At 38.1% G+C, this 420,000-nt stretch overlaps 1 protein-coding gene and 1 pseudogene across 4 annotated transcripts; both read left to right on the forward strand.

Annotated features, from left to right (window-relative positions):
* The first annotated feature begins 23,223 nt into the window (after window positions 1-23,223).
* On the forward strand, window positions 23,224-369,200 carry SLC24A2 (solute carrier family 24 member 2). Of its 4 annotated transcripts, none has more exons than XM_043979806.1 (11): window positions 23,224-23,384; window positions 25,767-26,871; window positions 191,153-191,191; window positions 194,582-194,690; window positions 248,183-248,233; window positions 277,216-277,314; window positions 280,122-280,240; window positions 318,613-318,753; window positions 338,224-338,313; window positions 349,882-350,048; window positions 358,652-369,200. In XM_043979806.1, exons 2-11 carry the CDS (start codon window positions 25,930-25,932, stop codon window positions 358,899-358,901), a joined length of 2,007 nt encoding a protein of 668 aa, XP_043835741.1. In that variant the 5' UTR covers window positions 23,224-23,384; window positions 25,767-25,929; the 3' UTR covers window positions 358,902-369,200. The 4 variants fall into 4 exon arrangements, with proteins under 4 accessions (XP_043835741.1, XP_043835735.1, XP_043835752.1 ...); XM_043979800.1 differs by lacking the exon at window positions 23,224-23,384 and adding an exon at window positions 23,392-23,756; XM_043979817.1 differs by lacking the exons at window positions 23,224-23,384; window positions 248,183-248,233 and adding an exon at window positions 23,392-23,756.
* On the forward strand, window positions 145,500-145,996 carry LOC122737342 (annotated as a pseudogene).
* Window positions 369,201-420,000: the final 50,800 nt, after the last annotated feature.

A 420,000-nucleotide genomic window follows, 5' to 3' on the forward strand; every position in this document is an offset into this window, starting at 1 on the left:
TGTTGGGGCAGCTAGGTGGAGCAGTGGTTAAAGTGCTGGCCCTGGAGTCAGGAGTACCTGAGTTCAAATCCGGCCTCAGACACTTAACACTTACTAGCTGTGTGACCCTGAGCAAGTCACTTAACCCCAATTGCCTCACTAAAATTAAATAAATAAATAAATAAAAAGAACTTTTAAAAAAGGGGGGGGCAGCTGGCTGGTGCAGTGGATAGTGCACTGGTCCTGGATTCAGGAGGACCTGAGTTCAAATCCAACCTCAGACACTTAACACTTACTAGCTTACTAGTCACTTAACCCCAATTGCCTCACCAAAAACAAAACAAAAGCAAACAAAAAAAAGATACTGGAGTGGTTTGCCATTTCCTTGTCCAGTTCATTTTACAGATGAGGAAACTGAGGCAAACAGGATTAAGTGACTTGTCCAGGGTCACATAGATAGTAAGCATGTGAAACTGAATTTGAATTCAGGTCTTCCTGACCTCCAGATCTGGCACTCTTTCCACTGGGCCACCTAGCTGCCATTTATGTGTGTGTGTGTGTATCTATTTACATTATATAGATAGATATAGATATATGTGTGTATGTATATTTACACATATATGTGTTCATGTGTATATATGTGTGTCTATTTACATTATATAGATAGATATAGATATATGTATATGTACACATACATGTGTGTTTGTATGTATATGTGTGTGTGTATACATATATACACACACATATATAGATGTTTGTTAGGGAACCAAGAAAAAAAGGCTATCTCCTCATCCAATATAGACATAGTTGGTAGATACAGATTAGATATAGATATAGATATGGATCTAGATTAGATATAGACACAAATATAGATTAGCTATATAGATCCTTGGGGAAATTAGAAGACTCGAAAGCTTGATAAAGAATGTAGTGAACTGGTCAGACCTATGTCTGTTGGGATGATTAATATATAAGACTTTCAGATTCTGTTTTTCATAACAGAACATCTGCCTGAAGACTTCAATGTCCAGAATAATGAATGAATTAATAATGAATCTGTTGATCAAACCGGTCTGGCACTGACTGAACTAACTGCCACTGTCTGAAGTTGTCTTAGGTTCTTAGGATCAACAGTATACAAACTACAGTGGCATTCTACTTTCACAATGACCAGAAATTACATAAATTAGTGTTCAGTTTGGCACGATCATGTAAAAAGCATTCAAATATAAATGCAACCTAAAGAGGTGCAATAGATCAAACTTAGTGAAAACTAGTAAATAGAGAAGAAAAACAATTTTTAAAAAGAAATTCAATGATTGAACAGCCTTCAAAACACAATCCAAATGACAACTTCAGTGAAGTAAATAAAATAAAATATTTTGATAGAGTATGAAAGAATGCTTCAAAAGTGAATTGTATGTCAAAATTGAAAAAAAAGAGAACCGCCACGTACAAAATTTAAATTTAAAAAATTCAATACTCAACAATCTTCCTCCAGAGTATCTACTGTTGGGTTTAGTTAAACTTTAAGCTCAAACTGATAAAGAAAAAAATTAATTAATATAAAATATTTTCAAAATTAAGAAAATCAATATTAAAATTTAATAGTATAAGTATACAACAATCATGTGGGAAATTCTGCTTTAAAACAAAACAAAACAAAAAGAAAGAATTAAAATGGCACCTAAATTCCTAAAACGGAAACATATTTTATTTCTAACATGTAGAAGCTATGGCTGCTGGGGCCAGATGCTCAACATTGACTCCACGTTCTGAACTCCTATCACAAAATAGATGCAGAATCAACTCTCTGTCTGTCCATCTGTCTGTCTGTCTGTCTGTCTGTCTGTCTGTCTGTCTGTCTGTCTGTCTGTCTGTCTCTCTGTCTCTCTGTCTTTCTCTGTCTCTCTGTCTTTCTCTGTCTCTCTGTCTCTTTTTCTATCTCCCTCTCTGTCTTTCTGTATCTTTGTCTCTCTCTCTCCCTCTCCCTCATTCTTTCTGTTTCAATTTTTGTCTATGTACTCTGTTGTTTTTTCTACAGTGTCTTTGCTCATCGTGTGGTTGTGGCCAATCCTTTACTTTCAGAAGACCTAGTGTTATTGTGCTCCTCACTTAAGACCCTGTTGTCTGATCTCTGTTCCCTTATGCCCCCAAAATTGAACAGTTTCCCTTAGAGAATAAGGATAAATATTTGGCAAAATGCTAAACAAAATGCTACTTGAATTCTCTGAGTGGCCACTGTAGTTGAGTTTATTCTTAAGTTTTAGCATATTTTATGCAACTGGCTTTCTACTTGTTAGATTCCTCCTACCCAAGGGGAAGTGGAAAATGTTAAAAAATGGAGGGGGGGTGGCGCAATTCAATAGGACACTGATGAAATGGATTCTCTGAGAAGCTTTTGCATTTGGATCTCTTCACTCTTTTTTAGTCTTTCTGTGGGCTGCTTATTTGCTTCTTTTAAAAAATATATTTTAAATGAATGCATATTTATTTTTTCTCTCTCCCACATCCCTCCCCCAAGAAAAAAGAAAAACAAAACCCTGATAACAAAAATGCATAGTTGATAAGATCATGAAGAAAGACATGGAACAAATCCCTGGAATATACACATGAATACCCCGAGGAACATTGATGATGATTCTACAAAGAAGATCATGAAGGATCCATCAATTAGGTAAGATTAGAAATGTCGGGGCAGCTAGGTGGCGCAGTGGATAAAGGACTGGCCCTGGAGTCAGGAGTACCTGAGTTCAAATCCGGCCTCAGACACTTAACACTTATTAGCTGTGTGACCCTAGGCAAGTCTCTTAACCCCAATTACCTCACAAAAAAAAAAATGTCATAAAAAGCCAGGGAGGGGAGAGTATCCTGAAGGAGAGAGTTGTGATCAATAGTATCCTGTTACAAGGAGGTCAAAAAGCTTGTGGTTTCCTCAAATTCTATACTGCAGTGTGCAGTCTCTATCATGTCCTATCAAGCTGGGAAGTCTTTTCAGTATAGCATTGAACTAAGTGATTTTAGAAGAACAACACATTCAAGTTCAGAGAGATTCATCATGGGAATGATGGCCACCAAGTGAGGATTTTTTTCAACCTCAGCAACTCATGAAATCATGGACTATTTTGGGGGGCTATAGGGGAGGGTTGGAGTGCAATAATGGGATAATTACACTGATTAAATCACAAATCTACTTATGACCTGTGAGATATTGATACAATAATTTAACCTCTTATTTTCCTTATTTGTAAAATGACGGGGTCAGACTAGATGACCTCTAAAGTCCTTCTGGCTCGAAATCTTTGGTCCTATGATCTTATATGTACTTAACAAGAAAAATCTTCTTAAAAAATACAAAAAACAGGGTGCAGCTAGGTGGTGCAGTGGATAAAACACTGGCCTTGGATTCAGGAGGACCTGAGTTCAAATCCAGCCTCAGACACTTGACACTAGCTGTGTGACCCTAGGCAAGTCACTTAACCCTCATTGCCCTGCAAAAAACCAAAACAAAACCAAAACAAAAAAAAATACAAAAAACAAACCTTGATTATGAGCTTTCTCCAGTTTTTCTCTGTTCTTGGTTTCTAAGGACAGTTTCCTCTTTTGTTCCTTACATTCATCTTTAGCTGTGCTCTAAACTATGAAGTACAGGAAAGTCTGAGATCCTCTGCAACTAGAGATAAAAGAACCACTTTAAGACTGTCCTTGCAAAATTAATGCAATTGTAAAAATGTAAGTTGGAATGAAGGATCAGAAGGTCCCTGTTTGAGTGAACGTAGAATCTCGGTAAAGAGCTGAGATTTCTACAGGCTAGATTGGTCTAATAAGCTCTAATAAGATGAAATTTAATAGAAATGAATACAGCATTTTATATTTGGATTAAAACAGTTACCTGTGTAAATACAAAATGAGGGAGGCATGACTAGACAATATTTTGTATTGGAAAAAACACTGAGGGCTTAATATGGTAAATATGTCAGCAAAAAAAATGTAATACAATCCGAGGATACACCATCCAGAACAAAAGAGGTAAATGTTTTACTCTACCCTGCCCTTTCTAGACCACATCTGTAGTGTGTGTTAATTTCTGGACCCACTATTTTAAGAAGCATATTTGCAAGCTGGGAAACATCTAGAGAAAAATAACCAGGATGATGAGTGCCTGGATATCTAGTCATGTGGTGATAGGTAAAAGGAACATGGAACATTTGGCCTAGGGAAAAGAAGACTTGGGAGGACAGTATAGCTACCTTCATAAAACTGGAAAGTCTTCATGTAGAAGAGAATCTAGACTTGTTCTGCTTGACTTTAGAAGGAAGACCTGCCCTGGATTCAGGAGGACCTGAGTTCAAATCCGGCCTCAGACACTTGACACTTGCTAACTGTGTGACTCTGGGCAAGTCACTTAACCCCCATTGCCTGGCAAAAGGAAAAAAAAAAAGAAGGAAGACCTGCTGAGAAGAAAAAGTGAGATGTCCTATAAAGTAAAATGAGCTTCCTTGACAAGTACTAGGTTTCCCATTATTAGTCTTTTTCAGTTACAGGTTTGATGCCCTTCAGACAATACCAGTTTATGTACAGGTTGGATTTGGTGATCACCTACATTTCTTCCATCTCTGAGATTCTGTGATTATGAACAGGTACTTTCCAGGAAAAAGGTCACTGTGAGGAGAAATCAGCCAATTAATTTGCATGCATTAAATACTGATGTTGGAGACACAAAGATAAAAATGAAGCAATCTCTTCTCTCAAGGAGAGTGACAACATAGACATAAACATATGGAAAAGTTTTAAAAGGTAATTTTTTAAAAGTGGTTGTTAGTAGCTAGGGGAACCAGAAAAGAATTTATATGTAGAAGATGTTGCTTAAGCATGATTCTGAAGGAAATAAAGGATTCCTTATTTTACATTTTTAAAAACAATTTTTATTTTCTGTCATTTTGAACTTAAAAGTACAAATAAACATGAACAATTCCATGCAAAAAGAGCATAACAATAGGATTGTATATGAAACTGCAAATCTCTATTACATACAACTTTTTAAAGTACATAATAAATTAATTTCATAGCTATCCTACTTGTCTGAGTCTCCCTCCAAACTTCCTTCATCTTCTATGCATTTTTTTTAAAATCCTCTTTTCTTTTCTTCTTTTTTCTTTTTTTTGGCCTCAGTATAGGTAGACCCTTTCAATCCTTTCTGTTTGCCTCTTCCTTACAAATTTGAAGGTGTTAGATGGAACCTTCATTGTTTTAATTTGTATTTGTCTATTCATTATTTTCATGTGTTTTTATAGCTCGCATATCTTTCTTTAAGAATTACGTATTCATATCCTGTTACAATTTATTGATTGGAGAATGGTTCATGCTCTCATCTATTTGAATCAATTTCTTAAATATCTTAGCTATCAGATCTTTATCAGAGAAACTTGTGTATGATTTTTTAACCCAGCTGTTTCCCTCAAAATTTTAACATCTTTGATTTTGTTTGTATAGAAAAATTTCAATTTCATGTCATCAAAATTATACATTATAACCCCTATTATCCTCTAAATCTCTTGTTAAATTGTAAAATGTATTTGTTTATTTATTATCCTTTAACTTTCTTGTTAAATTTCTTGTAAATTCTTCTAGTTAAACATGGGGAAAGTATCTCCTCCCTTCCTCTAATTTGTTTATTACATGGCCTTGCATATCTGGATAGTATATCCATTTGTAGCTCATTGTGATGTGTGATATGAAATATTGGTCTAACCCTAATTTCTGCCAGAGCTGGTTTTCCCAGAAGTGTTTGTCAAATCATGAGTTCTTATTCCAGTAGTTGGGGTCTTTGAGTTTATCAAATAATAGACTGCTTTGCTTGTTTCTGTGACTTGAATACCTAATTTTTTTCTACTTATTGACACTTTTAAATCAGTTCCAAATATTTGGGGTGATGACTGCTTTGTATTATAGATTGAGAGCTGATACTGGTAGGTCCCTTTACTTCTTACTCCTCTCTTTGTCTCTCTGTCTCTTTCTCTCTCTCTGTCTCTGTCTCTATGTCTCTATCTCTCTGTCTCTCTCTGTCTCTCTCTCTCTCTGTCTCTCTGTCTCTCTGTCTCTCTCTCTCTCTCTCTCTGTCTCTCTCTCTCTCTGTCTCTCTCTCTCTCTCTCTCTCTCGGCAGGGCAATGAGGATTAAGTGACTTGCCCAGGGTCACACAGCTAGCAAGTGTCAAGTGTCTGAGGCCGGATTTGAACTCAGGTCCTCCTGAATCCAGGGCTGGTGCTTTATCCACTGCACCACCTAGCTGCCCCCCTCACTTCTCTTTTTATTATTTCCTTTGAGATTCTTGACCTTTTGATTTTCTAAATTAATTTTGTTATTATTTTTTCTAGTTCTATATAACTCTTTGGTATTTTAATTGATATGGAATTAAATAAGTAAATTACTTTAGCCAGTATTATATTTTTTATCATATTAGCACAGCCCAACCATAAGCAATTAATATAACCCTAATTATGTATGTCTATAAATAATGTTTGGTACTTGTATTCATATAATATTCATGTGTGTCCTTTTAGCTGTACTTCTAAATATTTTATACATTCTGTCGTTATTTTGAATAGAATTTTTCTTTCTAGCTCTTCCTGGTGAGGTTTAGGTTGGTTTTTGTTTGTTTGTTTGTTTTTGTTTTCTTTGTAATAAAGAAAAAAATTCAATAATTTATGCGCAATTATTTTATATCCTGTTACTTTGTTGGAGACCATGATAACATATGAAAAAAACCCAATAATTTTATTTCCTCTTTGCCTAAGATTATTCCCACAATTTATTTTTTTCTTAACATTACTACAGTCAGTATATTTACCTCTTATTTGCAAAGAACTGTAGCAATTCTCCTTTACAGATATTGTGTTGTTATTTTACATAGGTATTATTTATTATATGACCCAAAAGTCCATTTATTCCCTGCTTTTTAGTGTTTTAGTAGACATTGGTATTATATTTTATCAAAAGCTATTTTTTAAATCAATGGATATAGTCATATGACATGGGGGTTTTGTGGGCATTTTTGTAATTAACATAATCTATTATATCCACAATTTTCGTGATATTGAACCAACTCTGCATTTTTATAAATCCAACCTTGTGATGGTGTATAATCTTAAAATAAGTTGCTGTAGCCACTTTACTAATCATTCATTTACTACTTTAATTGATATTCATTTGGTATATTTATAGTTTTTTTCTGCTTTCTCTTTTAGGTATCAAGATAATGTTTTTATCACAAAAGGAAATTTGTAGCATACCATATTCTCTTATTTTTACAAACAGTTTATATAATATTAGAATTAATTTTGGTTTCAATACTTGATAAAATTAATTTGTATGTCAATCTGGTCTTGGGGTGATTTTCCCCTTTGGAGTAATTTATGGCTTGATCAGTTGCTTATTCTGAGATTGGTTCATTTAAATACTCTATTTCTTATTCAATTGATCTGAATATCTTATATTTTTGTAAAAAAATCATCCATGTGATTTATTGTCAGTTTTATTGGATTATATATTGAGCAAGATCATTTTGAATAATTTCCTCTATTTCTTGTGAACTCTAATTTATTTTTGATACTAACAATTTGATTTTTTACCTCTCAAAAGTCAAATTAACTGAAAGTAAAATTAACTAATTTAATCATTTTATTGGTTTCAAAATATAGGTCCTATTATTGCTTTAAGTTTTGTTAATTTATCTAATTAGATTAATTAGATTTTTTTAGTTAAGGTTTTTCAATTTATTGCTTTTTCATGTCAAATTCATTATACTGTTCTTTCTTTTTTATTGTTAATAAAAAGTGTTTATAGAAATAGAAATTTTCTCCTAATGACTTCTTTGCTTCCCAAAACTTTTGCTATGTTGTCCCATTGTTGCTATTTCTTTGATAAAATTGTCTATTGTTTCTATAATTTGTTCTGACCCACCACTTCTTTATGATTAATTTATTATCTAAGTTTTAATTCTATCTTCAAAAGTCTTTTATTGATTGTAATTTTATTGTGTTGTGATACTTTAAAAATATGTTTAATATTTCTTCTTTTATGACTACATGAAACTTCTAATAAAATTTTTACACCCTAGCATATAGTTGTTTTTTATTTATTTTTTTTTGGGGGGGTGAGGCAATTGGAGTTAAGAGACTTGCCCAGGGTCACACAGCCAGTAAGTGTTAAGTGTCTGAGGCCAGATTTGAACTCAGATTTTCCTGACTCCAGGGCTGGTGCTCCATCCACTGCACCTTCTAGCTGCCCTATAGTTGTTTTTTGCAAAGGTATTCTATACAGCTGAAAAATACGTATACTCCTTTCCATTCCCATTCAATAAAAAACACAAATCTATATTTAACTTTTCTACAATTACAATCAGGTCCTTAACTTCTTTGTTGTTTATCTTTCTGCTTAATTTGAAAGAGGCATATTGAAGTCCTTAACACTTATAGTTTTAATCTATCTCCCTGTAATTTGATTAATTTTTCTTTTAAGAATGTAGAAAGGGGGAAGCTAGATGGCACAGTAGATAAAGGCCATGGAATCTGAGAAAGTGGGTTGATCATTATTAGCAAGAGCGAGGGACAAGAAAGATGTACAGTCTGAGTGATAACGATACACATAAAATATCCAAAGACCTATAGAAGATTTCTAGAAGACGGGACAGATTTCCAATGGTGTAATTATGGGGAGACACAGATTAGACTTGTGTAGGAAGAGTAAGCATAGACAGATTTCCATTTTCATCATGGAAGCGATCCAATAGCAATGAGATCTTGGAATCACTGAGGGAGGGGAAGAAGGACACATGCATTTATTAAGTGCCTATTATTTGCTAGGTACTATGCTAGTCCCTTTACAAATATTATTTTATTTGATCCTCCCAACAACCTGTGAAGTGGATGGTATTTTCTCCATTATACAATTGAGGAAACTGAGGCAGAGAGAGGTTAACTGATTTGTCCATCGACTCATAGCTATTAAGTATCTGAGGCAAGATTTGAACTCAGACCTTCCCGACTCCAGACCTAATGCTTTATCTTCTGTATCACTGTATCAGGTAGCTGAAGTATAAGGATTAGATTTATAGATAAGAGGAATGTGATAAAGATAGTTTTTCTTGATTTCAACAAAGCATTTCTCTAAATCTCCTATGACATCTTTCTGGGTATGATGGTAAAATTTTATTTAGATATGGATAATACAATAGATGACAGCATGACAAATCCAAAACATCTCAAAAGGCTGGAACACTGGGCTGAAACCAATAAGATGAAATTTACCAGGAATAAATGTCAAGTCTTACATTTAAATTTTTAAAAATCAGTTGTACAAGATGAGGTAGACTTGACTTTGCAACAGTTCATGTTAAACAGACCTGGCATTTTTAGCTGACCACCAGTTCAATAAAAGTCAATTGCATAGCACAGCATTGCTTTTTAAAAAAAATGACAAATTTTAGCTTCAATGCTAAAAGTATAGGATCTAGCTCATTGGAAATAATAACTATATTGCTCTTTGCCAGTCAGACCACTTTGGTCTATTGTGTTAAATTATTGATATATTTTTATAAGAACATTTGTAAACAGGAATTTTTTGGAAAAGTGATCATGGTGGTCTGTAAACCATGCTATATGAAGAAGAGCTAACCGAACAAAACCTGTTTACTCTGGAAAAGAGAAAACCAAGTAGAGATATGATGCTTTTCTTCAAATTATTGGAAGTGATGCCCTGTGGACAGGGTAGTAGTTTTGTCTCTGTTGTTCCCAAGGGCAGGGCTAGGATCAATACACTTGAGTCACAGAGATCAAACTTTAGCCCATTGAAGAAAAGAACTTTCTAGCCACAAAATTATCTAACAATTACAACGGGCATGAAGTAGTGAAGTTGCCATCATTGTAAGTATTTAAGCCAAGGCTGAATGTTGCTTTGCTGCTGCACCCTAAGGATTATGGGACCATTCCATCTAACTTGCAGCTGAATCCTTCCTTCTAAGTTGTCTCCCCCATTAGAATGGGTGCTCCTTGAAAGCAGATACTGTCTTACTCTTCTATTTGTATCCTTCACATTCAGTACAGTGCTTTGTACACAGTAAGCACTTAATAAATGCTTCATTTATTAATTTGTATTATAGAAGGAATTTCAGCAGTGTGGAAGCTTGAATTTTATAATCTCTAAAGTCCCTTTTATTTCTAAAATTAAATTATTCTATATCTAGAAAAAGTACTCATAAGTAAATCAGACCCTGGGATATCACATACATTATTTTTAAAAGACAGTTCAGATTCATTAGAAAGGGAAGGAGAGGAGAAAAAAAGCAAGTCAGAGTCCTACATGACAGGAGAAAGGCATAGTCCTGTTATGTGTTACTCTAGAGGGCAAAATTAGAATTGAGGGTGAAGTTCCTAAATATGGGATCCAAGTCGCCTACGTCTTTTATAGCAGCCATGGTGCTTAGAGTGCCATGCTTGTAGTAGACCGATTTTTCCAAGTGAAATTGAAAAGAAGAGAGTCAATGAAGCATAGAAATCAAGGAGATACTAATGAGTGAACAAAAAGGCACATGGGGCAGCTAGGTGGCGCATGGATAGAGCACCGACCCTGGAGTCAGGAGTACCTGAGTTCAAATCTGGCCTCAGACACTTAACACTTACTAGCTGTGTGACCCTGGAAAAGTCACTTAACCCCAATTGCCTCACCAAAAAGAAAATTTAAAGGCACACAGTTCATCTAAGACTAAGGATTTAAAGGAAAGAAAGAAGTTAGTCATAGTGCTGTCCCCCTAAAAAGAAGAAAATAAATAAGATCATTGCTGAAGGAATGTTTAAAATTCACAAAAGGGAACCAAAAGAAGTCCAGAGGGAAACACAGACAAGTAGAATAGCCTAGAAAGTAATATATTGAATTACATATATATGTATGCATATACACATAGGTATAATAAATATGAATACATATTTCAAAGCAATCTGTATATAATAGATTCAATATAATCTGTTTTGCTTTGTATTTGAAAATATTCTCAGGTTTTTTGTGTTCATTAAATTCAGAACTAATGCAATACCCTTTATCATTAAAATATATTAATTGAATAAGAAGATAAAGGGATAAGCATTTATAGAGTACCTACTATATGCCAGGTGCTGTGCTAAATGCCTTACAAATATCACCTCATTTTATCCTCACAAAAACACCATGAGATAGGTTTAATCATAATCCTCATTTCACAGTTAAGGATACTGAGGCAGAGGTTGAGTGACATCCCCAGGTTCAAACAGCTTCTAATTTCCAGATTTGAGATCAAGTCTTCCTAACTCCAAGCTATGTATAAGGACTGAAAAACTCTGGGCCTGGTCATAACTATGAATCAGAGCTTTAAAAAGCAATTTTTGTACTTGGGGCAAGTAACACAAAATGCACTCAAGAAATGCCCATGAAACATGCCCTCAGACACTGCTGGCAAGGCCACAGTGAGGATTTATGTAAGGATTGAGTGGGATGGTCAGAGAAAAGCTGATCTACATAGGGCTGCCAGTATCTGGTAGCTTCCTATTTCAATTAATTATTCTTGCTTACTAGGCACTGAGTTAAGTTCTTTCTACATCACTCAAGGATTTATCCATGTTGTCATCACCTCCAAAATCTGGATTCTCCAGGACAAAACACCCATTGTGTTGTCCTTGTGATAGATCTGGTTAAATTGTGCATGTGTAGTTCATCTCAATATTACTCATTAGCACACAAGAAAGTATCCTTGAGTAGAGGACGAGTTCAAGGATGATAGTGTCTTTTATTTCTTGGACAAAATCAGCTTTCTCAGAGCTATGTTCATTTATTCAGTGTTTCCCATCAGAATGCCTCAATCTACTACAGCAACATTTTATGCCCCGCCCTCCCCAGGGCCGGGACCCTTTCCCTTACCCTGGGAGGGAGAAGGCAAAGGGGAGAATTTATTGTAGACAGAAACCTATCTGGCTGCGGGGGGTTGGAGCAGGGTTGGTGGATAGTCAGTGAGTAACTTAGGAAACTTGTTTCAACTTGTCCTAGGTCTTGATGTTCTGGAAAACAGCCTCTCCTGTGCCTATGCAGAACAACTAGATTATATGGTGAACCTGGTGGAGGAGGGGGATGTCCAGAACCCGGTGCCTCGGGGTCCTGCCCACCTCCTTCTAGCTGACCTGGCCTCCTACCTTGATGATGGAATTCACCAGGATCTGCAACAGGTTCCCTCCAGTGAGCAAGTATGAGTACAGTGATGTGTCTCACCATTGTTGCTGCCGTGGATCATCATGGAGTTAGTGAGCCGCTCTAAAATTGGGCACTGTGCCTTCTGAAAGTGCCTTTGCCAAATAATGCCCTGGGCCATAGAGGAAGTACTTGGCACACTCCTCCTTCAAGGGAATGAGGTCCTGTGGGGAGATGGTGATCTATATATCACCTGTTCTCTACTTGTCAGACCACTTGGTGTTCAAAGTCTCTGCTCCCTGCAGGCGCTGCTGTCTCCCACTCAGTCCTCTCTGTCAGTGAAGCTGGGCATGAGTTCTGGGTCAAACCTGCTTTTGCTCCAAGTGACTTGTTCTCATGCCAGAACGGGGTGGAAAATAGCTTACTGCAGCATTATTTAGCCTTCTTTTACGGCTGCTCGAGAGAAAAAGAGCAAAGGAGCATGCTTAAGGTCAGGAAGGCAGAGCTCGAGTCAGGAAGGCAGCCAAGATTTTGGACTCCAAGTCCCATAGAGAAATCAATTGACTATATTCTATCCCTCCTATACTATTAAATAAATACTGCACCAAATCTTAGTCTTTATGGACACTGAGGTTGAATTAAGGTTACAAAGAGAAACAATTTTTGTACTTCCTGGGCATTCATGCCTGGAAGTTTTCTTGCTCTTAATGTAGAATTAACAGAGAATCTCCAATTCCCTTTGAATTGGAGGGTTTTGAAAGGATTCTTAAAAGAGAGGTAAGTTAGTTTTCTATTTGAACTCTTCCTAATCCAGTTGCCAAAGTCATATTATCGCTCTGTCCCTCATATTTTGTTCTGCCTATATAATACTCATTGAACTGGAAAGGGAACTCCAATGACAGAAAAGATAAACTGGTGTGAAAGAGAAAAAATAATCCGCCAGGCTCAGGGCTTTTGGGGGAGGAGGGAGGACTGACCTATTTTTAAGACCATGTTGTTTTTCTTCTACTTACACCTATGATTGTTGAACAGATTTCTTTCTCTCTTTTTTCTTTTTTTTTAAAGTATGTCCTCTTTTGGAAAGCTAGGTCTAGCTATGAGAATGGATCTTTAGGAAGCATTTAAATTTGTAATGCCATTTATGGCAGGGTTAAGTGACTTGCCCAGGGTCACAGAGCTACTACTTGCCTGAAGCCAAATTTGAACTCAGGTCTTCCTGACCATAATGTTAGCCACTGCACTACCTAGCTGCTTAACACTTCCCATGGTGCTCAGGAGGACTAAGGTCTCTGGTGTGAGGGCTTGCCAAGTCCTTTTCAGGGCTGCTCATCCACCTTTGGTGTCTACCTGATTCACCCAACTCTCATCTTTGGCTCCAAGAAGCTATAGCATGAACAGAGGTCACACCCTAGTACACCATCTCAGCAATAACCAACAAGCCTTAAAACTGTCAGCTAGTGGGGGCGGCTAGGTGGTGCAGTGGATAAAGCACCGGCCCTGAATTCAGGAGTACCTGAGTTCAAATCTAGCCTCAGACACTTGACACTTACTAGCTGTGTGACCCTGGGCAAGTCATTTAACCCCCATTGCCCCTCAAAAAAAAAAACTGTCAGCTAGTTAGGGGGATGTCTACCCCAAGCACGTGAAGACTTTCCCTAGTAGAATGAGAGAATGACAACAATTTGTTCTGAGGGCTATGAAGTGGTTAAAGCAGGTACTGTGTAGTGCTTACAGCTTAGTCAGGCATCAAGATGCCAAGATCATCCACTGCATTCAGAGCCACTGCCAGTCACTTTGCTCTACCTCCGGACTTCAATGACTCAAGAAGAGAGAGTGAGGCTGATTTTTTTGTGCAACTCTGCCTCACTTGAGTTCAATTCACATGCAAATCAAGACGTCAGTTGTTATGTCACTGGTCCTCTTAGAAAGCAAAGGACAAAACACCATTTATGAAGTTAAGGGGGGGTGGTGTTGTGGGTAGTATACTGCTTATAAACAACTTCCTGGACTATTTTCCAGATACCACTGAAACTAACAGGTTGGGTCCCCACAAGGTGGCTGTCTACTTTTTTCTCAGGAACCTAGGGATCACCCTGAAAGTCAATGGGAGTTTTCTAGTATTGTCATGCATGAGCTCCCTTTACTGTGCTTCCCACTGATTATCAATCAGTACGTCATTAGTTTCCAAAGGGGTGTATACCAAGCAGATCTAGCAGGGAAAGTTGGTACAAAACATTTTCCCTCAAAAGTCTAGGACATACTCTCCCACAATTACTCCCTAAGTGATAGTGAAAATGGTCTTAAGTTTAGAGAGCACGTGTGGTAAAGTGGTAATACTCCTTCAGGTTATTGAAAGTACTTTTTTTTTCTTCATGGAATCCTCATAAAGTTTCCCTTAGGTACAGATCTTTGAGAGGCTCTTTGTAGAATCCTGAACCCACCTTTCCTCAGTGTATTTTCCCCTCCATATATCTTTCAGTTCCTTCCAACCCTTGCTGTTCTGGGGACATTACTATTATTGGAAAGTCCAAATCTTCCAACATTTTTTTTTGTCTGTTTTGTTTTTCGGGGCAATGGGGGTTAAGTGACTTGCCCAGGGTCACACAGCTAGTAAGTGTCAAGTGTCTGAGGCCGGATTTGAACTCAGGTACTTCTGAATCCAGGGCCGGTGCTTTATCCACTGCGCCACCTAGCTGCCCCCGAAATCTTCCAACTTTTTGAAATTCATAAAGTCAAAGAGTTAAAGGAGGAGAGAGCTACCTCTCTTTACTACTACTCTCTACCTCTACTCTAAGGACAATTCCTTTAACAATCACTATACTGGCTTGCTAACAGAATGTTCCTACTGGAAATGGCTTGCTATGATATACACAGGTCCAGATATATGTCTGATTTCTTAAATGAATTAATGCTGAGTGAAATGAGCAGAACCAAGAGAACATTGTACACAGGGTCGACAACATTTTGTGATGATCAGCTGTGATGGACTTGGCTCTTCTCAGCAATAAAATGATCCAAGACAATGCCAAAACAAATAAGGTGGAAAATGCTCTCCACATTCAGAAAAAGAACTACGGAGTCTGAATGCAGACCAAAGCATACTGTTTTCACTTTTGTTGTTGCTTTTTTGTTATCGTTCTTGTTTATTATTTTCTTGCATTTTTTTTCCTTTTGTTCTGATTAATGTAGAAATATGTTTAACATGATTGTAATGTATGACCTATATCAAATTGCTTATTGGCTTCTGGAAGGGGAGGGAAGAGAGGGTGGGAGAAAAATTTGGAACTCAAAAAATATCTTTACATGTAATTGAGAAAAAAATAAATGAACAAACAAATAAATAAATAAATAGATGGATAATGAATATATAAATAAATAAGTGAATAAATAGATAAATAAATAAGTAGATAAATACATAAATAGATAGCTAGATAAATAAATGAATGTATAAATAAACAAATAAATAAATAGATAAATGAATAAATAGATAGATAAATGAATGAATGAGTGAATAATTGAATGAATGAATAGACAAACACAAACAAATGAAGGAAGAAAGGAAGGAAGGATTTTAAAAAAGATATATGTCTGATTCTTTTTTTTTTGTGGGGCAATGGGGGTTAAGTGACTTGCCCAGGGTCACACAGCTAGTAAGTGTTAAGTGTCTGAGGCTAGATTTGAACTCAGGTCCTCCTGAATCCATTGCTGGTGCTTTATCCACTGCGCTACCTAGCTGCCCCTATGTCTGATTTTTTTCAACCACTCCCAATGTATTTTCTGTGTGGCATCATCTGATTTCATCCAATGAGCAATTCCTCTCAAGCTGATTAAAAATTTGTTTATACTTAGCTTATATCTTCAATAAATTTATTCATTTGAGAACACAACCTTCTATGTTTAATTGGGTTAGACCCCAATCTTTATATACTAATTTAAAGTTATTCTAGGGATAATTATGTAGGCCCTGTGCTTTCCTTCATTATTTTTTTTTCTTCTTCTTCTTCTTCTTTTTTGCAGGGCAATGAGGGTTAAGTGACTTGCCCAGGGTCACACAGCTAGTAAGTGTCAAGTGTCTGAGGTCAGATTTGAACTCAGGTCTTCCTGAATCCAAGGCTGGTGCTTTATCCACTGCGCCACCTAGCTGCTCCCCCCCCTTCATTCTTACTAATGCTTCTTACCATTCAGTCATTTTGGCAGCTAAATGATGCAGTGGATAGAGTGCTAGATCTGAAGTCAGGAAGACCTGAATTCAAATCCAGTCTCATATACTCACTAGCTATGTGACCCTGTGCAAGCCACTTAACCTCCATCTGCTTTAGTTTCCTAAGCTGTAAAATGGTAGTAATAATAATAATAATAATAGCACTTACCTTACAGGTTTATTGTGATTATTAAATGGCATGATGTTTATAAAGCCTGGAACACAGTAGGCACTATATAAATGCCAGCCATTATTAATGTTATTGTCTGTTGTTGTTGCTGCTTTCTACTGTTATTGTTATTCAGCTGACCCATAAGAGGGAAGCAGGAGAAACAGAGGTTTGGAAGCAGTAGGCATAGAAAATATGGCAATAGTAATAATTCTGCTTAAATATTTGGTGAGGGATTGGGGATTAGGCTATTAGTAAAAATAGAAGCTGTAGATTATTTTGTGGCTTATAATGACCTAAACCTTCCTCATTCTCAGGCAGCTAATTGGGTAATCAAAAGTCCCATAGGAATAGAGTCATTGGAAATCATCATCAACTGAACCAGACCACATGGACAGTATACACCTCATATCAGAGTTGAGATAATTAGTGTTATATCTCAAGACAATCAAACACACACACACACACACACACACACACACACACAATCACAAAACATAAAAATTTTCCTTAGAAGTAAAGGGCTTGGGGGCAGCTAGATGGCGCAGTGGTAAAGCATCGGCCCTGGATTCAGGAGTACCTGAGTTCAAATCCAGCCTCAGACACTTGACACTTACTAGCTGTGTGACCCTGGGAAAGTCACTTAACCCCAATTGCCTCACTAAAAAAACCAAATAGATAGATAGATAGATAGATAGATAGATAGATAGATAGATAGATAGATAGATAGATTAAGAAGTAAAGGGTTATTTTTAGAGCAACATATCTGTACATTAGAGCTAAAGACTGAATTTAATGTTTGATTGTAAGCTCCTTGAGGACAGATTCTATGTTGTGTCTTTTTTTATCCCTTGTACAGAGTACAGCATCAGAAGTCAATGTTTCACACATACTTCAGTGTTTCCTTAATAATTTCATTGGTGCAGGCACTCCTTTTATTTCTTTTCTTACTGCCCATGTCCTTCCATAAAGAATTTACACAAGGGGACTATTTTTGTTGAATTAAATTAAATTAATATCCCTGAAAAAGTCAGGAAAAGAGATAGGGACTGGACATGATTTTATTTGAATAGGCAACTCCTGGGTAATTCAACTTCCTCCCCAATGCAGGTTGGGATCTTTCCTGAAAGTCATAGTCAATATTAGACTTATGTCTAGAGCAGGGCTTCTTAAACTTTTTCTACTCACAACCCCTTTTCACCTGAGAAATTTTTATGTGACCCCAGGTATAAAGGTACATAAAATAGGTATACATAATCTTTTACTGTTGCCAAATTTTTTGTAACCCCCATATGCATAGATGTATCCCCCTATGGGATAGCAACCCACAATTTAAAAAGCTAGGGCCTGGAGCACAGCCACTATGTGTCAGAGGTAGGATTTGAACTCAGATGTTCCTGACTTCAAGGTCAGTTCTTAATCAGCTGTGCCACATTGCCTTACAGAGTCAACCCAATAAAAATGGTGAAGGTAAAATTTGTCATTAGCACCCTTCTTTGATATTGGTATGACCTCGTCACCTTGGTACACAACAGAGTAGGTCTTCCACCTGGGTCAAGGTTGCTATCTACATGATTTGATTCTGAGTGTATTGAAAAGACTTTGCTTTAAAAATACATCTATATAGGTCTGCGAATGCCAACTGAAAACCCAAAGGAATACATCTCTAATGGCAAAATTTCTGGCACTCTAGATATTATCTGGGGAGAAAACTTTGCAAGAGATTTTTTTTCAATGGCCTTGCAATCATACTATACTTGTGTTTTCAAGATAGCTAGGTTTGGCTCCTTTACAAATTATTTAATTGGGTTATTACTTGTCAGTCTATTATGAAGGCTAGTCATCAGTTAACTTAAGTAGTGTTCTGTGCTTTCATCAGTCTGTTATGACAAGGAAATGACTAGAGTAGGGCTTATCAGGAAAAGTTAGAAGAATGTGATTCATATACATTTATAAAATTCAAGCATGAATTTTTCATGATTTTTTTTACTACCAGGCACAAGTGGTTTTATAAACCAAGGACGCCTATAGATCAAACGATTGTAGTTGATAATTGTGTTGTAAACATTATTCCAATGAATGAATTTGCCAATAGCTTTTCCACATTTTTAGACAATAGCAAAAGTATGGTCTTTCCAGATAGTAAATTACAATGTTTGATAGTACCACAATTCAACCATCCATTCAGTCTTCCATTTGTCTACTTGATAAAAAGTCATTAAGCACCTATGTGTATAAAGTACTACTGCTAGTGTTTGGGAAAATACAAAGTTTAGATACAGTATGATTCCTGCCCTCAAAGAACTTTCAGCCTCATAGAGGGATAAGACATCTACTTGCTACCGAGGGCTATGAGGAAGAGGGGTGCTACTCAAATAACTTTCACAAGTCCTTTAAGCTCCTGGGTAAAAAAAAAAACAAAAGCTTTCGTGTCACTTTTAAGCATGACTTATTTAATATGCCTGGACTTTAATGAACTTGACATTGGATGTTTTCCTGGTAGCAGAGTAACCAGAGCTTTGTCCCAGGGCACCAATATTTAGAATATGCTCAGTATACTTATACTACTTGTGAAATTTAGATGATTGATTATTAATTGATTAATAGTTAAGAATTTTAGTAATCGTTGTAACTAACTTCTAGGTCTGCAGATTTGGATTTATTTTATATAGGTCTTGGTAAAAAGTTTGTGACTATGCACCCAACAGAAATTGGTCCTGCCTCTTTGCGGGGGGGGGGGGGTGATCAAGGAGATGAATGGAGGATGATTCAATATGTTCAGGAGATGTTTCTCCTACCAATGGGTCTCTCTAGTATAGGGGGGACCTTCCAAAAGATGTTGTTTAACTCTATATTTTCCCTGTTGCTATGGGTTTTGGAGAACCCCATTTGTGAGGCAGCATAATTATGAACCAGTTGCAGTCTTAGTTTGGTTGACACTTAGTTTAGTTGACATTATATAATAAATTTATATAACCAAACTGTATAAAAAATTTATCTGACTGTAAGCCACATCTTTGGCCAATGAGGGACCACCGACCTCTATTATTAGCAATTGCTAGTCTTACTAATAAATAGAGTAAACTCAAACTTTTGTGCTTTGGTTTCTCTTAATCACAGATTTATAGCAACATACTTCAGTGACATAGAAATGACTGCATTTAACACCTAGTTAACTGGAATAATTAGTTAAAACAAATTTTAAACCTACCAGATAGCTTCCTTCCTTCTCATCCTACTTAATGTTCACTCCTGTCTATTGCCGAAGCCACTAACAAATTTCTTCAGTCTATCACCAACCCGGGGTGCATGCCCTCTATCCCTTTTTATAAGAGTTCCAGGGACTCTTAAATACAACTTAGCATCTTTAGATTTCTCTCTCACGCTGAATTTGTCTTTAAAAGTTGATAATAGGGGCAGCTAGATGGCGCTGTGGTTAAAGCACCGGCCCTGGATTCAGGAGTACCTGAGTTCAAATCCGACCTCAGACACTTGACAATTACTAGCTGTGTGACCCTGGGCAAGTCACTTAACCCCGAGTGCCTGCAAAAACAAACAAAAAAAATTTTTAAATTTAAAAGTTGATAATAGGCAGAACTTCTTATTCTGGGATACATTAACTTTTTCAATATTTCAATATCTGTACTTCAATATATTTGGTTTCGTGATCCTATTTTATTTTATACATTTAAAAACATTATTCTGAGAGGGCAGCTAGGTAGCGCAGTGGATAAAGCTCTGGTCCTGGATTCAGGAGGACCTGAGTTCAAATCTGGCTTCAGACACATGACACTTACTAGCTGTGTGACCCTGGGAAAGTCACTTAACCCTCATTGCCCTGCAAAAAAAAACCCCAAAAAAAAAAAAACCCACAACAAAATAAAACATTCTGAGAATGAGTCTATAGGGTTTTAGTGGGGTTTTTTGCAGGGCAATGAGGGTTGTGACTTGCTCAGGGTCACACAGCTAGTAAGTGTCAAGTATCTGAGGCTGGATTTGAACTCAGGTCCTCCTGAATCCAGGGCTGGTGCTTTATTCATTGTGACACCTAGCTGCCTGAGTCTATGGGTTTTACCAAAAACCCAAAGAGCTTCATGGCCCCCTCCCCAGAACAGGCTAAGACCCCCAAATTTAAGGGTTCATTTCATACCACTTGGCCTGGGTATGGTTTTTTGTGGGTTTAGTTTGCTTTGTGCCACTTGCCTCAGATAACAAAACTGCTCATTATTACTCTTCCTGGTAGTATGTGACTGTTATTATTGTTATTGTTCTCCTTCATTCCTGAAGAGTACCATGATATCAGGGTATTGGCATGACTTTCAGTGAATTGGATTTAGGTGAGGGAGGCAAGGTCACCAACCACACTCTCTCCTTCAGAACCATCTGGATCCAGTGGAAAGATATACATCAGGAGGAGTGGCAGTGACCCCAGATGCTTAAGGTAATTAGGGTTAAGTGACTTGCCCAGGGTCACACAGCTAGTAAGTGTCTGAGGTGAGATGTGAACTCAGGTCCTCCTAACTTCAGGGCTAGTGTTCTATCTACTGTGCCACTTAGCTGCCCCTGACCATTATAGTGTATATTTAGTTGAAGGGAAAACTATATGGTATATGTTTATGAGATTAATAACAGAACTTTAGAGGTAGAAGGGACCTCAAAGATCACCCAGTCTAATAGTTAGAAACCTGAGGGCTGAAGACTCTGGTAGTCCAAAAATTATTAAAAGAGGTCTCTGAGTCTAAATTTGTACCAAACACTGTAATTTATTTAGTTCCAACAAATATGCTGCAGGTATCAGTATGATAAATAAGCAAGCCGACCTTCTGTAGATTCAATAAATACATCTCCCATACATACATGTTACTATTTATCAAATATATGCATATGCTGGTGTAACAAAATATAACTTTATTTGCTGAATTCATAGCAACTCCTTGTCATATTTTATCTGGGTGATCAATGGATACTAATAGTAAAACTACTATCACATGTGTTCTGAGAAAGTTTTTTGTCATTAAAAATTATTTTTACACTGAAGACCACTGGGCTATTCTAATTCAATATTTAAATTGGAACAGCATACAAAAATATTCATATGATGCAATCTCTTCCCTCTAGGGAAATTTGACATGCATGACTTGCTTATCACATAAAAATTATTCTATATATATAAACCAGTGAGTAAAACTGAATGAATGGTTGTTTTAGGGTGATTTCAGAGAACATTTTGACATTCTAGCTTTGTTCTTTTTCAATGGAATTGGGAGGAGTCATTGTTTTGCCAGTACAAACTGGGTCACTAAAGTTCATTTAGGAGAAAACAAAAACAAACTGGAAGAAGGAAACCATTTTGGTTCAGTACGATTAATATTTTGGATTGTTTGATAAGGATTTTGCACGTGTTCATCAATTTTTCAAGTTAGTTTGATTTTGAAGAAAGATATGTTTATGTCTGTGTGCCATATTGGGGGCTGTTCTCTCCTTCATATTAAGTATAGTGTAGTTAAAGTACGCTAACAATAGGGAAATGTGGGCATCTTTTTCAGGAGGCAAAGAAGGACAACAAGCATTAAGTACCTACTATGTGACAAAAACTCTGCTAAGCTACAGGAACATAAAGAAAAACAAATCAAACTAAACCAAACCAAATTAAAGTACTTATTCTCAAGTAATTCACAGGCTAATGAAGCACCACACTGTTTACCAAGTTAAAAGAGTTTGGAGATGGAGGCAAGTGAAGGGAAGTTGTATATCCACAGGTGACAAGACTATAAGGCTATATGATAATTTGGCAAACTACTTGGGCTCTGACAAGGTAAGGAGATTCCAAAACACCCTCCATAATCATTGACACTGACTAGTCTCAGATTTATATGCTATGCCGGGGGGGGGGGGGGGGGGGGGGGGGGGGGGGGGGGGAAGGGTCTTTGTAGTGGTTTTGTCTTTCTAGGTGGTACTATATTACCCACTATGCAATTTGACGCTGGTGCCCTGGCAAAAGTCCCTGGGGATGATGACGTTTTTCTCTAGAGAGACTCAGAGTAGAGGAAGCTAACATGACTACTTCTTCTCTCAATTTTATTTTTTTATTTTTTATTTTTCTGTGACTTTCGTAGTCTTATAGGGAAAGAATCCTAGAAGCTATCAGGTTAAAGGGCCTCATTTTGCATATGTGAAACCTGAGGCAGAGAACCTTAATCCATGACAGAACCCACCTCTCCTGACTCATTCCTTTCAGGGGCTCTTTTCCCCTTCTCCAACGGCCCAACCACTCATGATATGGAGGAGGAAAACAGAGGCCCACAAAGGTTGCTATTTTCCTGAGGTAACAGCTAGTTAAGGGACTTTCTTATCCTTTGAGACTAATCCTGCATTTCATCGGCTCACAGGATAATAGAACATAGATTTAAACCTAGAGAGAACCTTAGAGGCCACATAGTCTAAAATCTAACCCCCTCATTTTATAGTTGAGGAAACTGGAGCCCAGAGACATTGTGACTTGTCCAAGGTCATACAGGTAGTAAGCCACAGGAAGTGGAACTTGAAAACAGCGACTCCGAATCCATTCATTAAAAATAAAATAAAATCGCTATATTCTCAAATACGGTTTTTCTTGTTTATTTATTTATTTATTTTGTGAGAATGCTAGGATGACGTCAGGGAGTTGGCAACACTTTTCAGCCTCTGGCAACCTGGGACAGCGTCGACTGACAGCCCAACACATAGACCTGTCTGGTTCCCACTCCCTCCCGTTCCCCAAATCTCCACTGCAGAGACAACCCCGCAAGCCTGAGACTGCTGCAGTCGCTCCAGCTTCCAATCCCCGGTGAGTGGAACAGAGGGATGGAGAGACATTCAGAAGGGAGAGCCTGATACGGCACCGCTGAACCCAGCATATAGGAGAGAGGGAGGGGCCAGAGGGGGCGGAGGGAGCAGCTGGGCCAGGGTGCAGCGCTGGTTGCGGCTCCCGCTGGTCAATCTCATCCCGGAGCTTGTCCTGGGGCTGGGAAGAGACGCCTGTTTGGGAGAACCTGTGCCTTTGCGGCCAGACCTCTGGGAGAGGAATGGAATAAGTGGGAGGTGGAGAAGAGGGAGGGGAGGAGAGGGAGAGAAGGTGAAGGACGATTCTAAAGGAAAGCAAAAGGGAGCAGCGGCTGCACTTCCACTGAGGCTGGAACGGGAGCGAGCATAGTGCAGGGTAAGTATGAAGCTGGAGACTCGCCTTGCCTGGGCGCGGACTCGCAGCCTTGGTGGGTGTGCGGCGTGGGGGGCGGGGGAGGTGGGGGAAGCGGTCACAGTCGCCTGCGCTCGGGGAACCCATCCCTCTTTGCCCACAGCTCATACCCAGGAGTTCGAGCCTCACAGGTGGTTCAAATGTGGGAGACATTCGGTGGAGGGATGAGGGGGTGCTCTTCCCCCCCACCCCAATAGTTGGCAAACTCGCTCCCATAGCTTGCTTGATGTCTTTCGGACACCCAGAACAGAACCTCGATCATCCTCTACCCTCCTATGCACAAAACCCTAACACCCCAACCTCATCATTTCGGGGGATGGTGTAGCTAAGGTTACTAAAATCAAACCCAAGGAAACCCGGCCATAGCAGGAGACCCCAGTGAAAAGCAGCTACACACACACACACACACACACACACACACACCAGTTCCCAAAAGATGTGATCATAAAGATATAATGCTTGGTCAGCTCTTCAGTTCTTCCTCCAGAATAGAGCTTGTTGGCTGTTTGTTTTTGTTTTTTATATTCTGTTAGATTGACAAGGGAAAGTTTGAGACCCTGTTGGGCAAAGTTACAAAGTTGCAGTGAGGTCTGTGGCGCACTTTTGCGAGTGGGTGCAAATCTCTGCACTGAGGGAAAAACAGAAGAGTACACTGAAGAAAGGGATGGAGAGTGGGTTTGCAGAGTAACCAGCCTGAGCTGGGATTGGGTGGAGCAGAAGCTGAGCCCTGAGATTTCAGATCAATTATGATGTGTCTGATACCTTAGCCCTTTGTAACTGCAAAGCTCCACCATCTAGAGTCAGTCCAGGAATATCTATGATTAATTAGGCTAATCATGGGGTAGCAGCTCTATTTGCCTGATTTATCTTAGCCTGCTCTAAAAACTTGAGTCCAGACTACTCTTAGTGTTTAGGGTGTCTGGCTTCCTTATACAAGTACCCAAGGTATTCTCTATGAATGCCTCCTCTAAAGTGAGGTTGTTGATTTGCAAAAAGGGTTTTTTATTTTGAAGCAGAATATATTCTGCTTTGTCAGATAGCTCTTAGATCTCCTGTTAAGTGAAAGGCAGTACAAAATTTTGCTATTGATAGTTAATCTATGCTCAAATGCACTTTGCAAACAGTATTTTTGCTAAACGTTTATGGAAATTAATGCTGCAAGCAGAGCATATCTAATCAAAATGTTTACAAAATGCATATTTGACAACCAGTGACAGTTAGCCTCCTTATGGAATTGACTTTCATTTCAATCAGGCATTAAGGCTTAATTTTAAACCTTTTTTATTCTTCAGCAAATCTGAAGATTAAAAAAAAATCTTTCAGTGTAAGAATCTTTAAATCTGGACACATTCCTCTGAGCTTGAAGTTTAAAAGGTATATTTTCTTATCCATAAAATTTACCTGATTTGTTTGCTATGAAAAATTGAACTGGTGGGTGAATCAATTATCAACATCATCTCCATATCCTACCCTCCCATATCTTTCAAATGTATTTGTAAATATTAGGGTGAGCTCTAGAAATTTTTGCTTTTCTGTTGATTTATTGTTGTGATTGCCCCTGAGTTCAGAATTGTTGGATGTGCAATCACATAACCACATAGTATAATATGAATAATTATTAGGAGTGCCTTTTGCCACTGTGGCACATTCTTACATAGTTTTTTTCATTTCTGGGAAGCTTTTCACTTGTGCTGCAATATTGGATGCTGAAAGATAAGAGGGAGGGGGTAATTTACCTTTGAGAGATTTAAAAGGGCAGAATTACTGGTAGATCCACCTGATTTTTGTTTAATATTACAATTAATCAGATATTACTAGATTTAATGAACAGCTCATTTTTTTGCTTATGCCAATTGTGTAAGGTTTATTTCATTTAGTGTTTCATCATTTGGGCAGAACTGTTTTTCTAAAACCCAGTTGTTTATATTTAACACTATCATTGTTAACTCATCATCATCTATATTCTTTTTAAAGCATAAATGAAGAGTGGTTTTCACATGAAATAAAAAAGCACTTGATCATAGAAGAATATTGCAAGCACCATTTTTAACCTAAAAAATATCAGGGAAAAAGTATGAAAGAGCAATCTGATTGATCCTCAAACCTGGAAACCACCATTTCCACTAAAAGACACAGAATGGCCCCCCATCAAACCTTCACCACCAGATTTCTTGAAGAATGGTGCTTGGATAAATCATTATCTGGCTGCAGGAAGCACCAGAATGTCTGGAAAAAACTGAGACAAATACGCATTATAGGGCTCTTCATGGGCATAATGGCCATTTGCACGTTCTCACTTTCAACTAGTGCCTTTTTCAAGATAGAGACACACAGCACAGATCGGGCCAACAGTTTAGGTCATCCCGAATTACCATCTGGATACCATCAAAGAACTCTGTTAGATTTTAAGGAGAAGGTTCAGGATGGTACCCCAGAACCGCTTCCTACAGAATACGAAAATGCAACTGACCATCCTCAAGGAGACTATCCAAGAGACCTCTTTTCCCTTCAGGAGCGAAGAAGAGGCGCAATAATTCTTCATGTCCTTGGAATGATCTACATGTTCATTGCCTTAGCCATAGTCTGTGATGAATTCTTTGTTCCTTCTCTGACTGTCATCACTGAAAAGTTGGCCATTTCTGATGATGTAGCTGGGGCAACCTTCATGGCTGCTGGGGGCTCAGCTCCAGAACTTTTCACATCTCTGATAGGAGTCTTCATAGCTCATAGCAATGTTGGCATTGGCACAATAGTAGGCTCAGCAGTATTCAATATCCTGTTCGTGATTGGGATGTGCGCATTGTTTTCAAGAGAGATCCTCAACCTCACCTGGTGGCCACTCTTTAGGGATGTCTCCTTTTATATCGTTGACTTGATCATGCTTATCATTTTTTTTCTGGATAATCTCATCACATGGTGGGAGAGCCTGTTGCTGTTGTCAGCTTATGTTTTCTACGTGACTTTCATGAAATTCAACGTTCAGGTGGAAGCATGGGTGAAGCAGCTGCTAAATAGAAACAAAGTTGTGAAAGTAACTGCAGCTACAGCAGCAGCAGCGACAGCAGAGAATGATGCAAAGGTTGGTCACGTGTTCTTTTTTTTCTCTTTTTTTATTCATTTAGACCAATATTCTTTTGCAATTTCAAATCTACCATTTGTGAAATTGTGGTGGAGTCATGAGACATGGTAGGTAATAACGTGGGTCATCAGGAATAACAATTGAACCAACATATCATTACATACCCTTCTGAGCTGGGCACTAGCCTCCCAGGTCACCCAGAGCAGCAGACGTGGAGGTTGCTTCTCTTCCCCCGCCCCCCCCCCCCCAGCCATCACCTTGTGGCTATGCCTCTTGAAAGAGAGAGTCTGCACTATGGGGTAATAAATGGTGATTCAGAGATGAGCCAATAGTCCAGTGCACAGTGGTTTGGGGTAATAGTCTTGCAAGAGTATAGTATGTTTGGGGGCAGCTAGGTGGCGCAGTGGATAAAGCACCGACCCAGGATTCAGGAGGACCTGAGTCCAAACCCGACCTCAGACACTTGACACTTAACTAGTTGTGTGACCCTGGGCAAGTCACTTAACTCTCATTACCCCACAAAAAAAAAAAGAGTATATTATATTCTATGTAGTCATGAATTAGCAGCTGCTCTGACCTCAGGTATTAAGAAATTAGAAAGTCCAGACCCAACACAAACATAGGGTTATAAAAACAAATAGGTTCACATGGCTCATATGGATATTGCACACAAGACAAAGACGTGCATTGACTTTGTGGCCAAATGTTCAGCTTTTCTCCTTGTTCCATCATGGGGACAGATGCTGAAGTGGCAGCAGTTGGAAAGCAGCTTACACCGAGTGAAGGAGTCACCATTGTGTTGAGGAGTCAGAAAGCTGCTTCAAAGGGTGCTTTTTATAGGTCATGGGGTTATCAGGGACCATATCACCAACACAAAACCTCCCATTATGTATGAAACAAAGAAACCTTTATGTTCTAGCTATCAACATGGTAGCACCTAGTGGCATCCCCTAATTCTTATGTGGTTTATAGTACTGTTTGCTTCACAGCACAGTTACTTCCCCCTTGAAATTGTCTCTGCATCACATGGCCTGTTTAAACACAGGTAAAGTGCATGGGTATGGCCATGGCCTATTATGTATTTACCTTCTGTGGTACATATGGGAGACAACATGGTATAGTGCATAACAAGTCTGCCTTAGAGTCTGGAAGATTTGGGGTTTAAAGCTTGTCATTGACACATATTGACTTTGTGCCCATAGCCAAGTTCCTCAACATCCTGGTACCCCAAGCAACTCTCTAACAGTCTAAGTTCCAGAACAATTGCTTTTCTACATTGGTAGAAAGAGTCCCTTGCCCAACCCTCACCCAAGTTCTATTCACCAAGGAAATCACAGATATGGACTAAAAAAATAGGATCTATAATGTACTTAATTTACAATATTAATCTCAGAAATGAAAATGAAATATTTGTCAGTATTGATAATTTAGAAGTCACTAGGACAGTCTTAGTCTTTGCCTTCTCTTTAGACATTTGAAGGAGTAGTGGGTACAAAGATTTTATGTATAGTGTTTATGTCAAAATATTCATGTGAATAGCCTTTCCTATTATAATTCAGTAGTATGGGATGTTCATGATGTGAAAATTCCTATCACCAATGTTGATCTCAACTGTTTTATGGCTTAGCCCTTGGTAGGGGTTTGTTTTTTTTAAGATACATAGAGATAAAGAGACTTGTCCAGAGTCACACAGCTAGCAAGTGTCAGAAGTGAGTTTTTAACCCAAGTCATCCTGACTCCAATTCCAGCATTCTATTCTCTATGTCAGCATTATCTGATTTTTTTCTATCGTATACCCTATCAGTAAACAAAATTGAGAATGTACCCCCAACAGATTTAGTTACTTACTTCTAAGTTATATACATGTTCTACTTTCCTAATAGAAAACTTAAACCAAAATAGTCATTTTAAAGATATTTAATTGTAGGGTAATGATATGGAGAGACCTGTACTTTAGGAAAATCACTTTGGAGCTATATGAAGGATGAACTGGAGGAAGGAAAGATTTGTGGCAAGGAGACCAACTGAAGACAGTTGCAGTAGGCCAAGTGAAATGTGATGGACTCCTGACCTTAGCTAGTGGCTGGCATAGTAGAGAGAAGGGGCAGGTGTGGGAGATGGTAAGGTAAAACCATCAAGATATGGCAATTGATTGGATGTGTGAGCTAAGGGAAAGTGAAGAGTCAAGGATGAAACTGAAGTTGTGAACCTACGTTACTGGAAGAATGGTGTTTGGGAGGGGGATACTGAGATTCAGATTACAACACATTCGTGCCTACACATCCTTTGCCACTTAGTATCACTCAAAATAAAAAGAGGGTAGCCAGGACTCTTACTCACCATTCACTGCCCCAAAATAGAGATACAGTCCTCCAAGGGTGCCTGCCACAGTCATAAGGTCATCTGAGGGCACAGGATGTGGGGATAGAATTTCACTAAAGGCATCTCCGCAGCTGCTGCTCTTAGCTACTAAGCTGTGGATCAGTTGAGATCAACATTGGTGATGGGAATTTCCACACCATGAGTTCCCCACACTATTGAATTACAATGTGAAAGGCCATTCACACAAATATTTTGACATAAACACTATTTACAAAATCTTTGTAACTACTACTCCTTCAAATGTCTAGAGAGGAGAAGTGCCTAGACAGGCTTAATGCTCAGTTCAAAGGGATGAGATTGAGAATTTGCACAACATAGGTAGGGAATTGTTGGAGGATAAGAGTGTTTTTGTTGGAGACAAGCTGGAGGGAGGGTAGGATGTGACTAATCTTTCCACCCTCCAATTTGTTTCTCACATACCCAATGGGGAGAGTCCAGGTCTTTTGAAGTAAGGCAATGGCTCGCACTTTGCAGAGCATGGCTCTATATCATGCTACCTTTTGAGTAGAACGAGCACTAAAGTTAGAATTGAAGTTAAAGTTAGCATTAATGGTAAACCTTGGTTCCAGTCTCACCTCTGTTGCTTCATAATTGTGTAACCATGAACCAATCTCTTGACATCTGAGTCTCTTTGTCCTCCTCTATAAAAATGGAAACAATAACTATAATGCATGTGAGTTGTGAGAATTGAATGGGCATTTCCTAGTTAGCAATGTAATTTTTTAAAGTTACATGAGAATTGTTAAGAATCAGCTCTTTAAAATGTGTTTGGGGAGAGCATTATAGTTTTTGTCAATAAAGCCACCGCATTATACCTTCTGGGTAAGTTGACTATGGCATGGTAGATACGATAATACAGTTTGGCACAGTCAGTCCTCTTACTCTGTGTAGATGAGCCTCTATTGAACTGGCCAGAAAGCAATCTGGATTCACAAAAACACATGGACATCGTTGAGCTGTGCTCAATGCTTCTGCTAGTCAATGACTCATTTGGACATTTTATAGTAAATATGTTCTAAAATATAATAATATGGCTTTATTAACATGGGTCAAGCAATTTCTCATATTTTAATGGTCAATCTGACCTGCAGGCAAGAAGGGATTATGAAACAGGTAAATATAGTGCAGGAAAAGTAAATTTGTAAAATTGTTTTGCTACAAAATTACATTTTAATGTACTGAAATGTGGGTATGGAGATTTAGAGACTAACACAAATTCATTCTTGAGTCTGATTTTAAACAGAGAAGCAAATACATATGCAAAGTTGTCATACCAGCATCTGGGTGAATTTTTATGTATACATAAAACAAATGTTAGCATAAGGGTGGGATTTTTATTACAAAGAAAATAATAAGAATATTTTATTAAATTTGCATAATCCTTGCCAATAAAATATAACAACCATTTTTGCAGCTGTCACAAAATGGTTGTGAAAGACAGAAATGACACTGATGATAATTTTCTTTTCCTGAAGTATCACATGTATTTGGCAGGCCCCAGTTCATAATGTATAATGAAGCCTGTGAAGTGGTCGTGTTAATTCCAATTTGCACTGTATATTTCCATTGAGATGGGACCAATGACCATATTTCATATAGTCATAATTTTAAATTGTGTGGATTTAAATAAATGTGATCACTTCAAGAGGTTCATTATTCAAACTTATCAAAATTTTCCTGCAATACTATCAAAATCTGTTCTCTTCAGAAAGACGTTATAACTTGATTATATGCATGTATCATTTCATTTGACCTTCACAAGGGCTTTGTGAAGGAGGTAAAGTTTTGTCATCCTCATATTAGTGGTGAGGAACTCAGAGGCAAGTGACTTAGCTAAGGTCACAAGCTAGTGAGTAACACAGCTCAGACTAGAAACATTAGAGTGTCTTACCCATAAATATTGTGTCATAATCAGTCATTTCACAAGTATTCATTTTTAGCATATTTGACTTCCAACAAAATGGTAGTTTTGGTGATTTGCATTAACAGGAAGAGGAGAGGGAGGGAGTGGGAAGAAAAAAGGGAGAAGAGGGGGAGGGAGGGAGAGAGAGAGAGAGAGAGAGAGAGAGAGAGAGAGAGAGAGAGAGAGAGAGAAAGAGAGAGAGAGGGAGGGAGGGAGGGAGGGAGGAACAAGAGTCACAAAGTATGAGAAAATTGGAATGGTTAGTGATTGCATAAGTGGAGGGAGTACCCCTCACATTATGGAGGTGATCATAGATCCATCGATGAATGGTTCTTGATATGGATCCTCCTTCCAATGGTGCATATTACAATAAGAACAGTAGTATATTGTAGTCTCTGTGTCTTACAATCAATCATGTGACCATAAAGATGTCATCTCTTATAGAATTTCATTTTGAAAGCTTGGATGTTCCCTTCATCAAGGATATCCTCAATATATGTATATAGGTAATCCCATAAAGTGACATTTATATAGAAATGGGAACATTGCTACATGGGTCAGTACTTACTGATATTTTCTTGATTATCTTATTTTTCAATACTAATGATCTTTTCCAATCATTTCCAATCCCTTCTCTCAGATATTTTGGTCCTTTGGTGTCTTGAAAATCCTGTCATCTCTAGTATGGATCTCCTCTGTATATACTTAGTCTAATCCAGATGTTTTTTCAGTCTTTATTTTCTTTAGTATCATTTTTCCTCATGTAACACATTGGAGACTAAGTGAAGTTAAAGTTCAAATGTGATAGTTTCATTGTCAACGATGGAAATAATAGTTTATTCTAATAACCAGGCAGCTAGGTGGACCTAGTGAGGAAGACTGAGTTCAAATCCAACCTCAGGCACTTACTAACTGTGTAATCCTGAGCAAGTCACTTAACTTCTAGCTACCTCAGTTTCTTCATTTGTAAAATGGGGATAATGATAGCAACTACCACCCAAAGTTGTTGTGGGGATAAAGGAGATATTTATTTAAACTTTAGAGTGATATATAAATTCTTATTATGGTTGTTATTGCTACCATTACTGATTTTTCCCATTTCTGGGTATCTGTTGCTCTCCTTCCAGTTTTATAAATTGTTCTTGGCACGATCTGTCTTAATTGCATCTTTTGCCAATATTTCTGTAGAATACTTTGATATTTCAACAGATTAATGGTCTCATAAATGGGGAAGCTCTTTACAAGTAATTTCATTCATGTCTTTATCTTTCTATACATGATCTACTGAATGTGGTGGAGGCTTTCCTCTGGTTCTCTTAATAGTTTGTAAATACCAGTGAAACTCTTGGATTTTGCATCTGTTATCCCTCACTCTCCATATATGACTTCATTTCCATTCTTACTTGTCTAATAGTGTATTTGTGTATACATGGGTCTGTTCCTTTCTACATATATATATATATATATACATATATCTGATAAGTGTGTCAATGCATAACATAATATTAGAGCTGCAAAAGGCCTTCCAAGGTCATCACCATGATGCAATGGTGCTTATTTAAGAAAAACATCTTTTTTAAGCATTCTCAAAACAACTTTACCAACACCATTTACACAAAACAATGTGCTAGATACAAATAAGTCTTATCTGCTCATTAAAGAAGTCTATAAGGAGTCTAATTTGAAAATCTCTTCTTGGGGATTTTTCTTTTTACCAGATATATTTTAAAATAATAAAATGGAAATTTTTTTCTAAAGTAATTCAGAATTCAGATTTTTCACCAATTCAGACTGACCATTCCCCTTAATTATAACCAATTTGCTATATTCAGATTTCCATTTTTACATGAAAGTTTTATAGAGAAATACTATGTTTAATTTTAATTTTAAAAACAGAAGAAAATCATGATAACGATTACCTTCCCAACAATGCATATCACTAATGGGTGAGATAAGCCAATAATTTTATAGTTCAAGTACATATTTTCTTTTTTTCTTTTTCTTTTTCTTTTTTTTGGTGAGGCAATTGGGGTTAAGTGACTTGCCTAGAGTCACACAGCTAGTAAGTGTGTAAAGTGTCTGAGGCCGTATTTGAACTCAGGTCCTCCTGAATCCAGGGTCAGTGCTCTCCACTGCGCCACCTAGCTGCCCCACATATTTTCTTTTACAAGTCATGTTCTCAGGTTAACTTTTAAGGAGATAATTTCACCATTGTTAATTCCTTTGATATAGATGTAGATATATTATCAAAAATAGCAGCATTTACATATTGCCTTAAGGGTTATAAATGTTTTCTTTATAGCAATCATGTGAGGTAGGTACTGCAAGCAACATTAATCCCATTTTAAAGATGAAAAAATTGAGCTTCTGAGAGATTGTGACTTGTCCAGAGGCACACATAATGTTATATATGTTGAATAGGGTAGGGGAGGCAGCTAGGTAGTGCAGTGGATAGAGAGCACTGGTCCTGGATTCAGGAGGACCTGAGTTCAAATCCAGCCTCAGACACTTGACACTTATTAACAGTGTGACCCTGGACAAGTCACTTAACCCTCATTGCCCCACCAAAAAAAAACCAAAAAAACCACAAACTACAAATGTTGAGTGGTGATTTGAAGATAGATCTCTCCTGACTCCAAGTCCAGGACTCTTCCTAGGCTATCATTCTGTCTCTACATTAATTGGAATTAGCTTACAAGCAAAGAGTAGAAAAGCAAACTAAAGATTTGTTTCTGTTATTACCTGATATATTTGCTCTTCTTCAAAACTTTTAGTAAATATTCATGTATTTTAAGCTAAAAATTGCATAATTGAGAGGTAACATGACATCCTAAAGAGACCCCTGGATTTAAAGTCAGTAGAGAATTGGGTTCAAACACCACTTTTGACATTTCCTAGTCACAAGACCCTGACCAAATCACTTCATCTCACTGAACTTGTTTCCTCTCTGGTAAAACGGAGATAATAATAACCAGAAAGTTTATCAAAGAGCATTATGAAGATCAAAATTGATATAGTATAAAAGATCATTTTGTAAACCATAAAACTATTTAAATGTCAAATTCAGCATTATTATTATGTTGCACAATTTTATTAAGGACATTTCTTTGATTTTACTTCTGAATTGAGTGAAAATAGTTCTCAGCAATTGCTGTCTATCAACATGTTTTGGGAGTTTTGTAGCAGTCTGCCCCCCAAAGTACTGAATATAAGATGTATTATAGCACTTTTGTATTCTATCCATGTTTGGACATCTGACTTTCCTCTCGAGTTGTTAATGTTAGCCTGTAGCCATATAGGCTTCCTTTCCATCCAGAATTCACTGCCCTATGGCATTAGCAGGTGGACAGTCTGAAAATAAATTCCAAGCTAATGGCTCTCCTCGGTTATCCACACCCAGTTCTAAGGTCCTCACTAAGAGGAATATTCTCTATAACTAAATAGAATGAAAATTGTTGTGTGTGTAATGGCTATTCGCATAAGCATTAAACCAGCTCCTTGCCTTATCTTTTGGATCCTCAAGCAGAATATGCTGAAAGTTTTAGAAGCTCCTTAATCCATGTGGCATAGTAAAAACAAGATAGGACTGGAAATTAAAGGACCTGGACCTAAATCCTAGCTTTACTACTTCCTAGTTATATGACCTTGGGCAAATTATCTAACCTTTCTGGGCTTCAGTTTTCTCAGCTGTAAAATTAAAGAATTGGCTTAAATAGGCTCAAACGTTCCTTCTAGCTCTAAATTCCAGTAGTATTTTATTAAAGCACTCACTATTTTAGTCTCTATGCATTGTAAGACAAAACTTTAGAAAGACTTTTTGCGAAATGAGAAAGAATGCTAGTTTCATTCATTTTACTAATACTTTTACATGTTTTGGGTGGGGTCCTGATATATGATTTTATTGGTGCAATAAAAAAAAATTCCCAGGAAGGAAATGCCCATTTTCCAATAATATCAGGAATGTCTCTTCCTCTTGACAGTCTAAGAGAGCTATCTGGTACACCGAAGGATTAAATGACATTCAGGGTCACACAAACATGTTTCCTGGGTAGGACTTGAATCCAGGTCTTCCTGATGCTGAATCCATCTCTCTATCCACTATACTACAGTGCCTTGAGGGAAAGTAAATGCCTATTTAAAAAAATGTTTACTCATAATTTATCTGATTATCACCAAGCCTGCAAATTAGGTCAAGTAGTGTTTTATTAACTTTTTGAAGTTATTACATCCCATTATTTCTTATTTCAAAATATCTTCTACCTCCTTTAGAAAGTTACATGAAATACATTAAATTAAAATGAATTAAATTAATTTTGTTTCAATAATTATTTGATAACTTTACAACACTTTGATAATTGCATATGTTCTGAAATTTCACAAAACAAGGGCTAGGAAGCGTTGATTCAAAAAGGCAAAATTTATGCTTCTATAGATGTTTATTTTATAACATTTATAAGCTCACCCTCTGCCCAAAACAACAACCACCATATGGAGAGGTCAAATATTACATGGGAAATTTAAGGAATTATTCAAGGTTTTTTTTTGTAGCCCTGGAATTATTTTGAATTTATTTTTTGTTGAAATGAGCAGTCTTTTGTTGTGAGTTTCAGAGTCTCTTTGTTATGTAGCAACTTTTATTTTTAACATTTACTATGATATTTTCTGAAAAGTTTAGAGCTGTCCATGGTTTAATTCTTTGTAATGGGAGAGGAAGCCAATGTAGTGCTGCAGAATGTGATTTAGTTGAGTTTCAGTGCACAAAAAATGAGATTCTATATGGGCAAGACTGCTGTACTATCTATATTCTATCCATATCTCAACTGTGGTAGAAGGTATTTGGCTTGGAAAGCTGCTGTCCATGGTATTTTACTTCTAGGAAATTGTGCTACAACCTGGTCAATAGTCAGTCAAGTTCTGATGAAAGGAAAAGACAGGAAATTTTAAGGATGTTTAATTAATTTTGGAGGATTGGTGGATCAAGCATCTTATGGGTCCATGTTTTCTTTGATTTGTGCAATTAAAGTGTACCTAAAATCTTTATAAATCAATCCATGGTATAAAGTTGCTAGGGGAGCTAAATAGATAAAGGAATTCTATAGTGAATACATCTCATCAAGCAATAAATCCTTTTATAAAGTGAATAACATCTCCTTCCTATGTGACATTTTGGGACCATATGCATTCATTTATATTACAATAAACTTAGTTGAGACTTCTGTCCCAAAGAACACTTAGATTTTAGTAAAATGAAAATACAAATTTTGAGAAAGGTAAAACTCTCCCCAGGGTAATTGAAAATGTTCCTCCAATAAAAAGGATTACATTGCCTGTTTTCCTCAAAAGCATTCAAATCCTAGCTCTTTTGAATGAAAATTGTTGGCTGCATAAATGAGATGACATATTAAGGTATCTAGGGACATAGCACTACAAAGTTTCCTTGCCTTCAAGGACCCTCTCCTGACATTAAAACAATAATAATCCTTTGAAATGTTTCTGCAACAATGGTTTATGGAGTGAAGGTCACATTTTGGAATCCTCTGAAAGGGGCTGGGAAGGATTTCATAAATTTCATTGCAGTGAATAGCACCTAGTGCTGCAGTTATTCTCTTAGACATTCATGTCACCTTGATCTTTCCAACCTGAATTGAAACAAACCTAAGAGTCAAGACATCTTTCTAGTACCTCAGAGAAAGTTGGGAACCCAGCTTCTTCTTCATTTTTTAAAGATAGAACTAGAAAAAAAATTAACCTCAGTTTTAGCAAAAAGGATTTTAACTGAAGTCCTGATGTGCTCTGGCTACTGAGAAGGTAATTTCATCCACAGCATGGGATTGGTAAAGGGATTAATTGCATTTCAATACAATAAGCATTTATTAAGGGCCTAATGTGTATCAGAAACAAAGACAAGGAGGGAGAATGGTATAATGAAAACACTGCCAACTTTGGCTCAGAGGACCTGGGTTCATATCCCACCACTGATGCTCACTGCCCATGTGACTTCAGGCAAGTCACAATTTCTCTGGGTTTTGTTTTCCTAATTTGTAAAATGGAAGGGGTGGACTAGATGGGATATAATGTACTTTCTAATCCTAGACCTATGAAATCTATTACCTCTGCCTTCAAGATGCTCATATTCTAGGAGGTTGAAGTTGGTATGTACATAAGTAAATTAAAAATAGGTAATTAATAACATTTAGATACATAACATTTATATAGACTTACAGTGTGCTAGATACTATACTAAGCTTTACAATTATTATCTCATTTGATTGTCACAACAACCCTGGGAAGTAGGTATTATTATTATCCTCATTTTACAGATGAGGAAACTGAGACAAGCAGAGGTTAAGTGACTTGCCCAGGGTCACACAACTAGTAAGTTTCTGATGTCAGATTTGAACTCAGGACTCCAGAGATTTATCCACTGCACCACCCACCTGCCCTTATAAGTAAATTAGAAATATATGCAAAGTAATCCCAAGGAGAGGGGAGTGGCAATAAGGGTGATTAGAATAAACCATAGATAGAAGGGGCATTTGATGAGTCTTGGAGGAAGATAAAGACTTAAAGATGGAGAGGAAGCAGTGCCTCTTGACATAGAGGTTAGCCTGAGTAATGTCACAGAGAAAAGGTAAATGGAATATTGTGCATAGGGCAGTAATAGGGTCAGCTTAGCAGGAATGTAGAGTATACAAAAGGAAGCATGGTGCAAAAAGCCTAGAAAAGTAGGCTGAGGCTATAGTGTGAAGGACTTTAAATGTCAAACCAAAGAGTTTGTATTTTTGCCTAAAGGCAATGGAGAACCACTGAGATTTATTGAGCAGAGAAAGGACATGGTCATACCCCTGCTTTTATGAGTACCAGTTTGGCAAATGTGTGAAGAACTGATTGGAAAGGAGAGAGACTTGGGGTACATAGTTAGAGGCTGTTAATTAGAAGGCTATTTCAATAACCCAGGTGAGCGAAGATGATAAGTATTTGATACCATGAGATGATAACCATTAGAATCCAGAATTCAATAAATACTGCAATTGGCTTGGTGTTCTCCATCAATAGATATATTATGAATGTGAAAACTGTTGAGCCCAGCAAAATCCAAGAAGCATGAGGACATTCTAAAGTGTGATGGTATGTCTAATACTGGTATATACTGATGGTACATACTATTGTGTGTACTGATGGTATGTACTAATACCGTACTTCTTAAATGTATTTGCTAAGAACCATAGAATTCTAGCAGAACTGTACTAACTACAAGTCTGTCTCAACATTTATGCCTCCCCACCCTGTCCCCTACATGAATAAATTCAGGAATTTTGTCCTGTTTAATTAATGAACTACTCAGAAAAAGGAACCAACTTGGTATGGTGGGAAGAGCATAGGAAATCTAGTCATCTGGACACTATGATTAGAATTTTGACCCTGCCACCCTCTGTGCGACCTTCAGAAAATCATTCAACTGGGTCCATTTCCTTATCTGTCTAATTAGAGAGTTGAACTAAATTATTTTTAAAATTCCTTTTAGCTCTGATCTAATGCTCTGGAGTGCCAGTTATTTTTTAATTATTGTTAGACAACTCTGAAGATGATTAATTTAATGCCTTTATGTTAGAGGGAGACCCAAATTATGACTATAACTATATTACCCCCCAAACTACATTTTTTCACTGATTGATTGAATTCAGTTAAATAAATACCCATTAACTATTTTATAGTACAAGTCTTTGTGCTAGGGCCTGGGGGTGATACAATGATAAGACAGATTGCCTGTCCTCAGTCAATTCAGCTAACCAAAAACCATAGAAAACATCAGGTGCTAGCTAATTCCCCATACTTACTGGAAACAGACCTGGAAGAAATGAATTCCTTTTTAGCAGAAGGGATTTAAGTTAAGCTGCCCTGTTGTTCTAATTTACAATCTAGCTAGGGAGATAGGGGATGGCAACAAAGAATTCTGGTTACAAAATAAAACATATATATGCATGGAAAGTGAAAACCAAGTGCAAGGAGATTTCAGAGAAGGGAGATGGTACCTCTCTTATGGCTTAGGCTTCATGAAGAGGGTGGAATTTGAACCCGACCCCAGATTGTCTGACCAATTCAGATTTCCAGATGATTATATCATACCAAGGGCTGTCAAACTGTGGCTTTTCCCAGGCCTGCCATTCAGACTGTGAATCCTGAGTAAGGAAAGCACAGACTGCAGCAAACAACGTGATGTGCATTCCTTGCAAAGACAGAATCGTGGTTTGTGTTGTTTTTTTTCTCACCAGCCTTTCACCATATGGAAAACAAATGGAGGCAGAGCAGAAAGGTGTGAAATGAGTGAGACTCAAAATGTTGACAAGGAAGCCTGAACAGCATTACAATCAGTTTACCTTCATGTTCATGAGTCTTTGGATTTCAAAGTTTAATAACATAGCCAGCAAATAGAGTGATCATTTTCATTTGCTTGGGAGGTAAATTCAGTGACTTCAAAAGGGATCAACTTACTATACTATATTAAATGTCATTTAAAGGGCATGGTATCTCTACCACCAATCAATCAATAGACATTATCTAAGCACCTGTTATGCACCAGAAGTTGTGCTAAACACTGGGGATACTAAAAAAAAAGAGTCAAAAGACAGTCTCTTCCCTCAAGGGACTATCTAATAGGTACAACGGGACGATAGAACAAGAAACAATCTAAAAACGTGCAAACAAACATACAAAGCAACATATACACCATTATCATCATTGGCTTATCTATCATTTGTGTAGCATTTTCAGGTTTGCAAAGCACTTCACACATAACCTGATTTTATCCTCAATAACCTTGTAAAGTAAGGATATTATTCTCCCCCATTTTATGGATGACAAAATGTAGGGCTCACAGAGATCACATGACTCATACATGATCATACAACTGGTACTAGAATCAGGACCGGAACATGGCTCATCGTTGACACATCAAATGCTTTATCTACTACACTTGATCACCTTTCAGTGAGTAAAATGCAAGGCTTAAAGTTAAGAAGACCAAAGTTCAGATCCTGCCTCTGACACTAGCACATGGCAAAAGTCATACAGCCCTGGAGTCAGGAGAACCTAAGTTCAAATCCAGCCTCAGACACATTAGCTGTGTGACCTTTGGCAAGTCATTTAATCCCAATTGCCTCCAAGAAAAAAAAATTAAAAGTTTATTGTAACATCCAGCCCTTAGCACAGTGCCTGAGGTGCTTAATAAATGCTTGTTAATAAGAATCACTATCACATATAACTGCAATTTACTGTACACTTAAACAAAAAGATTTTCAAGTAGTAAATAACAGCTCAAAAAGAATTTTTTTTTTGGTGAGGCAATTGGGGTTAAGTGACTTGCCCAGGGTCACACAGCTAGTGAGTGTCAAGTGTCTGAGGTCAGATTTGAACTCAGGTCCTCCTGAATCCAGGGCCAGTGCTCTATCCATTGCACCACCTAGCTGCCCCAGGATTTTTCTAATTAGAAATATACAATTAAAAGGTAAGTACCCTTACCATAGTAGAAATTATATCTTCTTTAACAAGCATGTGGGAAGCATGACAGAGTGGATAGACAGCAAACCAAGAAGATCAAGGTTCAAGTGCTACGCCTGACACATACTAGCTATGTTTCCTTGGGTAAAGCCAGAACCAGATAAAAATCCAACTGGAAAATATTTTGTAAAAATGCAATGAAACATAGGTGATATTACATTTTAAAAGTAGATTAATATGTGACCCACAGGAATCTTTATGTGTGGATTAGTGGCCCCCATTTCTATTTCAGTTTGATGCTGCTGTTCTAAGCAATGCTCTTAGACTGGGAGTTTCAGAAAAGGTGCTTCCTTACATTTGGAGAAGGGGTTTACTCATCTGGGAGTTCCCTATAGCAGTGAAAACCTACTTCCATTCCCCTACTCCTATCCTAACATGCCTAGGGGCTAGAATAGTGCCATTTACAATGTGACTGCATCTAAGTCCTTGTGAAAGATGATGCCAGTTATGACTATACGTTTAGAGACCATGGAAGCTATACTAAGCACCAGGGATAAAGAAGAAGATGAGAGGTTCCTGTGAGCTCACAGTCGAATGGAGGGAAACATGTAAACAGGCATCTACAAACAAGCCATACACAGGATAAAATGGCAATAATTAACTGAGTGACGGCACTAGAAATTTTTTTTTGTGAGGCAATGAGGGTTAAGTGACTTGCCCAGGGTCACACAGCTAGTAAGTGTCAAGTGTCTGAGGTCATATTTGAACTCAGGTCCACCTGAATCCAAAGCAGATGCTTTATCCACTGCGCCATCTAGCTGCCCCCTGTGAAGGTACTAGAATTAAAGGGCATTCAGAGAGTATTCTTGTAAAAGGGGATTTTAGGTGGGACCGGAAGGAAGCCAGAAAACCCAGGAGGCAGAGATGATGAGGGAGAATATTCTAGCCCATTGAAATACCCAGAATAGTTTCCTTATTTGAAGAACAGCATGGAGGCCAGTGTCATCAGATGGAAGAATAAATGTAGGGAAAGGAGGAGTATGTGCAAGAAGGCTATAAAGGAGGGGTGGGCAACTTGTAAGAGGCTTTGAATGCCAGAGGATTTTATATTGGACCTTGAAAGTGATAGAGAGGCATTGCAATCTATTAAGTAGGAAAGTGACATCATCAGACCTTTGCTAAAGCAAAGACCTTGCTAAAGGAAGATCATTTTACATCTGAGTTGAGGATGGACTGGAATGGTAAGAGACTTCTGCAAGGGAAACCAACCAGCAGACTATTTCAGTTGTCCAGTTGTGAGGTGATGAGGTCTTGCGCCAATTTGGTGATAGTGTCAGAAAAGAGAAAGGGATGTATGGGAGACACATTCCCAGCAGGCATTGCTGAGAGATTGGCAATATGGGTTAAGAGAGAGTAAGGAGTCAAGGATGACATCTAGGTTGCAAACCTGCATGACTAGGAGGATGGTGGTCCCTTGGAACCTCACTAATGTACTAAGATGTGGATTATAGGGTCCTTGTGTCAACCTATATTCTTTAATGTGGATATTTTAGCATGGGGTGTCTTACCATTAGTCAACCCACAAATGAAAACCAGTTAAAACAGTTCAGTTCCACAAGAATTTGTTAAGTGTTTACTCTGTGCCAGATGTTGTGCTAAACTCTGAGCATATAGGTACAAGAAAAAGACAGTCCTTGCCCCCAAAGAGCTTCCTTCTAATGGGGGAAGACAAGACATAAAAGAGAACTGAGGGGCAGCTAGGTGGCGCAGTGGATAGAGCACCAGCCCTGGAGTCAGGAGTACCTGAGTTCAAATCCGGCCTCAGATACTTAACACTTACTAGCTGTGTGACCCTGGGCAAGTCACTTAACCCCAATTGCCTCACTTAAAAAAAAAAAGAGAGAGAATTGAAAAGCTGGGGAAAGGGAGGGAAGGTACCCTCACTGGTACACAGTGGAAAAGTCCATCCCACAAATTTCTCAACATCTTGGTTTTGACATGATTCATCCTTGACTCTTCTTCATGTTTGGGATAGCTGTCTAATGGCAAAGGCTACTCCCTCTTCAAATCTCTTTTCCTTTATATCCCTGTGAGGCCCTCTATCAAAGCAGCAGGTCTATGGTCAATAATTCCCCTTTGTTTATTTCACTTGTCTCCTGTAGCTTAGCTTTGTGATTCTAAGCTGACACTCTCCCAACCTCCCTTCCACCACTCCAAGAATTACATCAATTTTTCAGAGCTGTGTATATTTATGGAAACATATGCAGTAACATCAATAGCAGTGATGGCGAACCATTCTATCATTGTCTAGCTTATATAGTAACTACCCAAGTCTAACGTACATCGTCAGAGGATAAAAATAAGTTACAATCATCCTGCTTTGCACAAAAGCACAGAATGGGTTAACAACTGAGAATGCTTTAAAGCAGCTTAGAAAAATATCTTCTCTCTGGCCTCTGCTGTGAATTGACTATACTATCTGTAACTGGCAGCATGTTTTGGAAATTTTGTGGTCCCAAATAAGAGGCAGATTTTAAGAAATGTAGTTCAGATATGCCTCACCTCCCTTTTGATGGGTATACAGGGCCATGGCAAATCTCATGTTTTGCACCGTTAAAAAGAAAAATCCAATTAATTAGAAAGCCATAAATAGCTATGACCTTGAAAGCCTTTGTGAAGGTGGGATATGAGAACAGGCTTAGAAAACATATGTTTTAGAGTGCTAACAGCTCTGAAAGTCATACACACTTAAGGAAAATAAATAGAACAGTACAAGATAGTGTTATGTTTTAGGGGGAGGAATAGAAATGTATTGGGAAATATCACCACATGCTTCGCTGGCATAAATTATGCTAAAATTAATCTATCACCTATCCACTTAGCACGATGAGACAAGCTTCAAATGAGTGGTGGTAGCAGGAATGAGTATTGCATAACCATATCCTATCAATACCCCTGTTTTAGGTCATTACCAAAGTATCCTTGTCTTCCAGCAACACCCTGTTTCATTTTATTGGCTTCTTTTCAAAAGGTCATGCTGTTTGAGAGAGTGCCCCATGAACATTCCTGTAGGTTTTTCTGAAAATGTCAGTCATAGGTACAATCTGCTAAGGGTTATTTAAGTTCTGGTGTTGAATCAGCATAAGGAGTTTTGTTGTTGTTCAGTCATTTCAGTCGTGTCTGACACTTCATGACCACATTTAGAGTTATCTTGGCAAAAACATTGGAGTAGTTTGCCATTTCCTTCTCCAGTTCATTTTCCAGATGAGGAAACTGAGGCAAACAGGGTGAAACTATTTTCCCAGGGTCACATAGCTAGGAAGTGTTTGAAGCCAGATTTGAACTCAGGAAGAGAAAAGCCCAGTTCTTTATCCACTGAGCCACCTAGCACCTGTATAAGGAATTACCAGCCACCAAAGAGAATTTTTTACCTCTGTGATACTATAATAATTGTTGTCAGAGCATCAAGAGAACCACAGCATCCAGGACAAAAGAAGTAACAGTTTCAACGACCCCCCATCCCCTGTCAGTCCACATCTAGACCATTGTGTTCAGAGTAAGTCTTGAGAAAGGAGACCATGCAACATAAGATTTGACTGAAGAAACTGGAGGTATTTAGACAGGATAAGAGGAGCCTTAACAGGAACATGATATTGTGGTCAAGTATTTGAAGGTCTGCCATGTGGAAGAGAGATTTGATTTGTTCTGCTGCTTAGTCTCAAAAAAGAGAAGAACAATCAATGGGGAGAAGTCACCAAGGAGATTATGGATTGATTTTTTTAAAGCTTCCTGATAATCAGCTTTGTCTAAAAATGAAACATGCTACTTTAGGAGGCTTGGGGTTCCAAAATCACTGGAGGTCTCAAAGAAAAACTATCATCCAACAAGAAGTAAATGCCTACTGTGTGCCAGGATACAAAGACAAAAATGAAGCAGTGCCTTTTATACCAGCAAAAGTTGATGGCCACTTACCAGGGAACCTACAAAGGGAATTCTTGGTCAGATACCATCTAGATAGGTGGCTTCTGAAATCTACTTGAGATTCTGTGGCCGCATTCCCATGCTTCATTATGAACTTCTAGTAGGACCAAGCAAACGTGATCTGGATTGTAAAGCTGGGACATAAACTCCTTGAGAACAAGAATTATTTCTTTTTATTTTTGTCTTTGTATCTTGACACATAGTAAGTGCTTAATCAATACTTGTTGGTTGCCTGCTTGATTGGAGATCTATGTATTATGGAATATATAATAGACTATAATAGATGTTACATGTGTACACATATGTATGAATAATGGATATTATATACATACCTAGACACATACATATAATCATCATTGCCTCAGTCATTCTCACACCATCCCATGAGATAAGCATGAGCCTATCTTCACCCATATTTTATTTATAAAACAAGGGCAGATCACTGCTCAGCCTTATTTTATGGGATAGCATAAGAATTAATAAGATAATAAGAATATATATGGTGCTTTGAGCTCACAGAAGAATAATATTCCAGAAATGAAGGTACATTTGTAAAATAGTCTCTGGGAATCCCAGGAAATTGGATGAGAATGATTTCAATTTGTGTATGTGAAGTGTTCAAATAAATCATCTTACTTGAAAGGATTAATCTACCAGGGGACTTTCTAAAGTGTAGATAAGAGTTTCAACTAGTAAGCTGGAAGACAAGCACTTAATGAAGTATTTTCATATTTAAAATAGGTGTTATTATAAATTTATGAACCATCAACAACAAAAAATAAACACTCAAATGAACATGCAAAGGATAAAAACTAGACCCCCCCCAAATAAAAAAGGAACAAAAAGAGTGATTTTTCCTTTTCATCACATCATGTAGGTTTTCCATATTTCCTGATTTAATTGATATTTTTCATTTTATGGCTCCACAATATTCCATTATATTGATTTACTGACATTCTCCAATTGTTGGACATAGAGAGTGTTTCAATATTTTTTCTATTACAAATAAAGTAGCCATAAATGGGTGTTTAATTTTTTAAATTTTTATCATATTTTTGAAATAGAATACTACTTTATTAATGAATTTAAAAGTTTGTTCATTTTTGTCACCCGTGTATTCTTACTTAAAAATAAGTTTTCATCCCAAAACATTTATGTAATGATAGTATAGTTATGTGTGTTATATGTGTGTAACATACATATAAGGGTATTCTAACATTTTATTAATCCAGAAGTCACCTTCATATACCCTTAACTGATACCTTCAACTATTTGGAAAAGCAGAAACAAAGTTCCCCCAAAATGTTTTGACCAGAGGAAGAGGTCTCAAATCCTTAGGCAATCTAGAGTTTTTATTAAGTGCTTATAATGTATCAGGCAGCTAGGTATCTTCAGAGTACTAGGTATCAGCCATGACAAATAGAATGCCAGGTCAGGAAAACATCTCCCTGAATTCAAATCTTGCCTCAGACATTCATTAGTTAGTTGTGCGACCCTGGGCAAATCATTTAATCCTGTTTACCTGAGTTTCCTCACCTGTAAAAATGAGCTGGAGAAAAAAAATGGCAAGCCTGTATCTTTGCCAAGAAAACCCCAAATGGGGTCACAAAGAGTCAGACAAACCTAAAAAATTACTAAAAAAAAAAGTGTATCAGGCACTGCATTAAGTGCTGGGCATACAAACAAAAAGAGAAAATCATGCCTGTCCTCAAGGAGCTGCTTTAAATTCTAGTAGGATGGTGCCTTGGGAGTAGAAGTAAAGAACAGCGTGTATAAATAAGTGTATCACTGTTTGTGTCTGACTCTTTGTGACCGCACTTGGGGTTTTCTTGGCAAAGATACTGGAAAGGTTTGCCTTCTCCATCTCATTTTACAGATGAAGAAACTAAGGCAAATAGGGTGAAGTGACTTGCCCAGGGTCACACAGCTAGGAAGTGTCTGAGGCCAGATTTGAACTCAGGAAGATGAGTTTTCCTGACTCAGAGTCTAGCACTCTATCCACTACACTACCTAGCTGCCCCCAAATAAGTGTATACAAGATACACAGAGAGTAGCTGAAAAGTGCCCTTAGGCAGCCACTAGCAACTAGGGGAGGAGGGAGAGGGGGCTGGGAATTATAAGAGCCAAAGGTGATAAGAAAGAATATTGCAAACATGGTGAAAAATAACCACTGAAAAAGCATAGACAGAAGATGGATCTTTGTGTATAAGGAATAACAAATAGGTCAGTATGACTGGATTGTAGAGAATTTTAAGGTGTGTTACATGTAAGAAGACTGGCGAGACCAGAAGGGGCCAGGTTATAGGTATCAGGTCCTGGAGAAAAATAAGAAGCCATCAGAATTTATTGGGTAGGGGATTGATATGATCATATAGAGGCTTTAGGGGAAAAAATGCACTTTGATAACTGTGTGGAAGATAGTTTGGAAGAGGAAGAGACCTAAGGTAATGATAATAATAAATAGCATTCATGTAGCACTTTCAAATAGGTAATGATAATAATAACTAGCATTCATGTAGCACTTTCGTTTGATCCTCACAACAAACTTGGAAGGTAGATACAATTATCATTCCTACTTTATAGGTAAGGAAACTGAAGCAGGAAGAAGGTAAGTGACTTACTCAGAGTCCCACAGCTGGTGTCACTTAATCTCTTTGTGATGCAGTTTCCTCATTTGTAAAATGGAAGAGGGGAGGTTGGCCCCAGTGGCTTCCAAGGTCTCTCTTAACCCTATATCCATTATACTATTATCTTCTGATCTATCCCCAACCTCTGCATTGACTATCTCCCATGCCTGAAATGTACTCTCTACTCACCTGCACCCATTAGAATCCCTTGTTTTCTTCATAATGCTACTCAAGTGCCACTTTTCTCATATAAAACCCATCCTAATCCATCCCCACAAAATTTCACTTTTGTAAATACTGTATATATTTTGTGTACAGAAGTATATATGTTTATATCCAGACATGTATATTTATAGACATATTTATACATATGTGTATGCCTATATGTGAATGTATATACACATTTATACATACACACACATACATACATCTGTGGTCTTGACAAAATGCAACACCCTTGAAAGTAGGGACTATTTGATTAATTCAGTTCCTCTAGCCTTATGTCCACTTGAAGGACATATAAGCGCTGAGCCAGGGTCTTACATTTCTAAATGTTAGCAGATTGGTTAATATTTATAGATGGTCTAGAAATGTTGTGGCTCGGTATCTTCTGTCCCCTTTTGTACCCCCTCTACCACTGTCATGGCAGAAGTGAGAGTGAGCTTCCCAGGATAGGATTGTTATTCATTTCATGATTCACCATCATCAAAAAGTTCATCACTAAGTATTCAGTCTACTTGTGTTGAGTCACTTCATACTTAAGTAGACTGGACCTTAAGAAGCAGAAAAAGTCTGTTGCCAGGACCTTACTTGAAGTCTAACATGAAAGAAGCTCTCAGAGCTTGAGCTCTTTAGGCTTAGCTTCTAGTGACCTAAGGTTACCTTCAGGCTATAATGAAGATTTCTAGTATGAACTGTTGGATTATAGGTTAAGTAGGAGAAATGACTGGAAATTCTTACTTTAATGATTTTTTTAAAATCCTTTGTGTTTTTTAAAATATGGCAATAGTAGTTCATATAGCAGCATTATCGATCTTTTTCTTAACAGCTTAACAGCTGATTTGGAATCATTCTTTACAGCTAGAGTTGTCTGGGATAATGTCATAGATAATTCAGTTCATAAATTCACTTTGCATTTGCAAAGCAGGAAAAATTTCTATGTATAATATAATCTACTCCCTGATATGATCTGGTAAAAGCTGATTATTAAATGACTATGGATCTCATGGAGCTTAACAGGTAAAATGCCATGCAACATCTGCTGGTATATTGGACACTTAAGGAAAAAGTAGTACTCTGGCATTAAAATTAAGCCAACTGCTCCTGCTATAGGAGGAATAGAAAGGATCAGAAAATAAGCCGCTTTCATGTTTTGGTTTAGGTTTTGAGTCTATGTGTGATATCTTTCATTTCATCTTCATTGAATTGATAGGTGTACTTTATTTCTCCTTGCCTGCTTAAATAAATGCATGGAAGAAATTGATAGAATACTAGATGTAATACAATCCCAACTCAGAGTAATTATGCAAGCATTTTGCCTTATAAGAAGTAATATGGATGTGAGTAATGCAGGAGAGTATGGGGTAAATTTTTGGGTCAAGGAATGAAGATATCTTTAATCAGAATGAGAGGACACATTTAGCAACTACTTGATTTGTTGAGTGAAATTTTAAGATATTAATTTACAATGTTCTTCATAATGGTTCTTTATCTTTCCATTTAGATCTTTAAAAGCATGTTGCAAAGAGCCTAAATCTATGCCTGAGAAGAACCTGTTATCTATCAGCATGTATATTCCATTTCTAAAAATAGTTTTCCAAAGTTTTCCTCTGTACTTTCATGAATTCATCCATTTGGGAAATTAATTGACTTACTGGAATGAGTGAATATATGATGTGAATGAATGGATGGATGGATGGAAGAAGGAGCATTTATTAAGGCTTACTATGTTCTAAGTACGAGGACTACAAATAGAAAAATAGTCCCTGCTCTCAAGGGGTTCATATTCTAATTGGAGGATTAAATGTTTATAGGCGGGCTCAGCTTCAAAGTAAATGGAAAAATTCAGTGGTCCTAAAAGTGCTACAGCAGGAAGGCTGAAAAGGCACATTGGATATGCAGGTTAGATGACAATGTATGAAAATATGTACAGCATGGTTTGACTGTCAGTGATAATGCCCAGTGTAAGTGATGGAGTGTCATATGCAAGAAATAAGGAGCCCATTGTCACTGGATCACAGAGTATATAAGGAAAAGTGAGGTCCGAGAAGACTGGGAAGTGATGGGTTGGGGATTTGAAGTTTTAAAGTGTTTAAAGACCAAATAGAGGATTTTGTACTTTATCCTGGAGATAATGTTGGGGGTAGGAGAGGGAAAGGGTGACTTGATCAGCTTTAGGAAAATCAATTTGAAAGCTGAGTGGAGAATGGTCCAGAGTGGGGAGAAATTTGAGGCAGTGAGTACAACCAGTAGGCTGGTATAATAGGCAAGGTGTGGTGATGGGACCTGCATCAGGGTAATTGTAGTGGTGTTGGTATTATATGAATGTGTATTTTATATATATATATATATATATAATGTGTGTATGAGATATATAAACACACACATATACATACATACATACACACACACAGTGGCAACTAAGTGACAATGAATAGAGTGCCAGGCCTAAAGTCAGGAGTACCTGAATTCAAATTTGACCTCAGGCACTTACTAGCTGTATAACTCTGGGCAAGTCACTTAACCCTGTTTAAAAAAATGAGCTAGAGGGGCAGCTTGGAGGGGCAGCTAGGTTGTGCAGTGGATAGAGTACCGGCCCTGGATTCAGGAGGACCTGAGTTCAAATCCAGCCTCAGACACTTAACACTTACTAGCTGTGTGACCCTGGGCAAGTCACTTAACCCCAGTTGCCTCACCAAAAAAAAAATGAGCTGGAGAAGAAAATGACAAACCACTACAATATTTGTGCCAAGAAAACCCCAAATGGGATCACAAAAGTTGGACACAACTAATCAACTGCATAACAATAACAACTAAATCCTTCGCCTGAGAGACAGAGACAGAGAATATACATATATACTGGTGTGTGTGTGTGTGTGTGTGTGTGTGTGTGTGTGTGTGTGTGTGTGTGTAATTTCAAGCATTTCAAGATGTTCAATAGGCAGCTGGAGATGTAAGACTCTGGAGGTCAGGAGAGAGATTAGGACTGGACAAAATGATCTCAGAATCATTTGCATAAAGATGAAAATTGGTTCCATGGGAGGGATTGAAAGCCAAATAGTGTAGAGGGAAAAGAGAAGAGGACCCAGGATAGAACCTTAGGTGATACCCACAGTGAGCAATCAGGACCTAGATGAAGATCTAGCTAAGGACAGTAAGAAATGGTCAGATAGAGGTACTTCCAGGAAAGAGCAGTTTCTCAAGAACCTAGAGAGAAGGAGAAGAGGGTGATTAACAGTGTCAAAGGTTTCAGGGAAGTCAAGAAAGAAAAGGATTGAGAAAAGGTTATTAGATTTTGTAATTAAAAGATCTTTAATAACTTTGGAGAGAGTAGTTTCAAATGAATTCTCAGGTAGGACACCAGCCTCCAGGTAATTCAGAAAAGATTAAGAGGAAAGGAAGTGGACAATCAAGGAATTTAGCCATAATAGGGAAGAGAGATATGGGACAATAGCTAGTACGAATGGATGGTTCAAGTGAGGGGTTTTTGAGTATGGGGACACTTGAAAGTGTTTGTAGGTACTAGGGAAGCATCCGTTAGACAATGAAGAGAGGGAGGACAACAGGGGGAGCAATCATCTGGAGAAGACAGGATGGAATGGCATCACTTGTTAAGGAACTGGCATCTGTCTTGACAAGATGAAGGGTCATCTCTTCATGTGAAATATGGATGAAGGAGAAGATAGTAACCAAAGGCATCTGAGTGAAGTGAGATGAAGAGGGGGAAAGAAGGGAGAGCTCTTAGCAAATGGTATAAAATTGGGGGGGGGATACGAAACACAGTTCTCAGCTGAGAGGGTAGAGTAAGATAGTTGTTGGTGTTTCTCTGCCAACTATTGAAAAAATAAGCTTCTAAAAGGGTTTGGGCAGGAAATGCTATTTGATATTATTAATGTGGAGTCAATAGAAGCCCATAAGGGATCTGTTTACTTGATGAACAAAAGTATTATTTTTTCAAAATAATTGGTGTCCTTTGCAATCCCTCATATTTTATCTTATGCATCTAAAAACATTATTCTAAGAAAAGTCCAGAGGCTTCATCAAACTGCCAAAAAGGGTCTATAACACCTTTCCAAGATTAAGAACACCTAGCTTAAAACCCCTCTTCTTAGCTTTGGAGCTAAACGCAAGAAAGGTAACCAACAAAACAATGATGAGTATGGTAAGGTAGAGCATGAAAACACACAGGAAGAACAGTGAGGGATACTTTTGAACATTACTTTTTTAAAAGTCAAGTATAGAATTCACTTACAGTGAATATTCAAATCTTCTAATGGATAGCAACATGGTGAAGAGGGCCAATTTTCAAACTTTGGCTTGCATATGGAAATGTCTTGCTCACACATGTAGGGAGTGGCTAATTAATTGTTACTGATATAGAAAATTCCTTGTTCAACTGGAAGTATGGTGGATAATTCATTATTTAAAACTAATTACACTGCTGAGTGGAAAAGCTGAGTGACTCAGGTTGGGAATTCCAGTTAAGTATTTGTCTTTGGAAGATCACAGGACTTTTATCTAAAAGGAAACAGAATAAAGTAGAGGTCATCTATTCCACCCACTTCATTTTATAAATAATGAAAGTGTGACCAAATGAGGATAAATAATTGCCTGTGGTTCCATAGTTTGCAAGTGGCATAGCCAGAATTCAAACTCAGGATCATTTATTCCAAAGTCAATATTCTTTCCGACGCCACATTGTCTGTCAAATGCTGAGAACAGCCTTCTATGTGTTAGAAGCTTGGAATCTGAGCTGTGGAGAACCCATTTTCTTGGTATTTACCAGAATGTATTTCCACAAACAATTCCAAAAATGTTCACATTTGCCAAAAAGCATATTTAAATGTATTCAGTGGAAAGTTAGATTATCATATCAATGACTGACTGCTTACCAAAGATTTAAATTCACAGTGATGTACAATCATAGAATCTTGGGGTTGAAAGTGACCTCAGAGGTCATCCAATTCAGCCCAAACTTAAACAGGAGCCTAGTCCTAACTTAAGCCAGGAAACCATTAGATCAACAAAACTGTCTGGTACACTAGAATATTATTTAGTGCCTCTGGCAAAGTGATTCAATAAATAATAAGTTTATTTTCTAGAGGAAATATTCAATTCAACAAATATTAAGGACCTGCTTTGCTCATGACATTATGCTATATTTATATCCCAAAGACATCCCCAAAAAGAGAAAAAGACCTATTTGTACAAAAATATTTATATCAGCTCTTTTTGTAGTGGCTAAGAATTGGGGGGAGAAAGGAATGCCCATAAATTGGGGAATGTGGTATATGATGGTGATGGAATATTATTGTGCTGTAAGAAATGACAAGCAGGATGATTTCAGAAAGGCCTAGAAAGACTTGCATGAACTGATGTATATTGAAGGGAGCAGAACCAAGAGAACATTGTTCATATCAATATTGTTTGATGAAGAACTGTGAATGACTTAACTATTCTCAGCAATACAATGATCAAAGGCAATCCCAAAGGACTAAGGATAAAAAGCATACTATCAACCTCCAAAAAAAGAACTGATATCGATTGAACATAGACTGAAGCATGCTATTTTTCACTTTCATTTTTTCTTTTATTCAAGTTTTCTTATACGAAATGACTAATCTGGTAATGTTTTTACATAAATGCACATGTATAACCTATATCTGATTGTTTATGCCTTAGGGAGGGGGAAGGGAGGGAGGGAAGGAAGGATAAAATTTGGAACTTGAAAGTTTAAATAAAAATGTTTATTTTTTTAATTTTAAATGAAATACTCCCTGCCCTCAAAGAGCTTACACTTTAACACCAGAAAGAGATATGGGTTTGCTAGAAACATAGATGATACCCAATGTGGGATGTCCCTATAGGTAAGCACTTCATTTCTTTCCTGCTGTCACTTTAAGGCATTCCACAATCAATCAACAAATATTTACTAAACAACTACTGTGTGCTGGGCACTATTCTTATTACTAGAAATACAAATGCAATGAATAAAGCAATCCTTACTTGCAATAAGTTTATGGCATAATGGTGAAGATATCAAGTACAAACAAAAATACATTCAGCCTAAGTATAAAGTTAAGAAAAACAAGTGTATACAAAGATGTTAAATACAAGGTTGTTTAGGAAGGATGGCACTAGAGCTGTAGCTCTCAGGAAGTGCTTCATACAGGAGATGCTACTGGAGCTGTACTTTCAAGGAGGAGAGTAACTATGAATTGGAGGTGAGGAGGGAGTGCATTTCAGGTATAGTAGTGAAAAGACACACAGAGAGAAAATGGGGTATAGTGAGAAACACAGAGAAGACCAATGTGACTGGATTGCAGAGTAAGGGAGAGGAATTGACATCCAACAGGGCTGAAAAAAATAGGTTGGGGTCAGTTGGTGTAGGGTTTTAAAAGTTAAACAGAGAAACTTATATTTTACTTTGGAGGCAATAGGAAACCCCTGGAGTTGGTGGAAAAAGGATTCATGATCAGATCTAAGGAAAATTACTTTGACATCAGTGTATAGGATGGATGGGAGTGGTGAAAGATTGGAGGTAAGGAGACCAATTAGGAGGCTGTTGCTATTGGCCTTCCGTGGTGCCACTGTTCCTTCCCAGTTGAAAGGAAATTTCCATTATCAGAGTCACTCCCCTAGGCATGAAAACAAAGGCTAGGACTAACTCTACACAAGATTATCAAGTGAGAGAAATGTGAGTCTGTTAATTTCTCACTTCTTTCTGTACCACTCTCCTTCCTGTCCACATTGGCACATAGATACTCAATATACTGATGTTGCCCCCGACAACCCAGAACCTCATTTGCCTCTTCCTGGATCTATTATCTTCTACTCAGTCCTTTCTACTTCCTGAATAAAAATTGACCTGTCTAGTTATTTTCAATCATTTGGAACCCTGTTTTGAAAACTAATAGATAACAGACAGACAGACAGACAGACAGATAGATAGATAATTTTTCTAAGTAGGGTCTTTTGGGGGCAACCTTTGAGAATCATGTGGGTGAATGTCTATTCTCTCTACTCACAAATCTAGCCATGACAGAAGTTCTTTTCTGCAGGATGGCATATTTAGAGGCACCATATATAAAAATGTAGCCTAGGAGGAAAAGTTGCCTTCTCCCATTAGCATGTTCTGAGGGATAGGTTTATCAGATTATGTAGCTGTCACCTTGGGACACACTAATGATTCTGTGCTAAGAGGATGGGATATGAGAGGTGATTCTCAGTGGATGTGAGGAGGAAGGTTAAAGTAAAGTGGGGACAAGACCAGAGAGTATAAGCCCAGAGTAATAATAAAGGCCAGCCCCAAGATACTTGGTCTCACTCATTGAAGAAAGGGTTTCTTTCCATATTTTCCTTCCACCTATATTCCAACCCCTTTTTTCAGGCCTCCAATTACTTTGTGCCTAGAACTTGATATTTGCACAGACCAAATAACCAATGACTGACTGCCCATACTCCATGATTTCAGGAGTGCTGGGGAAAGACTCCTCAAATTTCCATCCCCACCAGTCACCTGCTCACTAATGTGTAAACCCAAGATTCCTTCTTCAGCTAAATCCTCCAGGATTTAGAGTAGGGAGGGACATGAAAGATCATTTTATCTGACCCTTATCATTTAATAGGAGAGGAAGCTGAGACCTATAGGACCTCCCCAAGGCCAGACTGGAAATAAACAGCACAGCCAGGATTTGAAGGCAGGTCCTCTGACTTCATATCCAGTACCATCCCCACTATATCATACTCTGTATGTCAACCTCAACTTCTCTTCTTTAGCACACTATACCCCTCTCCTTTCTTTGAGACAATGGCTTGACTGCAAAGGTAATTACTAGAAGAGCTAGAATTCTACCCCAGTCCCTTTGGCCCCCAAATCTCATGTTCTTTCTGCTACATCACACTGCTCTCTCTAAAGGGCTTACTTACTATTTCCCCACCATAGCTGTCAGGAACTAGCACACTGGACAGCTACATGATGTCTCCCACTATTCCCTCTACACTTCATTCCATTATCCTTGTACTCAGTGCCCCAGAGCATTTAAGTGAGCTCTATCTGCTTCTAACAGTCCCATAGACTGACAGACCCATCATTCTGCAGTGAGATAAGGCAGATAACCTTTAGAGAAGTGAGTCAAAGACTTAAATTCACAATGATGTACAATCACAGAATCTCAGATTTGGAAGGGGCCTCAGAGGTCATTCTAGTTCAACCTAGACTTGAATGAGAATCCTTTCTATAAGTTGGTTCCCCCTGAGAAGTGATTATTCAAAATCTGCTGAAAGACTCCCTTTGCTAAAGAGTCCACTACTTCTCAAGGCAGTCCACTCAACTTCGGCATACTTCTACTTAATAGGACTAATTTCCTTGAATCAAGCAGAAATCTGCCTCTGTACAACTAGGCATTACCCATACTTTTGCCATCTGGGGTCATGCAAAATAAATATAACCCCTATTTCTCATCACAGATTTTCAGATATTTGAATGCCTAAGTTTTCCTTTCTCAAGGCCAAATAAACATTCCTGCTTCCTTCAGTTGATCTTTGTACAGCTCTCTTTTGGGTCCTTTTATCTTGTCACTTGTCTGGCATCACTTTTGTCAATGTCTTGCTAAAAGGTGGCATCCAGAGCTTAGCACAACACTCTAAATGTGACTGAACCAGGGGAAACTAAAATAGAACTTTCCCTTCCTTTTTTCTATACCATTTGATTTAGCCTAAGATTAAGTTAACTATGAATGATGATCCTATGAATTGATAGAAAATATGATCTGCCAGGTACTGACTTCATTCAAATTATTCCATGTAAATTTTATTTCTTTTTTAAAAGATTTCTGGGGCAGCTAGGTGGTGCAGGGGATAGAGCACCGGCCCTGGATTCAGGAGGACCTGAGTTCAAATCCGGCCTCAGACCCTTGACACTTACTAGCTGTGTGATCCTGAGCAAGTCACTTAACCCCAAATGTCTCACCAAAAAAAAAAAAAATCCACAACATTCAATTTGATGATATGAAAGACAGTAAAGGAATCATCTGATTTTTTCATAATTAAAATCCTAGGTGGCACAGTGGATAGAGCACTGGACTTGGAATCAGGAAGATTCATCTTCCTGAGTTCAAATCTGGCTTTAGAAATGTACTTAGCTATGTGACCCTGGGCAAGTTACTTACCACTATTTGCCTCAGCTTTCTCATTTGTAAAATGAGCTGGAGAAGGAAATGGTAAACCATTCCAGTATCTTTGCCAAGAAAACATTAAATGGGGCCACAGAGAGTCAAAAACAACTGAAACAAATAAGCACCAAAAAATAAATATATTAAGGAAATTTAGGAAATTATTTAATTTTTCCTAATGCACATGGTCTTTTTAAACCTCAATATTGGAATAATGATTTTACCAAACTATCAAATTACCTGGCCTTTCAGTTTGATTTAACATTCTATTAGGAATTTACTTATTGTAAAGCCTTGACTTGTTGGTCTCTGTGTTTAAGGATCATACCCATATATCTTGATAGTATTTAACATCTGTAGAAGAGGTTGGTTAGCTTCTCTAGAATTTTAGGGCAGGAAGAAACCTTGGAAATCATTTTGTTTAACACCCTCATTTGTCAAGTAACCAAGAGAATTGTTGAGCTCCTTATTTCATTCACATTTAAACTATTCGACCCAGGCATGGGCTGCATAGATGTCATATTTCTTTTTTGGAATGGTATTTTGAAGGAATAGCACAATCTAAAGAGGACCCTGAGTAGGCAATCAGAGCATATCGCTTAATGAATGGGGATATATTGGAGAATAAGCACAAAAAAAAACATGTGCTTGTAGACTCAGTTCCCATTGTCCCAAATTCCAGTTAAATTTATGTCTTGGGTAATGGAAATAAAGATCACATTACCCAAAGATTTTAAAAATAAGAAATGATGGGGCAGCTAGGTGGCACAGTGGATAGAGCACTGGCCCTGGAGTCAGGAGGACCTGAGTTCAAATCCAACCTCAGACACTTAACACTTACTAGCTGTGTGACCCTGGGCAAGTCACTTAACCCCAATTGCCTCACCAAAAAAAAAAAAAGAAGAAGAAGAAGAAGAAGAAGAAGAAGAAGAAATGAACTCAGTTTTATGCTAGACCGTCTGGTATGCACCGAGTTACATATGAAATGGACAAGCTGTGTGAATAGTTCAGTCATTACAATTTTTTCCCTTTGTGTTATGCTATTAGCTCTGTAAATAAGCACTTAGAAAGCACCTAAATAAGAATCATTCCCATTCTCTAAAAGGAGAATGTTTTGGCAATAAAGATTCAAAATTTCAAAAGAACCCGAGAAAGCTGAAACACAGTCCTCGTAGAGAGGTACCAGGGAGACGCACTGCATGATTAGATAATTAGATAAGAGCTCAGCCTGACAGCTTCCTTCTGAAATGTTGAGTTTGTCTGGAAGCTATAGAAAGGTAATTCAGATGATAGTATGCAGATGGGGAAAGTCACCCACTACAACAAGCACTTATTAAACACCTCTTATGTGCCAAGCACTAAGGACACCAAGTTGAAGCCCTGCCATCACATTCTAATGGAGAAAACATGCAAAAAATGTGTAAGGATTCTCATTCTAGAAAGAACTATATATAGTAGTGTAGAAAAAGCCTCAACACACAGTGAGTATAGCATTTTTTCCTCACTGTTTTTTATCTCCAGGGAGCCTGGACAATGACAGCATTTGACTCTCAAGCTAGTATCTCCTCCATCTCATCAGGGAGTGCAGATAAACACCTAACTCCATAAACCCAAAAGATTGCAGGAATAAGACTGTCCAGAGCTCTGGTGGTAATTTGTATGGTTCCCCCCACCCAAAGCAATCAAGGATTTCTCCTTCAAAAACCTTTCTCTTCACCTAGTCAGAGGTTGAGCATGCACAGTTACTGCACAATAATGTGAGGAATGATCCAAGTTTAAATTATACACACATAGGTAACATGCTGGTAATTAAACCAGTGTGATATAACTTTCTAGGATGGTCAAACTTTCATCTATCTCACTGTTTTATCTCCAGGCTACCCAGCTCCCAGTTCACGCTTCATTCCAGTCCCACCAGATGCTTTTCTCCTCATTAGGGTCTAAGTATAATATTCAGGTTCAAATCCAAACTTCCCTATCCACAATTAACTGAACCTGAAAATCTAGTGATTTTCTCTTTTCCCAGATTTCACCTAGCACCTCTTTAGCAGGTATGACTTTCCTAGGTAGTTTATGGCTTTCTGCTATAACTCTTCCAAACCTCCACTGTTCTTTCTACTCTTTTTTTCTTTAGACAGTTTATTTTTTGTCCACCTCGTCTCCACCCCAATTACTAACTTGAATGAATGGCTTATAGCTGCTTTTCAGTCAATAAGGTAATGAGCCTTTCTTTATATTTGATCAGTTTTGTCTTACATGGAAAAGGGATATTCTACAATACAAGGAAATATTTCTTCACAAGCCTGCATCTCCTGCTCTGCTTCCGTGCAAGAGGAATAGGACCAATTCTGTATTTAGCTGAATATCACAACTCATAGGCACACAGATGTCTCATCCAGCTTAGCTCTCCCCTTCTTACCAGGAAATGTGTGAAATACCTCAAGATTAGAGGAGCCTTTTTCTTTGCCCACCCTTGCTACATTCTCTCCACAAGCCAAGATTTTGCTAAGATTTAGGAGAGAGCTGCAGTGACATAGCGGGAAGGTTGTAGGGGAGAGGTGTCAGGGTTTAAGAATAAGACTTGCCATGAGACACTTAAACAGATGGTTGGCATGGTGTTATCTTACTAATTATGATTGTATAGGACCCCTCAAGATCCACCACTGGGACAGATACAGCTATGCATTTCTATGTTCCTTCTTTCTCCCTCCTCAGTATCCACAAAAGAACCCTGCCTGTTCCTGTACGCCCACCCTTGCTTAGAAGTTAGCGCGGAGACTAGGCTTGCACCCTAAGGAAACTATACATAAAAAAGAAAGTGCCCATACACACAAAAAATTTATAGCAACCCTTTTTGTGATGGGCAAAGAATTGGAAACAACATAGATTTCTGTTGATTAGGGAAAGGCTAAGCAAATTGTGGTATGTGAACGGAGTGGAATATTACTGTTCTGTAAGAAATGATGAATGTGACAAATACAATGAAACATGGAAAGTTCCTCTTGATCTGATGCAAAGGGAAGTAAGCAGAGTCAAGAAAACAGTATACACAAGAGCTACAATCACGTAAATGGAAAGAACACTACACCAAGAAATCAAAAGTGAGTGTAAAAACACCATAAGATCAATCATGACTCAAGTGAAGAGATGTGAGAAGTCACTCCCAATTCACCCCTTCATGAAGGTGGGAAGTCCACAGGTGTTACACATTGTATATGTTTTTTAAGGTATCAGTCTGTTGTACTGACTTTTTTTCCTCTGCTTTTAAAAAATGCTATTTGTGGGGGCAGCTAGGTGGCACAGTGGATAAAGCACCAGCCCTTGATTCAGGAGGACCTGAGTTCAAATCAGTCCTCAGACACTTGACACTTACTAGCTGTATGACCCTGGGCAAGTCACTTAACCCTCATTGCCCTGAGGGGAAAAAAAGGTAAATTGTTGCTGTTCTTGGTTTTGAATAACCTCAAATTATTCTTGAACAGAAGTATCAAACATAGGGCTTACATGCAGCCTACAATCATCCTAGTGTAGCCTGAACAGGATCAAAATATAATTGGTAAATATTTAACAAAATAAATAAAAACACAATAAACAAAATAGATACTATCACATTTTTTAAAATGCTATTTGTTTTGTGGAATTGCTCTCTGGGAGAGAGAAGGGAAAGGATACTGTGGATCACTATGATGATATAAGAAACAGAAAATGCCAATAAAAGCTTATTATTAAAAAGAGAAGAAAAAAGTTAATAGGGAGTTTGTTGGAGGAATGGAGCAATGGACAGGGTCTCCATGCCCCTAGGCTGGTTTGTGCTCTGGTGTACCTGCACTTTAACTAGATAATGAAACTGCTGTCATGTGACTGGAGTCTGCTCTAACCTACACTAAAGAATTCGCTATTCCCTGGGGGAGTTTAGTCTTGGTGCAGTCCTATGCAACTTCCATGTAAGGGGGTTGCACTCATTTGTCCCACTGTGTAACCCTCTGCATTGATTAGATTCTGCTTTAGTTCATGCCCTTCTTCAGAGAGACTATGCATAAGCTATCTTCACAAACAGGACCTAAAAATCCCTGACTAGTCTTTAGAAATCAGGCAGAGTGACCCCAAAGAAATAGGGATTTCACCTTCCTATTTTGTGTCATTTTTAATAATTGCTCTTCTTGAAACCTGCGTTTGTGAGAAGTGTGCAGGAATTGTCTGCCTAAAGATTTTTAACTTATGGACACATGACCCTAGTTATGAAGGCAGGGAAAAAGAGGTGATTTCAGTTAGTAAAGGCAGGGCTGAGGTTTATTTTGTAGATCAAATAGAATACAGGAAGATTCCTGATATTTGAAAGCTTCTTATGAACGGCTTTTAATAACCCTAGACAGATGGGTGTCATTCTGTTCCTAAAAGTCCCTAGGGAGAGCAGTTATATAACCGTTGTCAACAACCTGTTGGCTAGGGGAAGTTCTTATTTCCTATAAAATCCCTCCCAGTAAAATGCAAATCTTCATTCTTTGTGCGCTATCATCATCTGAAACAAAGGGCAGTTATTTCCCCTCCTGTTTGTCTCATGATTTATTGGGTCTCTCTAGGTCAATGCATTTGAATCATCAAGCTTAGAGTAATGTATACAGATGCTCTTGTGAACTTCCACTTGTGTGTCATGTCAACTCTCATGACATTTGAGTAAAGAAGAGCTAAGAGAAGATGGCAAAGGATATTTTGAATTATGTAGGAAAAAGAAAAGCTGAAATAATGAAAGCAACACTAATCTACTCATTTAAAAGAGATATCTCAGTCCTTTTGAAAATATTTCTGGGGATAAAGGAAATGACTCTGCAGATGTACTGACTACCAGATAGCCAGGTGAATTGGAAAGAGTGCCAAAAACTTAGAATAAGAAGATCTGGGACCTCATCTTGGCATTGTTCTTCAACATCTGTGTCACCTCGAACAAGCTGCTGCATCTACATGACACAATTTCCCTATCTGTTCAATAAGGGGATCATGATGCTAAGATAGCTTTAAAAGATGGAAATATAATTCTTTAGGCTCATTGGCATGCTTCCTAAGTGTGGTATGGGGGAAATTTTGGATGCTAGGTTTGGAGTCAAGGAACCTGGGTTCGAATCCTAGTTCTTCCACTTTGTTTTCAGGCAAGTCCCACCTTCCTCATATGTAAAATGGGAAGGTGGCACTATATGATCTCTAAGCTCCCTTCTTGCTCTAAACTATGATCCTATAAACTATGAGATATTTTTCCTGAAGTATTGAATAAATAAATGCTTGTTGAATGAATTAAACTCAGAGTTTATCACCAAATCAAAAGAAAGTTCAGGTTTGTATTTTTTCTGTGTTACTATAATCAATCTACACTGATGAGGAGAGTCTTGTGTAAATGGGCTTTGAGTTGTGAGTTAGACATTAATGATCAGTCCCTTTTAGCACAGAATGAGACTGATACCTCATAAGGGAGGAGTGAATTTGATTAAATACTTTAAAGTATTGATAAAAACAAGTTTTTAAGTTTTCAACGGTTACCCAAAATAAACCTTGCTTTTGATGTCACATACTATATCTTTTTTTTAATTGTGGCAATTCCCAAAGTTACAAGTTTGGCATCATCAACATTAAATAGTGGGTCAGCTAGGTGGTACAGTGGATAAAGCACTGGCCCTGGATTCAGGAGGACCTGAGTTCAAATCCAGCCTCAGACAACTTGACACTTAACTAGCTGTGTGACCCTGGGCAAGTCACTTAACCTTCATTGCCCCCCCCACACACACACAAATCCCCATTAAATACTAATAGTTTCAGCAAATAATAAATATCCAGAGAAGCATGTACAGTGTGGCATGCCTTAAAAATGCTGAAAATTTTCAATATAAAAAAGTCCTTTGGAATTGTATTTACTGGTTGACAGTCTTTTATTATACGCAGTTTTCCATCTATCATATGGACCTAAAGCTTCCTAAACCAGGAAAATAAATAATTTAGTGAAGACAAATACAATAGTAAAATTGTTCTGTATTTGTTGCTGGTCTCAGTTAAAGATCTGTCTACATTTGTCCTTTAGAGAACAATATGAAGCAAATAAAAATGTATTATTTTACTCTAGTTTTAAAAAAGCACCACGTTGGAGTGGTGCTTTAAAAAAAAGAAAAGTATGAAGAGGAGACTGCATAAAATAGTCAAGCGCTATCTCCACTTAAGGCAAAAATGGATTTGTTTTAGAAAATCTAATATGGTTTCATCCATCAGCCATTGAATGGTTGATCATAGTTGTTGATTCTTGGAGAAACAAAAAGGAGAGATGTCTAAAGAAATCAATACAGCAATTCAAGGATCTCATTGACAAACTGACACAGCTGCCACATTAAAAAGACTTGTACAGTAAGAAGAAACAAGGGCAAGAAACAGAAAAAATACAAAAGAGAATATAGTCCTATCATAACAATGCTGAGCTAAGGCTTATGATGAGTGATAAAGAAAGTATTTCTTTAAACTATATGGGGCAAGAAAAAGATCACATAAGGGACAAGATTTCACTATGTAGGATAAATAATATAATGATAATGGAATACAGAGAGGAGAAATACCATTTCTATTTCGATTTGTGGGGTTTTTTTAGTCTTCCAACTATATTTTTTAAATATAGAACAAAAATGATCAATAGAAAATTGAAACACAAGATAAGTGAGTATATGGAAAGAGATTTGAATTGAGTCCAAGTTATCTGGTTCCAATTCATGAACTTATAAAGGAAATTGCTTAACTTCAAAATATCTTACAAACTTGCTGTAGAACTAAAGACTGTCAAATTTTGCCTCAATTGTCAAAAGGAAGAAAAAATTAATTTTTCAGGAGATAGGCCAGTGAACTTGGCTTTGTTTTTTGTCAAAATTCCTGAATATATTATTAGGGGTATGCTTTATGAGCTCTTTTTTTTTTGAGGCAATTGGGGTTAAGTGACTCTCCCAGGGTCACACAGCTAGTAAGTGTTAAGTGTCTGAAGCCAGATTTGAACTCAGGTCCTCCTGACTCCAGGGCCAGTGTTCTATCCACTGCGCCACCAAGCTGCCCCATTTTTTGTGAGCTCTTAGAAAAAGAAGCAATGATCATTATAAGCTAGCATGAATTCATCAAGAATAAATCTTGCCAGACTAAACTCATTTCCTTTTTTGTCAGTGTTCCAAAACTGGGAGAATTGTGGATGTAATATGCATGCATTTCAGTAAGACTGTTGAAAAAGTCTTTCATGATGTCCTTGTGAACAAGACTGAAAGAAATAGATTGGATGCAAGTACTGATAGTTAGATTCAGAACTGTTTGATTGACAAGACCCAAAAACTGGGGATTAATGGTTTGACATCAACCTGATGTGAGCTTTAATGGAATGCCATACATCTAAGCTTTTCCCCAGTTACTTGAATAAAGACATAGTTGGCAGCTTTGTTGGTTATTTAAACCTTGGAGGGCAAAACCAGGATTCAAAAATATCTCAACAATATACAGTGATGGTTCAAATCTAATAAGATAAATGTAATGTCCTGTTACTAGATTAAAGAAATCAACTGCATAAGTACATGGCATAGGAAATATGCCTAAATAGAAGTTTGTTAGAAAAATAAATGTGGTTGTAAATGCTCTATATGCATGAACAATGTGATGTGGCAGCCAAAAAAAAAATAATGTGATCAAAAACAGCTGAAATAGAAACATACCCTCTATAATAATGGAAGTTATGGTCTTGCTCTATTCTACTCTGGGTTTTCTATAACTGGGGTATTGTGCTCAGTTCTAGGTTTCACATATTAATAAGGACATTCACAAGCTAGAGCATGCCCAAATAAGGTTGGCCAGGAAAGCAAGGGGATGAAAATTAATGGAGGTCAGTTGGTGGCTGTGAAGAAATTTAGACGAGAAGATTTTGATGGGACACAATGGTTAACTTCAAGTATTTGAAGGACTAGTTATATATAAGGCATATTAGAATTATTTTCTACTCCCAGAAGGTAAAACTAGGAGAAAAATTGGATATAAGTTTCAGGAAAGTGGGTTTTTACATGATATAAGAATAGACTTCCAAGCAATTAGAGCTGTTTCAAGAGATAGTTCTCCATTACTGGAAGACTTCAAAAAGATTCTAGAAGACTATTTGTTGAAATTATTGGAGAGGGAATTCCTAACCAGATGTGTATTAGCTTAGATGTCCTCTTAACTCTTCCAATTAATTTATTTCATGAACAAACTCTAGTAAATAAGGAAATCTGTGAAAAAAATTATGGCACATCTACCTCCAGAGAGAGAACTGATGAACTCTGGATGCAGATAGAAGCATTTTTTTAATTTTATTTTTCTTCCTTTTTTCGCAACCTGACTAATGTAGAAATATGATTTGCATGATTCCATATATACAATAGGTATTGCATTTCTTGCTTTCTCAATGAGTGTGGGATATGTAGAGAGAGGTAGAGAATTTGAAATGGAATATAAAAATCTTTTAAATTTTTTACCCCTTCCCATGCTTTCCTCTAATAACCTTGGCTTACAATCTCAGAGTCATCTTTGACTCTTCTTTCTCCCTCATTCCTTACATCCAATAAGTTTCTAAATCTTGCCAATTCTATCTCCTGTATATATTGTTTATCCTTTTCTCTCCATTCACAAAGCCATCACCCTAGTTCAGATCCTTATCACCTCTCATCTCTACTATTGGAATACCCCCCTAATTGGTTCCTCGGTCCTCTCTCCAACCCATCCTCCAAAGACTGATATTTCTTATTTGAAGACAATTATAGAAATTAGATCTAATAGAAAGATAGCCAGTCAAAAAGCATTTATTAAACATCTACTATGTGGCAGGCATTGTGGTGAGGTCAAAGGATACCAAGAAAATCAAAAGACAGTATCTGCTCTCAAGATGCTCATATTCCAATGGAGGAGACAACATGCAAACAATGACATACAAAGAAGATAAATAATAGCTAGATAGATGGTAGATTGATTCATAGGTAGATAGATAGATACACATATGATAAATTGGAATTAATAAACAGAGGAAAGTACTATCACTGATCTGGAAGTCAGAAGATTGGGTTTTGGTCTTTTCCATTAAGCGACTATATGATGACCTTAAGGCAAGTCATTTAACCTCATTTAACCTTCTGCAAATGGGATGAAGATCGCTGTCTTATTTACATAACATTATTCTGTAGAAAAAATGAAATAATAGATGTGAAAGAATTATCATTTAAAAGAGTAAATAGGGGGCAGCTAGGTGTCACAGTGGATAAAGCACCAGCCCTGGATTCAGGAGGACCCGAGTTTAAATCCAGCCTCAGACACTTAACACTTACTAGCTGTGTGACTCTGGGCAAGTCACTTAACCCTCATTGCCCTGAAAAAAAGGCAAATAGACATGTTCTGTTTTGCTCCAAAAGCCTGAGCTAGAATCAATGTCAGATTTTGGATTAACATAATATAAAATGTAATTACTAAGAACTCCATACAAACTCTATAAAAGTCATTCAAAAATGTTATTCCTTGTATTGAGCCCAAATCTGCCATTAATTCTAGTCAAAGGCTTAATAGTAGATTTTGGTCCAACATAAGGAATAACATTTTAAGTGCCCTTTATAGCATTTATATAGAGGTCCCAGAAATTATACTTTCTATCATAGAAAAAACTTTCCCCCCTCCAAGGATTAAATGAAATGAAATCCATAGTGTCAGTAAATGATTGTTCAGTCCTTTTTTAAAAAAAATGTATTTGGCACCATACACATCTAAATTACTGCTTTCTGACTGGCAGCATTTAAAGCTAATGTATAATTTATGAAGTGAATCACAAAGCCCTGGGTCTGAACTTAGCAACTGACAGAAGTGCTAAGGTGGTTGACACTATGAAATGGACCCAGAGAAATTATTTATCTAGGTGGCAGCTGGCCATTTTATTAGTCAGGTGAATTTGTGCTGATTGTGAAGAAAATGAATAATTTTTTCTCTTAACTTGTGTTGACTGAACAGGAAGATTTCTATCACTTGCTTTGCTGGAGAGCTGTTTAGTGAAGATGAATGAGGAGGGAAATGATCCAAACAGTATTTAGTTTTTTCACAATAATGTATCCCAGGTCAAGGATAATATTTAAAGGATTCTTTTAATGTACCATCACTTCTACTTCCCCACATATAGTAAAGTGAATTCTGTCTGGAGGTACCTTGGCTTTAATAGGCCACTTTTTTCCTTAAACCCCTGGAGTACAGACCTCCAAACTTCTTCCTGCCCTGTTCTTTACTCTAGGAACAAGACCCCAACCCTCAACCAGCTTTTCAGGTCTCCCTAATGTGTTGTAAACGTCCCCCATTAGAAGTAAGTTCCTCGAGGGTCAGCTAGGTGGCGCAATGGATAAAGCACTGTCCCTGGATTCAGGAGGACCTGAGTTCAAATGTGGCAGCAGACACTTGACACGTACTAGCTATGTGACCCTGGGTAAGTCATTTAATCCTCATTGCCCTGCCAAAAAAAAAAAAAGTTCCTCGAGGATAGTCACTGTCTTTCTTACTTACTCATATTTGTATCCCCAACACAGCATACTGCTTGGCTCATAACATTCAGAAATGGACTATCTTTTTATTTATCTATTTTAATACTCCTTTTAAGCTATAAAATAACATCACTCTGGCATCTCTACATGTGTTCTACAGTTATTATTATGTGGCTTTCATTCTCTCTTCTTTTGCCTGAGTTTCTGCATGCCAGACACATTTTCTGAGTGGTAATCGAGCTTTTGGAGCAAAACAGAACGTGTCTATTTGCTCTTTTCAATGGCAATCTGTTCACATCTATTATTTCATTTTATCCACAGAATAACATTGTTGAATAACTGAGATAGAACTCTTTATCCTCAGTTTGTCATCAAAAGGTTAAGTGACTTCCCTTAAGGTCATCATACAGCAGCTTAATGGAAGGGCCAGGACAAAAATCCAATCTTCTTTAAAAACTGGGCTAACGTCTCACATCAATTAATCACATTGATAGTGATTACTCACAGGCACAACTAACTATTGCCTCTGTATCTGAAGGACTGAAATATAAATTTCATTCACCATAGGTTATTTTAAGGGGAATAGAAATAACTTATAGAAAAGAAAATTGCTTCTATAGTGCCTTCAAAATTGGCATTAAGCATACTGAATTCAAATGTGGCTTCAGGCACTTAGTAGCTGTGTGACCCTGGGAAACTCACTTAACTCTGCCTCAGTCTCCTCATTTATAAAATGAGCTTGAGAAGGAAATTACAAACCACAGTATTGTTAAGAGAAAATCCTATAATTAAGTGTTGAATATCTATGAAGTACGGACCAAAGGAAAAAACATATTTTCAATTATTCAAAGTTTTTGATGCTGCTTATTTTGATGCCTCAAAAGACCTCTTGTCTCAAAGATATGAATCATTCCTCCACTGGCATAAGTTGAAACCTCTTCAGACCCTAGTGGACCATCTTCAAAAGCTGCTGTAGTTAAAAAAAAAATCATGACCTGCTGGCCAACCCACTAATGATGAGCCTTGTCTAAACTTTACTAAACCTGTAATCAATCAGTCATTCAACAAATATTAATTAAGAACCCTCTATGTGTCAGGCACAGTGCTAGACAAAAATGGAAGAGTCTCTGCCTTCAAGCAATTTACAATCTATGGGTGGGGGTTGGGAAAAGAGAACAACATTGAAAACAAATAAAGGCTAGCTAACAGGGAGAGGGCAGTAATGGCTGGGGTTATGAGGAAAAACTTTTATGTATAAGGTGGTGTAACGATTGGAATGACGCCACCTGCTGGATACTTACTGTAGAAGAGTTCTGCCCATGAAGCAAAGGTCTTTGAGGGCAAGACCAGGCTTCAGGAAGTGACGCGGACTAGTGGGAGGAGGAAGGAAGAGACGGGCGCTCGGTCTCACGCTCTTTTCCTCTGGACTCTGGTGGAGAAGGGAGCTAGAAATGTGCTCTCCCTTTAATAGATAGGAATCTAGACTAATGTCAAAGCGTCGGTTCATGAGGACAAAAAAAATCGCCCCTCTGGACAAAACTTTCCTCTCTTCCTTTTCTATATTGTTGTTCACATATTATTAGTTAGCAATAGTTATCATATTGTTTTTACTGTTCCGTCAAGGAAACATTTTGTTTCTTGAGGAACAACAGGGGGGACTGTAACGATTGGAATGACGCCATCTGCTGGATACTTACTGTAGAAGAGTTCTGCCCATGAAGCAAAGGTCTTTGAGGGCAAGACCAGGCTTCAGGAAGTGACGCGGACTAGTGGGAGGAGGAAGGAAGAGACGGGCGCTCGGTCTCACGCTCTTTTCCTCTGGACTCTGGTGGAGAAGGGAGCTAGAAATGTGCTCTCCCTTTAATAGATAGAAATCTAGGCCTTTTTCTCTCTCTTTACCAAATTCTTATTCTCCTTAATAAATGCTTAAAAGTCTAACTCTTGCTAAAGCTTATAATTTATTGGCGACCACTCATTAAATAGTTTAGACAGTTTAGCTAGAATTTTAGCCCTTAACAGTGGAACATAAACAGCTTTGAAGGCAATAAGGAATTCTAAAGGGTGAGGAGGGTGTGTATTCCAGGAATGTAGATCCAATGCTAAAAACATATGGCGATAGGATATGGAACGACATTTGTGAAGAACAGGAAGACCAGTTTGGCTACACAATAGAGTGCAGAAAGTAATATATAATAAGACTTGGTGATATGGATTAGGGCATGATTATGAAGATCTTTAAATGCAAAGAAAAAAAAGTGGAGTTTCTGTTTGATCGCTGAAGCAAAAGGATACATAGGAATTTTTTTTTTTGAGCAGGAAAGTGATGTGGTTAGATCTGCACTTTGGGAAAATCACGTCAGCGGTTGTGTATAGGTTGGATTCAAGAGGGGAGAGACTTGATTCAATGAGACTATTTGCAATGAGCTATTGCGATAGTCCATTTGAAAGATGATATGGGCCTAATTTAGAGAGGGAGTTGTGATTGTAGAAAGAAGAAATGTTATGAAGCTAAAATGGACAAGTTTTGTCAACTGATAGGATATTTGAGGTGAGGGAGAACAGGAAGTTAAAGGTATTGCTGAGTTTTCAAACTTGAGTGACTAAAGGAATGCTGCTCCCCTTAACTGACATAGGGAAATTCAAAAGGAGATTGGGTTTGGGGGTAAATATGATGAGCTCTCTTCTGAACATATTAAGTTTGATATGCCTACAGGGAATACATTTTTTAAATGTCCAATAAGAAATAGATCTCTGCTTTACAAATGGAATTCAAGAGAAAGAAAAGGACTGGATTTATATTATTTCAGAAGTCATCTGAAGACAGATGCATGGTAAGGGAGTGTTGAGACAGAAAAAAGAAGACCCAGGATGCAGTCTTGGGGAACACCCATAGTAGGGGAGGTGATATAGATAATGATACAGTAAAGGAAACCAAGGAGTTGTCAAGCAGGTAGTAGAGTAACTAAGAGAAAGCCACAAAACTCAGAGGAAAGGGAGTATTTAGGAGGAGAGGGTGTTCAGAAGTGTCAGCTGCTTCAGAGAGATCAAAAAGGATGAGGGATGAGAAAAGGCCATCCTATTTGGCAATTAATATATTGTTCTGGGGGGTGTGCTGTGGCCAGCTTGAACCAAGCTCCCAAGAGGCAGTTATTAAATTTTCTATGTGAACATGTATATCTCATAACTCAGCAAATGTTATAAATTAGGCTTGACTTATTGTTTTGTTGAGTATCTAGGCTTAGAAAGTGATGGAGAAAATATTAACAAAACAGATTAAACTGTAAAGTGTTTTATGCATGCTTTTTTCCCAAAGAGCCTATTGTTAAACATGTACCAGTATTCATTGAAGTTATTTAGTGGCAATTAAAACTAGAAAAGTAGGCAAGGACAGACTAGACAAGGAAGAAGCAGAAATAAATTATCTCAATTAATATGATGTTTGATAAACCCCAAAACATAAATTACCTTGGGAAGAACTTCATTTTTGACAAAAATTGCTGAGAAAACTAGAAAACAATCTGGAAGAAATGAGTTATAGATCAGTCTCTTACATCATATAATATAATGAATCCAAAATAGATATGTAACTTAAATATGAATGTCATACCACAAAAAAATTAAATTAAAAAAGAATGACAGGTACATTTAACAACTAAGAATAGGGGGTAAATTTTAAAGCATACAAGGGATAGACGTGATCACAAAAGATAAATTAGATAATATTGATTGTATGAAATTGAAAAGCTTTAACACTAATAAAGACGCAGTTAACAGTGGAGAAAAATAAAAACTGCAATAAATATCTCTGGTAAGAGTCTGATATACAAAATATAGATGCAACTAACAGAAATATATGACCAAAATTCATTCCCTAAAAATGAGTGGTCAAGAATGTTAATAAACAGTTCTCAAAGGAAGAATTGCAAACTGTTAATAACATAGTAAAGAATTCTTCAAATCTCTAATAATAAGAGAAATGCACATCAAAACAACTCTGAAGATTCATTGCTGCCCCCCAACAAATTTGCAAAGATGTCAAAAGATGGGAATAAGAAATGCTGAAAAATAAAAAGATGGGTGCTATTATTGAAACTGTGGTTTTATGAAAGCATAAGAAGACACAAACTGATGCAAAGTGAAGTAGGGGGGACTGGTAAAATAATATCCATTATAATTACAACAACATAAGTAAAAAGCATACTATGAAATTATACTGAATGTTATGTAATTATCCTGGCTAAGCCTGACCTCAAAGAAGAGATATGAAAATGTGCTTTCCCTATCTTTTCAGAGCCGGACTATGGGTGTGACACTAATGTGTTGCTTGGTTTTCCTGAACTCTTTTCCCTTTTTTTGTCCTTTTTTATATGTGTTAGATCTCTTGGGATATTTGAAAACTTTATTTTTATAAAGAGATCATTGGTAATTTCAGAGCAGTGTCAGTTAAGTGATTAGTTCAGAAGCCAAAAATTACAAAGGGAGAAGTGACTGAGAAGAAAGAGATTAGTACAAGTATATATAGCTTTTTCAAGGAGTCTGGCTATGAAGAAGAGTAACTTAAAAATTATGTCTCTATTGGGGCAGCTAGGTGGCTCAGTGGATAGAGCACCGGCCCTGGAGCCAGGAGGACCTAAGTTCAAATCTGACCTCAGACACTTAACACTTACTAGCTGTGTGACCCTGGGCAAGTCACTTAACCCCAATTGCCTCACTAAAAAATAAAAATTAAAAATTAAAATAATAATAAAAAAGAAATGTAATGGGAGGGGGGAAAACCTTTAAAAAACAATTATGTCTCTAGACTACAAGTATTCTCTCAGAGAAGAGTCTAACAATCAATCTCCCGGCCCCTTCTTCTGTTCTCCTCTAGGAAGGAACCAGTCTCTCTTGAATATGAAAGGCTAGGATTCGAGACAACTCCATCCATAGCTCTCAGGGAGCCACATTTAGACAAACCACATAGATAGACACACTTAGGTAGGCAGTGCGCCCCATACACTTGATTAAGCTGTTCCTCAGGCAGCAGACATATTCTGTACAGGCTCCTACTCAATCAAGTATGTTGGCACATCCTGCTAATGGGGAGTTTGAAGCTGTTGAATTGTTTGAATTCAAGATTTCTGAGCAGCAGTGGACTAAGGCAACATGCACTGTTTAGCACCAATATGGCAAGCTCTGGAGGCTACCAGGCTAGGAAGAAGGGGCAAGCCAGTCCAGGTTGGACACTGAATAGGTCAAAGTTCCCATAATAATTAAGAATGGGATAAAGCCCTTAAATGGCTGCCATGCTTTGAGAATCAGTGAAATAGGGAGATCCGGTCTCAAAAACAAATGGAGGGGCGGCTAGGTGGTGCAGTGGATAAAGCACTGGCCCTGGATTGAGGAGGACCTGAGTTCAAATCTGACCTCAGACACTTGACATTTACTAGCTGTGTGACCCTGGGCAAGTCACTTAACCCCTATTGCCCTGCAAAAAAAAAAGAAAGAAAGAAAAAACAAATGGGAAAAAAATACTACTCAAAGACTTCCCATCCTTACAAAAGCTTCCAGGAAAGAAAAAAATAACTATAGAAGTAACTAATACAAGGTAGATTTTTTTATTTTTCCTTTTTGAATATAAATTAATGTTGAGAAACATGACATTTCCTTATGTAAAGAAGTACAGAAGAGGATTTTACATGAAAGTATAAATTTTTATTTTGTACAGTTTATTTTTGTGTATATTAAATTTAACACTGTAGGAACAAAACTTCCCTGCTTCTCTGTATCCCGTTTTGAACTTTCTAAAAGCTCTCCTCTTAGTATTTTTAAATGTTGACTTATTATCTTTTCTCCTTTTCTTCCATCACTGTCAGTACTTATCACACTCCCCTTCTTTTTACACCCCCCCCACACACACACACATAATGGAAGCCCTCACCCACTCTGGTGAAGGAAACATCTTTGTATACTCCCAACTAAAGAACTTCCCCACATTGGCCATGTTTGAAAATATGTCTCATTTTGTACCTACAGGTCATCACCCCTATGGGTTATTGCATTGGTCAGAATCAAAGAGTCTTTCAAATTGTTTTTCATTATGCTATTATAGTCATTGTATAAACTTCTGGTTCTGCTCACTGCATTCTGCATCTGTTCACATAAATCTTTCCAAGTTTTTCTGATTTTGTCATTCATTATTTCTTATATTCCACTAAATTCATATAAATAGATTGTTCAGACATTTCCTAATCTATTGGTATTCATTGTTTTTAGTTCTCTGCTATAACAAAAAGGTACTGTAAATATTGCTGTACATATGGGTCTCTTCCCTCTGTATTTGACCTTTTGGGGTTATAAACCTAGGAGTGTATTGTTATTGCTGGGTCAAAGGATATGCACTATACCAAGTTTTTACATAGCATTTACAGTAGAGTTCCAAATTGTTTTCCAAAATGGCTAGACCACTGCATGTATCCATCAGTAATAAATTAATGTTCCTATCCTTCCATAGACCTTTCAATAATTGCCATTTTCCTATTTTGTTACCTTTGATAATTTGCTGGGTACAAGGTAAAACTTCAGAATCATTTCAATTTACACTTTTCTTTTGGAGTGATGATTGGGATCATATGTTCCATATAATTGTTGCCTTTCTTTTGATAACTGTTCATATCAACCATTTATCTACTGGGGAATCAATCACTCTTATTATATATTTGCATCAGTTCCCTTTATATCTTTGGTATCAAAACTTTATCAGAGAAATTACCTCAAAGATTTTATACCAGTTTACTGTTTACATTCCAACTACAATGATTTTTCTTGTACAAAAGTTTTTCAATTGTATGAATTCAAATTTATGCATTGTATCTTTTATGACCACCTCTATCACTTATTTGTTTTTCTTTTCTTTTCTTTTTTGTGGGGAAATGGGGGTTAAGTGACTTGCCCAGGGTCACACAGCTAGTAAGTGTCAAGTGTCTGAGGCTGGATTTGAACTCAGGTATTCCTGAATCCAGGGCCGGTGCTTTATCCACTGTGCCACCTGGCTGCCCCCCTCTATCACTTATTTGACCAAGAAATTTCCCCCAGTTGTGATTGTGAAATATATCTTCTTCTCTTTGCCTCTAATTTGTCTAGATATGACTTTTTATGATTTTATCATAACTATATTTGGAGCTTCTCACCATATATGGTGTGAGATACTATTCTAAATCTAATTTCTGCCAGACTGCTTCTCAGTTTTCCTAGCAGTTTTTTTCTCCAAATGGGGAGTCATTAATTACCCCAACGTTTAACATCCTACTATGATAACTACATGTAATTGCTTCTAAGGCTTATTTTTCTACTCTGTTCAATTAATTAACTTTTTTGTTTTTATTTAATCATTGCCAACTAGTTTTTATGATCACTGTTTTATAGTATAATTTGAGATATCATATTGCTAGAACTTCATTCCTACTTTTCAATTTTTTCATTATATCCTTCAGATACTTGGCTTTTTGTTCCTCTAGATTAATTTTTTATTCTTTTGTCTATTACTATAGAGTAACACTTTAGGAGTTTGATGGGTTTGGCACTAAATCCTTGAATTAATTTAGGCAGTATTGTTACTTCCATTATACAAAGTAAAATATGTGAGGTATAGAGATATTTCTGGGAAGACAAGAGAAATGTAAGAGCATCAGTGTAGAGCTGAAAGGGATATTAGCAGTCACTTGAGCACAATCCCCTAATGTACAGATAAGGAAACTAAGAGCCAGAAAGTTTAAATGACTTGACCAGGCCACCCAGATAGTGAGAAGCAGATCTGGGACTTGAACCACTTCCAAATTTGGGCTTAACAGAGGAGTAGAAGTTTGGCTGGGTCTTGAAGGAACAAGTGCAGCTGGATGGGGAGAAATATAATCCTGGTGAAAGGAATAGCACCTTTGTATTTCTCAACTAAAGAACTGCAATATAATAAATAATCATATACAAATATAAATAATAAATAATTGTATTTAGTAATTTCTTTGGTCATTGATGGAAGTGTCTCTATAAAAGCCCATATTTATATAATCTCAGGCTGGAGCATTAAACTCTTTGTTTTTTAATTTGGACAAACAAAATGGTTAGGATACGCAGTATCCAATTATATAAGCAAAATGGTAAAAATTAAAAAGCAAAATAGGTTAAATAAAATTCAATTAGAATAATTATTATAGATTTTATAGATATTTATAAATTATATATTCATTGTATAAATTTTTGTTAAAATGTATAAAATTTATAGACATTGCAATTTTATCAACATTTTAAATTTTTTTAACATTTTAAATTTTAACAGACATCTTACATCCTTTACTAAAACCTTTAAGCAGCATCTAAAAATTAAGATAGAATATACAGATGAGAGAAAATAGTTAACATAAAGATTTCATTTATCAACTATCTGCTATACCATACATTGATTTGTACTAGGCTATCTTGAAAAATGCAGAGAGAGAAATTAATAACACTAAGCATTTGAACCAAATGGATGTAAGTAAAATGAATAGCATGGCTGCTTAAAATATCTCCATTTCTTTGAAACCAGGTTGACATTTAGCATTAGAATGGGGGCGGGAGGTGGAACTTATGAGTGATTTTGCCTTAAATTTCTTCCCTTTAGATTTGAAATCATATTCAGAGCTTTAACCATATCCTAACTCCAATTACTTTCCTAACCTGATCTCTTTGTTTCCTGCAGATACTTCCGTTTCCTCCAATACTTTGCTTTGCTTGATATGCTGTGCCTTTAGATACAATTTTCAGGTGGTGTGTGTGTGTGTGTGTGTGTGTGTGTTTAGGGAAGTGTATACATGTTGGGGAGAGAATAGTAGTTCTTGGAAAACTGGTGAGAATGTTCCCATTTTTTAAAAAATTGCTTTCTACGCTACAACCTTGTTCTCCCTCATTGAACTATAGCAATTAGCCTTATCAGTTCATAAAACTGTAGTTTGTTTTCTGGTCTGATGAAACATTTGTATACCAAAAGGAGTTTTCAATATCTTCCTTTTTTTATGCAGTGACCTCCTGACCTTTTGTCTCTGGCAGATAAGCTTCAGAAACTTCTGTTGTCCCCCATATAGACTGTAACTAAATGGTAGTAAGAAATACCAACAGACTCAGATTCTGTTGTAGTCATTTCTATTTTTTTCTCTGTTGTCATTCCCAGAGGTGATAAAACTTGGGAGCTTTTCAAATATCTTTTTGCCAAAATGGACTGTGACAGCAAAGTCCATAAACATTTCATGTTTTAATATTATTCTTCCTGACTGATTTTTCACCTATCTCTTTTCCTGTCCTCTCAACCTAATTCAAGATTTGTATTTCCAATTCCCTGGAGGATCTCTGAATTTGGTAAATGTAATTGCTACCATATACTCATCATTGGTCCACATATGTCATTTTTACTGATATTCCTGAGGCAGAAATTTCTTTTACCAATGCAAATAAGCAACTCCTCTGTAACTTATATTTGTAGAGAACAGCCTTGGGTTGCCAACCTGCTTTTTGCAGGTCTTCCAGTAAATGTTTCAGAAGCTAGAGTTGAATTCAAGTCTTCTTGATTTTAAGGCTGGCTCTCTACCCACAATACTAGACTGCCTCTCTAAACTGAAAATATCTCAGATTGAACTCTTCTTCCATACACACACACACACACACACACACACACCAATTGTATCTCTTTCCCAACTTCATGGTGCCACCATTTTCCTCATCAATACACTTGAAATCTGAGATCAAGGCCAGTCTCAAACACAGAACAAGCACCTGCCTCTATGATATGTCCATCTCACCCCCGAAAAGGGCCTGGTCATCCACCCCACCCCCCCACCCCAATACCTGTACTTGCTAACTAATGCCTGAAATTCCATCTAAAGTCTTCTGTTCCTTAAAACTTTGAATCATTTGAAAATGCAAGTATCTCTAAAAAGTATCCCTTTAAACTGTTATCAGTCATTTATACCAAGGTGTAAATTAGTTTCAAGTCAGTATGATGTTCTTTTTTTTTTTCAGTTAGGAAGACCTGGGTTTAAATCTCTACTCTGAACCTTTCTGTCTTTTTGACCCTGGGCAAGTTACTCAACTTCCCAATTCCCCAGGCTACTCTCTAAAACTTTCTAAACTACATGGCAGTCACCATTTAGCCATTGGTATGGGGAAATTACTCACTAGGAATTCCATATAATAATGAAATCATAGGTACACACCTATACCCCAACATAGAAAAATAGTTTCATATTCTTTTATAAGAACAAATCTTGATTGGAGACAGATGTTGAGGGGATTAGACTTTGAAAAGAAAGGATAGAGGTTAGGAGAAAGACCAAAGAATAGAGAGGCTAAGAATGAAAAAGATATATTTTACTTCAAAATTTTTCAAAGGCTAGTTCAATCTTGGTTCATCATTGATTTCTTTTTCATCTTTTCAACATTCAACAAACACTTTAGGTGCCTTCTATACCCATTTAGTTGCTAAATACCATGGATTTTCCTTTGCAATATCTCTCAGATTTGCCTTTTCCACTCTAGTTTCTATTTTTCCTGATAGAACCCTTATCCATGGCCACTTAACCTCATGTTTATCTGGATGAAAGAAATAGAAGGAGAAAAAAAATTGCTTAGGGTAAAAGATGAAAACCTTACCCAAGTAGTTGACTTCCTGATAATTAGAAATAAGCAAACAGAACTCAATGACTCCAAAAAATTAAGAATTATTAGAATAAAATTTTTAAAAACTTAAAAAGTAGGAGAAAATGCATCTTATCTACTATCAAGAACTATTGACCTGAAAAGCAAATCAGGGAGAGATCATTTATAACTCCTAAGAACAATGACCATTAAAAAATCTGTATCAGGGACAGCTAGGTGGTGCAGTGGATAGAGCGCCAGGCTTGGAGTCAAGAAGACCTGAGTTCAAATCCAGCCTCAAACACTGAGCAAGTCACTTAACCCCAATTGCCTCACCAAAAAAAAAAAATCTGTAGCCTATATTTCAAGAAATCATAAATAAAAACTATCCTGATCTATTAGAACCAGAAGACTAAGTAAAAAATAGAAATTACCTATTAATCACCTCCTTACAGAAACACCAAAATGGAAATTTTAGGATGCCATAGCCAATATCCAGAGGTCCCTTGTCAAAGACAAAGTATTGGAAGCATCCAAATACCAAAATGTCAAGTACTAGGTAACTACATAAGACTTGGCATCAACTACATTAAAATAGAAAAAAAAATCCTGGAATATGATGTCCTAAAAGGTAAAAGATCAAAGTTTCCAAATAAGAATAATTTGCCCATAGGCAAAAACAAACAAACAAAAAACATGCACATCTACTAGAACAGAGTATTTTAAGCATTCCTGATTAAAAGACAGGAACTGAGTAGAAACTTGAAATTCTGATTTGACCTTGGGAAACCATTTAACTCCATGGATCTCAAATTTCTCATCTGTGAAATGAAAGGGTTGGATTAGATGGTTTCTAAGATTCCTTCCAGCTCTAGAACCATGAAGTTAGAATAAAGAGAAGTCAAGTAACTTGCCCAGTGTTACATAGGGAATCAGTGGTAGAAAATTCAGACGAGAATTTGAATTCCAATTTCTTTCTACCATCCAATACTACCCCTGGTGATGATCACTGTTCTGAACTAGATATACTGTGGGATTAAAAAGAAAGCAGGACATAAGAACATGGAATGTTAGAACTAGAAGAGGTCTGATACTATAGATCGTCTAGTCTAACAACCTAGATGAGAATTTGAATGTTAAGTTTTATAATTCTGACTTCAAGAGCAATAACAAATTTGGGAAAATCCCAGAATAATCACAGAAGTTCTCATGGTTTGGGGCCTTGAAGAATGAGAGGGACTTGGATAGAAGAAGAAAAAAGAAAATATGAACAAAGGCATGAGAACTAAAGTGTAACTATATTGTCTAACTTTATCTTCTACTTATTTCCATCACAACCTCATTAATTAGGGAAACAAGATATGTATATATGAGGCCAGGCATACATTCTGGTCTGGAACTGTTCCTTTATATTACACCATGTCTTCCAACAGAGTGGTGGTGGTGGTGGTGGTGGTGGTGGTAGTAGTAGTAGTAGTAGTAGTAGTAGTAGTGTTGGTTGGTAGTAGCTGTAGCACTCATATACTTATATCATGGTCCAATTTTTAAATGCCCTTTAAAAAAGTAGTCTATGTAATGTGTTGATTGTATTATATAGATAGGTCTGTATAATAGTTTTTATTGTACCAGGCACTTTTGAATCCCAACTTGAAAACAAACAAATAAAAAAAAGTTTGCCACTTATTTTAGTTCAGAAGACAATCTGGTATCTGTACTGTGGAAAGGGATGGATTTTTGTGTCAGAAGACGTGGGCTCAAATCCAAGCTCTGCTCTCCTATTATATGACCTTAGGATCACCTATCATTCTATAAAATCATCAGATCCAGATATCTCTGGATTCCTGATAGGAAAAAAAAATCAGAGGGAGGAAGGGGAAACGCAAGTATATAGAGTTATCAAAATCAATGAATAGTTATTTTTGCTATTCAGTTAAAACTTTTTAATAGAAAGTTTTTATTACTATTGTTATTTTATGAGTTAACAAATAGGGAGATTTTTTAGAGTTCCAATTTTCTGATTCTCTCTTCTTTTTTTCCTGAGACCAGAGACTATTTTGAGATCTCTATACATGACCATTTAAGGCTTTTTATTATTTAATTGAAGAGGTAAAAATAAAAGCATCTAAATGAAAATTATGTTCTTCTAAACAGAAAATGTATTACAGTTATCCCTTCCACTTCATGGTGTTAGGGACACTGTGCCTCCCATGATCTGGAAAATCTGCATAAAATTCTTGATCCTCCCTTCATACCATAGAAGTCTGAATTTTTTCCTTTTTCCTTTATGGGGTGTTTATAGTACCCTATTGTAAAATTTAGTTTAAGTATTTAGTCATAGGCTCTGTGTCATTTGTTGGCCTTCATGTATTGTCTGTGACTTCTGCAAAACTCCACCCAAAATTCCCACTTAATTTCTTATGCCAACCCAAAATCTATTAAAAACACAATGGGGAAAGTTGCAATGTGAAAGGATAACTATTTCACTAAAACATTTGAAAAATTGAACAATATGCATTAAAAAATATTGCTAGGGGGCAGCTAGGTGGCAGAGTGGATAGAGCACTGGCCCTGGAATCGGGAGTACCTGAGTTCAAATCCGGCCTCAGACACTTAACACTTACTAGCTGTGTGACCCTGGGCAAGTCACTTAACCCCCATTGCCCCGCAAAAAAAAATATTGCTAGGCTGGATGCTTCATTGCTTGAATTAATGAGCGATCAGTCTTATTATTTTGACATTTTTAAAAGACGTTATCCTGGTTCAATTCATCATGAGTGAAACATCTCTCTATCATACTTTCATGAAAAAAAAATACCAGTTATATGCAGGTTATTGGATAAACAGTTTTACTCAAAGTCAGGAAGACCCAGCTCTTAAATTTATTGGCTCTAGCACTTATTGGCTCTATGACCCAGGACAAGTCACTTGCCTCTTGTTGATGGGCAACTCTGTAAGTCACAGAGCAGGTGCTGATATGCATCTATAGAGAAAACTCATTCAACGTTCCTTAAACCACTGAAATCACAAGTGGAGTGAGGGAGAGGAAATGGATGTAGAAAGGAAACATAATGAGATCCTCTACCTTCCTGAAAACCCCATAAGGCCAATCCACTCTTGAATAAATAGCAAAAGGAAGACACATCTTTAGAGCCTTATCTCTATCCTTGACATAGCTTTGGGAGGAAATTCCCATAAAGGATAAAAGGATATGCTTTGCAGATAGAAAAAAGTCAATTGACTAAAGATCTTTTAAAATGTTCTATAAGAAACTTTTATTAGATAGATAAATATGAAAAGATAGATACATAGGTAAATACATAAATAAATCAATGAATAAAAATGGGAGATTATTTGAGGGGGAAAGAGAAAGTCCAAGGAGGTGCTAAAAACACTTGAAAGATGATCTAGTTTTCAAATGGTGAATGATGTTCTTAAATAAACAAAAAAGTGAACCAGTATTTGTTGAGGGTTATTTTAGTTAGTCATATGGGTCTTTGTATTCCAGAGAGCTTTCCTTTTACTATTTCAGGAGAGATAAGAAAAATGTATTATTCCTGATAATAAGAAGAGTGCTCATTGATTTAAGTATTTAAAATGCTAAAGTATTTTTACTTTTAAAATACTAAATAAAGAGAAAAGGAACATGGTTTGACATTTTTGACAATGTAAAGTTTAATAATGATACAAGTGAATATAAAGATAAGTATCTGATTTAAAATCACAATTACAGGTGTGGGGGGGGAGTTCTTATTTATTTTATATGGCTTTTGCCTTTGAAAGTCATGAGCAGTGCTATTCTAAAGTACTCTCAAACAGATAAAACATCTTTGTTCCTGGATAGGTCAAGCTTTCATGAGTACTAGGAATTTTAAACTAAGGTCATACTGTTGTCAGAGAACTCAGCAGCCTGATTAAGAGGTAGATAGTTGGAGAGCTAACATAATGGGCATCTTTACCTTGACTACAAAGGAGAAAAACATTCCTTTGTCTAAGAATTATTTTCACCATAAATGATTAAAGTCCATAGATAAAATAGGAACAAACAGTATTTGTACAACCTGAGTCAACATAAAGCTTCAGAGGATAATCATAGATGATAAATCTAGGACTGGAGGGAACATCGTAGGTCATCTAGTCCAGAGGGGTCAAATTCATACAAAGAAGGGGGCAACCAATTAGAGAATAAGGTTCCACCAGGCTACATGTTGATTCTGTTTTAAAATGTAAGATTACCTGTGTTTTATTTCATCTTTATTTATTTTGTTAAATATTTCACAATTACATTTTAATCTGGTTGAATAACCACTAGAGACTGGTGTGGGATAAATACAGGCCCTGTGTTCGACATCTCTGATCTGGTCCAAGCTCTTCATTTTACAGACAGTGAAATTGTAGCCCAGAAAAGTTGTGACTTGCCCAGAGTTACACAGATTCAAACCCAGTCCCTTTCTTCTCTTTTTCTTTTTCTTTCTTTCTTTTTTTTTTGCGGGGCAATGAGGGTTAAGTGACTTGCCCAGAGTCACACAGCTAGTAAGTGGCAAGTGTCTGAGGCCAGATTTGAACTCAGGTCCTCCTGAATCCAGAGCCAGTGCTTTATCCACTGTGCCACCTAGCTGCCCCCCTTTCTTCTCAAAGTCCAGTGCTTTTTACCCCACTGTATCAAGATACTTTTGCTTTTACATACAAATAAATAAATGAAATCAGATTTTCCTGAAATGGAAAGAAACTAATTTTTTTCGTGAACTCTTTTTACAACTTCAAAGCCATTCTAACCACTTTCCTAGGCTAGAAGCAAACATATTTTAAAAACCTTATCCCTTCTGCCAAACAAATCATTGTATGAGTACAATTAGCCTGAGAATAGATGAACTAGTTCTAGATGAGCTAAAACAATCAACTATTCCTAATATATTTAACCAAGCTAGCATGTGAAAAATGTTTTGTCTACAATTGAGGAACTGCTAATCTTTTTAAAGTGAGTCATCTGCATAATAGCTAAAGAATATTTGATGCAAAATAAATGTATTAGGCAACAGGAATTTGATAATAATTACAAAGCCTGCACAAATCTACTTCATCCTGTTCATTTCTGAGAAGGTCACTTAGGTCTCTCCATTCCAATCAAATCTATCTCTCTTAATATTCTTTTTCAATAAGAGTGGTGCATCTTCTGATTTCTCTCTAAAGGTAATAGCCACATTGCAATTTGGATTGACTTAATGATCAGTGTTGCAGTAGATAGAGTGCCAGGCTTAGAGTCAGGAAGACAAATTCCTGAGTTCAAATCTGGCCTCAGATACTTATTAGTTGGGTGACCCTGGGCAAGTTATTTAACCCTGTTTGCCTCGCTTTTCCTCATATGTAAAATGGGCTGGAAAAGGAAATAACAAACTGCTCCAGTATCTTTACAAAGGAAACCCCAAATGGGAAGTCACAAAGAGCCAGATACAATTGAAAACAACTGAACAAAAAAAAGTCACAACAATGCTAAATTACAGGATTAAAAGAAAAGAACACAAAAGAACACAAATTCCTGGTGGTCGAAAGGAGCAACTTCTATTAATATGTATTAAGCCAGCTTCCTCATCTTCCCTGAGCTTATATTAGACACTTTGGAAGATGAATTAACTCTTTTTAGATCAATAGGATACTATTTAGTTACCGCTACAGGGTGCCACCTAATGAGAGAGATGGAGTACTCAGAAGATATTGGTCACATCCTTTGAAAGTATTGCCCAAAAAAGTAATTTTTGTCCAGGGTACCCAACTTTTGTTTACAATATGGTCTTTTAGTATAATATCTTAGCACATGCTTGCTCCTTTCCTGACAAAATTCATAAATAAGCTAACTTTGGGTTTGTAAATGTGAACCTTTGAAAACCATTCATTCCCTAACCACATGCTGCAGCTCTAATCAAAGCACTCAACAAGTTTGTAGTGAATGTATAAATTGAATGAATGAAGAATGGATGGATGGATGGATAGATGAAAAAGCATTTAAGTACTGACAGTGTGACGGGCAACATCTCTTTGTTCTCTCTGATGGGGAGAGAAGCTTGTGGGGTCTGTAAATGACAGGGATTGTGAGAGGAACAGTAAGGTTTATTATTGTTTATTATTAGAGTGACATTCTTCTTGCAGAAAGTGTGGTATTATTTACTTGATTACTTTTCCTAGAGCAAGAGGTAAAAATCTGGGGAAAAGGGAGGCACTCTAATAGGACGGGTCAGAGGATGGCTCAAGGGAAAGGACATGATCAGGTGTGGGGCTAACCACACATTGTGAAGTCTCATCAGTTAGGAACTCACCCCCAGCCCCAACCCCAATGGGGCCAAAATGGAGTCCAGATACTGCACATACTATGCCTTTACTGCTCATTTTGCTCACTGTAAATTGGGCCTTTAGTTGCATTAAGTCATGTAGAGAAATGCAGGAGTCAGCATGGTGTATGAAGTATGAAGTGTCCAATATATTTGGAATCTCAGGGGCTGGGATAAATGACTTATAATGTTCCTTTCAGCTCTAAATCTGTGATCCTTTAATATTTAATAGATGAAAACATTTTTGACAGTCTACTAACTGCAAGTTATTTTAGAGAATAATAAGAATTATAGGATGCATATCCTTATTTAAGGTTGGAACCTAATTGGAGAAATAACAGATCACAGTATCATACAACTAGATGACATGTCAACCAACCCTATTCTGCCCCCCTCCCCTCTCATTTTAAATATGAAGAAACTAAGGCCTGTGAAGGGAAGTGAGTTACCCAAGGTGACACAAGCAGTAAGTAGCAGAGCCTAGATCCCCTGATTCTATCCCCTTTTGAAGCAGAGTAAATCGCTACAATACAAAACATTGTATCGTATGTGCCACAAATCCTGCAAGGAGAAAGTGTATCTAGCTCGAATAGGGAAGACTTCATGAGCTTACAACCTGTATGAGACTGAACAAGTGACAATTTAGGTTTCTTATCTGCAAAACGATGAGTTGGACCAAATGACCTTTGAGGCCACTTCTACTCCTGACTCTATGAGCCTTTGGTTTTAATAGCATTCACCTGTTAGGAAGAGGAAGACAATCTACTAAATAATGATTTGCCTCTGGTGTGATTTTTTTTTAAACTTAAATTCAGTCTCCAGAATACAGTAGTTCCCTAATGGCCTTAAATGAATTATTGCAGTTTCCCATATATTTCACTTAAGAGCAGCAAGAGGATCTGGCTTGAGGTTTTAGTATGCCTTTTTGTTTCCCTTACAAACATTATACATGAATCACGTCTGAACTCTGTATAGCTTTGTAGCTATGAGATTTGGAGGTGGCTGGATTAAACACAAGCTCATAATTTCACCATTTATAACCAGCTCAAACAAGCTGTTCAGTTTTCCATATTTTCAAGGACAATGATAGACTGGAAAGGATTTGTATCAATAAAGGTGAACTATAAAATCAGTGCTACTTTTTCTAGTATGATTCTTTAAAACAAAATAAGGTTAAATGCATATATATATATATATGTATCTATATATACATACATACATATATATAGAGAGAGAGAGAGTAGACAGGCATAAGTAGAAACATATAATATCTACCTGATTTAGGTAGATATTATATATGGTCTCTGGCCCATCTTTCACGTAACAATTATGTTCTGCTAAGGTGTGAATAGTCTTCACTTTCTGACTTAAACAATTTATACTATACTTACTTGGGCAGCGGGGTGGTTCAGTGAATGGAGGCCCAGAGTCAGGAGGACTCATTTTCCTGAGTTCAAATCTGACCTCAGACTTTTAACTAGCTGTGTGACTCTGGGCAAGTCACTTAACCTTTTTTGCCTCAGTTTCCTCATATGCAAAATGAGCTAGAGAAGAAAATGGCAAGCCACTCTTTTATCTTTGCCAAGAAAACCCCAAATGGGGTCATAGAGAGTCATACATGGCTGAAACAACTGAACAACAGTATGTTTATGTTCATTAAGTATTTCTTGAATTCTGAATATAGATCTACATTTAAAATACTATATTATCTCTATAAAAGTAAGAAGAGGACATGTTCTCAAAAGTGTTGGAGCTGAGAAACAGATGATGTTTGATCTACCATGAAGGAACATTTTCATCTCCCCTTACTTTAATTTTTCTTCAATCAAGTTGAATGACATTTAGTCATACACTTAATGAAATAAGAAAGATTACTCATTGTTAAATATTACTCAGGTGGGTAAACTCTTAACTATCCAAATGAAAAGTCCTTCAGTTGAGAAGAAAGCTATGAAGTTACTCCTCTGATACGAACCTTTTCTCTCTCATCAGTGTTAACTTCAAGGTCATTGGAAGTATAAAATTGTGAGAAAATGGGGGCAGCTAGATGGCACAGTGGTTAAAGTGCTGGCCCTGGATTCAGGAGTACCTGAGTTCAAATCCAGCCTCAGACACTTAACACTTACTAGCTGTGTGACCCTGGGCAAGTCACTTAACCCCCATTGCCCCGCAAAAAAAAAAATTGTGAGAAAGTTATGTTAAGGTCAGTGCTGCTATTGAAATGCCATGAACACTATCAACTCACATTAATTGGAGTAAAGCCACTTGGAACTAGTAAAAAGTCTGAGTTATAAAACATTTTAAAAGAAAAGCAATTTCATTATTTTTAGCAAAGATACTGTAACCAAAATGAAATGAGTAAAATGCTGTCAAGTGGAGAATTTTTAGCAACAGCTTTTAGGAATAGATAAAAGTGAGCTATAATTAGCAGGTAACTTTGGAAAGTCTAGAATACTCTCCCAGAAAATTGCTTAACTTTAAGGTCCCAGGGAATGTAAAGAAGAATATTGGGGCAGCTAGGTGGTGCAGTGGACAGAGCACTGGCCCTGGAGTCAGGAGGACCTGAGTTCAAATCTAGCTTGAGACTCTTAACACTGACACTGATAAATGAGTAGATTCATCTTTTTAAAAAATAAACAAGAGGGGCAGCTAGGTGGCGCAGTGGATAGAGCACCGGCCCTGGATTCAGGAGGACCTGAGTTCAAATCCGGCCTCAGACACTTAACACTTACTAGCTGTGTGACCCTAGGCAAGTCACTTAACCCCAATTGCCTCACTAAAATTTTAAAAAAAAGAATATTGATCCTATAAGTTTGAGAAGGAAGCAGCTAATTGGTGTCAGGGATTGAGTGACGGGCCTGAAGTTAGGAAGACCTGAGCTCAAATCCAGGTTCGGATACTTATTAGCTATATAAATAGGCAAGTCACTTAACCTCTTTTCAATTTCTTCAACTGTAAAATGGGGGTAATAATAACACCTACCTCCCAGGGTTCTTGTGAGGATCAAATGAAATAATATTTGTAAAGTGCTTATCAAAAATGCCTGGCAGAGTTGGTTGGTTGGTCATTGTCCTTTGTTTTCGAAGAGGACCAAAATGGCATCACTATGTTGGGGTCAAGGTACAGTGTGTCCAACTGTGGCTGATCAGACCAATATGAGCTTGGAAGGCCCTTCCAAAGTTCAGGCACAAATAGTCCATGGTGGGGTGGAAGGAGCCAGAGACTTGATCATCCCCGAAGTGTCCAAGCACTGAGCCAGCACAGTTGGCTAGCTGGAGGGAGGCAAGACAGCTCTGTACACACCCTGTTAATATACAGCAAATAAATAGACAGCAAATGGGGATGGGGAGCACTAGCCACTGGGGACAGCAAGAAAGGCTTAATATAAAGGGTGGACCTTAAACTGGGTCTTTAAGGAAGTAAAGAGAGTCTGTGAGATTACAGAGAAGAAAAAGCACACTCTAGGCATTGGGAACTACCAGTTCAAAGTTAAGAAGAGTGTTTTGTATGAGGAACATGGAGAAAGTCATCTCTTCGATCTATTTGAAGTAGAAAGTAATTATGTTTGTGTGGATTATGTATGCATATGCATATGTAAAGATTTATATACAAAGTCCTTTTTTAAAATTTGAGCTCTACTGTGATGATCTGCTCCTAATGTTATCCTAGCATTAGACTTCTTAGATTGCTAATCAGAAATGAAAACCCCCTTGAAATAAAGTTCCATTGAGAGTGTCATGAATTGAAGAAATATTGATTTGTCTCAGATAGAGCACTACCAGGTAGCAAGAGATTGACTAAATGATTTCCTGTAGCCCATTAAAACTCTTTGATTGTGTGATTACAAAAACATTACTCACCATAGTTTCTAAGAATATGAAAAAATATTCATGGTAAAATTGTTGTTAAAATTATAGATTAATAATTTAGGAAAGAGATTGAAAATTATATTTTTTGCTTATAAATTAAATGGAAGGTACTAGAATATGTGAAATTTCCCTTATTTGATTAGTTGTTTCAAAAATGAAAATGCCCCAGGGGTGATTATTTTTGCATATGCCTTCCTTATAGTACAATCCTTGTGAAAGACTGGCTGTTGTCCAAAACTCAGCCAAACAATACAGAGAGACTCTTCCCCAGCAAGTTGGCTGTTAGATGGTGAATTCTTGGACCATGACAATCCACAAAACAGATAAAAATACAAAATAATATTCAGCCCTACATAAGCCTCTTCTGCTTCTGTAACAATGTTAGCAAAAACAGGAGCAAAGAGTTGCTGACAGTCACTATTTCTTAGATTATCTAGCACTATTAACTGTCAGGTAGCTAGGTAGCACAGAGGATAAAGTGCCAGCCTTGGAGTCATAACCACTCATCTTCCTGAGTTCAAATTTGTCCTCAGATACTTACAAACTATTGTGACCCTGGACAAGTCACTTAATCCTGTTTAGCTGAGTTTCCTCATCTGTAAAATGAACTAGAGAAGAAAATGGCAAACCACTCCAGCATTTTTGCCAAAAACAAACAAACAAACAAACAAATGGGGTCACAAAGAGTGGGACATGACTGAAAAACAACTATACAACAACCAATAACTGTTAGGCTGTGATATCTGTATACTATTGAGTAATATAATAATTATTACTTAGTAATAATAGGCAATATGGTAATACTATATTGTCAATGTCACTTAAAAATGAAACAAGAAGGAATAATGAAGTTGCAAGTAAAAAGAAGGATGGTTCACCTGTTCTCAAAAAGGAAATTAAAGCATTTAGTGGAATTGGTCTGATCATGTGCATAGTGACAACAAGAAACTATTTCATAAGATAGTTGATCCTCTTACTTTTCAGTGCTCAAAAAGAAGAGGGCTACCTTGAAGATAGATAGTTACATGGCCCAGTGTAAGTTATGCAGCGTGGTATAGTGGGTAGAGTTGACTTGAAGCTGGGTTTAAATCCTCTTTCATACATTTAGAAGCTATCTTACCCTGGGAACATTACTTAACCTCTCTGTACCTGAGTTGCCTCACCTGCAAAATGAAGAGTTTGCACTTGATGATGTCCAAAGTCCCTTCCCATTCTAAATCTATGTAGAACTTTTGAGTATTTTTTTCAAGCCAAGTTAACAGAAAATTTGAGTGCTTTAAGTAGGTGTTGAATATGCTTGGTGAATGTGTTAATGAAAATGTATATGATGGCTTCAACATCAGGGAAGCATAAGAAAGGATGGGGAGGGGGCAGCTAGGTGGCACAGTGGATGAAACACCACCCTTGGATTCGGGAGGACCTGACTTCAAATTCGGCCTCAGACACTTGACACTTATTAGCTGTGTGACCCTGGGCAACTCACTTAACCCTCATTGACCCACAAAAAAAAAAAAGAAAAGAAAAGAAAGCATGGGGAAAATATGTCAGAAAGTAATGCTCAGAATTAATAAATGAAAGAGGTCAAAGGCTTATAGATCACTAATAAGTTTTATGTCTATATATTATAGATATATAGGTAGACAAATAAGAGTGACAGAGAGAGAAAGACAGACAGAGAGGGAGAAAGAATTGATTACTAAGTAATTATTATTTGCTGGGCATTGTGCTAAGTCCTGGGAGGGGGGTATATATGAAAAAAGGAAATTTCCCATTTTTCATAACCTGCAACTTGTTTAAATAGGTAGCCTGAGTTATTTATGGCCACAAGGTATTAAATGACTCATATGAAGGTCTCCACTGTCTCCACTGCACTGAATAAATCTTTTATGGATAATTTGTAAAAGGATATGGGCAAAGAATTACATAGGATGTTAAGGTATGATTGGATTTTGATCTGCACCAATGGAGGGAATATTTAAACAAATAAGAACAATCCATCTTCAAAGTGTAGAAATATTGTTTTCATTTTGATTAAGTAAACCACTAAGTTACTTCAGATATAGTAAAATTTACTGACTAAAAATTATGTCTACTAATTAAGGAAGTGCCCAAAGTAAATCTTACAAGCTATTTAGGGAATGATTGTGAGCTAAATTGCAGAGGTTCCAATGATTAAAAACTGATCTATACTTTAAAAAAATAGATTACCTTTAAAAACTGATTTACTTATTTTTCCTAAATATGTGTCTATATGTTTTCACATCCCTGAATTCGGTCACTCCCAATTCCCCATTCATCTGCCACCCCCAAAAAGAAAAAAAAAACCTCAATAGTATTTTAAATTCAAATCATTTTAGGACTTACATTCAAATAAAAATTGGTCAACCTTATTGGAATTTTGAGTAGGTGAAAGTAACAGCAATGAGCAGAGAGCATTTCATTATTTTCAAAGGTGACCCTCCTATTTCTATTAGTGCTAGAAAATTGCCTTTAACAACTTGATGCAAGGCCCAGCTTGAAGTCTTCCTATGGCCAGAACCACCAATTCCTAGCACTCCAGAAACTGTTTCTTCCCCTGAATTGCCTTTTATCCTTACAAAACTTCCCTAACTAACTGGAGTTGGTGATGTATGTGTTTTTATGCTATTCATCATTTTGTTTGTGTAGTCTTCTCCATTTGATTGAAAGTCACTTTAGGATAGGGATTGCATTTTTGACTTCCTATACACCAAATCTGCAAGAAATAAATATAGCATTTAAATCTGGGAGGGATTTGGGGGTTCATCTAACAACTCCCTCATTTTTTAGATTAGAAAACCAATAGAGAGGGTCAAGTAACTTGTCTAGTATTACACAGGTGGTAAGAAAGATCAGAGGATTTAGGGAAGGAATATCCAGAGATCATCTAGTCTAATCTTCTCATTATACTGACTGGGAAACTGAAGCTGTGTGGGAGTAAATGCCTTACCAAGGTCACATAGGTAGTGTCAGAGATAGGATTTGAACTGAGGTTCTCCTAATTTAAATCTATTACTCTTTCCACTATGACACTCTGCCTCCTTAACAGAGCCAAGATTCTAATCCAGGTCATCTGACTCTAGGCCCAGTGCTCTTTCCATAACACCATACTTCACACTTAGGTGTTATTAAATAGCTTTGCTTTTAGATGAATTCCATAGCTCTTCAATATACATCTTTGTTCTGTTTGCATGTAGGATGAGGACCATTCATTACAACAAGTACAGATGAATCGACAGTATCCAGTACTGCTGTCAAAAAAGTTTCAGGGACAGCTAGGTGGCAGAGTGGATAGAGCACCAACCCTGGAGTCAGGAGGACCTGAGTTCAAATCCGGCCTCAGACACTTAACACTTACTAGCTGTGTGACCCTAGGCAAGTCACTTAACCCCAATTGCCTCACTAAAAAAAAAAAAGCTTCAGTGTGTGCAGATACATGTCCATTTCATATAATTATAAAATTTTATTTTAAGTGAGGCCAAATTATTTGTACAACACAGAATCCTCCATTTAGTACACCTTAACCCCTTTGGGAAATTACGTTTTTAGAGCTTGTCAGAACATTCCTAATTGCATGGGTTTCATAGTGGACATTTTTCAAAAGTCTGAGTGCAGACTAGGATGATAATTATTTCTTTTTCATTACTCCTTGGTTTTCTTAAGATACTGCTTTCTAATTCCTATCTTTCATGTAGATAGATATAGAGATACAGATATATATATATATATATGTGTGTGTGTGTGTGTATGTGTATATGCACACATATGTATACATACACATACATATATACAGATAGGTAGATGATTGATAGATAGATAGATAGATAGATAGATAGATAGATAGATAGATAGATAAAAGAAAGGCAGTATGATAGAATAGAAATAAGAATAGGTTCAGATACCACCACTAATGATTACTACCTAGGTCACCTTAACATCATCACATCTGTTTCCTCATCAATAAAATTAGGAGTGTTGGCTGGGTGGTTTCTAAGTTTCCTTATGCCTGTGGAGTTATGGTCATTGAATAATTTCAATATTTTATAAAGGGCATATGCCTTTTAAAAAGGTTTTGTATGCAGTATGCTCAAACTAAGTATAGGAGTCACAATTAGAGCCTTTTCAAGAACAAAATCATAGAATGGTAGAGCTCGAATAAACCTTGGAAATCATCTAATGCAATTTGTTCATTTTTCAAAGATGGAAACTAAAGCCTAAAGAATAAGTTATTTGACCAGGATCACTCCTTAATGATATCACTTGTGTCTCAACTACTAGATACTAGTAGCTACTACATGCTAGAGCTTGGACTAGAATCTGTATCTCCTGACTGGTGGTCATAGAATCCTCTCTTTAGAACTGGAAGAGACATTAGAGGTGTCTAACTCCTTCATTCTACAGAAGAAACTAAGGCCCAGAGAGGTCATGGCAGAGAGTCACATAGCTAGCAAGCCTTTGAGGTAGGATTCAAACCCAGGTCTTCCTGATTCTGACTCTAGCACCCTTTGCACTATTCCGTGTGACCTGGGTTCTTTTTCTGTGTTGTACAACCAATAAGACATGATGAACCTAGATATAGTAGAAAGGAACCAAAAATGACAAGGCAGCTAGGTGGTGCAATGGATAGAGCACTGGGCCTGGAGTCAGGAAGACCTGAGCAAATCCAGTCTCAGACATTTACTAGTTGTGTGACCTTGGGCAAGCCACTTAACCCTGTTTTCCTCAGTTTCCTAAAATGAGGTGGAAATGGCAAACCACTCTAGTATCTCTGCCAAGAAACCCCCCAAATGGGGTCACAAAGAGTCAAACACAACTGAAATGACTCAACAACAACAAAGTAAAGTAAAATTCATGAAGTGAGGTTGAGGAAATAAGAATTAAATCTAAAGACAAGTGAGTTTGCTATAATTCAGTGATTGGCTCCTAGATATACCTGTTTGTATACATATAAATATGACATATAAACAAAGAAGAGGAAATGGGCTTCAAATTGCAATGATGTAATTGAAGAAATTTAAATCAAATACAAGTAAAATTCATGGTGATGAGAGTTAAGTGCTAGAATGGATATTTCTGGAATCTCATTCTGGGTATTATTATAAATGGAATAGGCCCATGAGTGCCTGAAATTGCATAAATGTAACCTACTCAGAGTCTTAGTGACCTTGGAAGAGTCTATTGTCCTAATATTTTTAATATTTAATATTATTTATTTTGAAACAAGTAATTGATTTTCCTATTGGAGATACCCTGATCAGACTTATTGACATATGTTCTTTAAACCTTCATTGTAACAAAGGCATTTCTTATCCCTCTTTATCCCTTTTAAAAGATACTTATTACCACTATCCAATCAAAGACAACAATTGCACAAAAATAAGTACTGTGTCATCCTGGCTTGAACAGTAAACTCATCTGACCATTGTAGCAAATATTGACATGAGATGGACCTTTAATCTAACAAAAAACTCTTTGTAGGATAAATGGAGTTTATAAGCTTAGCTATTGCCATTAGTTTGCACTTGTGCCTCCAGATTCTTAATGAATATTCCATTTTTAATATCAATTGGGTTGGTCATTTTTTTTCAGCTAGAAAAGCTCTCAAGATAGGCAAAAGATAATTTCATTTTTTACAGTGAATTTTGGGTTTCATTTGCTCTGAAGATTCTGAGAGAAGTTCTTTTAAAAGCATAAAATGGTTAGCTCAAGAGTGTAATGAATCTCTTATTTCTGTCCATGGTACTACATACATCAGTGCTGAGGAACTGGTAGAGAAATATTTGTCTCAAGCAGGGATTTATAGACATGTTGGGCTAATATCAAGAGAAAAGAAAAGAGAATGTTAAAATAGTTCAGAGAAATAGGTTGTAGATAGCATAGATTATGGTTGAGATACATTGATGTGTCACTAAGAAAAATGTCGGGAAAATAAAATCATTTCAGAATAGCAGTAAGAACCAGTATGTTAGAGTTTTGTAGTCATAGTCTCATACTTTAGAACCATATTGAGAATAAGTTGAGTTTAGTTATTCAATAAAATAACACCTTTATGAAGTTTTCTTCTTCCAAATCTCCAAGAACATCACTATAGGTTTCAATGCATCAATTATGAGCTGTGGATAAGCTCTTTTGAGAAGCCTGGGTAGTCGTACCTTTGTTCCTGTAGTAAAGTAATAGGGGTTAGAAAAATCCTATATTGTAAGAAGTCCTTATGATGTTCAAAATTTTTATCAGTGATTTAGAAAAAGTCATAAAAGATTGGTGGTAAAATACAAATGTTATTTATTCAGTGTTTACAATACAATACATAATTCCTCTTTTGTTACTTTAATCAAGACTATATCTAAAGCACAGGTCCTTAGCCTTTTTTGTATGATGGACCCCTTTGACAATCTGGTGAAATCCATGGATCCCATCTCAGAATGTTGTTTTAAATGCATAAGATAATATTCATAGTATTACAAATAAAACTAATTATATTTACATATTTTAAAAACAAATTCACAGGCCCTGAGTTAAGAACCCTTAGATAATATTTCAGTTAAACACTTTAGCCTTTGAAATTGCCTCCTTTCATTCTGTTGCTCTTCAAGTATTGTGTAATATTCTATTCATTTTGCATTTGTAATGACTGATAAAATCCTGGATTTATATTTAATTAAATGTACTTGTGAAGCAACGTGTCTTCTCAGTACTGTACAATCAGCTTAGTTTTGTGCATTAATGGGATTGTGGGGGAAGTGTAATCCAAAGCATTGGCAAAGAATATGAGAAATGGCATTGACTTAGAATTTTAGTTACATGAAGCTGGCCTGGGACAAAAAAGATATACCTGTTTGTGCTGGGGCAGCTAGGTGGCAGAGTGGATAGAGCACCAGCCCTGGAGTCAGGAGGACCTGAGTTCAAACCCAGCCTCAGACACTTACTAGCTGTGTGACCCTGGGCAAGTCACTTAACCCCAATTGCCTCAAAAAAAAAAAAGATACTGTGCTTATCAGCAAAGCTATCTATAGATTTATCAACATGCAAATATCAAATGAAATAAATATTGCAATGTTTCAATGGCCTTCCCTCTCCAACTTAATTTTGTGTGACAAAAATCATACCCATAGTGAAAGTTAATTGCTGAAGGAGTATTAGTAACATTTGTAACAGCAAAGTGGAATAGGAAAATCTCTGGATGTGGAAGGTCTGGGAGACCAAAAGGCTAAGTGATTTGTCCATAGTAACATATACAGTTTGGATTAGAAGCCAAACCTGAATCCAGATCTTCCAGAATCTAAGACCAACCTTTGAATTCTGTTACATCCAAGTGCCCTAAGAGGTATGTTAGTCCAATCTGCAGATGAAGATCATAGAATCACAGATTTAGAGCTAAAGGGACCCTCTGAGGTCATAGAGTCCAATCATTTCATCTTACAGTTGATGAAAATGAGGCCCAGAGAAATGAGATGCCCAAAGTCACCACAGGCAGCAAGTGGGAGAACCTGGATGTGAACGTGGGGAGAGTTAATATGTTGAATCAGTATCAAAAGAAAAAGAAATCTGAACAGACTAGAAGGACAGGCTGCATCTAATATTAAAATGGAATAGGAATGAGTTTAAGGCCTGAACTTGGGTTTAAACATTCAACTTCAGAAGTATAAGATAAGATGGAGGGAGAGACATGACTAGATAACCAACAGCTACCATGAAAATGATTTGGGTATTTTCACATAGGCTCGATGTGAGACAGTTGTGTATAGGACAGCTGAAAAAGGAGTGTGTTTTCCGAGGCTACATTAAGAGAAGTATAGTTTCCAGAAAAATAGAAATAATAATTCTATTGCATCCTACTCCAGCTAGGGAACATTTCAAGTATTGCGATCCCTTCTGGGTGCCACCATCTAGGAAGGGTAAAGATTATCTGGAGAATGTCCAGAAAAGGGTAACCCAGATAGTGAGAAGTCTAGAGACCATGACATAAAGGACTCAGATGAAGGAACTAAGGATATTTACCCAGAAAAAGTAGAGTTTGCAAGGAATTATAACCATATTCATGTATATGAAGGGCTACTACAAAGAAGGATTATACTTCTGCTTGGTCTTGAAAAGCTGGATTAGAGTAATGGGCAGAAGTTGCAAAGAAACAGCTTTGGATTTGTTAAAAGGAAAAGCTTCCTCTTCCGTACTGGATCTAACTCGCAAGAGTCCAGGGATTCAAGCTTGTCATTGGAATAAAATGATCCCCTTGTGCACCATAAAATGCAAGAAAAGCAACTTTTTAAAGGACTAAAAAAGACACAATTTGATACTAAGTCAAATGAAATGCTATGCCCCTCTGCTTCCACATTCACCTTGAGAACCGGGCCTGCTTAAGTCAGAAAGACGTTCCCACCAAGCAGTAGAAATTCCTCTAAAATTTCTGACATTGACTTCCCAATGAGTAGGGTCTCTTATTCTTCAGGCAACAAGGAAGTCAAACCAATGATGATCCCCCCACAATTCATAACCTCTAAATGGAATGGACTACCCTTAGGAGATGATGGATGATAGAAGTCTTCAAGGAGAGATTAGGTGACTATTAGCTTGGAATGTTGTATGATAAATTCTCATTCAGTTATGGGTTAAATTATATAACCTTTGGGTCCTCTCCAGCTCCAGATCTATGATCCTAAATTGGCCTCTGAGTTCCTTTCTACCTCTTAGAACCTGAGATTTAAACCTAGGTATCTGATAACCATAAACTAAAATATACTGTTGTGTATGAGTAAAACAAATGATGCCTCCCCAAACTCCCCAAAATAAAAAAGTAGTAAATGTGAGTAGGATGGATTGGAGAGAGACCAATTAAGAAGCTATTGCAAAAAAAAGAAGAAGCTATTGCAACACTCCAGAAGAGAGTTTATGAGGACCTGAGCTATGTTAGAGGCTGTGAGTATAGAATATGGGACAGATGTGGGAGATGTTGCAGAGAGAGGACCACAACACTTGGCAACTAATCAAATATGGGAGTTGAGGGAGAGGGAAGACTCAACAATGATTGGGGGTATACTAGAACCATCTATAACTCCCTTGACAGTATATTACTTTCAGTGTGAGTACTTATACCTCAGAAATCAGCAACTGCTACAAATCAGGGCTTGATTTATTATTCTATTGACTGTTTAGCCTTTTTTATTTTTATTTCATTTTTTTTTGCGGGGCAATGAGTGTTAAGTAATTTGTCCAGGGTCACACAGCTAGTAAGTGCCAAGTGTCTGAGGCTGGATTTGAACTCAGGTCCTCCTGAATCCAGGGCCAGTGATCTATCCACTGCACCACCTAGCTACCCCTGTTTGGATTTTTTTAAAGTGTTAATAATGCAGATTAAACATAAAAGTATGTATGCCCTACATTCCCCACACTGAGAGTCCAGTTGTTAAACATTTACCAGCTCACTCCTGTATTGCTTTATAAATTTTGCTTGAGCTCAACAGAAATTTAGTAATAGGTCTGGGTAATGAAATCATCACCAGACTGGAGGCATGGTGACTTCAGAATACTAATACTAATACTAAAAGGTATTTATATTGCACTTTAGGGTTTACAGATTTCTTTACATCCATTATCTTATTTGAACCTAACAATGCCTGAGTATAACTCAATGGTTATGCATCTTAATGACTAGAAGGAGAATGGTATCCTGAACAGAAATGGGGAAGTTTGGAGTAGGGTTTGGTTTAGGAGGCTGTAAAGATCTGAATCCTAGCCTTGCTATTCACCATCTAGGTGGCTTTGGGCACCCAAGTTTCTTAACCTCCCTGCACCTCAGTTATCTCATGTATAAAGTCAGAGAATTGAATTAGACTAGAGATTCTTAACCTGGACTCCAGAGATCCCTTTCCCCGCCTCACCTCACCCAGGTCTGTGTGCAGATTTCAAGGGATCTGTGAACCAAAAAGGGAAACAATTACACTTTTTAAAATATTATTCAGTTCCTTTGTAATCCTACTTATTTTGTTTTATGCATTTAAATGCATTTATACATTATTCTGAGGACCCTATAGGTTTCATCAGCCTGCCAAGGGGTCCTTGAAACAAAGAAGTTTAAGAATCTCTTGAAGAGGGGGCAGCTAGGTGACATAGTGGATAAAGCACTGGCCCTGGAATCAGGAGAACCTAAGTTCAAATCCAGCCTCAGATGCTTAACACTTACCAGCTGTGTGACCCTGGGCAAGTCACTTAACCCTCAATTGCCTCACCCCCAAAAAAGAAAAAAAGAATCTCTTGAAGAACTAAATGATCACCAAGGCCTCTTGTAAATCTAAATTTTAGAATAGAAACATCCTTGATGTAGCTATTGCACGAATGGTTCCAATTATAAGGAAATCATAACCTCAGAAAGCAGCCCCGTTCCATTGTTGGACAGGTCTCCTTGTTGGAAAATCTTTTACATTGATTTACAATCTACTTCCCAATAAGAATGTTTACACATGGCTCCCAATTATGTACTCTACAGTCACCTAAAACGAGATTGCTCTTCCTTCTACATGACAGTCCGTCTTATATTTAAGATGACTATCAGGTTCTCCCAGCCCTCTGTATTCCACATTTAGTTGGTCTGACTGATGAGTGGCAGAGGTGTCATCCCCTCTGATTTCTTTTGGAAGAATAAGTCTCGTTTTTCCTTATGCTAAAAGGCCATTTAGTAATTGATTCAACTGTAAGATATTTTGGTTTGGGGTACACATCAATCTCCTTTGAATTTCAAATGACTAGAATGTTGTATTCCAGTATCTTCTTTGAATATTTCCAAAATAACAGAAGTTCTCAGGCTAAATAAACATCCCTGCCCAAATTCATCCAGGTAGTTGCAGAGTTGAGAATAGAATCCAACTCTATTGAACCATACTCCAGGGATCTTTCTTCCCTGTTGCTCTCAGTTTCCAGTGATTTCCCTGGAGTATTCTTTCTTAATAGGAAAGAAAGGAATTATGCATTCATTAAGCAACTACATAGTAAGTGCACTATACTAAGTGCAGTACAAATGTTATCTCATTTGATTCATACAGCAACCACAAGAGGTAGGTGCTATTATTATTCCCATTTTAGAGTGGAGGAAACTGAGGCAGACCAAGATTAAGTGACTTACCTAAGGTCACACAGCTAGTAAGTATCTGAAGCTGAATTTCATGTCTTGCTGACTCCAGTCCCAGGACTCTATCCACACCATCTCACACCCTCCAGCTGGTCCTGTCACAGGCCCTGCTATGATGCAAGCCCTGCTCTCAAAAGTTTACAATCTAAAAAGGGGGAAAGTGAGGAGCAACTCAGATACCAGCTCTTCCCTGTATGGAATCTTTACCTACAAGGAAATTGAAGCTCAGAGAGAATTAACTCGTGTGACTTAACAAATGTCATACAGCTTGTTAATCAGGGAGTTGAATTCAGGTCTGCTGATTCAAAGTCCAATTCACTTTCAACTACCCCCCATGCTGTCTCCCATTTAGAGTTCTTGAAATTTGTGAAATTACATGATATGGAAAGGTGCAAAGTGGAATTCAGGAGAGGATTTTGATTGCATTATGCCAACATTCAACTTGACAGCTTGTTACAGATGGATTTCTCTTCCTCATATATTTTTCAAACATGTCAAGGGAAATGTGTCCCACTTTCCTTAGGCTGACTTTAAAACTTCAAAAGGCCAGAAGCCTGCATAAATTCAGAGGGTGTCATGAGGGAAATAAGTTGACACCATACTTTTAAGTTCCAGGCACTGGGGAAAAGCAAAAATGGGTCATCTTTTAATGCATTAATAGGCAACAACTCCCAGGATGAGAATTATTAATCCAAATGGTGATAGGAGAATCACAGAATTTGGAAATTTGGTTATCATAGAATCCTACTGTCCCAGAATTGAAAGGAACCTCAGGTCATCTAGTTCAATTCATGCCTGAAAGCATGAACCCTTCCATAAATTTCCCAGAATTGGTCAGCCAAGTTCCTGTAAAAAACCATCACGGGGCAGCTAGGTGGCACAGTGGATAGAGCACCGGCCCTGGATTCAGGAGGACCTGAGTTCAAATTCGGCCTCAGACACTTAACACTTAACTAGCTGTGTGACCCTGGGCAAGTCACTTAACCCCAATTGCCTCACTAAAAATAAAAAAATAAAAAAATAAAAAAACCATCACCAATGGAGATTTTACCTAAGAAGCTAGTGGTGGAGGTCCGTATGTGTGGAATATTGCATATATTTTCATATTTTCCTGATGTGTTGATCAATTTTGTTTACTTCTTTTCTTCCTCTATTTCTTTTTTTTAATTCCTCTGGAAGGAAGGAAAGAAATATGGGGGCAGGGCGGGAAATGCAAGCAATGCAAAAATAAGAGATCAATAAAAATTCATTTTTAAAAAATTTTAAAGTTAGAGGTAGGACTAACCCCAGACCGTTGCTTTTTCTGGGAATGAGCAATGAGTAAATGGTGCTGCTGAAATTAAAATTCTTCTGAGATGAAAGCTTGGCAATCTGTGATCACCACAGTTTCTAGAGTAGGATAGAGAAGACACTCATATGCGCTGAAAATAGCTGTAAAAACAATCATTCCATAAACCTCTCTTTGGTTCCACGATGCAAACAGGAAGTTGGTGTCAGCAGGGCCCAGAACAAGCAATATGATATGTCAGGAATGTACTGGCGCCAATTTGACTGGAAAGCCAGTTGTTTTGTTTCCAGTATGAGCATTCATACCTTGATTTATTGTTTTGTTGAGTTTCTGCACTTAAAAAATTAGAAAAAAAATGTCACTAATGCAGGCTAACCTTAAAAATATGTTTTCATTTTCAGAGAGCTGGTTGTTAAACATTTACTATCACATCCCTGATAGCAATCATATGTCATCCACTTCAAGGTTATGCATTGGTATCAGATTCTTCTACTCCTTCCTGAGTATCGCTACTCTAATTGTTACGTAGCTCAGCCAGATGGTTAATTTTACCCATGGAGTTCTGTTTTTAGTTTGCATTTGATTGCAACAGATTTTTTAAAAATAATTTATGATCTGATCCTTTGTGGAAATGCCTTAGGTGATTTTAGACTTCCAGCATAATCACTTATTAGTGTTCTTCAAATGATGTTAGTCACAGGAAGGATGAGAAGTCTGTGCAAATTTAGCTTCAGAAATAATTAAAGAGCTTTTTAAAGGTCTAGAAATTGGAGCAAGAAACATTGAACCAGTGATCCTTTTAATATAAAGAAAGCACTAGGCAACATTCTTGTTAAATTATCATGAAATACCTGGATGTATATGGAACTGCAAATCTATCTATGATTCAATTCAATTCCACACATCAATTAGGCACCTACTATGTTAACATCACTGGAGGATATAAAGATAAAGGTAAAATAGTATTTTTCCTCTTTCTGTTTTCTATAATAATACTATAAATTTCCATTTATCCAGAATCCAAACAAGCAAACTCATCCATGATCTTTTCAGTACAGTACAATGGTCATTAATGTTCCTAATGATGACATTAAAGCATGTTAAAACTCTGAAATGCCTTATGGATTGTCATATCAAGTCTAATTTATATTCCATTTCATTTCACTATTTAGAATATTTTATTTTAATTCTTTCCAAATTGGCAATAAATACCTGGCATGTATAGTAATTCTCAGTTTACAAGAATATAGTATTAACCAGAGAACTTTATTCCCCAGATATCTACTAGATAGATAGATAGATAGATAGATAGATAGATAGATAGATAGATAGATAGATAGTAGTAGTATATTAAATTATTTATTTCATTTCTTTTAAGGAACATAAGATTATATAGATCACTAATAGATCTGAACTGTCGTATGTCCCTGAATAACATATGGGCTATTTCCATAGGCCTGCATATATTATGGGTTGAGTTGCCAGCATCCTGGACCCACTTGCTAAGCCTGCCTTTGGCCATTAATAATTTTTTCTTCCAATTAGAAAATTTAAAAACAGGACAAAGCTGTGTGGTTTTTATTTAATTTAATATTTAATTTTTTCCTGTTACATGTAAAGATTTTTTTTTGAGTTCTAAATTTTTCTCTGCCCCCTTCCATCCTCCCTCCCAAGGCCAGTAACCAATCTGATATAGGTTATACATTACAATCATGTTAAACATATTTCCACATTAGTCATGTTATAAGAGAAGGATAAGAACAAAGAGAGAAAAGACACAAAAGAATAAACAAGAACAAAAAAGCAACATCAAAAGTGAAAATAATAAGCTTCAATCTGCATTCAGATTCCACAGTTCTTTTTCTGTATTGCTGAGAAGAGTTAAGTCTACCACAGTTGATCATCACAGAATGTTATTGATACTGTGTACAATGTTCTCTTGGTTCTGCTCATTTCACTCAGCTTTAATTCATGTAAGTCTTTCCAGGTTTTTCTGAAATCCATCTGCTTATCATTTCTTACAAGCACAATAGTATTCTTTTTTTTTTTTTTTGGTAAGGTAATTGGGGTTAAGTGACTTGCCCAGGGTCACACAGCTGGTAAGTGTTAAGTGTCTGTGGCCAGATTTGAACTCAGGTCCTCCTGACTCCAGGGCCAGTGCTCTATCCACTGTGCCACCTAACTGCCCCAAATTAGTATTCTATTACATTCATATACCATAACTTGTTTAGCCATTCCCCAATTGGTGGGCATCCCCTCAATTTCCAATTCCTACCATAAAAAGAGCAGCTATAAATAGTTTTGTATATGTAAGTCCTTTTCCTTTTTCTATGGTCTCTTTCAGATATAGACCCAGGTAGTTGTTATTGCTGGATCAAAGGGTATACATAGTTTTAAAGCCTTTTGGGCATGATTCCAAATTGCTCTCCAAAATGGTTGGATCACTTCACAGCTCCACCAACAGTGCATTAGTGTTCCAATTTTCCCACATCTTCTTCAACTTTTGTCATTTTCCTTTTTTGTCATATTAGCCAATTGGATAGGTGTGAGGTGGTACTGCAGAGTAGTTTTAATTTGCATTTCTCTTATCAGTAGTGATTGAGAACATTTTTTCATATGGCTGTAGATAACCTTAATTTTGTCATCTGAAAACTACCTGTTCATATCCTTTGACCATTTCTCAATTGGGGAATGACTTGTATTCTTATATATTTGATTCAGTTCTCTACATATTTTAGATCTGATATTCTTTGTTTAGATGTTCTTTGTCAGACATGCTATCTGTTAAAATTGTTTCCCAGCTTTCTGCAAAGCTGTGTGTTTTACCTTTAGTTTGAGAGCAGGATTCAAATCTTGCATTCTTATATTGGCCAAACTGTGTGTGTGTGTGTGTGTGTGTGTGTGTGTGTGTGTGCATAGTATATTTTAATTATTCCTTAAAATATAGGACTGGCAGGCTCTTGGTTAGGGGTAGCTTTAACTGGACAAGGGCTAGTAAAAAAGAGAAGGCTTAAGGAAAAAATGCTATTTATTTTGGATTTTTAGGCTTACAAAGTTCTTTGCAGACACATGATCCTCAGAGTGACTGTTAAGTCATTGAGAGATCATTTTTCTCTATTTTGTGCATGAACAACTGAAATCCAAAGGAGCTGTGTCCTACTTGTGGTCACACAAGTAATAAGTGAGAGATGTAGCATTTAAAACCAGGAATCTCTTACCTCTCAAGTCCCCTGCTTTTCCTACTATATCACACAACCTATTTTGATTCATTTCTTCAGGTATTTGAAAGACCATGATTTGGAAAAAGGAAAAGATTTGTTATTTTTCCCCATGGTACAGGAAAAAATAGTAAATAATATTTATGTAATTCCTTAAAGTTTGCAAAGCACTTGGAATACATTATCTCCCTTGGTTCTCACAACAACTCCATTAAATAACTGCTATTATTATCCCCATTTTCTAGATGGGGAATCAGCTGAGAAAGGTTAAATGTCATGCCAGGGAACGTTCAACTAGTCAGTGTGTGAGGTAGAATTTGAACTCAGAAAAAAAAAGAAAGAAAAGCCAATCAATATACAAAGTAATAGATTTTGGATATAGGACAGCTATTTCAAAAAAATTTTTTTAAAAGAATTTGAACTGTTAATCTAACACTCTTTCCAACTCACCAAGTTGCCTCTCAAGAAAAGGAGAGGGGGTGGCTAGGTGGCGCAGTGGATAAAGCCCGGCCCTGGATTCAGGAGGACCTGAGTTCAAATCCTGCCTCAGACACTTGACACTTACTAGCTGTGTGACCCTGGGCAAGTCACTTAACCCCCATTGCCCCGCAAAAAAAAAAAAGGAGAGGAATTTCAAAAGTCATAAGGCTTAATAAGGAAAATTGCCAACAATTCAGTCATTCAGTTGTTTGTCAGTTGTGTCCAACTCTTCATGATCCCATTTGCAGTTTTCTTGGCAAATATACTGGAGCCGTTTGCCATTTCCTTCTACAGCTCATTTTACAAATGAGGAAATTAAGGCAAACAGGGTTAAGTGACTTCCCCAGGGTCACATAGATAGTAAATTTCTGAGGGCAGATTTGAACTCAGATCTTCCTGACTCCAGACCCAGCACTCTATCCACTGTGTGACCTAACTGCCCCAACAATTAGAGTTGTCCAAAATTTTTTGGTTTTTTTTTTTAAGCTACCTTGGGAGGTAGTGGACCACCGTGCAATGAAGGTTTTCAATTAAAAATTTGTGGACTCCCTCTCAGCAGCATGAGAGAAAGAATTCTCGGTCAGGTCAGGGTTAGAATGATCTCTTAATTTCCCTTCTAACTCAGAGATATCTGTGGTTTTGGCAAAATTTTGTTTGGATGTCAGACTTGAAGGGTCATCAAGCATCCAGATTAGTGCCCAAAAGGGAAGGAGGGAGAGTGGGAAGATATGATCTTCAGCAATGGAAAAGCAGTACCAGAGTTAGTTGAGAAGAGCTAAAGAATCAAATATTATAAGTGTCATGCTGTTATAGGTTGACTCCCTGATCAAAAAGAAGAGGACAGTCTCCTTATTCTGGCTTGGTCTATAAAAGTTAATATCTATCTTAGCCTTTTTAGAGGAAGCTACATGGCTCAATGGATAGAGCACCAGGCCTCAAGTCAAGAAGGCCTGAATTTAAATCCAGCCTCAGAAACTTACTAGTTGTGTGACCCTGGAAAAGTTACTTAACCTCTGTTTGCCTTACTACACTGGAGAAGGAAATGGTAAACCACTCCAAGACATAATTGAACAACAACAATCTTAGCATTTAGTGCAAAGGCTGAGATAGGTATAGGGGAAAGGACTGATTTTCACTGGTAAAGGCAACTAGCTCCCAGTTAGAAACCTCCTCTTCCAATATTGGCACCTTCTTTGCAACATATAGTCATAAAGAGTTGCCTGACACTGAGAGGTTAAGGGACTTATCCAAGGTCACATAGCCAGTTTGTGTCAGAGGTGAGATCTGAACTCATATCTCACTGGCTTTATTTGCTAAGAGTTGAAAAAAATGGGGCAGCTAGATGGCGCAGTGGATAGAGCACCGGCCCTGGAGTCAGGAGTACCTGAGTTCAAATCCGGCCTCAGACACTTAACAGTTACTAGCTGTGTGACCCTGGGCAAGTCACTTAACCCCAATTGCCTCACTTAAAAAAAAAAAAAAAGAATAAAAAAAAAGAGTTGAAAAAAATGACAAATGAAAAAGAAAGTGAGATATGAGAGAAGAAAAATGTGGCCAAATGAAAAGCTGACAGTAAAGAAAAAAAGACAAGAGATGAGCCCAGGTTTGGAGAAATATAACTTCTTAGGCCAAGAGAAACATGGGAGACATGGAGTGGGGAACTAACCATAGGGTTATTGAACACCATTATTCTGATGTGTTGAGTATTCCTAAAACTCCAGTCTTTCGGAGGAATTCCAAGAGTTCCTGAACCCCTTCCTCCATCCAAGGGATTTCATGGACCATGATGAATTCCAGGAGAGCTGCTGGGTCGGGCTTTTTGGAGAAAGAATAGAAAATTCCTGAGTAATACCAGTCTCTCCCCGAGTAATACCATCAGACCTGTATTGTCTGAATCACTCATAGGAGTAACAGAGGACAAAGTCTTAGTCTGTCCCACCACCCCCAATAATATACCCAAGCCCTTGAAGCTTCAGCCACGATGAACCTTTTCTCTCTAGAGAATAGGATTGCTCATGAACTTTTCTTTGCCCTTCAAGGTGTCTGGATCCTTGAATACTCCATGAACCAACTTAACATCATATAGCAAATTTCCTCTCTTCTGACCAGTAGCTTAAACTCAGGAACTCAACATTCCCCCATAAGGTCGTAGACAACATAAGCAGTGGACCTGGGTTCAAATTCTTTTTCTCTGCTACCTATGAAATGTATCTTCTCATCTGTAAAATGAGGAAGATGGAATAGATGGCCTCTAATGTCCTTTCCAGAAATAAATTTATGGGGCTAGGAACTGTACCAGTTGGCTACATGGTTCCGTTTTTTATGGCTATACTCTCTTGACCTAAGGAGTTGGGCTCTTGCGTCCCATACCTGGGACCAGGATGGCTGTGCTCTGCCAGTAAGAGAGGCACATACCTGCAGTGTGTCTCTGACCCAAGGCATTCATTGGTAGCATGGAAGAGTGAGGGACAAAAGCTAAGTATAATCATGAGCAATTTTTTCTCTCCAGGGCCCCAGGTCCACTTCGGGGTCTACTGCTCTCCAATCTATGCTTGTGTCTCTGAGAAGTTCTCTAAAAAGAGAAGTAAGCACATTTTATGGACACAACAAAAGGGTTAGCTCAAACATACACAAGACCTAACCAACCAAATTCTCCCCAGATCTCAGGAGTTGTCCTTAATCTTCTCAGTGAAATTATCAGTGGGCACAACCCACATATCCTCCATAGGGAGATGAGATCAAAGTTGATCAGGGAACTTCTGACTGACCTCCTATAGGTCTTTAAATTTGTGTTGGCTTTAAGGGCTTCACCAGTGCCACATTAAAGACATATCTGTGCTAACATAGTGCCTTGCACACAGTGTTAAATAAATGTTTGTTGTCATGAGCCATAGGGCACTTCTACAGTCTGAGAGAAAAGAAATTTTTATTTCTATTGGTTCTAAAGACATTCTTTTATTAAAGGCATATCAGGCATGGGGTAGCTTATCAGTCTTGTGGGAGATGTCATTTAATCAAAGGGCAATGAGGCGGCTTAGTCCAATGGAAAAAAGCACTAAGTCTGGAATCAGAGGACCTGGGTTCAAATCCCACTTCTGGTGTTTACTGCCCATATGACCTTGGGAAGCTCATTTTAACTCCCTAGACCTCAGTTTCCTTATATGTAAAATTGGGGTGGGGGTGAATTAAATATTCTCTCTGAGATTCCAAATAGTTCTAGATCTATGATTCTATAATCCAAAACCAAGTGCTTAAGTTTATAGAATCATAGATTTCTGGAGCCAGAGGGAATTAAGAACTAATCTTAATTAGGGACAGCTAGGTGGCACAGTGGATAGAGCGCTGAGCCTGGAATAAAGAAGACTCATCATCTGGAGTTCAAATCTGGTCTTGGATACTAGTAATGTGACCCTGTGAAAGTCACCCAACCCTGTTTGCCGCAGTTTCCTCCTCTGTAAAATGAGCTGGAGAAGGAAATGACAACTCACTCCAGTATCTCTGCCAAGAAAACCCCAAATGGGGGTCAGGAAGAGTCAGACATGACTGAAACGACTGTACAATAAGAGTAATCTGGTCCAAGGGGTACTCTAAAAGAAATCCCCTCTGTGCCATCTTTGATAAGTTGTTTTCTAGCTTTGAAGTACTTGAAGACCCTCCCCCTGACCCCAAAGAGTGGATACTTATGCTTGTTGAGGCAGACCACTCCATTTCTGGCCAGTTCTAACTGAAGACCCATTTAACATTGATGGAAGAAAGTACTTCCTGTCTGCAAGTTCCAACTATTGCTTCTAATGCTTCCCTCTAGGGCAGTGGTTCCAAGGGTAGTTCGCACCAAAAATTTTAATGGTGACTTAAGCAATAAATAATTGTAAAGAACATTATTTGTTGTTGGTTTTGGTGTTCAGTCATGTTCAACTTTTCATGACCCCATTTGGGGTCTTCCTGGCAAAGATATAGAGTGGTTTGCCATTTCTTTCTCCAATTCATTTTACATATGAGGAAACTGAGGCAAACAGGGTTAAGTGCCTAGCCCTTACATGGCTAGTAAGTATCTGAGCCCAGATTTGAATCCATGAACATAGATCTTCCTGATTCCAAGCCCAGTGCTCTATCCACTACATTGCCTAGTTGTCCAATAAAAGAATTTTATTAGTAGTATATTAAATTACCCTACAAAACATTTGGTATTGTTGAAAGTGGGTTGCAAAATGAAGCAAAACAAAAATTTGGGAACCACTGCTCTAGGACCAAGCAGAAGTCTAGTCCTTTTTCCAATATCTCTTTAGATATTTGAGGAAAATTAGTCAGTCAACAAACATTTATTAAGAACTATGTGCCAAGCACCAGGGATACAAAGAAAGGCAAAAAATAGCTCCTGTGCATTAGGAGTTCATATTCTAATGAGGGAGATAAATAGCAAATAACTGCATACATCCAAAATAGGTCCAGAGTGGATGGAAGGTAATCTGAGAGGGGAAGTCATCTGCAGCAGGAAGTGAGGGATAAAAAGGGTTCCTCTAGAAAGAAGGATTTGAGCCAAATCTTGAAGGAATCCAAGGAAATCAAGAGGCAGCTAATTCCAGGCATGAGATAGAGCCAGTGCAAACATATGAAAGTTGGAGATCAAATATCATGTTTGAGGAACAGCAAATAGGCTGTGGTTGCAGGACAGTAGAATTCCATGCAGGGGAGTAAAGTGTAAGAAGTCAGTGAAGGTAGGAATGGGCCAGGTTATGAAGAGCCTTAAATGCCAAACAAAGGGTCTTTTATCCTAGAGGTAATAGGGACCCACTAGAGTCTACTGAGCAGATAAGTAGTGTGGTATGATCTATGTCACCTCAGAAGGCTTTTCTTCTTTGATCTCAACATCCCCACGGTTCCTTTCCCAAATCCCGAGGTGGCATGGTTTCCAGTCCCTCATTACTATAGCTGTCCTCTTCGGAATGCACTTCAATGGACTTCCCAAAATTTGATCTCCAGAGCTAAGCACAGAACTCTAGACCTGCTCTGACCTGGGCAGAGTCCAACAGAACAGTCACTTATCTAGCCCTGGGCACTATGCTTCTCATAAGGCAGTCTAAGGATGTATTAGCTGTTTGGGCTGTTTGTTGACTCAGATTGAGTTTGCAAGTCCGAGACCTGCAGGAGACTCAACCCATAGCAAATCCCTCAGGTAGTGCCTCCCAGAGACATGCCAACCAGGACAATTGGGCAGAATGTGGGGCACAGCATTCCCTGCGGTACAGTGACAAGATAAGCCAAAGCCAAGTAGCATAATGTAGGCTAGTCGACAGTTTCCCAAGATACAGAATAATAGAACCACATATATCATACAAGTGACCCAGCGGTGTGGATTCCAAAGTATTCTAGTGAGTGAGAGACAAAAGAGAGAGGGAGAAGGAACTTGTGCTAACCTTAAAAGAGAAAACTGAGGTCTCTGTACAATTTGTAGAGGTATTTATGGGTCAATACATTATTGGTTGACCTATACAGGGTATCTCAAAAGTTATAGTGCAGTTTAAGCTTATTAAAGCTTGTCAGTGAGACACCATTAATGGGACAGAGGTAGCTAGGGACACAGTGGATAAAGAACTGTGCCTAGAATCAGGAAGATGAGTTCAAATCCTGCTTTAAACACTTATTAGCTGTATGACTCTGGACTAGTCATTTAACTTCTGTTTGCCTCAGTTTCTTTAGCTATAAAATGGGAATAATAACAGCACCTACCTCACAGAGTTTTTGTGAGAATCAAATAAGATAACATTTATAAAAAGCACATAGTAGTCCTTGGCACATAGTAGGTACTATATAAGTGATGTTTATTTCCTTCCTTCCCCTCCCTACATTATATGGTAGCATATGGATTTTGAGTCAGGAGAGCTGGGTTTGAGTCTCAGTCTCAACATTTACAGTTTGTTATATGACAGGGTTTTTATCTGGAAAATAGGGATAATAATGCTTCTTCTGACTACTTTTTACATGGCTGCTACAAGGAAAGTGATTTGTAAGAGTTGGAGTTCTTTGGGTTAGCTAGGTGGTGCAGTGAATAGAGTGCTGATCCTAGAATCAGGAAGACCCTGAGTTCAAATCCTGCCTCAAACACTTACCTACCTGTGTGGCTATGGGCAAGTCACTTAACCATGATTATCTCCAAAAATAATTTTTAAAGACTTAGAGTTCTCTATGAATATGTTATTCTGTATATTAGACATCAAAAGGTTTAAATTTCTGGCAAATTCTGGGTTTACAAAACCCATTGAATATTGCTGGAATATACATGCAGTAGAATGGAATTCCTGGACTGCATTTCCCCCAGTTTCAAGAAGACAAGTTCATTGCTCCCCAGGGTCCTAGACTGTAAAATATAAATAATAGTAACAATAATAGCAATGCTGACAATAATAATACTTCTGCCAGGTTGTTGCAAGATGGGTGCTCTATAAGTTGTAAAGTGCCCTGTAAACATAAGTCATCATCATTATTATTTTGGGCATGTCTACATGATGTTTTATTTTTCCCCAATTACACATTAAAACAATTTTTAATATTTTTATAATGTTTTGAGTCCTAAATTCTATTTCTCCCCCCACTTCCTGAGATGGTTAGCAACCTGATATAAGTTTTATATATGCAATCATTTAAAACATTTCCATATTAGTCATTTTGTACAAGAAGACAAAGAAAAAGAAAGAAAAAAGAGGAAGAAGGAAGGAAAGATGGGGAAGGAAGGAAGAAAAAGAAAGAAGGAAGGAAAGAAGGAAATGCGGGAGTGGAGTAGGGAAAGAAGGAAGGAAGGAAGGAAGGAAGGAAGGAAGGAAGGAAGGAAGGAAGGAAGGAAGGAAGGAAGGAAGGAAGGAAGGAAGGAAGGAAGGAAGGAAGGAAGGAAGGAAGGAGGGAGGGAAGGAAGGAGGGAAGGAAGGAAGGAAGAGATTGTTGAAGTGAGCTGAGACAGCAGTACATGCATGGTCAGAACTGAAAGGGTCCTTAATCATAAAAACATGGTATTCTGTATAACCTATATCAGACTGCTTACTGTCTTTGGGAGGGGGGAAGGGGAGAGAGGAAAAAATATTTGAAACTCAAAATCTTACAGAAATGAATATTGAAAACTATCTATACATGTAATTGGGAAAATAAAATAAAATGCTATTTTAAAAAATAAAAATAAACAAAAACATAGTGCTTCAACTGGGTTTAAGGCCCAACTCTGCTGCTGACTCTGCTACTAACCTTTCTGAGCCTCAAATTTCTCATCTGAGAAGTAGTGATATTAATAGCTGGTATTTCTATCACACAAGGTTGTTGGGAGACTCAGATGGGACAATATATCTAGAAGTGCCTTATAAGCATTATTTAATTGCACTCTCACTTAACAGAAGAGATACCCCAAATCACTCAGCTGGCTTTGGACAAAGAGGGGGATAAAACTTAATTCGCCTGGTGAAATGTTTTTTTTTTCCCCATTATGCTTATTAGTCCTTCCCCCTTTTTTTATCTACCTACTAAATTATTTAAGCCACATCTGTATTGTGAATCAATAGTGATGAAAGTCAGTTCAGCTTTCCCCACTGTTATAATGGTCAAGCCCTGAAGAAGGGGTTAGATACTGAACAACAGAACCAGTTCATGGTTTTTAAGCTGTACTTGTGATTTTATTGGTCTAGACATGTCTAGTGAGGAAGCTTCCTCTAACAGTGAACCTTGGCACTGGCTCTGCAACTTGAATCTGAAAGAGTTGTCTGCTTTAGTCACCGCCCTTCAAAGACTAAAATAACTGCACAGGCCATTTGTGTTCTGATCAATTCAGTCTTAATACTTGGAGTCTATTAACCATTTAATAAACCAATTCATTGTTCAGCTCTCAACCTGAAATGGTCAAATTAGCATTTCTAGAGGCTTAGCTATTTAAAATCTAAATACAGAACTAGAATTAAATTAATTGACTCAGAACATAAACACTAAATACTTTCAAGTGTTATTTAATACCATCAAGAAGATATTCAAAAGTTATTCCATCTGAAGGGCTCATACCACAGCTCAAGGATATTCTATCACTAAATAATAAAAAGATCAAGTTAGAATGCAGTTGCTTTTGAATCATAAACCATAGCAAGGTTTACCATGAAGCAAAGTATAGATTCAAAATGGTAGAGTTGGAAGGGAATCCAAAGATGGAGTACATCCACTCCCTCATTTAGAAGATAAGGAAACTGAGGCCTTTGAGGGGTGAAAACCTCATAAAACAGAGAAATCAACAGAATCCTGGACTTGAAGTCAGGAGGACCTGGTTTCAAATCCTGCCTCAGTCTAGCTATGTGACCCAGGGCAAATCACTCAACCTCTCTTTGCCTCAGTTTCTTCATTTGTAATGTGAACAGGTTAGGCTCAATGACCTCTAAAATTCCTTCTAGCTGTAAATCTATGATCCTAAAAACAAAACGATCTATGAATTCACCATAGCCTTTCTCAAACAAATTAATATTTTCCACCTGAATGCCCTTTAGGAATAATAAATTATACACATTTTCTATTTGCTGCCTAAAGTGGAATTTTATTTAATTTGTCCTAAATGCACCTATTTAAAGCTTCAAAGAGTGTTCTCTAGCTTGAGTGCTCTAGCCAGCTGTGTGATTTTAGAGATTGTAATCATATCATACCCTTTCAGTCAATGACTTTTTAGATAGATGGGTTGTTTTCTTAGCCTGTCCCCAAACTGCTGCTTCTCCAACCCTTTGATCATTTTAATTGCCCTTCACTGGACTGTCTCTAGTTCATTTATGTTCTTTCAAATTTTCCATGATTGACACTGCATACACTAATGCAGGCCCAGAGGCATCATGAATTTTCATGAGGGCAAAATAATATTTTCTCTTTTTTTGTTTATTTTCAATACTTTTCATGGTAATAGGTAGCATTTTGTTGGCTTTGTGGCAGGGGATAAGGAAAGAAATTGGGGGTCACAGGAGAGGAGGAGATTGAACTAAGAAAATGAAGGAACTACTATATAATAAGGTAAAACACATTCAGTTCATCTGAAACAAATATTAAGCACATTTTATGTGCAAGACATAATGTTGGGAGTCAGTAATGTGGGGCAGTGGATAGAGTACTAGACTTGGAAGTGGGAAGATCTGTGAGTTCAAGTACTGCCTCAGACATCTCTGGTAACCTCTGTCTGCCTCAGTTTCTTCGTGGTAAATGGGGGTAATAACAGTATCTACCTCTTAGAGTTATAGAGCTCAAATGAGATAGTGTGAGCTAGTATTTCTAAAGCACTTCACAAACCTTAAAGTATTATACAAATGTAAACTATATTGGGCCATGGGGATACAAAGACTAAAAAACGGTCCATGCAATTTAGGAGCTTACGTTGTACTGGAGAATTAAGACAGCATAAAGAGTTAAGTAAATACAAGATAATCTGAAGGGAGAACAACATTAACAAATAAGGAAAGATTTTATGGAGAAGGTAACACCTGAGCTGAATCTGGAAGAAAGATAAGAACTCTAAGACACAGAGACGAAGAAGGAATATATTTCGGGCATGGAAGAAAGCCTAGGCAATCATATGCATAGTAACAGAAGATGGAATGTCAATTTAAGGGAATAGCAAAATGGGTCCATTTTGCTGGAACTTAGAGGGCATGGAAAGGAATCATGTGAAATATGCCTGGAAAGATAAGCTGGAGCCAGACTGAGAAAGACTTTAAGTACCAGAATGAGAAGTTTGTATTTTATCCTAAAGGCAATGGGAAATTGGTCAAAATCTTTGAGCCAAGAAGTGATACAGTTAGGTCTCTGTTATAGGAAGACTATTTGGGCAGCTGTTTGAAGAATAGATTGCAAAGGAAGGAGACAGAAACCAGGGAGGCCAATTAGGAGGCTATTGCAATATCCGGGTAAGAGGTGATAAGGATCCAGGTAACTAAGCTGGTATCCATGTAAGTGGAAAGAAAGAGACACATGGGAAATGTTGTGACATGGAATAAATGTTTTGGCAGCTGTTTGGATATAGGTAACAAGGAAGAGGAAAGAAATCAGGATGACTCTGAGGCTGTCATGGATGACTGGAATAATGTTTTCAGATAAAAACAATCTATAGTGATTCTAAAACCTCTGTTCTCCATGTTAACTAATAGCTTAGAGTCCATCATCCTATATACACAGTTTGAAATATTTTTCCTAAATGTGGTATCTTATACTTGCCCACACTACTGCTCAAATGCCACTTTCCTGCCTACTCGTGTAGCCTTGGGAAATCTTTTCCTAGGTTTTATGAGCAAATTATTTCACCTCTCACTACCTCAGTTTTAGAATTTTTCTTTAAAAAAAAATAGATGAAGTAGTCTCTATTGAGCTCCCCAAAAGCAACAATTGTGCTTCATATTAGTATCTAAATTTTTAAACGTACATATGTATATGCACACATCTATCACTACACCTGGAATGTCCACCTCCCCTCTCTTCTACTTTTTGAAGTCCTATATATTCATTAAAACTTAACTCAAGGGGCAGCTAGGTGGCACAGCAGATAGAGCACCAGCCCTGGAGTCAGGAGGACCTGAGTTAAAATTCGGCCTCAGACACTTAACACTTACTAGCTGTGTGACCCTGGGCAAGTCACTTAACCCCAAATGTCTCACAAAAAAAAAAACCCTTAACTCAAAGCCATCATCCTCCCCTCTACAGCATCAAATAGCTCTTTACTTACACGTCTCTACTATACCTATCACATATTTTACAAAAAATGTTTTTCCGTATGTGTGTCAAATCTTTGTACTAGACTATAGACTCCATGAAGGTAGGGACCCTTATGTGTTGCATCTTATATTTCTAACTATGCATATCTAGATTGTTGTTGTTGCTCCTCCTTCATTCTCAAAGAGGACCAATGACATCAAGAGGGCACTGTCTTGACAAATTAGATTGAAGCCAGGCAGGGCTGTGCAAAGTCAACAGCCTCACTCTCTCCTCCAGAACTACTGGAGTTCAGTGGCTAGACAAAAGTCAAAACAGTGGGATAGAGCGCTAGGCCAGATTTAGGAAGACGTCAGTTCAGATCTGGCCTCTCAGATACCCACTAGCTGTGGGACCCTAGGGAAGTCACCTATCCTCTGCCTCCCTCAATTTCCTCAATTGCAAAATGAGGATGATAATAGCACCCACCTCCCGGGGTAGTTGTGAGTATCTAATGAGAAAATATTTGTAAAGTGCTTATCGCAATGTCCTAAACAAAACAGGCATATTTTTTCTACTGATTCTATTAAGATCTTTATTCTCTTTAGATGGAATGCAGCGCCTTATGCATAAAATGCCAGACATTTTCATCATTATTGTACCCATACTTATTATGGAAAATATCACTGAATTGACAGCACAACAGAATTCAGAATTACACCCTCGAGTCAGTACTATCTACCATCAATCATAAGTCTGCCAAGCTCTAATAAAAAAAAATGGATGTTTTTCAAGGACCCATTCAAGACTGTACTAAAGGATGTTATATATTTAAACAACCAAATTATTTTAGGGATGCTGTTTTGCATCTCAAATATATTGTCCTTTGTCTTGCTTCCACTAATTAAGGAGCAGCCTCATCAGCTTAACCCTCACCTGTATAGCAGAGGCTTATCTCTTTCCCTAGAGGAAAGGATTGCCCTAAATTGGAAAGGATAACAGTAACTAAAGAAATATAAGCTAAAATTTCCAAGAGAGAGGGTAAGAGTAAAAAATCCTAGGAACATAGAAATCTGACAAAATTACCTTAACAATAGATTCTTTCAGATATGGTCCAAGAGATCCCAAAGGTATAACATAAAAGCTACATTTACTTGTTTCACACCCAATGGAAAATTCCTACCTTTTACATCTTACTCTCTTCTGACATGTCTAGTTATACTGATTAGGTCCCTGTGGATAGTTCCCTTCCAGAGGAGCCTGTTGATTCATGCTTATTGTTCCAGAAAGGTCTCTCTATTCAGAAAGGTTTTGTTGTTGTTGTTGTTGTTGTTGTTGAAATAAATCTGAATGGACAATAAATAATTCATTCCAAATATGAGGCCAAAGCTTAGCCTTGGGTCTTAGTTTCCAATATCTTTACTTTGATCTTATGTCTGCAGTGAATGAGGAGGTAGTTCTTTGATATTGTTATTTAATAATAAAATTCTCTAGATTCCTTTCTTTCATTCCTTACTATCTATTATTCATTTATTGATTGCCACCATTTAATGACCATTTAATACATACAAAACATTGTACTAAATGCTAAGGGAGATGCAAAGATAAAGAAAACATAGTCCCTACCCTCAAAGAACCTATATAACTCAGTTCAAATCCAGCCTCAGATAACTAACTAGCTGTGTGACCCTGGGCAAATCAACCCTATTTGCCTCAGTTCCTCAGCTGTAAAATGAGCTGGAGAAGGTAATAGCAAAGAGTCAGACAACTGAAATGACTCAACAACAAAAATGACAAGGGAGGTAAGACTTACACTTAAATAACTCTAATACCGAGTAACAATTATATAATTTTGTAAATGAGTTACTAAAAAGATGCTATGAGAATCCAAAGGAAGGCAAGTTCACTTCTTGCAGGGGGCAGCAATGAAATCTTCTTGGAAGAAGTGGCAACCAAAGTGGCCCTTGAAGGATGGATAGGATTACAACAGACAAAGATTTGGGGGAGGGAATTGCTCTTAATGTTGCCTATTCTTCAGGGCTCAACTTGAGGCCCACCTGCTCCATGAAACACCCCGTAAGTCTACTGGAATATGTTCTTCTTTTGAACTTCCATACTAATTGTTGTCTACACTGGTTTTCACTAGCCTGCTCAAAAATCTTCAAGGATTCCCAATTCTTTACAATTCCCTAGTTTAGCATTCAAAGTTTCCGCAATCCAGCCCCAACCTAGCTAGGTTTTACTCCCAGCATTTTCCTACATAAATTTTCTATTCTAGACAGACTGATCTATTTATTGTCCCCCAAATATACCAATGCAATCCTTTTTTCTGTAGCTTTTGCTCAGGTCATTCTCTCATTAAATATCCTTGTTCTGTCTTTCCATTTATTTTAATTTTATCCATCTCTTGAAGTCCATATCAATTTGTTCCACTTATGTGAAGTGTTCCTTCATTAGCCCAGTTTGTGGTGAATTTTTCCTACCCTTGAATTCTTATTATTTTATTGCATATATGAATAGCATGGTGTATTGGACAAAGAACTGGCCTTGAAATCAGGACCTTGATTCAAATTCTGCCTCCAATGTATGCTGACCTTGTGACTCTAGGAAAATCACAGCCTCTCGATGCTCTGGGTGACTTTCCAAGACTATAGGTTGTAGGAGGTGACAATATGCATTGGTAGAGGGAGTTTCTTTATCCAGAGGACCCTGTTTTGGGGTTTTTTATTTTGTTTTGGGGGGGGAGTTGGTGGGGCAATTGGGGTTAAGTAACTTGTCCAGGGTCATACAGCTAATAAGTGTCAAGAGTCTGAGGCCGGATTTGAACTCAGGTCCTCCTGACTCCAGGGCTTGTGCTCTATTCCACGGTACCACCTAGCTGCCCCCAGAATACCCTATTTTAATGAAATCATTAGGGTCTGGCCCCTATCCCTGTATACCACTAATTTGATTGTTAATTATATATTGTCTCATATTGTTATTTACTGCTGTTTTCTACTTATGTGACCTTATGCAAGCCACTTCTTCTCTTGGGGCTTTTGTCTCCTCACTTATGAAATGAGGAAGTCCAGGTCTAAAGCCTATGATTCATATTTAACTTTGGAACGTGTACACGACTCATCTCCCAATCTCAACTGTAAGCTTTTTAAGGTTAGGGCTCCAACATTTATTCTATTCCTTTGCGTCTCCCACAAAATCTCATAGAGCTTTGCGTACATGGTAAGTGCTTAATTCATTTTGTTGAAGGAATCTGTTTCCCATTTATAAAACTAAAAACAATACCGCCTACTTTGAATGAAAATACTGTGGCATTTTAGTAGGCTCTGCTCTCCAATTGCTCCTGCAATTGCTCTTACAACCAGTCACCTTCTCACTGCAAAATGCAATGTCCCTTTTTCAGTCCTCATCTTTTCTGAAATGCTTTTCTCTAGAGAACTTGACACTGTTGACTTCCCTTTCCTTCTAAATAATCTCTCCTCCCTTGGCTTCCAAAACCCCACTATCTCTGACCATTTCTTCCAGAAAATCTTCTCAGATACTTCCATTCCATTATGACCCTCATACTTAGTCCTCACATAGCTATTTATTTGATGACTCTTTATGCTTATTACTTATTATGAGACATTATAACAATCTTTGCTAGAATCTCATCCCCTTACTATTATTCCTTGTCTATCTCTTTACCCTCACCTTTTACACAAGATTGTTTCTGATTCTCCCCCAACTGTTAAAACTCCTCCTCCCAAAAGTACTTTGTATTCATTTTGTATATTTTGTCTGTTCATGATGAATTTCCCTAGGAGACTATAAGCCCCTTGAGAATAAGAACTATTTCATATTTGTCTAAGTATCCAAGCACCTAACACAGACCCTGGTACATAGAAAGTGCTTAATAGATGCTTGTTGAATTGCAATAAATCACGCTGAGGTTTTGAGAGGTTGATGGTAAACTTTGGGGGTTTTTTGTTATTGTTTTTGTTTTGTTTTGTGGAGCAATGAGGGTTAAGTGACTTGCCCAAAGTCACACAGCTAGTAAGTGTCAAGTGTCTGAGGTCAGATTTGAACTCAGGTCCTCCTGAATCCCAGGCTGGTGCTTTATCCACTTCACCACCTAACTTCACCACCTAACTGCCCCCTAGACTTTGTTTTACACATATTTACGGTGCTGCCAGGACATGAAGATGGAGATGTCCTATAGGGAGTTGGAAACACAAGTCTGGAGCTTAGGAGGGAGGTCAGGATATATATCTGGGAGTCTTTGGTATATGAGTAAATGGAATTGCCAAAGCACTTGAGCACTTCATCTCCTCCCTGCAGGCTTTGGCACAGGCTATCCCCTATATTCCCTCTTAATCTCTGCCTGGATGTCCCTAGTTTCATTTACAGCTCAGCTCATGTGTCATCTCCTGGGGGGAGCCTTTTCTAATGCCTATAGTTGTGCTCTCTCTTTCCTCCTTAAATCATGTCTTTACTTATCTGTTTGTGTAGTTGAACAGATTCTCCTTGATGCCAAGGGACTATTTTCCACTTTCTCTTTTTTTACTTCCAGCACTTAGCACAGTACTTTACACACTGTATGGGCTTAGTAAATGATTATTAGGTTGGATTCAATTGGATTGGTGAGAGCACTGAGAAGAAAAAGAGAAGGGCAGGAGTTTGGAGAACATACACCATCAAGAAATGGGAAAGGGGGCAGTAGGAGGAAACAGAGAAAGAATCAGAGATGGAGAAGAATGAATCTATGTATTGTCACAGAAGTAGTGTGGTATCAGCAAAATGAAAGTGAGAAACATCATCAGGAAGTGCAGGGAGAAGAAGAAGAGCAGGAAAGGAATTCTTAGCAGTTTCAAATGCAAACAAGGATAAAGACTAAGAAAATGATATGTCTGGGGGAGGGGAGAGGAGGAAAGGGGAAGGAAAGGAGCTAAGGCAGGAATTTTCACCAAAGGAAAACTGAAGATCAAATGACCTAAGTTGGAATTTAATTATTTCTTTGGTCAAACCCTAATCTCGAATATACTTAAGCATGCAAAGTATAGGTATACAAAATGTACGGGTTGTTTATTTGTTCCTCTGCTTGTATGGACAATTATATTTTGGACATATGAAAACCCTATGGTGTAAATCCCTTAGGTCTGCATTCCTTAGAATAGAAGCAGCACTGTTAGGAGTTCAGAAAATTGATTTTCAAATAGGTGAGATTGAAGATTTTTAAATATACTATACTGCAGTAATCATCACAATTATTTGGTATTGGTTGAAAAATAGAAAAGTTGATCAGCGGAACATATTGGGTTCACAAAAAACTCACAAGAATTTTGTTTAAGAAACTAAGGTCTTTATTTACTGCATTAAGGGCTTACTACTTGATGAAATCTGCTGGGAAAACTGAAAAGCAGTCTGGTAGAAATTAGGTTTATACCAATATCTCACACTATATACTTCAATAAGCTCCAAATGGATATATGACTGAGATATAAAAAATCATATCCCAGATTAACTAGAGGAGTAAGGTAGGAGATCCCTTTCACAACTATGTGTAGGGAAAATGATTTTTTTTATAAAACAAATGATAGAGAGGATCACAGGATATGAAATAGGCAAACAAAACCAATGAAATTAAAATTAGAAGGGAAACAAAAGACAAAAATATTTGTAGTTAATTTCTCTGATAAAGGTAAGCTAAGATACATAGGGAATTGATGCATATAAGGACAAGAACCATTTCGCAACAGATATATAGTCAAAAGATATGAAGAGACAGTTTTCATAAAAAGAAAGGCAAGCTATCAACTATCACATGAAAATATATTCCATATCACTAACAATAAGAAAATTTAAATTTTTAAATTCCCACTTATCAGATTGGCAAAGATGACAAAAAAAGAAAAATGACAATTGTTGGAAGGGTTGTGAGAAAACAGGAATACTAATACACTGTTGGAACTGTGAAGTGGTCTGATAATTCTGGAAAGCAATTTGGCACTATACCACAAAAGTGAATGCATAAGTCCTTTGACCCAATGATATCACTATGAGACTTATTATAAAAAGATATCAAAAAATAGAGAAATGAATCCTATGTACAAAAATATTATAGCAGCCCTTTATGGTACAAACTGAAAAGACCGTGAGTATCCATCAATTGGGAAATGGCTGAGCAAATTATCACATATAAATGTAATGGACTATTATTGTGCCGTAAGCAGTGACAAAAGGGACAGATTCAGAGAAACCAGGAAGGACTTGTTTGAATTGATGCAGCATGAAATCAGCAGAAACAGAAGAAAAAATTGTATAATATATCATAAATAAAAACAACTGTGAAAGACTTAAGAGCTATGGTTACCACATCTAATTACAGTTCCAAAAAACTGATAACGAATCATGCTTCCCACCCCCTAGTAGAGAATTAATGAGCTAGAGGTAAAGAATCAGATATACATTTTTCAGACAGACAACATATGGATTTGTTTTGCGTGGCTATAATTATTTGTTACAAGGAAGGGTTTTTATTTGGGGAAAGGGGGAGTAGTGAAACTAAAAAAAGGAAGAAAGGAGCATCAATCAACCTTTTTAAAGGAAACAGAATGGAGTAGAAGGAAGTTCAGAAAGGGCAAGCAAGGATAAGCAGGGCAGTGTTGTAATTACCATGTTAAATCTGGATCATTTGAAAAAAGATGTGCATGGTAGAAAAAGGACAATTGTACATAACTGAAGTTCACAGTGGCATATGTAATCTCCTTTTTTAGTTTTTCTGTGTATATTGAAATGTTCATAATTTTCAATGTTTAGTAGAGACATAAGAAAAAATAAAGAAAATAGAGGTTAATTAAAGGAAACATTTGAAACCTGAACTTGCTTATTAATGCCAGAGAAGCAGAGTCAGACAGATTCTAAGATCTGCACATTTACATCACATGCACCTTTAGCAAGATAAGTAGTATATGAAGGGCAGGAAGCAGCTCAGATAACTTCAGCCCAGCTGGGATAAGGACATTGAGCCTTCTCTCATCTAGGTGCCTGATTTGAAATATCTTGATTTAGATTTCAGGGTCAAGTTGCACATTGTGGTTAGTCAACAGTAATCATATGGATTTCCTCCAACTGTGTAGACAATGTTTGGTGCTGGTCCAAACCATAAAAATATAGAGAGAGAACTAACAAAATATCTATACAGTTTGGAAATACCTTACAATTAAAAAGGATAGAATGGCTTAAGCCAATGGGCTACAAACTCAGAATATGAAGTACACTTGTGTTAGATACAGGGAAATATTGTTGTTGTTGTTCATCCTTCATTCTTAGAGAGGACCAAAGGCATCCCAAGGGTGGTGTCTTGACTTGCACAAGAACTGGGTGTTAGGTAGAGTTGTGCAAAGTCATCAGCCTCATTCTCTCCTCCAGAGTCATTGAAGTGCAGCAACAAGACAAAAATCAAGACACAATGGCTCAGGATGCAGTGGGTGGCCTTGACCTTTCTAAATTAAGGTCTACAAAGATGAAAGAAGACTCAGTCCTTGTCCTAGTAGAAGGGACAAAGACAAATATATAAAACATTTTAATAGAAATTATTATTTCAGGGGCAGCTAGGTGTTGCAGTGGATAAAGCACTGGCCCTGGATTCAGGAGGACCTGAGTTCAAATCCGGCCTCAGACACTTGACACTTACTAGCTGTGTGACCTTGGGCAAGTCACCTAACCCCCATTGCCCCATAAAAAAACAAAAACAAACAAACAAAATTATTATTTCCTTCCAAACCTTGATTTCCTTTTACTTTTAAGAATTTCCATCAGTGGCATCACAATCTACCTTATTTCCTGTATTTGAAACCATCATGTTGGATCTCCCTTCTCCCTGTCAGATCCCATATCCAACAATTTACCAAGTCCCATTGATTTACCTCTATAATATTTCTCACATGTGTCCTGTCTTCTCTACTTCCACTACCAATACCTTAGTACAGCTCCTTATTGCCACCAACCTATTCTATAATGATACATCTGTAAAAGTCCTCTTGCTTCTACACTATCCTCTCCAAACCATTCTTTTTTTTATCACTACCAGGCTTATTTTGGACTTGGAATCAGGATGATTCCAATTCAAATCCCACCTTCAAAACTAACCGTGTGGCCCTGAGCAGGTTATTTACCTTATCTCAGGCTCAGTTTCCTCATTTTTAAAATGAAGATAATGATAGCATCTGCCTACGGTTGTAGTGAAGGTAAACTGCAATAACATGTTTCGCACTTTGCAAACCTTAAAACACTCTGTAAATGCCACCATCATCATCTCCCTTATGATCACATAACTAACTCTTCAGTGGCATCTTGTTAGCTGCTGCTTAAAGAAGTTCTTTTGTCTGGCATTCAAAGAACTCCAAGTATTAGTGCCACGATTCTAGCATTCTGGCCTTATCTCCTGCTCCTTTCTACGTACTCTATGCCTCAGTCAAACTAGACAACTCACCACCTCTAAGCCTCTCTTGAACTTTGACACCATTGTGCTTTTTCAACATCCTCCATGCCTAGAATGTCTTCCCTCCCCTGTTTCTTTTGAACACTAAACCACTTTTTAAAGTCAAATGTCGGGGCGGCTAGGTGGCGCAGTGGATAGAGCACCGGCCCTGGAGTCAGGAGTACCTGAGTTCAAATCCGGCCTCAGACACTTAACACTTACTAGCTGTGTGACCCTGGGCAAGTCACTTAACCCCAATTGCCTCACTAAAAAAAAAAAAGTCAAATGTCATCTCCTCCAGCAAGCTTTCCCTGATTCCCTCTGTCCATGACCTTTCCTCCTATAGACTTTACATAGTACTTTGCATTTATTAAGTGCTAATGCAATTAAAAGCCATAATTTGATACTATAGGTATCTGTGAATATCTCATAGCCTCCTAATAGACTCTGAGCTCTAATGTGTAAGAGACATTGTCCTATATAAACTTTATATCTTCCCTAGCACTTAGCACAGGAGTCTGTGCGCAATGGGCACAAAATAAAAGCCCAGAAAACTTCCAAAGAGAGTGACCTGAGATAGTTAAAGGCAGAGAGACCTCCTAGAGGTAGAGGAAGCAATGAAGGTTTAATGGAGGAGGTGGTACCTGAGCTAGGCTTTCAAAGCAAAGAAAGGATTTCATCAGGGAGATGCCATGGAGGAGAGACAAAGACAAGGTTGGAGAATGTTGTGAGCAAAGGCAAAGAAGCTGGAACAGCCAGATTGGGGCACAGTGGATAGTCCAGTTTGACCAGAACCTACAACTGTTGATAAGACAGAATGGATCAAGATTGTGAAGGGGGCTTTAAAGGTGAGGCTTAGGAATTCATTCCTTATTATATGATCAGTGAGAAGCCACTGCAGTTTTTTGAGTCGTGAGGTAATAGGGTCAGGTTTGTGCATTAAAAAGAAGCATTCTAGCCATCATTTTATGTGGAACCTTGCAGTTTTGTGTGCAGTCATCTCTTTTATCATACTGTGTTATGGAAATGCTTGTTTTATTCCATAAATTAAAAATGTTTTTAATTCTAAAAGAAAGAAAATTATAGAAACCTAGAAGTACCTAGACTGGGTCAATTAATCTGAAAGAAAGCTGCAGTGAGAATGATTCAGGTAAACATTTTTCCCACCTTGTATATAGACGGCCCATGTGTTCAAATGAAGAGCACCACAATGGACTTGTTCTGTGATAATAAATTGACATTTATTAGTCACCTACTATTTACCAAACAATGTACTAGGTACAATCTCTTTTCTCAAGGAGCTTACAACTGACAACTTATCTGTGCCTCCCTTTCCTCAGAAGCAAAACTTTCTTAGTTATGTGAACTTGGGAAATAATAAGGTGGCCTATCTGAAAATAGGATTATGATTTGATTATTTCATTTGCCAAAGGTAATGCCATTGGATACTTGTGAAATCATTAGTTGAACATCTCCAGTTCAATAGCATATTCATGGATAGCTGGGTAATATTTTCAACAAGCTTTATTGAACAAAATAACTATGGCAAAAAGCAAAAGGTGGGCATTTTAATTGCTTAATTTAAATAAAAATATAAGCTCTCATTCTGATTTTGTCTAAAGACATTTTTTACTTTAGCTAGTAAGCACATGAATTTTAAAATGCTGAATTATTTTTGTAATTATCCTTTTTGCTTAAAAATTTTAAATAAATTATCTCAACCACATCAACATGAAAAACTTAGATGTTAGATTTTACCTAATTTATCTATTTCTTTGATCTAATGTCAATCTTATTATATGCTAATGTTTATCTTGTTACATTTCTTTATCAGTGTTTTTATATTTTATCTAATTTTTGTCAAATTCAGTCATCAGTCAATAAGCATTTGTGCTTACTGGGCCTGAAGGCAAGAAGACTCACCTTCTCCTGACCTTCCTCACCTCACTTAGACACTTATCAATTGTGTGATCCTGGACAAGTCATTTAACCCCATTTGCCTCAGTTTCCTCAGCTGTAAAATGAGCTGGAGAAGGAAATGGCAAACCACTTCAGCATCTTTACCAAGAAAATCCCAAATGGGGTCATGAAGAGTCAGACACTATTGAAATGACTGAATACCAACAAGCCCCTACTCTATTCCACTGTTGTGTTCTTTCTCTTCATTCAAAGCAGGGAAAAGAAAGAACTTTGTGGCTTTTTCAATTCTTGAAAGACATCTCAGTGTAGAAAAATGTAGGCTGAAAGAAGAAATTGATCTTTTTTGCATTGTTTTGTTGTGTGCTATAGAAATCATTTCTATAATTTTAATTATCTTTCATGAATCCAGATGGGAACAGCAGTACCAACTCACAGAGTTAATGTAAAGATCAAATGAGATAATTCATTATAGCACTTAACATGCATTAAATTTCTATATGTCTATTATTTAAATAAGGATAGCTTTTAGGAAAAATTGTATAAAAATTTTTTAAATTCAGGTTTTTGGTTTTTAAAATAAATAATTGGCTTTCTATCAGTATCAGTATCAGTCTAGATACTTAACTTTGTATGTCATTTTCTTGTCTAAGAGTTTAGACTATAAAGTTATTTTAAGGAATAAAACTTAAAAACAAAAGTACCTAAGAAATGAGTGGTCCTGTCTGACCAATTAAAAATTAAAAGTTGAGGGGGCAGCTAGGTAGCTCAGTGGATAAAGCACTGGCCCTGGATTCAGGAAGACCTGAGTTCAAATCCGGCCTCAGACATTTGACACTTACTAGTTGTATGACCCTGGGCAAGTCACTTAACCCCCATTGCCCCACAAAAACAAAAACCAAAAAAAAAAAAATACCACAAACAAAAATTAAAAGTTGAACTTGATGTGACAATTTGAAATGACCATCCTCTTTGTATTGATCTTCAGATGTGTTGTATACTGCAATACAGTTATATGACATGTTTGATGTGGGTACTTCCTCATTGGTACACAGTTACTGAATCAGTTGAAAATGTTTTATTAATTTTTTTGTGAATCAATTGGGGTTAAGTGCCTTACCCAGGATCACACAGCTAGTAAGTGTCAAGTGTCTGAGACCAGATTTGAACTCAGGCCCTCCTGACCCCAGGGCCGGCACTTTATCCACTGTGCCACCTAGCTCCCCAAATCATCTGAAAATTAATCAAGCAATAAGTATTTATTAAGTGCATTATTATTAACAATAATTAGTAATGAGTAACAATTAGTATTGCTAGGCACTGTGCTAAGTACCTGGGATACAAAGAAAAATTTTTTTAAAGTCTTGTCATCAAGCACCCTACATTCTACTGTGGAAGACAACAAGAAGGTATTACAAGATACATACAGATTAGATAGAAGGTGTTGTGGAGAAAGAAATTACAAGATTTAGCAACTAATTAGATATATGGGGGTGAGAAAGAATGAAAAGCAGAGAATGACACTGAGGTTATGGAGTGAATGGAAAGATAATGGTATGTGCATTAGTACTAGGAAAATCCAGAACTGTGGGTTTGAAGGCAAGGATAATGTGTTAGATATGTTGAGTTTGAGGTGTCTATGGGATCTCCAGTTCAAGATGTCTAATAGTCGGTTGGTGATATTGGAGTCTAGCTCAAGAAAGGGTTTTTGGTATTGTTCAGTTGTTTTCAATTATGTCAAACTCATCACCCCATTTGGGGTTTTCTTAGCAAGGATACTGGAGTGATTTTCCAGCTCATTTTACAGATGAGGAAACTGAGGCAAGCAGGGTTAAGTGACTTACCCAGGATCACACAGCTACTTAGTGTCAAATGCCAGATTTGAACTCAGAAAAATGACTCTTCCTGACTCCAGGCCTGGCACTCTACTCATTCTGCCACCTAATCGCCCTTAGGAAAGGGTCTAGGACTAAACAGATAAATCTGGAAATCATCAGCATAGAAATTATCATTAAAACTATGAAAGCTAATGAGATGACTAAATGAGAGTTTATAGAGAGAAAAGAGGAGGGACCAGGACAGAGCCTTGGGAAATACCCACAGTTACTAAATATGTTATGGATAAAGATCCAGAGGGGGGAAAAGACTACACAAAACTAAATTTTGTTTCAATGGGATGGAAAAATTAGTTTGTACTAAAAGTATTATATGTATTTCTACATTTTAAATATTGTGATTTGTAAATAATCTGTTATAACATGAAAAATTTGTGAACATAACTTCATACATGGGGAGATTAATAGTAATATTTATCTAATGCCTTTTATTTAGGGATTTCACAGGATTTTACTAACTCATCCTTGTTTGACTCTTTTGAGATATTCGGATCACACATATTAATGGTTCCATTTTATAAGCAGACAAATGATGGATAAAAATGATGATCTTTTACTGGTGTCATCTCTAGTTATCTTTATATAGGAGATTAAATCCACTTATTCATCAAACATTTAACAAGCACTTACTACGTGTAAGGGACCATATGCTTAGAACTCAAGGAGATAAAAAGATACAGTTCCTAAAATGTGGTCACTGCATTGTAAAAAGGAGGTTAACAAAATGAAAAACATCCAGAAAATGAACAGAATAGTGAGAAGAAATGAGACTATACCACATGAGAATGGGTTGAATGGCCTAGGTTTGGGCCTTAAGAAGATAGAAGTGAGGGTGGGAGAAGGCAGAATATAATAGCTACCTTTGGATGTTTGAATAACTGTCATGTGGATATGAATGTGGGACTAGGCTTGTTTTATATGGTGCCAAAGGGCAAAATAGGAACAATAGAGAAAATATACATTGAGTCAGATTTCAACTTGATGTAAGAGAAAACTTCCAAAAAGAGCTATCAAAAAGTGGAATGATTGGGGCAGCTAGGTCATGCAGTGGATAGAGCACCGGCCCTGGATTCAGGAGGACCTGAGTTCAAATCCAGTCTCAGACACTTAACACTGTGTGACCCTGGGCAAGTCACTTAACTCCAGTTGCCTCACTTAAAAAAAAAAAGTGGAATGATGGACTGCCTCACTAGAGGTCTTCAAGGATAGTCAAGGTAGACACTTATTGGAGATGTTATAGTGGAAATCTAACCTTTAATAAATGCTTTTTTAATTGTATTGAAGTTGTCAGTATGAGTTTGATTAAAACTCTCTGTCATCTATCCCTATACTAGAAGAGCTCTCTCTTTGTTTTTTTGTTTGTTTGTTTGCTTGTTTGTTTGTTTGTTTGTGAGGCAATTGGGGTTAAGTGACTTGCCCAGGGTCAGACAGCTAGTAAGTGTTAAGTGTCTGAGGTCAGATTTGAACTCAGGTCCTCCTGAATCCAGGGCCGGTGCTCTATCCACTGTGCCACCTAGCTGCCCCCAAGAGCTCTCTCTTTAAAGGAATTCTATGATGAATAAAGTAAAGATTCATTTTATAAAATGAATAATAGTGCTTTCCCATATGCTATTTTGTGGAGGTAAATTTTCCTGCATATGAATTATGTATGCTGAGATATATGTATGTATACATATATGCACTGTGTATTATACTGCACTGTACTATATGCATGTTCATGTGCATACACAGTGTATTTGTGTGTATATTTTTAAATACATGTTTATGCATTACACATACACATGAACTACATAATGTATATGCATATATAATTGTATATACACACATTGTACATGTACACGTGTGTGGTGTGTATACACATGCAATACACATGTGCGTATACATCTCTATTATATGCATGTGTGTATACACACATGTCGCTCAACATATATATAGTTCATGCACAAGAAACATCCACAAAATAGCATATGGGAAGGCACAATTATTCACTTTATGAAAAGATTCTTTACTTTATGAAAGGATTCATTATTTTCACAAATAAAACAACAAAACAGCAAAAACAAAGCAAGTTTCCCTGTATTCCATGGTAACCCCTTAAAATCACTTTTTAAATGCAGATTGTATGCTTCATTGCAAATAACAAAGTCCTTTTTGTAAGGGATGCTGTTATAGATGGCATGGTTTAATCTCTTCCATGATAAAATGTAATCTTTGAGAATATCTTTTTAGTTATTTTATTCTGAACTTAAGAAATAAAACAAGAATTTCTATAGCAATAGAATAGAAAAAGATGATTGTGCATGAAACTGCAAATTTATTATGTCCAATATGCTATTCCTTTTAAATATATAATAAAGTTATCTTGTAATTTTCTTTCTTTTTCTTCCCTCCCTCTGCCCTAGAGAGGACTACCATTAGACATAAATATGTATGTATATAGCTGTGTGTGCACTTATATATATATATACATATATATATATATGTATATAATGTGTATATATGTAAAATCAATCTAGCCACACTTCTATTTATCAGTTCTTTCTCTGAACACAGATAGTGTCTGCATAGGTCCTTCATAGTTAATTTGGGTATTTATAATGGTCAAAATGACTTAGTCACTCAAGGAATCTTGAGGATTTCTTGCTACTCTTTCAGTTTCCTAACCCAGTGACTACTACTTTTAGGTTCGAAAACATTTATTGTTACCCTGTTTCACCAAGCAGCACATTTCTGATGGTGAAGATTTCCAGAATGGTTGAGAAGTATCCCAAAGTCACTTTATTTTAGTTTTGTTTTGTTTTTTGTGAGGCAATTGGGGTTAAGTGACTTGCCCAGGGTCACACAGCTAGTTAAGTGTCTGAGGCCGGATTTGAACTCAGGTCCTCCTGACTACAGGGCCAGTGCTCTATCCACCGTACCACCTAGCTGCCCCAAAGTCACTTTATTATGCAAAAAGTTTCTGAGAGACAGTTTGGTACTATAGAGAAGGGGTTGAATTTGAATTCACAAGACCAGAGCTCAAATTCTGACTCTGACAATTATTGCTTGGGTGCCCCTGGGCAAGTCACTTGACCCCTCTCAACTTTAGTTTCCTCATCTTTAAGGGGGTTAACTAAGTATCCTTTAACATCACTTCCAGCTCTAATTTCATGATCCCATGAATAGCTCATGAACTGCTGTACCATGCACCGAATGATGTGTGTGCTTCTCTGTTTGGGTTGGAGTTTGTTATTTTGTGAAGACTCCTTTGTCTTTGTAGGGAATAAAAGGCCCTCTCAAAATTCATCCAGTTATACAATGCATTCCATTTTATTAATGACTAGCTTAATTTATTTCCTTGACCATATTCTCAAAGAAGAATCATTCATTATAGCCATGAACCAAAGTTAGAGACAACATACTCTATGAGCTTCGTGGGTTTGAGGTTTTTTTTAAGCAACTTTTTGGAGGCTCATTATTCACATAACTATAACAGGTGGTATTGCCATCTGAATTTGAAGCTGTTTTACCTCTCAGAAAGCAGCCAAAACACACACAAAAGGACAGTTCAAGTGATATCAGCCCCTAAGAAATATGCCTCCTTTCAGTCAGGTCCATACAGAAAGACTAAATTGAGTATTTTATCAGGCCATCTGCTTTTTTCAGCAGCAATAAAATGCAACTTGCTGGAGCTCATCAATTACTTAGTCCTTCTCCTTGAGAAAATGACATCATCGCGAAAATACTTGATTCAGTTGTATCATATGGATAGCACCATTTCTTTTCCTTTCCACTTTCCTTCCTTTTTAACCTTGAGAACCATAAGCACAAATACATTTTATACATTTCATTGACCCACTCTTTATTATAGCAGTACTCTGGCTATTAGTTAGCTATATTGGAAGAAATGAAAAAAGGCTTCTTTGAAATCTCATTTTTTCACCTCTCTTCACTTCTGGGAAAATCAGGGCTCCTTCAAAGTTACAGCTATAAAAGGAGTGGGAATAGAAACTGGGCCCATTATTTCACTGACATAGGGAACTCCCAGGAGAGAAATCTCTTTTTATCAATGCGAATCGACACCTTCTTAGCAATTTATTGTCTTAGAGAGATGCCTGGGGCACTGAGTGGTTGAGAGATGATGCCTCAGAATCACACAGTCAGTCAGTAGGAGTCAGAGGCAGGATGTAAATCCAGGTCTTCCTGCCTTTGAGGCAGTCCTCTATCCCCTCTGCTATGCCATCACTTGCACTGCAGGCAACTACCTTCCTGAAACGAAAATGAGTAATGCCAAGAATCTAATGATTTGAGGGAGAACCCACTCCAGGAAAAGGTGTAAATGGTGTCTTCTTTAATGTCCATTCCTCCCCATTTTGAAGCATTGGTGTCTGCCACATTCAACCCCTTACTCTGTGGGACCTCAACCACCAAGTAAGTGCCTTGACATTGAATTTTTTTCCCTACAGGGCAATGAGGGTTAAGTGACTTGCCCAGGGTCACACAGCTAGTAAGTGTCAAGTGTCTGAGGTCAGATTTGAACTCAGGTCCTCCTGAATCCAGAGCCAGTGCTTTATCCACTGTGCCACCTAGCTGCCCCTCCCAACATTGATTTTTTGTTGTTGTTGTTGTTTTTGCGGGGCAATGGGGGTTAAGTGACTGGCCCAAGGTCACACAGCTAGTAAGTGTCAAGTATCTGAGGCCAGATTTAAACTCAGGTACTCCTGAATCCAGGGCCAGTGCTCTATCCACTGTGCTATCTAGCCGCCCCCCCCCCAACATTGATTTTTAAAGGAATTAATATATGTGGCAGTAATTTATTTTCCAGGATACAAAGGCACGCATTAAAATAATGAGGTATTAGATGGAGGCAATTTGCAGTACAACTCTACTTTACATAATCATACTAAAGAAGCAAGGTGTCTATCAGAAAATGGGTAGGGAGTGTTCAGGCATGATTTAAAAAAAGTTTTAATAGTTTGGGGGGAAATTGGATTTTGAGAATGGAAGAGAAATCCAAATCAGGAAAATGTGATTTAAAAAATAATTCTACTAAAGTATTCCCAGTGCTAAGGACTCCATGTTAACCCCTTCCACGTCACAAATATTCTATAAGAACAATTATGATCACAGAATTTAGAGGTAGACTGTAGGGTAAAGGTCACCTAGTCCAAAAAAAACCCCATGTTTTGCAAATGAAGGAACTGAGGCACAGAAAGGTGAAATGACTTACTCATTGTTACATAACTACACAAATGCAGATCCTGTCACTCTAAACCCCTCTCACTCTAAACCCTCTGGCTGGTGTACCATGATGCTTCAATAGCTTGGCAGATCCAGGGCTTAAACTCAACCCTCATTGCCCCACCCCACCCCCAAAAGTTACTATTTTGTAAAGCAAAAATAAAACAACATTTTCCCTATATCCTATAGTAACCCCTTAAAATCACTTTTTAGAGCAGATTAGAGCATACTTCACTGCAAACAGCAAAGTCCTTTTCATAAGAGATGCTGTTGAAGATGGCATAGTTTAATCTCTTCAAGAGTTTCTCCTCCTGGATGTCTACAAGTCAAAGAAATGTGTCTGCATGCTATTTTTAGAGATCATCATACACACCTCTGAAAATAAGGTCCTCTTAACTTTTTAATATTGAACACATACTCCCCCCCCCCCAAATTTTTTTCTGGTTTGTTTGTTTTTGAGTGGGAGGAGACTGGCTTTTTAAAACAGTAGAAAAAGTTATAACTCCAGTAAAAACTATAGAATTCTTATTCATAAAGGTTCACGTATACTAAACATACCACTTATTTTCCACAAAGGTAGAAGTTGTAATAGAATGTAAGTTCCCTGAGGTCAGGGACTATTTCATTTGTGTCCTTTTATCCTTGAACCAAGCCCAATATCTTGTACTCAGTGGGCACTTAATGAATGTTTGTGTTATTGAAGTATTCTTTTATGAACCTAAAGAGGACCATATTTGTGATTTCATTGATATGGCCAACTCCCAGATGAGGAAACTCCTTTTAATAATACAGAGCAGGCTGATTTTTTCTCTGGTAACAGGATTAATGCAGAAATAGGATTAATGTTATTATGTGTATATATATATATATGTGTGTGTGTATATATATATATATATGTATATGTATAGAGATATATAGATATGACCTATATCAGATAAACTGCTGTCTAGGGGAGGGGGGAGGGAGGGGAGGGAGGGAGAAGGATCTGAAGTTGTAGGGCTTGTATAGACAAAAGTTGAGAACTATCTTTGCATGTAACAGAAAAAATAAAATACCTTATACATTAAAAAAAATAATAATAATAATACAGAGCAGGGGCAGCTAGGTGGCCCAGTGGATAAAGCACTGGCCCTGGATTCAGGAGGACCTGAGTTCAAATCCAGCCTCGGACACTTGACACTTACTAGCTATGTGACCCTGGTCAAGTCACTTAACCCTCATAGCCCTGCAAAAAAATAAAAGAAAAGAATGCAGGGCAGCACTTTTTCTGCAATATTTCATTTTAGAGAGTTGCTTAGAGCCTGCGACACTCCAAAGTACAGGGACCAAACCATATTAAAATGCAATTTAGAAATATTTCAGAAAAAAATAAAAATATGATACAACATAGATGATGTTTGTATGTAGTTTTCTAGGGTAATATGTGATACACAGGGATCCTTATGTATTGGTAAGTTTCCTCTCCCTTTCTATTTGAGTTTGATACCACTGGCCGAAAGCACTAAAAATTTAAATGACTTTCCCATAGTCACATAGCCAGTATGTATCAGGTTGAACTTGAACCCAGGTATTCTTGGTTCTGAAGTCAACTCCATCCACTTTATCCACTATGCCATGCTGACTCTTAAGCTGACATCATCATATTTGGGTTGCATGGATGGAGGAATTAAGAGGATGAGAAATAAATGGAACATGTAAAATGTAGCTAAACAATATACTATTTCTTTCCCATCCTCTTAATTATTCCATCCATGAAACCCCAAATATGATGATGTCATACTTTAAAATATTTGTCTGCAAGAGCAGATGGGAGAATTCCATTTTACAAATGTAGGAGCTCAGATCCACAGAAGTTGATTGATTTATCCAAGGCTCAGCAGCCTATTCAGCGGTGGAACTACTATTCACCTAAGCTATCCAGTGATGGTACCTAGACTTCTATCATCCCTCTATTTGCTTCTTAGATGGGTCATACAGTGGGTACAACAATATAGCAGGAATCCTCAGCTATAGTAGAATCAAATCTCCCTATGGCCCTAAATCAATTTCAAAAGACCAAGTTGACATCACTATGTTAGAGTCAAGTTACAGTGTGTCTGACTGTAGCTGATCAGACCAATATAAGCTTTACCACAGGTGAGGCACAAATAGACCACGTGAACATTTGGAATGGATTCCCTAAATTTGAGCATCTCGAATTTCTTTTGAGCTACTTCAATTCTGCTTTGCTCATGGAGCTTAGCACCTTGTTTGATGAGGGCACCGCATGCTGGGGAGTCCTGTGCCACTGTCCTCCACATCACACAATCAACTCCAAAGTTCTTCAAAGAGACCTTGAGCATGTCCTTGTATTACTTCTTCTGACCACCATGTGAGCACTTACCTTGTATGAGTTCTCTGTAAAATTGTCTTTTAGGCAAGCTTATGTTTGGCATTCAAATAACATGGTCGGTCCATCAGAGTTGTACTCTCTGCAGTAGAGTTTGAATGCTTGGCAGTTTAGTTCAAAAAAGGACTTCAGTATCTAGTACCTTATCCTGTCAGGTGATCTTCAGAATCTTCCTAAGACAATTCAAATGGAAGCAACTCAGTTTCCTGGCATGGTGCTGGTATATAGGCATATGACAATGAAGTCAGCACAATGGCTCTGTAGACCTTCAGCTTGGTAGCCAGTTCCATACCTCCTCTCTCCCACACTTTCCTTCAGAGCCTTCTAATCACTGAGCTAGCTCTAGCAATGTGTGCATCAACCTCATTATCAATATGTAAATCCCTGGAAAGTATATTGCCAAGGTAAGTGATCTTCTCCACGGTATTCAAAACTTCTCCATTTGCTGTAACTGATGGTTCTACATATGGATGGTGTGGTACTGGCTGGTGATGCACCTGTGTTTTCTTGGTGTTAAATGTTAGGCCAAAATTAGCACAAGCAGCAGAGAATCAACCCATACTTTGTTGTATCTCAGCTTCAGAGGCTACATTGAATGCACAATCATCTGCAAGCAAAAAAAAATACACACCAACTGTTCCTCCACTTTAGTCTTGGCTTGTAGCCTTTTCAAGTACAATAATTTACCATCAGTATGGTAGGTGACCTTGATGCCATGATTCCCCCTCATTGAAGATCTCTTTAGCAGCTGAATGAAGGATGAATTTGGAGTGGAGAAGAGTCTTAGGTAAGGAAGAACAATTAAAGGATTATTGCAATAGTGTAAACAAGAAGTCCTGAGAGCCTGAAATAGGATGATGATTATGTGAGTGGAAAGAAGGAGACATAGAGCAGAAATGTAGAGAAAGAAATGACTAGATTTGGCAACTGAATGGAAGGAGATGTGGCGGGGAGTGCATGAGAAGAAGCAGCTATTGTTCAAGATAAAGCAGAGCTATTTTGTAAAGTTAATTCTATAAGTTGCATTTAATCATTGTAACAAAGTTGAGCATCATGAGGGGATTCTGAGATGAAATTCACACAGTTTATCTCATTCTGATTCCAAGGCAAAAAACAAAAACCCTTCAGAAAGTGGCATGTGGTTTGAAAAGCATGGGGTTGGGGGGTCAGCACATGGCCTTGGATGAAAATCCTCAATAAGTGCAGCTGTCCCTGCAGAGTACGTCCTGGGAAAATTATAGCACAGCTGTGTAGTATGTCCCAAAGAGGGCATCAGTGTGTGAGTTGAGTCTAATTGCATGCTGCTCCCATGTATCCATCCCCTTCCCAAAGAGGCAGCACAACTGGGTTCAGCTCACTATAAAACACCTTTGGCAAGAGGGATTTCAACAACCTAATGACACTGAATTTAAATAGCTTTATGTCTTTCTGCTTCCAATTTCATTCATTTCAAAGCAGGCATGTTTGCTTCAAATGACTTTTAAGACTGTCTTTAGCTGAGAATGTTTGGTTGTTATATGAGTCATTTGATTTTTACTGAAGGTTGAGAAGCTCTTCAGAGCATACAAGAAGGCAAAGCTATGCCAAACAATAGCATTTCTCCACAATCTATATTCACAGTAAAAACCCTTTCTTCCTCTATTTGAGGTGGGGGTATATGGAAAAATCTAGTTCCTTTGTTCCTCTAGTGAATCAAGAAGCATGAAATTCATTGGACTCTAGAGTTAGAAAGAGCCTTCAAGCCTGTACCTTTTACATTTTACAGACAGAACACTGGAGATGGAACCAGAACTAAGTCTTCTGACTCTCATTGTAGGTTTCTTGCCACATAAGAAGACTAAGACTCTTATGGTGTTCTTATAGGAATATTTTAAGCCTTTTTACCTTAGCCTCCAAGCTGAAAAGCCCAGTGTGCATAAGAAATGACAAAATACAAATACATATAATACATACATATCTGTGTATATATAAATATATCGTGTGAATATTAACCCCTAAGCCTTTGACAGAAAAAAAGGACAACTGGGGCAGCTAGGTGGCGCAGTGGATAAAGCAACGGCCCTGGATTCGGGAGTACCTGAGTTCAAATCTGGCCTCAGACACTTGACACTTACGAGTTGTGTGACCCTAGGCAAGTCACTTAACCCCCATTGCCCCGCAAAAAAAAAAAAAAAAAAAAAAAAACAGAAAAAAGGACAACTGGGGCAACTAGGTGGCACAGCAGATAAAGCACTGGCCCTGGATTCAGGAGAACCTGAGTTCAAATCCGGCCTCAAACACTTGATACTTACTAGTTGTGTGACCCTGGGCAAGTCACTTAGCCCTCATTGCCCAGCCAAAAACAAAAAAAGACAACTGCGTTTATAAGCATTCCAACCATATCTATAGAACAGAAATATTTCATCTCTTTGTATTAGATATAATATAATTTAATAAATATTTTACTTCATAAATACTGCTCTGTGAAAAGCATTATACTGACCTTTCAATGGATACAAAGTCAAAACTGGCTTCAAAGAGATTATAAAGCTAGGTCCTGATTACATCATTATTTATTTAAATTGATATGTGTATGTTATTTATAAAACAGTTATTTAAGGATTTAAAATACTAAGATATTTGTATTAGAATATATCTAAGTATATCTAAATGTAATAATGTACAAAATTTACATTATATATGTCATATATGTGTGTATGTGTATATTATATCTATGTTTTATATCTTTATAAAATATAATTATATATCACAAATAAAATAAAAATAAAAACAAACAAAAAAAGACTCCCCTGAAGTGGTTGCATTTTTCAAATTCATACTCGATGTGTGTATACCCACATATATACATATATGTGCATACACACATACATATCTACATATATATCCATTGGGCTTGAACCAATTACTACATTTTGTGTAATCATAATCTTGAATAGTGTGAATTTGATTATATGCAACCATGTCAAGGGATCCATTATCCATCCTAATCAGGATCTAGCTACAGTCAAGTAGGAAGATAACATAGAAATAATCATCGTACAAAGCAGAATATAAATTTGGAAATTATGAAAATTCTGTATCCAAGAAATGTAAATATTGATTAAGCAGTGTAATTATAATTCTATAGATAAAATGAATGGCATTCAAACACTTAAAGGATCTGATACACATTGAACAAATAAAATATGAATTTAAACATTCATTAAAAAATTAATTTGGGGTACCTATATGGTATAGTGAATGAAGTGCTGGACCTAGAGTCAATAAGATTCATAATCCTGATTTCAGATCTGACCTCAGACTACTAGTTGTGTGACCCTGGGCAAGTCACTTAACCCTGTTTGCTTCAGTTTCCCCATCTGTAAAATGAGCTGGAGAAGGAAATGGCAAACCACTTGAGTATCTTTGCCAAGAAAACCCCTCATGAGGTCATAAAGAGTCAGATGCAACTGAAATGACTGAACAACCAAAAAAATCAAATTAAGGTTTATTATGCATTTAAAATGTTTAATGTACAATAATTCTAAGAAGGAAAAGAGCACTGAATTATATAGTTACATTAAAATCAGCCTCTATAACCACAGAGAAATGGATGCAAGAGGGATTCTATTGTTTCATATTAGAATTCAGCCTAATATTTATAGCAAAGAAGGCCAATGTTAAGATATCATCTAAAACAATGATAATGATAAATATAATACTGTGATAGGTTGACAATTGAGTTTTGGAGGATTTTAATAAAAGGGCTTTCTTTGCTGTTCCATATTAAGTTCAGAATATATCAAATATAACACATTTTCTGCCTATAGGTGGCAATAGCTGTGCTATTCACTTGACAGTATGATCCATGATTGCTGTAGAATGTAGACAAGACATGACAATTTGGAAATGGAAAAGAAAGGAAATTAATTCAGAAATACCATTTTCACACAGAACTAATAATAGCAATAATAATAATAACTCACACTTTTGTGTGAGTTGTTATCACTTACAAAATATGTTCCTTGAAACAACCCCTGTGAGGTAAGTAGTACATATATCATTATCCCTATTTTAAAGATAGAGAAACTGAGGACCAGAGAAGTTAAGTGTTTTGCAGCAGGGATTCAAAATCCTATCTTCTGATTCCAATCTAGGTTTCTTTTTCCTAGTCCACACTTCTTTCTCCATATGACACTGCCGAAAATATGAAGAAAAAAAATTCACACATTAAAAAAAACTTAGAAAGTTTAGCTCAATTTGTGAAATACCACTGCATTTCCCAGAGTTCAAAAACATCTTTTTTTATTACAACATTGCTTTGCAACTATGATGGGCTATTGTGTCACTATAGGTCTCAGTTTCCATATCAGTAAAATGGGAAGAGCAATATTTGTTCTACCTACCTTATAAGGTTGTTTTGAGAAAAGCATTTTGCAAGCCATAAAAAGATATGTAAATGTGATCTTTTAGTATTTTTATTGGATCTTAGTGAGGAGGGAAGAGTTAGGCATTAGTACCCTATTAAAGAATTCTTCTAGTCCTGATCATTCTACTGTTCCCTCCCCTTATTTCCATGGAAGTACTTACCAAAGAGAGCAAATAAAAAGGAATAGGCAAATGGATGGCGCAATAAACAGAGCACTCAGCCTAGAGTCCAGAAGACCTGTATTCAAATCCTGTCTCAGACACTTAACTGTGTGACCCTGAATGAGTCACTTAACCTTTGCCTTAGTTTCATCTGTAAAATAAGGAGAATGATAGCACCTAACTCCCAGGGTTCTTGTGAGAATCAAATGTAAAGCACTTAGCAAAGTGCCTAGCAGGCACATTGTAAGTGCTCTATAAATGTAAGTTATTATCAGCTATATTACTACTTTAATTTAAAGATATTAAAAAATAAACTAAATTATATGTTTGAGAGACCTCTCCATGTGTATATCTTTAGGTCTTTCAGCTACGTTATTCACCCACTTCCTCTAGCTGGAGTGGCACTCAAGAAAATCATGGTTCGGGTTAAGACTCAAGGTGGAAATAAATGTAGTTGAAAAATGAAGAAAAGAAGGAACTTGTGGAGAGAGTGTTATTGAACTGAGGAAGGTTTTCCCCTCTCTCAAGAAAAAGGAGTCCCAATTCTTTTTCTCCTTTTACTGTCTTCTAGTCCCCAACCTTTTAGCCTTTAAGGGAATAGGGAGGATATTCCCAATTTTATCCTCAACCCCCACAAAGCTCTATTGGGGTGAACAAAAAGGAAAGGGAATCTTAAGTCCAAAGTAAAGTTTAAGCACTTCGATTTATAAGCATCAGTAGAACCATCTGATAAGAAAACTGTGTATAAAGATGGCAAATGTACACACTAGGATTCAATTTAATAAGTACTCATTAAATGCCCATGGTTCAAAGAGCACTGTCCAAGGCACTGGGAGTTACAAAGTTTAGGTGAGACACAGTCCTTGCCCACATGTTGTTTACAGTCTTACTACCCTCTCCCCCTTGCTTTCCCCCATTCCCTGCAGTTACTGAGTGGGTTGACTGGATAAACAGATTGGATGAAATTAGAATCAACAGCTCTATTCCTTCTGATGAGATAGAGAATCTGGCCTTATGTTCTACCTTGCCATTGCCTCCCATGATGCTCTAGGATTTATAATCTGCACTGTAACTATCCTCTGTGGTCCCCCAGTACTATCATATGACCTGCTTCTGTAACGTAAGGAACACTGAGCCTTGCTATCAATTAACTCCACTGAAGCACCTTAGGATATCTCAGCCTCTCCATCCACCCTGCTGCAACACTTTCTCTTATCTGTTGTTTTCTCCAATTAGATTATGAACTCCTTGAGAGCAGAAACTGCCTCACTTTTTCTGTCTGTATCCCCAATGTTTAGCACAGAATTTGTCACATAGTAAATACTTAATAAATGTTTTTTCTTTCATTCTTATGCACAGACAACCATAATACACAATATAACAAGTGTGTTGGAAAAATGTGAAGCAAAATGCAAGCATAATTTATAAAACCTAAAAATCTCAATAGATCTTCCCTTGTACGTTATTTCTCCAAGATACTGTATGTCTAAATAAAAGTAAATCTAACATTTATTGGTTGGTTAGGACATGGGATCACCAATTTTGAGTTTGAAAAGAACATAGAAGTAATTGATTCTAACTCCTTCATTCTATAGATGAAGAAAGTAATAAGTTAACTGACTAGTTCAGTGTCACACAGATAATAAGTGACAGGTCTTCTGAATTCATTCTAACATTCTTTCCATTGTACTACACTACTACTGTAAAATTTGCCGCATGATGTAATAGTGCATTTGTAACAATCCCATTCATTTCAACAAAGATGGGAAATTTTTTAAAAGCCATTATTAGTATAATCCTTTCCCTCAAGCCATAGAGCTTTTCATTACTTGTGCTTTTATTAATGGTGGATTTTATATAGACATGACCAACTAAAAACTCAAATAAGCAAGAATCATTTAGCAAAAGTTAATTGAAAAGGCAAGGCCCCTACATCAATCAATCATACAGAAGCCTTCATGTGATTAAGAAAAGCTGTTCTCCTTTGGCTAAGAAATAAAAGCCTGAAAACCAAAGGGAAGAGAATACCTGTTGCCTTCATTGCATCATTCAAAAGTGATCACACAAATCAACAGAAATGGAATCAGATTGAAAGATTCACTCTATTTGGTTACCTTAATAGCTTAATAGGCTTAAAGGATTATTACTCTCCTAAAGCCCTTGAGAACTTAAAAATCCTAATGAATTTGCTCTTAGAAACCCTTGTTTTTCCAAAAGCATTGCAAGCAGTAGTGTAAATTAATTTGAAACCTGTAAAGCTGTGGTCATTGGTATTACACAAGTATTTACTAAGGTTAGATATGTGAAGTTATAGTAAAAAAATTATCACATAATAATATTACTAATAATAATATCTGTAGTTGGAATCATTGTGATGATTAGCTTGGCACAAAAGACAATGGAGCCACCAGCACTTTTTAGTGTTCTTGGTACCACAAAAAGTCAAGAACCCTTAAAATAATTCACAAATACCCACCTACTAGAAATGCATCCATCTAGCTAACCCTGACCACTAATTTGGGAAAAGTACAAGTGCTCATGAAACAAACTGAAGATATGAATACGATTATTATGTGCCAGTATCACATCAAAACAAAACTGGAAACATATCACAATACTAATAGTAAAGTGCTTAATACCAGTTTTTGTCAACAATAATCTCAGTTGCAAGTTATACATTAACATATCACAGCAGATTAATTCAGGGTAATCATGAGAAATAGCTTCATTCCTAATCCTAGATAAAATGAAGCAAGAAAAAAATTGAGGGACTACTTCAGTTTGAAGAGAGAAAGTTGAGGAACACCAAGGTAATGAAAAATCTATACAATACAAACTCCCTAAGTGTTGCATAATAATAAAATAGATGACAAAAATAATGCCACTGTCTGAAATTATTTTAAAAAGGAGATAAGTCTACATGGAATGGAATTTTTAAAAGACCTTTTTAAGTTTGTCGGTATGAGTCCTACTAACAGATAAATTCAACCAAAAAATCTGGTGATACCTATAATCATCATTCTCTCACAATATTTGACAGAGCATGTAATAACATTTCAGAACATATAAAAGTATATGCTAGAACTTGTCCCTTTAAATAAGGACCTAAGGAGAAAAGTCGGAGCTATCTAGGAATACTCCTATGGGCAAGTATCAAATTCTGCCTTAGTAGATAGAAGCAACTTGCAAAAAATATTAAAGACCTACAGGAACACATTGGAAGATTACATGAATTTCTAACTTGACTGAGCAGTAGAAAACTTGAACACCATATCACTCAATGAAGGCAAAAAAGAGAAGAGAAACAGTTGAAATGGAATCCAGGAGGCAAAAACGCATCACAAATTCATGATGCCCTTAATCAACAATTGAAAGTGAAAGCCAAAAATTTACAAGGAGTCAACACAGTTCAGAGAACAAAAATAATTCATGACCAACAATTTAAGAAGCTAGGTTCTAGTATGTCAAGACAAACTATATTAGAACAGACCAGAAATGCCAATATTTGCACCCATTGGAAATTCATAAGTACACATGGTGCTGACCACCAAAGTAGACAAACCATCAATGCACATGAAATGGAGTAAAGATATGAAGGCTTTCGTTATGTACCATTATTATGCCATACCATAACAAAATTGGAAATAGGTTTTCCCAGTTGTAAGCGAAGACATCAGACTGGTTTCTACCAAAAGTGCTCTCAGCTACAAATGCAAAACAATATATTAATGATTTGTGCACAACAATAATTTTTTAATTCGTCCCTCTGGCTAGATGAGATGAAATAAAAATTTAATTAGGGAACTACTAAAATTAAAAAGGAGATTCTAAGAACTCCCTTCTCAGTTGGCCACATGAATACAACTAGCAGGCCAACTGTGTCTTTAGGTTCTCTCCTGACTCTCCTTTCTTTCTCCACAATGACCCTTTGTGGGTTCCTTCTCTCCCCACTTTTCTTTTTTTGTGCTTTCTCTCTTTACTAAAACTTAAGCTCTTTGAGGGCCCAAACTATATTTCTTTCTTTCCTTCTTCATTGCCTTCTCTCCTCTTCCTTCCTTTTTTATTTGGGGGGGGGGAGTGGGGCAATGAGAGTTAAGTGACTTGCTCAGTATCACACAGCTAGTAAGTGTCAAGTGCCTGAGGCCAAATTTGAACTCAGGTCTTCCTGTATCCAGGGCCAGTGCTTTATCTACTGGCCACCTAGCTGCCCCGTTTCTTTCCTTTCTTATTTTCTTTTAGTGTTTGTGGGGTTTTTTTTATTCCTAGTGCTGAACACAGTGCCTGGCAAATAGTAAGCACTTAATAAGTGTTTGTTGACTTGACTTGATAAAAAATTCTAAATCCTTTTAATCAGCATGTAAAAGCAAAATTTAAAGAGTTAATGTGATACAAGAAGTCAAAGTAGCACAAATAACAAAATAACTCAATAGCAATTAAAAATTTTATTACAGAGCTTGAGAAATAAAGAAACAAAAAACAAAGAGAAAACTCCCAAAGGAGAAAGATACAAATTTTCTCATTGTCTATATGGTGTCAAAAAGTCCAACAAAATGAAAACGCAGGTTGGACCAAATGAGACATAAGAGTTAGAAAACTGCTAATACTAATGAATGGCATAATATTTTTCTCCAAGAAAACGACTGAAACTTCTCACTTCTTTGCAAAACTAGAAAGTAGTAGAGATGGATAAGAGCCATAATTCTTGGACTCATTTGCTTCACAGGGCACATAAATTTCTAGCAAAAACTTTACTAACATTTCATTAACAAGAGGTCTGATCCTACCTTTCTTAACTGAAATTATCCCATATCAATTACCCAAAGGCAAAGAAAACAGTAACCATGCAAAGATTAGCCAATTATATGTTTCCATACTTTATGCAAAGGAGTCATAGCTTGCATTATACACGAAACATTTCTAAACACTTGTAAGAATATTGTCTCTGGAACAAAAACGGTATGTCAAAAAGCCTGAAGGGCATAAAAAAGCATCTTTTTTATTGATTTGATCATTCGTGAACAAGCTCCTTGATAGAGCCATAATCTTTCTGCTGCTTTTATTGATTTTCACAAAACTTTGATTCAGTTCCACACTCAGTATTACTCATATACTACAAATATGTTAAATAGACTTAAGCATAGTAAGAATGTTAGAGTATTTAATGTCCATATAGGAAACCATTCTGTACTTGAAACATGCCCCTAATGCAATGGTGTCAAGAACAATTAATATAAAACATCGGATTTCTCAGGGGGACACTCTAAGCTCATTCTGGTTCTACCTATTGTTAATTCCGTCATCTCTCTTAAATAGAAATCAGTATGATTTCCAAATTAAAGAGGGAGTTGAAACAAAATGTCATATTTAACAAGTCCTTTGATCTATGTGGATAACATAAAGCTATATAGTTCAACAAAAACCACATTAAACATCTCTTTCATCTTGTACAATCTTTCTCTAAAGATATTCAATATCATTTGGACATAAGTGAAAATTCTTAACATATGGGAAGGAAATATAGAGATTGAAGACTCATCTTGAAACAAGAAATCATTTTAAACTATTGGTTGAAGGTGATATATGCAGATACTTTGTTTTTCTTCAGGCAAGATGCATCAAGCATCAATCAAAGAGAAAACTGAAGCCAATGATATCAAGAGACTTAGTGGTATCCTGAAATCAGAATTGAATGGAAAAAATGCATTTAATATAATTAACATGTCTAATACTAGGGTTAATTTACACTTTTGAGAAAAGTGACATCTGCCAGACGTGATCTGATGGTTGCAATTATATCTCAGAGACTCACTATTTTTCATGGATTCCATCAAAAACATTCCCATACAATAAATATAGACCTTATAATGTCCTGAAGAACTTGGTCAATAATTGGACCATTATCAGAGACCCAACTATTGCCCACTACCACTAGGAAATGCATTGAATTTAAGAAGAATAGTCTTCATACAGCAGCTGGATAGAACATTGGGCCTAGAATCAGAAAGACCTGAGTTCAAAAATGACCTCAGATACTTTCTAATTGTAAGACCCTAAGTAAGTCACTTAACCTCTGTTTATGTCAGTTTTCTCAACTGTAAAATTGGAATAATAACAACACCTACCTCCCAGGGTTATTGTGAGGATTAAATGAGATAATATTTGAAAAAGTATTTAAAAGAGTGACTGGCACATAGTAGGCATTAAAAATGCTTCTAGCACCCGGTTTTCCACCATGGCGCAAGATCAAGGTGAAAAAGAAAACCCCATGCGGGAACTGCGCATCCAAAAGCTCTGCCTCTGTGTTGGACAGAGTGGTGATCGCCTGACCCGGGCTGCTAAAGTGTTGGAGCAGCTCACAGGCCAAACTCCAGTGTTGCCAAAGCTCGCTATACTATCAGATCTTTTGGAATCAGGAAAAATGAGAAGATCGCAGTTCACTGTACAGTCCATGGAGCCAAAGCTGAAGAGATTCTGGAGAAGGGGCTAAAGGTGCAACAATATGAGTTAAGGGCAACTTTGGCTTTGGGATCCAAGAGCATATCGACCTGGGGATTAAATACGACCCAAGCATTGGCATCTATGGCTTAGACTTCTATGTGGCCGGGCTTCAGCACTGCAGACAAAAAGCGGAGGGCAGGCTGCATCGGGGCCAAACACAGAATTGGCAAAGAGGAAGCCATGTACTGGTTCCAGCAGAAGTGTGATGGCATCATCATTCCTGGCAAATAAAGTCCTGTTTTCTATAAAAGATCAATAAAATGATCCCTGAAGTGTAAAAAAAATGCTTCTACCCTCCCCCCCTTCTCCATTAATAGATTATACCATGCCAAATACTCATAATCTAAAAGTTCAATGGAATGAAGATTATTCAAAATATAGAGACCTAGCAGAAGACATCAAAATCGTGAGGGAACAAGGTGTGGTCTTTGTCCCTTCCTGGAGTTGTAACAAGGAAGTTTTCTGTGAGCCTACAGAGCATGAGCTTATATACTAAAACTTTCATTCAGCCACAAGAAGCAATTATTTTCTCAACCTGCACAATAGTCTGTGGAACATTAAATACAAAAAGGAATAATAGCAGAATAGCAACCTCTGCTAAGACTGCTTGGCTCCACCAAAAAAGATGAGAATGAGATAATTAATAAATAATATTAGTAACAGATTTCCATAGTCTTTTGTAGCTTCCCCAATACTGTGCATGCATAAATTTCATTTGAGCTTCACAGTTGAGGTAGGGGCTAGAGGCATTGTCATCCCCATTTTACAAATGAGGAAATTGAGGCTTAGGGGCTAAGAAAGTTTAAGTAACTTTGCCAGGATCTAGCTACTAAGTGTCAGACATGAGATTTAAGCCCAGATGTTATCTGATACCAAATCCATCATTCTTTTTATGACTTTAGGCTATCCTTTGTTCAACATGAATATAGACTATATCATTAGTGGGCACTTAGTAGTGAAAAGACTATACTTGGAATTGAGACCTGAATTTGAATTTTGGTTGTGCTGACGTGGAAAAATCAGTTCATGGCTCTGAATCATAGTGTCCTTACCTTCAAAACGGGAATGATAAAACTTGAACTAGCTACCATTGTCTCTGTTATTTGCCATGTGGTTTTTGGTTTTGTGTCACCTGGGCTGTGAGAAGTGAGGAAACCAGTTGAACAAGGTTGTCCTAACTAATCCTACCCCTTCCCCCAATTCTGAGGGTAAACTCTAATTGGCAAATCTGCCATCTCTATTGCGGATAGAAGGTGGCAGATATTTATACAAAAGTAAGTTATGCGGCAGCTAGGTGGCACAGTGGATAGAGCACCGGTCCTGGATTCAGGAGGACCTGAGTTCAAATCTGGGCTCAAACACTTGACACTTACTAGCTGTGTGACCATGGACAAGTCACTTAACCCCAATTGCCTCACCAAAAAAAAAAAGATAGTTACATGATTTGTTGGTATTCTATGATAAACTTATGAGTCAGTCACCAAATATTTATTTAGCACCCACAGTGTGCCAAGCACTTTGATAGGTACCGAGGCCACAAAAGCAAAAGTCCCTGCTCTCAAGGGCCTTATTGTCTAATTAGGGAAATGAAGTGCTAACAATGGACAGACAAGCAACATGCAGGATAAATTGTAAATAACCAATAGAAGGCAGGGGACAGCTAGGTGGCTCAATGGATAAAACACCAGCCCTGGATTCAGGAAGACCTAAATTCAAATCTGACCTCAGACACTTGACCCTTACTAGCTGAGTGGCCTCAGCAAGTCACTTAACCCTCATTGCCCTGCAAAAATAAATAAATAAACTAATTAATTAATTAACAGATGAATGAATGAATGAATGAATAACCAATAGAGGGAATGCACTAAATGAGGGGATTTTAATACAAAAATCCCTAGCTATATTGCTAGCTAGAGCAGCTGGGCGGGGACCAGGAAGGACATACTGCAGAAGGATTCGAGCTGAGTCTTGAAGGAAGGAAACTGGGAAACTAAGCAGTGAAGGTAATTATTCTAGGCATGGAGGACAGCTGGTGAAAAGATGCAGAGATGAAAGAGGCGTGTCATATGTGGACTATTGAGTGTGGAGGAGGGGTAGTAAACTATAGTAAGACAGGGAAGATTCTAGGAGCTAGTTTATAAAGAGTTTTAAATGCTAAACAGAGAATTTTATTTTTGATCCTAGAGATAATATGGAACCACTGGAGCTCACTGAGCAGGAGGTAATCACAGTCAGACTTTTTGTTCTCATTCAGTCATTTCAGTTGTGTACAACTCTTCACGACCCCATCTGGAGTTTTCTTGGCAAAGGTACTGCAGCGATCTGCCATTTCCTACTCCAGCTCATTTTAGCTGGAAACTGAGGCAGAGTTAAATGACTTGCCCAGGGTCACATAGCTAGCAAGTGTCTGACATGGCTGGACTTGAACTCAGGTCTTCCTGACTCCAAGCCTGCCACTCTATACTGTGCCACCTAGCTTCACATAATCAGACTTACACTTCAGAAAAATCACCTTTACTGCTGATTGGAAGATGGATTGGAGTAGAGAGAGATTTGAGGCAAAGATGAGTTAAAGGGATATTGTAATAACACAGGTAAGAGGTGATGAGGGCCAGAACTAGGTTTGTGGCTGAGTGGGTGGAGAGAAGTGGATGTATATGAGAAGCAAATATACAAACTACAAGATTTGACATTGTATTAGACATGCAGGAGTGAATGATAACAGGGAGTAGGCAATGACATTGATGTTGTGAACTTGGGCGACTGGGACAGTAGTAGTACCTTGGACAGTAATAGAGAAGTTGAGAAGAAGGGAGGGTGGAGGGGGTACACATTATGAGTTCCATTTTAGATGTGTCCAGTTTGACATATTTACTAACATTTACTTTTTTGTGTGAGGCAATTGAGGTTAAGTGACTTGCCCAGGGTCACACAGCTAGTAAGTGTCAAGTGTCTGAGGCTGGATTTTGAACTCAGGTCCTCCTGAATCCAGGGCCAGTGCTCTATCCACTGTGCCACCTAGCTGCCCCTAACATTTACTTTTGGAGTGCCAGAAAAAGGACTTTCCATTCCTAACAGAAAGGTCATATGTTATAGTCAAAAAGGCAATTACTTTTAATTAGCAATTAACTCTATACTTTAGATTGCAGAGGAATAGGCCTGAACCAGATTAAAATGTTCTTGGGAGTTGTTTTAAAAATAAATAAAAATATAATACAACATAGATAATGTTAATTTGTGGTTTTCTAAGTCAATATGAATCTGGAGCTAATTCTTTATGAATTTGTCACCATTTCTCTCGAGAAGTCTGGGCTTGAAAACCACCTAAGATATGTATTACATATGTAGCCATTGACAGTTCACTTAACTATTCTGAGGTTCAGTCTGTCTATTAATGTGGTAACTATTTCACAAGTTCATAATGAGGAACAAATAATAAGAGAATGCTTTTAAAGTGTTTTTCAAGCTTACATGTATACTATAAATATTAGTTATTAATAATAATTATTACTGCAATCATTCTAGTGTGCCAGATAACATAGTTTTTCTTGTACTGGACAGTGACTTTAACACTTGTAATGGTATATATCATAAACACAGATACTCTTAACGTGACATACATTTATTAGAGAATGCTTTTAAAGATTTATGTAGAATTAAGAGCATTTTTGTGAATTCCTTCTCCTGTTTTTCCCCCAACTTATACCTCCTAATATCATTAACATAGAGAAAAAAAGCTTTTCCCTTACCCCTTAGCTTCACAGGGCATGTGCCTAAAACTTGTAATACAGTAATAAGAAAATTGGGTCCCACATTCATTAGACTGGGCATTCATAAGGTTTTGATATTGTGTGTCAGACTAAGATTAGATGCTTGGTGTGGGCTTTATGGGGATGGCAGTAGCCTTAAATATCTGAAATACCCTATATAGAAACTCTACCTCAAAACAAAGGCAGATGCGGGTGGGTAGGCTGTGATGGTGGCAGGGGGTTATAGAAGAATAATGGGAACTGCAAAGCAATAGTATTAGTTGTAGTGGACATGGAGGAGACATTAAAATTCATAATAATGGGGGATATATGTGAGAAATTATTTGCAATATAAATAAGACCAACCCATACATCTCATGGAGAGGTATCTGATCTGGAATCTAATCCACCCTCTCTCCAAGGGAGACTTCAATTTCCAGCTTTACAGAGAGGAGGAGGAGGCCCATGCCCATACCACCAGCAATGTATAGGAGAAGGAGCAAGCAGAACTTAAGATACCTGAGTCTGTCCTTCACTCTCTTCTCTCACTTATCTCCAAAAAAAGCATTATGGGCTAGAACCATATCTACCACATCAAATACCTCTAGTCTAAAGATAACGATGGACGAAGGATAAAAGGCATTTTCTGGGGGCAGGTAGGTGGCGCAGTAGATAAAGCACCGACCCTGAACTCATGAGGACCTGAGTTCAAATCCGGCATCAGACTCTTGACACTTACTAGCTGTGTGACCCTGGGCCAAGTCACTTAACCCTCATTGCCCCGTAAAAATTTAAAAAATTAAAATAAAAGGCATTTTTCATGATTAACACTTAGACTATTACCAGCTCAGTGTCCTCCTACCAAATGCTTGTTACCCCCCCCAAAAAACAGAAATCACAAATAACTAGGAAATTTCTTTATTAAAATAAAAGTTAAACAAAGATCAGAGACTTTACAAAGATTGCATTAGAACAAAAACTACACAAGAGTAAAAAAAAACTCTTTGACTGGGAGTGAAATAAGATCTCAGCTCCCAAAGAGAGAAAATGGTTTTGGTGATGGGAGTCCACTCATAGCCTTCTCTAGGGCTACAGGTTTGAGGAAGTAAGGGACATGGTGGAACCCAGTTTTCTAAGATGTATGTAGCTCCAGGGAAAGCTTCAGTTTACATTCCACAGTTCACACTTGGCTCTGTTGAGCTCTTCCTCTGATGTGTCTCGTGTTGTTCAGTAATTTTCAGTCCTGTCCAATTCTTCAAGACTCCATTTGTGATTTTCTTGGCAAAGATACCGGAGTGATTTGTCCTTTCCTTCTACAGTTCATTTTACAGAGGAAGAAACTGAGGCAAACAGGGTTAAGTGACTTGCCCAAGGTCACACAGCAATTAAGTGTCTGAGGCTAGATTTGAATTCAGGAAGATGAATCTTCCGGACTCCAGGCCCAGCATTGTATCCAGTGTGGCATCTAAGCACAGTGTCTACCCCCTCCCATTTAGGCATGTAGCATCACTGGCTGAGCAGTCTCTTGGGCGATCAGGAGTCATTTCTCTTTCCATACATATATCATAAAATCCATCCCAGGCTTGAGTAGAAGTGGAGTGACACTCATAATTCCAATCCCACATATTTTGTTATTAGATTTTTTTGTGGGGCAATGAGGGTTGTGACTTGCCCAGGGTCACATAGCTAATAAGTGTTACGTGTCTGAGGCTAGATTTGAACTCAGGTCCTCCTGAATCCAGGGCCAGTGCTTTATCCTCTGCACCACTTAGCTGCCCCATCCAGGGCCAGCTCTACCCACCTAGCTGCCCCTCCTGACTATGACACATACTGTCTTCCCTGGAGAAGGTATTCAACATACAAGTGTTCTAGGGAATTCTTTAAGAGCCTAAGTAGAAGACCTGCATTATCAGAGGGAGCTTTCTCACCCAGGAGTTCCTTGTGGAGTAGGGACTGATGAAATTGCAGGTCTAGTCCCTATGCTTTCTTTAATTGTGATTTGTAGGGTATTAAGAAAATCCCTCATTTTATACAATGAATATTTTATTATTTTATTTTTAAATGTTAGAGAATCAGAAATACTCAGTCTTTTTCTTTAGTACTTTTAATGGGTGCCTTTTTTTTCATTGCATTCATTTCTGCATATACCTTTTCTCCCATTCTTGCCAAATAGACCTTTCCCTATAGTGAACATTTTAAAAAGAAAATGGTTTACTTATTTAGATCAGAGCTTAGTGGAGGCACTAACAGTTAATAACAAAAGAGTTAACTAACCAAAGAATGACAATTAGATTACACAGATGGAAGAGGATCTAATCTTTCTTCATTTGTTCCCATCTAAGCAAGTAATTTCAAGATTTTTATATTTAGCATCTATTGAGATTAGAGTGAATATTCTTGTTTATTTTATTATATTGTGTATTTTGTTGTTTATTTCATAATACATTGATATGAAAAGTAAATAGCCCCAGTGGTGGTTGACACAATGTGCTTTAAACTAGATTAACTGTCTTGGACAAAAAACAAAGTTCTTCTTATGGAGCATTGTACTATCTGAAGTCATGAAAAATACAGAATTATATAACCTGAAAGGGAGGGAAAAGGAAAAACAAGATGTACTGCTTTGTACTAAATTTAATGCTTTTCAGTCGTCCTGGGGGGTAGGTGGGGATGCAGAACCTGTTATAGAAGAGAAAGTACTCATTTAATTTCAGGTACCTGGTGTTCCAGTGAAATGTAGAAAACATAGGAAAATGTAATCCCTACACTACCAGGTCCTTGGTTCCCTTATATTTTCTCTCTTTCAGAAGGGAACTTCGGTCAGCATAGAACACTGCCCTTATAACTATGAATGCAACCTTGTTGTTTGAAAAGGCTGAGGGCGTGAAAGCATAGTTTTGATTAGAAGCTTTTACATATATTCTCTGACAAACCTTGGACAGTTCCTAAACTATCCTCTGTTGCTTCTTCATGTGTTACCAGAGAGAAATAAAAACTCAGATGTTTCATTTGTTCATGATTAGGATAAAAGACAAAATATTTAGAGGCACCGGGGAGAAAAGTTTGTTTAAATTGGAAGCATAGTCAATTATGTGCAATTAGGAAAAGATAATAGTTATGACAGATAGTTTTAAAACAATTACAATTGAGCCATAAAAGGTGTTTTATCGTTTACATTTCAGTATGGAAATTTATTACAAATCAAAAAGATAAGTCACACTATAAATTCTTGTCTCGAGAGGAACTGGGAAGCTGTCCAGTTTTCCCATCCTGTTTTCTTGGTCCACTCCAAACTGAAGCCTACTCTAAGCCTACGCTTCAAACAGAAAGACCTTCCTCAGAGGAATTCAAGGTTTGTCATCCTCAAAATTTTCCTCAAAAGGTGTTGGAGAGTTTGTATTTCCAAGGGCTTAGTTATATACAAATGAGAAGACTAAACTGGATGATATTTCTAAGGCTGCTTTCAACTCTAAAATTCTGTGATTCTGTAAGCTGAAATGTCAGCAAAGCTATACTTAAGCAGATTAGGTTCTGTCAAGAATGAATGTCTGAAAGGTAACAAATAAAGGTTACAAATAAGTACATACCTTTCACAAAGAAATATATTCCTAAAAATATATATGTGTGTATTTATGTGTGTTTGTTTGTATGTATACCCAAATAAGAATTGATAAGGCATATGAGAATAATTATATACATACATATGTACATATATATGAGAATTAATCTCATCACTTAAAAGAATCTCCAAAAAAAAAAATCTCTTTGTAGAGCAAAGATTCATTTCATCATTTAAACAATCACTTTAATTTACCTTTTTTGTATTGGAGGGCAGAACTTAACTTGTAATTCTATTGGTATAGAGAAATTCTACCAGTTTTGATCAATATCTGTTCTGTAAAATATAATCCTAGAGTGTTGTCTAGGATACGGAGCAGTTAAGGGATTTACCTCAGGTCACACCGCTTGCATATGTCAGAAACAGGATGTGAATCCAGGTCCTATCTCCAAAGGTTCTCTCTCTCTCTCTGTCCATTATAGTATTTCTTCCTCTCTTTTTGCCTAGTGGATTTGGGGGCAGGGGAGGGGGCGGGGCATTGAGGGTTAAGTGACTTGCCCAGAGTCACATAGCTAGTGAGTATCAAGTATCTGAGGCTGGATTTGAACTCAGGTCCTCCTGAATCCAGGGCCAGTGCTTTATCCACTGTGCCACCTAGCTGCCCCAGGTGGATTTTCTTAAAGAAGGATACAATTTATACATGAGGAAGAGAAAGAATTGAATAAGAAAAACAGAATCTTTGAAAGTAATATTTGCCGTAGTAAAGCAATGAAGTGGTTAATTAAGATTAGGCTATGATAGTTTTCTCATGCACTGAGGAAACTGGGATTACTGAATTTGTCATAGAAGTCTAAATAAAGTACATAAATAATATTACTTTGCACTTTAATATTATGTGGTTGATCTTTTCATGCTAGCCTTTTTAGCCTCAGAACCACTGAGAAATGCATATGTATGCTTAATTTAATCAATGTTATTTGATGATGATTAGACAGACTCCATTACAGAGGATGGCAGAAATATCAAGGGCTTAATGAGAAAGAATTCTCCTCATTTTAGCAGTAGCTGAAGGAGAAGAGAGACATTTACTGAAGCTGATTCGGATGTTCCAGAGACTTAATTAATTACTCTTTAGTCTCTAATGACATGACTGACCTCCTGTGTTGGCTTTTCTTGACCCTACAATAATATTCTGGCCTGGCTTCTCCAACATCCCTGCTTCACAGTCAGATTGTTGCACTGGTGGCCTACAGCCTCTTCTCTTTTGGTCATTCACTCATCTTTAACTCTTCACGACCCTGTGGACCATAGCATGTCAATACTGTCCATGAAGTTTTCTTGACAAAGATACTGGAACAGTTTGTCACTTCGTTCTCCAGTGAATTAAGGCAAACAGAGGTTAAGTGACCTGCCCAGGATTATATAGCTAGTAAGTGTTTGAGGCCACATTTGAACCCAGATCTTCTCCAACCTCAGACACTTACTAGCTGTATGACTCTGCATGAGTCACTTAACCCTGTTTGCCTAAGTTTCCTTATGTGTAAAATGAGTTGGACAAGGAAATGGCAAACCACATTAGTATCTTTGCCAAGAACACCACAAATAGGGTCACAAAGGGTCAGACAGAACTGAAATGACTGGATGACAACAACAACTTCCTGATTCCAGGTCCAGGACTCTATCTACTGAGCAATCTAGATGCCTCTGGCCTAGGGCAGAGGTGACAAATTCATGAAGTCCCAAATAATTACTCAGTAGGGCCCTAAGAAGATTACAATATAACTAGAACATGTTTAATAAAATGAATAAAAATATAAAACAACCTAGATAATGTCAATTTGTGGCTTTCTAAGTCAATAGGCAACAGCAAGGATTAGCTTTCATTTCAGTTTGACACCACTATACTTGCCATCAAAGGCCATATACCATTGCTCTTCATTCTAAGCCAAAGCTTCTTAAACTGTGGGTTGCGACACCATATGGGGTCATGCAGCTGAATGTGGGGGTTGTGAAAAATTTGGTAACAGTAAAAAGGTTATGTATGCCTATTTTATATACCTATATGCCCAGGGTCACATACAAATTTCTCTGGCAAAAAGGGGTCGCAAGTGGAAAAAGTTTAAGAAGCCCTGTATTATGGTTTCTAGAAACAGTGATATAGACCAAAATATAATCTACAAAGACACTTGAATAATAAATGTGGATACATACATAGAAAGGAGATAAAATATTTAGAATCATATATAGTGTGTAATGGGTTAGTGAATTTATAGTGTAGTAAATGAGGGATAACTCACAAAAAATGTCCCATTTAGGTCAAACCACCTAAATATATTTCCTTGAAGGAGAGTATAGAATGTCCTATAGTGATTTTTTTTAATCTAGTGTTTCTTCAAGTAATTCCATAGAATCACATTGAAAATCCAGTCAGAGTGGATTCTGCTCAGATCAACCCCTATTTCTTATTAATACATCATTTAGTGGTTATTTTCCCCCACTGTCAATCCTTTTAATGCCAGGTTTTGGGTCAATAACCAGTAGGGTAGAACCATAAAATGATTGGGCCTTAGAGATAATAGTCTTTTATTTCATTGAGATAGAAACTGAGATCTCAAGTCAAAAAGTTATTTGGTGACAAAATTGGGACTAGAATCACTTCTAGTCTATTGGTGGGGGATTTTTTCCAACACACCATGATAGTCCATGATTTCCAGGACTTTGGGTGCAGAGGACAGAAAGGTTTTGAAGTGTTCTTGCTGGGAAGCAATGATCTTGCTAATGTTGATTTTTATGCAAAGAGAGAATTCAGACTACTAGAGATTTAAGAGTTAAGAAGCCACTTAAAAACCTTTCCTTCTGTTCAGTATCTATTCATTTGAATGAGTCACATTCTAAAAATAACTGCATCCTAAAGAAGAAATAATCTCCCTTGGTGAGCTCATCAGCTCCCCTGGGTTCAATTATTTATCTCTACATTGATGAATCCCAACTCCAGTCCTTATTTCTCTGCCAAACTCCAGACTCCCATCAAACTACCTGATTTTCCTCCACCTGGGTGTCCCATCAACATTTCAAATTCTAGTGTCTAGAGCAGTCTCTTATACATAGTAGGTTCTTTCTTAGTTTTTTTTTCTTTTTGAAAAAATTGATACCATTTATTTTGTTACATTAATTTCAGACTATATTGTTCCCCCACCCTCCCCCATACCCACTCCAGGAAACCATCCCTCATAACAAAGATCAGAAAGGAAGGAAACAAAAGCAGTTCAGCAAAGACATTGAACAACACATCAACCAGGTCTGACCAATGTATTTCTGACTGATTGTCACCATCCCTTGTAATAAATGGAAGAAGGTGCATTTTCTCAATTCTTCTTTGGAGCCAAATCTGGTCATGATGATTACAGAATTCAGTGTCTTCTTTCTTGTTCTTTCCATTTGCATTGTGGTAATTACTGAATATACTTTTTTTTTTTTTTTGCGGGGCAATGAGGGTTAAGTGACTTGCCCAGGGTCACACAGCTAGTAAGTGTCAAGTGTCTGAGGCCAAATTTGAACTCAGTTCCTCCTGAATCCAGGGCTGGTGCTTTATCCACTGCACCACCTAGCTGCCCCTTGAATATACTTTTCAATTATCATTTTTATTATGAAAAACACACATCAACAACCAAGAACCTTTCAGTATAAAAAAACAGGAGAGAGTTGTGTATGAAACTGTGACATTCTTTTGCATAGCTTTTTTAAAGGATGTATTAAATCTAATGTAATAATAAACCTTCTATGCTTGTCTCTCCCTTCTGAACTTTCTTCTACCTTCTTCTGTGTATGTTTTTAAATGATTCATTGATGTGCTTCTCCCCCCTCAAGGGTTTCTCCCCTGAGCCCATTTGACATTTCACACTGCATGTCCCAGAGACATCTCAAACTCAACACATGCAAAATAGAACTAATTCTCTTTCCCCCTCAAACCTTCTTGTCTAACAAAACCCTCCATTAATAGATAGATAGATAGATATATGTGTATATGTATGTATCTACACAAACACATATATAGGACTGCTCCCTAGAGAGATAAACACTTGGGAGATGATCAGTTTATCAAAAGAAAATATAGTATTTGATTATCATTTCTGCAGTCTTTTTATTTTCAATTTTATCTATTTTTCCAATTTCTAGGATTTCCTCTTCTGTGCTTTTCTAACCTTCTTATATTCTAGTTTTTAAATTGTCTCCTCAGTCCTATAAATCTCTTTTTTAAACTTTTATTTATTTAATTTCTAATTTATGGAATAAAACAAACATTTCCATAATACAATATAATAAAAAGAGATGATTGCACATGAAACCGAAAATCTGTTATGTACAACTTGCTATTCCTTTTAAATATATAATAAAGTTATCATGTAAATTTCTTTTTTTCCTTTTTTTTCTTCTCCCCATCCTACAGATGACTACCATTAGCCATCTATATATGTATGTATGTGTGTATGTATACATATCTGTATATGTATGCATCTATACATATGTATATAAATACATATTACATATATGTATGTATATATAATGAGAAATCATTCTATACATACTTCTATTTATCAGTTCCTTTCTCTGGATGCAGATAGCATCTTCCTTCATATGTCCTTTGTGTTTTTATATTTTCTTTATGTGTGTCCTCAGACATCTTTTTTTTCCCTCTGAGGACTGCTTTTAATATATTGCACTAATTTTTGTACATTTTTTATAGTTATTATTCTCTTTCATGTATTATTGTTTCTGTGATTTATTCTATGTCAAATTCATTATTCAGAACATCATTTTTAAACTTCCATTTAGGTCTGTATCTTTTGCTCATGTTCCCTGTTCTTATTATTTTATTGCATTATATTCTATAAAGGATATGTTTGATGTGGGCCTTGTAATGGACTCCATGTTGGTTGTCTGATTACCTGTCACCAGGTTGGCTACAAAGTGATGACTGTTTGTTTGTTTATTTGCCTGTTTATTAGCACAGCAACTCTCAATGTGTCTAATAAGTTACAGAGAAATCATGATTGGTGTCATTGGAGTACCCACAACCAACAAAATTATAGAGGCTTAAAAAATCAACAACAGCATCTCAGATTTATAGAACAATTTGATGTTTACAAATTGCATTCCTCACAAAACTCTTATGGGTTCTTATCTTGTTCTGCAGTAGTTTCAGTCTTGTGCTACTTTTCTTGACTTCTTTTGAGGTTTTCTTGGCAAAGATATTGAAGTGGTTTGCCATTTCCTTCTCCAGTTCATTTTACAGATGAGGAACGAAGGGAAACAAGTTGAAGAGAGTTGCCCAGATCACACAGCTAGTAAGTGTCTGAGGCCAGATTTGAACTCCAGAAGATGAGTCTTCCTGATTCCAGGCCCAGCGCTCTATCCACTATGCCATCTTAGAGGAAGCAATGTTGAAATGAAATGAGTATTTTGCTCAGGTTCAAGTCCTTGCCAAGGCCAAGGTCTGCCAAGGTCATTGTCTGACTTTAAGTAAATTACTTCTTCCTTTAGGCTTCAATTTCCCCTATAAAATAAGGATTTGGTATCAGATGATCTCTCTGAAACATTCTGGCTCAAACTCTGCATTTATATATCTGCACTTTCTGTATAGGCACACGTAGGTAGCATAGTGAATAGAGCTTTGGGTCTCGAGTCAAGAAGACAAGTTCAAATATGGCCTCAGGTGCTGTGTGACCCAGGACAAGTTACCTAACCTCTGTTTGCCTCAGTTCACTCATTGGCAAAATGAGAGAAATGATAACAACTACCTCACAGGGTCGTTGTGAAGATCAAACAAGATAATATTTGTAAAGAGCTCAGCCCAGGGCAGGGCACATAGTAAGTACTATATAATGTTAGCTATTATTATATTATTATAGAACCAAGAAAATGAAAGTTGATTTTTTTTAAATTACTTTGTAATGGTGAAACATTTTCCCTGTGTACATCAAGCTTGTATTCTACAAAAAGTTGGCCTGATAGCTAATGCTGTCATGCCCGCTTTCAAGCACAAAATATTAATGAGGCCAAGGTCATAGTTTCGATTTCTATGTAGGCTAGTTAACATCATTCCATTCCATGGCCACCAACTGCACCCCTAAGGCTAATCTAGCTAGGCAGCCAATTTATACATGCTCTAACTTTCAGGGAACCTGACGGGATGAAATAGATGGGTCAGCAAAAATCTGTCACCACTTCCAGAAAAATAATTCCTCTTCCTAACAGATATGTCTGACCACGTCTCTCCTCTGTTCAAAAATCTTGAATACTCATAAATAAAATGTAAATTCCTTTGTCAGGAACTTAAGGCCATCTGTAGTCTGGTTCCAATGAACCTTTTTTCTTTAAATTTCATACCACTCTCCTTCACACTCTCTACATTCTAGGCAGATTGAATTCTGAGTTGTTTCTTAGTCTCATTCTACCTCTATCCACTTGTGAAGATCTGACCTGGTGAAATCTTTATTTTTCTTCAAGAATTGCATCGGGGCATCCAGGTGGTGCAGTGGATAGAGCACCAGCCCTGGATTCAGGAGGACCTGAGTTCAAATCCAGCCTCAGACACTTAACACTTACTAGTTGTGTGACCCTGGGCAAGTCACTTAACCCTAATAGCCTCACCCCCCCCAAAAAAAAAAAAGAATTGCATCAGATACTGTCTCATCCTATTTAGATTTGAGAATTATCTATGTCAATGAAGTTTTTTTAATACAATCCAAATAAGTATTAATACTTTCTGTGTGCAAAGGATGGTGTTTCATCCCTGAGAATACTAAGACAAATGGGGGGAATCAGGGAAAGCTTCCTCTATATAGGAGGTGGCAAGGACTATTCACACACACACATTGTTATTGTTTGGTTGTTTCATTCATATCCAATTCTTCGTGACCCCATTTGGGGTTTGCTTGGCAAAGATACTGCAGTGGTTTGCCATTTCCTTCTCCAGCTCATTTTATAGATGAGGAAACTAAGGCAGAGTTAACTGATTTGCCTGGGGTCACACAGCTAGTAAATGTCTGAGGCCATATTTTAACTCAGGTCTTCCCTGATTCCAGGCTCCCTGCTCTTATCCACTGTGCCACCTAACTACCCTATATACACACACACACATACACATATCCATATGTGTATGTATTTATATATATATATACACACACATATATATATACACATATATGTATATGTGTGTTTCTATGCATGTATATACATAGAAAAACCTTCTATTATATAAACATGTGTAGATACATATAGATAGCTGGATGGATGTGTGTATCTATGTATGTGTATATGCATATACACATACATATAAGTATATATACTGGCAGAGGATTTTCAAAGAGGAAAAAGAGTGAAGTCAGGTTTTAGCTAGTGAGTTGGAATTTTGTTCCTAGCAAAGGTTTAAAATATATTATTAAATATTTCTTAAATAAATTTATTTTAAATTAAATGAAATTATTTAATAAATGCTTAATAGCATTTCCCTATCTCCTGAGCTAAAAGATATCTCTTTCTCCTCACCTTTTCTTAGAATATTTTGACTGGACTCTCCTTTAACCTAATCACAATCTACCTCATGTCATACTTATTTCTATATATAACATTTTCTCCCATTGTGGGGGGAGGTTCGTAACTTTTTTTTTAATCTCATGGACCCCTTTGGCAGTCTGGTGAAGCCTATGGAACACTTCTCAGAGTCGTATTTTAAATAATTGAAGGAAATGCTCATTTTCAGTTAGAGGTTATTGAAAAAAATTTACCCATTCAAGTTCATAGGCCACCTACAATCTTTCTGTGTAACCAAAGAGAATATCTTTGTATCCCCACACACCTCATACAATATCTTGCATATAATAGATACCTAATGTTTGTTGAATTGTTATTGAATGAAATATTGTTTGGAGGGAGATATTTGTTAAGGCGTGGATATTTTGGACAGTAGCTTCCTAATTTTTGGATAAGAATGTCAAGTGGTTGAAAAAGAAGTCATATTGAATTCTAAACATTCCAATTCTCCTTTAGCCAAATGACTTCATTCTAGCATTATTGAAAAACTTTTTTTAGTCATTATCTAGGATTTTGTCAGTGTAGAAACTCCATTACAGAAACTCCATCCACTAATGCAAATTGGCAATTGACAGGTTAATTATGGTCTTAGAAAGTTGCCTGGAGCTTTAAGAAGTTAAAAGACTTGATGTGGTCACACACATAGCCAGTATATTCAGAATCAGCACTTGATCCCAGGGTTTCCTGTGCTTCTTGATAGAAAAAACCTACTTTGCATTTTAGTAAAGAAAAGGAAATATTGAGATATGATTTATTCCTCACAGTTTTTTACATGTCAAATAATGCCTTATTTAATAATGTAGGCAGTTCTATCAGGAGTGAATTCTCCCCCCCCCCAAAAAAAAAAATACCCGTTTCTGTTATAAACAATGATAAAAAAAAAAAGGTGTTCTGCAATACATGTCATCAGGCCCAGTCAATAGCAGGTTACTTAATAAAGCTACTGATTTGTAGGTCTTACAAAAGTCCTTTCTCTAATTGTATCTGGTTTCAAATACTTAGCTCTGGTGCTTAATTCCTTGTGATATCAGGAAAGGTGCTTACTCTGGGCCTGTTTCCTTTTAGGTATACTGAGGTGATGGGATCAGATGACCTTTTGAGGTCCCTTCCAGAACTAAATCTATGACCTTGCAGCCCTTAAATGCCTGCCTTCATAATCCAACATAAGGATCATGGCAGGCATGTGCTGGAGTCAGGCTTTCTACAACTGATAGTTAAATTTTCAGTATTTACCACTATCCCCAAATCAGGGCTTGATTGATTGTTTTGTGGACTGTCTAGAAAGTGACAGAGAAAATATTAATGCAAATTAAGCCTAAAAATATAGTTTTGTGCATTTATATTTTTTCAGAGACCCATTTTTAAACATGCACTACAGTGCTAATCTGATTTTAAAGGATTTTTTATTAAAACTTTGTAAAAATAGCCCAAACCCCCAATCTTTTAAGTGTTCTCTCTTATTAGATTTTTCTATTCTATCTATGGAATAATGTTTACCTTGGTTCTTCTCTAGCCAATACAATTAAATAATACTTTCTTAATTTCATTTAACATCTCAGAAATAGTCTCCTATTTTTGTCTTTCTGCAAGCTCATGTTCTTTCTTTGTACTCCTTAATGACATAGCTTAGTTTGTTGTTTTTCTCTTTTGATAGGAGGAGTTTAACCACAAAGATAGAAAAGATATAGGATTCTAGTTAAAGGGGATGGAAGGATCAAATGAGGGGTTTTTTTTCAAGATGGGGGAGATGTGGGCATGTTTGTAGGCAGTAGGGAATGAGTCAGTAGAGAGGGGGAGCTTGAAAATAAGAGATAGAGTGGGGATGTCAGAGGGAGCAATCTGTTGGAGGAGACAGGATGGAACAGGATCACTTGAGTAGGTGAAGAGGTTAGTCTTAGTAAGAAGTAAGGCCACCTCATCATGTGAGATAGGGGTGAAAGAGGAGAGAATGGCAGAAGGCATATGACTAATGTGATAAGAAGAAGAATATTCCCAGTCACTCTTCAGGTCTGGGTTTAGTCATCCTGATTTCTTTTTAATTTTACTAATCACCTGGATCGTTTTCACTTGATTATCTCTTTAAGAAATATACAAATCCTTAGTGGGGCAGCTAGGTGGTGCAGTGGATAGAACACCGGCCCTGGATTCAGGAGGACCTGAGTTCAAATCCAGCCTCAGACACTTGACACTTACTAGCTTGTGTGACCCTGGGCAAGTCACTTAACCCCAATTGCCTCACAAAAAAAAAAATAGAAATATACAAATCCTTAGAATACTTTTGATTCCTAAGTATTCTCCTCCACCCCATTCATTTCCTTATTGTTTCCCTAAACTCACTGAGATGAATTTAATTTCTTCACCCTTAAAATGAGAAGATGGGGGCAGCTAGGTGGCACAGTGGATAAAGCACCGGCCCTGGATTCAGGAGTACCTGAGTTCAATTCCAGCCTCAGACACTTAACACTTACTAGCTGTGTGACCCTGGGCAAGTCACTTAACCCCAATTGCCCTGCAAAAAAAAATAAATTAAAAAAAGAGAAGATGGTATTCAATGATCTCTTCCTCTGTCCATTTCCATGGAGCACTTTGTCTGAATCTCCCCTTTGCTTTTATCACATGCTACCTTACAGCATGTTTGTGCAGCCCTTGACACATAAATTCTCACAATCAATTAATTAATATACATTTATTATGTACCAGCTATCTGCCAGACATTGTGCTAAGAGCTGAGGTTACAAAAATAGACAAAAGACAGTCCCTGCCATCAAGGAGCCCAGAGTCTAATGGGGGAGACAACACACAAGGAAATATATACAAAGCAAGCTATGTTCTGGATAAATAGGAGGTCATTAACAGAGGGAAGGCACTGGAATTAAGAAGGGTTGGGGAAGACATCCTGGAAAAAGGTGGGACTTTTTTTGAGGCTTAAAAGGAAGCCAACTAAAATCACAGCCTGAAGGGAAGATACACAGTCCTTTTGGAAGGAATTCTCATTCCTCTTTCTTGAAGACATCACTCAGAAAATTTGGAAAAAATTATTCCCTGATACTATCAAGTGCACCAACACTTATTCTTCTTGCAATCATGCAGTCACAACATTAAGGAAGAAGTGAACAGAACTCTTGGGAGGGAGCGGAAGGGTAAGAAACCAGAAACTTTCCACTGAGTGACTTTCTCCCAAAGGACCTCTATGGTTTCCTATAGACAAGTAGATCAGGGAAATACCATATACTCCAATTTCATCAGATAATATGTGTACTGTCCTGGTCCTATCTGGGTACCACATTTTAGAAAGGACATTGATAAGCCAGAAAACATCCAGAAGAGGGCAACCAGAATGTTGTAGGATGGTTAACAGGGCCATAGACTACAGAGGGGTCAAGAAGAATGACAAGAGGAAAAAAAGCCATTAGGTTTAACAAGTAAGAAATCATTGGTAATTTTGGAGATAGTAGTGTTGGTGGACTGATAAAATCAGAAGCAGCATTGTAAGAAATCAAGAAGAGAGAAAGAATAAAGAAAGTGGAGGCAGGCACCTCTTGTAGATGTCCTTTTCAAGGAGTTTAACCACAAAGATAGAAAAGATATAGGATTCTAGTTAAAGGAGATGGAAGGATCAAATGAAGGGTTTTTTTTTCAAGATGGGGGAGATGTGGGCATGTTTGTAGGCAGTAGGGAATGAGTTAGTAGAGAGGGGGAGATTGAAAATAAGAGATAGAGTGGGGATGACAGAGGGGGCAATCTGTTGGAGGAGACAGGAAGGAATGGGATCACTTGAGTACGTGAAGGGGTTAGTCTTAGTAAGAAGTAAGGCCACCTCATCATGTGAGACAGGAGTAAAAGAGGAGAGAATGGCAGAAGGCATATGACTAATGTGACAAGAGGAAGAAAACAGAGGGAGCTCATAACCAATGTCCTCATTTTTTCTGTAAGATATGAGACAAGGATCCCAGCTAAGTGAGTGGGAGGAGGGGGAGCCAGGGGAAGTTTGAGGAGAGATGAAAAGATTTGGAAGAGCTGCTATGTAGAGTGAGATAGTGAGTTGATAAGGCAGGTACAGAAGGATTGCCTAGCAGCAGTGAGGACCCATTTGAGTTTATGTAACATAAATTCGTAATAGCCCAACCAGAATGGTTCTGTGATTTTTCTCCACCTTTGTTCAGTAGCACATATGTAGGAGTAAAGGCAGCAAATGACTCTCCCATAGTCACACAGCTATTAATTATCTGAAGTACAATTTGAACCTAGGTCTCTCTCATTCAAAGACCAAAACTGCATTCTGCTGAACTTTCTTTGGGAACTCTAAGGACTTCTCTCCCCTCTTTCTGATAGCCAACAAACAAATTTTTAAAAGCACTTTGCCCAAGAACACATTTCCAGAGTTCTTGGGCAGCTCTTCTTAATAGTCCATTGCTATCAATGATTATTGATTATCTTAAGGATTTTCACTTAGATGGATCCATTCCCCACACTTGTAAGATTCAAACCCACTGCCATTTACTAATGGCACTAAAACCAAACTGAAAACAAGGTTAAAGGAAGAAGAACTGGCAACACAAGCCACAATTGCCTTAATTAATGAGCTTGGTAATCATTTTTCTCTCCTGTGGACTTTAGTCTGATTTAACATGGCTGATGGATGACATTCCCTTGTAACCCAAATGTCTTATTCCTGGGGACTATTGCTATTTCCTCGTCTTTCCTTTATCCTTCCTATACAACATCTCTTTTTTTCCTGTCTAGAACTTACATAATTTATGTTTTTCTGGTTCACGCATGTTATAGGATCTTAAATTTAGAGCTCTATAGGACCATAGAGTTGACATAGTAGACTTAGAACTGGGACTTCAAAAACCCTATTCTCTAATCCCTTCATTTCACAAATGAGGGAAAATACCCATAGAGGTAAGACAGATGACTTATCCAAGGTCACACAATAAGTAGCAAAGCCAGGATCAAAACTCAGGTTCACTAACTCCAAAACCAGCCCTCTTTCTACTCCTTATTAGGTATCATCAAACAAACAGAGCAGTAAAACTCAACGTGGCTAAAAGTGGAGACTTCCTGCATCACAAAAATCTCCACCCTGCCTCAAATATGCCCGTGTCTTATTTCGTCTGTAGATGAGTAGCCACCAGCTTTTCCTGCTTATTTCCAGGATCAGTATTTCAGGGGTAATTCCTCCCTCCCACACTCATGTGTCCAGTTGATTAAGAAGAGGGACAAGGAAATCATAATGCAGATTATATAGAATTAACTTGAGGTAGAGCCGGGATGCTGAATGTCTGCATTTGAAATCAGTAACAGCAGAATTTTTAACCAGTTCTAAAAGCTTTATAAACTCAATCTTCTTCATAAACATTGTCAGAGTAACTGGAAGAAAAGGAAAATATTATTAAGATTGAAAAAGAAAACAAGGCCAGGGAAATGTTATTCTATGTGCGTTTGTGTGTGTGTGTGTGCACATGTGTGTAAGTGAGGGGAGAGGAGATGTCATTTATATTTTGTTCCTGTTTGGGTTAAGCACATACTTCAAAAAAGAGAGTTGGTTCTTATCTGTCCAAATCCTTCCTATGAGACAATGCATCTGCCAATCTGATCCTACTAGATTGGAAATACAGTCTAAAGGTGCATCCCTAAGAGCAAATGACCTTTCTTTGAAAGGCAAGTCTAGCTAGGCATCTCTGATATTTTTGAATTGAGTGTTTCAGAGCTTTGGAAGAATTCATTTCAAGTGAAAGAAAATGCTTCAGCATCAGGGACTAACAGCCCCATGCTCAGTGCTAAGAATGATACAGGATTTTTTGGTGCTGATTTTCTATTTCCAAGAAGAAAGGGGGATTAGTTGGTATAAAAGCACAATTTCTTAACAGTGTTTTTCAATATAAGGTGGAGAGAAAGAATTTTAAAATGAACTGTTAAAGGACACAGCAATATTTGTGAACAAGCATTTGGGTTTCTTTGTAAGGGAAGTCAGAGGAATCTAGAAGGAAAAGTATTTATTTCAAAGCACTCTTTTTAAAAAATCAAGTGTTGGAATAAATACATAAATTCACATACATACACACTAATAAACAAGTAAATTAAGGAATTTATCCTGTATCCTGGTTGCCAACTGGGCTAGACTAGAGATACAAAGGCAGAAGTGAAATAAACAGTGCCTATCTTCAAGGAGCTTACAGTCTATCAGAGGGGGAAAAACATATGTTACTTTGTATTTATATCTTGTGCAAAATACACACACAAATATATAGATAAATGAATGAATGAACGAATGAATGAATAAACAGATAGATAGATGAATGAATGAATAAATAAGTGAATAAATATGTGAATGAATAAATAAATAAATAAATAGATAGATAAATAAAAGGTCATTTGAAAAAAGAAGCTTTAGCAGCTGGGAGGGTGAGGGCATGAGTGTGGTGGAGGTAGGGGAGACAAAAATCATGAAAGTCTTTAGATTAAAGGAGGCTTTTGTAGAAAACTAGGAATGAGGTAGAAATGAGAAGGAACCACAATCCAAGAATGAGGGACAACCAGTGCAAAAGCTCAGAAATGAAACATGGGCGTCCAGTGTGAAGAAAAGAAACAAAAGCATCTTGCCTAGATTGAGAATATGAAGGAGAATAATTAGCCATCAGTGACTTCCCTCCTCCTCTCCTCTCTGTCTTTCTCCACCACCACCTCCATCCATTTTACCGAATAGGTTCCTTGCCATTCTGTCCTCAGATAAAATATATCTGTACCTTGGCCAACCCAGCAAATAACCTCCACCTCCTTCTACCTTTCTCCCTGACCTCAAATTCTCCCTGACTTCCCAGATTAAAAAGTGTAGGAAGCGCCACAGTATATGTCCCTTCTGCCCTGTGCTCATAGTAAAATAGATAATAATCCCATCAAAAATTAGAATGATGATATGGTCTGTAATAGGAGCAAAGTTCCCTTTAAAAAGGAGCCACAGTAAAAAAAAATAATAATAATGACCTGCTTCTAATGAATAAGTGAGCAAAAATCCTGCAGCCTCTCTAAATAAAGGTGACATCTGTGAAGGTGAAGCTTAATTTTTTTTTTTATATTTGTGCTGGATCTGATCTCATCCACACACTGAGCTCTTGGAGAATCCATGGATTCATAACAGTTGGAAAGGTGCTTTAGGATAAAACAGAGATTGTCCCATGGAACAGTTCCAGGCAAATTAATGTTGTATAAGATATAATGCTTTTTGACTGCTTAAATTATTATGATGACATTTCCATTTTGTGATTCCTCTAGTCAAAAAAAGTAGCTTGATTGTTTGTTTTTCCCTTAAATTTTCCAATCAATCAGCAAGTATTTAATAAGTGCTTGCCTACTATATGCCAGGCCCTATGCTAAGTGCTCAGGATACAAATATAAAGGGGAAAAAAAGACAATTCTTGCTCTCAAGTGGCTAATGGATGAAGCGACAATGGCATACATAATTATTTTGAAGAATAAGGCAACTTGTAAATACTAATTAACTGTCTAATCAATCCAGTTTATAGCATGGAAGCATAAAATCCATTTAAATCCATTAACAAATATGTCTTAACCACCAGGGCCTTATAAATAGAATAAATACAAATATTTGAATTTTTGAAGTTATTAATAATAATAGCCAATGTTTTTATAGGGGCAGCTAGATAGTGCAGGAAATAGACCTCTGGCCTTGGAGTCAGGAAGACCTAAGTTCAAATCCAGCCTCAGATACTTACTACCTATGTGACCCAGGTCAAGTTACTTAACCCTGTTTGCCTCAGTTTCCTCATCTGTAAAATGAACTGGAGAAGGAAATGGCAAAAACCTCCAGTACCTTTGCCAAGAAAACCCCAAATGGAGTCATGAAGAGTCAGACACAACTGAAAAGACACAATACCATAATGTTTATATTGTGATTTAATGTTTGAAAAGCACTTTACAAATATTTTAACCTCACAAAAAACCCTGGGAAGTCAGTGCTATTATTATTCCCATTTTGCAGATGAGGAAACTGAGACAAAGGTTAAATGATCTTGCCCAAGACAATACCTAGAAAGTGAGGCATGGGGCAGCTAGGTGGCTCAGTGGATAGAGCACTGGCCCTGGATTCAGGAGGACCTAAGTTCAAATCTGACCTCAGACATTTAACACTTACTAGCTGTGTGACCCTGGGCAAGTCACTTAACCCCCATTGCCCTGCAAAAAAAAAATAGTGAGGCTAGTTTTGAGTTCAGGTCTTCCTGAAGGAAGGTCCAACACTCTAACTACTCAGTCAGAAGACCACTTCAACAAAAGCTATTTTCCTTTTATTTTTAAGTTCATTCTTATGACTTCAGTTTTAAATGTTCAACTTGCTCTTAAATCCTGAGTGGTTTGTCTTGGTTAGTTAAGAAATGACTCAGAGCTGAAGATTCTTAATTAAGAATCATCACCAAGACTGTATGTGTTCACAGGCCTCTGTTGCCCCATTTCTACAGTGGAGACCAAAAGGGAAGGGGGGGCGGGGTTACTGAGCAATATTCAGTGAAAATTACTGCAGAATAGTTAGTTAGCTAAATATGAAGCAATGTAGAAGATGCTTATCACTGATGTTTGTTCTTCAGGCCTTGTCAATCTGACCCTTATGGACTTCACCTAATGGCTATGAGGGGAAAGGCCGCCTTATGATGGTTTTATTTTTGCTTGACTATGACAACAAATTCCATATTTATTTCTTCCCTTTTCTTTTGTTTTCTATATTTTCCACTGATTATTTTTACTGGTTGGGGGAGATAGGTGGGAGAAAACACAAATGTTTGATCATTGAAAAAATTAAAATGTATTATAAAAAAGAAAGTAAAATCAGCAGCTTTCTTACTGGTCACTTCTGTTTTGGCTGTTTCCTATTTTGCAGACCTTCTTAGTCTTACATACTCTTTGCAACATGTGTGTGGGGGGGGGTATGTGTGGTGTGTGTGTGTGTGTGTGTGTGTGTGTGTATGTGTGTGCATGTGTGTGTGTGTGTGTGGTATGTGTGGTATGTGTGTGGTGTATGTGTGGTGTATGCGTATGTGTGTGTGTACACAGAGGATTTCGGATGAGAGCACAGTTGTTAGAAAGAGAGACAGAGATGAGAGAGATGATATATAGATTGATAGATGATAAATGATAGATGGATGATAGATGATTGATGATAAATGGTAGTAAGAGAGAAATTGATATATAGAGATATAGCAACTGTGTTCTCATCCCAAATTGAAGAAAATAAGTCTATTACAAATGGGATATAGGAAGTAGAATACTTCCTGAAATGGTTCTCTCAAAGTTCCCCAATGACCTTTTTGTTTTTCCTTTTGATGAGGCAATTGGGGTTAAGTGACTTGCCCAGGGTCACACAGCTAGTAAGTGTTAAGTGTCTGAGGCCGGATTTGAACTCAGTTTCTCCTGAATCCAGGGCCAGTGCTTTATCCACTGTGCCACCTAGCTGCCCCTCAATGACCTTTTAATCAGATACAATGGTCTTTTTTTGTATCCTCATTGTCCTTGACCTCTCTGTGTCATCTGACACTACTGACCATCACCACCCCAATACACACATACACAAGTTCTCTCTTACCTCTTACAACTCATTTTCTGTTTGTCTTCTCTTCCTGTCCTTTAAAGATGGGTGTTCCAAAAGTTATTATTGCTGTCCTCTTCTTTCTCTGCACCCTTTCCTTTGATCTTATCCACTTCCATAGCCCCCATTATATCTTCTATAAACATGACTCTCATATCTGGATCTTCATTCCCAATCCCTCACTTAAATTCTAGTCTTGTATTTCCAACTGTCTACAGGATTTCCCAACCTAAGTGTCCTATAGGCACCTCCAATTTGACATGTACAAAATTAAAATTATCATCTTCACTCCTAAATCTACTCCTCCTAAATTTTCTGTTTTGTTAATAGCACCTCTATTCTCTTAGTACCCCCCATCATAACCATAGAGTCACCTTTATTCTAATGCTAGACCTGGAGTGAGGAAGACCTAAGTCCTCAGACATTTATTAGCTATATCATGACCCTGGGCAAGTCATTTAATTTCTGTTTGTCTCAATTTCTTCATCTGTAAAATGAGGGTAATAATAGCTGCCAGGGTTGTTGTGAAGATTAAAAGAGATATTTGTACATTGGTCCTGGATTCAGGAGGACCTGAGTTCAAATCCAGCCTCAGATACTTGACATTGACTGTGTGACCCTGGGCAAGTCACTTAACCCCCATTGCCTGCAAAACAAAACAAAACAAAACAAAATATTTACAGACACTTAATTAAATGTTTAAAAAAGGTTTAATAAAAGAGATGTTTTTAGTGTGTTTAGCACAGTGCTTGGCACATAGTTGTTGTTCAGTTGTTCAGTCATGTCTCATTCTTCATGACCCCAGGGATTATAACACCCCAGCCCCTTCTATCCTCTACTGTCTCCCAAAATCTGTCCAAGCTCATGTTCATTGCTTCCATGACACAATCTATCCATCTCATCCTCTTCTGTCACCTTTTCCTTTTGCCTTCAATCTTTCCTAACATCGGGGTCTTTTCCAGTGAGTTTTGTCTTCCCATTATGTCACCAAAGGATTTAAGCTTCAGTTTCAGTATTTAACTTTCCAGTGAATCGCCTGAATTAATTTCTTTAAGTACTGACTGATTTGATCTCCTTTCTGTGCACTAGTAGGCACTATATAAATGCTACTTATTGGTTTTATTATTACTACTATTCGGATTCTCTTTCTTAACCCCAAAGAGCCAAAAAATGACCAGTTTAGTTAGCTCTTCTTCCATGTTTTATTACTTATAATGCCCTCCTCTTCGATCTTGTGCCAATCACTTTACTTCAGACTCCATCTCTCTCAGGGCAAAATTATTATTAAAACCTGCCCACTGGTCTTCCTGCCTTTGATCTAATCCCTCTCTAATCTAGCTATCTTCCATAGTGCTGCCAAGTAATCATCTTAATGATTGTGTCACTCTTCTACTAAAAAAATCCCTCCAATTACTGTACATTGCCTACCAATTAAAGTACAAAAACTTCAACTTGACATTCAAGTACAATGTGGTTCTAGCCCACCTGTCCAATCCATCACCAAAGAGTCAAAGAGAGTCGAGCAGCCAAGGAAGTGCTGGGAGATATCTTGCTTTCAGTGGCAAGGTGATCCAAAAAAAAAAGATGCAATATTGTCATTGGAGAAAACTCTGTACAAGTAGTTCAGGAAATAACACAAACCCAACACAAAGGTATGATGTCATAATGATGGGGGATTTAAACTATCTAAATATCCATCTGTTCCCACTCTGCCGAAAGCTTCATGTACCATGCTGGAGACAGACTGTGCCTGCTGTCCAAGGCCAGCCTGGCTAAGTAGGTGATGCTCATTAGGAGAGCTAAGTAATGAATTCTTTGGCCACGGCAAACTATGCCACCGCCAAGGGCAAATTAGTGAAAGGAATGCAATAAGCAGATTAGATTGTCTTCCATCTGGGATGATATTGATTTTTTGTTTAGGGAATTTGGGGGGAGGGGGGCGTTGGTTGTGTTTTGTTTCTTTCCCTAGACCTATGGTTTCAACTCCAGGTGAGAAAACTCTCTCTAATAATGCAGATAAGTCTTGGGACACTGAATTAAGTGATTCTCAGAATCCCACAACCAGTATGTGTCAGAGGTGGGCTTGAACCCATGTCTTCCTAATGCTTCTGTGGGCTCTCTAATCTCTACACCAGCATGCCTCTCAATGGGAACACTTTAAGGAATGGTGATCTCTGACTTTTCAAAGTCCCTTCCAAATCTGTGATCCTTTGAAATTGAAAAATAAAGGCTACAGAGGGATTAAGAGTTCATTCTAGCTGTCTAGAGGCAGTTGATAAAAGGAGTGGACCTGAATTAAGGAAGATGGGAGCTGAAATCCAGCCTTAAATACTGTGTTTCCCTGGGCAAGTCACTTAATCTTTGTCTAAGTTTCCTCACCCATAAAATGGGGATAATAATAGCTAATAACACCTATCTCATAGGGTTGTTGTGAGGATCAAGTGAGATATATTTGTAAAGTGCTTAACACAGTACCAAGCAAATAGTACATAGCTTAATAAAGACTTCTTTCCATGCTGAAATAGGAATATGGGTGTCCCAGTCTCCCAGTTCCTAAGTTTGGGTCACCACAATAGTCCTCAATTTTTTTATTAGTCACATATCTCTGCTAAAAAAAAATTGGGGGGGGCATTTTATCTGCTTGGAAGTCTTTTAAGAAGAATCAGTATGACAGAGTGGCAAAAAATTCGGATTTGGAATTAAAACCAGATCCTGGTTTCAAATGCTATTTCTGTTTTTCTTAATCTTGGTTACATGAACTTGCGAAGGTTAGATTTCAAGACATTTAGAGGGAAAAAAGTATTACCTAATGATTTCAATATAATTGTTCCTTTGTAATCCTAGATATTTTATGTTATATATTTTTAAACTTTATTCTAAGAAGGGTCCATAGACTTCACTTAACTGCCTTCAGTGTCTACAATGCAAAAACAAACAAACAAGAAAAATCCAAGAGCATGTAAAAAATAGCTTTTTTCCAATTTACTAAATGATGCCCCTAGTGGCCTGGGGAGAAAAAAGCCATGCCCTTCAAAAGAGTAAACAGGGGCAAGGGGTTAGGGAGGGAATAAGTATTTATATAGAACCTACTATGTACCAAATATATCCTCAAATCTCTCCACACAGTGTGCAGCCCTGTAATTGTATTTGATCTTAGATTTATAAATAACACCTACCAGTCCCAAAGTGCCCAAGCAGAAAGCTTCTTATTCCATCCAATTATCTTGATCACTCCAGCTTCCTTTCTCTGTTGTTTTCCTTAATTGTAAGGGTGACTGCAATGGTGAATAGCTTTGGGGGTGGGTATACTCCATTACTATGCAGTGTTTCGAATACAAATACTGTATGGGCTTCTTCCCTACTGCTGGAACAGACTGTCAGCTCTTTGCCCAATTGCTGCCCATTGAGTAGAATTGAACCATCTGTAGTGATATTCAAATCTCTTCCTGTAGAGTTTAAACTAATTGAAAACTTGTCAGTGTGTATAAAATGCATTCTCCCACCTTCTGCTCTACCTTGTATCTGCCAAGGCCCATTTCATCTACCATCATATTGTCAGATTTTTAGAACAAATGGTTCCTTCTAGAATTCCTTGTTTCTGTCTGAACTTAGTTGAGTCAATAATTTGTTGTGTCCCTTCCACTTTGAAAGGTGAAGTGCTTCCAAAACACAAAGTGATGATGATGGTGGTGGTGGTGGTGGTGATGGCTAGAATTTATATAGTGCTTTAAGGTTTATAAAGGGCTCCAAAAATATCATCTCATTTTATCCTCACAACAACTCTGGGAGGTAGATCCTATTATTATCCCCATTTTGTGTAAGAGGAAAACAGAGATTAAGTGACTTGCCCAGGGTCACATAGCTAGTGTCTTAGGTTAAATTTTAACTGAGATCTTCCTGACTGTAGGTCCACCTTGCCAACTAGATGCCATAATCACTCGTGTTTTAAAATATTATTGTGGCAGATCATGTTTCTCATTAAACCATTGTTTGGAAGCATATTAGGAAATAATACCTTTTTTATACTTCTCAACTTAATTTTTAAAGTTCTTAGTCATCATTATAGATTTGTGATTTAATACATCAAGGATTTTTAATTTCTGAATGTGGGAACTCCCTCCAACATGGCAGATTGTAACCCCACTTTGCTTTAAGAGTTGGCCTTTATGAATTACTGCAGCTGAAAAATTCATCACCCTGCACTCATGCTGGGGGTGAACCTCAGGACACTTAGCTACACTTGTCTTTGGGCAAAAAAACACGCAGTCTATTGCCAGACCCATCCTTAAAACCTTTCCAATTTGGCAGGATGTGCTCTGATAGTATAGCATTCAATAATACAGGGTCACCTCCATTTTGTGATGAGTAGAATTTGAGAGGAAATAGCAAATGATTAAGATATTTCAGTATTTTTTTTACAATTGGCCTTGGGTACCATAGCATTAACTAAGCATAACTGCATTTTCCCAGACTACACAAGCCCCATTTTGATGTGCCAACCATTCTTTCTGGTGATAGGAACTCCCAGCTAAATAAGCTTAAATAAATTCAATACTGATGGTATTATTAGTATGAAAACAAGAACTATTAATGTCAATCTTCTGATCACTGATAGACTCTTACATTTCATGGCCATTTTATGTATCAAGAAGCAACAAGGTATAATGGAAAGAGTGCTGAACTTGGAGTAAGCAGACACCAGAATTCAGATACTGGTTCTGTCACTGAGCAACTATGTGCCTTTGGGGAAATAATGTGAACTCACTAAATGTGTTTCCTCATCTGTAAAATGGGGATAATGATTATTGTGAGGCTCAAGTGATATTGAAGCATGTGAAGTATAAAAATGCATTTTATATACTTAAATAAGGTATATTTTTATTGTCGAGTCATTTCAGTTGTGTCTGACTCTCTCTGACCCCATTTGAGGTTTCCTCTGCAAAGATACTAGAGTGTTTTGCCATTTCCTTCTCCAGCCCATTTTACAGATGAGGAAACTGAGGCAAAGAGGGATAAATGACTTGCCCAGGGTCACACAGCTAGCCATTGTCTGAGGCCAGATTTGTCCTGAATCAGTCCTGGTTCTCTATTCCCGGGCTTCTTAACCTTTTTCTACTCACGATCCCTTTTCGCCCAAAAATTTTTATGCAACCCCTTCTATAGAGGTATAGAAAATAGGTATACATAACCTTTTACTGTTGCCAAATTTTTTACAACCCCCACATTCAGTTACATGACCCCCATACAGGGTCACAATCCACAATTTAAGAAGTTTTGCTCTATTCTTGCTCCATCTTGTAGTGTATTATTAGCATCAACTCATACACAGTATAAGTTAACTTCTGTGGCTCAAAACTACTGCCCAGGTTTCCAAAGGGTTATTTAATTTAGGAAACAGTTGAATGGAAAGCAAGATCAATATGACAACTCTTTCAAGAATGACATGGGAAAAGCCACATGGTTGTTAATTAATTGATTGATTAGTTAGTTAATTAGTTAATTAATTGCATTGTAGTAATTAGGTACTCTGAGGGTCTTAAAAAACAGGTAGAGATAGGCAGGGTAGATTGGAAGCAGGAATACCAGCTTTTGCAGAGTGTTGTAATCCAAGTATGAGGGGCCAACGGCCTGATGACAACAGAAATGCAGAGGAAGGAATGTGTGGAAGAAAATCCTATGTCCTATTGTATTATTACTAACAAAATTACCTTCGTTGCAGATATCTTCCCCCATTCCTTCAGTCTTTTGGTGCTCACTGAAACCCCTAAAAATGTCAGATCTCTTTGCACCTTCTCCAAGGCTGACTCTTTCTTCTCTTATACTTCTTGATATACAAGACCAGGAGAAGTTGTCATATTCCTTATTCCCCACTGCCACTTCCAGACTTCTCCCCTTCTTGCCACCATCATTCATCAATCCCTTTTCCTTTAAAGTTTACCCCCATGTAGTCTAGATCCTGGTTATTATCATCTGTGGACCTCCAGGTCATTTTTCTTCCTCTTAAATAATTCAATATCTGTCCCTGACTTCTCCTCCATCCCAATACCTACCTCCTCCAAAACCTTGGATCACAGGATCATAAATGTAGAGTTGAAAGATACCTCAGAGACCAGCCAGTCCCCCAGAGTTGCCCCAGCTTTCCAGTTCCTCAAGCCCCATGAGCTCTCTCCCTAGGATCCCTCAACCATGAGATGGAGTGGTTACACCACAAATTATATGACCTCCTGATGCTTGATAGACTTCACTGAATTCATTGCTCTGGTTGAACTCCTCAGAAGAGGTAGAGAAGTACAGTGCCCCAAGGTCAGAGCCTTGGCGAAGATCCATAAATTAGGGAGAAGAAACAATCTCTACTGAAGGAGCAAGACAACAAAGAGAAGAATTATCACAGAAGCCAAGGGAGGCAAAAGTTTCAGGAAGTAATAGCCAGTTAACAGTGTCAAATGCCTGAAAGATCAAAAAGGATGACAATTGATAAAAAAGGTCATTTACCTCCACCTGGCTTTTAGGCCTTCATGCTAGCTGGTCAAGAGTTTGCAGTCCAGCTACAGGCCAAATTCCTCAATAGTTTGGAAAATGTTTTGCAGTTTATATCTGTATCATTTGCAGATATTCCTTTAGTTTCCCTGTCTTTTTTGTTAAATTGATAAATCTATAATATTACAATGTGCTTTAATGCTAATGAATTGGAAAATCCTAACAGATTATTTAAGAAAACTAGCTTGTGATTTTCCTCCTGTATCTAAGAAATTTTAATGGGATATTGGGAACAAATAATAAATCAGTCGTTAATGAGCTGACTTAGACCAAAAAAACTTTTTTTAAAGTTGTAGTAGAAAAGACAGCAAATGTGGATTGTGCTAATGAGTTTATATAGTAATAATAATAACCAGCATTAATATAGCACTTTAAAGTTTCCAAAGTGTTTTATAAATATGATCTCTTTTGATCCTCAGAACAATACTGCGAGGTAGATAAAATTATTATCACTACTTTAAGGATAAGGAACCCAAGGCTCAGAGATACCAAGTAAATTACCCAGGGTCACAGAGCCAGTAAATGTCTGAGGCAAGATTTGAACTCAGGTCTATTCTTTTTATTAGTTTAACTCTCTATTCACTGTGTCACCCACCTGCCTTCGGATCTTTTTCACATAGGATCAGAGGTTCTAGAGTTAGAGATGATCTCAGAAGTCATCTAACCCCCTAATTTTATTCATGAAGAAACTAAGGCCCAGAAAAGTTAAGTGAGTTGCTCAAAGTTATACAGATAAGAAAAGTAGCAAAGCTAATATTTGAACCTAGGTTCTTTGAATTCAGTGCCAGCATCCTGAACTGTTGTCCAGCTATGTGTCCTCCTGTCTATACTTGTGCCATTGATTACCTGAACCCAAGGACAGGACTTTACATTTGTGTCTCTTAAATTTCTTTTTTATTAGATACAGCCCATGGAGGTATTTTTTAGATACTAACTTATATTCAACGTTTAATTATTCTTCCCAGTTCCATCTCCTGAAAATTTGATAGATATGTTACTCAAGTGATAAATATTTTATCATTTTATGAAAAATGATCAAAAACAACACAAGACCAACCACTGATCTCTAGAACACCCCTCAAGGACTCCTGTCATATGGTCAGCTATCCAATTACAGCTACTTTTTGGATATGGTCTTTCAATCTGTTCCAAATCTACTTAATTATATGGCCAACTAACCAACATCTCTCTATTTTACTCATAAGAATAAAATGAGCTTTTATCAATTGCTTTGCTGAAATCTAGGTGTATTTCATCTGTAGCATTCCTCCAACCAACCAGTCTAATAAAGACAAAAAACAGAAATGAAATTTGTCTGGCATAACTTGTGCTTGAGGAACCCATACCAGCTCTTAGTGATTTTCATTGCCTTTCTTTCTAAATGTTCACAGACCACCTCCTTAATAAGAGTTCTAGGATTTTTCCAGAAATCTCTATTTTATGGCCCGGATACTAAAGAAAACCCTTAGAGCCAGAACATCAGTTCTCTCTCCAGATGAATTTCCCTAACACCTCCCTCCCATTCCACCCCATGATGCATTATGAAGGAGAATACCTGGTAAGGGGTGAGCTGACCAAAGAAGGTTCATAGGACATAGTAAAGAGGGAATCACTGACCTTTAACAATACTCACAAGAGCCAGGACATATATCAAAATGACATACATGTACAATGATCACGCATTTCTTTATCCCTAACCCTAACCCTAACCCTAATTTTTCTAGAACAAGGGAAGCCTCTTAATCATCTTGCCAATTAATTTGACCAAAGAGAGAATTTGGGGAAGAACAACAGGGGTCTTAGTGCCTATGATTCTGAACATCTTAGATGCCACAGTGCCAAAGGCATGGACTTTCACTGTGAATATGGTTCAACATTCAAAGCTTTAATTTCAACTTTTGCTTTCCTATAACAATTGCAGCCTTCAAATTTCCAGTGTACCTGTTTTCTGCTTTTTGATAACTTTATTTTTGAAAAGTGTCTACCCATGTTTTAAATGTCTCGCTGTGGTTGACAAATAGTCAGTCAGTCAATAAGCATTTATTAAGGACCTACTCTGTACCAGGAATTGTGATAAACATTAAAAATACCGCCCCAAAAAAAGGCAAAACAACTGTCTGTGTTCTTAAGGAACTCACAGTCTAATGGGGGAGACAACATGAAAAGAACTATGTACAAACAAGATATATAAAGGATAAATTGAAATTAATCAATAGAGGGAAGGCACTAGCATTAAGAGGGATCAGGAAAGGCTTCTCATAGAAGAAGGAATTTTAACTGGGAATTGAAGGAAGTCAGGGAGACCAGGTGGCAGAAGTGAGGAGGGAAAGTCTCCCAAGCATGGAGGACAGACAGGGGAAATGCCTGGGATCTGGAGAAAATGCCTGGATCCTGACAAGGATGGGGAATCACTGGAGTTTGTTGAATAGAGGGATGACATGGACAGATCTGCACTTTCAGAAGATTAATTTGACAGCTTAGTAGAATTCAGACTGGAGTATGGAGAGACTTGAGGCAGGAAGACTAACCACAAACTATTACAGTAGTGTAGGTATGAGGTGATGAGGTCCTATGATGAGGTGGTAGCAGTGTCAGAGGACAGAAGTGAAATATATGAGAGATGTTACAAAGCTAAAATCAACAGAAACTGGCCAATACATTAGATATGGCAGCAAAAAAGTGAGGCATCAGGGCTGACACCTGTTTTGCAAGTCTGGGTGCCATGGATGGTAATAGAGAAGATCAGACATGGGGAGGATTTGGGAGGAAAGATAATGAATTCCATTTGGGTCATGTTGAGTTTAAACTGTTTGCAGGATAACCAGTTCAGGATATCCAATAGGCTATTTGAGATGAGTCTGAAGGTTAGGAGAGAAGTCAGGGCCAGATAATCAGATCTCAGAATTATCAGCATAAATATGATCATTTAATGCAAAAGAACTGGTAGGATCATGAAGCTTTCTATAATATTTAGTGAAATGAAAAAAAAGAAGAGGGCCTAGGATAGAGATGGGAGGAATACCCATGGTTAGCTGGCAGAACCTGGATGAAGATCCAGCAAAAGAGACTGAGAAGTGGTCAGATAAGTAGAAAGAGAGCCAAGAGAGTAGTGTCATGGAAACCTAGAAAGAAGAGGGTGTCAAAGAACAGACGGTGATAAATAGTTTCAAATTCTGTAGAGAGGTCAAGTGCAATGAGAACTGAACAAAAACCATTAAATGGGGACAGTTAAGTGATCATTGGCAACTTTGGAGAGGGTAGTTTTGATTGAATGATGAAGTCCCTAGCCAGACTGTGGAGTTAAAATGAGAGTGATAAGAAAAGAAATGGAGGCATTGCCCATAGATTACTTTCTCAAGGTGTGTAGCCTCAAAAAGGATAGCTAATGGGGATGAATGGATCAAGTAAGGACTTTTTGAGGATGGGTAAGACATAGGTATGTTTATATGAATTAAGGAAACAGCTGTAGACAGGGACAGAATAGGGATTGTAGAGAGCACAATGTGTTGAAGAAGACAGATTGGGATGGGATCACTTGTGCATGCAGAGGGGTTTGACTCGACAAGCAAAAAGGCCTCCTCTTCATGTAAAAGGGGTCAAAGAAGACATTTGAATGATGTGAGATACAAAGAGGGAAGAAGTGGGAGCTCTGGGAAAACGGCCCTAACTTTTTCAGTGAAATATTAGGAAAAGATCTCAACTGAGACGGTGGAGAAGAGGGAGGGAAGGAGCTATTCATGGAATGTGTTTTATTCCTGTCTGCTAACAATTGAAAAAAATAAGCCTCTAAAAGTTATTGGGCAGGAAATGTTATTTGAAGGGGGGGTGGGAATTGGATTAAGGCAGGGGTTGTTAACCTGGATTCAACAGAACCCCAAGGATTATATGGATAGATTTCAAGGGGGGTCTATAAACTGGGAGGTAAAAAAACAAATCTTTATTTCTTTTGTAATCTCATCTATTTTGTTTTACACATTTAAAAACACTACTTTGAAAACAGAACATAGGTTTCCCTAGACTGCCAAAGGGGTCCAATATACCTTTCCAAGGTTAAAAGCATATGGTTTATAACATGCTGCCCCCTCTTAAATTTGGAGCTAACCCCCAGAAAAGAAACCACCCAAAACTATGAATCAAGTTTGGTAAGCTAGAGCATGAAGCATGCAGGAGCAATAATGAGGGACCTTTTTTAGCATTGTTTTTTAAATATTTAAATAATTAAAATGTTTAGCCATTAATAAAATAAATATTTAAAATAAATATTTTATATTCATATTTATGCTGATATAAATTTCTTTCCTCCATAGATGACACACAGATATTTATTGTATTGTAAGTCAGGTCCTATGTGCAATAATTAAAGTTTAAAGAGATATTTCTCTTCTACTACCCCTCTACCCTACATTTCAATCATCTTGGATCATTTTGCTCTCAATCCATTGGACAAAGTTTGGACAAGCCTATCCTGCCCCACTGTTTCCAACCCCCCATCAAAAAATAACTATTTTCTCTCTGGGCCTAGTAGCCCAGGGACAACATGGTATAACAGAAAGAATTCTAGAGGTGGAGTCAGGAGCAATTAGCCCAACAGACCAGCTAATAAAGGCTCATGTTAGAATTAAAAGGTAATTTACATTAAACAAAACACCTTCATGGAAGGATACTCAGAATTAGGTAGAGATCAACAACTCCATCATTTCCATGAGTCTTGAAGCAATGGTCTTTTGGGCATAATTTGCCTTCAGCTAAAGTTTTCTATTATACTCTGAAATATGTAGGCTTTACCAATATCAATATAGGATACTACTGCCACAATGCCAAGATAGTCCCAATCCCCCATAAAAGGAGATGTTTTTGTACCCACGAGGGAAGAATGGATAGAAAAATACTAGCAATGCCTTCGGATTCTAAGAGAAATTGGTAACACAAGGAGTGTGATTTATCTTATCTCTGTGAATAATCTATAGAAGCTGAGAATGAATTATTGACTCAAGGCTTCTGAGCCAATCCATGTACTACTGATCTTCTGCAGGCAACTGTTGCTTTGAATGCTGTATCTGACATTAATGAACTATGTTTTTAATTTCACTAAGCCTCAGTATTATCACCTAAAAATGGGGATAATAACATTTCTACCACTTACCTCAGATGGGTTGTTATGCAAATCTTCAAGCACTGCGTAGATATGAGTTATTTTTGCATCATTAAATCAAACTCCTCCAGGTTTCAGAGTTTTCTACCCCCAATTCCTTCACTATATCTTGCATGCTCTGGTCCCATGAAAAGATGCTTACCTTTTTGCCTTGCTTCTTACTATGACTAGTTTCCTAAAATAGCTCTAAGCCAGTTCCCAAACCAATTTGTTGAGAAAGTTGTCTTTTCCAGCTATGTGAACTACATAGAAACTCTGAGGCTCATTGTTTGGGTGGAATGCCTTATAAGTCTTTCTTGGCTTTATTCAATAGAGGTAGTTATATGATGCTATGTATAGAACAATAAATTTAGACTAAGGGAGACCTGAATTCAAATCTTGCCTCAGACACTAGCTGTGTTATTGTAAGCAAGTCACTTAATCTTTCTGGTCCTCAGTTTCCCCACCAATAAAAAGGGGATAACAAGAGCACCTACCTCCAAGAATTGTTGTGGGAATTAGTAAAACAGTCTATATAAAGTGCTTTGCAAATTTTAAAGCACTATGTAAATGTCAGCTTTTGTTATTACTATTATTGCTATTCTTCCTTGTCTCTACTCTATCACACTGCCTTGCTCTCTCCTGTTGAACCCATGTTCAAAGGCAGGATTGTTCATAAATCCCCACTACTGATTAAATTAAGTTGGTAGGCACACCTAAGGGTCAATAGAGACCACTTTTTCCTAGTTCTCAGCTAAGAATCATTTCACATCACCAAATAAGTGTTGAGTCCTCTAGTCCCCTTCTAGAGGTAGGTGCTAAAAACCATATGTAAATAATAGCAAATTCTTGTCATACTAACAAAAAATCATCTTTATATTCTTACTCCTCAATGATCAAGCAAGATCATTCTGCAAGATATAAAACTATCTTTCTGGCTTTCCAGTAAAGGCTGAAATGAAGCTCAGTGATGCCTGATGTTAGTGGAATAATTTTGTACTTAACACCTAGATTTTCTTTTCCTACTTAATTAAACGAACTTATTATGCTTATTATGCTAATGTTTTATTATAACTGGACCTGCTACCCAGTGCATATAAATATTTCCTGTGTTAAGTTAAAGAAAAGGAATCAATTATTATATGCAAGTTTTACAAAGATGGTTTGCTCAGATACCCAGACTCAAGGCCACCAACAATTTCTTTCTGGGTTCCTAGATGTATTTAACCAAGAAAGGGAAACCTTTCTTACCCTGACACAAAGAAGTCTCTTTAATTCTGTCTTTTTTTTTTAATTCTGTCTTTAACTCTTTGGCCAATATAAGTTGTCATCCTTGAACTGTTGTTGTTGTTGAACCATTTCAGTTGTATCCAACTTTTCATGACCCCATTTGGGGTTTTCTTGGCAAAGATACTGGAGTGGTTTGCCATTTCCTTCACCAGCTTGTTTTACAGATGAGGAAACTGAGGCAAACAGGTGACTTGTCTAGGATCACACAACTAATAAATGTCTGAGGCCAGATTTTAACTCAGGTCTTCCTGACTCCAGACCAAGTGCTTTATCCACTGTGCCATCTATCAAATTGAACTTGGGGGAGGGAAGGGGGGAACATGTTAAAAGGTCATTTCCTAGTCATTCTTCTCCCTACCTCCCCCTAGAAAATGTCAAGCATGTCTTAGGTAAATTTTTCCAATTATCATTTGGTGTATGCTAGCCACTGAAAATGCACATTTAACATAATATATTGTGTTTGTCCTCTTATAGGCCTGGAATTAGGAAGACCTGAGTTCAAATCCAGCCTCAGACAATTTATTAGCTGTATGACCCTGGCAAATCACTTAACTTCTGTCTCCCTCAGTTTCTTCAGCTGGAAAATGAAGTTAAAATACCATTTAATTCACAGGGTTGTTGTGAAGATCAAATGAGTTAATATTTCTAGCATACTTAGCACAGTGCCTGACATGTAGTAGACATTTAATAAATGTTTATTCCCTTCTCCTTACCATTGTACTTGCAACTAATTTGCAAAATCAAGTTGTTCTTGCAACTAATTTTCCCACAGAGCTGAGAATTTTTAAAGGAGTTTTTAGTAAAGTTCGTTCTACATAGTGGTAATGTTTACTAACTTTGTGACCACAGGCAAGTCACTTAACTTTTCTAAATTTTGTTTTCCTCAACTATAAATTCATAGGATCATTGTAACAACAGTCTCTTCCAGAGCTCCCAGATGTATCCTACCAAGAAACCACCCAGACATGAATAATTTCTGTTTTAATTTTGCCTTCCCCACCTTATGTGAGCAGTCACATGTATCTTCCTTATCTTACTTCCTTATCTTTTGTCCCAAAGCTCTCTCTTTTCCTCTTCCCCAGTTCCCAAGATTGAATACTCTGAATTGAGTGTTGAATTCATCTTTGAGACTACCTCCAAAATTCTGATCTCACTTAAGCACAGTTGTTTCCCACATTTGTACAATGCATAAATATGCTAGAACATCCATTACTGCCTTGAAATTCACCCAAAAGAAGTGATCTTTCCAGTTGCATTGGTGTCAACAATAAACTTTGAACAAACTACCTGCTAACCAGAGTAGCCTTTTACATGCCATGATATTGTGCACAAATTGTCAGTAGAATAACTATAACACTTTGAGGTAGCTTTAAGAGCAATGGAATAAATTTCATAAATTTGTAGATTCATAATAGTTGATTCAAGTGCTATGAGATGTATAGCAAGACACCTATAATATAAGGAACCTTAGCAATCACCCTATTCCAACACTTTCACTTTATATATGAGGAAAACAGAAGGGATGCAGAATGACTTACCCAAGGTCACACAACTAATTTGTGGCAGAACATTTAGATACCAGTTCTCTAAACTTATATTCCTCTTATAATCTTGTTCATATTACAAATTGGTAGGTAGAATAAAGATAAACTTGGACCCAGCTCTAGTACATATCATTATCTTCCAAATGAAGGCAAAGTCCAAGTTGATGAGATTTTACTATATTTAAAATTAAGAGGATTGAAAAATATAATGGCTAAAGATTAATCCAGAAGCTCACACTAATTACATTTTTCAGAAGCTGACTCTTTTAAAATTCACTGGGTAACAATAAGGCAAAACTGAGTCAACCAAAGGTCTTAATGATTCCCTAACTGTGCTCCTGTGGCTTAGCTGTAAGGCTTAAATAAATTAATTAGGCTCAGTAAGAATCTATTCAGAGGAGGCTATCCATTCTCATTCATATCATTTCTTTATAGTCTTCACAATTTTGTGTATAATTAAAACCCCTTAAAAATCAGATACCTAATACAATCAACAGTATATTTCTATGGCTCATATGTTACAACCAAATGTAGATATTAAGAATGTCTTAGGGAAGTTTTGCTACTTAAAAGTAGATGTGGGCTAGCTCCTTAAAATGTGCAATTACCATCATATATCATGCATGCCTTCTTACAGACTTGCAACTAACAACTGCAGGTCTGTAGTACATTTTAAACAGAAAAAAAGGAGTTACAATGAAATAAGTATCAAGTCAGTGGATAGGGGCTGGACAGAGTCAGAAAGACCTACTTGTAAATCCTGCTTCTTCAATTGCTAGATATGTCACCAAAGACAAGTCACTTAACTATGCTGTTTGAGTTTCCTCATCTATAAATTTGCAAGCTCATGAGGGTTTTTAAATAGTAAGATAATATGTGCAAAATGCTTAGCAGGGGGCGGCTAGGTGGCGCAGTGGATGAAGCACCGGCCCTGGATTCAGGAGTACCTGAGTTCAAGTCCGGCCTCAGACACTTGACACTTACCAGCTGTGTGACCCTGGGCGAGTCACTTGACCCCCATTGCCCCGCAAAAAAATAAATAAATAAATAAATAAATGCTTAGCAAACCTTAAAGTACTATATAAATGTGAATAATAATTATCATAATTATTATTGGAGGCATAGAACCTGGGTTCAAATCCTATTTTGTGATCTTGGTCAAGTCATTTCACCTCTACGCATTATCTGTAAAATGAAGAGAATTGATTGACTGGATGATCTCAAAAGTCTCTTCCAACTCTTGGTCCTGTTCAGTCATTCATTCAATGAATATTTCTTTAGGGGGTACAATATGCATGACATTAGATACGGTCAAGGTCTACAAGGCAAATCTCATGACCTAAATAGACATGTCCTAATGTTAAATTTTAAATTAAAATAACAGCACAAATTTTGATCTCACTGAACAGTCATCATAAATTTTCTTTGCCAAGGTCTTTTTCTTTCTGTTCATTGTTTCTGGTATAATCCTGGCTTGGGAAGTAGGAAAGGGAGGGAATAAATGGGAAGTGTTTTCTCTCCTTTTAAATCCAAAAGACAGCTTTTTCTCAAATAAATTTTTTGGAACTCAGGCTCTCTATTGGTGATATTTTGACATTAAAAAGAAACTTCCTTTCTGAATTTCCATTTCATTTATTCACATCCTGTTATGGAATAAAAAAGGGCTACCATAATATCAATGCTGGCTAATAACTATTTGTCTTCCATTTAACCACAAGGTGTAAATTTGCTAAGTGAAAAAGCAGCTCTGACAGTTAATCTCTGTGTGTCAAAAGCCTGAGTTTACTGCCCTGGATAATTTCCCCTGGGAATGGTTCTGGCTTATGTTTGGAGGGAGGCAATAAAAGAGCCTTGGATCAAGGAGAACAGGTTTATATGATGACTTGCAGAGCAAAAGTGTAGAATCAAATGAAGATTTCTTTCCATCCATAACTTTTTTATCTTATTAATATTTTATTTTTTCCATTTGCATGTAAGAATAGTTTTCAACATTCATTTTTATAAGATTTCGAGTTCCAAACTTTTCTCCCTCCCTCCCCTCTCTCCCTCCTCCCCAAGACAGCAAGCAATCTGATATAGGCTATATATGTACAATCACATTAAACATATTTCTGCATTAGTCTTGTTGTGAAAGAAGAATCAGAACAAAAGGGGAAATCCTCAAAAAAGAAAAAAATAACATAAAAAGTAAAAATAGTACAGCCATAACTTTTTTTTGGTGGGGCAATGAGGGTTAAGTGACTTACCCAGGGTCACACAGCTAGTAAGTGTCAAGTGTCTAAGGCCAGATTTGAATTCAGGTCCTCCTGAATCGAGGACCAGTGCTTTATCCACTGCACCACCTAGCTTCCCCCATCCATAACTTTTTTACCATAATTTTGTTGTCAGTGAGATTTTCCTGCATGTGTATTTAATACTAACAACAACAATAACTAGCATTTATATAGTGCTTTGAGGTTTGCAAAGCCCTCTATATATTATCTCATTTGAGGTAGGTGCTATTATTATCATTTTACAGATTAGAAAACTGAGGCTCAGAGACCTCATGATACCACACAGATAGCAAATGTCTTGAGACTGGGTTTAAACTCAGATTTTCCTGCCTCCAGGTCCAACACTTCAGATGCTATGCCACCTAGCTGCTTCATTTTATGTAAATCAAAGAGAAAAATCCCTGAACTTAGAAGGTTCAAGAAAATGATGTGGAGCTTGTTCATCTATATAATTTCACCAAAATATTGTGATCTTAAGAAATATCTAGAAATAATCCATGTATAAGCTTATATAAGCTCTGAAGATCCGTATCCCAACTTCCACTCTTGCAGTCAAGTCTCAGTTCCTGGAACAATACTACATTCCCCCTCAGAGTTCAAGAGGATACCCATGAAGAGTTAGTAGTGGGGCAGCTAGATGGCGCAGTGGATAGAGCACCGTCCCTGGAATCAGGAGTACCTGAGTTCGAATCCGGCCTCAGACACTTAACACTTAACTAGCTGTGTGACCCTGGGCAAGTCACTTGGCCCCAATTGCCTCACTAAAATAAAAAAAAAAAAGAGTTAGTAGTGATTCTCTAATGCCATCAGCTTGAGCCCCCACTGACATCTTTTGTTCCAAGATTATCATCTGAGAATAATAATAGTCAGCCAGTCTTAAGTAGCTTTTAGAAAAGAGTACTAACAAAAAAATATATATATTATGGGGGCAGCTAGGTGGCACAGTGGATAAAGCACTGGCTCTGGATTCGGGAGGACCTGAGTTCAAATCCAGCCTCAGACCCTTGACACTTACTAGCTGTGTGACCCTGGGCAAGTCACTTAACCCCCACTGCCCCACAAAACAAAACAAAAACAAAAACCAGAAAAGAGTACTTATTGCCTAAGGTTGTCCAGTAAGAATAGTTGGTACAAACCTGGAAAGACTAATGCAAAGTGAAATATACTGTATACAAAATAACAGCAATATTGTAAGATGATCTGCTGTGAATGACTTAGTTATTTTCAGCAATGCAATTACCCAAGTCGGCTCTGAAGGACTTATGAAAAATGCAATCCATCTACAAAGAAAGAAATTATGGTATCTGAATACAGATGGAAGTATATTCTGTTGTTGTTAGTTCTTTTTTCTAAAGTGTTTTTTTTTGGTCTGCTATATTTCGCATGACTGCACATGTATAACATTCGATTGCTTGAGTTCTTAAGGAGGAATAGGGAGGAATGAAGAGAATTTGGAACACAAAGGTTTTTTTTTTGGTTTTGGTTTTTTTTAGTGAGGCAATTGGGGTTAGGTGACTTTCTCAGGGTCACACAGCTAGTAAGTGTTAAGTGTCTGAGGCTGGATTTGAACTCAGGTACTCCTGACTCCAGGGCCGGTGCTCTATCGACTGCGCCACCTAGCTGCCCTGGAACACAAAGTTTTAAAAATCGATGTTACAATTTGTTTTTATATGTAAGGTGGGGAAAATTCTAATTAAATAAATAAAGGAAGTTCCAAAAAAATTTTTAAAACACAGTTAGTACAAAACATCCCCACAAAAAACTTTAGAAAAAAGAACTAACAACAACAAAATATACTTCCATCTGTATTCAGATACCATAATTTCTTTCTTTGTAGATGGATTGCATTTTTCATAAATCTTTTGGAGTTGACTTGGGTAATTGCATTGCTGAAAATAATTAAGTCATTCACAGCAGATCATCTTACAATATTGCTGTTATTTTGTATACACTACATTTCACTTTGCATCAGTCTTTCCAGGTTCATACCAACTGTTCTATAATATCCTCTCCTACAAATATGTACAAAGTCCAGGGGGAAATAAATTCAAGCAGAGAGAGCATGCTTGGCAAAAAGGTAGCAGATCCTGGTTTCTGGAAGCCCTTTTCACCTATCGGTAGGGTGCTCAAGAAGTTCTCAAAGGCTTTCTTTGCCTACAGAAGGCTTCAGATTATTTCCAATTCATCCAATTCCAATTCTATTCCAATTTGACAGTCTTTGAAGGAAATAAAATGTTTGGTGTCACTTTTTTTCTGGAGAAAATGCAAAAATGGATTAATTTATCCACATGCACAAGTTCAGGCCAGGTAACTTCAAAAACATATGGAATAAGTCCTAATCCTCAAAAAAAAAAAAAAAAGTTGATGGCATCCTGCTTTGCTTTGCTCCATGGCAAATACAGCCTATCAGTCGCAGAATTTTCACTTTCACAACTCCGGGGAGAAGAGAAAATGAATTTAGCACGGGGAGCTAAGCCTTGTACCAATGTGCCATGTTTGGTGGTGCAGCTCTGGTGCTATTCTATTTGAGGTTAATTTTCTCATGCAGTAGGGAGGTTCCACACTCAAAGTCCTTTCTGTTCAGCTTTTCCCCACTTACCAGAAAACTCCATTTTTAACATGAGAAGCTTAACTACAGGGAGCAAATGACATTGAATTTGATATAGTCTGAGCCTAACTTAAAATGTGACTTTCATCAGGTCATGAAAAGGTATCTTGGTTTAATTTTATTCATTTGTATAAAGAAAATGCAAGTGCTGACTTCTTAAATGATGATATCCAAATAGCCTGATCTAAGGTCTCAAGCCACCCTCTACTGAGGTCTCAATTATATTCTAACCCTTTCATTGGGGAGATTATGACCTAAGACTGCCCTGAAAACTTGGCATATGGAAACAGTAAGCATCCTATAGAAATAATAATAATTGTATAATAATTGCATGTGTATAGCACTTTAAGGTTTGCAAATCACTTTGCTTATGTTATATGGATTGATTCTCACAATGACCCTTAAGGTATCTTCTATTATTATTTTGATTTTACAGATGAGGAAAGTGAGTCTGAGAAATAGAAAGTGACTTACCTAGTCCCACAGTTAGCAAATGTCTGAGATAAGAATAGAACTCAGGTCTTCCTGATGTTGAGTCCAGTATGTCAGCCAATATACTACCAAGCCACCTACTGTGTTACACAACGTAATGGACATAGTTGAAATTTTAAGCTTCTTTATTTAAAAAAAGGAAGAGGAAGGATTTAAAATAGTAAGTTATATGTACTAGAATATATCTAGGTATATCTAAGTGTAATAATGTAGAAAGTATACATTATATGTCATATATGTGTGTAAGTGTATATTATATCTGTTTTATATATGTATAAAATTTAATTACATATCATAAATAATTTTTTTAAAGAAATCCAATGTTAGTCCAGAGAAAAATGATGTCTCACAATTCAGTATCAGCAAGTTAAGATGGAAAATATGCCATTTGCCCACAGAACTCTAGAATTAAGTTTTTTTTCTAATTCTTTGCCTAGAAAAAGTATCTATTAGTAATAGTAGTTAAAAATTTGTATAATACTTTAAGGATTGCAAAGTGCTTTACACATATTGTTCTTTTTCATTCTCACAACGACCTATGAAGTAGGTGCTATAATTTTCTCTATTTTATCAATGAAGAAACTGAGCCTGAGAAAGAATCACTCAGGGTTTCATAAGTATCAGGTGAGATTAAAACTTGGGTCTTCCTGATACCAAGTTCAACAGCACAGCTTTTAAGTAATTGACATATTTTAATTTTAACCCCTCCCCCACCCCAATCAAGAAGCAAAGAGGTAGGGGCAGCTAGGTGGTGCAGTGGATAGAGCACCGGCCCTGGATTCAGGAGGAACTGAGTTCAAATCCAGCATCAGACACTTAATACTTACTAGCTGTGTGACCCTGGGCAAGTCACTTAACCCCAATTGCCTCACAAAAAAAAAAAAAAAAAAGACGCAAAGAGGCAGAAATAACCACATCAGTCTCTCTTGTAACTACTGCTTGAATGGAAACATGTCACAGGATAAACTATTGACTTGTCTCTTTGTTTGGTTTTGCCTTTTCCTCTTTTGTAGTCATCTACTGCCAAGGACAAGGATGAACAAAATCTAACGGTAGGAAGCAATGCCTGTGTTTATATCTGCACGTCTTCCTACAGAAAATGGGGAGTTGGGGTGGGAATGAGAGTGGGAGGAAAGAGGGAATTGATGGGTATGACAAATTATCCCTACCCTTGGATAGTTAGAAGTTTTAATCTGCTAGTGGGTTTTCATAAGATGCTCTACAATTAGAGATAATTGCATTCCAACAGAAACTGACAAATTATTCATGCTACTAGGTTTCAAGAAAGTTGTCATCTTCACTTTTGCTTGGCATGAATTTTCTTGGGAATTGAAATAACAAAATACTTCCTAAACAAGTCCCAGGAGTGCAATGCTGGTATTTAGAGACTATTAGAGGATCGGTGCCTTCTATTTGATACCCAAGGAAGCAATCTGCCTTTCTCTTCTCAGGATCTGCAAGCATCTTTTTGGATAGGTAGTTTTGACTGGTCACCTTAGAAGAGAAACATTATTGGAGGAATCTATTCAATGCTACTTGCATGATTCCTACTCAGAACAAGCTCCCTTTTTGAAGCCACCAATGGTTATGTGTGCATTACTGAGTTCTATGGTAAAAGGGGGATAGAAGAACAAGGTTTTAAATTCCTTCTACACGCACACATATATTTGGATGTATGTGTATGTTTATGTGTGTGTATATATATATACACATATACACACATATATTCAGTACATATGTACATACATACATGCACACATTACATATATACACATTGTATATATGTGTGCATACCTGTATACGTATACACCTACATATGCATGTACATGTACGTGTGTGTATACACATATGTGTATCTTCTGTTTGCATGTATGCTGTACATATGTGTGCATGTGTGTGTATATATTATATATATATACTGAAGCGCATTAAGGAGAAAGATTCTGTATTCTGTATGAGAAAGCTCTGTCTTTGTCCCTCTAGGTAATTTTACTTTGTTAGTTGTTGATCTGTTTTCGACAAATGTTCTGCCAAAAATACTCTTTCCAGGCCCTATTCAACTAACAAGTAACTCTTTATAAAGAGATATTTCTTTATGGGCACTGAGGGGGAATGTCTTCACATTTATTTTGTTTAGCCATAGACAACAATTGTGTTTCAGTAATATCCCCCATTCCCCTCCTCAAACCTGCCAACTACCTTCATTTAAAAAATATATACATATAAATCCAACAAAACCAGATAAAACAAAAAAGACTCAAATTTGGAAGGGAAAGGAGTCATTGTGGAAATGATCCATGTATGTGACACCTTCTGCTTCATCCTGGTGTGTTCAAAACACTTGTTTTCACTTGAAAATTCACTATTAAGAAACCTCTTTCCTCTCTAGCTCATGAAATCTGGAAATGTTGTTTCCAGCAATATAGTCATTATTACAGAATTCCACAACATAAAAAGTGTTTGGATGCCCCGTGGAGTTTGATATAATGACATTTCATATAAGTCAAGCTACATAAGGGTTTCACATAGAGTGTGGGGAAGCTTGGAGAAAGTGCTTTATTTTCACCTGACAACAGTTGCATCAAACTTCTGAAACTCAGATAAAAGTGTGAGTTCTTACTTTATCTTGGATTTTTGTCTGTATAAATTTGACCTTAGGAAGCTTTAGCTATCTACCATCCTTTCTCATTTATTACAATAATCCCTACGATGGGAAAGGGATTGTTGCTGCATAGTACAAAAGGGCACCAAAAAAGATAGATGAATATGGTACAGAGAATGAGACTTTATTAAGGGCTTAGGAGCAAAACACTTTGTGATTTTTATTTTTAAAGAAAAAGAAAAAGAATTTGGAATGCTATTTCTTTCATTCTTCTTGAAGTCTAGGTGACTTTCCTTTTGTCCTGCACTGCTTTTCCCAATCCCCCTTAATTCTAATTCCTTCCCTCTACTAATTATTTCCTATTTATCCTGTATATAGCTTATTTATATGTATTTGTTTGCTTGTTATCTCTCCCATTAGACTGTAAGCTCCTTGAGAGCAGGGACTGTCTTTTGCCTCTTTTTGTATCCCCAATGCTAAGCACAGGGCCTGGTACACAGTAGGAACTTAATAAATGTTTAGCGACTGACTGTTAAATAATATTGTTTAGTAAAACTATCATAAATCTATAGCTGCAAGAGACCTCAGAGGCCATCAAGTCCAACCTTTTCATTTTATAAATGGGGAAACTGAGGCTCAGTGAAGTAAATGACTTGCCCATCATAGCATAGGTAATAAGTATTTGAGGATATTTTTGAACCCACAGCCTGTGGTGTTCTCACACTGCTTTCTGGCCCCCAAATTTAATGCCCTTTGTGTGAAAGCTTCAATTGGATTCAATCAATCACCAAGCATGTATTAAGTGCCCACTACATACCAAGCACTTTTTTAGGTCTCTGGGTATACAAGTACAAAGAATGAAACAGTCTTTGCCTTCAAGGAACTTACATTCAACAAGTAAAAATATAAGTAGATACAAAATATGTACCAAAAAAATAAGAGGTAATTTTGGAGGGGAGGAGCCAGTAGCTCAGTAAATGAAGAAAGGCCTCATATGCTAAGTGGCTCTTGAACTGTGCTTTGAAGAAAACTAAGGATTCAGACAAAATTCTCTGAACATTCACTATAGCTTGACATCCTTAGGTTGGTGTTTCCAACAGAAGCAGAAGTCTTTCTTCCACTTTGGTATTGGAAAGCAGTTTGAGAATATTTGAAACAAGACCATATGGACGTGAGGTAGAGACAAGGGACAAGCAGTCCAATCAAACGATGGATCAATAAACATTTATGAAGGTCCCACTATGTGCCACAAATAGACCAGATGAGTGGATAAAATAAATGATAATTATTTTAGAGGAAGTATGGTTAGTGGATTTAGCAGTTCAGATTGTTGAACCTGGAGACAGAAAGATTTGTTTCAAATCCTACCTCAGATATCTATTGAGTGAGTGACCCTGGGCAAGTCTATTTACAGAGGCAGCTAGATAATAGAGCCTAGAATCAGAATGACCTAAGCTCAAATCTGGCCTTCAAACCCTGGGCAAATCAAACAGAGATTAGCTCTGCCTCAGTTTCCTCAACTGTAAAAATGGGGATAATAGCAGCACCTACTTCACAGAGTTTTGTGAGGATCTAGTGAGATCATATTTTTCAATGAGCTTTGCACAGTACCTGGCACACAGTAGGTACTATATAAATGCTTATTCCCCTCGTTTCCTTTCCCTTCCTTTCTCTGGCCCTCAGTTTCCCCAACTCTATGTAATTGGACTCAATGACATTTAAGGTCTCTTCTACCCCTAAATCTATAATCCTATTACTGATTTTTCTTAGAGATAAAATACATGGTGATACAGCTGCCTTCCTTTTGTTGACTAGATCCTTTCCTTGTCTCTCCATTCAGACTAAGCCACGGCTCCAGCGAGGTGGTAGCTCTGCTTCTCTGCATAATAGTCTGATGAGGAACAGCATCTTCCAGCTCATGATTCATACCCTTGACCCACTTGCTGAAGGTAAATACCAAGATTGTTTTTTAAGTTTCCATAGCACTAAACAAACAATAAAATTCATCTTTTCACCAAATTCTTATTCATGTTTATGTTGCTGTATCATATCATGGCATCCTAGTCTGGTCTTCCTTCCCCAGGGAACTCTCTAGCTCCGCATTCCTGCTTGAGAGCCATTCCTTTGACCTTTGAGTGATTCCCCCGCCCCCTGGTATTATTAGTAACAACAGTAATGACTGTGGACAGTATGCTCACTCACTCTCCTGCCTTGATGCAAGAGGATAGCAAGGCTGAAATTCCCTGTTTCTTCTTTCTGAGGTTTCCAAAGGAAGTTATATGTAAATAAAAATCTACTCTGTGCTTTATAATTTTGATGGATCTGTGATTTTCAGAAGGATGGGGTGACTGCCTCTCCCTATATAGATCATAATCCTTCTAAAGTAAGACTCTTTTTATGCATTGGGACCATTTTTTTGTTGTTTTTACTTTTTAAGAGAAAGAAAACACATTTGGAATATTTATCCCCTTTATTCTCATTGGAATCTAGAAGGCTTCTCTTCCTGTGTGAACCTTTCTTTAAATTCTCTGTCGAAAGTACAACCTCCAATGACATGTCGGAGACTTTTCTCTTGTTCTTTTAATATCTCAGAGACACCAATGTAGCACTTACAGATGTGTGTGCCAGTGCCCCTGTGATCTCATCAATGTCAGAATTCCATCCATCTGTGCAAATTGTAACTCATCCACGTCATCAGGCAAGGGTACCTGAACATACATCAGTCACATCAAAAAATGTGATAACAGAACTCAGGAAAAAAAGAAGCCAGGGCTTATGTCTTCTAAATGGATTGATGAATTATTAAATAGCACATAGCATAAATAGCACATCATAAAATGGTATTATTGTCTTGGTAATAACTACTTCTGGAGGGGAGGTTGAGAAAACACTCTGAGATGGTTTAGCAACTTAGGATCATAAAGTTAGTGATGGGTCAACTATCTCATTTTTTTTTACGGGGCAGTGGGGGTTAAGTGACTTGCCCAGGGTCACACAGCTAGTAAGTGTCAAGTGTCTGAGGCCAGATTTGAACTCAGGTACTCCTGAATCCAGGGCTGGTGCTTTATCCACTGCACCACCTAGCTGCCACACAACTATCTCATTTTACAGGTGTAGAAATAGTCTGGAGAAACTGAGGTTAAGTGACTTGCCCAATAATAATTGCTAATTAAATTATTAGCTATTTAATAACTAGCTAATTATTCATTTAAAATAATGGCTTGCATTTAAATAACACTTCAAGGTTCCAAAAGGGCTTTACAAATATTATCTCATTTGTTCCACACAATGACCTTGAGAAGCAGGTGCTCTTATTATCCTCACTTTACAGATCTGGAAACTGAGGGAGACAGAGATTAAGTGATTGGCCCAAGGTTACACAACTAGTAAGCAGCTGAGGCTAGATTTGAACTTGGGTCCTCCTGACTCAACGTCTACCACTTTGTTCACTGCTCTACCTAGTGGTGGAGCCAGTCCAGATTTCAATCCATGTTCCCTGACCTCCAAATCTAACAGTACAGGGTAGGCCAAAAGTCATGAAGCCATGGAGTTTCACTATTTAATAACTCCTTTTTTGTTTTTAATTTATAATACCATTGCATCATATACAACATATATATAGGAAGTATATATGTATATATATGAAATGAAGAAAATAATTTTCAAAGAGTTATGAAAACATCAGACTCCTTTCGTGACTTTTGCCCCGCCCCCCTGTATTTCCCCTGCACTTGCACTCCTAGAGAGTCATTTTGTCATCAATCATAGGCTCATAGATCTCAAGCTGGAAGAGACCTGACACCATCTATCCCAATAGCTTCATTTCACATTTAAGGGAAATTTGACCCAGGAAAAAGGAAATGACTTGCCCCAGACCCCACAGATAATAAGTATCAGAGGCAGGATTTGAATTCAAGTACTCCGACTCTGACTCTGTTTCTACTATACCACGCAACCTTCATCAGTTTCTCAGATGCTAATAGGAAGGTGGGAGAGAAATGAAGAACAGCTCGATTCATCCCTTGGGTTCTATTGCAAACAAGGTTGTGAGGAACTCTTTTGAGTTTTAGGGCATCGCCTTGAACTCTCCTTTCTCTCCCCACCTACCCTCAAAAAAGCCCAGGCTTTTGCTACCTTTATCTTCTTCCTGTTATTCCCAAAATCCATTCTTGAGATAACAAGGCAAGGTGTTAATGTATGCCCAGCTTAAATAGCATCTGCAGTGCCATTCTGCAGCTCACTGCCAATGGGGACTTAAAAGATCTAAATTTCTCTGTGGATTTTTGGCTTGTTTTGAGGTAAAGTAGGCCCTAAATCTGAGATGTTTGTGACTCAGAGTTGGCCCATTAATGCTTTTCCAGAAACACCTGGTGCTTGTTTGAGCTTTGCTGTAATTAAACTGTTTATCCCTGCTGCAGTGAGATGTGCCTTCTGAAGCCATGCCGCTGCTTTCAAGGTTAAACCTCTTCCCGAAAGATATGAAGGGCTCCAGTGGTCTGAATCACGGAGAATGCTGGGAGCCATAATCATTTCAGGACTTGAGTGATTAGGAAATATGTAAAGCACTTTAATATTTTTAAATTGCTCTATAGCACAGTTGGCAAGGAAACAGATTGTTCTGTTATTTTTCTCCAAACTGCAATCATTTTTCATTCTCCCCCAAAATAAATACTCAAGCCCACACCTCTCAAAAATAGGAATCTATTTTTTGGTTCCAATCTAATCACTTGAGTTCACACTCCCCAGTAAGGAGGGGGGGGGAGTCTCCTTTTAACAGGGCCTATCATGTTAGTTGCTTTACTAAGTCTTCATAAAAGTGTATAGCTAACTCTGCTCTCAACCTCCCTCTCCCTCTCTCGCTCCCTCTGCCTCCCTTTGCCTCCCTCTCTCTCTCTCTCTCTCTCTCTCTCTCTCTCACACACACACACACACACACACACACACACACATCCCTGTTACTTTAAAGCGCTACACATAATTTTCTATGACTTCCACTTCTTTCTGAAATGTATTGTTTCAGTATGATATATTGATTCAACTCTCAACCCCAATCATAGGGTCTGATTTCATCTGACAGCATATTATGGCACCATGAATTTGTAGAACATAGACATCACTTGTAAATTTTAAAATCTATTAATTTTTTAAATTTTTAAAGAAAGAACAGGGGAAGTTTAATCTAGAGAGGAGATGACTCAGAGGGGGCATAATAACTGTCTTCACATATTTGAAGGGCTGACAGAAAAGGGTTTGGGGGGGGGGTTGTTCAGAAAAGGACTTTTCTTTTGGGACCCCAGAAATCGCTATAAATTACCAAGAGGCAAATTAAGGGAATTTTGGCCCAGGGAAGATGTCAGTAGAAAGTTCCCAACAGTTAGATTTGTCCAAAAGAAGAATGGGTTTTCTCAGAAGGTAGTGGGTTCTTCAATGATGGAGGTCTTCAAAGGAAGCCTGAAAGATCACTTGTCAGCGATATTATAGAGGAGACTTTTGTTCAGGTCTGAGTGAGTCAAGATTGTCTCTGAGTTTACTTCCAACTCCAAAACTCTGATTCTTTATCTCATGTGAATATGTCTTGTGAGTTACATTTAAAGCTAACCTGAGAGAAAGAAAAAAAAAATATATATATATATATATATATATCCATTCATCTCCTACTATCTAATTTTTCAGGCCCAGGAACCTTTGGCAGCTCTTGCTGAAACTAGTGCATAGACCCTCACCCTAAATGAGCCAGTACTGATTATGAGTCAGGGAACTACAGTAGCAGCCATTTAGAACAGGCTTAGTGTTCCATCCATAGCTTTAAAACTCTGACCCAATGTGCTACAGCATGGGCTCTAGATCTACTCTACCAACTCCCACTGAAACTGCCAGGCCAGGTGCCCAGAAAGCAATTGTTACTTCTCTCCTTCTGGGTTCTAGGGAACTTTAACCCATGGAGGGTGGAAGCTCCCTGAGGTGCTGAGATATCTTTTTCTTTTTCTTTTTTTTTCTTAGTGAGGCAATTGGGGTTAAGTGAGAGATATCTTTTTCTAATGCTATAGCTGATGAGCCCACGATGGTGTTCTTCTCCCTCCCTTTGTCCTCCCCTACTCCATGATTAATCAATTGATATCAATTAATCAGTGAGAAATCATTATCTTTTAGAAAGGGATATTTAATAAGGTGGTATAGTAAGAAAAGTTGATATAAAACATGCCCAGAAGAGTCTGACACACTCTTTCATCAGTATTTATACAGTCCAGGAAAAAGTGAGTTTAATGGGGCAGCTAAGTGGCGCAGTGGATAGAGCACTGGCCCTGAAGTCAGGAGGACCTGAGTTCAAATCCAACCTCAGACACTTAACACTTACTAGCTGTGTGACCCTAGGCAAGTCACTTAATCCCAATTGCCTCACCAAAAAAAAAAGTGAGTTTAAGCTTAGAAAGCACATGGGACAATGTGGTAACATAGTTCCCAGTTGATAAGTCCATCCTCATCAAGGTCCCCTTAGGTATTGTCCAGTTTTTCTTGTGGGCTCCTCATAGAATTTTAAGGCTACTGTTCTCAGCCTATCTACTTTGTCCTCAGCTCCTGGAGTAAATACAACTATTCATTACTAGGACTCCAATGAAAAAGTCCAAAACTTCTTGCTCTCCAAAGTTTTCAAGGTCCTCTTCTGGTCAAGGGAGGAGACTGAGGCTCTACTCCTCTCCCCTACTCTAGTGATTCCTCTTAGAGGTTTGGCCAGAACTGCCCTCTCCTTGCTCACCACTGAAATCTCTTGGGTTCTGAGCTGATTTGCTATTTTATACAAAACCCAAAGGATGTGACCAAGTTCCTGCAGCCAATACTCACACTTCCTGTGGAGCCATGCATCTAATGGCTTTTTAGGACTTCTTGTCTAAGGCTCTTGATTGATTCAGTAGAGGTATTATTACTTCATTAAACTCATTACTTTTAACTAGGGTGGTATTTGATTGATTCAATTGATCCCTACCTACAGTGCTCTAAGTATTCTCACACTGTTGGAAGATAGAGTAAACACTGCTGCCGCTGATGATGATGATGATGATATGACAATTTCCTTCTGTTGAGGTTCAGCAGAGATTTATCCAACTCTTCAAAGTTGTAGAATTCTGAGCCTACTTAGGAATAAGAGACACATTAGTCCTCTTAAATTCTTATAAATGGCTGAGGGGTGACTTGTGGAATCATTGTAATGCTTTTCATGTCTTTAAAAGAATGTTGGGGGGGCAGCTAGGTGGTGCAGTGAATAGAGCACCGGCCCTGGAGTCAGGAGTACCTGAGTTCAAATCTGGCCTCAGACACTTACTAGCTGTGTGACCCTGGGCAAGTCACTTAACCCCAATTGCCTCACTAAAAAAAAAAAAAAAAAAAAAAAGAATGTTGGGGCAGCTAGGTGGCAAAGTAGATAGAGCACCGGCCCTGGAGTCAGGAAGACTTGAGTTCAAATCCAGCCTCAGACACTTGTTACTTACTTAGCTGTGTGACCCTGGGCAAGTCACTTAACCCCAATTGCCTCACCAAAATTAATTAATTAATTAAAGAATGTTACTAAATACACTAGAATATCTTTTTTTTTCAGGGCAATGGGGGTTAAGTGACTTGCCCAGGGTCACACAGCTAGTAAGTGTCAAGTGTCTGAGGCTGGATTTGAACTCAGGTCCTCCTGACTCCAGGGCCGGTGCTTTATCCACTGCACCACCTAGCTGCCCTAGAATATCTTTTATACCATCACAAAAATATAATATTCACAGACAAGTAATTCCCCAATTCTTTTTAGCACAAAGATTTTCTTTATTTTTAACCAACCTTTAGAAATCTCATTTTAATTTGAAATTTGGTTTTGATATAAATTTTCCAGTTTGCTCCAAACCCCATAGCACCACATCATTAAAGAATATTCCTTTTTTTCCTATGGCCTAGAACAAAGACCAAATTTGACTCCTTAAAATGCCCATATAGTCTTTCTTTTTTTAACCACTCACATTTACTCATCATCCCTTAACTTGACTGCTATCTGGGTCTGAGAGATGTTCATGGAAACCATGAAAGTATTTCTGGAGAATAATATTCTAATTATTTAATAACAGTTTTAAATAGCATAGAAAGTAGAGGAAGCATTTAAGGTAATGAAATTTCCCTTGACTGCAGCTAAGAGAGGACAGATAATATGGGGGCCTGCATTCATACACACACACACACACACACACACACACACACATTTACTCCTCTATTTTCACCAGGTCAGAAGGGAAACAGGAAGAGAAAAGCCAGATAGGTAAATGGAAATTTCAGCTTCTCCACTCCTAGCACTGAGGGGAAAAGAAGACTGGGTTCCAGCTGTCTCACCAAGATCCTTGTCTACTGGTTCCACTTATTCTCATCCATGACAGTGTCTGGACCATACTCTGTTCTTTCCCAACCCTGGAAAGCAGGGAGAGGTACTGGCCAACATAGATGCTGGCCAATATGGACTCTCCAAGGAGTGGTTTTTCTTCCTTGTCAGCCTATACAACTGACCACTCAAGTTTCTCAGTGGCAGTGCTTTCAAGGTCAAAAGCCATAGGAAATGAATAAGCAATCAATCAATCAACAAACATCTCTTAAGTGTTTGTTAAACCTATGAGCCAGGCACTATTCTAAACTCTGGAGATGTAAAAACAAAAACCAAAATAATTCCTACTACAAAGGAGCTTGCTACATATATCAAAAGATACAGGACATACATAAATAGATACTGCAGAATAAATACAAAGTAAATCATAAGCCACTTCACCTCTGTCTGCCTCACTTTAGTCATCCATAAAGTGGGGACAATAATAGCACCTTACAGAGTTAGGGAGATAAAATGAGCTCATATTTGTAAAGTTCTTTGAAAACCTTAAGGTGCTATATAAATACTAGCTGTTGTCATTATTAACTACAAATGAGAGAAAGAAACACAGAGGGATGGGACACTAGAATTTAGGAGGATCATGAATGGCTTAGTTGGTTCTTGATCTGCATCTTGAAGAAACTGAGGGATTCTTTGAGGCAGAGGTAAGGATGGAGGACAGTAGGCATGAGCAATGTCCAGTGCAAACACAGAAAGATGGAAGACAGAATGTTATGTGACAAGAACAAAGGCCAGTTTGGCAGAACCATAGAAGATGGAAAGAGGAGTATTACTGAAGCTGGAAAGATAGGTTGGGACCAGGTTGTAAAGGGCTTTCAAAGTCGGGGTTTAAAGTTTATCCTAGAGGCAATAAGGAGCCACTGTAGTTAACTGAGGAAGGGAGTAAGATGATCAGATGTGCCTTTTAGTAAAGTCACTTTGGTAACAATGGGGAAGATGGACTAAAATCAGTCACTCAGTAGTCAGTCAATTAACATTTATTAAGCACCTACTATGTATCAGGCAGTGTGCTAAGTGCAGGGGATACAAAAAGAAGCAAAAGACAGAACCTTCCTCAAAGAGCTCACAGTCTAGTGGAAGAGACAACAAGTAAACACATTTGTAAAATCAAGCTATGTACAGGACAAATAGAAAATAATTAACAGAGAAAAATTACTAGAATTAAGAGCGTTTGGGAAAAGTTTCCTCTAGAAGATGGAGTTTTAGTTAAAGCTTAACAAAATCAGGAAAGTCAGGGAGGGAAACCATTCCAGGTACTGAGAACAGCCAGAGCTAAGAGATGGAACAGCAAGGAGGCCAGTGTCACTAGATCAAAGATTATCTGTTAGGAAATACGACATAAGAAACCTGCAAAAGGCAAGAGAGGGCACGATTATGACGGGTTATGAATGCAGAACAGAGAATTTTATATTTGATCCTAGAGGCGATAGGGAGCCACTGGAGTTTATTAAGTAGGTGAGTGATGTGGTCAGACCTGTACTTTAGTAAAATTACTTTTGCAACTGAATGGAGAATGGATTACTATAGAGAGAGCAATATTCCAGGTGAAAAGTAAAGGGAGCTTAAACGAAGGTAATGGATATTGAGTAGAGAGGGGGTCAGATGCAAGAGATGTTATAGGAGTAGAAATATCAATTGATTGGATTTGATCAGTTAGGGGAAAAGGAAGGGAATAAGCATTTCTTTAGTGATTACTCTGTGCCTGGCACTATGCTAAGTGCTTTACAAATGTTATCTCATTTGATTCTCACAACAACCCTAGAGGTAAGTGAGGGAGAATGAGGATTGAGAACAACACCAAGGTTATGCACCCAAGAGTCTAGTAGATTGGTGTTGCCCCAACAGAAATAGGGAAGTTTGGTGGAAGAAAGGTTTGGGGGGGAAGGATAATGGAGTCTGCTTTGACACCTTAGGCTTGAGATTTCTCCAGGACATTCAGCTTGAAAAATCCAATAGGTAAGCATCTGCTAATTAAGCTGGAGCTCAAGAGAAGAATTAAGGCTGGTTTTGTAGATCCAAGAATCACCTGAATCAAAATGATAATTAAACTCATGGGAGTTAAAGAGGTTATCCAGAAACAGAAGAAAAGAAGTCCCAAGACTGAGCCTTGGGATATATCCATAGTGTAACGATTGGAATGACGCCACCTGCTGGAGACTTACTGTAGAAGAGTTCTGCCCATGAAGCGAAGGTTTTTGAGGGCAAGACCAGGAGTCTTTTCTTTGGCGTCAGGAAGTGACACGGGCGAGTGGGAGGAGGAAGGAAGAGACTGGCACTCGGTCTCAGGCTCTTCCCTTTGGACTCTGGTGGAGAGCGGAGCTAGAAATGTGCTCTCCCTTTAATAGATAGGAATCTAGGCCTTTTTCTCTCTCTTTACCAAATTCTTATTCTCCTTAATAAATGCTTAAAAGTCTAACTCTTGCTAAAGCTTATAATTTATTGGCGACCACTCATTAGATATTTTAGACAGTTTAGCTAGAATTTTAGCCCTTAACAATAGTTAGAGATTATGAGATGAATAATGAGCCACCAGAGGAGAGAGACTGAGAAAGAATGGTCAGACAGATAGGAAGAGACACAGAATAGAGCAGGGTCACAAAATCCCAGAGAGGAGAGAGTATCTAGGAGGAGAGGGTAATCAACAGTGCTGGGTAATACTTGCCCACTAATGAGCAGAAACTTCCTACATGCAGTCATATATATATATATATATATATATATATATATATATATATATATATATATATATATATATATATATCAACCCTAGGGGAGGAGAGATTGTTGCTCTTGTTGTTCATCCTTTCTCAAAGAGGACCATGACATTGGGAGGTGATGTCATGACTTGCAGTGAATTGGATTTAAGTGAGGGAGGACTGTGCAAGGTCACCAACCACACTCTCTCCTCCAGAGCTGTCTGGGTGCAATGGCAAGATATATATCAGCATGACTGGAGATGTCCCCAGGTGCAGTGGGAGGCCTTGGCCTTTTTAAGCTAAGGTCTTTCCTAGGAGAGATACATGCCAAAATAAAGGCTACAATAGGATTTAGGATTATTTAATCAAACCTTTATTTATGTAATCAAATTAAATTAAATTATTACTTAATCAAACCCCCACATGTGACATGTAAGGAAACTGAGGTCGCTCACATAGGTAATGAGTTGCAGAGCCAGGATTTGAACCCAAGACCTTTGACTCCACATCTAATATTCTATCCACTGTACCATACTTTTTAATGCTAAAGTGACCAATTAATTAGCAATGCCTGATTTAGCAGTTTCTATACTGCCTTGACACTGTCCAAGGTACCGCAATTGTCATAGCTCTCAATGCATACAGACCAATTACTTTCTGTTCCCTGTTACCTAGTTCCCCACCCCACTTCCCTCTTTGACTAGCCAAGAAGAATGGTATTATAATCAGGTAGGTGATTCAGAAAGTTGGATAATAAGTTTACCAAAGTAGTTTCAGCTTTTCCTCTTTTTAGTGAATTATAAGGAGAAAACTGAAAAGAGAAATTCTTTTGCTTAGAATCAATTTAAATCAATAAACATTTATTGAGTGCCTACTATGTGACATGCAATGTGCTAATACATTGTGGGGATACAAATAAGAAAATGAAAGGCAGTCTTTGCCCTCAAGAAACTTAAGTCTGATGGGAGAAGACATACAAAAGGAAGCTGTCAAGGAGCAAGGAAAGCTCTAGATAAAGCAGTATTTTTCCATGATCATATGGTCTTGTGCTCCCTCATAACATTTCTAGAATTCTCTTTCTCTTCTTTACATAACCCATGGCTCATTTACCAAAGCTGGCCTGAATTCAGTCTTGGGTAGTAGATGTCTTTGGTTTGTGCCTCAACCCAGATTTTCCATAGGAACATAAGAATTTGTCTCATACCTAAGTTTCCATCAAAAAGGAAAAGGAACCTCAGTTCCCATGCAAGCATGAAAGCTAACAAAATATTGGGAATAGGAAAGGTACTATTTCACCAATCAAAAAACGGGGGGGAAGAGTTTCCCTGAGGCCATAAATTGTCAAGCTAATTCCCTCTCCCATTCCAGATGTCCTTTACCTTCAAGGGTCCTTTGCAGTTCTCCTGATCTATATAGTATCACCTCATATGTCCTGCCCTCCCCTGCAAGAGTAAAGAATTTGTGGGTGCTAGAGAGTCAATGAATAACACCCTGCTACAGTGAGACCCACTTTCCCAGGAGTTTTAACAGTCTCTCCTCAGATTTATAGTACAAATCAAAGGTTGTGGCTCATCTAAATGTATAAAGAAAACAGAATTCTTACACCATTGATTTCCCTCCATCTCCACCTTTCTTGATTTGGCCCAGGCCATAGGTTCCACAGTACGACTATGGCAAGATTCAAAGTTGCTTCTTCTTTCATTTCTCTGTCTGTTACTGCTCCTCAGTTCTAGCTTCTTCAGTTCCCAGCTTGAACCAGGTCCCTGGCATAGTTAAGGAATTCCTCCATTTAACCCAGAAAGTACTTTGCTGCCATTATTTCATTTCATCCCAAGGGCCATGAGTTCCCTGGTTGCATGGGCTTCTCTCCAAGAAATTAAATCTATGTACAGCCTCTCTCTCTCCTTTCTGATCTCCTCTTTCATCATCCCTTTTTAAAGACCAAACCCAAAGGCACAGCTCAAGTATTTGTGCACTGGGGAAAGTGGACTACCCACAAATTAAGCCTATGCCAAAAAAGATACCACATTGGGGTGGCTAGGTGGCGCAGTGGATAAAGCACCGGCCCTGGATTCAGGAGGATCTGAGTTCAAATCCGGCCTCAGACATTTGACACTTACTAGCTGTGTGATGCTGGGCAAGTCACTTAACCCCCATTGCCCCGCGGGGGAAAAAAAAAGACACCACAATCAGGGGAACAATTAGGAATTTATAGCAAAATGCTGCCCTGGAAAGTGTCACAATAATATAAAACTCACAGCAATTCTCACATGGCTTCCATAAGTAGGGAGTCAGTCACTAACTAGAATTCTTCTGGATGCGGTAGAATGAACTTTAGCATCTTTTCTACTATTCTACCTTCCAGACCCTGGGGGATTGCCTTCTGACCTGTTGGGGTGCCCTAATGATCTGGTCACCTTATTATCTACCCTGCTGCCAAACCCAAGCTCTTTCCAACTGTCCAAATGACTGCATGTGTTGTTTCCCTCAATTATAATGTGAGCTCTTTGAGAATAAGGATTGTATCAATTTTCTACCTGTATACCCAGTGCTTAACATGTAGTAAGTGCCTAATAAAACTTTTTTCATTCATTCATGCATTCATTATCAAGGCATCACCAGAGGGAGAAGTAGCTTCTCCAGGACATATCTGAACATATCCCCTAAATTTATAACATTCGAAATCTGTCTTTTTGTATTTATTTCACCATAATAATTTTATTGTTAATTAAAAAGTAATAAATGTATAATTGATTATTATAACATAATTAATATAATAGCATACAAGATAACCTGAAAAATACTACATTTGATATCACACTTGCCCAAAGGGCATTATAATCCAAGTGACTGTCTTTGACACGCTCAACAGTTCTGAATATTATGTCTCTATATTTCCTCTTCACCTCCTTTTTCATAATAAACCTCCAGTCACTTAATGAGATAACAGAAAAATGATGCTAACCATATTTGGATTTAGGAAATATAGACAAATTTTCCCAGGAGTTACCTAACTTCATATCATCACAGCTTGTCTCCACCGTTGTCACTTCTCAGCTAGCACATTTGTGTCACATTAGTTCAAATTGGTCCTTGGAGCCTCCTGTGAACATTTCTCCTGCCTTTCTCAAGGACAATTGCTTTTCCTCATTTAAATATACAACAGATGTTTTGACATCTTGATATATTCCTTTCCATCACATGGCCAGCTCAGTTTAACTGTGAGTGCAAGGATATAGCTTTGGTGAACTGAACTTCCAAATAACTTAATTAAACGAGTCTTTACAAATAAGAATGACAAAAAAATCCCACCAGTTTTTTCCTAACTAACCTATTTTCCCTCTAGGTATTTAATAGTCAATCAATTAACATTTAATTCCTATTGGGTGTAAAGCATTGTACTAACAATTGTAGTTATTCTACAGAGGAATTAAAATACATAGTCTCTACCATCATTAGGTTAGCAATCTAGCTGGAGAGAAAACATACCCTTACATGACAAAACTAATGAACACTAATAAAGAAATACATTTCAGTGCTTGATTACAACAATATAGGGATATTTTCCACCAATATAGATCACAGCCCCTCCATACTGTAATAGACAGCTTCATGAGCTGCTATGGTTTAAAATGGGACAGCTAGATGGTACAGTGGATAGCATGTCAGGCTAAGATTCAGGAATAATAATCTTCCTGTGTTCAAATCTGGCCTTGGACACTAGCTATGTGACCCAGGGCAAGTCACTTCACCCTGTTTGCCTTAATTTCCTCATCTATAAAATGAGCTGGAAAAGGAAATTTCAAACCACTCTAGTATCTTTGCCAAGAAACCTCCAAATGGGGTCACAAAGAGTTGGACACAACTGAAAAATGACTGAACAACAACATGAAAAAATATATCCATTGCCTCCCACCCAAACTTCTGATGTTGAATCTCTCCATATTTAGGTCGACTGTTCCTTGGACAACGAGACAAATTGTCCATCACCCTCACCATCTTGTGATTTTTCCAGCTTAAAAGCTGCAAGAGGTTGGCCTCCCTAGACTCAGCCTTCATAAACCCATCACAGTGAGGGAATAGAGATAAGATGAAGCAACTGAAGAGTACTTCACAGAGGAACTTGTACACAACACATATACATTAGCATCATAAAAGCTGAGAGGATGTAGTATATACATATAAATAACCAGGTGAAGTCAATCATGGATGGCTTATGATAGGAAGTAAGTTTTTTAAAAGGTTGGAAAGAGTCAAGGAATAGAACTGAAGGAGGAAAAGCAATTACAAATATAGAGAATGGTATATATGAAATACTGAGTATTACTGCTTGCTCAGGGGAAAAAATTGTTTTTCACCTTGATGAGTGGGCATGTGGCTATTTGTAGACTGAATTAAAATGCTCATTGGCTTTCAAATTTTCTTAAAATAAAACAATGTTGTTATAAAGGATAGTTCTTCTTAGGTAACTGTTATATGTACCTATTAATATTACATACCCACATAAGTATGTAGACCAGAGGGTTCACTTATAGCTAACTTGGGTTTGAGGCACTTTGTATGTCAGAACCTTTTTAAACTCTAGTTCAAAAGCCCCCACCTCCTATGGGTCTACTCTTACTAGTCATTCAGAGGATACATAGTTCAAAACAAATCATTTAATTAAGTGGAAGCATCAATAAATGAATATAGGATTTATTAAACACTCACTATATACAAAACACTGTGCTAAGCTGTAAGGATACAAAAAGAAATCGTCCCTGCTCTCAGAGCTCTCACATTCCACTAAGGGAGACAACTTATACAGAAGGAAGAAGAAATAAAGAGTATAAAATAACAATAAAATATTCCCCATGTAAACTTGGTATTTACTCTCCCACAAATACAACTATCCATAGCACAGAAGACATAGATGAGAATTATGATGGGAAATACACACATGGAGAACACATGTGACCGGGCCACCCACATGAAGAGGTACACATACAGGGAACACATATGGTCAGAGAGAGAGAGAGACCACCCATGCCTCATACCACAGACCTGCTCATGTCTGATGGAAGACTTCTCAAATTACTTTCTACTAAGCATTATCCTCAACAGGTATCACTGTACTATTTTCTCTTGAATAGTCTGTCTCCGCTGCTCTTCAGCATCCATATTTCTTCACAGCCACCTGCTACTCTGTCCACCATCTTGGTGGGATGTTGAGGAGGGCAGAGAAGAGTTGATGGTACTATATTTATTAAGCTTTTTTCAGCAAGAATATGGCTATAACTCCTTCAGCCAATAGTAATGAACCACTTCCCCTCAGTCAAGTTGCCATATAAAATCTAGATTACCAGGCTAGGCTCACATCTGCTCCTTGAATCTTTTTGCCCTCTACTGTCTCCTCTGATTCATTCAGTCCAACTCTCATCTGACTTATGGTCAGAAATCCATTTTAGTTCTCAGTTGTTATCATCCCCACCCCCACCCCCAGCTGAGGGAAGTATGTATTTTCAGAGCTCTATTTCTTCAACTGGAAAAGGAGCTGAGTAAAATTGTTGTGAGAAAACTGCTTTCAACATCCTCCCCACCCCCATCATACTCCTCTGCTCTATGCAAATCACAAGAGCTAAGCTGGTTGGAGAAGACTGAAAAGGCATTCATCCCACTTCACCCAGCAACAAATTATAGCACTTTTTTTTTCTTTTGGCCTTTGTATATTCTTCTCCTGGTAAATTACATGGAGTATATTTAAATAGCTTCAAGATACACCGTTAGTATCATGTTAAACATCAGATATTAACATATAGTTATTGGTAATTATTCTAACTCAATTACACAGTCACATTATCATATCATGCAATAAACATAGGCACGCACATGCAGCAAAAAAGAGCACTTGTCACACAAAAACATAAATGAAAACATACATTTAAAATAAAACATGTTTCATATCATGCATAACTTTCAAATACTCAAAGGGATCTATGATCTTACTGATATGGTTATTTATTTCTCCTATGGGACAAATCACAAATTATCCATGCCTACCTATCCTATATGAATGTTATCCATGTCATCTCCCTAAGTTCCTCAGAGCAGGGTCTACTTGATGTGATGGGGTTCTTGCTTGTTTTCCCTTCACATTGAAAAGATACCAGTGAGGCAGATGGACTATACCTTACATAACGATCTCATGGTTTTTGCTCATGAATTTATTTTGTATTTATCTTGCATTATTATGCATTTGTATATTTTACTTCAGAGTATGGTCCATCGATAGGGAGCAGGCCTCAGAGTCAGTAAGAGTCTGGTTTAAGTCTCACCTCTGCCACATATTGATCACAAGTTCCTTAACTCTCACTGCCCCAGGTAATTCTCTAAGCCTAACTCTAAGGTTGCAGAAAAGGTGCCAATCTGCATTGATAGAAGTTCCTCATCAATGAGGAATACCAAGTTCCTCCTACACCAATAACATCTAAAGTCCAGATTTGAACAATTTTTAACTCCACTTCTTCATAATATCCTGTCTTGTAAGCCATTGCAACTGGTCACAACTACAATGCACTTCTCTATTGTTCTCTGGGTAATATTCCTTTTTAATCCTTCGGAGACTATAATGTTCCATTTCTTGTAACCATGCAAAACAACAGAAGAATGTTAGTGAGGGAGGAAAGGTGAACTTTGTTGTAATTAGAATCATGTTTAACTTACCAAAGGCAATCCAGCCTGGTCATCGATTTAATTCTGTACCCAATTCATTGTTCGCTTTCAGGATCTGTCCAAGCTATATAAAAATATATAGATATATTGATAGACTATTATTGTGCTTTGTTTTGTTTTAAGGATAGGGAGACTGATATGTTTGTAGGCACTAGGGAAGGGAAGGAGAAACTGAAGATTAGCAAGTAAAAGTATATGAAAGTGGAGCAATCTATTAGAAAAGTTGGGATCAAGGATACACATAGAAGTGATTGTCCTTGGCAAGGACACAGGCCAGAAAATAATCAGTGTTCAGGCAGTTTCCTCATATTATTTAGTAAATACTTCATATCACCTCAAAATATCTATAGCATCACATAAGGCACTTTCAATGTCTTAATCCTTCAGGTCATAAGATACTCCTTTAACAAGAAGTCCTCTTTGTGGCCCTAGGTGGTTTTCTGCTGTTCTAGACACTTAGCATCCATTTTGGAAGATTTGTTTTTTCCTTTTAAAAACACTATTCAATCACCACAACATTAAACAATATTTCAATGACACTTTGACATTTTTGTTTAGTCTTTCAGTTGTGTCCAAATCTTCTTGACCCCATTTGGGATTTTCTTGGCAAAGACAATGGAGTGGTTTGCCATTTCCTTCTCCAGCTCATTTTACAGATAAGGAAATTGGGTCAAACATGGTTAAATGACTTGCCCAGGGTCACACAGGTAGTAAGAGGCCAGATTTTAACTCAGGAAGATGAGTCTTCTTGACTCCAGGTCTGGCACCACCTACCTGCCCAGCAAAAGAATAATTTTAAAACAACTGATCTCACCTGTTTTTGAAAAATTGGAAAACTATGCTGTTTAATCACAGCTTTCTTTTCTTCTTTACAAATCATAAAGGCTGTACTGACTGGAGGAGCCTGAAAATGCCTGTAACATTGGCCCCTGTTTACTCTGTAAAAAAAAATCACCACTTGCTCTCTCTAGTGTTGTCTATCACCCCATATATGGATATAATGAAAGGAACTCTGAAGTGAGCTCTCTATCTGCTACATTATACATATCATCATGTACTGTATACATATGAAAAAAAGGCAGAAGACACCAATAGACCAGAGCTTGGCTGAGATGCTATTTTTGCTGAGGGGAAGTGGGGCAAAGTTTACCAGCCTTCTCCAATCAGCCTAGTCCTTATGCTTTACATAGAACAGAGGACAGGCTTGGGGGCAAGGTGGAAAGAGGGGGGAGAGGTTGAAAGTAGTTTCTTCACCATAATTTCAATCATTTCCTTTTTTATTAAAAAGAAGTCTCCCTAATTTAAAAAAAAACCTCCCTGGGGATACTTGCCCCTCCAGCCACGGGTTGTGATAAGAACAAAAAATGGTTTCTGACCGTGTGAGAGGAGAGTTGAATGAAGTCAGAAGAGTCAGTACGAGAACGAAGAATTCAAAGGGCAGATGTAACTTAAGACCATACACATATACATGCAAGGCACAGGCATATACAAACTATATCTTTATACATACCATAACTTAACATTTACATTTGCATAGATCGTGTATACAACACATACATGTACATATAGATTTCCATGTTTCAAGTGTGCATTGTTTTGCATGTGTATACATGTATCAATATGTTTCATATGTGGCTATGACATATATTTAGTATATTTATGCTTTTGTAGAAGATTCGCATTTAAGAGATGAGGAAGAGGCAGCATGAAAGAAAAAGAGTGCTTTAATCTATGTATTCAAATTCAACATAGATCTCTCACTGAGAGTAAATTTTCCTAAATGTCTGGAGGCCATTTTCTCTATAAGCATTGGTTACAAAATGGGAAATGTTTTTTCTCACTTCTATAAAGAAAATCCCATGGGGCAGCTAGATGGCGCAGTGATTAAAGCACTGGTCCTGGATTCAGGAGTACTTGAGTTCAAATCCAGCCTCAGACACTTGACATTTACTAGCTGTGTGACCCTGGGCAAGTCACTTAACCTCCATTGCCTGCAAAAAACAAAAAACAAAACAAAAACAAGAAAATCCCAGTAAGTTCACTTCTGAGTTCAAGAGAAGCTCATCTTCATTGTATCCCAAAAAGTGTTTATAAAATATCCCTGAAAAATCAATATTTTTAGCCTCATGACAATGGAAAAAACTAAACATTCAGGCATCTAAGTGGTATAGTGGATAGACCACTGGGCCTGCAGTCAGGAGATAAAATCTAGCCTCAGACACCTCCGTGTCACTGTGTGACCCTGGGCAAGTCATTTAATCTCTGCTTCGGATTCCTCAACTATAAAATGGGAGTAATAAAAGCACCTCCTCACAGAGAAGTTATGAGGAGAAAATGATAATATTTAGAAGGTAATTAGCATAGTAACTGGCACTGAACAGGTGCTTAATAAATGATTATTCCCTTGGCTTCCCCACTAAAGTAATGTGAAATATGTCTTTCATTTCTGTCAGATAAACATATTTAAAGAGCTCATAAGCAGATGTAAACAGATCATAAATAGATCAACAGCTCATATTCCTATAGTGCTTTAAAATTTATAAAGCACTTTCCTCACAACAGCCTGTGAGACATGTGGCACAAGTATTGTCACCCTCCCCACCTCCTGCCCACTTAACAGGTGAGCAAACTGAGGCAAAAGGGGAACTAGTTTGCGGGAGGTCAGAGCATCAAAGCCTGATTTCAAATCCAAGCTCATTCCACCAAACCACTCTGACCGTCAAGAACCAAAGTCTTCAAAGGCTGAAGATAAAATAAAATAAAATTTCAAAGTCACCACAAGCATGTTTGTGGAGATGGCAGAAGTATGGATGTCTAGAAAGAGGAGTCAGTGTTGCTAATGTCAGTCATGAAGTAAAGACAGAACTAAATAGCTCCTTTCCTTTGGGGACTTTAAATCATTACTTCTCAATTTCAAAGTTAAAGATGGGAAAATTGAATTTCTTGCTCTTTGTGTTACAAACATGACAAATACACTTTGCCAAAAAGGGACTGAGAAGGTGCTTGCTAAGGTAAATTGTTTCCATGTGAGGGAAATTATCTATTTTAGATGATAAAGACTCTTCCTTTGAAGTCGAGGTTGCATGGGTGGTGGGCCCCAAATTGATTTTGATGACATTGCAACTTGAAACATAACAGAAAGAACCCACTAAAAGGAGCAGGCATTGAAGCTATATTAAAGTGTTGGAGTCTTGTCTCTGTACACCTCAAGAAAAAGGACAGCCAGGGATTGTTAGAAGTGGAGGACACTCTCTTCCCTTCTGTGATGCCAAAGCAGATTTTCAAATCAAATGAATATTTGAGTATTTATTTAATTATACTAAATTTTACCACAAGTGGACATTTAGTTCTCAATGTCCTTAAATATACCTCTAAATTCATACTAATTGAATGTGAGGCCTTGGGAATTTTGGATAAGGACTATCCTCTCATCTGGTTGAATACTGATTGTCTTTAATGTTCTATTTGAGGCTAATTTTATCTAACAAGAGCAAAAGGGTGCTCTTAGGTTGGTTCACAAGGAGATTTTCCCAGCTGTGATTTGTGATGCGCTCCCTCCTATCGACAGACAGCATTATAAATACGTGTCTAAACTGGATTCGCATCATTTCTCTAAAGGTATCACCATGATCAGACCTCTCAAATGTAGCTTCTTCAAACCTATTCCCTCCTAACATCCAATTTAATAAATATTTATTAAGTGCAAGGGCACTATTGAGATGAGGAGGAAGAGAAGCATAACGGTGAATAAAACATCTTTTTTGCCCTCAAGAAGTTTGTTATCTAAGTAGGAATATAAATTAGGTATACAAACTGCTATTATACAAAGCAGACAATAATAAATGCCTAGAAGCACAAAGCTGAGAGGAATCAGGGGAAGGTCCATGGAAGGTGTGATATCTGACCTTGGCCAGACTTCCCAAAATTAACAGGATGTAGGCTTCAAGTTCCCCTTCTATAAAATGATGAAGTTAGACTAAATGATCCCTAAAGTCCCTTCTAGCTCTAAGATCTATGATGTTATTAAGCAGAGCTTCCAAAATAATTCTGCAGTGGCCAGTATTTAGGTCCCATATGTAATTATCCTTAGCATCCTAATAGGTTGCCATATCTACATTGGGAGTTTTTCTTTCCAATATTGGTTAAAGACTTGTGCTTGAATTATTTAGAACTAATCTAAGTAGTTTCAGATGTTGGCTCCACAACCCCAAAGTACAAAACAAATTGGTCTCAAATACTCAAATGGATCTCTGATCTCATCGATTTGGGAGTTCCCTCCGAATATGCAAATTGCTTTAAAAAAATGATAACATCCTCCCACACATATTTTATACAACTCTTATCCTTGAAGTCTCATAAATTCATCCTATGGGAGCCACCAAATGGTCCATAAGCCTTCTCAGCTTTCTCTTTATAACATGAAGATATCAGTGACACACTCTGGCTGTCCAACTGTCTATGTTGAGTTGTTTCAGTTATGCCCAACTCTTCATAACCCCATTTTGGGGTTTTGTTGGCAAAGACACTAGAGTGTTTTGACATCTTCTCCAGCTCAATTTACAGAGGAGGAAACTGAGGCAAACAGAATGAAGTGACTTGCCCTGGGTCACACGGCTAGCAAGTGTTTGAGGTCATATTTAAACTCAGGGAGAGGAGTCTTCCTGACTCTAGGCCCAGCACTGTATCCATTGTGCCACCTATATATACATATCCACTTTTATCCAGTTGGTCCTTATTATGGTCAAGCCAAACTCTTGAGTGATTACAGATTTCATTCAAGAGGTTCTAACAGCACAAGATCATCCACAAACAGAGGCTTCTGGAGGAGCTGTCCATCCACAAAAAAATCCCTCCTTAACTTGGACTTTGTCCTGATCTTCTCTATCACAGCATCAAACACCTTTGGAGAGCATATATCTCTCTGTCTTATGCCTTATTTGATGTTTATTACCAAAGACTTAATGAACAATGGTTTTTTGCTAAATATTTCAAGGAACCTTGAATGATTTTGATGTTTGGTTGAGAGACAGTTTGTTGTAAAAGAGGCTGTAAGGGCTAGTATATTGTTCCACCTATTCGATTTTTTTTTAGTTTGTTTATAATCAACAAAAATATGTACAATGGAATTCTCCACATCTCATAGTTAATTTTGAAATGGTATAAAGATGTGGTCTATTGTTGAGTACTACTGGTGAAAATCTCTTTATTCTCTAAGAATATCTTCATCAAAGATGCCCTCGATTCATGTGTGACTCCCATGAAGATTTTGTGTAGAAATGAGAGTTATCATTGTTCTTTCAGTTAACTTTTTTAAACATTAACAAGGACCAAGATTTTTTTAGACCTTTAGTATCATCCCCTCCTTCAGGGGATTTGTATATACACCCGACAGTACCCTCCCTCTAACACAGATCTCTTTTCTATGTAATTTAGTCCTGTTTTGTTCTCTTTAGTGTCATTTCTTCCTCCTCTATAAACACATCCAGGACTGTGATGTTTAGCATCCAAGTTCACTATTCTTGATAGAGAAAATTATTTGTTCTAACAATTTTTACAAATATTTTTTTTTAATTTTTCTCCTTTTTTACCTTCTATTTTCATCCTTAAATGTCCTTGGGAGCCTTTGCTTAGTAGATGTCTTGCCAAGTGTTCTTTAAATTAGTTTTCTCCTCCACTTTCTCTTTGCTTTATGAGACAGTACTGCTCATAATTATCTATCATTCTTCCTTGTAATATTTTACAAACAAGTTTATATTCTAACCAAGTGTCATATTTGGCAGCCATCTTCCTCCATTTGGCAAGTAAGTCAGATGTTTGCTGACTGAGGCACTTTCCGGGTCCTTTTAGGTTTTTTTGTAGGATTAAATTGACCTTGATTAATCTGGATAAAATCATTAGGGTCAGTATTGATATCATTTCCATTGTCTGTTTCCCATTTTGATTGTCAATTCCTTCTTTAAATAGTTCAAGGTTTAGTTATGTAGAATATATCCTTTTTTCATCACTTTTTATTCTTTTTTACTAATTCCAATTTTAGCTCTGACAAGTTGATGAAAGGACTATATACAGATAGCTGAATCAGGCATAACTCCTACACCAATTACAAGTCTTTTCTATTCTTTTTCCTAGTCTATTTTTTTTCTTTATGCTTTTAATTTGATGTTTGCCATGTCCAGAACCTACTAATTTTTTCTCAAAAAAATTCATGATCAAAAGGGATGATGTCTCTGTATGATTTGCAAGTCTTTGACCTCTCGCATTCCTTCTTACTGAACCACGATTTCCCATATACTTCATATTTTCCTCACTTTACGTTACCTTTACATTAAAGTAACCAAGTATCTGTATATATGTTGATTTAATTTGGAAGGTCTTATGAAGTCCTTTGTAGAATTTTTCTATCCCCTTATTCTCTGCAAGTGATACTGGGTTTTTTTAAAAACTGTAATTATTTTCACTATTTTCACAATGGTCTTTTTGCAAATACTTATCATTAGTACTTCAATAGGTGATGATCAAATGTCCCATGAAATAACATTTCTTGTTGCCTTCCAGTATGCAATAAAACCCACTCTGCCAAATTTTTTCTTTGTCTCTCTCTGAAGAGTACCTGTGAACCATTTTTCTTTTTTTACTTCTGGTTTCACTTATAGACAGAATGTCAAGATTGATATAATTCAGGTCATCTAGTAATACGGCATATACACTTGTTGGTCATTTGACAACTTGATCAATTAACTGGAAATTATTCAGGTCTAAATCTTCTAATCAGTCACTCCAGCATTCAATTCTTCTATATCCCATTTCCATCAGTGGTAGATTATTCCCAAGAATTTCATTGCTAGAAAGAGGTATACACTCTATTCTTGATATTAATAACACTTGTGAGGATTAATTTATGAGAAACTCAATCAGAGAAAATAAAAAGTGGCAATGCAAATACCGACCATAAAATCATACATGCAGTTTCCTTCTTCTAGTGATTACTTTGCTTCTTTTAGAATAATAATAATAACTCAAGTTTCTAGAGCACTCTAATGTTTACAAAGTGTTTTTCTGCACAGCAACCCTGTGTGGTTGTTAATGCAAAGATTATCATCATCATTTTGCATATGGTAAAACTGGGCAGTAAATTGAGCATAGTCATTTAGCTGGCAGTATTCAAACCTAAGTCCAAATTATCTTTCCCCAACTATGTGGTGCAGTGGATAGAGTGTCCAGACTGGAGTTAGGAAGACCAGAGTTCAAATCTGGCCTCAGACACTGAGCAAGTCACTTCATCCTGTTTGCCTCAGTTTCCTCCTGTAAAATGAGCTGGAGGAAATGATAAGCTACTCCAGTATCTTTGCCAAGAAAACACCAACAACAACAACAAAACACCACACTGTCTTTTTTAATGCCAATTGCCTTTTCCTTTCTTAATCTTCTTGAGGGTTTTTCTGACAACTATCTTGTTTTGTTTTTCTTTTTTTCATTATTCAGTGGGTCAGCTACAATGACTTCATTTTTTTCTTTTTATTTTCCTTTAGGAAGAGGTCTGTTTATTATTTTTGAGAACTTGGATCTCTTTCTCTAATATAATTTCTGGACTAATCTTTCTGTCAGTCAGGCTCCTAGTTGAGCAAAAGTCATCATAAATGGCAGAGTTTCTAATTACAGTTTTGGCATTTGAAAAATATTACTCTCCCTTCTATGAAGAGAGGGCAATCGCACAGCAGAGCACTTAACTTATTTCCCTTTTCAAATTCTAGCTCAGATCTGTGATGCGTAGCTTACAAAAAGTCCATTAACCTTGAAGAAGGAAAAACTCATTTAGATTACACTGGCAAAATTTTGGAAACACAATTACTGATTTTTAAATTTCACTTTCAGAAAATACTTCCATAAGACCTTGGTGGGGTAAAAGGCAAGGAATGATTAGAAAGCCATGGTTGCTTCAGCCTTTATCCTAATCCAGAATCTTTACTTCACCCAAAAGCCATCACCTATTTAATCTAAAATGCACAGTCAATTGTTTTGGAGCTGCCTCTGACTTTTGACTCCCTTTTTAGCATTTTAAAGCCAGGCTACATTTTGGAGCCAAAATTTAAAGCTGGAAGGTATACATATACACACATATACATACATACATATATATGTGTGTGTCTATGTATGTCTATGTATGTGTGTGTGTGTATATATATATTTGTATATGTATATGTATATATGTGTGTGTGTATATATATATATATATATGAGATCATCTAGTCCAAACTTCTAATTTTGCAGAATTGAAACTTGAGGCATAAATACCACCAATCCTGGGAAGCCTAGCAGAGACTTGGTCAACAATACCATCTCATATGGAAATTTTAAAATAGGAACAATTTGAGTGACAATAAAAACTTAGATGAAATATAGAGAATTGTGCCTTTTCAATTCTTTTGTGTTACCTCTCACTTTTTATAATGGCTTTTATTTGTTTTAGATAGGGATGTAGGTCTGAAAAAAAATGAAACACTAGTGTGATGTGCATTTTATCGTCTTTACTTGTGTTTTTTCCATTTTTATTTTGTTCTCCTGCCATCACCTACTTCTTACTTCCCACATTATCTTTCTTTTTTCCCTCCTGTGGCATCTGCTGTTTTTGTTTTGTTTCCTCTCCTCCCCCTTAGGACGTCTTCTCTGTCTGCTTTTTCCAGACTATTTACTGTCCAGGTGCACAACAGTGAAGGAATCCACCTGGGGGTAACAGCTCCAGCTGTGAGCACACACTGTGGCCCTATTCAATGCAGCACTAATTCCCTCTGACTGACAGAAACCACCAAATCCATCCAAGCTGCAAGACAGTCTCTGGGAGAGCTTCCAAGATGTGGCCTCCATTTTCTTTACTAGCATTTTCATGCCCCAGCTCCAAAATGCAGCATTCATTTTCTATTCTATTTGCTGAATCTTTTCCTTCTGGTGATCATGCTGAAGACGTAGCACCCATTCACACTTATGGGTTGGTTCCCCAGAGAATAACTGCTACCTCTCAAAGGTTCTAGCCATCCTCTTGATACACTGTAGCTCACAAACCCCCAAAGGTATTCTTCCATCGTCAGTCAGCCAATAGACACAACAATCTATTCGAAAGGCCTTTAGTAAGATAACAATAAACACTGTGCCTGCAAAACATTCCCCTCCATAAACCTGGGGCCTGGTCTCCCACCAATACACACACAGAGTTTATAGGAAGCCTGGGCACAAATGCTAGTGAGCTATACAAATAAGTTAAATATTTGACCAAGTCAACTCACATCTCCTGATATTATAGGGTCTAGAATTCCTTTCTGTCTCCACAGAGTTCTCAGGCAGAATCATGGGTGGTATAACAACTGTGCTGAGTATGGTTACTAATCAATGTATTTCCCAAATCATTCTGCCACTAGATTGGACATAAACCCCACTGAGCATAGTACCTCTCTCTGGTAGACTCCCTTAGGCTTACTACTCATGTGCAGATGTCGTTTCTTTCACCTCCAAATCCAGCTACAATCCTCAGCTGGGGTAATTCTGTGCTCTTTTAGGAAAGAAATAAAATAGAGAGACCTGTAGCTGAGGACTTGGGGCAAGCCTTTCCATTTCTGCTCCCTTAGGGCTTGGGTTCTGATCCTTACCATCTCCCATTTTGAGAGGTGAGAGGGCAGGAAGTTAGCTTTTCCTGTCAAGAATTCCACTTATACTTGACTGCATCCCCTAGTTGAGAGGCTGCACCCTAACTTATGGTGACTACCCAGTACATTACTCAGGTCTTCAAGCTAGGCCAAAACTAGGCAATGGCCATGTGTCCATTGATCACCAAATAATTCTGAGGTTCAGGGTTCTACAGTGTTTCTGTTTGTTTAACTGTTAGGTTCTGCAACTGGTCTGTGCAAATGAGTGAGTGGATTAAAAAAGTAGTGAAATCCATTCTCTATGCTCATCTTTTCATATGCATATTACCTACTTAGAACCCTATAACCTCTAGGAGGTATAGAATGAACCTTGTTGTTATTGTTTGTTCTTCCTTCTGGAAGAGAACCATGACATTGAGGTGATGTCGTGAATTGGAGTGAATTTAATTTGAGGGAGAGCTGTGCAAAGTCACCAACCTCACTCTCTCCCCCATAGTCATCCGGGTCAGATGGCAAGATATATAGATAGAGAAAGAGAGAGAGAGAGAGAGAGAGAGAGAGAGAGAGAGAGAGAGAGAGAGAGAGAGAGAGAGGGAGAGGTACAAATATAGGTATAGATACAAATAGAGATAGAGATGATTTAGATAGAGATATAGGTACAGATACAGATAGAGATGATAAAGCTATATAGATATAGATGATATAGATAAAGGTACAGATATAGATATAGATTAGATATAGATATGGATATAGATAGATTAGGATGACTAGAGATGGCCCAGATGTTTAAGGTTACTGGTGTTAAGTGATTTGCCCAGGGTCACACAGCTAGTGTCTGAGGTGAGATTTGAACTCAGGTCCTCCCAACTTTAGGGCCAATGCTCTATCCGCTGTGCTACCTAACTGCTCTATAAGATGACCCCCTCACATCTGAAAGGGAGTTTGCCCTGTTCAAAGAGGAAGTACAATGTTCAAGGATACACCCTCACATTTATTTCATTGTCTTGGTAACTTACCTGCATGTGACCTACAAATTTGCTAAAGTCTAAAAGGGGCATACCCTTACATAAATGGAAGTATTGAATTTCTCTCCATAGCATGGCCAAGCATTTCTCCCTTTCCCCTCAAATGTGCTTGTTTCTTCCTTTCAACTGTAGTGCAAACAAAGATGTGGCCCCTGCAGAATAGTATATACTAATTTGAGAGAAACATCAGGAATCATAAAATAAAAGAAGAGATAACTAGACTTAGGTTTGTTAAAATATTGTGATTAAATAAAAGCAATTGGGCATACAAACTGTAAAAATGTGATGTTTTGAGAACAAATATTCATGTTTAGAATGTCTTCTATTTTGGAATTTTAATTCGGCTATTAAATGCATGAAGTGTTGACAGTAGCATAATGAGACCGGTTCTCCAATTGCCTTGTTCAAATCAGTCTTATTGCTTTATAGCTGTAACAATGTTTGCTGGGCTGGCGAGCAGGCAATCAAAGCCATCAGTCATGTTATTCCCCACACACTAACCTTTTCGTGAGTTGCATTGCCCTAGGATTCACTTCTCTTGTGGTATGATTTTCTAACCATTTCTTTGGGGCCCCCTTCTTCTGGGATGTGCCTTCCTTTTAAACTGGCCAAACAGCAAAGAGAAAATATCCTTACCTTATCCACCCATCCGTGACTCCCACAGTGTTACTGCTTCATGTTCACGCCCAGAGAAAAATCAATAAATGCATTCCCTCTACTAGGGAAAGCTGTTTAAATAAATTAATAATGCTCTCTATCCTTTGAATACAAGCCCCCAGCCAGAAATGTTGTTCTGGCAGACACAGCAGTTTAAATACTTACCTATCTAGCCCTTTCCCAATAGTATCCTCTCACACAGAAGGGAGATATACACAATACTCCATTCAAGCTTTGGCCCACATAATTGAAAAAGTTTCTTGATCAATAGCTTTATCATATTTGCTGATTTAAGATAAGAATATAAACTTTTTGGGGCAGCTAGGTGGCGCAGTGGATAAAACACCAGCCCTGGATTCAGGAGGGACCTCTTGAGTTCAAATCCAACTTTAGACCCTGAGCAAGTCACTTTAACCCTCATTGCCCCGCAAAAAAAAAAAAAGAAGAAGAAGAAGAAGAATATAAACCTTTAAACATAAACACTTCCCAAGCCCTCAGGAAAGCATCTTATTCAGAGAAGGAAAAGGGGAGAAAGGGAAAGAGGCAATTAAGATCACTAGATTATAGGCATCATTCACATTTTCTTTGCTTGTGACTTCCTTCAGCCATTTGACACTTTCCATTTATTCTCCATGGCAGTCTCTCCCTAGATTGCCACCTGCCAAGGGCTTGCTACTTTCCCTGTTTCAGGCTCCCCAAAGTCCTTTCAACCTCAAGTTTAAGACAATACTCTTGGGGGTGGAGTGAGCAGGTGGAGTATCAAGTAGGAAGATTCTGAGAAATTTCTCTCTGAACCTACAGGCTTCCATCTTTAGCCTACAGAATCTTGGCAAAAATAACACTACATAGCCATACCATGGATTCCTATTTGTGGAGAAGTTCATATAACCATGAGCAAAGATATTAGAAAAATTTTATTGGTCCAGACACCTTCCATAAATATGTAAGCAGATCATGAAAACATGGAAAAGCTAAAAGTGTATCTTTCAGGAAGTGAATATATGTGTGGGTGTGTATGTGTATATATATATATATACACACACACACACATACATACACATATATATACATATCTATATCTATATCTATATCTATATCCATCATATTTGATGGCTTAGCAACTAATTGGTTGTGACCAGAATTGAATCATTTACCTTCTCTAAGCCACAGCTTTCTCATCTGCAAAATGGAGACAATTAGACTTGCACAATTCACCTCACATGGCTGTTGGCAGGAAAGCATTTTGTAATCTGTGTAGTCCTGTTTAAATGTGAGCTGAGATAGCGTTATACCATGGTTGACAGGAAGTGACCATTGAAGTACCTTTGCATGTTGACTCCTGGTTTATAGAGCTACAACAGTATAAGGCCAGCAAAAGTCTTTCCTTTATATACATTATTTTAATGTTAGTTTTATTTTTCATGGGTAGATAATTTTTAAAGATTATTCTAAAATCCTAAATAATTGAGAAGTTCATTACTTAAAAAGTTTGTGGGGGCGGCTAGGTGGCACAGTGGATAAAGTACCAGCCCTGGATTCAGGAGTACCTGAGTTCAAATCCGGCCTCAGACCCTTGACACTTACTAGCTGTGTGACCCTGGGCAAATCATTTAACCCCCATTGCCCCACAAAAAAAAAAAAAGTTTGTGGCAAAAAAATTTTAAACCCTGTGAAATAGATTTCCTAGGAAAAGAAATAGAGGCCCAAGTGTAATATAAAAGGTTAGTCATCTTGCATTTTTAGTCATTAAAATATATAGTCTTTTTCTACCATCTAATATGGTACCATGAAAATTCCCCTGAAAGTTAATGTAACTTTTTTTTTCCTGAAAAACTTTTCAATATATACTTGGGGGGGGGGGGCGGGGACGGGGCAACGAGGGTTAAGTGACTTGCCTAGGGTCACACAGCTAGTGTCAAGTGTCTGAGGCTACATTTGCACTCAGGTCCTCCTGAATCCAGGGCCGGTGCTTTATCCACTGCACCACCTAGCTGCCCCTCAGTATATATTTTCAATACCTGTTGAAACTCCTGAAAAATGCTAATTGAAAAAGTAAATTAGAATGCAATCATATTGGCAGGTAGGAAACAGCAGACTGAAGGATTAGAAGTCAGGAAATCTGACTAAGAAACAGCTTTACTATATGCTTGCTGTGTGGTGTTGGGCAAACCACATAACTTCTGAGATTCAATTTCCTCATCTTTAGAATGGGGGATACTAAGAATAATGATAAAAATAATAATACTATTTCCTTAGGCTGATATTATACAGTTAAATGGTGATCGTGGCAATGATAAAGATGATTAATTCCCATTTTGTAACGTATCTGGCAGGTTTGTTATGAGGAAATCAAATATAAAACAAAGTACTTTATAAATGTGAACTATTATTTTTAATATGTGCTACTACAAACATGAATTGAAACTAAAATTATAAATCAATGTACATGGAAAAGAAAATAGTGTCCCTTTGACACTGAAATCTTAAACATTCTTGTACAGAAGTTGCCCAGTTTGCTCATACTATACCTTTTAACTTGACTCATCATTTAGATGTGTCTAAGTCAAGAGTCTTGTGGCCAAAAGCTTCTTTTGGCATGACTGGAGACTAGCAAAGATGCAATATAAGGGGGCAGCTAGGTGGAACAGTGGATAAAGCAACAGCCCTGGATTCAGGAGGACCTGAGTTCAAATCTGGCCTCAGACACTTGACACTTACTAGCAGTGTGACCCTGGGCTTAACCCTCATTGCCCTGCCCCCCCCAAAAAAGATGCAATAGAATATAGTTATTTTTCTCTCATTTTCCCTTTGTTTTTTCTTCTTCCCCTGACATTAGCAGTGTTGATGAAGGATAGGGGAGGATGAGATCTGAATTCATAATTTCATCCCTATGTAACTTTGGTGTGTCAAAGACCTCCACCTTTCCTCAGGTTCTCTCTTTCCCTCAACTGCAGTTGACTCACTCATCCCACTGACACCCACTTATATCATGTTGGATTGGTTACCTTAAAGAATGGCCATGATTCTAGCTCTAACCTTGGTATAGCATAAAGTATTTAGGGGCTATGTGTTCCTACTATTCACTACTGCAGCTCCTGAGTCCAAATAGATGGGCTTTCTATCTATTAAAAAAAGTCAGTTACACTGACACCATTGACAAAACATAAAATTTTACTAGCTGATATGACAAAATCAAAAATAATCATAGCACTTGCTCAATTAAAGACAAAAAATGGAATAATCACAAAACTTAGCCAGTAATACACAAGATCAAAAATAGTCGCAACATTTATTCAAAAGAAGGCAAAACTGGAATAATCAAAATGTAAGTCGACCCATAAACCTAAGTCACACTCTCCCACTAATACACATATTATCCATGGGGGAATGTGGACATGCACTTACAAAAGCCTAGCAGTGAGACACAAGTAGGGAAACCCTTTACCCAAAGCAACACATTATTCTGGATACCTGGCCTTGATACCTTTGGCCTCTCTAAAGAACATTCTGCACTACACAGCACCTGCTTTTTCTCTTCTCTTCTTTTCCTCATCTGCTACTCTGAGAATATTGAAGCAGTAAGAAGTTCTTTTAGCACACAGCCACCCTTGGCACAGGGTATCGAGAAAATGTTATGTTCTTTCAATGATAAGTGATTCCCTTAAACCAGAGAACTGCCAAGTCCTCTCAGATCTGCCCTGAGGAGTTTCTACTTCTCAAGGAAGTTTCTCTCTGTAGGTGGCAATTCATCTCAAGATGTAGACACAGTCTTTCCCCAAACAGTTCTTCAAATAGCTTGGAATTGTGTTTCATGCAATCAGCTCTCAGCAAAGCCATGCATCTTCTCACAGCAAGGGAGATGTAAGATTTATCCTTCACATGTTTTCTTCCTCAAACCAGGAAGGATAGATAAGGATAAAACAGGTAAAACTCAGAGATTTCCTCTTTCTCAGATTGTTGATGTTGCTAGAAGGTGATCTTCTCTAGCTATCAGTTCTCAGCAAAGCAAAGCCTATCTCCTAGTCAGCACAGTTCCCTGCAAAGTAGTTGCAGATCTTGCCAGGCAGATATAAGCAGCTCCTGTTAGTTTCCAGACAGCTCCTCATAACCCCTCCATCTTCTATCCCAACTCCTGAATATTGCTTCCCTCTTGCTTCTATCTTCAACTAGTTATCTCTTACCCCCTCCTCTCACTTCTTGTTTCTAATGTCTCAAACCAGGGCCCCATTTCTAACATGATGTGAAATTTAAAAATTCTACCTTTCCTCTAGGTGTCACCCAAAGAGCCCTTACATAATCTTCCCATGGTCCTCAAAAAATTATCTGGTATCCTTCAAAATGCTAAAAACAATTATACACAAATGAAATGATAGACCACAATGCATTGCAAGCCTATCAGCCCATTTATCTGAAGGATAGCTGTCTCTCAGATCCTCAATACAGTACACACTCTGTACAAAATTTTATGAAAATCCTTTCTTCTTCTCCAGCTGATTTTATGAGTGTTCCTTAAACAGGTAGTCTTTTGCTGCCCCTTCTAGCAAACAAAATGTCCAAATATGAAAGGATTTGTAGCTTTATACCTGGAAGAAAATTCTATTGACCAATTCAGATGAAGAACTTACCTGTAATTTATAGTCTTAGAGAGTTGTCTGGGGGTCCCAAGAAGTTAAATGACTTTCTCACAGTCACACAGAGAGTGTGTACCAAAGGCAGATTTTGAACTCAGATTTTCTTGGTTTTCTTTAATATAGAATTTTAAAGATAGAAGAGGCCTTAGAGTTCATCTCATTCAATCCCTTCCATTTTTAAATGAGGAAACAAAAACCCTGAGCAATCAAATGACTTGCCTCAAGTCACACTAACCATTTGTTGCACTAGAACCTTGGTCCCCTAAATCCTTGTCCATATTCTTTTCACTGTGCTATGTATGATGCTTGAATGTTGGCCTAGCTATCAGAAGGAATGGGGGGCAGCTAGGCGGCACAGTGGATAAAGCACCGGCCCTGGAATCAGGAGGACCTGAGTTCAAATCCAACCTCAGACACTTGATACTTACTAGCTTTGGGACCCTGGGCAAGTCACTTACCCCAATTGCCTCACCAAAAAAAAAGAAGAAGGAATGGGCACTGTAATGCTGGACTCTTTCACATATGGTAATTTACTATGCCTCCCTAATCAAATTATAACCTCTCAGTGTTTTGGCTTCTTGTTCTATCAAATGTGTATAAGCATCCCAGCAGCACAGTATCATGAAGAGGGAACTGGATTGAAAATCAGGGAATCTGTGTTTGATTCCTGCCTCTACTACTAAATAACTGTGACCTTGAGCAGGTCACCCTCCCCATATCTTAGCCTCCTTGTCTGTAAAATGAGTGGGTTGGACTAGATAATTTCAAAGTTCCTTTCCAGTTTCAAATCCTGTGGTCCAGTGGCTACTTCCTTGTGAGTCTGTGAACATAAAATGATATATCTATGTAAACACTCAAATCCTTTTAAGAAAACTAGCATTTAAATATGAGGTAGCCTAATTCTCCTCTTTTTGGAAAAAAAAACAGCCTAACAAAGCATCAAAGCAAACCTTTCAGTCACATTTTATGTATTTTTAACAACTGAACCAAACATGCTTTGACCATTTTCAGCAAAGTCCTCTACCCACAAACGCCCTTGAGAGAAAGGGAAACCTTTACACTCTGTTTAGTTTTATTGTTTGTGTGTTTGTTTATTAACTGGCTTTGACTGTTTTTGAAACAAACAAGCATCATCTCAAACTCTTCCTTTCCCCCTCCCCCTCCCCCCGTAGAAAGGAAGGTAGTGTGACAACAGCCAGATCTCAGATTTGTCCTATTTTGATCATACATAAGATGGAAAAAAATAATGTGGAATATGCCTTTAGTCAGCTCATCACAGGACAAAGATCAATAACTACTGTAGTCTAGGATATTGCTAAGCAACATCATAGAGGGAAACAAGGCTGCAAATGAGGTGACAGGTTCATAAGGAGCCAGAGTGTCTGGGGACACACTTGGGCATTTCATTACAAACCATCTGGCTGATCAACAGTAATGACCATACATTATTGTTCAGTGTTCTCATATGGTAATCCTTGCATAATTAGGTCTCGGTATCATTGTATGGTCCCAACCTATCGTTCAGGAACACACAATATATTCCCCTTAACCTACATATTTCACAGCAAGAGATGCAGCTGTACTTGATGGAATATCTAGACACAACAGGAAGCTTCCATTCCCACCCAACTCCCATTTTTAAGAGTTATTTCCTAACTTATATGAGGGCAGATCTGCATGGGATAGACATAAATTAAGGGAAAAAAAGTGATAATGTGCTTACATAGTTATACCAAAGTGACTACAGCTAGCCCATTTCATGACTCTCTGGCAGGTGCCTTGGAAAACCCAGAAGTCTTGCACCCAGGACAACTCAAAAATAAGTTAGATACAGTGGCAGTATTGGCAGGATGTCAACACCAATTAGATGACTTAAACATTGGCTGACAAGCTAAGAGAGGGATACTGGGGGAAGTGTCCCTGGATCTTCAGAGAAATCAGGGACACAACCTAATTCTCAGAGGAGATCGAGACTCCTTAATCCTTAGAGAGAAGCTCATCTAACAGGGTTCTTTATCTTCCCCACCCCAACCCAGCTGTGCCCACTTCTAGAAAAGTCTAAAATATTTTAACTGACCATTTTACTCTAGTAAATCTATCTCACCTATCCTCTGGCTTAGCAACAAATATAGCTGTGGAACCTGTCTCAACCAATCAATAAACATTTATTAAGTAAGTGCTATGTGCCAAGCACTGTGCTGAGGACTGAGGATAGAAAAAGAAGCAAAAGATAGTCCCTGCCCTCAAGGAGCCTGCAATGTGATGGAGAAGACAAGAGCTTACAGGCCAAGATGTCCTACACCAGAATGTTGAGAAAATGGAGGGTGGGTGTGTTGGGTCCACAAGAATGTAGGAAGAAAACTGGAAATTGTATAAAGCAGAGGGTAGGTATTTTTATCAAAAAGTTTATTCAAAGAAAAAAAATAAAGAGATGGAAAATCAAGTAACAAAAGTTTTAAAAAGCAGCTAGAAGTGTGTCGTTCCCAAATCCTATTAAAAAACCTCAAACGGCCACAGAAAAACAGTGAAATTGGGGTTTATTTGGCAATTATTTTCATCAGAAGTATCAAACTTTTGGTCTGCTGGCCAAGCACTCCTAAGTGTGGCCTGAACCAGATTAAAATGTAATTGGTGGGGCAGCTAGGTAGTGCAATGGATAGAGCACCAGCCCTGGAGTCAGGAGTACCTGAGTTCAAATCCGGCCTCGGACACTTAACACTTACTAGCTGTGTGACCCTGGGCAAGTCACTTGACCCCAATTGCCTCCCCCCCAAAAAAAACTGTAATTTGGAAATGTTTAACAAAATAGATAAAAAATACAATGCAACATAGATTATGCTAGTTTGTGGTCTTCTAAATCAATATGTGGCCCACAGGGATCTGTTTCTGTTTTAGTTTGACACCACTGGTTTTCATATACTTCTGTTTCCCAGGCAACTCCCCCCAAAACATCATCCCCACCTCGTCTCCACAGGAACTTTGAACTCTGTCCCTAGGAAAAACCTGGGCTATGATGAGTGAGGTTTTTTTGTTTGTTTGTTTGTTTTTTTAGTGAGGCAATTGGGGTTAAGTGACTTGCCCAGGGTCACACAGCTAGTAAGTGTTAAGTGTCTGAGGCCAGATTTGAACTCAGGTACTCCTGACTCCAGGGCCGGTGCTCTATCCACTGCGCCACCTAGCTGCCCCCGATGAGTGAGTTTTTAACCTGATCTTGCCCAAACTCTGGCCATCTACATGACTTCCTAGTGATTTCCACAGCATACCATAACCACTCTGGCTATCATCTCTACCTTCTCCCCACAAGAATCTTGCACTCAACCTCTGGATCAATCCCAGGCTCTGATGCACCTTATCTTGCCCAAGACCAGGCATCTACACCATCTGCTTCCCACCTCCTCTCCAAAGCACCATGAAACCACCATCCCTCAGCTTCTAACTCCTTTTTACTGTTACCTTCCCCTATGAGGATGTTAGAATAAGATCTATCTTACTTCCTTGTAGTATATCCCAGTGCCTGGCTTATATTAAGTCCTTAATACATGCTCTATCCATCTATCTAATCCATCCAAGTTGTGATAAGGTGGAAAGAGCACTTTATTTGGAGCTGAAACCTAACTTGTCTACCTACTATTGAAGGTACGGGTACCCTCCCCAAGCTCCATCCACACGAAAAATGCTCCCCCAGATTCAAAGTAGAAACATATATTTAGGATCAACTCCACAGCTCATAAGACCTATCAAGGTTTATTTTACCAACCCAACCAGAAAAAAACACTATTTCAAAGCAGAATATTAATAATTCAATGCGGAGCAAATAAATAATAGTGGGAGAAATAGCCACAAAGACATGGGGGGAGGGTATCCTCTCCCACACATTACCACAGTACTTGCTGGAGGAATGCAGGTGCCCAGTATGTAAAGAAAACTGATACAAAAGGTACACCTGTGGCCAGGATACTTCAAGCTCCTAAAATCAGCAAAAGCCTCTCCAATTCTTCTCCTTCAAAGCCTTGGTTTTGCAGACCTGCCATTTTCCAAAAGTAAAGTGGAAAGTCATCCCAGAAAGTGAATGCCCTTAGTTTTAGCTTTTTCTTTTCATTCCCTTTGGTAAAAGACATGACTCTAATGGTATTTCCACAATACACGCCCCAAATGTTTAACCACCCAATACACTTCCCAAATTCATGTATAAATCATAAAATGGTTATTTCTCTAGTAGTTACCAGATAGTGCTTGGACTCGGAATTCCCCAGTCTTTTTAATTCTGTCATTCACCCATGTCAATGAGTAGAGCAGAGAAGAGCTACAGAGGAACTAGAGCAAGGATGAGTTCATTAACACTGCTAACAACTACTCAAGGCATTGCTGGCCCTTTTCATGTGGAGATCAGGACTCTCAAAGTCTGAACAAACTTTTTGCCCCCACATCCTTACAACTCAACAAGCCTGGCTTTGGAAAGAGGAATACCCTTACAATCTCACATTTTAACATTCTACTTTCTGAGCATCATTTCCTATCTTTACACCTCCACCTCTGCCTCACTTCTTAACCTCTTCTTCCTCTTCACTATAACTTTCAGTCCCTGTCCCTGTCCCTGTTCTTCTAATGCATCACCTCTGCTCTGGCCTTATTTTCTTCTCTTCACAGTTTTTTTTTGGTTTTTTGTGGGGCAATGAGGGTTAAATGACCTGCCCAGGGTCACACAGCTAGTAAGTGTCAAGTGTCTGAGGCTGGATTTGAACTCAGGTACTCCTGAATCCAGGGCCAGTGCTTTATCCATTGCACCACCTAGCTGCCCCCTTCTCTTTACAGTTTTGACCCTATTGTTGACTCTCCCCCTCTACCCTCAAGTTCTTTCATCATTCACCTGCCCATCTTCAAGTTTGGGTCACTCCAACCATCTGCCTTCTTCTCTACTCCTACTCATGGACTGATGGGTGCTAGTAGAGGAAGTTAGAGAGCCATAGCAACTGGATAGACTCCAAATTCGTGTTATCTAAACTTGGTTGCTCCCTTCCTGCTGCACAGCATTCCATATATGAACTTTTTTTAGTGAGGCAATTGAGGTTAAGTGACTTGCCCAGGGTCACACAGCTAGTAAGTGTCAAGTGTCTGAGGCTAGATTTGAACTCAGGTCCTCCTGAATCCAGGGCCGGTGCTCTATCCACTGTGCAACCTAGCTGCCCTGTACAGCATTCCATATAGTCTTCCTTTACTCTCTATCTCACTCCCCTCTAAAACTATTCCAAACCTTTTATTCTCAAGTCCTTCAGCCATTTATCTTTCAACAAACAATTTTGCCTCCTGCTTTACCGAGGAAATCATGAGTTCTCTCATCTCCACTAGTCCATACTCAAAACATCTCCAGTAAAATCAATAAGCATTTGGGGGCAGTTAGGTGGCACAGTGGATAAAGCACCAGCCCTGGATTCAGGAAGTCCTGAGTTCAAATCTGGCCTCAGACACTTGACACTTACTAGCTATGTGACCCTGGGCAAGTCACTTAACCCTCATTGCCCCACAAAAAAAATCAATAAGCATTTTATTTAGTGCTTACTATATGAAAGACACAAAAGAAGGTCAAAATAGCCCCTACCCTGAAGAAATTCACATTCTAATGGGGGAAACAACAAGCAAAACTATATATGAGATAAATATGGGTAAATTGGAGGTAAGTCTTGTAGAGAAACCACTGATACTGAAGGGAACCAGTAAAAATTTCTTACAAAAGGTTGAACTTTAGCTAAGACTTGAAGGAAGAGAAGCCAGGGGACAGAGACAAGAAGGATGAACATTCCTAGCATGGAATCAGGAGATAGGGTGTCTTGTTCAAGGAACAGCAAGGAGTCTGGTGTTAATGGATTGTATAGAAAAGAGTGATATCAAATGAGATATAAATATAAATGCTGATATCAAATGAGGCATAAAACGGGAAGAGACATGCTCATTGAAGGTGTTCACAGATGTCATGGAGAATATCTTGGGCAAAGCCCAAATAGAAGAAGGATTCCATATCATTGGAGAGATGCTCCCAAATCTCTTTATGGTTGTCTTTGAGCTTAATGCCTGGAGGCTCAGAAAACTGCAATTCCACTCGCGACCCATTTAGTCCATCAGTATAGATGTAGTCACTGATAGCAAGCAATAGATATCATTTCCCTTGTTTATATGATTTCTTGAAAGTATATCATTGCTGACAATTTGCTGCAGCCTACCTATATGCCATGCTTCTTTCTATTGTCCTTTGGGTCATCTGCAATTTGGATTCTTCTGAGATTGTCATTCCATGATTCACCAGATGATATGCCATTGCCAGGAGACTTTGGGTATTAAAAAAATTGGCCTTCTAAAGAAGCATTCAATTTGCATACGCCAAAATCACTGCAAGTTTTCCCAGAAGTTATCAGGCCTTAGACCACCTAGGTATTTGTAAACAAAAGGAAGGAGACTAGTCACATAAAGTTTAATAGATGGACAACCTGAGTGTAACAATAAAATCCATAAAATATTATTAGAAAGAGCATTGGGTATATCCTATATGAAGGTTTAGGAAAGATGTGGACAAGAAGTACAAAGGTTGAAAAGGTATAGAGGAATTGACTATCTTATTTTATAAGATAGCTAGTTGGCAGAGAAGATAGAGCTCTGGACCTAGAGTCAAGAAGACAAGTTCAAACCTAGCCTCAGATACTTACTAGCTGTATGACCTTGGACAAGTCATTTAACTTCTGTTTACCTCAGCATCCTTAACTGTAAAGTGGGGATAATAATAGCACTCATCTTCAAGAGTTGTGGTGAGGATAAAATGACATCATATTTTTTAAATGTTTGGCAAACCTTAAAATGCTATAAAAATGCTAGAGGAACAGGTGCATCAATAAGGTCAAGAATCCCTTAAAGTATTAAAGTTTTCCGTCCCAATTCAAATGCAGATAGGAATACCTCCCCACCTGTAAGTGATAACTCAGGGAATGAATTCAAGAATTTAACATCTTTGGAGGAGACTGTCCTTTAAAATTGCTGCTGTTGTTTAGACATTTCAGATGCATCTAACTCTTTGTGACCCTATTTGGGGTTTTCTTGGCAAAGATAGTGGCATGGTTTGCCATTACCTTCCCAAATTTATTTTACAGATGAGGAAACTGAGGCAAACAGGGTTTAGTGACTTGCCCAGGGTCACCATAGTTAGTGTCTGAAGCCAGATTTTAACTCAAGAATATGAATTCCTGACTCCAAGCCTGGCAATCTATCCACTATGGCGCCTAGCTGCCCCTTCCTTTAAAATAGTTACCTTTTAAGCAAAGTGTTTTGTGGCTAAAAAAATACAAAGGGAAGGGTGTTAGCAGTTAGAGTTGACTTCCAGGGCAGCTAGGTGGCACAATGGATAAAGCACCAGCCCTGGGTTCAGGAGTACCTGAATTCAAATCTGAATTCAGACACTTGATACTTACTAGCTGTGTGACCCTGGGCAAGTCACATAACCCTAATTGCCACACAAAAATAAAATAAAATAAAAAATAAAAATTGTAAAAAAAAAAAAGTTGATTTCCACAAATTACTTAACATTGATTCCTATGTTACCTTGATTTTCTCTATTTTTCTGTTATTTCCTAAATAAGCTGATTCTTAAGTGTGTTGTCATTCTTAGCTGCCTGTATGATAAATATGAGAATATCCCATTGGATCTATGATCTCAACAGTAAAAGTATTCCCTCCAGTGATAACAGTTGCTACCTGCCCATGCCTTCCATCCTATATGAGTCTTTCTTGTCCATGACCTCCCATAAAGCCATCTTGGAGAAGTGCAACCTCTTGACCTTCAATAGATACCCATGAATGCCGTAAATTGAAGTGTTCTTTTAATGATCCCAAGCTTCTCCCTGTAGAAAAAGCCAATCTTTTTTAACATTGATATTTTTTTGATAATGCTATATGACTGTGAGTCATGGAACACTGGAGTCTCAGGAGAATTGAAGTTGAAGACTACCCAAAGAGCAATGAACAAGAACATAGTGGGAGTAAGCAGGCAGCAGCACTTTGCAGACAAGAAATTGTGCAAGAAAAAATTTATAAAGGATGGTATCAGAGACATATATGACTGCAAAAGAAGATGGACTGGTTACATAGCAAGAATGTTGGCTGTTCAACCAATGAATGGCAAATAGTTTTTAAATTTTGTTTTTAAGCAAAAATAATGTGCCTAATCCATTGAAAAGCCATAGATTATGAGTCCTAATGCATGAAATCAAACCTACAGTAATGATTACTGGGGGTTCTTTTATGAAAAACAAATCATTATTTCCATCAATCGATGCTTTATTCTCCAAGATCAAACTTCTGTCCTGATGCATTTCACTTGCCTCTAATTTGGTTTTAAATAGAACTGAATTCAATATAGATTCCTTTGTTGGCTTCCTTCTTTATGCATGAGAATCCTCTGTAGTCTGAAAATAACGGGAACATTCACAGGTGCTGCTTCTGTTTTTCATATTTATGCGGTGGTATTGGAGCCTGGAGGGTTTGTAGTGAAGTGGTTTAAAGAATACTGAAAACTCGGGGGGGGGGGGCTGCTAAGAGAGAAGGAAAAGAAAAGAGGCTAGCTGCATGGTCTCCCACTCAGTATGAGAGTGGGAAGTGAGAAACCTGAATTCTGCTGTCAATTATCTATTAATCATGTGGTTTTCTGCAAGTTCTTCTACCTTATTTTTTCTCTGGAATTCTGTTCCAAAGTGAACAAACTCCCCTTTGTCTTGGACTTCTTCCCTTCACACTCCATCTATCTTCTAGCCTGTACCAAGACCTGGCTGCCCTCTGACAACACTATATCCCTGGCTATCCTATCCACTATTGGCAGTACCTTTGCCCACATTGGTCCAGGAAAAGGAATCAGAATCCTTCTTTTTCCTCAACTGTTACTTCCAGACTCTCCCTTTACCATCATTACTGAGCAACACTTCCCCCTTTGAAATTCATAGTATTGGGGCAGCTAGGTGGTGCAGTGGATAGAGCACTGACCCTGGAGTCAGGAGGACCTGAGTTCAAATCCAGCCTCAGACACTTAACACTTACTGGCTGTGTGACCCTGGGCAAGTCACTTAACCCCAATTGCCTCACCAAAAAAAAAAAAGAAAGAAAGAAAAAGAAATTCACAGTATTAAAATTTTCCACCCAATCCAGATTTTGGTGGCTGCTGAATACTTGCCTTTCTCAGCATCTGGCCCACCATCTTTTTACCCTCCCCAACTCCTGCCCTAATACTAGGAAACTACAGCATCCATGTTGATGTTCCCTTAAACTCTACTGGCTCCTAATTCCTCATTCTCTTTAAATCTTATGAGCTACTCCTTCAATCCACCTCAGCCACAAATAGAAATGGTCACACACTGAATCTCACCATTAACCACATGTTCCACATCTCAAATTTAAAAATATTACATTCATTTATCTGACCATAACCACCTACTATCCCATCTCCCCTTATGCCTCATGTCTCCTAAACCCATTCTTTGCCCTCTTTGAAACTTCTGATCCCTTGATCCCTCAGTACCCTCTCATTCTATTACTCTTACTCCAACTTCACTTTCTTCCCTTCCCACTCTAGATCCTAGAGTTAAGCAATTCAACTCCACATTGTCATCAGCTCTCAAATCTCTCTCCCCCTTGACCTATCATGACTTGTCCTCTGCCAAACCTCATCTCTGGATTATTCACACCATCAGCCTCCTCCACTCCTACTCATTTAGTGCTGAACAGCTCCAGAGGAAGTCTCACAGCCTTGCTGACTGGGTATTTTATAAATCCATTTTATCCAACTTCTGGCCCCTAACTACAACTAGGGAATCTTTTTATTCTTCCTATCTCACTCCCCACAAAAAGTTTCTAAACCTTTTCTCCTAAAGCATTCCTCATCCCCTCTTCATTTCTTCTCTATGAGCTGAGAATATCACCTATTATTCATCTCAAAAACATTTGATTTCTATGTTGAGAACTATCTTTGCATGTAACTGGAAAAGAATAAAGTGCTTTTATCAGAAAAAAACCCATTTGATCTCACAAAAAAAAAATTGATCTTGCCTCCCATATTTTTCCCTTTTCCCCAGATTGTTACAGGTAGTCTTTCTCTTTGCTAAAGTCAACCCTTCCACATTGGCCCTTGATCCATCCACTCCCTTCTTCTCTAGCATATTGCAACCTTAGTCATTCCCTCTGTCTCTCTTGAATCATCATCATCTCTCCATCAATTGATTCCTTCCAGACCATCTTCAGATATGCACATGTATTCTCCATCCTTAAAAAGAAACCTTCGCTGGGGCAGCTAGATGGTGCAGTGGGGGCAGCTAGGTGGTGCAGTAGATAGAACACCAGCCCTGGAGTCAGGAGGACCTGAGTTCAAATCCGGCCTCAGACACTTAACACTTACTAGCTGTGTGACCCTGGGCAAGTCACTTAACCCCAATTGCCTCACCAAAAAAAAATTTAAAAAATAGAAACCTTTGCAAGGCCTTATATATCCCTCAAGCTATCATCATTCAATATCTCTTCACTCTCTCTCAGCCGAACTCCTGGAAAGAGATATCTATGCTCCCTAGCCTTCCCCTCCCTTACCCTCTCACTCCCCAACTCCTTATAATCTGGCTTATGAACTTATTACTTGACAGAAACAGCTTTCTCCAAAGTTACCAGTTATCTCTTTTTTTGGTTAGGCAATTGGGGTTAAGTGACTTGCTCCGAGTCACACAGCTAGTAAGTGTCAAGTATCTGAGCCTGGATTTGAACTCAGGGCCTCCTGAATCCAGGGCCAGTACTCTATCCACTGCGCCACCTAGCTGCCCCCCCCCAGTTATCTCTTAATTGCAGAATCTGGTAGTCTTTTTTTTTTTCAGTACTAGTCCTCATTGACCTGTTATATTTGACAGTGTTGCTCACCCTCTCCTCCTGGATATTGTCTCCTCTCTGAATTTTCATGATTGTATTCTAGCTCTCCTTCTAAAGGTCTAGGCACTCCTTCTCAGTCTTCTTTGCTGGCTCTTCACACAGATCATGTCCTCTAGGAGCAGGTGCTTCCCAAGGTTCTAGATTAGGCTTTCTAGTCTGCTTTCTCTACATTCTCTTGGTGACCTCATCAGCTCCCACAGGTTTAATTCTCATCCTTGTTCCAGTGACTTCCATATCTATATATCTAGCCCCAAAGTCTCCTCTGAGTTGGAATTCCATGACTGCCTATGAGATATTTCAAAGTGGATATCACAGAGATATATCAAACTCAATACATCCAAAACCAAGCTCAGTACCTTTCCTCCCAAACCTAACCCTTTCCCAAACTTACTTAATCTATTGAAGATACCATCATTCTTCCAGTGTCCCAGATTTGCAATTTTAGTTTCATACTAAATTTCATTCTTGTTTCATCCTGGCCGCTGGGTGGCACAGTGGATAAGTGCCAGGCCTGTAGTCAAAATGACATTAATACAAATCTGGCCTCATATACTTACCACCTATGTGACCCTAGGCCAGTCACTTAACCTCTATTTGCCTCAGTTTCTTCTACTGTAAAATGGGGATAATAATAGCACCTGCCTCCCCAGGTTGTTGTGAAGATTAAATGAGATAATATTTGTAAAGCACTTCACATACATAGTACCTGGCACATAGAAAACTCTATATGGATGTTAGATATTATTATTACACTCATTTTCTCCTTGTCCCTTATTCCATATATCCAATCCATTGTCAAATGTTGCTCTTACTGCCTCCACAACATCTCTCACATGTGACTCCTCTGTATCCATTGTCATTGTAGCTGGTAGCAATGGACCTTACCACCTCTTGCCTAGATTATTGCAATAGCCTCTCAATTGGTCTCCCTGCCTGAAGCCTCTCAGCCCCAGTCCATTTTCCACACTGTTATGAAAGTGATTCCGTTAATAGATCTGACCATATGATTTTCCTACCCAATAAATTCCAGTGATTTCATCTAACTTATAGGATCAAATAGAAACTCCTTTGTTAGCTTTGGAAGCCATTCACAACCTCTCCCTAACCTAGCTTTGCAGGCTTACTGTACATTAACCCCACCTGACCCCCTGCATTCTACAATCTAATCTAATGGCCTTCTCTCACTTCTCCACTCCCAACATTCCATCTCCCATATCTGTGGTTCTGACTGGCTGTTCCTTCTATCTAGAATGTGTTTCATCTTCACCTTTCCCTTACAGAATCCCTCTTTTCCCTTCAAGATGTAAATACCAGCTTCTACGTGAAGCTTTTCCCAATTCCCTCAACTGCTAGTACATTCCTCCCTTACCACCTTGTATATAGGCATTTTGAATTTATTGGTATTTAGTATATTTATATTCATTCCATATTTACTTCTATATGACCTTATTGTTTCTCCATTACAATGTTAGTTCCTTGTGTGACGAAATAATGGGATTTAGCAGATACTCAAAGACCCACCTGGAGATTAATCTATACTGATTGAATCAAGTGAGAGTGATTGACTGCTGATTAAGCCTACTTCAAGTTAATTGGATTGTAATCACACCTGGCTAGCCCTTAAGAAGGTATTGTTCTCAGAAACTAGACTTTGAACTCAACTTGAGAACACCTTCAAAACCAATGGATTTGGATGACACCAACCAATCAGCTTGAAGCAGTGTGTAAGGACTGCCTCTGTTCCAGACCTATAAAAAGCTTCCACAATCAGCTTGCTAGAGAGTTCCTGATTAAAGGAGGCTCGTGGAGGAGGAACTGAGGAAGAACCCAACCAGGCTGGAACTCTAGGCTAGATAGACCTTTTCTTAACTTTCTGAACTCCATGTTAATACTTGAATGCTTTAATAAATGTTTAATGCCCAAAGACTGGTGCTGAAGCTTCTAATTTAAGGTGATCACACAATATAGATTTTAAATATCACACTTGAAAGTAAGGATTGTTTCATTTATTGTATTTGCATCCTTAGAACCTAGCAAAGTGCCTGGTACTCAATAAATGTGCTTAATCAATGCTTATTTATTCATTGTATATTAGTATATTCCAGAGAGAAAGCATTAGGAAAAAATTCTGAGAGAAAAAGCTATATATACACACTCTATATCTATGGACATACAAGTATGGGCATAATATACAATTAATCAATAAGCATTGATTAAGCACATTGATATATATATAAAATGTGTATATGTATGCATGTGTGTATGTGTATGTATATGGCAGCAGTTTTGAGGATAAAAAAGAGTGGGAAACAAAATAGATGCTGTCAGTTGAGGAAATGTTGAATTATGGCATATAAGTAAAATGGAATATTACTAGAATGGTAGCTTGGTATGGTGGATAAAGTATAGGACTTGGAATGAGAAAGTGTTGGGTTTGAATCTTGTCTCAGACAATTACTAGGTGTGTGACCCTAGGCAACTCACTTAGCCTCTCTGAGCCTCAGTTTCATCATCTGTAAAATGAAAGAGTTGGACTCAATGACTTTGAAGGTTTGTTCTAATTCTAAACCTATATCATTCTGTGACACTGTACTTCATAAGAAACTAAAAATATGAAGAATACAGGAAAGCCTGTAAAATGTATAAACTGATACAAAGTGAAATAAACAGAATCAGAAAAGCATATTCAAATGGACTGCAACAAAGCAAATGGAAAGAACAAAAAAGAAGATGAAACCTGAAACTGAATTCATTTAATTCAGATGCAGTTCATGTGTTCATTTTGCTGAACTGATTTTCTTTCTTTTTTGTTCTTTGTTACAAGGGATGACACTCTGGGTAGGGGAGGAGACAGGGTTATATTTGGGAATGAAGGCAACATAAAACCAAAAGATCTCAATAAAAATTTTAAAAGTAAGATAAGTGCTGAAGTATATAGAGGAGTAGAAAAATTTAAATTATAACACGCATTTAGGATTAAAGAACTATTATACACATGTTCCCAATGTAATGGCAATGAAAAGAGTAACACATTCGTGCTGTTAAGTATTCAGAATTTGGCTTCAAGAACATCCTAAATACAATTTGCCCAATTCTGCAGCTCTTCCTTGAGCTCACCTACCCATAATAGATCTTCCTAGGGAAAAAAACCACAGGATTGAGCACAGAACTACTTGTTCAGAGGTGAATGGGAGGCCTTCTGACTGAATGTGGGTTGGTTTTGATAATGACATTATCAGGGTGGGAACATGGTACCTTGGAGACCCTCCATTTCTCTCTTCTTCCTAGTTACTCTTCTGAAACTTAATTGATTCCATTTGAATCCTAATCCAGTTATGGGTAGGCAGAGCTGGCTGATGAGGAAGGGTATCAGTCATCTTTTATGGGAAATATGATGATTTGGGGATAGATTCATCTGGGGAAGTTGATTTTTCAGCCCATTCTCCACTCCACTATCAAAGTGATCTTCCTAAACCATGTTTGCCAATGATATCCCCCTATTCACTAGACTACTGACTCCCTATTACCTCTAGAATCAAATATAAAATCCTTTGGTTGGCTTTTTATAATTCGCCCTAACCTGGCCCCTTTCCACTTTTCCATTTGTCTTATACCTTACTCTCCACATACCACACAATCCTTCCCTAGACTCCTTACTTCATCTCCCAACTTCATGCCTAGAAGGTTCTGTCTCCTTTTCCCTTCCTCCTGCCTTTGCTGGCTTCCTTCAAGTCTCAGTTAAAATCTGACCTTCTTCAAGAAGCCTTTCCCAGTGCCCCTCACTGTTAGTCCCTTCCCTACCTCCAATTTACCCTGGATATAGTTTATATTTACATTACTATTTGCATGTTGCCTCCCCTATTAGAAATTAAGCCCAGGGGCAGCTAGGTGGCACAGTGGATGAAAGCACCGGCCCTGGATGCAGAAAGACCTGAGTTCAAATCCAGCCTCATACACTTGACACTTACTAGCTGTGTGACCTTGGGCAAGTCACTTAACCCTCATTGCCCTGCAAAAAAAAAAAAGTGAGCCCTTTGAGGGCAGGAACTAATTTTGTTTTTCTTTCTATCCCTAGTGCTTTGGCTTTAGCATAGTTCTTGGCTCAATGCTCAGTAAATTTTTGTTGACTTGATGGAGCCCTATCTCAGTCTCATTCATCCTGAACTGTCTTTATCCACCAGTACAGACAGCAAATGTCTGCATTCTGTGGTGTAGCTTGATGTGTCGGACTTCATCTAAGTGAAGATTGCTGGCCTTGAAAATGCTTCCTTTGGGTTATGTGGATATTTTATACTTTAACAGCCTCTCATCACTTTTCTTTTCCCACAAGCCTTTGCTTCTCTTACCCATCATGCTCAGACCACTGAGGTACATATCCAAGGAAGAGTATCACGTGAACTTCCTAAATTGCAGTTCTAGCTTATGCAATCCATGACCTTCCAGATTTGGCTGCCTTTGACCTGCTCAGGTGCTATGTAATTGATAATGGTAGCCATTCCCATCATTAGGCTATTGGCATATTTCCAATGACTTAAATTTACATTCTTAAAAATCCTTTTCTATCCCATTTACTTCTTCTTTGGTCAGCATCAGACATCTTTCCACTCATGTTTCTATGCTGATGGTTCTGTGGGATGCAGTATTCTGTTTTCTTCCTTGTGCTATGCTCTAAACACAATAAAATAATATCATTGTTGGAATTTTTAAATCTTGGTCTTCCTGTTCATGTGTGTGTGTGTGTGTGTGTGTGTGTGTGTGTGTGTGTGTGTGTGTGTGTGCTTAGTCATCCCCTTCTGATCCACATATAAAATGAATTCTCATTCCATGTTCTTCTCTCTTTTTATAAATTGCCCAAGTGATCACAGCAGAAACATTGCATAACTCCAATTTTGCAGCAAAATTTATAAATCTTCTTACCAAGTTAGTCATCTCCACAATATCAAGGTTCATTCACATTTGGTATAGGTAAACTATTAATATTCTGGCTTGCTCATCTAAAAGGACTCTAAAAGAATTAAATGCCATCTTATAAACAGATGTTTTTATAGAACCTCACATATAAGATCATACATGAATAGGCAAAAGGTCTATAATTTCATCAATGTAAAGAATTCTTAATTTGTCCCTCTGCCAACCTATATATGATATAATAGATAATCTTAAGGAGTCCCCTAGGGCATTAAGAGGTTACCCAGAGTATAATAGCAAGCATCATAGCAAGGATTTGAATTCAAGTCTTTCACAGCTCATGTCTACCACTCTGTCTACTATGCCATGATGTCTCACAATTACAAAACGTGTGTGTATGTGTACATGTGTGTTTGACCTCAGCTGAATAAGCAGTGTAAGCCACTCTCCCAGAGACTTTGAATATTGTTACTCTACTTTTAAGAGAGAAGAAATGGACTTTGGGGGACTTTCAATTAACTATCATCTTTGAAGAAATCTGTATGAGGCACTCAGTGAGGACCAAAAGATTATTTCCTGATGAGATTTGGAGAGCAAATTGTCATGGAGAAAGAGTTTGTAAGAGACTAAGGTTAAGTGTCATGCAGAAAAAGTCTATGGGGGACTTAGACAGTTAATTGTCATCTTTGAGAAAGTCTGAAGAGATGAGAAAATTGAGTTTAAATGCTATCCTGAAGAGGAAATGAATGAGTTGGACTGTATTTTATCCCTGATGAGAACTGAACTGAGTTAGCTCTTATTCTGTGAGAGACATTCTAAAGAAAATTCTTGAGACTTTAACTGTCATTCCAAGACCACTTAACTATTGAACCACTGTGGTCCAGTGTTTTGGAAGAGTTTGCAGTGGTAAATAATGGTGAGAGGTGACTGTCAAAGTAACTACCCTCACAGCTGACACAGTGCTAAAATATTTATGTCTTTGCATCATTTGTAAATAATAGAGCCAGTAACATTAATGTTTATCTAAATCTATGAGACTAATGTTTGAGACCAAGAGAAAAAAGAAAGCTCTATGGGCAAAGAAGTTTTGCTGGAGTTCCCAGGCTCAGAGCTAATTAATACGCAATTTTGAATTTTTAGTTCTTTCTAAGGATATTCCCATTTATACCTACTCAAATGCCTTTGAACCTTGTAAGAGAATTAATGTAGTAACAAATCAAGTAGCTGACTGAGGAGTAGGTATTTAATATATTCTTTTTGAGTGTACCTGAGAGGTATATCTTCATACTCTCTATCTCATACCTACAAAGGGATTTTGGTTTGGTTTTGAGGAGTTAAGCTAAAGGGACACTACACTGTGTGTACATTTGTGTGTGTATATGTATATGTTGGGTTTTGTTGTGTATGCATGTGTGCCATGTGTATATATGTACACATATACATACTGTGTGTACATGCATCTATGTACAATTATTTTATAAAAACATAAACATATGCCTCAAGGCATAATGCATAAAGAACCACCTTAAAGTCAGTATGACCTGGACTCAAATCCTGCCTTTGTCACATACTATGTGACCCCAAACAAGTCATTTAATTTCTCTAAGCCAGGGCTTCTTAAACTTTTTTCACTTGCAACCCCTTTTCACCCAAGAAATTTTTACACAACCCCAGATATATAGGTATACATGACCTTTTACTGTTGCCAAATTTTTCATAGCCCCCAGATTCAGTTATACAACCACATATGGGGACCCACAATTTAAGAAGCTAGGGTATAGCCAACTAACACTCTAAGATTCAGAACACTTGTTGACCTGAATTGGTAGAGGGAGTTTTCTCATCTGAAGTTTGATACATTGATGAAGTAACAGGTCTGAACCAAAACAAAAACAAACAAACAAAGGTATGTGTAGCATGTATACCTATTTGTGAAGACCTAGCTTCACTGTCTAGTATATGCCATATTCTTATGCATATTTTGGGTTGTTTTTTTTTAAAAAAGAGATGCTTTCTTTATGCCAAAGTACTAAAAAATACCAATTTAACTTTCTTTTAATCCACATGCACCTCAGGGAATAACAAGAGGCAAATTAAAATCTATTGCTGGTCAAAAACTATATGATTCTCAGGGCAGCTAGTGGATAGAGCTCCGGCCCTGGATTCAGGAGGACCTGAGTTCAAATCTGACCTCAGACACTTAACACTTACTAGCTGTGTGACCCTGGGCAAGTCACTTAACCCCAATTGCCTCACCCCCCCCAAAAAAAACTCTATATGATTCTTAACATACTCTGTGTCCTTCCCTACCATTGTGCTGTTCTCCTTGATGAAATGGAAGATAGCCATCCAGAGAGGAGAGCCATTTTTATACTTTTTTTTTTTTACTGGATTTTCATGGCCAATTACCAGGAGACTTGTAGCAAGAAGGGGGGATGACTGGTGAATGGCCAGTACGCTTCACTGGTGCCCTCAAAAGTCAGGAGAAAGGAAGGAAGTCTTCATGCATTTGAGATGGACCTCCTGAGGAAAATTTGGGGAGGATACAAATGAGAGTCACATGGGCAGGCATTGATCATTTGTAATCTGCATCACTGGTGGGGACTCTGAAATGATGAGAACACAGATCCATCTGAGCATTTGAGAATATCTCAGGAAAGGAAAATGGGAAAAGCCAGGCAAAAAGGAGTGGTCTTACTGTTTTTAATCTTGGATATTGTACTATATGTATACATATATAATATTGAAATACGTCTTGAATATTTTTGAAGTTGTTTTCATTATCAAAGAATTCAAAACTTACATAGTATCATAATGTCCACAGTATCTTATACTCTACAATATTCTATTAGACTTCTCGATTCCTTCTTGTCAAAATTAAATTTAGTTTCATCATACAACACCTGTGTCCTCAGCAATGCAGTTGCAGCGAAATTCAATAAATGGACTATCCAAGAAATAATACAGAAACTCAAAATTAGAGGGAATATTCACTCTCCAAACCACCACATCCTTTTACCTTTGTCATTACATTAAAATGGCTTCAGGTGAAACTTTTTTGCAAATGAAATAATGATAAATCATTTGTTGCTCAGTTGTGTCCCACTTTTCCTTAGCAAAGATACTGGAATGATTTACCATTTTCATCTCCAGCTCATTTTGCAGATGAAAAAACAAAGAGGGTTAAGTAACTTGCCCAGGATAACACAGTTAGTAAGTGTCTGAAGCTGGATTCGAACTCTGGTCTTCCTGACTCCAGGCACAGCACTCTATCCACTGTATGACCTATCTGCCCTTGACAAATGATAAATAGGTGCGATCAACCATATTCTTATTCCTCTCCACAAATATACAAAGTAATTCACTTATAATACATTTATGGATACCTAAAATCACAATGACTCCCTTGGAAGCATGCCAAGTTAATAAACTATGGAAGAATACTGAAGAAAGCAAGACTATTTAATGAAATGGCTTTTTTTTAAGATTCCTAGGAATAGGTAGGTTTTCATGAGGAGAAATGCATAAGCATGTGCACAGATATGTATATAGACACAGAGACATGAAAGTATATAAATACATGCACATGGACACTGCATATATACTTTATATAGAAATGTACATACTCTTGTACATATACATACACATACATGCACACATACATGCATATACATGGACACGCACAAACAATACACCTCTACGTATACACATAAATACGTGTGTGCATGCATATACATGTATACATGTGGGTAAATGCACATACATATATATAGAACTGACCATGTCACTTCCCGACCAAATAAATTTCAGCGGCTACTTAGGCCGTGTAGTGGATAGAACACCAGGCCTGGAGTCAGGAAGACCTGAGTTCAAATCCAGCTTTGGACACTTACTAGCTGTGTGAACCTGAACAAGTCACTTAACCCCATTTGCCTCAGTTTCCTCATCTGTAAAATGAAATGGAGAAGGAAATGGCAAACTTCTCCAGTGTTTTTGTCAAGAAAACTCTAAGTGGGATCAGCGTCAGACACAACTGAACAACAACAAAAATTACCTACAGGATCAAATATAAACTCTGCTGTTCACCTTTAAATCCCTTCACCACCTGGCTCCATACTGTCTTTCCAGTCTCATATAAGACCCCTCTGCCATACTCTTAGAGGCAACCAAACTCTCCTCTGTGTTCCTCACATGAAGACACATTCTCTCTTCTTTCTCCTTGCTTTTGCCATCCTCCATGTGTGTAACATACTTCCTCTTCACCTCTGTCTCACAGAATCCCATTTTTCCTTTGAAATGCAACTCAAGTGCTCTTCTACTAGAAGCTTTGCCCAATCTCCCCAATGACTAATTCCCTCCTTCCCAAACTACCTGGTACCTAACCACTTTGTATTTGTTTGCCTTCATTCTCTTTATATTTATCCTGTATGTCATTATATATGTAAATATATGTGAAGGCATATTTGCTTATTTCCTCCCCCATTAGAATGCCCCTTGCAAATGGGGATTGTTTCAATCTTGGAATTTGTTTCCCTGGCGCCTGATACACAGTAGGCGCTTAATAAATGCTTCTTTGTTACATATATGTATATACACCTATACATAACTAGATCCCAGCTTGCCATAAGACTTCTTCTTCCTACATACCCTTCCAGACAGAAAGGAGAAAATGTTATATCTTAGAATCCAGGTTGGAAGACAGATTGACAAATTTTTGTCCTTTCCCATACCCGGCTTCCTCCACTGCCGCCCACCAATGTATAATGAAGTATTTCCCAGCCCGTGGATTCAATTCCAAGCTGAGAGGCAGTGAGCCGTGGTAGAAAGTGCTGAACCTGAAGTTGGAGTACCTCGGTTCACATTCTGGTTCCATTACACAGTAGCTGTATAATTTAGGGCAAATTTCTTGATCCTTCTGGGTCTGTTAGAATGAGGAGGTTACTCTTCAATCACTAAACTTTCTTCAAGTTCTAAGGATCTTTCCGTGATCAATAGAGAGAAAGGAGATGCTTCTTATGCCCCCTTCCTTTTCCACAAGAGCAGTAAGTTACTGTCGTATTTAACTGTTGCTTCTGTTTTAGCTACTATTCTAAGTCTGGTTCAGACTTCGCAGGGAATTGTGCTTCTCTCTTGTGTCCAAAACACACTATGTATTTAATACACAATACTCTACATGTGTTTCATTTGTCTGTCTCTAATGTGATACATGCTTACTCCAACAAGGTGGAAAGGGAATGGGAATTCTAGGAACCGAGTTTCATTTTGAACCAGGCAATGTGATGTTTTCCTATACCATCCTTAACCTCAGGAAGAAAATAAATCATTGTCATTTGGTGAACTCATGTGACTGCTATTTGGTGTTGGGAGCCTTGCTCGTTCATTGGGCATTTTGTCCAATATATCTGCTTCAGGCATGCCCAGACACTGTCCTTACCCAAGCATCTTCCCTTGGTGTCACCTCCAGAAAAAGTGACAGATCAGTTCCGATATAAAGTTGTCTTTGAAAATGATCCTCACCTGTGCTGTCAGATATCTGAAGGACTTTGTCTTGGTGTGTAACCCATGACAGAAATAAAGACCAAGGTATTTCCTGACTTCCTCTCCCCCAGATTAAGTCGATTAATTTTTTTTTAACCTGTGGGATCCTGTCTTTTAAGTGATTTCTGGAAACAGGCAAAGAAAGCTGTCTGTTATTGAGCTGCTGTTTGCCTCTCCCTATAGAGTTAAAATTGCTGAATTTGACAGTATAACAATGAACCTGATTAAGAACATGTAAAAACAAGTTTCTTGAATTACTGCTCAGTTCCTTATCTTTGTGTCTTTTGCTATGATATTGTAGAGCTTGGATCATATGGAAAACTAAAATATTATGACACAATGACTGAGGAAGGTAAGAATAATTTTAGAATTGTTTGCTCTGGCTTTTTTTTTCATTTTGGAGTGTCTGCTGCTCATCCATCTGTTTGTTATATTTATTTTCTCCTTGCATGACTTCAGTGCCATCGTGTGATATACTATGAGCCCCTATTTGCATTTTTGTCTTGTTTTCATCATTGTGTTTCTTTGGAAGTAGAGGCATGCGGTACCATGGGTGACCATTTCATTCCATCTAAACAACCTAAGTTATCCACTATTGTCAAAGATGCCCAAAGAAATGTTATATGTGTTTAATATGAACATGGGTACATGGGATTTTTGTTCCACATGCCCTCAACCTCAGATGGCAATAAATATATCCACACGCAAACATCCTCTTTTTGGTGCAGCCACTGAGGAGAGGAATATATAATATATGTGTGCTTTCTGTATGCAGTGGGAGGAAGTCAACTCAGAGAAAAGTTTGCATGCCAAGCTCCTTGCCAGACACTTCACCAGGTAGAGATATTTTTTATTTGCTATTGTCATCGTCATTTAGTTTTTATTTACCACGGATGGGCCAGGCACTAATCCAGAGCATTACATGGGGCACAGCATCAGTTTCCTAAAATATATCCATTATCTACAATGAATTTGGAGTTTGAGATTCCTTGTAACCCATACCACTTCTCTTAAAAAAAATAAAATAAAAAGACATATTTGTGATTTTGAAAAATGGGGGGGGGTTCCCTAATGTTTACAGTAATGTTGAAGAGAAATCAAAGATGGGCTAGTCAGGAAATTAGCAAACCATTTAAATGACAACATAAGAAAAAAATAGAAAGAAATGTGATGCTAATCCTTCTTTGTTTCTGGTGTCCTTGATTGCTATGGATTTCAAGAGACCTCCCAACTACTTTGCATGCAGAACTCACATTTTATAGTAGTTGGTAAGAAGAAGCATATTTGCTATCTTCTATTGTCTGTCCTTCTGGTTTTTCCACACCAGGTTGGTGTGGCCACATTTACAACTCCTCAGTCCTTTCCTTGGTTTTTCCCTCAAGCAATTCAGTACATTTCTAAATGATGGATTCTAAAGCAGCAACCTGCCATTAGGATACACACCTAGATAAAACCCTAGTTAAAGGATCCTGCTTCCAATTCCAGCAAAGGTACCTGAGCTAGATTGGAAAGTTGGAGGTGAAAACTCCTTTAGAACCAAATAAGTGTCTTACAAATGGGAGAAAAGGAATAGCACCTGGTACCTGGCAACGTATTTAGGACTGTGGAGACCTGGGTTTTAGTCCAGCTTCTAATACCAGAGTCACTTAGTAACCTTGGACCTACTTCTCCCATCTCTGGGCCTCACTTTCATTTAGAAAATGAAAAGGTTGAGTGCGAAGATTCCTCTACAGTTGTTCCCATTTCCAATATTCTGTGAGTCAGGAAAGAAGAGGAATAGATCATTTTTAAAGGGTTCTCTACCTAGTCCTTTTTTTCTTGCTTTCTTTTCAGATATTTGGCTCCTCCTTTTCTGGTGACTCCCAAGAAAGGTGCTCTTTTGTGGGATAGCTCACCTTTCTCTCTCTCTCTCTCTCTCTCTCTCTCTCTCTCTCTCTCTCTCTCTCTCTCTCTCTCTCTCCTTTATCCTGCTTTTGTTCTCTCTCTTTTCTTAACTAACCCTCTACCATCTGTTATGAACTTGGTCATGCAAAATCTCTTATCATGGTCATCAGTTATTTTCATCCCCCTCATACTCTGATTTCCTCCCTTCTTTGTAAATAGCTCCAGCATTGGATTCAGCCAGTCTTCTGATGGCTCTCTTCTGTTTTCCTCACAACATAGACTAGCAAAAATCAAAGGAAGGAAATAAGGTCTACGAAGTTAGTTCAGGGAGAGAAGGTAACCAGCAGAAAGTAATATATTTCTTGTGACGGGAAGAAAATCAAATTAAGACATCTAGAGTGAACCAGAGCTGGTCTTTGGAAAAATCGTGTAATTGTTTCTCCTTTAACACATTCCCTCTAATATTGTTTTTTAATATTCTTCTCTCGGAGGGCTGATATATTCACTCCCAGTGTGTCCCACTCACCACTAAGGTGTTAGCTGCTATACAGATTAAAGTACTAATACTCCCTAAACCTTTTAACAGGCAATTCTAAAAAAGATCAAAAAGCCTTCAAGAGCCAAAGAAAATCATATCACATAGGCAGCTAACTCTGATCCAGAACCATGTGATGTGATTCATTGTAACAAGAGCACAGCGTGTTTATAGAGCTCAGAATTACCAATACAGAGCCCAGCTTGATCTTTCTTCTGATTCTTGAATTTCAGATTAATATTGTGCATGCATAGATTGTTAGGCCCTTTCTCTGCTCAAAAGTCTTCCATGCGGGGGGCAGCTAGATGGTGCAGTGGATAGAGCACGGGCCCTGGAGTCAGGAGTACCTGAGTTCAAATTCGGCCTCAGACACTTAACACTTACTAGTTGTGTGACCCTGGGCAAGTCACTTAACCACAACTGCCTCACTAAAAAACAAAAACAAAAAAGTCTTCCATGGTTCCCTAGTGCTTACCCATCAGTCAACAAGCATTTATTAAGCACCTACTATGTGTCAGCCACTGTGCACTTATTAAGCACCTACTATGTGCCAGCCACTGCGCTGTTTGGGGATACAAAGACAGTTCTTGCTCTCACAGTACAATGGAGGAAACAACATAAAAACAACAATGTACAAACAAGATATATACAAGACAAATTAGAGATAATAGAGGGAAGATACCAACATTAAGGAGGATCAGAAAGGTTATCATAGAAGATGGGATTTTAGCTGGGGCTTGAAGGAAACAAGGAAAAGCAGAAAGCAGAGGTAAGGGGGTGGGGGGAATATTCCAGGCCTGGGAAACAGCCTGTGAAAAAGCCCAGAGTCTGGAGATGGGGTACCTTGTTTGGGCTGGGGGGAGTTAAGAAGACTGGAAAGGTAGGAGGGGACTAGATTATGAAGGTCTTTGAATGCCAAACAGACAATTTTCCATTCTATCCCAGAGGTTATAAGGAGTTATTTAGTGAATAGAGGTGGAGGTGAAAGGGCAAGCTGGTCAGTTCTGTACTTTAGGAAGATTAACTTGACAGCTGAGTGGCAGGTGGATTGGAATGGGGAATGACTAGAGTCAGGGAAACCAACCAAGAGGTTACCAGATAAAGTTCTTGCTCTTTTTCATGGTATATAAGACCCTCCTCAAGCTAATAGAACCATATTTTCCATGCTCTAAAAAATTAATATGTGAGCAATTTATAATAAGCTTCAGGATTATTTTTCCTCTACATGGAAGAATAGGCAATATCTAACTAGTCTCTGAAAAAGAGAAGCTCATTTTACATTTAAAAATAAAGGTTCCATATTACCTATTTCTTTCCTTTTGACACTAAATTACCATATGTCCCCTTGTTTTTCTCCTGGGATGCCTTATGGGTACAGTATAGTGTAATAGGAAGAACGCAGCATGTGAGGTCAGAAAACCTGGGTTCAAAACCACTTACCTTTACCAACTGACAATTTCCAGCTAGAAATTTAGAGACACATGTACCTTGCAATTTCCAAACTGATTCTTCTTAACAACTTCCTGGCAAAGGAGTGAGCCCCAAAACTAACTGCTTTCTTTTCCACAGGTGCCAATTTAAAATCCAAGGATGTATATCAGAACAGAACCTTTTAAATAACAAATATAAACAAGATTTGGGCACAGAAAGAGATTTTAAGTGATTTCATCACAAAATGAATTAGCCATTCCTAATGTAAATAATTATCCCCTAATTTATCTGTTTTGTAAATCTAGATCGGGTTGTCTTAGAGCAGGGAACATCTGTAACTGATGTCTGCACATAATTTCTAAATTAAATGACAGGGCTGTTACTACTGTACAGACTATACAATTTCCAACCCAGCATGTTGTTTCCTAACTCAGAGACAATTGGTATCGTTCCAAAAGTCTGTAGAGAGAGCAAGGTAACTTTCCAACTTCCAATTATCAGAGCAGTGGCCTGGGGTGCACAGAGAGGATTTTCAACATTGCACTAGGTTTCATTCATTTATAATTCAGCTCATTTAATACAACTCATCATACCCAGAGGAATCTTCTTTTCTGTTAACCTGAACAGATGTCCACTTAACAACCAACTACAAATATAACTGAACTGTTTTCATCAAATCAACTGGTCACTAAACATATACTACTGTATTATAGATGGAGTCTTCCAATAAGCTCTCTGTGGAGCCAAATCTGTCAGAGACAGTAAATTGCAAGTTTATCTGGATGTTTAAGTAGACAGCAGGAAGAGTAGATAGAGAGTTGACTTTAAAGTCAAGTTCTTCTGGTTTTGAGACATATTGACTGTGTGACCCTGGGAGAATTGTAGCCTCTCAGGGCTCTAGGTCAGAGGTGTCAAACACAAGGCATACTATGGGCTCCATATAGCCCACCGTACTCCCAGTGCAGCTGAACCAAATTAAAATGGAATTGGGAAATGTTTAGCAAAATAAACAAAATTACAATTTGTTGTTTGTCCTTCCTTATGGAAGAGGACTATAACATCAGGATGATGTCATGACTTGCACTGATTTGGATTTAAGAGAGGAAGGCCTGCACAAGGTCACCAACCTCACTCTTTCCTCCAGAGCCATCTGGGTCCAGTGCCCAAATATATATCAGGACAACTGTTGATGGTCCCAGATGTTTAAGGCAATTGGGGTTAAGTGACTTGCCCAGGGTCACACAGCTAGTAAGTTTCTGAGGTGAGATTTTAACTCAGGTCCTCCCAACTTCAGGGCCAGTGCTCTATCTATTGCACCAACTAGCTGTCCCAAAATTACAATAAAACAAAGAGAATGTTAATAATGGTTTTCTAAGTCAATATGCAGCCAGTAGATGTACTTGAGTATAGTTTAGCTACCCTCTTTTCTATCTGAATTTGACACCATGGCTCTAAGAAAGGGGTTCTTAACCTTTTGTTGGGCCATGGACCTCTTTGGCAGTCCGGTGAAGCCAGTGTGCCCCTTCTCAAAATGATGCTTTTAAATGTAGGAAATAAAATATAGTATATTGTTAAGGAAACCAATTCTATTGAAATAGATATCCAAATATTTTTAAAAACAAATTACAGACCCCAGGTTAAGAACTCCTACTCTAAAACTATTTAAGTTTCTGTAAAGGTACCACCTTCCTCACCCAGGATTTCTCCATACTGGACCAAAGGAATCTCAGGTCCTGGCCCTACCCCTGCTAGCTAAAGTATCTGATTAAAGATAACTCCATCTGCTCTGTCAGTATAGTCAAACTGTTGTATTTAAAAACACAGTCCCAAACTACTGCCTTCCTGTTATCAGTCTCAGGGATATCTTTGGGTAAGAATCCCACCTAGCCTTTTAAACCTCATTGCACCTATATTTTTTTCTTTTTATCACCAAGGATAAAAACAGTCAGTAGTGAGCGCAGAAAAATTGCCCCCACAAGTGAAAGGAAGGAAGGAAGGAAGGAAGGAAGGAAGGAAGGAAGGAAGGAAGGAAGGAAGGAAGGAAGGAAGGAAGGAAGGAAGGAAGGAAGGAAGGAAGGAAGGAAGGAAGGAAGGAAGGAAGGAAGGAAAGAAAGAAAGAAAGAAAGAAAGAAAGAAAGAAAGAAAGAAAGAAAGAAAGAAAGAAAGAAAGAAAGAAAGAAAGAAAGAAAGAAAGAAAGAAAGAAAGAAAGAAAGAAAGAAAGAAAGAGAAAGACATTTTGCCTATGCAAAAGCTGCTAAGTTGATAGCAGGTTGCAAAGGATTGGGACTGTTCCCAGGAGTCTTAGAACTGAAAATGTAAAATTGCCATTACCGATCAAATTGAAGCACTATCATTATAAATTACTAAGATAATTCTTCCTGCATATCTTTTCTTAAAGTTGGTGGGGGAAGGGAGGGGGGTGGGTATTGGGGAAAGGAAGAAAATGAGAATCTAATCTAACAAGAAGTTGACGTTTTTAATTAAGCTCAGTAAATTTTACTTCTAGTTGATGAAGTTCTGGTTAAATCTGAAATTAATTGGACCTTGCCATCTAAGCCTTCAGTCACATTTAGTTGAGGAATCTAGACATGCATTGAAATGGCATCACAAAATTAATGATTATTTCTATCTTCAAAAATACAGGAATTAGGGGCAGCTAGGTGGCGCAGTGCATAAAGCACTGGCCTTGGATTCAGGAGTACCTGAGTTCAAATCCGGCCTCAGACACTTAACACTTACTAGCTGTGTGACCCTGGGCAAGTCACTTAACCCCAATTGCCTCACTAAAAAAAAAAAAATACAGGACTTGTGCCCAACTTTTTATAAACCCCTTTCCTGTTAGAATGCTACCTTTAGTCTAATACTGAGGGCAGAAAGCCTTACCCTTTTAACATTAAGTCAACCTGCAATTCCCCAAGGGAAACCACTTCTCATAATAAGAGGCTTGGGCTACATGACTTTTAAATGTCCTTCCAACTTTAAGTCCTTCAGTTCTTTGCTTCTATCAGTATATCCTAAAAGACAATAGCATCCAATAAGGACAACCTGTTTTAGTAGACAGAGGGTGGTCAAAAAGTCAAATGAGAGGTAGTTGAGAAGGGACTTCCTTGAGTCCTAGTTCTTATGTTTGCTAACCATGGGACCATGGACAAGCCACCTAACCTTTGACTTAAGTTTTTTTCATCCCCAAAATGAGGACAATAAAGCTTCTACTCCTTAGCTCACAGTGTTATTGTTATGAGAATCAAATGAAATAATATACATAAGGCACTTTGTTAACTTTAAAGCCTATATAAATGTAAGGTATGGTTAATTCAATTAAATTCAACAGTTATTCGGCATATTGTCATATGATTGTACCAGACCCTGGGGATGCAAAGACCAAAAAACAAAAAATCCCTGACTTCAAGGAACTTACTTTTAATTATAGAACAAAAACATGGGTATGTAGGTGACGGTGTCAAGAACTCCTGAGTTCAAATCCATCCTCAGACATTTACTAACTGTATGAGCCTGGGCAAATCACTTCACCTCTGCCTCAGTTTCCTTCATATGTAAAATGGGGATAATATAGCACCTACATCACAAGTTGTTGTCAAGATAAAATGAGATAATATTTATAAAGCACTTTGCAAAACTTAAGGCTCTATATAAATACTAGTGATGATGATGGTGATGTGCGCAAAAAAGCATAACAGGAATCACTGAGAAAGGAGAGAACATTAATGACTAGAAGAATCAGAGCAGTTTTCCAGAGGAGGTAGTACCTGAGTTAAGCCTTGAAAGAAGACAAGGATTCTAAGAGCTTGACATGAAGAGAGAAAGCATAACAGGCACAAGGAATGGCCTGTGCAAATGTGTGAAAGTAGAAGATGGAAGACTAAGTTTGGTGAATGGCCATGAGTCTGGTATAACTGGAAAATAACTGATGAAGAAAAATAGTATGGAATAAGATGAGAAAGGTATGTGGAAGATGAGTATAAAAGGCCTTAAATGCCAGAGTATAGAATTTATATAGGCAATAAGGAGCAAGTGAGAATTTTTTATTTGGTTTTGTTTAGGAAGGGAGAAGTATATATCAGACCCCTGCCTTAGGCAGATTATTTTGGCATCTGTTGTGATAGATGAATTGAAGAGAGAACACACTGAAAGCATGGAGAATAATTTAAAAAACTATTTTAAACTAAAAATCCTATGAAAACAAAAAATAAATAAATTGATTGATTAATTAATTTGTTTATTAGTTAATAAATTATTAAATAACTAAATAAATGAATTTTTTTAAAAAGAAACTATTTTAATACTGCAGTAGTCCAGGGTAGAGATTATGAGAACCTGCATTAGAGTGATACGCTTGTGAGTGGAGTGGAGATAGATGTGAGAGGTGTTTTGAAGGCAGAGTAGACAACACAGTGCAAATGATTGGATATGGGGGTTGAGTATAAGATAAGAATCAATCTTCACCCCAAAGATATAAAGCCAGGTACTAGAAGGATGGTGATGCCCTCAACAGAAGAAGAGTTTGGTTAAGAAAGATTTAGGGACTGAGATAAGAAATTCTATTTTAGACATGTTACATTTCAGATGTCTACAGTACATCTAAGAGGAGTAACTAGTAGGCAGGTGCCTCCCTCCCAAAATTATCTTCTATTCATTTAACATATTATATATATATATATATATACACATACATACATACATATATATACATATATATGTCCTATTTTGTATATACTTATTCCTGTACATGTTGTCTTCCCCCTTGAGAATGTAAGTTTCTTGAGGGCAGGAATGGTTTTATGCATATTTTTGTACCTTCCAAGCCTAGCATAGTGTCTGACACCATAAAAGGTGCTTATTAAATTTTTTGCTGATTGAATGATGCATAACTATAATACAGGAGAGATATTAGGTCCAGATACATAGATCTAGGAATCACATAAGTGGAAATGATACTTTTACCATGGAAGCTAAGCGAGTAGATATAGAAAAATAGAGAAAAAGGCCCAGGACATAGTTCTGGGGAACCCACATGCTAAAGGGGAAGTAAATGAATGATGATTTGGCAAAAGAAACTTACAATAAATGGTCAGATAAGTGGGAAGAAAAAAGATGAGTACTCCCAAAGGAAGAGAACTTCCATAAGGAAAGAGTGATCAACAATTTCAAATGCTGAAAAGAGACCAAGCAGAAAGAAGACTGAGAAAAATCATAAGATTTAGCAGTCAAGAGATCATTGGTAACCTTTGCTGATGACTTGGTGGAGAACCAATTCAGTCAAGTGTCTGGGCTAGAAGCCAGATTTCAAAGGTCTGGAGGGCAATGGGTATAAACAATTCTTCCTAAGACTCCATAGCATTTTGGAATAGAGAAATAGTAGGATCTGTACATATAGGTAAAAAAGGCAGTAGATGAGAGAATGGAGATGAAAAGAAGAGGAGAGAGAACAAAAAAGAGCAGAAAAAGAAAAAAGAGATGGGGAAAAGAAGGGAAAGAAGTAGGAGGAAGGACTATTGATGGGACAGGCTCCTGAAGGAAACAGGAGAGAATGGGATTGAGGGCACAATTGGGGTTAGACTTGACAAGGATAAAGATCACCTCTTTCTCAGACATAGGAGTGACAGAAGAGATAAAGGATATTTGAAGTATGGAGAAGTTTACAATGGATGGCCTCTATTTTCTCACCAAAGTAGAAGGAAAAGACATCTTCTGGGGGAGGGGGGAATGAAGGAAGATATGGGGGGGGGTTGAGAAGAGAAAGTTTTGTAATGCTACTGAGGGGAATGGAATAGAAAGTTAGTTAAGGAAGAATAAAATGGTGTCATGAATTAATAAAGGCCCAGGTAAGATTAGATAACATGGAAGCAGTCAGCTCAGTAATGTGACTTCTTTTGTTTGGTTGGTTTGGTTTTTTGTGTTTTTTTGTGGGGCAGTGAGGGTTAAGTGATTTGCCCAGGGTCACACAGCTAGGAACTGTCAAGTGTCTGAGGCCAGATTTGAACTCAGGTACTCCTGAATCCAGGGCCAGCACTTTATCCTCTGCGCCACCTAGCTGCCCTAGTAATGTGACTTCTTGAAACAATAGTTTACAAAGAAGGTAAATGATAGGGGTGGCCCAGAGTCAAGAAGTGGCTAAGTGATATGAGTAGTATATGGATGAAGGATGAAAAACTATGCCTGATGGAACAAGAACACAACAAAATGAAAACTGTGATAAAAGGAAAGTGATAGAGGGACTGAAGGCTGTGGAGAGGGTGAGAAATAGCATTAGGAGGATCACAGTGAATCATATCTTTTAGAACTATTAGGTACCATCTTCTTGTTGTTCTTAAGTCGTTTTTCAGTCATGTCCAAATCTTTGTGACCCCATTTGGGGTTTTCTTGGCAAAGATAAAGGAATGGTTTGCCATTTCCTTCTCCAGCTTATTTTACAAATGAGGAAACTGAGGCAAACAAGGTGAAATGACTTGCCCAAGGCCACACAGTTAGATAAGTGTCTGAGGCCAGATTTGAAATCAGGAAGAGGAGTCTTCCTAACTCCAGACTCTGTACACTGTGCCACCACCCATAAGGTACCTTAGAAGTCATCTATATTGAACCTTTCATTTTCAAATGAGGAAAGCAGACACAGAAAGGTTAAGTGACCGAGTGGAGATTTGAACTAAAGTTACCTGACTCCAAATTGACCACTCTATACATTGTACCAAACTGTGTCCTTTGTGAGATAGAGATGAAAGGATAGGAGGTTATTATCAGAGAAAAGAGTTTCTCAGTTCAAAATAAAGAAAATGGCACCATTACATCTGGTGAAATCTAGAGTATGACCTTCATACTGGGTGGGGGAGGTAAAGAAAAAGTGTAGGGCATAGAAATTGAAGAGTTTGTTGAGTAGATAGCCCAAGGTGTTTGAGAGGATATCAACTTGTCTATTTGCAAAAAAGCAAGGAGGTCAAATAGAATAAGACTAAGAGAAAAGGCTATTCCATTTAGTTAGGAGCTCATTGGTTATCTTGGAGACAACAGTGTCAGTCAATGTTGGGATAAAAAAAACCTGCAAAGTATCAAGAGACAGAGACAGATTGATAGATAGATAGATGATAGATGGGTAGATAGATGAATTAGAAAACATATGGTTAGATACATTATAGAGATAGGTGATAGAACATTTTAAAATACTAATTATATAACATCTAGGTGTTAGGGAAACAAATAAAATCAAGCAAGATATTTCCTACCTCCAAGGAGCCTACACATTCTAAAAAGGGAAGACAACACATAGAGGGGGAGGGGGGAGGGAGTCAGAATAAGAAACACTATGAGTTCAGTGGGAGGCAGCTAGGTGGTTCAGTGAATAGAGAGCTGGGCCTGGAGTCAGGAAGACCTAAGTTTAAATCCAGCCTCAGACATTGACTAACTGTGTGACCCTGTAAAAGTCACTTAATTTCTGTTTGCCTTAATCCACTGGAGAAGGAAATAGCAAAACACTCCAGTATCTTTGCCAAGAAAACTCCATGGACAGTATTTATGTGCTATGGTCCACGGGGTCACAAAGAGTGACATATCAGAGCCCACTTTCCCAAAGACAGAGTCTAAGGTTCCTGAGGGGAGGAGGTAGGATGGCTAGAGAGGTAGTGGCATGGTTTGAGCTGGTGGCCAGGAATTAAAGTGGAGGCCTTATTCCAGGCCCAAGAGAGCCCAAGTTGATTCCAAGGGCAAAGTCCAAGGGAGGACATAGAAATGATAGCTAGAATAAAGGTGGCATAATTTGGAAATGACCAAGAAATATAGACAATCCTTTCTAGGAGATTATTTAGGAAAGAGTGAAGTGTCAAGTCAAGTACAAGTGTACATGGTCAAGTACAAGTTTTATAAAGATAAACATGTTTATAGAAGGGAAGGAGCCAATGGATTAGGAAATGATGATAAGAGAGAACAAGGGAATGATTAACAGGCCAAACTCCTGGAGAAACTGGGAAGAGATGGAATTAAGGAACCGAGAGGAATAGTGGAGGGATTAACCTTGGCATGATCAAAGCCAGAGTGGGGGGGGGAGGGAGGGGAGGATGACCAAGGGGGGTTGGGAATATAGAGGAGTGAGGAGAAGGAACTCATGGTGGTTAGCCTCTACTTTTAACAGTCAACAAGCACTTTAAAGAGCTTAATATGTGTTCTGTACTGGAGGTACAAACACAAAGGCATTCCCTTCCTCAAAAAGTTTACATGCTAATAGGGGTGATAACATATAAATAATTGGGAGCATACCAGATATATACAGAGTAAATGGGAAGTAATCTGATAGGGAAGACACAAACATCTGGGGTGACCTGGAAAGGCCTCTTCCAGATGGTGGGACTTGAGATGAGTCTTAAAGGAAGCCGGGAAAACCAAGAAGGATCAGAGCATGCCAGGCATAAGAGATAGTCAGAGAGAAGACCTGAATATGGGAGGTGTAGTATCATGTTCAAGGAATCACAAGTAGGTCAATGTAGCTGAATTATAGAGTGCTCAGAGGGGAATAAAGTGTAAGAAAAAGAGACGAAGAAAGACTAGAAAGATAGGGACTGAGCCAGGTTATTAAGAGCTTTCAATGCCAGAGAAACTTCTATTTGTTCCTAGAGGTAACTGGAAGCCACTAAGCAGGGGGTGGTAATGAGGTCAGATCTGTACTTTAAGAAGATCACTTTGGTAACTGAGTGAAGGATGGATTGCAATGGGGAGAGATTTGAGGCAGAAAAACAAGCTGTTACAATACTCCTGGCAAGAGGAGATGAGGGCCTAAACTAGAGGGGTAGCAATGGAAAAGGGGGACATATACTAAAGATGCTGTGAAGGGAGAAATGGCAAGATATAGTAATATATTGAATATGTGGGATGAGTGAGAGTGGAGTCAAGAATGACCCTAAGATTATTGCTTTCAATAATTATAGAGAAGAGGGGCAGCTAGGTGGTGCAGTGGATAGAGCATCGGCCCTAGACTCAGGAGGACCTGAGTTCAAATCCGGCCTCAGACACTTAACACTTACTAGCTGTGTGACCCTGGGCAAGTCACTTAACCCCAATTGCCTCGCCAAAAAAGAAAGAAAGAAAGAAAGAAAGAAAGAAAGAAAGAAAGAAAGAAAGAAAGAAAGAAAGAAAGAAAGAAAGAAAGAAAGAAAGAAAGAAAGAAAGAAGGGAAGGAAGAAAGAGAAAAAAATAATAATTATAGAGAAGAGTTTAGGAGAAGGAGGGCTCTGAAGGGAAAGACAATGAGTTCTGTTTTAGATCTGTTTATGATGGGACATTCAGTTCAAGATTTCTAAGAGGTGGGGCAACTGAGTGGCACAGTGGATAAAGTACTGGCTCTGGATACAGGAGGACCTGAGTTCAAATCCAGCCTCAGACACTTGACACTTACTAGCTGTGTGACCCTTGTTATATAATCTCAACTGGGTCTTTATTGAAGTATGGCAGTCCTTCATTCCACTCCAGCCTGCACTCCTGACTCCCCAGGACTTTCTCTACTATGCCCCAGAAACCACTTCATACTGAGTTAACCTCAATTGCCTCGCCCCCCCCCTCCAAAAAAATAGATAGAGATAGATAGAGATAGAGATACACACCCATATGTATGTATATGTATATATATATATGTATGTGTGTGTATATGTATATATATATATACATATAAGAAGCAATTGGTGATTGGTGACTATAAATCGGAACAGAGATGAGGGCTGAATATATAGATCTGAGCATCATCTCCATAGAGATGATAATTGAACCCAAGGGAGCTATCAAAATCACCCAGTGAGATAATATAGAGCTAAAAAAAAGAAGTCCAGAACAAAGTCTTTTAGGCTCTTGGCTGAAAAGGAGAGGGGAGGAAATGTATATGAGATATGAGAAGAAAGGGAAAGTTCTTGAATAGCCACTATGGAGAGCATGATAGTGAGTCAATCATGAAAAATTAAAAGGAGTCAAGTCAAAAACAAGCCAACAAGCATTTATTTAGTGTTTTCTATGTTCTAAGGGCTCGCTGGGAACACAGATACAAGTAGAAATAAAGACAGTTCCAGCCTTCAGAGAGTTTACATTCCAATAGGGGAAGACAACAAGTAAAACAAAACTAAAAAGGGAATGTGGTGGAAGTGAAGGTACCCTAGGAAATGGGAACCATTGTAGAGAAAGTCCAACAGTACAGCATAGAGAGAAATGAAGACATAGCTGGCATGGGAGTCCTCCTTAAAATGGAGGTTATGGGAGGAACTAGTCAATTAAAAGGATAAGCCAAATGGGGAGAAAGTACTTCCAGTGTGTGAAGACCAAGGATGAGATGACCTCAGTGTTAAGAGGTTTCTGGGGCATAGTAGAGAAAGTCCTGGAGAGTCAGGAGTGCAGGCTGGAGTGGAATAAAGGTCTGCCATGCTTCGATAAAGACCCAGTTGAGATTATATAACAAAAATTCTAGCAAACCCAGTGGGCAAAGTAGCATGGTTTGTTTTTTTCATGATCGCCCAGAAGCAAGATACTAGGACTGGAAAAGGTTAAGTAACCCAAGACTGTGATATCGCAAGGTGTGACTGGTGATAAGACAATGGGTCAAGGTATCTAAGGATAGCTTATAAAGTATAGTTGAACTTGAACAAGGATCTGCATTGGATGATACAGATTTCCAGGGTAACTCATATTAGTGGTGACTGAGTGATGTTAGTATAGAGAGTGTCTGAGAATGGTGGTGGGGATCAAGGAGCGTGCCCCTTCTTCTACTGGCCCAATATGTTGAGGGGGTGAGGGGGGACATGGAAGAAGGAGCAACCCATTACAGTAAAAGTGACCAGTGATGCCTTGGCTTCTAGAGGGAGCCAGGTTTCCACGAGTGGAAGAAGGAAAGATTGTGAAGAGGAATTTTGTTAATAACTAAGCAAAGGTTCTAGAGAATAAATAATAATATCTGACATTTATTTAACCCTTAAAGATTTGCAAAGCACTTCTTCATAACAATTCTGTGAGGAAATTACTATACATAGAATTACCTCATTTTACAGGTAAGGATAGAGTGGAGTTAAGTATACAAGTCATCTCAGACTATCACTCCAGACTGCAACGCAGACTACAACTCCACTGCTCCTTAACCAATGCCCTGATGGCCCTAATCTTACTTTCCAGCGGTTCCCATTTAGCCATTCATGAATTCCTCGGAGGTTTATGATGATGGTCCAAGACCTCATGCTAAAAATTCTATGATGATACTGTGCGTAGTAAATAATATTATGTGTAGTATATGAAATTTCCCAGAGGATTCACAACACATATTTCTTGTTATTGTTGAAAGGAAGTTAATGAACAAAAAAGTTGGGGCCAATTGCATCTATTCCAGTATCTCATTCTGGCATGGAAACAGCCCTAGATTCTTGATAGCTATCTCAGTGGAGCATAAGCTGTGGCAAGTCCTACTAAGCTGGAAAAATTTCCAACAGAAGCCTTCTTATCTGTCACCTGCAGGTTAGACTAGCAAAAGGTTCTCCACAAAGGGATTTTTTTTTCTTTTTAGCCACCATAAGTCATGAAAACCTTCCATCAATGTATAGAGGCTACAGTCTGTGTCAGAGAAGGGAGACCTACATTCAAATACCAATTTTGTATGAGTCATGTGCTTGGTGGGAGGTATCCTAAGACAGAAATGAAGTAGTTCTTGATCTCAGACAACCCCAAGTTCTACTCTTGAAGGTAGAAGATGGGAATATAAGGATACAAAACAAAGGTTTGAAATAGTTATTGTGGATAATGTGATAAAGAGACAATCGGGGAAGGCCTGTGTGGCAGAGATGGCCAATTGGAGATTATATAATAAATTTCCAATGAAGCCAATCTATACAGTTACATGGTATTCCCCATTAGCATTTAGCCACATAACTAAGACCAGAAAAAGCAAATAGTTGGACTAACTCAGTGTCAGGGTTTAGTAAAGTGTGATTGAAAATAAGGCAATACAGGGGCAGCTAGGTGGCGCAGTGGACAGAGCACCGGCCCTGGAGTCAGGAGTACCTGAGTTCAAATCCTGCTTCATGCGTAACACTATCTGTGTGACCCTGGGCAAGTCACTTAACCCCAATTGCCTCACCAAAATAATATAAAATAAAAAATAAAATAAGGCAATACAGAAAATATTTTGAAGTTATCTCCTCCAATATAGGAACAAGACCTCAAAGGAAAGGACGTCATTTCAGAGCAGGGTTATAGCCTGAGAGTACAGAGAGGAATAAAGTGACTAGAGTTCAAGACTAGGGCAAAAAAAATGGTTTTAGAAGAAAGAAGGAAAGATGTAAGCATATAAGGTTATACTTGGAGATGGTAATTTTGGAGTTTGGAATCATGGAGATAGAACAATTATTGATGATGGTCAATGGGCATGATCATTCCTAAATGTGACTAAAGTAGAGGAAAAATGGAAACCACAGCAGTTTTGCGATGGTGGTGTTGAGCCATTTTTCAATTGTATCTGACTCTTGTGACCCCATTTGGGGTTTTCTTGGCAAAGACATTGGAGCATTTTGCCATTTTCTTCTCCAGCTCATTTTACAGATGAGGAAACTGAGGCAAACAGGGTTAAATGACTTGCCCGGGGTCACACAACTAGTAAGTATCTAAAGCTGGATTTGAGCTCAGGAAGATGAGTCTTCCTGACTCCAGCCCCTACACTCTATCCACTGCACCACCTAGTTGCCCAGAGCAATTTAGGAGGCTGATAACTGTGATACCATGGTGTTCAAGGAACATTAATAAAATGATAAATATTTTAAAACTTTGAAGAAGTCTTTTTTTAGTAGCAGATAGGGTCCATATCTGGAATAATACAAAAAGGTCATGTTGTTGAATATTGAGAAGACAGATATGTGATACAATCCATTTGCAAAGAAATGCCCAAATTACTGGGCTTTGTTAAATGATTTTAAAATATATTCTTGTTTTTGTTTGTTTATTTCTAGGGGAGGAGTTTTGGTTAATGGGATATAGAGGGGTAAAATCTTGATAAACCTAGGAACAGTGCTGTTGCTTTGATAAATTGCTTCGGAAAATTTACTTTTCTCAAATACCTATGAAATCCAAGAGGGTGGGGAAAGAAGGTGGGTGTACAAGTTAAGGTAGAGTATGTGACAGTGACCAACACAAATATCACAGAATCAGACTTGAAAATAAACCAAATCTGTGTTCCTCTGATCTTTTTCCCGTGGGTATTGTGAGTTATTCATAGCTGTCTGCATGGCATCAAAAAAAAACAAAAAAGTTGGGGCAGCTAGGTGGCGCAGTGGGTAGAGCACCGGCCCTGGATTCAGGAGGACATGAGTTCAAATCTGGCCTCAGACCCTTGACACTTACTAGCTGTGTGACTCTGGGCAAGTCACTTAACCCTCACTGCCCTGCAAAAAAAAAAAAGAAAGAAAGAAAGAAAGAAAGAGGTGGTGTAAGTGAAATCATCAGAGAGATGTGTGAACAGAAAATGGGTGGGCACATTATATGGTAAGTGCAAGAAATAATATATACATAGGATGCATAGATCATAGAGAGTAATAGAGAGATAGAGAGATAATAAAGAGGGAAGGAGGGTGGGATGAAGGGATTGGATAGAGAGGGATAGATAGGAATGGGGGAGAGGGAGAGACAGAGACAGGAACAGATTTTAGATCATAGATGAAGCATTTATTAAATGCTGTTTACCAGAAACTGTTCTAAGTTCTGGGTATAGAAATGCAAGCACCACCACCATCACCACAATAACAGTCCCTATCCTGAAGGAGCTTATCTTCTAATAGAGAAAAAAAACATATAAAAGAGAACTGGAAGCAAGAGGAAAGGGGCAATAACCAGGGGGTAAGATGGAAAAGTTCAGAGAGTCAGAAGAAGAGCAGAGAGAACTGAGCACGGTTGGTTTGGGCTCTTCAAGAAATAGCAGTCCCGGGGCAGCTAGGTGGCGCAGTGGATAAAGCACCCGCCCTGGATTCAGGAGAACCTGAGTTCAAATCAGGCCTCTGACACTTAACACTTACTAGCTATGTGACCCTGGGCAAGTCACTTAACCCCTATTGCCCTGCCAAAAAAAAAAAAAAAGAAATAGCAGTCCCAGGCAGGAACTCACCAATCAAAGGAGGGCCTGCAGGAGGGAAGGCATCTTCAGGGTGAGAAGGCTATTAGGGAGGAGAAGTACCTACATCAAAATTACAGATCCATTTAAGTATTCAAATATTTCTACTCATGGAATACAATATATGGTTAAACTCCTGATTTCTAGAAAGAGGTAAGGAAGAAATATCAGTCCTTTTGGGGAATACTCTTAAAGGTGCTTTTATTTGTTAAGCTAATTACTATCACATCAAGAAACTTTTTTAAAAAACAAAATTGATAAAAATAAAGGGCATGAGGGAGGAAAATTATATTCAATAAAACTATCTTCAAATTTCCTATTAAATTGTCCAATCCCGCCCCCATTTCCCTCCCACTCATTCAAAAATAAAGAAATAAAAATATAAGTGTAAGCCTCGCTCACCAAGCTTTATCCCAGAGATTCCAGGGCCCTCAAATGCTTTATTTTTTTTTTTTGTGCCTGTCAATCAGTGTTTCTTAGTGCATGAAATGTATTGGGGCAGCAGGGAGCTAATCTGATTGCCAACCTAAAGAGTTCCTTTTGTAATACTGCCTTTTACAGGTTCAGTGGTGAAGAAGTGAGGGAATTTTCAGGGGTTATTTTAATTAATTAACAGCAGGGCAGAAGCCAAATCCATTTCCTTTCAGTGAAAAGGCTATCAAAAGGTTATTATGTGCTGCAGTTTGGGGCAGTCTGTTTTATGTCAAAATGATTTGGTCTAGAATCCTGATTCTTATTTGTCCCTTCAATTCTGCATTTTCAGTCTCTGGATTTCTCCTTTGATTTTCCCCCTCTAGGACAGGGGCTCTTAGCCTTTTTTGCGTGTCTTACACTCCTTTGTCAGTCTGGTAAAGCCTATGGACCCCTTCTCAGAAAAATGGTTTATTGACTACATTCACAATTAAGGGAAATGCTAAATTTCAGTTAGAGGCTAGAGAAAACAAAGATATCACTTTTTTCATACAAATTCATGGACCCCCTTAAATCTATCCCCAGACCCATTGGAGTGCTATGTATTCCCATTTACAGAAGTCCTGCTACAATGACAAATGCTCTCCCAACCGTAACCCCCTTATTACTCTGAGACATGTTCGTTATTTTTTTCTGAGTAAGGTACAGCCGATTGAAATTTTATATTCCAAGTTGTGATACTATCTCCATGATAGTAGACTTTTTCAAAAGGTTATTGTTGTTCAGTCGTTTTCAGTTGTGTGTGACTCTTTGTGACCCCATTTGTAGTTTTCTTGGCAGTGTAAGGGCTTAAATTCTAGCAAGTCTGTCTAAAATATCTAATGAGAGGTTGCCAATAAATTATAAGCTTTAGCAAGAGTTAGACTTTTAAGAATTTATTAAGGAGAATAAGAATTTGGTAAAGAAAGAGAGAAAGGCCTAGATTCATCTATCTAGTAAAGGGAGAATGCATTTCTAACTCCCTTCTCCACCTGAGTCCTCAGGAAAAAGTGAGCCACCGCGCCAGCCGCCCCCTTCTTCCTCCCACAAGCAAATGTCATTTCCTGACACCAAAGAAAAGACGCATGGTCCTGCCCTCAGAGGCCCTCTCCTCATGTTGGAGCTTTCCTACAGTAAGTCTCCAGCAGGTGGCGTCATTCCAATCATTACAGCAGAGATACTAAAGTGATTTGGCATTTCATTCTCCAGTTCATTTTAGAGATGAGGAAACTGAGGCAAACAGGGTTGAGTGACTTGCCCAGGGTCAAACAGCTAATAAGTGTCTGAGGCCAGATTTGAACTCAGGAAAATGAGATGAGGCCTAATACCCTATCCATTGTGCCACCTAACTGGCCTTTCAAAAGGTTACCTTTAAATATTTTAATCACTTATCCTTCTAAAAAGTGCCTGAAAATCACTTCCAGTCATAGGATCTGTACCTCAAAGTGACATGGAGAGCATCTATTCCAACTCATCACTTTTAGATGAAAAAAACTGAGTCTCAGAGAGGTTAATCAACATGTTCATGATCACACTGGTGATGTTAAGTAGCAGAACAAGGATTTCGACCCAGGTTTCCTGACTCTAAGTCCCATGCTTCGTCGCCATTATACTATATTGACCCAGATAATAACTCAGCATCATAATGACCTAAAAAGGATGTGTAAGCTGGTCCTCTGCTTCCAGGTGGCAATACAGACAGTTAAATAGCTCTCTTGTCTTGAGAGAAGGATTTTCATGTATCATTAGCTTCAGTGATTAACCAACCCTCAGCATAGGATGGTCTTCCCCAGAACTAACCTGAAATGATCTCCTCTTCTCTTAATCTGCCCTCACTAAGGATAATGAACAGCTACTCACCATCTTCCAATTTTGAGATTATGAATATTGATCTTAAAAACACACGTGGCAGGTTCTTTTTATGGACTCCCAGAGAGTCTTCCAGGGCAGCTAGCTGGTGCAGTGGATAAAGCACTGGGCTTGGAATCAGGAATTCATCTTCATGAGTTTAAATCCAACCCCAGACACTTACTAGCAGTGTGACCCTAGGCAAGTCACTTAACCCTGTTTGCCTCAGTTTCCTCATCTATACAATGAGCTGGAGAAGGAAATGGCAAAACCACTCCAGGATCTTTCCCAAGAAAACTCCAAATCGGGTCACAAAGAGTTGGATATGACTGAAATGAATCAACTCATAGATTCTTCCTCTGGAAAGGGACAGGGTTGAACAACGTAATGTCCAAGTTCCCTTACAGATTCTGTGTCCTAAGGTCCCTGATAGGTCAAGCATTCTAAAATCCCATGACCATGAGTCTTGAAGGTCTAGCCATTTGGAACTGGCCTAACTCAAACTGGAACAAAAGAGAGACCACAAGTCCTGATGGCTGTAGGATTTAAAGGAAGTATAGTCTCAAAGGATTTTAGATCTTCTGGGAATTAAATTCACATCCTATTTGTCCTCAGAAAAATATGTTGCAGTTTCTTACCATACCCATATAACTCTGTCCCCTGGCCCACCCCACTTCACTTCCTTAGCTTTTTCAACCTTGGTATAAGCTAAGGAAATATTGTATATTCTCTTTTTCAATAACATGGAAATCTTAGGGTGTTAGTGGAGAGAAGAGGGGAGGTCAGGGGTGGGAGCCTACAAAGGTATCTCTATCTTGTTTATGAATCACTGTTGTAACACACCCAAGTGTATTTTCATAATCTCCTGCCTGTTTCTATAATCAGCTCCTATGCTACCTACCCAGCAGTGCTGATCTTACATTCCCCTAGCATTTAAGGAGATCATGTGAGTGAGGCTGGGAACAGACGTGTAAAACACAGGATAAATCAATTCTGGGACATTCTTCTTTGTAAAGTGTGTGACTGAGTGGAGCTTGGCTTCCAGAATGTAGGAGAACAAAAGAATAATGCTACTGAGGATCCCAATATCCTGCCTCTCCTGCATCTTGGTACCAACCAACAACAACAACCAATCTTAACAATCTAAGGAGAACATCTCTTCCTGAGAACCAAGAATCACTTGAATAACTATAGATTACTCTAATGGATCTAAGACAACTGGTAGGTCTGGATTTTTGGTTCAGTCACTCTTGTAGTCTACTAATCATCGCCTTTGGCCAAGGAATAACAAAGACATATTTGAAGGTACCTTCTATTAAAAGTTCTGTTAAGCATGTTTTTAAGTTTTCACAAAGTCTTAACAATTTTAAACAGTATGTGACGAGTTAATTTTCTGCTTATTTTGTCATGTCATATTTCAATTTCTGGAGTTAGTGTCAGGTTACTATTTCATACTCCACTCCAAACAAGGAGAACAGAAGCTTGACTTTAATTACTGGCAAAATTTAGAAAATATAATTAAAGAAATGGTTATTGATCATCTTGAAAAGGCAGCAATGATCATAAAGTTCCAGTATGGCTTCATCAAAAATAAGTCAATCCACATTAAACTCATTTCTTCTTTTGACAGAATTATTAAGCTGGTAGATCGGGAGATGCTATAAATAAAAATGTACCTACATTTTAGTTAAGTGTTTGATATGATTCTTTTTTTTTTTTTTTTTTGCCGGGCAATGGGGGTTAAGTGACTTGCCCGGGGTCACACAGCTAGTAAGTGTCAAGTGTCTGAGGCCGGATTTGAACTCAGGTACTCCCGAATCCAGGGCCGGTGCTTTATCCACTGCGCCACCTAGCTGCCCCCGATATGATTCTTAAGGAAAAGATGAAGAGAGGTGCAGTAGGCAATAGAACGATTAGATAGCTTGGGAACCAGTTGAATGGCCAAATCCAATTAATCAAGTATTTTTTTTTTTTGCAGGGCAGTGAGGATTAAGTGACTTGCCCAGGGTCACACAGCTAGTAAATGTCAAGTGTCTGAGGCCAGATTTGAACTCAGGTACTCCTGAATCCAGGGCCGTTGCTTTATCCACTGTGCCACCTAGCTGCCCCTAATCAAGTATTTATTAAGAACCTATAAGTAGTTGTTAATGGTTCCATGTGAACTTGGTAATCTCCAGGGGTCTGTGTTTGACACTGTATTATTTAGCACTTTTACCACTGAATTTTCCTGACCATTAAAACAATAAGAAAAAATATGGCATACCATTAGGGGAAAAAACCCTGAACTATTCAAACTATAAACTGGCAATCAAAATGATAAATGGACAACAGAACTGCCAACTATAATCATTTTAATCCAGGTTTAAACAATGTAAACTAATTGACATAACAAGGAGACCAAAAGAGTCCAGAAAGTACCTTAGCAAACGTCAGAATTACCAAACAGCAAGAAATGGTTGCCAAAAGCAACACCAGGTTAGATTTATAAACCAATTTGTAAAAATCTCATGAAGTGGGGCAGTGGATAAAGCACCAGCCCTGGATTCAGGAGGACCTGAGTTCAAATTCGGCCTCAGACACTTGACACTTACTAGCTGTGTGACCCTGAGAAAGTCACTTAAACCTCATTGATCTACCAAAAAAAAAAATCTCATGAAGAATGATTGACAGTTATGAGCACTATTGTCTTATAAAGCAGAGAAAGGCAGTGAAGGATAAAAGTAGTTTAAAGAAAGTTTGGCAAAAAATCCCACTCAGCAAAGTCATCCTAAGGCATTCAAGAGGGTATTCAAAAATAAAAATAGGAGAACAATAAACAAGAAAAATGGGAAAGGTGTAAAAAAAAACCCAACCTTTAAAAAACTATTTTCTCCACTGAGTATACTGGAACTTCCACATTTGCACTCTAACAACATAGTCACAGATGTGCTAATATAGGAGGTGGAAATAGCACTAAATGGAATACATAAGGGTAAGGCATCTAGAATGGACCAAGTATGTAAGGAGGAAATCCATGTTGGAAATGAAACCATTATGAGAAAATTGTGAGAATAATATACAAGGAGACCAAAGGAGGGTAATATGATATATATTTATATGTATTTATATGTGATATATCTTTGATAAAGACATGGGAAAAAAATCTCAGAGTTTATTAAAGTTTGAAATGAATAATGGAGAGACATCAATAATAACCAACCTATATGCTTATTCTTCAATCTATAAAAGTCATTATAAAAATTATCTATCAGGGGCAGCTAGGTGGCACAGTGGATAGAGCACCAGCCCTGGACTCAGGAGTACCTGAGTTCAAATCCAGCCTCAGACACTTAACACTTACTAGCTGTGTGATGCTGGGCAAGTCACTTAACCCCAATTGCCTCAAAAAAAAAGTTATCTATCAATAAATCAAGAACATCCTTCATGAAGGTGTCACATGGGAACAATAAGGCTGCCTCAAATGATATTCTACAATGGGCCTTGTCTTCATCATTTTACAATTAACTGAGAGATGTAGAGAACATAAGATCCCATTGTGTGTATTGTTCGTTGGTTATGAAAAAGCATTTGTTTCAATAGTTCAAAACTTTAACTCTTACACAACTCTTTTACAAGGTGTCTCTCATCCATACTTGAAGATTATTCCAAATTCCTTGGGAGAGGAAACAAGAGAGGGGTAGCTAGGTGGTGCAGTGGATAAAACACCAACCCTGGATTCAGGAGGACTTGAGTTCAAATTTTACCTTAGACACTTGACACTTACTGTGACCCTGAGCAAGTCACTTTGCCCTCCCCATCCCTGAGAGAGAGAGAGAGAAGAGAGAGAGAGAGAGAGAGAGAGAGAGAGAGAGAGAGAGAGAGAGAGAGAGAGGTAACAATAGAAATAACTCTGTTAAATAGTCCTTTGATAGTCAATATCAGGTGAGTCATAAAACAGGGAATTGTATACTCACCAAAGCTGTTTATTCCAGCTTGATAGTTTTCTGATGACAATTGGAGAGTCCACCTTTGAAGATCTGTCTGGTTTCCAAGTTATTTCTGACTGATAAATCTATTATATTGTCCCTCTCCCCCCATATCAGGGCAAGAAGTTTGCCATTACTGCAAGTATTACATGATAATGTCCCTGTGGGATCTACTTCTGACTCTCTGAACTTCTTTTACCACCATGACTTAGTAGCCTTCTCATCTTAGAGATCACGCCTCCCCTGCTGGCCCATCTTCTGAATAGTCAATCTCTCTCTAGGAACCTCCATTTTAAAGAAAGTTCCCAGGTCAGCCATGTTGGTGCCTTCATTCCTCTCTGGGCTCTCCTTCATTCCACCTCCTACTCTCCCCTCCTTCCATCTCACCTCACCCCTGCCTTTTCAGCTTCTTTTATGTGTTAGCTTCTTTCATTAAAATGTAATTTTCTTGGGGGCAGCTAGATAGCGCAGTGGTTAAAGCACTGGCCCTGGATTCAGGAGTATCTGAGTTCAAATCCAGCCTCAGACACTTGACACTTACTAGCTGTGTGACCCTGGGCAAGTCACTTAACCCCCATTGCCTCACAAAAAAAAAAATGTGATTTTCTGGGGACGGCTAGGTGGCGCAGTGGATAAAGCACCGGCCTTGGATTCAGGAGTACCTGAGTTCAAATCTGGCCTCAGACACTTACTAGCTGTCTGACCCTGGGCAAGTTACTTAATTTTCTTTAGGGTATAGACTGACTTTCTTTCTTCTTGTATCTATATCCCAGCACTCAACATATTACCTGAGACATATTAAGCTCACTCTCAGATAGATAGATAGATAGATAGATAGATGATTGATAGATAGAAAGAGATGATAGAATTTTATATATTATATCTTATATATAATTTTTAAGAATTAGATAAGTGGCTCAGTGGATAAAATGATGCACCTGGAGTTAGTAAGACCTGAGTTCAAATCCAACTTCAGACACTTACTCGCTGTATGACCCTGGGCAAGTCATTTAGTGTCTCTTGGCCTCAGTTTCCTCATCTGCAAAACAAAAATAATAATAGCACCTACTTCACAGGGTTGTTGTGAGGATCAAATGTTATAACATGTAAGGAACTTTGTAAGCCTTAAAGTGCTCTGTAAATGCTGGCTGTTATTTTTTTTTACTTGATTATACAGGATAAAACATTGCAGTGCCATTTAATTCTGTTTCCATAGTGAATACCATCAAAGCCCAGACAAAAGAATCTTTCATCTTTATGGACCCCAGTGTCTCTAAACCAAGGGCACCCATTTTACTACAAGGCAGATTCAGAATTGGACCCACCATCACATTTGCTGGGTTTTCTAAATCCCATAACATCCTCAGGCGGCTGGCATTGTTGAACACTGAAATGGAATTTTAAAACAATAGCTTTGTCATCATGTCCCTCATTATCAGCATCAGGTGTCTCATCTCCCAAAATTTTTGATAAATCAGAGCTACTACACTAAGAAGGATGGAGCCTCACAATTTTAGTCTTACATGGTCTCTTTCTTGGATCCAACCTCCAGGAAGACTCACCTGATGAAGATAAATGACTCTTAAATTTAATTCAAATTGACTTTCTCCAACCCTTTCTTATTCCAAACCCCACAAATCATCTGGGTCTTATGGTTTCCACCCCTCTCAGAAGGATCTATACAACTTGGAAAAATAATCCAGGTCTCCCTAAATTTGCAGGTCTCTGAACATCTCCTTTCTAGAAAGAGTCTGAAGGACCAAGGGATGAAAATATAGAAAGATGTTTTGATTTTGAATGATACGGAGGAAATGAAACTTTTTTTTTTTCTGGGCAATGGGGGTTAAGTGACTAGCCCAGGGTCACACAGCTAGTAAGTGTCAAGTGTCTGAGGCTGGATTTGAACTCAGGTACTCCTGAATCCAAGGCTGGTGCTTTATCCACTGTGCCACCTAGCCACCCCAAGATGAAACTTTTTATGCAACAATGGAAAAGAGGCTTCGCAAACTGTATTTGGAATATATTGTTTTATGTTTTTGTTTTTATCACTTGTATTAAACTACTTCTTCAATACTGCTTATACCAGACTACTTCCTGATATCATAATTGTTTTTATATTGTTTTAGTGAAGAAGGTTGCCCTAGAAAATTTTTGAGACCTTGCTAGAAGGCTAGAAAATGAGTGGCAACTCTTTTACATCAGTTCAGTTGTCATCAAATGGATGGGGAGAGGCAGCTAGATGGTGCAGTGGATAGAGCACCAGCCCTGGATTCAGGAGGACCTGAGTTCAAATCTGACCTCAGACACTTGACACTTATTAGCTGTGTAAACCTGGGCAAGTCGCTTAACCCTCGTTGCCCCAACAAAGGAAGGAAGGAAGGAAGGAAGGAAGGAGAGTGAAATGGATGGGGAGACCATTCCTGAAATTATCATTGCTTTGGTTTCTTTGCTGTCTAAAGCAAAAAAAAAAAAAGACCTACTATGGGTGGTCTCAAAGGTTTAATCAGAATTTCCATTGCCCTTAAGGGAACAGCTTTCTGAACTAGCTTTTCTGATTGTCTTGCCATAATGAATACAGAGATGGAGAAGAGTAATGTCTTCTTTAAATTCAACCAAGAATTACATCTTTTTAAAGTCTTCTTATGAGTAAAGTTTTTTTTAATATTTAATAGTCCTTGGAGGTCTCACTATGTTCTAATCAAATACTTGAATTACCAAGACAGGTCTGGCCCATGATAGGGAGGTATAGTTTAGACAACAATCCCTCAGAAAAAAAAGGGGAATTTTTACTGAACAGCAAGCTCTTATTAGTCAGCACCACGATATGAGAGTTAAGAAAACAGATGCAGTCATACATCGATGAATAAGAATATCACAGTCCTGCTTCTATATTCTGCCCTCATCGGACCACATCTGGCATACTGTGATTTGTTCTAGGTGAGAGTATCCAAAATTGAGCAAGCAGAATAGTCTAGTCAAGTCCACAAACTTTGATTAAGTGCCTGCTATGCGTCAAGTGGAGGAATTTCAGTTCATATCCTATGAGGATCAGTTAGCCTAAAAAAGAGAAGCCATGGGTGCAGGGGAAGCTTCGAGAATATGCAACAAAGATTAGATTTATTCTGCTTGGTCCTAAAGGAGCAGAGCTAGGCACAATGACTAGAAGTTGCCCAAAGGCAAGTTTAGGTTTAATATAAATACCCAATGCTCCCAGCAAAATCAGATTTGGAATTTTACCTGGTGTCTTGAACCCTACTCCTATTGAAACCTACAACTTTTCTGCCCTGTCCTCTGTCTTCTCCTCCTCTATCTTCTTCTTCAGTTCATCATTTACTAATCAATCAGCAACTCTTCACTAACTGCCTATTATGTGCCAAGCATTATGGATACAAATACAAATAATCAAACGATGTCTACTTGAATGAAAACTAATCTATACAGAACATTTGCTAGGCTTTGCAAGATCATAAATATTAAATGATACTATCCCTGCTCTCATGGGGGAGATAATACCATACAACTAGCTGTGATGTGAAGTAGGGTATGATTCGTTCAAGAGAGATGCAAACATGTGACCCTGGGCAAGTCACTTAACCCCAATTGCCTCACCAAAAAAAAAAAAAGAGATGCAAACAAAGGACACCCTAAAAGGATGAGGAAAAGACTCATTCCCAACTCAAACAGAGATCAGGAAGACTTCACAGAGAAGGTGGTATTTCACGAAGGAGATGGGTGGAAGAGGATATGCCAGCTATTGAGAATATACAAGCAAAGACAAAGAAGTGAAAAGTGAGGTGGACAGTATGTGGAGGAAGGGACAGGGTAGACTGAAATGTAGATGACATGGAAGGGAGGAGAAGGGAGTCAGAATGAAGCTGCGTAAGGTCTGGAGTTTTAGGATAAGGAGTTTGATCATTTTCCAGTAGGCAATAAAGAGCAGAAGCACTTTGAATAGAGGAATAACAAGATCAGATCTGTGCTTCAAGATGATTGGTCTGTTTCTGAACTGACTGTTCACCGTGCCCAGACTGCATTTCCTTCTTTCTTCTGCTACACAACATCCCTCTTTTCCTGTATGAGGCCTCTCAGGTACCATCTTCTGCTTGAAACTTTTCTTGATCCTCCAACTTCTAGTACCCTCTGTCCCAAACTATTTGTAGTTAACTTTTTAGGACAAAAATTAAAATCAAACAATCCTAAACTCTATTAGTTCTCAATTTTCCTTTTTTTTTTTGGCTTGATATTTACACATTGACTGACACCAACAGAAATTACAGGACCAAGTCTGTGTCCATGATCATAACTCTTTTTAAAACTGTATTTTCATTAGTCTTTATCATTGGCACTTTCCCAAGACAGCTCATCACTGCTCCACATCTCTTTGGCCTCAGGTGAATGATTCCATTGCCTCCCTCACCAAATAGCATCTCCAACTTCCTTCCTAGACATTAGTATTCAGTCCTGCATTGCAGGGGTTTCAGTCTTCCAAATTCTGTGGAAAAAAATTTCTTTTTTTGAGTTGGAAGCTTTGATGCAAGCTCCTGCTTCATTCAGAAACTGCAGACTGTCATTAAACTCATTTCTCCATAAGGTCAATTTTGAAAGGGGAAACCAAACCAAAGAACAAGGATGCTTGACTTACCTTCCTGTCCACTGTCAATTGCCCCTCTAATAATACAGTTCAATTGCAGGGAAGCTTTTCCTGTGATCCAGCTGTCTTCAATCAAGCCTGTTTAAGCTTCAGCCACGATATTTAAAATAAGGGTTAGGAGAGCAGTTACAGATGCTTGATGCTTTGACTGATTTTTATAGTCAATCCCAAGGACCTTAATAAAACCAGGCCTTTTATCTGTGTCCCAAACAGTCTGAGAAAGTTGGGTAAAGAATCCGTGAGGAGAACAAGGGACAAAAGCAAGTTGTTTGCATATAGTAACATGGCCTTCCGCAAGGGCAGGAAAGAATGATCCCTGATGGACTATACATTGCAGCTGCAAGGAAGCCGACTCTACTTTCAAGTCCTTTGCAGTGATCCTCTTCATCCTTCTCGTTCTCTTTCTCCCTCACACCCTTTCTTCTCCACCTCCTTTCTCTCTTTCTTTAGGACGCTTCAGAGAAAAGGCTTCAATACTTCATAAGATTGCCAAGAAGAAGTGCCAGGTGGATGATAATGAAAGGCATAATGGGACTGCCAACCATGTGGGTGAGTGTAAGAGAACACAGTGACTCGCATTTCTCAGGATTCCACCAAAATATTGAATGTAGCCCCTCAATGGGCAGCTGTGGATATCCGGAACTTTCCAAGGGTCATAACTAAGTCTAGGGATATAAGTTTCCATCTGTCTTTGTGTGAGCATGGGGTAAAAAAAGTGAAAACATGTCCAAAATGTCCTCCAGATAACCCAGAGGGATGTCTAAGGAATCCTGGTAGGAGCCTGAAATGAGATTTCAATTCAATTTCATTCTACAATCATTTTCTCTGGCTGTCCTCCATGCCTGGAATGTTCTCTCTCCTCATTTCCACCTGTTGGATCCTGTGGCTTTCTTTAAGCCCCAACTAAAATCCCACCTTCTACAGGAATCCTGTCCCAACCAACCCCTTAATTCTTGTGCCTTCCCTCTTTTAATTATTGTCTAGTTATCCTATATATAGCTTCTTTGTAAATATTGTAAACTTACAATATTTATACATTTTATATGTAAATTTAAAATGTTACAAATTACAAAAATGATAATATTTACAAATATAAATTTTACCATATTTACAAAAATCGTTTGCCTATCCTACCCTCCCTCCCCCCCCCCCATTGTAAGCTCCCTGAGGGCAGTCTTTTGACTTTTTGTATCCCCAGTCCAGCTCAGTTCCTGGAGCATAATAGACACTTAATAAATGTTTATTATTGACTGGCTGATTTATTAGATACCTACATTGTGGTAGGAACTGTACTAAGCACTAAGAATACAAAGATAAAAGCTTAACAGCCCTGCCCTCAGGGCGCTGCTACAGAGGGGAAACAACATGTATATACATGAGTCCAAACAAAATATTTACAAAGCCAATTTAAATTAATGGGGGGAAGAAGTGCATTAGACTAATTTCTGACAGCTAACCAAAGACCACAGTGTTTCAGGAAGTCCACATAGGAATAGTTTTTCTCCGATGGAAATGTATTCATTTAGTTAAACAAGGGGAGCTTTTCTAAAAGGTTTGATGAGGACCCAGCATTTACTCTAAAGCCATTGCCTAGAGCAAATTCATTGAGTGACAAAGTTCCAGCTCACAGCAGTATGACACACTGTCCCTGCTCCTCCCCACTCCTTTCTGATGAATTCAGCGATATCACCACACGTCTATTTCAGTCTCTCTTTAGCTGTGCATCGTGTGGTAACCAGATCATGACATCCCAGCATTATTTTAACTGGGAACGTAATGTTCCTATTCTTATAACTGTAATGCTAATATAGCTCTCTAATTCTAAATTCAAACTAAATTTATCCCAATCTCTATTTGTTTTATAAACTATCCTGTTACTTAGCAAACTAAAATTGTCTATAAACAAAATCGGATACTGCTGTACTCTGAGTACTGCGCATTTATTAGGGGAGGCATAGTCTTAATGATTGTACTAGCTTTTCATTCAAATTAAATCTTTGTTCTCTCACCAAGATCAGTCTAGTGTTAATTGTTAAGTAAATATCAGTACTGGTATATACCCATAGCCAAAAGAGTTAAACCTTACTTAAACTGCCCAGAAAAAAAGTTCTTTAAATAAACTTGGCTTTTCACTATGTCACTGACCTCCAGGTTTTCACCTTCTACTGAAATCCAAGCCTGCAGTGGCAGCATGGATACAGGGAAGATGTATTTGACTAATGATTAGAAGGCCTGGAACCATCTTTTTTCCTCTCAGCATCATGCTGTATTTGCAAAACAGACTGTTGGTACCGGAGTTAAGTGGTACTGCTCTGTAAGCAGCATTAACATAAATAAAATTCAAGGTTACGGAATTTGTCAGACTTCAAAAATGGATCCTACTGACCTCCAGACAACCTGGAATAATTGTTCTCCCTGTACCCTGGAACAAACATTTGGGTCAAAGTCCATGGCTATTAAGAAGCAACTTATAGTGACTTCAATGATCCACTGGATTCAAAGTAAATATTCCCTATCCAAGGTGGGGCTTTCCATTCTATATCTATTCCTGTATCTGACTCTGTATCTGTTACACAAAATTCCCCCTTGTCTTGATTTGAATTAGAATAATACTTATGTGGTATGGACAAACTAATTATCCTATAAGGGATTCAGAAAAGAGTTTGTTTTACTAAGCCAATCTTGGTGAGAGGCCTACATGTTTGCAATTTAATTAGCATTGCTCTCAATTCTCCTTTTGGCCTGAAATACTCTTCTTCCCTTTTTGGGAAAGAGATATTCAGGGGAAGGGTAGAAGAGGGTCATTTATAAATTAAGTGAAGCTTCCATTATAAAATGTTCATAAAGGGCTCCTTGGTAAAATGACAAAAGATTTTACCTGAATTAGAAAATTACATAATTTACAAGTGGAGTAAATAAGTGCCTAACTTAACACATGTGAAATGCAGTATTTAATAGGCAGATGACACCATATCAGGAGCAGGACTCTCCCCTAAGGAGCCCCAAATAGCCAAGCAGAAAGAGTGCCCATTCAGAATATGTAAGGAGACAAGAGATAATGAAAAATAAATAGGAAAGATGAAATCCTGGCATTAAAAAAATTATCTATTAGCTTTGGCTCCTACCAGTCCCTAGAGACCACCAATTCTACCCATAGAACTTTTTGTCTTTCTCCAATAATCCTACTTCTCTTTCTGACTTCCTTCATTCTATCAGTGGAACCACTTATTCACCCAACCAACCATTTTTAAAACATTAGTGTTTCCCTTTCCCTCATCCCCCATTCATTGATTATCTTTATTCTTTGTGTATGTGTGTGTGCATGCATGTGTTTCCATTTGTGAATGATGTCACAGAAAAAATAGAGCTCCCAAACAGTACAAGTGTTGAAGTGGAAGTAACACCACCCAATGAAGGTTCAGGACCTGTGCAAAATGGAAATCTCTCCCATGGCATTGAATCGACAGAAGTACAGGTATGTCTCTCTTTTTTTTTTACTTCTCTTATTCCTCTTCAATTTGAAGTCATATATAGAGTCATAGAATTTTATTTCTTCTAGACTAAGTCAACGGTCATCCCACCTTTCACCCTACATTCCCAATGTTGGTACAAAATTATCAAATACCAATTTAATTCTTTGTCCATTTGTTGTTAGTGAAGCTGTCAAACAAGGCTGAGCCCCTTATCCAACTGATAGGGGAGTGCCACTTGTTCTTTCTCCTCTCTCATGTCTTTCTCCACACATGTTGATTGAAAGTAACTACCACATATTGGTCCCATTCTCCAGTTAGGTTGGCAGTTATCTAATCATTGTTTGATTAGATGTTATGGTTGAAGAGACGTGTTTAACATATTAGCCCTTGCTAAAATAAAGATTGGAAGGCTACATGGTACATTCTAAAGAGTGCTAGAGTTAGTCAAAAAACCTGGGTCTCAAATTCTAGCTCCAGGAGATACTATGGACATGTCACCAAATCTCTCTGGGCTTCACTTTTCTGATCTGGAAGAATGGGCAAACTTGCAGTTGTTCTGAGGAAAGTCCTTTGAAAAACTACAAAATGATATACAGTTTTAATATCAGTATCATTTGTGTTATTGTTGCTATTATTATTCTATCTGTGGCTTCTGTCTCAATCTACTATGCTTAAAGTGTTCCCTGGGGACCTAGACTATAGGGGCAGGGATACATCTTTACAAAGTTATGCCAATGGTAATATAATACCTGATTTGCTTGACAGTATTAACAAAAATCCTCTTTCCAAACTGAAAGGACTCTGGAGGATGTTGCGAGGAGCACTCCTGTCTCCCCCACCATCATTTATTTCTGGCCCTGAGTTTTGTTGACCTATTATAATCAACTCAAGATCTGAGTTGGCAGAATTATTTGTGCCCACATGGGATAAGCAGTATGGGGCAGGAATCAAGGAACTGGAGGAGATCTGTTAGTAATGCTTCTGATTTAGCCCTTCAGCAGGCCCCCGCCATAACACTGTGGTCTGGATGGCAGATGGCTACCTTTTTCTCTATCAGGAGACAGTCCACAACTATCAGAATAGGCTAGTACTCTGACCTTCCCTTTTCCAGGCTAAGTTGCTTTAGGAAAACTTCCCAATTCTTTGTTTTTGTTTTGTTTTTTGGTGGGGCAATGAGGATTAAGTGACTTGCCTTGGGTCACATGGCTAGTGTCAGGTGTCTGAGACAGGATTTGAACTCAGGTCCTCCTGAATCCAGGGCCACTGCTTTATCCACTGCACCACCTAGCTGCCCCAAAACTTGCCAATTCTTAACCTGAGTTTTTTCATCCATAAAATGAGGGAGTGAGACTAGATGATCACTATTGTCCCTTCCATCTCTCAATCTATGACCTTATGGGCCTAAGAATTTAAAGAAGCAGGGAAGAAAAGGTGTGTGCAGCAGTCTGTGGAACTGTTAAGAGACCAGATGTTGTTCAACCAAGGGCCCAACTGCTGGGAGCCAGGAACCCTAGATGTTAATCTCAGCTCAGCCACTGACTAACTAGGGAAAAGTTGTTTAATCTCTCTGGGTTTGCCTCTTCTTGAAAATGAGAGAATTGAGGGGGCAGCTAGGTGGTGCAGTGGATAAAGCACTGGCCCTGGATTCAGGAGGACCTAAATTCAAGTCTGCCCTCAAACACTTGACACTTACTAGCTGTGTGACCCTGGGCAAGTCACTTAACCCTCATTGCCCCACAAAAAAAAAAAAAATGAGAGCGTTGTACTGGGTGACTTCTAAGTTCCCTCCCCTCTCTAACATTCTCTGATTCTATGAATAGCTCTGAAAGCTTTTTGGAAATGTAAAGTTCTCTATGAATGTATGATAGTACTCCTAATGCTACTATTTCCCTCATTATTCCAATATAGTGTCATTCTATAGGAATCTCTGAAGTCCCCACAATCCCTAGAAAATTGACTTACTCATAGTGGATTTTCTTTGCTGAATTTATTTGAATATGATCAGTTTTACTTGAAAGTCAGGTGGAATTTGCCAGATCAGTCAGCCAACAAGCATTTATTGAGCACTTACTATATGACAGGAACTGTACTAAATACTAGGGAATACAAACAAAAGCAAAAATATGGTCCCTGCTCTCATTGGAGTTCACATTCTAATGGGGGAGACTACACACAAACAAGTATGTACAGACAAGATCTATACACAATATAAATGGAAAGTTAGCTCAGAGGGAAGGGAAAAAGGTGGTGGGGGAAGGCAAAAGGCACCAGGAAAGACCTCTTCCAGAAAGTGGGATTTAAGTTGGGTCTCAAAGGAAGTCTGGGAAGCCAGGAAGCAGAGGTGAAGAGAGAGAATTCCAAGCATGAGGGACAGCTGGTGAAAGGGCTGAATTGGGAAATGGAAAGTACATGGAAGGGAATGAAGTGTAAAAAAGTCTGGAAAGGGGGACAGCTAGGTGGCACAGTGGATAGAGCACCGGCTCTGGATTTAGGAGTACCCGAGTTCAAATCCAGCCTCAGACACTCAAACTTACTAGCTGTGTGACCTTGGGCAAGTCACTTAACCCTCATTGCCCCACCCAAAAAAAAAAAAAGTCTGGAAAGGTAGAAAGGGCTTTGAGAACTTTAAATACCAAGTGGAGATTCAGACTAGGAGTCATGAGACTGGAATCCTGAGACCATACAGAGCAAAATTTCACAAATAATGTCATTTTTACTACTTTGGTTGCATTATCTTCTTGCTGATAAAAATCAGAGGCTTGAGATATTTCTTTGAGCATTTTTTTAATTTAGATAGAAGAATGAGGTATAGAGTACTGACTTTGTTGATGGAGATCACATGCCTGGAGTATTCTATGCAATTGTAGTTATTCTCTACATACAGAATCCACTATTCTTTATTTTTCCATTTTCAGTTCCAAATTCTCTACCTCCATCCACCTCCCTCTGTACCCATTGAGAAGGCAAGAAAAACAATACCCATTTTATGTATGAAGTCGTGCAAAACATTTTCATATGAGTCAAGGTGCCAAAAAAAAGCAAGGAAAATAAATAAAATGAAAAAAAATCTATACTTCAATCTGCACTCAGAGTTCATCAGTTCTCTCTCTCTGGAGGTGGATAGTATTTCTCAGCATGAGTCATTTGGAATTGTGGGTCATTGTATTGATGAGATAGTTAAGTCTTTTACAGTTGTTTATCATTGTAACATTGTTGTTCCTTTACACACTGTTCTCCTGGTACTGCTCACTTTACTTTGCATCAGCTTATACAAGTCTTCCCAGGTTTTTCTGAACCCATCCCCCTTATCATTTCTTACAGTATCATAGTATTCCATCACAATAATATAACACAATTTATTTAGCCATTCCCCAATTGATGGGTATCCCATCAGTTTCCAATTCTTTACCACCACAAAAAGAGTTGCTATAAATATTTTTGTATATAGAGGTCCTTTTCCTTTTCCTTTCTTCTCTTTGGGATACAGACCTAGTAATGATATTGCTGGGTCAAAGGGTATACACAGTTTAATAACCTTTTGGGCATGGTTTCAAATTGTTCTCCAGAATGGTTGAACCAGTTCACAACTCCACCAACAATGCATTTAGTGTACCTATTTTTCCACATCCCCTCCAGCATTCATCATTTTCCCTCTCCATAATGTTAGTCAATCTGTTAGGTATGAAGTAGTGCCTCAGAGTTGTTTCAATCTGCATTTCTCTAATTATTAATTATTTAGAGCATTTTTTTCATACGTCTATCAATAGCTTTGATTTCTCCTTCTGAAAACATTTGTTCATACAGGAGGGACTATTCTCTATAGAATCCATCCTGTATGATTAATCTGCTGTTTTAAAGAACACATTTATAATTGAAATAATTGTATATTAACATCATATCTCCTAGAACTCTCTTCAGCACACATCTTAAGTAGATAATAAAATCATTTTTAATCCAGTCTGAGACATGCCTCTTTTTGGGTGGGCCCTTTGGTTTTATATCTTACATGCTGTAAAGCTTAGAAATCATCTGATTTTTAAATTACTCAGTGCTAATTAGCTCCTGCTAATTGCTCTGCTGATGTAATCCTTTTGATTATAGCAGACACAGCTGAGTTCAGCTACACCTAGGAATAAACCAACTTTACCAAATAGGCTTTTCCCTGTTGATGATTCAGACAGAGACATCTCAAAGAACTGTTTTCTTTCACCCAGAACTCACCATGTTCCTGCATTTTAGAATGACTGCTCTAGTCAGCTGGCAGCCTCATCCATATGTGCTCATGTATATGAAACAACCCTGTAAAAGGACCTACCTAGCACTGAATTCATAGAACATCACTCCCTGCCAATTTGGTGTATAATGAAAGCATTTAAATATATATGGACTTGAAAAGAGGTGGAGGGGGAGGGACTGGGAGAACAAAATGTCCCTCAAATCTTTGGAATCTGAAAAAAAATCTAACTTTTGAAAAATTCTATCCTACTCTATAAGGTGAGGTTTTCCTTTAGAGTTATGGGTGCATGTGTGTCTTTTGGTAATGTTTGTTTCATTTTGCCTTTGAGATTCCTCATTGTCCCTAGGGAAATCAGAGTTTCCTTGCTTTCTCTGGTAAACAGTTGCCTACACATACCTCCAGGCATCCAGCCAGCGGCCCCCATGGGAGAAGAGAGGTTATAGAAACCAATCACATTTCTAGGAAAAGAAAAAAAAGGTTTATCTAGAAGAATTATCGCATTTAAGAGTTGGAAGGCACTTTAGAGGTGATCTAGTCTGGCCTATTTGATGGCTTTTTTTCCTCCTTTCTCCATTTTAACATCACATATTGCCTTTCCAGTGTTCAGCACTTCTGGTCTCCCTTTGGGAGTTTATTTCCTCATTTATTCCCTTCTAGCATTAGACTTTGTAAATGATGTACAGTTTCTAACCTCTCTCTTCATGGGGGAAAAAAACCTCCCAGCAGCTGGGAATCTTCCTATAGGTGACCCTCAGTTATATGAAGATAGGCTGTATTCCTTGCATTTTTAACTACTTTGAACATTGTGACTAAATAAAAGTCAGGGTGCCGGGGCTCTAGGGAGAGAAAGATTTGAAAAACTATCATGCACACTTGATGAGACAATCGCAGAAAGGGCAAAAATAAAGTGCATAAAAGTAATTCCCCTATTGTTAGACATGAATCTGAGAAAGATAGCATTATTATAAAGGACAGCACTTAAAATAGGCTGAGAGAGAGAGAGAGAGAGAGAGAGAGAGAGAGAGAGAGAGAGAGAGAGAGAGAGAGAGAGATGCTCAAGTGAGTTTTTCTATTAATACTGATATAAAGCCTTAACTTTCTTCCTTTTCTTCTGTATTTATCCATTGAAAAGGTCTTATGTCCAAAATGTGGGACGCAAAAATAGTTTCCTGTCCTCCTCTTTCCCTGACCTCTTACCCCACCCCACCCACCAAAACCCCCAGCCAATCAAAGAGCAGATTCTCTTCTGTAAATGACTATGGTAGAATAGCCCTGCCCATATTGTTGAAAACATAGAAAATAGCTAAGGGTTTTTTAATCCCTTCTGTTAAATTGGTTATCTAACCTCTTAGGACATCAATGCTTGAAGATTTTAATCTTGAGTCATTGGCCTCACCAAATTTAGTCAGCTTGTTGGAGACATTTGCCTTTGACTCTTCACTTTTCACTGAATCCCAGCTTCAAGCATCATGCTTTCTGAACCCTAGCTCCCTTCAAGACTCAATTCAAATACCCATGGGTTTTTTCCCTTTTTTTTTTTTTTTGCAGGGCAATGAGGGTAAGATACTTGCCCACGGTCACACAGCTAGTAAGTATCAAGTGTCTGAGGCTGCATTTGAACTCAGGTCCTCCTGAATCCAGGGCCAGTGCTTTATCCACTCAAATACCTGTCTTAAAGAGGTCTTTTCTCATTTACAAATACGTTAGTCCCTCACTCCACCCCTTCACCCATCACTGTATATTTTTTGGCAAAAATGCTATAACTCTTATCTGGGAATAGGTTATGTCCCCTGGTAAAATACAAGTTCCTTGGGAGGATTTTTTTTCTTCCTAGCCCCAATGCCTGGCACATTGCTGAGAATTAATATATGCTTGTTGATTGATTGATTGACTTTTTTAGTCCGTGTTCTTGTTTGACCTTCCAAGTTCAGAGATGTGCTTCACTCTGTCCCTCACTGACTTTTCCCCTTCTTCTTCAGTTTCCACCATAACTGGACACCTAATTTTGATTTTTCCTCTCTTTCTCTTTTACTCCATGTCTATACACACTCCAGATACAAGCATACATTTTCTAGGTATTATTTACAAGGGAAAAGAGAATATACACATTCAAAAAGACCATACCAGGATAAAGTAATTCAAAATTCATATAAAATATAAATACCTATTTTCTCAAATAGATAATTAACTTGTTTAGCTACTTTGGCTAGCTACACTTCCCCAGACCTAGAGTACTCCATTATGGTCCTCACCCAGAAACCTCTAGGTTGGTACAATGGATAGAATGATGTACCTGAAGTCAGAAAGTCCTGAGTTCAAATCTATTCTCAGATACTGCCCAGTGCAATTGTAGGATATAATCCTGCTGAGAAAGAAATAAAAGAGTAAATGACGTACGCATGTGTACATGCATGTGTATACCCTAGCTGGGAAATTTGGAAGTAGGGAGAAGGAAATCATATATTCAATGTGTAAAAAGCAAATGTTGAATCTGTCAAACATTCATTCTACTGAACCATGTGGCTCATATCACCAGATGCTTCCCAGCATATACTATTATCATGCTTCCTTAGGAAAGGAACTGCTTTAGTTTCTGGGGTGCGGGAATAATCATAAAGTTATTTTATGTTTTTGTTGGGGTTTTTGTGGGGTAATGAGGGTTAAGTGACTTGCCCAGGGTCACACAGATAGTAAGTGTCAATTGTCTGAGACTGGATTTGAACTTAGGTCCTCCTGAATCCAGGGCCACTGCTTTATCCACTGTGCCACCTAGGTGGCCCATGAAGTTATTTTATATAATATTACCACTAAAGTCCTACTCCAGTACTTCATAACATAATATATAATATATTGTAAGGCTATTCCGGCAACGTATAACCGTTGGCAAGTCCTATCATACAGTAATGGACTGCATACCTCTCTATCCAGAATGAGCCTCACTAATCTCAGAGCTCGATCACCAAGTTGCCTGTGTGGTGAGGAATATTTCGACCCCAGCAGCTGTCAAAGGTCATTTACTATTTGGTGGAATGGTTGAGATCTGCATCAGCATGGTTATGGTTGAGTTGTTTTTTCAGTTGTCTGACTCTTCATTTATAGTTTTCCTGGCAAAGGTACTGGAGTGGTTTGCCATTTCCTTCTCCAGCTCATTTTACAGATGAGGAAACTGAGGCAAATAGGGTTAAGTGACTTGCTCAGAGTCACACAGCTAGTAAGTGTCTGACGTGGGATTTGAACTCAGGAAGATGAGTCTTCCTGACTTCAGGCCCAGCACTCTATGTATTGTGCCACCTAGCCTGCACTGGTATACTCCATCTCAAGACTCCAGGCACTTTCACCGTCTTTTCTCCTTGCCTAGAATACTACTGCCCCTCCTTACCTGTACCTCCTGGCTCTCCTGCCTTCCTTCCAGTTAAAATCCCATCTTCTAGAAGAAGCTTTTCCTGATCCCCCTTAATAGTACAACATTCCATCTATTTATTATCTCTGTCTTACCTTGTATATACCTTGTTTGCATATGGTTGTTTGTATATTGTCTCTGTGAGCTCCTTGAGAGCAGGGAGTGAATGTCCTTTGCCTTTCTTTGTATCCCCAGAGCTTAGCCTCCTACCTGGAATATAGTAAGTGCTTAATAAATGCTGAGTGACTTACTGACTGGTAGAAGGAGAACTCACCTGGAGAAAATCATAGAACCTTGAAGTAATATTTCCATTTGAATTTTAAGTAGAGCAAGATTTAGGTTTCATCTTTAAAGGTCAAATTCAAGAGTGTCCTCTGAAGAGCCTCTATTTATCACTGACCTAAAATACATTTCAAGTGCTGTTTTTTAATACAAAGAAAAGAATCCATTATCAACTAGAATAAAATTACAAATGTTAATAACATTAGTCATTCCAGTTGGTAACAAAATTATAGGAAGAATTTATGGAGTTCTTTTAATTCATCCTACAATTGCTTTTATGTTCATAGATCCTTTATGATTTGCATCAGCAATTGATTTGTAAAACCCAAGAAAATTGAGCTGAAACCAATATACAATAGCATTAAGAAAAAGAATCTAAGTTGTCTTTAGATTGCATCTTAGAAATTATTCAGGCAACCTTCAAAGCGAAGGCAAAGGCAATCACATCTCACCAGAAAGTCTCCATGTATTATTATAAAATAATGTCCCACTTTTTCACAGATAGGGTCAAACAGCCTCATCACAAAACATTTTAAAACCTTGTTCTCATTTCAGTTTTTTTCCCAAAAACCTGTGACTTCATTATAGGAAATTCTCTCTACCATTGCAGACTAGTGACTTTTTTGCAACTTAAAGTCCTAGAAGGTTGCTTTAGGGCCCCAAAATGTTAAGTAAATTATGCAAGGTCACACAGCCAAATGTGTGAGACACAGGGCTTGAACCTAGCTCTGTGTGCCATCTTGCTATCTATTAAAATTCATAGCTTTATAAGAAAATACTAGTTTTTTCCACAACTTCAATTTCAACTCTTCTAGGCCAGCAGGCCCACAAAGAAGCACAGAAAAAACATTTCAGGCCATGTTTCTCTCCAAGTTGGTTATTTTTGATGCTCTTTAGTTAGAAGAAGTAGAGAATAAGAAAGTGAAAGAGAAGAAAGTAGAGGGGAAAGGTTGGGAAAAGAAGAAATGTAGCATTCAAAAGAAATAAGAGGATATGCAAACTAACAAGCAAAGAAAAATAGAGCAAGCAGGTATTTTTAAAACCTGGAAAAAAGGGGCAGCTAGGTGGAACACTGGATAGAGCACCAGCCCTGGAGTCAGGAGGACCTGAGTTCAAATGCAGCCTCTGACACTTACTAGCTGTGTGACCCTGGGCAAGTCACTTAACCCCAATTGCCTCACCAAAAAAGAAAAAAAGAAAAAGAAAAAAAAACCTGGGGAAAAAACCTAAAGCATAAATTGGAAGGATAAGGAAGAAGGAATTCTGTTTGAGAGACATTGAATGATCATTTTTCCCAGAATGTCAGTAGCCAATAAACATTAAGTGCCTACTATGTACCAGGCACTGTGACAAACATAGGGGAAACAAAAAAAAAAAAGCAAAAATTGATCCCTCCCCTCAAAAAAGTAGTGGGAGAGGCAATAAGGAAACAAATATGCACAAACAAGCCATCTATAGGACAAACAGGAAATAATTCCGAAAAAGAAGACACCAGCCTCCAGGGGAGTTGGGAAAGGCTTCCTGTAGAAGATGAGATTTTAGTTAGGACTTAAATGAAGCTACAGGAGCTATTAGGTAAAGATGAGGAGAAAGGAAATTTCAGGCATGGAAACAGAGAAAATGCTGGCAGAAGAGAAAGGAGTCCAGTGTCACTGGATGGAAAAGAACGTAGTGGAGAGTAAGGTGTAAGAATACCAAAAATGTAGAAGGGGGCTTGGTTATAAAAGACTTTGAATAGCAAAAGGAGCGTTTTGTTTTTCATCCTGGTAATCAGGAGCCAGTGGAGGTTTTTTTGAGTAGGGGAGTGATAAGGTAAGACTTGTGTTTTAGGAAAATCACTTTAGTGCCTGAACAGAGGATAGATTAGAATGAGGAGAAGACCTGAGGCAGGCAGACCAACCAGAAGCTATTGCAGTAGTCTAGGTATAAGGTGATAAGCATGTCTTATGCCAGGATGGTGGTAGTGTCAGAAGAAAGGGAAGTGTTTGAGTTTTGTTGCAAAGGTAAAATCTACAGTCTTTGACAACAAATTGAATATGGGGAGGGTGGTGGGAGATACAGTAAGGAGTCCAGGATGACTCTTAGTCTGTCAGCCTGAGGGACTTGGAGAATGGTATTGCTTTCTACAGTAATAGGGAAGGTAGAAAGAAGGTGATGGGAGAGGTTTGGGGGGTTTTGTGTGTGTGTGTGTGTGTGTGTGTGTGTGTGTGTGTGTGTGTGTGTGTGTTTGGGGCGGAGGGAATAATGAGTTCAGTTTTGGAAATGTTTAGATTAAGATGTCAATTAGACATGCAGTTCAAGATGGCAATAAGAGATGTGAGATTTAGTCCTGAAAAGAAGTTAGGTGAGGATAGGCAGATCTGAGAATATATCCAATGGTTAATTTGAGAGGAAAAATATTTTTAATTCTCTGAGCACTTTTAAATTTTCCTAATTGTTGTAGGGAAAATCAATCAAGAATATAACTGATTGAATAAAATCAGAAATCAAAGAAAAAGCCAGAGTTGTTTGTCTAAGGGGAGAAAAAAGCAAATTTAACCTTCTAAAACTTAAAGTTACACTTAGAACTTAGTGTTCCAAAGATGTGTAAAAGAGAATCTACAAATCAAAGGGTCATTAAATTTCACAGCTAAAAGGGAGTTTGGAAATCCTCTTGAGAGGTTCTTAACTTAGAGTCTATGGACTTTTCAAAACTATTTTGTTGTGTATTTAATGTAATTGATTTACTTTGTAATTTGAGGCCTTTTTTTCATTTAAAAACATCATTCTGGGGTGTCCACAGACTTTACTAAACCATCAAAGTTCCATGAGACAAAAAAAAGTTAAGAACCCTATTTTACAAGCTATGGTATATGATTGCAATTGAATATTATTGTGGTACAAAAAATTATGAACAGAGTTCACAAAAACCTGGAAAGACTTAAAAGAACTGATGCAGAGTAAAGTGAGCAGAACCAGAAAAACATTGTACACAGTAACAGCAATGTTGTACAATAATCAACTATGAACGACTTAGCTATTCTCAGCAATACAATGATCCAAGACAGTTCCAAAAGACTCATGATGAAAAATGTTATCTGCCTCTAGAGGGAGAGCACATGGAGTCTGAATGCCAATCAAAGCATACTATTTTTCACTTTCTTTATATTTTCATGGGGTTTTTGGGGGGTCTATGTCTTCTCTCACAACATGACTAATATGGTAATGAGTTTTGCATGATTAAACATAGATAACCTGTCAAATTGCTTACTGTCTCAAGGAGTGGGGAAGGAAGAGAGGGAAGGGGAAATTTTGGAACTCAAGTTTGTTTGTTTTTTAATGAATGTTAAAAATTGTCTTTATATGTAACTGGGGGAAAATATAATTTTTTTTAATTTTAAAAAAGAATCCCTGTTCTAGTCCAATCCCATTATTGGGATTATAGATGCGGGCAAGAGGAGGGCAAATGCAGAGCCAGGATAAAATCTCAAGAGTCTTTACCAAAAAAAGAAGTCTTTACCAGTGTGGCATAAGGAAGAGAGAGCCTCAGAATCAAGAAAACCTACATACAAAATCTGCTTCTAATTCAAACCCACAGTCATAGGATTTGAGCAAATCACTTAACCTATCAGGCCCCCCTCCCCTGGCAGCTTTCTAATATTAAATACTGCAGAATTTATGTTTCTGGTTCATTTGTAGAGGGAATCTCCTAGCCAGGAGTTCCCTAGAACAAAGAAATCACAGGCCTGCGGGGAAACAGAAAATGGGAAACTTTCCTGATCCTTGAGTCTTGACCCAGTGACTGTTTGAAAAGAAAAAAGAATCAAGAAAATAAGAATTCTTACCTTTGACCATAGAAATATCAAGCAGCATATTTGGCCAAATCCATCCTAAGCAAGAAAGGCAGGGTTATGTGCTTGATGGGAGAGCTGACCTGGAACACCTCCTCCTCTGACAGACTAGCTGAGTAACCCTGGGCACGTCACTTAACCTCCTAGTGCCAGAGGTGTCAAACTCCTATGAAATGCCCAAGTGCTTCCATAACAAGATTAAAATGTCTTTGGGAAATGTTTAACAAAATGAATTTTTAAAATACAGAACAGCATAGCCTATGCTAATTTGTGGTTTTCTAAGTCAATATGTGGCCAGCAGGGTTCTGTTAAACACCACTGCCTAGGCAACTCTAAGACTCAATTACAAAGAATTAATTTCCTCACCTGGGAATTCCCTTTGTCAATGAAATCACAGGTCCAGATCCTATCCTTAGCAAACATCTTCATTATCATCTAATTTTGCTTTAAACTAATTCAGCCATAGGGAACTCTGATTGTGGAACATTGTATATGCTTTCATAACATTGATTTGTTGGTTAATTTTGCTCAACTGTATTTTTTTTTCACTTTTTTAATCTCTTGTTTCAAAGGGTGGCTTAATAGGAAGGAAAGGAAGAGAGACTTATTACAAAATTGAAAAGTAATGTAAAACCAGAAGATATTAATGAAAAATAAAACTAATAACTTAACTGCAGACCTTCTTGACCAGCTCCAAGAATACTGGATTAGGGACCAAAATGAAACTTGTTATCTCTCTTGACAGACATAGGATTTGAACTGATATCTTTTGCGTCTGCCAAACCATTAGCCATAAACTTTCCCAGGGCTTATTTTCTATGTCCCAATGCCAAATGCAATATAGGGTCCGTTTCTTCTTCAACTGTTAGAGTTTTGAAGACTTGCATTTCTTGAGCACAGTAAGAAGTTTCTTTGGGCTTAGAAGAAAAGAGAGATCAGGAAAAACAGAACAAATATGATTTTATTAGGCAAACTGGTCACATGTGCCCTTCTTTTAAGTTGTGAGTCATGCCAGTGGAATGTTAAAGGGAAGCACTGCTATTTGTCAGATGTTTATTCTTCATTTTAAAGCCTTATTATATTGGATTAATAATACATGACTCTGTATTAGAGGTTATTTTCCCTTTGAGGGGTCCCAACTCTTACATTGTTCATTCTGTGTAAAACACAATTATTGGAGGAGTCACCTTCTGTACTACTTTTTTCCAATTTTTTTTTTCATTTTTCATTACCAAAAAAATGGTTCAATAGGTAGGAAAGGAAGAGGGACTTAGGAAATTTAAAAGATATAAAAAACAGAAAATATTAGTAAAAACCAAAAAATATAAAAAATTAAACTAAAAATATAAATGTCTTCCAGGAATCTTTGTGTTTGGCAAGAATTATACTTAAAACCTAACTTCTAGGTTTGTTTCTCTCACTGTTCGGTTTCTCCCCCAACACACTTACATCCCCCCACATAAGCAACCAGATAAGATTTTTATCCTGTTTACAAAGCTTTTCAATTCACTCACATATCAGAGAAGAAGAAATGGATCCTTTATATTCATTTTTCTTTCAGATGTTTCCTGGAAAACTCTTATCCTGACTCTATTTCTCTCTCTTTGCTCTCCCCCAACCTCCCAAAGAAGCACACGGCCCCTAGAATCTGACCTGGGCTTAAATCTCCTCTCTGATGATTACAGTAACTATGTGACCTTGGGGGAATCATTTAAACTCCTTGGATCTCTACTCATCTGTAAATGACGGGGGAGCAGAAGGGGTAGTCTAGATTGCCTCTGAGATCCCCCAGCTTTAAGTCTATGATCCTATTCTCTATGGCTGCTGGGTGTCTTATCATTTTTGCCCCACTTATTCTATATCATCATTTTTCACTTCTCCTAGATGTCCTGGAAGAAGGAACTTTCTTTTTTCTGAAAGACACATTGTGATAAAAATGGAAAGAACATGGGACTTTGGTTTTGACTTTTGTGTAACTTTGAGAAGGTCCCTTAATCTCTCTAAGAGTCAGATTCCTCATCCATAAAGTGGTCGTATTATTACCTATTTCACAGGGTTGTTATCAGAGTTAGACATATGTGAAAGTACCGGGGGAAGCAACTAAAGATATTATTTTTAATGATAGTGACACAGAGCACATTTTGCAAAAATTCAGATATCAAGGGAGAACTTGATTATGCATTTTGTAGATGATTCTATGAGAAATTCATTAGATTGGCTTCGTTTTCAAGATGCTAGGTTCTGTTCTTTGCATGAGCCTCAGTCAGGCACGTGTATGTACGCAGACATGCACTCTTTTCACTAGTTCCCAAGGAAACTTAGTTGGAAAAGTAAAGTAGTTAATCTATATCAAGGATGAGGTATTTTAAATATTTCAGCAGAGAGTGGGAGTAACAGTCTTTTGTTTAAAGATGACTTATTGAGCATATTCTTTCCTTGATTGTCTTGGGGGGAAAAAAATCTGCTCCAGTTTAAAACTCGTACTTTTGAATATTGAAAATATTTGTCTGAAAATACTTGTCTCTTTTTTCAATTTTTCCTAAACATAATATAGCAGAAGTTTCATTGTTGTAAATGACTAGATCAAACTTCAGCAAATGTCCCTTGGGGTTCAGCTCATTTGACTGGCCACATAATCTCAAGCTTTGATTTTAGTAATGAGGGTTAACCTAATGGGCAACTCACATGTTCCATTGGTATCTATACAGAGCCAAAAAGATTTAGACAGCCCCCATGGCAGACTTACAGGAGGATATGGTCATGGATATGCCCCAGATGGGCAAGAGTTTGGATGGGTTGCAAGCTGCACTGTTGAAGGAAGCATCTGAATTGATTAGATCAGAGATTCATGGAAGTATTGAGGAAGAATAATTAGTTGCCACCTCCTCTTCAACCAAACTGTTCAGAAGTTCTCCACTCATCCGGGGGCAGAGATGCAATGAGTAACCAAGTGCTAAGTCTCAGTTTTCAACATATTTCCCAGCTTTGTGTGTTCAGTGAAGTTTTATTAACACCTATTCTTCACTTCTCAAATACCCACCCACGCCTTCCTCATTTCTGTCCCAGGACTCCTTGTCATTGATGGAAGTGATAGGAAAGGGCAGAGAGAGGTGATTTCTACCAGCTGGCTTTTTTTTAAGGGAAAAAAGTCCCAAAGCTGATAGTTATGAAGACAATATTAATCAGGGCAATGAAAATGTCATTTGTAGAGTTCTTTCCAGCTCTCTAAGGGTTTATTTCTCTCAATCCTCACAACGATCGTATGAGATGAACAGGGTGAACATCACCCCATTTACAGGTTTCAGAAATAGGCTCAGAGAGTTCAGTAATTCACCAAGGTCACACACTGTCCATGGTGTTGGAGCCAGGATCTAAGCTCATGTCTTCTGATTCTAAGTCTCTTACTCTCTCCCTTCTGGTTTCCCTCTTTGCCTAAGCTGCTGGGAAGTTCAGCACTGAATTCCGTAGTAATTAACACATTCCTAATTCCTGGGACATCTACTTTTCTGTGCTCCTATAACTGTTTTTTTCTTTTTTCTTTTTTTTTTCCTTTTTTTGCAGGGCAATGAGGGTTAAGTGACTTGCTCAGGTTCACACAGCTAGTAAGTGTCAAGTGTCTGAGGCTGGATTTGAACTCAGGTCCTCCTGAATCCAGGGCCAGTGCTCTATCTACTGCGCCACCTAGCTGCCCCCTATAACTGTTTTTTGTTTGTTTGTTTTGTACTATCCCATATCATTTATGGAAGCAGAGTATAGATTATAAATTTGGAAGTAGATCTAATCACTACCTGGCACTATGTTTATTGCACATAGTGGGTACTCAGGAAGTATTTGGGGAATGAATCATCAAGTTTATAAGCATTGGGGCAGCTAGGTGGCACAGTGGATAGAGCACTGGCCCTGGATTCAGGAGGACCTGAGCTCATATCCAGCCTCAGACACTTGACACTTACTAGCTGTGTGACTCTGGGCAAGTCACTTAACCATCACTGCCTGGCTAAAAAAAAAAAAGCTTATAAGCATCCTTCCTTCTCCCACTTCCACATATCCCTAAACTGACCTTTTGTGACTTTTTTCCCCTTCAAGACTACTCCTAGGTTTGTTTTGGGGGAGGGAGGGAGGAGAGATGAAGGAATGAAGAAGACATCAGTATAAATCTCATGGGACTACATTTTTAAGACAAATGATTCATCCAAATCATTCCCTCTAAAGCTTTTCTAAATTCAGAGAAGATGCACACAATCTTGTGAGGCTCAGATCTATAATTGCATTGAGAAATTGTCTGTAATTTATAGTCTTAGACAATCCACAACCAAAGAGATAGTGTTTTTCAGAGAAAGAACTTAAACCCAAGTCTTCCCAAGTCCAAAGCTAGCCTTCTAGACACTGGGTCATGGGAAGAAGGCAGCTATCATGTCACGCTTGAGTCTCTTCTTTTCTAGGCTAATGGTTCCCAATTCCTTTAGCCAATTCTCATATGGCATGGACTGAAAGTCCTTTTTCCTCCTGCTTTCCCCTCTCTGGATACTCTCCACTTTAGCTATGTTTTTCCTAAACTTGTTCCCAGGCTAAATATTCCCAAGGTGATCTTACCAGGATAGAGCACAGAGGGACTATTACCCCTTAGTCCTGGAACCCATAACTCTACTAAGACAGGCCAAGATCACCATTAGCTTGTTGAGTTGCTACTCATACTGCTAGCTCGTATCAAGCTGACATTCACACTGAAAGCTCCCAGATCATTTTCAGTCAAATTACTTTCTAGCCTTAACCCTCTTTGCCCCGCAAAATTAAAAAAAAAAAATTGCTTTCTAACAATGCCTCCCCCGTGTTGCATTTGTGAAGCTGCTTTTTTTAAACTGAATCAGAAAAGCGAATACCTTTTCCATGTGTCAGCCTTTCAAACTCTTGAAGGCAGATATAATGATCTTCCTAAGTAGTCTCTCTTCCTAGCTTAATATTCCCAGTTCCTGCACTGGATCCTCTGAGTTCACCTGAACATTTTATTTCTAATTTGTCTTAATACAGACCCAGAAAGGTACAGAATATCAATAATCAATTACAAGGAAACATGGAGCTCACAATGAGACAGTAAAGTGAGTCATTTTATTAAAGGGATTCAAAAATGCAGGGTAATCAGGGAAGATAGTGTAAAATGGTCAGGCCTATTGGACCCCCAGGAGGAATTTGGCACCCCACTGGGGCCCCAGAGGCAATGGTGCACCCTCTCCCCAAACCAGTGTAGTCTGGTAGGTTTTCTGTAGGCTTCCTATCTGGGTCTAGCAGGACCAGGCTATAGATAAAGGGGATGGGGAACCCAGACCTGAAGACTGGTGCTGATTCATTCTAATAAAGGGCAGCAAAGACTGTGGGAAAATGAGGAGAGGAACAGCTGATATTCAGACTCCGTGCTTATGAGAAATGGGGCTTTGGGCTAGTCTGACTCAGCTTCAATGACAGAGGTTTTAAGCTTCTACTAGGTCTCTTCATTTAGTGGGTCCTGGGGTCCTCCCAGGGTTATTGAGAGGATCAGATGAGATAATAATTGTCAAACACTTAACACAGTGCCTGGCACATAGTAAACACTATATAAATGTTAGTTATCGTCGTTGTCATCATAGTTGTTGTTGTTATTCCTTACTAGGCCTCGCTCTGATCTCCTATTCCTCCCATATTCAATAAGAATGTCGTGCTTAATATGCTCATTGTATTTCCATAAGGGTGAAATGATTAGGAGGAGTTGACAGAAGAGTTGATAGATTAGTTAACCAATTAGAAGATCAATCTGCTGAAGCAGATTTGCCCAAAGTTGCACCAACAGAAAGTGTCTGAGACAGGATTTGAACTCAGGTCTTCTTGATTCTAAATCTATCACCATCCATTATACCACCTTAGAGGAGAAAATCAGGAAAGAAAGGGAATACTGGCTACTTAGGATCAGGGGGTCTTAGATCTATATTTAAGGCACCTCGAAAGCCATTTAGTTTACCCCCCTCATTTTCTAGATGAGGAAACTGAGACACAGAAAGGTTAAAAGATTTTTCTCTCATTATCACCTTCAAGGGATTAACAAGTACTGAATTTCAAGCAGAGTTTGAGGTCCTAGTTGGAGAAATTTCTGAGGTCACTGTGTGTGGAGCAGATATTCACCTTCATGGAAGAAAATGGATATTTATTAATACATGCTTAGCTCCCTCTCTTTGCAAAACACAAATTAATTCATGCATTTTCTAACAGACAACTGACTATTGCAGGGAATGAAACTGAAGTCTCTTGTGGACCTAAGTTAATATAGTAAAAAATATCCAAGTAAAAATAAGAAAAGCAAAAAAATACCTTTTCCCTTCAAATGGAATGCAAACTCTATAGAACCTTGACCCTCAGTCTTAATGTTCTCTGAAAGTTTGCATTAAAGGGTAACTAATGTGAAATTGTTTACACTAAATTTAAGAGATGACCTTTTGTTTCTACTCTTAACCAATCCTTCTCGAGCCATGCAGGACCATATCAAACCTCCATGGGGGGAAAAAAGGTACAATATTACTGAATCCTGAATTTACTTGGTCCCTTTGTGGGGGAAAAAAAAGTGAGTAATCCAATAGTGTGCCTTCCAACATGAATCAGACTGGCTCCTTTGCTGCCATGTAGGCAACTATAAGGTCCTCTGAGATTGCTCCTCAGCAACTGGAGATGAATTGTTATTGCTGATCAATAAAACCAAACTTGTCCATTGCCTATTTTAAGATACCTTCCCGGTTTTATTTTAATTCTCTGATGGAAAAAGGTTATAAAAATCTACCCTCCACACTGCAATACCTCTTCATGCCCTTCATAGCAACAACAGAAAGGAATGAGGAATTGAACCACTTCCAAGAAGTTTCTTTTTTTCCTTCCTGTAGTACAATCCAGCTTTAAACAACTAAATACAGTGTTATTTCTTCTTCGCGGCTTGCCTCTCTACTGAGGGGAAAGGACTTTATTGATTGGCTACTATCTTTACAAATCAGTTTAGGAAAAAGATCAGGTCACAGACTTGGAAATAGAAGGAACCTTAGAGTTTGTGTGGTCCACCCTGCCCCTCCCCATTTTAGGGCCAAAAAATTAAGGCCCAGAGAATTTAGTGGTGTATATATGCCCCCTCAGTGTCCCATGAAAGTTATTGGTTGTGTTATACAATAGAGCTAAACCCTTTCCAGGCAATAGGATAAATTCTCTTGAGGTCAGGCCAAGTCTAATACCCTGCCTGCTTCTTTCCCAACACAAATAAAGTTCAAACTCCTTAGTCTAATATTCAAGGCTGTGTTAAGATAATGGGATTGGGGCAGCTAGGTGGCGCAGTGTATAGAGCACCGGTCCTGGAGTCAGGAGTACCTGATTTCAAATCCGGCCTCAGACACTTAACACTTACTAGCTGTGTGACCCTGGGCAAGTCACTTAACCCCAATTGCCTCACCTAAAAAAAAAAGAAAAGAAGATAATGGGATTAGAACCCACATTTAGATTTTTAAACAACACAAGGCCCATAATAACTTAGTTCCAATCTTATCTCCCACAACCACCCAACATGAACCCACTGCTTCAGCCAAATCGGCCCATTTATTACAGCAAGTTTAACTAGTTATTTTTGTTGTTCAGTAGTTTTTCAGTCATGTCTGACTCTTTGTAACTCCATTTGGGATTTTCTTAGCAAAGCTACTAGAGTGGTTTGCCATTTCCTTCTCCAAGTCATTTTACAGATGAGAAAACTGAGACAAAGAGGATTAAGTGACCTGCCCAGAGTCACAGTTAGCAAGTGTCTGAGGCCATATTTGCATTCAGAAAGATGAATTTTCTTGACTCCAGAAGTAGCGCTCTATTCACTGAGTCACCTAGCTGCCCTTAACCAATTATACTGATGGCTAATGTTAATTTTATAATAAAACATTTTTAAAAGAATAATGTTTAAAAAAAAGTTGAACAACTCTGAAATCAGAATACATATAGCCCCAGAAATAGGAAACCATTTTACAAGTGTCATAGTGGGAAAACCACTGAACTTGGAGCTAAGAGACTTGGACACTGAGTCTCCCTACCATTAATAAGTTGTCCCTCTCTGCTACCCCTCTCTGGACCTCAGTTTCCTCTTCTATTAAAAATAAAGAATGATTTTTGCTACCCTCCAGCCATATTAATGAAACTGTCTTGCTCTGGGCCCCTGGGCTTCTGATCAGGAAGCATTTGCCATCACTAATCTGATCCATACCCACTTTGGTACTATTTCTTTCCACCAGATATGTTGTCTTCCCCAATTAGAATGTAAGCTCTTTGGGGGTAGGCATTCTCTTTTTTATATTTGTATCCCTAGGACTAATCACAGTGCCTGGCACATAGAGCTTAATAATTACTGCTCCACTCATTCATTCCTTCCCAGCTCCAACATTCTATGATTGAATAACTATGACTTATACCTTGTCTTCCATAAGACAGGGTGAGATTGGGGCAGCTAGGTAGCGCAGTGGATAAAGCACTGGCCCTGGATTCAGGAGGACCTGAGTTTAAATTCGGCCTCAGACACTTGACACTTACTAGCTGTGTGACCCTGGGCAAGTCACTTAACCCCAATTGCCTCACCAAAAAAAAAAAAAGACAGGGTGAAATTTCATAATTCCAAGACATAATTTCAAGAATTCATCCCCACCCCAGTCCAATTTGAATTAGTCCTTTTTATACCACCACCACCCCCCAATCCTTGCTTCTTTTCTCTTCAGAAGAAGCTCTGCAGGCACAGATGAAAGTAGCCAGAGTTCTCAGATTCTATGACTGTCTTTTTATCCTCCCTTCCTCCATTTCTGCTGAAGGAGCAGCCATCTCAAAGGCTTTGGGGAATGGGACATTAGAGATAATTGTTTATACAGGGTAGGGATGTGTTTAGCCTTTATGCATCTAAACAGACAATTATTTTCTGCTGTTTGCTTGTAGAAGCGGCCGCCCAGTGACTCCAGCAGATGGAGAAAGGATATAATCCGTAGGTTATAAGTATAGAGGTTATTGATGAAATGTCACCATCTGTTGGCATCATTAAAATGACATGAGTCACAAAGAGTTGCTTTTGTTTCATCTAGAAGGTTAGTATGGAGTTTAGAAGAAAAAAAAGTTGCTAGATTGTTAGGGGAGAACACACTGAAGTAGGAGGTTTTGGCAGACTTACCAGGAAATATATAAATCTTAAAGAGCTCTACAAATGTGAGTTATTTTTTTTAATTTGTTTTATTTTTAATTTATGGAATGAAACAGCATGTCCATTACATAGTATAATAAAAAAGATAATTGCACATGAAATTGCAAAACTATCCTGTACAACTTACTACTCCTTTTAAACATATAATAGTTATTATGTAAATTTCTTTTTTTAACTTTTTTCTTCCCTCCCCACCCCCGCCCTAGAGATGAGTTAGTTTGTGCACAGACACACATATACATGTGTGTGTGTGTGTGTGTATATATAATATATATACATACATATATATGAACATAGGTAGGAGGTATTTATTATTTCCTCCTCCACAATCTTTGTCTTCCTTCCAATCTCTACTCAAATGTCACTGTCTAGCGAAGCCTTCCCTGATCTTCCATACCCTCTGTGTTGGTGCTTTCTGCCTCTCTTCAATTTTCTTCCTGCTATATCTATTGGTATACATGTTTTCGTCCCCATTTAGAATATGTTTCCTCAGGATGGAGACTTTCAGGGTATTTTTTTTCTTTTTTTTTTGTCCCTAGCATCTGGCCTTTATACAAGTAATACTAATAATAAATAATAACATAATATATAAAAATACTCAATTAATAAATGTTTGCTGAATGACATTTTCTGAATCACAGCCCCATCTGATAGCTCCTTGGAGAAGACACTGGCTGCAGGTTTTGACTTTCATTTTAAAGAATTTTCAGCATTGTGACTTGGTGCAGAAGCAACCCAGAGCTTTGGGAAACCTGGAGCTAGTTATTAATAGGGTCTCAAAAGAAAGCATCCAAGGAAAAATGGCTATTGATATTTTTAGATACCAGGCCTGCCCTGCTCCTCTGCTTTCATTTTTAAACAAGGCAGGGAAGGAAGTGATTGATGCATTCTATAATTCTGTTTTAGAGGATCCCAGTGTGAAATCTAAAAGACACAAATGATCTGGGAACAACTCTTAGAGTGACCTTCCACATAGCGGCTTTCATCTGAGGCAAGCTGGCTTCAAGAAGCAGCAGCATGACCTCAGGGGTTCAAAAATAATACCCTCATAGCAAAGTCAGCCACCTTGCTAGAGGTTGCTGCTCCTAACCCTGCGTGAGATTGGCATTCTCTTCTCTTTCCCCACTTTCTCCCAAACCTCTTCTAAGGATTGGTCTGTATAGGTTGTATTTGGCAATAGATAAATTGCCAAAGAATTTATCAACATTTATCATTCAGTTCAGTAACATTTATTAAGTATCTACTTATGTACTAAGGAGCAGCTAGGTGATGCAGTGCCAGACCTGGAATCAGGAAGACCTGAGGTCAAATCAGGCCTCACCCACTTACTAACTATGTGACCCTGGGCAAGTCATTTAATACTGTTTGCTTCAGTTTCCTCAGCTATAAAATGAGTTGAAAGAAAATGGCAAACTACACCATTATCTTTGCCACGAAAACCCCAAATGGGGTCACAAAGAGCCAGACACAACTTTACAGATGAGAAAACTGAGGCAAACGGGGTTAAGTGAATGCCATGGGTCACACAGTCAGTTAAGTGTCTTGAGTACAGATTTGAACTCAAGAAGATGAGTCTTCCTGACTCCAGGCCTGGTAGTCTATCCACTGAGCCACATAGCTCTTTACAGATAAAGAAAATCGAGAATGAAAGACATTGTTAGACTTAGAGTCAAGAGAAGACTTGAGTTCAAATCCTCCCTCAGTTACTAACTGGATGACCCTGGGTAAAATCACTTAAATTCTTAAAGCCTCTTTTTATCTCATTTCTAAAATGGGGAACAATCATAGCAACTTCTACACAGGGTTGATGTAAGGATCAAATGAGAAAACACGCATGAAGCGCTTTAAAATGCAATATAAATCCCACTTATTATTAGTGTTGGTGTTGTTGACCAGCATCACATTACTAGAAAGTTTTTTGGTTTTTGTTTTTGTTTTGTTTTGCGGGGCAATTGGGGTTAAGTGACTTGCCCAGGGTCACACAGCTAGTAAGTGTTAAGTGTCTGAGGTCGGATTTGAACTCAGGTACTCCTGAATCCAGGGCCAGTGCTCCATCCACTGCACCATCTAGCTGCCCCAACTAGAAAGTATTAATACAAGAACTTGAGCCTAGATGATCCAATTCTAAAATCCCTATGCCACACTGTCTCTCCATGATTAGAATGGGACTTTAGGAGCAGCTAGGTGGCACAGTGGATAGAGCACGGGTCCTAGATTCAGGAGGACCTGAGTTCAAATCTGACTTCAGACATTTGACACTTACTAGCTGTGTGACCCTGGGAGTCACTCAACCCTCACTGCCTTACAAAAGAAAAAGAAAAGAATAGTACTTTAGAAAGATTAATCTGGTGACATGGGCAAGGTAGATTGGAGGAGACATCAGCAACAGAATGGACATGGTGCAATATCAGGAAGATATTGTGATAGCCCCAGGGCGAAAACAATGAAATCTTGACCTAGGATGAAATGGAACGAAGAGGAAATATCAGACAGACATTTACAAGGACATTTTCACTTGTCTCCACCTTCCCCACCCTTAAGTAGAAGTAGGACATGTTTTCTATTGGAGCAGAAGTTTTAATATGAGTTCCTGTTCCAAAGGAGCTCTTGATACAGTGAATAGAGTCAAGAAGATCCAAGTTCAAATCCAGTTTCAGACACTTACTAGATTTGCCTGGACAAATATATCACTTAAACCTGTCACCTTTGGTTTCCTCAGCTGCAAAATAGAGATAATAATAGTGCTTACCTCTCAGAGTTATTGTGAGAATCAGATGAGTGAGATAATATTTGTAAAGTACTTAGCATGGTGCCCATCACATAGTAAGTGCTGAAATAAATGCCTTTTGCTTTCCTCCCCCTGGTAACATGACTAATAACACTTGGAGTGTGGAAAGTAGAATAAGGGTAAAAGTAACAAAATTGGAGTGACGTTGGAGGGCTAAGTAGATTCTGGGTCATATACCTGTATAGGAACTAGGAGAACTCTGAGGTTCTGACCAGTTGTGAAAATTGCATTCAAAGTGCCTCAGGCTAAAATAGCAGCACCAGGGATGAAGATGAAAGTAGAACCCAGCCTCTAATCTCCAATGGCCTAGAATTTCCAAGTTTACCCATGTGAGGCTCCTTCCCTCCTATATGGGTCAGTAAGCATTAGTTGAAGGGATATGATGAGGATAAGGGTATTCTCTTGCTTATGGAAAAAATCCAAAATGGGATATTTTCCCATCCTTTCTTCCATGCCTTAGTTTGAACTATAAAGAGGATAATATCTCTTTCTCTTTTAAAGGGCCAGAGAGACCTCTTCCTAAATTTCTCTCCATTCCTCTATAAATCATACGACCCAAATTTAGGCATCTACTAGATTTTGTGTTTATCAGACATATGGACATCCATCAAAGCGCAGAGGAGTATAGTCATGAAGTAAGCAGCATTTGCACTGTCCACTGGCCAGCAGCCAAGAGGGCCCTACTCCCATTTCTTAACTCAAAAGTATCATGAAATTGGGTGGGGCTGGTAGACAGTGACCTCTGGTGGGAGTTAGGGGCTTTGAGCTAACTCCTTTTGTGAACCAGAAGTATCCCTAATGGTTAAATGTCATCAAGCTACCAGTCATCTCCTGATAGCTTTTAGGCCTCCCATTAACTTTGATCACCAATGACTGCCAACAGCATCCCAAGAGAATTCCCAGTGAAGCTGGGGCTTCACAGTTGAGGAGAGGGTGCCCTATGCCAGGGCCAGCCACCAGCACCCTAACCTGGCTCAGTAATCCTGTGTAGATCTTAAAATGGAATCTCTTCTGGCTCCTTAGAAATCTCAAAAACTGAAGTTAAAAACATTGCCAACTGGTGAATTCTGGAGCAGATATTTCTAAAGTCTGACATCTCTATGACAGGATTCACTGGACAGCATCCAAGCAGCTTGAAGGGTGACATTTGAGATTAGTGAGATTTTAGAACTGGAAAGGACCTTTGAGTTGATTTGTATTCTCTTATATTGCAGATTAGGAAACTGACCCACAGAAAAGTTAGGAGGCTTTCTCGTTATCATCTAACTCTCTAGCAGCAAAGGTGTGACCAAATTCCACATCGCATCCCCTGGTTCTCTCTAGTACTGTTTCCATTATACGTTTCCTCTTTAAAATCTCATGTGTGGGGCAGCTAGATGGCACAGTGGATAGAGCACCGGCCCTGGAGTCAGGAGGACCTGAGTTCAAATCCGGCCTCAGACACTTAACACTTACTAGCTGTGTGACCCTGGGCAAGTCACTTAACCCCAATTGCCTCACTTAAAAAAAGAAAAAAGAAAAAAAAAAAGAATAAAATCTCATGTGTCTATTTCAACTTTAAAAACTAAAGGCTCTGGGGCAGCTAGGTGGTGAGGGGGATAAAGCACCAGCCCTGGATTCAGGAGGACCTGAGTTCAAATCCAGCCTTAGACACTTGACACTTACTAGCTGTGTAACCGTAGGCAAGTCACTTAACCCTCATTTCCTGAGGGGGGTAAAAACAACAACTAAAGGCTCCAAGACCTCAATTGTATTTTTTTAATTCTTGTAGTATCTATACCAGAAATCTGTATCTCTACTCTATCCACCTCGAGTGTAGGTACATCTCTAGCTGTCCCTATTTCTCGCCTCTCTTTTCCCCAATGGAGCAACTTCATTCTGTGTTATATTCTTCTCACAAACAATATTGGTTTACCCATAAGGAATTATTGGATTTAGTTCATGGAATATGAACTCTTACCTTCTCTAGAATTTTTTTAAGCTTCCTTTAAATCTTTAGCCCCTTGGATTAATTTTGTCCCTTGATGATTCTTTGATTTTTTTTAATTTAATTCATTTTTTAAATAATAAACAATGAGAGAATTGCTTTAATTGCTCAGCCTCTTCTAAGAGTGTTTGCGTGTCAAATGCTCTGCATACCTGTTTTATTTTTCAAATAACTCTCTTTCTTTAAAGATACATCTTTTTTTTCTGCTGATGATTGGCCTCAGCTTTGCAGCAAATATTTTGTGAGGTAGCGACTTGAGCATCTTTGTTTTGAGGAATATCTTAATACATTCTTTTCTGCAGTTTCTCATGGCTGCAGAGTAATTCTGAGTTATTCAAGCTGATGTTACTTCACTCTCTTGTTTGCTTTAAAAGTTGTACTGTTTTGGAGAAGCAGCTAGGTGGCACAATGGATAAAGCATTGGCCCTGGATTCAAGAGGAACTGAGTTCAAATCTGGCCTCAGACACTTGACACTTACTAGCTGTGTGACCCTGGGCAAGTCACTTAACTCTCATTGCCCTGAAAAAAAAGACAAAAAAAATTTGTTTCATTTGACTTGTTCTGGAGTTTCCTGCTTTTATTCTACTCTTTCTGTGGAGGCCACAGAATTCTCTTTTTTACTATGATTTTATTTGGTTCATTTCCCTTCATAGAATATGTCTATTATGTTATATTCTTTATTTTAGTTTTTACTCATTTTTCTTTCTATGCTTACGAGTCTCTCCACTAATATGGCTACTTGGGATTTAAATATATGTGTATATTATACATATCTATGTATGTGTGTGTGTCCTTTTTCTATTCAGCTTTTTCATTTTAAGCTATTTTCTTATATTTATAGTAGCTTCTCTCTTGATTCACTTCTACCTGTTTCCTCTCCTTTTCACTGATCCATAAACCCCTGAGGTCTATGATCTTCAGCCTCCTTGTGTTGGGGATATGGTTGTCTGGCTGGTTCCCTGGCCAGAGCAAATTCCATGAGAATGGACTGACACCAGCGACACTTAGAAACCCTTTCCCTTGGACACAGAACTCCTAGGCCTCCCTTTGAACTAATTCTGTCCTCTCCTCCCTCCTCCAACCAGAAAGGAACTTCTTTTAGTTTCTGTAGCTTGGCAGAATCTGTGTCTTTGGCATCTTATGAAGTACAAAGGGGAAAAGCAGAAATCTCCACAACTAAACCCTGAAGCACAGATACAAACCCAAGGTTGTTGATACTGGCTTTTGCATGGCTCAGGACATGGTTGAATATGGGGATATTGTGAGCTCTAAGTATTTTTCCAATATTATTTCATGTTTATTTTATCCTGTGAAGTATTTCTTTCTTATAATAATGTGGATTCAGTTTTAGTTACTTTATATTTGGTCCATGTTTCTTTGGGGGGGGGGGTTAAATTGGAGAGATTTCTGGAAAAGAACTATTTCACCTTGCCTGACTTGTGACCCATGATCCAAAGTTTCTCAAGGTAACAGTTGGCCTCTATATCTACCTGCAGTATTATCCATCAAAATCATAAGGTACTTTGGAGATTGTCCAGGCCATCTTGCTACTTCTAGAAAAAAGAGCACCATACTGTTTCTAGCAGCTGAGGTCTGTACCATTAGACTGTTTCAAAGAAAATTATTTCTACAGACATTTCATTCTTCACTCCTGGGTCTGATGACTGGGAAAGCATAAGATATCCTTCTTTTTAATCTTAACTACCTCAACCCCATATCCATACACCTCCCCACCCCAAATGTTGAAGTTCATTTCTCCTTATTTAAGCCCTGGAAGAGAAGTGACATTCTTCCAGACCATATCACTCTACACAAAACTAATATAGAACAAAACCATAATTATTAACAGGAAATATGGGGAGGGAGCAATACAATTAACTTACTAGAAGAAGAACTGGTTCTTCTCCATAACAACTGCTGCCCTATTGCCCAGAGGTGTGAGGCACAGCCTCCACAGATATGAAGGCTGGGACTCCAAGGGGGGTCAACTATCCCACTCCCATTTTTTTCTTTTTTTAAAGTAATAAACATTTTTTATTTATAGTTTGGGGTTCCAATTATTATCCCTCCTTTACCCTCCCTCCCTTCCCCCCTCCCTGAGGCAGTAAGCAATCAGATATGGGTTATACATGTATGATATTACTATATTAGTCATTTTGTATAAGAAGACTTGAATAAAAGAAAAAAATGTAAGAAAGCAAAAAATAGCATGCTTCAGTCTGTGTTCCATCAATATCAGTTCTTTCTTTGGAGATAGACAGTATGTTTCATCAATAGTCCTCTGGGATTGTCTTGGATCATTGTATTATTGAGAATAGTTCAGTCATTCACAGTTCTTCATCAAACAATATTGCTGTCTCGGTGCACAATGTTCTCTTGGTTCTGCTCTCTTCACTATACATCAGTTCATACAAGTCTTTCCAGGCCTTTCTGAAATCATCCTGCTTGTCATTTCTTATAGAATAATAATATTCCATCACTGTCATACACCACAGCTTGTTTAGTCATTCCCCAATTGATGGGCATTCCTTTGATTTCCAATTCTTAGCCACCACAAAAAAGAGCTGCTAGAAACATTTTTGTATGAATAGGTCTTTTTCTCTTTTGGGGGATGTCTTTGGGATGTAAACCTAGCAGTGATATTGCTAGATCAAAGGTTATGCACAGTTCTATAGCCCTTTGGGCATAGTTCCAAACTGCTCTCCAGAATGGTTGAATCTTTTCACAACTCCACCAACAATGCATCCCAGCTTTCCCACATCCCCTCCAACATCCAATATTTTCTGTTGGGTTTTTTTTCTATATTTGCCACTCTAATAGGTGTGCCCACTCCCTTTTTAAGGTTATCCGTGATGGGATATTCTTGCATTTGTGGGCACAAGGTAGGAAGAATATGCATATGGATGTGTGTGTGTATCCAGCTTTTCACCTCACCCATCAACATTTCAAAGATAAGGCAACCAGATCATATGGTGTCCTCCCTCTTCTAACATCCAAAGATATAACAAGAGCTATTTGAGTTCCCTAAAAGGTGTGGGTGTGGGGATGTAATATTTTAAGAAATTTCAAAACTATCAGGGGAAACAACATTTCCCAATGGAAAACTCTAATGGAAATTGAAATATACAGTGCTTACTTTATCATTCTTCATTGAACTAAACATACTTTTTCGTTGTCTCCTAGGCTAGTAAATTTTGAACTAGAAGGGATGTAAGAAACTTTCTTTTTTAACCCCCTCATTTTACAGGTAAAGAAAGTGAAGCCCAGAGAGGTTGTGACTGTCCCAAAGTCACACAGGTAGTACATGACAGGTGGAAGTTGAATTGATGTCCTTCGACTCTAAAGTCATGGAGTTTTTACTGTACCATTTGTCCTCCTTCAAACAATAAGCTCCAAATCCATCCATCTGTAATGTGACTCTGTTTGAGGTTCTCCAATGAATTTGACAGGCAGGTCTGCCCAAAGCACTAAGCACGGTTCTTCCATTCTTTTGACATAACATGGATAAAATTTAATTGATTAGATTTGGTCAAGATAAAGGCAGCCATGTTGTAATGAAAAGAGCTCCAGATTTGTAATCAAAGGTTGTTGTTGTTCAGTTGTTTCAGTCATGTCTGACTCTTGGTGATCCCACTTGGGGTCTTCTTGGCAGAGATATTAGAGTAGTTTGCCGTTTCCTTCCCCAGCTGATTTTACAGTTGAAGAAACTGAAACAAATAGGGTTAAGTGACTTGCCCAGGATCACACAACTAGTAAGTATCTGAGGCCAGATTTGAACTTAGGAAGAACACTGCTCCCTGTAGCTGTCCAATTACAGGGGGACTTGGGTTTAAATCCTATCTCTCATATTTACCACCCTGTGACCTCAGGAGAGTCTCTGTACCTCTATGGATTTCAACTTCCTCATCTGTAAGGGTTTATATTAAATGATCCCTAAAACCCCACCCAACTCTAAAGCTTTTGTAAAAGTACAGGGAAAAACCTAGATAAATGCTAAGTACATTTGGTGCTGGGTTCTTTTCCCTCCTCCCTACTTTTTTGTAAGTGACTTGAGAATTTGTGTATTTGAAACTTAAAACCACATCCCACTCCCTCTTCCTCCCTCTCTCTCTCTCTCTCTCTCTCTCTCTCTCTCTCTCTCTCTCTCTCTCTCGTTCATTTACTCACTTGCTCGCTCTTTTTTTTTCTCTCTGCCTCTTTAACCACCACCACCCCCAACCCCAGTGCTACAGGGAGAAAATTACTTAAAGCCTATTTTTCTCTTATTTCTAAGGCCTGCCCAAGCTAGGAAGTAGAGAGTACTCAGTGTACAATATAAATTAGATAGGGGACAGACATTTATTTCCAACACAAAAAAGAAATGCCAGATTCACAAGTTCATATTGATAAGACTTAAGCAATCAATAACCTACATCCTTCTGGGAGGTTGAAACTTAAACATCAGAAAAGGAAGCCATTTGTGAGATTGCTGGATAGACATTTTGTATTACACATTGGTTCTGTACTATCTGAGCAATTCCCTCCAGAGTCACATCCTTTGGAAAACCAGGCCAAGGATTGAACTTCTCTGTCTAGTGGTCACTTTCTCTGAGAAACAAAGGAAAAGTTGACAAGGGTGTCTCCCAAACCACAGCAGGCACCAACTAAAAATCCAAGCTCTTCAGATCTCTTAAACTCACCACATCACCTTCCAAGTCTGTCAATCTCTGTATTGCTGTTCAGTAACCTATGATCAGGCAAAGAACCACAAAGCAGGAGAAGGAACCAAAGGCCCTGGTTTGAGCCCGCATAGCTGAGCCCCAGTTCTAGCTGCCGTATGTTCTGCATGCTTCTGTTCATGCTTCTGGGGTAGAAGGAACAATCTTTTCATAAAAGAGTTTTCAGTAGTCCTAACACAGTCTGCTGCCTGCAGCTAGGAGGAAAACACATGACTGAGGGCCAGTCATCGCCTTTCAAAGATCCACTGAATTAGTGTCTGCTCCTGCTCAGCAACCAGTAAGAGGATTGCTTGGTTATCCCCAAAGCACTTGCGTCCTTCCATGCAGAGTTGCACATGTGCTTAGTATGTGCCAGGAACTGTGCTAAATGCTGGGGATTTTTGGCCTTTCACTGTATCCCCAACACTAAGCACAGTACCTGGCACATAATATTGTTCATCCTCCGGCTTCAAAGAGGACCAACAACATCAAGGATGAAGTCTTGACTGCGTGTGAATTGGATCAGCTTCACCATCTCCTCCAGAGTCATCAAAGTCCGGTAGCAGGACAAAAGTCAAGATGACCGCTCACGGCACACGATACAATAGGAAACAAAATGCACGGCCCACGCATTCCACCAAGGATGTCTTCACTTGCTTGGGGTAGATATTCCCCTAACTCACCTATGGGTTTGAGGCCTTTCATTTTAGCTGAGACAGTTTTACCAGGGCGTGGCCGCTGCATATGCTACAGCTTCTCAGAGCCACAGATGAGAGTTGGGTGAAAGGTGGACACCAAAGGTAGATGAGCAGCCGTGAAAAGGACTCAGTGCCAACCCTCTGTGGATATGACTCTAAACAAGGTACGCATAGTCAGCTCTTCAGGACCAATGATGGGGCATTTAGGGGTCTTGGTTTTCTTCTCCTTTTCACAAATCTTTCTTCTGTCATATTTCAAACTATGGGCTTGCAAGTAGATTATTTCACCCCAGTTATTGGGCGGCACCAAGCTTCCATTTCCCCAGGTTTCCTGGTGGGGTGGGGGGTGGGGGTTACTAGTCAAGAGAAAAACCTCCCATATCTGCTTGGGCCTTTGATATCTTATAAGAGTCTATGGGGGCAGCTAGGTGGCACAGTGGATAGAGCACTGGCCCTGGATTCAGGAGGACCTGAGTTCAAGTCCAGCCTCAGACACTTGACACTTAACTAGCTGTGTGACCTTGGGCAAGTCACTTAACCCCAATTGCCTCATCAATAAATTAATTAAAAGAGTCTATGGCACCAGGCTTGTTGACTTGGGAAGAAAACTATGGAAGTTCTCAGGGAGAAAAGTGATTTTACCAGATTTGCATTTTTCGTTAGGGTCTCACATCTACATGATTTTTAACTACCTCACAGGTTTTATGTGAAGAAAGCATTTATTATTTAATGTTCACTCCTTATGATGAAAAAGCTCAATAAATTATTTTGATTCTCAAAGTACTAGACTGAAATGAAAGGTCTTAAATGAATAGTTGTAGAAAGAAAAAGTTTCTATTGTCATCATCTGATTTTCACATTGAACTAGATGGGAGGGAAAATGGTACAACTTTATATGAGGAATCTAAAAAGCTAAATTCAAACTTCAGTTCTTCCACTGACTTGCCTGCATGACCTTGACTAATGTTGACCTTTCTAGGCCTCATTTTCCTCATCTACAAAATAAGGGGGTTAGACTGAGGTGACCTTTATGATTTCTTCTTGTTCTAAATCTATGCTCCATTCAGTTAATTTGCTTATTCTAAGTGACAGCTAGAACAAATATGACTCTGATTTAGCTTTTAGCTGGAAAAATAAATTAGGGGTGAATAACAGATACATGGCTCGTGTAATTGTCTTTGCCTAAACACGTCTTTATGTAAATATATTTGGAGAGTCAATTTTTCAAAATAACACAAGACTAGTGTGTTGTTCCACTCATCCCTATTATCAAAGTGGAAACACGTAACACAATAAATTTGTAGAAATTTCTTTTTGGAAATAACAGTTTTTGAAAAACTGAACATAAGAGCTTTGTAACACATATAGAACATTTCCTCACAGGCTCAGTTCAATAAAACTCAAGTAATTCAGATGACCTACATTAGGCATTTGTAGTCATTTCATTACACATAGAACATAAAATTTCCAGAATTTTTGAAGCCATATTGAAATGCAGGGGAGCCAGGAAGTATTTTTCCTTTCAACTGAAGGTGAAAAAACATGAATGTGTGGAAGGAGCAGGGTGAGATTTAAATCTAAGTAGTTTTTGTTTTTGTTCCTTTTGCATCTTTTACAAATCTAAATTTACCATGATATTTGGAATTATGGGGGTGAAGTGCCCAATCCCACTGCTGGACATGTACCCCACAAAAGTCAGACAGAAAGTTCCCAAATATCCCAAAATATTGATAGCATCACTTATTGTGTTAGCAAAGAACTGAAAACAAAGTGGGTCACCACTGATTGGGAAATGACTAAGCAAATTGTGATATATGGATGTAATAGATTACTATCTAAGAAACTATTAATTCAGAGAACCACGGGAAGCTTTATATAAACTAATATGAAATGAAATAAGTGGAACCAATAAAACAATATTTACTATAGCAATGTTTGGGAAAAATACTTTTAAAAAGGTGAAATCTTTGCAAGTGTCATGGAATGTCTTAAACCCAACTTTCATTGGGGATTTAGAGGGCTCTGGGAATAGAATGTCTTATAAACTATCAAATGCAGTCAAACTGTGTCAGTTTTTCTAAAAAATATATATATATTTTCCTACCATAAGGGAAAAAACCCTAGGGTTAATAATATATATATGTGTGTGTACATATGGAAATAACCTCAATGTAAAAACAAAAGATTTCAATAAAACTAAATCAATTAAAATACTTTGTCACATGAACCTAAAAGTATATTTTGTATAACTTGGTTTGCTGATATGATTATTACAGTTGTTATATTAAATGGAAAATTTTAATTTATCCAGACAGTAATTACAAATAGACTAATTGAAGGTTACTTTTAAATGTCATTAATATTTGTTACAAATGGAACTACCAGCTGCTGAACTTTAAGGAACTGAACATCCCTTAGATTTTGCCAGTTTTTAAGAAAAAGGCCAAAATTTGAGAACAGAAGAAACCATTAATTTCTTATTAGAAGAAAAAGAATTGTTGTTTTCCAGATTCTGTGTCTTCTACTTTTTTAAGCCAATACCAAAAGTCTTCATTTTTAACAAAAGAGCTAAAAAAACAAAGGATAAGCAAAAAATTCATGGAATGGAACTTTTGTCAAATGTCTCATTTTCTGAACCATCATTTTTAGCAATTTCTGCTTTCTCATTTTTATCATCTTCCTAGACTTGTAAAAAAACTGAACTTAGAGAGTTGGATGTAGTGGAAACACCATTTAATTGTGAGTCAAAAGACTTGGGTTCTGAGAACCAGCTTTCCCCTTTGTTAGCTGTGTGACCTTGGGTAAGACAATGGGTCAACATGCATCTATTAAGCACCTTTTACTGCTGAGGTCTAGTAATACAAAGACAAAAATGAAGCCATTCCTGCCCTTGGAGCTCAAATTCTATCAGGAGAGACAACGTGTTAATTTCTATAAGTCTATACACCATAAACACAAGGTGGTTTTGAGTGGGAGGGCACAGCTACACAGAAGATGAGAAAACCTATGTGTAGAAGGCCATACTTGAGTTGAGTTTTGAAGGAAACTTAACCTTTCTGAGACTCAGTTTTCTCCTATGTAAAATGGAAGAGTTATGTGATTGTCACGTCTCTTCTGGCTCTAACATTATAGAATGTTAGTGGTCTTGAAAATAAAATAACTTACATTTACAAAGAGCTTTAAAGTTTACTATTGTCACAGGAAAAGGTGGGGGTCCTTAGGTATTCCTCAGTAAAGAATTACATTCTCACACACAATCCAATTAGAATTAAAATAGTCTTTTATTTGGCACTAGGGTAAATTACTGAGAGGGAAGTCAAAGACTGCACCCCCAAGGAGAAAGTAGTTTATAAACACCCTCCTCCCAGAACTGAAGGAAGGCAAACTCTTTTATAGAGGATAGATGGGGTGTCCACTTGAAAACTGGAAAGTTCCCTTTGTGGTGGGATGGGGAAAGCCTGGATGCTTGTCAAATTCCTGAGAGTCAGGGGGATTTTTTTGGAATGATGGTCCTAACCTCTGGGGTTATCACTATCTCCTAGCTCCTGTCAGATAATAGCCATACCTAAGTGACTTTCCTGCTATAGAATTGTATCTCCCCTTATTTCTTAGGTATGTTAGTCCTGGTATCTAGTTGGCCAATCTAAACTTTAATAGTCCCTTGATTCTTCCATATGTCTGTCCTGTTATCTTCTGAGTCTTTTCTGTCACTATCAAGATCAGTTAATAATAATAATAATGAGGAGGAGGATAATTAATAATTAATAATAATGATGATAATGGTGAAGATAATCAATAATAATAATAAATAATAATATTTAGATAGTTCATTGAGGGCATTAAGGTTTGCAGAGCCCTTTATCTGTGTTATATTTTGATCTTCATATCAACATGATAAGGGAGGTGCTATTATTATCATCCACATTTTACAAAGGAGGAAACTGAGGCAGGAAGTGGTTAAGTGACTTCCCTGGGTCACAGAGCTCCTGAGTGTCAAAGTTGGGATTCAAAGCCAGGTCCACTTTCCACCTGGGCTGAAAGGATCTCACTAGCTCATCAGTTTTCCATGTATGGTCCACGTTCCTCTGTTGAAACAAAACAGTTTTAACATTTATAATAAGACAACATCTGTACTTTTGTTTCTAACAAGAATGATCTCTAGTAGACTGTAAGCTTGCTAAGGGTAAGGACTGGTTCACTTTTATATTTATATCCCCAGTACCTATCACTACCTGGCAGAAGATAGGTGCTTAATAAATTGTTAGTTAGGTGGCTAGGTGGCACAGTGGATAGAGCACTGGGCCTGGAGTCAGGGAGACCCGAGTTCAAATGTGGCCTCAGATACCAACTAGCTGTGTGACCCTGGGCAAGTTACTTAACCCTGTTTGCCTCAGTTTCCTCATCTGTCAAATGAGCTGGAGAAAGAAATGGCAAAACACTTCAATATCTCTGCCAAGAAAACCCCAAATGGAGTCACAAAGAGTAAGATATGACTGAAATGACTGAACAACAACAACATATCCATCTAAAAGGGGCAGCTAGATGGCACAGTGCCTGAAGGACACTGGGCCTGAAGTCAGGGGGACCTGAGTTCATTAACCTCAGATATCTTCTTAGCAGTATGCCGTTAGGCAAGTCATGTAATCTCTATTTGCTTCAGTTTCCTCAACTGTAAAAAAGACTAGACATCAGGGGCTGACTTACCAATGATAAGATCTGCGCCTCATGATAGTTTTTATAGAATAGTTGCAAAATGCATTGGTGAGAGAATAACTTTACATTCTACCAAATTTGATATAATATCAGATTTAGTCTACCCATATCTGTGAACCCCTGATCTTTTGAACTATTAAAGCATTTCTTTGGTGTGTTAAACAAGAACAGGTAGAAAAGGTGATCTTTTTTTAAATGCATTTTATTTTCATTTATAGAATAAAACAAGCATTTCTATAACATGGTAAAAGATAAGTTCATGTGAAACTGCAAATCTATTATGTATAACTTGCTATTCCTTTTAAAAATATAATAAGGTTATCTTGTAAATTTCTTTGTTTTTCTTTTTCCATTTTTTAATTCCCTGCCCTAGAAATTACTACCATTAGATACAAACAGGTATGTGTGTGTGTGTGTGTGTGTGTGTGTGTGTGTGTGTGTGTGTGTGTGTAAAACTATTATTTTTTTTTTGGTGAATCAATTGGGGTTAAGTGACTTGCCCAGGGTCACACAGCTAGTAAGTGTCAAGTGTCTGAGGCTGGATTTGAACTCAGGTCCTCCTGAATACAGGACCAGTGCTCTATCCACTGCACTACCTAGCTACCCCATAAAACTGTTATATACATACTTCTATTTATTAGTTCTTTCTGTGAATGCAAATAGCATTTTTTCATATGTCCTTTATAGTTAATTTGGGTATATATGGTCAAAATTACTTGGTCACTCAAAGTCATTCTTAAAACAATATTGCTGGGGCAGCTAGGTGGCACAGTGGATAGAGCACCGGCCCTGGATTCAGAAGGATCTGAGTTCAAATCTGACCTCAGACACTTGATACTTACTAGCTGTGTGACCCTGGGCAAGTCACTTAACCCTCATTGCCCTGAAAAAAACAAAAACAAAAACAAAACAATATTGCTGTAACTACATACCATTTTCTTTCGTTCTTCTCACTTCACTATTTTGTGCTAGTCTTTCCATGCCTTTCTAAGATCATTTAGCTAGCTCATTATTTCTTATAGAACAGTAGTATTCCATCACAACCATACACATAACTTGTATAGCCATTGCCCAATTGATAGGGATCCCTTCAATTTCCAATTCTTCACCACCACAAAGAGATCTGCTGTAAACATCCCATTCACAAAGTTATAATTACTATTTTTGAATTTCCCTCTATCTTATTTTTACTATTTTCTTTCTCAGTCTCTTTTTACCCTCCATCTTTTACCTTATCTTAAGGAAGAAAATAACCCCTTGAAAACTAGAACTGGGCAAGACCAAAAAATCATCTTTTACAGTCTTTTGCTAGCCAGAGCTAGAATCAGTGGTTCCTAAAAGTCCTTTCCAATTCTAACATCCCACGATTCCACAGGTTTGAAACTTATTGAGTCTGAAGTGTTGATTTGGAAACAACAAGTTTTTCAGAAAGCTGCTGAGAACTGTTAAACTGGCCTTTGATTCAATTGCTCAATCAGTTAAATACCTACTTTGTTAAATACCTACTATGTGTCAGGCACCATGCTTGCCACTAGAGAGATAGATAAGAACATGAAACTGTCCTTACCCTCTGGGAGCTTATATTCTACTAGGGAGATACAATATACATCAGGAAGTGATGGCCAAGGTAGGAAGCTTTGGGAACCAAAGGACAGTAGCTCTCATCTATTTCTCTTGGCATTGAGAAAGTTAAGGGTCTCTTTTTTTTTTTTTTTTTTAGTGAGGCAATTGGGGTTAAGTGACTTGCCCAGGGTCACACAGCTAGTAAGTGCTAAGTGTCTGAGGCCGGATTTGAACTCAGGAACTCCTGACTCCAGGGCCGGTGCTTTACCCACTGCACCACCTAGCTGCCCCCAAGTTAGGGATCTCTTAAAAGAGAGACCAGAGTGTGACGGTGGGCAAGTCACTTTACCTCCGTTGCCTGCAAAAAAAAAAAAAAATTTATAAAAAAAAAAAAAGAGAGAGACCAGACTACTCTGCTATAAGAAATGATGGGGGCCAGCCTTGGATTCAGGAGGACCTGAGTTCAAATCCAGTCTCAGACACTTGACACTTACTAGCTGTGTGACCCTGGGCAACTCACTTAACCCCCATTGCCCCACCAAAAAAAAAAAAAAGAAAAGAAAAGAAAAAAGAAATATGTATAGAATGGTTTTACCCACACACACACACACACACATATATATATATATATATATGTATTTGCATCTAATAATAGCCATCTCTAGAGAAAAGGGGGAGTGAAGTGAAGAAAAAAGAGGAAAAAAAGAGAAAAAATTTTTTAAATAAAATAAAAGAGAGACTGGAACATTATTGCATTTCAGTGTTAACAAAATGACTTCTGTATCCCTGTGGCTTGAGTTGAATACAACAAAAGGTGCACAGTTAGAAAATAAGTAATAAATGAATACAATAACTGAAGCATTCCTATAAGGTTCTTAATTAGGGCCTGAGCTTTTCCTCTCAAGCTTTATTGTCCTGATTTTGCATACCCAACACTCTTCATATCTCTTTTCCCAACCAGGCTTCAGATACTGGTGAAGATGAAGATGACCAGCCACTCAGCTTGTCCTGGCCGACCAATACCCGCAAACAGATCACCTTTCTGATTGTTCTTCCCATCGTGTTTCCATTATGGATCACCCTTCCTGATGTCCGAAAACCTGTAAGTAGAAACTTCTTAAATGTGGAGTAGATTTGGAGTAAATTTACAGAGCAAAGCAAGATGGTTAGATGTTAACCTTGCGCCTGAACACCTGATTGGCTTCTTGCCCAGGTGTATGTATGTGTACACGTACAAAAATTAACTCAGCAGCTATTCTTTCATTTCTAAACAAGGAAATAGGGATCAAGTTTGGAATTCCTCATAATTTCTTTATAATGAAGCAGAGACAAACAAAGCATTGGTTAAATTAAAAGGTAGAATCATCCTATGTTAATATTGCTAAATTGTACCATTGGGAAGGTCCGAACTCTAATTTATTGGGTAAAAGAGCTAAAAAATGTAGAGAGAAACCACACTGCATACAGAAAATACCTACAAGAATATGTTAAACAGATTTCCTATTTAACTATTTATATTCTACTGAAAGAACCTTCCCATTAAGAAAAGCAATAAATTCTAGGAACTAAACTATGTTAACCTAATAAAACAGAACTTAATCCCCAAAAAAGATATAATATCCCACATATGTTCATATATAGTTATAGATATAAGTATATATGTTATAATATATATCTATATTTAAGACATAGCTTAAACCTGCAATAAGACTTTTGGTACCTCGTGTGTACGTGTGTATGTGTGTGTGTGTGTGCACATGCATGTGTGTATATGTGTACACCTATATATGTATAAATATACATATGTACAAACAAATATATGTATATGTGTATATGTTATGTTATATTATATTATATTATATTATATTATATTATATTATATTATATTATATTATATTATATTATATATGTGGCAACTCAGTGGCACAGTGGACAGAATGTTGGACTTGAAGTAAAGAAGACAGTTCAAATTTTGCCTCAGATACTAACTACCTATGTGACCCTAGACAAAGTCATTTGACCTTTCTCAGCCTCAGTTTCCTCATCTGTAAAATGGGAATAATTATAGTACCTACCTTATAGGTTTGTTGTGAGGATCAATAGAGAAGGCACTTTGAAAACCTTAAAGATCTATATAATGCGGGGGTGGGGGGGGCAGCTAGGTGGCACAGTAGATAAAGCACCAGCCCTGGATTCAGGAGGACCTGAGTTCAAATCTGTCCTCAGATACTTGACACTTACTAGCTGTGTGACCTTCGGCAAGTCACTTAACCCTTATTGCCCTGCCCCCCCCAAAAAAGATCTATATAATGCTAACTGTTGTTATTGTTGTAATTGTCGTTGTTACTGTTGTTTAGACAAATGAAAATGGAGAGAAAGAAATGGATTAAAGATATTTCAAGGAAGAATTGACAATTTGGTGACCTATCGGATTCTAGATGTGAAGGAGAGAAAGGAATCAGTGGACCTTGATGACTGAGAAAATGATAGTGACAATAACAAATTAGGAAGGGGAAGGTATGCAGTACGGATGTGATTCATTTGGTTTGGGATGTGTTGAATTTAAGACACTATCTAGGGGCAGCTAGATGGCGCAGGGGTTAAAGCACCGGCCCTGAATTCAGAAGTACCTGAGTTCAAATCCGGCCTCAGACACTTGACACTTACTAGCTGTGTGACCCTGGGCAAGTCACAACCCCCATTGCCTGCAAAAAAAAAAAAAAAAGACACTATCTATCACTCCTCCACTAACTGACTATAGTTGGACCATGAACAGGTCCTGTGCTCTCTCGAAGCTTTAATTTTAACTAAACTTCCTTGGCTATGAAATGAGCATGCTGGAGCCCTTGCACATGTAACCTCAACAGTGTCAATGGTTTCTACCCAAAGATCCATATAATTGTATATATCCTTCCATTCAACAAATATTTATATTGAGCATGTATTGTGCACAATAACATTTTAGGGTGATCAAAACATGATTTTGTCAGCATAGAGAACTCCCACAGTAAAGCCTCCATATGCCAGTGCTGACCAGTAACTCATCTCCAGTTTACCCACTTAAGGATTTGCTTGCAGCATCAAGAGGTTATGTAATTGGTTACAAAGCAAATATGTGTCAGAGGCAGGATTTGAGCCGATATCTCCCTAACTCCAAAGTTGGTGCTCTGCCCACTCTGACATGCTGCCTCCCTGGTGTAATAGCAGTAGCATATGTTTAAAAAGCATTTTTCATGATTACAAAACCCTTCCTTTAACAATTCCAAGACATGGGTAGTACTAATATTATTATTATTATTATTCCCTTTTTGTTGTGGTTCAGTTGTTTTAGTAATGTCCAACTTTTTGTGACCCTATTTGGGATTTTCTTGGCAAAGATGCCAGAGTGGTTTGCCATTTCCTTCTCCAGTTTATTTTACAGATGAGGAAACAGGATTAAGTGAGTTGCCCAGAGTCACACAGCTACTAGGTATCTGAGGCCAAATTTGAACTCAAGTTTTCCTCACTCCAGGCTCGGCACTCTATCCACTGTGCCACTCTGCTGTCTATTCCCTTTTTAGTGGAAAGAAAATTATAATTCACAGAGGTTATGGCTTGAAAATATCAAGTCAGAGCTAGTATTTGAATGAGTGTTCTTTTCTTTCCTTTCCTTTTCTTCCTTCCTTCCTTTCTTTCTTTTTCTTCCTTTCTTTTCTTTCTTTCTTTTTTCTGATCAGCTTTAGCCCACCACAGCTCAGAATTCCAGAGCTCAAGAGATCTACCAGCTTCCATCTCCTTGGTAGCAAGAATTGCAATACTCTTCCCACTTAGGCTACAGAGATTTTTTAAATGTTCATTTCTGAGGAATCTTATCTTATTGTTGTTTAGAATACTTCAGCTACAGATTTCTCACCACCTCTGAGTCACGGGGGAAAATAACAACCAGCATAGTTTCACAGAGCCCAGGTGTTCTGGTCTTTGGAACACAGAAAGAGGAGGAAGGGTGAGGTGTCAATGATGGCCCTCCACAGAGATCACCTTCAGACTTGACATCCTCAGCTTCACTGAGTTTTCAATCACTTCTACTATTCAGTATGGCATGCCTGGGTTGCAATCATCTTGACAGCAGAGCCATTCAGAGACAGAGGGCATAGGTTTTATGAGGGAGGGAACTTTTCTCATTCCAGTAAATCTGGTTGATTTTCTACTTCTGATATCACAGGCAGGGAGAGACTAATGACAGAGACCCAAAACTTAAAAAATGCTGAGTACGAGCATGAGATCTACAAGTTCGCAGAAAAGAAAAAGAAAAACACAAGGTGGTGGTGTTAAGAAAGAAGAGGAGACATACACAGCTGTTAGGACATTTGAGGGCAATGAAAGCACTGCCAATCAGTCAATTAATAAACATTTATTAAGCATCTATATGAGCCAGGAACTATTCTAACACCAAAAAAAAGGCAAAAGATAGTTCCTGGCCTTGGGGAGCTCCCATTTTAATAGGAAAGACAACACACAAATAACTACATTCAAAAAACTCTGTGTGTGTGTGTGTGTGTGGGGAGAGAGAGAGAGAGAGAGAGAGAGAGAGAGAGAGAGAGAGAGAGAGAGAAAGGATGGATAATTAGGAAATAATCAACAGAGAGTATCACAGAAGCCCAATGGCTCTTGGTTTGAGGGGGTAATCAGAAACACAAAAGAATAATTATTTAATGATTCAAAACTCTGGGTGTGAGAGTTGTGTCTGTGAATGCAATCAGAGGATTCAAACTCTATTTTCATACTACCATATCAAGGCAATAAATTGCTTGGCATTCCTAATAAGATTTTACTTTTTCTCATCTTTCTGGTAATATAAACTGAAAAGGGAAACCTCTTGGTGAAAGCTAATGTCTCCTAAATCAACAGTTCCTTCAAAAATGAGCAGGAATAATCTGAGTACTCAAGAAATCAATGAGTATAATTTTTAAGGGGATGGGGTGTGGAGGGAGGAAGACTAAAATATAAGAATAAATAGTTAACTAGCAGCCCAAACAATTGAGCAGTTGGGGGAATGATTGGGGTATAATTAGGAAACATTTAGCCATCCTATGAGATTCTCTTCTGAAGTTTCTAACTGTACATTAAATACTACTCATGGAGGCATCAAACATGATTGCAACATCAATCAGTGGTATACAAGTAAGGACTTCTCTGAACTGTTCACTAGAAAGGCCATAAACAATATGTGTGTACTCACTAGCATGCGTGTGTGCACAAAAGCATGCGTGTGTGTATTGTATTACCCATTTTTAGTGTCTTTTAAACCTCGTGAGGTGAGCCCATAATTTCACAATTTATTGATTTTTCATTCATTCATCAAACCTGTTTGGAGCATGACTTTGTCAATGAACGGATAAATGAATAGATGAAAAAATATTTATTAAATGTTTAATATGTGCAAAGTGCTGGCGATGTAGACAGTGCAAAGTTTGTGAAAAGTGTCAGTGTTATGGAAAATAGAAATGCTATGGGGGAATATATCGATAAATTAGACATGTTCTTGCCATCTGTCCAGCAGAGAGAATAAAACAAGTCCATAAATAATTATAATACAAAGCAATATGTGATAGCATGATAGCAGTAGAAATAGTCAGGCAAAAAATTAAGAGACCTGTATTCTAATGCATATCCTCCCCTTCACTGGATGTGTGGACCTTCAGTATGTCACTGGTTCCCTTCTGAACTTGTTTCTTCCTGTGTAAATGGAAGGTATGGAACTAAATAATCTCTAAGGTCCTTCTTCCTGGTATGAACATTTTATGATACAAGTGTACTATACAAAGTAGTAGTAGTATAACCACTATGATGGGCTTATTAAGATTCAACATGCATTTATTAAGTACCGACTATGTACATATGTGGAATAGCTCTGTAGAATAGGTCTATACTACTGTTTCTGAGAAATGAGAGGCCAGTCTAAGGATTATTAGGACAGGTGACAAGCATTTATTAGGATTATTAGGACAGGTGCCTGACAGTCTCAGTTGGTTTAGTATAAGACTTTATCTTGAGGCTCTATTTCCCCTTGCCCTCCCTCACCTCAGGAGATGGAAAAAAATGCAAAAGCCTGATTAAAAAGTGACAGAGTCTACCTGAAGATAATGATAGTAGTTCTAAGGGGTTCGATTTAAAGCAATGGTTCAAGTTCCACATGGCTTTTTTTTCCTGAAAAACTTTTTCCCAACATATTTTTATTTATTTCATTAAATATTTCTCAATTATATATAAAATATTTTAACATTTTTTTAAAAAATTTAGTTCCAAATTCTCTTCTTTCCTCTAACCCTTCCTCCTCCTTAAGAAAGCAAGCAATTTGATACTAGTTATACATGTGAAGTGATACAAAACTTATTTCCATATTAGCCATGTTACCCCCCCAAAAAAAAAATTAAGAATGTTTTTAAAGGTATGCTTCAATTTGCATTCAGAGTTCATCATTTCTCTCTCTGGAGGTGGACAACATTTTTCATCATGGGTCCTTTGGAATTGTCTTGCATCATTGTCTTCATCAGAGTAGCTAAGTCTTTCACAATTGATCATCCTTACAATACTGCTACTATGTACAATGTTCTCCTGGTTCCACTCACTTCACTTTGCATCAATTCATTAAGTCTTCCTGGGTCTTTCTGAAACCTTTCTGCTCATCATTTCTTTTTTTAATAATAAAGATTTTTATTTAAAGTTTTGAGCTCCAGGGAATGGCTATCAATTGGGGGATGACTGAACAAGTTGTGGTATATGAATGTAATGGAATACTATTGTGCTAAAAGAAATGTTGAGCAGGCAGATTTCAGAAAAACCTGGAAAGACTTAAGTGGATTGATGCTGAGTGAAGTGAGCAGAACTAGGAGAACATTGTACACAGTTAACAGCAACATTGTATGATGATCAACTGTGATAGACTTAGCTCTTCCCAGCAAGCAGTGATCTAAGATAATTCCAAAAGACTCTTGATGGGAAATGCTCTCCACATCCATAAAAAAAGAACTGTGGATTCTGAAATCAGACTGAACCATACTGTTTCTACTTTTTTGTTGTTGTTTTTTTCTTTTTTGAGGTTTTTCCCTTTTGTTCTGATTCTTCTTTCACAACATGACTAATGCAGAAATATGTTTAGTGTGATTGTACATTCTTAAGCTATATCAGATTGCTTTCTGTCTTGGAGGGGGGAGGGAAGGGAAGGAAGGAGAAAAATTTGGAACTCAAAGTGTTATTAAAAACATATTGAGGGGCAGCTAGGTGGTGCAGTAGATAAAGCACCAGTCTTGAATTCAAGAGGACCTGAGTTCAAATCTAGCCTCAGATACTTGACACTTACTAGCTGTGTGACCCTGGGGAAATCACTTAACCCTCATTGCCGTGGGAAAAAAACTATATTGAAAAGGATCTTTACATGTAACTGGAAAATAATAAAATAATTTTATGATTAAAAAAATAATAAAGTTTTTATTTCCAAATGTTATCCCTCCTTCCCTCTCTCCCCTCCCCCCTCCCTGAGACAGTAAGCAATCAGATATAGGTTATACATGTTCAGTTCTCATCATTTCTTATACCACATAGTATTCCATCACAATCACATACCACAGTTTGTTCAGTCATTCCCCAATTGATGGAAATACCCTCAATTTCCAATCCTTTGTCACCACAAAAATTGATGCCATAAATATTTTTATTCTTTGTGGGGTCCTGAAGAGTTGGACATGACCAAACAACAACAACATAAATATTTTAGTACAAATAGGTCCCTTTCCCTTTTCTTTGATCACTTCAGAAGAAAAATTTCTTTTAAAAGATTAACAATAGTGGGGCAGCTAGGTGGCACAGTGGATAAGGCACTGGCCCTGGATTTAGAAAGACCTGAGTTCAAATTTGACCTCAAACACTTGACACTTAGTAGCTGTGTGACCCTGGGCAAATCACTTAACCCTCATTGCCCTGCAAAAAAAAAAAAAAAATTTAAAATAAAAAAAAATGTAAGGTTAAAAATACAAATTATAAATAAAACTGATAAAAGTCTCTGAACCCCCAGGAGAGCTATTGATTTTCCACATAGAAGGTTAAGAGGGGGGGTGGGTTATCTCCCAGAGAGATGAATTTAGTGTAATCATTTTCCATAGGTTCTATACCCCCTTATCACACAGGGTTCTTGACCTTCTTTGTGACATGGACCTCTTTGGCAATCGAGTGAAGCCTTTGAGCCCCTTCTCAGTATACTGTTTTTAAATAACTAAAAGAAAATGCATAAGATTTCAAAGAAAATCAATTATAAAGAAATACAGGTGTATTTCTCCCATACAGGTTCAGAGACCAAATGGAATCTATCCATGGATCTCTTGGGGGTCCTTAGACCCCAGGTTAAGAGGGTGTTCTTTATAGAAACAAAAACACAAATTCATGGTGCAATTAAGATGATCTCACCTTTATCTGGTACACCATTATTTAGAAACATAAATAACCAATAAACAAAATTTTAAATAGCAAAGAAACACGTGGTAATGAATCACGATGCCTGTTGAATGCAGCAAGCAAACAGAATCGAGAAATAGAGAGTAGGACAGATTTACTGTTGTTCCAAGGGTTTCCCCGCTTGATCCCTTTCATAAGCCAAGCTTCAAGCCAGGTAAAGTGAAGTCCACAGTCGCAGAAAAGCTTAGAATAACCCCTTAGACAGTGGCTTCCATCTGCCACTGCGGCTACTCTTTCCATCCAATTCTTTCCCTTTGCAGCCTTCTTGGGAGAGAACTTTTTGAACTGCAGTTGCAATAGAAAACTCTACCCTCTAATTCCAAACCCATGTTAGGTTCTTCTCTTCCCACACTGGGGAAAAAAAAAATACCCTTCCCAGGATTTTATTGATTTGGTCCCCTTGACAAGGCATTCATCCCAAGCCTTGCCATTAGGACTGTAACAAATGTATTAGAAAGATACTGGGAAAGATAGACACCTTGTTTCTCCCTCACCATACTCTGATTGAGGGATATATTTATTATCTAGTTTGTCTACTGTTCAAATTATCTACTGGGGATAAAAGAAAATATAAGCAGAAAAAAAAAGAACAATTCAAACTAGTATGAGCTAAGTAACCAAGGAATGATACAGATCCTAAGCACTACAGGAGATTTTAATTCTCTTTTGAATTATAATTAGCAAGCAGTATTTCTGTTAGCTTTGCCCTAATAAATTACTAAATGCCACCAGAAGATGCATCTAAGGGAGGGAGGGAGACAAGGAGAGAGGGAGAGAGAATTGCTAATTGATAGATCTTAAGGTACCATTCTTGATACAGCATGTTTCCAATAGCTTTTAAATTACCCACAGAGGTGAGCATCCAAAGCTTTGACAACAATTACAAAGAAACTCTGATTGTTGATGCAGGAATCCAGTTTTAGAATAAACAGTACTCCCACTGGGGTTTTTTCTGCTTCATCTATATGCAAATTATATGACAGTATTTGTTAGAACATGCATTCTCAGATAATTAGTATGGGCTTCACTTTTATAGGTTTTTTTAATTAATGTTTTTGTTTTTAAACTAAAAGATAATTAAAATGTTAAGCATAGGGAGGAATTTATCATTCATTAAAATTATAAATGATAAATCAAGTAACAACACTGACGTCATATCCTCCTCAGTGCCTAACTTACTCCTTAGATCAAATTGACAAAAAATGAGATATTCACTCAACCAAATGCAGAAACATAGAATTTTACAGTTGGAAATAAAATCTTAAAGATCAGTGTGCCCCCAAGGTCCTAACCCAGTATTAAGTACATGATAGGTTCTTAATAAATGCTTGTTAGTTAATTGGTTGACCATCTAGACCAAGCCTTTCATTTGACAGATTAAGAAGGTGAGGCCCAGAGGTTAAGTGATTTGCCAAAATTTACATAGTAAATTAGTAGCAAAACAAAGAGTAGATTTCAGGTATCTTGGCAACACCCAGTGACATTTTCATTGTGTCACTTTAATGTGTAGAAATATCCCCTGAATTCAGAGAAGGTGAGGATTCTTCATCACTTACCAGCCAAATTCTCCCTGTGGCTTCTAGCAGCTAGCATACCAACCTCTCTCTGTTATATCTCCTCTGGTCAAACTCCAGCCATCAAATAGTGTCCAACAACTTTTTCAGGCCCAAACTACACCCTCCTGATGTGCTAACAGATGGGGTTTGTTGTTGACCACTTTGGGGATTTCCTTGCCATAGTTTGCCATCTCCTTCTCCAGCTCATTTTACAGATGAGGAAACTGAGGCAAACAGGGTTAAATGACTTGCCAAGGCTCACACAGCTGGTGTCTGAGGTCAGATTTGATCTCAGGTCTTCCTGACTCCAGTCCTAGCACTCTTATCCACTGTACCACCTAGCTGCCCTTTGACAGAGGATACAAGAGGGATTTGCCACAGTAATTATTCTCAAAGATTTTACAAACTGATAATAGGAGAATAGTATGCTAATAAATAACCATAATAGAAGAGTGTGAATGCATGTAAAGAAAAGAGTCCAGCAAAGTGCTGGCAGAAATTTGAGTAGGGAGAAATCACTCCCCTCCAGGGAAGGTCAGGAAGGGCTCCAAGGAGAAATGAGATTTGAGTCACTGTCATTAATCTTTCAGCAATCATTTAGAATGAGATTCTACAGAACTGAAGAAGAGCAAGCATCCTGCTTTTCAAATAGGGGAAGAGATTAAGCTTGACAAACTATAGGCCAATGAGTTTGACCTCAAGTCCTGACAGAATTGTAGAATGTACTATGGAAGGGAGAGTTTTGAACATCATCAATCATATTAATATAGCACTTTTAAGATTTGCAAAGTCCTTAATACCCTCACAACAACCCTCAGAAGTAGGTGCCATTATTGCCCTCATTTTATAGAGATGGGAAATGAGACAAAAAGAGGTCAAGTGACCTGCCCAGAGTCATACAGTGTCTGAGGTTGGATTTGAACTCAGGTTTTCTGGGCTCCAGAACCAGCACTCTACTATACCATATAGCTGCCCTCTAACACCCAGAACATCCTGAAAGGGAAACAATTCATCAAGAACAGGTGATTCCAAACGAACTCCATTTCCTTTTTTTTTAACAAGGATTGGCGTAGCATGTTGTAAACACAGGTTCTAGCAAATTAATTGACAAAGACTAGCATAATGTCCTTATGGACAAAATAAAGCAAAACAATAATGCAAATTGTCTCTAATCGGCATTCAAAGCTCTTTACAAAATGGCCCCAACTTACCTTTTACAGATCTATTATGCATTCCTCTCCTTTGTACATTCTACAATCCAAGCACACTAGCCTTCCTCATAGGTGTCCCATCTTTATGTCCGTTCATTGGCTGTCCCTAATCTCCGGCATGCATACCCTCCTCGCCTCCTTCTCTTCATGTTCTTAGTTTCCTTCAAAAATCAACTCAAGTGGCACATTCTGCATAAAGTCCTTCTTGCCTCATCCCACCTCCAACTGCTAGCACCTTCCCCCTCAAAAATGGTTTTCTGCATATTTGTATATACCCATATTTATTTCCCTCAGTGAAATATTAATTCCCTGAGAATGGAGCCTATTAATCTTTTTATTTTGAATCCCTACCATTTAACATAGTGCCTAGCATCAATGTTGATGCAAAAATTGAAAATAAAATGCTTGCAAGAGGACAAGAAGAAAAATCCAAGAATAAAGGAATATGTCCAGAAGATAATTCACTGTGTCCAAGTTGTAGTTATACCAGGGATGCAAGAATGGTTCAACATTAGGAAAATAATTATCATAATTAATCATGTGAACAACAAAGATAAAAATCACATGATTATTTCAATAAATTCAGAAAAACCCTTGAGAATATTTAACATGTTTAAAATCCTAAACAGTACAGGGATTGAAGGGTCCTTTAATATGATCAAAAACATCTTTAAAACCAAGAACTAGTTTGTTTGCAATAGGAAATCCATAAAAGTTTTCCCAAGTCAAGCAGTGTTCTCTCCCCACCTTTTATTTGAATTTTTAGAAATATTAGCTAGGGGCAGTTAGGTGGCACAGTGGATAGAGCACTGGCCCTGGAGTCAGGAGTACCTGAGTTCAAATCCAGCCTCAGACACTTAACACTTAACTAGCTGTGTGACCCTGGGCAAGTCACTTAACCCCAATTGCCTCACTAAAAAAAAAAAAAAAAAAAAAAGAAATGTTAGCTAGAGTAATAAAATAAAAGAACAAAATTAAAGGTATAAACTTTGGCAAAGAGGAGTGCTTAGAAAATTCCAGAGAAACAGGTAAGAAACTAATTGAGGGGCAGCTAGGTGATGCAGTGGATAAAGCACCTGCCCTGGAGTCAGAAGGACCTGAGTTCAAATGACGATTAGGCCTCAGACACTTAACACTTACTAGCTGTGTGACCCTAGGCAAGTCACTTAACCCCAATTTCCTCACCAAAAAAAAAAAAAGAAGAAATTAATTGAAATGATTACTTGCTATAGCCGAGTTGCAGGATGCAAAGTAAATCCCTGAAAATCTTCAGCATTTCTATATAGTTCTAATCAAATCCATGAAGCAGCCATAATAAGACAAAGTAACTGCAAAATGTATGAAATACTGGAAGTTAAGTCATCAAGACACACACAAGAATTAAATAAACATAACTACAACCATAGCTACAAAACACTCGTGACAAATAAAAAGCCACATATAATTAGAAAGGTAGTCATTGTTCATGTTTAGGTCATTCCATTATAATTGAAGGGGGAACACTACCTAAATTAATTTATACATTCAGTGCTAAACCAATTAAATTACCGAAAGAATATTTTATAGAACCATACAGAATAACAATTAAATTCATTTTGAAGAACAAAAAGTCTAGATAGAATCTCAAGGAAAATCATGAGAAAAACTATAGGCATTTCCATATTTCAATAGCCATCAAAAACTGGTTCAAAAAACAGAAAAGTGTTTTAGTGAAACATACCAAATAAATAAGAAACAGGAGCAATTGTAAATAGATATAATGTTTGATAAACAAAAGAATGTAAATTATTAGAACTAAAACTGCTAAGAAAACTGAAAAGCAATTTGGAAGAAAAATGGATTTAGACAAACATCTTACCTTATAACAAATAAACTGTATATTTTTAAATCATCATTTTTTAAATTAGAAATGTGAGGGGCTAAAATTCTAGCTAGTCTGTCTAAAATATCTAATGAGTGGTTGCCAATAAATTATAAGCTTTAGCAAGAGTTAGACTTTTAAGCATTTATTAAGGAGAATAAGAATTTGTTGAAAAGAAAGAGAAAGGCCTAGATTCATCTATCTATTAAAGGGAGAGTGCATTTCTAGCCCCCTTCTCCACCTGAGTCCTGAGGAAAGAGAGCGAGAGAGCCTGCCTCGCCCCTTCTTCCTCCCACAAGCAAAAGTCACTTCCTGATGCCAAAGAAAAGTGGCATGGCTTGCCCTCAGACGCCTTCTCCTCATGGCAGAGCTTTCCTACAGTAAGTCTCAAGCAGGTGGCGTCATTCCAATCATTACAGAAAATGAGATTAAGTACCTTTCACCATAATTGCTAGAGGAAAAATTCTTCATTAAATAAAGTATAGAAGAAAACAAAGAAGATATAATTTTGCCTACATAAAAGTAGAAAGATTTTTCATGAATTAATTCAACAAAGGCAGAATGATGAGAAGTTGTAATGTGAGGAAATGTGTTCCACATATCATAGATAAAAGTCTGATATCAAAAATATGCAAAGAATTGTCACAAATATTGAATGGCAGAAGTCATTGTTGAATACAGCGGTACCAAACTCAAATAGAAATAGGGGCCTCAAAACCACACATAATGATCCCTGATATCCGTATATTGATTTTGAAAATCACATATTAACATTTTCTATGTTTTATTGTATTTTACTTATTTTGTTAAATATTTATCATTTAAATTTTAATCTGAATTAGAATTAGGGAGTGTTTCCACCTGCATATGACTTCAGGTGGTGTATTTGACCCCCAGCTCCCAAAGAAAAGTAATTAAAGAATATGAACAACAGACAGTTTTCAAGAGATTTTTCAAACTATAAATGACAACATGAAAAAGAACTCCAAATCATATAGTAAAAGCCATGCAAATTAAAGCAGTTCTATCCTTTCTTTCAACTAGAACTATGTAAATGGGCCAATATTTTTTAAAATGAACTTTTTTGTTTTATTGTCACCGTTGGAGGAGCTATACAAAGGCAGACAAACTAATACGCTGTTGGTGAATCTACAAAATTGTCTAACTACTAAGATGTGAATTTTGAATTATGCACTAAAATTGACCAGACTTTCCATACCTTTGATCCAGTGATCACACCACTTGGCATATACCCCAAGGAAGTCAAAGACAATTAGAAAGAGTTAACATATACCAAAATATTCATATCAGCACTTTGGTGGTAGGAAAAAAACTGGAAACAAACTAGGTTCTGGATGATTAGGGAATAGCTGAAAAAACTGTAGTATATTAATGCAAGGTAATAGTAATTAAATGAGATAGATATTTTTAGGTAAGAAAAAGCAAATCTGTTGAATCCAGGAAAAGATGGAAAGATTTATATTAAACTGATGGAGAGCAAAGTAAACATAACTAAGAAGACAATATGTACAATAACCACAATATAAATGAAAGGATAATTAATAAGAGGTCAAATATTGAATAACTACAAAACAAAGAAGAGATTTATATCTTCTGTCCTCACAGTATAGAGGAAGAGGAATACTAGAACCACATTTTGCATATAATGTCAAATATAGTCAACATGGTAGATCTTTTTATTTAATTGTTTTTATTTGCCATAAGGGAGGATTAAATCTGGTAGAGGTTGGGTTGAAATGACTGTGACTAAAGAAAAAAGGCTTCAATAAATGTATTTTAAGACCATAAAAATATCAATACTTTTATGTACTAATAATAAGAATGAGAAGAAATTGTTAAAAATAAAAAATATCACAAGAAAGACAACTGAATATCAAATATTTAGGTATTAATCTACCAAACATTTAACACTTACATAAAGGTAATTTGTTTTTAATTTTAGAAGTAATAAAATGTTAGATAATTACAGAGATACCAAATGCTATTTGCTAGGTTGATCCTACATAGTAAAAATAGCAATACTGGGGCAGTTAGATGGCGCAGTGAATAGAGCACCGGCCCTGGAGTCAGGAGTACCTGAGTTCAAATCCGGCCTCAGACACTTAACACTTACTAGCTGTGTGACCCTAGGCAAGTCACTTAACCCCAACTGCCTCACTAAAAAAAAAAAATAGCAATACTGCCCAAATTATTGTCAACAAGCCATGGAAAATGATGCATTGAGGATTTTATAAAGACCTGGATTTGAATCCTTCCTTTGCTACTTGCTACTCATGTGACTTTGGGCAAGCTACTTCACTTCTCTCTATAAAATGAGGGGGTCGGAGTAGGTGATCTCTAAGGTTCCTTCTAGGAGGCAGCACAGTGGCTCAGGGGATAGAGTGCTGGGACCAGAGTCAGGAGGACCTGAGTTCAAATCCAGCCTCAAACACTCACTTAATCTGTTTGCCTTAATTCATTGTTTCCCTTAAGCCAGTACATTTACTGAGAAAACCTCACAGACAGTGTTGGCATACTGTGGTCCATAAGATCTCAAAGAGTTGGATACAACTGAACAACAGCAACACAAGGTCCCTTCTGGCTCTAAATCTGTGGCCCTATGAAATAGCTTTGTAGATTGGTTTTAAAAAACAATCAAAAAACCAAGAACTCTGACTATTCTCAACAATACAATGATGTACGACAATCCCAAAGGATTCTTGATAAAACGTACTATCCACCTCCAAAGAAAGAACTGATATTAATGGAACACAGAGTGAAGCATGCTATTTTTCACTTTCTTTCGTTTTTTCTTTTAATCAAGTTTTCTTGTACAAAATGACAAATGTGGTCATGTTTTACATAAAAAACAAGGATTATTTCATTAAATTAGATTAAGTGATATCCAAATTTATATGGAAAAACAAAGGAACAAGAAAAGCAAAGGAAATTTCCATGAGGAAAGGAGGAGACTTGCATCACTGATTCATATGATCTACTACAGAAAATTCCATAGGGATCAATGTCCTAAAGAGAAAAGGAGCTTGAGTTAGCAGAAATTCAGTAAACCCAACTATGTGAATTTGGGCAAATCAATTTACCTCTCTGGGCCTCTTCTGTCAACAAATAGTAAGAAAAGTAACCACAACTAAGGAAAGTATTATTACAACATTTACTTGACCCTTGTAGCTGATGCTAAAGAGTTATTGAAGACTCAAAACCACTAAAGAACATGTCAGATTCTTGTCTTTTTAATGTCTCTCTTTTAAAAAAAAATCATAAATTTTCTACATGACTACCCAGGGTCAGCTCTTCCAACTGTTGAGAGGACTTTCATCCAAAGGTTTATTTCTCTGGGCAAAAAATCAAAAAACAAAATCCATCCTCAAAGTAGACCACTTTACACTCCACTTAGTGATAATACATGAAAACCACTCTGTCAGAATTTTGAATCCTTCTTTAGAAGCCTCAGAAATTGGCCTCAATTTCTTTCCAACAAAAGGCATTAACAAAATGCTACTGTAATGTAGAACCTTTTTTTATCACGTACCCCATCAATAAAAAATGTTTAAGCATGCCTTCCTAATATAAGTAAGCTATATTCATTGATTTAAAATTACATAAATAGATCTATTTTAATTAATAGTATCAAAAGCTTTTTTACTCTCACTTAAAAAGTAATGTGATTGAACATGTTTCATTAATTTGAAAATCTTGGCTGAGTACTTCATGATACAGCAATTCAAAGGCCTAGTTCTAAATTCAGTTTATTTTGATATTCGGTTTTAATAGTTGCCAGAGGTGAAAAAAATACCTCCCAAAGACTGTTGTTGTTGTTATTGTTTAGTCATGGTCAATCACGTCCAACTCTTCATGACCCCTTTTTTGAGATTTTCTTGGCAGAGACACTAGAGTGGTTTGCCATTTCCTTCTCTAGCTCATTTCACAGATGAGAAAACTGAGGCAAACAGAATTAAGTGCCTTGCCCGGGGTCAGACAGCTCATGAGTGTCTGAGGCTAGAATTGAACTCATTGAATTCCTGACTCTAGACTGAGGGGTTTATCTGCTGTGCCATGTAACTGCCAACCTAACAGACATACACAGATCCAAATGGAAAATGTTGGCTACACTTACTGAATCAGGATACTCTTTTTTTAGTCCCATCTACCAATCATGCACAGGTTTTTGTTAAAATTCAATTAATAAATTTTCATCTTGGGGCAGCTAGGTGGCACAGTGAATAAAGCACCAGCCCTGGATTCAGGTGGTCCTGAGTTCAAATCCAACCTCAGACACTTGCCATTTACTAGCTGTGTGACCTTGGGCAAGTCACTTAACCCTCATTGTCCCACTAAACAAATAAATAAATAAATAGATGAGTGAATGAATAAATAAATAGATTTTCATCTTTCCTGATTAGGGGAGAGGCAACTAGGTGGTAAAGTGGTTAGAATTCTGGGCCCAGAGTCAGGAAGACCAACATTTATTACCTTTGACCCTGGGCAAGTCACTTAACGCCTTTTTTACTCAGTTTCTTCATCCGTAAAGTGGAAAATAATAATAATTAATAACAACAATAATAATACCTCCTAGATTTGTAAAGATCAAATGAGATAAAAGTTGTAAAGTGCTTAGCATAGGGCCTGGCACAGAGTAGGTGCTATATAAACATTAGCTATTATTATTACCTATTATTCATGGAGAAAAGGGGGATTTGTCTCTCAGATCCCCTGTCTTAAGGGTAGCTGTTCCAGGCAGGGGAAAAAGGAGTAAAGTGGAAAGTCAGCTGGTCAGATGCCTGGGGAAGCCCTCATTTCCTGGTGGTAGGAGGGTGTCCTGCTGGTGGGTAAGTAGGAAGAATGGTGGAAGTAGGACTGCAGATCAGAGAGAATCCTGGGCTTGGCTCCTTGAGCCCTAAGCTCACTCCCAGCAGCAGCTGCCACCCCCACTTCCCTTTTGCTAATTGCTGCTGCAGCTGCTTAATCCTGGTTCCACTAAGGGCACTGTTGTGCCTGCTCCTCTCAGATCCTCTTTGCTGCATCTCCTCCCAGATCTGCTCTAACCTCCCCTGTTCTCCTTTTGTTGGGGGGGAGGGCAGGGAGGAAATCCTGGGTGGAAATCAAGGAGTCCATATTGTCAGGAAGCAGTTCTCCCTTCGCGGGCCAGCCTGGACACCTGAGACAATGAAGAGCCCCTTTTCACATCAGGACTACGTAAAGTGTGCCCTTGGTCATTGATTGGTCATGTAGCAAACATCTTATCTGTCTTCTTTGAGAGCAAGGCCCCTGGAAGGGTCTGGTCCCAACTCCAAAAGAAGCAAGACCTCCTGATTCAGGCTCAGGATACAATGAAAAATTTGTGGACCATCAAATACAAAAAACAATAACATTACGTATAATAGAGGGTTACACAGCTAGATGGTGCAATGGATAGAGTTTGGCACCTGGAATCAGGAAGACTCATCTTTCTGAGTTCAAATCTGGCCTCAGGTACTTCCTAGCTGTGTGACCCTGAGCAAGTTATTTCACCCTGTATACCTCAGTTTCCTCATCTGTAAAATGATCTAGAGAAGTAAATGGCAAACCACTCCAGTTTCTTTGCCAAGAAACCCCCAAATGGGATCATGAAAAGTCCGACACGACTGGCACAACTGAACACTATAATAAAGGATTAAAAAAAGATATTACTAGAATTAGGCATTGTTCCTCCTCTACCTGCACATTTTCCAGGGCAGCCACTCATGGGTCAGAAAGACAGCCTGTAGGGCAGTAGGAACACCTCAAAACTTCAGGAATATCAATTCCCCAAAGGCTGGGCTTTTTATATCTCTATTCCCACAGATGAACAAAATCCAAAAGACAGCTTCCTTGCTGTCTTAAAGGGAAATTATCCCTGCCTATAATATGTAAGCAGAGGTCCAAACATTATTGATTCACAAGAGTTGGGGATAGGTACACAAGAACCACCCATACCATCATCCATTCCACCTTGAGAGGGTTCAGGTGGTGTTCCGGGTGGACTAAGGAATGTGTAAGGCATGCATTGCTTCAATTGTGGGGAATGGAGAAAGAGGACAGGAGCATACGAGGATTGGACAGAGAATGACCACCTCTTTCACTGCTTGCTTCTCAGAGAACCTCAGATCTACTTAATCATCTACCACAGCTTGCATTGGACTCAGGCAGGGGAAAGGAAGCAACTTCTAGCTCAGTGAACAGTTGTTCTCTCATTTCTAATACTTTCTTCATACACCATCAGGAATCATTTTATGTATCCCTAGATTGTGCACCTTTCACGTCCATTGATCTCATTAGTATAAATGAACAAGAAATGTTCTCTTTGTTTCTGATACATATGTTAATCAACTTTTAATTTAAAAAGATATGCCTTTGCTTAAAGGTCTAATACTTATGACCCTGTGATGGGCTATGGAAATCACGGAAATAGATATGGTGACTCACTAGGGTATTTTCTTTCCAGAATCAGTCCATTTTCTATTGTGACATATAAACTCTAAAGCCGCAGTCAAAATAATCATGGTTTTGATAAGCAATATAGGGGGCAGCTAGGTAGCACAATGGATAGAGCACCAGCCCTGGATTCAGAAGGACCTGAGTTCAAATCTGTCCTCAGACGCTTTGACACTTACTAGCTGTGTGACCCTGGGCAAGTCACTTCACCCCAATTGCCTCACCCCCCCCCCAAAAAAAAAGATAAGCAATATGGCATTGTGGAAAAAGTAGGGTAACTGGAATCAAGAGGCCAGTCCCAACTTTAGCATTTACTGTGTGACTCTGGACAAATCACTTGATTTCTCTACCTCTATTTACTCATCTACAAAATGGGGATAATAATGCCTGCACTTCCTACTCCACAGGATTCAATTAAGAAAAGTACTTTGTAAGATAGAAAACACAACATAAATATGATATTATTATAATTAATAATAATATATACAATTTTTTTCCTAGTATAGCTAGGCCTAGATGTGACCATGTATATCCACACAAAGTGGCTGCCACTTGAAAATAAGCTGGTTACCCTAGTGTGGCTTTTCTTGCCATTTAATGGAACTTTCATATGTGCGCCAATCTCTTTTGGAAATGACTTTTCCTAATGGCCAACCACAATTCCAGAAAAACCATGATGAAACATATTACCCTCCTTTTGACAAGTGCAGATTTGGACAGACATCTTTTCAGTACAGCAAATTTCGGAACTGGCTTTGCTTAACTCTGCATATTTATTTGAAGTGGAAGTAGAAAGTGGAAGAGGAAGTGGGAAGAAGAGAAAATAGATTTTTTTTTCATTGAAAAGAAATTTTAAGGAATGACTTTTCCTATTCTTCCTTCCCCCTGCTATCGTTCAGGCATTCCCTTAGGGTTCTTGGCCTACTTATTCCTCAGAATTTCAAATTGCTCACTGTTCACCTCTTTCACCTTTTTTTCTCTTTCAGTCCTCAAGGAAGTTTTTTCCCATCACGTTCTTTGGAGCCATCACCTGGATAGCCATTTTCTCTTACTTGATGGTCTGGTGGGCACATCAGGTAAGATCCCCTTTGATTACCTACAGTTTCAGCCATTTCCCACTTCTGGTCTAGAATGATGAGGTTGTCCTTCTCATGGTTATAGAATGACACAAACTACACAGTCTTCCTTATATTTGCCTAGGCTATTGAACTTTCCATTTAATGGAAATAAAATTTATTGCCCATATTTATAATAGAAGAGAATTTCAAATTTCATTTAGAACAGGGGTTATTGACTTGTTTTTTAAAGGTACGTTTTGATAATTGTATTTCAATGGACTGGTTTTCTTTGTAATCTTACATGTTTTATTTTATGCTTTTAAAAACATTTTTCTGAAAAAGGGCCTATTCACTTCACCTGATAGTCATAAGTTAGAGGGTAATAAAAATAAAGACATAATTTTTCCCATCCAAGTTCATATCCATAAAACCTATCCATGGAGCCTTTTGTGGAGTCAGATTAAGAACCCATGGTCTAGAATTAGGCACATTTAATTTTGTGAAAGAAACACGTTATAAAATGCTTCAGTATGTTGTGTCTGTTCTAAATGGAATGAGGTCTCTCTGCTGCTCAATACCACAGGGAGATTTGTGAGAGATTATAATTATATTAATAACTCCAGTTTATATAGCACTTGAATATTAACAAAGAAAAGACTTGTTTTTAACCAGAGACAGAAGCTGTGAGCAAATCTGAGAAAAGGTTGGAAACTGTGAAGGATTAGAACTGTAGACTTATAAGGAGATGTCTGTGAGATGTCCAAAGATGACTCAGACACAAATTAGTTCTTGACTTAAAGGGGGGGAAAGGCCATACCTAGAACAACATAGAATGTTAGAGAAGGAAGGGAACTTAGAGGTCATCTAATCCAACATCTTCATTCCACAGATAAGGAAACTGAGACCCCGAAAGGAAACCTAACTCAACCAAGGTCACATAGCTAACCAAAGCCACAAATCCAGACAAGAATTCAGGCCTCTTCATGCCCTGCTTGTTACTGAAACCCTAGAAAATATTTTGAGGTAGAACTCTTACCCTTCAAATGTAATCCCAGCCTGAAAATGGAATTGAGTTTTATTCATTTAGATTATGAGGCATCTCATATTCTGAACTTTTCCTCCAGTTCAGTTTTCCTTTTAATGAGAACCCATTTTGTGATATGTTTTACAACCAAATTAGTTTAAACTGCAATAAAGAACATGGTACCTCTTAGAGTCCTTTTATCTGTAAATCCATTATTTTGTGGTCCCCCTCCTCCATGAAGCCTTCCCAAAGAATGCCAAACTGTCTCTGTTGTCTTTAGCATTTACTCTTCTATCACACAATTAGGGCCTTATTGTCTGATTGCCTGTACCACACAATTTAGTACCTTCTGCAATTGGCTCTGGGATCCCTCCAATCGTGCAAGCTACAATCCATGCACACCTTATCATCCTGTGCTATTCTTGGCCATGTCCTCTCAATAAATCCTCCAGAAAGGATCTACATGACATACTGTGAGCTTCCTCTGGATCTTCTAATATTCCATTAATATTAGTGCTACACTCAGACTATGTATCTGTTATCCATCATTCTCATTATATGATTGCCTGCAGTGCCAAAATAAGATTCTGATAAACCAGCTCACTAGACTACCTGTCACTTATGTATAAGTTTAGGCAATGAGATTTTTCATCCATTTTAGATTGTCAGGACTATCATTTTTGAGTGACTATAATCTCATTCAAATCTGGCCTCAGGCGTTTATGAGCTGTGTGACCCTGGGCAAGTCACTTAACCCTGTTTGCCTCAGTTTCTTCATCTGTAAAATGAACTAGAGAAGGAAATGGCAAACTGCTCCAGTATCTTTGCCAAGAAAACCCCAAATGGGGTCACAAAGAGTTGGACATGGGGGCAGCTAGGTGGCACAGTAGATAAAGCACTGGTCTTGGATTCAGGAGGACCTGAGTTTAAATCCAGCCTCAGACACTTGACACTTACTAGCTATATGACCCTGAGCAAGTCACTTAAGCCTCATTACCCCAGCAAAAAAAAAAAAAAAAAAAGAATTGGACACGATTAATCAACTCAACAACAACAGTCTCACTGAGGAAATCCTTTAGTACTCTTAAACTTTATGCAATCAACACAATATCATCTGTTGGCAGGAGCATCTGATGAACCTAAACATCTGCAGAGAATTCCTCTTCCACTTCTACTTTGAATAGACATCTCCCGCAATGGTAGCAAACACCTTTGACACATGTGTGTACATACACAAACACATGCACAAACCTACACATATATGTACATACTTGCCAAAAGAATTGCTTTATAGATATATAGATATGGTTTTTTATCAAATTAGAAGGGATAAAGATAAGATACTCTTGTATCTTATGGCAGCTCTAAACTATCCTATTTTTTTTTAATTGATCTCAGATATCAGGAAATGGATAGAGCTAAAAACAATGAAGCTGATTATCACCATTTCTTGTAAAAGTTTAAATGATAAAAAGGAATCACTACAACAAGGAAGCCAAAAGAACCCATAAAAGTCCTCAACCCACAACCATTTGATATACTTAACAAGCAGACAGTCATAGAAACCAAGGGCAACAGTGGTTTAGAGTACAGAACATTACAGAGAAGGGTGGTGGAATGTTGTAAACAGAAAGCAGGGCTTCCTTCACAAAGCAGCGGAGAGTAGCAGAAAAGACAAAGAGCCTCCAAAAAACTTCATGTAAGACTCCATTAAGGAAATTGCACTAAGAATCCGTACAGATTAAAGCAGGAGGTCAACAAATAGAAGCAAAATGGAACTATAACCATTTATTCTCATTATCAGTGACAGAGGAGCTGCCACATTTGGCTTCTCAGCCCTCAATATTCAAAGTGTGCTACGTGAAGTTGTCTAAATGGCTCTGGAGAAAATGAACTTGGGAAGAGGAGCTACACCAAACACAAAAGAAATCCATGTTGAAGGTGGTGCAGTTTTGAAAGCATTGAGAGATTAATTGTCAGGATATCTCAAAGGAGGAAAAAACCTGAGAATTTTATTTGATTTTTATATTCAGAGGTGGAGGACTTTAAAATGCATATGTGGGGGGCGGCTAGGTGGCTCAGTGGATAAAGCACCGGCCCTAGATTCAGGAGTACCTGAGTTCAAATCCGGCCTCAGACACTTGACACTTACTAGCTGTGTGACCCTGGGCAAGTCACTTAACCCCCATTGCCCTGCAAAAAAAAAAGAAAAAAAATGCATATGTGTTTCCTGTGCTTAACATAATCTCAAGGCAAGATCTTAACACTTCAAAACAGACCAAATGGAATTTAATGAAACTCAAAAGCTTAAGAAAATATAGCATTAGCAAAATGCACTGAAGAAAATCCACTGAGTATTAGTATGCTGCACCAAGCCCACCAACAAGTAGATAAAAAAAGTAATTTTTGATTACTACTAATAGGGTTCTGACTACTAGTTGCACTGCAGTTTCAGCTGTCTTATTTTCCTCAGTATTGGCAAGCATCATTGATCTTCCTAAGAAGTCCCATTTCTTGTAACAGCCATTATTTCCAGAATCCCATGAAGGCATTTCTTATAAATACCTTTCAGAAATTATTCTTTTCGGGGGATGCTTTTCAGCCCACCCAGTTGCAAAATGAATGGAATGCTTGTCGTATTTTTGTGGTAAACAAAGACTCAAAGAAAACCTAAGCATATTTTTTTCTTATAATCAATCACAGAAACGAGTTAGGTATTTAGAAGTTTAACAATAACTACCCTGTCCCTCCCCTCCCCCAGGGTTCTACTCTACCTTTAAGGTGGTTGGGGGAACATTCACACTCCCTGCCACTGGCACCAGCCCCTGCTGATGGTGTTTCCCCAATTGTAGTTATCTAAACACTCCAATTCCATTTTACTACCTAATAGTCAGATTTACTTTTATATAGGAATATTTACTTCAAAGGTATAACAAGAGAAAACATATAAACATTCCTACCACCAATTCCTAGAGGCATAATTCCCTCCTGCACCATACTCTGGGGAAGGGAAGAGGATTAGGTTCATAGTTTAGCACAATCTCACCAAGTTCCAAGTCCAAAGCCCACCTTAGATTCCAGTCCCAGGGCACCCTGGCTTCTCAGGGCTTCCCTACTGGCTAGCTGCACATCCATCTTGGTATCCTCACTCTAAGGTTGTCATAGCTCAAATCTGGGTCTCTTAGGGATTCTACCACTCATGGATCTTTTGTTTTGGGGGGGGGGCAGGGCAATGAGGGTTAAGTGACTTACTTGCCCAGGGTCACATGGCTAGTAAGTGTCAAGTGTCATAGGCCAGATTTGAACTCAGGTCCTCCTGAATCCAGGGTTGGTGCTTTATCTACTGCGCCACCTAACTGCCCCTGGATTCCACCACCTGTTCCTAGAAATGAAAAGGACAAATAAAACAAAATAAAATCCAGTGTCTTGAAGTTGTGAGAAAACAGAAAGGGAAAGTAGCCTTTCCCATCCTATCAGTTCAGTTCATGATACCCCTGAACTTGGACCTCTACTTTTCTGAACATCAAAGGAAAGAAGAACATGATTGAATCAGTCTCATAGTTTTAAAGATGCAACCTCTTCTGGCTACATATTCAGTGGAAAGAAGTTATACCCATTCACATGGTAATGAAATTCAAAATGACTTCTCTTAGAAGTCTGTCCCTGACATTTTCCACATGACTACCTCCAAAGCCTCAGTTATATTTAAAACCCAACTTCTGGCCAATTCCCACATCTTTCTTTCTTTTCTCTCTTCTCAATAATGATCATATTGAAGAAATCATTTTTCCCTGCCCTAATTATTGTGAAAAATCTAAGAAAGGAATTTTTTTAAATAGAAGTTTCACCTTCAAATGATGCATGAAAACAATCTCTTTACCTCTACACACACACACACACACACACACACACACACACACACACACACACAGAGTAAAACATTTTCCAGTTCTGAAACATTGATGGCTGAACCAGATGGTTTTATGGGAGTTTTATCAGCCCTGATTTTATCAGAATACAAGCAATTTGAATAATCAAATTCCTCAAAAGTGGTTTGACTACAGAAAATATTTCTATTATCAGAATTCTTTACATATTTGTTTGGCCTCCCTTCTAAAATTTCATTCAATATCTAGTTTCCTCTTGTTAAATTACTAATTTTTACGAGGAATGGAACTCTGGCAAAAAAAAAAAATCCTGCCATTTATATGAATGGGGAAAAATTAATTCTAAGAATCAGAAAAAGGTATTTTTTAACCTTGTTTGCCACCCCATCCCCCCAACTCTGCTGCCATCATAATACAGCATTTTTGCCATTCCTTCTTTCATTGATGATCTTTGATCCAAACAAGGAGAAGCAACATGATTTAGTAATCAGAACTGCTTTCTGGGAGCAGCTAGGTGGCATGGTGGATAAAGCACTGGCCTTGGATTCAGGAGGACCTGAGTTCAAATCCAGCCTCAGACACTTGATATTTACTAGCTGTGTGACCTTGGGCAAGTCACTTAACCCTCATTGCCCCACAAAAATTAAAAAATAAAAAATAAATAAAACACCAGAACTGCTTTGTGGTCCTAGTTCTGACATTAAAGAAGAGGAGGAGGGGCAGCTAGGTGGCTCAGTGGATAGAGCACCGGCCCTGGAGTCAGAAGTACCTGAGTTCAAATCCGGCCTCAGACACTTAACACTTACTAGCTGTATGACCCTGGGCAAGTCACTTAACCCCAACTGCCTCACTTTAAAAAAAAAGAAGAAGAAGAAGAAGAGGAGGAGGTTCAGAGTACGAATGAAAGCTATATTCAAGTTTGTAAAGGGGTGTCATAAGGAAAAATAATTATTCTTGTCTGTATAGTCCTAAAGGGAACAAATAGGGATGAGGGGTGAAAGTTACAAAAAGGCAGACTGAGCCTTGATTTAAGGAAAAACTTCCTAATCAATAGGCCATCCAAAGGTAGAATCAGTCGTCTCTGAAAATAATGTGTTGCCCCCCCCCCATCAGAAGTTTTCAAGGACCAGATTGTGGTATTCTTTCTCAACTATGGGATAGACCAGATGACCACTCAAGTCCTTTCCAGCTCTGAAATTCTGTGGTTCTGTGTGACCTTGGTTGGGGAAGATACTTTATCCCCTTTAAGCCTTAGTTTATTTTTCTATAAATTAAGGATTATACATACATATATATGTACATATATATAACATAATGTCATATATATGTAAAACCTATTTCATAAGGTTGTTGTAAGCATCAGATGATGTCTGTAGATATCATTTTAAACTATAAGGTACTATATTCATGCATGATATTTATTAATAACCAAATAATAATAAAAATACATTGACCTTTCAAAGGTCTCAGTTTCCTCATCTGTGAAATTAGGGAGGGAACTATTCTAGATTGTCTCTAAATTGCCTTCTAGGTCTAACAGTCTAAAATTCTTTGGTTTCTTCATCCATTTTTCTGAAAGCACTGGCTCAGTCCAGCCAAAATCTAAAACTCTGACTTTCCCCAAATCGATCTAATTTATTCATTCAACAGTCATCTATTGAGTACCTTCCTTGTGCAAGGAACTGTGTGAAATACAAGAATAAATTTTAGTCCTTGAATTTTAGAAACAAATCAAAAGATAGAGATAAATGAATAATTCCCTGGGATGAAGAAAGCTGATAAAAGTTTCAGAAGTGATCTTGAAAGAGGGAGTACCTAGCAAAAGCCCCAAGTTTACTGATATAATTGCACTCTCATGGGCAGCAAAATGACAGACACCCTGATTGTTTTAAGTACAAGGCTGTAGGAGTGGGGGGGTGTCAAATGAATTTTAAGTTAATTAAGTTATACAAATGGTAAATTAATTTTAATGTCAAAAGGAATGTAAGTAAGGATTAACAGTCTGAAGTATGTTTTAGAGATGGGTTCTAAGCTATTAGATATGACCCATGAAATGGATCTATGAATGATTATAATCTGTTCCTAGATGAAATTTAGCTAATGTGCTGCTTTAGTCAAAAACAGCCCATAAAACACTGGTAGTCGGGGCAGCTAGGTGGCGCAGTGGATAGAGCACCGGCCCTGGAGTCAGGAGTACCTGAGTTCAAATCCAGCCTCAGACACTTAACACTTACTAGCTGTGTGACGCTGGGCAAGTCGCTTAACCCCAATTGCCTCACTAAAAAAACAAAAACAAAAACAAGACCCACACTGGTAGTCATTAAAGTAAGATACTGAAAACACAATACAAAGTATTTTGCCCTTCTACAAAAACTGCAATGCATCTACTTACCTCATATGGTGATTGTGAAGAAAGAGTTTTGTAAAGCATGTTGAAAATGTAAGCTATAAATCATTCTCTTTACCTGGAATATTGCATACAGTAATAGTAATCACACCTCAAGAAAATATAATATAGATGAAAAAGGTCAAAAGGAAAGCAACTAATCACGATCAAAGATAAAGGATAAAACACATCTACAGATAATGTATCAAGGGTTGCTCCATTCCCCATGGCCTGGGAGTATCATTGTGTGGTTCAAAGGAAGGCAAAATAGATTATCTCTAGCTTCTCTACCCATCCTCTAAGGAAGACTTTGTTCCCTTACAAGAGGGAAAGCAGGAAGGCTCCCACTCTGCTTTCCTCAGAAAGAGGAGGTACTGGGCTAGAATTATATCTATCTACTCCCTTAAATGTTGTTAGCCTAAAGGATGTGATTTGGGGATTCAAACTAACTTCTGGTCACTCTGCAACAGTCTGGAGAGAAATGAGACATGGATAGCTGGGGACCCTCCTTAAATTGAAGTTCTAGATGGAACCATTCTCTGAAGGGGAAGAGGGTACTTCTAATGTATGAGTTGAAGGGCTGGAGTGAGGCTTCAAGAAGAGGAGATAGAGCATGGTAGAGGAAGTTCAGTAGTCAGGAGGGCAAAAGCTGAAGTATTTATCTGGGTTTAGGCTGAAGATATCTGAAAAATCAGAAAAACCTGGAAAGACTTGTATGAACTGATGCAAAGTGAAGTGAGCAGAACCAGAACATTGTACGCAATAACAGCAATATTGTACAATGATCAACCGTGAATGACTTAGCAACACAATGATCCCAGACAATTCCAAAGGATTCAGGATGAAAAATTATATCCATCTCCAGAGAAAGAACTGACACAGATTGAAGCATACTGTTTTTCACTTTCTGTATTTTTTCTTGGTTTCTTTTTCTCTTTGGGTCTATGTGTTCTTTCACAACATGACTAAAATGGTAATATGTTTTGCACAATTGAACACGTTTAACCTATATCAAATTGCTTACTGTCTTGGGGAAGGGAATGGTGAGGGAAGGAAAGAGAAAATTTGGAACTCAAATATTTTTAATGAATGCTTAAATTGTCTTTACATGTAACTGAGGAAAAAATATTATTTCAATTCCAAAAAAAATAAATTTCCAGATGAATTGTAAAAACAAAAAAAGATATCTGAAAATTCAAGAAAGGTAAATTCATGGATGATTACTTTATAAGGAATTATTCAAAAAAATTAGTAATGTTTGAAATACACTTCTCAGCTTTTGCAGCTGATATCATGAAAGGAAGCTTTCCACAAAACTTTTCTTAATGTCACTGAAAGTTTCGGACTAGTAGTATATCTTATTGCTTATCTGAAAGAGATAAGGTTTAGAGTCTCTGTAAAGAACTTCAGAGCAAGAGCAAAGTGGAATGGGTTGTCTTGGGAAACAGCATTTTCCCCCTTTATCTAGAGTTTTTAATGATCACTTTGAGGGGATAATAGCAAGAATTCTTGTCCAGGGTTTACACAAGACTACTTCTGAGGTTACTTCCAACTCTGAGATTCTGAAACTGCTTTATCTTATGGAATGCTGGAGAAAAGATTGTATTAATCTCAGTAACACATCTTTTTTGCTTGAAAACTTTCAAACCTTGGAATTTTCCTGATCTATTGGGTCTAAAGTGGAGGCAGCATGACAATAATGGATAGAGAGCTGGCCTCAAAGCCAGGAGGACATGGGTTTAAATCCTGCCTCTGTCACATACTGACTGTGTGATCATGAGCAGATCACTAAACCTCTCAGTGCTCCTGACAACCCACCTAAAGCTATGAGTTTCATAGGAGGTGAAGAAAGAGTTTTATAAAGCATTGATAGGAGTTGCCTCACTTGGGAGTTCCCTACACCAAAGAAATCTGATACATCTAAAAAAATTGTCCTTCTCAAATGGCTTGTTATATGAAGTGTGTATAGCTTTATATGCTCTTGCTTTTCAAGTCAACAAGTATTTATTAAGTACCTACTATGTGCCAGGCATTGAGTCAAGCATTGGGGATATACAGAAAAGCCAAAAAAAATTCCTACTTTTAAGGAGTGGTATAAAGGAAAGATTTGGGCTCAATGCGTGAGTTTGAATCCTAGCTCTGCCATCCACTAGCTATATAAACTTGGGCAAATCCATTAGAAAAAGACAATACTAAAAAAAAAAGAAAGAAAAAGACAATACTTACAGATCTACCTAATGAGTTGTAACTAATAACTCAAACCCCATCATTTTGGGTATAAACTTTCTGAGATTCTTTCATGGTATAGAGAGGAAAGCACTGATTTAGAATCAAAGGACCTAGGTTTAAAATCTTGTTCTACCACTTGCTATCTCTGCCTAAGTCACTAAAACTTTCTGGGCCTCAGTTTCCTTTTCCTTTAGACTACAAAGTAGTCTGAATGATCTCTAGAATGTCTTTCAGATATAACTCTAATCACCTTTTTTGCCCACCACCAGCACATCCAGGTGGCAAAGAAATTATGTGCACATTTCCAAATCTTCCTGTCTCCTCTGAGATAAAAATTATCCATGGGGCCATTGATTAGGTACTGCTGTCAATCACCAAATCAATGACGGAGAGAGAGTTATCTGCTCAGAGAACAGGCTCATCTATGGGGGAAAAAGTCAGAGATCCCAGAGCATCGGCATCAGCAACCTTATGCAGAATGTGAATATTTAAGCAGCATAGAAAAATGGAAGTTTACAGCAAGCAGGAGGGAAAGATAAGGGTGTACATGTCTGGAAACAAGTTAACAGAAGGGAAAAGATAAGGATCCCTGCCTGCTGCTTGACATACAAGCTTTGGCTTCTTTCCCAACCTTGATTCTGCAGATGTTGTGACCCTCAAGCTTCCAAGAACAATGTCTAGAAGCTCAAATGAAAGACCGAGGCTATGACTTCTCATCTTCATGATGGCAAAGTCTGAGCCAGAGTTTCTTTTGAATCACAAGAGGCCTACACCAGAAAGTTTCTTGCCACACCTTAGTATGAACACAAACATAAATATTAATATACTCGGGCACCTAGGTGGCACGGTGGATAGAGCACCAGCCCTGGGTTCAGGGGGACCTGAGTTCAAATCCAGCCTCAGACACTTGACACTTATTAGCTGTGTGACCCTAGGCAAGTCACTTAACCCCAGTTGCCTCACCAAACAAAAAATTAATATACTCAATTGCATTTCACTAATTGTAGTCCTATCTTAACTGAGATTATTCTCCATTCTCATATAATTTGGTGGGCAGATTGTAAAATGATGGGCACTTGTAAAATGAGGGTAATAATAGTTACACTGACTACTTCACAGAGTTGCTGCAGGGATCAAATGAGATCATGTATATTTTGCTTTGCAATATGCTTCATAAACCATAAAATTCTCAGTATTCAAATGGATCTGTGATCTAATCAATGGGAATATTCAAAGAGGGTGCTGGAGACATGTCATTCATACCAGCTCAAGATAGCTGATTGTTAAATTTTCAGTGACCATTTATGCCACAGAATTCAGAAAACACCATTGGGCATTTTGTGTTGATGATGATGATTGTCTAAATTTAAGAACATGATGGAGAAAATGTTAATAAGGCAGATTACATTTAAAAGTGTGTCTTGGGTACTTTTTGCAGAGAGGATGGAGGTGAGGAGCCAGTTATTAAACATTTTGTTATAGAGCATTTTCTCAAATGATGCAAATTGCACCTCTCCTATTCCTTTCCATCCTTTGTGCCTTTTGTCCATGTTCTTTCATAAGTTCACTCCCTGACATTATGGGAATTTTCCTCATTTTCTCCTAGCATCACTAGAATACCAATGGCACACACTGGCTTTCCATCATTCTCAACACATGGCCAATCTATCATTGTCCCTCATACATGTTTTCAATTACATCATTTACACTGTTTTTCCTTAGTAATTGCTTCTTTGTAATATATCACAACCTGCCCAAACCCACCACGGATCTCTCTATTGCCCTTACAAACATTATAGAAGTTTGACATACATACCTAATCTCAGAGAGATTGTATTTAAAATGATGGGGTTTGAGCTGTTAAACTCATTAAGTTATGTCATAGGGATCAAGCTTTCTACAAAATTTTCCTTCTTGTTACTGAGTTTCAGACCTCAGGACTGAGGGCACAATTGTCCTTCCTTCTTTTTCTAGTATTGGCAGTGGGGAGGTAAACCATAAAACATTATTCAGATGTAAACTGTTACTACTACTACTGTTATTATTATTATCACATTTAGGTTGGCGAAACCATTGGTATTAGTGAAGAAATTATGGGCCTCACCATCTTGGCTGCTGGGACTTCTATCCCTGACCTCATTACCAGTGTCATAGTGGCTCGGAAAGGACTTGGAGATATGGCAGTGTCCAGCTCTGTTGGGAGCAATATCTTTGACATCACGGTGGGGTAAGTAGAACTCGTGCTGTTGAATTTACAGGGGATCAGCTTTGCCTCATTCTGACTTTTTCTGCTCAGATGCACTCACAGATAAAACAGCAATCTCCAAACATGAAACTCGCTAGTCAAAAATGAAAAATATTAGCTAGAAGCAACGAGGCCTCACAGCTAACATTTTCTGCTCTCAGTCCTGTTAGATAAATAGGGTATTAGAGTCTCAGTGTGGTTTGAATATTTAAGGAACTCCTCTGGGAAATTTCACTTCCTCAAAAAACTTACAAGCCCATACATTGGTTGTATGTTTTAGAACAATAGGGACTTAAGTCTGTTTGAGATATTTTTGCAATTCCACTCTATTCTTTTCACCCTGGCCCCAGAGAAAATTTCCTTTGACACCAATTGGAATTTGGATCATTAAAAGAATATCTGAATCCAATAACAAACATCCATTTACCCTCAGCAAAAAAAAAAAAAAAATACTGGCATGACTTGAAGCTTCCATTTATGTAAATATCCTCATGGATATGTTCCAAGACTATTAAAAGTCAGAAAAATTATAGGTCATGTCCCATTTGCATGACCTATAGTTGTCATTACAACTATTTTCTAGAGAGGGACCAGGTGGAAAAGAATAATTCTCCTTATTATCTAATTTTTCTTATCAGGAGTTAAAGTGCTATCATTTTGATAGTGCTAAACTCTCCTCTAAAAGGCCAAATCCCTGGAATTGTGTCCATTTTCCTTCATTTTTCTTGTAATTCTCATTTCCTACTGCATCCTTTCCAGTAGAGTCTACACAGAATTCCATTAAAGGTGCAAAAACACCATGCCAGGGTGAGGAGGGCTCTCAGGGGGGCAAACTGTCCACATACAGGTGTAAGTTCCATTACTCATTTTTAGCTTGGCTCAGGTTGACATACAAAATAAGCTTTTAAATTCATCTCCATTTTCATTTTATAGTTTTAACTTCCATTCCCACTCTAAACCATAGCATTTTTCATCAGCTATTATGGTCACTGAGAAAATAATGTCTGGACCCTGCTCACTCAGTCAACAAACATTTATTAACCATTTACTATGAGGCAGGCACTGTGCTCTGCACTAGGCATACAAAGAAAGGTAAAAGACAGTCTCCGCTCTCAAGGAACTCATAGTCTAATGGGTGAGAACCAAATAAGCTACATATGGCCTTGGTTACTATCAAAACTGGTATCCCTACAACTCCCTAAAATCATATTCAATAGCTCCCTAGGGTCTTCCCACAAAATTTTCCTATATTGTGCTTTTCTTTTCTAGAAACATAACCCAAAACAGAAAACCTAAGGAAGTACCTCTTGACCCATTTTATTCAATATCACTTAATGTTTGGGGTTTTTTAGCCCAGTTTTTTTTTTCCCCAGAAACCAAAAACTATCATCCTAGTGTTTCTGGGGAAAGGGGGAAAAAAAGATTGAATTTGTATTTGAGTCAGCAGACCTGGGATTGAATCCCAGCTCTGTAAAATGTGTGACTTTGGGGGGCAGCTAGGTGGTGCAGTGGATAAAGCACTGGCCCTGGATTCAGGAGGACCTGAGTTCAAATCCAGCCTCAGCCACTTGACAGTTACTAGCTGTGTGACCCTGGGCAAGTCACTTAATCCTCATTGCCCTACCCAAAAAAAAAGTGTGACTTAGGGCAAGTCACTTAAGTCACTTACCCATTCTAGACCTCAATTTCCTCCTTTGCAAAATGAGGGATTAGACTACATGAGCTCTATGGTTCCTTCCAGCTCTAATATTCTATGTTCTTCGTTCTGAGCTTCCTTCTGATACTAGAATCCTGCGATTCTGTGCTCCTTTCACCATTCATTTCCTATTGACTCTTTTGGCCCTTAATGTATCACAATGTCAGTTATCTCTTCATGCTCATCCCATGTGTTCCTCCCTGAGAGGAGGTAAAGTTTCCAAACCTTCTTTTTATCCCCCCATAGCACCTAGCAAAGCAACTTGCCCATAATAGGAATTAATTCAATCTGAATGAAGAAATGAATGAACTTAGCCCATCACCAACCACTTTTCCTTCCCTACTACCATCCCAAACTGCCACCAACCCACCTAAATAGCATAAAGCTTGCATCATGTCTAAATCTCATTGTCTTAAGAATAAACATAAGCATTAATAATAACAATGATGATGATAATAACTAGTGTTTATATAGTACTCTGAGGTTTGGAAAGCACTTTACACACATTCTCTCATGTGATCCTTGCAACAACCTTGTAAGGTAGATGCTATTACCCCCATTTTATAGATGAGGAAACTGAGGCTGAGAGATATTAAGTGATTGCCCCAAATCACAGAGCTAGTATGTGTATGGGGCCGGATTTAAACTTGGGCCTTGCTGACTACTGATCCAGATGTTTTACTATCTACTGCTTGTATTATTTTCTCCATTTCCTATTTTCTGTGACCAAAAACATGAAATATTTCCTTCACAGAACCAAAAGAGTCTGTGTGTATGTGTATATGTGTGTATATGGCAAAGTAAGCTGACGACATATGCCCTTACCTAATGCCTTTCAACTTAACTAACTGGAGTTAATTAGTCAAAAGTATAAATGTGACAACAAGAAATAGCCAGTTCAAATCCTTTTTGAGGTAAATAGGCATAAATCTTAAATAAAAAAAAGTAAGAAATTTTAGATTTCCTGGTAAGATTGTGTTGGCCAAATATCTTGTGAATCTAAATAAAAGGCCCTTAAATGAAAAAGGATAGAGGAGGAAAGAATGTCTATATGCCCCAACTTAGATACCATAGAGAGTAATTTCAAAGAAGGAAGGAGAAAACTAACAGGTGAGATACCTGGGATCCATAGGAGATAGTTTTTTAAAAGAAGTCATTAGTAAAAACCTATGACCTCAAATGTCTATATATAGGAATGCCTATGTAGGCAATATGTATAAGAGGAAGGTCCTAAGGCACAAAATTTAACCTCATAGACATCACTAAACCTTGATAACATGAAATCCATTACTGGATTATGGCTCTGGGTATGTATACCTTATTCAAAAATAAGAAGATAGACAGATAAGTGTAACAATTGGAAAGACGCCACCTGCTGGAGATTTACTGTAGGAAAGCTCCACCATGAGGAGAAGGCCTCTAAGAGCAAGACCATGCAGCTTTTCTTTGGCGTCAGGAAGTGGCGTTTGCTTGTGGGAGAAAGAGGGGGCAAGGCAGGCTCTCTCGCTCTCTTTACTCAGGACTCAGGTGGAGAAGGGGGCTAGAAATGCACTCTCCCTTTAATAGATAGATGAATCTAGGCCTTTCTCTTTCTTTTCAACAAATTCTTATTCTCCTTAATAAATGCTTAAAAGTCTAACTCTTGCTAAAGCTTATAATTTATTGGCGACCACTCATTAGATATTTTAGACAGACTAGCTAGAATTTTAGCCCCTTATATAAGCTAAGTCCACTAAGTAAACAGAGAGGTATGGTATCATTGTATATAAAGAAGGTATATTTGTGTGAGGTAATCCAGGAACTAGAGGGAGAAACAAGATGGAGAGTATTTGGTTAAAGGTCAAAGAGAGGGAAAAATAGAGATGATTTTGCAATTGGAGTGTACTATAGACCTCCTGGACAGAAAGAGGAAATAGATGAGGAGTTTGTGACACAAGTCACAAATCTGGTACAAGGGCATGATAGTAGTCATGGAGAGACTTTAATTATCCAGATATTTATTCTCTCTCTCTCTCTCTCTCTCTCTCTCTCTCTCTCTCTCTCTCTCTCTGCCAAAGGCAGAACAGCTACCTTTTTTATTTGCTTTAATGATAATTTCATCCTTCAAAAGGTAGAGGAAGTAACAAGAAGAAATTCTATTCTGTTTTTGATTCTCAGTAACAAGGAACAATTGATTTCTGAGGTAAAAAAGATATGGTCTCTGCCTGCGGGGGAGGTGACCTACTCCATGCTAATGTTTGTGAGAGAAGAGAGGGAACTCAGGCATTCATCTTAGATTCAGAGAAAAAATAGGTAGGATTCCATGGACTAAAATTCTTGAGGATTAAAATGTCGGGCCAGTAGGGATAAGAGATGCTCAAAAATGAAATTTTAAAGACACAAAGGGAAACAACTCCAGTGAAGGAGGGGAAAATGAGATGTGTCTGAAGAGGCTGATGCAAGTACACAGGGAATTCATAAACCAACTTAGGTGTTTTTTTTTTTAAAATAAGAATGTATAGAAGATGGAATCAAGGGCATGAAATAAAGGATGAATATAAGAACGTGGCATTATTATATATAAAAGGCAGCTAGGTGGTGCTGTGGATACAGTGCCCAGCCAGGAATAAGGAAAAGCTGAGTTCAAATCTGGACTCAGACACTTACTAGCTGTGTGACCCTGGGCAAGTCACTTAACCCTGTTTGCCTCAGTTTCCTCATCTATAAAATGAGCTGGAGAAGAGAATGTAAAACCACTCCAATATCTTTGCCAAGGAAACACCAATTGGGGTCACAAAGAGTTGGACACAACTGAAACAACATTGTTGTATAAAAATGTCATCAAGACTGCTGAAGCTCAGTATGAGCTGAAGTTGGTAAAAACATCAAAAAAAAAAAAGGAGTTTTAGCTATCTTGGGAGAAAATGGAGCCTCAAAAAAGGAAAAAGATCTTTACGGAGGGTGGATGGAACAATGATAACTTACAACAGAGAGGAAACAGTAATGCTCAATTGTTTTCTTTTTGTTTTCTATGTAAAGAAAAATAACTTCTACACTAGAAATAAAAACAGAACCAAAATGACTGATAGGTAGTTGGTGTTCAAATAGGGAGATAGTTTAAAAGAGCAACCAGCTGTTTCTACTGAATTCAAGTTATGTGGTCCAGATGAAAACAACGAGATTCTAAGAGAAACAGGGAATGTGACTGTTCAGCCACTGTCAGTGATGTTTGAAAGATCATGCAAAATGGGTGAGGTACCACAAGATTGGAGAAGAGCAAATGTTGTACCAGTTTTCAGAAAAAGGAAAGAGAATAGAGTCTGCAAACAATAGGCCAATGAACTGGATTTTGATTGCTAGGAGATTTCTAGAGTGGATCATTAAAGAGATGGCTTGGCAAATATCTAGAAAGAGAACCAATAATTACAGAGGGTCAGCATGACTTCAATAAGATCAGGTCATTCCAGACTAATGTAATTACATTTTCTGATAGGTTTACTAAACTAGTTGATGGCTGGGAATTACATGGATTTATTTCACCTGGATTTTAGCAAAACTTTTGATAAAATATCTCATACTCTTCTTACAGAGAAGATGGAGACTTATAGATTACTTGATAATAAATCAGATGGATTCAAATCTGGTTGATGGCCAGACACAAAGAGTAGTCATTAATGGTTTAATGTCAATGGTAGGTTTCTAGTAGAGTACCCAAGGACCTTAGCCCGTCCCTATATTGTTTTTGTTTTTGTTTTTGTTTTGCAGGGCAATGAGGGTTAAGTGACTTGCCCAGGGTCACACAGCTAGTAAGTGTCAAGTGTCTGAGGCTGGATTTGAACTCAGGTCCTCCTGAATCCAAGGCCAGTGCTTTATCCACTGCACCACCTAGCTGCCCCCTCCCTATATTGTTTAATATGTTTTATCAGTGACTTGGATAAAGCACAAATCACAGGGTCATCAAATGTGTAGGTGACTCAAAGTCAGGAGGGATAGAGATCACAGAAAATGACAAGTCAGGATGCAAAAGCATCTTGATAGGCCAGAGAAAGTGGTAAGACAAACTCAAATACAATACAAATACAATACAAACTAACTTAGAAAACCACAAATTAACATTATCTGTGTTGTATTATATTTATATTTTATTTTATTGAGCATTTCTCAATTACATTTTAATCTGCTTTAGGCCAGGGATTTTGGGGGTCTCTTCATGAAGTAGGTTATTGATTTGACACCTCTGGGCAAGAGCACTAGGCTGAATCTATTAAAATGAACTTAAAAAGGGATAAATGTAAAGTCTTTCATTTAGATACCAAAAAAAATTATCTTCACAGGTATAAAACAAGGGATACATGGATAGATAGGAATTGTGGTAGGAAAAAATAGAGCTGAGGGTTTTAGTGGAAAACTCAAAGAGAGGCCTAACTGCCAGCAATAGAAAGGTGCACTAGCAGATTCCACTACACACTACCCTCATCAGATCTCCTCTGTAAGATTCTGTTCATTTCTGGCCACCACATTCACAATGGATGTTGATGAACTGGAGAGTTTCTAGAGGAAGGCATCCAAGATGGTGTATGAAGCCTAGAAAAGACTCAGGGGAACATGATCACTGTCTTCAAATATTTGAAAGGATGACATTGGAGTTAGGATTAGATCTGTTCTGTTTGACTCTATGGTACCTAACTGGAAGCAACAGGAGGAAGTTGTAAAAAGGCCAATTTTGGCTTAATGTTGGCAAAAATTTCCTAACATTTAGGACTCTCCAAAAATGGAATGGCCCACCTGGATAACCACTTGTCAGATAAGTTGTAGTGGGTCTTCCTTTTATAGATGAGTTGGGGGGCAGCTAGGTGGCACAGTGGATAAAGCACCAGTCCTGGATTCAGGAGGACCTGAGTTCAAATCTGGCCCTCAGACACTTGACACTTACTAGCTGTGTGACCCTGGGCAAGTCACTTAACCCTCATAGCCCCACCAAAAAAAAAAAATTATAGATGACCACTAGAAATCCTTTCCAAGTCTCAAATTGTGTGGTGCCTTGAAACTCTGCTACACAGAGAAGAATCCTAGGGTCTAACTTAGAGCCAAGTACTAGTTGGCAGAAACTGAATAATATCCTATTCGCGTACCTCTGTTTAGTTCTATCACATCCCAAAGAAGTGCTGAAGTTGCCTTGGATTTGGGCAGTGGTGGGGAAAAGGAGGGAAGAATGTTCTAGAATCTAGAGGATCCTGAGGAAATGAGACCCTAGTCCAGGTCAACCTCAGTTCAAATGGTCCCTTGGAGAGCTGCCTAAGTTTCCTAGTTGTAATAGAGGTTCCAGTAACTCATTAGGATATTAGGATAAAGACCCTACCCAGTTCCCCAGGCTGTTTTTGTTTAATAGAATATACCTGAGGCTGGCTAGGAATCCAAACAACCTCTGCTATTTACTTCCACCATATATTTCTTCACTAGAATTCATCTCACTGTTAAACTTCTATTAGCTTCCATCAGCAGAATACATTTTTCATAGTTTTATAACAGCTATCAGGTTCAGTCATTTTAGTCATGCCTGACTCTTTGTGACCTCATTTGGGGTCTTCTAGGCAAAGATACTGGAGCAGTTTGCCATTCCCTTCTCCAGTAGATTCATTTCATTGGGTAAAGTCACTTGCCCAGAGTGACACTACTAGAAAGTTGTCTGAGACTGAATTTGAACTCAAGTCTTCAGATGATGATCAGAAAATGGATAGTGACCATTGTGTCAATCTTTGTATCCCCCGTCATTGCTTAAAGCAGTTTGATTTATGTGCAGTAAGTATTTAGTTGGTATTTGTGTGGTTACATGAATAGATGAATGATGCTTCTCTGAAGATAGTACATTACTTAACTACTTACCAATAATAACGTGTTTATATAATACATTAAGATCTCTTAGGTCTTTCTTCACAACACTGTGAAGGAGGTAGTACAAGTATTGGTTATCTCTTTTTTTACAGACAAGGACAGTAAGGTAAGTTATTTGCCCATGATTATAAGCTAATAAACACCAAGTCAAGATTTAAAATCAGGTCTCCTGAGTTCAAGTCCAAAACTCTTTTTACTATACCATAATGCCTCTCCAATATTTTCTCCTTTCACCCATCACTCATCTCCCAACTCCTCCCTTTTTGATGGTACGTAGTTAACCAGGTTGGACTGCAATGCTTCCTCAGCCTCCTGCCCTGTTGAGAAATTTATTTCTCACTGGCTTCAGTCCCACCCCCCACCCCCTCAAATAGCTTCTGTGAGAACAGGACCAGTCTAGTGTTTTCTGTACCAAGTTTCTATCTCTCCCAAGCCCTACTCCAGTCACAAAGTTGGAATTAAGTACTCATAAAGGATTGTTCATTGCAACGTCATCTCTTTGCATTTTTACAGTCACATCAAAACTTAAATTTGGAAAATATAGATAAGTTCAAATGAAATTCGTAAATCACTTTCTGCTGTGATAGAGAATAAATGAATTGTTTATCTATAGAAATTTCTTTCCTTTAGATTTCCCCCCCAAAAAAATTGTCCTCCAATCAAAAAAGAACAAAGTCATTTCCTCCCCTGACTCCCAACTCAGTTCCACCATAATAGACCAAAAAAAGACATCCCCTTAGGCAGCTAGGTGGTGCAGTGGATAAAGCACCCGCCCTGGATTCAGGAGGACCTGAGTTCAAATCCGACCTCAGACACTTGACACTTACTAGCTGTGTGACCCTGGGAAAGTCACTTAACCCTCATTGCCCCCCACACACACACACAAAAAAAAGACATCCCTTTGCAATGACAGCTTATGAGAGTCTTCATTTCTTTTAAGTGTCTTTTAAAACATATTTGATCACTACTTGCCTCTCCCCTTCCCTACCTTTTTGTCTCTGCTTCTGTTTCTTCACAGACTGCCACTGCCCTGGCTCTTATATACTGCTATTCACAGATTCAAACCAGTGACAGTCAGCAGCAATGGTCTCTTCTGTGCCATCGTTCTCCTCTTCATCATGCTACTCTTCGTCATCATCTCCATCGCTCTCTGCAAATGGAGGATGAACAAAATCCTGGGATTTACCATGTTTGGCCTGTACTTTGGATTCCTGGTAGTCAGTGTCCTCCTAGAGGACAGAATTATCATGTGCCCCATCTCCATATAGCTGGAAAAGCCATTTCTTAAATAAATAATTGAGACAGCAATGGATGGTCCCCAATCCCTATCCTCTCTCAGCCTGGGTCCTCTAAACCCCCTGAAGAAGAGGTAGCTAGCAAACAACCCTCTATTTTTGTAAAGCTTATCTCCTTGGCTTAAGGAGGGATGGATTCCAAGTTCACTTCATGTGCTGCTGCCTCTGAATGACTGTCACAGCCACGCAGAAGACACAAGGGCAGTCATTTGTGGCTTTTCTCTGCTTGCCACTGACAGGTCGTACTCCTCGCTGGTCGGAGGTACATAATGCTATAACAACATGAGCTATAATGTCAGCTATATGTATACATATATACATATATATACATATACCAACCACCTATTTCTATGTATTGCACTTCTCTTTCCATACATATATTAATATATGCTTATACACACACGAAGAAAGAAGAACTATATATACGTATAAATATGTATCATTTCAGGGATAGCTCTAGTATCTGTTTAGTACCTATTTGAGGAGGGGTACCAACGTTCAGGCTGGCCTTGTTGGAAAGTGTCATCTAGTGGAATTAGGGTTGGGCAAGGGAAAGATTGCCTGAGCATCTCTCCTGGAACCTACATCCAAGTTGGGCTTGCACAGACTCTTGAAATGGAAAGGTTTTAGAAACTATTAGCATCGCTTACTAGAGAGGACTGGTGTTGTATTTCATAAAGACTGCACCACCCTGTAGGTGCACCCAAATGCTCCTACAAACTGTACTGAGAAGCCAGAGAATAGCCAGTCTGCATGTGCAGTGACAGCTCGGAACCCACAAGGTTCCTCAGGCCACTTAGCTATAAAACCCAAACCAACATTTTGGAGAGGGGAATGAAAAGGAAGGTTCTCCTCCTATCTCTCCAGCATGCAAGTAGACTATATGACTGCTAAATCAATTAGCTTTATTCCTAAAACAGCAAGACTATATAAACTGTACCCTTGTCATTCTAACGGTCCTGCCATCCTTATCATTATGAAAAGAAGAATGATATTTGAGCTATGGTTGTTATCTGCATCACTTTTCCAGTAACATCCGATCCCAACCTAGTTTGAAAAAAGTTTAGCTTTATGCAATGGATTACTATCTGGAGAGAAGATGTCTTTGGGCACATAGTTCTTTTTAAAATCCTTTCGGTGTGATGAGAGATGATCTTAGTGCCCAGAAAAGTCATTAGCCCTATCAGAGATGTAATCAGGAGATATGCTCGTCAGGACTAGGCTGAGCTAGACTCAAGAAAATAGTGTAGAGGCTTAGCATTCTACAGTGAGGTTTCTTTCTGACCTCTGAGTTACTCTGTGCTGGGCTAACTGTAGGGCTTGTTTCAGATCAGTATTTGGGTAAAGGTCATGCATGTCACCGTTTCTGCATTTTCCGCCATCCAAGCAGCCTTCAGGTATACTGCTGGCATGTATCCTGCTTGTAGGGGAGATAGATTGCTAAGGGCTACACATGACAATTTTTCCATGCTGTTTTCAGAGCTGATTGCAATGAGGCTCTTGTCACATGGATTTTCTCAATGTCACACAGACAATCCATCATATTTCATTTAGTACTCTCCATCTCTAATTTATTCCGTGTGTGATTCTGCATCTCTATATAGGAGCAGAGAGGAAAGCTGACCCTCTCCTTCCCCCGACCTTTCCCCCAAAAAAAAGAGAATTGGCAAACAAGGAAAGCAAGTGTTTGATTTCTTCAGAATTGTAATTGCAACAAAAGAAATAAAAAAATCTGAATTCAGGGTGCCCCAATATTCTTTATTCATCTTATTGGACCTCTCTGTTGATATAGATCATGCTATATAGATCATATCACACAATTGGGGAATCACATATCCATTAATCTTCATTATGTTGTGTCACTGGTATCATCGGTTATTTTAATATAGGCAGGTATAGAAATGCATGTACATGATCACAGAGAGAGATGGTAATAAGACCTACTGATAAGAAAGAGGAGAGAAGGGCCACCAATCTCAAGCCAATCAGTACTCCATAGTAACTGTGGAGTATCCAGCCCCTCACTGACAGACGGTTCCTAACAAAACTATTACACAAACATACACACACACACACACACACACACACACACACATTCCCAAAATAAATCATTTATAGCTGAATTGGGGGGGTAGGGTAGTAAGAGGTGTACACAGAAGAAAGGCTGATCATCTAGACATATGACTTAATCAGTGGAACTCCTCATGTGGAAACACCCTCCACTAATTCAGGTCAACAACTTGTTTGTAATTTAAAGTCTTACCAACTTACCTGGAACATTTAGAGTCTGTTATTTCTTTATAGTCACAAAGCTAGTATATGTCCCAGATAGGTCTTGAACTCATAACATCCTGACCCCTTACTGGCCTTCTATCCACTATGCCGCACTGTGTCCTGGGTTCATATATTTTGGGGTTCATATATAAATGTGCACTCTTTCTGTATGCCATACAACTATACACAAGCATTCTCTTCTTGTTCTTTCACCCCATTCTACTGGGCCTCATTGGTGGGATTTGATTACCTCTGGTCATACAGTTCAGGAAGCCTTAAATGTGATAGTGAATTGTTTGTTTTTACCCCTCAGAATATCCAATCCCTTACAGTTTCTATTTTATTGGATCTTTTGGAAAAATCATTATTTAGATGATTGATTAATTTTTCCATGAATGGCAGCTTTCTTCCAAAGATTAGAGGGGACTTTAATGCTTGCAAAGTACTTTATAAGTATTATCTCATTTAATCCTCTCAACAACACTGGAAGGTAGGTGCTATTGTCACCATTTTATAAATGAGGAAACTGAAACAGACAGAGGTTAAGTGACATGCCCATGGTTACATAACTAATAAGTGTCCGAGGCTGGATTTGAACTCAGGTCTTCCTGACAGCACATCCAGTGCTCTCTCCAACTGTACCACCTAGCTGCCCCCTCAGAAACTCCATGCTTTGGTTCCCTCTTGATTACCACTTTCTAATTCACCCAACCACCTTCTATCATTCAAGATTATAGATTTACAAGCAGAAGGGACCTTGGAAAACAATTAGCTTAATCCCCTCATTTTTTCATCTAAGGGAACTGAGGTCCAGGGACATGAAGTGACTCACCAAAGGTCACAGAGGTAAGAAGGCAATAGATGGAGGTGGTACTTGGACCACTGGTCTCTGACTCTACAGACAAGGCTCCTTCCATTGTATTAGCAACTCATCATTGGAACCTAACCCAGGCAACCTCCTACCTCTTATTCCCCTGGTTTATTCCCTTCTCCCACATGTTCTTTCTTCAGCTTAGCCCTATCTCTACACAAGAGCTTCCTAGAGTGATGTCCCAGAGCCTTGACTTTGCTCTCTGGTTCAGGCAGAGAACTGTCATGTGTTTGCTTTCTTCAGACCCCATCCTCTAAGTGTTGAAAATAGTTGGATGGAGGCAGCTAGGTGGCGCAGTGGATAAAGCACTGGCCCTGGATTCAGGAGGTCCTAAATTCAAATCCGACCTCAGACACTTGACACTTACTAGCTGTGTGACCTTGGGCAAGTCACTTAACCCTCATTGCTCCCACCCAAAAAAAGAAAAGAAAAAGAAAATAGTTGGATGGGGGAAGGAGACAAGTATCAAAATTGAAATGGAGTCTGCAATAAGAAATGTAACAAGGCAATAGCTAGACAGATGCTTAAGAGAAAAAAACAAGAGCCATGAATCCATCCCCTTTAATCTATCTATCAGTATATGCACCTGTCTGCCTGTGAATCTTTGTATGTTTCCCATTGACCCTATGGCCTGCATAGACACTGTAAAGTATGACTAACATACAAAATACTCTCTACACATTCACATTTTTCATTTCCCTGCCACCAATGGCAGTTGTAACTGTACAGAAAAGGGCTGGCAATCATCGAGAAATTCCAGAGGAGGCCAGTAGGCATGCCTATATTGTTACAGACAAGCATGTATATTTATGCCATCTCCAAGTCCTGTGTTCACTGTTGAATTTAATGACCACATTCTATATCATAAGGAGAATAGCTATATAATTACTAGCCTCAATTCCATAAAGATCCAGTTTTAGCCACTCCTTATTTCAGGTTGAACTTGTTTAATAGCCATTCCATTGGAGTTGGGAGGTAGGGACAGGGACCATATTGCTACTTTAGAGACAAAAAAATGATCATAGCAATTGAGTAAGAAACTATTTTCATAGAGAACAATGCTGAGCCATCAGGTGTATATCTTGATCTCTGGCAACTCTTGTGAAAGCAGCTGCTCATTTAACTAAAGTAGGAAGTGGGTTAGACTAATGAATCAATTGATTAGAAAACCTGGACAGATTTAGGGAATAAAAAGAAATTGCCATGACTGATTGTAAGTCTGCATAAATGGATAGAATTTTAATTTCTATGCTCTAAGCCTATTTCTGCCCTATGAGCAGCTAAGGAAACTGAAGGCCCAGCTCTTCTCATGACTAAGCCAAAGAGAGCTTTGACATATGCATGAGATCCTATTTTTTTTTCAGAAATCACAAAGGAAATGATGAATGTGTTGAATAAAATATATTCACTGAACATTGGGAGCAGTTGGTATTTCATTTAGTCTGCATGCCCTGTGTGCATGAATTTCTCCTGAAAATGCCCAGGAGGGCCAACCATGCATGGAATAGGAGAAATCACCCGCTCAAGATTTGGCATATCATTCTTGCTATGTGTATAATATTTTGATATAACCTGTTGTTTTCATAGGCTCAACTCAAAGGTCAAATAGTAGCAACCTCAGAGGTCATCTAGTCTAACACTATAATTTCAGTGCAAGACCACTCCAAAATCAAGCCAAGCCAAGCCAGACATATCCTTTTCAAAAAGACTCCCAACAAGAAAATTCTACAGCCTCTCCCAAATTCTGGGACCAGAAAAATTGCCCTTAAACCCAAGTTAAATACTTCATGCCACAGCCCAAATCTATTTGTCCACATTTTGCCCTGAGAAGTAATGAAGAATAGTGATGCAATTTTCTATAATTGCCCTGAATTATTTTTTTAAAAGGTCAGAATTAAATCACTCTTCAGCCCCCCTTCCTCCATGTTTAATCCTCCCAGCTTTATTCCTGAGTCTAAACCTAGGATAAAGAAATTATGTACCCTTATATTAGATTTGAAAATTACATACCACCACTCCTCTACTATGTGAGCTTTCTCTATCAAGCATTCAACTTGATATATCACGAAATAAATTCCTATAAGCATTAGAGAGTAGAATGGTGGGGAGATTAAAAGACATGTTTCAGTTCAGACATTTTAAAATACCCCTTATTGCACATTAGCTTTCTACTTTGCCTAATTAGTCCTGGCTCTGTCTAGGCCTTTTTTCTCTTTATCAATCTCTTAACCATTTTATGGTTTTCCTCTAGACTTTTCAAAATTCTCCATACTTCAGTACTGATCCATTGTTTCAGAAAAATTACACTTGATTCCCATTATTACTATTATAGTGCCCAGCACAGCGGGGGCCTTGCTTGTAGAGTAGAATAAATGTCTGTGGAATTGAATTGAAGTGATTGAATTAGATTGTTGTGGAACCTCTCTAAAACAAAATTCAAAATAAGGTGGGGCATGTTGGACCTCATCTGATACAGTTCAGTTGAGAAAATGCCAATATAACCTTGTTGTGTGTCAAATGTAAGAGGTACTCAGAAAACATTTGTTAATTTGCTTTGCAAATTAATTTCCATGGCATTAACTCTGAGAGTACCATGGTAGTAAAACTCAAGGCTAGTCAAAATAACAGGAATTTCCATTCATTCAATTAATATTTGTTGAGTTCCTACTTGGCAGATGCTTACATACATACAAAATTTTATAAATCAGAGGATGCACTGAAGGAAGACTGGAACCCCACATTCTGGGACTCCACATGATGCTTCAGGGGCAGTTCAGCTTTGCCATTTCAACAACAAGCAAGAAAACAAGGAAGACTGTTTGCATTCAATCTTATCATTTTTTTCAATAGAATCTGTTGCTTTCTTAAGTTGAACTCAAAGGTCAGACAGTAGTAAATGCAGAGGTCATCTAATCTATTGCTATAATTTCAGGGCATTAATTTCAGAGTTTGCATGATGCCTCTCTTGGGGTAGGTTTGGTATGAATTATAAGCTGGTTGATGAGGATGGGGAACAGAGAATAGAAAATAGCTCTTGGGTCAACAGAGAATTAGCAAGTGGTTCTTGCATTCTGCCATATTATTATGATTTTTTAATTAAAATTTTGTAACAAGGCTTTACATTGACATTTCAATAAAAACTATCCACAAATGTAAAGCAGGATACTATACTTTTAATGATGTAATGAAAAGAGAATGGGAGGGGAGGAAGATCAAATCTCCCAACACTCTAATTCTATGGATATTAAAAAATATACACATATATATTGCTATATGGGTTTTGGGTAGGCAACCCTATTCCATATAATTTGGATAAATCCTAAATTCTTTCCATTATTAGATGAAATCAGAAGAATATAAATACCTTTGAGGTTTTTTTAATTATTTGTAATATTGAACTTTATATTACTCCATGAGACATAGCTGTCTTAATTGAAGCCATAAAATAACAATAATTCAAATATTCAGGTGTTTTGAATGTAGGTATTCAACTAATAATTCATTAGTCACTTGTTTCATAGTAATCATTGTAAATTAAAATGTGTCTTTTTTTAAATACTTTTAACTGTTGTATAAGGGCAATCCTACTTTCCTACCAATAGAATTAAACATGTCCCACTTTCAGAGAACTCTAAATGAAAATAAACTTATGAAACAGAAAAATCAGATATGATTCTTCACTTTACCAAAGCATTTTTAATTTTTACAAAAGAAATTATTACTCATTTCCTTTAAATGGCACACTCTCTTAGTGCATTTGAAATTTTTCAATTTAAAAAAAATGCAACTTAACCCATTTCAAGCAAGGTATATGACTATGAGTAGAAGAATGGATAAATTAGCAAACATATATTAAAATGTCAAAAGTTCTATAACTACATCAGTAGGAGTTTTCTCTCCATTGATGTTGCTCATACCCCTTCCATGCCTTAGAGAAGTTCTTTCTGAGCTACTGTGGCCAAAATAATAATACTAGTTGTTATTATTATTATTATCTGGTAACCAGTGCTTTGGTGATGAACCTCTCCAATCTTAACTAAACTGGTCCTCCAACTACAGAAACAGGATCCATCACCCAGCCCATACTTAAAGCCTTTCCAGTTTGGTTATAGAAACTGTCAAATCTTATGTTTCATTGGCATGGTCTTCAAGAACCCAGTTCACCCCCATGCCAAGATGAGGCATCAGATGGGACTTCTGCCACGGAAATTTAAAGTAATAAATAAATGTGTCCATATAGTCATGTAGTTTAAACCTAAAAAGTTCCTTTATTTAAAATGGCAAATAGTGATTTCTGATGTCTCTTGGTGTCTAAGATTAGTTGGGCATTGTCTAAGTAGGATAGTGGGTAAAGTATAGAACTTGGAAGCAGAAAGACCTGAGTTTGAACCCTGCCTCAGATATTTACAAGCTGTGTGACCCTAGTCAAGACACTTAAATTCACTCAGCCTCAGTTTCCTCAACTATGAGATGGGGATAATAATGGTGTCTACCTCACAAGGTTGCTGTGAGGCTCAAATAAGATTTTATATGTATATATATTTTTTGCAAACCTCTAAAAATGCTACATAAATATTAGCTATTATATATGGACCTTGTTTATGTGAACCTGATTAAAAACAGATTTCTAAGAAAATATACTACTGACTTCCCCCTGAATGCTATAGTATCTGGCCCGGTGTATGGTGGGCTGCATTGAACAAAATTAATTCCAAGTGATAATAGTATTAAAAGACCATCCTCCCACTCACACACAATCCAGATACATACACACCCCACATTTTCCCAACAAAGCAAAAGGTATTTTGTGTTAACCAAAAATACTCATTTCACAGAAACATAGAATTGGATTTGGAAGAGATTTCAACTAGGATCTATTCTAATCCAATGAATTCCCTAAAGGAATGCCCACTCTGTAATATTCCCAATAAAAGATCATGCCACTGGGGCAGCTAGGTGGTGTAGTGGATAGACCACCAGCCCTGGAGTCAGGAGTATCTTAGTTCAAATCCGGCCTGAGACACTTAACACTTACTAGCTGTGTGACCCTGGGCAAGTCACTTAACCCCAATTGCCTCACTGAAAAAAAAAAAAAAAACATCATGCCACCTTCACTTTAAAACCTCCAGAGAGGGAATCCACATCCTGTCTAGGCAGCCCATTGAACTTTTGGATGCTGTGAATTGTTATTCCTGACATTGAGCCCAAATTTGCATCTTTTAAGTTTCCACCCATTATTCCTGGTTCTGCCCTTTGAGGCCAGTAGAAACCTACCTCATTACATCTTTTTTATATGATTCTTTAGTAAAAATCCCTATATAAATTGGCCTCGTTTTCCAGAGTTGTCTACCACAACTCAGGGTGGAAATCCCTCCATTTCTGAGTTAAAACCAGAGGTAAATATGACTAAATAGTTCCTTCCTGTTTAAATGTTTACATTAATTGAAGAGTTGGGTTCATTCAAAAGATGAGAAGAGGTAGATGAGAAATATTTTAACCAACCATTTCCTTCTATTGAGAGTCATCTTATAGTATGAAGAACAACCCTGTCTTGGGCAGGAAAACCCTTCAACTATCAGTATCTGTCTCCCAATTGTACCCTGTATACAAGCCCAAGATGTGTATAAAAAGTTAAGGCTGATTATTATTCCTACTACTAGACATAAAACTTTCAGGATCAAACCACCTTGTTTCTTTTTTGTTTGTTTTATTTTATTTTTATTTATTTTGTTATATATTTCCCAATTACATTTAAATCTAGTTATGGAGGTCACTCAGGAATGTCGCTTGTGTTTAACAACTCTGCTGCAGTCAGCCACTAGATACTTCCTCGTTGGTAGACTCAGAAGATCTGCAGTGGAGTCCTAATGAACTATTTGGTCTTATGACCTGGGCAAAACATTTAACTTTTCTCTGCCTCATTTTCTTTATCAGTTGGTTTCCACCTTGTTTCTTTTTTTCTTTTCTTTCTTTTTACTTTCTTTTTTTTTTTTTTGGCAGGGTAATGAGGGTTAAGTGACTTGCCCAGGGTCACACAGCTAGTAAGTGTCAAGTGGCTGAGGTCGGATTTGAACTCAGGTCCTCCTGAATCTAGGGCCAGTGCTTTATCCATTGTGCCACCTAGATGCCCCCCACCTTGTTTCTTAAAGTAGCCACCCCTCTCAAATAGTGACCAGAAACAAAGGAATCAAAAAGCACCTTCCTGCTTCACAGGTTTTCTTAAATGCAAGGTAGGAGAATGCTAGCTGGTTCTCCATGCAGAAAGTATGGTATTAATTGAAAAAAATAACTTTTTTTTAAAAAGAAAGAAAGTATGCATTCAGACCAGATCTGAAAAGGAGGTGTTATCTGGACCTGTTATTTTATAGCTATGGGGAAACTCTTGAGGTGAAAACTCTCTCCATTGATGCAAATCAGTAACCTGACCATAACTCATGGTCTTAGAGATTTGCATGGAGACTAAGAGGTTGACTGACTTGATCATGATCACATGAGTGACTTGAAAGCAGGTCTTCCTGACTCCATAGCTGACCCTTTAGCCACTATTCCACACTGCTCAGGTTCATTGGCCTGAAACAAACAAATTTTCTGGTTGTTTGGCTAGCTTAGGGTGCATTAGGAATTGCAAGTTGCCATTTTTATAAAGGTCCTTTTTTTTCTCACAGGTATAAGTCTTCATATGCTTTTATTTTTTTAAGATTTTAATCTGCCTTTCCCCCTCAAGTGACAGTTCTTGTCATCAGCCAGTTGATAAAATCAATTTGAGGCAGTTTAATTTATGTTCCTTGCCTACATGTTAGCATTGATCATTATTCACTGGAAGATAATCTATGTCAAAACCACTTTTATTCTTTTATTCTCTACAAAAATGAATCTGTACATAGGATGAAAGCTATACTCATTTGTACATAGGCCACTTGAGATTCTGTGTTTCTGTCTCATGTTTCACTCCAATACAGGGAATTTCACTGTGTTCCTGTTGTATTTTTCACACTAATGTTTCACCCCCTGCCCCATGTGTTACTACTCCTGATGATTATTTGCTCATACACAGGTCAATTTATGCAACTAAGTCTTCTAAATGTGAAGTAATAATAATAATAATGATAATAAAAATACTGAAGCGATTTGTTTGGTTTCTTCTTCAGTGTGGTCTGTACGTAATGCTCAGGAGCTAAGTGTCTTCACTGTCTGGATGGGGGGAGGGAAGTAAGCAGCCTAGATGCCCAAGATCTCTGGATCCATCCCTCCTCAGAGGTTCACTGCTCTCAAGCCAAATGGCAGCAGTCAGCAACCAAAGAGTTGACCTACTCCAGAGACCTGGCCTTTGGTGCAGCTTAATCAGCAAAACTTTTTTTGTCTTGCCCAGTCACACTTCCACTGATAGGATGCTTCATGACAAAGAGACAGAAGAGCCTGTGACTGTTAGCCCAGACTAATGGAATGATGGATCTAGTACTCAAGAAGCAATTTGAATTCCAGCTTTGCAGCTTAAAGCATCCTTCCCTTACATTGCCTCCTCCTACAAAATTACAGTAAAACTTTATTTTTAAAATGCTGGAACTAGGATAGCCCCAAAGAGTACTTAATAATAAGTCAATAGCAAGTTGGACATTGACAGGAATATATGATTAGAAAAGGATGTGGTTTGGTCATGTGAGAGGAGCCGGGGATAATAAATGAAGTGCAACCAAAAAAAAAGAAAGAAAAAGAAAATAACCTAGGGCAGCTAGGTGGTACAGTGGATAAAGTACCAGCCCTGGATTCAGGAGGACCTGAGTTCAAATCCGGCCTCAGACACTTGACAAATACTGGCTGTGTGACCCTGGGCAAGTCACTTAACCCTCATTGCCCCACTTATAAAAAAAAAAAAAGAAATAAAGAAAAAGATAAATGGAGTGCAGTGGATAAGCATTCCAGTGGTACCTCCAAATTAAAATAAACAAATAAAAATATACATATATATACAATTATATACACATACATACATATATGCAAATATATGTATATATATGTATGAATGGTCTTACTATGTTGGCTGGGTTTTTTGGGGCAGGTCTATTGAACATAGACATGAGTCACCTAAGATGAGAAGGAATGGATGGGTTGTAGTCTGTGCTGGTAGAAAGAATACCCCCATCGCTGACATCACAGATTCATTAGAGTATTGAAAATGTGATTTTGGCAAGAGGTCTCTAGTAGAGAGGCTAGAGTGGGTGTAGCAGATAAAGCACTAGACCTAGAGTCAGGAAGACCTAAGTTCAAATCCAGCCTCAGACACTTACTAGCTGTGTGACCCTGGGCAAGTCACATAACCCTGTTTGCCTCAGTTTCCTCATCTGTAAAATGAGCTGGAGAAGGAAATGGCAAACCACTCCAATATCTTTGCCAAGAATACCACAAATGGGGTCACAAAGAGTCAGATATAACTGAAACGACTGAACAACAACAGCTTTAGTACAGAACCACAGGACTTTGGGTCTGTCCCTATTCTGAGCGATGTTTTTGTTAATGACATAGGAGAAGCATAAGTGATGTGGTATGCTTGTCATTAGCAGATGACACAAAACTGAGAGGGATAACTAACACACTGGGTAACAAAAACAAGATTCAAAAAGAAGACAGCAAATGAGAACAACAGATTCACTCTTGTTAAGATAATACTTAGTAGGGATAAACATAGAGTCCCATACTTATATTCAAAAACTCAACTGTGCAAGGACAGAATATGGGAAGCACAGCCAGCTAAACAATAGTTTCTGTGAAAAGATATCCAGGGACTTGAATGGCCTCCATACTCAATAGGAGACACCAGTATGACATGACATTCAAAAAAGCTAATCTTGTACTCCATTAAGGGTAGTGTGCAAAACACCCAAGGTTAGAGTCCCATTGCACTCTGCCTTCATCAGACCATATCCGAAATACTGTGTTCATTTCTAGGTGCCACATTTTAGGAAAAATATTGACAAGCTGAATGTGATAAGACCAGTATTCCTTCATTTCTCCACAAGAGGAACTGGTTTTCCCTAAAAGGAAATAAAGCTGTCCCTGAAACCTGATTGCCTCCCCCTCCTCCCTTAAAAGAGCTCTCTGGTCACCTAAGGGCATAAAAAGAACCACCCATATGTTTTCAGTGCCCCTCCAACTTGGTAGATGTGTGAAAAACCACATGAGTCACCATACTATCCCCTGCCAACCAGATATATTTTCATATCTAGATGAGGGGGACAGTGTCTGGAGAAACTATGTGCCACTCTATTTTCTTGTATATTCTTGCTGTGTTAGAGCAAAGTAAACCTCCTTTTGTTAACTGTTCAATGACTCGCAAGTGCCTTGTTTTATCCCAACATCAAATCTTAACTGACAGAGTGCTGACATTGAGTTCACTCTAACATTTGACACAGTTGGTAATTGGAAAGAGATGAGATGACCTTGTGGCTCACATCTGGGTTGACCTTAAGGAAAAGCACTGAAAATATAGAAGGTGGGTCACTATGCAGCAACAAAGCACACAAAGTCTTTTGATCATGTATGAGTAGTCCGGTCTGTGGGACAAGGAACAAGGTTCCCACTCACACAGAGTGGTTAGGCCAATAAGTTCTGAAGATGGTTGCCTAGGAGGATATAAAAAAAAAGCACCAAGTCCAGAATTCCCTGGTAATTATTGATCTTTCTACAGAAGTTGGATTGCAAGTATAATAAGACTGAGAGTGACAGGGACAACACATTTAGCAACTAGAGATAGAGATCTCAACTTTGGGGCAATGAAAGCCACAGGGTAGCTAATAGAAATGGGAGCCACTGCAGTGGAGACTGACAGGCCGCAGCAAGAAACCTACCATATGGTCTCCGATGCAGTTATTATTAGGGTTCCCCCTGAGATCTGAGCCACAAAATAGGAGACAGAAAGAGGAAGACATTTGGAAACTCCGACTGGTAGTTTAAAAAAAAGGTCCAGAATTTTCTTATTATTGCTCCGCAGAGAGGGTGACTCCTTGCTCTGAGGGAGTAGGATGTGAGTGGGCCTTCTCCACCAAGGAGCAACTGAGCAACAGAGCAACCAAGAAATTCCTATAGTCACTGGAGGGACTAAGGGAGAGTCTGTGCTGAGACACTCTACAGCTGACTTCCAAAGACATGGGAAGTTCTCTGAGAACTTACTTTTGCAGATTCAGCTACATTTATTAGAGCCTCCAGAAGGAAATTACCTTTTTTTTTTTCTTTTTCCTTTCCTTTTTTCCTCAGTGGACAAAGGACAATGACAGCATCTCCTGCAGAGAGCTTTGGGTGTGGCTCCTAAACTGGGGTTGATAAGAAAATAAGTAATGACAAGGTCATAGGCAAATTGGTAAGATTATACAGGAAAATTCAACCCCAGGGACCTAGGAGCCCTTCAGCACCCCGCCCAAATCTGAGGAATCCTCTAAAGCCCTTGCCCTATTTGTATCATTCAGAGGGAAGGCAATGAAGGGAAGGGATATCATGGGTTCTTGGGAGTTATATATGCTCAATGCATATTACTGTAGATAGAGTCAAAAGGAACCCTGAGCCATCCCACATAGTTAACACCAAAAAATATGAAGTCCTCTACCAGGAAAGAGATGTGGAGGGGCAGCAGGAGGGGAAAATATTTCTTCTCTACTGATGGAGAAAACTATAGTACTTTGTTATATCATCTCCCTTTACAATAACCCCTATTGGGCAGCTAGGTGGTGCAGTAGATTAAGCACAGACCCTGGATTCAGGAGTACCTGAGTTCAAATCCAGCCTTATACTTCCTAACAGTGTGACCCTAGGCAAGTCACTTAACCTTCATTGCCCCTCAAAAAAATAAAATAATAATATTAATAATTAATTTTTTAAATGGTACTTGGCAGCTTAGAGTGGACTGCGGGGAGCTGAACAAAGTCATCGAGCCCATCACTACATCTCTTCCCAGCCTTGTCACTGTTGCAGACTGAGTACTGCAGGCCCAGAGTTAGCAGTGTCATGGGATTATTGACATCACCAATGCTTGTTTCTCTATTCCTGGGACTGAGACTAGTTAGAAGCTTTACTTGACCTGGGAAGGAGTCCTGTATGCTTTCTTCATCCTTCCCCCAGGGTTACCTAAACTCTCCCTTATACTGCCACATTATGGTAGGCAGAGATAGGGAATAGTCCCCCCCCCCCATCTTGAGGGGACTGATATATACCACTACATTGATGACATAATGTTGACTAGGCCAGATAAGACTGTGGTAAGAGATCCTAGATTAGACAGTGACCCTTATGAGAGATAAGAGGCAGAAAATGAAGCCTAATAACTATTCTCAACAATACAATGATCCAAGACGATCCCAGGGGACTATCAATGAAACATACTATCCACCTCTAAAGAAAGAACTGATATTGATTGAACACAAACTGAAGCATGCTATTTTTCACTTTCTTTCATTTTTTTCTTTTATTCAAGTTTTCTTACAAAATGACTAATATGGTCATGTTTTACATAATTGTACAAGAATAACCCATATCTGGGGGCAGCTAGGTGGCGCAGTGGATAGAGCAACAGCCCTGGAGTCAGGAGTACCTGAGTTCAAATCCGGCCTCAGACACTTAACACTTACTAGCTGTGTGACCCTGCGCAAGTCACTTAACCCCAATTGCCTCACCAAAAAAAAAAAAAAAAAAGAATAACCCATATCTGATTGCTTACAACCTCAGGGAGGAGGAAGGGAAGGGAGGAAACAAGCAATAAAAATTGGAACCCCAAACTGTAAATAAAAATGTTTATTACTTTAAAAAAAAATCAAGCCTAAGAAAAATCTAGGTTCAGACAACTCAGTCAAACTTGGGCATATACAGTAGGTAGAGAAGATCCAGAGGATTCTAGTCACAGTTTAGAATAAATTATTGACCCTCACTTCTCCACAATTGAAAGAGGAATGGATTCTTCAGATTTTGGAGACTCCGTATTATCCACACGAGTATCTTGATGTCCCTCACTTACTGAGTCGTTCCTAAATCTGACTCTTTAAGTGGGTCGCAGAACAGAATATAGCCATGGAAGATCCACAAAGCAGGCTGTCCAGCAGTCTCTCCCATTGGGCCATTATAGCCCTGCAAGGCCCATGTTTCTGAAGATCTCTGTCCATTAAGACCAAGCTGGGTAGAGACTTTGGCAGGCACCAAGAAGTCATCAGAATAAGTAATGGAGCTTCAAATCCCCCAAAGTGGCCACTGATTTTGCCACTCTAGAAAATCAGTTACTTACCCATGATGAGTCCCCTAGTGGTTACTGAACAGATGACCCAGGGTCATCTTTTATCCAAAGTGGGTTATTATGGCTTGTGTGATATAAGATTATCCCTTTAGCAAGTTGAGTAGAGCAGGTAAGGCTTCTATAGTTAAAAGGAAATGGAGGGGCAGCGAGGTGGTGCAATGGATAAAGCATCAGCCCTGGATTCAGGAGGGTCTGAATTCAAATTTGGCCTCAGACACTTGACACTAGCTTTGTGACTCTGGGCAAGTCACTTAACCCTCATTGCCTTACCAAAAAAAAAAAAAAATGGAAATAGAACATCCAAAAATCACAGCTAGCTTGGATCCCTCTGGTATTAATGCCCTTCACATATGAGTGGTGACTGCATTATATGCCCACATGTAAGGTTGGTGCCTGAGAAAAGGTCATTTTACCTATATACCACTACAATAGAGGCATATATATCTGGATGTCAACAGTCACGTATGGTATACTCTAGATATTGGGGATCCTGGCAAATACTTCCAGTGGACTGAGCTCCAGAACACATGACTGGCATGTGAGAGAGTCTTGAATAATAGGGCAGAGAATATCCTCATCTATACTAATTCTTTGGCAGTGGCCAATGGGACAGGCCAAGTGGTCTGGGGCCTGAAGACCACAGAGCTATAAAATCAAAGACTTTCCTCTTTTGGGTAAGGGGCAATGGAAGAAGTTTGTCATTGCCTCCCACTGCATAAAGTTTTTTGTTAGGGATGTCAGCACCCATCAGAAGCATCAGATGCTAAACAATCAATTTGGAGCTGTTACAAGAACAGCAGACGTTTGGGACTGAGGCCATTGCCAACATGGTATCACCACCCCAGTGAACACTGGGTCAATCAATGATGCCATGGTGAACTAGGCACAAGACCATATTATCCCCCTAAGGACAAGGTAGACATATCTTCACAACTAGATTCATTGTACCAGTCAGAATATCCACCCAACCCAAGTAGCCCCAAGATGTCCCCAACTGGCAAAATGGTACTCTCCCATCTCAAAGCAAGAGGCTTGTCCCTGATAATTGATACCATAATCATTATGAACCTGACTGCTTCCAGAAGCCATGTCTATGACAAACCACCTTAGAAGAGGAAAGGGTTCAGTGATTTCTGGGATGCAGTTCCCAGGAAGATTTACCTGATGGGAATGGACTGTTTTTGGACAAAGTTCTAGCTAACCCTCTCTGGCCCTTTCTTAATGACCAGCCCAAATTTGTCTTGGTCTCAAGGTCCTTGCTTCTTCAGAGGGTGTCTTACATCCTACAGAACCTTCCTTTCCTCTGGAAAAGTTTGGACAACTCCTCTCCAGAAAGGGCTTGAGCGACTAAGGATTGATATTGCTCGGAGGTACCTTGTTTTCTAATAGCATGAAGGAGGTGAAGCTATAGCTATATAACTATGGTGTATGTATATTTGCTTAGGAAAAAAGGGGATCCTTAAAAGGGGGAGGGACAGGAAGCTGTAATTTTTTTCTTTTATTTTTCCCCTTCATACTACCTAGGCCAGGAGGCTTATTTAATGAAAATATTTAAATGGCAAAGACCTTCTAGAAGAGCCTCAGCACCTTGCCTCCATGAGAGTGGTATGTGATAGAACCAATATTCTTCCCCACACCAGAGACTGGTTTTTCCTACAAGACAACAAAACTGTCTCTAGAATCTGATTGGCCTCTGCCTCTCTTGGCACAGCTTCCAGGTCACCTAAGGGTATAAAAAGTCCCCCTCACATGGATACAGTGACCCTCCAACTTGATAGATATTTGAAGACCACATGAGTGATTATACCATGACCAACTGACCAGATTCATTTCCATATGGACATTAGGGAAGTCAGAAAGAAACTAAGTATCATTATATCCATGTCCTATATCCTTATAGTGTAAGGGCAAAGTAAACCTCCCAATGTTGACTGTTCAATGACTTGAGTGCCTCATTTCTGTTATGAAAAGACCTGAACTGAATAGAAAATTTGACTTTCAAATATAAGACCCTGGAGGAGCATAAACAGGAAAAAGACTTCATGAGGGATATTAAAAGATCAAATTGTTTATATTCCTACATGGGAAGATAATACTTCGAACTCATTAGAACTATCTCAGTAAGGAATTAACAGAGGACACAGGTCTGAACTGAATATGAAGGGATGATATCTGTAAAGCATTTATGTTTTGTTCTTTGTGGGGTGTCTTATGTCTGGGGCCAGATTTGGGCTTGGGGCCTCCTGGGTCCAGGGCTGGTGCATTGTCCACTGTGCCACCTAACTAACCCATAATTAAAATAGGGTTGAGGTGTAGGAGAAATAGACTGGGGGAGGGGGAAGGGGAGAGATGGTCTGGGGAGAGGTTGTTCACATGAAGGAAACAAGAAAAAAGCTTATGGAGGGGAGGGGAAGAGGGGGAAGGAATTGGGGAGTGAGTGAACCTTAATATCATCAGAATTTACTCAAAGAAGGACTAACATACATGTTCAAGTGGGTATAGTAATATATTTTTGCCCTGAGGGAGGGAAGGGAGATGGAGGGGGAGGGGAAGGAGAGAAGGGCAGATTGGGGGAGAGAGCAGTAAAAAGCAAAATACTTTCGAGGAAGGTAAAGATGTTCTGCATAACTGCACAAGTATTACACATTGAATTGCTTGATTTCATAGGGAGGGTTGAGGAGAGGGGGAGGAAGAAAATTTGGAACACAGAATTAGCTCAAAGACCTTAATCCCATCAGAGTTGGATCATGGAGGGAATAACATTCACACCCAGTTGGGAGGAGTAATCTATTTAACCCTACCGGAAAGTATGAGGGGAAGAGGATAAGGAAGGAAGGGTGAAAAAAAAGGGAGTGCAGAGTAGGGGAGGGGACAGTCAGAAGAGTGCCTCATTTCACACCAACATGAACCTAAACTAACAGGGTGTTAGGTTAGTCTTCAAGCATTTGAAAGTCCATCACATTAAAGCAGTTTTAGTCTTATCCTGCTCAACCCAGGGGGCAGAACCAGGAGCAACACTGTAAGAAATGATGAAAGGATAACTTCAGAGAAACCAGGGAAGAAATGTATGAAATGATACAGAATGAATTGAGTAGAACCAGGAGAACGATGTATATAATAATAACAGCATTTTAAAGCAAATAACTTTGAAAGACTTAAGAACTCTTATCAACATAATGATCAATCACAATTCAGAATAACAGATGATGAAGCAAGCTCCCCATGTCCTGACAGAGAGATGACGGTTTGGGTGCAGAATGAGACATAGATTTTGAACTAGCATGGCTCATGCAGGAATTTTTATTGCTTAACTATTCATATTTGTTATAATTATTTTTTCTTTTTTAATGAAGAGAAAGTAGAAGGGAAAAAAAGATTTTTTTGGGTGGAAAAAATAAAATTATGTTTATAATATAAAGTAATAAATTTTAAAAGAACTAAGACCAATGGGTAGAAGTTGGAGAGAGGTAGATTTCAACTTGATGTTTCTATCAATTAGAATTATACAAAAATGAAATAGAATAACTTGGAAGGTAATGAGCTACCTAGAGGGCTTCAAGATCATTTGTTAGGGATATTGTAGAGATGATTTAGTTGAATGAGATGGCCTCTGAGGTGTCTTCCAACTTTGAGATTCTGTGATATCATCTCAATGAATAGCTTCATTTTACAGATGAAGAAACAGAGAGCAGGGAAGTTAAGTAACTTGTAGAAGTCTCATAATATAAACTCATGGCAGAGTAGGGAATAGAGCTTAGATTTCCCAATCCCTGGTCAACATCATTTCCACTAAACATTTAGAATCTTAAATTACTCTTGATTGGGGGTGAAAGGGAAGGAGTTGTCTGAAAATCCAAGTCCAGAAGATTACTATTCCTGGTAAGGAAAGTCAGGTAACCAACAGGAAAGATGTTTGTGCTTGGTAGGTAGATGATTCCCAGCCCTTCCTCTTTTCCAAGATTTAGTCCCATATCCCCTAGGGTCTATTAGGTATTTTAAACTGGATGTTCCAGAGGCATCTAACCTCAACCTAAAATAGAACATGTTTTTTCCCCAAAAACTCACCCTTTGATTTAGGACCACTCGTTACAGCAGTTTGAATGAGAGATCACTGTCTAAATTCAAGAATTTTTATGCTAAGGAAACAATCAGTTTCTCCTACCCATTTCAGTTCCTACATTTGCCAGTAAAGACATCTCCAAATTAGTGATTATATGCTAACTCATAAACTGGCTAAAGAGTAGAAAAGGAAAAAAACCACATAAGACTTATGTGTCCAAATGAGATTTATTAAACTATTCCATGTCACTAACCAAAACCTCTAGAAGACTGGAGATAGTAGGGGGTTCCTTGGTCCTCAACTCTGCATCCAGATGCCTTCCTTTCCTTTGCACATGAAAAAGTTCTATCTCCGACTCATGTTAGGGATGCTCCCTTGTTTTGTGGGATTCCAGAATGGTAATTGGTAGTGAGCATGGTATTATTTGTTGCCTCTGTTTTCAGGTCCATGCTTTAGGATTTTTTAATTGAATGGGGATGAGAAAATGGGACTGGAATGTTTCCCACTTTTCTCATGGTTGACTAATGAGGCAAAGATGAAGAATTTTATGGAGAATCCCAGGTGCGATCCTTCACTTCATTTCCAAATCTTAGAGTCCTCAATTTTGCTATGGGAGAGATATCTCCTCTATGAGTTCATATAGTGGGTGACTGCTATCAAATTTTATATACACATATACATGCATATATATTCATGCATATATATTTACTAGAACACAGAAATTATAGAAGTAAAAACCTAGGTTTTATTATGATGCTCAAGCATAGTTTCAGGCTTCACAGAAAGCATGAACCCTCATTAGGATTCTAGCAAGGTTTCTTATAGACAAAATTACATCAGAATGACAGAAAAATAATTCATTTGCATACTGCAGTCTTATGCATTCCTCTCAGACCATGTATAATTTAAAATTCTAAATGTGGGTTCTAATATGTCCTCCCAGTTTTGGGGGGAAACTGACTAAAATCACTGACAAACGAGTTTAGGTTTGTTAAGGGCTTATTGAAAGATAGTAAAAGAAAGAGAAAGATTGAGAACAGATTTCCTATAACCTGGTAATCCTAACCTTCCTAAACTCCCACTTCTGAAGTCCTCTGCCACCACACCAATCTCTCGCACCAAAAAGCGCAGAGCTCTCTCCCCAGAGTCCGCTTCCTGTTTCATGTTCCCCTCCCAGAAATGGGAGGTTCTTCAAGCTGATTGGCTAGTGTCATTCAAATTCATTGCTTCACTGGACCTGAAGGTCTTTTTGATGTAAAGTTCAAAGTTTTTAGCTTCTGAGGACAATTACTTTCCTAAGTACCCCTAAGTACCAGCCAGATGTGCTTACAATCAAGTAAACTGGAAGTAAACCAGTAATCCGGTCAGCAGTCAGTCACCTTATCCAATTCAATCAGTTTAAACCAGTCTCCAGGTGGGCCCCTGAGTATCTGCTAAATCTCATCTATCACATTCCATTATCTTGACACAACCATAAAAGTTAAATCAATGATAGATCCATAATCCCATACTTCTTTCAATATAATAAAAGCTGAATAAATTTAGTTAAAAAGAATCATAATCTCATACATCTCCTAAGGAAATAAACCTGACCAAACAAACTCTATAGGTAAACTTAGGTTATAGGTTAAACTACAGTTTAAGGATTAATAGTAAGGGAGGAAGAAGATTTACATGTCACCAAGGAGTCAAGGACAGTTGAGAGTTTTCCTCTGACTTCCTATCTAAGGAATGCTTAAGAGTCTTGAGACAGACTTTGAGTTTAACCAAAAATTGCAAGAGGAATATCCCTGAATCCCAAATAATAAGAGGCAAATCAAAAATTCCCATAGCAATTTCCTTCAAAGATCAATTAAAGTACTGTCTGTCTCCTATGAGACCTTTCCTGATCCTCCTAGTTGTTAGTGCCTCCCTTTCCCCACCAAAATTAACCTTGTATATACTTATATTATCATAGATATAGAGATGAATGACCAAATGATATCCATTTGAATCTAAGACAAACCATTCAACATTGTAGTGATACAAGTCTGTGCTCTAACCACTGATCCTGAAGGGGCCAAAGTTGATCAGTTCTATGAAGACCTACAACATCTTCTAGAAATAACACCAAAAATGATGTCACTTTCTCATAGGGGATTGGAATTTAAAGTAAGAGATCAAAAGACAATTGGAATAGCAGGCAAATGTGGCCTTCAAGTACAAAATGAAGCCGGGTAAATACTAATACAGTTTTGTCAAGATAACTCACTGGTCATAACAAACACTCTTTTTCAACAACCCAAAAGATGACTCTATACATAGACATCACCAGATGATCAGTATAGAAACAAGACTGGTCATATACTTTGCAGCCAGAGGTAGGCAAGCTCTATACAGTCAGGTAAAGACCTAGAGCTGACTGTGACTCAGATCATGAGCTTCTTAATGCAAAATTCAAACTTAAGTCAAAGAAAGTAGGAAAAAATCATCAGAGCATATAAGTATGGCCTAAATAACATCCCTTATGAATATGAAGTGGAGGTGATGAATAGATTTAAGGGATTAGATCTGGTAGATAGAGTAACTGCAGAACTATAGACAGACATTGCAATATTGTACAATTGTGCAAGAAAAGCCATTCCAAAGAAAAAGAAGAGCAAGAAAGCAAAATAGCTGTCTGATAAGGCTTTACAAATAGCTGAGGAAAGAAGGAAGGAGAAAGGGAAAGGAGAAAAGGAAAGATATACTCAACTGAATGCAAAATTTCAGAGAATAGTAAGGAGAGATAAAAAGGTTTTCCTAAATGAGTAATGTAAATAGAAGAAAGCAATACAATGGGAAAGATAAATCTCTTCAAGAAAATTAGATATGAAGGGAAAGTTTCATGTAAAAACAGTCATGGTAAAAAAACAAAAATTGGCTGGAATTTAACAGAAGCGGGAGAGATTAAGAAGAGATGACTCTCTCTAGATATAGATATAAATTTATAAAGAACTATACAAGAAAGATATTAAGATCACCAATAACCATAATTGTGTGGTTACTGATCTAGTCAGACCTTCTAGAAAATGAAGTCAAGTGCCTTAGGAAGCACAACTAACAATAAGGCTAGTGGAGGTGACAGAATTCCAGGTGAGCTATTTAAAACCCTAAAATATGACGCTATTGGGCAGCTAGGTGGTGCAGTGGATAGAGCACCGGCCCTGGAGTCAGGAGTACCTGAGTTCAAATCCGGCCTCGGACACTTAACACTTACTAGCTGTGTGACCCTGGGCAAGTCACTTAACCCCAAGTGCCTCACTTAAAAAAAAATGACGCTATTAAAGTGCTACACTCAGTATGCCAACAAATTTGGAAAACACACCATTGGCCACTGGGTTTGAAAAAATAAGTTTATGTCCCAGTCCTTAAAAAAGTAATGCCTTAAAAAAAAAAACTGAGACCCATAAAGGTTGTGACTTGCTAAAGGACGTACTAGTATTAAGTAGCAAAGTCAGGATCTGAGTTATAAGCCTCTGAGTCCAAACACTGTGCACTTTCTACTACATAATGTCTCCTAATTATTGGTTCACAAGTTGTTCCCTCCTATTGAATGCAAGCATCTAGAGAGCAAGGACTGTTTCATTTTTGTTTGGTTTTTCTGGTTGAGGCAATTGGGGTTAAGTGACTTGCCCAGGGTCACACAGCTAGTAAGTGTCAAGTGTCTGAGGCTGGATTTGAACTCGGGTCCTCCTGAATCCAGGGCTGGTGCTCTATTCACTGTTTCATTTTTTAGTCTTTGTATCTCCAACACCTACAACAGTGCCTAGCACATAGTAGGTGTTTAATAAATAGCTGTGGGTGGGTGCATGGATGGATGGATGGATGGATGGAATAAGCTTCTATGGGGACCATTGACTAAAGACTTAGGGAAACTTCTGCTTCAAAAAAAGAAGGCTTGTCAGTTTGGGGATACTACCCCATACCTATTAGAGTGGTTAATAGAACAGAAGAGGGAGGCAGCTAGGTGGCGCAGTGGATAAAGCACCTGTCCTGAATTCAGGAGGACCTGAGTTCAAATCCGGCCTCAGACACTCGACACTTATTAGCTGTGTAACGCTGGGTAAGTCACTTAACCCTCATCCCCCACCCCCCAAAAGAGAAATAACAGAAGAGGAAAATGACAAATATTGTAGGGAATGTGGGGGGAAATGAGACATTAATGCACTGGTGGAGTTGTAAACTGATTCAACCATTCTATAAAGCAATATGGAACTATGTCCAAAGGGCTATAAAACCATACATACTCTTTGACCTAGCAATGCTACTACTGGATCTATATCCCAAAGGAGATAAAAAATTAAAAGGAAAAGGATCTCTAGGTACAAAAATATTTATAACAGCCCTTTTCTGGTGGCAAAAAATTGGAAGTTGAAGGGAGGGTCATCAATTGGGGAATGGCTGAACAAATTGTGGTATGTGATTATGATGGAATACTACTGTGATATAAGAAATGATGACAAGGATTCTCTCAGAAAAACCAGGAAAGACTTATATGAATTGATACAAAGTAAAATGTACTGTATACAAAATAACAGCAATATTATAAGATGATCAACTATGGATGACTTAGATATTCTCAGCAATACAATCATCCAAGACAACTCTGAAGGACTTATGATGAAAAAGGCTGTCCATCCCCAGAGAAAGAACTGATGGTGTCTGAATTCGGATCAAGGCATAATTTTTTAACTTTATTTTTCTTGCGGTTTTTTGTCTATTTTCTTTCACAACATAACTAATGTGGAAACGTTTTGCGGGACCACACATATATAACCTATATCAAATTGCTTGCCTTCTCAAAGGGGGAGGAGGGGAAGGAAGGAAGAGAATTTGGAACTCAAAGTTTTTTTAAATAGATGTTCAAAATCGTTTTTACATGCAATTGGAGAAAAATAAAATAATAAATAAAAATATAGAAAGAAAAAAGGGTCTGTTTGTTTGTTTAAATCCCGAGGTAATCATAGTCATATGTATCATCAGCATACCAATCTCCATGTCTCAAATAGAACTTGGGTATACTGACTGACACTATCCTCCTCTCCACTTCTCTACACCTCATAATCTGCACGTGATACTTCAGTGACATGTCCTCCTCTTTGCATCAACCCTTGTTAATTTGTTTTTTTATTGGTTTTGTTTTGTTTTGTTTTGTATTTTTGGTGAGGCAATTGGAGTTAAGTGACTTGCCTAGGGTCACACAGCTAGTAAGTGTTAAGTGTCTGAGGTCGGATTTGAACTCAGGTCCTCCTGACTCCAGGGCTGGTGCTCTATCCACTGCACCACCTAGCTGCCCAAACCCTTGTTAATTTGTAAAAGGTTTTACCTGTAAAAAAATGGTGGTGGGGCCAAGAGTTATGAGGAAAGGTGAAGGGAAGTCTACAGCACTCTTTTTGGTTCACCCCCACTTCACAGCCCCTTAAGGGCTATTTGGTAGAGTCCTTGAAAATAGGAAGTCAGCCTATACCCCAAAGCAAGTCATGGGCAAGATGCAACCATGGTACCACCATCCCATATGACTGGTTCAGCTTGACTAGTCATTGCTAGAGTGGGAATGGTAGCTCTTCACAACATTACACTTGCCATCACGGTGTGGCAAGAATTCAGGATCTCCCAGCTGTTTGCCAGCTATTTGATCTTCTCACCAGTTTTTATTTAGCCCTGGTTTATTGAGACACAGGAGAGCAGCTGGGATCTGCAAAGACAGACTCCCAAGGCGAACACTTCCAACAGAAAGCTGCAAGTGTCTCTGCAGAAGGTAAATGTGAGAAAAGGCTTTATAAAGCATTTTTCCTAAAGAAGCTATCATTACTTATTAAAGTTGGCCAATTTTCTCCTTAAAGTCATAGAATTATTCAGTTCTATAATCAAATTCTCTATTATTATGACACTCTCATCCAGTGGCATATGTATAGGTCCTTACCTTCTATCTTTGCCTTCTTTGAAGTTCATCCCTAATAACAGTATGGCTGGCTCAAATAGTATTCCCAGTTCAATGATTTGGGTAGTATAATGGGACTCACCGAGGCATGGCTACATCCTCTAACCTAGAGGCTTCCTGCATCCCCTACCATATAAGTGGGGATAGCCTCCTTTTATCAGCTACAAAGCTGGAAAGGCTGAATCTTTCAAAATTGGCCAGACTAAGATGGTTGGTCTCTTTCCTGCTACATCCACAGGGTTAAGAACATATTTCATCCATACCACAGGCACCATGAACTGAACTGATGAGAAGGGAAAGACTTCCTTTCCCTGCTCATGGTCTTACTCTATCTCCATGAAATGGATCTGGGATCTGTTTGTTTCTTCTCTGGATCTTTTGTTCTTCTCAATTTTAGATGCCAGTGTTGGAGCCATGGTTCCAAGCAGTATGTGGCAATTGGCCCAGCAGAAAAGCCCAAAGAAGCCAGGGAACTTAAGACTTGAGCCCAAGGGTGGTTTGAGACTTGAAACTGGGACTGGAGGGGAAAAAAAAGAAACTGGGGGCAGCTAGATGGCGCAGTGGCAGCCCTGGAGTCAGGAGGACCTGAGTTCAAATCCGGCCTCAGACACAATACTTAAATAGCTGTGTGACCCTTGGCAAGTCACTTAACCCCAATTGCCTCACTAAAAAAAAGAAAAGAAAAGAAAAGAAACTGGAACTGGACTCTATAGGAACTAAGATAGGAACCTAATTCCCTTTCTATCCCCAGAGATTGAATTGGTATGGGAATGGGAGCTGGATTAGGCTTCTTATTCATCCTAGAGTAAGTCTGTACATTTGTGATTATAACTTTGGAAATATATATTTCTTTGTAAAAGCTAATTTGACTGTTAAGTGTTAAATGTATTAAATGGAACTGGGGTACAAGAGATCCTCATACAATTGGGGGAACCCCATTGTTGAGGGCTAGAGCCATTTGAAGAAAACCTAGACACTCCCCAATTTCCCTTAAGACACCAAAGAATGCTAGTGGAAGGATGAAAATGTAACATACCTGGCCTTCAAACAGTTAGGGCCATGGTAGTCTGTATAACAGGGGTATAATTCAAAATTACAAAGACTATGCTATCAGAGGACAGGTATTCAGTTGTTTTCAGTCATGTCTGACTCTTTGGGACTCCACTTGGGGTTTTCTTGGCAAAGATATTGGAGTGGTTTGCCAGTTTCTTCTCCAGCTCATTTTATAGATGAGGAAACTGAGGCAAACAGGGTTAGGTAACTTGCCCAGGGCCACACAGCTAGTAAATGTCTGAGGCGAGATTTAAACTCAGATCTTTTTGAGCCCAGGCTCCCAATTATAAGTTTAAGGCTGGCAAAGAAGGTACCAACCTGAATTGGTAAAAGGGGTTTCCTCTCCTGGGATTTCCTACACAGTGAAATCATAAGTCCAGTTCCTATGCCTATCAAATAGCTAGTTCGTGTCAATGGTGCCTACTGGAGTATTTGTACCTCTTTCTGTCAGTAACTCAAAAGAAATATGAGATGCACACATTTAGAGGCATCTCCACTCCAAATATTCACTTGGACTATTTGTGGTCCACCTGTGATAGAGTGTTCCAAGCTCATACTGGTCTGATCAGTCACAGTCAGACACACCGTACCTTGACCCCAACATACTGATGTCATTTTAGTCCTCTTCAAGAACAAAGGACAACAATCAACCAACCCACTTCTTTCTGGAATGAAGCATTGGCTCCAATGAATCAGTGGCCTTCCTGCCAAAGGAATTTTGCATTTCAAATAGTGCTGAGTATAAGGCCTGGGTTTAGTGTTTTGCCTATGTACATGCCAGAGAAGAAAGCTTTATCACCCAAAAAGCCCTCACTTTGATAGGCCGTTAGCAAGGTTACAGTTAGTTAACTAATGACCAAGCACTGCGTAGAATAAAAAGAGGAAAAGCTGCCACTGCTGGAATTGCCTGGAATTTTAAACAAATAGTAGCCATCAGGTCAAAGACCAAACTGAATCCTACCAAGGACAGCTCCCCAGAACAAGGCTTGGCCATTAAAAAATTTAAAAGGACACACTCTTCTTTGCCTTTACACTGAAATAGAATCTGGTTAGGGAGGATGGTGAGCATCTTCTCTAATGTCCTGTGGTTCACTTAGATTACTGCCATTCTCTCTCATCCACACAATCAAACAATCCATAATAAAGAGAAGACTCCATTGGAGGAAAGGAAGGAGGATCCCCAAAGTCCTAAGTCAAACAAGAGGGGGGCATCTCCAGTTGCCCTGATGTATATCTTGCCACTGGACCCAGATGGCTCAGGAGGAGATCTTGCACAATCTTCCCTCACTTAAATCCAATTCACTGCAAGACATCACCCCAATGTCATAGGCCTCTTTGAGAACTAAGGACAAACAACAATGACAAATCAAATAAGAACAGTGTATATAGTAAAAGGACCACTGGCCTACACCACTGGGTCTTAAATAAATCACTTCCTCTTTGTGTAATAATTGTGTAATCACTTCTCCTCTGTAAAATAATGGAATTGGACTACATGGCCTCAAGGACACCTTCCAGCTCTGACATTCTAATTTCCATATTCTAAGGTCCCAGACTATCTCTAACATGTTGTGATTCTCATGATTATTGTTTTTCCATTGACCTACTTACAAATCAGTCCTTATTTCTAGACAGTAGAAGCAATATATGATGTCAAGTAGCTGGGAAAGCTCTGAAACCCTCTAAAATCACACACACACACACACACACACACACACACACACACCCCTACTATCTGATCTACAGGCACTTCATCCTTTTTACATAAGGTTTTGATCCCTATTTAAATGTAAATATCCTTCCAGGTTCAGATAATCCTCTAAAAGTCTACCAGCCATTTTCTATTTAGGGTTGATGTAGGTTTTGATAAGCAGAATAGAGTGTTTTAAATTCAAAGAAGAAATGTTTCCAAGTAGAGAAAAGAAGTAGAGCAGGGAGACTAGAATTGTCCAAGACCTGTCTGGTTACTAGTTAACTAACATAGAATTCAGTATTCTTCTCAATGCATAAATAAAAATAAACAGACTTTAAAAGAGGAAGAGAACTTAGTCCATCTAATCTAGAGATTCTTTTTTTTTTCACATTGCAGAAGGCCTTATTTGTTTTTAAGATTATCTTCAAAATTACTTCTATTTTTAATTCAATTTGATTTTCAATTTGGATTTCTCTCCCTCACACTTCTTTTCCCTATGCATTGAGAAAGCAATAAAAACAAGACCTGTTACAAAGATATATAATAAAGCAAAACAAATTCCCACATTAGTAATGTTATATATGTATTACAAACATATACCTATATATTATTCACTCTGTACTCTGAGCTCATCATCTCTCTGTCTGGAGTGTGTTTCCTCATGAGTTCTCTGGAATTGTGTTTGGTTGTGTTGATCAAAGTTTTTAAGTCTTTCAAAGTTGTTTGTCTTTATAACATTGTTGTTAGGTATACATTGTCCTGCTGGTTCTCACTTCACTTTGCATCGGTTCATATAAATCTTCCCAGGTTTTTCTGAAACTACCCCCTTTATCATTTCTTATAGCCCAATAGTATTCCATCACTTTCATCCACCATAACTTATTCATCCATTTCCCAGTTGTTAGGCATTCCTTCAGTTTACAATTGGTTCTTTGCCAACATAAAAAAGAGTTTATATAAATATTTTTTTTTTGCATATAGGACCTTTTTTCCTCTTTCTTTGATCTCTTTTGGGTATAGACCTAGTAATAGTATTTCTAGATCAAAGGGTATGCACAGTTTGATATTTTTTGGGATATACTACCAAATTGCTCTATACTATAGAATGTCTAGACCAATTTACAACTCCACCAACAGTCCACTAATGTATCTATTTACACACACACACACTCAACATTTGTCATTTTCCTTTTTTTATCAACTTTACCAATCTGATAGTTATGAGATGGTACCTCAGAGTTTTAATTTTCATTTCTCTAATTATTATTGATTAAGAGCATTTTTTTCATATAGTTATTAATAGTTTACAATCTAGAGGTCCTCATTCTTTTTTTGTATCATGGACTCCTTTAACATCTAGTGAAACCTATCAACCCTTCTTATAATAACATTTTTAAATAATTAAAGAAAATACTAAAAATCAGTTGGAGATTAATAAAGATGTCATTCAAGTTCCCTGACCCCCTAAAATCTATCCATGAATTCCCCAGGTTGAGAACCCCTGATCTAACCCAACTTCCCTCATTTTACTGGTAAAGGCCACAAGGTATTTGAGCAAAGTCAATCATACAATCACTTATATGACACTAGTCTGAGCCAGAATGAGGCCCGAAGAAAGCTGATCTAATTAAATAAAGCATTTTTAAGTACTTACTGTGTGCTAGGCTCTATGCCAAGCACTGGGGATACAAATTCAGGCAAGCAAGACAGTCTCTTATCCAACAGAATTTACATTTTAATAAGGGAAGACAACAGGTAAAAGGTAATTCTTATGGAGCGGGGCTATGTGGTGGTATCATGATTTGGAGGTGGCTGAGAAGTGGCATGAAGACCCATCTCCAACAAGATAAGGCAAACCTCACCTACCAGAGGCCAGGGTGGTTCCCCAGACAGAGTACAAGTTTCCACGGGGAAGAAGAGGAAATGAAGGCAAGAGAGCAAGCTGCATAGTTTAGAGATGACTAAACTCTAATGGTTTGGCATGAGGGATCTTCTGGAGCCAATACTACTAGAATTAAGATGCTAGACAGACTGAGTTCTGCCCTTTCCTCCACCAGGAAACCCAAGCATTTTCAGAACTGACCTAAGCCTCAAGTTGGGAATATGGTCAACCTTAATTTTCTCTATTGGAAGGCAAAGGAAGATATTCTGAAAGTGATATCTTGACCAATAACAGGAAGAGGTGAACTATACTTGTTCACCCTAGTCTCAAACACCTTAGGAAAAAGGACTTGGGGTCACTAGTAGAATTAAGATGATTTACCCATGGGCTCTTATGCCAAACTGACATATATGCATTTAAATATATACATATATGTATATACCTAGGTCTTCATATGTGTATATTTGCACAGAAATGTGTGTATATATAGCTCATCTATATCTTCCATATAGCCAAGATAATTTAAGAGGATATGTGTATATTTATGAACCTGACATTATGGTTGGGGGGGAAGAAAGGGGCAGGAAAATGTTGTATTTGCAAGAATGATGGACAGCCAGTAAATCAGAACACAAAATCGTTTTGAACAAGAAAAATGAAGGTCTGCTCCAAAATGATATACAAAGAGTCTGGGTGATTCTGGCAGAGGGTTCTCTCCCTTATACCCTTTCTGGGCATACACCCTCTGGTGTCTGAAGTGCCAATGCAGAAAGCCCCAGTGTTCTCCTCAGAGCATCCTGTCCTATGCCTAAGAACACTCCCTTTTGGCATCCTTTTTTCCACTTTCCCAGCTGGGGGTGGGGGTGGAAAGAATTATCATCTTCCTATCAGGCTGCTTTGACATCTGCCACAATTTGGCAGGAATTAATCAAATGACAAAGATACTGACTCAGGCTCTCTGGGAAGCAGTCATTTGGGGGTAGTGAAAACCAGAGGATGGAAATGGAATGAAGGTGAGAAGAACAGCATGTGTCCAAGATTCTTAGCTTGCTAGGTTGGGTTCGAAAGTAAGGGTCATTGGAAATTAGACAGGAAAAGTGTCTCTGCCCTCCCCTGCCACACCTCTCCTAAGCAAGCCAACTCCTGGGAAATAAGTAAGGCCTGGCACCCGCACAGCCTAAGCTGTTCAGGAGTTCATAGTCCTTCAGTAGCATCAGCAGCCAAAGTACTGAACAGCAGGCACTCATTGAAAATATGTACTAAATGTGTGACTGCCAAAAATAGGGACAAGGTGATTGAGGGGATAGGGGAGGCAGAAGGGGGAGAGAACAGAAGGAGGAGAAGCAAAGGGAGGGAGGGAGGAAGGAAGGGAGAGAGAAAGGGAGGAGAAAGAAAAGAGGAAAGCGTGGAGGCACTGTTCCAACTCTGCAGCTTATTTCAGACTCACTCTAAGGGGATTCTTGGTAGTGACCACCATAGGCTTTCGAACATAATCACCAAAAGTCTCACTAGACTAGCCTCAGACCTATTAACTCATCCTCTGTGGCAGAAGGAAGGGCTTTCGAGGGGTCTGCTGTAGTTCCTCTGGCCAGAGCACCACAAGATTGGAAGATTTAGCCCTAAGGAAAGAAATCAAAGGAGTGGGTATTCTCTCCTTGAACCCTCACTCGTCTGAAATCACAGAATGATCATCCAGGAATAAGGGTGATATGAGTCCAAGCACAATGATAGGGCTGGACTTGTGCCCAGATGCCTTCCACTGGACAACATACTTGGGCCCCTTGTGAAGGACTTGTGGAGCCAGCAGTCAGTGGGGTTGGACCTCATAACTAAGGGCCAGAGTAAAGATGATTGGCAACTGCACCCAGAGAGGCAAGGTAGTTGTTTGTTTTGGGTTATTTTTTAGTAGGTTGAGTGCTATTCAGGGAATCAGTTTGTATCCCACTTCAGACTATGTAACCCTAAGCATATCATTTAAATTCTCTGAACCTGTTTCCTCATCTCTAAAATGGGGATGATGATAATATATCCTACCTCAGGGTTATTGTGAAGAATAAATGAGATAATGTATATAAAGTGCTTTGCAAACCTTAAAGTGATATATAAATGCCAGATATTAAATAAATACCAAGCAAGAAGAGTTGCTCTCTCATCAAGTTACAAGAAGAAAGAGAAACTGGTTTTTGCCCCTTTGGGTCCTCCCCTAGTTTGAAACATAAGGGAGGGAATTTTTCTCCCATCCTCAAATCAACTACCTTGGTACATATGTGCATGACTACAAAAACATGTGATACCTCTTCTACTTTGGGTTAATTTCCATAACATCATGTAACTGAACAGCAATCCTCATAAATGGATATTTCCAGACTTGGTAGCCACCTCAGAGCATGTTGTACATATACTTTAAGGAATGGGCCCTCATTGGTCAATCCCTTCCATTAAATTAATTAATGCGCCTTTTGGATTTTAAGGATTTAATTTTTGTTGAAAGAGATAAATATCCTTCTCCTCTAAGTAAGATCCACATGTGAGCTTTAATTTCGTTGTTTCAGTCCTGTCAGACTCTTTATGACCCCATTTTTCTTGGCAAAGATATTGGAGTGGTTTGCCATTTCCTTAGCAGATGAGGAAACTGAGGCAAATAGGGCTAAGTGACTTGCCCAGGGTCACACAGCTAGTAAGTGTCTGAGGCTAGATTTGAACTCACAAATATGAGTTTTCCTGACTCTAGGTCCTGTGCTCTATCCACTGTACCACCTAGCTTTCCCCTGTACATTGAGTACCCTTTTCTCAAAGAGGCCTTATTAATCCCTTTTAAAGGAGAGTCCATAGACACAAGCCCTATCAAAGTTTTTATTTAAAGATCCAACTCCAGGAACAGGGGATATGAGTCAGAGAGAATGAAAAGAGCCTCATACTCTCTTTCTTTGGGGTCAGGCTTCCCCAGAATTGTAACTGCATCTCACTTGAGCCTGGATCCTTTTCTGAGATGGAACACCCTGCCCCCTTACTGTGGCTTTGGGTGACATAAATGAATAAGCAATAGAAAGAAAATATATGGTGCAGGAATCCCAGATCACTGCAGTTAACATAACTTCATTAGTATATCCCACTGTGGTAGAATTTACATTCTACAGTAATTGTAAAAAAAAAAAAGAAAATCAAAAAAAGATTAACAGGGGAACTGTGGGGGAATTACATTATTATTTAGTAATATTGTTTGAACTTACTAGCTGGGTGACCTTGGGCAAGTCACTTAACCCTCTTTGCCCCACAAAAAAAAAATCAACATTAAAATAATATTGTTTGAACCTAGCTTTATGTGGCTAGAAAATTGTCTGACCCCAAGTTTATGGTAGAGGTAAGGCTGACCTCAGAGATGAGAAGCAGGACAGCTGCCCAGAAAGCTTAAATCCCACCCAGCTCTTGTTTTGTGTCCACCAAAAGTTTGTATTTTGAGTTCCCCAAAATAGATTGAATGTTTACACTTATCTGTTGATATACATTTCAAGTAACCTTATCTGGCAACTGCACTTGGAAACTGTCTACATACAATTCATGCAGTTTGTGTGCTGGTACTCTCTATTGTCTGAACTCTATATAAATGTAAACCTTACAGTGAGTTGAAGAGGGACACAGACTGTTCTTTGGCTCTCTCCTCTGCCAAATGACCTAATAAAATTCTGTCTAAATCTTTTTCAGGCTTTGTGATTTGTTCTCAACTGACAGAACGTTAGAATAATCATCTGTTTATGGTTTTATTCCTTTATCTTTCCCATAATGTCAATGAAGAGGTTGTATGGTATTGTAGAAAAACCAACCACTGGCCTTACAGTCAGAAGACCTGAGTTTGAATTCTACCCCTGTCATTCAGTAGTAACTATGTGATCCTGGGCAAGTCACTTGATCTCTCTGGGCTTCAATTTCTTCATCTGCAAATAAGGGGCAATGTGAACATATATAACCTATATCAGATTGTTTATTGTCTCAGGGAGAGGGAAATTGAGGGAGAGAGGGTGAAAATTTAAAACTCCAAAGAATTTTTAAATGAATGTTAAAAATTATCTCTACATATATAACTGGGGAAAAATAAAATATTATTTTAAAAATAAACCCCCCAAAAAGACAATTAAAAATAAGGGGCGGGGCAGCTAGGTGGCACAGTAGATAGAGCACTGGCCCTGGATTCAGGAGGACCTGAGTTCAAATCCGGCCTCAGACATTTAACACTTACTGGCTGTGTGACCACGAGCAAGTCACTTAACCCCAATTGCCTCACCAAAAATAGATAAATAAATAAGGGGCAATGTGATGCAATAGAAAGAATGTTGAATTTAAGATTCAAAAAACCAGGATTCAAATCCTATCTCTGGTACTTCCTATTTGGGCAAGTTATTTACCTCAGTTTCCTCATTTGTAACATAAAGAGTTTAGGCTAGCTCTCTCAATCCCCTTTGAGCTTTACATTTGTAATTATTTCTGGAAGGGGCTTGTTCTTTGGGTTCTTTCCAAATCTAATATTTTATAATTCTATCAAATACTGATTGGTTTTTATCCATTGGCTACAGAAATCCAGTTGATCTGAGCAGTCCACATTTTGACATTCATATTTAAATGAAGAGAAACACCTTGCCCCTTGCCTTCCTAGAAACCCTGAGGAAAGGAGTATTGGGAAAGTTCTCTTTTCTCTCCTCTAAACTCTTTTGCCATTTACTAATGGACTGAACCAAGAAGCCAAGGTGAACTGGGTCATTTCAGTGGTCAATTCTTTTCTTATTTGGCAGACCTTGGAAGATATTCCATGCTGCTTCCTCTAATAGCTGTTTCTCTCAATGTTAAGGGGCCCCAGTTGTATCTTTCAGTCTAACCTGCAGCACTAAACTAAGAGCAATTAATTATTCAAGGCCAGAGACAGCATCTGCAATGACAGCATGTAAAAGAGAACCCTATGCAACTGGGAAGGACTAATAAGAAGTGAAAAGTAAATGAATTGCAAGCAAGCAGAGCATTTATTAAAAACTTACTATGTGCCAGACCCTGTGTTAAGGGCTGAAAATACAAATACAAGCACAAAGATACTACCTGCCCTCAAGGACGTTGCATTTTCACGAGGGAAGACAACATGTAAAAGGGGGTTGAAAAGGGGGTTAAGGGTGGAAAGGGCAAAGATCCCCAGGAGGGGTATGGTGGTGAAGTCTAGACAGTCAGCAGCATAGATGGAGGACAATGAAGTATGGTAGGACTGGGTGCATCCCAAAACAGAAGCCCCAGAAGGAAGAAGTGATCTGGAAAGGTGAGAATACCACAGACATTGAGGGAAATTCCAGGATGAGAAGGGCCATTTTTGTCTCTATTCTTACATAGTCCTTAGTCATTGAGTAGGAATGGCCTCAGACAAACTGAGACCTGGGAAAGACCTTAATTTTGAAAGGCCAAAGTCATCCACTGCATCCAGGGCCTTAGCCAGTTGTCTTGACTTTAATCTTGCCACTGGACTCCAATAACTCTGGAGGAGAAATCAGGGCTGATGACTTTTCGAAGCTCTGCCTCACTCAAATCCACTGCAGATTCACATGCAAGTCAAGATATCACTTTCATGATGTCATTGATCTTTAAGAATGAAGGATGAAAAAAGGGAAAAGGACCCACATGTACAAAAATATTTATAGCTGCTCTTTTTGTGGTGGCAAGGAATTGGAAATTGAGGGGATGCCCATCAATTGCAGAATAGCTGAACAAGTTGTGGTAAATTATAGCAATGGAATACTATTGTGCTGTAAGAAATGATGAGCAGAGGGGCAGCTAGGTGGCACAGTGGATAAAGCACTGGCCTTGGATTCAGGAGGACTTGAGTTCAAATCCAGCCTCAGACACTTGACACTTACTAGCTGTGTGACCCTGGGCAAGTCACTTAACCCTCATTGTGGTGGGCAGGGGCGGGGGGCAAAGAAAGAATAAGCAGGCAGATTTCAGAAAAACCTAGAAAGACTTACATGAACTGATGCTGAGTGAGATGAGCAGAACCAGGAGAACACCGTACACAGTATCAACAACATTGTGTGTTGATCAACTGTGATAGACTTAACTTTTCTCAGTAATACAGTAGTCCAAGATAGTTCCAAGAGACTCATGATGGAAAATGCTCTCCAAATCCAGAACAAGAAAGAACTATGGAATCTAGATGAAGATTGAACCATACTATTTCTATTTTTTTTTTGGTTTTTCTTTTTTGAGGTTTTTCCTTTTTGCTGATTCTTCTTTTACAGCATGACTAATGCAGAAATATATTTAATGTGATTGTACATATATAACCTATATCAGATTGCTTGCTGTCTTGGGAAGAGGGGAGGGGGGAGGGAGAAAAATTTGGAACTAGAAATCTTATAAAAACAAATGTTGAAAACTATCTCTACATGTAACTAGAAAATAAAATACTTTTATGATTAAGAATGAAGGATGAACAACAATAACAACATGAAATCTAGAAAGAAGCACACTGCATCTGGTGGCATAGTGGAAAGAGCACTGGGCCTGGAGTCAGGAAGATCTGAGTTCAAATTTTACTTCAGACACTTATTAACTCTGTGACCCCTGGGCAAGTCAAATCTCTGTTTGCCTCAGTTACCTCAACTGTAAAATGGGAATAATAATAACTCCTTTTTCACAGGGTTGTTCTGAGGATAAAATAAGACAAAACTAGTACAGCACATAGCCCAGTGCCTGGCACATAATAAGCACTATATCATGTGAGCTGTTATTATTATTGTCTCTATATTATACTTTTATGTTATATGGATTTAGAAGTAAAAGTAGTCTTTAAGACCATCCAATCCAGCCTTCTCATTTGACTCTCTCTGAAGCCCAGACAACTTAAGTGCCTTTTCCCAAGATCATACAGGTTATTAGAAGACAGCTAGATGGTGCAGTGGATAGAGTGCTGGCCCTGAGATCAAGAGGACCTGAGTTCAAATCTCACCTCAGTCACTTATTAGCTGTATGACCCTGGGCAAGTCACTTAACCCCAATTGCTTTAAACATCTGAGGTCATCTCCAGTCATCCTGATCTATATCTTGCCACTGGACCCAGATGGCTCTGGTGGAGAGAGAAGTTGATGACCTTGCACAGTCCTCCCTCACTTAAATCTAATTCAGTACAAGTCATGATATCACCCCAATGTCATGATCCTCTTCAAGAACAAAAGACAAACAACAAAAACAACAGGTTATTGGACAGAGGCAGAATTTGAACCTAGCCCTCCTGACTCCCCAGTCTAGGAACTTTTTCTACTACACATTTCTACTGCTTTTCACATGGTGCTGCCTCCTTCTGGCTGCCTATCAACCATGGGAGTACTCTATTAGGCTTCCCAACATTGGAATTTTTTAATAGATGTAGCGAGGGCTGTCCCCCACTTATAGTGTGGGAGTGTCATTGTCTGACTTGAAGGAGGTAAATAAGAGACATCTCTAGCCTCTTCTTCCCCTAACCCTTCTCTAAGGTAAACTTCAGTTCCTGCCAGGAAGTGAAACAAGAGGTTAGGGCCCAAAATCTGCTTTCCTCACAGACAGGTGATACTAGGCTAGAATTAATTGTATCTGTCTTCTCCCTAAAAATTTGTTAGTCTAGGCCAAAACTTCTTAAGCCATGGGTTGCAACCACACATGGAGTCACATGACTGAATGGGGCAGGGGGGGGGGCACAAAAAATTTGACAGCAAATGTTTAATTTGTATAGCTAGTCTATATACCTATATACCCAGGGTAGTGTAAAATTTTCTCAGGCAAAAAGTTGTCACAAGTGGAAAAAGTTTAAGAAGTCATGATCCAGGGGATGTGGTTTTCAGTGTGAATCTAACTTCTTATTGTTGTTTCATTAATGCAGGAATTAAGGCAAGACCCCAGGCTTTGTATTCAAGGCTTAACTCCCTTCCCACCAAATGCCAGCTCCACAATAAATACAAATAGGAAGTAGCAAAGAAATCCAAGTCTGTAATACAGCAGAAATCAGAGAAAGTATACATAGAGAATATACCAGACAATACAAAGTGAATGAGCTCTCCAAGGTACTCCAAAAGTAACTCAGCTCAACCAAGAAAGTGAGTCTTAGGGGGCAGCTAGGTGGCGCAGTGGATAAAGCACTGGCCTTGGATTCAGGAGGACCTGAGCTCAAATTTGCCTCAGACACCTGACACCACTTACTAGCTGTGTGACCCTGGGCAAGTCACTTAACCCCAACTGCCTCACACACACACACACACAAAAAAGCTGGATTCCAGAAGTGCCTGAAGCCCAAAGAGACTGAAGAGACCTGGGGAGACTCAAAGAACTTTTGCCCCTTCCACCCTTATTAATACCTTTTTCAACCCCCTTTTACACGTTGTCTTCCTTCATTAAAATGCAACCTCCTTGAGGGCAGGGAGTGTCTTTGTGCTTGTATTTGTATCTTCAGACCTTAACACAAGGTCTGGTACATAGTAAGTTCTTAATAAATGCTCTGCTTGCTTGCAATTCATTTACTTTTCACTTCTTATTAGTCCTTCCCAGTTGCATAGGGTTCTCTTCTACATGCTGACATTGCAGATGCTGTCTCTGGCCTTGAATAATTAATTGCTCTTAGTTTAGTACTGCAGGTTAGACTGAAAGATACAACTGGGGCCCCTTAACATTGAGAGAAACAGCTATTAGAGGAAGCAGCATGGAATATCTTCCAAGGTCTGCCAAATAAGAAAAGAATTGATCATTGAAATGACCCAGCTCAACTTGGCTTGTTGGTTCAGTCCATTAGTAGATGGTAAAAGAGTGCAGAGGAGATAACTGAGAACTTCCCCAACACTACTTTGAGCTATCTTCTGGGATGCTAGCTTCAGGGTAGCATTAAACCATATTAACGTGATTTTCTAGTCACTTTAGTATATAAAGAGGCCTACCTACATGGAGGCAGGAACACTTTACACTTGGTGGTTTTCCCAAAGAATGAGGAAGCAACATATAGATTCCAATGAGGGGCTCTGAGTCTACCTGAATTAAGTGCTATAACTTTGTTGAGTATATCTTCTATACTATTGAATGACCTACAATTCTTTCATTTTGTTCTAATATTGCACCCAAACAATGAGACCAGTCTGTGACTGACACAGCTTATGACACATCCTAGTGACACTAGTCATGTAGACTCTTCTTTGTATTCATAGGACAGTGGCACATTATACACTGAAGACTTCTACTACCATTATAGTATATGTCCCTGACAGTCAAAGAGCATTTGATTTGGAATCAGAAGACATGGGTTAGAATTTCACCTCTTCTAACTCCAGCTCTATGTGACACTTTCCCTCAATTTCCTCATTGATAAAATGAGAGGGATGGACTAAATTATCTATAAAGTCATTTCCAGTTCTAATGGTCAGTCGATAAATATTTATTAAGTACCTACTATGTTTAGGGTGTTGTGCTACAGAGTAGAAAAACAGATTAAAAACTACTACATAGTTCTTCACCCCAAAGGATCTCAGAGTTTAACGGTGGTGGAGAGAGAGGAAACACATACACAAATTAATACAAGATACAGCATAATAAAAGCCAAGGAAAGATCAAATTTGAGGAAAAAGGGATCACTTTTCAGGATCATGGAATGCTTCATGAAGAAAGGAGGTAATATGGAAGTTGGGCTTTGAAGAAAGAAAGAAATTTCTATAGGACTTTGGGCCAAGATGACCACAAGAACAAAGGAAGATGAATTGGCTTCCATAAATCTACTCCAGCAAAATTTCAAAAAATTAGCTAGGATGAATAATGATAGAGAAATCCAACGGGAAACAAAAGAAAGTAACTTTCTCTACCCCAGAGCTGCACAAAAAGTTAGCCATAAGCCTATAGACAATGGGAAAAGCCAGCACCAGCACAGGCTAACAAACCAGTAGACTCCCACAAAACCAGAAACATGTGACCTGCAAGAGGATGTATCCAGAGACAGTGAGGAATTGGAGAAAGTCCCCAGGTGGTGAAAAACCCACAGCACAGAACCTGAAAGACACCAGGAGCATCAGTGAGAACTGTGAGCCCATGTCTAATGAGATGATGAGTGTTTTATTGCATTCCAATTCCAGACCTGGATCAATGGACTGGCCTCAATTAGGCTTGACCCCAAATTCCCAGAGAAGTTAAGTGACTTGCCCAAGGTCCTACAGGTAAGTAAATAACAAAGCTTATACCGCAAAGTCCAAGTAACAGGTCCTTGACTTTAAAAGTTATTTGTAAGTATTAAATAGTGTGAATTGGCATTATTATTCACACTAAAGAATAATCACTGAGAAAAGCTGTTACCACTCCCAGTGGTATTTATATTTTAACTGGCATTAAATCGACAACTCAAATTTTTTTGTGTGTCCTGGCAATCTGCTGAAGTCTATGGACCCTTGCTCAGAATAAAATGCATAAAATAAAATACACAGAATTACAAAGGAAACCAATTACACTGAAAGACACAGTTATCCAACAATTTTTTAAAAAGCAACTTCATGGACTCCAGCTTAGGAACACCTACATTACAGCCTTAAGTCTTTAAAATAGTGGTGCTCTAACTATAGAAGTTTAGGCATCTGAGACATTAGGGTCCCTTGGAAATCACAGCACATAGGTAACTATAGGTCTCATCTATTCATCAGAATAATTATGTAAGTAATAGATGCATGTATGTGCATGTATATATGCAAATTAACCATATGTACACATGTGCATATAGAAACACATATATTTATACCATCTAATGTGATCATCTAATGCTGTCTGTTGGTTTCAAGAAAATGTCATTGTTGATTCATGTCTATCTCTTAGTGACCAAATAGACCATAGCACACCAATAAGTCCATGAGGTTTTCTTGGCAAAGATACTAGAGTAGTTTGCCATTTCCTTCTCCAGTGGATTTAAACAGTAAGTGACTTGCCCAAGGTCACAGAGCTAGTAAGAGTCTGAGGTCATATTTAAACTGTAGAATGGTGATTCTATGCACTGAGCTTCATAGAATTAGGCAAGATATTACAACAAATAATTAGTTCACATCATCTTATCTGTATCTTATGTGGTCAACAAAATGACACTGCAGCAAGGCAAGGTATGTGAGAGGAGGGGAGATTTCTTGATGTTATGATGAGGTTTGATTATAATGTCTTAATGAAGTTTTAATGAAACAGTGATATTTTGTTAGGGTAACATTTGTCTGGTCATGTCAGGCTGTTCAGATTTGTCTCCCTCTACATACACTATCTATTCCTTTCAGAAGTCAACCTTTGACTTGACCTCAAATACATCTCTTTCTAGTGAAATATGTGATGAAATCAAGAGTCCTACTTGCACTGTAACAATAAATGCATTTCATTTCTGGGCCTTTTTGACAGCAGCTAATGTCTGTTTTATCAAGTGGCAGATGGTATATTAGGTTCCTACTGCTTTGAAGTCTGAAGCATGTGCCTGTAATTTTCTAAAATAGGAGAATGGTTTCGTTGAATTTTTTTTCTTTTTGACAGGTAGGGTGGGAAATCCATTTCTTTCAGCAGCCTGGGAAATTGGTCTGAAATGATAACTCCCCAAGTTTTAGAAATTGGAACCCCTTACTATAGGAAAATAATAAAGGACTTCAGAAGACATAGTGAAGTATCTGGGAATGTTTGAACCTTCCTCCAAGTTTCTATATGTCACAGAACTTCTGCTTAAAATATAGTTTAATATATTTGAACTTTTCATGTTATACTGCTTATTAAAGTTATCTGTCTTTGTGCCTTATCCCACCACTTGGATTCAGGTTTAGGGCTAAGGTATCTTGTTTAAACTTTATATCTTTCCCCAGAACCTAGCACAGTGTTAGCTGGTAGGAACTAAATACATATTTGTAATTATTCTGAGATGATAGGTTCAGAGTTAAAAGGGACTTCAGGGATGTTTAATCCAATTCCCTCACTTTGTAGACAGAGAAAATAAATCCCAGCAAGGATTAAGTGATTTCCCAAGATCTTATCTTGATACCAGGGAAGTTGGAAGCCATCAAGATAAGTCATGATTGAAGGAGCTTCCTGATAGTCTCAGGCCATATTAACAAGGCTATGTGACTGTCTAAGGGTATAGAAAGACCAGCCCACATAGTGTCAGGGATCCTTCAGACTTGGTGGCTGTCCCAAGGATTGTTGAATCACCATGTAGATTTCTATGAAGAGGTCCAGGTCTACCTGAACTAAGTGCTATATCCTTATCGAATATCTTTTCTATGCTATAACTAAGTAAACCTTTATTTTAAAAAACTATTGCATAAGCTACAGTTCTTTATTATTTGTCTAATACTGGATCCCAAGATCACATAGAAAGTAACAGAGTCAGGATTCTAATACAGATCCTCTGACTTTAAATTCAGTACTCTTTCCACATGTATGTATGTATGTATGTATGTATGTATGTATGCATGCATGCATGTATATGCGTAGATATGAATGTATGTGGATGTATGTGTAGGTGTAGGTATGTGTATAGATGTATATGTAGGTGTATGGGTGTGTGTGTATGTACACATACACATCATACACATGCATGTATGTACATACAAGTATATGTATACACACATGTATATTGTTGTTGTTCAGTCATTTCACTCATGTCCAACTCTCTGTGACCCCATTTGGGTTTTCTGGGCAAAGACACTGGAGTGGTTTGCCATTTCCTTCTCTGGCTCATTTTGTTCTGTGTTCAGATTTATCCTGAAAGGTGGGTGGACATGATTAACCAGATGATTGTCTAACCTTACTCTTAGACTAAAACTGTTTAAAGACTTTTTTTTGTTTATGACATATTTACTTCAATCTTTTAGCAATTAAATCCATAAACCAAAGGAATTAAAGAGAAAAGCCCATATTAAATCTAACACTACATGAATTGGATATGGTTTTTAAAATATTGATTATTGTTATTTGTGATAATTATATAGGATCTGAGATATTTCCTTGTATTGTTCAAATTGAAAATTATTGAATTAAATCCTTCTGTGTCAAGTCACTTAACCCTCATTTCCCTGCAAAAAAAAATAATAATCCTTCTGTGAAAGCTCCAAGTTTTTTGCCTGGGAAATTGAACCACACCCTGACAACTTAGAGCTTAGACTTTTTAGAGCCTAGACCAAAAATAAATCATCTAGAATCTTAGATTAAGAAATTTTAAAACCAATGACTTATAATACTTAGCCCAGCATACTTTAAGATAATTACAGTTGTGAATTCACTGTATGTAAAACTTTATATGTATTTCTAAGTATATAACTATACTGGGAACCAGAAGATGAATACTTAGGCCAGATCCTTATCTGATAAGTCTCAAAGTTAGCTAAAAGAATTGGGGCTTGAGAATTGATCCAGCTCTTCAAGAAAGTAAGGGAAAAGGTTATAGGAAACTGGGAATTGTCACCACATGTCTTTTTTTAAAGGAAATATATTAATTTATGGATAATTTTTGTCTTTTGAAGTGTTAAGAGTACTTAGTTATTATAAATCCAGATTTGATTTAATTTAAGCCAAAACTATGCTGAAGGAAGTCAGAATGTGGTCTGAGCATGTTCTCCTATTAGGATAATTAAGGTAAATTAGAACCTAATATAAAAGACATTTGTTATTTGGCATTAAGAAATTTATTAGCTGTATGACCCCAAGCAAGTTACCTTATGTCTATCTATCTGAGTTTACGGTTTTATAAGGGGGTGATAATAGCATCCACCTCAAGGGTCCTTGTGAGGATCAAATGTTTGTAAAGTGCTTAATGCTGTGCTTAGCATTGGGCAAATGCTATACTAATGTTAACTGTTTTTATTATTTTTATTTTATTTATTATTTTCTTATTTCTTTAACTAGATGTAATTGCTTCATACTTGATAACATTAAATGGGTTTTTAGATGTAATCAGTTTATAATGCCAATGGTGATGAGATAATGATTTTCTGTGTAAGATAATTTGGAAACTCATTCAACTGAATTGAGGCCACTTGATTGGTAATGGGTTTTATTTCAAGTTTCAGATATATGCTTTGTTTATAGTATTGTCATCTCTCTAAATTTTCATATATTGGGAAATTTGGTAAACTATTGTATCAGCTATATTGTTAGAAAAGCAACTTCTCTTATAATCTAAATGGTGATAGAGTAAAAATTGTACTGTTAAAAGACGGTTTAAAAAATGCATTAGAAAGTTGCTAGGTCATTTTATCATCCCTGCTGACCATGTGCTGTAATATTCTGAAGTACTGTAATTAAGAACTTAACCTAGCCAAGCTCCATGAAAAGTTCCCCAAAGCAACCAACCCAGGGGCTCCCCTGATTACTCTCATTGTACTGATAATGTATGTAAAGCACATTGAAAATGTTAAAATACTATATAGATGCCCCCCCCAAAAAAAAAAAGAACTTAAACTTCCAGTTTTGCCTATACTTAAAAGGAAGTTTCATCTAAAATTATTTGGCTATCACTTATGAAAATTATGAGATTGTTATTTGGAGTTATGGTCACCATGTTTAAACCTATCAAATATTTATAGAGTTATTTCAAAAGGAAAATTGGTAATTGATTAATGTGTGGGAAAAGGTATGAAGAAAACACCTTGTAAAATTTCTTTTATAAACTTACAAGGATTCTTGGAAATTTTGATTCATAAATTATTATCACTCCTGTGTAAGACCTTGCTGTGTTGTGGAATTCCTACTGAGTAAATGGCATATAAATACTCTTTGCAAAAAATGGGGTTGTAATTTTCAAGCCTGCTTATGATGTAGAGCGAGTTCATATATATGTTAATCTGGAGATTTACAACAATTGGCCAGTGCCGTTTTTTCTAGGGATTTAAGTGAACTATCACATCTTCAATATCCCTGTGGGATTCCAGAATATAATTATTTTCTTGATTTTTAGTTATATATTTTATAAGAAAATGAATTTACACTCTAGGAGAAGACAAAAGGAAGAAAAAGATATTGAGTAAATTTTTAAAGACCTGAAAAACTTTGTTATTGTGATAAGAGCAATTAATTGGATTTTTTTCTTTTTGGCATTGCTTCACTTAGAAAAATTGAATCTCTTCCTCATTGCAAACGATTTTTGACTAGAGGAAGGTGGTATTTAGGAATTTGTGATGATTAGGAATTTATTTTGTTTTTATAATACTTTGGGATTTGTGTATGATACTTGAAGATATTTTATACCAACTTAGTTTTTATGAATTCCAGTGTTAAGGATTCATTTTTGCTTTAAGTTTAAATAAAGGATATCTGTAAATTTAGAGGTTTCCAACTAATTTACTTTGTGAAAGTCTAGTGATTATCTTTTTAACATAAGGATGAATTCTAAGCTGTTTTTAATAAAGAGAGATATTTTTAGGAAGAAATGTTTAAGTAAAAAAAAAAATTTGTGTACATGTTTAAGTAAAGATCTTTTGTGTGATTTTTAGAAGGCCTGATAAAGGGGGCAGCTAGGTGGCACAGTAGATAGAACAACGGCCCTGGAGTCAGGAGTACCTGAGTTCAAATCCGGCCTCAGACACTTAACACTTACTAGCTGTGTGACCCTGGGCAAGTCACTTGACCCCAATTGCCTCACTTAAAAAAAAAAAGAGGCCTGATAAATTTTGTTAAGCCAATTTATTGCAATAATTTGATGGTGTTGATAACAATTGTGTCCAGTCCTACTGTGTTTAGTGAGATTATTGTTTGAGGAGAAAGCTTTTTTGAGACCCTGAATATTCTTTTTGAGTTTCATTCTTAGGTCTTTTTGTGTCCTTGGACCAACCTTAAACAAGTGCTTTAAGAAAAATGCAGTCAGCAGCTCAATAGAAGCAATATCTGAGATCTAAGACTAGTGAATATCTGTCCCTGGGAATGTTAAGGGGTGTTACCTTGGAAAGGCTAAAGTTGGACTCTTCTTAATTCATTTTCCTATATAAGAAGTATGTCCACCTGGTTCCATATGCTAGACTACTTATAGTGGTATAGGCCTTGAGGACCAGTTTTGATGTTCTTATAACCATGTCCCTGCTTCTAACTCTCAGCAAATTTCTATCATCAGGGTAGGCAGGCAGTGCAAGTTTGTTATTGCAATATTTAATCTATTCATTATTAAATTAATACTAAAGGATCTGAATTACTATAATAAGCTGCAAATGGGAAAGATCTTGCCATTTTGATCTGAATATGTAGTCATTTCATGGCCTAAGAAAAAGTTAAATTAGTGCTTAAACTTGTCATTTGTGTAAGATTCCATTCCTGAAGCATCTCATTCTTTCAGAATACAAGTATAATTAGAAAAAGGTAGAGAAGCTTGTGAAACAAAGATGTGAATCTATTAAGTTGTGAGATTAAAGTTAGGAACCTCTTTTGTTTATGTTTTAAGGAATAGGATTTTGGTACAGACAGTTATCTTAGTGAATTTATGAACTATCTTGTGTTACCTTAACAGAAAATCTGATTTTATTAATGTTTGTTATTTAATCTGGGATTAGAGCCTGTGTGTAGAACATACCTTGAAATGCATGCAAACTAATTAAGAATCACCTCAAAGATATTTTCATTGTTTAAAGGGATTCTTAGAGTAGTAGTCTATTCTTATGTCCATTTGAACATGATTAATAACTGATCATGTTTTACTACAGGCAATGTTTCATATAAATTGTTCTCTGTATGCGATTTGGTATTATTATATTTACACATCCCATCCAACTCTTTTCTTTTTTGTTATTAATCTTCTTAAAGCAAAATCATTTGTATAATGATGAACCTAGGGATGAAAAAGCATCTACTTACCATGACTACTAGTCATATCAAGATAAATTGTGTTTTTTATGATGAATCTCTTATTATTACCAATGTGAGATTATAATCAATACTTATTATCTGGGAAATGTGATCCGTGAAAACTGAATCCACCCAAAGTTATGATTATTGGAACTTGCTATTTAAGGTCTTATGGAACTATAACTGACATTATTGAGTCTAACTCCAGGTATGATCATCAAGGAAGGCTATTAAGCTAATGATCCATGATGCCATAAAACCTATTTGGTTGACACCAATGAACTGCAAGCAGAGTTCTCATGGGAAAGGCTATGAGAACAACTCTTGGCATTGGCTGAAGTAGGATTCTCCTAATCCAATTTCTTCAATATGACATTTCCTCTTGAATGGAAATATTCCACCTGGCTGACTTAAAACCTAGCTCACAGCATGTGGCTATCTACATGATGCTGGCCTGAAATTAACACCAAAATAGGGAAACATTTTCCCTTATTGTGTAGCTATGTCCCTGATTATTTTATGGCAACTTTCTATAATCATGACTGCTGATCTGTGGTTTATCTTATTATCTTATTAAATGATATCCACTTTTAATAGGGGTTATTCATCTGAACATAGTTAGAAATTGAAAATGTTTTCCTATAAACAACTCATTTAATAAGTATTCTTTGATTGTAGTTAATCTGGCAACTTTCAAATCAATTCATTTTTGCATTAGAGTTCCTCGTCTTATAAAAAGTGTTATGTTATTAATTCCTTAGCAGAATATCATTTTAATGGGGGAATGAATAATGCCAAGTATAAAAATTGGGTTCTAATTTTCTTTTTGTATTTGAATTTCTTAAATATAACATGACAATTAGCTAACCTAAAATGATAAATTCTCTGTTCTAAAAGGTTCCAAATTTTATTTTCTAATAATAGAGGCATAAGGTTTGAGCTAACTGTCACTATTTGACCTGGTTATTGGCTAAGTAAAATTAAAACTGTGTTAAGACCAATTTTGTAGGAGACTTTTTTTAGCAAAGAAGACTATCTCTACAAGTGACCTGAACTAGAGAAGCCAGGAAGCTGGAAACTGCTCAGAGAGCACACCCAAACCAGAGGACTGCATCAGGTTTTTCCAGAGAACCAGACATCTATATGAGATAAGACTTCTATGAAATGGACAATCTTATTTTATTTTATTTTTACTGTTTACTTTTCCCTTTGGGCCTTTGGCATTCAAGAGTGCCACAGACCTCTTTTATTGAAATGCTAGAATTATTAATAAAATGAATAATTACGAAGAAATTATGTCTCTCAAGCTTTTTAAACATCACAAAAGTGAGGTAAACAGGGTTCAGTGACTTGCTCAGGATTTCACAGCTAGTAAGTGCCTGAGATCAAATTTGAACTTAGGAAGAGGAGTCTTTCCTGACTCCAGGCCTGACACTTTATCCACTGTGCCATCTAACTGCTCTACATGCACGTGTGTGTGGTGGGGGGGGGTGGTAATATCTATATGGGTTGTTATTGTTTTGCTTTGTTTTGTTTTTTAAATCAGGGATCCAACTATTTAACAATCAAGCATCTAGTTCCACACAAGGTGGGGTGAAGATGAAAGTGAAGAAAAAATTGCAGATGTAAGATGTAAAGTTCCTTCCAGACTTTAGCCATATCCACATGAAGATGAGCTGGTAGGGGAAACAATAGTTTTGTCCCCTGAGCGTGGCTTTGGAAAAAGGGGGAAAGTTTAGGATTTGAAGACTGGAGTACCCCAAACCACAGAATTATTTAGTATTTATTAGGCAAATAACCATTACTTGGCTTATAGGCTAGTCTTCAGGGACAAAACCTTGAGAGGCATATGGAAATTTGCCATAAGCTACTATATGATCTTTCACAGAGGCAATGAGGTACCAAGACTAAGACAACTCTTTAAAGAATAATTCTGGGGGCAGCTAGATGGTGCAGTACATAGAGCACCAGCCCTGGATTCAGGAGGACCTGAGTTCAGATTCGGCCTCAGACAATAGACACTTGCTGGCTGTGTGACCCTGGGCAAGTCACTTAACCCCAATTGCCTAAAATAATAATAATAATAATAATAATTCTGGGGACAGCTAGGTGGCGCAGTAGATAGAGCACCAGCCCTGGATTCAGGAGTACCTGTGTTCAAATCCGGCCTCAGACACTTGACACTTACTAGCTGTGTGACCCTGGGCAAGTCATTTAACCCTCATTGCCCCACCCCCCAAAATAATAATTTATTACATGTTTATTATGGGTGAGAGACTATGCTAAGCACTTGGAATCCAAATACAAGTAGAAAGTATATATGTGTACATACATACATACATACACACACACACACACAAGCCTTACATATACAAGATGCTTTTCAAACTTTAAAGTGTTCTGTAAATACTAGCTTTTATTAGTCAGGTTCTAAATGTATCAGTCTTCAAAAATTATTTTTCTAGGATATAGCCTTCCCACAGCAAATAACAGGGTAATTTTTTTAAATGAAATCATAATCTTTTTTCTAGGTACTCAGAATAAATTGCCATTCTCTCCCTGAGCAAATAACTATTCATCATTGCTATATTTGGCCTCACAGCTCAGGTTAAAGCAAATATCTGAGTTTGAAAATTTCTAGGAAATTGGTACTCAGAAAGATAAAACAATCACAAATGTATTATTATGAGGCCAGCAAACAGATAAAACAAATGTATATGTGTGTATGTATGTATAAATGTGTTTATGTATATGTATATATATATATATGTATATATATATATACATATATATACACACACACTTTCACAATGGCATCATAAACAGACAGAGGTTGGTACCCACACACAAGAAACTCACCCCAGTCAGAGGGTGAGGAAGATGTGTCGGGGAGGGAACATGCTCAAAGTTAGGGTTCAAGTGGCAAAATTATATACCCTAAGAAAGGGCTTGGTTGAAAACAGGCAATCTGTGCCAGATGTAGAAAGGAGCATTCATCATCAGACTCAGATATGATTGAGAAGTTCTTGGAATCACTTATCAATATCAAGCTTAGGAAAAGCTCAGTAAGGGGGCATTTCTTTATCTAAACCACTAAATTGTGGGAGGGTCTAACTTAAACTATATAAAACAGTAGGAGAATGTCTCAAGGCCCCTGCAGCAGGTCAAGAATTTATCCACTCAAGGAAGCAGCTAGGTGGCGCAGTGGATAAAACACTGGCCCTTGATTCAGGAGGACCTGAGTTCAAGTCTGGCCTCAGATACTTGACACTTACTAACTGTGTGATCCTGGACAAGTCACTTAACCCTAATTGCCCTGCAAAAAAAATAATAATTTATCCACTCAAAAATCTGAAAGCCTTGTCTGTTTTACACAGGCTTAACAGTGGAAAAGTACAAACTGTTTTATCTATGTGTTTCTATAGCCATTAAAGCCACTTAGCCTAAGTGACTCCATATTGAAGTACTATTATGAATATAACTTCAAATTATAACTGTAACATCAAACAACAATATCAACAATATAATGTTTACAATTATCACAACCATATTGGGTTTTTAAGCATATTTTTTAAATTTTTATCTATTTCATTAGTCAAAATGATACAAATCATAGTGATGATTTTTAATAGTTCTGCAAATAGCTATTTTTGCTCATTCACTCAGACCAGTAATTTATCCTGTGCAAATAAGAAAAAATTCTGATTGCAAGAGCCAGTTCTGTTGATTTCAGAATGTCCTCTTTCATGTGGGCTTTTAGGTGCTCTGCGAAAATACTGTGTATTTATGCAATCCAAGACACATAGAAGAGGAGTTGGTAATCTTTCAAAAGTAGTATTTCAAAGTTCCATTATCTGTTTCTTTGTCAGGAGAGAGATCTGAAAGGGGCTATGGCACACAGGATAGGATGGCAGCAGTCAGCAACTCTTGCAAATAGCAGGAGGAAAGACTGATTTGTGTTCTTCTAAAAATCAGCCCAGATGCTATCATCAGCCTTCATACCAATCCCCTATATGAAAAGTCTCATTCTTCAGATGTGCACCTCATCTCATATGCCTTCCTGCCTCCTCTCCAACAAGATTCTTTTCTTTGGGTTCCATAATTTCTATTTGCTCTTAGCTTTTTCTACGTTGTCCTTTAAGCTGACTCAATTGATGAAAATTCTCTCCATTCAATTGCCCAGAAAAAAAATAGTTTGGATTTTCAAAGGTTTGTTGCTGTAATGACTCAGCTACCTCTGGGACAGAGAATGGACTTGCCTGAATAGAAAGAGAAAATGCCTAGGAGATTTTAAAAAGAGAAAAAGAAAAACCAGCTCAAGTCAGCAAGTCAACAAGAATTTGTTAAGTGCTTACTAGGGGCCAGGTACTGTTCTAAGTGTTTGGGAATACATATACAAGTAGAAAGACAGTCCCTGAACTCAAGGAACGTACATTCCAGTGAGGTAATACAACTCACAAAAGAGAAATAAAAATTGAGGGCATGATAGAGAAAGTCCAGAGAGTTAGGAGTGCTGCCTGGAGAGGAATGAAGACTTGGCTAGACTGGGCATCCTCTTCAAAATATCTCCTGGGAGGAATCAGTCATTGGAGGAGGTGGAAGAGGATGAGGGAGCAGAGAGTATTTCTAGTGGGACATCAAGTTCACATCTGTATATGGAATTTTGCAGCTTACAAAGTGCTTCACATACATTATTTTATGGATTCCCCCAAACAATTCTGTGAGTTAAATATTAAAAGTATTATTGTCCCCATTTTACAGATGAGAAAATCAGGACTCAGGTTTAGTGATTTTAATAAGGTCAAACAAAATAGTACAGGGACAAGCCAGAGGTAAAAACCAGGAGTGCTCTGGGTCTAAGTCACATGTCCTTTTTAAGAAGTGTTCTGCTTAAAAGAAAATTGTACACAGTATCAACAACACTGTGTATTGATCAACTGTGATAGACTTGACTCTTCTCAGCAATACAATGGTCCAAGATAATTCCAAAGGACTCATGATAGAAAATTCACTCCAAATCCAGAAAAAAAGAACTATGAAATCTAGAGGCAGATTGAACCATACTATTTCTATTTTTTTCTTTTATGAGGTTTTTCCTTTTTGCTCTGATTCTTCTTTAACAGCATGACTAATGCAGAAATTTGTTTAATGTGATTGTACATATATAACTGATATCAGATTGCTTGCTGTCTTGGGAAGGGAGGAGGGAGAGGAGGGAGGGAGAAAATTTGAAACTAGAAATTTTATAAAAACAAATGTTGAAAACTATCTCTACGTGTAACTGGAAAATAATAAAATACTTTTATGGAAAAAAAGAAGTGTTCTGCTTAATCCCAAAGACAAAACTATGAAATGGGTAGAAGATATGGAGAGAAAGATTTTGGGTTGATTTAAGAAGTTTATGTACAGCTAGAGCTATCCAAAAGTGGAATGCCTTGGGAAGTAGTGAGTTTCATACAAATGGACATCTTCAAATGCAGGGTAGGTGACCAAAATGTTATAAAGAGAATTCCTGCTCAGATATGAGCCTCTGAGATTCCAAATGGAAATTCTGTAATCCTATGTTTAGAGTCTAACAGAGAGGCAGTGAGGCTAGCAGTACAGGGACTGGGATACTTAGCCACCTCATCTCTGCTCTGTGCTGGTGGATTGAGTTCATAGGGGAGCCTTCCTCTGATTGGGGAACTTAGAAGTCCTATTCTTATTCATCAGCTCACTAATAAATCTCTGTTCTGTTGTCCCAAGGACATTGTTTACTTTTTTAGCTCAAGCCTAGGGCCTTCCCGAAAATGTGGAGTAGAAAAAAAAAAGGAACTCAATGTAAACACATGAATTGGGTATGGGTCAGGTAGTTATTCCCTTTTTGTTGAGTCATGTCTAACTCTTCATAACCCTGTTTGGGGTTTTCTTGGCAAAGATACTGGAGCAGTTTTCCATTTCTTTCTCCATCTCATTTCTTACAGATGAGAAAACTGAGGCAAACAGAGTTAAGTGACTTGCCCAGGGTCACACAGCTAGTAAGTGTCTGAGGCAGGATTTGAACTCAGGAAGATGAGTCTGCCTGACTCCTGGCCTCACACTCTTATCCACTGCACCACCAGCTGCCCCTTTATTCCTCCACAGAGAGAAGTTACAAGCATAAATAATAATAAACTAACAGTCATATAGCACTTACTATGTGCCAATGTGCTGAGCACTTTCTAATTATTATTTCATTTGTTCCTCACAACAGCCCTGGGAAGTAGGTCCTATAACCACTCTCATTTTACAGATGAGGGAACTGAGGCAGCCAGAGGTTAAATAACTTGCCCAGGGTCACAAAGCCAGTGTCTGAGGCCAGATTCAAAGTCAAGTCTTCCTGGCTCCAGGGCCAGTGCTCTATCCAGTGTGCCACCTAACTGCATCAAAGAATAAACACAAAAAAACAAAGGCGGCACATGCTCATAGATGCATGAAGGCTGGATGGGAGATAGAGAACATGCCCCCACCCCTGCCCCCTGCAACTGATTCTCTGGACCAATTCAAAATATTCTATATGTTTCACAGACAGGAGAGAGAAACACAGATACAAAGAGAAAGAGGCAGAAAGGATCCTACCCACTCACTTCCATATATCTTTCTTTTGTTTTCCCCAAGTCATCAATTCTTTTGACTTGGTGGCCAAATAGGGAACTCATCATCATTATACAATACAGTTCCCTGTGCATGTCTAGAGGTACTCCACTCTGCTGGCCTCTTCCACCCACCCCACCCTGCATTCCCCAAGCTTCCACAGGGGAAATGGTAACAAGAGAATATTTGTGCATGCTCCAAGAAAGCCCTCTGGGGCACCTAGCATGGTGCACAGGTCCTGAAGGGAGAGTTGAAATACTCTTCGCTTCCCATTGCCACTTCCAGACTCCCTTTGCTGTCATTACTCTGCAATATTTTCTCCTTTGAATTTCATATTATACAAAATAAAACCTCCAAATAATGCCATAAAATTTCATAACATGAAAATTTTCCACCCTATTTAAATCATGGTTTCTGTTGTGTACTGGCTTCTCATTCTCCTTCCTTTCTGAAGGAGAATGGGCCACCATCTTCTTATCCCCCAACTCCTGCTCTTATACTAGGGAACTTCCAAATCCATATTGATGCTCCCTCATATTCCCTAACCTCCAGATTTCTTAATCTCCTTAATCAATAGTCAATAAACATTTATTAAGTACCTACTATGTGTCAGTCACTATGCTATATGCTAGGGATACAAATACAAAAAAAAAATATATATATATATATAGCCCCTGCTTTTAAGGAGCTTACAATCTAATGAGGGAAGACAACACACAAAAGAAACTTTAAAAGGAGAGAGGTACCCAGTCAGGGGCATGGTGGAGAAGTCAATCAGAGAAGTTCCAAAGTCAAGCAGCCAAGTGAGAAATGAGGAAATCCATAAATCTTATAACCTGCTCCTTCAATTTACCCTACCCTGCACAGTTCTCTTCACACACTAGATCTCACCATTGCCCATAAGTGTTCTACATCTTTAATAGATAGATAGATAGATAGATAGATAGATAGATAGATAGATAGATAGATAGATAGATAGATAGATAGATAGATTACATTTTTTAAATTTAAATTTAAAAATCAAGGCGTTTTTCTATCTCGGAAATTCTTGACTTGGTAGATAGATTTTAGGAGGTCCTTGAATTTGGATGAAAAAAATTAAATCTTAACTTTTAACTAAGATAGATTAGAGTAGTTGTTTGTCCTTTGTTCTCAAAGAGGACCAAGACATTGGGATGATGTCATGACTTGCAGTGAATTGGATTTAAGTAAGGGAGGGCTGTGCAAGATCACCAACTTTACTTTCTTCTCCAGAGCCATCCGGATCCAGTGGCAAGATATATATCAATGGGGCAGCTAGGTGGTGCAGTGGATAGAGCACTGGCCCTGGATTCAAGAGGACCCAAGTCCAAATCTGGCCTTGGACACTTGACACTTACTAGCTGTGTGACCTTGGGCAAGTCACTTAACCCTCATTGCCCAGCAAAAATTTAAAAAGAGAGAGAGAGAGAGAGAAAAGATATATATCAAGACAACCGGAGATGGCCCCAGATCTTTCAATTACGGTTTAGTGACTTGCCCAGGGTCACACAGCTAGTAAGTGTCTGAGGTGAGATTTAAACTCAGGTCCTCCCAACTTCAAGGCCAGTGCTCTATCCACTGTGTCACCTCACTGCCCCAATTAGATTAGATAAAACATTTACAATCTGTCGAGCACTGTGTTAAGTGCTGAGAATGAAAATACAAGAAAAAAACAGTCCCTATGAGGACATAAAAGGGAATTGAAAAAGGGAATGAGGGGCAACTAGGTGGTGCAGTGGATAAAGCACAGGCTCTGGATTCAGGAGGACCTGAGTACAAATCCGGCCTCAGACTCTTGACACTTACCAGCTGTGTGACCTTGGACAAGTCACTTAACCCTCATTGCCCCAAAAAGACAAAAAACAAAAGAAAAGAAAAGGGGAATGGAGAGGGAAGGTAGCATAAGGGTAAGTGGAAAAGTAATGTGCAGTCAGTAGCTGAGTTTGGTTAGAAATAAGCACTTCCTCCAATGGAGGTTCTTAAGAAGAACTCATCAATCAGAGAAAGAAATAGTAGAAGTAGAGGCATCTCTCTTATAAGAAGGTTGCTGGTGTTAGATAGAAAAAGTCTAGAAAGTCAGGAGCTGAGCTGGTTTTAGAGGACCTATAACTGAAGCATTTCTTTCAATTATGAATTTAGGCAACAAACCACAGTAGAATTAGCCTTCACCAGACTGCCAAAGGAGTCTATGACACAAAAAGGTTAAGACACTTGAATTATCTGACTATAATATCCTAGCATTCCACCTCTCCCTATCCTTTTCTCCTCCTAATTCTCATCACCTTGACCTCTACTTCCCTTACCCAACCACCCTTAGTACTTTCTCAAGTTGTTATCCCAGCTATGATTTCACTTTTCTCCTTTCCCAAGCTCCTTTCATAGTTAAGCAATTCAAATCATCAATTCTTTAATTTAGCAGTCTTCAAAGTTTTGTTCTCAGAATTCTTTTATACTCTTAAATATTATTGAGTACTCAAAGGGTTTTTGTTTATGTGGACTATAGCTATTGATAATTACTATTGTTAGAAATCAAAACATCTGAAAACACTAGTTTTGACCTCATGAACCACCACCACTCCCACCAAAACCACACTTTGAGAACCACTACTCTAATCCTTCTCTCTCCCTCCCTTCTGCATTCAATCTTATCTACTGACTCTTTTATCCCTTGCCAAACCCCATCTATGTATTACTTCAATCTGCCTTCTCTACTCTTATTCACATTCTACTGAGTGGAGCTGAAGGAAGTCAAACAACTACACTGACTGGGAACACTATAAATTCATGTTGTGCTATTTCAACTGGACCCTCACTACAGCAAGACAGTCCCTCAAGTATAGCAGCCCCTCTGCTACAAACAGAGATCCTTGTATTTTATTTTTCCCTAATTGATTCCCTATTCACTCCCTATAGTAGCTTTTCCTAATCTTCTCTTCTCTACTCAAACCTCCCTCTCCCCATACTCTCTCAGCTAAGAACTTCATCTCTTACTTTACTGAAAAAATTGAAACTATTCAATATAAATTCCTTCTTCTCCCCTAATGTTCATCTCAAAACCCTTTTGCATTATTCTCTATTCTCTTCCTTTTCCCCAATCTGTTAATGAGGTACCAAAAAGGGCTTTTGGCTCCTTGCCAAAGTCAATCCCTCTATATGTGCCCTAGATGCCACCTCTTACCATCTTCTCCAGCAGATTTCCCCTCAATCAGAACCACTCTCTTACCTTCAACCTTTCCCCATTTACTTGTTGCTTTTCTAGTGCCTTCAAACCTGCCCATACTTCCTCATCCTAGAAAGGGAAATCTTCAACTCAAGAAGATCCTACAACTAACTTCTAAGTTTTCTTCCAACTCTAACATTCTTTGATTTTATGAAATATAGCTTGAATGCTGCAAAGAAAGCCAAAAATACTTATATAAGGCTAAAAATGGAGTCAGACTTTACAGAGAGAGTCTAAAAGGTAGGAATGTAGGTAGAAAGCTATAAATGCAGCCAGAAAATTGGAGACACTCATATGAAGCTGCAAATAGAACTAGAACATAGGAAATGTATATAGAGAACCAAAAATATGTTTAGAAACCACATAGTACATCTAGACTGTTATAAATATAGTTCAGATACACACCAATCAAACTAAAGACTGGGAATGTAGATATAAAGTTACAAAAGCAGCTAGCAAGCTAGAAAAGAAGGTAGAAAGCTATAAATATAGATAGGAAGGCTAGGAATACCCAGAAATCTCAAAGTCATGTTAGAAAGTCATAGGTTCAAAAAAAAAAGTCATAGGTTCAAATGGAAAATGGAAGACAAACAAGTATATATTTTAGAGGACAGTAAATATAGCTAGAATATTGGATATCTAATTTTTAGCTTCCTAGTCTTAGTTGTACAAATTCCTGATCTGAGCCTGGGTCTGAGCAGCAGGCCTGTGAGCTTGCCTCAGTTGGAGCTACAGTAGATTGCTGCTCAACTCAGCCCTTATTAGCCACCTAGAAAGCTCTCTTGGTTCAAAGTTACAGAACTTCGGGCTCCTCTTTGGTCTGGAATTCCTGCTCTTGTTAATCCACTGCAAGCTTCAGACTGAGGTATAACCTGGAACAGACCCCACTCTGCTCCTGGAATCACAGATACATGGTGACTATTTGATTCTGAATTTCTTCTTGTAGCTCATAACTTGCAATCCCTCCTTACCCTTGAATGCCAGCCCTAGGCACAAGTACCATCTTCAATCAGTCCCTGGATTTCTGACCTAGAGCTAAGTAGAGAGCACAAGCGTTTACAGTTGACAGTTATTCCTGCATAAGTTTAGGCTCCTTTGTGCTGGATTTGGGGCCTCTTTTGCCCTGGTTTACAACCTCTCCCCTACACTGCACTTCTCTAAGCAGCCATTCTTTGATAGACACTGTCCCTGGTGTCACAGACCTTTCTGTCTCCCTATGATGACCCAGCTGGAAAAATGACTCACTGTGATTTTTCTTTGAATTTCCCAATTAGAATTCAGTCTGAATTTTAGATCTGTTTGAAGGAGTTGTGAGGTAGAGCTCAGCCATACTTATACTTTTTCTGTCATCTTAGCTTCCCTCTCCTACTGCTTTCTCATTGCTATATTCAAATAATAGCACACACAGTTTAGCAAGGCCTTTTGGTTAACAACTCCATCACATTAACAAGTTTAAGAAAACAAAGCAAACTTTTAAATACACAAGGGTACAAAAGCATTTAAGAAATGGGGATAAACCTTCCCTGTCTAGGTGAGAAACATCAGGCTCAGAATTATGCAACTACCTCTTGGGGGAGAGAAGAAAAGCCGAAGAAGGAAGGATGAATAATCACTGGATTCCATCTATAGCCCAAATGGATTTCAGCAACACATAATCTATCTGAATGTGGCTTGGAGATGCTGCAGACCTCCCAGATACTCCTCCATGGTAGCCATGCCTCTGACACTACCAAGCCTCCCACATCTCACAGTCTCTTTCTTTCTTCTACCCACAAGTCCAAAAGGTTGAGAAAGTCAAGCTTATCATTCAGTCAGGCCCTCCATTAGTCCCGAGGTTGGATACAAACTGGAGGAAGAAGAAGATGAGGAAGAAGGGGCTGAATCCAGATATGTAGAAATCCCTCTCCAGGGTCCTGATCTCCTTGACAATTCCCCCTACACACACACACACACACACACACACACACACACATAGAGAAGCATCCTAAACATCTAGAATAGCTATTTTCCTTACCTTTTAGAATTCCCATCTTCCTTCAAATCAAAGTGTAGGTACTGCCTCCTCCAGGATGCCTATCCCTATCTCCCCAGGATTAGTCCTTCCCCCTCAAAAAAAATTACTTTGTATTTACTCTGTATTTTGCATATACTTCTCTGAGTACATATTGTTTTCCTCCAGCAGAATATATATAAGCTCCTGAAGGGCATGGACTATCTCATCTTTGTCATCATATATCCTCAGCAACTACAAGAGCCTGGTGCATGGTTGGAAATCAATGCTTGGTGACTTGAATTAAATTGAATTGAGTAGCTTTTTCATTACAGGAAGGATGCAATCATGGAGTTTACTCCAGACACAGAATTAACTGTGTGGCATGGTTTTTCTCCCTCTCTCTCTACTTTGCCATGGAGAAAAGAAAAAACAGGAAATGCTGGGAGACCATTTTAAAATCAAGACATATGGAATAGAGGAAGCCACCTATAGCAGAAAGCAAAATTTCTCCTTGAAGGGGTTCAGTCCTAATGAGTAGAGTCTGGGAAGTAAATTAATGCCTTTTATTGGATAACTTAAAAGTAGTGAGTTAAAGACCAGTATAAGATCACCTACTCAAAAGATATCTAAAGCCCTGAAGTACTAGGACCTTCTTGGAGCAGAGCATTTGTCCCTGGAGGATTCCGACATTTCAAAAAGTTACAAAATGAATTTAATGTAAAACCAATGATTAAAACTAGGTTTACAAGCCATTCCCCAATTGAGAAATGGTCAAAGGATGTGAACAGGCAGTTTTCTGATGAAGAAATCAAAGCTATCTATTGCCATATGAAAAAAATGCTCTAAATCCCTATTGATTAGAGAAATGCAAATTAAAACAACTCTGAGGTACCACCTCACACCTATCAGATTGGCTAATATGACAAAAAAGGAAGATAATAAATCTTGGAGAAGCCATGGAAAAATTGGAACATTAATGCATTGTTGGTGGAGCTGTGAACTGAGAGCAATTTGGAATTATGCCCAAAGGGCTATAAAGCTGTACATACCCTTTGACCCAGCAATACCACTATTAGGTCTTTTTCCCAAAGAGATCATAAAAAAGGGAAAAGGACCCTCACGTACAAAAATATTTATAGCTGCTATTTTTGTGGTGGCAAGGAACTGGAAATTGAGGAGTTGCCCATCAATTGGGGAATGGCTAAACAAGTTGTGGTATATGAATGCAATGGAATACTATTGTGCTGTAAGAAATGCTATACAGGCAGATTTCAGAAAAACCTGGAAGGACTTGCATGAACTGATGCTAAGTGAGATGAGCAGAACCAGGAGAACATTGTACACAGTATCAACATTATGTGCTGATCAACTGTGATAGACTTGATTCTTCTCAGCAATACAATGCTCCAAGATAGTTCTAAAGGCCTCATGATGGGAAATGCTTTCCAAATCCAGAAAAAAAGAGAACTATGGAATCTAGATACAGATTGAACCATACTATTTCTGTTATTTTTGTTATTGTTGTTTTTCTTTTTTTCTTTTGGTGAGGCAATTGGGGTTAAGTGACTTGAGGGTCACACAGCTAGTAAGTGTCAAGTATCTGAGGCTGGATTTGAACTTAGGTCCTCCTGAACCCAGGGCTGGTGCTCTATCCACTGAGCCACCTAGCTGCCCCTGTTTTTCTTTTTTGAGGTTTTTCCTTTTTGCTCTGATTCTTCTCTACATGTAACTGGAAAATAATAAAAATACTTTTATGGAAAATAAAAAAACAGGTTTAGATTAAGTAGTAATTCCTAACATTTGAAATTTAGTCAACACCAGAGCTGGATGCTTCCACTTTTTTTTTCAAAGTTTACTCTGTACCTCATCATTTTTTAAAATATGAATGCAATTTTAGAAATAAGTGTATAGGGGCAGCTAGGTGGCGCAGTGGATAAAGCACCGGCCCTGGGTTCAGGAGGACCTGAGTTCAAATCCGGCCTCAGACACTTGACACTTACTAGTTGTGTGACCCTGGGCAAGTCACTTAACCCCCATTGCCCTGCAAAGAAGAAGAAGAAGAAGAAGAAGAAGAAGAAGAAGTGTATAGGAGCAGCTAGGTAGCGCAGTGGAGAGAGCACCAACCCTGGCGTCAGGAGGACTTGAGTTCAAATCCAGCCTCAGACACTTGATACTTACTAGCTGTGTGACCCTAGGCAAGTCACTTAACCCCCATTGCCTCACCAAAAACAAAACAAAGAAATAAGTGTATAGCACCCCCTCTAGGCTATCTCTCCATACTTAGCTCTCTTATCTGCTATCAGGAGTTGTACTCATCAGAACTGTTTCCTGCCTCAACTCCTGATTGGGCTGATTCC

This window comes from Dromiciops gliroides, chromosome 1 (genome assembly GCF_019393635.1).
Source record: "Dromiciops gliroides isolate mDroGli1 chromosome 1, mDroGli1.pri, whole genome shotgun sequence".
NCBI classification, from domain to species: domain Eukaryota; kingdom Metazoa; phylum Chordata; class Mammalia; order Microbiotheria; family Microbiotheriidae; genus Dromiciops; species Dromiciops gliroides.

Coding starts and splice junctions, on each gene's coding strand:
- SLC24A2 (XM_043979806.1), top strand. CDS start 25,930: ATGGCCCCCCATCAAACCTTCACCACCAGATTTCTTGAAGAATGGTGC. Junction 277,315..280,121: donor TGGGACTGCCAACCATGTGG/GTGAGTGTAAGA, acceptor ATGATGTCACAG/AAAAAATAGAGCTCCCAAAC. Junction 280,241..318,612: donor TTGAATCGACAGAAGTACAG/GTATGTCTCTCT, acceptor TTTCCCAACCAG/GCTTCAGATACTGGTGAAGA.